The sequence below is a fragment of the Leopardus geoffroyi genome, chromosome B4 (assembly GCF_018350155.1).
Source record: "Leopardus geoffroyi isolate Oge1 chromosome B4, O.geoffroyi_Oge1_pat1.0, whole genome shotgun sequence".
Classification (NCBI taxonomy): Eukaryota; Metazoa; Chordata; class Mammalia; order Carnivora; family Felidae; genus Leopardus; species Leopardus geoffroyi.
Genome location: NC_059341.1, coordinates 18,487,661 through 19,064,376, shown reverse-complemented (window position 1 = coordinate 19,064,376; position 576,716 = coordinate 18,487,661). Strand labels below are relative to the sequence as shown.

At 38.6% G+C, this 576,716-nt stretch overlaps 1 protein-coding gene, 1 long non-coding RNA gene and 1 pseudogene across 3 annotated transcripts; 1 reads left to right on the top strand and 2 right to left on the bottom strand.

Annotated features, from left to right (window-relative positions):
* Positions 1-101,256: 101,256 nt before the first annotated feature.
* Positions 101,257-549,598, bottom strand: PLXDC2 (plexin domain containing 2). 2 transcript variants are annotated; one of them, XM_045463293.1, is made up of 14 exons: positions 549,478-549,598; positions 379,098-379,309; positions 319,453-319,599; positions 301,925-301,994; positions 235,120-235,242; positions 227,179-227,297; positions 211,705-211,804; positions 199,040-199,135; positions 198,769-198,850; positions 174,256-174,316; positions 165,469-165,619; positions 164,454-164,492; positions 142,706-142,866; positions 101,257-104,836 (listed from the first exon to the last, which is right to left on the bottom strand). In XM_045463293.1, exons 1-14 carry the CDS (start codon positions 549,587-549,589, stop codon positions 104,720-104,722), a joined length of 1,590 nt encoding a protein of 529 aa, XP_045319249.1. In that variant the 5' UTR covers positions 549,590-549,598; the 3' UTR covers positions 101,257-104,719. The 2 variants fall into 2 exon arrangements, with proteins under 2 accessions (XP_045319249.1, XP_045319248.1); XM_045463292.1 differs by lacking the exon at positions 101,257-104,836 and adding an exon at positions 138,010-138,191.
* LOC123590301 lies at positions 125,668-126,427 on the top strand. The gene is made up of 2 exons (XR_006708710.1): positions 125,668-125,734; positions 126,293-126,427. It is a non-coding gene; the product is annotated as an uncharacterized LOC123590301 (long non-coding RNA).
* LOC123590300 lies at positions 253,170-255,167 on the bottom strand (annotated as a pseudogene).
* Positions 549,599-576,716: the final 27,118 nt, after the last annotated feature.

Below are 576,716 nucleotides of genomic sequence, written 5' to 3'. Positions count from 1 at the left end.
GCTGTTGAAACAGCAAAGAAGCTGACGTTTTAAGCCTGCAGGCTTTTCCCCCTTGACATCTTTTCCTTTCAAAAGAGAACCTTGACTCAAATCATCAGTTTCTGTTCTCTGTTACATCAGTTAAGGCTACCTGAAAATTCAATTGAACTTAATGTTCTTGAAATGGAAACCTAGGGAAAACTCCTTCTCTTTTTCAAAGGAAACCTCCCTGAAAACTGTCCCGGCTCTCAAAGCTGATTGCACTGGGCTTCAGGATGCAAGAAACAGACTCACTCACCGGTAATGGCATTAGGAGAATAAGACAATCTTAAAGCACATTTGTATCTATTCAGATAGTTACTTGGCAAGTTAGGCACTGATTCTGGGCATTAAAAATAAAATTACTTCTATTAGTCTGAGAGTTCTCTCAGTGATAAAACTTCTCAGGCATTTAGAAGTCAAAGGGTTTGATGAGTCCACACCCCCACCTCTAAGGGGATATTATGGGAAAGTCATGACTTCTGCAAGTAAGGATCAAATTCTTAATTAAATTGCACAATAGATCATGTGGGTTTTCAATAAATTTGGCTCCCCAACCCCCTTAAGCCCAATCTAGTTCGTATGGAGCCCCACCCAGGTGGTCCTGATGCAGGGGGTACCAGGAAATTCCTTCTTTTACTCTGATTTGGTGCACAGACCACCCCAAAAATAAACAGCCCTTTGCTCATCCCCTAAAGAATAATCTGATTTCTGAGTCTAATAAGTAAACAGATGACCCATTAAACCCTCTTACTGGTTCAAATAGAAACAGTCTCCAGGTCCAAAATATCCAATCACTTCTCTCCACCTCCATCACAAACTCCTACTGCTAGTCAGTCACTGCTCATCGGGACTTTTTCTATAGACTTCCAACTCCAATGCCAGCTGCCACCAGTCTTCCCTTTGTAGTTCTCCATGGCACCCAGAGGCATCCTTTTGAAGTGAGATTATGCCCCTCCCTTTAAATGCTTCTCATCTCACTCAGAATAAAATCCAAAATTCTCATCCTGCCTACCACTTGCCTCCTGATCTGCCCACCAAACTTCTCTCTGACATCACCTCCAATCACTCTTGGCTCCCTCCTGGGATCACAACCACCCAGGTATCCTCGCCTTCCCTCAAACACTCTACGCATGGTCCTTCCTGCCTCTGGGCCTTTGCACTTTCTATTTCTTCTGCCTGGAACTCTGTTCCAGGTCTCTGTACTGCTCATTTCCTCTGCTCTTCCCCAGATATCTGAATGGCTCATTCTTCCACTTTGCTGGGGCCTCTGTTTAAAGCCGCCATTTTGGACAAGCTTTGTCTAATTGCAATAGTATATGTTTTATCCCTCTCTCCCTTTGCTCACTTTTATTTTTCTTACAGGTTCTTCTCACTCTCTCATATACAATTATGTGTTTGGAAGCTTCCTGTCTTCACTCACTATAATGGAAAGTCCACGAGATTAGGGGTTTGCTTCGTTCACTCCTGTATGTCAAGTGCCTGACCCATGCCTAGCACTGCAGTTCAGTATTCGTTCTTTATAGAGCAAACATTTAACAAGTGTCTCCTATGTGAATGACACAAAGATGGCTCTGCCATGAGGGAGTCACCATACAGATAGTGACACCTGAAGGAATGAATGGATAAAGAGGGTGGAAGATGGTGGGAGAATGCTGACTGAGCCAGAAATCAGCTGACCTGGCTTCCAGTCCAGTTATGCTACTTAAGAGCTTTGGAACTTTATGTAATGATTTTACTGTCAACCTCAGTGGAGTCACCTGTAAAAATGGAATTAGTAATCTTTGTCACATCAAATCATTGCATTTATGAAATGAGATCACGCATACAAAAGTGCTTGTCCTGCTGCCTCGCAAACAAAACGTGTTTCCTTAGCAAAAGGGCAAGCCATGAACCCACATGGAAATACCATGGCTTTGCTACAAGATACCCTTAATGTCCCTCTATTGTGGGGCCATCCTTAAAGTATTCTCATGGGGTGGAGTATGGAATATACTTGGGGCTGAATTACATTTTCTTTGCTCAATTTGTTTTTTTCCCACTGTAGGGGAAGGAAGAGATCCCAAATGTTTTATGGACTCTGGATGAATTCTTCATTGGGAGTTCCACTGTAGCATACTTAGAAATGGGCAGAGGATTCTGTAAAGGAGTAACTGAATTGATCTTAATTTTTATGTTTAAGGCATAGCATTATATTAGTTTCAGATGTACAACGTGATGATTCAGTATTCGTATACACTGCGAAAGGATTAACACAGTAAGTCGAGTTTCCCCATTACTATATAAGGTTACAAAATGTGGAATACAATATTATCTACTATAGTCACCATGCTGTGCATTACCTCCCTGAGTTGGCCTTTACTGACATAAGGGAAATGATTCAATGATATCAAAAATTTCCATAGCAGGGCTTCAGTTCTCCTCGATGAAGCTTAAACAATACAATGAAGATTTGGTCAGATTTAAGGAAATCTGAATTCGTACTTACAAATACATTATTCTCCTTTCATTATATACAGATAGAATCTTAGTCACCCTAAAGAATCAAATTTAGCACCAAAATCACAACAATTTGAGAAGTGAGTAATGTATTCGTTCAGACTACTATAACAAAATACCATAAACTATAACAAAATACCATAAACACCAAACATGGTGGTTTAGACAACGTACATTTATTTCTCACTTTGATTTCTTTGCTCTGGAAGCTGGAAGTCGCAGATTAGGGTATAGGCATGGTTGGGTTCTTGGTGAGGGCACTCTGCCTGGTGTTTAGATGGCAGGCATCTTGCTGTGTCTTCACATGGTGGAGAAAAAGATCATCTCTCTGTGTTTCTTCTCATTAAGGCACTAAGCCCAGTCATGAGGGTTCTGCCTTCATGACTTAATTACCTCCTAAAGGCCCCCACCTCCAAATGCCATTGCACTGGGAATTCGGACCTTGGCCGATGAATCCTGGGGGGCCCCAAACATTCCGTCCATAGCAAGTAACTGTCAAGGAATCCTTGCTCTATTCAGAGACTCTGTGACTTCCTGAGTTGGTAGTCGCAATGTGCCAAAGGCATTCAGTGCCTGACCATTTAAAACACACTCAAGTAATGAACCTTCCTAGAAGACCCTCAAGCTAGCGAGAAGTAGCATTCTCTGGATCTGAACCCACAACTTGGGGCTCTAAATCCAGAGCTTTTATGACTTCTGCAGGTGCTTGGGAGAATCAGACAACTAAGTCAGCTGAGAAATGGTTGAGTCCAAAGCCCACTTATACTTCACATGGTGATCTCTGTTGTTGACCTGAGTCAACATTTCATTCATTCACATAGCATTTCATTCACAGCATCGCCTTGGCTAATGGCCCACCGCCGTCACTACCTGCCATAACATGTTATTTCAGTCATGATTATGGGTTAAGCACAAGGCACATTCCACTGCATTCCTGATCTCAACTTCTTCATGTCTTCCATGTATATACAGCATGAAGTCTTTACTATCACCTCTCTGCTGCCTTTTGTAGCTCAGAATATAACGGGTTTCAAAGTTCATGCCTTCGATGCGAATTTAACAATTCACACCTTGAGGTAATAACTGTTGTAGATTCTCTTTTTGTATTAGGAACTTTGTCTTTTAGAGTATGCAAATTCCAGTAAGTGTCATTCTGAAAGATCTAGCTGTCAGATCATGACTAAAAATGGAGGGTTCATATTAAGTGGACATTTTAATTTTTTCCTGAAAATAATTTGAAAATAGCCTTAGAAAGTCTTTATGTAAACTGAATGAAATGTCTTATTAGAAAAGATGGCATACACCCATTTATTTTCTGTCTTCATGCACATAACTGATGGATGATTTCTTACCTCTGTGTGTGTGTGTGTGTGTGTGTGTGTGTGTGTATGCGTGTGTGTGCGTTGAGATAGCAATTCCTGCTAAGAATGTAATTCTTTCTTTATTATTTTCTGACACTGGCAATCAGATAAGACTTACAGAATCTGTACTATGTAAGTAATATATATTACTTGGTGAAAATTTAATTTCTGATTTTAATACATTCATATGAAAGGGTTTTATACACTCAGGGTTTTGAAGTTACTTTACTTCTTGAAATGTTCTCAGGCTTTTTGCTAGGTTATAGTAACAAATATTAGCTACATCTGCATTTTAAAATGTACCAATTAAACTATTGTGCTACAAATGAATTTTTCTGAATAGAATGATATAAAATACATCTGCATCTAATTTTCATATGAGCTGTTAGAAGTATCCAAACTTGTTAATATTAACAAATGGCTAGTTTCTTTTTTTGAAACAAAATAAAACATAACAGGAAAAATCAAGAATATCAATTACGTTTAATGCTATCATAAAAATATAAGCTTTGTTTCGAGCTATAATATCTGTTTACAGAAGAAAAACAATACCATGACTGGTTTGTAGAACAAACAGCTCTTATTTACAATTTATTGCCATAATTAATCCTTTTTGTTATATACGCATAAAATAATGAATTGTTCTTTCAACAGCGTGGAAAGAGTGATTATGTAAAATTATTCCAGAAAATTTCAAAGCATAGCTCAGTGTCCGGAGTTTGGAATGGTACATGATTCTAAGTTAATAAATTGCATTCATTTTACATTTGTGTCTGTGGTTATAAGGGACGAGAAGGACTCTTAAATTTTTTCCTTCTTTCTCTTTTCTTTCAGACAAGTCTAGTCATTTCAAAATTGTCAGACTGTCACCAAGCATGTATCTAAAACCCTTACGAGTCAGTAATAAATGTTTATGCGTTATCAGCAGTCTAATCTCGAATGTCTGTGCCTGGTTTTCCCCAGCGTTTTAGCTGAAAGAAATACCAAAAAGCAAGCAAACAAACAAACAAACAAAAACCTTAGACACTTTAGATGGTATCACCAGTCTCGGCGGTGTCTCTTCAGGTCAACATCCGTATCACTACATTCCCATTTCCTTTGAAATGTGTTCTGAATGGTTCTGAGTACGCTTTCCCTTTGGGAAATATAAAGTGCATTCACACCGGGAAAGGGGGAAGAAGTCTAGTGAAATGTTCGGGGTTTTGAATCTGTTCCAAGACTGTAGCAACTCATTTTTTATCATTTTTTGGATGCCCTTTATTGCCCTCAAGTCCATTTTAAAACTATACTTTATCTTGGTAATGCCCTGTGGGCAGCTCTTAGAGGAATTAGGGTAATGTGCAATAATACAATTGAGAGAATTGTCCTCTCAGCCCATCATATTCTCTCTCATCTAATTCAATTTTTTTTCAATTAGATGTCAGAGTGGAAAATTCTAGAATTCAAATTAGTTTGGCCGAAGCTGCAATTTTATTGGTTACAAATTGCCTCGAAACGCTAAATAATAATATAATGGAAAGATTTTTTTGTGTCAATTTACTGCCACAATTTCACATAGCATTTTGGGGTCCCAGGAATCTTGGCACTAGTTTTTGGAATCATTAGCCTGAATCTTTTAACCCCTTTGCTCCTGCTGTGTTTGGGTTGGTGTTATTCTGGCTTTAGAGGTCGTAGTAAGTGGAGGCTAAAATCTATTATTTAATATTTTTAATTATGATATTCCTCCCATAGAATGATGTGAAATGAACAAATAGGCAAATAACATATAAAGAAAAGGCTAAAAAAAGGTATGTAATAAAATAGCCACAATTTTTCACTAGAGCAAGGGAATGATTTTTCCCTATCTTCTATTATTCTGTGCTTTCTAAATTTTCTATAAAAAGAAGCAATATTATAACAGTAAAAAAAATATGTAAAAATCATACTGTGTTACATAAGGGAACATCTTTACTCTTTAAAGATATACACTTATGTATACATAATCTCTGCATATTCCTCTGAGTAGTGTTTAGAAAAGAAGAATAGGAATTTAAAACCGGTGAGCCATTTTAGGCTAAAGTAGATGAGAAGATGACAGCTAAATTCAATGTATGGTCCTTTATTAAATCCTTGATTAAAAAATGTTAGAAAGGACGTCAACTGGGAAAATTTGGGAAATTGGAATATGGCTGAATATCAGAAGGTAGAATTGTTTCAATGTTAAATTTCTTGAATGGGATTAATTGAGTTATGGTTAGGTGATAAAGGCTGAAGTAAATTGAGGGGAAGTGTCAAGATATCAACTGACTCTTAAAAAGGGCATGACACGGGCACCTGGGCGGCTCAGTAGGCTGAGCATCTGACTTTGGCTCAGGTCATGATCTCACAGTTTGTGAGTTCGAGCCCCGTGTCCGGCTCTGTGCTGACAGCACGGAGCCTGGAGCCTGCTTTGGATTCTGTGTCTCCCTCTCTCTCTGCCCCTCCCGCACTCATGCTCTGTCTCTTTCTGTCTCAAAAAAAAAATAAAAATAAAAATAAACATTTAAAAAAAAAGAGCATGACAATTAGGAGAGAGAGAGAAAGAAATCCAATGTGGCAAAATGTTAATAATTGATGAATCTGGGTGAGGGACATAGGGATGTTCATTGTTTTATTTTTTACAACTTTCCTATAGGTTGAGAACTTCTCAAAATAGAAAGTTAGTAGGCGGGGGGGGGGGGGTGGTGAAGATGTGTTTTTAATTTTAAATATCTTTGTTACCAAGAAGAAAAAATAATAGCTTGTTTTGCTTAAATTTGTAAGATTGCCTTTCTGTTTGAATCAAGATGGATTAATCCATTAATCTATATTAATCCAGGTGGAGGTAGTTCATTACCTCTACTTATTAGCCTTATTACTTTCAATTTCTTCCCCTGACAGAACACTCAAATAGCGCTATATTAGTTCAAATCACTGGGTTTGAATATTTAGAAAGGGGTTGCTCTTTGAGCACTTTCAATTAAACAGAATAGTTTTGGGAGTGCAAGATCTGAGTTTTGCTAATGGACAGGTAATTTAGGATGCTTTAGATTCAAATTACATGCCCCCTACAATGTAGTTTAAATGTATATCTTCTGAAGCAGTGTTTCACTTTTTTTTTTTTTTAAATTTTTTTTTTCAACGTTTATTTATTTTTGGGACAGAGAGAGACAGAGCATGAACGGGGGAGGGGCAGAGAGAGAGGGAGACACAGAATCGGAAACAGGCTCCAGGCTCTGAGCCATCAGCCCAGAGCCCGACGCGGGGCTCGAACTCACAGAGCGAGATCGTGACCTGGCTGAAGTCGGACACTTAACCGACTGCACCACCCAGGCGCCCCGTGTTTCACTTTTTAAGTGCCTAGAGGAAGATCAAGAAAAGAGAAATGAAAATGGGGGAATACTGTTTTAAAACCCTCCATTTAAAGTAATGTGCTTGTGTGGAACTTGAGAAACTTCACAGAAGACCATGGGGGAAGGGAAAGGGAAAAAATCGTTTCAAACAGAGAGGGAGGCAAACCCATAAAAGGCTCTTAAATACAGAGAACAAACTGAAGGTTGGTGGCGGGGGGGGGGGGGGAGCGGGAGAGAGGGGAAAATGGGTGATGGGCATTGAGGAGGGCACCTGTTGGGATGAGCACTGGGTGTCATATGTAAGCGATGAATCACGGGAATCTACCCCCAAAACCAAGAGCACACTGTCTATGCTGTATGTTAAGTAACTTGACAACAAATCGTATTTAAAAAAAAAAAAATAATGCGCTTGTTTCTTCGTTCAGCTCAAATTTTGGATTCTGATGCAGGGTCCCAGAAATCCCTGAGCTAGGCATTACAGCTCCAAGAGTTGGCACACAGCAATTCCAAAGCTCAGTGGCATCCTCTTCCTAGTTATACACTAGTGTGGTTGGGATTTTTCACATTATAAATCACATACCACATGATAAAAGTACTCCATAAAATTAAGCAGGTTTTAAAAAGTGCTGATCGGAAAGGAAGCTTCTGAAACTTTGAAAACCTGTGCAATGCTCAGAACAAGGGCGAGGAAAGCGACTTGTAGCCTTCAGTCCCCAGGCTCCCAGAGGGCGGAGGTGGGGGCTCTGCTGAAAGGAAAGTAGCCGTTGTCTCTCTTTGTTCCTACGTAGTTCTCTGAACTCCCAAGTCACTCAACAACTTCCCTGACCGCTGCAGGGGACTCTGGGTGGCTCACCCAAAGTTCTCTTGCTTCTGATGTCAACATTGGCCATGCCCCTGGGGAGGCTGAAGTGGTGCCATCTTGGTTTTCATTGTGACATCCCTCCTGATGCTCACAGTTGGGGCTATGGGGGGCTCGGATCAGTGACTACTCACGTTAACGTCCCTCACAGGCTGGCTGTGTGGTCACCATTATGTGGCCCTGTTGTCTTTGTCCTTCCTTGGTTGTTCACAGTGATGGACTTCGGCCCCCATGCCCAGTGTTACAAACAGTTTAGTGCATTTCTCAACATGGCGGCCTTACCTCACTAGGCTTTTTTTTTTTTTTTTTTTAATGTTGCTATAGCTTTTATTATCTTATCATATCTTCAGGTGAATCCACGCCAGATATTATGGTGAGGGCCATAGACACCTGAGTGGGGAGCGGGCGCTCAGCGTGATCTCTCAAAGCCCTGCTTCCCTGCCAAGGCTGAATCTGCAGCCTAGAATCTAGGCTCAAATATTTAACTCCCTCTTTCCTCAGAATGACTCATTTTCCCACCCCTACTTACAAAAATTTTATTCTTGGGGCTCAGTAATTATTTCCTTTATTCTCTTATTTTTCTAAAGAGACTTATCAGGAACTCTCTGAGCAAAGAGCTCCAGGAAGTCTAATAGTTGCATTTATGAAATGGATAACCTTTTCAGAACTCTCAAGAGCAGCCTAGTAAAATTGCTACGATAATTGTTCTTTTGAAAGGACAGAACTCTCAGGTATATATAAAATAATGAACTTAACAAGGTGAATGTTTTTAAGAGATAAGAAAATGTCTTTGTTGGGAATGCTGTCTGCAATGAACCAGAAGTTGAACTTGGTTGCTCAGTTTCTTTTTTGTGATTTTAGGAAAATACATAAATTTTTTTATTTCCATGATTTTTTCTTTCTTTTGTCCACCAGTTTGGGGGTTGATATTATGATGATAGTGAAGATTCTGTCATATAGCAGCACGGTTTTCCCTAAGAGGAAAGAATTGGCTATCAGAATGAGAATTACCTTGGAATTGGAATTTAAAAAAATGTTTTAATGTTTATTTATTTTTGACAGAGAGAGAGAGAGAGAGAGAGAGAGAGAGACAGAGCATGAGCGGGGAAGGGTCAGAGAGAGAGGGAGACACAGAATCTGAAGCAGGATCCAGGCTCTGAGCTGTCAGCACAGAGCCCAATGCGGGACTCCAACTCACGAACTGTGAGATCATGATCTGAGCTGAAGTCGGATGTTCAACTGACCGAGCCACTCAGGCGCTCCTTGGAATTGGACTTTGAAAAACGTTGATAACCATTAAAATATAAGAAAATTCAACATGAAACTTCAGTGGCAATGTGGCCAGTCTGTTTAATCATGACTGGAAAATTAAGATTTTTATTTCACTGTTTTCTCTTTTCTAATCAGAAAAATCTGTTCTAAGATTTTACTAAAATCTTCAGTTGGAGATCCCCAAACATGCAAAATTGGCTCTGTGTTATGAATTTAAATCTCCTGGCTCCAAAGCCTATATTTTCCACCACCTTATTTTGATTTCTTTTAGCAGACAAGGAAAATTCCCACTCCACCCCCCACCCCGAATGTCTCACATTTTAAATGTACTATGTCCATGAATACAAAGAGAATAAAAGAAGGCTAAATGAACTCGCTTTTGTGTTCATGTCCTTTTCCCATTTTTCCTTTGGACTGTTCTTCTTTTTCTTGATATATAAGCATACATGTATTCTAGATCTGTGCTGTCCACTCTAGTAGTCGAGTGTCACTTGAAATGTGGCCCGGCCAAATTGGGATGCTTTTAAAATGTAAAATAAAGACTGAGTTTTAAAAACAGTATGAAAACAATGTAGACTACTTCATGACTAATTTTTATATGGATTACCTACTGAACTTATGATATTTTTGTTACATTGAGGTAAGTGAAATACATCATTACTGTTATTTTTATGGGTTTCTTTTGATCTTTTTGAATGTGACTTTTAGAAAATTTAAACTTTCATATGTGGTTTGCATTATATTTCTTTTTTTTTTTTTTTAATTTTTTTTTAACGTTTATTTATTTTTGGGACAGAGAGAGACAGAGCATGAACAGGGGAGGGGCAGAGAGAGAGGGAGACACAGAATCGGAAACAGGCTCCAGGCTCTGAGCCATCAGCCCAGAGCCCAACACGGGGCTCGAACTCACAGACTGCGAGATGGTGACCTGAGCTGAAGTCGGACGCTTAACCGACTGAGCCACCCAGGCACCCCGTTTGCATTATATTTCTGTTGGACACTACTGTTCTGGCATTATACCAATCTTTGGAAGCAAATCCGTGTGTGTACACGTGTGTGTGTGTGTGTGTGTGTGTGTGTGTGTGTGTGGTTGGTCTTTCACTTTTCTATGGTGTGTTTCGATGAAAAGAGATGACTGCAGCTACAGAGACTGTAGTGATCCAAGGAGGGAAATGAATGAATTCCAGGAAAATCTTTGGAATCAGATGGATTCAGATGTGGTGAGCGACACATAGAATTTTCAGGGATGACTTCCCTGGTTTCTCCCTGGATCGTGGTGCCACTTACTGTAGTGCGGAGACAAAGGAAAGAATAGGTTTAAAGGGAAAAACCAAGTGTTTGATTTTTGACCTGGTAAGTTGGATGCATTCAAGTGGAGTTATAAATTGGGTAAATGAATCCGGAGTGCTCATAGTCTCGATTCCGTGTGAGCGAGGGAATGAGGCTTGTCTCTATTAGCTCTCGAGGTATAAATAACAACCATAAAAATCTCCACTGGAGATAACCATACGTATTTATTTCCCTTGCATTTGTGAAACCGTTGCGGTTCAGCTGAATTGGGCTGGGCTGGGCTTCTCAGTGCAGAGTGCGCTCTGGTAGATTTCACGTGCTTACTGTAAGCTTCAGTCTGAAGACACAGCAACGACAGATGACCCTCTTTGTCTAGTCATCACGAATGCTCACGAAGTAACTACATGCTTGTGTCAAAACATGCATTGCCTCATTAACCTCCCGTGGAGTTGGCACATAGTTGCCATTCCGAGCAACTCAATGGCCAAATCCAGTGGCAGTGGAACTGGGCACTAAACTCTGCTGGCTTGAGTATTGATATTAAAAAGTGAAGTGGAGGCTCAGTGGTTAAGTGTCTGACTTCGGCTCAGGTCATGATCTCACAGTTGGTGAGTTCGAGCCCCGCGTCAGGCTCTGTGCTGACAGCTCCGAGCCTGGAGCCTGCTTCAGATTCTGGGTCTCCTTCTTTCTCTGTTCCCCCACCCCCCTGCTCATACTCTCTCTCTCTCTCTCAAAAATAAATAAATGTTAAAAAAAAAAAGTGAAATGGCAAAGGTTGTAGGCACGTAAGACATCAAGGGATAGGGTGGGGGTGAATAAAGAATTGTGAACAACGATTCAATTTACCACAAGCCGTATCATTGTAATATAAAAACATAAAGGCTGTAAAATGCCTTGTTTAAAAAAGATTATCAAGAGTTAGTAGATATTCCAAATAACTATTGTCATCTGACAGCATATAAAGCTAAGTCTAGATGCGATGAAGCAGAAGAACGAGATTGAGAATATATTAATAATCAATAGAGAGAGTGCTAACAAAATGATTGATGCTTCTGGGTCTGTGTTTTTCTTACCTCTGTATAATTACCCTGATCGAAGGAACAAAGCAGAACGAGTCTCTGGAATGCTACTCGACAGACGAGAGCAGCTACAGTTTTGCCATCAGGAGGGGATCTTGGTTTGGGTTTCTATTGTGTTACATATTGGCTTTTCTGACATTTTTATAAAGTTCCGTAACTTTCCTGAGTGCTGTATTTCTCATTTGTGAAGTAGAGATAGAAATACCTGGTTTACAGTGTTGTTGTGCAGACTGAAATGAAACAATGTATGTAAATCACCTAAACGTGCTAATAATGTCTTTCCTTCCTTCCTTCCTCCCTCTGGATCCTATAAAACCTCTTTTCCAGGAAGACAGCCATTATATTTATTTATTTACATCTTTCTCCTCACCCCTCCCAAACTATAACCTCCTTGAGGATAAATACCTCAAATTTGTAATTGTAATATCGAGCAGAATACCTGACACATAGTAGGCATTTAGCAAAATTCTCTTTAACAAATGGAATGAATTATTCACTTTCATGTTGCAGGGACTTGAAGACAAAAGGGGGCATATTTTGAATTTGCTGAACTTGTCTTCAACTGCATTATGAATTATTTTGCTATGTAATAAAATACCTCATAAAGTACCTAATACATATTATAAGCTTTGTAATTCTTTGCTTTCTTTCTTTTTTATCTGCAGATTTTTAGCAAGAGCAAGAATATGTGACCATGGGCTACGGGGCCATCAGACACAATAATACTATGACAGCTTTAATAATTAAGTTTAATAATTTAATTATTTTGCTTTAAAGATATTTTAAACAACCTGAAACTTCCCTTTTGTAAAGCTAATTCTCTAGAAAAACCCAGTTAGTGCTTCAGAAGTTGGATGGCCAGAGAAGTTTTATTGCTTTAGTGAATTCTCAGAAAGGTAACTGAAAAAATGACTATACCAGATAGTTACATATGAGCTGTTCCAAAAATTTTTTTCTACAGTGAATTTATTCTGAGAAATATTTCTCATTTTTAACCGAAATTGTCACACTAAGTGAACTCATCAATTTATTGATCATTAGATGGCACAGGCATGATGCCTGTTGGGATGCTATACGTTTCTCTTAACGATAAAGACAAATTCTTTTTTTTTTTAAGGCAAATTCTTACAATAAAGAAAAAGTATGGACTTCATCAAAATTGAGGACTTCAGTGCTGCAAACTATACCGTTAAGAATGTGAAAAGGCAACCAACAGAAAGGGAGGGAATATTGGCAATTAATATATCTAATAAGGAAATTATATCTTAAATGTATAAAAAGTCATAAACTCAATAATTAAAAAGACAAATAACCCAAGTAAAACGGGCAAAGGATCTGAAGAGACCTTGCTCCCAGAAGATATAAAAATGGCTAATAAACACATGGAAAGATACTCAACATCATTAGTCATTAAAACATGCAAATCAAAGCCATGATCTGCTAGCAAAACGGATAGATGATAACAAGTATGGCCAAAAATGTGGAGAAATTGAAACTCTCAGATATTGTTGGTGGCCACGTAGGACGGTGCAGGCTCTTTAGAAACCGAGTTTAGCAGCTCTTCAAAGTGTCAAACACAGAGTTACCATGTGACTCAACAATTCCACTTTTAGGTATATACCCAAGAGAAATGAAAACATACGACCACACAAAAAGCTGTAAATACATGTAACAGTATTATTCATAATAACCCAAACTGGGAAGAACCCAAATGTCCATCAACTGATGAACAGATAAACAAAATATGGTACATGCATACTATAGAATATTATTCAGCAGTTAAAAGGAATAAAGGATTGGGGCACCTGGGTGGCGCAGTCGGTTAAGCGTCCGACTTCAGCTCAGGTCATTATCTCGCGGTCAGTGAGTTTGAACCCCGCGTCGGGCTCTGGGCTGATGGCTCAGAGCCTGGAGCCTACTTCTGATTCTGTGTCTTCCTCTCTCTCTGCCCCTCCCCCGTTCGTGCTCTGTCTCTCTCTGTGTCAAAAATAAATAAACATTAAAAAAAAAGGAATAAAAGATTGACACATACTTTGACGTGGATGGGATGAAAGGAGCCAGTTGCAAAACAACACATGTATGAATCCATTTGTATGAAATGTCCAGAATAGACAACGTCTATAGAGGCAGAAAACAGATTCGTGGTTTTCTAGAGGAAGAAGACCGAGGAGTGACTGCTGCTATATAGAGAGGAGTTTTTCGTGGGTGATGAAAATGTGCTAAATTTGTGGCAATGGCTGTTCAACTCTAAATATACTACCAAACACTGAACTGTATACTTCAAATGCGTCAGTTGTATGGTATGTGAATCGCCTCTCAATAAAGTTGAGAAACTAAGTACAGTGAAAACACATGTAGTGTGGGGTTGAGAAAACCTCAGGTAATTATCTACGGAAAAGGTCAGGTTGGTCTTAAACTTGTATTCCATTAGTAACATAGCAATATTGCTTCCGCGTGCATTGCTGAGTTCCTATCACTTACCCAGCTCTGCTCTAGTTTTGGGTAGACAGTGGTGAATAAGAGAGAGGAGGCATATGTGTTTACCCAACTTGCATTCTTATGGTAGCAGGAGGAGTAACAGATGACAATAATGTCAACACTAATAAGAATTTCAGATAGTTCTAAATGATGTGAAAGAAAGGGAACAGGACAGTTGAACACAGTGTGACTAGGGGCTGGAACCTGGCGGAAGGGGGCTGGCCTCTCTGGCACCTGAGCTGAGACACAGGGGCTAAATCATGGGAAGAACGGGGGAAGGGCCCTCCAGACCGAGGAAGTATTGTGAAGGATGTGTGGTGAGGAACATTCCAGCAGCGTGTCTGCAGCAGTGAGCGAGAGGAAGAGACAGGACGGGAGCTGGGGTTGCGTGAGGCATCGTAAGAAGTTTGGATTTTATTTTCTTTTTTAACATTTTTTTTTTCAACGTTTATTTATTTCTGGGACAGAGAGAGACAGAGCATGAATGGGGGAGGGGCAGAGAGAGAGGGAGACACAGAATCGAAACAGGCTCCAGGCTCCGAGCCATCAGCCCAGAGCCTGATGCGGGGCTCGAACTCACGGACCGCGAGATCGTGACCTGGCTGAAGTCGGACGCTTAACCGACTGCGCCACCCAGGCGCCCCTTGGATTTTATTTTCAAGGCAATGGGAAAACATTGAGGAATGTGAAAGAGAGGACTAGGATGAGAAACATGTTAAGTTTTTTTCTAAGTTTATTTATTTTGAGAGAGGGGGAGAGGCAGAGAGAGAGAATCCCAAGCAGACTCCATACTATCAGCACAGAACCCAACGTGGGGCTCAACCTCCAGAAATGAGAGCTTATGACCTGAGCCTAAACCAAGAGTCAGACGCTTAACTGCCCGAGCTACTCAGGCGCGCCAGAAACCTGTTAAGTTTTGTTGGCCAATCTGTACCCAGGGGCTTCTTCTACCTCTGGGTCTGATCTAAATATGAAATCCTGAACTTTGATACTGAGTCTGATACTATAATGGATTCAAACTTTGGAAGGAGACAGAGAGCATAGTTTGCAAAATGTACTTGTTAGAAATGCAAAATGTACAGTTAGAAAAATGTACTTGTGAACACGGGACAAAGTATAATGACTGAAAGACATGACAACAATATTGTGAAGTTTCTTGCCTTAATCCAGTGGGGACACTGCCCAAAGGGAACCATGCCAAGGGGAACCCTAGGGTGAAAGACAGAGTGGACAGAGTGGTCCCAACATCCTACCCACTCCAGGGGAGTCCTGGCCCAGCCGTCCTGCCCACTGAATGCAGCCCCATGAGTGAGACCAGACAAGACCTACAGAAGAACAACCCAATCAACCTACAGAATCATGAAAAATAATGAATTGCTGCTCTTTTAAGCCAGTAATTTTAGACTTATTTTTTTTTATGTAGTAATAGATAACTGACACATTATCTTTCTAATGGCTTCAATCTCTTTCTCCCCCACCCCTATCTCTGTGTTTTTAGTAATTTGTCCTAATCTCCAGCCTCTTGGGTCTTCCTTCTACTCCTAGAACTTATGATCCATTAGTTCATAAATTCATCAATGAATTTACTGTTGATTTTGCTCAAAGTGACTTTTTCTAACATGTTCCTATACCCGCTCCTTCTTACCATTGATGGTCTCACCCAATCGTCACCTCCCCAAAGAAGACTTTCTTAAGAACCCCGTCACAAAGCCTCCTCCCTATACCCAATTCACTTTCTGTGGCAGTATCTGGTTTGATTTGCTTCCTAACAACACTACCTATAGTAACATATTTTTTTTTTTTTTTTGCTTTCATTTTGCCCATATCCCTCCATAGAAACATAAGACTTATGAGAACAAAGACTTTGTGAGGTACAACATTGTATTATCAGTACTCTTATTATTAACTGACTTTTACTTATTAAATAAATGAATGGTGGGTACACAAATGGATGAATAGAGAATATTTCTTATAATTTTTATGTCCAAGAAATTCTGAATTAAATAGGTGCTCAGTGATCCCCTATATACTAGCTATTACGCTTGCCATTTTAAAGGTGATGGACCTGAAGTGCAGTGAGATTAAATATTGTCTATGGTAGAAATTGGAAGAGTAAAATGTAAAGCCAGATCTTTCATATATCAAAGACCATTTGATACATTAAGGTGCTCTTATATTTAAAGTAGAATGTCAAAAGATGCAGACAGCTGTGGCCATTCCTAGATTTTAGTACTTGGATTGTGAAGAATGCATTTTGTTCAAAGGGTCCCTACTTCTCTCAAAATTTTCACTCCAGAGGCACCTGGGTGGCTCAGTCGGTTAAGCGTCCAGCTTTGGCTCAGGTCATGATCTCATGGTTGGTGGGTTTGAGCCCCATGTCAGGCTCTGTGCTGACGACTCAGAGCCTGAAGCCTACTTTGGATTCTGTGTCTTCCTCTCTCTCTTCCCCCCTCCTCAAAAATAAATAAACATTAATTTTTTTTTTCACTCCATGTCATTGAGTATCAGTTATTTTCTGGAATCTTGGTAGAGGTTGGTACCTATGAACTGATGTGTATTGATGTATGAAAGATACCACAAACTGGGACACAGACAGATCAGAGTGATATCAAAGGGGATTCTAAAATTTATAGGGAAAAAAAAAGGACCTAGGTTAGTTGACACAATTTGGTAAAACAAAAAACAGAGTGTAGGACTTTCACAACCTGTTTAAAAACTCACCATAAAGCTAAAGTATCAAGATAGTGTGATATTGATGTAAGGACAGAAATACAGATCAATGGAACTAACTGGAGAGTACAGAAATAAATCTATACAGGTATGGCCAATTGATTTTTAATGAAGATGCCAAAGTAATTCAATGATGGAAGGATAGTGATTTCAACAAATGGTGCTGTCATGACTAGTTTTCCATATGTAAAAAGATGGATCTAGAATTGCGTAGGTAGCTCAGTCAGTTAAGCATCTTACTCTTGATCTCAGCTCAGGTCTTGATCTCAGGGTCTTGATCTCAGGGTCATGAGTTCAGCACATTGGGCTCCGCGCTGGATGTGGAAGCTACTTAAAAAAACAAAAACAAAAACAAAAACAAAAGAGGAATCTAGACCATACACAAAACCCCAAGTGGATCATAAATTGCAATGAAAAAGATGTCTATTACACGTCTAGAAGAAAACGTAACAGAAGATATCTGTGACCTCGAATTGGCAAAAATTTCATAGATCTGACACCAAAGTATGATACATCAAAGAAAAAAAAAATGGTAGCTAGGAATGGAGGTTTATTTAAAAAATCTGTTTCAATAGGCATCCACAGACCAGAAGAAAAATATTTGTAATTACATTCAAAATGTGTAAATTATTCTTACATTCAATAATAAAAAGACCCACTTGCCAATAAGAAAGTCAAAGATAAAAAATAAGTACATGAAAGATTTCTAACATCACTAGTCCTTAGGGAAATGAAATACCATTACACATCCTTACTATAGCTAAAATAAAATCTACTGACTATATCAAGTGTTGACAATGATGTGGAAAGATTATGACTCTCCTACATGGTTGCTGGGAAATGTAAAAATGGTACGATCATTTTGGAAAACAGTCTGGCCATATTTTTTAAGTTAAATGAGCACTTACTATATGACTTAGCAATATTCTTAAATGTCTACCTGTGTTAGATTATTAGCGCTGCTGTAACAAACTACCACAAACTTTGTGGCTTAAAATAATAGAAATTTGTTCTCTTACAATTTTGAAATCCAGAAGTCCAAAATCTAGGTGTTGGTAGGGGAATGCTCCTGCTAAGGGGTCTGGGAAAAGTTTCTTCCTTGCTTCTTCCAGCTACTGATGCCTCCTTCTATCTCTGGCTCTGTCTTCACATGGCCTTCTCCTTGTTGTCTGTCTTCTCTTCCTTGTCTTAGAAGGAGAGTTATGAGTTTAAGTCCTACCTTGCTAATCCAAGAGGATCTTACCTCAAGCTCCTTAAGTTAATTATATCTGCAAACGACCTTTTCCCCAATGAGATCATATTCACAGGTTCTGAGTACACATTTCTTTTGGGGAGGGGGTTACCATTCAACCCACTATACTACACAACAGAAATGAAAACATATATCTCCATAAGATTTATATGCACCATTATTTATAATATTCCCAAATGGCTAAAACATATGGAGTAAAACCTTGGATTGCAAGTAACTTGTTTTGCAAATGTAAGAGAAGCAAAAATTTCTAAAAATTTTTTTAATGTTTATTTATTTTTGACAGAGAGAGAGACAGAGAGAGACAGAGCATGAGCGGGGGAGGGGCACAGAGAGGGAGATACAGAATCGGAAGCAGGCTCCAGGCTCTGAGCTGTCAGCACAGAGCCCGACGCGGGGCTCGAAGCCACAGACCGGGAGATCATGACCTGGGCCAAAGTCGGACGCTCAACCGACTGAGCCACCCAGGCGTCCCAGAGAAGCAAACATTTCTAATAAATTTTAACTTGATAAACAAGCAACGCCTTGGAATATGAGTAGTACGTGACGTTGAGCATCACATGATCACAACTAAGCAAATGCTTTTTCTCTCTCTCCCTTTCTACGGGATTGTGGGTGATCATCTCCCATGCTACGATGCTTGGTCTCAGGCCGCGGTGTTTCGCAGAAATCAGTGACTTTTCAGAACACTGGAAGGTGCCCACAACTGGCACAAGTGTGTTTTTTGTCCCTTCAAACACCTATGGACCGTCCTTTGCTTTTCCATACAAGAGGAAGCTTAGGAATGATTTGCTTGATTCTAGGTCATTGGATAGGTTCCTTGTTAAAGTTGCACAAAAAGAAAAAAATTGAGCCAATAGATAGCTGTGATTCCATTAGCGATAGTGAAAGTTGTCCTCTGTCTCCCTCACACCAGCCACGAAGGTTTTCAAAGGTAGGTGCAGGTTAATTTGTTTATATATATACATGTATATGTATATATATATACATGTATATATGTATGTGTATATATATATTTATATTTATTTATATGTTAGGTGTATATTTATATTTTATATTTATGATTTTTAAATGAATCATTTTTAAATGAATATTTTTGGGTTGTGGAATGAATCATGAGTTTCCATTATTTCTTATGGGGAAATTCACTTAGATATACAAGTGCTTTGGATTACAAGCATGTTTCTGGAATGAATTATGCCCTCAAAGCAAGGTTTTACTGTATATTCCTTTGCAGATGAATAAGTAAACAATGGGGTACAAGCATAGAGTGAACTCGCATTAAGAAAGAATGAACTATGGATATACACAAAGCCATGGATGAAATCTTGAAACATTATATTATGTGGTTCCATATACGTGAAATTTCTAGAAAAGCCAAAACTATAGGGACAGAAACATATCCACGGTCTTCCTGGGGCTAGTGGTGAAAGCAGAGATGACTGCAAATGGCACACAGCGCTCATGGGGGTGATGGAAGTGTTGCAAAACTGGATTGTGGTCCTAGTCGCACCACTTGTAAATTTACTAAAACTCGTTGAACTATTTACCGATAATGGGTTAATTTATGACTTGTCCTTATAAAGTTGTTAAAATAAACTGACAAGAGGTTGTGAGCTAACACACCAGTACCCATTCTCTTTCATAGCCATGGCTCCTGGTCCTGGGATAACATAAAACAAGACAGACACTTGACTGAGTCTTGGGACAGTTGATTGCACACATACATATGTCACCCCAGGGCAATTGCTAATGTGTACTCTCGTACGTGGGACCATAATTTTACCACCCACTATTCAATCCTATCAGTGTTTGGTTCTACTTGCTTCCTGTCTTCGATCCTTATGTTTATACTCACAACCATTACACAAATAATATATACTTACATAATTTTTCTTAACATACAACATACTACAGCCAAATAAAGCCCTTCTTGACTATAAATCTGGTCCTGCTTTCTTCTCCTGTTCCTTGAAATCACGAGTCTAGTGTGTTAAACTTTATATATAAATGTAAGTATATTTATATATGAATATTTATTTATATTATTTTATTAAATATAATATAATAAATATACAAATTATATAAAATACAAATACACATTAATATAAATATATATTCATTAAGTATTAACTAATCTATACATAACTAATTGATTAATAATTAATATATTGTATATAATACGAATATATTTATGTAAATATAAAGTATACCTTTCATGTTTTTTAATTTTTTTTTTTTTTGAGAGACAGAGAGAGACAAAGCATGAGTAGGGGAGGGGCAGAGAAAGAGGGAGACACAGGATCCAAAGCAGGCTCCAGGCTCCAAGCTGTCAGCACAGAGGCAGATGCGGGGCTGGAACTCACAAACCGTGAGATCATGACCTGAGCCGAAGTCAGATGTTCAACCGACTGAGCCGCCTAGGCGCCCCTACCCTTCATGTTTTTACATTCACATTTAGTAAACTATAAACACTTTCTTTTGTGTACGTTTGTGTTTTTAACAAATGGTATCGTAGTTAACTATCCTTTTTTGCAACTTGCTATTTTTTCCCACAAAAGCTCAAGGTTTGGTGCTCTATTCAGGATAGTGCATAATTATTTCAAAGTGCAATATATACAGTTGACCACTTTTAAACTGCTGTCTGCTATTCCATCATATGAAAACGTTCTGTTTTCTTTATTCATCCTCATTACAACCAACACGTAGGTGATCCTAATATTTTGCTGCTGCAAACAAGGCTGCAGTGGGCAAGATCTCGCACGTGGCACTGATGTGGTCCAGGAAGCATCCAGACGTGAAATTACTGGATGACCGCATATGTCTACTTTCAGTTTTTCTCGATCTGGGCACATTGTTCTCTACAGTACCTGTTAGGTTGGTAGACTAACCTGATTAGATCCAAAGACAAGAGTCCATCCCTTCGTGGTCTGTGGTTCACTCTTGTTTCCGACCTGTGGTTCGCTCTTCTTTATGCAGTAAATCAGAAATCTCAATTCTTGGGGTATGTGGGTGGCTCAGTCCGCTTAGTGTCCAACTCTTAATTTTGGTTCAGGTCATGATCTCACGGTCCTGGAATCAAGCCCTGCATCGGGCTCCCTGCTGAGCGTGAAGTCTGCTTAAGATTCTCTCTGCCCCCACCCCAAAAGAAAAAAGAAATCTCGACTCTTGACAACTTGTGGGTCTGCTACCATTGCATCCAGCTAGTGGAATGGGAACTGAGAGTGCAGGAGGCACACCTGTTTCTGAAAGGTTTTGTCTTCGAAGTAGTACTTTCTGACTTCAGCTGTGAGAAGAGTTCTGAGGGCCACCCTCAGCTGCTAGAAAGGCTGGAAATGCAGTCAATGGCTCATTGGCCAATGACTTCCTCGCTAAACAGTGTATTCTGGGGGAGAGCAAGGAGTTTGGTCAACAGCTAGCCACATCTCTCACGGTTTTGTGCCAACTCTTAATCCCATCAACGTCCTCACTAACACCGGGTATTGGCAAAATATGTCTGCCAATTCTATAGTAAATCAGTGCATCCCATTGGTGTTTTCCTTGGTATTTCACTGATTTTTACTGAATCAGGGAAGAAACATATTTTTCCTCAAATACTGGAAGACAAAGAGCGCAGATGAAGATGATATTAAAAACTGAATGTTGGAGTCCCCCCTGAAATTCTTATGTCAAAATCTAATCTCCATTGTGATAGTATTTTGAGGTGGGGCCTTTGGGAGGTGACTAGGCTGTGAGGGTGGAGCCCTCGTGATGAGATTGTTGCCCTTATGAAAGAGGTTAGAGAGCTAGCTAGCAATCTTCTTGTCACGTGCTGTGAGCGGATAAAGATGCCCACACCAAATGGCATTGATTATTTAGTGAAACCATGACAGAATGTCTGTGTCTTATGGACGCCAGCACACGGTGCCATTTTATTTTTTCCCTGTCATGGTAGAAAGAAAGCTCCTCAGGTATGTGAAATCCTAGAAGTAAAATGGCCACCATCACGTACCCTGGAGTTTGCTGCTGTGCCTACTGCCTTTTGAAACACGAAGTATTTCTGGTTCCAAAGATGGAGGGCAAATTCGAAACTACAATTGTACTTGAGAGTCGATATGTTTCATTCACAGTTTCACTTGAAAAATAAATCCATCTTAACACACAAAAAAGACTTCGTCGTAAATAGTAATCAAGCAACACTCGGGCCTCTAAAAGAGACTTTAGGGGAGCCTGGGTGGTTTAGTCAGTTAAGCGTCTGACTTCAGCTCAGGTCATGATCTCACAGTTGATAGGTTCAAACCCCGTGTTGGGCTCCATGCTGACAGCTCAGAGCCTGGAGCCTGCTTCAGATACTGTGTCTACCTCTCTCTCTGCCCCTCTTCGCTCGTGCTGTCTCTCAAAAAATAAAGAAAAATGTTTAAAAAAAATTAAAAAGAAATAAAAGAGACTTTAATTGCCAAAAACGAATTCTACCCTAAATCATAAACAACAAATGCCCAACAAGGCTTCCAAAAACAAAACAGTAACTACAGCACTTCTTGGCATTCAGAGTCAACCCAATTTGCCTCTGTCGTGTTGTACTCACTCAAGGGGGCATATTTGACTGCTTAAGTACTATGCCACTTGCCAATATCTATAAATAGCTATTTATTATTGAGTCTTCAGATCACTATCCACAATTCTACCTCATTTCCCCTTTTTTATTTCCCAGTGTGCCATGTAGCAGAAAAATAAACATTTCTTCAAATTTCTCGAAGATGTTAGGAATCATTACAACCTGGAATTGGGATTCTGTTGTTTCACTTTTGCAGCACACTGCACATCAAATATTAATTCATGATAATGATCCTCTGAGAAACTTTAATTAAATTAGATTGGCCCGTCTCCTAGATTGCTAATTACTATAATATCAACTATAGTCGAATATGAACACTGCATATGCCAACATAGACAAATGAATTTTTGGAATACAGAGCATAACCATGTAATTTTGAGTTCCTGATGGCTATGAGAGCAACGTGAGATCGAATCCCTCCGAACTTTTATCTCGGGTTTACTGTTCCTGTTTCTATATTTAAAAATCATAGTTCTATTCCATGACACTTAAGTTCTATTGACAATTTTTACTTCATGCTTAGTTTCTTGCCCTGCTATTCTTTTAAAGGGTAGACTTTCACTCCTACTTTTCATTTCGTGTGTGTGTGTGTGCGTGTGTGTGTGTGTGTTTATGTGATTTTTATTTCAGGAATAGGTTTGCTCTCGGTCTTTTTTTGAAAAAAAAAATACACTTTATGTTTCAGTTTTAGGTTTACAGAAAAATTGAGTAGATTGCTGGGAGTTCCCATCATACCTCCTCCCTCCTGCCAGGTTGTCTTCCAAAGTGGCTATACCAGTTTGCATTCCTTCCAGCAATGAACGGGAGTTCCTGTTCTCACCAATATTTGGTTCTGTTAGTGTTTTAAATTTTGACCATTCTAATGGGATCTCAGTGTTGCTTTAATTCACAAATCCCTAATGACATATGATGTTGAGCAACGTTTCATATGCTTATTTGCCAACTGTAGGTCTTCTTTGGTAGAGCTGTCTCTTTAGATCTTTAGCTGATTTTAAATTAGGTTTTTTGTTTTTCTGTTGTTGACTCTCGGAGCTCTTTGCATATTTTAGCTGCAAGGCCTTTATTGGATATGAATTTTGCAAATACTTTCTCCAAGTCTGTGGCTTGTCTTCTCATTCTCTTGACAGTGTCTTTCGTGAGGCAGGAGTGTTCAATCCTAATGAAGTTCTACTTATCAGTTGTTTCTCCGATGGATCTTACTTTTGGTATTATATCTAAACACTCATCACTAAACCCAAGATCACCTGGATTTTCTCATGTGTTTTTTTAGACTTGTATAGTTTTGCATTTTATGTGTATGTCTGTGGTCCATTTTGAGCTAGTCTTTATGAAGGGTATAAAGTCTGCCCATAAAGTCTGAAAAGATTCACTCTTTTTGCTTGTGGATTTCTAGTAGTTCCAGCACCATTTGTTGAGGAGACTATCTTTTTTCTCCATCGAATTGCCTTTGCTCCTTTGTCAAAGCCCAGTTGACTATATTTGTGTGACTCTATTTCCAGGCAGTCTATCTGTTCCATTGATCTGTTTGTCTATTCTTTTGTCAATACCTCACTGTCTTGATTACTGTAGCTTTATAGTAAGGCTTGACATTAGGTAGTGTCAGCCCTATAATTTTGTTCTCCTCAAGTATTGTGTTGGCTACTCTAAATCTGTTGCCTTCTACAAACTGTAGAATCAGTTTATTGCCATCCCCAAAATAACTTGCTAGAATTTTGATTCGGTTTCTTTTTATTTTCTAGTCCTTGTAATTTAAATCTCCTCTTCCATTCACTCCTGTCATGATAAGTAAGTCCCCAACTTTTTTCTCTTTTGTTACTCCATTGGAACAGAAAATTAGCACACCTACCCTTTGCTAAGATATGTACAGTTCATTTGGGAGAGGCTTGAGCTTTTCAGAGTTCTACAAATGAGTTTGAAAGCCACCCTTACCTTGCTCAAACAGACCATGAGCTCTTTTCAGGCTTACTGTTCACTCTCTATCAATGATTCATTTATTCCAAATAGCTAAGGAATCTGTAAACTTGGCAGGAGTCAAAAGTCGTTGCTTATCAATGGGACAAAATATTGACAAATTTCCCTTATAATGTTATCTCATCAAACCATTTCTGTTGAAAACTCTCACACACAGAGATAGCTCTTTGCCTATTACCTAAGTCCCCACATGGAACATGGTCATAGGCCTCCATAAACATAACTAAAGGCAGAGGTTTGGAGTCCCCACCCCCCCAGGCATAGTTGAAATTACAGGTCACCTTTTCCAGAGTATCCTGTTTGCCTGTATAATCAGGTGCAAGTAGAACAGTAATCAGGAAAGTATTTTAAATTGGGAATACAAGGCTTATATCGAGCCTGACCTTAGGGGCACATTCACGACATAGCATGAAGCGGCATTCTCAAGCCTTGTCAGCTGTGTGTGTGATGGTGAAATCAAATACGTCCTTTAAAAATGAAACTCTTATTAAGTCAGTACCTGTACAACCTCTGTGCATGTGTTTGTGTGTGTGTGTGTGTGCGTGTGCGTGTGCACACATGCACTCCCATGGGCATGCAGGCACATGTGAGCAGTGTTTCCTCAGCATCTAGCTCCCGAGGGCAGAAAATGTATATTTCCTGTTCGCATACATGAATGAATGAAGGAGTGAATGAATGAATGAACAGCTCATGTATGAATGATACAACTGCATGAATGATGAGTTCTATTCACTGTTCTATTTTAACGCTAGTCCTCAGGGTCTTGTTGGGAAAATATTGGTTTTTCTCTTGTTATTCTGTGAATCTCTTGAGGGCAAAGACTGTGTTAGTCCAACCTGGATTCTAGTCTCTAGTACAGTGCCTGGAACACAGCACTCAATGAATCTTTTAAAAATTAATAAATAAGGGTGGCATCAAAGGGAAATTCATTTATCTCCTACCACTTACAACTAGTTAGCACCTAAAAACTGAAAGCCTCAAGCAGAGCAGAAATAAAGAAATGTTTCTAGAGAGTCACATGCCTCTGTGTGTGTGTATGTGTGAATGTGTGGGTGTGTGTGTGCGCACATATCTTGCTTTATCCACCCTCCGTGTGGATAAAATGTTGGGAAAGCCTTCTCTTATATTTTACGTTTTATGAAACTGAAGCGAGAGAAGCAGAGGCAGAGATATTTGGGGTAAAGAGGAAGCCAACGGAGGGAGAAAGGAAACAATGTGAGACAAGAGAATGGAACCAACAAGAAGATACCTTTATTAAGGTATGAATATTGAAATCTTACCTCAGTAAAGTCCTTTTTAGGGGGTTTTGTTTTCAAAACGGACCTGATTCTAAACAAGGGCCAAAGAATCGGAAGCCCAGAGGAGTCAGGAATCATTGCCCAGTTGACCTAAACACACCCAAATCAGGTTAGGCCTGCTTGCCATGGTCAGTGGCTCTGAGGAAGAGAAAGGTGACAGCTGATAATGCCACCTGGTTGAAAAGACAAAACAGTTCTTTCAAGGTGACTATTTAATAGAGTCCTCTGCAAACACTTTCAATGCTTTGTTTGTTGAATTTCATTATAGAGCTTTGAAAACTCTTGTTAACTTCAGTAAGATCATCATTAGTTAGATAAATCCTTGCCCTGGCAATAGTTACAGCGGTAAGAGTAATCTTAAATTTTCACTAAATGGAATCTTGGCATAACAAAGGAAATCTTTTCCTGCGTTAAACCACCAGCCAAGGCCCAAACAACCAAAAATAAGCTCTGTGAACATTTGGAGAAATACATCTTGAAGTACGGAGCACAGCATCACCAATCACCTGCTATCTAATAAGACTATAGTTTCAATTTTTACAGCGAGAGACACCTTTTTAAAGAGTCATTGTGTTAAGGCTATTTCCTTTGTACATCATTGCCAAGTGTAATTAGAAGTAAGCCTCTCCCGGGAGATGTAAGCCACGAGTCACTGTATATATTTATAACCAGGTCATAATCTCTTTGGGATTAATTCCCTCATGCTTATTACCATCTTTAATCCTTTCTATTATTGCCCAAATTATAATTTTTCTCTTATCATTCCTTTCCCCATTATACTTTCAGCAGTATCATTATGTTGAGACGGCAGTTTCTCTAGCCACAGAAAGCATTTATTTTAACTTTAAAAATCTAGTTTTTAACTAGTTTTTAAGTAGAGAAAGTTGGGGTATTTTCCCATTATTTCAAAATTTCTCTGCTACTGAATATTATTTGTCACTCTCACTCACTAAATTCATTCACCTAAATTGTTTGGTATGAACAGAACATCATGTGCATGAGCATGAACGTCATGCTATTTGCCTTACAAACTAATACGCCAACTCAATAAGATTAAAATAACTGTACCATAAAATTATACAAATTAATGTTTTTTTCCTTATAGAAGCACTTTATTCTAAGCACAATCAGATAGGTTAATACCTACAGTTACTACATTTGTTTCCAACCTTGAATAGATTCTGTGAAACCAGTATAACACATATAACACCATAAATATATATATATATATATATACACATATACATAAAATAGTTGTGTTAGTTGTGTTATATGTGTCACACATATAAGTCACACATATAACACAACTATTTTAGCTTTGTCTATCAATTTCTATCTTTCTGTAGTCTATTCATGAAGTATGGAATTTTGGAATTTTAATATAAAAAATCATATCCGTGGAATTTGGGAATCATATCCATATCTCATTTGAACATGAGAGAAGGTATGAGGTTTCTTTCAATATTTAATCCACTTGAATCTTTGCATGTTGTGCCTGGTGATGCTCACCTACATTTCTTTAATTCTCCATGACCTATTTCCTATATATTTCCTGTATATTTTTTACTTAAAATTTATTTGATTAGAATTTCAGTGATGGGGCCCTTGGGTGGCTCAGTCGGTTGAGAGTCCAGTCTTGATTTCGGCTCAGCTCATGAACTCACGGTTGTGGGACTGAGCCCCACGGTGGAACTGGGAAATACCATGGGCTCCTCGCCGATTGTGAAGCCTGTTTAAGATTCTCTCCTTCTGCCCCTCTTCCCTCTCGCACTCTCTTTCTTTCTCAAATTAAAAGGAAATTTAATGAATATGTATCTTGTCTTGAGAAAGCTGTAATTTACTTTAGTGTAGCAACTTGCTTCATTTATTAAACTATTTATATTTTCAATTTACTTTGTTATTACATTCTCTTAGATATTATGTTCTGTATCATTATCTTTGCTTCTCAAGGGTTTGTCTGGACCCTTTTATGGACTATGGCAATGTCCTTAACCAGCTAGACAGCATTTCACAAACTTTTCCAACTAGAAACTTACCTGTGAATAACTGCGATGCTTCAGATAAATCTTTGCAACAGTAAATATTTCATTTCAAAGTCCGAGCGGCTCAACACTCCACAGAAAAAGTGATGAAACCCTTCAGCTGTAGAAACCCAAGGCAAAATCCCTTGACCTTTTAAAAGTGTAGCCAGTGTCATTCTATTTCATGAGAAGTTTCTGAAAGTAGAAAACAACTTTCACTCTTCATATGGAAGAGTGGTCCTCAGACTACCAGCATCAGCCTATGTTGGGAGTTTGTCAGAAATGCAGATGCTCATGGCCAAGGCTACAGCTACTGAGTCAGAATTTACTTTGTACCAACATCTTCAGGTTGTTTACATGCACATTACATTTTGAGAAGCACTGGCCTAATCATGAAAATTCAGGCAAATCAAATGATGGACTTTGCGGAGGGTTAGAAACAGGCAGTTAAAAAAAAAATTAACGAAAGCTCAAATTTGTTAGTGACACCAGGCCAGTTTACATACATGTCGGAGAAAATGGGGAAGTTTGATCTTACTTAAGAAACATTCCCCAAGCGAGGGCAATTTAAGACCCACGTGGGTCTGTCCGATGCCAGGACATGCAGATGAAAAAGGAAAGACTGACAAGTCCTGCGGATGTGCTCAATTCTAGACATCTGGTCTACTTCAGGGACATCCTGGTGACTTGATTTTAAAATAATATATTTTCATCAAAAATTTTGACGTCGTATTGATGCAGCCTAAACTAGGTCCATAGCTCCCTTCCAGAATTCTCCAGATGACGCAACATTTACATATCAACTGCTACATGTGCATGGGGTGGGGTGGGGGGCTGTTTTCCTGAGTGATTGTACATTTCCTGACGCTTTGGCATTTGACCTCTGAGCAGAGAGTGTCCCCGTGCGATCCAGGTGTTAAGCTACTGAATAATGGATGTTGCAGTGGTGCTTTCTGATATAGCACTTCAACTGAAGCATATTTTGCATTTTTCACCGTTGCATTATTTCCAGAAGAACTAGTTGAAAGTTGCACCCTCGAGAAGAGAGACATTGATTTTACTTTCAAATTTTCGCACTGGAGGGAAGAATAAGTCCTGATCCCGGTTACATAATTGGAAGGACCTAGTGCATCTGTTCCGAAGCAGATAAAGAGAAGAGTTTCTGAATCGAATGAAGTCAACCATTATTTTATCACTAAATTACTGGAGTCATCTGTTTATTCTTCTAGCTCCAGCTGGAACATTTTAGGATTAGAGGTGACTTCCTGATAAAGTAAAGAATTATCTTCATTTTACTGATCTAATTTGTTTGTTGTTCCAATAAAACCCTGGCTTATTTGCCCTGCTTTAGATACAGTTATTGGAACTTTCATGAAACCAGGTGAATCCTGATCCAAATTATGTATGAACTGAGCTCTGTTTCTGGGAAAGACAAAGATCACTACCAATTAACCTATTTTCACTGAGACCACATTTCTTCGACTCAGATTTAGCTTCCATTTTGAACCAAGAACTTAGAAATGGTGAGAGGGACAGTCCATCTCATTTCCCAGGGAAGCAAAGTTATTAAAGGATTATATAAATGTTGGGATTGTAACAATGATACTCTCAAAATAAATCCGAATTGTTAAGAATCATTAATAATTTTCTTGGAGGAGAAAAAGTACTCTTGGAAATATTTTTTCCCTCACAACTTTGAGAGTGTGATGATGTCACATATGTATGTTTTCAGAATTTGTATGGTTTCAGAAACTTCTCCCCATTGTTTCTTTAAAATGCACAGATTTTCTCACGTCTTCTGTGAGCTAATGATTAAGGAGAATGTACTTCAGCAGCTTTGGGCATAGTCACTCAGAATCCTTTGTCAGGCATGGCACTAGGCTCTTGGAAAGAAAGTAGTGCCCTTTTAGAGTATGCGTTCTGCTTAATTTCTTCTGGGACTGCACTCAGGTCTCCCCTCTAAGAGCTTGCCTACATGTAAGAACATAAGAATCAGAAGAGTGGATGGGACTTCCCGTCCACCTCCAGCCCAGCATTCTAAGATATGGACCCCAAGAGACGTGTGTCTGGAAAATGGATGTTCTTGATTCCAAGAGCATCCCCTATAAAGGCAAGAAAAACCCTGTGATCGACTAATTGCCCTCTTACATGATGAACTTGTTAATTCCTGAGTTTACTTAAATCATTTCATTTTCCTCTTCCGGTTAGACTCTATAATGCTAGCTCACATTGAAGAGATTTCACTGTGAAGAGTTATATCTCTAATATCAACCGAAAGCTTTCCTCTCTGAAGATGGAAGAGATTTCCTCTTTGCTTTAATATCCCAGGATATGATGAACTAGCTGTTATTCTCCCCTATCTTCGCTTTTTGCAATTTTTAACATCAAAAATAGCCTCACTCAATCTTTACCTTTCCAGTATGGTTCTAAACTTTTTCATTTGTCTTCACTGACAGCTCTGATCATTTTATTTGTCTCCCCTGGACCTTTTTCCAGGTCAATTTTATTTTACCCATTACAAACCGATATATTAAATTTTGTGTTAGTGAGCAGAAAAAAAAGGGGGGGGAGATCTTGGCATGTAATAAGTCCCATGGTTAATTTAGATCAATGATGATTACATTTGGTAAACTTTTAATGTTCGGCTTTTTTTTTTTTTTTTTTTTTTTTTTTGGTATTCTGACACATATAAAAAAATTTTTTTACATTTATTTATTTTTGAGAAACAGAGTGAGACAAAGTGTGAGCGGGTGAGGGCCAGAGAGAGAAGGAGACACAGAATCTGAAGCAGGCTCCAGGCTCTGAGCAAGCATTCAGCACAGAACCTGATGCAGGGCTCGAACCCACGCACTGTGAGATCATGACCTGAGCCGAAGCCGGGCGCTCAACCGACTGAGCTACCCAGGCGCCCCAATTCTGACACATTTTAAATTCCTTTTTAGTTTAACAGTGTTTTTATATTATTTTATAGTACTATTTCTACAATTAGGTATCTTAAACTTCACCTGGTGATAAGTTATAAGTTGTTAACACTGAACATAACATTCACTAACAGCTAAACATTTATTTCTGATCTCCTACTAATTTTGATGTGCTTTTCCGATTTTTCACATGAAAATTTTTACACGTCTTTTCACCAAAATGTTTTAAGAGTTCATACTACAGTATTGTTCATGTCTAGCCTAAAATATGAATAAAGGGATTTTCTTTTTAAAAATGATTTCTGATGCTTTTGTTATTTTTTAAAATATTTATTTATCGTGAGAGAGCGCAACCAGGAGAGGGGCAGAGGGAGAGAGAGAGAAAGAGAGACAATCTCAAATTGGCTCCATACTCACTGTGGAGACTGACGTGACGCTCGATGCCATGATGGTGAGATCATGACCTGAGCTGAAATCAAAAGTCGGATGCTTAACTGACTCACCCAGATGCCTCTTATGATGCTTCTAGTAGTGAGATTTTTATTACTTTCAAAAAGTTGTTTTCCACTGAAATGGACCTTATGAGATGGTAGGATCATGTACATCCCATAGGTCCATATTTCAAGCATTTAATTACAGGACCAGGTATGACTGTTCCAAAATTATGGTTAGGTCACCAGATATTTTCTGGCATGTTCGCAAACAGACTTCCTATTATTATTTATACTATTGTCTTTTTTTTTTTTAATTATGTGTCTAATATAATAAATCAGGTGTGGGGAAAACATATTTAGTCACTTATCCTGGGTCATATTTGATAAAGTACAACCGACACATTAAAAACCATTTTTTTTAGGATGGATTTTTATTTATTACTAGTTCATTTGCTTTGTCAATACTCGGTTGGAATCTATTAGTCATTTTTGTTGTTGTTGTCCATCCACAAAGCGTGGACCCAAGTGTGGTTTCCTTCCTGGAAGAATTTATTGGCATATGTAAACTTTGGGATTTCCTCATATACGTTCTCTATCACTTTCTGTAAAATATATTTAAAATAGGACTGACCTTAGATCTGATTTTCTAAAGAATCCCATTCTTTACACTTTTTTTTTCTTATAAAATTGTTCCCTTTATGCCCTACACAATTTATTTTATTCTTTGTGCTTCTTTTCCCGCTGGGTTGTGGATTTGGGGGAATATATCTTACTTTGTATTTTCCATAGTTCTTAACTAAGCATGTAATAAATATTCATCGAATTAAATGTCAATTTTCTATAACGGTAAAACAGTTTGCTCCTATTTCCAGCGCTATGGTGATTTAATTAAAACATAATAGCCTTGGTGTAAAACTTGCTCCAAGACATTTTCAAAGTTTAAACAAGTCATATTTGCAGTGTCTGTTTTTCCACATAAATATGTATCACCTCAAGAAGTCTATTGGATTAGTCAGGCATGGTTTATGTTTAGGGGAACCACATTACCTTTTTCCAAATAGATTATGTTAGGGAAAGGGTTCAGTGATTCTGCCCTTATTTTGTATATATGCAATTCATTCCAACCAATCTTCATTGACGCTGGACCCTGGGAGGCCCATCCTGGGATGCCTGGTTTTAGAGAATTTGCAATTGCAGGGGACTCATTCTGTATGTGCTGCTGATTGCAAAGAGTCTCTGGCCACATATTCCACCTCCCTCCCCCCTTGAAATGTCGTTCAATTGACTTTTGTCAATCGAACACAATAACCAAAAGGTCCAACGACCCCAAGTGCCTATCACTGGATTAATGGATAAACAAATGTCATATACACATACAATGGAATGTTATTCAGCCATAAAAGGAATGAAGCTCTGACAGATTCTACGATACAGATGAACCTGAAATACATTATGCTGAATGAAATCATCCATACAGAAAAGGGCAAATATTGTATGATTCCAGTTACGTGAGCTATCTAGAACAGGCAAGTTCATAGAATATAGAAAGTGGATGGAAGGTTACCCAGGGTTTGTGAGAGAAGGGAATGGGCAAGTTTTGCTTAATGGCCACAGAGTTTCCGTTCAGGGGTAATGAAATTGTTTGGGGTGAATAGATAGCAGTGATGTTTGCACAACGTTGGGAATGTAATTAATGGCACTGAATAGCACATTTTAAAATAGTAACAATGGCAAATATGTTTATATGTATCTTGCCACAACTTAAAGAAATTAATAATTTAATAAAAACCATGACTGCACACTTTAAATGGGTGAATTATATGGCATATGAATTATATCTCAATAAAGCTTTTTTTTTTTTAAGTCAATGAGAGATTATAGGTGGAAGCATAGGGGCATTTAGTATCCTTGTTATATTTTCCTTAAAAGAAGATGGGATGTAATCATAATAGTGATTACAAAATACCAAGAAGAGTGTCTACCTCACTATGAAATCCAGGGAGTCTGGGCTGATTCTGACAAATGTGTGGGAATTGATACATGAATGACATTCGTTAATGTCCAATCATCATTTATGCATCTTAAAACTTGCAAAGTAAGTTTTCCGTTGTAAAGATTTGTTAAATGCATTCTGTTTCCCTCTCTATCTTGGCAGAATTGGTCATATTTCCAAAATGCCTTTAGGTGCCTGTAATACATCATTTCTTTTTCTTTCTTTTCTCCCCCGCCCCCCCCCCACCCCCCCATCCAGGAACTTTGCAAAGTGTGAGAATTGCTTTGTAGTCTGAAGGGCCCCGGAGTCCGTGAGCCGCCTGGCTTTGCCAAGATTGCCAGCCTGCCAAATTCTCAGCTGCCAAAAGACTAGCCAGGGCTTCCTTGTATAATGAAAGTACAAAAAAGGCCATGTGCTTGGCGGACTTGCCCAATTCCCTCTGCTTCATAGAGAAAATAAATCTCTGAAGAACTCCAAGAGAGAGCTACCATCTGGTCAGACTCCCGGCTTTCTCAACGTGGCTCCCACCACCCATGGCCAAGTGTCAGGAGGGCTTCCTGTGTTGGATGCAGGAGGCCTGCTGCGTTTGGGGCCAATATGTGAAAATCAGATGGGAGCTCAATGAGGGTGGGGGGGGACTTGGCAGACTGGTTTCAACCTGCAGTCTCATCGTTGCTTCTGGCACATTCACAGAAGGGTCAACATTTCAGCGATAAAAATTGACGCATTTTAAGACCTGGCCCAGTAGTTGCTGACTATCTGCTAATTTCTTGAAGAAGCTGCAACACATCCAAGGAAAAACCTACCCGACAACCACAACACCGCTCATCGCAATTGACTCGAAGGCTACAGCGTTGGAAAACGCTGCGGAACTGTTTTTACAGGGCTGACCCTTTGCAGCTATTTTGGCCCACTTTCCGCACGCTTAGATCTTCAGGTCTAAACGCCAAAGCTGACTTTTTGTTCATACAGAGCAGTTCACCCTACAAAAGTTCATGTCTTGTAAAAGACCTTTCTTTTATAGTAAATGATCATATGAAACTTGTGCATTTATAGTATCATTACACTGGCCTTGGTCATCTGCTTGGCTTAAATAATAATCATGTTTATTCATTGAATTTGTGCTTTTCACATCCCAAGTCGATGGTAATTCATAAAGTCAAGATATTAAACCGTATTCGTATTTCAGATTTTTTACGATTAGAAGTCACTGATGGGGTGTGCAAAGTTTGAGCCACAAAGAGGATCAGTATCACTTTTAGGGTCTCCATGAGAGAAAGGAATATTTTTTTATTATCGTCTTTTAAGCTTATAAGCAAAGCCTTATAATATTTTTCTTCTCCAATTGAAGACTCTTCGTAAGTTCTCTCTCTCATATTCCTGCTATTCCTCACATATCTTCAAAATCTGGGAGCCCTCTAAGACACTTTCCTGTCCTCTACCTTCTCTGTCTAGTCAGGCATCAGGTTCTATCGGGCTTGCCCCTGTCCTTCAGAACATACCAACTGGTGCCACTTTGGCGTATTGATTATTTTGAGCAGAAGGTACTTGAGAAACCACGAGTGCAAGAAGGGCTTTCTGTCCTCCTCTTTTCTACATAAAAGTGGGTCAAGAGATTTCCCACGAGAGATATACCCTCCCTGCACCAGGAAGAGGAGAACATTCGTATCACCGGAGACTCAGAGCTGACGCAAGATATACAAACCAACCTGCTAAAACTACCTTTAACTTTCATTAGTTTCCCTATGTATTTCTTAGTCACCGGGACTTGCCCCAGCCCAAGCCCCTTTGTCTTATCAGATACCCAACAATTTATCATTCTTTGTTTAAGAAGTCTATAAGTTCTCAGCCTTCCCTGCTTCTTTGGATCTTCATTTTCCTTATGAAGATTCATGCATGCACATAAAAACATTAAATAAGGTCTGCATGCTTTTTTCTTGTCATGCTATGTCAGTTTAATTGTCAGGCCCCGTCACAGAACCTAAGAGAGTAAAAAGGAGTTCTTCCTCCCTCATGCCATTAGTGTTACCCTCATGTCATGTGAATGACTACAAAAATTTATCCTTTCCCTTTATACTTTTTACTTCTACATATTGTCATGTTGAATGTTCCCAGAGGTTGCTTTTACTACATCTGGTTAAAAAAAGAGAGAGACAGAGACAGAGACAGAGACAGAGAGAGAAAATGCCTCATTGTCACTGGTATCCTATAGAATAAAATGAAAATGTATGGACGTGTTTCCAGAATCAATTATGCACGAGCCTCTTCGCCTTGGCTCACACCATCTCTCCTGCCAAGGGGACTCCCCCTCCGCTTAGCTGACTAAGTTGCTCCATTTCTCTGGTTGTCACCTTTGTTTACTAAACCTTGCTTGGCCATCCCAAGCCACAGCCCTCGCTCCCTTAAGTCCTTGTAGACTTCACTGGAAATATAGATTTTAAAAATGTATTGCATCTTTGGTTATTCTTTATTTCAATGTTGTTTGTACTTATATTTATTTGTCCTGCATGCCCCAGTAACCAATGAGAGCCCGCAGATGGCTTCTAGAGCTTGGGGTCCTCAGTGCCGAGTGCACAGCCCTGCCTTTATTCACATTTGTCAAAATGTTTATTGGATCTGTGATGCACTGGCTACTTATTGGCTGGGCCCGAGGATGGGGCTGGTGACCAAAGTACCCTCTACCCTTCCAGAGGTTATAGTTTCTTGAGGAACAAAGAAATAGGTCATTGAAATGGCAGAATGTGGATGAAAAGTTTACAGCACCGTGTATGTGTGTATTACCCGGTGACCAAATGTGGGCAGCGTTGCCCGGGAAAGATTTATGGAAAGTGATATTTAAGCTGAGACCTGAAGGGTGAGCAGTAAGGGCTTAACAACCAATAATAATTCTCTAATAATGAAACCACAGAACCCGCTTTACTGTGAAGAGCAGACAAGAGGTCATGGAAGGTTTAGAGAGTCAACCGATTGTTATGACAACTTCAGTACAGGTGCTGGACAACTAGGAGAAGAAATGGCATTTTATTTGATTCCTAGTTTCTCTAAAATCTTCCTCAAGAAGACAAAGAACTTCATGTTGGTTTTTTTGGTCTAGATTTGTTTTATTTTATTTTATTTTATTTTATTTTATTTTATTTTATTTTTTAAAGTTTATTTTTTGAGAGAGAGAGAGAAAGAGAGAGACAGAGTGCAAGTAGGGGAGGGACAGAGAGAGAGAGAGAGAGACAGAATGCGAAGCAGGCTCCAGGCTCCAAGCTGTCAGCACAGAGCCCGACGTGGGGCTTGAACTCGTGAACCATGGGATCATGACCCGAACTGAAGTCAGACGTGTAACTGACTGAGCCACCCAGGCACCCCTCGTTTAGATTTTTTTTTAATAAATTATTCTCTACACTGAATGAACAACTTTAATTCAAGCTAGAATTGGAAACAGGACAGGAATCCTGAGTAAAGCAAAGAAATGAAGTTGAGGTAACTGGATGCAGAAGTTAAAGGAGAAGGCCAAGCAAAGACCGGGGGGAGAGAAATCCGAGTCAACAGACAAATGGCAGAAGAATCCCATGGTCAAGCTCTCAGTCAGGGCACTTGGAACCAGGCTGGCCTGCAGTGCTGATAACTAACCAATTGATGGTCAAAAGAACAGATGCTTCTTGGAGTTGACTTCTCTCAAAACAAATTCTTTTTAGTTTAACCGTGTCTGTTCCTTAATAGCAACTACTTTCATACCAAAGTGTTTGTGAATTTTGTGTGAATTGACCAACACAAAAGCTCTTTGAGACTTTGCTGTCTCCAAGGATAAAAGGTGCTTTCACTTATGATCTTCCTTTGTGTGCCGCACAGAGGGAGTCTTCTCTTTACAGAGTATATACTAAAGAGTAATGATTAAGCATGTCCTCAAATAACATCATTGTGCACAAATAAATAACTACTAAAATTGCATGGAGGCTCATGAAGGTATTAGTAAGGGAAAGAAATCTTCAGAATCTTTCCCTATGGCCATGTGAGACGCCCCTGCCCCTTGGAGGTAATGTTGCTTTCCTGGTCTTTACCAAAAGGGCACAGAAAGCAAGGAGAGAGTCTATAGATACTAGTATCTAACAGATGCTAATGCAAGATGAAATGGTGTGATCTCCCCAATAACAAGTTTGCCCCCTGCAGAATGTCTGCAATTAATTAATTAGACTCGAGAGAAACACAAACTTAGTGATTGCAGTAACTGCTTTGACGATTACAGCTAGAGTTAAAAATGGAAGAGTGCGGGTGAATGTCCACAGATGGATCTAGAAAGTGAGCCATCCAAGGACTCCATGAAAAGCACATCAGGGAATGTTGTCATTGCCTCCTGTTTTGTGAGCTGATTATAAGGCAGCACTTTTCAAAAGGAATCCAAGAATAGGGGAACTCCATCTTGAAATGAGAGAGTAAATGGAACTCTCATGTAAACAGAGATAAAAATAAATATGCTCTGATTGAAGCTGGCGATTAAAGGCAAAAACTGGCTCTCTCCCTGGCCAGTCTCCATGATGATGTCATTGCTCCTAGAGTCTCCCTCTCGGCAAACATGGGCCTTCCTTGGGCGGCTAAACTCAGGTCCGCCTCTATCTTCTGCAAAGCCTGGAGTTACATATCCATGGTCTGTGATGGATAGACTGGGCAAGTACAAAAGGAAACATTGTCTCAGAGGGACAAAATTGGACTAGTGGCCTGATCACATCTGTGGATCCAAAGGGGTCAAAACAGGCAGACAACAGGATTGAGTTTGGTTGACAGGGGACAGTGCCAGGTGGAGCTGGGTGTGACGTCAGCTCAAACCAGCAAACAGCGTTTTTGAACCTGGAGTCAACTTGAATTATAATGTGTTGAGATGTATCAGGGTATTCGGATTTCCATGTTTTCTTTTCAGACATCCGAAAAATCTTCATTTTGTATTTCAGGTTTTGGTTCGCGTCATAATGTTCCCAGACACAGGGTGCATATTTAGAGTTTGGTAAAAAGACATTAAAAGGTATCAGAATTCAAAATCAGACATTGCAGCAATATTTAGGCAGTGACTATTAAGAACTCAATGTGGAAGAAGAGAAGATAAAACTTTCATGTGTTCGGGATTTATTTTTAATGAAGAGCATTTTCTGTCTACTTAAATGAAGTACTGTAAATCAGTGGATCATAAATTATGGATGCTGATATTTGAAACGTGCAAACGTAAACTTAGTCCACGAGAGTGGTTGCTATCCTCTCATTATGCAAAACAAAACATAATCACAGCGGAGCATTTCAGTGTGGAACAAAATCCCTAAGATTCATTTTTTTGTCTCTGTCGTTCCAATCAGTTTGGAAATAGGGTTCCAAGTTGACAATATTTTATTCATTAAAGTTTCCTATCTGCTGTATGTGGCTCAGATGCTCATGACTTCCTCTATGTAAATTAAAATTTTAGGGCAAAAAAAGAGAGGGTAGTCCTTTGCTCTCTGTTTTGGTATTTGTCATAGGTGTGAGTTCAGCTCCGGGTTTGGTATAACTGTGTAGATAGATAGATATAGATATAGATATAGATGTAATGCCTTATCCCCCAAACCTATGTGTTATTTAGCCACATGCTGTGTAGCGATCCCATTCCATAGTCCAAAAGTCTGCTTTAGCTTGAGGATGGTGAGAAGAGAATCTCCTGGCTCTGGGATGTTTCGTTCCCCCTCAAGTTCCCCAATCCTGCCCAACAGAAGGTTGGTGTGGTTTAGGCACTGTTAGGCAATTTTATCTTAATTGGTTTATGACCCCTCACAACCTTGCTGAAGGAACCCAAGCCTTTGGGGAATCCTTGAGGACCTAGCCTGGAAAACATGGCTTGACTGCTATCTAGAGGGCCTTCTGACCTTGGGGATTGGCTCTAGAGTAAACCTACATGGTGTAGACCTGAACCTAACCCTTCAAGACTGACCCAGTACCAAGACTAGCCAAGCCACAGCTTGAGGCAATGCTGCTCAGCTGAGTTCACCCTGGATCAACAGAACCACAGCCAACCTGCAGACTTATGAGCAGGGGAATAAAAGTATGTAGCCTTAAGCTGCTTTGTTTGGGAGTGACTGGTTTCCAGCATTTATTGTGGCAGGGGCTGATCGGCATAGACCTTTAACCCATCCTACTCCATTTCTTCCTTTAAAGCAGGGTCTGAAGGAGAAAGTATTCAATCAAAAAGTACTTGGGTTCAAACATGTAGAAAAAAATATGTGGCGGCTACGTCATTGAAGAGTGCTTCTATCATCCTGATGGCTGTACTTAAAGCTAAATAGGAATTCATCACAGGCATCTAAACATGTGGGCTTTGTTGCTCATAACATATAGGATGAAGATTTCCACAGAAAATCCATAGATGAAGTAACTAATGGAATCTACACTTAGACTAAGATACAAATCTAACTCTATGGTGATCTGCGTTGGCATATTTTGTCCCTTTAGAGGGACAGGTTAATCCCATGTCCTGGCAGGATTATTAACATCCTGACTACATTCCGCATGGCTCATTATTCTTCCTGTTCAGTTGGTAGAAAATACCTAGCTTTCGCTACCACACAAAGACATTTCACTGACGGAAGAAGAAATTGCAGACAACGGGTGATGGACCAAGAGGGGGAAAAGAAAGGCAGCAATCCTAGGTTCATGCCTCATCTCCACTGTTCTCTAGGTCCGTGGCCTTGGGTATGGCATTCCTTCCCTCTGCTCATGGATGGGCTAGAAGTGCTCGCTCCTCCATCTACCTCATGGTGCTGGTGTGAGAAGCCGGGGAGGATGCTCTGAAGCTGGGAAGAGCCGGACCTATGTTACTATGTGACACAGATGTTGAGAGGCAACATATCACAACATTGCAAGGCACTGGCCGTGCAATCACACAGACCTGGGTTCGGACTTCAACTCTGCCGTTTCCTAGATGTGTGATCTTGAACAAGTGACTGTTCCACCCGGAGCCGCAGGTACCTCTGAAAAAGTTGGGTAGTAGCATTTTAGAGTTCTGAGTACTCAGTGAGATAGGGAATGTGAGACGTTTAACACATGGGTTGGCATAGAGTAAGGGCTCAAAAGTATGGCAGGTGGCTTAATTACCATGCATTGTTTTTTTAACACTTGTTGATGCAGTGGCAGTGGGAACAGGCATTGAACTTCTGCTGTCACACCATCCTCTGCGCCAGGAAGAAAGGCCAGAAATCTGCTGATGTCCTGGGCCTTCCATAGCAGTGTCGCTGAAGACTTGTCCCCTTTTCCCGGGCGTCTGCTATTGATGATGAACTCTGTTTCCCAGACTGGAGTTTCTACCAGCTGCCCTTCGGCCATGTTTCCTCCACCAGTTCTAATCTCCAATGGCTCACCTACATGGTAACCTCTGAGCTAGCCTGAGTCTAGGAGGATTGGCCTTGCCTCTCCCCTGATGACCGTACCAGATCTTACCCTCCATAATTCATTACCCCACAGTTTGGTGTCTCTACATGTGGCAGCTGGAATGTGCCAGAACATAGCTACGGTTGATTCATATTAAGGAAAACGAATCACTAATTCTGAACCATGTTTTCAGCTTGTGCGGTAAAGAAAAGAAATTATATTATTGATTGTAGCATGAAAACAGAGAAAACTCAGACTCCACCAATATTGGAGATCGGGGGGGCCTAGGTTTTCTTGTTCTCCACCAATAAATAAACATTTCAAGGAGGATCAGAGAATTTAGAAATTCACTTATAAATTTTAGCCACTTCCTAAGCTAACGTGTTCACTTTAGTAAGGAGCCAACATCTTGTTAGATGTGAGGTAACATTCAATTAGAATGTTTAAATTTTAAACATTTTTAAATATTTTAAACATTTTAAAAATATTTAGTTTCATCTCAATTCAACGCCACTCACTTGTTTCATTCCCATGGTAGAAAATTTAGGGGAAAAAAGAGAAGTTGAAGAAGAAATAAAAGTCACGCATAGTTCTACCTACAAATGACAACTGTTTATGTCTTGATGCATTTTCTTCTGATCACTTTTGGGGGGACAGTTTTACCTAGATCTTTTCTGGGTGGAACATTTTTATCCTCCTCTTGTGGAAGGCTGGATTTCAGTAAAGAGGATCTGTGCCAATGTCACAAAGCTACGCCTTTTTCAGAGTCATGCTGGGTATTTAACGTCTTTTGCTTTGGGTTTTTCCAAGCCCAAAATATCTGGGCTGGCCTTCCAAGGCATCGAGAAAGATGGCTTAAACGTGGTGCTGACAAACACTTGTTGCCTTAAAAATTTGTGTCCAAACCTCAACTATTTAGCTAAAAGATCAACAGACAGGTTTCAGCCCATGGAACTGTGTAGTGTTATTCTCGGTCCTGCTGAAAGGGGAATAATAAATTGGAATTGACCATAGCAAAGGCCCCTTGTTTGGATTTGTTTTTCTGAGAGTCTTCCGCTTGGGATTTACAAAATCTACACAAGCCCCAAAAAAGCTGCAATTTCCTGTCTAATAAGGCCCAAATGGAAAAATAACAAATACAATGAAAAACAGTAACCTAGTGGACAGACTAATATATATTAATCCCATCACCATGGTTGAGAGATGGAAAATTATTATTGACTAAGACTCTTTCATCAAACCAAATATTTCCTAATGCTCCAAAGTACATATCTGGCATTGCTTCTCCTTTACACATCTGCTTGTCTCTTTGATCTCTGCTTTTAAGCTGCAGGTTGCATGCAGCTGCACAGGTCTAAGATAATTAGTTCTTTCCATTATATCTTACGATTGACGGGGCAGACCTTAAAAACATTCAGAACTTGGATTTGCATAAACTCTGGGCAGTTCGAAGTCTTTCCCAAAATTCAGATCAGTCCCCTGGAAAAACTTGTACAGTTTCCCAGTGCCTTCCTGGAATCTTTTCCATATCATCTCTCGCTAAATATTTGCCTTTTAGCCCATTTCTCCTTACCTTTCTACGTAATTACCAGCAGGACTTCAAGATCCTCCTTGGAATAGTTCCGAGACAACCAATCTACCGGAGGTGACACCCGGCCTGACAAGTATGGCAGGGAAGCTTTGGGCTGGCTTTTCATATTAAACATGGTGGATTTCAGTGGCCTTGCCTCTAGAGCTTTGGGAATTTGAAAACACCCGTATAAAAGCTGTTTTGTAGTTCTCTCCCCCCAGCAAGAGATGAAACCCACCATCCAAGGATGCTGACAAAGCCGTGCATGTCATGTATTCCAATTTCCTTCCACAGCAGGGCAATCATCCATAGAGAGGGTTCCAGGGCCTCTCAAGAAACAGACTCTCGATGTTCTTGTCTTATATCCAATGCTTTTTTGTGCACTGAAGGAGAAAGGGGAAGCTAGAAAAAAAGGTGAAATGAATCCTGACATCCTGAGTGGGCAGGAACCGGACTGAGGGCCAAGAAGGCATACTAGTGTGGAAGCATATTTTAACCAAATTGCAGTGTTCGCTTCCAATGAATGTCAGGCAGCTTGTACTTGTCCAGGAATACCACCCAGGTGGCATCATTTACAAAACCGACTTTCGCGAACATCGTTTGAGGAGGAAATTTCTCCTTGTCGGCAGCATTCTTACTTGATTTATGCTTAGTGGAAATATATCCTATGTCTGGGTTATGAATTTTCCCTGAAGATGGTCCTTCTCCTTAAAAACGAGGAGGTGAATGGCAAAATGTCAGTTTGCTGTTGGTTTTCGGCTCTTCTTCCTGTTTCTTGCGTGTTGCTCCTGTTGGGCATCTGCTCTGCTCGGTCTGCGAGTGTCATGGCTATCAAGTTCATTGCGTTTTTAATTTTTTCCTCTAGAGATTCACATTATTTAAATATTTCCTTTCTTTTACAAAAACAAATTTCACAGCCTGGCCAAACCCTCGCTGGTAATTTTAACCCAGTAGGAAAGTATGCTGTTTTTTATTTGTTGTAGATGGGCTGGCAGGAAGCCTGATGGGGAAGAGCCCTCGTGGCACTTGACCACTCTTTCTCACTTGCTCTCTTCTTTGACTTTCATAACACCACACTGGCCTGGCTTTCTTCCTGTCTTTGCGAACACTCTTTCTCTGCCTGCATTGTCAGCTGTTCTACCTGAATTGGACTTTTTCAAGCATTCGTGTTGAGATTTCTTCTCCTCTATTCTTCTACTCTCTTTCCAGATCACAGAATGCATTTTCATGGCTCCTAGATTTTTTTCTCCCGAGCTCAGAGCTCTCTTTCGGGGTCCAGAGTCATACCAAATGCCAATGTGAAATACTAAACTTGCGTCTCTCGATTTTGGTATGAACTTCTAACTTCAAACCTGCTCCCCCATCGTGCTTATGTCTGGTAGAGTAATGAGGCCTCGAATTTATTTGACACCACTTCTGTCAAGAAGTGGCATCTACGTGCCCTTCCTTTCAATCGGGGGAAGGTTGAGCAGTGAAGTTTCTAGGTCCAGCCTTTAAGAGACTGGCAGCTCCCTGGGCAATCTCTTGGAGTTCTTGCAAGGTATCTGGAATACCACTTGCTACCTGGAAGTCTGAGGCTGCCATAACCAGATAGCTAAGCATGTAGCATCAGCTTCAGGATCAGGTAGCAGGTGGAAGCTGGAAGTGAGGTAATTGGTGAGGATGTGAAGGATGGTGAGAAAAATGCTGGAGATAAGATAACCTGTATTATGTCGTGATAAAAATATAGCGAAGCTGTCACCTGTAGAATTTTCCGTGGAAAACAGAAAATGTATCTCATGGGCTTGCAGATCTGGGTAAGGAGATTTTCAGGTAGATTTTCAGATAGAATGTCAAAAGGGTCAACTATTCCTTTGATCTGTATACGACAAACTCTGAAAACACAGAAATGAGCTTTAAAACAAATCCTGTTACATTTCAACCTGAGTGTAGAGAGACTGTGGGAGTATAGCCAGGAATTTCTGGGTTCAGAAAGAAACTATTTCCCATCTCCATTTTCATCCAGGAAAAAATTCTCAGGGTAAGAAATGGATTTTGGCCAAGACCAAATCCAAGGCTGTACCAGGAAAAACAAAAACAAAAACAAAAACAAAAAACAAAAAAACACGGTCTCAGGGCAAAGTCTCAAGATTGTGTCTTTAAGATCCTTTGTTAAGATTTTGGAAAGATTTAAGGATATGTCTAGTAGGACTTCTTAGAATCAAAAGGTCTGTGCTTTAGAATCATGGATATTTTACTTTATGGGTATTAACACTTTTAGTGTTAAGGGAAATAATTCCATACCTGCCTCACCAGCTACCCAAGACACTGAAGGGTCTGTGTTGGAAAGAAATGTGGGTATAACTTGTGTAATGGAATTGATCGTAAATTGATAAATGAGAAACCTACGATTTTTAAAAAGATTGCATCAATTTTGTTTGAAAGAGACAAACAGTACACAATAAACAGAGGTATTTGGACCCCCAACCTTTCATAGGAGGTAAGCAGGCTAAGAAAGTACTCAGCCGCCAATATGGGTTATTTCTTATGGAAGGAAGAGGAAGGAAGACCCAGAAGGTAAAACTAATTGCTCAGCGAGCAGAGCCAATCGCTTTGCAAAGGAATTCCCAGGGAGGGGGAGGGGTTACCCTAATCAAGAAATCGTCAATATGTGCTGGAGTTAATTGTCAAGGTCAAAAGTACCAGTTACTGCTATGGGACTGCATTCTGCTTCTTTTTAATGGGACTACTGCAGTTATCTGATGCCTAGTCCACCATTGGGTGTAGGTCTGTTGAGTGGCAGAGGTCTTCAGACTGGGAAGAACCCCACCCAACTAGCTTCATCTACACCTGAACTGATGATGATGAGATCCTGGAATTTGAGTAGTGCAATAAAGCCACTGGATTTTTGTGGGCCTTGGAAAGGGATGAGTGCTTTTTTCACATGGCAGGAATGTAAATCATTTACAGCCAAGGGATAGACTCTGATGGTCAGATTCTTTCATTCCATTGCATCTGATTTAGCCTGATAATTAGAATATGGCATGAGTAATCCTGGGCCAAGTTCCAGGTCCAGATCTCAGGAGACTGAAGCTTCCATTTCCTGTTCCTTGGAGTACTAAGTTTTGCAACCTCGCTGCCATTTTGTAAGGACTCCCCGGTCACATGAAAAGACCCACATGTAACAAGATTGAGGTTCTTGACCAACAAAACCTAGCTTGCTTTGGCTAACTGCCAGAACCAACTTGCCAGCCATGTAAGGGAGCCATCTTAGAGGTAGATTACCTGACCCAGCCATTGCACGTGGGGTAGAAATGAGCCTTCAAGCTCAAACCGCAAAACTTGTGAGCAAAATAAGTGACTGTTGTTGTCTTAAGCCACTAAATGTGGGGGTGTTGTGCTATGGAGCAATAGATTATCAACAACATCACAATAATTGGTGCCACAACCAACCCTGTTACTCAAGAAATTGGCTATTTTCTTTGAGTCACTAACAGGCAGTCCCTTCTTGGTCTGCACAACTGTGGACAATAAACCAGAAAATGTAAAGGCTGGGTTTTATAGTAGATTTCAGACTCATCCATGTAACAGATGTGTAACACTGGGCACAGCTCTGAACTTCAGTTTCCTCACCTATGAAATGGAGTAAACAATATTGAGCTTGCAGAAATGTGGTAGACATTAAATGACTTGATGTATGTCGAATGCTTAAAACACTGACTTCAGTATACTAAGAACCTCATATCCAGGAGCTTAAGCAGAAAGACCCCAATCCACCTGGGTGGCTCAGGCAGGTAAGTGTCCTACTCTTGATCTCAGCTCAGGTCTTGATCTCAGGGCTGTGAGCTTCACGTTGGGGTCCAGATTAGTCTCCACGCTGAACATGAAGCCTACTTTAAAAAAAAGAAGAAAAAAAAAGAAGAAGAAAGAAAAAAGGACCCCAGCCCCATCCCAGGAGGAGACCAATCTGCCCATAAAACCAGCTGCCCTTTCAGTCAGCAAACTTCATCCTTATCTGAGCCCCAAGTCACCTTCCAGCATCCAGGGCTCTTGTGTCTCATGCTGGGCTCAGTTCACGTGGCCCTCTTGTCTCCAACACATTATTGGTTTTCCTGCTTCATTATTAGCCTCTGTACTCCTGCCTTTCCTTTGCTTGGCTGACTATCTGATGTTTGGCCTGTCTCCTGTGCTAACCCCACTGGAGGACTAAATGATTACAGTCCAATCCTTCCAGAGCTTGCCCAACTTCCTGTGCATGACCCTGAAATGCCTAGTGTTGGATCAAAGTAGAAACTCATTCATTGCTCTAAGGGGATTTTTGGAACTCCATTAAAGGGTTATATGATGGAGGTGTATATTGTGGATTTTCCAAAATGATGGAAGATGTCCCTTTATGGTAAGTATCTTGGCCACTTGAAATAGCTCACTAGAGTCTGAGATACCTCAGTGACAGTCTCCTAACATCATAATGTCCTCTAACAGATTTGAACACTAGCTGAATCCAGGGGACCAACCGTGGATTTGATAAAGTGAAGGAAATTGCTTCTTATCAAAAGACATCTGTATGAAATCATATTAATAGACCATGCTGATAGATATAAATGGATCAAGATCATCTTTGGGGGAATAAAAACAACCTTTCCTGAGCCCACATGCTCCTTTTTCAATCTCTCCATTTCTCTGCTCCCCTTTTCGGCCAACTCTGGGACCAAGTTATCTATACACACTGTGTTCACTGTCTCTCTCCTCATCCTCTCCTGAACCCCCTCTAGTCAGGCTCACATTTCCTAATTTTATCCAAAATGCTCTTGTCAAGGTCTCTAAGGACCTTCTTGTTGCCAAATCCAAAGGCCAGTTCCTGGTCTTCATCATATTTATCTTTCACTCCCTCTTCTCTTGAAAACACCTGTTTTGCTTGGCGTCCTCATGGCCATTCTCCCCTGACTGCCCTCTACTTCGCTGGCCATGAGCCAGCAGTCAGCCTCCTTGTCTGGTTTCGCATCCTTCCCACAGCCTTTAAACATCAGCGTTCCCCAAGGCTGCGTTCTGCTCTTCTTTTTCTCTATTTGTATTCCCTCTCTGTGTTCTCATCCTGTGTCATGTCTTTACGTGATATCCATGCTGATATTCCCCCAATTTTTATCTCCAGCTCAAAGCTTTTTTCTCAACTCCAGACTGATTTATCCCACTGCTTACCTGATGCCTCTACCTGGATGTCTAATAGACATCAAAAACCTAACAAGTCCAAAATCAAATTCCTGAAACTCCCCTGCTGCACCTTTTAAATGTGCTTTTTGTAATCTTTCCCATCTCAGCAAATGACAACTTCACTATTCCAACTGCTCCAGTGAACAATATTGGAAAAATTCACGATGGCTTTTTTTCCCTCTCTCGTCTCACCTCCAATCTATGAGCTAATTCTATTGGATTTATTTTCAAAATCAACCTGGAATCTCACCACTTTTTACTTCCTGTACTATGACCATGCTATAAGCCACCAACATTTCTTGCCTGGTTTAATGCAATAGTTTTCCAGCTGGTTTGTCTACGCCTGTCCTTCTTATCATAGTCTAACATTCTTCCATGGCTTCCTCTCCAGTTTCACTTGATTCTGCTCTCTCCTTCACTCTGACCACTCTAATCACACTGGCCTCTTTGTTGTTCCTCAAACAAGCTGAGCATTATTTCTACCCCAGGACCTTTGCACTTACTATTCTGTCTTCCTGGAATGTTTCTTTTCCAGATTATTAGCATGGCTCCCTCCCTCAGTTTATTCAGGTTTCTGCTTAAATATCACCTTATTGATAAAAAAAAAAGTCCACTCCTTATGCAAGATAAAATAGCTAGCTTCCAACTCTGAGCTCTCATACTCCCTTTCCCTGTCTTATTTCACTCAATAATTACCTGGCATAATGTGTAATTGTTGTTCATCTATTTATTGTCTAGAATGAAAGCCCCATGAGAGTAAGGATTTGGACTTTATTTGGTGTTGTATCCCCAGTTCCAAGAAGAGTATCTGGCTTCTGGTAGTTGTTCAACATAGAAACGAAGGAAGAAATTAATGAATGAAGATAGACTCAGGGACCATTGGGGGAATTCATTTGGTCCAGAGCTGTCAGGAGCCATTTTGAGATGGTTGAGATGGGAAGAGAAGAGAGTTTTCCTTGTTTTAAGAGAGCATCCTTGGAGATCGGACAGAAAACAGAATTCATCATAATAAATTGTATGTGAAATCAACCAACCAACAGACAAATAATATTGACCCATCTTTCTCCTCTGATATGAAATGGGAATGAAGGTAGGTGGGGAGGAGGCTGCTGGCTGTTCACAACCCGAGGAACGATAGCCGACAGCAAGGGAGGGGACGGCAGGTTCGGCGTCTGCCATTTATCACCCTAAGTCGCCATCATCAACAATAAATCACTTTTTGCCACCTTTTGTGTCTGACCAGGATATATTTGTAAGATATAGCCTCTGATCTTAAGGAACTGCTAATCTAATGACAGAACCATGGCTTGATGATAACAGTGTTTTGAAGACATTACTGAACCATTTTTCCTCTTGTTGCTTTGGTACCCAGTCGCCCCCAGGCAATAACAAACAAACAAAACAAGTCTGTTGCGGTAAGACTGGATGTGCTTTTCAATGTTTCTTGCAGTTAGCTTACTTTGATGGCTTTAAATTTTTAATGGAGATCCCTGCCTTGAGCTCCGTTTTTATTTTTAGGGGCATTACCATGGGTGATATTTTAGGGTTACTAGCTTCATAATTGGATTAGCAGTGCCTTTCTTAGATTAACAGTTTCAAAATTGAATTCTTGTCTCCTGAAATGGTAGGAGGTCCCCCTCCTTCCTCAGTGTCCTCAGATTCAGCCAACAGGACAGCCAGACTTTTTTTTTCACTACTCTTTAAAACCAAATTAATAAGTTAATCCTCATTTTCATTTCTATGCTTTGACCTTCCTTTTTCTCCCAGGCCTCTCCACGCTGACCGGCCTTTAAGCTGCTGCTTGCTGATGGGGCCTCTGAGACCCCTTCAGGTCAACACAGAATTTTCCTTCTCCTAGCACATTTTGACCTTATAGTTACCTCCAACCGGTTTGCACTTGCTTGTCCTCAGTGTCACGGGAGTTAACGTCTGTAAGGTCCTTGAGGATGACATCTTTTATGATCCACGGGGCCAGGCAGAAGGGAACACATTACGTGCGGAATAACTTGGTTGAATGCAGTGTGGCAGAAACAGAGTGGCAAACTGTATAAATTTTCATACCTGGCAACATGAAGGAATTACATTGGAAATGAGAGGGTTTCTTTTGAGCGACAGAGGGAGAGAAAGAAAACACTCCGGTGGGGGAGGGGCAGAGAGGGAGGGAGACACAGAATCCCAAGCAGGCTCCAGGCTCCGAGCTGTAGGTGCAGAGCCCAGTGTGGGGCTCGAACCCATGAACCGTGAGATCATGACCCGAGCCAAAAAATCAATAGTCACGCTTCACCGACTGAGCCACCCAGGCGCCCCTGAGAGAGTTCCTTTAAATGTTAGTAATTCTGTCTTAGGACTTGACTGCCAGAAGTGAGCATGAGTGGAAAATGGAAGGTGTGCTCCCTTTCGAATGGTGGGCAGTAGCAATGGAAAATATCTTCAAGGGTAAAGAGTGAGACTGATGGTAGCAATAAGGGGTGAGGCAGACTCTGGGCAGCAATCACTAGACTTGACAGGAAGTTAAAGTTAATTTAACCTCTATCTTCCTCGAGGCCCAGCACAGCTCTCAGGAACACACAGCTCGGGCCGCCTTACATGCCTCCTAGCTTGCCTGATAATACTGGCGCCACGGAGCCTCTCCTGGGCCACCAACTGCACCCCACACAACAAGCCTGTCGTCCCTGAGGAGATTTGGCAGCAAAACCCCAAGGCAACGTAAGTGACAACCACGTGATGTTCGTGCGGGAGGCCCCATTTCTTCCCGGGTCCTTGAAATTCCCGGCTCCCCCGTGGCTTGTCTAGCGTGAACGTCGCACCGCAGTGCCACCCTCACTGGAGCTTTCTGGGGTCGTTGTGGTTTTACTACGTATTTGAGTCATTGAAAAAAAAAACAAGATTTAGGAGAGACAACCCGGAAAAACAAAATACTCCAGAATGACATCAATTCAATTTGCAGCTTTTAAACTGTCATGGAAATGATTGAAATATGGCCAGCAAAAGAGAAAGAAAAGAAAGAAAGAAAGAAAGAAAGAAAGAAAGAAAGAAAGGAGAAAGAAAAAGGAAAGAAAGAGAAAGGAAAAGAGAAAGAGAAAAAGACAAAGGAAAGGAAAGAAAGAAAGAGGAAAGAAAGAGGAAAGAAAGAGAAACGAAAGAAAGAAAAAGAAAGGAAAGAAAGAAAAAGGAAATAAAGAGAAAGGAAAGAAAGAAAGAAAGAAAGAGAAAAAGGAAAAGAGAAAGGAAAGGAAAGAAAGAAAGAGAAAGGAAAGAAAGAAAAAGGAGAGAAAGAGAAAGGAAAGAAAGAGAAAAAGAGAAAGGAAATGAAAGAAAGAAAGAAGAAAGAAAAAGGAAAGAAAGAGAAAGGAAAGAAAGAAAAAGGAGAGAAAGAGAAAGGAAAGAAAGAGAAAAAGAGAAAGAAGACAAAGAAAGAAAGAAGAAAGAAAAAGGAAAGAAAGAGAAAGGAAAAGAGAAAGAGAAAAAGACAAAGGAAAGGAAAGAAAGAAAGAAAGAGGAAAGAAAGAGGAAAGAAAGAAGGAAAGAGGAAAGGAGAAAGGAAAGAAAGAAAGAGAAAGGAAAGAAAGAAAAAGGAAAGAAAGAAAGAAAAAGAAAAAGAGAAAGGAAAGGAAAGAAAGAAAGAGAAAAAGAAAGAAAGAAAGAAAGAAAGAAAGAAAGAAAGAAAGAAAGAAAAGAAAGGAAGGAGTGCCATTCAGTTGATGAATTAGATGATTGTTCTTCCCCACATGCTATGTTGGCGAGATCAGAGTAAGTTCTTAATGAGTAATTTTAAGTATGCTTGAAGTGAATATACCCAACGAAAAACACTTGAAAATATATTATCTTCAGAAGAAGCAAATATGTCTGAGTAGTTTCTACACAAATCAACCGCAAGTTAACAACTTGCCTCAAGTTCCTGCTCTCTCTCTCTCTCTCCCTCTCACACACACACACACACACACACACACACGTGCACACACACACACTCTAGAGTGCCTGTGTTACTCAGGGCCCCTCAGGTTTCAAAGGTCAGGCACACATCAGGTTCCTCAGATTATGAGGATTTACCAAAGGCTACACGTTTAAAAAGGGAACAAGCTATCAACAATTAAACTTAATTAAACCTAAGATCCCTTTCTACAGACACTGGCTTCCTCAGGGACCAAGGTTAGAAGTCTTTGACCCTTACTTATCCTCGCCCGTCATTTCTAATCCCATGTTCCTATCAAATTTCCTCGGATTGCAATGATTTCTTAACCCATATCCCTGGCTCCAGTCTTTCTACGTTCTCATCTATCATGTGTGAAGCCACTAGATTAATATTTCTCAAGTACTACCTTAGTTATTAATGCAAAAATTTCTGAGTGCCTGTTATGTGTGGTATTTAAACTTGATACTAAAGAGACAATAGGACCGAGACAAACATTCTGCATTTCAGGAGCTCCCTGTGCAGTGGGTAAAGAGAAATGCACCAACAACAATTACAATAAAATGTATTATAAATAGAGGTCATAATACAGACTACGAAACGTTTGAATCTATGCCCGGGGGCTTAAGCACTTTATTTAAACTTTTCAAGAAGCCTATGAAGTAAGCACCATTACCAGATTAAAATAAAACATTATTTTATTATCTTAATAGAAAATATATTATTATACACACTAGGTAACTGAATCTCAAAGGGCTTTGGTAACATAGCAAGCACGTGGAAAAACCAGAATGTGAACCTAAGTCGCTTTAATGATGAACAGTAACTGTGACGCTTTCCAGCTTGTCACTCATAAAGCGCTCCTGTCTTCATGGAAGGCTCCCGAGACTATCACCATCCGTAGTCCAAGGATGAAAGCGGGGACCCCAAGCCCCTCCTTCAGATCACATGCCCCTGGAATGCTGTTTCCATCACCGACTTTGGAATTCTGGAGCATTTCCCAGACATTACTTGGCTCAGGTGGGGCGGGCTCCGTTTTCCTTCCTCGGACACCCTGCCTTCTGTGTCCACGCGTCTGTGAGAAGAGGAAACCTTTCACACTCATGCTTTGGGACGTGTGTCCTGTCTTTGTAAACCTGGAGTCCCCACTGCTTATCCACTTACATTAACTGTGGAGCTCGTGATGGAATCTGAAAGAATGCAGACTTAGCTTCTATTTGTTTGTATGATGTGCACCGGGACTGTGAACATTTCAACACCCTACGAATGACACACCAAAGAAAGAATGTGTAGCACTGATCCTCAGGAAAAAGGAAGTTCAGTACTCTGCTGTGTACGTGTGTGTGCGTGTGTGTGTGTGTGTGTTTATGGAGTTAAAGAGGCCAAAAAAAAAATTCCATTAGGTTTCTGACAAATAAATAAGTGAATCAATGCAGACCACCACCTCCAATAAGTATACTGGAATGCTAGATAAATACAATAAATAACAATAAAACTTAAAACCTGAGCTGAATAAAGAAATCTCTAGATGACAGAAACAGGGAATTAGGAGGCAGAATTGTGAACTAGAACTGATACAGAGGTAGGCTGACAGTTGGGGGGGGAAGATATCGGGGTAAAATTCAGTGATTATAGGGATAAAATGGTGGGGCTGGGGTGGGGTATCAGCCTGGGTATGTTAATCTTAACATTAGCAAGTTTTCTGACATTTTGTAAATTCTATTAATGATAGCTGCTTCAGCAGCAAATGGTAAGCATTTGTTACTTCCTTCCCAGTGACCTTACTCTGTATTTATTTCTCTTGCCTTTTATCAGTGCCTGGGCTTTCTAGAACAATTTTGAATAGAAAAGGTGATGTAACTGTTCTTGTTTCTGCTATTAAAGAAATGGTTTAAAGTATTTCATTATTGAGAATGATGTTTCAGGTATGTTTTTAACAATATTCCTTATAAGCCTTAAGATTTTGTATGGAGTGATAAATTTTACCTTTTTTTTTTATTTTTGAGACAATCTTATTTATTTTTCTCCTCTTATGGTTAACATGTTAAGATAAATCGATATATTTTTAACACTCAAGTAACGATATATTTCACATTAATGTAATAAATTTAGCTCAACTCTTTTATATGTATGTATGTAGAATATTATGACCTCCAGATAGAGGAAGATTTCTTTTTTTTTTTTTTTACATTTATTCATTTTTGAGAAACAGAGTGTGAGCAGGGGAGGGGCAGAGAGAGAGGGAGATACAGAATCTGAAGCAGGATCCAAGCTCTGGGCTGGTCACTACCTCGTTAATGGCAGAATGCTCCCCCCTTTCTAAAAATGTTTTAATGTTTTATTTTATATTTGAGAGAGAGAGAAAGAGAGAGAGAGAGAGAAGAGGGGCAGAGAAAGAGGGAGACAGAATCTGAAGCAGGCTCCAGGCTCAGAGCTGTCAGCACAGAGCCCGACATGGGGCTCGAACTCACAAACCGCGAGATCATGACCTGAGCCGAAGTTGGACATTCAACCGACCGAGCCACCCAGGCTCCCCAGAAGAGGAAAATTTCTTAAGACCAAATAAACCCCTTAAAGCAAACAATATAAGATTGATAATTTGGCTTCATTAATATTTAGTTATTTATTTAAAGATTTTGACTATTAATTTTTTTATGTTTATTATTTTTTTTTTTTTGAGACAGAAACAGAGGTGAGCAGGAGAGGGGCAGAGAGAGACAGAGACACAGAATCTGAAGCAGGAACCAGGCTCTGAACTGTCAGCACAGAGCCCGACGCGGGGCTGGAACTCACAAACCATAAGATCATGACCTGAGCCAAAGTCGGACACTTGACTGAGCCACCCAGGCATCCCTGGCTTCATTAAAATTAAGAACTTTGTTACTCAAAGGAGAATATAAAGAGTGATACAAAAACCACAAGCCACATATTTAGAAAAAAACATCTGTAACACATACCAGTAGAAATATCAGTACCCAACACATTAGGAATTCTTACGCTTAAGAAGAAAAAGGAAAATAATCCAATTTTATTTTTTCTTTTATTTTTTAAGTTTTAAAATTCCAGTTAGTATACAGTGCAATATTTGTTTCAGGTGTACAATATAGTGATTCAACACTTCCACACAACACCTGGTGCTCATCAAAAGTACCCTCCTTAATCCCCATCACCTGTTTCACCCATCCCCACAGTCACCTCCCTCCGGTAACCAGCAGTTCGTTCTATTAGTTAAGAGTCTATTTCTTAGTTTGCCGCTCTTTCTTTCTTTCTTATTTTCCCCTTTCCTCATTTTTATTGTTGTTGTTCCTTAAATCCCACCTGGTATTTGTCTTTCTCTGAGTTATTTCACTTAGCATAATATTCTCTAGCTCCATCCATGTCATTGCAAATGGCAAGGTTCCATTCTTTTTCACCGCTGAGTAATATTCCATCGCATACATGCACCCGTGTTTATACCAGCATTATTTGCAATAGCCAAATTATGGAAACAGCCCAAGTGTCTACTGCTGATGAATGGATAAAAAAGATGTAGTGTGTATGTATATATATACATAATGTATACATATACATAATGGAAAATATTCCAATTTTAGATGTGGGCAATTACATAAATTAATGTTTAAAAGAAAAAGAAACCCAAATCCCCAAGAAACATCTAAAAATGATCAATTTCATTAATAATCTGGATAATAGAAAGGAACATGACAATAAGATAACATTATATAGCAAGCAGATTGACCAAAAAAATGTAAAAGTCAAATGACACTACCTAACGGCAGTATGTTTAAAAATGGAAGTCCCATGCATGGCTGCTGAGAGTCTAAGTTAATATAAATGATTTGGAAACTATTTAGCATTCTATAAAGTTGGTTTGATTTGAAACAATTTTGCATTGAATAGTAACTTTGTAGGTGTTTATATCTTTTGCCCATTGTATCTCTTTCATGTGTAATTCCAAAGACCCTCCTTACATAAGTATTAGATATGACTGAGCAGTTCTCTATTTCTCTATGCCTCTCAATATTTTTCACTAAGAATCTATTAAGGTAATAAACTGCATTAACAGTTTAAAAGACAAAATTAGTGTCATTATCTATACAAAAAAAAAGCACTTGAAAAACCCAATACTAATACACAATTAGAAATAAAAGAGAGAAAATAAAGAACTTTTTAGTCAACTAAGAAATGGAAGGAAGCTTCCTTCATCTGATAAAGGATATTTACCAAAAATTTAAAGTACACATCACATTTAATAGTGAACTACTAGAAGTTATTTATGTAGTTAGATTTTAGACAGAGACAGAGCATGCAGGAGGTGGACGGGGCAGAGGGAGAGAGAGAATCCCAAGCAGACACCATGCTTAGTGCAAAGCCTGACGTGGGGCTCGATCCCATGACCTGACCTGAGCCGAAATCCAGAGTCAGACACTCAACCAACTGAATCACCCAGACGCCCCTAGAAAAGCCAAACCAGAATGAGAAAAGAATGCTGTCACATTTTGGCTCGCATTTCCCCCCATCGTCTTAGCTAGTATGAAAAAGAAAGAGAGAAAAAGAAAGAAAAGTAGGGAGGGAGAGAGAGAGAGGAAGGAGGAACGTAGAGATGAATTTTATTTTACTGAAAATAGAATTCACAACGCAAGGTCAGTATGGGAATATCAAAAGTACCATTTTTCCTCTAAAAATATAATAGATAAAATAATCACTTCACAAATGCAACAAAAATGCTTCGGTACATAGGAATAAATATAACAAAGAAGTACTATAAGTGAATAGATAAAAATATTCAATGTTAGATAGGTGTCTGTTGCTTCTAACACAAAAAGATGTCATTTCAATCAATGGCCAAATTCCATCCCCTCTCCCCTTCTGGGATGTGAACAACTTATTCTAAAATTAATACAAAAGAGTAAATTAATATGAAGAATAAAGTAATTGGAGAATACTCCAGATATTTTGAAGATGAATATGGGAGGATTTGCTCTACAGGAAATTAAGGTTTAACGTAATCCAAAATGTTAAAAAGACAGTGGTATTGACAATAAACAAAAGACAAAGAATTGAATGAAAAATAGACCCTAATATATGGAAAATTAACATACAACAGAGTTGGTATTACAAATCAGCAAGAATAGGGGCGCCTGGGTGGCTCAGTTGGTTAAGCGTCCAACTTTGGCTCAGGTCATGATCTCACGGTTCATGGGTTCAAGCCCCACATTGGGCTCTGTGCTGGAAGCTCAGAGCCTGGAGCCTGCTTTGGATTCTGTGTCTCTCTTTCTCTCTGTTCCCCCACCCCCACTCATGCTCTGTCTCTCTCTGTTTCTCTCTGTCTCTCAAAAATAAATAATCATTAAAAAATTTTTTTTTAAATCAGCAGGAATATAATGGGTTATTTATAAAATCACTTGGGACAACATGTAATCCTTACTAGAAGAAAATAAACATATCCATGCCTCCCAGGAATATATAAAATTAAGTCCAAGTATATAAAAGACCTAAGTTTGGAAAGCAAATGTTTAAGTAATTGGAAAAACAATATTAGAAAACAATATAGGAAAGGTTTCTGGGTGGCTCAGTCGGTTAAGCATCCGACTCTTGATTTTGGCTCAGGTCATGATCTCACACTCATGAGATCGAGCTCTTCAACAGGCTCCTCTCTGATTGTGGAGCCTGTTTGGGATTCTCTCTCTCCCTCTGTCTCTGACCCTCAATCGCACTCTCTCTCTCTGTCTCAAAATAGATAAACATTTTTTTTTAAAAAATAAGAAAACAATATAGGGAATATAGTCATGACCTCAGTGTAGGAAGGGATTCCTAAACCCACACACACACACACACACGCTGGTAAATTTAATGCAATAACAATTTAAATCTCTACATACCAAATGACACCATAACAAAATTTCAGGATTAGAGATAATACCTGCAATGAAGATAACCAACTGTGGCATTCTGATGACCCCAAAATGTGCTTCAATTCCCTAGGTCCCGGGACATGATTGCCCTGCCAGGGACTACATTTTCTAGTCCGTCTTGCAGCATAGAGGGTCCTATAAATGGTCTTCGCCAGTGCCGTGCAAGAGAGAAGTGAAATATGTAACAACTTCAAGGCTGAAATGGTTTTGAAGTGGCTCTGCCTTCTCTATATTCTCTTTCCGCATTCCCTGTGAGTGGCGGGGAGCTCTAGGAGGAAAGAATCACAGGATGGAAAGCACAGGACAGGGGTCTTTGGCTGGATGGAGCAGAACGTTGCCTCCCACCCCGCTCTTAAAGGACACCAATTCCTGAAATGCAGATTTGTAAGCAGGAGGATGTTCTAGGCAGGGCACCTGGAACAGCCCTCATGGGGACATGGGGGAAGCCAGACTGGACACAGGGAGAACAAGAGAGAGGCCTCTGCCGATCCCAGAGATCCTAGACATCCTCAGGTTGGGAGACTCTTCAGAATTATCCCCAGTGGAGACACAGGAGGCACAGGCCAGGCCTTGGCACTCTTATATCAGCAGATCTTTGGAAGCAGGATGCTCCTGGGAAGCATCCCTGCTGGTGCGGACCATTCCGGGACAGGGACCCAGCTGGAGCAGGACAGGGACCCAGCTGGAGCTGCCAGCAGGCAACCCAGGCAGCAGCTGGGGATGTGAGCGCCTGGATCCTGAAGGCGTGATCTAGGTGGCACCCCACAGCGTGCTGTTTCTTTTTTAATGCCGTGAGTAACTGCAAAATAGTCGAAGCCCTGCATCATGACTTGCCTATTTGGCATCGCCATCCACGAGGAACCCCGAGAACTATTCCTGCTGTGTATTCATGGGAATGAGAACTCACCCCATTAGCAGAATGACCCCACCTTTACATAGTATGCCACAGTTTGCAAAGACTCTCTAATTTCCATTATTTCATTGGAGACCCAAAACAAGCCTCTGAGGGACTCTAGTTTCATAGGATAGGACACTGAGACTGAAGACCATAAGTGCCCAAGCCACAGAAGGTTTTTGGCGTAATTCCACAGCCAGTTCTCCGTTCATTTGGCCCCAGTCACCTGGTGTTTTCCAGCTTTGTGTCCAGAATACCAGGGTGCTAATAGAACCTCGACTTCCCTCCATCTCCAATTTCTGACAACCTCTGAAGCTTCCCTACAAAGTACAAGCCCAGAACATCCAATGACTTTACGTGTTGAAAAAAACCCACCAAAACTGTGCATCACTGCATAAATGTCTGCTTTATAAGTCACCCTTAATAAGGGAGCCTATTAAATTATGCATTTTAGCACAAAATAAACCGATTAGTGTTGACAACCACTACATCTTACTTACCCACACGTTGTACTGAAAACAGATGAAATGCCATAGATATGAATGAACATGTCTGAGGAAAGTTTTTATGCTTAGTATCTCAAGATAAAGTGTAACAGGTCACTTTAAGGTAATACAGTGGGTCGATGGGGAAAAACTATAGGGAAAAACACCCCAACTTTGGTCGTTATTATTTTCTTCTTCCCAAGCGCATTTTTCTTACAATATGAAGACTCTGCGTTGAATTGGCACTAGGAACTTTCCAGGAAAAAAAATGGTGGTTATTGGGAGAATCACAAGCAAGCCAATATGTAAGGTATTTTGTAGGTAGACACAGTATCTCTTGGGCCTTCATTCTGGAAAGATGAATTCTTCATAACATTGAGGCTATTTCTTTACCTTAGTAGCAGGAACACTAGTCAAGTAATAATTTCCTAGGAGGAAATGCTGAGACATAGCTCTGTTTTCCAAGGTAGGTTACGGGGTATGGCTGTTCTGCGGCAATATTTATCCTTGGCAAAATTCAAGAAAGATAGTTCGATTCTAGCAGTTGTATGTTCTACATTGAAAAGTCCTCACTTTGGAGATTTGGGGGGGCGTTCAGAAAGAAGGCATGTAATTCATATTGGAAGAGGCCACGTGATTCTATGGGAAAGGTCACGATGGGTGAGACGTCTGTGAGGAGGGGCCACAAGAGGACCATCTGGGTCAGGACAGTTTCTTACACGGGTTTCCAGCTGCCAACATCTGCAGTCCTGAATGCACCTGAAGGCCAGAAAGGGGATTTCCAGGCTTTACTAGGGCTGGAAAGATGAGGATATTGTGAACCAAAGTCAGGAGAAAGAGGCCTAGAGGCAAGGTCTTATGGAAGGAGTCCATGACCTGGATGCTCGACCTTTTCTGAGGACATCAGGAATTATTGACAAAGAACCCTCACTGTAAGAACCAACAAATTTTGAGCCTCAGTTAAAAATTAGAAAGAAAGGGTTTGGGGCCCGGGTGACTCAGTCGGGTGAGCGTCCAACTTTGGCTAGGTCATGATCTCAAGGTGCGTGAGTCAGCCCCACAATGGACTGTGTGCTAACAGCTCAGATCCTGGAGCCTCCCTCAGATTCTGTGTCTCCCTCTCTCTCTGCCCCTCCTCCACTTGCTCTGGTGTCTCTCTCTCTCTCAAAAATAAACCTTAATTTTTTTTAATGAAAAAAAATTAGAAAGAAAGAGGTGCCTGGGTGGCTCAGTTGGTTTTGCCTCTGACTCTTGATTTTGGCTCAGGTCATGATCTCACGGTTTGTGAGTTTGAGTCCCACATCAGGCTCCATGCTGATGATAGAGAGCCTGCTTGGGATTCTCATTCTCCCTCTCTCTCTCTCTGCCCCTCCCCCGCTTGTGCACTCTCTCTTTCAATAAATAAACAAACAAACAAACTTTAAAAAAATTAGAAAACAAAACTTTAAAACCAGAGCCTGGAAGATGTGGGAGGGTGTGTGGAAAGTGGATTCTACTATTCAGTAGGCTATGGAGTGGGGACAGAGAGTGCGGGGGGTGGAGGGAGGAAAAGCACTGTGTGAGAAAGAAAGTGTGGTTCTCCGAAGGACAGGAGGAATAGAGGCCAAGTCCCTGGGGATTACTCATGGAAGAAAGGAAGACTGAGTTGGTCTGGCTCTTGGCTCTGAGCCAAAGGAAATCCCACATGTGGATCAGTAACTCCCGAACCTCTGTCTCGGCCTCGTATGTCACCCCCTTCTCACCTCCCGTCTCCTCCAGGTTGATGTCCCACGTGGCTGCTAGACCGATTTCCATGTATGCCTCACCACAGCCTCCAACATGGTGTCCGTAAAACAGACCATCTCCTCCTGACTTACGATGATGGCGTCACCATTTTCTTCCCTCTTCCCGCGTTCACATTCTCATCTGTATCTCTTCCTCTCTTCTCACCTGGATTGCTGAAATAGCCCGTACTGGTACTTTTTCACTGCACTCTTAGGTAATTTCCCTCCTCATAAAACTTCGAGTGACTCTCCATTGTCAACCTAACAGTTTGTACAGGTTTATGGCGACCTCTAATCCTTCCCAGCGGCATCTTTATCTGCACACACTGTTCCAGCCACACTAGACCGTGCCTCCTCCTTAAAGGACTGCCTGTCCAGTCCTGCTGAGTGCACGTTCTTCTATTGCTTCCTCTTTTCTGGAAGGTCATTCCATCTCAGCCTGTCTAAATGTAACCTCTCTCCGGGGAACCTCAAATAGTTTATTTGCTGGGGGATATCTCCTCAGGCCTCTCCTTCTAACCCTCATGGAACTTAAAAAAAAAAATTAAACTGACAATGTATTTATTTATTTTTAATTTTTCTGATGTTTATTTATTTTTGACAGAGAGACAGAATGTGGGCAGGGGAGGGGCAGAGAGAGAGGGAGACACAGAATCGAAAGCAGGCTCCAGACTCTGAGTTGTCAGCACAGGGCCTGATGCAGGGCTCGAACTCATGAACCATGAGATCATGGCCTGAGCCAAAGTTGTATGCTTAACCAATGGAACCACCCAGGTGCCCCTAAACTGACAATTTATTGATAGCCAAAGCACAACCTCTACCTTACAGGAACAAATATGCATAGATTTGCTATCCAAGGACATCGCTTTCCCAAGACTGTGGTACTGAGAAAGCTGAATTAGAAATCACGATGTGAGGGGCGCCTGAGTGGCTCAGTTGGTTAAACCTCCGACCGGCTCAGGTCACGGTCTCACGGTTTGTGAGTTCGAGCCCCGCGTCGGGCTCTGTGCCGACAGCTCAGATCCTGGAGCCTGCTTCGGATTCTGTGTCTCCCTCTCTCTCTGCCTCTCTCCTGCTCTCTCTCTCTCTCTCTTTCTTTCTCTCTCTCTTTCAAAAACAAATAAACATTAAAAGAAAGAGACATCCTGATGCTGTTTGTGCAGACAGTTGTGCAGTGCTGATGGCTATTCCTCCCAGGCTAGAGTGCAGCCTAATTTAATACTGCTCCCTTGCAAAAGAAGAATTTCTCTTACGACCAGGTGTCTTTTTCTCCTGACAGTGTCCCTCTGCTCTAAACAGAAGCACAAATCTCGTGCAGAGAATTGGAAGGGGCAAAAATTCTACCACGACAGCCACTCCATCCTTCTCATTTCACACCACCTCTTTCCTTTCTTGTCCCAGTTCCTAACAAAAGCACCTAGACAGACAAATGAAAGGCAACAGATAAATGGCCTGGGGTGGGCAGGTGGGGTGGGGACTCTGCACGAATAACATACAGGCCCCAGCTCAGCTGTTGAAACAAACAAGTGGACACCACCGAATTCTGTTGTTAATGGCCTCCGTTTCTTTTCTCTCTTTACCATTTGAAGTAGCTGTCGTGCCTTAATACAAGGCGCACCAAAGCCTCGGTCGAGAGTTCCCAAGCCTGAACGTTGTCCCTAAGTGCTGAGGTCCAGCAGGGTTTAGCTAGCTGCAAATAGTATGAGTTCTGCTGGTTGGAACAAACCTTTCTGAAGGTATTTCCCTTCGGTGGTGTGACATGTGGCCTGGCATTTCGACGGGAATGTTCTAAATGGAATGCCAGCCCGGCTCTAAAAATAGAACCCACCCCCAAGAGTTGTAATTAGCAGTGAATCTCCATGAAGAAACATGCTATGTGCAGGCCTTCTAAGCATAGGCGTTAGCCTGGTGTTGGAAGTTCTCTGCATGTTTTGGTGATTTATTACTTAAGGGGCTGAGTGTCCCCCTATTCCACGTACTTTTCACCCCCAAAGAATACCAGACAATATTTGATCAAAGAATTACCATAGGAACCTTCAGTCTTCAATGTCGACAGTAGAAGAACAGTAATATTCCCACCAGCAGCAGAGGGAAACATCTACGGTAACCCTGTCGTCGCTTTTCACATTGATCTAAATACTAAAGCAGCATTTTGCAAACATCCGTGTTTGTCAGAATAATCCGTGGGACCGTTTTAAAATACATACTCCTAGGCTATGTTCCCAGCTTAATGTTGCTGATCTGTGGGATCTGATTCATTAATATCCCAGGTTGTTCGGACACGGTGGTATTCGGACTTCTCTTAGAGCAAATAGCTCTAAAGCTATGGGAAGCAGTGATATCAATTGTCATTTTTTAATGAAAATAATCAATTGCTCCATAAAGTAACGAAATGTACAATAACTGCACAATTAAGGCAAAGTCAGGTGGTAAGGGGAGAAATGCTATTTATCTAGACCCTTTTAACATCAGGTAGTAATATTATCATGTGAATATATGCTGCACCTCATAAAGAAGTATACAAATGAATGGTATTTTCTTTTAAAAATTTTTTAAGTTTATTTATTTATTTTGAGAAAGAGAGACCGAGCAGGGGAGGGGCAGAGAGAGAGGGAGAGAGGGAATCCCAAGCAGACTCTGTGTTGTCAGCACAGCCCCAGTGAGGGGCTCGAACTCACCGCCGTGAGAGAACATGCCCCGAGCTGAACCCAAGAGTTGGACGCTTAGTGACTGAGTCAGTCACCCAGGAACCCCAAAATGGTATGTTTATAAATAAATAGGCTTTTGCTCTTTACTGGGTGTTTCTAATATAAAGAATTAGATTAGGGGCACCTGGGTGGCTCAGTCAGTTAAGCGTCTGACTCCTGAATTTGTTTCAGGTTATGATCCCAGGGTTATGGGGTCGGGCCCCATGTCTCTCTCTAAAATTTAAAAAAAAATCAATTATTTCCAAGGTTGATAATGTGAAAGGAGAATTGGATATTGTGAAATCCTATAAAAACTTCAAATTTCATATTATGAATTTTAAGAAATGCACCTTTCCGCAACTTTTGTAGACACAAAATTTTATATCTTTTGTTTTTCAAGAGGATGAAAAGGAAAACTTATGGGGATGCCTTTTACAGACTAGATAGCTATTGCTATCTAGCTATCTAGCTATTGCTATCTAGCTATCTAGCTATATAGCTATAGCATATTGCTTCCTGAATCCTTAGAGAAACGAGGTAAAATGATTATCAATTACTCTTCAACTTTTGAGACCCCACTTTCTTTCAAATAGTCTTTACAGCAAGATAAATGTGAATAGATTTAAAATAGATAAAACAGACAAATGTGAATTCTCTCTGATATCCTACTTGCAAAGATGGGAGAAAAAGAAATCCAGAAGTATTTACTTCATACCAAATAAAGTGGCAAAAATTGAACTCTTGCTAAAGTCTGGCTCTATAATCTATACGCCTCTGCTGTTTTATGGAGGACTGAAACTAGTTTTGTTAGGGGAAAATATTTTATGCACATATGTTCTTCCAGTAGAATGCTTCAGGTAATAGGACTATGAAATAAACAGAAGAGATTATGGGTAAGCACCAGCCTTCACCACATTTCCTTGCTTTTCACTTTCAGAAATATTTAGATTTTAGGTTGTTATTTTTCATGCTTTCTTTTGGCCTAAAGGTGATTTTTTTTTCCTGGAAAATATTACTGAGAGCAATGCATGAATGAAAAATAGTGTTTTTTCATTTTAATCACAGTGTTTTGGCTATTTTTGTATTTGAGTCACTGAAAGGGCCAATTTGAGGAGCTGACATGTTCCTTGTGTCCAGTTTTACTTAGGAAGAGACTGTTGGCACAATTATGATGGAAAAGCTACATACTATGGTTGGTAAACAACTGACAAAAAATGGCTTTTGCATGTGAACAACACGCAGTCTTGGGTTGTAGAATGATTGACTTGTATATTACTGTGGTTTCTCTAGTGTTTCTGTGTAGAATTGGAAACTTCCTTGCAGGATAATTGAGTTTCCTTTACTTGTTTTTCCTTGATTATGTTTACATTTTTTAATTAAAATTTTTTTAATGTTTATCTTTGAGAGAGAGACAGAGTGCGAGCAGGGGAGGGACAGAGAGAGACGGAGATACAGAATCTGAAGCAGGCTCCAGGCTCTGAGCTGTCAGCACAGAGCCCGATGCGGGGCTCCAATCCACAAAGGGTGAGATCATGACCTGAGCCTAAGTCAGATGCCCAACCAACCAAGCCACCCAGGTGCCCCTGTTTACAGTTTGATTAAAAATATATAAAACTATTTGCAATCACTGATTGTGATTTTATTTGTTTTTAATTTTTTTAAACATTTATTCATTTTTGAGAGAGCAGAGCAGAAGAGGGGCAGAGAGAGAGAGAGACACAGAATCTGAAGCAGGCTCCAGGCTCTGAGCTGTCAGCACAGAGCCCGATGCGGGGCTCGAACTCACAACTGCAAGATCATGATGTGAGCTGAGGTTGAACGCTCAACTGACTGAGCCACCCAGGCGCCACAGTTGATTATCATTTTAAACAATCACCTAAGAACAGTTTTCTATTCTATTTCTGCTCTTCACTGCGGTCTTTTCTCTTCCAGTACTCCACTTCATTAATACTTTTTAAAAAACTATGAAATGTCTTTTGTGAAATGATTTGATTGTAGTATGAATTACCATATTGAAAAATTGAAAATGACTTAAAAGTCCAAATATAGAAGAAAGATTTAATAGTCCCTTGAAATACTCAGAAAAACTTGAGATGTGTTAAGATTACTTAGTGCTATAGAAAAAAAAAAAAAAACTTGTGTTATTAAATGGAATAGCAAGAAACACAATTATCTCAATTTTTATTCTGCAATATATCAAATATATAGAAAACAACGTATAAAATATATTGAACAATATGATCAAATCTAAACGTAATGCTCTAGTTTTGTAAGATTTTCCAAACACAAAAACAAGATTTCAAATACCATTGAAGGTGCACCTGGGTGGCTCAGTCGGTTGAGCATCTGACTTTGGCTCAGGTCATGATCTCACGGTTCGTGGGTTTGAGCCCCGGGTCAGGCTCTGTGCTCACAGCTCAGAGCCTGGAGCCTGCTTTGTATTCTGTGTTTCCATCTCTCTCTGTCCCTCTCCTGCTTGCACTCTGTCTCTCTCTCTCAAAAATAAACATTAAAAAAACTTACGAAAGCGAAAACCAATATGATTGAGGCCTTCAGTATTGTCTTTTTAAATCCATATTCTTCCCTGAATCCTCAGAGTTAACCATTAATAGGAATTCTGTATTTATCATTCACACCCACAGTTTTGTAATTATGATGCATATTTTTATATACTAATCATTGTATAGGATTTTGGTCTAGCATTTTAAACTTTATGTACATTTGATAAATGTGTCTACTCTGCAACTTGCTCCCCGCCCCCAACCTTGTATATATTAGATTTACCTATGCAGTATTTGCAAATTTGATTTATTCAAATAAAATGAAAACATGATTAATACAAGCATTATGAAATAAGCCGTTGTCAACATTAGCACACCGGTCTTTTGTGGATACATGTTCTCATTTCTCTTGAGTAAATTCCCAGGAATACAACAGGTGGGTTGTATGATAAGTGTATGTCTAACTTATCAGAAGCTGTCAAATTCTTTTCAGAGAGGCTGTACCACTTTGCATTCCCACCGGCGAGGCATGGGGATACCATCTGTTCTCCATCATGTCAACACTTGGCATCATCGCCTTTTTTTTTTTAAGTTTTAGCCACTTAAGAAGTGCAGTTACGGAAGTATAGATCACTGTGGTTTTAATATGTATTTCTGTAATAACTGATGATGCTAAGCATCTTTTCATGGATTTATTTTCCACTTGTATATGTTTTTTCCTGAAGCGTCTTTTCAAATTTGTCTATTTTTTCATGGCGTCGTCTTCTTAAATGATAAAGCATCCTCGATATATTCTGGATACTAGTCGTCTATAAGAATGTGTTTTGCAAATACCTCATTGTTTTCCAAGTATTAATGAAGGCTGGTTCTAATAAATGTTTTTTCTTTAATTTTTTGAAATGATGTTCTTATGTCATATGTTTTTCTCCTTTAATCTACTACTGTGGCTGATTATCTTAAAAAATTTCCAAATTTTTGAACTATCCTTAATAAATTTATCCTGGGATAGACATGAATTGGTCATACTTTTTAAAATATTCTGTTAAATGTATTCACTAATATGTTTTCTCAAGTTTTTGCAAGTATATTTTAAAAGTTTTTTTATGTTTACTTATTTTTGAGAGGGCGGGGAGGAGCAGAGACAGAGAGGGAGATACAGAATCCGAAGCAGGCTCCAGGCTCTGAGCTGTCAGCACAGAGCCTGACATAGGGCTTGAAATCCTGAACTGTGAGATCATGACCTGAGCTGGAGTTGGATGCTCAAACCTACTGAACCACCCAGGAACCCAGCAAGTATATTTATAGATGATGTTAATCTGTGATTATATTTTCTCACATGTCCTTGTGCACTCGTTGTGTCAATGCCATTCTAGCCAGGTGATCAGAATTGGTTGATTCTTCTTCATGTTAATTTTCTGAAATGGATTGTATAGTTACCTCTCACATAATCAAATATGTCAGGTTGTAAGTCGGTTCCTTTTATCATTGTTAGTACTTTTTTAGCCCTGAAGATACCTCTCTAAAAGTGCTAATTCCTTTTTCCAATCTGGATTGGAGGTACCCTTAGTCTTTTGCACTGTTTTTCAACATTGTCATAGGAATTCTTTTTCTTTTCTGTATACCTCTCTCTCTCTCTCTCCTTCTTTGTCTCTCTCTCCCTTTCTCAGCAATCCTCCCTCTCCCTCTCCCCCCCCCCCCACTCTCTCTCCCTTCTTCCTCATTTTGGTGGAATATACCTTCCAAAACCTGAGAAAGGATCCACAGGGAATACATTGTTTTGAGAACTGGAATGTCTGAAATATTCCAATCTATACTTACACTTGATTTACGATTTGACTGGAAATAGAATTCTGAGTTCTAAATCATGTCTTATTCATTTTGCAGGTAATTTTCCATTCTCTTCCACCTTCTAGGGTAGTTGTTGAGAAACTTGATGCCATTCTGGTCCCTTTGGAATGTGACCTACTCCCCACCCTCTCTCTCCTCCTCATCCCTACAAATCCCTCAAATGTCACAATGATCATTTTAATGTATCTGTCAATTTGTTAGACACAACATAATACCTCATTATTCATCAAAATCCTGGGGAAATTTCCACTGAAAGGCCAGGAGCCGCCTTCTGGATTCTTCTTGACGTGTGGAAGCAAGAGAATCTGTGAACACTGACGTTCTCCCCAAGTGGAGAAATCCACCAGACATAGGACACTAGTTAAATTAGACCCATTTGTCAAATAGATTGAATTCTGTTCACATTTAGTCCATTTATCAAATAAGACAACTCTTCTCACTTAGGTGTGATTTTGTTCCCCACTTTCATTTACTTCATGCCTTAGAGAAAAGTAGATGATTTGGGGTGAATGCCAGGAAAAGAAAGTGCTCAGCACAGATTCCTAAAACAGAGAATTTATATTTAAGCCAAAAAAAAAAAATAAGATGGAAAATTAGAAACTGTTGCAGTCAAAACTGATATGACCTTAAAAGAGTATATTTTAGTTTTGAGTTGTAAATTACAAACATGTTCTTAAAGTAAAATTTAAAATTATGTTGAAGTGAAATTGATCCTAGTGTACATAATTTGTTCTAGCAATTAATTTTATCTATTTGTTTATTTTTATGTTTATTTATTTGAAGAAAGAGAGAGAGAGAGAGAGAGCACAGGCTGAGAGAGAGAGAGAGAGAGAGAGAGAGAGAGAGAATCCCAAGCAGGCTCCATACCATTAGCACAGAGCCTGAAGCAGGGATTGAATGAACAAACTGTGAGATCATAACCTGAGCTGAAACCAAGAGTCAGATGCTTAATGGACTGAGCCACCCAAGTGCCCCTAGAAATTAATTTTAAATAGGATGGGGCACCTGGGTGGCTCAGGCGGTTAAGCGACTGACTTCGGCTGAGGTCGTGATCTCATGGTTTGTGGGCTCAAGCCCTACATCGGGCTCTATGCTGACAGCTCAGAACCTGGAGCCTGCTTTAGATTCTGTCTCTCTCTCTCTATGCCCTTCCCCTGATTGCACTCTCTCTCTCTCTCAAAAATGAATAAGCATTAAAGATTTTTAAAACTATAAATAGGATAAAGGTGTCATCAGGTGAAGAAATGAATCTGCTAACCATTTTTAGGCAGAGATAATTACAAATCACAACGCCCCAACAAGCAAACGACAGAGTCACATACCCCGAAGTTCCTACACTTGTCTCCCCCCTCACACACCTCACGCCCATGCTCCTCCCTTCGCACCCTGCACTGCATGTTCAAGAAGACCGGCCCATTTGGACTCTGGCTTCCAGGCTCTCCAGGTTCTGGTTGGTTATGTCTGAGGAGATGCCCTGGCAGGAGTTGAGACAGCAGAAGGGGAGAGGGGAGTTGACTATTCCTCACCCACACCGTGGTGGTGTCACTGTCACTCACTCCCCACCTGAAGGTGGTGGCATTCCTCTGCAGTGGGGGCCCCTGGCTCCTCTCACAGGGCTGCAACTCGCCCTGGCTTCCAGTAACAGGATTCCTATCTCTTGCTCCCTCTGGACAGGGAAACTTAATGGCTTCTTGCCCTTGTCAGACCTCAGTGTTGCTCCACTCCATTCACACTTCAAAAGGCCTCTTGTTAAATTCTATTCGCGTAAAGCCTTTTGAGGATGCTAACTCTTCCTCCTGGCACCCTCACTGGTATAGCCCACTTGCGAACCTCCCCTCAGTCAGGTCTGGAACATACCCTTTAGCCACTTGTAAAGATACCTCAAAGCCTCTAAGCTTTAAGTAAACCATGTCTTCTCATTTACCTTTTTTTTTTTTAATTTTTTTTTCAACGTTTATTTATTTTTGGGACAGAGAGAGACAGAGCATGAACGGGGGAGGGGCAGAGAGAGAGGGAGACACAGAATCGGAAACAGGCTCCAGGCTCTGAGCCATCAGCCCAGAGCCTGACGCGGGGCTCGAACTCACAGACCGCGAGATCGTGACCTGGCTGAAGTCGGACGCTTAACCGACTGCGCCACCCAGGCGCCCCTCTTCTCATTTATCTTGATATCCATCTTACGATTGTCATTTAAAACCCCCCTCCAACTTGACCTTCCCTGGAGACCCTTGCCTGGCCACCCTGTATGTGGCTTAGATGTACCGGAGCGTATGCATTTTTTCGCCTTGTTATTACCTTTTTCAATTGCTTAGAATACCTTGAATGAACTTTTCTCCTCTCCCCACTCCCAACCCTTGCATTGGACTGAAATCTTCAAAGCTGATGCCGCGTGTTGATCTTCTCTGACCCACAGGCACTTAAAAAAGAGTCTGTTGGCTCAGATCAGTTAATGGAGAGAGAACTGTAAGCATCACAGCCAATTGGTAGGTTATTGCAGTAGGCTGAACATAGGGGGAAAAAGATGTTAGTGAATAAATATAAAGAAGGTGGAGAAGATAAGAAGGGTAAGTAGCTAACTTGAATAATGTTGTGGACTTAGGTGCCCACCGCCAAGAAGTTAGGGGGTGCGGAGAGAAAATGGCTTAGGAGGAAGAGGCATTAAGGTGCAGGGGTGAACAGAAACCTGGGGGAGAGTGAACTGGGATACAAATAGGCACATCTTTTTCTCTTAGGGGTTGAAGCCAATAGACTGGCTGAGATTTCAGAAGGAAGTGGCTTCGTGTGAGCCGTGTGAGAGCAAGGGCTGCGGGAGAGGAGCCAACAAAGCAGAACCAGTGAAAGGGAGAGAGGCAAGTGGGGGGGGGGACACCATCCCTGAGTGCCACGGAAAAATGGGTGGAGAGTCCCCAGAAACAGGAGGTCATGGACGAAAGCATCAGGATCCAGCAGAGGGAAAGGAGAGGTCAGCAAGGTTAATACAATGAACTCACTGGGTGTCTTGGAGGTAGCAGTCAGACTTGGGGGGCAGGGGCGAGAAAGGATTGGGGGTAAAATGGCAGGAAGGGGTTACTTAGGAAGGCTGAGGGGATGGCAATGCGAGCAGGAGGTACCTTTTTAAAAAGGCTAGGAAACAGAAAGCCCACGGAGATTTCTTGGAATTTCTTTCGCAGAACATCCAGGAGGAATCATTTTCAATCTCTGTGCTTTTTGATTTGCCATTCGTCTTAGCGTATTGGTCCCCACTGTCCTTTGGTGGCCACGTTGCGAGAGGATCATTGGCAGCAACGCATTCCAGAGCCCATGTTTGTGTGACATCTCACTCGTTTCCTACTTCACTCCTGCGTAATTAGACTTTGCTTCGCTACGTTGTCTTCATCATTCGGCAGAAGGCTTCAGGGTTTCCGTCTTTTGATCTCCTTCGTGCAATGACCTGTCTACTCCGTTCAGAAATTCTCACGCCCCTTGGCAGTTTCCGGCCACCTTTTCCAGGGAGGGGATTTTCGCAAAGCCCCTGAAGGCAAGTCGGTATTTGAGGGTCCACTCAAGTTTCAGCTCTGGGAATTAGGTTTTCCTATTTGAAACTAGAAAATACCCACCAAAGGAAGCGTTACTAACGGGAAGAGAAACAGTCCTATTTCCTTGAGGCAAAACAAGAAGGCTTCTTCCTAAGAAGGCTTTTTTGCCAAGTCAAGATCACCAGGATTTTCATTAGGATAGTTATAAGCTATCGTAGCTTGGGAGTCCAAAGCTCCCAAGGTTGCTTTGCGGGACTCAGTAACCGTGTCTTAACTCCCTGCAGGAAACGCTAGAAAAGGTGGCCACAGATGCTGATGGGGTGCTTCCTCAAAAAACAGAAAGGCAAGAGCAAGTTGATGAGACACAGGATAAAATAAATTCCGTGACTAGACGCATGTGACAGACACAGCCCCACAGGCGGAAAACGTGGCGCGAGTGTTATTTTAGTTTGGAAAAGGGAAGAAAATGGGATTCTAAAATTAAAAGAAGGAGAAGAAGCTGGGAGGTAATAATCCCTGCTGAAATGGAAGATCTTGGCACCTTGCAAATGTGTGTGGAGAGAAAGGACACAGAAGAAGAAAAGATCTGGAGGTGTGGGTGGGTGTGTGGATTTTTCCCCTTTTCTCGTCTTTGCCTTTAAAGATTCCCTTCTTAGTTAGAAGTGCAGAATCATCTGTATTCTCGCTGTGGAGATAACGATCTGTATTGCACTTCAGCTTCTGCGATCCGGAGGACACAAACCACAGAGATTCTATTATCATAGTCTCCGATTCAGTGATAGAGACGAAATGAAGGGCACGTCTTGTATGGTTAACAGAATAGAGCAGGTTCCTAAATCTTAGTAGACATCATATTACATTTTCGAGCACCGAGACAGAAGTTTTAAAGTATCGTACTTGGACATTTGGGTGTAGGTATATAAGTGGTTGTGGCCACTTTCTATCCCTCAAAACCTTACAAGGGGTGGGAAAGCCTGAAGAGGTGGGTTCTCCTTAGAATTTGCAAAACAGGAAGCTGGATTCTTGCTCCCTAGCGAGGTTGGAGCGGGGGTGTGGGGGGGGGCGGTGGGGAGGGGAGAGAATCAGAGCATGAACCGGCCTATCGTGAAGAAGTATTTTCCGACGCACCTTTATCTGATTTCTTCTTTACTTTTCAAAAGCGTTTCCACCTGACATTATGCACTTGCATTTTCTGATTCTGCATATTTGAACTTTGTGTGCATTTGCTGCTCAACAGGAAAGAGACCTAACACCTGACAGGAAAGATTTTTCTGCAGAATCTTAACACTGTGTTTCTTCTCAGAGCCCGAAACTCACAGACATCGTCTCTCCTTAAACAGTAAAAGGTGTGCTCCTTGCTGCTGGGAAGTTTACAACACAACTGTTTAAGGAGGGTTCATTCAAATGATGATACAAAGCCCCCTGATTAAATAAATTCACCAGGACTCCCAGAAATGATAGAAATTCACACTCGGTCAGATTTGTCTGCCGTAAAGTATACACATTGATGTGTAATGTCCTTTTCTTTCCACATAATCCTTTAACACAAGCACTTTGACAGAAACCTCTGAAGCAAACCCTTACACTAAGGTAGAATCCTAGATGAAGAGTGTGGATTTGCTGTTGGTGGGGGGAGCGCGAGGGAGCGACCTACAGACTCACTGGGCTCAGCTTCGACCTTCAAGTACACGTCTCCGAGAGGCTATAAGGAGGGAGCTGAGCTATTCCTGTGCCCTCCAGGACTGAAGGTTGCACCCCTTCCCTCCATTTCAAGAAAAGCAGCTCTGCCCAGGTATTCTCGACATCCACCGATTGAGGCAGAGACCATTGTTTTTGTTTCTAGTTTCCATTTCTACCCCCCACCCCCAATTTTCCTCTGGGGAGCCATCCTACTATGCATCTCAGTCCATGTGGAATTACTGATATCAGCCCGAGCTACGGAGATGTGCATGTAACTCAAGCCTGACTGATTGGACTACTCCATTCTCCCAGCCAGAGTAGTGAAGTTCAGAGATGGGCCAGGGTCCCAATCAGAACCAATGTGATGGAATCTTTGGACATTTGCAGGGCCTGTTGAAAGATTGGTTATCTTTTTCCACTTGCCTTGACGTTCTGAGAATGCAAGACTAGAGCTGTTGGCAGCCACTTTGTCATCATGAGGGGTGACTGACTGAGCATGGCATCAACACATGGGACTCTAGTGGCATAATACATGCTTATGAGGAACTGAAACAATTTTCAGAATAAAGTAGTAATCTGGTGTGCTGACACGGGTCTGACAGTCTGGTTCTTGGCTTCTCATTTTCTCTGCTACTGCTGCACCTCTGAGGGTTTGTTCCCTTTTCCATGTCTTATGGCTTCTGCTCACTCACGGCTTTTAATAACTACTTTCTCTTTATACGTATATTGGCTTCTGTGGTTCTCTACTACTTGGGTTCCTATTGTGTGTTTTTCCTGTTCAACATAGTCAAGTAAGAAGGTCTAGTTGGGTTAGTTATTCACTGACCCGTATCGAGTGTTCCTGTTAGAAAAATATAAACTACTTTCCTATTCACACACACACACACACACACACACACTCACACACACTGTAGGGGAGGAAAAACTTCTATCCTCTGAGGTTCTGTGGCTGGGCTTGAGAATTAAAGTAACATAAGACAAATTAGCAGGAGAAAAGCACAGGTTTCATTTAATATTTTTACATGTACGTGGGAGTCTTCAAAAGGAAAGTGAAAAACCCAGGAAATTATTGGGTCCAAAACTTATATATCTTTTTAAACAATGAACAACAAATTGTGTGGATGTGACAAGACAAGGAGGCTGGGGCTGGGCCAGTAAATTGTAGGACGGGGACTAGGAAATACATGGGGAAACCAATGGAAGATAAGAGTTGTTTTAGTAGGCGGTTTGTACAGATCCATTTTGGTGTCAACTCTGAGTCTCTGATGATAAGAATGTTCTCTTCTGGGTGCAGGGAAGGCACATTTCTCATGGGAAATATCATGACGTGCTTTTAGGTAGAAAAAAGGAGGACAGAGAGCCCTTTTTCCATCTACGATTTCTCAAGCTCCTCCCGCTTAAAACAGTCAACACACAAAAGTGGAGGTTTGGGGGGATAGCATGTTCTAAAGTCCTTCAATAATCTCATTATAATATAGCAGTAGAATCTATACTTTTAAAATTATTTCTTGTGCACCTATTATGTGCTAGGCATTTTTCTATACACATTACCCCATATTCGTGTACTTTTTTCTCATAAAAACCCACCAGGGAAGAACTGTTATTATCTTCATTCTATGGTTGAGGAAACTATAAAATTTAAATGATCTGCCTGAGATTATAGAGCTAGCAAGCAGATGAACAGTATTCTGATATCTAGACTTCTGCGTCATTAATTTTTCCTTTATAATGACCCAGGCTTACTTGGCCACACCACATCATAGGCTGTTGGCTCCCTTTGTGACCAATCTGTATATGAGGCTTCCTTTGTGTCAGGGCCGAACTCAGGCAGATCACCTCTGCCCAGTGTGACATAGGAGTCAGTAGGTAGGAAAGGACCTCTGTCTTCCTGGGGCTCTTCCCCAGCATTCGGGAGAAAAACATAGAATTTCAAGTTATTATTTCCTCTTTCAACGGGAGTACATGGCTAAACAATTACATCCTCGCCCAGGGTCGAGGGCACATCACAGCCTCCTCTCCCCCCCTTTTCCCTCCCTACCACGGCCAGCCCGGTTCACACTCCCCTTTCCTTTTGTATCACATCCATCTTCTTCATGGCACTTATGACAACGCTTACTTATATCTATTTTCCTGTGTGTGTGTCTCTCGAACCTTTATCTCCTCCATTTCCACCAGGGCAGGAAAATGTGATGTTTCATCAACTGCTGAGTCACCAGCTGATTTTGGCTGTGGTAGGCCATTGCATAAATGAACCAAGAGGTGAATGGATGAACTCCTTATCTGGGTTTCTCCTTTAGGAAAAGAAAGGTCTAAAACAGAGGTGAAGGGGGCATTGCTCAAGCACTAAAATAAGTCATCTACGAAGACAAAAAAGATGACTACGGCAGCCAAATCAAGTTGGAGAGTATCTGGTTAATATTGCGTAAGATAGATGCTGTACAGATAAGGCGACCGTATGTCCCAGTTTGCTTGGGACAGTCCTGTCTGCCCCTGCTGACCTGGCATCCTGTCTGGTTTAGCCTTCGTCTGGGATAATTTGATTAAATCTCAATCCTTGATGACCTGTCTCCGTGTTCCTGGCTCCTTCCGGGCCCACAGTAACTACTACCTCTCTTCCGAGGGTAACCTGCCTGTGGGTTGGATTTGCTGACATTAACTGTGCGCTCAGACAAGCCCTGGTCCCCTGACTCAGCCTGCAGTGGCTGTGGGAGAAGCACCCCAACTTGCCCCCCATGATGGCCACTTGGTCTGCCAGCCAAATGTGCCATAGACACTGCCATTTGCTTCAACACGTACAAAGTTTCAGCTGCATTTGGGGGAGCCCGAGGAAAATGAGGGAAAACTATAGGTTCGGTGGGTGCAAAATATCTGTGGGAAACAACAAGTCCTCTCATTCTTGAAAGTAGGAATTGTGCGGACACCTTTTTTAGAAACCTCGTTCATTTTTCATTTTTAATCTCCTTTTCCCTTTATACTTTTTGTAGATGTTTGCAGTTCTGTGATTTTCATTTCTAAATGGCCTGTTAAACATTCAGATTCCAGGACTCACTCACAGATGCTGAGATTCAATAGGCCTGAGGTGGGACCCAGGAATCTGCATTTTCCACAAGTTTCCTCCAGGATCCTGGCCCAAGCGGTCTATAGAACACACGTGGAGAAAAGCTTGTGTCTGCACAGGTGCACAGCACATTTCCAATGGCTAAGTGTGGTGGTACAATTTCAGGTGTGTGGAAGGATCTAGGTACCTGAGGGAGAGGAAAGATGCAAACCAAACTCCAGTCAGCTTCCTGAACCTTCTCCTCGGCTCATTGGTGCAATTCTTTGTAAAGTCAAGGTTCATGAGAATCAGTTCTGTGACACTCCTCCACCCTCCACATTGCTCACAGTTGACACATGATACAGTCCGTCATTCTCCGCCATCACCCAGGCCCGTCCGTCTTCAGCAAAGATCCCGTAAGGCTGGTTCAGCCAGCATGCCCCTTACTCCTCACGTTTCCTTTTAGAAACGCCCCCTCCCCTGACGGACACCTGCTCCCAGACTATAAATTCCCACTTACCCTTGCTGCTTTCCGAGTCACATCTGGTTCTGTCCTGAGGTCTCTCTTCCCCTATTGCAACAGTCCCGATAAAACCTGTTTTTGCTGCTTTACCTGATGTCCAGCTCTGGTTGGTCTTCAACAATACTGACATTTCCATTGAGGGAAATATGGGCAACATGGATATGTTTCATCTCAGCAGGTTGGAAATAAAAAACTCGAATGTGTATTTAAATACATAAATATATATTACAGATTTTCTTTTAGAGGGTACATTTTTTTCCCCTCTGAGCATCTGAGAACATCCCGCTTTAAAAAAAAAAAAAAATCAACCCATCTGCTGTGTTCGCCACGCACAAAAGAAAGCGTTCCAAGTTGGGCTGGATTTCACTGAAGCCATTGTACCGAATTGGTTTTCAACAATAACAGCTACAAAAATCAGCATCGTTCCTTTAAAAAAGACCCGTGTGGCATATTTCTTGTGGCGCCCAGATGGTGCAAAAGGGAAGCAAGATGTACAGTCCCTGGAGCTGGGTGCCACTCAAGCTCTCCACGTGCTGATGCACGTGCGGTCAGCGTGGCCGGCCACACAGAAACCAAACAGGCACACACGGCCAGTGTTTGAGAACTCTGCAACATATTTCTGCCTCAGTCGAAAAAATAAAGCAAACCGACCAGTGGTATTTGCTAAATGTCAGCATTGGAAAAGAACAACAAAGACAGATTTCAGTGAAATTCGTAACGTTCTGGAAGCAGCAGGAAGATGCCCCAGAAAAAGCCTTTTACTGGAAGAGAGAAACTTAAGGTTTCGGGCCTCTCTCCATTTACTTCACTGGGTGTATGAAAATGTCAAATCTTTGAGGGGAAAAGATGAAGAGTCAAATTATATATTCTGTGCAATTGCCTAATGTTCCAGAATTTTGTCCATAATTAAGAATGACCATACCCCTTGTATATCATTGTCCCACGGGGACAAGTTCAACCCCCCGGGGAACCATTTACAAAAGCAGCTGATCCTAGCACAAAACTTTGGGTTAGGGGTCCCCGAGTCCCCCACTGGAAGGGGGTGGAGTGAGGGAAGAAATAATTTATGTGTTAAAGATGGTTCTCGGGGTATGAATTCCTGGGTTTGTGTTCTTGGCTTCAGTGGCTTCTAGCTGTGCGACCTTAGGCAAGCAACTTAGACTCTGATTCTCTAAAACTCTCTAAAATGGCGATGAATCATATTTACTTCTTAAGATTGTTGTTAAGATTTAGAAATAGCATCTAAACAGGCTAGCAGAGTACCTGATACACATTAGCACTCAGCACATGCTGAATGTTATTATTATGATTCCTCTCAGTGAGACACAAGATGAAAATCAGCAGCATCACACATACTTCATTAACTCAAAACTTTTTGCTTGGCATGTTCTGGAATTTTCTCTTTTGATTTGTGAGGCTTTTAGAATTGTAATCGAAATGCCCACTGCTGACCCCTCTTTTCAACCTTTTCTTTTCAAATCCTTTGTTAAGAGAGTGGATTCAATGAACTTCTCTCTATGGCAGACTTTTTAAGGACCATTTTGAGACGGAGCTGTCTCAGTGGAAGTTACTGTGGAGCAAAGAAAGGAGTGGAGTGGAGTTGGGTGGGAAGGGGTTTCCAAGGCCGAAGAAAGTTTGCGGACACTCTAGATTAATTTTTTTTTTCTGAAGAATCTTTCAGAGATCTTAGCTATATAATAAAGACTTATTTAGCCTTCTAAATAAGTGCCAGGCACTGTTGTAAACAGTAACATACTAATCCCGTCAGGTAGCAGATAGGAGATGGCATTTTACCAATTGGTAAAAGATCCTCATTTTACCAATAAGAAAACAGAGAGGTTGAGTACACAGCCCGAGGTTTCACAGCTAAGGAAGGGAGAGCTGATATTCTGGTCCCTGGCCTCTGCTTTGAACCCCTTGCACATGCTAATAGGCAGTTAGAGGCTCCAAGAGGAAGCCTGGCTCTGTGACTCTGTAATCCCCTACATGTATTTCTACAGAACCCACTCTCTTGCGGAACATCTACGTGCCTAGTTTTCTCCGTAATTCACGAATTCATTGACCTCAATAGGAAAAAGAAATTTACATTTATCGACCAGCTGCTATATGTCAGGTATGGTGCTGGGGTCTTCCTCCCCACCGTGATGGGTAGTCAGTACACAGGCAAAGGTTTCACCTGAAAATGCTGAAGTGTCTTTGGATTTGATTAATGAAGCCCATATGATAGGCTATTGCTATGTAGCTTGTCCTCGCTACTGCATTTTCCTGGTTACTAGACACAACTACTTATGCTATCAGCCAAAAAGAACTAAACTGGGTGTTGGGATCCTAAACCACAATCTCAAATTAGATCACAAATCATTTCCGAAAGAGCCAAGCCCCCCCCCCCCCCCCCCCCCCCCCCCCGCCCAGCTGAAGGTGTTTGCATCAATAAACACCCTGGGTTCCCACCTTCTCCAGAGATCATCCAACTGCCTGCTCTAGCCCAGCTCAATCACCTCAGGCCCTTTTCTCCCCAAACTCCTCCCACTGCTCCACAAAAGCGATGCTGACTCTTCTAGAAGCCATCTCTGAACTTATAAGCAGACTTTGTTATCTGTTAGTCGGGAATTTTAATCCAAAGCGTAAGACAGAGTAAAGTCAAAAGAAATAAACATACAGCGGTTACCACATTCTTTGGAAAGTTAAAAAAAAAAGGCACATCCTGTTTAAATTTAATAAAGTGTTCTTTCATTGTCACCTTAGAAGCTGTAAAATATGAAGGCATCTCTGAACTACAGTGTTCAGTTGATTAAAGATAACCAAGGCTGAACACAGAGGCAGGAAAATGGAAAAATGATCCATGCCTCTACTCTTTGTTATTCCTCCGAACCTACATGACAACAAAGCCATCCTTCTCTCAGCAACTAAATTATTTTTATAACTAATCTGTGTGTTTTGTGCCTTGTGTTTCATTCAAAGGTGGTTGCTAATGATGACGAGTAAATATATCTCCAAATAGTCCTCAATTTCTATGTATCGTTTATTTATCTCCTTAAAACTAAAAATAATTCAGACAGACATTTGCATGTTCTGTTTTTATGTGAAATGAAGGATGGATAAATGTGATTAGATTGAGCTGTAATTTTTATACAACAATAGCTTGGTGCTGTCATATCAGCTTTTAAAGCGTCCTAAGATAAGAGATGGTAAACACACACACACACACACACACACACACACACAGGCACGCAAACAAACAAGCCAACACGAGCAACAGCAAGCCCTGAAGACTTAAAAAACAAAAACAAACCAGAAAGCCTAAAGTGTCCTAGGATGTTCACTTTCTTGGAAAATTTTTCCCTTTAAGAAATACTTTGCAAAGCTAATAGGTCAAGAATGAGTCGGGGCAAATTTCCCACAGAGGTGTAGAACTCCAGGAACATGTTTTTATTATGAAAAAAAAAAAAAAAAAAAAAAGAATTAGTTGTACGGAACCACAAGTCTGTGATATGTGATAACAAACTTAGTGTTCACACACTTATTTGGTTAAAAGAGGTTCATTCCTTCCTTTCTCTGGAAACTCAGGGCCATGCACAAAGTAATTTCTTTCTGGTGATACCTTATGAGGATAAAGGTGATCATCTAACGAAACTAGGACTGTGTGTATCTTTTGTTAATTTGTCTACTATTTTTTGTCCTTGCCGTACTGACCCTTTGCTTCCTGCTCAGTGGCATGCTGGTCTACATTCACGGCCTCTCGTCATGGATGAGGCAGAGGAGAAAAATCAGATGAAGAAGTAAAATACTTCCCTTTTCACTTTTGTCTTCCAGAAGCCTAAGCGCTCAAGGCCATTTAGATGATTCTCACAGTGATATAAAACGACAAAGTTCCTCATTGTAGATAACCAAAGAATCTAGGCCAGAAACATTAGGAAAGCTTTTCACCAATCTAGAACGAGATTTCCCTCACCAGGAAAGCAGGTAAGAGAGTGGGACATTTGGAGCTTATTAGACTCAGGAAGTCCAGTGTAAGTGACTGCATGCTACGTCCAGGAAAAAAACCTGACCATCCCCAAGTACACCCATCCGGGGGCCATTAACAGCCTGGCCAAATCTCACTTGACCCATGGCCAGGGAAAAGACCATCATGAGGGACACTGAGGGCTATGAAGTCATGGTCCACAGAACTGTCCCTCCCTTGACCCTAGCGTTCCCTTGAACAGCCTCTACTTACGGCCTGTGACCAGGGGGCATGCCATATATCCTTCTATCAGAGCCAGTGCTGATTTCTAAATGGCAGACAACAGCTTGCTGAGTGAAAGCTAAGCCAAACGAAGCAGTCTATTCATTCATTCATGTATTCATTCATTCACTCATTCATTCATTCATCCACCTCATTTACTTCACCAAACAATTATTACACCCCTACGATTGCTGGACGCCCACTCTGCACCGGGCAGAGAGAAAAATGAGTCTCTCCCCTGTGGCTCTTCCATTCCTTTGGGAAGGCAAAGTGCCATGAAGAAAAATGGAGGCTGAGAGATTGGAGAGAGAAGGGAGGTGGTTCTGAATAAGGGCCGGTCTGGAGAGCGGCCTGGAGGAAGAGGAAGAACCTCAGGCAGAGGGGCGGGCAACGCAGAGAACCCGAGACTGAGCGTGGGGCCCCTGGGAGGGGCAGTCAGGAGGCCAGCACGTGGGGAGAGAGTTGGCACAGGCTGGATTGTGAAGAGCAGCGATTGGAGGGGTCTGCGAGTCTCCAGGACAGGAGTGCCATAGGCAGTGTTTACCATATGCTTAAGTGACCAGGTAAGAGGCACAAAACTGATCTCCAGTCTCAGTGAAGGAAAACAGGTTGAGGCCGCTGGCCTGGGCACACTGATTGGAGGACTCACGGTATACTCTGCCCACTGTGTGTTTCAGATAATATATATATATTTTTAATTTTTTAAAATATTTTTGGAGAGAGAGAGAGAGACAGAGCATGAGCAGGGGAGGGGCAGAGAGAAGGTGAGACACAGAATCCGCAGCAGACTCTAGGCTCCGAGCTGACAGCTCACAGCCTGACGTGGGGCTCGAACCCATGAACCATGAGATTGTGACCTGAGCCGAAATCAAGAGTCAGACGCTTAACTGACTGAGCCCCCAGGCGCCCCTCAAACTGAGATATTTGAGAGGTCACCTATATGGTCCAAATTATTGGGAAGGTTACATGGTAATGTGTCAAAAAACCTTTCTGCTACTGATACCTTAAAACTCTCTAAATTGGGAGACCCTCAAATTTGGAAGTAAGGACTCCCAGTCTGATTTTTCACCATATGGCAAATTTTCCAGGCCCGTGGAAGAGATTAAAAGCACACTTATTCCTTCCTTTGTTGACTTCCTGTAGCTTGAACCGCATACTGAAATCAATAATCTCATTCTTTTTCAAGGTCATTGAGCACTGATTCATTTCTGATATAGAAAAGGTGATATCAGTATGTTAATGCTTAATGTTTGAGAGTCACCGATAGAATTCTTGGAGCATTAGGGGCTCTCTTCCTTCATGACTTCTAGATTAGGGTGTAATCCCACTAAATGCTGGTTAGAACCTTATACTTTTCCTTCATAGCTCTGACCACTGTTTTGCTCATATATTTGTGTCTGAGATAATTTGTTTAATAATTTAAGAGCTGCTCCCTGCTTCTAGACTGGAAGCATGAGTAAGGCAGGAGCAGGTTCTGTTTTGGGATCATTTTATGATCGGCATGTACTCAGGAATAGACACGTAGTACGCCCTCAGTAAAGTGACAAGATTGTTATTAGTGATTGGATGTACTTGTGTATTATGGGGAGGAGGTGACAGGTGAAAGGTGAACGGTCACAGCGGCTCTCATGTTACCATACTATGAGGCAGAGCATTTGTCTTGTCAAACAATCTAAAGAAATTAGCAGTAGAGTTATCAAGTGAGATGAAATGGTGCTGTGAGCTTATGACTAGAAAACGTCCATATTTAGGTCAACCTGGGGATGAGTTCAGAAGGGTAACCTCTCATAATGGAAGGAGTGAGGGAACTCTCTGGGCTCCTTTTCACATGGGCACTAATCCCATTCATGAGGACTCCACCCTCATGACCTACCATGTCCCAAGGGCCTCACCTCCTAATAATATCACACGGGGTGAAGGGGTTAGTTAGGATTTCAACATATGAATTTGGGGAGGGCACAAACATTTAGGGCACTGTTCTAAGCACTTTATATCTATTTTAGATCTGATCCTTACATCACTATTATAAGATTGTGTACTGTTGTTATTAGCCCTCATTTTCTAAGTGAGGAAATTGGGGCAGAAAGATTTTAAGCATCTTGGCCAAAGTCACAGAGCTCGCAAGAGGGAGATCCAAGCAGCACGTGCTCCTGACCACATAACCAAGTAAACTGCTATGTGATGCTCCCTGCTATATACTAGGGTCACAGGCACTCAAGTAAGGTGGCACTTGGATGATATTTCCCATGTCGAACTTGTAGTAATTTCCTGATTGTCGGGTATCAGATGATTTTTAGCATCGCTAATCACCTTACATTGACCAGTTATTTCAGCTCTGTTTTGTATGGCTATATTTCAAGTCACTGAACTAACTCCTTACTATGTCCTGCCCACTCTGTGGCCTTCATGATTCTGCTTTGTTGTGTATTCTGTTGTTCTCTGCCTGGAATACTTTCTCTTGTTCTTTGCTGATAACCATCAGGACACAATCATTGCCATCTCCTCTGTGAAGTTATCCCTCCTTACCTCTTCTTCAAACATTGCTCTGATTGTTGTTGTTACATGCTCCTTTGTTTATGGCCCTTGTCATAATTGCATTTCATACACACGTGGTACGTTTGCCTTTTGCCTGGAATAGTTAGCTTATCTGGAACTAGGGCTATGACTTAGGCTGGTTGGTTTGTTTGTTTCCTTTTCGCTTGTTTTAAAACATTTTTATTTTATTATTTTATTTTATTTATTTTACTTTATGATTTCTTTCTTTCTTTTTTTTTATTTTCAGAAGTAGAATTCAGTCATTCATCACTTACATATAACACCCCACAAATGCCCTCCTTAATGCCCATCACCCATTTAGCCTACGCCCCCACCCAACACTCCTCCAGCAACCCTCAGTTTGTTCTCTGGATTTAAGAGTCTCTTACGGTCTGCCTCCCTCTCTCTCTCTTTTTAGCTTACTTTTTCTTCCCTTCCCCTATGTTCATCTGTTTTGTTTCTTAAATTCCAAATATGAGTGAAATCATATGATATTGATCTTACTCTGACTTATTTCTCTTAGCATAATATACTCTAGTTGCATCCATGTTGTTGCAAATGGCGAGATTTCATTCTTTTTGATTGCCAAGTAATATTCCTCTGTGTGTGTGTGTGTGTGTGTGTGTGTGTGTGTGTGTATCTCACATCTTCTTTATCCATTCATTAGTTGATGAATATTTAGGCTCTTCCCATAATTTGGCTATTGTTGATAGTGCTGCTGTAAACGTTGGGGTGCATGTACCCTGTGAATCAGCATTTTTGTATCATTTGGATAAATACCTAGTAGTGCAATTGCTGGGTATGACTTAGGTTTTAATCTGGTCTTCCCAAGTGTCTTTTCCAACCATCCCAGGAGCTAGTAAGTCCTGGCACATAGAAGATGCACCATCAACAACATTAATGAAGACATTAGAATGTAAATGAACCAATTTTCTTCACGTGGGGAGATAAGTAAAGGAATAAAGCTCCTAAAGAATCTGTTTGAAAAATATGAGTTACAGAGTGAAGGAAAAGAAGGTTGTGTTAGTTGATTAGCCCTGGTCTTCATCAAAATACATTTTCTGAAAATGTTTAACTCCTTCATCCTTTTAGTTTACGATTGATCAACTTAACTGCCAAGGGAGTAAGTATGAGACGTTCCTAAGTCATCATTCCCTTTATAGATGAGTAGATAGAACTATGAAATTACAAGAAAATTCTTCTATATAAATGAGAAAACCAGTGCTTATAGTTTTGTTGTCATTCCTAGTATCCTCCTGTGAGAGGAACTCATAACTGAAAAATTTGCACTATATTCCATACTAGGTAGTTGAAGCTTCTTAGATGAGGGTAAGAAATTGTAAGATAAGTCATCAGATTTCCTTCTGTTTGTGTCAATGTGTGTGAGAGGGTGTGTGTGTGCATACATGCATATGTGAACATGTACATAATATCATCAAGTAAATTAACTTTTTGAGCCTTCGCTTTCTCATGGTGTCTACTTTATTGGATTAGAAGCAATGTCTATAAATTATTAGCACAATGCTCTGCACAAAGTAGGTACCAAATAAATGATAACTACAAGTTTTACTATTAATACAAAAAAGGACAGTATCTTATTTCCTCAATTAATGCAGTATCATGAGGACTTTGGTATGTCATTAAATATACTTTTGAATCATCATTTTCCTGGGCCACAATGTCCACTCTATTGTCCACTGACTCATAATTTTTTGGATAATTTACCTTGTCCCAAATGTGATATTTCCCCAGGTTTTTTTTTGTTTTTTTTTTTTTTGGCTAATATAAATAACCCTGCAGAGAACATCTGTGCCTATAAAACTTTGCCTAAGTTTCTGCTTTTTTTTCTTTAGGGTGCATTCCTAGAAGAAGAATTGAGGCATTTAAGTATATAGACTTTGTGTAGAAATTCCTTTCGTGTAATGTTACATTGCTTTCCAGGAAGTTCGACCCAATTATTTTCCCAATGATAGTCTAAATTGTCATAACCACTTCACTGCATTTTTGACAACATGATGTGCCTATTTTTAAACTTCTTCCTGGTCTACTAGTCAAAATAGCATCTGATTGTCATTTCGATATGCATAGTTGATGGTCAATGATTTTGAACATTTATATCTCCTTGAAATCCTTTATTCGCTGGCCTTCCGAGACACTCCACTCCACTCCACTCCACTTTCTTTTGGTCCATTATTTGTTCTTCCTCAGCTCCTGAACTTCTTCATGTTGGAATGTACCATGAGCCAGTCATTAAGCCACATTTTTTTTCTCTATCTACATTGACTTCTTGGATGATCTCACTGGTGCCATGGCCTTAAATACAATATTTATGTCAGACACTCCCAAATTTATGTCTCTATTCCAGACATCTCTTTTGAACTTCAGACCCATAAATCCATTTTCTGTTCAACATCTTCACTTAGACATGTTATAAAAATAAAAAAGACATTTCAAACACAAGCTGTTCTACACTGCGCTTCTAACGCTCCCTTACAAACTTGTTCATTTTTCAGTCTGCTCATCTTCGCTAATGGCCAGTCCACTCTTCCAGATTTAGCCTCAGAGCCTGAACTTGTAGGGGACTCTTTCTCTGACATCCCACATCTAACACATTAGCAGGCCCTCTTGGCTCTCCCTTCAAATGTGGCCACCATCCGGCCAATTTTCCACATCGTCATTGCTTCGCTGTAATATTGTTCCTCCCACCCCGTTCTTAATGCACCTGACCCGTTTTTGAGGCCCTGGCTAGAGGCTGGTCCATTCCATTTCACAAGCAGTCAATTAAGCCCATGACTCAGCCGCTTCCGTTATAAGGCTTTCACATTCGGGACCACTGTACATCGACCCTAATTGTTTCAGGGCCAGGTATCCGACAACTAGCAACAGCCCCTCTCCCCCAGAACCAGAAAAATTATTCAAACTAGCCAAGCCACAAAGGCCCCCATGGACACCTAGCTAACCCCACCCTGCGTGGCCCATATAAGCTTCTTCGTACAGCTCCAGCTAGCTGTTCCCTTGTCCCTGGTTGCAGCCCCCCGTGTGACCTGCCTGCAGCCTTCTCCCCTTTGAAGATATGAGTGATAGAGTTCTGCCCTTTATCATAACCTCACGGTATTATGTCTCCCATGGCCAAACCTTTAAATCATAGAGAACCTCCATCCCAGTCCAAGCCACGTTACCTCTCCCCTGGATGACGGCATCCACCTCTCATCTGGTCTCGCCCAGAAGCCAGGTAATCTTTATCAGCTGGGGGTTAGATCTTGTTACACAACCACTCAGTACGCTTCAGTGGTTTCACCTCTCCCCCAGGATAACACTGGCCTCATTTCCTCTCTGACCTCTTCCTGTGACTGTCTGCCTAATGTAACTCTTCATAAGCCACACTGACATGCTTGCTGTTTCTTGAACATTCCAGAAATGTTTCCTCCATGTGGCCTTTGTACTTGGTGCTCCCTTTGAAATACTCCCTGGTCATGACTCAGATGTTACCTTCCCGGATTACCCCCTTAGAGTGAGAAATCCACTTCTCTGACATTCGTGATCTCCTCTCCCTGTTGTACTTTTCCACTTGCCTATATTTTCTAACTCATTACATTAGGTATTATCTAGATATTGCTTTATTGTCTGTCTTGCCCCGCTAGAATATAAATACATAAGCGCAGGGGATATCTGTCATTCTCTTCACTGCTTTATCTGAAAGGCAGCCCAGGGTAGTGGCCAAGAGCACAGCCCCCAGGTCTGGTCTCTGCCTCTCACTTGCTGGGTGGCTGTCGACCAATTGCTCAACCACTAAGTTCCTCCATTTCTTTTTCTATAACGTGATATCTTAATCCTTTCCCAGTGCTATAATAAACGGTAGTTCCAATAGCTATAACACAATACTATAGCTGGGTGACTTAGGAACAAACATTTATTTCTCACAGTTCTGCAGGCTGGGAAGTCATGATCAAGGGGCTCACGGATTTGGTGTCTGGTGAGAACCTGCTTCCTGGTTCGTTGACAACTGTTTTCTGACTCTGTCCTCACGTGGTGGAAGGTGGAAGAAGCAGGGGAGCTCTTTGGGGTCTCTTTTATAAGGGCGCTAATCCCATTCATGAGGGCTTCATCTCCCCAAACCGCCGCCTTCACGTCACATTTGGGATTTAGGTTCTAGCCTGATTTGGGGGAGACATAAACATTGAGTCTGTAGCACGTGAGGGTAGTAAGAGCGCCTGCCTAAGAGGGATAAATAAGATAATTCGATAATTTAATATTTGTAAGGTGCTTAGATGGGTGCCTGGCACAGGAAAAACTGTATGTAAGTATTTGTGAAACAAATAAATTGCTACGTTTTCAGCCCGCAAAACATTGCATGGCTCTTGGAAGGTCATCAGTAAATGTTCATTGAGCAAATCCTCAAAATAAAATACACAGCAAAGGCAAATCCAGTTCCAGTTCCAGCAGACCAGAGGTCTGCTCATGAATGTGTTTTGTTTGGTATACCCAGGTGAGCCCACAGTCACATTACAAAGAGACATCTGCTTTGAGTTGCTTCCTGAGCAATGGGCCTCTTTGTGCGGAGGCATTCTTATTTTCCCAAGCAGGAGACTCGTGTCCCAGAAGGGGGAAGAGAGGATTGGCAAAGGTCTCTGACTCACAAGGTCTGAGGAGAACTACAGGAAACATATATTTGGTCTTCATTCCTGTTTCCTGGCACAGAGCCTCTAAATCCTTTGGAATTTCCTGAGCGATAGGAATGATAGGGGTGTCTTTTGTTCTAAGAAGGAGGCTCTTGGTGGGCCCTTTGATAGCTTCAGGATGGGGGCTGGTCACCAGAAAGACCAAGGCAGGATAAGAGGGTTGGAACTTTCAACCTCATTCCCAGATCTCCAGGGGGGGAAGAGGGGCTGGAAATTGAGTTAATCACCAATGGCCAATGATTTAATCTATCACGCCTATTGTAATGGAATCTCCATGAAAACTCAGAAACTATGGGGCTCCCGGAGGTTTCAGGTTGGTGAACTCTTCAAAATGCTTGGGAGGGTGGTACACCCAGAGAGGGAGTGAAAGCTCTGTGCCCCCAGACCTTCCCCTATGCATCTCTTCTATTGGCTAGTCCTGAGATGTATCCTTCATGATAAACTGGTAGTAGTAAGTAGTGTTGTTTTCCCTGACTTCTGTGACCACTCTAGCAAACTGTCAAATCCAAGGAGGGTGTCGTACGAACCCCTGATTTATAGTTGGTCTGTCAGAAGTTTGGGTGGTCCAGGATTTTCTATTAGTGTCTGATGTGGGAGCAGTCAACTGGGATTGAACCCTTAACCCGTGGGGTCTGCATTAACTCCGGGTAGTTAATGTCAGGATTGATCAAATTGTAGAACACCCGGTTGGTATCCAGAAAGTCGGAGAACTGGTTATTATGAATTAAAAGGAAAAAAAAAAAAAACAAAACAAACACCACACATTTGATGTCAGAAGTGCTCTGTGGATAGAAACAGTTCAGGGGCTGGAAGCTGTGACTTCGTCTATCAGCATAAATCAGGTTTGCACAAGCTTAAGACATTTTTCAATATAATTATGAATTATATTTAAAACTATTTTAAGATATGTTGGGAGTATTTGCCTCCCTTTGCAAACAGAGAAAATAGAAACAGACACATAAAAATAGTTTTTTGAACAACACTCAGAAGTCTTAGTTGATTTTTTTCTGTACAATCGTTAAATAAGCAAATGAATCCGTTTTTTAAAAGGCAGGTAACTTTTCTATGACCAGATGTTCTCCCACCAGGCTCATCGTTGTATTTTGGTATTTAATATTTTATTTCTCATCACTCAGATTGAAAGCTCCTTCCTTTTCACTCCGATCAGTCTCTTGGAACAGGGGAAAGACAAGACTGCTCTGGACAGTGTGCGGGAAGACAGACATTCCGGAGGAGGAAGAGGAGTCGAAGGCAAATAACTTTCCTCCCAAGCAATTTCTAGTTTGAATGGCTTATTTCCCAGTCTCTTTTCCCAGGTAATTGTTCCTCCCTACTTTTTTTTTTTTTTTTTTTTTATCTTACATTTATCTTCTTAAGGACTTAGACAGCATTTTTTTTTTGGCAACCAAAATCAATGCATCTTTCACAGGCGACAATGATAGCTAAGTTTTGTTGAGGGTTACAGCAGAACACAAGGCAAAACTATTTTAGGTCATTTATTTGTCACAATAATTTTAGGAAGTCAGTACTATTTTAGTTCCCCATTTAGAAATGAAGAAATCCGGGCCCGAAGAGGTCAGTCACATGATGTCACAGGGCTTGTCTCCCTTTAAAAAAAAAATTTTTTTTTTTAACATTTATTTTTGAAAGACAGAGAGAGGCAGAGCATGAGCGGGGGAGGGGTGGAGAGAGAGGGAGACACAGCATCCGAAGCAGGCTCCAGGCTCTGATCTGTCAGCACAGAGCCCGATGCGATGCGGGGCTTGACCCCATGAACTGTGAGATCATGACCTGAGCTGAAGTCAGAAGCTCAACCAACTGAGCCACCCAGGCACCCAGATCTTGTCCCCTTAAATGCTACATGGACAGGTATCAGCGGGCCTGCCATCTCCTAGTATTGGCACAGAGAGAAGACCTGTCTCAGGAAACTGACATATGTAAACCTGGGAGCCGATGCTCCTCGGCGATGATATGTGGATCCTGGTTTGACATTTATCAGAAGGGCAGAAAGCAGTCACCACTGGACCTTCCTTCCCATGTCAGCAGGGACTGAATGTTTTCATGTCTCTGGGCCGTGACTGCCAGGTCAGTTATCCGTCGTGGTTTTATGTCAAGGAAATCAAACTGACTGCAGCAATCCGTCTGAAGTCAGTGAATTCCCACCCCAGCGCCTCAATAAAGCTTCACATCGAGGCATAAAGTAAAACAATAGAAAATCTACACGGCTCCCCTCCCTCTGCACGCACACTCTCTGCCAGTTTACTGTGCATCGTCCGCTGGGGAGTCTCTTGCGATAGCCACGCTCTCCTTCCCACCGTTCTAACAGCTGTTTCACTCTCTTCTTTGCCTTACTACTGTTTAACCCGCTGAGATCCGGTTCTGTTCAAATAACATACATTTCCTCAAGAAAATGACGTCTAATTAAACTCCCAATGCTACCATTTGACGAAAGGGATGTTTTGACTTTTTGAAAATCACCATTTCTTACCGGGAGTGTGCCCCTGCTTCTTCAGGATCTCACGTCAAGGCATCTTGATGCAGATTTAAAGCATCGGAGAAGGAAATAAGATGCAAAGTTCTCTGGCATTTAAAATAATTTATGCACCCCCCTCCCCTAGGCTCGCAGTCAGACTGCAGCAGGAGAAATTTGCTTCACGTTCTATCAAGGTTCGCGCCACGTTGAATCCTTTTGGAAGGAAATCTAAATTGCAATTGTAAAAAGAAATGTGGGGAGGAAAATAGCCCAGTGTTATTCTGCAACCCCCAAAGTGGTTGTAAAGTTCACCAAGAAAAATGTCAGGACGGTATCTGGTAGAGATTCAAAGGGTGTCAGTAAAGTTTGTTGCAGCTCTTAAGAGTAATGCGCATTACAAAGGGGTCAATTAACATTTATCAGGAGATGCTGGCCTTTGTGAAGTGTATTTACTCTGGGCGGCCAAGCATATTTCTGTGTCTTTAAAGTGGTAACAATTCGCAGAAAAGAATCGGCCCATTAGGAGGTGGGGGTTGGGGTTCCCACCAGGCCTTGATTTGCAAACTCTAAGGGATTGCCACTGGTTTTCTCTCCTTGAGACATTTTTGAAGTTTCCAAAAACTGTAATTGCCCGTCATGGAGACTTGAAGAAGCGGAAGTGTAGAGAACGTTTCTTTCTTTCGTTTTTTTAAATAAATGTTTATTCATTTTTGAAAGACAGAGTGTGAGCGGGGGAGGGGTGGGGGCTCCGGAGAAGATCTGAAGCTGGCTCTGTGCTGACAGCGGGGAGCTTGGACTCAGGAACTGTGAGATCATGACCTGAGCTGAAGTCTGAGGATCAACCAACAGCCACCCAGGTGCCCCCTGTAGACGACATTTCTTTCCCTCTCTCTCTCTTTTTTGAATGTTTATTAATTTTGAAGAGTGATAGAACACGAGTGGGGGAGGGGCAGAGAGAGAGAGAGAGACAGAATCCAAAGCAGGCTCCAGACTCTGAGCTGTCAGCACAGAGCCCGATGTGGGGCTTGAACCCACAAATCTTGAGATCATGACCTGAGCTGAAGTCGGACACTTAACCGACTGAGCCACCCAGGCGCCCCTAGATGACATTTCTTAACATGCCCACCACTTGGATCAGGGAAGTCAGCACCAGCCAAGGCCATGGTTTCTGGTCAGAAATTCTATCTCTTCGCCGACCTGCACTCTCACCTGCCCTCCTTGTATTCACACTAGGGGAGCAGGGTGCATGTATGAAATCTGGCTACATGCCAGATAAACAGGAGGCGTTCGGGAGTGTAACCAAACTGTGGCTTCTGTTCTGCCGGCTCCTTACCTCTCCAGAGCCCCAGCTTCGCTGTCCCATAATGAGAATGCACTTAAACCTGTAAAGCAAAGCTCTCTAAATGCAGAGCCTCCTTTATGACGGACGTCTTCCTAGGTTCCCTGATGACTAAATCAGGTGTTTATCTGCTTCCTCAGAGAGCACCGAAATGCTTCCATTGGCTCTCAGATTATCCAGAGGCCGTCTGCATTGAAGTCCTCTCGCGCTGGACTGCTTCACATTTCTGAGGCTTTGTCTTTGGTGTCTGCCAATTTTGATTTTATTGCTTCCCCCTGGATCTGAGATCTCGTTCTGCCCTTTCCTGACCTTTGACTCTACCCATGGTGGAAGCTTCTCCAGGCCTCTGATGCCCACTGGAATCTGAAACCATTTGATCTTTCCCTTCCTTTCAGTAATTCAGATTGCTGAGATAGATTGTCCTGACTGAGCATTTACTAAATTCATTAATCCTAAGGACAACTCAATGGGTCAGCTAATAACATGACAAAAAAATCATTGGGGCGCCTGGGTGGCTCAGTCAGTTAAGCATCCGACTTCAGCTCAGGTCGTGATCTCGCAGTTCTAGAGTTTGAGCCCCGCATGGGCATAGGGCTCTCTGCCGCCAGCTCGGAGCCCTCTTCTGATCCTCTGTCCCTCTCTCTGTCTCTGCCTCTCCCCTGCTTGCACTCTCTCTCTCAAAAATAAAATAAACATTAAAAAAAAAATCATGTGCTCATTTATTTCAGGGACAGCACCTTAAATTCATACCTCAAATACTTGAAATATTGAGGTTTGAATGATCTTGACCATAAGGAAATGGACGATATCCATCATTTTCTGTGTTATACTCATCGCAGAGGAAGGTTACCCTCTACATCAGGCAGTCTTGGTGGTCTGGGAGGCCCGGGACTTACACAAGGTGCAGAAGGGAGTTCCTGTCTGAAGAGTTGGGAAGGCCTGGTCATTTCCTGCTGATTTCACATGAAAGGGTGTCACATTGTGTTGCACCATTTCTTTGGGAGAAAGGAGATGTATAGTTGGCTGAAAGGGGTGGCTGTGGGGGAAGGGAGCATTTCACACTTGCTCATGGCCTTGGGTTTTACTAGTAGAGGACCAATTATACGGAGTGTAGATCTGAAAACTAAGGCAGGATAGTAGTCATGGAACAGTAACCAGACTCGAGCGGTCGCCTCCAGAAAGGGCTCCCAGTTTTCTCCCCTGCCAATTCAGCCATGATTTTACCTCCTGGGTGATCTTTCTAAAATAGTTCGGATTACATGGCCCCTCTGCCTCAAAACTCTCAAGGGCATCTACTGCTTTGAAGACACACTGTGAGGTCCTGTGGATGTCATCGAGGGCTTTAACTCTCTGGCCTCAGCCTCCTCTCCAGCCAGCCTCTCCACCCCTGCCTGTGGTTTGCTCACGGCCGCTCTACCCCTGATATGCCTGTGCTGTTCCCTAGTGAAGGCCTACTCCCCTTTCAAAACCAAGTTCAGGTATCATTTGCTCTATGAAAGCTCTCTGACCCCTTTCATATGCACATAACTCTTCCTTCCTCTGTGACTTCACAGTACCATGTAAATATTTCTTCTGTCCTGGGCACTATAATACTTGATTTGCCATATTTGTTTGAATGTTTGTCTCCCCGACTCTGATGTGGGCTAATTAATAGCAGGGACCTTGTCTTTTTTTGTTTATTTGTTTTGGTAGCTCTGGAATCGAGCACACTGCATAGCACAGATTGGCCGTTAACAAATATTTGTTAAGATAAACTGAGGGGGGACATTTCCCAAGTGTATGTCAGAAAACTCTGATTCTGAAAAGAGTGGTTTGGAATAGGGGCTTGTGAAAAGAACACCCGGTCTCCAAATTTATAAGGGATCTACCTACAGCTAATTTAAAAGCTGCATGATTGTCATTAGCATTTTTTCTTTGACATGTTCACCCTTTATTTAAAGAAATGGCACACATAAACAAGGGCCTTTAATGTTTTTCTGTTGTTGGGGAAAGTTGCATGATTTGCATGAATAATTTTTGCTTTTTGGCATTAAAGACAATTCCCACGATTTAAAAGTGCAGTTCTGGGGCACCTGGGTGGCTCATTGGTTGGGCGTCCATCTCTTGATTTTGGCTCGGGTCATGATCCCAGGGTCGTGGGATCGAGCCCCGTGTCAGGCTCTGCACTGAGTGTGGAGCCTGCCTGGGATTCTCTCTCTCCTTCTCTCTCTGCCCCTCCCCTGCTCTCTCTCTCTCTCTCTCTCTCTCTCTCTCAAAAGTTAAAACATGCACTTAAAAAAATAATAAAATTGCAGCTCTGCATTTACTCCATGTTATCAAAGCTTCACTGATACAGTCCAAAAGATCCACATGGAGGTAAGATTTTAAAAATCACTGTTGAGTTGCACAGAGCAATCGCTCAAGAAATGCCGCTGACTGGAATCCCCCGCAGCTTCCAGCCCTTGCTTCCTGGTCCTGGGTTCAAGCCCTCTGCATACCTGGAGCTGGGCATAGGATGGTCCAAGGGTGGTGGATGAGAAAACAGGAAAAGAATATTTGGGATTCAAAAACATTCCACTTCAGACGTTCTGCACGAGTTAGCTGAGGCACACATCCCAAAGCCCGTGGGTACAATCACTTCCAGGGTGGGACAAGGTGGGTGGAATACTAGAGAACCTTCGGTAACTCATTTGAAAAACCACTGGAGCTCATAAACCAAGGCTAGTGACAGAGGCACAAGGTGAATGGAAGCACCTTGACTTACTCCAGTCCTAGGACTTCAACGGGCAGCTAAATCCCGGCTGTCTGATCTAGAACTCAAGCAGAGGTTCTGCGCGTGGAGGGGTGGGGACAGGAACTAAGCCTCTACCCAGCCACACACCATGACATTCTAGGTCCTTCCTTTTCTACAGCTCACTCTAGTTGGTATCAGTGCAGGGTTAGAAGCAAAACGATCTTCTATCATGTAATTAGCCTGTGGCTCAGGACACTGCACACAGATTTTCCTCCACAATAGGTAAAACTAGCAGCGGAAAGGAAACGGAAATACGGGGAAAGACGAGGATAAAAGTATTTAAGAAATTAAAACAAAATGATCATTTATTGTTTTTAATATGTGGTCAAATATGACAGCAGTATTACACAAATTGTCCCCTTCTCCCCCTTCTAAAACCCCAAATTTGTTGACTCCAACGGTAAGTGAAACAAAAACAAAACCAAAACCAAAAACAACCATGATTTAATTCTGAAAACAGCAATCAACAGAGAGAACACAGGTAACGTTTGGTCACCACCAGCTTCCAGACCTTGGATGATGAGCTGTGTCACCATGGCAGTCGATAGACTGGCTTTCTTACAAAATTATTACTAGGACAAGAAAGTCGGGGGTTCCCACATACTGTAAGCAGAAGCAGAATGGCAGGAAAAACTGGGTTTAAGAAGCCGCGGGAGGAAAACTTTAATGAGTTATTGCAATCATAATGATTCCCAGGTAAAAGAGATGACAAATTGATGGGCTGTACGGAAATACATTCAAACTTGGATAATTAATCTTACGGTGAGAATAATCGAGAAGCTTGCAGAAGAAGTACAGAGCATCTGAATTATTGAATTTAAACAGTACGTTTCTATAAAGGTCACACCCCTTCTGCCATCAGACGCCATTAGTGCAAATTCATCTACAATCATTTCTACCTTTGCAGGTTCAGGTACGTCAAGCATGAGGTCATCATGAGGAAGGCGTGTGTGATTTTATCATGCAAGAACGCAGCCTCGCTCGGAATGCCTCCCCGACACGGCCCAGGAAACAGGAATGATGCCCAGAGGGCTGGAGGAAGTTTAAAGTGCTCAGTTTTCCAAACCCTGTATTAAATGAAGTTTTGGAAAACCTCTTCCAAAGTTAACCTTCACCTGAAAGACGCGTCCTCGATGTGAGTACAGGGCTTTGGAAAACAGTGAGAAACAGGCTTGCAATGTGCTGTGCTCCCTCACACAGCCTTCCCTTTTGTATGGCGTGGACTGGGTTTACAGGGTCAGATTTTCTCCCAGTGTTCTCTTTCAGGAGCACCACAGTGGGCTTTGCGATTCTGACAAAGGGTACAATTATACCCACTTCGAAATGCGTTTACGGATATTCTGTGTGCTGGTGCAACTGGCATAAAACACAGACAGTCCCCCCGGGTGCCCAACTTCTCCTCCTTTCACACTTCAACGTTGCAGATGACTACGAGCAGAATTACCAGAAACAGTAGTAAATTCCTGGCATTGGAAGTTCCCATGATCCCAGCTGGCATGCGAAAAAGGCTGTCTCTTTTTTTCCCCTGAAAATAATGTACTTCCCAGGCACCGTCCAAACGCCTCGAGTGAGACACATGAGAGGTTTGTTTTGACCAATCTCTGAAAAGGCTTTCCCTTGCTCAGTTAGGGCTCTGAGATTTCGCTGTAATGTACACAAAATGTCTGTGTCTAAAGAACCTTAATCCATTTCCCTAAAATGATTTTAACAGTTCTTACCACGGGACAGCACTGACTTCACTTTGATGGTATTTTCAGAGGAGCCTGGTGGAGGACATTTAATTTGGGTTTTTCTTTCTCTGCTATAAATTGGACAGTCCGGGCACGCTTGTGTTCAAACCACCTTACAAACAAATGGTTGCTGAGGCTTGACCACATGTCTAGATAATAGCACATGAATCTGGTCCCGAGATGGTCAGATGTCACATGCAAGCAGCTATGCGTCTGCAGTTGAAAGTGCCGTTTCTTACCCTTACTTCAGGAAAATTATTTTTATTTTGATTGTACTTTTATTGCCCGTGTGTGGTTGGCTGTCTCATGGTCTCTGGTACCAGGGAACCAAAGAACATGCCTCGCGGGGATGAGGAATGGAAAAGCCTCTTTCGGTCCTTACTTGACTGCAAGGAACCCAATTTCCTAGAGCAGAGGCCTTCGTGATTTTACGATTGTGCCAGCGCAGAAGCACAGGTGGATGATGGTTGAGTTTTACATTAACTGGGGACATCCTCTGCTTTCTGTGTCACATGTTTCCTAGGATAACTTGCAGGATCTGTGCCCCAGCGTCTGAATGTCTGAACGACCTAATTGCGAGCTGATCTCCATCGAATATTTATTTGTACATTGCTGTGAAGAAGGTGAGCATTTTGCTCGATAGCATGTTTTGATAGGCTTTGATAGCATGTTTAGTTTTTCCATGAATCCTATCCATCTACCCACTCATATATTTATACCTGTCCCCACATAGCAAACTTCTAAAGTTAGTTTCATGCTATATATCTATTCAATAGGCACAAAGGTTTATAGCTGCATGATCAGCACGTGATATCTGGGTCATGAACATACAGTTTTTGTAATGCTAGCGAAAACAGAGACTCTTAAAAAATCAACACTCCAGTGGGAGTGAGAGAAACCACTGAGATTTTCAACTGGAGTCCAAATAAATATATCACTCTCTGCCAACTGAAATTTTTTTTGCTTTATTCCATTAGGAGATTTTTTTTTAAGTAATTCTCACATGTTAGTAAATTTTAGAAATTAGAAAAAGATGAGGACCAGCATATGACTTACATTACTTCCCCCCCCCCCACCCCCAACCTTTTTATTCTGGATTTACAGCAACAGAATCTTTCAGTGTCCACAGTGATCTGGAAATTCACTTATAATAACAAGTTTTGAGCATTTATTTCTCTAGACATAATTTGGTCAGTCGTATTAAGTGTGTTACTGAGAAGTCAATGATGATGTACTTCATAAACGTGTTTTAGAGAACTGATTCAAGAAATTATCCCATTTTACTGGAATAATTACCATCTTCTTTGCAATAATCACCGTGAGAGAGGTGGTCAGTGGATGGCTTAAAAGTTATGTCAGGTAATAATCAGGCAGATGCACTCTGATTTCAGCTGAAATTAGAAGATCGGCTTAATCAAAACGTTAAGTAACATCAAACTGCCTGAGAGGGCTGTGGTAGAGAAGAAAATTACAGACGTACTTGAGGGTCTCCTAGGTTGAGGCTTTCTGGTTTTCAGGATTGTCTTAAGAGAGCTTGCTCTCTGTGTGCTTGTCAATATTCTATAGCCTTAGACTTTGTAATCAAGGCTTTCAATTGTGTTGCCATAGTAACAACTTGTATTAAATAATTATGAACGCTTGCAAAGTCTGGGTTGGTCTGTTAGAAAGGGAATGAAGGGAGGCCTGATATTCCAGTTGGGGGCTTGTTGTGATTTCTAGGAATACTTTAAAGGGGCTGTCTTTGCACAACTTCACCAAGTTTTCCACCTGGTGCACAATAGACCTGTGTGACTGACTTGATCAGCAGCTACCCACGGGAAATCACTCACTGCCCCTACAGGAAAACTGACATAAGGCACATCACATCAGTAGGAACTTTGGCTTGACAGATTTAAACATTCCGACTCTGAAATTTCCAATTTTCAATGACTTGAGGCAGTCAATTTTTTCTCAGAAGCACAATAAAAAATCAGATATAGAAATAGAAATATCAGAACACCAGAAATAGAAAGCTCATCGAGATATACTTAAAATTAGATGGGCCAAACTTCAACTTCTGTGCATAGTTTAAAGGCGAAGGTGAAGGACCAAGATCTGTAGATGTGTGAAATGACCAAAGTAGAGTGTGATACTGAAGACGAAGCTTAAGTCTCCGCAGCGGGCAGCTATTAGAGCAGCGAAGCATAATTACCAATTATGCCAATTTCCAAGTTTCCAGAGATAACCGATCTTCCGATCTTCTTTCAATAAACTGGTAAAACTGAGAGATGGGGATATAGGTACAGATGATGTTTGGTTGCAACAGAACTGGTGACTTTTACAGTCCCTTCCAATTCTAAGAGTTTATGATTCCAAGTCTTATTGTAAGAAGAGGAAGAAAAAAACACCTTATCTATAATAAAGTTTAAGTGACAAGAGAAAGAGAAACATTTCTTTTTTGCTCCTGATGAATTTTGCTCACTAGGTAATCCGGTAGTTTTCTCGACCCCAATCTAGGGACATTTGGCAATGTTTGGAGACATCTTTAGTTGTCACAGTCTGTGTGTGTGTGTGTGTGTATGTGTGTGTGATCTACTGGCATAAAGTCATCAGAAGCTTCCAGCATGCTGTCAGATGTGCCCTGCAACGCATGGGACTGTTTCTACCCCACCCTCCCACAAAGAATTATGGGACCCAAATGTCAACAGTGCTGAGGTTAAGAAGACCTGAGACAGTCTAATAAATGACCTAAACACCACACACATCTAATGAAAGTGCAAATGCTTCTTTAATACACTGGTGCTTCGGGAATACCTTACAACTATAAATGCAGTTAATTCAGAAAGCCACACCAGGAATACTGGTACAAGAAAGTGAACCACTACATCTAGTCGGAAAAAGTTGCAGGGACCTGGCAAGTCCTCCTGAGCGTGCGTGGGACAACTGTGGATGAGTAACTTTTCATCTCGTGAATGAAACTGACACACCATTTGACACAGAGCAAACAGTACAGATGTGCAAACGATGCATCGTATTTCCGAAACATTCTTCAGGCAAATACTTGATAGTTCCCTATCTAAGTATACGAGAGAATTGGAACTGGAAATTGGACAGAGTAATATGGATCTGGTCTACTTGCAAGGTTGTGTTTGAGAATTCCATCGTATTGCAGTTATCGGTTGACATGCCCAATCTCTCACTATTTGTATTTATCACTATATATCATAAGATCCAGCATAGGAACTTGGATCTAGTAGGTGTTCAATAAATATTTAAGTGAGCTGAGTGGTTGAATGGATGGACAAATAAAGGGATGCATCAAAGTGCTCCACAAAACGTAAAGTGCTTTGCAAACACAAGGTAATATGAGTAGGTCATAGGTAACACCACAGACCTCATAATATGTGTTCAAGAAACCTTCCTAGGGCAAAAATGTTCAAATAGTTTCACAAAGCAAATAAAGATTGTGATAATATATGTTGTAAGAAAATACGCTATGAAGATTCTTTGTTTTTAGGTACATTTAGGAAGAAATGAAACAAAGGTAGAACAATTTTAAATGACAAAAAAAATAGTATTGCTGACAGATGGCCCCAGGTAGGGTTGCGAGGTCCACGCAAAACTACATAAAGACACTGCAGTAGTGAGAACTTGAAATCACTGGTTGTTGTAACGATGGCATTATTCTTTTTTTTTATTAAAAAAAGTTTTTTTCAAGTTTTTTTTTTTTTGAGAGGGAGAGAGCGAGAGAGACAGAGTGCAAGTGGGGGAGGTGCAGAGAGCGAGGGAGACACAGAATCCGAAGCCAGCTCCAGGCTCTGAGCTGTCAGCACAGAGCCTGATGTGGGGCTCGAACTCAGAATGGCAAGATCATAACCTGGGCTGAAGCCGGATGTTTAACCGACTGAGCCACCCAGGAGCCCCAACGATGGCATTATTCTTAAGAACATGATAGAGGAAGGTCAGTCCAATGTTCCATGTTATAAGACAGCAGATTTCCAATATCACAGATAAAGTTAGCCTTCAAACAGACTGTCCTCCTAACTTGCTTGGTCGGCCTTCATTGCTGATAAAGGGGTACAGGTGTAGGCAAGAAAAATTGTAACATAAATTCCCAGTCAGGAGTTTTAAGTTCAACACCCAGTTCTGACACTGGGAAAATTACCTTATCTTTCTGGGCACCAGTTTTCTGATGGGTACGATGAAGAGCTTGGGTGAGCTGAGCTGCCATCATTCTGGCATATGGATGCCGATGCCAAAAGAGGGGATGGGATGGGAACGTACAAGCAAGAGCAATCTTTGGGAATTAGTAAAGCTCATTGTAACAGAATATCCGAAAAATGTCTGAGGAAATATAGAGAAAAATAACATTTCGAGGAGGAAGAAACCCTAACCCATAGGATCTGTTTCTCAGTGAGTCTTATTTAAATATGAATTTCTTGTCATGGAATGACAGTGTCTTGAATCAAGGCATGGATTCTAGCAAAACTTTTTCTCAAATGGGCACTAGACTAGGAGACATAGCCCAACGTACACTCTGTCAAGGAAAGGTAATGACAAGAATTTTTTGCCCCAGAAGCTAATGCATTATACTAATCAGAATATATATTATCTGCAGATTAGTAGAATTTAAAATAATGGTAATCCTTTTTTTTTTTTTTTGCTTTTGCAAATTTTTACATTTCAGATGAAGTCCCACGTGTTTTTAGATTTTAATGTGGCAGCCCTTTAGATTTGTGTTACAGGGGTAAAATAAATATTCGTGTTTGAGGCATTTCCTTCTAAAGAGAAGCCTACTGGTTGGCTCCTGGGCCTCCCTCTGCTGTAAAGAGTAAACTGGGGGCATCCCAAGAAACTAGAGACACTAAGTGACTATGTAATGAAGAATCGAGCTAGCCGAAGGATACCCACAGGGACTTTGTCATGGCAGAGAAGTAAAAGTTGGGACAGACGTGACGTAGAGGAAATATGAAGAGAAAATATTAAGATGGGAAAAAAATTTGAGCAATTTCTCCTTTGGCATTTTCTCCAGACATGTATTGATTTGATTGTCTTTGAATGCTTTTAGGATTGATGGACTTGTTTCCCTCTGAATGCAAATTTGTGCTGATGCTGGACCAAGGATGTGCTTCATGTGGGTTAACATTGACATAAGGTCTTAAAAGTCCGTACATCTGTACCTTTAGCCAATCTGCATAATAATAACCTTGCAAGGGAGACAGAACAAAAATATTTTTATTTTCCAAAATTGTAAATTGAGACCTCATGGAAGTTAAAGTGATTTTTCCCAAGATAACACAGTGGAGACTCAAAGCTGTGTCAGCTGGCATTCTTTTCTTCATACCATGCTGCCTTTCCGAGATCAAAAACACTTAGATATCCCCAAGAACTTCCAAATCTTCTCTTTTTCTTCCTTCTCCTTTTTGTTCAAGGAGAGGGAATTAAAAGGAAAGACCTCTACGGCACTGAGTGGTAGAGTTTTTTTGTAATGATGGGAATGCTATGTGTTGCCCAATATAGAAGCCAAGAAGCCACATGTGGTTATCGAGCATTTGAAATGTGACTAGTGACTGGAGAACTGAACTTTTTTAAAGTTTAATGTTAATTAAATTTAAGTATCCACATTTTGCTTGTGGAGATGATACTGGACAGCACAAGTCTAGAAGCTACCTGTGAGAGAGAGGCAAATGCCCTAGGTATCTCAAACTAAAATAATAATTGGGGGTAAATTGTACTTTATCATTGAACTTTAGTTTTCTGTTTGTTAGTATATCTTAAAAGTCCAAATGCTTCACAGACAAACCAACATTGTGGTCAGTGCCATCTGGTTGCCTTAAGATATTTTTCCTTGACTTTTAATACCTTTAACTAATCACCAAATATTATTTCCTCTGTAGCACCGTCTACCTGATTTCTTCAGAAGTTTGTATGTATCTTTTGCTATTCTTACCTTTTAAAATTGTTATTCTCTCGCTGCTATGTTCATAGTATTTAAGCAATTTACAGATGCATCCTTTCTAATACATAATGTATGTAAAGTCCAAAGCATCAATGTCCATTCTGAATTTCCAGAAACATCATGTACGTTTGCTCTTCCTTTGCAGTAAATGGGCACCAGGATCAAACCAGAAATACAAAACAGAATAAAAATTTCAGGAAAAAAAAAAAAAGGGATTAGCAAGCCTTTTCCCTTTACCACTAAAAGATTCATATACAGCAGAAACTTCTTACCACCTTCAACTTCTAGTTTTGGTAGGAAGTTTTCTCAACACTTCCAAAGTTTCCCCTGTTATTTGGTGCTTTAGTTCACTGAACAATACAGAGTTTTATGTTTTTGTTTCGTTTCGGTTTTGGTTTGTTTGTTTGTTTGTTTACAGAATTGTCAATTCTTTTAATAGAAAATGGAAGATAAGCTCTGAAGGGAATAAAGAGAACACTGCTACTTCAAAGAACTGTGCAAGGAGTTGGATATGTACACAAGATTTATAGAACTGTCAATCAACTGCTATTGGAAGCCACACCTATCACAGAAGCTAGTGGAAGAAGCGTCATCTTATCCTAAAAGGAATCGTCTACCTGTTCCTTATGTCTTTGTAGAATACCAGTTGCACCAGTCACGTTGGCATGTCATTTGGTTATTGCTAGCCGACCAAACCTACTCCACAGAAATAAGTTGGGATATTTCATAGAGACTGAATGCAGCTACAGCAGAGATTGTCATCACATCCTTCGATCATCTTGCTTGCTAGGTTTTTTTTTTTTTTTTTTCAATGATTAACTAAGCAGGTTAGGAAAAAAGTATCATCCTCATCAAGTATTTAAAAATGTAAAGCAAAATATATGTGATGGAAGATGGCACGAGTTTACATCAGACAGCTGTGAAGATAAACTACGATACTCTGTTAGTAGACTGATGTCGTTCAAGGTAGACACTGGGTACAGATGCTAAGCGTTAGTAAAGTGCTACTTACAAATACATCTCTGCTTCCGGATACCTGAATCTGCAAATGTGGGACACTGGACCCTATAAGCGCCTGCAACTTCTTGGCACAGGACGTCGGTTTCATGGGTCGAGATGTGGATGAAATTGTTGTACACACAGTACCTGAATTTCAACTTTGGGAGCTCAGTATACATATTAACCACTTTCCTCCTCAAGCGATGCCTTACTGTTTCTCATTCATGGAGAAGTTTCAAAATCTGGATTGTGATGACGGGGCAGATGACAGATCCATCTAAGGAGCATTCTGCTTTATTTAGCCAGGGAGGGAAGGGGTTGATATGAATGAAAGAGTGGCTCAAATAGGCAGGAAAATGATCGGCACTGCGACTAATTGAACCAACCACTTTTGCTGAGTGACATAAAAATATTCTAATATTAAGGATTATTTTACAACTCTATGGAAGTATGCAGTAACGCACCTTGCATTTGTTTTGTCTTGATGACAAAATGCACTCTTTGAGTCACAAGAGCCTGCCTTGTGTTAGTTATAAACAAAAATATATTTATATATATATTTATGTAACTACTATGTGCTTTAAAGAAAATTACTGTATGATTCAGCAGGGTTCTTTCATTCTTTTTATCGCCAGGGATATGCTGACTTGAATGGCTTTCTCAGGCGGGAATCGACAATGAAATGGGCCTTTAGTACTGAACCGGCACAGAGTAAAAAGGAAAAAAAAAAAAGCCAAAAATCCCCCATATGTTTAGCATTCCTTAACATTTTTGCTTGAAAAACAATTAAGGAGGTCTTTGTATTGTTTCCTCTTGTTTCCTTCAGCCAAGAGCAACTGTGGCTTCATAGGATTTCATAGTTGGGAAAATGGAGGCAACGTTTCTTTAAAAATAATGAAGTGTTTTATTCCGAGGCAGGAGAGCTGAAAACCTCACGTGCCACTCCCTCTCTCCTAATCCTTAGCTGAGTTTGGCAATTCTGTCACAGCCCATAGAAAGGACATTCATTAACGAGGAAGAGGGAGGCATAGTGTGAACGTCCTGCACGGATAAAAGATTCATTCTGTAAAGTAATGAACTTGTTGGGACCATTGGATCTAGACCAGAAAAGCAAAATCCTTTTGCCACACGTCTGGTGGAAAGATAGAAAATCTCTCGTTTTAGGTTTGTTTGTTTGTTGTTTGTTTTTGCTCCTGCAGGAGTCAGTTATTTTTCTTAGCAATCTTGAAACATTCATCATTGCTCTTTTGAGAGAAAGGGTTCAGGCTTTGGAACACCGTTATCTTTGAGACATTAGAGAAGAGTATTTGAAGCAAAGGTGTAGATCCCTCATGAACTAAAGCTTTATTATTATTGTTTTTCTCGATCCCTTTGCAACCCTGCACCTAAGCCAATAGCATTGTAATCTTGTCATACTTCTGATAAATCCACAGGAGATGTTCTGAGTGAACTATAGATTCATCCCATTAGGGAATTCTATGTTCAGCGGTCAGTGGTACCTTGCATAAATTTTAGGTTTTTTTTTTTTTTTCCCCCTTCCTGGGCTGGGCTGGGCTTGTCCAGAAATCTCCTCTCCTTCAGGCTACAGCAGCTTAGGGCTCCTGTGTGTGTGTGTGTGTGTGTGTGTGTGTGTGTGTGTGTGTTGTATGTGTCTTAAAGGTATAGGCAAATTTTTAGTCTTAACACCTGTAAGCCAGCACTGGTGCTGTTCTGTCCTAGAAATTTTAGCACTGCTCTGATACAATGAAACCTTCTTTCTCTCCAACTGGTTCAACTTCAGCATAGGCAGGATGACCAGAACCTCTTCGAAACTTCATCGCAGGCCATCTGCTTGGGCGTCTCTGAAACAGAAAATGCAAAAATAATGAATACCAGGGTGATGGGCATAAGAAAAATAGTTGCCAAATATTTTAGATGAACCTCTGAATTAAATTTTGCATTGCACTGAATTATGTCATATTAGTACCAAAGCTGGAATTACACATGCTTGCATCTTGATTATGATACTGTTGGCACCTCCCCCATAGGAATGACAGTTTCTCAAAGTCACAGTTTATGCCTCATGCATATTTATGTCTAAAAGATTCTATAAGTGTCTAAGTACAACGAGAAAACACTGAACTGTATTAAAAAACAAATCTGAAATATATAGCCACTGACATGTCCTCTTCTCTAGAAAAAAAAATCACTTCATTTTATTTATTAATTTGCTCGAAAACATAAGGCCATACAGTTCTGCACCGTTCTTAGAAGTGGGCTTCAACTTAGGTGCTAGACTTTCTGGTAAACAAACTAAAAGGAAAATCACATGATACCTTACGAAATTATTTATAAAGCTGACTTCCCATACGTGACTTTTTGTGCTTGAACATGAACAGATGTCGTGCCCTGAAAACAGAATCCAACATCAGAGGGCGTAGACGATCTCAAGCCTATGAACTGAATAATTGCACAGGTAGACAGTAATCCTCAAGTACGGTTTATTTATTCTGACAAAGGAAGTGCACTTCTCCCCAGCGCTCTGTCCATCAAACAAACCTTCTCTGATTTACAAATAGAAGTGCTGAAATGAATTATTAAGTTATAGCAGCAAAAGACACTAAAACGCATGTCATGGCCCCAGTGACACTAGAAACGATTATTCCATTTATCAGAGTGCCTGCCATGCTGGAGTATATGAGAACAATGAGTACTGAAGGAGGTTTATTTCTGTCTACAATTTATTTCTACCTAAAGAATTTTAATGTGAAAAATGTTAAATATCAGTGTAGATATACTGGCACTTGGCAGCTTTCTAGATTTGCCAGTTCCATTCCACGGGCAATGATTAATGGGTGTCGAAGAATTTTCACATCAGGTAGGAATGAGTATTAGCTCTACTTTCTGGACAAATACCAATCAAGGCAATTACATTCCGCCTATTACTAATATTATTTACTGCCTATGTAACATTATGTGGTCAGAATATTTTATATTTGTTAGCTGATTAAGTCCAACAGTGTAAGTGAAACGGAATGATCCTTATTCTCCAGAAAAAGAAGTGAAGACAAAGAGAGGGTGTCTTTGTTGGAGCTAAAACTCATCATCGATGGAAAAACACTGAACATTTTTAGGGAGATGCACACTGTAACTCCTGATCACTCCGGCATGTGGAAAAATGTCAATCTGCTGCTGTGCTCAGTGGTTAGAACCCCCACTTTGGTTTCAGTTACTTCATAATTGGGCTTCTGGAGTACAGCCGGCCTCGTCCTTCTCTTAGTCAATAGCACCACTATGCCTTTGCCCTTAATCTTTACCTGTCCAGCTGGCAGGTACAGCCCTGTGAACGAGGCCTAATGTACAATCCAGTGCACATAAAGTCATTGTGCTGTAGGTGACTTAAAAAGGTGCGCAGGGGCGCCTGGGTGGCTCAGTTGGTTAAGCCTCTGACTTCGGCTCAGGTCATGATCTCGTGGTTCGCGGGTTCGAGCCCCGCATAGGGCTGTGTGCTGACAGCACAGATCCTGCTTGGGATTCTCGGACTCCCTCTCTCTCTGCCCCTCCCCCACTTGCACTTTCTCTCTCTCTCTGTCTCTCTCTCTCAAAATAAATAAACTTAAAAAACAAAGGTGCACAGATTATCATCAAAAAAATAAGAGACAACAGGTGCTAATGAAGACGCGCTGAAACAGTGCCTTATACGATGATGGTGGGATTGTAGTTTTGTGCAACCACCTTGGAAAACATATGGAGGTTCTTCAAAAAGTTAGAAATAGATCTACCATATGATCCAGCCATTCCAATTCTAGGCAGATACCCAAAGGAAATGAAAACAGGAGTTTGATGAGGTATCTGCACTCCCATGTTTATTGCAGCATTATTCACAATAGCTGAGATGCGGAAATGACTGAAATGCCCATCAATGGATCAGTGAGTAAAAAAGATGTACATATACACAATGGAATGTTACTCGGCCTCGAAAAAGGAGGATATCTTGCCATGTGCAACAACATGGATGGATCTTAAGCACGTTATGCTAAGTAAGATATATCAGAGAAAGACAAGTACTGTATGGTATCCCTTCTATGTGGAATCTAAAACTGTCAAACCTGTTAAAAAATGAAACAGTGGTTAATAGGAGTTGGGGCTGGAGGGATAAGACTGACGGTGCTAAGCTTGTAACAACTGTTAAGCTACGGAGATCTAATGTATAGTATATTGAATATAGATGATACTTATTGTAAGTATAAAATGTGCTAATATTGTTACAACCTTTTATTAATGGATCATAGCAACGTGGTATACAACTTAAATTTATACAGTGTGACATGTCAAATTTGTCTAACTAAAACTTTTTTTTTTTTAAATAAAAGGAGCACAGTTGTTGAAATGATAATGATGGTGCTTGTGGACGTTAGATTTTATTAAGCTCTTGGCTGTACCTCATACTTTACCCTAGGTGCTTCACACACATAACCGCATTAAAATGCAACTGAATCATTTACATTTTGCACAAACATTACTGTAAAGATAGCAAATGGCAGGGCCAAGATTTAAAATGAGATTCTAGGGGCGCCTGGGTGGCGCAGTCGGTTAAGCGTCCGACTTCAGCCAGGTCACGATCTCGCGGTCCGTGAGTTCGAGCCCCGCGTCAGGCTCTGTGCTGGCAGCTCAGAGCCTGGAGCCTGCTTCCGATTCTGTGTCTCCCTCTGTCTCTGCCCCTCCCCCGTTCATGCTCTATCTCTCTCTGTCCCAAAAATAAAATAAACGTTGAAAAAAAAAAAAAAAAATTAAAATGAGATTCTACCCACTTCCAATGTTAATTCTCCTTACTATAACATTTGGGTCTTCAAATCCAATGGTTTCTGAGTACACCTCATGTGAAACCTGTGACCATGGTTCTATGTTTGTTTCAGTCTTAAACATACAACATTACCAGCAACTTCAGTATCCTGTTAGTAAGTCAGAATCATTAAGTTAATAATTTTCTGTCTTAGGTGAAAGACTGGAGGATTACTGGTCAAGTCTGTCATGTGCTTTGTGAGCTCATCACAGAGGTACTCAAAATAGAAAGTACAAAAATGTCGGACAGTGAAGTTTCCACTCGTAACGCAGTACAAACTTATTTTCTGAATTAAATGCATATCGTTAAGAAAAATTTCTCTTAACTTGTTACTACTCATTGTAGGAAAAAAAAAAGAAATACCCCAACAAGATTTAAAATGACTAGAGAGCTCATCATTTACAAGTACTTTGGTTCAACTATCGGTGTATGTCACTTATATCCATTTCTAGGAACATGAAATCACTGCACATAAATCACAAAGATTTATAAAATCTTTTTTTTGCACTTAAGCACACACTGAAAAGTATTTACAAACTATCCCTGTACAGTATTATGTCAAATATCTGTAGAGCATATTACCTCTAACTGAATCATTTATATAGTCAATTTGATTCTGAGGCTTCCCCCCCCCCCAATTTTTGACAATAGAAATAATCTTATAATGAGTATTTTTGCTGATAACCTGATGCGAATATCTCTGGTCAGTTCCTTTTATAAATGCTCAAAAGTGGAATTATTGGGCCAAAAGAGAACACACAAATTATTTACTAAACACTTGAAATGTCTAGTATGGTGCCGGTTGCTGTGTTGAAAGACATGTGACCAAAGAAAGTATAGAACACGCTTTTCATATGGAAGACACAGCATTTCAGAAGAAAGGGACTTTCAATGGAGGTTGAAAAGGTAAGATTGAACACAGGTGTCAAATAAACATCCAAAGATGAACAAAATAGAATAGGTATAATCTAGCCACAAAATTATTCAACACTAGTATTTTATTTGTGCAAAAGTGAAAAATTTATAATTGCTTCTACAGACTTCGATTAGATTAAAAGAAAGGGCATTTCTCCCCCATAATAATACCTTAAAATTTATAACAAAATCCAACGAATGTCACGCACCAGGGTCTTAAAAATTTGATCTGATTTTACATTCCTTGACAGTTCCTTGATATCTCAATCTTAGCCTTAAAAATGTTGGACAAAGAGCAGTAACGTCACCAAAATTCTGCTTCCTTTCTAAAATGCTTTCACATATCACAAATCAAGTAATGGTCTTTTAAAAAAAAATTTTTTTTAATCCTTATTTATTTTTAAGAGAGAGAGACAGAGTGTGAGCAGGGGAGGCGCAGAGAGAGAGACACACACAGAATCCGAAGCAAGCTCCAGGTTCTGAGCTGTCAGCACAGAGCCTGACTCGGGGCTCGAACTCATGAACCATGAGATCATGACCTGAGCCGAAGTCGGACGCTCAACCGACTGAGCCACCCAGGTGCCCCCAATTAATGGTCTTAAATAAATCACTTTGTTTCCTCATCTGTAAATTAATACCTGAAGTTTTTTCCTCTAAAATCACAGGACCCTTGGGGGGAGCCTGGGTGGCCTCAGTTGAGCGTCCAACTTCGGCTCAGGTCATGATCTCACGGTTCGTGAATTCAAGCCCCCATTGGGCTCTGTGCTGACATCTCGGAGCCTGGAGCCTGGAGCCTGCTTCGGATTCTGTGTCTCCCTCTCTCTCTGCCCCTCCCCTGCTCACACTCTGTCTCTCTTGCTTTCTCTCTCTCTCTCTCTCTCTCTCTAAAAATAAATAAACATTAAAAAATTCAAAAAAATCTTTAAAATCACAGGACCCTCATACCCGCTTGCCTGAGATAACTCACTTTAATAACCGGGGAGACAAAAAGGACTTGAAAAACTTCTCCGTGTCATGGCTCTTCTACCGTTTTCCCTCGTGCCTCCCTCCGCTAACTTTCCAGGATTCCTAGATTTAATGGAAATCTATATAAATTAGTCCTAGCTGAAACTGCTTTTCTAGGTCAATCTGCAGTTCAGAGATTTCCTTATGAGTGAGAAAAACAGGGTAGTTCTAGGACCGTAATGGAATGACTGATGACTTAGTTCTCGTAGAAAAATCTTGAATGTTGCTGGTATAGTATGAGGCACCTATCCAGAAGACAAGAAGTCTAGAAACCTGCGTATGATGTCTGGCTTTGCCATGAAGCATGATGGGTCACAACCTGGGGTTTATACTTCTTACTGGAGGCTTTAGATATGTCCAAATCTGTGTTCTTTTTAGAATGGCTAATTCACATTGTTATAGAAACTGATAGGGGCCACGGGGTCACTTGCTAACAGAGCTGGATGTACGCTGAAAATTGAAAAATTCAAACCAGACCGTAATGTTAATTCATTACAGAGATTCAGGATGTCGTGCCTTAAAACATTGCTGGGTGTAATGCGTGGGTGATCTCTACTTCCATTTCTGAGAATTATTTATGTGATTAATCACATTCAGGAGTACATGTTCATGTAGATACGTCGGCACTGGCGTGGGCTGTGCGAACAGTTTTTTCCCTAATTACTCCCTCAGAACTATTAATTGAACCGTCATCCAGATCGGTCTCAATGGTCTGTGGCAAGATAATTAGCTGAAATATCCACAAACAAACCTGCAGGGCGCCCTCAGTCAGCAGCGTGTACAGAACTGCACGAAAAGCAGAGAGATGTTTTGTGGGTTAGATGAGCTCTGGCAAGGAGGTTACTAGGTGGGAGCGTTAAAGGAAAGGGGCAAACGTGGCCATTCGAGGCCCAGACAGAAAACACCAGTGATGTGTGATGGCGCTTGACAAGCAGTCGTTCCGAAACTGTTAGTGTTTTGGGCCGTTTCCTTCGGTGAACTGCAGGGAAGGGGACAGAGGCTGGGATGGTGAGACTGGCACAGCATCACAGACCTGGCACGTCCCAGCACAGCACTGAGGCAAAGCCGTCTGTTTTCGCTGCTTCTCGGTTTCCCCGCTTGGGAGGTAAAATGAACTAGATTGCTGTTTCTCAAACTTTTTTTTTTTTTCTTTTTTAATTAAAAAGAAAAAAACCCTTAAGCCACTGAGCCTTTGTTCCCATGAAATGTTACCTGGAAGCCCCACCAGCAGCCTGGAGAATAGGTTTCTCTTCCTTGTGACGACAGAGCCCTGCTTGCACAACCCTCCTTGAGTCCCGAGGGAGCCTCTGCATCCCATACTATCTCAGGGCATGTTCTGGCAACTATCAAACTAAATGCACGTTTCTCGAACTTAGCTCTGCATCCAAATCACAAGGGATCTCATTAAAGCGCAGATTCGGATTCAGGTTTGGGGGGAGCCCTGGGACCCTGCATTTCCAATAAGGTCCTAGGCGATGCTGACACTGCTTGTCGGTCCACACCACACACAGTGAATAGCAAGCTGGGATGACGGTCTACAGGCTCTTCAAACAGGAGCATTCTTTAAAAGTGGGTGGTTGAAGAAATATTGATGTTTGATCTCCTGTGTGTCTCCAGTGGACCTTTGTGGGAACTGAACATGCGTGCACACATCTGGGTCAACCTCTCCATATGTATTTAGCTGTGATAACACCGAACTGTCCAAGGGGAGGGAATTTTTTTTTTCTTTTTCATTACTTCTAAATGCAAATTATTCTCTATGCCCTTTAATTTGTGTTGAACGTTATTTCAACACAAGTTCTATTAAGTTATAAATCTGGGTTGCCAGATTGGGCAAATGAATATTACAAAACACCAGTTAAATTTGAATTTCAGATAAACGGTGAATAATTTCCCAAAACTATACTGCATCAGGCATACTTCTACTAAAAAATTACTCGTTTATTATTTGAAATTAAAATTTATCTGTGTCCTATATTTTATTTGGCAACCCTATCTATAGGGAAACACAATGGCTTCGGGCCCCGGCCGGTCAAACTTGCAATCTAATTAAAATAAACTATTCCTATTTGGGGCTGTGCCTCCTTGTTCCATGAATTGTAAGTCACTTTTTCCTTAAAAAGAGTAACTCAAATTGATTTGTCTGTCTTCTGCTGTGGCCGAGAATTACAAGCAATAACTCTTGTGTGAAGCAGAGCCTGGGTGTTCTTTTACATATTTTCAGCTCATTTTCATTGCTTTTCTTCACATGGAAGTTGTCTTATTGTCCTATAGCTGCCTCTTCTCCAACCTATAATCACCACTTTCCATGGGTATGTTGCCTTCATTCTAGAACTGTCCTCTGGATGATCCTGAAAAATCGGTTAGTATCCTCATAGTTAGTACATGTCCAAGATGAAAATTATCTCAATGCAGGTAGAGAACAGCTGTCCACTGGGATTAACAAAATCATCATATTACTCACGTCATTTTCCCAAAGCTAAAGTATTTATTTTTTAAGTAGGCGTCATGCCCAGCATGGAGCCCAACACGGGGCTTGAACTCGTGAGTCTGAGATCAAGACCAGAGCTGAGATCAAGAGTAGGATGCTTAACCGGCTGAGCCACCCAGGCGCCCCTAAAGCTAAAGTATTCTTAGAGTAAATGTTACGCGACATGTCCCTCCTCTTGAAGACAACATTATTTTTGGTAATAACCATAAAATGAAATGAATAATAATAATGGCCAAAAGGGAAATGCAGACAGTTGAAAATCTTCCTGTTTTAAACTTCTTAGATATACTCATGCCAGTGACAAACATTACAGATGAAAAATGAAATAAAAAAAAGAGAAAACACAAATGACTTAATGTATTTTTGAAAAAAAGACACATGAAGGAATACTGCCAAATGAGTCAACTCTGCAATGTTCAAGAGAATGATCTGTGCTTTGTGGTAACAGAAAGGAAGCAGCTAAAGTTCCCTTACTTCACCTTCTCAACCACAGTGTCCTCATGCTTCACTTAGAATCTGCTGTTTTATTTATTTTTTGCGCATTATTTATTTATTTGTTTTTACTTACTTTTCTTTTTCTCAAGTTCTTATTTGAATGAGAATCTACCGTTTTAACGCAGACATGTGTGGCGCTATATGGGTTGGAGACCCGCTAAGCCTGAACACGCACAAAAGACTCCAGATTCTCACGAGTTTATTCCCTAAATGAATGCATGTGGCTGAGTCTGCGATCAGGGGTTAGGTGTGTGTAACCCGGAGTTCGTTGAATTAACTTCCATGCAGAAGACAATATTTACTAAAGGATATGTCATAAAACTGTACTAACTGGAAGTTTACATATAAACTATGTTGGTAAAACTCGACAGTAACCGAATCGACTTGCTAGTGATGAGATGAGCAAAAGATTTTGACACAATTTAGGATTTCAGGCACACGGTGATGATGAAACACTAACCTGGTTTTGGCCAGGTTTATTATAATTATTCCATTCTCTATAGACAATGCACCCCCTTATTACGTGCAGCAGGGATAGATTGGTCTCAAAGCCCTTCCCTTGGTTCACCTTGCGGTGCACAAGGAGACTGAAAATAAGTGTCTGTGCTGACTTGCATAGATCTTGCTCTATAGTTTATGCTCCACGAGGGACACAAGCTTCCAGATTCTTGAGTGACAAGCTTTCTGCTTGACTTCCTTTCCTCCTCTTGACTTCAACTCATTATCGGCCATCTTGTTGCCCCAAGCGAGGATGACGGGAGAGAGTGACTATTAGTTAATGCGTGTGGCTGTAAATGCATTCAGTCAGCCAATAAAATTACTATACAAGCACCGATATGTAAGACACAGCCCTGAACTCAAGACATTTATAGCATATTCAAGGAAAATAAGATATTCACCTACAAAAGCTTGAATAGGAGCCAACCAACAGTACAAGCTATAAATGCACGGAGAAGAGGTTTGAAATCAAGTATCTGCTTGCTGAAAGTATCTGACAATGAATTCCATGCATTTTGAGGAAAGCGGTCTTCAACTGAACCTGGGTCATCGTAGACACTTGTGGGCAGACTGACTATAAAGACAGAGCGCAGAATAAAAGTCCCCATCTTTTGAAAATATCCACTTCTATGTCTTCTATACTGCTCATTCTCTATTTCATCTCCCAACAGTTCCCTCCACAGCCTGGTCTCTAAATCCTTCAGATTGTGGGTCACTGCCTTCCATTGGTCTCATCCAGGCTCTACCCAATTTCTGCCGGCCTGAATTCCATGGTGGCCCGCCAGTCACCTTACTGCCTGTTCCCTCCTCTGACGATCAATCCTCATTGGTATGACAATCAAACCCAATCATAAATCCTCATCCTCTATGTTTTCCCATTCCAGACCCTAAGCAGTCCCAACTACTACAGAAAAAGGTCACATGTTCAGATTAACCCAAAGAATCACACGCTGTTAACTGGGAAGTCAGTGATTACTTTTCTCTTGTTAAATGCTTGTGATACATCCAAACTCCATCCAACCCCATGCTGCCCTCCCTGAATCTGGTAGATCATCACCCATTTCTTCCCTGAGAAGACTAAGCCTTTAGGAAGACGCTAATCCTTTCCCCTTTCTCTTCATTAATGCCTTTACATCTACTCATCCTTCATCATCTGAAATGAAAAGACGTTCTTCCTCTGCTGCAGTTAATTGCCTCTCCTACTCCATGCTGTCTGTGCTATGAAGTTACTTATCCCTCCCTCCTCCGTTGGCGCCTTGAAACACTCCTTTCATTGTTTCTTTACCTCATGCCTACACTTCACATCAAAAAGCCCTGTATTTGATGTTTCTTTGTACCTGCAGTACTATACCTCTTGAGTGTCTGACTGAACCCATTGCCTTCACGTTTCAAAACCATTTTTTACAGGCTTCATTCAGTCTGGCGCCTGCGCCCCTCCCTGGATCTGCATTCTCTCCTGTTACAAATGATCTCACTGCCAAGTTAGTACCTTTTTTTTCCCACCTCATTCTGTGACTTCTCTAGAGCACTTTAAACAATTCTTTTGTGTCTTGTTTATTTTACTTCCCTTCTTAAACTTTCTGCTTTATTTATCTTTTTAATGTTTATTTACTTTTGAAGGAGGGAGAGACAGAGCCTGGGGGGTGGGGTAGGGGAGGAGCAGAGGGAGAGGGAGACAGAATCCACAGCAGGCTCCAGGCTCCGAGCTATCAGCCCAGAGCCCGATGTGGGGCTTCAACTCACGAACCGTGAGATCATGACCTGAGCCGAAGTCAGACGCTTAACCTACTGAGCCACCCACGTGTCCCCCCAAAATATTTTTTTAATGTTTATTTATTTTTGAGAGAGAGAAAGACAGAGCATGAGCAGGGGAGGGGCAGCGAGAGGGAGACACAGAGTCCCAGACGGGCTCCAGGCTCAGAGTTGTCAGCACAGAGCCCAGCACAGGGCTCGGCTCTCAGGAGCCGAGAGATCATGACCTGACCCAAAGTCGGACACTTAACTGACTGAGCTACCCAGGCGCCCCTCCTTTCCTGCTTTATAAACACTAGCTGTTAACGCACCCTATCCACGTGTTATCCACACATTTATCCACAAACGCTCTAATCTGTCTACTCCCCATAGCATTCTTCTTTATTCTCTTGGGTTTCAATTTCTACTACTGTGACTTCCATTTTTTCTTTTTCACCTGACTGCTTTATGTCAATCCATCTTTCTCTTCAGTTGATTTCTCTGAGAGGGTCAACTGTGATTGGACCATCAACGCAAGACAAACATGCTTAAAGTTCATCCCTTCATTTTCCTTCCTAAACTAATTCCATCTTCTGATATTTCTAAATCTGTTGCTAAAAAAAATGTAATTTCTCAGTTGCTCAGATTTTGTGCTTTGGAGTTATCTGTAATCCTTTCTTCTTCATCCCATATATTCAGTGCAAAGAATCAGGATACCCTCCCCACCCTTCCCATTACTCAGCTATAGGGGTTTTGGCAATTGCTTTGTTTCTTAGAATCTCCGTTACCTTATCTATAAAATAGGTATATAAGAATGCCTACATTTGCACACCTCATTGGGAAGTAGGGAGAATCAAAGATCATTGATTGAAAGCACTTTCTGACACAAAGCGGGTGAAAATTGCCAAACCCTATCTTCTTCCTCCATGTGGCTCTTGAGTTGGCCCCATTCTGTTCCTGCACCAGTACCTTAATTCCACTTGCAGCTGTCACCTGCACATGGACTGCTGACACAGCCTTGAACTCTCCTATAAGGGCTTTTTTACTCTCCTAGCTTCTTCTCCAGTCCCCTCCGTACCACCATTTTCAACCACTTCTTTATTACAAAATTGATTGGCATTGTTTGCAGAATCAAGTACGGATTACATAGTTCTTTGTTATTTATTTATTTATTTATTTATTTATTTATTTATTTAGAGTGAGCACGTGGAAGGGGAGGGGAGAGTGGGGCGGGGAGGGGGAGAAAGAGAGAGATTGAGAGAATATGAATTTTAAGCAGATTCCACGTTCAGCAAGAGCCCGACACGGGGTGGGGGGCTCTATCCCACAACCCTGGGATCATGACCTCAGCCAAAACTCAAGAGTCAGACATTCAACCAACTGAGCCACCCAGGTGCCCCAGATTACAGAGTTCTTTAAAGCTTGTCACATCTAACCTGCATCTACATTAAGGTCACCCCCATACCAATCCATAGATATCAAGGTACAGTTGAGTAATTGGCTTCTTCTTGCCCTTCCTTGATTTAATGCTTTTAAAAAATCATACCACACCTACCTCTCTTCTCTGTGGAATGCCATTTTCCCTTCCTCTTTGCTTAGGCCTGGCATAACATTTGTTTTTTTTCAGCACGCCCCTTAAATTCTACCTCTTTGATAAAATTGCCCCTGATTAATCTCCTTCTCTTTCCTACGAATTTTATAGTAATTGGTTACGTTCTTCATTCAGCATGGAACATGCCTTTGATGTTCCTTTTCTTATTATTAAATTCACATGTGGCTATTTGGCCTTTAAAGTTTTTATGTTCTGTATCTCTCCATATATAACAAGCAGGGAATATGAGTATACACAGGGCGACCATATGATGGGCTTATTGTTCAAATTAGGACACTTTTGAGAGTGAATGGGAGTTCCGTTAACAGTTGTATCACACAACAGACATAAACTGGGGCAGTCCCACGCAGACTGGGATGGATGTTTACCCCAGTTATAACCCCTCTGCGATATTAATACCATCTACCAGATCGCACTGTGCAAACAGGGGCTCTAGTTTTGATCGATTTTCCATGACACAAGCAGAGAAGATTCCAGTCTTCTTTTGCATTAGTCTTAATTTATGATACCGTGTTGATACTGCATTTGGCAGTATCTTTTTTTTTTTTTTTTTCGCTACAAGCGGTTATTTTCTACTAAAGTAGGGTAATAATTTGCTATGAGATAGGCACATCGCCCTGAAGAAGGTAATTTGCAGTGACTGTGAAAACAGGCCAGTTCACTGGTACACAGTGACTTGATTAAAAGGCGAGATGCTGCTGCTCTGGTCATAAACGTACTCAGAAAAGCGGTTTACAACAATAAGCCTGGCTGGGTTCCTCAAGAGGCTGTTCTCATAAAGTTACTTGTATTGGGAGCATCACTGGGTTTCTGAGGGAGGTCAAGGAAAAGCTGGCAAATTGAGCTGTAATTAACCGTGACCTTAGGAATGGTAAACAGTGAGCTGTTTTCTGCCCTAGAGGGGTGTGTGCTTTAATCCACATTTAATCACAAGATTAGGAAATAGCCCAGCGGAAGAATTTATACCGCCAAATCCAAGAGGGGATGCTATTCATTTGACAATTTAGAGTAATGCTTATCCATCAAACCAGGGCAAAAATAGAACTATAATATTTGACTGGCGTTTTATGACATGTGCTTAATGTGTGTGTGTTGAAATGAAAGGAAAAGTTTTAGAAAAAATTTGGAAGGTAGATAGCATACCTTTTCCGTGTTTAAGGTACTACATTGAAAACGAATATCCGTCATGAGGTATCTTTTAAAGTTGAGAAGCTTGATCTATTTATTTTGGAATTTTGGATACATACTATCTCTTGTCAAACCAATGCAGAAACTGAAATTTAAAAATACTTATGATCCTGAGAAGGGGAACAATACAGCATTAGCAAGGCAGAAAAATAAAAGCTAAGGAGTATGTGCTGTAGAAGATGAACTATAAACGTGTTACAGATGCATTTATAATGACGTTTACATACAGTGTTATAACTGAGTAATATCAGTGTTTTATCCTTTATTTAGGGCCTCCAGCAATGTTCGCTACTGTCCTTTACAAAGATTTAAGTAATTTCCACAACAACTTGGTTTGAGGGAGCAAGACATTGATACTGTGATAAGTACTGATGACCAATATGATATTACGTGAGCCAGGTTATAGTCCTGGAAGTAACTCCCATTTTTTTCAGTATTTCAAAAATGAAAAAGAGAAACAAAATAAGATGTCTGAGATATAGCCATCAGAACCTATAGAAATGACTTTTTTTTTTTTTCAACGTTTATTTATTTTTGGGACAGAGAGAGAGCATGAACGGGGGAGGGGCAGAGAGAGAGGGAGAGACAGAATCGGAAGCAGGCTCCAGGCTCTGAGCCATCAGCCCAGAGCCTGACGCGGGGCTCGAACTCACAGACCGCGAGATCGTGACCTGGCTGAAGTCGGACGCTTAACCGACTGCGCCACCCAGGCGCCCCTAGAAATGACTTTTTATTGCACAATTGATGATATCATAGCCAGGGGTCGAGACCATGGTTTGTGAATTGTTTATGACGCTTGTTCTTTTCCCCTTCCTCTTATTTGGTAACTCACCCACACTTGCTTAAGAAAAGAGGGCGGGTAGGGGAAATCAAGGAACCTTTCTAATAAATCCAAGAAGGTAGGGGTGGTTAATAAATGGCATTTATGCAACTTTTGGCTGAAACTAATGACTATTAAATTTGTTTTTCTTTTAAGAAAAATTCCAGCATAATTAACGTACAGTGACTAGTGACAATTTTTTAAAAAATAGTGCTCACAACACTATGCTGATGGAAGACGAAAGAAAATTTGGTTTCAATTCATGGCTGGGTTACACAGAGGGGTTGAGGAATTGACCCAAATTCACAAAGCTAGTAAATTAAAAGCTAGAACTACACTCTTTCTACCTCATTTCGTTGGTTCCTGGTCCCATTACCAAGAAACCAAGGTTTTAAGCAAGTCTCTTCCGGTCTCTTGTTATCCACGTTCTCGTGTATAAAATGAGAACGTGGGTTCTCTACTTAGTAAGAGCTTACGGCTTCCAGTCTGCTTTAACACCTGATAACTATGGGCCAATAACTGTTAAAAAGGGCAATATTTTTTTATCAACATTATTTTCTGCATTTAAAACACTGTGAATGACTCAACGAAAATATTCCAATAAGATTTGCATTAAAAATGTGTGAATTTGTCAAATCTTATAACATCAAAGTTGCCATTTAAAGGGCTGTTTATATTTTCAAAGTATACAAATGTGTTTTCCAAGAAAATGGGGTTTAATTTTTCTTTAGGTGAGACAGATGAGGCAAAAAGTTGTGAACTTGACTTTTGTGCATTTGATTTTTCTTTACGTTTCCCGCCACCTTCAACTTCCTATCATTTCATGATTGTGTTTATTGAAGTTCCACTTGGATTATTTTAGATGAGACTATTTATTCAGCAAGTATTTGCTAAGCATTGTGCTTCTCCTTGGGGACAAAAACAATAAAGAAGACAGATACACTGTCCCCTGGAGCTCCCACATTGTTATTACAGTTCACCAAGAAGTAAAATAAAACAATACTCACAATGAGAAAAGTCTGACTTTGTTTTAAAGTTCCCTTGAAGGAACTGATCGGTCAGTTCTACCTATTAACCAGAGTTAATAGAAAAGAACTTTAGGGGCGCCTGGGTGGCGCAGTCGGTTAAGCGTCCGACTTCAGCCAGGTCACGATCTCGCAGTCTGTGAGTTCGAGCCCCGCGTCAGGCTCTGGGCTGATGGCTCAGAGCCTGGAGCCTGTTTCCGATTCTGTGTCTCCCTCTCTCTCTGCCCCTCCCCCATTCATGCTCTGTCTCTCTCTGTCCCAAAAATAAATAAATGTTGGAAAAAAAAAATTAAAAAAAAAAAAAAAAGAAAAGAACTTTAGATCTTAATATCTGGTTACTTATCTGTTCCACTGAAATACCATACATAAATCATTTCATTGGAAAAATAGATATATAGTAAATTTTCCAATTACCCCAATTTATTCTGTTAAATAGATTTTACAGTTGGTAAATAAGAATTTAAATCCAAAAACATGATAATTGTTTAGACTTTCAAAATATATTTTCTTCTATGTGCTCCTGTCATTTTTCATAAATATCTTCCTCATAAAATTTTCTGTCATTATAGTTTTTTCTCCAACAATTTCATTTCTTTTGCATTTGGATTTGTCCAATATCCTCAATGGTTTTTAATCCATCTAGCTCCTATGTTTTCTAAACAAATTCTAATGCAATTTTGTTGGTTGTCAAAACACATCCGGCTCAATGATTTTCTTGGATTTTTTCATTATTCTAATGAATTTCTTACATGGTTTTACATGCATTAGATGGTAACCATTTTCTCTATTAATAACCCTTCTTTTTAAATTTTGTCAATGGCTTACTAAATTGAAGTGGCTTTCTTGCTCACATACTAATACAAGACCATTTTTCTTATAGACAGGCACCTTCCTTCCATGCATGGATCAGGCCTCTTCCATTTTGCTTCTCCATTCCCTAGGAATCACACGTATCCAGTGGTGAAACAGGAGGAAAGGTGTGTAAAAGGCACATCCAATTCTTAAAAGCCTCAACTTAAAAGTAGCACAAACCATTTCCTGGGGGTGATTAGTAGTCATGGCCATGCTGAGATACAAGACAGAACAGGAAACTTAATCTTAAATTATGCAATTACTTACCATTTACCACTATCTACTATGGAATTGGAAACATGAATTACCAGTACATAAAAAAAAAAAACTAGTTACCTCTCTGCACCACACATACCCATCCCTTGTAAGGATTTATATGAGGCTGAGAGATTTACAATTGGAAGACACTTAGTGCAGTATATGCCAGATCAAAAACTATACTAAATACATGATATCTACCGTATATAAATTATGCATATTATTATATAATATATGCCCATTATATAAATTATAATTATAACAATTATAATAATAATTATGAATGTATTATATAAATGATATAAATTACAATGAGCATATATAAATTAGCAATTCCATTTGCCTTTTAATTGAGGTATAATTGATAGAACATTATTTTAGAGGTATACTAGCAACTGCACTTAAAATATATAAATGGAGAAACCTAGAAAAATATTGTAAACATTTTCTAAAAATTTCCAAAATGTTTGTTGACAGGTGAAGCCAGCTGAAACATGAAATGTGAGTTACAGCAATGGCCACTTTCAAATGTACAAAGCGCAGTCATATTGGGAAAGTATACAGATCTATCCTGAGTGGTGCCAGAAGGCTGAACTGAGTTCGCCAGTGCTTGTGTGATATCTCTGTTGTCATTTTGTTTGTCTAAATCTCTCTAATTTTCTCAGGAAGGTGTCATGAAAACAATATTACCAGAATTCTTGTATGTTGATAATAGTTTATGGCACTCTAGGTTGGTTTGGTTGAACATAAAGCCTTGGTCTACATATTCTTTCCTTTAATATTTTTATCCCATTTTCCTCTGGCACAAAAAGTGGATGATGATCTAACTGATGTTCTTTTATAAATCAGGTGTTCCTTTTGTCTGAGGGTACAAAGGCTTTTCTTTCTTTGGAAAAAAATCACTCACTGATTTCAGTAGAATAAATCTTAACATTGGTTGTTTTGGGTCAGTAATCTCAGGTACTCAGTGAGTATTTTCAACATTTAGATTTGTTTTATAAGATTCAAGAACTTTGAAAAAAAAATCATAGTTTGCGGTATTGCTTGATTGATTGCTTTGGTTTTTCTTCCTTAGGGATTCCTATTATCCACATGTTGGATCTCCTTTGCAAATCTTTAAGATTTGTCATTATCTATCATGAAAGAAGGTTCAAAATGAAGTCAGCATTGATAAGAGAGCGGCTCATAGATTTGAAAAGACATGGAGGAAGTAGGGCCTACGCACATCTCCTGTTTCACTTCTTGGTACACCATGAACTTTTGACATTCGTCATTTGCAAATTGACCACCTCCTGGAACACATCCTTCTATTTTGGACTGAAACAGAGATAATGTAACACTTGTTAGCTAAATAGCCAATCGTGTATTAGATAATCAGTTTAAACTCTGCCAGCGCCAATCATAATGCTTTCAAAACAAGTTATGTAACTGTAGTTTTTGCTTTTATAAGCCTGCACTGTCTGCAATTCAATTTAGAGCACACTTTTCATTTAGGTCATTTCTATCTCCGGGACTGCAATCCCTAAGACCCCCAATAAACTCTTTTTGATGCCTTGTAGACTCTTGGTCTCTGTGGACTCTCTCAAATTCTTTTTATCTCCTTTTGTTCTTTTCAACTAAAGGAGATTTCTTCCTTTTAACCCTTTATTTCTGCGAACTAATTAAGAATTATGTTTACTTGCTCTGCTTGTTATTCATGTTTTTTTCCCCTCATTTCAAAAATCATCAAATGATTTTTTTGATGTCTGCCACGATTTTTATTTTTAGTCTACATAATGCCAATTTGAGTTGTTCTTTAATGTTTTGCATCATTTTCTTAATGCTTTGTAGCTAGTTTTGAAATAGTACTTTAGAATTTTTATTAGATTTCTAAAGCATGTCTTTCTGATGTGCTGTCTTTGTCTTAGGAATAGTATTCTGCCCTTTATTTTCTTTAAATTATAGTATCTTTGCATTGGACTTCCACCTCCAAACATTTCTTTTGTTCATTTTTATGTGAATTTAGTTTCTCTAGACTTTTAGAAAGAGGGTTGGTTCAAGTAACATTGACAGTTTCAGAGTTCCCTCTTCTGTTTCTCTTCAGTGGTGTTAAAAACATATGCTTTCTGAAATTTCTTGACTCTGTTTCCTTCTCCAACTTTCCTTCTCCAACTTTATGATTTTTAAGAAATCTCTGTTGTCCCTATGCTACTCCATTTTTTAAAATTTTTTTATTTAAAAAAATTTTTTTTAATTACATTTATTTATTTTTGAGAGAAAGAGTGAGACAGACTGTGAACGGGGGAGGGGCAGAGAGAGAGGGAGACACAGAATCCGAAGCAGGCTCCAGGCTCTGAGCTGCCAGCACAGAGCCCATAGCAGGGCTCAAACCCACAAACCGTGAGATCATGACCTGAGCCGAAGTTGGACGCTTAACCTACTGAGCCACCCAGGCATCCCTACTCCATTTTTTTTAATATGAAATTTATTGTCAAATTGGTTTCCATACAACATCCAGTGCTCATCCAATGCCCATCACCCACTTTCCCCTCCCTCTCACCCCCCATCAACCCTGTTTATTCTCAGTTTTTAAGAGTCTCTTATGGTTTGGCTCCCTCCCTCTCTAACTTGCTACTCCATTTTTAAATGTTTATTTATTTATTTTGAGAGAGCGATAGAGGGAGAGTGGGGGAGGGGCAGACAGCAAGGGAGTCAGAGAATCCCAAGCAGGCTCCCAGCTGTCAGTGCAGAGACCTATGTGGGGGCTTGAACCTACAAACTGTGAGATCATGACCTGAGCCAAAATCAAGAGTCAGACACTTAACTGGCTGAGCCACCCAGGCGCCCCCTTATCCTACTCCATTTCAATTCCACTCCCAGACTTTTCTCCTAGTGTGGGTGCTATCGTGGAAGATGGCTCCTGGAAAGTCAGTTTTGAGAGTTCCCTAGACTAGACCTCTCTAGCCCCTTTAGAAACTTGTACACCGGTCCCTTGCACTCACTCACAACTGGAGTTGGCCCATGCCCTTCCCATTTTCTGCTACTGTTCTTCCATTAACCTGTTGTATTTTCCAGTCAATGCCTATTGGCTGTACTGTGGGCCTCCTGTTTTCAGGTCTGCTGGCCAGCTTCTTTTCTCACCTTTCGCTTCCTCTCACATAGATACTGACAACATTCAGTTCTGCGGATATTGACGGTTTGTTATTATAGGTTGTATTGGGTGGTTCTTATTTATGTTTTGGATATAAGTTGTCAGCTAGTCCTGTTGTCAGTGTTGTCCGTAAGGTTTTGGTTTTGACATCCAGTTTGTCCTGTTTGTAGCTGGATGTTCTGAAAGATAAAGAATTTATGCTGCTACTGAAAGGGCGGGCCTACGCCGGCGGACTCCATCTTGTTCTGTGTCCTTCACCTTGACCACGCCTCCTCCCCTTGAGTAACATCCCGCTCACCTGCCTAACAGGACTCGGACCCTTCCCCAGCCAATCGGCTAAGGCCACAGCCGTTACCTCACCAACTGCCCCTAGGGCCCAATAAAACCTTTGTCCTTTTGAAACTCGCTCTCTCTCCCCGGTATCTCACCGCTGCGTTGGTGCAGGTAGGGGACTGAGCTCGAGCTAGCTCGAATAAAGGCTCTTTTGCTTTTGCATCGGACTCAGCTCCCTGGTGGTCTTTGGGGATCACGAATTCTGGGCATAACAGCTACCACCACTACAACTTCTTAGAAACTTCCATTAGTACTATCTTTTGATATCTAAAGGACTCTTTTTGCACTTACTGTTAAATTGCATCATTTATTGCTATACATCTATCACCATATTGATTTGAAGGAAAATATTACTGAGAATAATTTAGTGCTGTGTCTACTTTTCGTCGGAAAAGAAAAAAAATACATAAGCAATTGTTCTATGTGCTGAGATGAATGAATATACAAATACTGTAGTTCCATAAGGGCAGCAAGGCAAGGCAGAGATTTATCTGTCTCTCTATAACTTGGAGATCAATAAGAGATAATGATATACTTCCTTAAGTGGAGATGCATGGAGGAGAGCTAACCAAAGAGCTGCCTGGTCTCCTCCTGGCTCCTCCTGATCCAGAGTATGGATTTACATTCTGTTCTTTGTCAGGGAAACAAATTTGCACCTGTCTGGAATGTGACTCAGCTTCATTATTTATGGGAACATGGGAGTTTCAACTTGAAGTCTGTGTTTGCTAGAGCTAAGAGAATGGGTGAGAAGGGAAAAAAAAAGCACTTTGCCCTTCAGCAGTGATTATAATATAGAGATAAAAATGATCACAAATTTAAATAAAATAGGAATGGGAAAGATGCCAAGTTAACTTTCAGAAAGTTTTCTTTAATGCAAATACTGAAAAACTCCCTCAGGCTGCTTGGCAGAATGTGAGAGGGAAGGAAACGAATAGCAGAAGTGATCTTGAGTGGCCAGGACTTACAGGTTACACCAGAAGTTCTCAGAAGAATCTTAGTCTTCCGAGAAAGGAAGGAAAAGATGGGGATAGAAGGAAAAACCACAAAAACATTTATTTGTAAGTGGAGAATGTCAAGGATGCTTTGCCTCTCCTACCTATTTAAAGAGATCGTACGTATATATTTAACTGTCAACTTCTCTTGGTAAAATTTAGGAAATGCGTTTGCAAAGAGGACTGTCGGAGAAAGCAAAGGATAGCACTTTGGATTTCTGTGGCTCTTTGTTAGTTTCTTTTGTTTCAAGTTAACCCCTTATCAGGAAAGATTTGTTTGAGGCACTTTATATCAGTTGATACTTTTCTGACAGATTCCTTTGTTTTTATGCAGACTTTTAAATCAAAACAAACCCATGCCTGGCTCCTCCTGCAGTGACATGAACATGAAATCTAAGGCATCACTCAATGCTATGAACTCCCTAAAAAGACAACAAGTTGAGTTCCCCCTGCAATTATGACTTCATAAAGAATTACATTCTCTGAATAGAGGAGCTATAGGCTTCCTTGCTGTATGGGTATGTTACTTTTTCACTTTGAGTTACTCAAAAAATAACATGTCTTCAGAAACTGTAAGCATGTACAATCATATTTTTTACTTTACTTTGCTATTTTTGTACTGAAATGTATACAACTTTGGGGGCGGGAGGAAGCCAGAACATCCTAGACTTACGGGGACAGAATTAACTTTAAATTCATTCTAGTTTAAGCACTTCTATAATGCTTAGATACCCTCTACTAAGTCTTCAACAAAGGGCCTCTTGAATGCTTAAATATATGTGGTGATGAAGAACTCATCACTCAGGAGCCTCTGAGAAAAGTACCTTTTCTGATTATTAGAAAAGCACTACCTCAGTACCAGAGTACCTGTGATTAACAGAAGGTGATTATATTGAGCCCATATTTGTATCTTCATAGCTTCTCCCTGACAATCCTCATATCCATCTCTCAGATCCATTTAGAACAAGTCAGATCTGTCGTTCACAGGACAGCCCATTAATATTGGTGGGGAGCTAGAATGCTTCTCCTTCTACACTTTCTCTGCTAGAACTTCTCTGTCCTTCGACCATTCCTGCCATGAATTTCAAGTCCATGATATTCTTCATGGCTCTCCTCCGAACCCATTTTAGGTTGACCGTGTACCTCTACAAGTATAAGGTGAAGAATGAAGCCTACCCTATTTGGTGAGATGCCATCCTGCTTTTCATGAAACATACCTTTTTAAATTGACAGCTACATATTATAAATGATAAATTTTGAGATTACTTTTCACTAAAATTCAGTGTTCTTTACTTAACCTCATGCTACATTAAATGTTCTCCATATTAAACTATACATGCTCAAGATTCAAGTCCAATTACAAGCTAATGAATCAGAGGTATTTCAAGATCAACAGCAAGGAAAATTTGAAAAACAAGAAAGAAATGATGTGACTTAAATTCATAAAACAAAAAATCTGACATACAATTAGGGGATTCGCCCTTACTAAAACCCTAGTACTTTATATTGCAGTGAGATTTGAATAATTATCACAAATTTATTTTCTTTAGAGAAGAAAAAGTTTTCTCCTTTTAATAAAACAAATATCATTTCTCCTTCAAAGTTTGTGCCAAGGATGATACTTGGCACAGAGTCAGGGTTCATTAAAAAATGTTTTTTTTTTTAACAGATGAATGGCTTTTTCATTAAAATATAAATATTGTATTAACTGAAAGTAGAGAAGGTACAACAAGAACCAATAATTCTGACTCTGTATTTCCTTATTATGTGGTTTTTAAAAAAGTTGTTTTAATTTTGAATTAAAAATTATTTTGTTTATATTAAGAAAGTTTTTATAGACTTACCACCTCAAGAAAACAGAGGAAAATAATGTAACGCATTTGCAAATTAAAACTACCTTTGGCTAATTACTTAAAAATTTTTTTTTTAATGTCTTTATTTATTTTTGAGAGAGAGAGAGAGAGAGAGAGGCAGAGCAGAGCACGAGCCAGGAGGGGCAGAGAGAGAGAGAGGGAGACACAGCATCCAAAGTGGCTCCAGGCTCTGAGCTGTCAGCACAGAGCCGGATGCGGGGCTTGAACTCATGAACTAAACAGTGAGACCATGACCTGTGTGGAAGTTAGCCCCTCTACTGACTGAGCCATGCAGGTGCCCCTGGCTAATAACTTCTAATAGAATAACAAAGAGCATGATTATGTCTATTATTTATAATAAACACATTTCTTTACATTTGTATTCCCTAGATTCTGAATATTTTTAACGTCCTAATTCAAAGAGTTTAATTTTCTTACAATTGCAAGTCATTCTAGTATTATTTACAAACCAAAGCATGTCACAATAATCAACTTACGTAGCTTAATTTTGTATTTTTGTCAGACAAAAATTTATACTACGTGAAATTGGTGGGAAAGATCTTATAATACAATAAATTCATTATTGTGAAGCAATAATTATAGCCAAAATTAAAGTTCCTATTTTCTGCTTCCAGAAATTGAAAAGACGTAAGTATTTATTTTTAACAAAGAACAGTTACCAAAGTCACAAGGAAGAAATTACTCAATAGTTGTCACTGTAAGTGGAATAATCTTTTTTTAAAGAGGGAAGGAGGGGGGCATGTCTGGGTGGCTCAGTCAGTTAAGTGTCTAACTCTTGATTTCTGGTGAGTTTGAGCCCAGCATTGGGCTCTGTGCTAACAGTGCAGAGCCTGCTTGGGATTCTCTCTCTCTCTCTCTCTCTCTCTGTCTCTCTCTGTCTCTCTGTCTCTCTCTCTCTCTCTGCCTTTCTCCCACTTGTGCTTGCTCTCTCTCAAAACTAAATAAATAAAAACATTTAAAAAAGTGGTAACAAAAGGAGAGGATTAGAATACCTAATACATATATCTTGTACTCAAAATGACATAATTCAGGTTTACAACTGCCCGTGTGAATTACAGCTCTGCAGGTTTTTATTTATTTATTCATTGGATATGTCCATCTACTAAGAGCTTCCCTGTGGAGACTTTATATGTAAATATATATACACACACACACATAACAAACACACACATACACATATATATGATTTATTTCATGGCCTTTTGCACCATTAAAAATAACTTAGGGAATGGTAATTAAGAAGGAATTTGAGCAGAGAATTCAGTACAATCTAAAACGTTTTATTCAGTATTTTTAATAATTCTTCCCAATGAAGGGAAGAAAATATTTCATTAAATTAGAAACATTATTTTAGTTTTAGGAATTTAAATTAAAATGTTACCCAGAAGAGTAAATTAAAGATTGACATTTATTTAAAAAAAATCTATATTTTGGTGATTACATATATAAGGGAATCACCATGAACTTGAACTGATGTCTCAGAAACATTCAGCGATGTACATGAAGAAAATCCCAGCGTTTTAGAACAGAAAGTAAGAGAAGAAAGCCAAAGACATACTAACAGTGCCCTAATTTTTTAAAAGCAAACCAATTTCACTGATTTTCCCCTATATTTTGCTATATTTCTGGAAAGCCGCCATTTAATAAGGCAGCTTTTTCAACAAGAGTGTCAAACCATCTCAAGTTTTGCCTAATCTTTCCTTCCTCATAGCAGTTCATTAAAAGTGAATGCCATTTTCTGCCCCTTTTACGAAATGAAAATAAGAAGCAGTTTGTTCCAATGAATTCTTTTTCTCCTTGAGTTTTCTTTAAGACTGAAATAAGACCAAGGAATACCTGTGGGTAAAATTTAGTTTTAAAAAACATGTGACTTCCAGATTAAAAAAAAAAGGACTCATGGGTCTATGAAAGAATTTGTCTTTTTACTACATAGATTATTCAAGGGATCGTGTCTTCCTGATCCCCAAGTGCTATCCAGCTAGCAGCTGCAAAGCAAGATGCCAAACTTTCAGTAAACACTCCCCAGCAGCAGCCTTTGAATCCTTGCCTGGCTCCTGTCCTCTGGCTTCTTTCCTGGATGCGGGATCCATTGCCAGGAAAAGTTGAGGGCTACAGCTGCCTGTCTTTCTTTAATCATATTCTCCACTGGTCCTTGTTACTCACAAATATTTGTTGGGATGGGGAATCCCTTGAGTGGCAAACTGCTTAAGAGACTTGTTACCTTGTTGCTGTAGGCAGCACAGCCTGCAGCCCAGAAGGAGGAATCCTGGGTTCCAGTCTTAGCTCCAAAACTAGGCTTTCTGTGACCCCAGCACATTATTTCCCCCTCTTGGGGTTCTATTTCTATATTGGGTCTAACTCTAATAAAGGTGTAGAAAGGACACTGCCCACTTAGGTTCCAGGGACAGAGGGTTTTAGTGGTTTGGATTTATCTGGAGGGTTTTTTTTTTTTTTCTTAATGTTTATTTATTTTGAGAGAGAGAGAAAGAGACAGAGCACGAGCAGGGGAGGGGCAGAGAGAAGGAGACACAGAATCTGAAGCAGGCGCCAGGCTCTAAGCAGTCAGAACAGAACCTGACAGGGGGTTCGAACCCATCAACTGTGAGATCATGACCTGAGCTGAAGTCAGGTGCTTAACGGACAGAGCCACCAGGCGCCCCGGATTTATCTGAATTTTATAGTATCAAGAGCTATGCAACTGGGGTGTCAGGGGCACACAAAGTTAAAGAGGAAAAAGAATCATCTTTTGGAATGTTGACTTTGGTTGAAGGTTGGGCAAAGTCATTTTTTTAATATCAAACATGTCTACATTATAGAGGATAATGCAAAATTCATACACATTTTTAAGATAAAACATAAAACCTCAAGGAAATGTATTTGAAGTAGATACTTAGGGAATTCATACACTTTATTCAGGAAAAGTTATAGAATCCTGGGTTTGCACACATGCTGAGGTGTCTCTGTTTTCACATCCTATGATTTTGATGATAAAAATACTGGGTACTTCCACTAAAGGCAGACATTTTGGTCCTCTAGTAATAATATGAATTTCAAAGTATGATGTGAACAATGACTGGTATTTAGACATTTTGTCCTGGTTTTATTGTGAAAGCTATCATGTGACTTCTAATGCAAGTCAGTATGCACCATTTAAAAATGATGAAAATGTTTTGTCCTTCAGGAACATTAACTGTTTGAGAGAACAGTATGCCTGCCTGCCCTTTCCTTCCTCCTTTCCTCCCTCCCTCCTTCCCTCCCTCTCTTCCTTCCAGATATATATCTAGAACTCTATAAAAAGTCTTAAATGATAAAACGATGAGGACAATGATTGGCAAATTGAAAACTCAGGAATAAAAGTCATCACACTCTTATATCCTTGGTTATTTGGTTAAATATCTTCTCAAAAAATGTAACGTTTTCTTCAAGCATTAAAGGTTGCATCTTTTGTAAAACTAAACATTCAACTTGACATCCACACCTAGCTTAAAATATGCTTATCTGTCTCTACCCAGTAGAATGTAAGCTTCATGAAGGCAATGATTTTCTCTTGTCTTTTTTGCTTATCTCTGTGTCTTGAGTACCTGGCACCTAATAGGAGGTCAACAAATTTGACTAAATGAATGAGTGAGTGGACAACGTATCAGATAGCTTTATCAGCCATCTCCCTCTTCAAGTTTCCAACCTTCTCCTCTCCCCTGTGTCAAAAATTACTTGTCTTTTTATTTCAAAAAAAAAAAAAATATGGAGAGATCCAGATTTTCTTCCTAATCCCCTCTTCTCTGCAAGATTTCCTCCAAAATCAGCATTGTCCAATAGAAACACAGTGTGAGTCATATACATAATGTTAGAACTATCTAGTAGCCACATAAAGAGTAAAAATAAGTGAAATTAATTTTTATTGAGGTATAATTGACATATAACGTATTAGTTTCAGGCAGACAACATAATGGTTCGATATTTGTCTATACTGTTAGATGACCACAAGTAAGTCTAGTTATGGTTTGAAACCATACAAAGTTACAAAAAAAATTTTTTTTTCTTGTGATGAGAACTTTTAAGATTTACTCTTTTGATAACTTTCAAATATACATGACAATATTACTGACTATCCTCACTTTGCTGTACACTATATCCCCATGACTTGATTTATTTTATAGCTGAGAGTTTATATCTTTTGACCCCCTTTACTCATTTCATCCACCTCTCAACTTCCCTCCCTCCTGGCAACCACTTTTTGTTTTCTGTATGAATTTTGTTTTCAATATGAATTTTGTTTTGTTTGCTCATTTGTTTTGTTTTTTAAATTCCACTTATAAGTAAAATCATATGGCAATCTGTCTTTCTCTGTCTGACCTGTTTCACTTAGCCTAATACCTCCCATCCATGTTATCGCAAATGGCAAGATTTTAATCTTTTTCCAGGGCTGAGTAGTATTCGTGTGTGCGTGCGTGCGTGTGTGTGTGTGTGTGTGTGTGTGTGTAATATTGTTCCTTATCCATTCATCCATCAATGGATGCTTAGGTTATTTTCATATCTTGGCTATTAGAAATGATGCTGCAATAAATGTAGGGTATTTTCATTTTCTTTGGATAAATACACAGAAGTGGAATTACTGGATGATAGGGTAATTCTATTTTTAATTTTTTGAGGAACCTCCACATTGTTTTCCATAGTGGCTGCACCAACTTTTATTCCCACCAATAGCATGTGAGGGTTCCCTTTTCTCCACATCCTGGCCAACGTCTGTTATTTCTTGTCTCTTTTTTTAAGTCTAGTTTTTCAGTTTGAAAGAGAGAGAGAGGGTGCACACGTGTGAGCAGGGGAGGGGCAGAGAGAGAGAGAGAGAGAGAGAGAGAGAGAGAGAGAGAGAGACTCCCAAGCAGGCTTCGTGTTGTCAGTGCAGAACCCGACGGGGGCTCAAACTCACGAGACGTGAGATCATGACCTGAGCTGAAATCAACAGTCAGATGCGCTTAACCCACTGGACCACCCACATGCCTCTATTTCTTGTCTTTTTGATAATAGCCATTCTAACAGGTGTGAAAGGATATCTCATTACGGTTTTGATTTACATTTCCCTGATTAGTGATGATGAGTATCTTTTCCTGTTGGCCCTCTGCATGGTTTCTTTGGAAAAATGTCTATTCAGGTCCTCTACTCATTAATCAGACTTTTCTCTTTATTTATTTTGGATATTACCCCTCTAGTGGGTATATGATTTGCAAATATTTTCCTCCCATTCACAATAGGTTGTCTTTTCACTTTGTTGACGGTTTCCTTTGGTGTGCAGAAGCTTTTTAGTTTGATGTAGCACCACTTCTCTATGTTTGCTTTTGTTGCCTTTGCTTTTGGGGTCAGATCCAAAAAATCATTACCAAGAATGATGTCAAGGAGCTTACCACCTATGTTTTCTTCTAGAAGTTTTATGGTTTCAGGATTTTACATTTCAAGTCTTTGATAAACGAGTTAATTTTGGTGTATTGTAAGATAGTAGTCTAGTTTCATTCTTGTGCATGTGGATGTCTTCAATAATATCATTTATTGAAGAGACTGTCCTTTCTCCATTGCATATTCTTGCCTCTGTTGTTCTAAATGGACTATATATGTATGAGTTTAACTTTTCTGGCTCTCTAGTCTGTTCTATTGATCTTTGTGTCCTTGTCTTTTTCTTTTTCTTTTTTTTTTTTTTTGCCAATAACACAGTGTTTGATTATGATAGCTATGTTATATAGTTTCAAATCAGGGAGTGTGATGCTTCTAGCTGTATTCTTCTTTCTTAAGTTGCTTTGGCTGCTCAGGGTCTTTTGCAATTCCATACAAATTTGCTTTATTTCTGTGAAAAATGCCTTAAAATTGACATCATATAGGGATTGGACTGAATCTCTAGATTGTTTTGGGTAATACGACTTTTAAACAACATTAATTCTCTTAATCCATGAGCACAGAGTACCTATCCATTTATTTGTGGCTTCTTCAATTTATTCAATATCTTATAATTATTAGCATATAGGTCTTTCACCTCATTGGTTAAATTTATTCTTAGGGCTTTTATTCTTTTTGATGCAATTGTAAATGTCGTTGTCTTCTTAATTTCTCTTTTTGAGACTTTGTTGTTAATATATAAGAACACGACATATATTTGTGTATTGATTTTGTATCCTGCAACTTGCCTGAATTTGTTTATTAGTTCTAACTTTTTTTGGTGCAGTCTTTAGGGTTTTCTATATATAAGATCATGTCATCTACAACTACTGACCATTTTACTTCTTCCTTTCCAATACGTATGCCTCTTATTTCTTTTTATTGCCTAATTGACCTGGTTAGGATTTTCAATACTATATTGAATAAACATGGCAAGAATGGGCATCCTTCTCTTGTTCCTAATTGTAGCTGTGAAGCTTTGGCTTTTCACGTAGAATATGATGTTAGTTATGGGCCTGTCGTATATGTCCTTTATTATATTGCAGGATGTTCCCTCGATAGCCACTTTTTTGAGGGTTTTTATCATAAACAGATGTTGAATTTTGTCAAATACTTTTTCTGCATCTCTTGAGATGATAGGATTTTTATCCTTTGTTTTGTTAATGTGGTGTATAATGTTGATTGATTTGCAAATGTTGAACTATCCTATATCTCTGGAACAAATCCCACTTCATGGTGTACGATTATTTTAACATATTGTTGAATTCGGTTTGCTAATATTTTGTTGAGGATTTTTGCATCAGTGATCACTGGAGTATTGGCCTGCAGTTTTCTTTTCTTTTTTTTTTCTTGTCGTGTCTTTGTCTGCTTTTGGTATCACAGTAATGTTGGCCTTGTAAATGAGTTTGGAAGCATTCCCTCCCCTTCAATTTTTTGGAAGAGTTTAAGAAGGACAGGCATTAAATCTCCTTTAAATATTTAGTAGAATTCACCAGTGAAGCTGTCTTATCCTGGACTTTTGTTTGTTGTGAGAGTTTTGATTACTGATTCAATGTCCTTACTAGTAATTGGTCTATTCCGATTTTCTATTACTTCATGATTCAGTCTTTGAACACTGTATGTTTCTAGGAATTTATTTATGCCTCTAAGCTCACGTATAATTGTTCACAGTACTATCTTAGGATCCTTTTTATTTCTATGTGTCAGTTGTGAATTCTCTTCTTTTCTTTCTGATTTATTTGAGCCCTCTCTCTCTTTTTCTCAAATGATAAAGGTTTATCAATTTTATTTATCTTGTCAAAGAACGAGCTTATTGATCTTTTCTACTGTCTTTTTAGTCTCTCCTTCATATTTGTGCTCTGATCTTTGTTATTTCCTCCCTCCTAACTTGAGGCTCTGTTTGCTTTTGCTTTTTCTAGTTTCTTTAGATGTAATATTAGATTGTTTATTTGAACATTTTCTTGTGGCTTGTGTTAGGCCTGTTTCACTATGAACCTAGAATTTCCCTCTTATACCTGTTTTGCTGCAGCCCAGAGATTCTGGTGTGTTGTACTTCCATTTTCATTTGTCTCAAAGTATTTTTTTGATTTCTCCTTTGCTATCTTCATTGCCCCCATTGGTTGTAGAGTAGCATGTTGTTTAATCTTCACACAAGAATGATTTTTCCAGTTCTTTGTTAAGGCTGCACCGGAGAGTGCAGGGGTGGGGCATGCCTACTGGCTTTAGTGGGGTGGCAACAAAGTGCATGCCTGCTGGCTTCCCGGAGGAGTGGAGCACGGGACTGGGACTGGGGCATACCTGCGCACTTTTGCAGGGGAGTGGGAGAGCGCAGGGATTGTGGACCCCCACTGGCACCAAGGAGGTAGTGGGAGAGTGCAAAAATGGTGCTTCCCAGTTCTGGAGAGAGTCTCAGAGGCTCCTTCCTCTCCAGCAGATGCATTAATAAGATTAGCAAATGAATCTCCTTCACATACAGTTTAGGTGCTTTTCAAACTGCTGCTTCTGCGCTGGGCCCTGGGAAGGGTCGTTCTGCACTTGAGCCCTTTAAAATTAGTACCTTAGTACCCAAAACCTTTTGGGTCTCCTGGATGGCAGCCCCATTGTTTTTCAAAGATAGACATTTTGGGAGTTGGTCTCTGTGGTGCAGCTCACAAGAACTGGGGAGTGGGGGGCTGAGGTGGGACAGAAACCCCTCACTCCTCAGGAAGAAGCTCCGGATTTGTGAGATCCCACGTGACTCTGAATTGCCATGTGGGGGTGGGGCTTTTGGCGAGACTGCCTCTCTGTGTCTCCCACCTGTCTCCATGTGGCCTTTTAATCATTTATTATGAAGGAGCTGTTCCGCTGTTTTTCAGCTCTTTTTCATAGGGAATTGTTCAGTATGTAGTTGCAGACTTGATGTGTGCGTGGGAGGGGGTGAGTTAAGGATCTTCCTGCGCTGCTCTCTCGGACTGCTCCCCAAATTAATTTTAATAATATATCTTACTTGACCCAATATACCCAAGATATTTTCAGTTAAACATGTAATTAATAGGGAAATAATTAATGAGCTAGTATATGCTCTTTTCATGTACTCAAATTTCAAAAACTGGTGGGTATTTTATATGCATCTCGTTCTAGACTAGCCACATTTCAAGTGCTCAGCAGTCACATAGGGCTAGTGGCTATCACACTGACGGCTCAGCCCTCCATCCAGTCTTTTCTCAAATCATTAGGGTAAGAATTATATCCTTTAAAAAATTTTTTTTCGGGGGTGGGGGGTGCTCCTGGGTGGCTCAGTCGGTTAAGCGTCACACTTCGGCTCAGGTCATGATCTCACAGTTCGTGACTTCGAGCCCTATGTCGTGCTCTGTGCTGACAGCTCAGAGCCTGGAGCCTGCTTCAGATTCTGTGTCTCCCTCTCTGCCCATTCCCCACTCACACTCTGTCTCTCTCTCAAAAATAAATAAACTTAAAAAAAAATTTTTTTTTAAGCAGACTCCACACCCAGTGTTGACCCCCAGCATGGGGCTCAAACTCATGACCCTGAGATCAAGACCTGAGGTAAGATCAAGAGTTGGATGCTGGGGCGCCCGGGTGGCTCAGTCGGTTGAGTGTCCGACTTTGGCTCAGGTCATGATCTTGCAGTTCGTGGGTTTTAGCCCCGCATAGGGCTCTGTGCTGACAGCTTGGAGCCTGGAGCCTGCTTCAGATTCTGTGTCTCCCTCTCTCTGCCCCTTCCCCGCTCATGCTCTGTCTCTCTGTCTCTCAAAAATGAATAAATGTTAAAATAAATCAATAAATCAATAAATCAAAGAGTTGGATGCTTAAGCAACTGAGCCACCCAGGTGCCCCAGAATTTCATCCTTTTTAAAGGCACACTCCCTTGTCACTGCACTATCTTAGCGTCCTCCTGAGATACGAGTGGCATTGTGCCTGTAATTTTTGCTTTCTTCTCTATCATCTTTAAATGAGCCTTTTGCACTGATTTCTTTCACTCTGAGGATGTGGTCAGTAGTACTTTACAGCATCAGGGGCATGATGAAGTATTCTTAGTTGTTACTTTACAAAAACTTTTACTATTTTACTCATGGAATCTATTTTCCAAGGTATTGATCATCTTTATCATTAGGGTCTTAGCCATTTATCTTCATTTTTATTAATATAGATCAAATCTGGACATAAATGTCTAACTACCAGCCATTGTTTAAAATACTAAGAAAAATCAAGGGCACTATTCAATTTAAAGTCTTTCATTCACAGATTCCCCTTTAGGATCTCTTGTAGGGCTGGTTTAGTGGTGATGAATTCCTTCAGTTTTTGTTTGTTTGGGGATCCTGAGAAACTTAACAGAAGACCATGGGGGAGGGGAAGGAAAAAAAAGTTAGAGAGGGAGGAGGCCAAACCATAAGAGACTCTTAAAAATCGAGAACAATCTGAGGGTTGATGGGGGGTGGGAGGGAGGGGAGGGTGGGTGATGGGTATTGAGGAGGGCACCTGTTGGGATGAGCACTGGGTGTTGTATGGAAACCAATTTGACAACAAATTTCATATTAAAAAAAAATAAAGTCTTTCATCAAGATTGCTAGTCTAAATTATTTTGTTTATAGTCCACAAAGAATCCTCTCATAAGAATTCTTTTCCATTTCATTACCACTTTCTAATATTATTTTCTTGATCTTCAATTAGATTATATTTTATGCATTTTATTTAGAAATCTTAAATTATGATATGTAATAGTATTCAGCAGTATAAATATTTATCCCTGTAACCCATATTCATGAAACAATGAAATTTACACAGAATCTATGCCTAGAAATGTTCAGCAAACATTAAATGTAATGTAGAACCTAAGGTGTATTTGATTATTCCAAAGAGACAGTGGTTTTGTGAAAATCTATCAAAATTTTAAGGAGCATGTGAGTATTTGAATATTTGTTTCCTGCTATTTTATTTCAAGATAATAAATCTAATTTTTAGAAAGATTTTAAAATGTTAGTTATTCTTGTATAATATTATTTGGGTCAAAATCAGGTATCTTTTTGAAAATTCATGAGAAAAGTCAGTTGGGTAAGCACAAAATTAAAGCCATCTGGTAAAACGTTAAAGAAGGGGCACCTGGGTGGCTCAGTCAGTTGGGTGTCCAATTCTTGATTTAGGATCAGGTCACGATCTCATTGTTTGTGGGCTCAAGCCTCACATTTGGCTCTGTGCTGATGGTGCAGAGCCTGCTTGGGATTCTCTCTCTCTCTCTCTCTCTCTCTCTCTCTCTCCCTCTGCCCCCCCCCCAAAACAAACAAACAAACAAATAAAAGAAAATGCTGAGGATAAAATCTGAAGAGGATGACAGAGGAGTAAAGAAGATAAATTCATGAAAAATAGACTATTCTGCCAGACTGAGTAAAGACTGAATGTCTTAGGAGAATGAAAATCTGTACTTGATCCCGTATATGAAGACACAGGGATGAACCGGCAATTTAATTATCATTTAATTGCACAATATATAAGGTGCTGCTATGCTTTATCACAAGGTTTCTTTACTCTTATCTACATTTCTCTTCATTTTTGTCATTTTATTCCCTTTTGTCCCATTCACTTAGCATTCCCTATAAGGATGTAGTTGTAGAGTTTTAATTCCCATTTTATCCAATTTTTCACTACAAACATTACATTTAAAATCTAAGGCCCATTTACATATTTTGTATGAGGAAGAGGGTTGGTATCCATGAAATGTACAGTAACTGGTGTATATTTTCTGCAAGAACAAAACACAGAGACAACAGTCACTGTCATTATCTTCACTAAAAATTGATAAAAGCAACAATAGCTACATAAATTGGTACACAACTTTGGGCAATGATTTTGGCAATATTTAGGTGCCATTAAATACTTTATTTCCTTCCATTGACTCTACTTTTTTTTTTTTTTTAATTTTTTTTTTTTCAATGTTTATTTATTTTTGGGACAGAGAGAGACAGATCATGAACGGGGGAGGGGCAGAGAGAGAGGGAGACACAGAACCGGAAACAGGCTCCAGGCTCTGAGCCATCAGCCCAGAGCCCGACGCGGGGCTCGAACTCACGGACTGCAAGATCGTGACCTGGCTGAAGTCGGACGCTTAACCGACTGCGCCACCCAGGCGCCCCCATTGACTCTACTTTTGAGAATCCTTAGATATATGTCCTCCCATATTTTTACATACACTGCATAAAGAAAGCCCCTTGACATACAGAGAGGTAGCATGGCCCAATGGTTAAGGCTATGGTCTCTGGAGAACCAGGGCTCAAATTCTGACTCCATCAGTAACTAAATCAATCTGACTCCATCAGTAACTGACTCCATCAGTAACTCCATGATGTTGAGCAAGTTACCTAAATATTGTACCTCAGTTTCTTCATCTATGATATGGAGATAAGCTCAGTACATCCTACAATCTTGGTGAGAATTATATGAGGTAATAAGTATAAATCACTTCCACTAGTGAATGTAATAAATGCTCACTATTACCATTATTATTGCCATGATGGGGCTAATTATAATAGAAAAGAAAAAGGAAGAGCCCCAATGCTCCACAATATGAGACTGGTTGCATGAACTCTGGTCTATCTATTCAAGGGCAAAGTCATTAAGTTTCACCACACTACACACAATGTCTAGCACAGGAACTAATTCCTACAAGTGCCGTATGCAGTCTGGATTTCATCGTGAAACACACAAGAAATACACTGGATCACATCTCGCAATAATCGGAAGGTGTCTTATGGTCAAGGACCAGTTTAATGGGTAGTGTGTGATGCATCTTACATTTGATGCAGGTTGTGGTTGGTAGAATGATAGCCTTCCGATGTCCCCGTCCTAACAGCCAAAGCCTGTGAATGTCACCTCCTATGGCAAAACGAACTTTGTAGATGGGATTAAATTGGGGAGTTTAAAATGGGGAGATTATCCCGGATTATCCAAGTGGGCCCAATGCAATCACAAGGGGCCTTACAAGGAGGAGACAAGGGGTTTAGAGTTGGTAGAAGACATGATGACAGAAGCAGGGAGGGGTTGGAATGATTAGAAGGGGCCAGGAGTCAAGAAATGCGTGCAGCCTCCAGTAGCTGAAAACGACATTAAAAAGACTTCCCCTGAAACCTCTAGAAGGAACCAGCTTTGCCGACACCTTGACTTTAGCCCGCTGACACTAATTCTGGACTTCTGACCTCCAAAGTTGTAAGATAATAAGCCTGTGTTTTTTTAAGCTACTAGGTTTGTGGTAATTTGTTGCAGCAGCAGTAGGAAACGAATACAGTCAAATTGGGTGAAATAAGGTTCTTTTTTACTTTTGGCAACGTCAGGCCCTCAGTACTTTCTAAATACCACTCTACAGCAGAAGAGGCAAATCAATCTAAAGCTTCTGAATGAACGTTGAATGGAATAGTACACAGCCATCACGATGATGCTTACAAACAGGAAAGTGTTATTTGAAAAAAATACCAGTTTGCACTTCAGTGAAATCACAGTTATACTATGTGGGCAAACATCAAATTATGCATACAAAAATTTCAGCAGAAAATAAAATAGTAATAGTGATTATTTCTGCGTGTTGAGACTATAAATGATACTCCTTTTTCTTCTTTCCATTTCTGCAAACTTTCTATAATGAACAATATTGTTTTCACAATGGGAGACAGTACATCAACTTCATTTAAAAAGTAGATAGCAGAATAACGAAGAATATGAAAAGCAATTTACACGATACTGGTAAACTCAATTTCTTTATGTGCCAAAGCCTCTAATTTAATCAGTAATTCAGAACTTTCAAATCCCTGGATCTGGCATGTCAGTAACTGTGCAGTCACCAGGGATCTGTGTTTTAAGTTTGTCGACATTTGTGTTTTAATAATAGTAAAGTTATGATTATCATCTTCAAAAACCACCTGCTGACCAGTCACTGTGAGCTACACGGGGACCGCAAAAACAGGGGTGTTGAAGAGGAAGGGATTTGAGTAGGAATTGGCCATTGACCCCAGTGGGAAGGAAACAGGCAGAGGGGAGAAAAACTGAGGAACCTGCAGAATGAGTCTGCTTATCGGAGTGTGGAGAGATAAGAGGGTTCTTTATAAAACTGTGGCGTTTTGACCTTGGAGAAATCACTGCCCCACTCTGAGCTTCAGTCTCTTCCTTTGTTTATGAGGGTATAGAACTAAATTATCTATAAGATGAATGCCAAATGAAAAAACAAAACACCATGCTTTCGCTATTCTACGGTCTCACCTTGCATCCACACGGGGATTGCCGTGAACTGACGTGAACTAGGCCCTCTGCCCTGTGCAATTTGCCACCAATGCCATCGCCATGAGGTATTTCACAGAATCTTCTTTATTACAATGTCAGAAGATAAACTTCCCAGTGCATTAAAAGGCTTAAACATACAAGGGGTTATAGCAGCAGCCTGATATCTGATTAGTCACTGAAGGCTGGCAGCGAGTCACATGTCAGGGGTTTGAGGAATACATCCACGACCCGGGAAAGTTTTCGGCTTTCTTCCATGAAAAGCATGTTGTCAAAACTTAAAAACAGCTTTCCAACGAAATGAAACATGTGGCTGTTTCTCAATTATTCTGGTTTTAAATGAGGACACCATTTCTGGAATTCATAATTGTGAAACTTGAACGGAAGTTCGAGATGTCGAAGGATATTTTTTCCAGAAAATATTGATAGAATACCTATTTGAAAGAAACTTTGTGATTTAATCCAAATTGTAAGGAACTTCTAAGTCTGTGGGGGGGGGGGGAACAAATCATGCGCGTATTTATTTCTAATGTGAAACAGAGAGGTAAATGCTATAGAAAGATACGGATGGATTACTGTGGATGGAATTTCAGAGGAGGATGAGAGATTATGCTCAGCTGTCCAGACAGAGAGATGGTTATGGGCATTGAAGCCTGTTTGGATCCTGAATTTAAGAATTGGGGTGGAGAGCGCTTTGTTGGTGGAGGAAACAGAATGAGCAATGTCTTGCTTATGCGGCCTTAAAAATTTGAAGTGTGTATGGAGAAGAGCACAACATGAAATATGATGGTATCGTCACCTCCAGGTTGAAGAACCATGAGATAAAGATCGAAATGGTAAGCAAGATACAGACTGCCAAGGCCTTGAAGGCTGACCTCAGGAGACTGCACTTTATTCTACAGACGCTGAAGATCATATAGGCCTTCTGAGCAATTATTTAATTCAATAGCACACATCTCTTCCTATTATACAGGACAAAGGTAATTCTTTAGTTTAAAATTTATTATAATTTCTCACCCAACAAGTGAACAAAATTCTAAGCAACCTTTTTGTACGTCACCCAATGAATTGGAAAAGATTTCAAATTTACAGGTTTGAAACTCTAAGTGGGAATATTTCCTTCATTGCTCTAGTGTTTATTTGGGGTTGGAATAGGAGTCACCCCATTAAGAGGCTGGAATGAAGGCTGCACGTGTGGGGTCCCAGGAATTCCAACTGTCTGGGGCACGGAATGTGCCATGAACTTTACCCAGGGGCCTCCCGGCATCCCAATTTCAGGCCTTCTGGTCATCAGAGCTTGGCTTGGTCCTCCTACCTGATTGCTCTTGGGAACTGGAACTAAATCTACATTCTGTACATGAAAACAGAACACCAATTCAGCATAGTGTTCTCTTTGTGTCTGTATGAGCGTGTGTGTGTATGCACGTGCACATTTATATGTAAATATCTCCATATACACACATTACACAAAATGGTGACGGCACATACCATTATCTTATTGTTATAACTGTTCTTCCGTAGTGAAAGCTATATTTTCCCTAAGTGGCTTGGGAGCATCTTGAGAGCAGGCCTACCCTATTGTATTGTACGAATACTCAATTAGTATGGAGTACTAATAGTCAATTAGTATTTAATCATCCACATATTTAAGCGAAGTTAGCACATGCTGAATTTCCTTCTAGGATCAGGAGAACAGCTGGTTAACATACTTGGTATTATAGGACAAAAAAGTTATGGTTTCGATTTTTCTTTAGATCTGTGAAAAGCAAGAGGGCTTATTTCTTTCAAAGCTCCTGAGATACGTGAACTTATCACATGAAAGCAATCTATCAATACGTGTGTGTGCGCGTGCAGGCGTGCATGTGTGAAATCTGCCAGCTTGCGACTGCAAAATGCAGAAATCACGAGCTGAATATGAAATACAGGTGGTGTGGCCAAATGCACAGAGTTCACCACCCAGCGTGGTTTTCATGTGTTATTCTTGACACTTACCTCAATAAAGAAAATGCTGGCTGCTGACGTTGGATGGTGATACATGTAGACTGTCACAAGAATGGCTGCTACTATAATGAGGACCAGGATGAGAATTCCAACAATGAGGCCAGCATGAAGGGTTCCCCCTTTCTTCTCGGCTGCACTGTCATCTGTAGAAGCTGAAAGAGCGGCACAGCTGTCAGAACATTCATGTGTTCTCATAGGTTTGCATTTCCATTGGGGGGGATGTTTGTATTTTTAATAAAGTACCATTAGAATTTTTCTTTCACTTTCTGTACAACTTTTGCTCTCCAGAACACCGATTGTAGAAAGTTGGTGCTCTTTATTTGGGCCATGAAAAGCCGTAGTATTAATGATTAAAAATATATTTGTAACTGTGTTTTAATTTATAGTTCAATAAACAAAATTAATAGCCTTTATTCCGAAAGTACTGTGGAAAATCTAAAACTCTAATTAACTATATAATAAATTTAACTTTGGCTTTTCTCATTAAACCACTGGCACTGTTACCCATGGAAAAACTGATTACTTTTTGAAAGCCTCTGTCATTTTCTTTTGGAAATTTTAAATTGAAGAGTATCACGCTTCTTTTGGTGGGCTAGACAGGCATTTTCAGAAAGTCTATACATGAGTTCAAAGGCTAATTTTCAAAATCTGTTTTAAACTGAAATGCTCTTTAAAAGTGTAACAGATGGATGCTAAATGACCCTCAAATAGTTTTATCTCCATCCGAAGGGAACACACAGCATATCGAAATATTCCATCCACTATGCCACAAACCAATGTCATTTTATCAGACTTCTACTAAGATGTTTTCCACTGTAATACCCATCTTCAGAGAATTAGGAAAAAAAATTAAATTTCTAAAGTAATAATTATCCAACCCAAAGTCAGTCAAGCAAATAAGACAAATCTCTAAAGTCTTCTCTTCTAAAATTCTGCAATCTTTGATGACTACTCAGGTATTTAAATAATGTGCAGCAGGTAACTATGTTTTCTGTGCATACTATGATTGATATTTTGAAACATTAGAAAATTACTTAATATTCATAAAAGTTCTACAGCAGTGATTCCTAATCTTTTCATTACTAATTTGTGTCTTTGTTTTAAACAATTATTTTTCTCTATTAAATCCCATTTATTAAGCACTGATTTATCTCTCTTATTTTAGATTTTTGTTAATAAAAAGGAAACACAACTGCCTATCAGAATGTGTGGTCAATACGAAGTAACAGAATTCCAGATAAACCAAAGAAACACGACCTTCCAGTTTTTCCTACCCATCTCTTAAATGTTTGTTGCTGGAGCGCCTGGCTCACTCAGTCGGTTAAGTGTCTGACTTTGGCTCAGGTCATGATCAGGTTTGTGGGTTCAAGTCCTATGTTGGGCTCTGTGCTGACAGCTCAGATTCTGTATCTACCTCTCTCTCTCTCTGCCCTCCCTCTTTTGTGCTCTCTCAAAAACAAATAAACTTAAAAAAAAAACCACCATAAGTAAACAAATAAATAGTTTGTTGCCATTGTTTGTTTATTCTCTGCTTGAGACCCATGGTTGGTGTTTGGTAATTCTTCTCCAACTCTAATAAAGCTCAAAGTCCTACAGTTTTCGCTTACATAACTAATATTCATTAAGGAAAGAATATACAATATAAACAGTAATTCATTATATGAAAATTCACTTACAGAAAGGATTCTGGGAAGATGGAAGAGTATGAAGTATCAGGATCTCTCTACACAGACAACAATTGTACTGGTAGAAGGTGTCTGACAACTATCTTGGAACTCTGGACTCTACTGAAGGCTTGCAACTTTCAGGAGAAAGGCTTAGACTATAAATTGTGGTGAATTTCAGTCAATTTCAGCTCTTAGCCCAGTAGTGGCTATCCATCCTCCACCCCTCAGTCATGTGGCAGGCAGCTGTACATGGGTTCCTGAAGTAGCCTGCAGGAACCAGGCCAGGTGAAAAGTACCCGTCCTCCAGTTAGCAGGGATCTGTGCACTGGCCACTGATTGGTGCTTCTCATCACAGAGGCACAAAGACGCAGCCATTGGTTCTTTGTCTCTTCCTCCGTTGTTGCAAGCCTCTGCCCCTCTCTGGCTTAAGTGACTTCTAAGGGATTTAAAGAGCCAGTGCCCTTTTCGCTCTCCCCCCATTTCATTTCCCCCTTTTCTTTCATTTTTGGGAGCTAGATAGTAAAGACTAGGACATTCAGAAACAACTGCATGTATGGGTAAGATCAGAAAGTGAGTGTACATGCCCAGGGAATAGCTCAGAAAAGACCTGAAAAGACATTAAGATTATACCTCAGGCTGATCCTCAGCATAGACAGTCTGAAGCAACACAAAATCAAAACAATAAACAAAAATAATATCAAAAAGCAGCACACCCTGGGGAAGGGGGGGGGGTAAGAATCTGATTTCCAGAGTTACCCCTTTATTAGATTCAAATGTCCAATTTTTAATAAAAATTCACAAAACATACAAAGAAACACGAAAGTATGGCTCATTCAAGGGGAAAAAAAAATCACAGAAACTGTCCCTGAAAAAAGATCTGATGGCTGTATAATAGACAAAGAATTTAAAACAATTGTCTTAAAGATGCTCAAAGAACCAAAAGAAGATGCGGAAATGTCAAGACAACAACATGTGAATAAAATGGAAATACCAGTACAGAGATAGAAAACCCAAGAAGAAAACAACAACAACAAAAATTCTGGAGCCAAAAAATTCAATGACTGAAATGAAAAATTCACTAGGGATTCAAAGGCAGATTTGAGCAGGCAGAAGAAAGAACCAGCAGACTTGGAAAACAGGACAATGGAAGTCATTGACCGAGGGACAGAAAGAAAAAGGAGCCAAGGGGCCATCAAGCATTGCAGATGTCCCGGACAGAGGGACAGAGAGAGGTGCGGAGAGAATATTTTAAGAACTAATGGCTGAAAGCATCCTAGATTTGATGAAAGACATGAATAGAAGCATCCAAGAAGCTCAAGGTGTTCCACTAGGATGAACTCAAAGACATCCACACTGATGCTTTCTAATCGAACTTTTGAAAGACAAAGTCAAAGAGAGAATCCTGACGATAACAACAAAGTAAATAGGTATACTATAAACAAAAGGCAAAGAGTTTAAATATTCCATTACAAAAAATCAACCAAACACAAAAGAAGACAGTAATGCTGGAAATAGCAAAAAAAAAAAAAAAAAAAAAAAAAAAAAAAAAGCTGTAAGGCACAAAGAAAACAAATAGCAAAATGATGAAAATATGCCCTTCCTTATCAGTAACTGTTTTATGTTTAAAGGGATTAAAGTCTCCAATGAAAGGACACAGACTGTCAGAAAGAATACAAACACATGATTCAACTATATGCTGTCTACAAGATACTAACCTCAGATCCAAAGACACAAATAGATAGAAAGTGGAAGTATGTAAAAAGATATTCCATACACATAATAATTAGAAGACAGCAGAGGTAACTATACTAATATCAGACTCAATAGACTTTCAATCCAAAAGGTTGTGAGACAAAGAAGGACATCATGTATAAATAAAAGGTTTCAATACAGAAAGAAGATATAATAATTGTACACATGTATGCAGTTAATGACAAACCATCAAAAAATATGAAGCAAAAACTGACAGAACTGAAGGCAGAAACAGAAAGTGCTATAATAATAGTTGGAAATTTCAATATTCCACTTTCAATCTTGGAAAGAACAACTAGACAAGAGGTAAGTAGAGAAAAAGACTTAACACAATAAACCAACTAGATCTAACAGACATATACAGAACACTCTACCCAACAACAACATACACATTCTTCTCAAGGGCACATGGAACACCCTTGAGGAGAGATCATATGTTAGGCCACACATTAAATCTCAACACATTTAAAAAATAGATATCATGCAAAGTATCTTCTCCATTCACAGTGGGATGGAGTTAGAAATCAGCAACAGAAGTAAGATGGGAAATTCACAAATCTGTAGAAATTAAACAACATACCCTTGAACAACCAATGTGTCATCATCAAATCACAAGGGAAATTAGAAAGTTAGGTATGAATGAAAACAAAACTGCAACATACCGAAACTTTGGGGACGCAGCAAAAGCAGGGCTAAGGAGGGAATTTACAGCTGTTCGTGCTTACATTAAAAACAAGAAAGATCTTGAATCAACAACCTAACTTTACAAGTTAGGGAACTGGAAAGAAAAGAACAAACTAAACCCAAAGTTAGCAGAAGGAAGAGAATAATCAAGACAAGAGCAGAGATAAGCAAAATAGAGAATACAAAAATAATAGAGAAAGTTAATGAGAGTTGGTTCTTCGAAAAGATCAATAAAACTGGAATGGGGACTCACACACAAGTAGTCTGTCCCCAGAGTCCACACCCTAAGCCTCTGATCACGAAGCCCTCAACTGACGCTGGACCGTAGGTCCTGCTATTTCTTCTGATTTCATGTTATCAATTCTGGCAAAGAATTCTAAGTAGCCTTGGTAATTTCAAATAAAGAAAAATCAGCCCTCAATATGGTTAAAGGATTAACATTGTGCCCTCAAGAAGGCAGGGGCTGTGTCTGACTTGTCACTTCTCTGGGACTAGGGCTTCGGTCAGTGTCTGCCATCATATGCACGTAAAATCCATGTTTGCCGGAAGGGAAGGTGGCAGAGAGGAGGAAGAAAAATGAAAGAAAAATAAAGGCTACTGAAAATGGGTTACAGGTATTGGAATGACCACTTCTCCAACAAAAATCAAATGAAGTTATAATAAATTACTTCACTAGGTCTTCAGTTATCTCTACAACGCAATCAGTAACAGTACCTACCCCATAGGGGTGCTGTGAGAATTAAACACCTAAAACATATAAAGTACTTAGGAGAGTACCTGGTATATAATAAGCACTTAATTAATGTGGCTATTATATTATTCCTCATTTTAATATGAGGGAGGTTGAGGGAAGTTATGGTGTCAGATTCACTAGACCATATAAACTATGTGTCTGCCCTTAACATTTGTTGCTTTTTAAAGTTTGGCATTACTATTATTTTCTAAATGTTTGTTTATTTTTGAGAGAGAGAGAAACAGAATGTGAGTGGGGAAGGGGCAGATGGAGAGGGAGACACAGAATCCGAAGCAGGCTCTAGGCTTTGAACTGTTAGCACAGAGCCCGACGTGGGGCTCGAACCCACAAACCGTGAGATCATGACCTGAGCTGAAGTTGGACGCTTAACCGACTGAGCCACCTGGGTGCCCCAAGTTTGGCTTTATTCTTAAGTATATTGTATTGTTGTACTTGGTGCACTTGGCCTTTTTTCTTATTTGTAAGAGTATGATACATTACTGTCATGGGAAAATAGGATTAATTTAAAATGCTGCTTTGGAGAAAGTGTGGCAAAAAATATCTACTTGAGTCAAGCAGGGAAGCCTTGAATGTTTCTTCCAATCCCATGTGTAATTCCGTTCATCTATTCTTTTGTGTGTGTGTGTGTGTGGCTTTTTTTCAAAACTTGTTTTATTTTTTATTTTTTAAATTTACATCTGAATTAGTTAGCATGTAGTGCAACAATGATTTCAGGAGTAGATTCCTTAGTGCCTCTTACCCATTTAGCCCATCCCCCCTCCCACAACCCCTCCCGTAACCCTCAGTTTGTTCTCCATTCATCTATTCTTTCATCCCTCCCTCCATCTATCCATCCCCTACACCCCCAAATCCATCCATCCAGACAGCATCCGGTTCTCTCTCTGATATCAGTAGTCTTTTAAAAGCAGCATGTCAAGATTCAGCCTCACTTTCTTTGTGTGTGTGCAGAAGAGGGAAGGGAAGAAGCAGACACTTGTGAGTTAGCCTCAGGCTGCCACTTCCCACGTGAACCAGAACCTGTGGAGGAAGCAACAGGCAAAAGACAGTCCTTCCCAGGAAGAAAAAAGAAGGCCAGCAACATGTTTTATTCAGTAAGAGCTCCGGTCAGTAAAATTAGCTTTGACTTGTAGGACATAAATTGTCAATCTTTAGAATATAAAATCACAACCAGGTTGATATCTTGAAACCTCTCTCACTGCCTTTACTTAGGCATAAATGCTTACTTTCTCACTTATTACTTATTTATATTTTCAATAATGGTGTAGTTATAGAATCTCCTTTCTAAAACATTCCTCTGCTGTGCTGGTATAGATGTGAAGACACCACTTCATGTCTAATGAAATCTGTACAGAGTCTAGTCTGTTACTAGCCAAATAAATATTTTAGAACAGTTTTGGATGATGATTGCAACAAAATAAACCATCTTCACAGACTCTCAAAATATTGCTAGCCAAGAGACAAAGTCAATATTTAGGGATCTATGACTGTGCATATGACTATACACTGTGGCATAATTAGGGCAAACCATTTAAGGAGAAATACAACAAATTAAATTCCAAAACATTACAGAGGCATCTTTGTGTCCCAAGCAAGTGCTATTTCCAAATGCTTCAGAGTGGTCATCTGAACGGAGTGGCCAAAATTGCACAAGTATTTCTGGAGAACCTATTTTCTCATTTTCATATTATTTGAGCAAGTTTTCTACTTCTCTACTCTAGCTGCCGTTCTCTACTAACAAGTCTTATGATGGCATATTAAAAGGTTGACTTTGGAGATGAAGTGATCACTCCATTGATGTGTTTTGAATTTAAATTCTTTCACTATTTGGTTTCCAGTTTAATATCACTGCTCCATTAAATGGCACTGGGTTTGCACACTCATGGGTACCTGCAAACAGGATTCGGGAGGTCATTTATGTTAAAAATGATGATCACCTCAAATACAAAATTGAAATGTACAAAGTATAAGCAAATGCTAGCAACTTCCATAATTGAAATTTAGTTCATTCACGTCGAGGGCAGATGGCTGAAATGAATTTCAATCCTTTAGAAGAGACAATAGGCAAAGATGTCAATTTTAGAAATAGTCATTCATTCCTGTGGTTTGACTGGTTGTTATTAGACACTGGCATATAGAATTGGGTCAAACAAAACCTTGAATCTATTTCAGGTACAACTTAAACTCATGAGAGCCCATGAGGAGTTGGGAGGGATATTCCAAAAGGTCACGAGAAACCTAGTCTGAAGACTCAAACTCTTATTCTATTCTTAGAAATATCTTACCCTCCCCTCCCCCTTTATTTTGAGAGGGAGAGAAAGAGAGGGAGACAGAGGGAGAGGGAGAAAGAGAATCTCACACGTGCTGGGCATGGAGCCTGATGCGTGGCTCCATTTCATGACTGTAAGATCGTGACCTGAGCCCAGATGAAGAAGAGTAGGACGCTTAACTGACTGAGCCACCCAGGTGTCCCCATTCTTAGGAATATCTTATGCTCTTTTATTCATGTCCCAAAGTGAACAAAAAGCCAAAGAATTATCCTTACACACATACAGTATTATGCATAGGACAATTCAAATCTTTAGCTTTTTTATCTTTAATTGTGTATTTAAATAAGACGAATTAATGATAAAGGATAATAAGATACAATAAAACGGATCCTCAGAGCCAAAAAGAGGAAGTATATAGATACATGTGAAAAGCCTATCAAATCAAGGCCACTTTTTGCTACTCTACTGAAGACATAACTTAAAACATAAATGAAGCACAGAAATCAATAGTATCAAAGATAATATACTCTCATCTGATCCACTGAATGACCTATGAGCTCCTAGCTTTTTAATACTTTATAAAATGCAGATCAATACTGGCACACAGAAAAGACTGTGAGAATTGTCCAGTTTACCTAAGCAATCTGCTATTTTGGGGTGTGTTTTAGCTACCATGATAGCAAAGACAACAGATTTTTAAAAAGCGTTAAATACATACTAAAAATATTCAAGACCTCATGCAAATGTGTTTCATTTGCTACTCTCCAAGAAAAGTTTATAACCTATTAATAAGAGGAAAGATGAAAGAAAGACGAAGATAGAAGAAAGAAGAGGAAAAAAGAGAAAAAAATGGATCGGTTGTCTCTTCAAAGTGTAGCATCAGATTTTAAACCTCTACCTTCCCTTGTTCTATGACTGATAATTTTTTTTTTCAGGATTTACATGCAGGTGACACTGATATTTGGTATTTAGAAGTATAATTCTTCAATATGTTAAAAAGATATTAATACATTGCTAAAATGAGTTGTACCCACTATTAAATCTTGCCAGTAATTAAAATCCAAGAATAAAGTAAAACTAAAATAGAAATACTCCTGGTCTGAAATTTTATTCACTTTAGAACTAACTATTCTCTTGGCTTTAAAATCAAACCCTACAGTCCATAAATTCCTCAATGTATTAATATCCTTTGGGGACCAAGAGGCTCATGGGTTAGATAAAGTCTTGCACAAGTTTGTGCAAAATGCATAAATCTTATACACGTGAAGTCAAAATGTTCTTTTTTAAAACTTCGTAATAAACTACGAGTGCTTACAATGTTAGTGTTCCATTTTTGGATTAAAAACACACACAGAGACACACAATTTTCCCTGTGGAATATTGTCTAACCCATGTATAACCTAAAGTATGTAATGGAAGAAAATCAAGTGATAACATTTTTAGCTAAATTGATGTTCCTTTGGAAATTTCCCTTGTAACTGATCTTATTTTGTAGCTCATATATTTTTCCTCTTAACTCTTTTATATTTCTACATCCATGATCATGACCCCGACTTCATTCAGAGTTTCTTCTGGTGTTACTATTTTCTTGACGCTTGTGAATCTGTCGATACTATTCAGGTATTAAGAATCCATCAGAACTATTATACAATTATTATACATCATCCACAATATGTGCCACTGGGACAATACATTCAGAATTCACATTATGACATCTCCATAGGAAGGATTTGGGTAAGAACTGTGAAAAGATATTAAAATGGGTGCACAGAACACAGCTAAGTGCATTATGTACGGTGAGGACAATATCTGGCAGGGACAGCTGGCCCGGCTTCTCTTTTGCAGCCTGTGCTACTACAGGGCAGCTGTGAAATTTCATTCAGGCAAACATATAAAATATTCTGGGCTAAAAGAGCTTAGGGGATGACAATCCTTTTTAAACAATAATCCGCTACCTTTTATCTTAGGAAAAGGAAGCTAAATAAGATTCCCGTGAAATCATATTAAAAAAAAAATGCTTGATTCCATCAAAATGAGGGATTTGGGACAGCAGTCAGCACCCAGTCTGCTTGTAGCTTCATTATGTGGTTGGGGCTTTAATGTATGTATATGTGAGAGCAGCTAAAAAGAGGGGATTTATAGTGATTACAATTGCCATAAGACCCAAAAAGTCAGTCTCTGGAATGATCCATTATCACTTTTCACTTCTTATGTGTATGAACTACTTTTTGAAAACAGTCTGCATATGCGTCTAATGCTTTCAGCAACCGAGATCTTTGTAAAACCTAACTTTTAAGCTTTTCTTACCACCAGCTTTCTATACAAAGCTGTCTTTGTAGAAGGTTGTCTGCTCCATCTAAAACTATATTTAAAAATCATTTTTGAAAAATACAACGTGTCTCGACTTCTACAAAATAATCCAAAGAAAAGAGATCTTAGCACCTAAGTTGCCCATCCAAATGTTAAACTAAAGAGTTTCACAGAAATAGTTTCTCTTTTAATTCCATGCCAAGCCGTTGCAACGGTTAAGAAATCAGGGTTTTAAATTACAGCAAAAAATTTAGAGTTTTCCTAGTGAATGTATTCACAGTGAATACAAAATACCAAAAATACGGCTGACAAAAGTACTTTTAAGATTGGGGTGGGGGGGAGGGTACGGACCAGAGTGACTCCTCAAGCCATTAACCCCATCCATTCCAGAATGAGGTCACTTATGTTAAGAAAGGTCATTTACATACAAACCTATGAGTATCATAATGAATGTTTACTTCCCTACCGAATCCATCAGATTTTCTCAGCGTGGAGGAAAAACTCTCCTCACCTGGCTCCTATCAGTGTGGGAAGACAAGTGTGTGTATATATGCCACTTAGCTAATATAGACCCTAGGATCTCCACTCCTCTTAATCATGGCTGCACTGGCAGGCCAATGCCAGGCCTTCTTGAAATTATTTACGGAAATGGGATCCATTCTCCCACTGAAGTTCAAGTGTATGAATCCAAGAGCATCTCATCAATAGCTTTTCCAGCAGAGAGATCAAGCTCTACCTCCCATGCACCTGCACTGTATACCCACCACTAGGAAAACAGGCCACCAAGGTCCTTTAACTGTCCACCCCCAGACCACAGCAGTAGCTGGTACATGGGGCATGTAAGATAGAACCTGAAGCCATTATTTGAAAAACAAAAAGCCCAGCTGCTGAGGTACAGTATACTATCTAAATGCGTACTACCTAAATAAAATCAACCTTTCAGTGATTATTCATAAGCAACTTCTATTTGTAAAAAAAAGTTTATTTATTTATTTTGAGAGAGAGAGAGAGAGCACACATGGGAAAGGCAGAGAGAGATGGAGAGAGAGAATCCCAAGCAGGCTCCACACTGTCAACGCAGAGTCTGACGCAGGCCTGCAACTCCCGAACCACAAGATCATGACCACAGCCGAAAGAGAGTCGGATGCTCAACCAGCTGAGCCAACCAGATGCCCCCTAAGCAACTTCTTTTCAAAAGTGCTGACTTTTAATTCAATATTATTAAATAAATCCCAAGTTCTCTGACATCTGAGTTTATGCTCAACATTAATGAAAATCTTTGGGTTTCCTAAGAAACTATGTCTTAATTTAGTTGCTAAAGATGTCATTTTGGCCTGTGTGTCTGCCCCAGAATTAATTAAAACCTTAGTCCTTCATGTTCTTTTTTATCTTTTTAAATTTTTAAAAAATGTTTTTATTTATTTTTGAGACAGAGAGAGACAGAACATGAGCAGGAGAGGGGCAGAGAGAGAGAGGGAGACAGAATCTGAAGCAGGTTCCAGGCTCCGACCTGTAGGCACAGAGCCCGACGCAGGGCTCGAACTCATGGAGATCATGACCTGAGCTAAAGCCGGACGCTCAACCGACTGAGCCACCCAGTCACCCCTTAGTCCTTCATGTTCTTAACAACCATACAACCCTTTTGTTATTTGTGGTGGTTTGATATATACAGTCCTCCAGGAGGGTACATGGGTGGGACTACAGGTATGTGCTATGTTTCTTAAAGAGCCAGAATCAGAAACTGGAAAAAATTCCAGGAATTAAGCCTGGAATTTCATTTTAATTTGTGGTAGCAGATCTAATGAACAGTGCCCATATATCAGGTAGAAAGAAAAAATTAAAACCTCTGAGAGCCAGTTTTGCAGCAGTGCTTAGCATCCATGTGGACAAAACTTTGCGCACATAATGCCCCTAAGAGGGACAGAATCAGGTAGTCTGGGAAGATAGACACTATGAAATTGTGTTTACCATAAATGCCTGTCCCTGAGGTCCAGGGATATCAAATTTCTTGAAATATGAAGTTCCACCTGCTGAACGTGGGGTAGAACACGGTCAGTCCGGGAGGTGAGCTCTAGTCTCATCCTAACGTTTTCCATGAAATCAGCTTTGTAAAATGCCCCCCTCTCCCCATATTGGTATGTGATACTCCCATGAGTTTTACAGTTGCAAGGACCTTGGTCTCAAAATGTTGGGGACGGAGGAGCCATAACACTCATTGTAACTGTGATGGGGCAGTTGGTGCTGTTTCTGGTTGCTGAGATGCTGGGTAGCTTTAATAGGGGGAGAATGGCAGACAAATGGGTACACAGCTGACTGTACAACATTTAGACCACTCTTCCCTGCAGGACAGGGCGGCATTGGGGAGCACAGCCCCTGCTCTGACACCAGATCACTTGGTGGTAAAGCCCAGCTGTGTTCCTTACAAACCGCATGACCAAAACAGAGTGTGTAAATCCCTATGCTCCCAATGCTTCCTGAGTAACATGGGATTACAATAGTACTTTCTTCATTGGGTGCGGAAAAGATTAAATGAGACAACATGCAAAACCATCAGAAAAATGCTGGGTATACAGAAACAGCCCAATCATTACTAGACAATTTTACCCTTATTAGCAACTACCTGGGAAGTTTCTAAGAATAATTTAAAGCAAAACATGAATCAAATAATCAGAAGTGTTAAATTTAATGTCTACTAATTAGAGAGGCTGGTTTGCTAAGGGCAAGCCTTTTTCCTTTCTTTAGTTGAGAGTTTCAAGAAGCTGGGAAGAATTTATTCATGAGAATTTTCGGAGAACTGTATCTAGTTTACGAGCAGCATATTAAAATTTCTCTTTTCTTTTAAAGGAGGTAAAACTCGTGGCCTTGATATGCACAGATCTTAAGTGTACAATTCAACAAATTTTAGAAATTTCCATGCTCCCAGAAGGTTCTCTTTTGCCTTTTCCAGTCAGTTCTGACCACACCCCATCCCACCCCATGACGGGCAACCACTATGCTGATTTCTATTATTGTAAATTAGTTTCACCCGTATTAAATTTCATATAAACCAAATCATACTATAGGTACCCTGTAGTGCCTAGATCTTTTTGCCTAACATGATGTTTCCAAGATGTATCTGTGTCATTGCATATATCACTAGTTTGTTCTTTATTTCTGCTGAATATTAGTCCATTGTATGAATATACTCAATTTATTTATTTTTCTATTGCCAAACATCTGGATTATTTTCAGTCATTGGCAATTACTTATGCAGTTGCTATGAATATTCTTGTAAATATTTTTGTGGATATGTTTTCTCTTGGATACATAGAAGTGGATTTCTGGATCAAAAGGAAGACATGTTTAATTTTATAAAATTGTCAGTTTTGGGGCACTTGGGTGGCTCAGTCAGTTAAGCATCTGACTTCGGCTCAGGTCATGATCTCATGGCCCATGAGTTTGAGCCCTGCGTCGGGCTCTGTGCTGACGCCTCAGAGCCTGGAGCCTGTTTAGGATTCTGGGTCTCCCTCTCTCTCTGCCCCTACCCTACTCATCCTCAGTCTCTCTCTCTCTCTCTCTCTCTCAAAAATAAATAATCATTAAACCATTAAAATAAATAAATAAAATGGTCAGTTTCCCAAAGTGATTGTACTATATCACACTGATGAACAATGTAAAAGACTTCTGAGATGCATTTTTCCTCCTCTCTTGCCTTCTGCAGCCTAAACGAATATATCTTAGAATTCCATTTAAATTTAGTTCTACATATTTTGTACTTTTTTTTTTTTTGGTTGTTGAACATAATGTTCACAGGTGCTGAAGTCACTTAGGGTTGAAATTTTATCAAACAAGTTGTGAACTCATTACTGGAACTGAAATAATAACATCTGGTCACAGCAACTTACTGCACTGTTATGGATCAATGTTAAATAAGGACTCCTATCCTTACTACCCAAGATACATTTAAAATCTTGTATCGTATCAAGCATGCAGTATAAAACTAAGGTGAAAATTAGTCTTAATGGAACAGCAAGTCATTGAAAACCTATCTATTGAAAAAGACTGAGCTAAATTTGGTATCTAATGGATTAAACTCCTTTCTTTAATCATTGTGTCTTTTTAATTAATTAATTAATTAATTTTAATGTTTGTTTATTTATTTTGAGGAGAGGAGAGACAGAGAGTACACACACACACACACACACACACGCACGCACAAGTGTGCGAGTGGGGGAGGGGCAGAGAGAGAGAGAGAGAGAGAGAGAGAGAGAGAGAGAAAGAGAAGCCGTAGCAGGCTCTGTGCAGTCAGTGCAGAGCCCAACATGAACCTTGAGATCATAACCTGAGCCAAAATCAAGAGTTGGACACTTAACCAACTGAGCCACCCTGCGGCTCTCAATCATTATGTCTTTTTAAAAATAGTATATCTTTTCTCTTTCTTTTCTTTCTTTCTTTCTTTCTTTCCTTCTTTCCTTCCTTCCTTCCTTCCTTCCTTCCTTCCTTCCTTCCTTCCTTCCCTTTCCTTTCCTTCTCTCCCTCTCTTTCTCTTTCCCTCTTCTTTCCTTCTTTCTTTCCCTCCTATCCTCTTTCCTTCCTTCCCTCCCTCCTTCCTACCTTCATTGCTTCTTAAACTAGATCAGCATATTATAGGAGAAGTAAGCATTGGCAATTGAAACAAATGTAAGAAAAATAGTACCTAAGTCACAAAACCTTGAGAATGATAACCAAGGTCAGTGGGCTCCAAACACACTTTGGCATGACCTTTACACATTAATAGGAGGCCTCTTTTTTCCATCCCCCTTGGGAATGTTTTATGGATTCTCTCCACTCGTAGACACCATACTCTGACCTCTCACACTTACTCTCCCCATGTTACTTTGTCTCCTACTACACTGAGACAGCAGGAAGCACAGATGAAATTCCCTCAACTTCTGCCTCTTCTCATCCATGCTGACTGATCCATCCCTAATTGAGGATACATCAAATACTCTCGATCATCTTTTAATTCCTTTCTTTATGTCTTCTTTCTACTCAACACCTATACCATGTAAATAGGCTCCTAAAATAAAACAACATAATTAACAAAAGAAGTCTCTACTTTCTTTTTCATTAAAACTTCTTGATAAGTAGCTTGTCCTTGTTGACTTCAATTTCTTAATTCATAGACTTCTCAAAATCTATCTGGGGAGTGTGTAACTGTGGACTGTAGAACTGCTCAACCAATGTTAACATATTACTTAAACTAATGGTCACTTTTCTGTTCTTTTTTCTTTTTCTTTTTTCGTCTTCTTCTTCTTCTTCTTTTTTTTTTAATTTGGCCTGTCTAGAGCATCAACCTAATTCACTAATTCCTCCTTGAAATTTCCTTCTCTTTGGTTTTATGATAGCAAATTCTATTGGTTTTCTTGCTATCTCTTTATCTGTCTTTGCAGTTTTCTTCACAAAACCTTGTGTTCTCCTTTCTGTACTGTGCCCTTCTCATTTTTATAGCATCCTTCTGTGATCTCATTCACTCTCATAACTTCAACTGTCATTTCTATGATCATGATGCCTAAATTTATATCTTTTGCTTGTACTTCTCAAGCGAATTTCAGATTTGCAGAGAAGAACTCCCATTATATATCTTCATTTGGATGTTCCACAGATATGTCAAAATCAATAAGCTCAAATTCAATTCATTGCTTCCCCCACAACCCGTCCTCTTCTGGTATCCCCCATTAAACAGCACCATCACCCACCCAGATAACTAAGCTCAAGTCCTGGGAGCCATCTTAGTCACTTTGTATCGCATAAGTCACACATCCAATCGGGTATTAGTTATGTAGCTTTACTTCATTCAAAGTGTTTCTCATGCCCATTTTCTCTTCTTTTTTTTTTAAAGTTTATTCTCACTTTTTTTTTTTTTTTTTCAACGTTTATTCATTTTTGGGACAGAGAGAGACAGAGCATGAACGGGGGAGGGGCAGAGACAGAGGGAGACACAGAATCGGAAACAGGCTCCAGGCTCTGAGCCATCAGCCCAGAGCCTGACGCGGGGCTCGAACTCACGGACCGCGAGATCGTGACCTGGCTGAAGTCGGACGCCTAACCAACTGCGCCACCCAGGCGCCCCCATTTTCTCTTCTTTATTCCTACCGTCAGCCACTACTTTGGCTTCTCAGCATTTCTTTTATGGATTACTAGTACAATCTCCTAAGTAGTTTTCCTGGCCTCAGGTTCACTCCTTTCCCATTGTTCCCCACAACCCCATAATTTACTGTCAAACTGGTTTCCATACAACACCCAGTGCTCATCCCAACAAGTGCCCTCCTCAATGCCCATCACCCACTTTCCTCCTCTCCCCCACCCCCCATCAACCCTCAGTTTGTTCTCAGTATTTAAGAGTCTCTTTAAAAAAAAATATTGATGTGGGGCGCCTGGGTGGCGCAGTCGGTTAAGCGTCCGACTTCAGCCAGGTCACGATCTCGCGGTCCGGGAGTTCGAGCCCCGCGTCAGGCTCTGGGCTGATGGCTCAGAGCCTGGAGCCTGTTTCCGATTCTGTGTCTCCCTCTCTCTCTGCCCCTCCCCCGTTCATGCTCTGTCTCTCTCTGTCCCAAAAATAAATAAACGTTGAAAAAAAAAAAAAATTAAAAAAAAAAAAAAATATTGATGCCTGAATCAGCTCCAGAGGTACAGATTTAATTGGTGTGAAGAACAGTGTGACCACTGGGGTTTTTATGAGCTGGAATAATAAAATCAGATGAGAATAATCAGATAATTCCAAGGTACAGAAGAAGTTGAGAACCACTACTCTGGAGAAAATTTTATGAAAGCAACTCTTAATTCTAGGGGATATGCAAAATAACATTCTGAAGTATAAGAAATGTTCACTATTATGGCATACATATACTTAGGATAGAGTTAGTGCTACCATGGAAAGTAGCCAAACGAAGCAAAAGATAAAACCAAATGTCAAGATACTTTACAGTCGTAGAGACAGAAAGTGATAGATATTCAATAGCCCGTCAAGAGGAAATAACAGTTTCCCTTTGCTTATGAGACTGTGATCTATGTGAAAGAAGAAGGTGAAAAAAATAGCAAGGGAAGGAGGGGAGAGAAATGAAAGATATGTCACTTTGATGATTTATGTATTAAAGTCAAAAAACAATTCGACTGAATGATAAATGAAACACTAGACACTTGATCTGTCACTAGAGACTAGGTAATAAAAATATAACCTTAGAAGTATTCTAGTGGAAAAGTCAGAATAATGTTGTAACACTTTATCTTTGGCTGAAAAGTCTTGGGGTATGTTCAGAAGTAAGAAAGTAACACGACCAAATCAGAATTTAGACCAGCCATTCCATAGTAGTTCATTCCAAGTGTATCTGTCTTAGCTTTGTGAAATCAACCACTTGGCAGATTTGTATCAGAATTAACTTGATCATGTTGATCATGTTCTGCAAACCGCTTAATGTAGCTATTTCAGCATCTCTGATGGGTGACACCACCTTTCTGACTCAAGGATGCAGCCTTTCAGGATCCAGGTTTAGTATAATGCCCAGCAATAAGAAGAAATGAGAAGCACGGTACCACCTGAGTAACACATCAGTGCTCTCTGGAGTGCTGTTACTTTAAAAGCTATTAGCAGCTAAGCACTTATATTCAAATGTGTTTTTAAAAAGACACTCTATCAAAAAGAAGAACATTTAGAGGAGCCAAGAACAAATGCAGTTTTGGTACTTGGAGAAATCTCAGTCAACAAATTTTATTTTTATTTATTTATTGTCTAAAGTATATTTGGATATTTTGAAAGAGATAGTGAGAGTGGGGAAGGGGCTGAGAGAGAGGGCGAGAGGGCGAGAGAGCGAGAGAGAGCGAGAGAGAGGGAGAGAGAAAGAGAGAGAGAGAGAGAAAATCCCAAACCGGCTCTACCTTGCCAGTGCAGAGACTGATGCAGGGCTCAAACCCAGGAAGCTACCGTATCATGGCCTGAGCCAAAACCAAGAGTGGGATGCTTAACTGGCTGAGTCACCCAGGCGCCCCTCAGTCAGCACATTTTAAATAATAAAATCAAATCACAGGATTTTAGAGCTTACAATAATTTTAACATCTGCAGTGTAGCAGAATGGCACGATTCAATCTGCCAAAATGAGCTGAATCTGGTTGAAGGCTTTCCTTCTTAATTAAGAGACCCTGCCATTGATTCAACTTGCAAACCTCTTTTCAGCGCTGGATATAATTTTATCCAGTTCGCATCTTGAAGACATTTACATTTCTATTTAGGTGGTGAGTGTCATTTGGAAGCAACCTAGTCAAATGCCAAAGAAGGCATTTAATAGTTGTACCTACTCTAATATATAGCTAGGTCATTCCTTTGAAATGTATTCCTCTAATAAGCTTTTGCCAGGATTTGAAAACCCAAAGATGTGATTTTAAATGCTTATAACCACTATCCACAGAAATACATACATTTAAAAAATACATCCTAGAAACCCCTTGATGGTGAATTAAACCTGAATTTCTGGGGAAACCAGGAAGGCTGAAAGGATTTTAAATTAGATTTTGAACATAAACACAGCGTAGCCCTGTAGTTTGGAGAATGCATGCCAGTGATTCAGACACTCCTCAATGACACAGGAAAATCGATGTGTTGTGATTTTCATAGAAAGGATAAGATGGAAACTACTGCATAATTACATGGGAAAAGAAAATAAATTCCATTTCCAAATGCTTACAAGTATCATCAGTTGTTAGAGAAAAGGGAAAACAATACAGTAGGAGTAAGCGAAATACTTTAGAGTGGCATTTCCTGTTCGAAGTTTGACTGTAAGAGAACAGCCATACTGAGAGGCTGTATTAAGGCCCAAAAGACTCATACCCCCGGTCTGCCACGTACTGGCCATATAACCTTTCTGTACCTTTGTTTTCTCAGCTAAAAAATGAAGATAATAATAGGAACAACTCACAGGGGTGTGTTGTGTGAATTATACGAAGTAATAAATGACAGCATGTAGAATGGGGCCAGGAACATAGTAAACACTCAACAAATATTTCTTTTTCCTCTTTGTCTTCTCCTCTTCCTCCCAACTATTTGGAGATCGTTGTATAGTTGGAGATAAAAGGTCATGTTTATACTCGCTCTTCTGAGTTTTTGTATTCTATCACTTACAATGGTCAATCAATGTCATACACCTTACTAAGGAGGCCTATGCTCATTAGATACCATTTTCTTTGTTTAGGTTTGTTTAAATGTTCTTTTCTCCAAATTATTCTTAGGTCTTAGAATTTCCGCTCAACCCATAAGGCTAATAAAACTTTCCTAAACCCAAAACTATCTTGAAACTTCCAGAAGCTCTACCTAGTCTTACTCTAAATGTAGCAGGAAACTCAATTCACAATTGAAGATTCATCAAGAGTGATTTAGCAGACTGTAACTCAGTTTGGGTCCTGTGAATGAGAAACCCTGTTGTGTGCCTTTGGTGTCCAGCTGCTCAGAAGTATTTTAGACTTTCATATCAAAGATGAAGGAAAATCTCCTGGAAAGTGAATGTATAATCATGTCAGCTGTGGATTCCACTAGAAAATCAACTATTTTAACCCACAGAAATGTCCCAGAAAGACTCAGCCAAAGTAATCCAATATCTAAAGCCAGCATCATTGGCTTCTAGCTACATATTGACTATTTTGAAAAATGTCACCCTTTTTCATCAAAAACTACAGATCTCTAAATTAAAATGCTTCTTAAAACCAGCCAATTAAATTAAATCAAGAAATAAAATGAGCTAAATTTCTTTGCAACAATATATAGCAATTTACAAAAATTTATTAGCTTGCATTAAAAAAATTAACAAATGTGAGAAAACACTTAAATTAGGCATCCTTTTTCATTATTACCTCCATTTTGCAAAAATGTTAACCTGGATGTGGAGGGGCTGGACAATTCTGAATTCTATTCTCAATATGTTTAATCAACTAATCAAGTTAGATTTAAAATGGCAATCTTTCCTGCATCTTCAAATTCTGTAAGATAAAAACAATGATAAGTATGCTATCTTGATGAAGGTGCTATAAAAAGTAATGTGTAATTTCCCTTAAGCACCGCTTTGAAGGAACATTTATCTTAATACTGGCCAGGTTGGTCTGCTCCAAATGTACTTTAAGAAAAAGTGCCCTATAAACAATCCTAGACATGGAAAGAATTCCAGTATATAGACACAGTTAAAGTCTTATTGTGATATTTTGGAGTCCTGATGGATTCATGGCTGCATATTAATGATCTAAATATCATCTGAAAATCCATCAGTCAACTTCTCCAGTATGACAGAAAAGAAAAAAAAAAAAAACCTTACATTTATATCAGGAATTCACTCCACTTGGTTTCTCAATATCATAAGGTATTCTAATGCACTGCTTTAAGAAAATCTTCAAAGTTTTATGATTCCTTGATGCATTCAACAAAACTAAAGATTTTCCTTAGGATAATTGGTAAGATTCTAGGGAACTACTTCCCAAAGTGTATTTTGCAAAGCATTAAGTCCATGAGATGCAACTTATAAAAAGGTTTTATGACCAAATAATGGAGAAATGCCAGATACTAAATCTTTATTGCCATCTTGAAATTTCTTTAGAATACATGCTCCCCGAAAGCAGGGAATTTAGCTAAATCTCATTCACTTATCATGGATCCAAGCCTGTGACAATGCCCTCCAATTAGCAGGCATCCAGCAGGAATTAATGAATGAATAAATGAATGAACATTGAAAGTTTTGAACAGCTCTCTAGCAAAGAAACCTCTTTCATTTTCTTTTACCCAGAGTATCTCATACCTATTTGATCACAGGAGTTTTTTTTCTGTTAGCACTACAGAATATTTATTCTAAATAATTAGAATATTAAAAAGAAAAGAGACAGCATAGAAATAATATAATAAACACACATGAAACTACTACCCAAATTAATAATTAAATGTAACAAATACAACAGAAGCCTCTTGGCAACTCCTCCTCCAACTCATTTATCTCCCACTTCCCTCCCTCAAAATAACATAACACCAAATTTAGGACTTCTGTTCACATGAAACTAAACAGCATCCTGTTCTGAGAAATTCTCAACTGGGGGATTGCTAAAGGCCCTTCAAGTGCTGAGATTTTAATTTATTTCTAGCAAGTATATACAGGCAAATGGTCATCTGTAAAGCTATCCACTTATAGCATTAATACTATGATAAGTAAGAAATGAATGAAATAAAACACTATTATACAGACACAAGACAATGGAGAATTGATGTACTAATGACATATATGAAGAGGCTAAGCAGCTTATCTTTCAAATGGATTGATATGAAATTAAAGATGCATACAGTATGTATCTTATCATACAGTGACCTAAGAAAACATAGATGTATTTTTGTTACTTAACCTGGACTAATTTAGAAACTAATCTCTACAATTACTTAAAAAAAATCCCTAAGAATGTATACATTGGATTTTGACTTACAAAATCAGCTGGGGCTGCAAAAGTAAAACTGTGTCTAGATCAATGTCACAGTAGGGCCACATTTACATGAAAGAGGCTGCTAAGAAGAGGCCCCACCTTCCCCCCCCCCCCCACTTCCTGAGTTGAATAAACAGTTGCTGATAAAAAAAATCTCTTTTATCAAGATCCAGCAAGCTATGATAGAGAAGCACATCTGAGCTAATATAGTTTAATAGAAAAAGAACTGTTTTTAAAAATTTTAGGCAATATCTTTCACAATCTTATTTTGGTAAAACTTTTCTCCCTCAAATTTTTAAGTATCAATATAGGTTTCTCTAAAAATTGTCTTAGAAAAACTTGAAGTATGCAACTACTTAAAAGTTCTTTTTTGCATGTTTAATTGTTGTCCCCAGCTTGACATAAGAGACAAAAGGGCCTATAAAATATATTTCCATATTGGTCTAATTCTTAATTTTATTTATAAAGAATGTTGAGTAGTCAGCTTAGAGAAAAAAAAAAGAAAACATTTGAACCCAATATCTGCTCTGTGTAGATACTCAATACACAATTAAACCAAGGAACAGTACACGAAAAAGGAGAGCAGGGTGTGTGCATAAGTTTTCACGTTATAATTGGTCATTGGTATCCTATAGTTTTATAGGCAAATATGAGGATTGGAATTTCATTCTACCATTGAAACCATTTCAATTTTCAAACCACCCATTGAATTCTCCCCATGTTAAATACCAACAGGGAGTGAGATATAATCTCATTGGGTATTAGAAGCCCACAAATCCTTTCTCATATATAAATGAATGAAATGACTTAGCATCTGAAAATATTTATAAAAGAAAAGCATCAATTCCTACCTCCATTATCTTTTAGATGTAGTGCTATCTTGGTATCATCTGGAAGAGAAATTCAAAGTTATTGTAACAAAAAAAATTTTAGTGGGGCATAAATATGACGATCAGTCATTGTCTCCTAATGCTTTCTCAGAGGAGGATTCAAACCTCAAAAATACTTCACAGGCTATATAACAATCCAAAACAATATGTATTAAAATGCAGCACTGGTTTCAAAAGCAATAAAATGATTTAGCAGCTTCCTCATCTCATTTTATCACTTTACTCTAGTTAACTTTTAATATCCAATTACATTTCAATTAAAAGTAAAAGTTTCAAGTTTAATTTATTATTCAAACGAAAGCCAGGTTTATGACCATAAATAAGTAAGACTATTTTTTCTCCATCAGAGCCTACTCTTGGCCAACTGGTCTCACATTTCTCCCTAGTGGCGCCATTTAGAGTAAGTGGTTATAGTTTGGCTAATATACCTTCTTCCCTCAATGAGTTGTCTCATGCATCAATATTCTCTTGTAGTTTTGTCTTCCCTGACAGAGGAAATGGTTTTCAAAGACAATTTCTGTGACATACACAGTGTCCCTCTACAGATTATAGACCAACATATTTTACTAACTATATTCAGGTAAATATTAGAATTGCATATAAATAGAATTACCTATTTTCAGAATCTGAAATCACTGGACATTTTATATGCATTTTGCCTTTCTCTCCTGTGACTGAAATGTTGAATTCAGTTATGACAAAATTTACCGATATAAAAGGAAGTCTGTATTTCTTTTCTATTGAGGACAAGTAGCCAAGATCACTAATGAAATCTAAGTCTTAAGAAAAGGTGTCAAACGTTACAAGAATCCCAGCACATATTTTTCTTCTGTAATAATTTTGTCTTTTCCCCTTTAGAAGTCCTTTAGAAATCCAGTTTGCCAAAAGATAACTTTCTCTCTAGAGAGCTACTCCAGTACATGTCAATACAGTGACTTTCCCCTCCTTCAGAAAAAAGCAAAAATATCTAGAGCACCTTCTGTGGGCAGACTGGTGGGCAGCTGGGATGTCGCTGCTCTTCTGGTGGTTGTTAAGACCCTGAATTTTGTGGTTGTTGCTTGTATAGTTGTGGTGGTTTGAGAAGAACTTTCCATTGGCTCTGTGTTCTCACACATCTTCTCTTTTGACTGATAAGAGAAACAAATAGGAAAACAATTTAAGAGTGATCACACATGTGTTTAGAAAATCACATCAAAGAAGTTGGGCTGTGAAGCATTAAGGGCTTTCATATCAAGATGAGGAATAAGTTATTTTTATAGAGAACAATATTTATAGATTTTAGTAATTTACGAAGTATATAAAAGATGAGAAAAAATTGGATGTAACAAAGCATTCCCATCTTCAGATATTTGGATTTCATCATTTCTGTTCTTAATCTTTCATACTACTATTTATCTTGCCCTAAATCATATCAATCTCTATATAAAAGACATGATGTCATGAGGGAGAAGTTCATACAAGAAGAAAAACATGTTCATACAGATAAGAATTAAAACATGCTTGGGTATGTGAAGAAGGCGCTTCAAACCAATAATGCTAAGTTCTAAAAATTTGGTAAAATGCTCCGTATCCCCTTATTGTTTCAAAACTAATCCACCACACACTGAATGAGTATTTAAATTTTTTGTTTTCTATTACAAAGTATTCAAAATCACCCAAACAAAAGATTGGATGGCCCTCATGTAATCACTTAGCCTATTTCTCCCTAGCAGAGCGAGACTTAAGACACCAGGAAAAGATATACATTTTATTTTTATTTATAGCCCACAAAAATAAATCCTACAACATTCACCAGCAACCATTTCCACCACCCAAACTTTTATGGTTTAGAAGCTGCTTTATGGTTTAGGTTTATGGTTTAGAAGCTCTCTCAACCTCTTTGTTCTCCAAAGGACGTCATCCTTCTGGTAGGGTCTCAAGTAGAAGATAATCAGTCTGCACATGGGTGGTACTCACCCCACTTTAGAAAATTATAAAATAAATTCCTTTCTTAAACTTCTCTCGTCATTAATGAAATACAAGGCATTTATTACTAGTTCAGCAAGAGTTCCTGAGATGGCTTCCTCTTTTACAAAGAGTGACATACAGATTTCTTCTCCACTGCAATTCCCAATATCCTAGGGGTCATTCAATCTTCAACCGTTGGTTCCCACATCTTCTCAGCCCCAGTGACCTAATGATCTCCTTGCTAGCTCCACATCAGTTCTTGCCCCCACAGTCTGGCCCTCATCTGCAGTTGGAGATATTTGTGTTTTGAGATCGTAGATCCAGTTGTCCTCTTTCCAATCTCTCCATGTATGTGCTCACTCAGATTCTGCTTCTCTTTTGACTGTGCACAAAGTCCAGTCTCCTATTTTTGCATCACTTCAACCTCTCTTTTCAATTTCTTCACTTATCTTGCCCCGCTTTGTCTGTTTTCCCACAGCACCCTTTCAGAAAAACCCCAATACTAAATGGAGTACAAAACCTGCCTTTTCCTTGCCTGCAACAAAACCATGAGCAGCTGGAGAACAATCACACAGCCTCTGACTGGGAGCTCCATAAATTTACCTCCCACCACCTCAGTAGGCCTTCCGTGCTGCCTGGCAACTCTGTCCTACTTTGCTGGTCTCTTCTCCCATTGTCCTCTGTATCAATTTCAAACCCACTCCACTCTACCAAAAACTATAATGCCTGTCCCAATCTTACTCCATGGGCTCACCTTTTATTTCTTTGATAGGAATCATAAGCAAGAATTCTCTACATTTCTTTACAAATCAGCATTCTTGCTCGAATCTGTACTGACCTACCCCTCTTCCTTTCTGTTATAATGGAAGAGGCTCCGTATTTATAGCTATTCTCTCAACCTCTACTGTGGCCCAACTCAGCCCACTTTTCTCAGGCATTGTGAACTTGCTCATTTAATACAATCCTTTCTCTTCAATGTTTACAATCTTGAGTTTTCCACTGCCTTGTTCCCATTAGAGCTTAAGCACACTCAAGCATGTCCAATCTTACTTTAACAACTCAGTCCTCCTTCTCTACAACACACCCTGACATTTCCCCACTTTCCCCTCCATTCAGTCATCTTTCCAGAGAGATTGGTCTGTCCTGGTCTCCGCAGACTCCCACTTTCCCCACTTGTAAAAATCTTGTTTTTACTCAATACAACTTACTGGAAACTTCTCATGTTGGTGGTCCTAATATCTTCTTATGCATGAAATTTTCTATATTCTTGATATCTCATAGCAAGGGGCACACCTGTCCACTTCCCAGGGTTCTGTGACATTTATCCTCACCAGTCTTCTGAAAGGTTTCTAACAACTCCTTTATTTCCTTTTACTTCTGTCTCCCTGTCTGTCGTGTGTTGGTAGTTCTTATGGATCTTTCTTTTTTTTTTTTAAATTTTTTTTTTTCAACGTTTATTTTTGGGACAGAGAGAGACAGAGCATGAACGGGGTAGGGGCAGAGAGAGAGGGAGACACAGAATCGGAAACAGGCTCCAGGCTCTGAGCCATCAGCCCAGAGCCTGACGCGGGGCTCGAACTCACGGACTGCGAGATCGTGACCTGGCTGAAGTCGGACGCTTAACCGACTGCGCCACCCAGGCGCCCCTGGATCTTTCTTGGCTAATCTCTTTGCTATATGCATTCTCACTAGCAATTTCCACCACACCCATGATTTCAATTCACATCTTTATATTAATTTACATAAATCCATACCAACATTACATATGTCTCTCTTGGATTTCTGACCCCAATATTCATCTATTGACTTAACATATGCATGTGGATATCACAGACATCTCCAACTCAATAAGACTGAAATGGAACTTGCCACATATTATTCTCCTCCTGTGTTTCTATTGTAAAAGAATACTATTAGTAAACACCCTGATATTTAAGGTAACATCCTGGAATTGTTTTGCTCAGACCACTAAAGGCAGACTATGGACTCTAAATGGTCTTCCTTCTATAAAACAAGGAGATTCTGGATAAAATACGAATTTTAAGGCATTACTAGGATTTGCAGGACACAAAGAAAATCTCCAAGAGTACCTTTCTATTGTCTCTCCCCCAAAACAAAATAAAGCAAAAGCTGTGTGCAATGGAGTAGGAGTAATATACATTAGACAAAGTAAAAGACTAGACTTTGCCTATAGGGCAAAACATGTCAGAAATAAAATATTTCTCCAAGGAGATCAAGTCTTGTGCCAGCAGTAGATGGGGGAGATAAATCTAAACCTCTCCTCACATATTAAATAGGGACATATGATATCCCCTAAAACTCTCAGGTTCTCATCATCAAACATTCTTTGGTAGAAAGTACCATCTATTTAGGTCCTAGGGATTCCCATGGAATAAAATCGAATAAAAATGCAATTCTAATTAAAGGACACAAACAGAAACACAAAAAGAAGAAGCACACTCTGACAAAGTTAACAAAAACAATGAGCAATGTATTTAAACTATGAAAATCTTTAGGTATTGTGATCATTCAATAGAAGATAGACAAAAAATCATATATGAAATATTTTAAGGAATGAAAGGTAAAGTTTAAAAATTAACTAGTAATATAGACAATAAAAATGTCTTGGCAGATTTAATAAAATGTAAAATTTAAATTTTAGAAATGAAAAATACATTTTTTGCAATGACTACTTCAATGGATATGTTAAATAGTGGATCAAAAAAGATGAAGACAGATTTAATAAACTGGCAAACTGATCTGAAGAAACTCCCCAGGATGCAACACAGAGAAATAAAAAGATAGATGATATAAAAGAAGAGGTTAAAAGATGTAAGGAAGTGATAAGAAGGTAACTTTATCTCTAAAGAGTTCAGAAGATAAAAATAAAGAGGATGGAGAAAAGTCTGATTGAAAAGTACTTAGTAAACTTGATGCCTGATCGGTTAGAAAACACATTCTTCTAGAGAACACACAGATAATTTGTACAAATTGTCCATGTACTATTCCATGAACAAGTTCCAACCAATATTAAAGAATCAGTATCATACAGAATATGCTTTCTGACAATAATTGAATCAATAATTCGAGGTCAACAATAAAATAAATTTTAAAACTTTTCACAAATTGGAAATGTGCCATAATTCATAATTCAATGTAAATCCAATAAACATATTAACATGTTGATTGATTACAGATCTGGACATACTGAGTCTAAATTTATTTGAAGAACAAAAGTCCCCTAATAGTCAAAATACTTGTGAAGAAGAAAAAGTAAGACTTTTCCTATAGATAGCAAGATTTCTATAAGATGATGATAATTAAGACACCATGACATTAGTTAGGGTATTGACAAATTGAGGATTAGAAGAAGAGAGCCCAGAAGCCAACTCCCTGGTTATGTAGAAACTAGGAAAGAGGTGGCTTGGCAAGAAATTGCCAAAAGGAAGGACTATTCAACACACAGTGCTTGAAATTATCTATAAAGGGGAAAGCTCCTCACAAAATTGGATTCCCATTGTATATCATACATAGATACCGATTCCAAACAGAATAAAGACTTCGATGTAAAAAAAAGATAAAGCTTTAAGATATTTAAGAGAAAAATGCACGAAAAATGACTATGAAATTTGGTAGGAGAGGGCTTTTTAAACAAGATACATATACCCAGAAACTAACAATAAAATAAAAGACTGACTAATTTGACACTTTAGATTGAGAATAGATGTTAACTAAATAAAATAATGAAGAAAATGAAGAGAATCCAAAATCTGGGGAAGATATATATACCTAGAGATACTAGCTAGAGCAGTAACACAGCAGAAATAAGTAAAAAGGTATAAAGAATAAGTAAAAAAGGAATAAAGTAAAAAGGTATAAAAAGTAATAAGCAAAATTTTTTTATTTATAGGTGGTAAGATTGTTTAAGTAGAGAGCCACCAAGAATCTTGATATGTATTTTTTAAATTAGTAAGATAATTTTATAAGGGGGTTATATATCAGATGTATTATGTCTGTTACATATAATCAATGGAGACCTATGGTCTAGAATAAAAAGAAAAAGATAATTACTCAATAGAAAAATGACAAAAAGTCATGAACAGGAATTTCACGGAAGAGGAAAGACAGAAGAAGAAACACAGAAGCCAAAAAGAATATGAAAATAGATTCAACTTCGCTGATAATTGGTGAAAGACAAATGGAGTTCCCAATAAGATACCAAATTAGATAGCGAGTAGATGTGCAGAAATGAAGAAGTCCGACAAAATCAGGATCGTAGCGACCATGAAATAATGGGGACCTGTAAGAGTTCCAGCGTCGTGCTGGTCGTGTACATGGACACACTGGAAAAAATTGGCATTATCTTTCAAATTTGAACATTTGTCTGACTCCCATTCAGCGATTCCACTTTTGGGAATATTAGAGAAACTTGTGTACATTTGACTTAGGAGACACGCACAAGGCGCTTTTGTCAGAGGAAAAATCTTGAAACAAATGTACATAAGACTGAGTGAAGAAAACATGATTGTGAGAATATAAGCTTCAGGAAGGCAGAATTTGGTGTTTTGTTTTGTCAGACTATTTTTTTACCATTCCATTCCAGTACCTAAAAAAGTGCCCGTGACATCATGGGCACCCAATAAATATTTGGTAAGTGAATGAATGACATATTAATACCATGGAATATATAGTTATAAAAGTGAATAGATCACCATCATGGGCACCAACAGGGATAAGTGTTATAAAACAAAATTCTGAGTGATAAGTTAAAGATTCCAAATAGCTTTATTTATTTTTAATAGGGAAGGGCACAGATGCAATGGAGCAGAACAGACAACCAGCTTCCTAGTCACGGATAATCTAGTTCATAAATTGGGTAGCATGATCCTGGGTATTCATTTTCTTACTGTTTTTCAAAGGTACATTAATGTTATAAAACGTTAAAAAGATATTCTAAAAGCAAAGGATAACAAGAATTTTAAAACACGTTCACAGTCCTCATTTCCATTCACCCAACCACCTTTGGATCCTTCCATCACCCCAGCTGTGGTCACCATGACCCTTCCCACTGATTTAGGCCAGATCATCAGCATCTTTGGCTGGGTTATAGCTACAGTCAATTTATCAGCCTCCTGCTTCAAGTTATCATTCGCCCCATAGCTAGGGTGATTCTTCCAAAAAGGCCTGATTAAAATCCTTTCCCTTGCCATTATTTTTTAATGGAGGTATAATATATACATATAGCATTATATTAGTTTCAGGTGTAGACCATAATGATTTAATATTTCTATATGTTGTGAAATGATCACCACAATAAGTCTAGTTAATATCTGTTGCCACATATAATTACAAACTTTTGTTGTTGTTGTGATGAGAATTTTTAAGATTTATTCTCTTGGCATTTTCAAATGCTCAATAGAGTATTATTAACTGAAGTCACCATACTGTACATGACTTCCTCAGGGTGTATTTATTTTATAACTGGAAGTTTGTATCTTTGGGGCCCCTTCTCCAATTTCATCCACTCAACCATCAATCTGTTTTCTATCCACGATGGTTTTTTTTTTCCTTTGGTTTTTGTTTTGTTTTGATTCCACATATAAGTGAGATCATATAGTATTTGCCTTTTCTGACTTATTTCACTTAGCATAATGCCCTCAAGTTCTATCCATATTGTCACAGATGGCAAGATTTCCTTCTTTCTTTATGGCTAAATCATATTCCAGTGTGTGTGTGTGTGTGTGTGTGTGTGTGTGTGTGTGTGTGTGTGTATTCATACGTATATGCCACATTTTCTTTATCCATTCATCCACTGATGGACACTTAGGTTGTTTCCATGTCTTAGCTATTGTAAATAATGCTGCAATGAGCATGGGGTGCTATTATCTTTTTGAGTTAGTGTTTCCATTTTCTTTGGATAAATACCCAGAAGTGAAATTGCTGGATCACATGGTAGTTCTATTCTTAATTTTTTGAGGACCCTCCATACTTCCCTTGCCTTTAGCATAAAGCCTAAACTCCTTCAACTTGTTACACTTGGGGGTCTGCTGACCTCGCCAGTCTCATCTCTCACCTCTCCTCTTCTTAGCTCTGTTAACCTTCAGGCATCATCTTGAATATCTCCTCTTCAAGCAAGGCTTCTCTTATGTTACTTAACAAGACCATGTCCTTACAGTTACTCTCTACCCAGGTCATTCTCTAAAAGCAGTCCTTGGTTCAGTGGTCTAACTAGCTGTTGGACACACTTCTTCCATTTTTACATTATTGGTGCTTAGAACAGTACATAGTAAGTGCTCATATTAGGATTTGTACTTATGGAGTAAATTTATCTCATAGGATCAGACAGATTTAACTCTAGTTTTAGGCACAGAAGATGGACTGTAGTTGGTGGCTTTGTTTACTCACCGGTAAAAGAAGGACAGGATTGCTCACCATAATTAAATGTATGTAATTAATGTAATGTAAATGATAATTTAATTACATAATTGAAAGGAAACACTGGATATTAAAAAATGTACTTGACTCTGAGATACTTGGGAATAGGGGGTCATTTTTAAAATTTTTGTAATTTCAGTGCTCAGCACATTCCACAAAACATACTTAGGATATATTCAGGGGTGTTTAAAATAAGATGGATTCTTCCTATTTCTTTGGTTCATGGTGGGCAAGAAAAGTAAGATGCCTGAATTACACTTTTGATCTTTGCACAACTACAGCTATTCAACTGCCATGTTTTCATGGAGGCAAATGTGACTACATGAAAGAAACATCAATTGGAAAATACAACCATGGCTCCGGGAATCTATTTTCATTTTGAATGATGTTGCTCTGTAAGTGAAGTGAAGTAGATAGATTAGTGTATATCACTATAATCCCCCAAATGAATGTCAAAGAGTTGATGAAGGCTGTGTTGGCAATACGGCACTTAAAATTCAAGTATATTCTCAAAGATGTTTGTCTCAAGATATTTATAAGACATCATTATAAAACCTTAATTTTTAAGAAAGGCTTTAGTAACCATTGGTCCCCTAACGGTTTAAAGAGAGCACTTTGACATGATTTGCTTTCCTGAATGAGAAAACATGTATAATTGCTAATAATCTTCATTCAAAATTCACACTCTAACACTTAACGCAGGGAGAAAAAACAAGTACTTTTCTCTGTCAACCTGATAGGATATCTTTATAGGACCTGAAATGACAATGTAAATGCAATTCACTAGGAAATTATGAACAGGATAAAATTGTTTCTGCAATTGCATGCACTTGCTTGAATCGTTTCATTGCATCACTGTCTCTAGCAGGCTTCCCTTGGAGTTACTGTTTCCATGTTATACCATTTCCAACTTATATTACATCAATTTGCTGCAATCGGTCTTTTCCTCCATACCATCGGTTTTGTTATTTGAGCAAAAAAGATTAACAATGGCTTCCGAGATCTTAGAAAAGCTTCAAGTGTTTAAGAGAACTGCCTTTTGCTTGTGAGATTCAAATTCTGGTTCTATTTCCTAGCCACACACCTAACTCTGTTCCCTCAGGGCTTCCCTCCCCACCCCCTTCCCTCACCCGTCCCTCTTCTCCCCTTGGTAATATGGGGGCAATAACAGCTCCCAGGAAGGGAGCTCCCTTGTCACAGGAAGGGTAGGAGAATCAATCGAGATAATACATGTAAAGAGATAAGCCCAATGTGTGGCATATATTAAGGACCCAACAATTGCTGGATATCTTTGTTAAATTAGATGCCATTTTCATTAAGATGTAGCAACCCTATAGGACAGCTTGGTCTCAGGAATCCTGTGGTTATAAAGCACATGTACCTCTTCAGGGCATCCACTGTCCACCCAGTCCTGCCGATGGCGGTCAAATCCACTGGAACATCTTTGGAGAGGACGCAGTGTTCAGAAAAGAAAATATGGGGTGCGGAGTGCAGGGCAGAAATTAAAAGAAAAAGATTGGCAAGTTAGTTAATTCTCCAATTTTCAGTTTAGCATTAACATGAACTTTCTTCTATAGAACTGTTAACTGGAGTAGCAGTGAGGTATTTACAGGGTGGTGAGTAAGGACTCGTTCCTCAGGTAGTTGTGCAATTAGGATCACTCATGGCAGCAAATTACTCCACTGATGCCCACTACTCTGTGCAGAACACCTGGGTCCCAAGCAAAGGTAAAACCAATTGCTATTCTATGAGGTTAGTTTTCTTTTCACTCATATTTTCTTTTTCTCATCATCAAAACCAATGGTTATACACAAGTTTTTTGCAGGCATCATTTTTTAGGATTTCAGGTCTTTTTATCTGTTTTCTCTAAAAACATTTTTTTTTTTTTAAATTTAAAACCCACAGTCATGCCAACTCTCTACTGTGCAGTAAAGGATTAACTCAGCAGGTTTGGGGTGTTGAAACTCTCACATTCCAAAGAAAGAACTGGCCCTTGTCTGGCTCCTGGGAGAAAACCTCTAAGCCCTTGGAATATCCCACCTGATAAGAGTGTCTTTGTATATAGTGGGTCTTGGATTATGCAAGATAGTTTATTCTAACAATATGATTTGTGTCTGTTTTGATTCACCTGGAGACTGGGGCCATGCTGTATCAACATGACCTCGTGGAGGGGCTAGAGACTAGAGATGAGAAGAGTCACAAAGAAATTCATACCTGCGTGACCGACCTCTGTAAAAACCCTCGACACCAAAGCATGGGTAGGCTTTCTTGGTTGGCAACACTTGGGTGTGTGTTTTCACAAATTGCTGCTGGGGGAATTAAGTGCCTTCTGTGCAACTCCACTGGGAGAAGGCAACCAGAAGCTTGTCCCTGGTCTCTTGTGGACTCTACCCTATGTGTCTTTCACCTGTATTGATTTTAATCTGTATCCTTTTGTTATAACAAATGGGAACCTTGAATATAACAGCTCTTCAGAGTTTTGTGAGTCCTTCCATTGAATCAGTGGACCTGAATATGTTCTTGGGAACTCCTAAAAACACTCCAATTAGGTCTTCTCTAAAAGGTCGATTTCAGCAAGCACCGGGTTAATAAGATTTTGTTCACTCCTACTGTCTTCCTTGACTGGAATGATTTTCTGCCCTCTTTGTCCATTTGTTTTTTTTTTTTAAGACCCAGAAATTACTATCTGGTGCCCATTCTGATAAAGCTTCAAAATTGCCGTGATCACATTTTACTTTTATTATTTAACTTTTCCCCTTTATATAAAATTTCATGTGCTTATGTATTATTTACCAAACTTGATTGTGAACATTTGAAAGCTAGGATTGGTATCATATAAAATCATACCCAGTATATCTAAGACATAATTTCTTTTCATATTAGAAATTCAAAGTATTTTTGCTAGTCTGTTAAAATTAAGGATTTGCATAACCCCTGAATTTCAATATCTATCTATTTATATATAACATACATGAATCCCTATTGATAAATATTAACATACATACTTATACATTTTTCAAAATAAATGGACAGCATTTAACTTTTGTCATATTTTCTTATAGTACTATTCTGCAACTTTTTTTTTCACTTGCTTTGCGATGAGTTCACATGATGACTTTTTCTAAGAATCCTTGCCAGAGATTATGTACCATGGCATGGATGAGCATAATTTAATTCAAGTGGAATGTGAAAACATCTCTGTCAACAAAGAAGACCATATCTATCATTTTGCCCAGACACGACCCATTAGAGCTCAGCTATTTTATGCCTACCATCTGTGTTGAATAAGCTTAAGTGTGGAATAAACATCAGTGTGTGATCTGCCATCCCAAGTTTGAGAATCCCTTGTTGGTCAAGGCCATCTCCGGTTACCCAAAGAGATTTGACATTTGGAGTCTGTTTAATTCCAGACGAATTAGATGACTGTCCTTCTTCTCCTTTTTTCTTTCACGTTTGTTTAAATATTGAAACGCGTATTGACATTCTCTTTTGCAATGGGGATTATTGATTTTCTAAAAAAACATATTTTGGGAGTCACCTGATCACAAGCCATTTTGAGAGCTATAAGTAAGCAAATGGAATAGATAATTTTTACAATGTATTCACTTACCTATTCTAGATGTATTCAAAGCCAGTGGGAATTAATAACTTTTACCTTATATACTAACTAGGCACTACCAGATCTTAAGTTACAGGTCAACTGAAATTTCATCTTAAGTAAGTAGTCCTTTAAATTGTTAAATTAATCCCAGGAAAAGTACAGGAACACTGCATTTTGCTTGATTTATTAACTAAGCCCCCAGTTATATTGTGTGAAATTAGGTCCTACTGAAAATATACGATTCAGTTAAGAAATTCATTCATTGATTCACAATTGATTCCCTATTAACTGATCTGCAGTTTACTAATCGCTAGGGTACGAAGGACTGAGAACGGCAAAACACAAAAACATTTGACTTGAAAAGCCCATGCAGTTTTGTAACTTGCAGTGCCTTAAAAATGAGCACAAATGGACGCTGACTTCTTAGTAGTTTGTCGAACCTCGTAATCTATATTGCATCCACAAGCAATTATATAAACAAAAGGGTATATTATATGTGTATGTGGGCATGTGTGTGTTTGTTACAAATCACTAAGAAAACCACCCTTACATTATCTCTGAATTCTTAAAAAAAAAGCCCAAAACCTAAATATCCCTTTTAAGAACACCTTCCTCTCTCCACTGAGCCGCTGCGTTGTTTTTTCTAAAATCCAATGATATTAACCATATCATGCTCCAGCGTATTGATTTCCTGACATTCTTAACAGTGTTCGCAAAGGGGCTCTCTCCTACCCTGGAATCACCTGGAATTCCTGTTGAAAGCAAATTCCTCAATGTAGCAGAATAAGATTCTCTGGCAGTTTGGGTCCAGCAATTTTCATTGCAAATGAGCACCCCAGGTGATGCTTACTACGCTGAAATTTCACAACCGTGGACTTCCTGTATGAAATGTTGATATGGCAGGCCCCTTCTTACCCTCCCGCCCATCCTCTACAACCTGTTCTCATGCCCCTTGGTGCCCCTGCCTGAATGTGCTGTGTTCTTTCATCGCTCTGCCTTTGAATATGTTACTACTTATGTCTGGAATACCTTCTTTGTCTCTAATTAGTAAATCCAATTCAACTTAAGCTTATCGCTTCTAAGAAGCATCTCTTTTTTTCCCACTCAGAAGAGTTAGCAACCCTTTCTCAGGGCCCTCCCCCAAAATCAAGCACCAGTGTCTATTCTTACACTCCAGTTGGCTGCTTTTAGTTCATTTTAGACTTCAGGGGTACATGGGTCAAAGAGGGGTTGGAGTCAAACTGCTTGAGTTAGAGTGGTGGCTTGGGCACAAAACAGGAATGAGACCTTAGGCACGTTATTTTTCCTATCTAAGCTTGTTTCCTCATCTGTAAAATGAGGTAAGGGAGGTTATGTATGGGCTAAAAGTAGTGTTTGGTACATAGTCAACATTTAGCAAATATCAGCTGTTTTTAATCCCCCTATATGTTTTTGAAGTAAACATGCAGCAAGGTCGACAATTGTTGAAAATGAGTAAGTGAGATTCTCATTTTAGAGTCAGCATTTTGGAAAATGTTTAGGAGTTAATTCTGTGTCCCACATCAATGTGAAATGTGTTGTATACTTAAAGTCCTTCATCATCACCTTTGGGAATTAGTATTACAGAATCTTATGAGAGAACATCTAAGTTGCTCTCAAACATGGGTCAAATCTTTATCCAATATTTATAAATAGAGATGACGTGGTTTTGCAAATATTCCCCCAAAACTGATTTCAATAAAGTCTGAGCTCCTAACTATGATGGGTTTCCAATGTTTTTATTTTCAAGTTATTCCTTTCTTCTCAGCGTTACTTAATTCTAAAACAAATTGATAGAGACCTGCACTTCAAATTGATTGTACTATTCTCCACACAGTTTCAATGGGGTGCTGATTTCAAAGGACCCAGGAACCGTGTTAAGTGAACCCCATTAAATAAGGCAGCCTAGAAAACACACAATACTCTCCTGCCTTGGTAACCAATCAAGAGATTAAAGTGTAAATCTCATCTTTAATTCATCTCAGTTCTATAGAAAGGGTTTCAGAAATATGACTCATTTTGCAAGGGTAATACATTCAGGCAAAGGAAATAGAGTAAGTGTGAGAATGTATACAGAAAGGCTGAGAATGAAGCGCATCTCTTACTGCACAGTTAAACGTGTGCCTTTTCACCACTGAGATGAAACATGTGCGAAAGAGAATTTAGGAAAGAAACTTCACAGAATCTTAAGACGGTTAGGAGTCACTTTCTAGATCAGGAGTCAGTGAATGTTCTCTTGAAAAAGCACCAGAGAGTAAATATGTTAGGCTTTGCAGGCTATATACAGTTTCTGTTCTACCAGCTTCCCTCTGCCTTGTAGCTCAAAAGCAGCCACAAATTCCTAAAGAATGGGTGTGGCTGTGTTCCAATAAAACTTTATTTATAAAAACAGGAAGTGGGTCAAATTTGGCCCACTTTCTGTAGTTTGCTGGCCTCTGTTCTAGATTATTATATAAGAATAAGGATCTGTAAAATAAAGATCTGAAAACTAGAGCAAATGCCTCATCAAGGTGTCTCATGATTTGAAGGATCCTTGCAGCTTTATGTGTATTTAACAGAGTGTGCTATCTTAATGGAAAATTCAATTGTACATTTAATAAATTTTCTTGCCACAGTCTTCAAAAGTGTAAAAAATGATACTCCAGCCTCAAAACATGGAAAGTTGCTTTAAAAAGGCAGAAACATTTCAGCTTATAATTTCAGCTTATAATTATATGGTTATAACTAATAAGACATTTTATCATTTAGATAAATAAAATAGGTGATAGGTAGTATGGAGCTGTAAGAGATGGGGAAATTATTTTATTTTGAAATACTAAAAACTTTAATTGGAAAACTAGGTCATAAAAATTGAAAATGTTGATTATAATAATTATTCTCAATAAAAAAATAGTAAAAAAAATCATATTTTATATCCCATATGGGTCATTCTTGTCGTTCCCAATTGCCTCAAGCATGAGAGGGATGATTTCACTTCTAAAACCACTTCTCCTAAAATTGAGAAACTTGATCTTAAAATTTTCCAGAATTTTCATGCCTGAACCACTCATTGCATAGAGCTCTGGGAATGACAGATGAATCTAACTACACAGTAATCAATCTATTACAGAGACAGTATCATAAGGCAAATTATGAAATTTTACATCATTCTAATATGCAAGAATGTGGAGTTTGTTGTCCTTTAATAAAAGCTCTTGATATTAGGGGCAGCTCAGGACCATAATCCAATGCCAATAAGAATAGCGATCCACAAAATGCAGACATTTTGTTTTGTAGAGGAGTTTCAGATGGAAAACTGGGTTCAAGTCCTGTCTGATATCTAATATCCATAATCTTGTCTTTCATACATGTGGCAAAGTAGGTGTTATCCAATGCTAAATTATCATTAATTTATTTCCCACCCAGTCTTTATTGAATATATATTTACTTACACCTATGTATTAATCAAATTGGAATCATAACATGTGATAGCTTGCTTTTCCACAGTAATAACAGAATCTGGGCATTTTTCCATGTCTGTAAATATCCCTTGAGAGTTTATTTTTAATGACAGCATATACTCCATCATATGGCTTTATGAAAAATTTATTCAACCTACATATGAGAATACACATGTCATTTTAAACCTTATAAAAATATTCATCATCATCCTTTCTGCAATTTGATAAATTAAAAATGATATATCTTACTTTAGTGAGCATTTCTTCCATTACAGGTGAGGATAAACTTTTAAAACATGTTTACTGGCTATATGTATTTCTAAATTTTTGAACAGTATATTCATTTATTTTCCCTCTTTTATTTGATGTTATTCATTTGTTTTTTTTTTTTTACAGGATTTCTATGAACTGAGAGCAGTAAACTCTGTTAAATATATTGCCCGTCTGTTATTCACCTTCCTATTCTAAATATGATTTTTTTTTTTTTTTTACATTGCAATGTTTGCTTTTCAACCTTTCCTTGTGAGATTTCTTTCTTTGCTTTTAGGGTCAGAAAGGCCTTACTACTTTACTTGGCATTAAGTAAAGTTTGCCATACTCTCTTTTAGTTAGTCCATTATTTATTTCATTCCTTAGCTTTAGTTCTCTAATCTATTCTCAATTTATTTTGATACATGGTATAAAGAACCACATCCAAATATACAAATTTTATTAATAGGGGTGGCTGAGAGTCCCAGGATCATTTGTTGACTAGATCTTTATCCATTGTTTGGAACTGCACATTTTCTCACATAATAAACTCATATGCTAATGTCTACTTCTGAAATGGTATACCTTTCCATCGATTGCTTTGTTCTTTCTTGTACAATTCCTATAATGATTTCATCATTATGGTTTTATATCATGATTAACACCTAGTAGTGTAACTCTTCCATCATTGATCTTATTTATATTATTTCTTGAGTAGTTTCACTCATTTATTCTTCTCTGTGATTTTTACAATCACAGTCTCATATTCCAAATAACAGTCCTATTGTGAATTTGGAAGAATATGGAAATAATTGACATCTTACTACATTCTAGCTTTCCATCCATTAAAATGTTTTTTCAGGTGTTCTTTTAAGTGCCTCATCAAACTTATTTTTTTTCCTTATACAGGGACTACATTTTAAATTTGTTAGTAATTATTTTATCTATTTTTGCTACTGTTAAAGGGCTTTAATCATTGCATTTTCTAAATGGTTATTTCTGACATGGAAAGTTATTGATTTCTGTGTACTTATTGTGTAACTGGTACCTTTATTTACAGATAATAATGTTGCTTCCCCTTTCCAATAGCCATGTCTTATATTTATGTTTCTTTTCTCTGTGCATTAACCAGAAATGTAGAGTTCTATTACAAAATAGTAACAGTCACATCTTTGCTTTCTTCTTTATCTGAACTGGAATGTCTCTGGGCTTCAATGTTCAGTATATTTTTTTCATGGTTGTGAAATAATATTTATTATTGTATTAATACTCATCCTTTTATGTCAGTCCGTTTTTTTACTTAGGAAAGAAATATTGGATTTTATCAAATATTTTTCCCGTCATTTTCCAAGATGAGCAAATGATTTTTGCTACTAGCGCTATTAATTGCATTAATATATATCTTTGAACTATGGAATAAATTTATTATTTGGCTATGTTTTCATTATTTTAATTCTGTGGGTTTTGATTCTTGGGTTCTAAAATTCTGTACTCCTAAATAGTACAGAATATCTATGAATAATCTATAGCTAACATCACACATAATGATGAAAGCCTGAATGCTTTCTTCTCAAGATCAGAAACAACACAAAATGGTTACTCTCACCACTTCTAATCAACAATGCACTGTGCAGTTGAAGAGGCAAGGAGAAGTTAGTACGCTAGAAAGTGAAGCTTTGGGAGACTGTCAAATCGTAAATTGCTTCCTGCTTTGTGTGTTTCCTATAGAACTGCAAAGTAAAATGAGAAGTCAACTTGTAGCTTGATTAAGAGGCAAAAACAAGGCAGCCACCAGATTACAGAAGAATTAGTAAATGGCCGAGACTCATAACAACCCTCATTAGAGATACAAAGCAATATACGTCATAATTTTGGAAAGTTTAACAGTAATGCTTTTACTGAAGAATGACAAAAATCCGCTAAAACCCAAAGGGTATCTTAGGGTTAATGTGTAGAGTTAAATGGGTCAACTTTCTGAGCGGGGTGGAAATTGCAGGCTACTGGAGGTATTCCTCTTTTTAAAACCCTGGGATTAGTACATATTACTAAATGAAAGCAGACATCGATAGTCCTAGAGCATCTGTGCACATGGTCAGTTTCAGAAGCCTGCTCTAGGATTTGAAGAGGAGAGTAGCCAGTGGGGTTTCCTTGGTGTTTTCCCTTCTATGAGATCTAACCCATGCTGCCTCCTGAAGGAAGTGCCTGGTTCCTTTTCCCAAATGCAATCAAGGTTAGAGCACCTTGCCTGATGACACATTTGTTATCCAGTAAAGGTTACACAGTTAAAGATGAAGTCTTCAGCTTACCAGGGGTTATTGACATTTAAGATCAAACTTGTTATCCCAGCACCATGAAGGCAATATTTCTTCATTGATTGATCTTAAATACGGCTCTGGCAATTAATCTGAGTCTGGCCAAAAACACGTTTTAACAGTTTGGCTCCTTATTTATGAAAGATTTTCAACTCCTTTGGAAATACCATCACTCTTTAAAGAAGATAAATGATAATCTGAGGCTGAGAAATGGTAATTGAAGGAAGGCTATTAAGACAAATAGTTTCAATTTGTTTCCTCAAATGACATATGCACGAATAAGATGTCATGTGATTTTTATTTTAGAAAAGAAAGATTGTATTTCTTGGTAATTATTTCCAACCGTGAAATCAATAATTTTACAGCTTTTAGAATGTACGTATTCCATTTAAAAAGACAATGGTATATTCCACCCAACTAAATGTGCAACTTTGGGATCTTGTATCTGGACATCATACTAGCACATCCCGAAAAAACTGGGAGCACAGCACATTGTATCACATTAGAAACGAGAACTTCCTTTGCCTTACTAAACTCTCTTTCTGAATCCTGGCGCTAAGAGCAATGGAGTCTCTCGACTTGAATATTAATAATTAATAACTTGATTAATCATTTTCAACGTGCTGAGACACTGCCAGAAAAAACCCCCAGCAACATTGTTTCATTTACAATGGCTATAATGGGGAAAAACAGGGGAGGAAAGTTGAGGTTACCGACAGTGTCGGAGCAAGTTAATAGTTGACACGTTTTCACACACTGTCAGGTACTCACCCTAACCTGGCAACACTCCTCACAATGACTTGCATTTGAATACTGCAAAAAGTTATGGTTATATTATTTAGTGGAAAGAGCACGAGTTTTAGAACCGCATACACAAAACTGGGTTCAGGGCTTGACTCTGACCTTGACTGTGAGCCATGGCAAGTAATTCCCAGAGATTTGGTTTCTGTGAAATCAACCTTCCTTGTGTTTCGCAAGAATTAAATGGGATAATATGGATGAAGCACTCTTCTGGTGTTTGACATAGCAGGTGCCTAAAAAACGTAAGCTATTTTATGCTTTTTTTTACCCTCCATGGAACCTAGCCCTGGTCAAAAGTGTTTATTGGGAAAGAAAAAAAGACACTGTAATCTAATATATAATTGAAAATCTATAGGATATTCTCCAAGTCCTGACCCAGCTTCTTCAGCCACTTCGTTTTTAGCTTCTTAAAAAAAAAGAGGAGAAATCCCTTCAGGATGCATGAATTTTTTCAGAATTTAAAATTCCTTGCCAAACATTCAACTTTGCTATCTTGGTACAACAGAAGTGAGAGCTGAATCTTGAGGGAAAGAAAAAAAGCTTGCTCCTCCTGGCTGTGAGCCACTGAAGCCAATAGTCACAAATAAAACTCCTGGATGTTTCAAGGATTCCAATTTTTGACGCCCTTTTAAAAATCTTCTTGACTTCATACCAAATGTTATACTTAAATGGCACTTTCAAATGCATAAAGGTGGACAGAAAGAGCAGTGACTTTTACTTTGTTGTTGGCTCGGGAAAAGGAACATAAAGTCTTGGGGGCTTAGGCGTGCTGTGCTTCTGTAAAATGCTATCCTTTCGCCAACAAATTTTTATTCCATGGTGCTCAGATTAATGGCCTCCTGGTCTTTCAGAGTTGTCTGTCTTCCTTAGGAACATCAACGATGCATGGATCAAGTCACCCATGTTCTGGCAAGATAGCAAAATTAGACTCTGGCAAGGAACTAGAAATCCCATTGATGAGCCAATTGACTCATTAAAAAAAAAAAAGAAAGAAAGAAAGAAAGAAAAGGTCTTTATCCTAATTTAACTTTTGATATATAAATAGCTTCAGAATTTTACTTAGGATGCTAAAATTTGCAGAGAGGTGGGATAAAGGTGCTATTTCTACTTTCTCAGAACCATAGCATGAACTTTACCCCCGTTCTGAACCATAAACACTTAGGAAAGGACTATAACAGATACAAGAGACCATTCTGTTTGTCACCACTTCAGAAAGAGTAACCAATAAACTGATCCAAATAAATGCCCTTCTCTCTCTCATATTCTCTCTCTCTCTTTCATTGCATAAGAGATAAAGTGTTTCTAATCACAGTGGATTTGGGTCCTTGCAAGCGACCTGTAGAAAGAACGGTTGCATTAGGAAGGTTAGCATTTCTAAGTAGGAAAACCTGCATTAATCACAGATTTTCAAGTTCTGCTCAGAGTCCAGGATTCAGTGTTGCAGAGGGCTGCACTGTCTGATGTCATGGGTGAGAAGGAGTTGGGAAGGCATGGCTGTGAAACCTCTACCAGATATAATTTTATCTGTTTTGTATTTGGAGTTTCATTTTTCAAAAATGTTTCTCCTGCTTGAGAAGAAAAAGGTTGAAAATAGTTTTATTTAATCATTTGTATACCTCACCCCATTAATTAATCTAGGCTTGTTATCACTGTATTTTACAATGTAATTAAATCTTTCAGACAAGTACTGTGAGCTCATGTAAAATATGATAACATAACATTGACAGGAACTCCAGAGAAGCAATTTTTTTCTTTTTCTCTCTGTATGCCTCTAAAAGATGTAATTTAAGGCATCATAATATCAGATGATAGTGCCTGAGTGAGTCTTATAATGACCAGAAGAACACTGTTTCTTAAAAGGTATTTGTTTAATGATTTTTGGATAATGCACTTCTACTCTTCAAAAAATATTATATTTGTGAGATAACTTTTCCAGGACCTGAGCTAAATTAGAATAGCTTTTATACACCTGTAGTGGTCCAAATTCATTAATTTATATTAATCAGTCAACCTTGAAAAGTGTCATTGTTCCATTTCATCTATTCATTTTGGTTAAAGAACATTATATTTCTCCATTCGTATGTTCAGCTCATGGTAAATTCAGTATCATCCTCTAAAGTCTTAAGTGTGATTATTCCAAGTAAAAGTAAATTGATTTTGGTGGAAACACTTGAATACTTCTAGGGTTTGCCGCAATATTATACAAGATGGGTTTTCTTATTATTTTAAAAGTACATGTGAAAAAAGTACATGTGAGAGAATTTTGAAAGATGTATGTATATATGCTATATAAAATACTATGTATATGTTAAGCAGAGGCTTTTAGCATATAGAACTTTGTTTTCTTTTAAAATTTTTTGTTATTAAAAAATATAAAAATTTTTTTTTTTTGTTATTCTCTCCTCATTATAAATCTGTGAGCTCACCTGGAAAGGTCTGTTTCTAAGATTGCACTTGGTCCTTCTAGATTACCAACAATGTATTAGTAAATTCATTCCAGTCATAAAACAGTGTGCTGCTTCCTTATTTCCTTGCTTTATTCTACATCAGATTCGCCAGGCATATAAAATATCAAATTACTAAATGCTAATTCTATTAGAGTTTTATGCAGCTCATGTGTACAAATGTTCTATGTCTTATTAAAGGCAGCAAAAAAAGAAGGATTTTAAGAATTTGGGTGTGAAGCAATTTTCTGCTTCATAAAATACAGTTAGTGTCACCTTATGTTAACAGAAATATTCTTGGATACGTAGTTTTTTCTCCTTCAGATTTGCTTTTAATGAAACTGACAGTATTTCAGAGCACACCCCTTTAGGCCCGATAAAAAATATTTATGGCAAAAGCTATACAAACATACACAGAATGGATATCTAGACCTGAATCTTCATCTTCTTCTTCCAGATCACAAGACCCATCAATTCAATGTCTTAAAAAAAATTTTTTTTAATGTTTATTTATTTTTGAGACAGAGGGAGACACAGCACAAGTGGGGGAGGGGCAGAGAGAGAGGGAGACAGAATTCAAAACAGGCTCCAGGCTCTGAGCTGTCAGCACAGAGCCTGATGTGGGGCTCGAACCCACAAACTGTGAGACCATGACCTGAGCTGAAGTCGGACACTTAACCGACTGAGCCACCCAGGCGCCCCAATTCAATGTCTTAAAAATCTTTTTTAGTATTCATTTTAAAACACTAGGATGTTAGTTTGACCTGGTCCTTTATTTCCTGCCCGTGCTTCCTTAGGTGATAATCATTAGAATTATCTCATTTATCTCAGTGTCGCTGTTACTTCAGTTATATGACCAGATAGTCAATACTTTCTTCCAAAGCAATGTATTGGGAATACATATTTTACTTTTTTTTTCATTAAACGTATTTGTAGTATGTCCTCCATTTATCTGGCAAACTTCTCCTGTTAAAGGCCAGATTAATAAATACCTCAGGCTCGCAGGCCATTTGGTCTCTGTCACAGGAATTCCTTTATGGAGAAAAATTAATTATTTATGGAGAATAATTGAACTAATGTAGGAATTCCATCTCTGCCTCATGCCCTGGTTATACAAATGCAGCCACAAGGACTCCTAGAGCTTGGTGTTAGGTAGGCTGACCATACAATGTATGGGACAACAGCTACGCTTTTGAGAGAGGGAGGGAGAAAGAAATGGTGCATGGGGTCAACAGGCCTAGGCCCGTCTGTCCTGAGAAAAGTGGGTATGTGGTTATTTGGAAATGTACCTGATGGTCACACTTCACGGACCTCTCTTATTTACAAATTTTGTGTTCGACTACGATCAGCCTTTTCAGTCAAGACTTCTTGTAATTTCTCTCTGTCGTGTGGGTATCTTTGCTCATTTTGCTATTTTAGACAATCTAAGTTTATGCTTGTATACTGAAATTTAAGTCTCTGAAATATTTTATGCCCATGCTTTTGAAATATGGCATCGAGGATTACTGCCTCTTTTCGTAGACTGAGTGCGTGAGTCTATGCGCACCCCTTTATATTAATACTTTATATTTATACTCCATCTTTGATATATAAAACTTGACACGGAAAAAAAGCGATACAGGACCGATTTTCCTATAAGAAATGAACACTTTATACACCATTTTTGCTGTATGCAGTTTTAAAGGATTACTCACAAATCTTTTGGGTTCTTTTCCACATTGGAACTCTGTGTGCTAATTTTATTACCTTCTCCTAATTCATGGTTTTTATTTACTTATTTTTTCTGAGGACTTTATTTTGCCATTCGTGCACTTTGCGCAAATCTAACCTCAATACTTGTTAAGGGACAGTTTGTATGTATCTGTTGCAACAAACTATTCAAGGAAGTGTTGAAAGGCTTTAGTGTAAATAAGCTATTAAGACACTTTTCGTAGGCAAGGGAAGGGCTTCTTCCCCTGTCCTGGTGGACATCTGCTTTGGATTACTTGACAAAGCTACATGTGCTAACACCAGGCATAGAACCCTACAGAAGAAATTCCAGCCCTAGCATTTACTTATTTTTTCTTCATCCCTACAACCTTCCGTCCTTCACAAGTTTTTTATTTTAAATCCTGGCTCCACTAAGTTATTAGTTTCGTGACCACCAAGTTATTAGTTTTGTGACCTTGGCTGGGCTTCTCAATGTTCCTAATTTCTCATTTACTTAATCTATGAAACAGGGAACTGAATGCTTACCTCCGGATGTGATTGCAGGGGCTGGATGAGATAAAAGAATTAAAAGACTTTAGGGGAAATGAAGGCTTTCCTGTGATGCCTGACACAGGGTAAATACCAAATAAAAGGTAGCTATCGTAATTACGTTAAGCACCTCCATATGTAAGGCATTCTCACCCTTAAAACAAACCCTGTGTCCTTTCTTTCAAAGCTCATGGGATTCAGCAGCAGCAGCGGCAGCAAATCTGGGTAAGGATAAAATAAACCCATGTGCTGATGAAGTGCAGGGGACAGAGAGGTGAATTCTGATCAGGGCACAGGTCAAAACAGAGGTCTTCTCTGGTGGTCGGAGACGCTATTTTAGGAAAGTAAAATCTGTACTTTAGGACAACCTATCATTAGAAATCATTGCAGCCAAGGTCACGATTCATGGAGAGAATCATTCCCCCTTGACTATGAATTGTCATTGAAGGAAATATTCTAGAGTTGAGAGGAAAGAGAAAGTGACTCTAGGAAAGAGGAAAAAAATGGGTCTCGCTACTCCAGAATTGGCAAATCTCTCTATGGTATCCCAGAGAAGGCAATTTTGAATGCTAATCTTGTTCAACCAATAAATCTTATTTTATCCTGAAATACTTTCTTCTTTGTTTTCCCTAATAATGGATAGCAGCTCAGTCAGACTGCCCTAAAATCATACGAAAAGATACATCTCTAGAATAGCATTACCTAGATGTTCTTAGAACTAAAGAACTAACAAGATTATTACACACATGACTGATTTACTGGATTTAGTGCGCTTTTCCACCAATGATAGCATTCTTATCATAAAATTTCCTTCAAAACTCTGGGCAGGGTAAACTTGGATCTCTGACTCAGGACTTGACAGTAAATCAACTCTTTTAACATTTAGACAATTTCATAAAAATCTTAAGTAAAGGAGTATGCTTGTATCTGAAATATGACATAGTCATATTTCAGCTTTTCTCGGGATTCGATTTTAGCAGAAAGCAAAAAATCAGAAACTATCGCTATGACATTTTAATCATTTTCTTACATAAGTCTTTAAAGAGCTAGCTTGAGTATGAACATTGTATTTTGAATGTCCTTGTATATTTTCACATTAGATTCCCAGCAAAACAAAACAATTAAACCATAAACTACTAATTAAAAGTTTTCTCTTTTACCATATCAGTCTTTTAAACATGAATGTTAATCTAAGGCTCCTCGATACCCAGCAGTCATGTCAATTTTTTTTTAACAGAAGCTAACTGTGAACTTTGTGTTTTGCTTTAAAATTTTTATTTCCTCATCCCTTTATGCATCATATTTTTGTCATAATAATTCAACACCTACTGTTTTTAAAAAACAAAATTGAACAAAATCAATCTCATTCTTGGACAATTAATTTCTAATTATTTCCAGGGGAACTTGTTATTATATTAGTGCAAGCAAGCTAAGGGAATGGAATATATAATTTAGCACTAAAATGCTCCATTTTTGGATACTCCATACATGTTTTTAGGTCGCATGTGTTGACGTTAATAGTTTTCCAAATTATGACCGCATAAAATGCAGTTGCCACAGTCAGTTAGCACATAAGCAAAACTTGAAAATCACTTGGATACTCTTGAAAAAGCAGCTATAAACAGATGTGATACTAAATAATTCTACAGATTTTATTTCTAGCTTGCCAAGTGGTGCTCAGATGGAAAGCAAACACAGCATTCACTGCCTGGAAAATCAAAGACAGCTAAAAAGAATGCCTTGAGATTTCAGGTGGGACTTGGGAATCAGGAGACTTGGCTACAGCACCTGTTGCTTTTGAGTCTGGAAAAAAGAAAGCTGGTTCCTACTCTGTATTCACAACCAGCTTCAAAGACTGGCAGATGGCCAGTGGCAAAAAGGAGACAGAGGCCAAAATGCAAACTAGATGATTGACAGATAGATGAAAAGATAGATAAAACTACAGTTCAAGACTTTAAAAAAAAATAGAATTGCATGCAGTTTATATCCAATAGGCTGACGAATCAACACCATTTCTCCAGAGGAAAGAAATGCAGTCTATGTATTCAGAATTGTTAATTTTCTGCTTGTGAAAGGTTCTTCAACTTCAGAGTTTTCTGAGAGAGTATCCAAAATTTTCTAATCTACTTTAATATATACATTTCCTTTCTTTGTTTTAAAAATATATATTTGCTTGTTTACTGATTGATTCAGTGTAGATACTATGTACGCGTGATAAAAATTCAAATGCTACAAGAGAAAATATGATGAAATGGCAATATTTTCTCTTTCTACCAGTTTCCAATTTATGGCAGTTTCCCCAAAGGTCAACTGTAACTAGTTTCTTATGGATTTTTTCAAAATTATTCTCTATATCAGAATTTTTGCTTTCATGTAATGGATAAAATAACACCATAGCTCATTATACTGTTATAATTAATTCACACAAAAAGAATTAGCACACTTTTGTTAAATCTAGACTTGGAATGCTCAAAAAGAAAAAAACAGGCTTTAATCTTGTATTCTTAAAACACAACTTTGTTTATGTCGCATTTCAGAACAAGCTCATTGATTGAAACACTAAGATTATTTAGATTTGAAAGGATTATAAATTGCACTAAAATAAATTCAAAATTCAATTAATCTCTTACAAGCAGTGCACACCTAAAACAATTATGTTGGCTGTATGGAATTTCTAGAAGCACCATAAGTTCTTTTAGAACAGTGAATCTCTACTTTGATAGTGTAATTTTTAAAAAATTCAGCAAAGATGATCCGATGATTTTAACAAGCTAACAATGTTCCAAAATCTGATTTATTTTATATCCTGTACTTCTCTAAAAACTTCTTTTCTTTTATCAAGATCTCTTTCACTAACTTGGAATAGATTTTTAAAAAAATTTAATAATGTTTATTTATTTTTGAGAGAGAGAGAGGGAGACACAAAATCTAAAGCAGGGTCTGAGCTGTCAGCATAGAGCTTGATGTGGGGTTCGAACTCACAACTGCGAGATCATGACCTGAGCTGAAGTCAGATGCTCAAATGACCAGGCACGCCCTGAATAGATTTTAACAAGGTATATTTTTTATCTTCAAAACCTTTTTCTATATTTGTCTATTTCCAAGTAAAAATAAGTGTTTCCATGCAACTTTGGCATAACCATTGCAGGTTTACAAGACTCTCAGCCCATTTGTGCAAGATCAGCATTTCCACTGTGCTCCTCTCAGATTACCACAGAATCCTCTGAAGAGGTTTATTAAAAAGTTCAATCCCTTGACTCCACTCTGGACCTATTGAATATGAATCCCTTGGTGAGATTCAGGGAAATCTGCATTTTAACAAGCTGCTGTGGCAATTCTTAACTGTATTAATATTTGAGAACTACTGAACCTACGACCACTCAGAATTAATGAATATAAGAACCAAATATACCTAGATGAGATATGTATTTCACAACTCAGGATACAAGGTAAAAGAACTTTATTGATTTGTCCAAGATCAGTCAGCTAATTGTTGGCTGGACCACCAGGTATTCAGAAATCTGGTCTAATCTATCTAGGACGACAAAACATGACTGCCTCTCTACTGTGAATTTTGGGAATTGTGACTCCTTTTCAATCACTCAGGATTGCTTCCTCAGTTCTGGGCTCCTCCTGAACCTTAGCTGGCTAGTACTAACAAGAACCCACTAAAGAGAATCTCATTTGGTCTAGATTTGGGCTACTGTGGTCACCAGTTTTAGACCTATGGGAAATTTATCCATTCCTGCTGAGTGTATAATTAAAGCTTAATGTTTCTCTGACACCTTCAGTCAGAAATGACAGCATTCTCTTCTTCCTGTCTATCATGACCAGGCAGCATACAAGAAAGCATTCCAGTGAATTTTTCTTTAATTAAATAATTTTTTTGGATCTGATATTTAATAAAAGATGCAACCTTCTATCAAAGACAAAAATAGAATTATGTTAGTTATAAACGGCTCCATATTTTGCATTTAAACCTTACATTCAGTTTATTGAAATTATTACCATTTTCGGCTATCAAAATATTACTAATCAGTAATTCTGATAAGCAGACAGAAGTGATTGCAACTTGAAAGAAAGTCAGCATATTGAAACATAGATCAATAAAACTTTATGTAAAATTCTTGAAGCTTGGTGAGTTCTAAATTTTTTCACGTATGTATATCTCTATCTCTATCTCTATCTCTATCTCTATCTCTATCTCTATCTCTATCTCTATCTCCATATCCATATCTATCTATCTATCTATCTATCTATCTATCTATCTATCTAGTTCAAGCACTAGTCGGGGAAGAAGAGAAAGAGGTAGTGAGAATCCCAAACAGGCTTCTGCTGGCAGCGCGGAGCCTGACACAGGGCTCGATTTCATAAACTGTGAGATCATGACCTGAGCCAAAAGAGAAAGTGGGACGCTTAACCGGCTGAGCCACCCAGGTGCCCCGAAGCTCAGTGAATTCTAAATGTCCACCTGAGAATTGGTGCATTTCCAAGTAGAACTTTATTTGAGCCCAATCCACTGAAATAAGCCTACGATTATAATTAATTTTGAATCAGAGCTGCTGGATTTCCCAAATAGCTTCTATTTATTAGATCTGGACTTCACACCTTATCATCAAAGCCAATGGGTTTTCTTATGTGAAAGAATCATATAAATGTGTAGTCTATAAGTAGCCTCAAATATAAACTTAGATCATAATGTCAGAAGAGTTATGGCTATGGTTTTGCCCAGGATATGAAAGGTACATTTAAATAAGCACAATTATACTCTACTGATTAATCTTAATTTTACAAATTTCAGAGCGTGTCACATATTCCAAGAATACATGATATGTAATTGTGCGTTTTCTGATCCTCTCTTTTCAATCTTAACATCTTGGACTAAATTAAGACTTACAACTAAATTAGACTAACAGAATGTTTTATATGGCCCTCTAGGGATTACAGTGGAATTGTACCTTACTTGAGGGCTAGATATTGAGGTGAGAAAGTAGGTAAAAATCCGACTGAATCAAAATATGTTTGGAATTCCCTTAGTACAGTTCTTTCAGAAGCCTTTCTTCTTCCTTAAATGTTTATTTATTTATTTTGATAAAGAGAGAAAAAGAAAGAGTGCGTGAGCAGGCAAAGGGTAGAGAGAGAGAGGGAGAGAGAATCCGAAGCAGGCTCTGAGCTGTCAGTGCAGAGCCTGATTCAGGGTTTGATCCCACAAACTGTGAGATCATGGCCTGAGGTGAAATCAAGAGCCAGGTACTTGACAAACTGAGCCACCCAGGTGTCATTCTTTAATAAAACCACTTCTTCCAAAGTCAGTATGGACTGTTGGATTTTGGCTGACTCCAGGTGAAGCTGTTGGCTTCCTTTTAGGACCGTGTGGTATGAAAACTACTCTCTGTTTCCTTAAACCCTAAAGTCACACTCAATCCTGCAGATGTGCATGTATGTTTAGGGGTATGTAGAAAGGAAACTGAAGGGGATAGGTATATTCAAGTTTCCTTTGGTGCTTGTATTCAGAAGCATACGATTACTGGTTGTGGAAATTTGGATTGACTGCATTATTTAAATTTGTTCTCTCCATTTCTCTCTCCTCTCAAACTTAGGTAGTTTAATTTCTGTAAGCTAAATGAACATATGATAATGAGTACATTCTACCTTCAAAAAATTAGCTGTGCCTATGTAAAAAGGATTTTTCATCCTTAATTAATTTAGATTGATAATACATTTTATATCATTAGTGAATTATTCGCGACTATTTCTGACTGGATACACTTCAAAATTTTTGAAGCCCAGTACATGTGAGACATTTTTCTACTTCTCTTTTTGTTACTGAAAAGAAATCCAGTTCATTCAGTAGAAAATAACAGCCAGTGCCATCGTGTTTAAGGAAATGCAGTAGAAATAACAGGTCAAAATAAATATAGAGCAGTTATGCAAAACTATTTTTCCTCATCTTATACATCTTCTTAAGTAAATACGTGATATTACTATTTAGAAGACACATGCCTTTACCATTAGTAGGGATTTACCTATTCTATTCATTCTTTTGATGGATGGAATCACGGAAAGTATTCATTCTCCAATTTTTACCAGTAGCCTTATGACTTCGATTGGAGCTAATAAAATGTGGAAAATTCTGGAAAAGTGAGACACCAAGAGACTAACTCCCCAGTATGCAACATGCTTGATTATAAATGTTGGCACTTTATGCCAGGCATCAGCTTAGTTCTTTCTAGAACCATTTGGTTGATACTGAAAAAAACCAATGGATGAGAACAGCCAAAGTGACCAATTAGAATTTTCATGAAAGTGGAAATTCCTGGCCTTGATCATCTTCACGATCAGTTCAACTGTATGTGTTGGATTGTTGTATTAGTCCAGGCATGGTGTGCTGTAGAAGACATTAACATGAGTAAGACTACATTTCTACCCTTGAAAGAATTTACGTTCTCTTATTTCTCCTTTATTGATTCCTCCTTTTTGTCTTCAACTCCGTGTGGCAAAAATTCTAATTATGCACAAGAATACATAATGAAAAATCATACTTATTCTCATGTTTGTGTCTGCTCCCTAAAAACAAATATTATTATCAGTCTCTTATGTATTTTTTCCAAGGTATTCTTTGCCTATGCAAACAAACATGTAAAATAATTTTATATGATAAAATTAGCATATTTCATACCTCAGACCTCATTACACTATGCCAGAGGCTAGCTCCTGGAATCTCTTCTTTTTTCTTTTTTTAAAAAAATTTTTTTTAACATTTATTTATTTTTGAGACAGAGAGAGACAGAGCATGAATGGGGGAGGGTCAGAGAGAGAGGGAGACACAGAATCCGAAGCAGGCTCCAGGCTCTGAGCTGTCAGCACAGAGCCCGACGTGGGGCTCGAACTCAGGAACTGAGATCGTGACTTGAGCTGAAGCCAGACGCTCAACCGACTGAGCCACCCAGGTGCCCCAAATTTTTAAGTGCATGAATGAGTGAATGAATATTTTAAGAGCCAAAATATATTTTCAACTGAAAAATAGACTTTTGGATGATGAAGGCTAATGAAACTAAAGTCTCTTCAAAAAGGTGAGGTTTCTTAGCATGATACCAACAAATAAACTCCTGCTATTAAGAGTTTTGCTGTATTTTCCCTTATAATGTTCTGTTTTATTTCTTTGGCCATAGCACTCATCACTAGTAACTCTATTTTCTGCACACCCATTTGTTTACATTCTTTCTCATCATACTAAAAATGTAAGCGCTGTGAGCAAAGTGATTTTCTCTTGTTTATCACTGAATTCACAATTTAGGACAGCAACCTGAACAAGGAGACATTCAAAAATTTTTGTTGAATGAGTGAAAATAAAAGGTATTAGTTGAAAGTGGTTGATTCGTGTCCTCTCAATTTTTCAATGAAGAAACAAAAGCATTCTTATCTAGAAGTAATGGGCCACCGATTCTGTGTAAATAGTTTCGATTATGGATCTCATTAAATGTTCTTATAACTCAAATTCCTCCAGACATGGGGTAAGCCATTACAAATATTTTGCCTTAGTTTTTGCTTCCTGAAAAATAGGAATTAGAGGAAATAAACAAACCAATTAAAATTATCTTATCTTTTTAGAGAAAGCCCAACTGGAGAGTTCAATAATCACCACCAACTGATTATCATTCAGGGGTAAATGAGCACAAATGAGAAAGTAAAAAGGATGGGAGAAAAAAATCTGAGAGGCACTTTTTGTGCTGCTTAGGATAAGGCTTCTCTTGTTTTATTGAACTTGTTAATAAAAGCTCCAAAGTCTGGGGAAAAGACTTCCGGGCAGCAAAAGCAAAGTTTTGAGGCTCACAGGTCTAAGGAGAAATTAATAAAATGCAGTGGGGAAATTAAATTGAACAAAAGTGCAATGAGCCATAGGTAAAGCAATTAATTAAGCAGGTTTTGATATGTATATAAGTGGGTTGCTGAAGAAGTAAAAATAAATCCAAGATTTTAAACCAGTGTTTGGTATTCAGCAGAACACCAAATGGTCACATGTAGAAAACTTGTAGTTTTTAAAGTAGTGTTCTTTGAGGACTTCCTTCCTTATTTATATGCATCACCACCTTTCCTTTTTCCATTAATCTTTTAAAAAAACCTATGCTTTCAATAATATACAAAAGCCTTTTGCTTTTGCTTGATTCTCTTCCGCATTCTTTTTATGCCAATTTCAAAACCAGGCAATTTTCTTGCAGGCTCAATGATAAAAATATGTACTTTTCGGGAGTATGTCTACTACTTTTCAGGAAGCAATGAAGATTAACTTGGAGGTGTCACGATTGCAGGCTGGGAGTCACACAGATCTAGTGTCAATTCATGCTTAACCTTAAGTATGAATTAACCTCACTCATAACTCTTAAGAGCTATGAGACCCTGTACAAATAACCTAGCTCCTGTAAGCCTCAGTTTCCTCCATTGTCAAAAATGTAGTATGAGCTAAATACATTTGCTAATTCCTTGGCACAATGTCTGCCAGAGGAATATTTCAATAAAATGGAAGTATTAATCTAAAGCAATTTGCAACTTGTGTGTGTGTTTTGATTGCCAAAATTGCTTGCTTATATATATATGTATGTATTTATATATATGTACTACAAATACAAATTTATAATATAAATATATGCACATAAATATTTGTATATTTTTACCAAAAATGTTTTTTTTTTAAATAATGAAATGATTGGTGGGAAATAGGTTTCTCAGCTAGTGTCCCGAATCTTCATTCACAAGTACATTATTTCAGTTGAGAATTCGATTGAGAATCTGTCTGGGGCGGCTAACTCTCCTGGCTTTCCTCTGACTCTCCTGGCTTCAGCACTCAGATTCCTTCATCCTCAGAAACCCTTCTTTCTCAGACAAATCTAGTCACGAGTCCTTCGTTTGGAAGGTAATCATTCATTCATGCATCCATCCGTTTTTCTGTAGTACAAGGTACATTCTTATTCTGGAGATACGAAGGCCAATCGGCCTTAATAAAGCCACAGCCTAGAAAAGGAAACAAACCAGCAAGTGTCCGTGAGACCTATGGTAGCTGCTGCTGATGGAGGTTTGCCCAGGACGTCTGAGAAACGCAGGTGCGGGGCACCTCACGCAAACTCATGGTTTCTGAAGACTTCTCAAAGGACGTGAGCACTGAACTGGAACTTGAATTAGGTTCACACCCTGACAGGGTCTTCTACTCAATTCTTGTGGGAGTTTTCAGTATCACTTAACTATACATATTAAAGTGCCATCTTCTTAGATTCATTTTGGCTGTTATCTAAGCAGATTTTGAATAGCTTCTGATATGCAGGCAATGTTTATGGAATGTCAACAATATAGGAATATAAATGACCACAAACTGTTAGTTTGCAAGTAGTTCTTCCCGGGGTGTCTGGGTGGCTCAGTCGGTAAAGCGTCTGACTTCGGCTCAGGTCGTGATCTTGCGGTTTGTGAGTTCGAGTCCCACGTTGGACTCTGTGCTGACGGCTCAGAGCCTGGAGCCTGCTTCGGATTCTGTGCCTCCCCCTCTCTCTGCCCCTCCCATGCTCATGCTCTGTCTGTCTCCGTCTCTCAATTATAAATAAACGTTAAAAAAAAATTTAAAGCAGTTGTTCGCAACATGGAGATACAGGTAAGTTAAAATCGACTTTTAAGAGTAGTAATCTCCTGCTTGCTTTATCATTATGTGAAATTCATTGCACAAAGGAAATTATTGGAACAGGCTATGCTGAAAACAATGCAGCGATTATAATAAATAATATTGTTCTATCCACAATACTGTACTGGTTGCCCCAAAGTTAGCAAGTTGAACATGTTTCCTAAAGCTTGTTATCAGGGAATTGACATTCTATTCTTTATACTTCAATAACTTTTAAAAGTATTCCTGAACATGCTGCGATCATCACAGCAAGTGCTGCGGGAAGATGATAAGACATAGGAGGCTTTTACAACAGAAAGCTCAGATGCAAACAAGCGCAGACGGGTAGCTTGAAGACTCGGTTCTTCACCTGCAGGAAGAAGCAGACTTTTCACAGACTCTGAAGGTGGAAGGGAACTTCCTTCTAAAAAGACTGTAAACTGCACGGGGGGCAGTGATCACACCTGTATCATTCGCTGCTGCTTTCCCAGCACTTGCGACATAATTGGTGCACAAGATGGTGGAGTAAATAACAAAACACATTTAAAAGTCTTCACTCTGCATTTCCAACAAATGATCATTCATTCTCTGAAAAACTCGAGGGACTAAAAACTCCTCTGCCATTCATGAAAATCAAACCACGCATTCTATTCATGTGGAGGTCAGTTAGTGTCACTTTATTCCCTAACTTTAGACCACATCTCTAATCTTGGCTAGTAACCTTTGAGATAATTCCTGGAATTTACTAAGAATGTGCATGTGGTCATGCATAAACCGCCCTTGTTATAGTAATGATATGTCATACCACGCTTTCCGAAGAATATGGACCAATGGCATCAATTTATAGACTCCTCAGTCATAATCACCCTCTAGTTTAAACCCCATAGAAACTACAGATATGTATCAGGTAATTATTTTATTGACTATAAAGGTTCTTGGTAATTTTGAGTGATCAAAGGAAAATTTTAAAACTCACTAAAATTCTGAGCAGTTTTTGCATTTTGGTCACTTCTGCATTTTTTTTTTACATGTATACATGTGTTCATATATACCTAATCAATACACCTGACACATCTAAAATTCAATGGAAGAGTTGGAAGCAACAAGTCTGTGAAATTTTTACATTTTCTGTATTACTCTTTTTTTACCTTTGAAGTTTACTACACCAACTGCAGTTGAAGCCAATCTGAGAGGATACACAGGGGCCACAACCATTAAACTGGAGACATGCTAGGAAACAGGAAGAATAGGTTTATCAAGACTAATTGGCAGCATGGAGAGAAATTAAAAAAAAAAGAATGCTCAACCAAAATTAAAATCCCCCACCCATCCCTATATACACGCAGGATCAAAATACCTATGCATAAACAGATCAGATCATGAAACTTTCCACCTAGTTCTGTTCACATGGTAACTTACTAGGTAATGGGGTCATCTCCACAGCTGAAATATTGGTAATTTTTGACATTTGTAGCTCTACTCGGTGGTATTCATAAATTGTTCTTCTCCGGACATCTGTAAAAACACAAATAGAAAAAAAAAAAAGCCTTTCAAGATTTCTTTGCCTATAAACAACATTTAATAATGAATATAAAATTATATGCTTTTCACCCAATGTGGTTTTAAAATGAAGATTTGAAATAATCCCTGTGAAGAGAGTGGTTATTAAAAACAACCTGAAAATCATATGCTGATATACCCAGAAGTCTTTTTTTTAATTTTAATTTAATTTTATTTTATTTTAGAGAGAGAGAGAATGTAAGCAGGGAGAGGGACAGAAAGAGAGAATCCCTTTTTTTAAATTTTTAAAATGTTTTATTTATTTTTGAGAGAGAGAGAGAGAGAGAGAGAGAAAGAGAGACAAGTGGGGGAGGGGGAGAGAGAGAGAGGAAGATGCAGAATCCAAAACAGCTCCAGGGCTCTGAGCTGTCAGCACAGAGCCCAACGTGGGCTTGAACCCATAAACCATGAGATCACAACTTGAGGTGAAGTCAGAGTCTCAACCGACTGAGTCACCCAGGCGCCCCAGACAGAGAGAGAATCTTAACGCAGGCTCCACACTCAGGGTGGAGACTGATGCAGGGCTCTATGCCATGACCCAGGGATCATGACCTGAACTGAAATCAGATTTGGATGCTCAACCAACTGAGCCACCCAGGTGGCCCTCAGCCCTCCAGAAGTCTTTTTTTTTTAACCTGTGGAGTTGAAATGTTGATTATGGTCTCAGATATCTCACTTTGCTAGTGGGCTCCAACCCATTGTTACTCAGAATACACTGAAGAAGTTTTCTTGATGGATTTATATATTTTGAAAGACTTTGACATAAAATCATATGACTTCACTCATATGAGGACTTTAAGAAACAAAACAGATGAACATAAGGGAAGGGAAACAAAAATAATATAAAAACAGGGAGGAGGACAAAACAGAAGAGACTCATAAATATGGAGAACAAACTGAGGGTTGCTGGAGGGGTTGCGGGAGGGGGGGAGGGGGGAGGGGCTAAGTGGGTAAGGGGCACTAAGGAATCTTACTCCTGAAATCATTGTTGCACTATATGCTAACTAACTTGGATGTAAATTAAAAAAAAATTAAAAAAAAATTAAAAAAATAATAAATAAACATTAAAAAAAAGAAATTATTATGCTAAGTGAAATAAGTCAGTCAGAGGTAGTCCAATACCATATGATTTCACTCATGTGTTGTATTTAAGAAACAAATGACTCATCATAGGGAGAGAAAAGAGGAAAAGCAACAGATTCTTAACTAAATTAGAGAAAAAATTCATGGCTAGCAGAGTGAAGTGGGCAGGAGGATGGTTTAAATCGATGATGGGGATTAAGAAGTGCAATGTGATGAGCACCAGATGTTGTATATAAGTAATGAATTACTATATTATACACCCACAACTAACATTTTGCTGTATATTAACTAAATGGAATTTAAGTAAAACTTAAAAAAATTAAAAAAACTTAAAAAAGGTAAGATGATACCATTTCTGTAAAACTCAAGCTAAAATAAGTCTTTTAGGAATGGGTAACAATTACAATTTTTTCACAGCCTAAAAAAAAAAAAAGAAAATTCACAGCCAGAATATGAGTCTGATTGCTTTAAAGGTTTAGATGGGTTTCTTTTAATAAAAGTAAAACAGAACTTAGGTCACTTTAAAAAAATTAGTACTAATATTTATTAAATATACAGCATTGTATCTGAGAAAGGTTAACAACTGGTACTTAGATTGTATGAGGGAACTTATAATTATTCATCAGCAAATCCAACAGTCTCCCTGAGGAGTAGGCTAGATCGGAGACTTTGACATGAACTTTAATAATTAAATATCAGATAAATATGGAAAACATATTTTATTACAATTAAGACTGTTGAAGAAATATATTTAAGATCCCCTATTAAAAAAAAGACCTGAGTCTTACGCTCATGAGCTTGCCTGAGTTTGGTAAATTGTAATGGGTGAAGCAATGTTATCAGCATTTTATTTAGCTCTTGAAATGCTTGTGATGAAAGGAACACATTTCCTGAATGCTATCTTATCGATCAGGAATTATTTGCTATATATCGATCAGTTTATTTAAAAAATATCAGAGTATCTAATCTTGGGAAGTCATATGTCATAGTGGTTGATAGAACACGCTCTTGAACAATTTCGCGTGGGTCAAATCCCAGTGTTGCTGCTTGTATCTGTGTGACCCTGGGCTCCTTTGTTAGCCTCTCCCGCCTCAGTTTCCTCATCTCTAAAATAGAGATAATAGTACCTAGATCACTGAGTTGTTGTGAGAACTCAAATGAGACAGTAAATGAAAATTGGTTAGAACACTCTCTTTCACACCGCAAGTGCTCAATAAATGTTTAATACGGCAATCAGAGTCACACTGGTTACATGCTGCATATCATGGTCTATTTCTACAGATCTAAACTCACTGAAATCACACTAAGGTTCTGAAATCAGGCTTCTAGGAATTTATCTCCCACCTTAGCTTACAGAAAGTTAAATTTTGATTAACATCAATGGATCCGACAGGATGTGGAGCAGGAAGATGGTGTACGGGAGATTTAGTACAAGTGTTTAGCAACTGTAGATATACCTACACATCCACGGGCAAAGTCAAACATCTACTGAAAACCTACACGTGCCTCTACTTTTATCCACTCCTGTCTTTCCAGTCATTTCTGATTATTCCCCGTGAAATACTACTCCAGAAGAGTAAGGGAGGTAGCCCCAAAAGAAATGTTTTGGGGCTCAGAGAGGTTCTAGAGCCATTTGCTGAATATATCTTCAGGTTTATCAGACTGGAAAACACTGCTTAAGAACCATAATCCAATTAATTTCTTTTTGGTATAAGCAAAAATGCATATATGATTTTCAAAGTGTAAACTTTATCAAACATCAGAGAAAAATGCTAATTTAATGGTATTTAGTAAGGTTTCTCAAGGGCAGGGCACTCTTAAGTTGTAAGGCACAGAAAAAGACTCCCCAGCTTCTGCTTTATCTAAATAATACATCTTCCTATATACTTGTTTTTTGTTAAATAATTTAGTTCTTGTTTCCCTTGTTTTTTTGCTAAATAATTTAGTTCTTGGAAATAAAGACATAACATGACTTTGCCATGAGATTACTGGTTGGGGGTTTTAGAGTCTCCTTCATACTAAAGTTCACTCAGTATCTATCATATTAGTAGCTGCTTATTAAAATACTAGTTTTCTGCTCATTTCATATTATACTTTGAAAACCTCAAACTACTGACATAATGACTGTGAATCCTCTGGAACTTAATTATTGATTATGCATATGGGGTTAAGGGAAAGTGACCTTTTTTGCTATGCTAATTCTATCACCCACTCGGACCCTTCCAACTACGGGGAGGAAATGAGTTTAACAAAATGAAATTAATGAGAATGAGTTTTGTTTGATGACCTGCCAATTAATGACAGCTTCCAAATGGTCATTTTTGTTGAATTTCAGAGATACCCCTGTCAAAAACAAGTAATTAGGAATGTATTTACTGGTAGCGCCTGCCAATACTAGAAGCTTTCATTTGATTCCAGAAATGTATTTAGCTCATGTGTCTTCTTTAGAAAGTCAGCCAAAATAATGCTGTACCAAAAATTCAGTCTTAGTAGTGTTGATACAGCTTTAGCTGTTTTCTTACCACTTTACAAAACTAAGTTTGACTAGAATACTCATTAAGGGCTTTTAAAAATTAAAACCACAAACAAAAACAAAACACCTAAATCTCTGTGCAGACTAACACACAGAGAATAAAGTTTAGTAACCAAAATCTTGAGGTGATATGATTCAAAGTGTGACTAGTGAATTGCATTTTTTTAAGAAAATCTGAGCAAATTAACAGGAGGGATCACATGGGAACACGAGGAATCCTCTCCAATCAATATTCACTCTGGCTGAAATAAAAAGCTTAATGAGTTCTTTGTGGCATGATTAGCCATGATCTAGTTTGTCTTTAAAGGTAGCATTCACATAGAGAATGTATAAGTGATTTTGTAAATTGGCTGGTTCTTCCATTTATATGAATATCTTAATATTGTCTGAACTGTCAAATAAATCATTTGCTAACATGGCCTTACTTACAGATTACTAATGCCTAATGACTGGTCCCAAATGGTTATTTCTTTTCCACTTCCAGTTCAGCCTGCCACCCAGCACCATTCACTGAATACTCTTTAATGTAAACAGCATGTATTGCACAACTACAAGTTCATTCCCAGCATGAAGACTTGGGGGGGAAAAAAAGAGACTCGAGAAAAAAAGGGCACCGTTAGAGCCGCGATAAGCCTCCCACACAATATGTAATTCACTAACAGAAAGAGCTGGTTGGTGTTGTTAAATACAGCTTCTACAAAGAGAAGATGTTTTTGCTTCAAACATTTTTTATGCCCTCTGTAATTCTATTCTATTAAATAATAATGTAATAGGTTGGATAAAGCAACACAAAATTTAGAGGATCACGGAGTACTAATCTAAACCTCTTAGATTTTCTTCTCATCATCACCTTGCAGTTCGTGAAGTTTCCGGACACTGCTACAACCTACATGGTCAGATTTCATAAGTTACCTGAGCATGCATGAAAAAGATCAGAAACTTCATCTAAAACCAAACTTTACTTTTCTCCTCATTCCACGTATATTTACTAATGGCTTAAACAAGATGTCCTGACTTCCTTTAGTAATCCCTTTGCCCAACAAGAGCACCAGAACCAGCACTGGGACAGTAAATGGTCAAGGCAGAGTATCTCAGTGAGCTTGTGCGACTTGTAGACAACAGCCCTAACACTATGGCTCCCATTGGCCTAAGGACTGTTCTTCTGGACATGGTGTTTCTCCCAGGAAAACACATTTCTTTATTCCTGAGACTTAGGGGAGACTTTGCGATGTACATTGGCAATGTCATTAAATCTCTACTGTTTTTCTGAGAGAAAAGAAGATGGTCACTTTATTAAATAAAGTTGGGTGAAATGTAGTAAGATACGTTTTAAAATCAAGTGTTTGAAAAGATTTTAGTGCTAAATTATGCAGATGTTTGGTACTTATGGAAGAAAAACTTCTCCGTTTCCAAGAAACTAAACTTCCTATAAAAAAATTCAACTGGAAAAATTAACATGTGGGCATGTTTATAAAGGTATCCAACCAGTATTTGTTAAAAATAGGAATATTCTCTGTGTAATAGGGAAGTGTAGGTTAAAATAGAAATATTCATGAAGTAATAGGGAAAAATAAAAAATAAGGCAAAGTCTAAATTTGAAGGCAAACGTGAGAGAAAAGTGGAAAATTGAATCTCTGAGGTCATAATTTAAAATAAATAAGGCAGACAGAACTTGATAGAAAAACTCGATTTAGGTTATTTTTGAGAACTATTTTGGCTCCTTTCCTAGGTCTTCCATAGTAAGGCGACCATTGCAAAGATGAGCTTTTGATTCACTATATTGAATAAATAAAAGTACATTAAGATGGGTTTCTCTTCCTTAGACCAATAAATCCTGGCTTCATAGGTACTCAATAGACATTTATTGAATAAATAAATTTTTAAGTATGTTGAATTTTTAATAATGTATTGAAGTCCTTTCTGTGACTTTTAGTATTTTATATTAGAAATAAATTATTAAATAAATTGAGAGACTATCTCTATAATGGTAAAATTTTACTTTGCCTGATATTGGTACAGGATAAAAAGTCAATGAATAAATGGATGAATAGATCTAAAAAACAAGAATTTAGCTACAAATACCTCTGAAATATGTTATAATTAACCAATCAGTGATTTCTAATATCCAGAAAACTCCTAAATATTTGCTTCTTTTTAAAAATCTGATCTAAAAATCAATCTTTTTAAAAAAGAAGCAAATATTTAGGAGTTTAGGAGTTTAAATATCTAGGATTAGAATCAAACAAGGGGTGTTTGAAATGTATGTAAAAGCATAGAGTATCACTTTGCATAATGCTTTCTATTGTGGAAGAGTTTTATGAGAGAATATTTATGGGGAAATGTCATGATTTCTATTACTTTTTCCTTCTGTTGAGCCATGAGTGGGCAAATGCATACTTGGGAACCAAAGCACCTTATGAAGCTATGCTGTAAGGAGAAGCAATTTTTTATCTTCTGAAAAATGAATAATTTGAAGGGCTTTCCATTTTGAGAAGAAGGAAGTTACGATTTACTATAGGATTTGTGATCAATCTGTCCTTAAATGAATGAAAAGATCCCGATAACTTTGAAAATAACAAGTAAGGCTGGTGGCCCCTGGGTGGCTCAGTTGGTTGAGCACCTGACTCTTGATTTCAGCTCAGGTTATGATCCCAGGGACGTGGGATCGAGCCCCGTGTCAGGCTCTGTGCTGATCAGTGTGGACACTGCTTGAGATTCTCTTTCTCTCCCTCTGCCCCTCTTCCCTGCTAGCAGCCCTCTCTCTGAAAACAAAACAAAACAAAACAAAACAAAACAAAACAAAATAAAACAAGTGAGGCTCAGTTCTTCTAAAAGAGCTTTAATAGAGTATGTAAGAAAAATATCTTAAGTGTTTTCAAGATTATTCATTTCCTCAATAGTCTGTCAACATGTTTTTTTTTTTTTAATTAGAGTTGCTAATAATTATAATGGAGCTGTCCTACAAGCAAACCAAAATTACCAATAGTTTTATTTAGGGAAAACCAGTTATAATGGAATGCTTATACTTGAAAATGTATTATTTAATCATATCTAAAATGCCAAGGCTTTTCTGAAAGGCAAAGAGGAAATAAAAAAAGGATGTTCTGTAAATATTATACCTGAAATTTAGTATTCCATTTAAATAGATGATATAATCTATTGTTACTCTGTCCAAGATGGTAACCACTAGTCACATGTATCTCTTTAACTTAGAGTTAGTTAATGAAATCAATTAAAAATTCAAATCCCCAGTGTCACTAGCCACATTTCAAGTGCTTAGCAGCCACATGCAGCTAGTGAGACTAATACTCAACAGTTCCGATTTAGGATGTCTTATCAGTGTAGAAAGTTCTACTAGACAGTACTGGTCTATGGTATTATGTTTTTGAGAATTAAAGCTTAAGACATTTTGAAGAGTTAAAAAAAAATCTCTCTTTTTGTTAGGGGTTGTTTTTTTTTTCAGTCTGTAAACATAATTTTGGTCAAGTTTCTTGAAAAATTGCTGCCTGGTCTGTGAAGCTTATAAAGAGACCATATGTGATGAACTATATACAATGCTCCTCAAAGAGTTCTTTGACCCTCTAAGTATCTTTAAAATATATTTGTTCTCCAAATGAGTTGAGTTTTATCTTTGAAAATGCTAATGTTTCTTATTGAGCTGTGAATAATAATTAATCAACAAAGCCACGGCACATTGTAGCACCAATGATGTTAATAGATTTAAAAGAGCAGATGCGGATGAGAAACAGATTGATGTTAAGAAAGAAGCAGATCATGTACTGCCGGTGGGTGAGAAGAACAGAGTGGTATGTTTTGAAGGATTCAGAAATAGCTGTTATCATAACTTGTAGAAGAACCATTTCAAGGAAGGTCAGCAGCTTTCCAGGCTGCTCTCTTGGACAAGAATTCTGCGCGTGTGTAAAACTAACTTTCACATGACGAAAATGGCATAGCTTTACGTTTCCCAATAAAAGAACCGCAAAGGCAAGAGTGGATTTTCTGGGTTTTCTTGCTGGAAATGTTATGCTCTTTAAGCTCAGAAGGCGGAGAAAAGGTGAGGCGTGAGGGAGAAGGTCAGCACCCTAGAGATTCAGATGGAAATTCAGAGTGTTAAATTGGAGGAGAGGGAAACAAACAAGGAGGAACGGTACTAGTGAGAATTATACATTTATCCAGGAAGACCTTTGCACACTGTGTAAAGGATTTGGAGGCACATAAGCTGAGGCTGAGAAAGGATTACTTAATAAAGCTATTTGACAAGAAATTATGGAAATTACACATGACCTACGAATACATGACAATGTGAAAACCTTCTGGTAATCAACAGAATATTAAAGCAACAATGAAATATCACGTTCTGCTTATCAAATTTTCAGTTTAAAAAATGAGGACAGTGTCTGGGAGCATCTGGGGAAATGGGATATCTAATAAAATGCTGGGGCGGGGGGAGTAAATTGCTACAACCTTTATAGAAAGCAATCTGTCAAAGTGCATAAAAACCCATTAACAGTCAATGGCTACATATTCGCTTATAAACAATCAGTTGTGTCAAAATTTGAAAACGAAGATGTTCAGCACTGTTTTACTGATAATTAATATGAAAAGCAACAAACACGACAAACTAGTGCTCAGACAGGTTACATAAATTATGAAATAAAGGAATTTGTTGCAGCTATTAATGACCACATTTTAGACAGGTATTCAGCAGTGCAGAAAAAAATGTGTTATATATGTTAAGAGAAAAATAGGTGACAAAAATATTTTTAACACAATGCCAATTTTCTTAATGTGCATGTGTCTGCGAGTGTATATACTAAAAACAAAAGTTTGGATGCAGACACGCGGAAACATTGTTATCTCCCTGTGGTAGAATTACGGACCATTTAAATTTTTTTCTGTGCATTCTCTGTAATGTACAGATTTCTCTGAATTAACATGCGCTATGCTTATAATCACAAGTATGTTCTTCCATTTGGGTTTCTGTAATGAACAATCCAAGTCATTGTATGCAGACCTGTGTTTCACATCTGTACCTGTGGAGACTGAAGCCAGCTGATCTCTGTGTTCTTTTTGTTTCTAAAATTCTACAAAATATTTTATGAAAATAGAAGGTGATGCAGACACATAGGTACACACAGACAGACAGACACAGCAAGACATCAAAAAGCAAACGCTGCTTAGTTAGGAAGAGTTTCCGAGTGTCAGGTGTTTCCTGATGGGAGTCTCCTGTGGCCCGAGTCTCACAAGCAATTGTTCTGGGTGTGGACATCTTAGCATCAGTGTCTTAAAGTGATAATGTTGATTATGATGAATAAACAATAAATACATGTACAAATACAGTGCTGATTACCTTGTGCCAAATACTGCATGCAACACACCCATTGTATCTTAGGTATTAAGGTGACCATTTTGTCTGTAAGGCTATAGGAATTAAATAAAATGCTCAAGGCCTCATTATTAGTATTCCCATTAAGGTAACCTTTATACTTTCTGGACTGCTAACTAATTTTATCTTTTATTTTATTTTTTAGAGATAAGGGTTAATTTCACCATGGACTTTTTGTGTTGTTTTGTTTTGTTTTGGAAGGAGCAGAGGAATTTCCTTTGTAACCTCAGAACTATTTCCTAACAATGCCTGAATTCCCTTTGCTACTTTCAACTGTCAGATCACCTGATCCTTTTTGAAAGATAAAGACTAAGGTAATAAACTATGCTTGAAAGTTACATTGAAATCATTTATTATTTGGAAGCCTTCAAAAACTGAGAAACAAGTTTTCCGTTGTTGATATTACGATGAAAGGGTGGGGAGAAATCTTCATGACAAATAACTTAAACTTACCTAACAGCTTTACAAATGCTTTACCAAAACTTGACCAACTGATAAGAATGGTGTAACGACCTCCAAGAATGGTGGTCCCACCGGGAAAAATTATTCTCAAGGTTACAGCTTGCACTCCGATGTTGCCATGAGATTAAGCTGAGGATCTAAGTGCTACATAAACCGTGTAACCAAAATGCTTAAAAGAACAGAAAATTGATCTTATGAGAACAGGGTCCTATATAACGTACCTTGCAATAGAGAAGAAATGAAACCACTCATTACTTACGATAATGATCAGTTTTTCCCTGAAATTCACTCAGGAGAAGAAAAAGGGGGAACAGAGATGAATGATTTAAATTCCCTGTGAGGATGACTCCTAATAGTGAGGGTTGTTAAATAAGAGAGCAGAATTTTGAAATGGATTTAAATGTTTTTCTAAATTCTGATTGCACAAACAGGTAACATACAGATCTCTAGGAATCGTCTTATAATTCTCAGGAAAAAGTACTCGTTTTATAGCTTGTATTATGCTAATCTTGGGTCAGCCTAATCCCTGGCATATATGTGTGCTTTTGTTTTTCTTTTAGGCTGAGAATGCTATGTGAACATATCTTTCCCTTTATACAGAAGTTCATGTAACAGACATTATTACACATAAATGTGGGAACAGATTTTTAAGGAGACTTAAATTTTTCTGTTCCTGAAAAGATTTTTAAATTCATTTTTATTATTATTATTATTTTTATTTTTGAGAGAGAGAGGGTTGGGGAGGAACAGAGAGAGAGGTAGACAGAAGATCTGAAGCAGGTTCTGTGTTGAAAGAAGACAGCCCAATGCGGGACTCTTAGTCTGGAAACCAACCTTGAGATCATGACCTGAGCCCAGGTCAGATGCTTAACTGACTGAGCCACCCAGGTGCTCCCTTCCCCAAAAGATTTTTAAATAGAACACATCAATTCCAATTTTCTCATTGAAATATGGTCCCATCTACAGGCAGGGACGAGTGGATTAGAAACTCAGAACCTCCATTCTTTCTCAGCTAATATTCTCAGGATGGAACGGTGAGGTCAACAGGAAATGTGAATGTTAGTCCAACATGGAGCTTGCCTGAGAGACACTTTTCCCTGAACTTGAAGCTTGTGAAATTGTTTCGGATGAATGCTGAGTCTCAACTTTAGACATCATCTGTTCTCAAAATTCATATGAGTTTTGCCAATTTATTCAATAAAATTTATATTTGGGAGGAATATTTTTCCTCAAGACATACTGGTTACCCTATTACATTATAGCAAGGGATGCAAAATCGTAATTAGTGAGCCCAAAATTCTACCGTGCCTCAGTTCTGAGACAACACTTGCATATTAAAATACATTTGTGATTCTTTTTTTCTTTTGTACTTGGGTGAGTCTTTTTGTTAAAACAATAACATATCAGAACATCAATATGGACCAAGCTGTCTTCTCAGGAAGCTGCAAACAAAATGCTTCTTCAGAAGAAAAGAACCCGCAAATAAACTAAAACTGGTGTTTTCTCTTCCTTGTGTAATAATTGGCTCAAGTCATGCTTGATTTAACATCCCTGAAAGAAGGAATGTGAAAACACTCCTCAAACGGGAATCAACTTTGGCTCTCCCACGACATGGCCTCTTATTAAAGAGGATGTCGTTTTGTGTCTACACATGCCAGCATATCCTTGCTTTGTTCATTGTACACTTTCGTTTCTGGAAAATCTGCCTTGATTTAACAGTTCCCTCAAATGTTACTTCCCACTAATTCTCCACTAACAAGGAGAAACCGCCATGAAAGACTCATGTTCTTCAGCAAGCAGAACTCCCACATCTGAATGTCATTCTAAATTGTAGTTGTAAGATAATCCCTATAACGTTTCCAGCCAATCCGCTGCTCTGAAAAATCTAAATAATTTCCACTCCATTTACCTCCTCTGTATTTGAGAGATGATATAATTAAACAGAATTAGTTCAAGGGAAGACCAAATAGCATACGCATGTGATAAACTAAGTCTACCCCTATAGAGGAATATAAGGACTTTGAACCAAACAGGGAAACAAATGATCTAATCTTGGTATTTCATGATCACCCCTTGCTTTACATATGCATGTTTAGGACACAAACAAACATCAGTACTAACACACCCAAGCATCCCTCAGGACTCTTCTAGAATAGTGAAGGTTTAAAACACAGAAACTTACAAATGATGGCTATATACATGATCAGAATTACTACCAGTGGTGGTTTTCTGAATTTCTAATATGATTAATTTCTAATATTCTGAACTTCTAATATGATGAACAGCTGACTAAGTAACATATATGTATTCATTCTACAAATGTAAACTAGACTAGATAAGTAAAAATGATTTAAACTATGTTTCTTCTCTGGTAGGTATAGTCCCACAAAAATTTTTATTTACTTCACTTTATACTTTTTTCTGTCATCTTCTTTTAGACTATCAAACACTTTTGTATAAACATGATAGACATAAAATGGTGCAAACTGCTCTTTTGTTAGTAAATTTAAGCTATACAAATAAATAATAGTCATATACCTATCAGTCAAATCATCTATCATTCCTTTATCTTCTTGTTATTAATGATAAATATAGAGCTGTGTGGGGTGCCTGGGTGGCTCAGTCACTTAAGCTCAGGTCGTGATCTTTGGCTCAGGTCATGATCTCAAGGTTCTTGAGTTCGAGCCCCGCATCTGGCTCTCTGCTGCCAGCATGGAGCCCGCGTCAGATACTCTCTGCCCCTCCCTGCCTCGTGCTTTCTCTCAAACATAAATAAACATTAAAAAAAAAATAGATCTGTGCAACCAAGCTAACTATACCAAAGAATCCAAAATTACACACTCTTGGCTTAGCTATTTGATTTCACTTTACCTAAATTATTAGTTGAAGAGTAACAGAGACACAGCGAATACCAATAAGAGTTATAAACCAAACAATAATCTACAAGCAGCAATCAGCTAAGTGATTCTGTTGTTCAAACAGTCACATCTGCCTAAACTCAATCTGCTTTAAATTTACCCCCACAGCAGGCTCAGACTTTGCGATTACCCTTCTACATACTGGGGATTTGTTGGATCCTGTGGACAACGACAAATGCATCAGACAGTCCCACTTTCACTGGGTGATTGGTCGAACTTATCTGTGTGACCAAGACGGGAATCTGGAAAAGAAAAAGCAGATTGCTACGTGTTAGATTTGCATTTCATTTCGGAGTGGCGGTGGGGAGCATGATCATCTTGTTTACCGAAGAAAATCAGGTGCTGGAGATGAAGGACCAGGGAGAGTGAGCAGGAAATATTAGAGAAGGAAGACATACAATACCAAAAAATAACATCTGTTTAGTGCTTTTGATGGGCTAACGTGACAAAAGAGCTCCTGGTCCAACAGACAGCTACTTGATGATGAAAGTAAATAGATTTTCTGAGGATCTAACTGGTGCCGAATGCTGAAAACATCACACGTATAGGCACACTGCAAACACATTTAGTGCTGGCTTTCATTTTGGGAATAGACTCTTCCTGTACCATTTGTTTTCCTAAAATACTGTATATTACTTTTCATGGGTTTTTAAAAAAAATCCTTGTTTACAAGTGGCCTTATAGATCTAAAACCTAGAGAAGGACAAGTAAGTGCACTGCTAAATATATATTTAACAATATCACTGTTGACTAATAGATAGTGAAACTTGGCAAACGTTAATGGATGTTGAACTATTCTGATTGAAACTTACATGGAAAACTTTATGAATTATGATGGGTCATCTCAAGGTCACATTTCCTAAATTTAAATCTCAGTGGAACCCAAATCTGAATATGACAGCCATTTTTAATATTCACAGTTAAAAAAATTAAAACACATTGAGAATATATTAAAGAGTTACAAATGAGACAAATCCTTGGAGCCAATTTTTCTAGATTTAGAAAACAGTCACTGGAGAGATGATTACTATGTTTATTACCAGTTTTATAGAAATAAAAATGGGCATGAAACTGTCTGCAGTAAATAAAGGGACAAGAAACAACAAGGGGCGGATGGATGTACCAACAAATCTTAAGGTGGCATAAGCAGACTGTGGGCCATCTGCAGGTAATTCATTCAAGAACCTATTAGATCTGACCTTGTCCTATAAACCATAATAACCAGTGTAGCAATGAGAAGGAAGGAGAAAAACTTGGAGAGAAGATACAACAAGGGATGTACCGCTTATTTTTGCCCATGACATCAGGGAATTGCAAAAGGGCTATTTGGTCAAAATTAACCAATTAAAAGAGGAAATTTTAAGTATCTGAAATTTATGGAATTATTTCAAGTAAATGGAAGATGCCATTTTCTCTTTATGTACTAAATCACCCCTTTCTTAAACAATGTTACGGTATTGCCAATTTTATCTCAGTATGTCCAGTTCTTAACCAGCCTTATGAAGTATTCTGATATCTGGACAACAGAAACAAACAAAGCAAAGCCAACATTTCTGTCCCTAAAGGTTTATTCACTAAATGAAACTCCGACATACTTTATTTAGTGATTACTAAGCCATACTCAGTATCATATATGTAATTGCTTTTCTTTAAAAATTTTTTTTAACGTTTACCTATTTTTAAGAGAGAGAGAGAGAGAGGAGAGCGAGAGTGAGACAGAGAGAGAGAGAGTGGGAGAGGGGCAGAGAGAGAGGGAGACACAGAATCCACAGCAGGATCCAGGTTCTGAGATGTAAATGCAGAGTCCAACATGGGGCTCAAACCCACAAACCACGATTTCATGGAATGCGCTGAAGTCAGATGCTAAACTGACTGATGCTAAACCGACTGAGCCACCCAGGCACCCCTGTAATTCCTTTTTTAGTGGACTCTATACTATTACCCAGTTTTATATGCCATGTTGAGGTAGAAATGTTAATATGTGTCATTTATATTTAAGATGGACACAATTAAAGACAAAAAGACAAAAAATTAGTAAAAACATACAAAATATTTCCAATTCAAGTTATATTTTTTATATCCTAACAAAACAAAGTCACAATTGCCAAATAGCATTAGTACATGCCTGATCAGGATTAAGTATGAGAACTTTACTAACTTGTATTCATCACTTGCTTTCATTCTCCAACATCTTTGACTATAATTTTCCTCTGCAAGGTGAGAACTATTTTACCAGATAATTCTGTGTAAGTGATTGTATTCCTCTTATCCCATACTCAAAGCAAAACTTGAGTTCATAAAGCTCTCAACTGGAAAATCCTATTATATTGCCATGAATATTGTATTTTTATATAAGGTTTATTTTTTAGGTCACATGTTTTGTTTCTGCAGACCTCCTTATCATAGCTTTCCCTTCTTTTTAGATTTTCTATTCCACCTCTTCAATCTTTCTTCCTTATCACCTTCTTCACCTAGGCATCTTTCATTTTGATTTTATTGTCTCCCTCTCTTCCTTTCTCTCCCTTCCTTTATATTTTGTCTCTAAGTCAAAACCTCTCCTCCCGTGCTTTATACCTGTGGTGGGCTGATTGTACTAAAGGCCTATATCAATGGCCTCCTTCTTTCCAAACCCTTTGCCTTGTCACTTTTGATCCCCTCCCACTTGGACTCTGGCTCAGTAATATGACAAAGGGAGATGACAGCAAATGTGAAGCAAAAGAGAGGACTGAAAATGTATTTGTACATTTCCACCTTCTTTCTTGGCCTCCTGCCACTGCCATGAGAATGTATGCTGTTGCTCTGCTGAAAATATATGAGAGGCATATGGAGGAAAGTTCCCTTTGCAACAGAGGTCCACTTTGACCAGCTAGCTCCTAGCCAATCCACCAGCTAACAGCTGACACATGAATAAGCCCAGTTGAGATCAAGAGAGTACAAACCAGATCAGTAGCACTGCCAAGCTGATCCATAGGTATCTTGTGAGACATAAGATATGGAGTTAGGTAACTACATTTTCGGGTGATTTGTTACACAGCAATACTAACCAATACATTTTCTATTAGAGATCTAATAGCAAATACAAACTTCTCTGGTGTTTCTACACAAAATGAAGTAGAATTCTTCCTCCTAGATATCAGGGAATCAGATAAGTATCTCTGTACTTCTAGGTACAATTAAACTTGAAAGATTGGAACGTTCCAGTAGAAAGTTCCATTTTCTACATCTTGCTTTCACTCTTCTAGATTTCTTTATTTCCTAGTTTATTCTTTTTCCTCTCGATGCCAAAAAATGAACACCAATGTGTCTAAGTTACCTAGATTCAGACTCATTTAACCTAAGGAAAGTCCATCTGGAACTAAAATGGGCAACCTAACAATGTAGACAGTGTTCTGTCACTGAAAACAATCCTATCATAAATTGGCCAAACCCTTTAGGAAGATAATTGTAGATCACCTGTAAAGACCCTTTCAAACCTCAATTCAATGGTTTCACTCTATTGAATGATCTTGACCTTTCCACGCTTCAACAAGTAAACTGTTAACAAGGGTGAAAAATTGTACCTATTTGTAAGAGAACTGAGGTAGGCAGAAATCATTGTCTGCTTCTAAGGGTAACATTTTAACTTGCTGCCAGTTTTCTAGTTATACTTATTCATGGGACAGTGACTTCTGAGGACTAGGTCAGACAAACCACCATTACCATAAATAACTCTACTATAAGTCTTAATATAATGTGGAAATATAAAGCAGAAAATAAATTTCTGAGAATATTACATACTATATAAAAATTCTTTTCTCCAAAAGGCATATATACTCTCCATGCTATTTGCTAAGATAGAATAAATTTGCTCAGTTACTAGATATTAATTGAATATCTTCTGTGTATTACTGTAGGCACTAGAATCATAGAAAAGAACAGAACAAAGACGCTGCTCTCATAGAGCTTACATTCTAGAGGGCAGGGACTGATATTAAAAAGTGAATGTAAGAATTAAACTATGCTGAGCGGTGGTGAGTGCTAAGGAGGAAACTAAAGTGTGGCAAAGAGACTAGAAGGGCATGGGGGCTTCCTTAGGAGAAGAAGTCACAGAGAGGTTCTGTGATGAGATGATTTTTCTGTAGTAATGAGCCTGCCATGTGGATATTTGAAGAAAATTCTGAGTGTACAGGAACCAGTACAGGCAAAGGCTTTGACTAAATTGTTTTTGGTGACTTTCAGAATTAAAAGGTTGTCACTGGAGCATGAGGAGTAGATAAGATAGTTAAAGGAGATGAGAGGAGGTGGGGGCATGTCAAAGGGAGCACACATTCCCTGCAAGCCATGGCAATGACTCGGAATTTTATTTCATGTCATACAGTGATGGTTTAGAGAGTTTTGAACAGAGGAAGGCTGTTCTTTTACATCTGAAAAAGATCATACTGTGATCTGTTGTGTGGTCAAGACTGCAAGAGGCAAGGGGAGACAGAAAAACTAGTTAGGAAGGTATCACGATTGTCAGGATAAGAGATGGGTGGCATGGACTTCACTGGAGTGATATGTGTAGGAGGTAGAAGTGATGGAAAGATGGATTCCAGGTGAATTGTGAAGGCACTGCCATCAAGACATGCCATGGGTGTGAGGAAAGTGGGAAAAATAGGAGAGTCAATGACGTCGCCACGGCCTTTGGTCTGAATAGCAGGAAGAAGGGAGTTGAGTATTTCATTGGGGCCGCCATTTTGTCCACCCGCAAGGAGGTTTTCACACCGCAGGCCATAAGGAGTTGTCTGCCTGTGCAGAAGGCCGCCTGTGAAGCACTGAAGAAAAGTACTGGAATGTCCCGAGATGGACAAAATGAGAAGAGGAAAGTTTGGAAAAGGACAATTTTATGGCCATTCCACTGGCCTCAAGTGCTTTTCTTTAAAATTTTATGGAGTTCATGAATAAAAGCACAGATTTTCTGAAACTATGGTCTTTTATCCTAATTAAATATTAAAGTGAAAATGTACGAGAAGCTTTTAATTCCCTACATTTTCTTAGAAGGCACCCAAGTCTTTTATGAAACAATTACATATCAGGTTTTTAAAAAACTACTTTTGGCAATTGAATTAAATGCTTAATAGTGCAAAAGATTAATGAGGAAAAGATGAACAATTCTAGGCTTTCTCACAGATTCCTTTCAGAAATAGTCTGGCTCTTTCCACCTGATATTGTCATATCCTTTTTACCTCACTTTCTTGGACTGTAATCTTTTTATTTCAAGACATCAAAGGCATGGGGCTGTTCTCCGAAAGGATTGTTCATCCTCTCACTTACTGCAGCCAAAGGAATTGGGCTGCGTCAGCTCTCTGTGAGCAAGTCAGACCAGTCTGCAGGTTTCCATATTAGTATTTAATTAGAGACCATTAAGATGAATCAGGAGTACTGTTAAAAGCCACATTTAACTGGAACTACTTTGCAACAAAGCAGTTGTATGTGGCATGTGTGTGTGTGTGTGTGTGTGTGTGTGTTTATGTATAAATAAACCATCTAGAATTATAGCTGATATTACACAGAATTAGTTCAAGAAAGGGTCTGTCATATTGTCACAATCATCTATTCCACAGACGACTCTTAATGCACAAGGATATGAAGTCAGAGAAGCCATGGCCAATGAGGATGTCCAAGTATGAGAACTCTAAAAACTTTGCTGTATGGGAAGCTATTTTTTTTTATCCGTTCTACAAATTTATAGTCATTCTCAAAATATTTCCAAAGTTAGTTTCTGGGGTTTTCAGGAAGCCATCCTGAAACAGTACCAATTGTAAACTATAGATGCTTTAAGAAAAAAAAAAAAAAAAAGAAATGTGGCTTCATTATTTTCAAGTGCCTATAATAGTTGCCTTTTTATGACTGAAGCAAAGCTAAATTTTCACTTGGCCTCTGTATGATTTGTACTGAATCATAAATTTTTGAGAATGAGTTTCACAATTACATTCATTCCACAGGATAGTTATAGGAAAGGAACATTAGCACCAGCTAAAATATGCTTCCATTTCAGCTTACACAAGCATTTCTACATTCTTTTCTTTAGGTGTTTGATTTTTGTTCCATTTTTACAGGACACCAATGAGTTTATTATTTAAGTAAGTATAAATTTTTCTACAAGTGAAATAGTGAAGCAATATGAAGTACAGACACAGAAAAGATTTGCAATCGGCAGACAAAATTAAGGCAGGAAAAAATATCAGGGGCGGGTAAAGGTAGAGCAGAGCACCCTGGTCCTTCAAGGAAGGTTCAGAGGCAAAAGCGGCTCTGTTCCATGCTGTGCTATCATTCTGCAGGACACAGAGGCATAAATGCGACACATACAATGTGAGCTTTTCTGTCTGCCTCTAAAGCAGTTAGGGAGATAACAGCATGCTGTTTGAGTCAGAGGGAATGGAACTTTATTTTCCTCTCTCTTCTGCACTGCAAACCTTGCCAAAACATTCATTTGTTTCCATTATGGACCCAGCTATCTATCTAATAGGCAGCATAGCATCTCAGCAAGGGCTTGATTGTTAAGTGTGGTGTTCCAAAGTATGAATCACATGCCTATCACTGGAGAAGAATTACTCTAAACTCATTTTTGTTCACTTGCTAATCAGCCACATGGTGTCTAGTAGCTTAATATATATACATTAAAAAAAAAATCCAAAGCTTACTAGTTTACCCGTTCTCACCTGCATTCAACCTTCAGCTTCCTACCTCATCATCCTTAAATATCAGATCTGGCTTCTGTGTTACTCGCAGTAGGGTATCCAATTATAAAAGCCATACTTTATTTTATTACTATCAAAACAACACGAAGTCCTGAGTATTAGTGCTTAGTTGTCTGAAAACTGCATTTGAATAGAAAGGCTTTCCATTAAAGTTGACAATATAAAAATCCATTTGCTTTCCTGAATATTGTTAGCATTTTGCACAATTATTTTAATCCTGTTTTAGCTTACAGTTACTGAACTCTTTCCATATGCCAGGTATTGAGAGATGAAGTTGATGGCATGAAAACAAAGGAAAGTCATACGCTAAAGATATATTCTTAACATCCCTCCATTCCCATCTCCACTATCACACCCTATAGAAAATCTGGAAGGAGACAGCATAAGATAGTTCCTATATTAAAATACGGGTTTCAGACTTAATCTCTACATAAACTAGCACCAGCCTAGGGTAAGAAAGAAGAAATTCCTGTGGGAGGGAACTGGAGGGAACATACCCTGAGTACATTTCCCAGCCAGTTGTTGCTGTGTGGAAATGTAGGGCAAATGAGCTAGGGCTTCCAATTTCTCAAGGGGTGATACAAATCTATATTTTTATTTAAAATCCTCTGATATCTAAATGTTGACAACATATCCATTTTACACACACACACACACACACACACACACACACACACACACACACACCGCTGTGACCTGTGATTTAAAGACTGCCCCTTACTGAACTGACAAGTAGAACTGGAGCTTCCTATAAAATAAGACAATGAGGCAGATGCCTGCCTGTAGAAGGCTGTGAGACTGGGACAATAAGACTATAGTGAGGCCTTTATCTGGGACTACAGCTAGACAAGGGAGCTTGCATACACATGGCCTGGCAATCAAACACTAGGGGAAAAGGGTGGGGATTGGGAAGCTCCTTGGGTTTGGAAAGACATGTAGGTTGCACAGACCTTTTACCTCAGGGAGGGACAAGAGAGTTCTTTGGTCTTGAAGCATTGAGCAGGGAGTCGGGCTGATATGGGCAAGATCAACATCTCAGTGACATCTCAGGGGTGGAAAGGAAGAAGGACTTTGAAGAGAAAGCACACCCAGAAAGATCAAATACGTTGCCCAAGGACAATACAACAGCTAGGGGCAGGGCCGGCATTAGAACAAGTTTCTGTTTCTAAAATTACTTCCTCTAGATAGATCCTTCTACCTTGCTACTTGACTGATTGATTGATTGATTGATTCTTACCCACATCATTTGTTATAGAAACATTATAAGGGGAAAGTGGGTCAGTCTGTAATCTTCTCACACTGTGAAAAGGAAAAAGAAACTAAAACATCAGGAGGTTTTATGTGTGATATAACTAAACCATAAAATACATCCACAAATGCAAATGAGGTAGATCTTAAATAAAGGCATGTTGATACAATTTTACATTTCATGTATTTAAAATACAGGATAATGCTATAATGTAAAATCATCTGTGTCTCCATTTTCTTTCGTATTATTTCTTGAGAGTTATAATCAGCATTTTATGTCACCTGGGTTTTCTTAATCTCGCATCATAAATTTATTAAATAGATTTTATTTAAATAAAAAACATAAGTATGTGAATATGTAACGTGCATGTATAGATGTCATACATATATGTATGTGTGTATATATTTTTCTACTGGGAGAACTATAAAGTTTTTTGGATGCAATATATTATATAAACACATGTCCAACATTCTCACACACAGAGCAATAGTCATAAAGGCAAATTACTTCATATCAAAGGTAAATGTTTCACTGCTCAGTTCTTATGGCTTTCTCTTACTCTCTTGAATTATTTTTTTCCATAAATTCCACAAGCTCAGCAATTGTTCATCTTTTAATACTTTCGGGATGATTATCATGAATGAAGAGAAAGAGTCTTGAAGGAAATTTTAAAAATGCATTAAGGGTGCCATTTAAACCTATACCAGATAGGCAATGCTGATTTATTAGCTATGCCTTCTTCCATGGAAACAGTGGATGTTACACTAAGGTACATTAAGTTGAAATACTTAAATGGTGAAACAGATTAGAAAGTGATTTTACTTAATAAACAATAGAGTTCTTCTATACTGACCTCCTCGAAAATTTGCTGAGGAGATAGTAAGGTATTGAACCAAGAACATGGATAGAATAGGTGGACGTGTAAGCAGGGTATGCATTCTCTGTGATTTCCCCCCCACCTTATAGAAGGATTATATGACTTTCTTTTTAACTGTGTTGTCTGAAATTGACGACTACCCTCTCCCTCTCATGAGCTAAATAACTGAATTTGCAAAAGACACAGGAAGAACCATGTCCTTGCCTAGTCTGTATCTAAAATAACAACAAATTCAAAATACAATAGGAGAAATAATGTAATAAATTCAAAATACAAAAGAGAAACACAAGTCAAAGGAAATGCAACTTCTAAATTTTGATGATATACTAGGAAAGAGAGCATCAGGACTGTAAGATATCTGATTTCAAATCCCTAATGTTTTTGGAACGAAATCTTCTTTATGAATAGGTAAGTTCCTTGGTACATTATCCATGATCCCAGATTTTAGGTCTACATCTACTATAATGAAACAAACAACAATCACTATTCAATAGTAACTAAAATAACATAAAGGGGAGCCTGGGTGGCTCAGTCGGTTAAGCGTCCGACTCTAGATTCTGGCTCAGGTCGTGATCTCATGGTTCATGAGATGCAGCCGTGTGTCAGGCTGTATGCTGACATGACAGAGCCTGCTTGGGATTCTCTCTCCCTTTCTCTGAACCCCCTCCACTCATGTGCACACGCTCTGTCTCTTGTTTATTTTATGAATAAATAAACATTTAAAAATATAAAAATAACATAAAGAATATGGGTTCTAGGTCACAGCTGGTTATTGACAGAATAGGAAATAGGAATGTGATTTTCCAAATTCTATTTGTCTAAGAAAGGGTGCATGTTTTATTTTTATTATTTTTTACCTAGGTACAACCTCTTTTCGTTAAAAAAAAATTAACAAAATAAATAGGATAATGCTACGGAAAGGCGAACCATTCTTACCTGTGCTCTCAAGGGGGCAGAGCTACAGTATAATACTGACCAGCCAGGAAAGATCATAGAGAATATCAAAGTGAGTGAAGCAGTTCAGGCATTTCTTGAAAAGGAAGTTTGGAGGGAGGCAGTAGGGGTCAGTGATTAGGAATACAGGTTCTGGAGTCATATCCAGATGACTTTGGATAAATCTTTGCTTCACAACTTTGGGACAGTTATTGAATGTCTCTGGGTGTTTTAGGTTCCCTTTCTATAAATGATAAAAGCAACCACCTCTTCTTTTTTGTGAGAATTGTATGGGATAAATGGTAAACACTTAGGTCTCTGCTTGGTATATATGAAGAGCTCAATAAATGTTAGATTTTATCAAATTAGGGGATTGTTGTTAAAAGTGAATGGGATTTCTGGTTATGGCAGACAAACTGGTAAGAGACCATTTCTCCTACTGAGATCAAGCAGGAAAGATAAATAACATATGGAAAGCACCCGTTGAAGGCATCAGGTGGCCATCAAAGAGCAAAGACTTGAAAAGCCAAGATTCCAGAGAGAGGAAATCACAGAAGTGAATGCAATACCACTTTCCCGTCAAGGCATTTGGTAATTTACAAGCAAGATTCAGACATTGAGAAACTGAACAAAACTTCAGACGAACCGTGAGATCATGACCTGAGCCGAAGTCGGAGGCTCAACTGACTGAGCCACCCAGGCGCCCCCGAAGGACTACTCTCTAAAAGTAAGTGCTAACCCAAAATTTAGCAGTCTTTACAAGAACTAATGGTCAACTTTGAAAGAACTTAGCTCTGACAGTATTAAAGTAATCTGTTTGGTATTAAGGAGGGCGCTTATGTTGAACACTGCATATTATATGTATGTGATGAATCACTAAATTCTATTCTTGAAATAAATATTACACTATATGTTAATTAACTAGAATTAAATTAAAAATTTGGAAAAATTAGAAATGTTTGCCAATTAAAAAAAAAAGTAATCTGTTGCATCCTACCTGTCAAACAAAAAATGTAAACCCTCTCTGGAGGAAGAAAACAACGTCCACAACCTCCATCTATTCCTTTAGTAGTTTGTAAACAATGCCCAACGTTCAATCAAAAATTATCTAGCATAAAAGGCGACACAGCTGAATAGACACAAAAGAAGACATCCAGATGGCTGACAGACACATGAAAAAATGCTCAACATCACTCATCATGATGGAACTACAAATCAAAACCACAATGAGATACCACCTCACACCTGTCAGAATGGCTAACTTTAAAATTTTTTTTTTCAACGTTTTTATTTATTTTTGGGACAGAGAGAGACAGAGCATGAATGGGGGAGGGGCAGAGAGAGAGGGAGACACAGAATCAGAAACTGGCTCCAGGCTCTGAGCCATCAGCCCAGAGCCTGACGCGGGGCTCGAACTCACGGACCGCGAGATCGTGACCTGGCTGAAGTCGGACGCTTAACCGACTGCGCCACCCAGGCGCCCCTGGAATGGCTAACTTTAACAACTCAGGCAACAACAGATGTTGGCAAGGATACAGGGAAAGAAGATCTCTTTTGCACTGCTGGTGGGAATGCAAACTGGTACAGCCACTCTGGAAAACAGTATGGAGGTTCTTCAGAAAGTTAAAAATACAACTACCCTATGACCCAGCAATTGCACTACTAGGTATTTATCCAAGGGATACAGGTGTGCGATTTCAAACATTGGGGAACATGCACCCCAATGTTTATAGCAGCACTATCGACAATGGCCAAAGTATGGAAAGAGCCCAAATATCCACTGAAGGATGAATGGATAAAGATGAAAAGGTACACACATACAATGGAGTATTGCTCAGCAATCAAAAAGAATGAAATCTTGCTATTTGCAACTACGTGGATGGAACTAGAGGGTATAAAATGCTAAGTGAAATTAGAGAAAGACAAATATCATATGATGTCACTCAGGTGTATGAGGAATTTAAGATACAAAACAGATGAACATAAGGAAAGGGAAACAAAAATAATATAAAAACAGGGAGGGGGACAAAACATAAAAGACTCTTAAATATAGAGAACAAACAAAGGGTTGCTGGAGGGATTGTGGGAGGGGGGATGGGCTAAATGGGTAAGGGGCAGGAATCGTGGTTGCACTATATGCTAATTAACTTGGATGTAAATTAAAAATAAATAAATTAATTAACACAAAAAAAGCCATGACCAATGAATGAAAATCTAGAGGAAAAGAAAAAAAAATACAGCTGATAGAAAGAGAACCAGAGGCAATCTAGATATTAGTTATCAGCCATGAACTTTAAAGGAACTGTTATTAATATATTAAGTCAGTAGATGAGAAGATGGTTAATTTTATCAGGTAATTAAATATATGCACAAGAAACAAATGGATACTGTGAAATTGGAAAATGCATTCATAAAGGGAACAGTTGGTAATCTGACAGGAAATTAAGAAAAAGACACTATGGGGCGCCTGGGTGGCGCAGTCGGTTAAGCGTCCGACTTCAGCCAGGTCACGATCTCGCGGCCCCGTGAGTTTGAGCCCCGCGTCGGGCTCTGGGCTGATGGCTCAGAGCCTGGAGCCTGTTTCCGATTCTGTGTCTCCCTCTCTCTCTGCCCCTCCCCCGTTCATGCTCTGTCTCTCTCTGTCCCAAAAATAAATAAACGTTGAAAAAAAAAATTAAAAAAAAAAAAAAGAAAAAGACACTATGTTTTTTGTGATTTGGCTTCATCCTAAGTAAACTATTTCTTTGAAGTTAACTACCATAAACAGCTGCGTAACAATAGCTTAAAACAGAATTTTAAATCTTTGGTTCCAGAATACAGAGTGACAATCAGGAGAGATAACTTACTTCTTTAAATGAATCCATGCTGCCATGACTTCTGTCGCTAGTATGGCTAAGAGAACATTGGGACTGTGGTGAAGGACCATCAAATGCCACGAGCAAATCTGTGCTCACTCTTATTTTAAACATCAGTAGTACTTCCCTATCTCAATCATATTACAAGCAAGATTAGTATAAGTGCAAATATATGTTCTCATCTATTGACCATTATTACTCTGGTTTGCACATGAAAAATTATGCTGTTGGAAAAATGACCATACATGGGACATGAGAGTTGAAAGTCATCTGAGTGGTTAGGATGGGCAGTTGATACATTAACAATTAACACAGGAAACATCATTAGCTACTGACATAAATCACTTGATGGAAATAAAGATGAAATTTGCGTCAGTAAGTTTACTTGATGCATTACTAATTTTACTCTACGATTTAAACAAGTCCTCTATTGGTAGTTTCTGCATAAATCAGATTTTTTTCTTCTCATTCACACAAAATGAAATGAAATGAGTAACATAAAATAAAACAAAGTTGGCCTTAGCCAGTTAGTAGCAACTATTACAGAAAGAATTGTGTTTTACTTCCCTATCTATAATGTTGATTCTGCAAGTTTAAGCTGGACAGGAACACAAAATTATACTCTTATTACGTCTTTACGATTTTGTTAGCCCTATACCTTAACTCAGAATACTTCTAACTTTGTGAGATTGTGATTGTGTCATCTGTTGGAGTCAGAAAAAAAGATCCTTAAACACCAAACATTAACCAGTATTTTTAAAAAACAAATGAGAAATAGACTTGTGATTTGCTATGCATAATGTCCTTGAGAAAGAAAAAAAATGTGGAGGTATTTTGAGATTACCAAATTAGAGCCTTTAGTCCTGAATTTGTCCTTAACTAGTTCTGTGCCCACAAGCATGCCATTTAACCTTTCCGACTCAGTCTGCTTAGCTATAAAATAAAGATAATTGTGTATGATCTAATTGCACAATTAAGCCACACACATTTATTATTACTTTCACGTGCCAGTGCCTTTATGAATATTAAGAATATAGGACATTGTTGAAGAATTGAAAACTATACTATATGTGAAAGCATTTTGTCAAGGGTAATACATTATGCAAACAACTATTTTATGCTATTGTGATTGTAAATGTTTTTCTAGAAGTGTCAGGAGCATCTAGCTTTCCCTCAAATGCAAGGGAATCCTTACTGTGGCAAATTTTACAAATAGAAATTTGCATCAACAAAATGAAATTCATGGCAATTATCAGAAAAAAAAAAAGGTAGAATAGGAAATAGAAAACTGCTTTCTAACCAGGACAGAGAAAGGGCAAGGCAAATAATAAAGTAATGACTTCTTTAGAACTCTGAGTTCAGAAGGACTAATGTTCAGTAGGATAATAGTCTGGGAATATAAAAGTGTTAAAATTGCCTACTGGTATAATGTTACCCATGACAAAACAGGAAAACCATAGTGGAAAATTCTTCTTTGGTTAAAATAAAGAAAATAAGAAAATATTTTAAAAATTCCAAACCCCCTACAAAGAAGGAATAGGGAAAATGAACTGCTACTCTGCTAGGTGAGACACCCATGGAGAAAATGTAAATAAAGATGACAATTTTGATAACAAAGACTAGAGACAGAGACCACAGTACAAACACAAACCTCTGCTTCAAAAATGCCTACAGTTATTGAGATTTAAGACCCTAGACTTACGGACTCTGCATCTTTCCAGAAAACTTGACACCATTGGTTAGAATAGTTGAAAACTAACATTCTATAATGTCACTATGCAGTTCCAGGATTACACTAGATTACACTATAGATACACCATATATATATAACATATATATTCATATTATATATGAATGATAGACTATGATATCAAAACATAGCTCTGGATAAAGAAGCACCAAGCAGACCAGATCCTATATTATATTCCACATGGAAGAATTCTTCAAAGGAGTGGAAATATTTAAAACGATTATAAGATTTTCAAAGGTTGACTTATGTCATTAAAATATAACTGTCCCTCACTTTATAGAAAAGATGCACTTCAGAAGACTTAACCAAAGTGAATAATTTTTAAATAGCCAGGGATTCATTTGCCAAGAAAAAATAACTCTTCACATAAGATACTGAGTCTATGTTATTATAAATATCCATTAACCCATGGGCTAATAATTGTCCATCATCAATTCACATTGTCAAAATTCCTCTCACGCCTAGGGACTACCTAAAATACCGCACAACTGTTCGTGGAATTTTATTCTTGTATTCTTTGTTTTCTTCCCTAAAAGTTTAGGATGTCTATTAGTCCTTAATTATACTGTCAACAGAGTTCTTAAACTTAACATACTATAATTCTAATTTAGACATTCTGTAAATTTAAGGCTATAATTTCATACATTTCCATTCTTTACTTTGTTAATTTGGTAAAATGAAGCAAACCATAAGTCTGAGTTCCATTATTCTTTCTGTCACTTAGACCTCTAATTAATTTTTCCTCTCAGGGTGAAATAAATACTGGCCAAAGGAATTATGGGTCCTGATTGCTTTCAGTACTGGGGCATTGAGCCACACAAGCTTTCATGTATACTAATACTTTTGGAATTAGAACCAAAATATGTCACAGAAATAGACAAAGGAAAAACAAACAAAAAAATAAATATAAATAATCAGATTTAGATGAGAAATGCTTCCAAGTTGGAAATATTTTTTTCTTAGAGATATTTCATTATAATACCACTAGGATATAATTGTTTCATAATTTTATGCAACTCATTGATCATAATGTCAGGATATAAAATAAAACCCAAAGAATTAACCATCAGTGCCACCTAGTATATTAAAAATTTTTTTGTATGAAGCAAAACAAACCAACACATGAGAAAATGATTTGAGGTTCATGACCGTAAAATGTCCCTTTCTTAACACTTGGAGAAAAAGATAGAGGTCAAGATCAAGGGGAAAGGAAATCATCAATATATTACTTACTTCTTTATATCCAAAGATGATGCGTCCATCCATGAGGAGGGTTGCCTGGAATGTGAAGCTTCCCAGGTTGTAGTTATCCTGGAGATGTACGTGGTCCCACTGGACAACAAGTGCTGTGCCTATCAACCCCATCGAAACAGAAGAAACACATTGATAAAAATATACCAATGAATTCGGGTGAGAGACTTCACAAAACCATGCATATAGTCTTCAAATCTAGTAGTTGTGCTACTTGAATTTTATACGGTTAATTGGAATTCTTTATTGAAATTGTATTTGAACTATTTTTAAACAATTGAGTATTCTCTAAATATTTAGTAAAATCTAATCTCATACCGAGGTTAATATTGAGCCCAGTATGAGGGAATTTTGCCTTAGGAAGTCCATTAATGTTAATGGGTACTGTCTGCTTAAATTTCTATGAGCCACTTTCAAAATGCAGCCCAAGTGGATTGAATGCACTTCAAATATATTTGACAAATGCTAGGAAAAAAGACCGAACACATTCAGGAAAGCTAGAATCACTTGTAAAAGACCTGAAAATGTCTCTTCCATACTTAGAATTATACTCTTCCATGCTGAAAAAAATTCCAACACTAATGGGAATTTTCTTCTCTGGTTCACAATGCCTGTATTTCTTTCTTTGTTGTACTGCTTCAAAGAGGCTGCAAGGTAGCTTAAAGGGCCCTAGGCAAAGATTTCTGAAGCCCCCTTCAAGTTCAAGTACACTGGGATAAATGAGTCTTCAGTGGTATGTATCATATTCTGATGAGTCAATCTGCCAGTATTTGCCATAAAACTATTAACACGAAATATAAACTGAAACAGTTTAATAGCCACCAATGAGAATTCATAGTGTTGTTTTAACGGACATTGTGTCTTTTCTTTTCTTTCTTTCTTTCTTTCTTTCTTTCTTTCTTTCTTTCTTTCTTTTTTTTTTTTTCTAAAAGAAAACAAATGAGGAGCTAAGGCTTTTGCTTAGTTCTAAGTACTGGATTTTTTGTTTGGTTAAGAAATAGTCCTGTTTACATTCTGTGAAAAAATGTTTTACAGAAATGAAAAATGTTTTACAGAAAATGAAATTCACAGAACCGAAAGAGATAAGCTTATCTCCCAGGTCAGTAAACATGTGATTAAAAAGGAAAAAAGGAAAACCAAGATCGCACGACAGAGAGCTTGTGGGTTAGTGAAGATGCAGAAGTGCTAGGAGGGTGGTGTGCCCGGGAGCGTCCTGGTGTGTAAAGCTCCGTACCTCTTCCCACATACCTTGCCCTGTGCACTTCATCCATCTGACTGCTCGTGAGTTAATTCCTGTACCTGATGATTGATGTAAAACAGAATACTGTCTTCACTGTGTTTTTGAGCTCAACTTACTGCTGAAAGCTTTTAACCATGATGGGGACATAGTAGGCTTCTGAATTTCCCTCCTCCCTTGGAACACACCTAATGTGTAGCTACACACAGAACAGTTTCCTGTGGGAGAAATCGAAAGCTGAATAACTGCTTTAATTTGGGCAACTGAGAAAATGCCCACATTGAAACTGCATGCATGTGGGTTCTGTGATCCTCTCCGGAGCCCAAAAGAGCCAGTGGGCACTTTCTCCACCTTCTCCCTTTTGCTCACTCTGACAACAAAACCAGGTCACCAACATCCTTCTGGAAAAGAGCTTGCACACATGTCAGGCACCCAGCTTTTGTGGCTGCAGCCTGAGAGCCAGGCTCCCAGATCACCTAGTTCTTACGGACAACTGGATTTGCATTGCAAGTCCCAAGGATGGTAGCAAACAAAGAAGCAATAGGTGTGCCCTTGGGTACTTGCCATGGCCATCCTCCCCCTCCCCCACCTAACCCAGGGCTTAGCAGAGAGAGCAGGCAAAAATGCCCATCTCCTAGTCTTTCCCTGGAAGGGGTGTGACTACCTACTTTATAAGCTGTAGCATGACTGTCCAGCTTCTACTTAGTTCATCTAGGTGCTGACTGTTATCCTCCCATGGCCAAAGAGAGCCAATTAGCACTTCCCCCACCATTTCCCTCCAGATAACTCCAACAATAAAACAAAGTTGCCAGTGTCTATCTTGAAAGAAATGGTCCATACATCTAGTGTCCCCACGTTTACAGCTGTCATCCAGGATTTAGGCACCCAAATCACCTTGCTCTGATAGCCAATGAGGCTTATATTTACAAGACCTAGAAGATGATGGCAAATAAACAGTTCCTAAATGGGTGAAGGAGCACCCCCTTATGACTATATATATCCCAGCTTGGAGCAGAAAGACCAGGAAAAAATGCCTATCTCAGTTTCTCCCCAGAAGTAGTTTGCATACGTTCTTAGCTCCTGCCTGAGGGTCTGGCCACAGATAAACCCTGCATGTAGGTGTTGACTGTGATCCTGCCCTCTGAAACACTGATGGCTTCCTGGCACATTCTCGACTACTGGGAACCACCAAGAACAAAAACAGTATCAGGGACAATCATAGAGGTTTGAGAGATAATCAGGAGCTTGGGCGGGACTGACTGATGTGCTTTGTGTCCTGCATAAGCCACTTTGACAAGATTCAAGGAGTCTGCTATTTTATCTAATGTGCAGAAACTAACACGGCCAAGAAAAATGAAAAAAAAAAAAAAGTAGGGAAATATGTTCCAAACAAAAGAGCAAGATAAATTTCCCAAAACCAATCTTAATGAAACAGCAGTAAGTTAATTTACCCAAATGAATTCAAAGTAGCAGTCATAAAGATGCTCACTAAGGTTACAAAAGCAATACAGGAACAAAGTGAGAATTCCAACAAAGATATAGAAAACATTAAAAAGTACTCAACAGAAATCAGAGAGATAAAGAATACAATAACTAAAATGAAAATTTTAAAAGAGTGGTTCAACAACAGAGTAGGTCAAGTGGAAGAAAGGATTAATGCACTCGAAGACAGGGAATTGGAAATCATCCAGTTAGAGAAGCAAGAAGAAAAAAGAAGGAAAGAGTAAATATGGCTTAAGAAATGTATGGGACACAATCAAACAGACCCATGTTCATATTAGAATCCTAGAAGGACAAGAGAGAAAGAAAAGGAAAGAGAGCTTGTTCAAAAAAATAATGGCTGAAAACCTCTCTAATCTGGAGAAATAAACAGACATTCAGATCCAGGAAGACCCAAAACCAAAATAAGATGAATCAAAGGAGACTCCTAAATAGCCATTTTTCTAAAGATGATATACAAACGTCCAACAGGATATAAAAGGGTGCTTGACACCAGGCATGAGGGAAATACTAGTCAAAAGCACAATGAGATATCACCTCACACCTGTTGCGATCAAAAAGACAAGAGATAACAAATGCTGGAGATGGTGTGGCGAACAGGAAAACCATGTAGTCTGTTTGAAATGTAAACTGGCACAGCCACTACGGAAAACAGTATAAAGTTTCTTCAAGAAACTAAAATTAGAACTGTAGTATGATCTAGTATTCCCACTTTAGGGGTACATACCAGAGGAAACAAAATCCCTTTTCAAAGAGATATCTGTACTCTCTTTTTCACTGCAGCATTATTCATAATAGCCAAATATGGAAACAACTTAAGTGTTCATCTACAGATGAATGGATAAAGAACATGCACACACACACACACGCGCGCGCGCACACACACACACACACAGTGAGGAATATTATTCAACCTTAAAAAGGAGTGAAATTGTGCCTTTGTAACAACATAAAGGATCATTATGCTAAGTGAAATTAAGCCAAAGAGAGAAAAAGAAAACCTACATATATCACTTACATGTGGAATTTAAAAACAAAACATAGTTGAACTCACAGAAATACATTTTAGAATACTGGTTGCCAGTTGTTACTGGTTTAGAATATTGGTTGCCAGGAGTTAGGGGATGAAGAAAATAGCAAGAGGTTGGTAAAAATGTACAAACTTTCATATACACTGCAAATAAGGTCTAAGGATCTGATACATAACATGGTGATTGTAGTTTCTAATACTGTATTGCATAACTGAAATTTTCTGAGAGTCAAACTTAACTGTTCTCACCAAAAAAAAAAAGGTAAATATGTGAGTTGATGGATGCGTTAATTAACTTCCCAGTGGGATTCCTGTTGCCATGTATACATATATGAAATCATCACCTTGTACACTTTCAATATAGCAATGTATTTTGTTTCTTTGAGGTAAACATTTAGAATCCCCAAAAATTTTTTTTGGATTTTATCTGGGTGCTTTTATTTTTTTTTAATTTTTTTTTCAATGTTTATTTATTTTTGGAACAGAGAGAGACAGAGCATGAACGGGGGAGGGGCAGAGAGAGAGGGAGACACAGAATCGGAAACAGGCTCCAGGCTCTGAGCCATCAGCCCAGAGCCCGACACGGGGCTCGAACTCACGGACGGTGAGATCGTGACCTGGCTGAGGTCGGACGCTTAACCGACTGTGCCACCCAGGCGCCCCTATCTGGGTGCTTTTAAACATAGGGAACACCACCATGAATCCGTGTTCCAAGTGAAAACTCAAGTCTCTTATCGGCATCTATGTATCTATACTACACTTTTTTAAATATTAGAAGGTATGAGGATAATAATAGGCAGGAAAGTTCCATACACATAGAAGTAAGGGGGTTTCTGATCAGGAAATGCCTACTAACAGTATCATTTTTCCTTCATGCATGTTGGCAACTCTCAAACTCTAGTCTCCTTTTTATTCATTAATTTCTATTAGGCACTTAAATGGTACAGAGAAAACACCAAAATAGAGGGCAGAAGACCTATCCTCTGTCCTGCCTCTACAACTTTTTGCAAGGCCTTGGACACACCTGCGTGAACCTGTTTGTTCTCCTACAACATGGTGGGGGAGGGAGAATAGTTCTTGCTTTCTAGGGATTTCTGCATTAAATACAAGGAAATACAGTTACCTGAAATTTTGTGCCAAAGAAAGATCCATATAAATGAAGTAATTAAATGTCTTTAATGCAAATTCTGATGAAGATCTTCTCACTCATTCATTCATTCATTCATCCAGAGAGCATGTGTGTGAGTTGGGGAGGGGCACAGGGATAGTGAGAGAATCACAAGCAGGCTCCATGCTCAATGTGGAACCCGATGCAGAGCTTGATCCCATGACCCTAGTTTCATGAACTGAGGCTGAAATCAAGAGTCGGACACTCAACCAACTGAGCCACCCAGGCACTCCAAGATATGCTTTCCTTTTTTTTTAAAGTATTTATTTATTTTTGGGAGAGCACAAGTGAGGGAGGGGCAGAGAGAGGGGGACAGAGGATCCAAAGCAGGCTCTGAGCTGATAGGCTGACAGTAGTGAGCCCGATGTAGGGCTCAAGCCCACGAACCCTGAGATCACGACATGATCAGATGCTCAATTAACTGTCTGAGCAACCCAGGTGTGCCAAAGATATTCTTAATATATTGTCAGTAGCAGTAAATAACAATAAGTTATTTTAAAGTAAGTTTTTATTTTAAGTAGAACCATTATAGCTCTCCCAACATTTATTAATTTGAATGTTTCTACATACATACTGAGTGGTTCATACACAACTGAAAGATTATTTAAGTGTAAATGTTATTAAATTTAAAGCTAAATTATCTCTATCCTGTTTTGTCAAATAACCAATATTTTAAGTTTCCTCTTTTATTAAAAGTTACTGAAGGGTTCCTGGGTGGCTCAGTTGGTTAAGCGTCAGACTCTGTTTCAGCTCAGGTCATGATCTCAGGGTTTCCTGAGTACGAGCCCCACATCAGACTCTGTGCTGACACCGCAGAGCCTGCTTGGGATTCTCTCTGTCCTTCTCTCTCTCTGCCCTTCCCCTGTTCACTCTGTCTCTCAAAATAAATAAGTCAACTTAAAATTTTTTTTAAAAAAGTTACTGAAATCTAAAACTTTATGATCTACAGGATGGTGGGAGTGACTTTTGGAGATAAAATCTTCTATTTCTCCAAGTAGCCCCCAACTCACCTATTGTTCTGGAGGGAGCAATTGGGTAAGTAAACTAGGAAGGCACTTTTCTTGGACAATTATGATGTGAAAGTATATACTGTCAAAAGAAAACCTTGGGTTGAAGAATGGAATTTACATTTCTTTTTTTTTTTTTTTTCAACGTTTATTTATTTTTGGGACAGAGAGAGACAGAGCATGAACGGGGGAGGGGCAGAGAGAGAGGGAGACACAGAATCGGAAACAGGCTCCAGGCTCTGAGCCATCAGCCCAGAGCCCGACGCGGGGCTCGAACTCACGGACCGCGAGATCGTGACCTGGCTGAAGTCGGACGCTTAACCGACTGCGCCACCCAGGCGCCCCTGGAATTTACATTTCTAAGGAGCTGAGTTAGCGTGGTCCATTTCCTAGCCCATGACTGTCAACCCTACACCATTTCTTTCATGATGGGCGCAAGATCTAGTGACGTTCTTCCTTAGCTTAAAGATGAAGGTGTTACTTGTGTTCATATATCAGACCACATGAGTTGCTACACTGTCCTATGTGGTTACTGGAGAGACTTACTTATGTCATTATGCTTTATGATTTTGATGTTAATATGATGAAAAGTCGGTCATCAGAATTCTGTCCCCATGAGCAAATGTCTCTAACATCATCTAGTAAGTGACAGAGCTTAGAAAATAATCAACTTTCATCAAATCATTTCCTGTTTACTAAGGTGATTCTGGCTGGAAGGTCATGGAATAAGTTTCAGCTAAGTGTCTGGTTATAGTTTTACCCCAAGTATCTTTACAATCTATTTGGACACCCTTGTCTTTAGCACCTCATATTTTTAAGGCAGGATAGCGTTTGATAGCTCTTAAAATAATAGGGGAGGTAATTATTATGGCTAACATTCAGAGTTACCTAATCTTGGAACATACCTTTGTGCTACTCAAATTGTTTGAAATATGTTTCTCAGAGCATATAGCTAACTACATTTAGTTTCCTTCTTTGTTAGCTATTTTGATCTGTAAAATGGGTTCGTCGCACTGGTCAGAAGATTGCTTTTAGCAAAATGATCACATTTCCCCAATGCTACTGTCACTATTAAGTCTATACTACCCACCAGTAAATTTCTTCCTTGGTCATTAAGAGTAGAAATAACTGTTCACACCAAATAGTTCCATAATTTTAAAAGATGAAATTGTCATTTTGGCAAATAAATACTATTTTTGTATTACACAGTACAGAAATTTCTATCTTCGATTTTTCAAAACAAACTTTTCCTTTCGTATTGTCTCTACTAAAGTCATGTAGCCTTCCAAAAGATAGAGACACAAAATCCATTTATCTGAAGGTCTTCATAACTCGAAATTCCTCACTTAGATTTCAATAGCATTCAGTGATATAGTCAAGGTTTTCGCTATTTTATATGTCCCCAAATAATAAATAGTAAGGATAGATTGTCAGTATACCTAACAAACCCTGGTAGGCTCTACTTCCTATTTTAAAGTCAGGAAAACTTGATTTTCATAAGTGTATTTTACCTATCCGCTATGTATTTTTTAAAAGGTGTGTTCATCTTATGGTACATATCCTTCATAAGTTTTGGAAATTTAATATCCAAGTATTATGCCACTTGCCTCTATTTGAAGATAACGAATTATCCGTATTTAGTTTTTTCAACAGTAAGGACTTATTGCAAATAGCATTAAATGAATCTATTTGCTCTGTTCAAAAAGTCATTGACAGCAACTCATTTATTACAGTGCCTAAGAGAGGTGTTAATAAAGAGTTGTTGAACCAACAAATGAATGAATAAATAAGTGACATGTGACCACACACTTCAATCCACGTATTAACAGTTACAGTATATTTGTCGACTCAAGGCATTTGCGTCAAGCGATTTACAATCCAGCTTACCAGAAAAACTCCAGGGCATAAAATATTTGTATGAATCTGATGATCGATGTCTGAAAGTACACATTCAATAAAGAACAGGCTAACCAGTACATACCGTTATCAAAATATCTCACTGTTGAATTTCTGGATACACTGGGATCGAAATTTGCCATTAAAGGCGCTATGTACTGTGTGGCTGTTAGCATTCGATGGACGACTTCTCCAGTGTATATGAAACCTGTAGTTGGAAAAAAATGGGAAATGAGTTAAGGAAAATCCCATATAAAATTTTAATTAAAGTACCTCCAACTCCGTTGCAGTCATATTTTGAAAATAAAACATCAAAGTAGCTAAAAAAAGGAATATAATGAATGTCTTAACGTCTGATCAACAACAGTCTGGATTAAGGAACAAAGTCTCATATGATTTTGTAGTACCTTGCAGGCTGGTAAATCAGAAATCTAGAATATGTACAGTTCTAATTGTGGGAAAGTGACTGTGGACTGTGGGAGAGATCATCAGGCTAAAAAGGTAATACAGTATGGTGTGTAATTCAAATATTCAATCTGCCATTATTAATCCCTTGTTATTTTGACACTAGCTGAACATGCAAGTCCTTTTTACAAATGAATGCATTTTCATGATGTTTAATTGCATTTTCACAAAGTTTAATTGCATTTCTTCAACTATAATCTCAGTTCAGGACCTTTTAGAAACCACACATAGATATCTTCAACACTAAAATGCAGAAAACATTCTAACCCTTTTTGTCAAAATTGAAAGAATGTTAAACACCCATAGAAAAACTTGTACATTGCTCAGTTATTATAATAACTAGCACTCTATCAAGAAGAAAAGCATTATATGTTACAGATAAAAGGGTAAAACACTGATAATGCACAAATGACTCTCTTTAGAAAGTTATCAATGGCAGCCTATTCTAGTGGTTGGATAATGAGAGAGAATTAACTACAAAGAACTTCATATTGAATTAACTTTCAATAGCTCTTATGTTATAACTCTGCCCACTTCCAATTATTCACATTGGCTTTATTTACTTTGTGTATTATCCATGACAAATTGTTAATCCAATACTGGCTTCTTGCCTCCAAGGTCTTTTGCTTCCTGAGAGGACGGTCAGCTCTGTGAATGATAACTAATTTTAATATTAAGCTAAGAAATGCACAATTAAGAACATATATGTAAAAAGGCACACACACACACACACAAAGTAAAACCCAAAGCAAATTATTTGTGATAATGCAATTGTAATGTTTAGGCGATCACAAGTTAACTAGCTACCTGAGACTACTATAGATCATTTTCTATTTTCGTAAGAATTAATGAAATAAAACAAGCAAGAGTTTTAAAAAACACACAAAATTGTGTAGATTTAAACCTCTAAAAAAGTGTTAAAGTTTTTGTTACTTCACTTCATGGTCTAAATAAAGCTTTCATTGGCATATTGTGGTCATTATTGTTTCAAATTCTCAGTTATGGTTTCTAGATAAGTTATTGGAAATTTAAATCTGCAGTTATTTACTTGGAAATTAATTTCTTTTAGCAATGTCTTATTCCTTTGACTTCCTTTTCGTTTTTCACTAAGAGCATAATTAAATTTTAGCTATTCACTTTAAAAAATATATTTCTAACTATTAAAATCTTTACCATGTATTTTAATCATTGATTACTTCTTGTTTTCAAATGCCAAGTAATATGCTTCAAAATAAATTTCATTTGTCTTGAGCAGAATTTTGTACAATTGCAATTTCACATATCTCAAGTTTACTAAATGATATTAAGATACAGTGACACAGTCATCACTTTAATTTTATTTCCCTGTAAAATTTGAGTCATCATCAATGTTTAAAGTGAATATCACATTATGAAAATTATAAAGATGAAGAGTAACTATTTTTCAGGATCTATGATGTATTTGTTTATATTTTCACCATTTAGGTAGATACAAAAATCCTATATGAGTATGATCTTTCTTTTTTTTTTAATGTTTATTTATTCATTTTGAGAAGAGACAAACCACAAGCTGGGAAGGGGCAGAGTGACAGGGAGAGAGAGAATCCCAAGCAGGCTCCATGCTGTCAGCACAGAGACCAACGCAGAGCTTGATCTCACAAACTGTACAAACCGTCAGATTATGAGGTCATGTCCTGAGCTGGAATCAAGAGTTGGATGCTTAACTGACTGAGCCAACCAGGCACCCCTGCAGGTATGATCTTTCAAGGAAAGGATTAAATTATACTCTGAGAATGTTCTGTAAGGGACAGTGGCTCTGAATAGTTATTTCTCTATTCTACATTCTCCATGTGCTAATGGAAGAAACTTTGCGTGATTTAAAGAATAAAGAGGGCAGTAATCAAGGCAATATGATAATTGTGACTCAATACTAAATTAATTTTCAAAAACAAGTGTAGGAAAAGCAGCAGCAAGTTCCCAGGAAAACAGAGTTGCAAAATGCAGGACCATAAATGATTTCAGATGCCTAATTCTTACTGTTAATGCTTAAAAGATACATATATGTATATTTTTATCTCTGGATGTTTCCACATAGATTTAGCAAAAAAAAAAAAAAAAAATCATTCCCCATTCTCCATAACCCAGTTTTCAAATCATACAAATCCTTAACGGCTTAACGGCTCCTTGCCTTCACCAGGAAAAAGTTTTCTAGAACTACAATTTCCCAAATTGCAAAGGCGAAGTCTCATCTTGTTCCCACAGAAATAAGTAAAAATATGGAAGAATCTGTTAATGTATAAAAACTATCATTATGATTCTTGTTCTTCTATCTCTGTAACATTAAAATAAGTTATTTTTGCTCTGACTATACTACAGTGCTGCAAATACAATTAACAAGAAACAGCTACTCTAACTGCGAACACATCCACCACTGCTCTTAATCTATTTCCACCATTACCACTGCCACCACCAAGAGTGATGTGTAAAAGAAGTCAAGGGTGCAAAAAACCCCACTTACTCCGCAGCGTAAGTTTCATTTTGCGAATTCTGAGAATACATGCTTGTTTCCCTTAACCATGTTGCAAGCCGGTTCCTAGTTCTTGGTGACCATGGAGTGAAATGGTTAACTGTAGTGATGGGTTCTACTGACTTTTCAATACATTTCTAAATTTTGAAAATGTCCTTTCAGCAGTGGCTAGTACCTGAGGGAGAGAAAAACCTTACAGGCCTACGGATAGTAGGGAAATCTGATTAGGTGTTGAATGAGAACCAGTTATGCAAATTAGAGAGTGCTTTCATGGAAGAAAACTTCTCCAAAGCTTCAAAGGCACTTAGAGCTGACAACATCCCATTTAAACATTTACCTCTTTTCTTTAGCTTGTTCAGGTATGCTCTATTGTAGAGAAAATATATACAGTAAAACCTTGGATTGCAAATAACCTGTTCTGTGAGTGTTCCACAAGACGAACAAACATTTCTAATAAATTTTAACTTGATAAACGAGCGATGTCTTGCAGTACGAGGTACGTGATGCCAAACGTCACAAACGTGATGCCAAATGATCACAACTGAGCTGATGGTTCTTCTCTCTCTCTCTTTCTCTTTCTCTCTCTCTGCAGGATTGTGGGTGATCATCCCCCATGCTCTGATGCTCAGTCTCAGGTCTCGGTGTCTGGTAGAAATCAGTGATTTTTCAGAATGTTGGAAGGTGTCCAAAACTGGCACTTGTGTGTGTGTTTTTTTTTTTTTTTTTGTCACTTCAAAGCTCCTATGGACAGTCCTTTGCTTTTCATAAAAGAGGAAGCTTAGGAATGCTTTGCTTCATTCTAGGTCAGGCTGCCTGCAGATATAGACCCTTTCCTCTGCTGCCTTATTTCCAGTTGCATTAAATATAGTATATGACAAGTTTATTAATACTGTACTGTAGTCAACATCCATGCGAGCATATACAATGGCCCCCATGAAGAAAAAGATTCCATTGAGCCAATAGATAGCAGTGATTCCATGAGTGATAGTGGAAGTCGTCCTCTACAATGACTGTCTTCTCTCTTGTGTCCCTCACACAAGCCATTAAGGTTTTAAATGCAGGTCAATTTGCTTATTTTTCTTTATATTTTGTATTTTATTTATTATTGTGTATTTATTACAGTATTGTAATAATTTTTTTATGAATATTTTTGGGTTGTGGAACAAATCACCTGAGTTTCCATTATTTCTTATAGGGAAATTCGCTTTGATATACCAAGTGCGTGGGATGACCAGCACGTTTCCAGAATGAATTATGCTCCCAAACCAAGGTTTTACTGTATTTCATTTTTCTGGTTGTTTACATTATGGAGTAATTTAAGCAAAATATTTGTATTATCTTTTTCAAAACAGTTGGTGGCCATATGAAGGGCTAATCATAAAATATCTCCTTAGATCACTACATGCTTCTTATTTAAAAGGAGTTTGAGGGAGAAACAACCTGTTTTCTTGGTGAAAATTCTAACACCTATACTTTGGAGCACAGTTGTAGTCACCTCGGATCCTGTTTCAGCCTCTGTTCTTTTAACTGACAAATTTTATGGATAGATTTACATTGGATTCCTCTATTGCAATCCACCAAATGAGCCTTAAGTCGGTAGGTGGATGATATGATTACAGAATTTACTTAATGGTACAAGCAAATTACATCCTAGTGGTGTGACTGTTACTTGACATCTTAGTGGCTCAGTTCGCTAATCTGTTAAATGGGGGAGTAATCATTGGGCTGTTGTGGTTGAATGAGTTGATGCGTAAAAAACACTTACAGTCAGCGTTTAAAATAAAAATGTGCAGACAACAAGCAATCCATTAAATTCTTTCTAATTTTTACCTCTTGAAGTCTTTTGTGTCTAATATTAGTTGATTGGACTTACACTGGGATGTTTATATGATTTCAAAATTGTGCTTCAGACCCAAATGGTATGATATGTGTTTCTCTGCACTCTTCTAGTTTGGGTCAGGGTATACTGTGGACTCTAACTACAGGGCAACAGATAATTAAAAGCCTGAATGTCCAAAGTTCTACATTCGAGATATCTTGTCTTACATTCTGATGGAGTAAGCACCTTGTAAAAACCTTAACATCTTATTGGTTGCAAACGGTTATTTCATTTAATTGGAAGTGTCATAGTAATAAAGGCTATGTGAAACATTCTATGAAACTTTAATGTGTAAAGGTCTACATAAAGTATTTTATTTCATCATCTTTCAGTTGGTATTTTTGACCCCAGAGGAAAGGTTGGAGCTAATGTGTATGCCTGTAGGGCATTGAGCACTGATAGTTAAATGCTGCCTTTAGAGTACAAAAGCACTATTGTCACCTTTATGATGTACGAACTTGTCTACACGCTAATCAAAGAGATCCGAAATTCATGGTCTTTGTTCCATGAGGATTTAGAGAACAGATTCCCCATTAGGACTCCTCACTAGCTTTACATGTGATCTGGTCCCTTTCTATTCACGAAAGCCTGAGTTATTTCACTGGGTAGTGTTTGTGGTTAATTGTTCTGTCAGTCACTCGATATTTGTCATCGACAAGCTTGCTTGAAGGGAACAAGTGAAGTCTGGGCATAATTCAACGTACATTGTTCAAAAATGCCATTTGATGAATCACAATGCATTCTCACTATGCTGTAAACTACACCCCTTTCAGACAAATACTTGTTTGTAGTTGTCAGTCTTTTAAACAAAACCATATGAGGCAGCAACTGCTAATTCGAAAATTAAGTTGTGGTAAGTTATCTGGTAATGGAACTGTCTGCCAGCTGCAACCGTACAATGATAGGTTTCATGTAACGGGCTTCCTCTGGACAAAATTGTTGCGAGTAGACCTCACAGTTCACTGCGAGGATACTGGTTTGTACATGCAACCTAGATGTGTAAGCAAAAAGAAAAAGAAAAAAAAAATATTTCTGAGTTTCATGTGAGCTTGCCAACTAGTGGCTCCTTGGAAGAAACCGACAATATTGTCACTCACCAAATATTTTCCCTTTACACTTCCAACCAGCTGTTAAGGTAAAATATATCAAGTGCATTTTCTATAAATAAAAAACATATATGTTAAAATATATCACATCTCCTAGACTCCTTTATTCCACTGGCCCGAGGCACCATGGGGGATTACAAATCATAGCAAAGCCATTCCTTGGGGGAAAAAAGGCAACAAGTGACAACTTGGTTATTGGCTACGAATTACGTTCATGAAATTACCGATATAAAAATGTATGTTGACTACATAAAGTGCTTCTCTCCAACTCCAGAAGGAAAGAGCAGGAGCCAGAATTGTGTAGAGGTGGAGAGAAAGAGAGACAGAAGTCTGTAACTCTTTCATTTTCATTTTGAACCGGTGGCAAAATTGTAGCCTGTAGTTCTTGCCTTCTCCATCTTGTTTCTCAAGTAAATCCATGTGACTTACTCTTAACTCATGTTAATTGCCAGTGGCCCCTCTCAACAGCACCCTTCCTCCCTCTGCTCCAAATGTTTCTCATTATGTAGGATTTGCAGAGATGGGTCCATTCACACTGCACATAATGAATGGCACCCCCTGGAGTTGCGTGGTGCATGGCTTCTCACGGAAGCACTGATTGCTCGTTTGCCTCAGAAACAAGTTCGTCTCCTCTATTCAGATTGATCCAGGTAACATTTCAAAAGTCTTATTCCTACATGGGGAGGAATGGGAGGGTTGCATTGAATTATTTATGCCTCCCCCTGCCCCTACCCCGACTGGGGATCCAGAGATGCTGCGTCAAATGCTGGACTCACATGTAGCAGAGTTTTAGCTGGGAGTTAGACCCCAGTACCTGAGGTCTGTTTAATTTGGGGTTGGTTATGCTGCTCTATGTTTACAAAGCCTCTATCTTGATTCCCACCTAATCTCTTGGACCCTGCTCCCTGTGGGTAGTCTTTCTAGAAAACAACTACTTGGCTTCTTGACCTGTGAATATCAGTTGCCCCTAGAATTTCTGCCCATTTACTGGGACTAAGTAACCCCTTTGGGAAACTACCTAGGACAGCTCAAAGTTACCAGCTGGCCTTCCATCCAGCTCTGTCTTGCTCTAGAGAGGGGAGCACATGCCCTGCTGTGGCTTTTATTTTATCCCCAGGGTTCCCCCTTACCCTGAAGAACAATAAAAACTATCCCGTCCTTTTCAAAGGACTTAACATCCATTTTTTAAATGACCAGAAAGAGCCCTGGAAGCAAGATGGCCAGATGTAAAGGGAGGCCATATTCAGATAGGGAACTTTTTTCCTGTCTCATCAGACCTTCTTGTATTTATTGAATAATCTGTAGTACTGCATATCTTACTTTCAAAATCAGGTAAATTTGAAGTGAAAATATTAGGTAGCAGGAGAATAACTCCTTTGAATTCTTGCCCTGAATAGTGGTCTATGCAAACCTATAGTTTACAAAACAAATTTTAGTCCACAGTTTTGAAGTTATAACTATGCTTTCCCACATCCATTCTTCCCCAAATGATTTTGTTTCCCTTCATTGTTTACACATTCATAGGAGATACAGAGATTTCATCCCTAAGTTTTACCACAATCCTTCCAGGTCGGGTCATGAAAGGTCTTGAATGTACTGACCGTGTTTTCATTGTCCTTCCCTTTTTTAGTGCAAGAGAAATACCGTTCATCTAGACCAGATAGAAGCTATAAAAGGGAGTAGAAGAGCTTTGCTTCCTCAAAAACCGCCATCTGCCATGCACAACTAGTTCCAAATCAAGGGTTTGCTCTTTCCTTTTTTTCTAGTGTAAGTAAAGTATCCCAGTTGTTGCCTCAGATGGTCTTGGTTTTAATGCCTTAGCATTTAACTTCTAGGTCATGTCATATATATAGTGTCATATATGCAATGTTTAGATAGACAGTATGGAAATAGTTTGGGTGTATATGTGTGCATATATGTGTGTGTGTATATACATATGTATATACATATATATGCATATATAATACACACGCAATTTGTGTGTGTGTGTGTGTGTATGTGTGTGTGTGTGTGTGTGTGTGTGTGTGCATTTCTCACCATGAGGAGTTCAAGTGGACTGCACAGGCCTAGGTTTGAATTCATCTTGTACAAGAGGTATGATGTCCTGTCTTCACTCTCATTGAGTTGCAATTTCCTCTGGAAAATTAGGTTAAAATCAACCCCTTCTAAACAGCACTGCTGTGTGCATTGGTCAGGAAGAAATGCTACGGAAATGTAGCTGCAGTCCAAATTCAACATACATTTGGAACATCTGTATTGCCCTGTGACATCCTTTTACAATCAGGGTTCTGGGGAGACTCGCTCTGCACCTACACTGATTCCTCTCCTTGTCCGCTCTTGATCTCTGCAGCCCTATGGTCAGATTCCAACTGTGATACTTCTGACCTCCTTGAGACATGAGCCCTTTCACAGTCACAGAATTGTGACCACAACTACATTTTCTCTGAAGTTTTAGTAGTCTTGTCCCTTGAGAAGATGAATTATCAGTGAGAGGGACAAAACAGCTTGTTAATAAAAGAGCACTCACCCAATTGTACATTCATATGACAATTTGCACTTGGTAGTTTCAATATGCCCTACAATTTGAACACTCAAAACATTAGATGCCAAAAGAAAAACTCAGTGTATTTGAGAAAAGAAAGGAAAATATGTATTTGGCTTTGTTTATAATGTATACAGGCGTGTGTATGGTGTGTGTATATACACGTATACAAATACACACACACACAAACATGTTATTTACTTTTTATCTATTTTATAATTATATATTATATTTTCTTATATTTAATTATGCTATATATTCATATTATGTTAATAATATGTTAACATATTCACATTATGTTATACATATAATGTTAATGAGAACTAAGTGGAACTCATCACTACAGTTAAGCATTTTACTTCTTGGTTGCTAAGAACTCATGTGAAATATTGATAAGAAGTGGCTTTCAACATGGTTAAGGAAAACAAGCAAGTATTGTCTGAATTAGAAAAATGAAACTCATGTTGTAGAGCAGTGGAGTTTTTGTATCCTTGGGTTATTCTTATATTATTCTTTTTTGAGGAAGAGCAAATCTTAGAGTATATGGATTTGTAAATCAATACAAAATGCATACTGAATATCTTAAATCTGAAGCATCATAAAATCCTTACTCCCAGTTAACAATCCAGTAAGTTTACTTCCTCTGAAAGCATTTTAGACATATTTTTACTCGTTTATCTGACCCAGATGCACCCAACCCATCAATATCTTGGCTAATACCACCTAGATTGAGCTTTACAAAGAGGCATTTATTTTCAAAAATAGGTTGTATTCTTCTATGAAATTTATCAGCTCCAATTTATTTTTTTTTTTAATTTTTTTTTCTTCAACGTTTATTTATTTTTGGGACAGAGAGAGACAGAGCATGAACGGGGGAGGGGCAGAGAGAGAGAGAGAGAGACAGAATCGGAAACAGGCTCCAGGCTCTGAGCCAGCGGCCCAGAGCCTGACGCGGGGCTCGAACTCACGGACTGCGAGATCGTGACCTGGCTGAAGTCGGACGCTTAACCGACTGCGCCACCCAGGCGCCCCTATCAGCTCCAATTTAGGAAAGACTGTAGTCACTGAGAGCACTGAGAGATTGAAAGCAGCCCTAAGACTTTCTACCATCCATGCCTTATGTTTCTTTCACAACTCTTACTTTCACACCAAATGAATAAACAAACAAACAAACAAACAAACAAATTAAGTTTATTCAGTCATCTCCTCCTAGTGTTGACTCAGGGAAGAGTTTGTTAGAATATATATTCTTCCAGGGGCACCTGGGTGGCTCAGTCAGTTGAGTGGCCGACTTTGGCTCAGGTCATGATCTCACTGCTCGCGAGTTCAAGCCCTTCGTAGGGCTCTGTGCTGAAAGCTCAGAGGGAGTCTGGAGCCTGCTTCAGACTCTGTCTCTGTCTCTTTGCCCCTCCCCTGCTCGTGCTCTGTCTGTCTCTCTCCCTTTCTCTCTCTATCTCTCTCTCCAATATAAAACAAAAACATAAAAAAAGAATATCTATTCTTCCAGCACGGCTACCTTACAGAATTCGTTATATGGTTGCATTTGTTTTATGTTCCCTGAGGCCGAAAACAGTAGGATGTGGTTAGTACCACCATTTATCTCACAAATTAGATCCTAATTCAAATGTAGGACATTCTACTTCCTATAATCCTATTTGAAAAAAAATTTGACCAAATACTAAAAAAGCATTTTCCTTGACCTTGAGTCTTTGCAAGCGATATTTAGATTTAAAAATTCCTGAGTACATATTCAAACATTCATACACATTCATATATGGATATTTTGTGGCATTTGACTAATTGCTACTTGCATATATATATATATATATATATATATATATATATATATATGACTATGTATATTAATGGCTTTAAAAATAAATGTTAAATGATAAAATTCATAACATATGCAGAGAATATATGCTTATGCATATATGAATAAGTAATAAACACCCATGTATCAGTTTATCTACCATCCAGACTAAAAGATATAGAATAAAACATAAATATGACTTTTAAAATTTACTGCTAACCACTTTCATACATTTTTTAATTTATCATTTCCTTCCTTTATGTTTTTACACTTTTTACTTTAAAAAAATTATTTATTTATTTTTTTTGAGAGAGAGAGAGAGAGAGAGAGGAAGAAGGAGAGGGGTAGTGGGAGAGGGAGAGAGAGAATCCTAAGCAGGTTCCGTGCCCAGCACAGAGCCCAACTTGAGGCTGCTTCGGAGTCTGTGTCTTTGGATTCTGTGTCTCTTCTCTCTCTGCTCCTCCTCTACTTGGGCTCTGTCTCTCTCTTTCTCAAAAATAAACATTAAAAAATAAAAGAATGTGTGACTATCCTTAGTCTTTCACTCTGTCATACTTCTGAATTAGTTTATCAAGACACACACACACACACACACACACACACACACACACACAAGATAACTGTGTTGGATTTTGACTGAAATTGCACTGAAATTTTAAGTAAGTTTAGCAGGAATTCACTTCTTTTGATTTTGGGTCTTCCAACCCATAAACATAGTATATATATTTATTTAGCATTCTAGATATCTTAAGCTGTTTTTAATTAATTTTCTCAAAAATGTCTTGTACATCATTTTTAGATTTATTCCAATTTACTTATTAGTCTTTTTTGAAGATATTATTATTATTGAAAACTTTAGTTTCAATCATATTTTCTAACAGTTTGTGGTGGCATTCAGAAAACTGCCTTTGTATATTGATTTTAGATTCAGAAATCTTACTCAGCTCCAGAACTAATTCTGATAATCTGTACATTTTGGGGGGCTTTAATTTATTGATGATCACTTCATTAGAAAATAATGAGAATATTTTTTCTTTCTAATCATTATACCTTTTATTTCTTTTTCACTAGCTACATTTTGTATATTGGTTTAATGAAGAAAACAATTAGGCTTATTGAAAATAGATATCTAAATGGTAAGTGGAAATCTATAGAACATGAAAGAAATATAATTCAGGATCTAACTAAAACAACTATCATAAAGATATTTTACAAGCCTGAAAAAATATTTTGTAAAACATTTAGATGAAATCACAATTCTGGTTATTTTTCCTTTCTCTTCTTATTTCTAAAGAATTCTCTCCACCTTAGAGACAGATAGATAAACTTCTCGCAAGCCATCAACCTGTAGATACCTGAACACCTTACTTCTCTTGATATCTCATTTAGAGATGCCATTTTTTTCCATTTCTTTCTCAACACGTTCACTTCAACTAAACCTTAACATCTGATTATACAACCAAAGTAAAGCAGTAGGAAATGATATTCACAAAAGAGCCTCATTTAACTTCTCAATACAGTGCCTTCGACCAGAACAACACGCACTGGGAAGAGGCAGAAATGGCAAACAAAGGACAGGAAATAGAACCACAGTCCTGGGACAACCCCAGAAAGGGAAGGAATCATGCAAACCCACCCTTAGGTTAACTGGTATGACCCGTGAAAAACGACCTTCTAAGTGCAGGTACAACATTTTATTGCCTCCCGGGGAAAATAAGAGATGCTTAGATATGTTCCCCCCAACACCATATTTATATCTGACAAAAAGGCTCGGGGGGCAAAACTATCACATCCTCGGTTGAAAAGAGGCACTCCTCAAAGGACACTGTGGGAAAGCATGGAAGCTATACTGTAATTGATAAGCTGGTTTTCTCATATTTTTGTCTTTGTGTTGGAGCAGCGAGAGCGCGTATCTCGAATGCACTTTTGTGTAACTGCTTCAGACTAATTAGAACTGAAGGGATAAAATATTTTTTTTATTTCAGTTTATATGTGCTAAGGCACAGAATCAAAAGGTCCACCGTGCTGGGAGGAATTCTTTCCCTGGACATTCATTTGAAGTTCCTGTTCAGTGTGTGAATGGAGCAGCGAAGGGGGCGCAGGTAGCATTTGGCCTCAATGACATAACCGGCCATAAAAGCTCATCTCGTTCGTGTGCCCAAAGCTCAATGAAGCCGAGGCAAGCCTGTATTCGATCAGACACCAGTGCTAACGGAACGCCTCTCTAAGATTTTTAGAATAAAAATTAAGAACATTTTAACCTTTGCACGAATTTGGGATACAGGAGACGTGGGGAGATACAAAATCTATGAGCATTCATCGTTCAGGCTTCCACATTTTCTTCTTGATACAATGCCACTGTCAGAAACCCGATGTAGCTATACAGTGGCAATTAGCTCTCTCCCTCATATTTAAACCTTCACTCAGGAGAAATCTGATGAGTTATTATGTGCTACAGTGAGAATGGGATATAATCTTTACCACGCTATCCACTCTCAGGAGTATTTACACGTTATTAAGAAAGATGACCGTTCTTAAGCTAAAGAAATGGTTATCTCCTATTGCCACCCACAGGGGCTGAACTATGTGAACGAGTGTCCCCTCACGGCTGACCTTAAATAGAAGGTGAGCACGGGCCCCCCACCAACCCCATGCCATCCTGCAAAAGGTGGGGGCTAAAATCATGTGAACATGGGTCACCACAGCCCCTCAGGTGGCTGTCACCATCCTCTGTAGGCTCTGCAACTGTGGAGGTTTTTAAAGACTAGTTACTACAACGTGGCCACACTGCAAGAGTGAGTCGCAGGCATTGGAGTGTGACACTGGCCCTTCTGGTGTGTGGCCATTCAGCTCCTGTCCGATGACTTTACCAAACAAGTCTTTTAAAAAAAATCCCAATTTCATTAAATACAGCCCTTCCAGAGACACTTCTACTGGAGGAAAAAGAGGGGCAAAAACCGTTTGCATTGTGGATTTGTTGTGTCTCCTTATTAGATAGGCTTTTAAGCACAGGTGGGTCAAGTTATTCATCTTTGTATCTGCTGTTCAGCTTGGCCGGGCAGAGCATCTGCCGCAGACGTAATAAACTGGGTTTCAACAATGACAATGGTCCCAATGCCACAGCTCAGTATACAGAGCCCTCCCTGGTCTGGCCGCTGCCTGGTTCTCCTCCTCTTCTCCACACGGACCCAATGCTTCAGCCACTCCCAGCTCCCCGCGGGTGCTCTGCGTCGTACTAACTTTTCACAAGCTGCAGTCTTCTGCCCGAAATACGCTCTCCTCCTTCTGTGCCCTGAAAAATTCTATTCATTTTTCAAGCTTCAGTTTAAACGTCCCCTCTTGTGAGAAGCTGTCTTTTATCCTCTCCAACCCCAGAAGATCTGATTACGCCCTTTGGTGTTCCATCCCTGCACGCATCCCAACTTCTATTATAAGCCTCAACCTCACTGGTTTACAATTGTTGATTTTCACATCCACCCCCTGGTCTGTTCCCCTGTCTTATCACCTGTTGCAAACCCTGGAGGACAGGGGCAAGAGCTTTTTCGTATTTGTATCTCAACACATGTCTGGCGGTCACTCATGTATTCATCCAACTTGCTAGCAATTATGGAGCGCTGAGTATGTTTGAGTGATTACACCAGGCAGCTAGAGCAGGGAGAGGGCCTCCCCTGACCTCATAGAGGATGGTGTGTGAGGAGGCTGGAGAGAGGCAGCCAGGGGACAGCAACAGCCCACGGGAGGCCACGCCAGCCACGGAATAGGTTTGGGGACTAAAAGTAATGGAAGCACAGTGAAGGGCTGAAGCAGAGGCTTAACATGACAAGATTTACTCTACTGAAAGATTCTGATAAACACCACATTCAGGAGAGTGCTTATGTCCAGGGAAGAAAAGTGGGGAACACGTGGAGAAAGGTAAAATTCAATTGTGTCTGTTTTATACCCACCACCCCCCCCCACCTTCAAACTGGCTATTGGGTACACAAAGTTTTCTATATTATTATCTTTTTTTTTTTTTCTGGTACAGCTGCAATATTTAAAAAAAAAAGTGTAAAGCTTATTCAGGCAGAGTATAGACAGGGAGTAAAGAAGACATACTTAAAATAGGGTGAGAGTTCACTGCCTCTTTCAATAATTTGTGGAAAGACGAAATGGGCGTCCACTAGGAATGAGGTGGCCAGAAGTAGATACATCGAAGGTTTTTCAGAAGTCAGTTACTGTGCAGATGTTTTATTGGATACATGAGGAGAGTGCTGAGAAGGGAGTCAAATGAAAGGTGATGGTGCCATTTACTAAGATGGGGAGAATGGTGGAGAGGAAAAGCTAAATCTAGGCTTAACAGCTAGTTTTGGAATACAAGTGTGCAAGCGACCCAATCCCATTCCTGTTGCTCAAGTGCAGCGGGAAGCATCCCAACAAAAGAATCACATGGCTGTTTCCCGTCACTGACTTCATTCCCCTGTTGAGTCCGTTGTTTCTGAGTTAAGCCCTTGTGCACTGAAGCGGGAACCTTGGGGATCTGCCATAATCAGATTCCTCTGAAGGATACACACCATTTCAAGGCTTGCAAACGGAGGGATTACCTGCTAATTTAACCATGAAACTGGATTTGTAGCTCTGCCCCAGATAAGGCGAGGATGCACAGACACACACAGATCAACTACTCTTCAGGGAACTAGAAAAATCGCGTCCAGGGTCACTTATTCCACGCTGTCTTGTCATCTTCTGAGGTCTAAAGAAAACCTTAAGTAGAGGCCAGTGTATATGACAAAGGCATTAGTTTCCTGCTGACGATGTATTTGTCCGCGGCATTAGTATTTCACAAGTGGTATATAAAGAGACACAGCAAATACATTCCATGTTAAGGATTTTCTTTCCAACTTCCACGCAGACCTCTCTTTGGAATAATCTAAGGCAGCATAAGTACTGACATAATGTTAGATAAATACAAGGCAATGAAATCTGTATACTTAAAAATCTATGAAACAGAACTGTATAAATGTTACACTCTGACAGAAGTCTTGTTCTGAGGGTTTCCAACCTAATACAGATGACCAAACACGAGAGCCAAAAAAGCTGAAAAGGTCACTAAAGATCCCCACGGGAGATTCTCCCACTGAATTGGGAGGTAATGGAGAGAAAAACATGGAGTCAAATGCAGGGGAAGATTTCTTTTTCAGGAAAAGAGTAATAGAGACTATTCAATGAGCAGCGGAGCTATTCAAAATCCAAAGTCAGCATAGGGGACTAGTGAAAACAGAATCTGAACTTCCTTTATTTTCATAAGTGAACCTTTTAAATTCATACCTCCATATTGTTCAGTAACTGAAAGACTCAGTGGAGACTGTCAAATAAAATTCTAGTGATAATCAGAAGGTTGTGATAGAGAATTAGAAAACATGTAAAGGTGCATGCTAGGATCTGTGAACTTTCTAGATATCAAATTCTTGTCAGATTATTTGCCACCTGGGAAAATTCACTTTGTTATGAGAGAGGGTAAGCATGAGATTGGCACTCTGGGATCTCATGGAAAATTTACAAAGACGGTTGTTCATTCCGTTTTTAAAAAAATTGTGGTGAGAATGCCTAACATGAGATCTACCCCCTTAAAGTTTTAAGTGCACAATACAGTATTGTTAACTAGAAGCGTAACATTGTGCAGTGGATCTCTAGAGCTTATTCAACTCGCATAACTGAAACTTTTCTAACCAGTGGACACTTCTAACCCCCTCATCTAGCTCCTGGCAACCACCATTCTACTTCCTGCCTCCATGAGTTTGACTATTTTGGATACCTAATATAGGAGGAATCATGCAATATTTGTCCTTCTGTGACTAGCTTATTTGACCTAGCATAAAGTCCTCGAGGTTCATCAATGTTGTTGCATATGGCAGGGTTTCCTTTTGTAGGCTATTAGTCCATTCTATGTGTAGATCACTTTTTCTTTATCCGCTCATCTGTTGACGAACATTTAAGTTGTTTCTACACCTTGGCTGTTGTGAACAATTCTGCAATGAACATGGGAATGCAAATGCCTCTTTGGGATTCTAATTTCACTTCTTTTGGATAAATACTCAGAAGTGAGATTGCTGGATCATATGGTACTTCTATTTTTAATTTTTTGAGGAACTCCATACTGTTTTCTATAGCAGCTGTCCATTTCACATTCTCACCAACAGTATGCAAGGGTTCCAATTTTACTACATTCTCTCCAACACTTGTTATCTTTTTAATAGTAGGCATCCTAACAGGTATGAGGTGGTATGTCTTTATGGTTTTGGTTTGTATTTTTCTGATGATTAGTGCTGTTGAACATCTTTTTGTGTACCTGTTGGCCATCTGTATGTCTTCTTTGAAGAAATGCCAATGAAGACCTTCACCCATATTTTACATTGAGCTATTACTCTGCTACTGAGTTGTGGGAATTCCTTATATATTTTGGATATTAACCCCTTATCAGGTATAGAACTTGTAAATATTGTCTCCCATTCTGTAGGTTGTCTTTTCATATCACTGGTGGTTTCAATTGCTGCACAGAAGCTTTTTAGTCTGATGTGCAGTTGACCCTTGAACAGCAGTGTGGGGGTTGAGGAGCACCTAACCCCTGTCCAGTTGAGAATCCATGTATAAATTTTGACTCCCCAAGAGATTAACTTCTAATAGGCAACCGTTGACTAGAAGCCTTACCAATAACATAAAGAATTAATACATATTTTGTATGTTATGTATATATTATAAACGGTATTCTTATAATAAAATTAGCCAGAGAAAAGAAAATGTTAATAATATCATAAGATAAAATACATTTACAGTACCATACTGTAAAGAATCTGTGTATAAACGGCCCCATACAGTTCAAGTTCAAACTCATGTTGTTCACAGTCAACTGTAGTCCCAATTGTTTATTTTGCTCTGTGCCTTTGCTTTTGGTGTCAAACCTGCAAGATCATTATCAAGCCCAATGTCATGAAGCTTTTCCCCTATGTTTTCTTCTAGGAGTTTTACAGTTTCAGACCTTATGTTAAAGTCTTTGATCTCCTGACTTTTGTGTATGGCGTAAGCTAAAGGTCCAATTTCATTTTTTTTGCTTGTGGAGATCCACTTTTTCCAATGCTGCTTGTTGAAAAGACTATTCTTTCCTCATTGTGTATTTTCAGTACCTTGTTGAACATCAATTGACTGTATATATGTGCATTTATTTCTGGCTTTCTATTCTGTTCCATTGGCTACAGTCTATCTTTATGTGAGTACCATTACTTTGTAATATATATATTTTTAATTTTTTTAAATGTTTTTATTTATTTTTGAGACAGAGAGAGACAGAGCATGAGCAGGGGAGGGGCAGAGAGAGAGGGAGACACAGAATCTGAAGCAGGTTCCAGGCTCTGAGCTGTCAGCACAGAGCCCGACACGGGGTTTGAACTCACAGACCATGAGATTATGACCTGAGCCAAAGTTGGACGCTTAGCCGACTGAGCGACCCAAGTGCCCCGTAATATGTTTTGAAACCAGGAAGTGTGATACCTTCATCTTTGTTTTACTTTCTCGAGATTGTTTGACTATTCAGAGTCCTTTGTAGTTTCATATGAATTTTAACATTTTTTTCTATTTCTGTAAAAAATGCAATTGGCTGGGGCGACTGGGTGGCTCAGTTGGTGAAGTGACTGACTTCAGCTCAGGTCAGGATCTCATGGTCTGTGAGTTTGAGCCCTGCGTTGGGCTCTGTGCTGACAGCTTGGAGGCGGGATCCTGCTTCAGATTCTGTGTCTCCCTCTCTCTCTGCCCCTCCCTCACTCATGCTCTGTCTGTCTCTTTCTCAAAAATAAATAAACATTAAAAAAAATCATAAAAAATGCAATTGGCATTTTTCTCTACCATTGGTAGAGATGGCATTAAGTTTGTAGATTGCTTTAGTAGTATGGACGTTTTATTTTATTTATTTTTTCAATGGATATTTTTATTATTTATTTAACAGATCACCAATGTTGTCTCCCTATCCCTCTACAATTAAAATTTCATCTTTTTTCCATGATGAGTAGTAAAACAAGGACAAAGTTAATCAGAATAAGCTACTTCAAAAAGAGAAGCTAACATAGCACAGTTTCTTCTAAAAGGCAAAATAGAAGTATATGCCCTCTAGGATGCATAATCACCAAGTGATTATAAGTTACTAAGGAATTCAAATGGCATCTTGAAGGATGTAGGCAAATCCAGGGTGCAGTAAAGAGGAGCTGAGATGCTGTGCAACTGCTTAAGGGCTCCCGGCACTGCATCCCTTGGCTACTAGCTGAATCTTGACACAAGGGAAGATTTAGTCAATGCCAAGTGGAGATGTGGCAAGTGCTACACAAGAGATGTGTTGACTTAGGGGCTGTGCACAGGAACCAAAAGGCAGGAAAGTATTAAACACTCCTGAGAGCATCCACCCCAGGAAGGACTTTGCCTTCCAGGAGCTCTAAACTGGCACCACCCCCAGGGCTCACATGGCTGACTTTATCCTCTGTGTTCCATTTGGCCCGTAAGGGGCAGTGTCTCCACCTCCTACGATGGTGATGCATCTCCTGAAAGCGGCTTCCACCACCTCATCTAGGAAGGCTTTGGTTCCTTGGCCAAAAGCTTCCCATTCAAATATGCCCACAGGTCCACTCCACACAATCTGCTTAGCCTGAACAACTGCCTCAGCATACTTCTTGCTCCTCTCAGGACCAAGGTCCAAGCCCATCCCACCAGTAGGTGTGCCAGAGGCTACAGTGGCTTGGCCAGTCTTGGCATCCTCATCAAACTTCTCAGCAGTGACGGAGTCAACAGGCAAGGTGATTTTCACACTGTTCTTCTCAGCTTTAGAGATAAGGACTTTGCTGATCTTGCCTCCCTCTTCATCAACAGAGAAGTGCCAATCTCCATGTTGTTGAGCACCTTAAGGAAAGTAAAAGCCATTCCACGACCAATAATAATCTCATTGACTTTGTCCAGTATATTGCTGATCATGTGGATATTGTCTGCGACTTTAGCTCTTCCCAGGAGGACCAGGAAGGATCAGTCTGTGCTCTCCAAGGCCTTGCAAAGTGGCTCAGCTCCTTCTTCCTCAAGAAATGTCTGGCCTTCTGTGGCATGTTGCTCCCACCATGTTGCTGTGGGCTCAGCGAGTCGTGCCAAAGCATCGTTGACATAGACATCCTAGCTTGGAAAGTGAAGCTTTGAAGGCTTCTATTTTGGCTGGCTCAGCTTTAACCTTATTCCCAGAAGCATCTTTTCCCTTCCCTTCTTTCTCCACATGGAGGTGGAGGTTCTCCAGCAGGATGACAGACCCAGCAGCTGGGTCAGCACAAGCTTCCTCCACTTCTGGGCCTGCATAGTCCCTCAAGAACAAAACATCTTTGCCCAGCAGAGATCTGAGTCCTGTAACGTCTAGCTCCAAAGAGTACTTGTCAGGCATGGGGACACCATCATGCCAGCCCAGATGGCTCATAAGAACAACTGACTTAGCTCCATTGTTCAAGCAGAATTGGATGCTTGGGATGGCAGCCTTGATTCGCTGGTTAGTTCTCATCTGGTTCCTCATAGGGACGTTAAAGTCCACCCTCATGACTATCTACTTCCCCTTCACATCCAGCTTGTCCAGAGTCAGCCTGGTAGAAAGCAACACCTTGGCAATACAGTGGCAATGACGCTGAGAGAGCTTAAGGGGTGGAGAAGAAGGCGTCTGACATGCCCTCGAGATACACGCGGAATGCAGAGTGTCCTGGGCCACTAGTATGGACATTTAAAAAACATGAAGTCTTCCGATCCATGAACACATGGTGTCTTTCCATTTATTTGTGTCTTCTTCAGTTTCTCTCACCAGTGTTTTATAGATTTTAGTATACAAGTCTTTCACCTCTTCGGCCAAATTTATTGCTAAACTTATTTTTTTCTTTCCAATGCTATTATACATAGATAAATAAATATGAATATATATGTAAATAATAATAATAACAATATATAAATATAAATAGCAGAGGTTTTCCTCCCTCTGGTTATCTTTCAGATAATTTGGTATTAGTGTCTAGAAACTTTACTTATATGTGTATGTCAACTTTATATTCTGCAACTTTACTCAATTCATTTATTCTAACACTTTTGTGTGTGTGTGTGTGTGTGTGTGTGTGTGATCCTTAAGGTTTTCAACATATAAAATTATGTCATCTGCAAACAGAGATAATTTTATTTCTGTCTTTCCCATTTGGATGCTTTTTATTACTTTTTCTTGCCAAACAGCCCTGGATAGGAAATGTGGTGAATCACATTAACTGATTTTCATATACTGAAGCATCCTTCCATCGGAGGGATAAATTCCATTTGGCAATGGTTTATGCTTCTTTTCATGTGTTTGTTTGCTAGTATTGTGTTAATCAGGAATAATTTTCTGTATTTTTCTTTTCTAGTAATGTCTTTGTTTTGGCTTTGATATCATGGTAATGATGGACTTACAGAATAAGTTTGGAAGTATTCCCTCCTTTTTCCATATTTTGGAAGAGATTGAGAAGGATTAGTGTTAATTCTAAAATCTTTAGTAGCGTTCACCCATGAAGATATACGATCTTTTTCTGTGCTGTTTTTTTTTTTTTTTGATTACTGAATCAATTTTCTTTTTTTGTGGTTGTTAATTGTTTTAAACATTTATTCACTTTTTGAGAGACAGAGAGAGACAGTGTGAGTGGGGGAAGGACAGAGAGAGAGGGAGACACAGAACCCAAAGCAGGTTCCAGGCTCTGAGCTGTCAGCACAGAGCCCAACACGGGACTCAAACTCATGAACCATGAGATCATGACCTGAGCCGAAGTTGGACACTTAACCAACTGAGCCACCCAGGCACCCCAGTGATTCAATTTTCTTACTAATTATAGATATGTTCAGATTTTCTATTCCTTCATGATTTAGCCTTGGTAGGGTTCATGTTTCTACAAATTTATCCATTTCTTCTATGTTATCCAATTTCTTGGCATATAATTGTTCACAGTAATTTCTTATGATCCTGTTTATTTCTGTGACATCAATTTTAATATTTCCTTCATTTCTGATTTTATTTATTTGAATCATTTCTCTATTTTTTCTAGTTAGTCTAAAGTTTGTCATTTTTTCTACTCTTTCAAAAATCACTTCTTAGCTATGTTGATATCTCTATTGTTTCTCTGGTCTCAATTTTATTTCTGCTCTAATCTTTATTATACCCTTCCTTCTGATAACTTTGAGTTTAGCTTGTGATTTTCCTAGTCCCTTGAGATGCAAAGTTAGTTTATTTGAGATCTTTTTTAATGTAGGTGCTTAGAATTATAAACTTCCCTCTTACTATTGCTTTTGCTGCATCCAATAGTTTTGGTATGTTGTGTCTTTGTTTTCATTTGCCTCAAGATATTGTGCAATTTCCCTTTGATCTTTTTGTTTGGCCCATTAGTTGTCTGAGAGTGTGTTTTTTAAAGTCCACATATCGGTGAATTTTCCAGTTTTCCTTCTTACTATTAATTTCTAGTTTCATCCTACAGTGGTTGGAAAATATGTTCAATATGATTTCAGTCTTTTAAAATACATGAAGACTTCTTTTGTGGCCCAATATACGATCTATCCTGGAGAATGTTCCATGTACAATTTTCTTAAGAAGACTGTGTGTTCTGCTGCTGTTGGGTAGGGTATTCTGTATATGTCTGTTAGGTTCATTTGGTGTACGGTGTTATTTAAGTATACTATTTCTTTATTGATTTTCTGTCTGGATGCTACTTCCATTATTGAATGTGGAGTATTAAAGTCTCTACTATTATTGAACTGCTGTCTATTTCTCCTTAAATTTGTCAATGTTTGTTTTATATATTTAGGAGCTCTGATGTTGGGTGCAGATTTTTTTTTTAATACTGGTTATATCTTCCTACTGTGTTGACTCTTTTATCATGATATAATGTCCTTTGTGTCTTGTGACAGTTTTGACTTATAGTATAGTTTGTCTGATATAAATATAGCTGTCCCTGTTCTCTTTTGGTTACCAATTATATGGAATATATTTTTCCATCCCTTTATGTGTATCCTTAAATCTAAAATGAGTTTCTTGTAGATAGCAGGTAGCTGGATTTTTAAAATCCATTCAGTCACTCTAAGCATTCTGATTGGGGAGTTTAATCCATTTACATTTATAGTAATTATTGATAGAGAAGGACTTACTATTTCTCTTTTGTTAATTATTTTCAGTCTATCCTGTAGCTCTTTTGTCCATCTTTTCTTGTCTTGCTATCCGCTTTGTATTTCATTGATTTTGTAATGGTATATTTTGTTTCCTTTCTCTTTTTCTGTTGTGTATTTTCTATATGTTTTATTTTTGTGCTTACCATGGGACTATCATAAAACGTCTGAGAGTTTTAATAGTCTATTTTAAGCTAATAACACTAATGTTTAAATCATTCTTAACCAATTTTAAAAATGAAGTAAATATGTCCTTCTTACAATGACTACAGTCTGATTCCTTACAACATTTATTGACAAAACAAACATCTCACTTTGACATTTTTGGTTTAGCTTTTAAAGTAAACTAAACCAGGTGTTAGTTTATAAATGTGTATAGTTTATTTGGAGAATATCTACAGTCCAAGTGAAATATATATTTTTTTTCTGAATCCCAAGGCAATTGTTTTAAAAAATTTAACACTGAATAAAGAAATTTATTTATCTTTCAAATTACAAAACAACGTAATATCAATTGATGGTTTAAGTAAAAGAATTAATTCCATTTTTTAAAGCAATCTGATAATAAATTTCTTTTTAAAATGTCATGAAGAATTTACTATCAAGGCTGAAATGAATAAACTTATGTGAGGGTAACAGAAAATGACAGAAAGAATTTTAAGGCATTTTATTACTTGTTCCATTGTGAGTCACTTAGGTTTATGTCTATCACCCACACTAAACTGAATGTTCCCCTGCGGCAGGGAATGCATTGATCATTGTTTCCTCTGCCTACTGCTCTGTGTGGCACATAACTGGTTCTCTGCAAAGTTTCACTGATTTCTATTGTGTAACTAAGAGGAGGGATGTAGGAGTGCGAACAACATTGACTCCATCTTTGGTCCTCTGCCCCGTTCGTGCCCACACGGTGACTTCCCCCCTGGGGCTACGTGTTCCAGGCCCTGTGGAGGTTAACGTACGTCCTGACCAGAATGTAGGAAGGCTCGTTCTGATCTTCCCTAAAGTGGTGCCCAAAAGACTCCACTTTAGATAACTAGTAGAGACCCTCTGGTGTGCAGATGGTGACCACACCACCATGCCCCTGGCTTTACAAAAGCTGGGGACTGGAGTCCAGATGAAGTGGAGAATAGCTTTGGAGAATAACCACATACTGCCTGGATCATCTGCCTGCCTGATTCCCCTTATGCCCCTATCAGCAGGCTACCCTGAATAAAACTCTGTGAAAATGAAATGGAATGGCTTGCTCTGTTCTCAGTCTTAAAGTGCCTCCTCAGTCTGGAGGATACATTACGGACCCTCCACCTTCTAACAAGGGAGAGTAATAAAAATACATTTTACTTTAGTTCTGGTAGAATTAGACTCCCTGGTGAGGGAATGACAGCATACAAGGAGCCCAGTGAGGAGCCAGAGGTGACAGGAACAACCAGGTGTGAGGCGATATGGAACCTGACTGTTGGCAGTGAGAATGCAAAGAAACAGAGTCTGCGGGGAAAAATGAACAGAGCTGATAGAACAGGAAAAACAAAACAAAACAAAACAAAGGTAACTAAAAAAAACGTAGATTCTGCAAAACTGGAAGAAACATGTACAGATTGATGAACATGGGAGGAAGATTTAGGAGGAAAGACAATGAGGACTCAATAGGGAAATTCCAGCAGCCAGCGGTGTGGAAGCAGGATGAGAGGCTGGGTGTTCCAGTGGGCGGTGTGCAGAGGAAGGCCAGGGACAGGCATGCTGGAGCCAGCCTTCAGGATGGATGAGCCTGAGCATGGGAAGGTGCACAGGAGGCCAGAGAAGGAAATACACCAGGTGAGATGTTGTTGCAGAAATCCAAAGGGGTGATGATATCAAAAGAGGAAGAGTTTATAGTATGAATGCCACCACTGAGGTGAAGGAATAAAACGAATATTTCTGATCAAGCCATTCTCTTATTGCTTATGATAAAGATCACAGGAGAGAGAACTGATTTACGCTGCAAGGTGATAGGAAAACACCTCTGAGTGGCATGGTCTGTCATTCTACTGCCCTCCTGGACCCAGCGCTAATTTATCCGTCCAGTTTTCACTCCAGGGTAGGCAAGGTCAGGTCTCCCTGCATCGTTTTTCAGTTTCTTTCATCTTTGTACCCCCTCCTGGAGAGCCCTTCTTCTGCATAAACTACACCTGTCAGAGCTGCACGTTCTCCAGCTTTATGTTAAACACTTCTTCCTCAACAATCTCCATCCCTGCTAGGCAGATGTCTCTCTCGTATTCCTTTGAACTTTCATGTAAGTTTTCAATTTTCCCACAGACTGAGGATATTTTTGGTATATATTTACATATATATTGGTATATATTTGGTATAAATATATCAAACATAGTACCAAAAATATATACCAAATATATATACCATATATATATTTGTTTCCTTTCCTAGACATATGAATTTCCCTTTGAGGAGAGAAAGGTTCAGACTCAGCATTTGCTACACCTCTATGACTGCTTGGAAAAGAAAACTGTGCTTTGCATAGTTCGTTCATCCCCCACCCCGCCCCCCTTAGCAATCTGAGGGTTGACTCAGGTCAAATGCTGTTTTGGGGGACCAGATACAGCAATGAAAAGATGGAGAGGCTCCTGCCCTCTGGGAGCTTACTTTCCATGCATTGGCATTACATTGACTAGTTAAGGATCTTCTGAGTTCTAAAGATTTATTACTCTAGGATCATTTCCTAATTAGAGTAGTATTTTAAAAATATATTTAAATATTCTCCATTGAGGGGTGCCTGGGTGGCTCAGTTGGTTAAGCATCCAGCTCTTTTTTTTTTTAATGTTTATTTATTTTGAGAGACAGATTTAGAGCATGAGGGAGACAGAGAAACCCCAAGCAGGGTCCACACTGTTGGTACAGAGCCTGATGTGGGGCTCGACCTCATTAACTGTGAAATCATGACCTGTGCCGAAATCAAGAGATGAACGCTTAACTGGCAGAGCCATCCAGGCTCCCCAAGAAGCTGCCTCTTCACTCAAGGAATAACAATAGCCAATATGCTCAAGTTGTCAATTTGTATGGAACATTTAAAACCACTACATGACAGTGACTCACACTGAAGGCAGCAACATTGTACTTTATAAAAATAATGCATTATAAAAAATGATGACACATTGTCATTGACACAATGCCCAAACTCAATAGCTATTGCTAAGTACATCCTGGAAACAGAAGACTGAAACATATTATAATAGTAAGATTATCTAGTGTAAGCAGAAATTTGGGAGAATATGATATTCTATTTCATAACGACAAACAAATGTAAATATTGTAACATCCCTGAGGGTAGGGGTTAGTCATCATAGATGGGCATTCCTCTTTTTTTTTTTTTTTTTAAACTAGGTAATTTATTGTTCCAGGGTTAGGAAAGGTTCAAATTTTTCTTTTTGTAAACCAGAAAACGATCAAGATGATTTCTGATTTCAGTTCTGATCGAGCTTTTCCTCCTTTGTATATACATAAACAAACACAAGAAATCCTCAATACATAGAACTTCCTCACGATTGCATTACAAAAATCTTAAAAAAACCCTCAGCCTTTTTTTTTTACCCCTCAGCATTTTTTTTATCCACCTGTGATCTGAACTTTGCATCTATCACAAACTTGATAACCAATGAATCTTTCTAAAAACAAAACAAAACAATAAAACAAAACAGGTTCTGGAGATCTACTGCATTTTAACACAGGGCCTATTTTAACATAGGGCTTATGGTTAAGAATACTATATTGTCTACAGAGAAAAAACTGGGGTTGCCAGAGGGGAGGGGGGGTGTGGGGAATGGGAGAAATAGGTGAAGGGGATTAAAAGGTACAAACTTTCAGTTAGAAAATAAATAAGTCACAGAGATGAAAAGTGTGGTCCAGGGAATATAATTAATATTGTAATAACGTTGTATGGTGACAGATGGTGACTAGATTTGTCATGGTGAGCACTGACCAAGGTAGAGAATTGTTGAATCACTGTGTTGTGCACCTGAAATAAATGGGACACCGTATGCCAACTATACTTCAATAACACATATTTTTAAAAAGATAAATAAGTACTAGGGATGTAATATAAAATATGACTGTAGTTATATGCTTGTCTATTGTCTATGTGAAAGGTGTTTAGAGAGTAAATCCTAAGACTTCTCATCACAAGGAAAACCTTTTGTTTTTCTTTTCATCTTTTGTTTTGTTTTGATCTCTGAACTTATTGCGGTGATCGTTTCACAATATATGTAAGGTAAAATCTTAAACATACACGGTGCCATAAGCCAATAATTGCCTTATGCCAATTATATGTCAACAAAACCAGGGTAGGGGCGCCTGAGTGGCTCAGTCGGTTAAGTGTCCGATTTTGGCTCAGGTCAGGAGCTCATGGTTCATGAGTTCGAGCCCTGCATTGGGCTCTCTGCTGTCAGCATAAAACCCGCTTCAGATCCTCTGTCCTCCTCTGTCTCTACCCCTCTCCTGCTTATGCACTTGCTCTCTCTCTCTCTCAAAAATAAACATTAAAAAAAACTGGGGTAAAAAATACCATATTGTATACTTGAAATTTTGCCAATAGGGTAGATCTTCCGTTCAGTCTTCTTGCCATTAAAGAAAAAAAAAACAACAACAAAGAATGAACAAACGAATGAATGAGTGAGAGGAAACTTTAGGTGATGGATATGTTTATGGCTTTGATTGCATTGACGGTTTCATGGGTGACTATTTATCTCCCAACTCCTCATGTTGTATTCATTAAATACCTGTAGCTTGCTTTAGGATGAGTCATATACTTGGGAAGCTCTAAAGGAAATAAGATTAGAAGATTGAGGATGAATGATAATTTGGGAACCTATCAAATGATATAACTTGTAGTAAAAAAAAAAAGGTGATAATGAAGTTTCCTCCAATTTTAATATTGATACTAGCCTAAACTCAAACTTCTCAAACACTGATGAACTGGTATGAATACTTTCTTACCATTATATGATTCTGTTTGATCTATCACACAGAGATTTTCTTAATTGCCACTAACATCTTCCTTCTTTCCCTCACATAATATGTATGAACTGTGTCCAGTGCACGGGACACTGAAGAGAGAATGAGAGAAACATAGGACTATTATACCTGTCCTCATTGCTTTGATTCCCGCCCCCCCCACCCCCCCGCTCTATATTACTTCATTCTACAACAACTTTTCCTAAAAACTGCAGGGTGCCTTAGAGTTTTTAATCTGATGTAAATTCCCGAGGAAAATTTGGTAAGTGGTAATGCCTAAATTTATTTGAGCAGGGATCCAATTTTTTAAAATTGCTGAGTGTCAGGGTACCTGAATGGCCCAGTCAGTTATGCATCCAATTCTTGGTTTTGGTTCAGGTCATGATCTAGCGGTTTGTGACACTGAGCCCCGCATCGGACTCTGTGCTGGCAGCGCAGAGCCTGCTTGGGATCCTCTCTCTCTCTCCCTCTCTCTGTCTTTCCCCCACGCTCTCTCTCAAAATAAAATAAATAAACTAAAAAAAAAAAAATTGCTGACTGTCTCTGAGCCCTACAGAATACATTGTGGAAAACATCACATTCCAGGGGAAGGGGCAGGGCCAAAGGATACAGGAATACTTACGGCTGATGTTAACCTGCTATACTCACCAATTTTTCATTCAATGGTTATTGGTAATAAGAAGTAATCTGTCCATTTTGAGAAAGATCAGAGAAACTTGTGTAACAATCAGCTTTTGTCCTAAAGAGATTTTTCTAGACCCTGAATTATGCCCTCCCCTTGATTACGAAATAAGACCCCAAATTAAATTCTTTAAGCAAACAGATGAAACACAGATAAGATAAAGGTTTACTTCAATGAATTTCTAGGATAATATCAAAAATTTATTTCCTACATTTCAAAGTCTGAGGAAGATATATAAGTATAGAGAATAGGGATCTAAGAAGTCTGATAAGGAGAATTGCAAAGTATTAACTTGTACCTAAAACCATTTATGAAATCTAGTAAAAAGATTAATCTAAAAGAATTACTAAAGATAATTTCTTTAGAAATAATCTCCTAGATTAATTTGTTGAATTTTCCTCCTTTTGTTCATATTCCCTGGTGAAATTGTTTTCTTTCTGAGAAATATACATCCTTACTCCTAAGAGGTAAATATCTTGAAATAATTTCTATTCTGAGGATAGGAATCCAAACAACAGCAGCCAAAACACTCTAAACAGAACAAACTCTAACACTCAAAATACCCTACACAGAATGACCTCTTTCCCAAAGTGGCTTCTGTCCATCAGGAAGACTTTTGAAAGTCACCTTTACACAGTAACTCTTCCAAGAGCAGTTTCAGGACCTTAACTATGACAGTGAAGGAAGACCATGGCATATGGCTATTCTTAGGTCAGTGTTTCACAGAGGTAGATTTAATCTTATCCTGATTAAAATGAAAAACAAAACAGAAGGTTTTTTTTTTTAACGTTTATTTATTTTTGAGACAGGGAGAGACAGCATGAATGGGGGAGGGTCAGAGAGAGAGGGAGACACAGAATCTGAAATCGTCTCCAGGCTCTGAGCTGTCAGCACAGAGCCCGACGTGGGGCTCGAACTCACGGACTGCGAGATCATGACCTGAGCCGAAGTCACATGCTTAACCGACTGAGCCACCCAGGTGCCCCAAAACAGAAGTTTAGATGTCACCTCTCAGGTACTTATTTCTGCTTTTATCTTTCTTCTCAAACTATTACAAACTCTGTGGTTTGCCTCTTGACTCAGTTTGTTCACATTATCATTTAATAAGGTCTCACTCTGACTTTTGCCTCTACATTGGAAGAAAATTACCAGGCTTCATGGCAGCAATTACCCTGTCCGCTCAGACATTCTATTTTCTTCTAATTCAACCTATTAGTCATATGATCAACATGGTCAGATGTTAAACTTGTGTGAGGTCATCAACTGACAAATTAGTTTTGCAAAAAATAAGACTGAAGGAAATTCTTGGTGCCATATAAGTAAACTGAGTCAACAAAGCCATTGGTCATCCAGTTTCTGAATATAACATTATGATTCCTTAAAGGCAGGAACTGTGCTTTATTTATCTGTCTCTGATGTTTAGTATAGTGTCTGATGCAAAATAGCCCTCAAGAAATGTTTGTGGAATTAATATTTTCAACTATTCAAGGCCAACAATGCATTTTAAATAACCATATTTTTCATGGGTTTAATTCATCAATTATTGTATAATTTAACATCCTAAAATTGAAATGAGCAAATCAATTTGTGGCGATGAAGCAAATGATGTCCCAGGTCACATCACTCAAGAGCAGGTCAGGGATCTGAACTGAATCTGCCTCCGAATGCCAAGATTTCACAGAGCACCAGGCTCTTTCTCAGAAGGTTCTTAATGATGATTAATGCGATGCCCAACTATGGTGATAGCAAAGCTAACTAGACAGATAAAGAATGGGGCATTGGGAGATCTGGTTGTTTGACTTTATCAGCGCCTACACAGTTATGTTCCCTATTTCCCTGACTTGCTCAGGAATGCCAGAAAGAGACGGGTTGTTGTGTGTAAGGGGTGGAAGGGGGGATGTGGAAGACAGTGCAGTCATGTCTTTTGCTCATGGTGACCCACCTTGTGAATTCTCACAGCCTGGCTTTCCCTGCCACTCAGCATCCCTCAGGCATCCCTGCCAATTGCTTGGAGAACACATGAACTGAACTGCACAATGCATCTGGAAACTAAATAATGACCACAAATATTTGCTTTTTTAATACACATTTCATTGATTCCTGTCATCAATGTGGATAATCATGTTTATCATAATATTCATTTGAAGTCAACAATGTTAAGATTAATTGTGAATCATTCCAACTGAGACTGAGAACATGTTTTCCTCTGGAAATGACATTAAACACTGTAGTTCATGTGTGCAGGCCACCCTAAAAATAGGATATCGATTTACGTGGCACAAATATTTGTTGCGTGTGCAACATTTCTAGAACAGAACGAAGTAGCATTAGTACAGAAAGAATGCTCGTTTCTCCATATACCAATAAAAGGTTGGTGGAGGCTGAAGTGGAACATACGGATCATCTTATTCCCAAGGTCAGGTAGTGGGAGTGCTGTTGGTACCACCCACAGCCCAGAATCAATAGGACCTGGAAGCTCTTAGGACAGTGAGAAGGCAGGAGGACTGCACAAAGTAAGAGAAGTGATTGCTGAAGATGCACACTGTTCTCCTCCCGATTAATTATGCTTCTTTAACTTCATGTTTTTATTGCTGCCTGTGTGACCCCGACTTATTCACTCCATGAGAGTCAGTTTCCTCCTATGCTTGTTGGCAACAGAACAGCCACACTGCTAGTTTGTAGTAAATATTAGAGATAATACACCTAAAGCCCCTAACATAAAGACTGGTGCCTAGCAGGCATTCTGGGAACAGTCTATCACCACTGTTACTCCTGCAACAACTACCATGATGACCACTGTTTCTCTCACCACCACGATTACTTGCTACTCGCTGGTCAACTAAGGGGGCTGACCCTAGAGGATACAGCTTGGTTTGTTTCCCACCACAGCCTTCAAACTCACCCTACTGAATCTCTTCTCTTTTTCCTTGACATCTTGGGAACATGCTGTATCATTGCAGGTATTAATGAGTAGCACCATTTTTTAGGTATTAGGGTGCAGACTTAAGAACCGAAGGTCTCTACCTCATCTGGTTTAAAGCCAGTTTAAAGGTAATCCCTCCCCATCCAGGCTTAGATTGGACCCGAGGCTCATGGACCCAGAGTGCAGGTGGTCTGCCCTTTTACCCCCACCCCTCTGGCTGCTTGGCTCCTATGGTCAACAGAAGCAAGACACGGAAGAACAAGGAACTGAGGCTTCTTTACAATTAGCTAGTGCTCCTTGGATCTCTCTCTTGGGTATTAGGCAGGCATGATGTCATGGCAGGTATCAAAATCCATGAGGTGAATTTACAGATTTTTCAGAAAGTTCCACCCCCTCCTCCTGGGCTCTCTCCCACTGCCATTCTGACTTGAGGGAAGCACTCTTGGGCCGACACTCCCCTGCCACTTCCCCACTTCCCCACGTCTGGTTCTCAGTGGTAAGCCCACAGACTTTTTGTGCTGCACACACCTTGTTCCAGCAGGGAGGGTGTTGATAAGTAACTCGAGCTGGGCTAGCCTTCTTGGCATCTACTGAACAATGGGAACAATGTGACTGTTGCCATATATCACATTTGCCCTTTGTCCTCACTCCCCCTGCAAGCTACTTTACAGCCTCCCCCTTAGACTTCTTCAGTTCGAGTCCATGGCGAAGGAGGAACATTACATGGTTTATACTCTCCTCAGTTTTCTGAAGACCCTTCTCTCTAATGAATCAGAATCTTCCTTATACAAGCTCTTTCATACTTTGGTCTCTCTTTAGACTGTAGAACAACTTATTACCCACTGTCTTCAACACCGAGAGTTGACTTTGACCCAGAAGAATATGGTCCTTGTCTTTGCTCTTATCTACGTACACTGAAACACATGAAGGAGTGCCACGGGGTGGAGGTGAGGAAGGAGAGTGAGCATATGAACTGGCAAAGTGTTCTCTCTCACCTGCTCCTCATTTACTCTCCAAGTATGGAGCTCATGCCCTCAACAAAAGCTGCAGTGCATTTGGAAGAAGGGGAATGAAAAATTCATCTGATTCAGGACAGGTTGGAGATCATGTGGCCTACAAGAAGAAAGCAGGCTTTGCCATAGTACAAGAGAAGGAGAGTCTACCCAGAGATTCATATGTAAGGCATTTGTGTAAACTGATTCATTAAAACTAAGAAATACTCATATGGGACCTAGTTGCTGGCAGTAAGAAGTTGATAATTTCATTAGGAAAATTAAATGTTCATACAGAAAGCAGATAAAATGACATATAACAATATACATGACAGAACAGCATCATACACTGGAGAGTAACTCTTAAGGGCATTTTAACAAGGAGCTGGAGTTGGTCCAGGAAAAATTCCTATAAGAAACTGGTCCAAAAAATTCCTACAGCAAATAGGAACTAAAGCAAGATATAAGGGATAGGAAGGCTGTTGAGTATTTTTTATTAGTATTTTAATAGCTGTTTAAAGCAACAAAAGCACTTCAGTGTAAGACTTTGAAAACAAAATTATAAAAAAAAGTAAATAAAAATCAAATTTGATTCTACTACCCTGAGATAACTACTGTTAACATTTTCAACTTTGTTCCATTCTTTCTCCCTCAGAAATCCCATTACATTTCCCTAGACAATCTATTGTCTCAATATCAAAGCGACTATTGCATATTTTGTCCTCTTCTCAAATTGCCCTCCCCCTGCTCGGAACTTGTCACTCTCAGCTGGTGACTTTACTTTTTATTTCACTGAAGGAGCAGAAACCATCAGGATGAACTGGCTTCCGTCTGAGAGGCCAACCATTCCAACTGGGCAGTTTCTGCCCTGAAGGACTCTGCTCCTTCCGTTAGACATTCTAAGATAGATCTTCCCAGTTTTCATGCACACACATGCATGTGTGTACACACACACACATGCAGACACATGCCTCCTCTGACTCCACAACCCACAAAATAAAACACACTCTTCCTTTGGTTCCACATCTCTTCCAGGTGGGATCCTACTTCTCTGCACCCTTGTACAAAATTATTTCAAAGGTTTGTTAAAAATGCCATCTCCCATCTTCACATTCCCCTTCCTCTCCAACTCCAACCACCAATCAGGTGTCTGTTCCCAGGACTCCTTCAAGGCTGTCCTTATCAGTGTAAGCAGTGAGGTCCACAGTGCCTGGCTAATGCTTGACCCACGTCAAGACCTTCCAGGGCCCTCTTTTTTCAGTAAAGCATTAAAAATTGTTTTATGACTGTGTTGTTACAAAAACCAACGTAACCTAGTCCAGGTTCAGTATTACATATTCATTGTTATTATATTCATATTTTTTTCTTCTAATTGAAAAAAAATGAAATTAAAACATTCCATGTGCCCTACGATATCATGGGACCTAGGTACTGTGCCTCCTGTCCCCAGTGGATAAGATGGCCCTGAGGGTAACTTGTTAGTCCTCATCTTGCTCAAACTCTGGAAAACACTCCATGCATTTGATAATCTTCTTGTTGATTTTGTTACCACCTCACTGGTCGTTGTTCCTCAGCCTCTTCTGAGGCATGCTCCTCCTTCCTGCCTTGTCAATATTGACATAGTCCACACCTGAGTGTGGGACCCCTTCTCTGTCTATGAGAACAATCCTAGGGCCTCTCAACCTGTCCCGTGGCTTTAGAAGGTGATCCCTCCTAAACTTCTATCTCCAACCCCCATTTTCCCTCTGAAATTTGGACTCTGAAATCTTAACTCCTTATATTAAGTCTCCAGTTGAATGTTACATAGGGATCTCCAACATACTTTGACTCAAATAGAATCCCCTTAATCTTGTTCTTCCCTAGTGTTCTACTGCACAATAAATAACACTACTATGCACTCAATTGCTCAAGCCAAAATCCTTAAAAATCACCTTTGACTTTTCTCTTTTCCTCATATCCTTTACCCAATTCATCAGGAAATGTTATCAGCAATACCTTCAAAACATATCCAGAAACCTTCCATTATGGCGACAGAGTAAGACAGATGGATAACTCATTTAATAAATAAAAGAGTGATTAGATTTATGAGCTTGAAGGACAGTATAAATAAATAATAATTGTAGCTTAAGGTCAGGGCTGTGCAACAGAGAAAGAGGAAAGCTGGGGAAGAGTATTCAATCACTCCCAGAGGGGTGGTGATCATTACCCAAACCAAATGTACAGCATTTTAGGGAACACTGAGTTATCCATATAAAAATAAAATATAGATATAGGATGAGGTTTAGGTTTGATGTTTAGTAACGATATGGAACACAGAATGCAGATCTGGATACCAATGGAGAATTTGTGAAATCTAAGAAATGAGCAGTTCAGAGTCACATCGTGGGGCATGCTTATGTGCACAGAATGGCAGAAGAAGTGGTGACTAAAGTGCAACAGATAAGGATCTCTTAAAAGACTGGTAACAAATCAAGATATTGTTATTTACTAGAATACAAGGGAAGAAAATGCTTCACGAGGAGGAGATGACCAGTAGAGCCCTATGCCACAAAAAAGGTCCAGGAGAATTAAGGTCAGTTAATAATTATGTAAGCTGTTGGCAACTACTTGAACACTTCCATTTTGGTAATGATAAGCCTAGAAAGCAGAGTAAGAACATTAAGGACTTTTCAATAAGGCATCAATCAAAAACATTTTTAGGAGAAGAAAAAAGGAAACAGCATAGTGACTAAGGCAGGAAACTGAGTGAAACCAACATTTTCACAATTGTCAGGTATGAAGTAGATAACGGTGGTTGAGAAGAAAGTGGGAGGGGTGTCTGGGTGGCTCAGGAGGTTAAGCATCTGACTCTTGGTTTTGGCTCAGGTCATAATCTCACGGTTTGTGAGTTTGAGCCCTGCACGGGATCTGTGCTGACAGTGTGCAGCCTGCCTGGGATTCTCTCTTCCCCTCTCTCTCTGCTCCTCCTCTGCACTCTCTTTCTCTCAAAATAAGTAAACTTAAAAAAAAATTATATATATATACATATATATATATATAATTCTTTATATATATTCTTTGTATATAATTCTTTATAATTCTATGTATATATAATTCTATATATATAAGAGGGAAACTTCAGGAGGTTAGGCAAGAAAGGACTGATTCTGAGTGTAGGTTCTTCGGGAGTCTAAATCTAAAAAATAACATGACTGATTGATGGTTGGCAGGAGTTTGTTTTTAGGCTGATAATTCAATTTTTCCTTTGTCGACTTAGAAGTAACACAAAACTTGTGACGCAGCCTTCACTGAACCAAAATGCGAGCCACGCATTTTCACTTTGCCTTAGAAGAGTGTGTATGAGTAGATCAGTGTTACCCCATCTTTTAGGGGTTCTCAGACCCAGTTCCAATGTGGGGGGATCCTCCCCCACCCAACACCAAGCAATTCTTAGACACCAGCAGAATGTGCAAGATGCGACTCAATTCTGACACTATCTACCCAGAAATAACATCAGATTCCACAGGTTATAAGAGTTCAGTCCCACAAGGCTGACCCTCCCCACCCCCTAGATCAATTGCAATCCCCAGGCTGCTACCTTCGCTCTGACCCACTGGCTATAGTTTTGAGGCTCCAACAACCTCCTGCTTAGGTTTAATCAATTTGCTAGAGTTGCTTACAGATTTAGGGAAAAGTGACTTACATTTACCCGTTTGTTAAAGGATATGATAAAGGGTATGAATCAACACTTAGATCAAGAGATGTGTAAAGCAAGGAATGAGGAAGGGGCATGGAGCTTCTATGTCCTCTCCAGGTGCACCACTCTCCCTGCTTCTCTACCTGGTCACTAACCCAGAAGCTCTCTGAATCCAGTCCTTTTGGGTTTTTTAAAAGGCTTCATTACACAGTCATGATTGACTAAGTCGGTGGCCATTGTCTGATTCAATCTCCAGCCCCCCTCCCTTCCCCGGAGGTCTGGGGCTGGGACTGAAAGTGCCAACCCTCTAATAACTTGGTCTGTCCTCCTTCCTGGCAACCAACTGCCATTCTTACCTAAAGGCTTTGGAAACTTGCCTCATTAACACAACAAAAGCTTTCTTTATCTCCCTTATGGCAGGAAATTCCAAGGGTTTTAGGAGCTATGTGCCAGAAATCATGGATGAAGACCAAAAATACATACGAGAAATATATATTTGGTCATTTCTTGTAAGTCACAATATTGCTCCCCGTCCTCTTAGACGGTTGAACATATTATATTATCCCCATATGCCATTTTTAGAAATCACTAGATGCCATTAATACTAGATATCGCCATTTTTCCTGTGACTTATTTCCATCACTGCAGAAAAAAAAGTTAAAGTAGATGGATTGCAGCTGCTGGCCAATGCCTTGAGACCTTAATGATAACAAGTTCAAATTGAATTTACTAAACTAGCAAGTGAGGGCAACATGCAAGATGATATAGTGATTGCCGTGTAATTGCCAATACAATTCATATCTTGTTTAGGTCCTTTTTCCTTCCAGCCCACGGGGATGTCATTTGGGCTCCAATACATAGCAGGCAACTCTTATCTCCATACAGATGAGTGCCCGGCAAAAACTGGGTTTTCGTGATGAACAGTTTTGAGACCAACAGATCAAATCAAAAATCAAAATTTAAAGTGCAACAAATTATTGGCAGAATTATTTCACCAGCCAAAAGACCCCAGTCCCTCCTCTCTGTCACCTGTGTTTGCCAGCAGTTATCAACTGTGACACTAGGGAGAGGGAGAGAATAGCACCAGGAATGACATGTCCTGAGCAACTGAGCGGCAGCTCTGAATTAAATTAAGTATCTTCAGAGTCCCACAAAATGTCTGCAGTTGGCTGATAACTATACAATGTTTACTTCCACCCCTTACTTTGGAGGAAGAAGAGGTTTGTATCCCATCACCTCCATGTTATGGATTGTCTGTTACGTTGCTATGGAAACCTACTATTTCCTTTCACGATCACACCTCCCCCTCTATACATCTTACAAATGGAAAATACGAGCGGGATTACAAATTTATAAAAACTTCATTAGAAACTCCTACGTGCAGACTAAGGGTTTAGTGAGAAAGAACAGGATTGGATTTTTCCTGTGTGAATCATTGGTTTCACCAGAAATCCTTCAACACTTTCTCCCACCGCTACTTATGGTTCTTCACAAGTGGTGATATTTCCACGAATAGTCAGCCTTTGCTAGAATGAGATTCGCTTGCTTAGCGTGTCCTTACTGTGTACTTCTTCCTAGCGACGAGAAAGAGATAAGCTTTTTGTTTGTCTTCTTGAAGCTACCGGCTCAGATCCCTCCTATAATTTTTGTGACAAAGAATTAGCGGTTAGATTCGTATTTTCAATTAATTCATTTTTTGAATAGCTAACGTAAGAAGTGTTTTATTTTTCTTTTGCATCAGTCTTACATACTGGTTTTATATTTCAAGGCTTATAATATCACAGCTATGCTGTGTTACCTTTTCTATAAAAGCTATTTTGGTTAAAAGAAACACTACACTTGAGAATGTATAACTAAAAGAAAATAGTAAAACAAAGGATAAGATTCCTATCAAACATAATTAAGAGAATGCCCTTAGCAACACAGTCACTCCCTCAGTCAAATCTAACTAGATTTCATCTTTCCAGACTTTTCCCCTCAGATCTCTTCAAGTGGGAGATGAAATACTGTGAAAATGGTAACATTTTCTTCTGGCTCAGACTCCTTCTTCACTCAAACTACTTAGCAATGTTTTTCTTATATTGCTGTCCATGCTCATTTTATATTTTATTACTAAACAAAGAAACACTAAACAACAATAACAACAATAATGAAAAACAAACCTTGAAACATTCTTTTGGGGGTCTGTGAGAAATAGACTAGAAATGCAACACTTAGATGTTCCATTTTTAATTTTTAAATACATTTTCGGTGAAGGTTATTTAATTGCGGTTTATCAAAATGATGGGCCACCAGTCTTGTGAGTTAACATTTAGTGCCATGGTAAAGTAGTCGCCACATAATTAGATCACACAAAGCAATTTCTAAGACAGTACACACTGCCGGATCCCTTTGATATGGCTGGGAGAATATACTACAAAATGTGAACAGTGATGATTTGTGGGCGTGGATATTAACAGTGGCTTTTATTTTCTTTTTCATGCTCCTCATTATTTTCCAAACATTTCAGAATGTAACAGTCAGGGATGCTTTGGGCTGCAATAACTGAAAATCTGACTACTCATGGCTTAAACAAATACTGGTTTATTTATTTATGTATTTATTTCTACACTTTTACCCATCAAGAAGACTGGAATGGGAAGTGGTTGGCATTGTTTCAGCTGCTTAATAATGATCTTTCAAAGTTCCCATCTTTAGATTTGCTTTTTCCCCCCTCCTTATTGGCTCTCTGCCTCACGATCACAAACTGTTACCTTAGAAAAAAGGAATCATATGGGATTTCAAGTTAGAAAATGGGGCCAGAAATAGTTTAGTCATGTTTCGTCCACTGAGTCTTCACTGAAGCCCCTTTCTGAAAACTGATTCCCAAAGTGATTTTTCCTTCCATCTCATTTGCCAGAACTGGATTCCAGGGCCGTCTAGAGCTACACAGCATATAGAGACAGACCGCCGTATCTTGGTTTAGATTCATCATAAATCATCGCCTACATCTTATGGGAACAATGAGGTCTTCAACAAAACCACTTAGTGGGGAAGGAAATGGGAATGTGTATTCAGTAGTGCCAGAGGCTGAAAAATGCCCCACCTCCCAAATATAGCCATGTTCTAATCTCCGGAACATTTGAATGTCGCCTTATGTGGCACACAGGGGTCTCTGCAGATCCTTAGCTGTTAAGGATCTTGAGGTGGGGAGATTATCCTGCATCGTATGGGTAGGCCCTAAATGCAATCACATGAATCCATAAAACAAGGAAGTGCCAGGAGATTAGCAGATTAGACACACATACATACATAGGAGAAAATGATACAAGGATAGAGCAGAGAGAGATTAGAATATACAGGCCTTGAAGATTAGAATGCTGTGGTCACTCGCCAAGCAATTCAGACCGGAAGAGACAAGGAACATATTCTCCTTTAGAGCCTGCCTAAGGAGCAAGGCCCTGCCAACACTGATTTTGGGCTTAGTGATACTAATCGCCAACTCCTGACTTCCAGAACAGCACCCCGAGAGAACAAATCTCTGTTGTTTTAAGCTACCCTGTTTGTGCTTCGTTAGTTTCCTTAGTTAAAGGAAACTAATACAGATAGGAAAGTGAGGTTTTATGTAGGCCACCTTGACTATACTATGACTATGTGTGTGTATAATATATACTAAGTAATATATTACACTTTTAAAATAATATATTTACTACTTTTAGAAGAACATTATTTAAAAAATAATTTGTGAAACAATGAATGAACTCTTCCCATATTTCCATTTCAAGGAAAGAATGTATTTTCAGCAAGGTGCTACCCCAGATGTGAGCAAATCTTTATAGGATCCATATACACCTATAACCCAGTGCCCCTGACTTCTGCAGACACTGCCTGGGCATTTTCAAAAGTGGATCTGGCCACACAAGATAAATTACTGATACTCTGCTAGCTCTAGATTCAGCATTTTTTTTCAGCTATAACCTTAAGTTTAGAAAAAGAAATTTGTAGGTGAAAACAAATAGATTCATGCTCAACCCAAAAGGCATAACTGGGACAAGTTTTTCAGGAATAAATTAAGGAAATGGAAAAAGAGCAGGGCTCTTAATTTTCCAACAGAAACAAGGTTAAAATAGTAATAGTATCTTTAATCTGCCATGGAAAATAAGTGAGGGATGACAGAATATTGGTACTCACTTCAAAGCCGGTTATTAAATTTTTCCTTTTTTCCCTCCAGAACTCAACACGACACGGGCTATTTTCAGACTATGATCTCTCTTTCATCAAAGTCAGCCCTAGCTGTGAAGACCACCTGGTCCACATAATTACCTTAAGCACAGTCTCTGTGTCTCCTGCTTCAAATGACCTATTTCTTGGTGAAATAAGATGTCTCTTACCTTTGGCTGTGTGAAATATGCTCTCAACTCTAAATTACTTATTCACGGGAGACAAATGCTCCTGGATCAATTCAGAGCACTGATCTCTCTCAGTGGGCCCATGAGAACTCTATTCCCAGGGCACAACAAGAAGGCAATCTGCAGATTACCAGATAGAAATGACTAGGGAGGTCAGAAAAACAGCCAAGTGAAAAACCTGCAGAACTGACCTTCTCAAAATCTTGCTCAGAGAAATCTAAGAAGGAAGTTAAATGCCTCTTTCTTCAGGCATGAAACAAATAGTTAGACCCTACCTTTAGACATTGCACACTGCTTGTCCAATGCTTGTAATGATTTTATATTCATCACCTGACACTTTCTTCCTGAGTCCCTTTCCCCAACACATATATCCATAAATTGGCATGAACTTTCAAGTTTTATAATTACAAAAGAAATCTCTGTAATCAAACATACAAAATAATTGCTTAGCCTCAGAGACTATCAATGCTTACAGAACGTAAGCTTGGAGTCCTCATGGCATGAAGATTTCTCCTGCTTGATTCTCTACCCCATCTGGCACTGTTGGGCACCACATTTGTCTTAAAACTATCTCCTCCCTTAAAATCTGGGCACTGTGCCTCCTTCTCCTTCCCCTGACTACGGGGTCTGTTTTCTTCATTTGCTCTCTTCTGTTAAAACTGAAATCAAATTCCTTGCTTCTAATCTCTTCTCCTCCCTTCCTATCCCTCTTCTCCATTCCTCACTCCTGCCATCCTGTCCTTCCTTCTTCCCAGCTCTTCCTTCTCTTCCTTCTCCTGGATCTCTTCCCCTTCCCTTCCCTCTCTTTTCCTTTCCTTTCTTTTCCTTTTTTTGGGGGGGGCGGGGTGGGAAGAAGGTTCTTTTTCATCCCAATTTCCCCCTATAATATCATTTCCTTCCATGGTGAGGTTGTTGTATGAGGTAATAATTCCACAACTGATTTCTCTAGTCCTGATCAAAAAAGGGGGGTATGCAAAATCATTGAATCAAAACTGAAATGTGCATGGAAGGATTGGTTACCCACAAGTCAGATACTAATTAGGACAAGAAAGTGAGTGGAGAGACTTTTGAAATGTCACACAGTGTTCTCCTTTTATCCCAGCTGAGACTCTACTTAAATCAGCATTTGCCAAATTTTCCAGAGAACATTGGTTGGGCAAGACGGTCCTTGGAAAAAAAAAAAAGATTTCAATGGTCAAATTAATTAGGGAAAAACTACATATCTCCATTATGAATTTTAATAAACAATATCATAAGGACTGAAAATTCTTAGAGGAAATAAATTTATCTGTATTTAATCCAATGTTACACAAACTTATTTGACCACGCAACCTTTTTTATAAGTCAACTGATCCTAATGAACATCTCATAACTCCTAACAATCCAGTGGCACTAGATTGTGTGACAATGTCCATAACTCCTTGTTAGAGCGCAGAGGGATTTTTAACAATTCCATCTGAAACCTACTTTTTACACGTTCTTTTTTCCACTGCCTCTCTTCACCTTCCCCTCCCCTGGTGTACCTAATACTCTACTAACCACCAAATTATTTGAAATCTGGAAGATACCTACTTATGCCTGATCTCTCTCCTTTCTATTGCTGGTGTGCTCTCATAGCTCTCATACCTTTTTTTTTTGTTTGTTTTTGTTTTTTAGATTGCTCCTGTCTGCAACTTTAAAAAAGATTTGCTTGATCACTTTCCTCTTTATCCAAGTGAATCCCTTGTTTCCCACTTTGTGTTCCCATCTCACTTTGTAAATATCCCTAGAAATACACAAATTCTACTGAACCTATTGCATCTAGTAAATTGCAAATCTCTATACCTACACTGTCCAATAAGGTAGGATGAGCCACACAGTGTAACATCTGAGCATATAAAATGTGGCTGGTCTGAATTGAGATACGCTATATGCAAAAAATACACACTGGACTGTGAAGACTGATGACCGAAAAATGAAACAAATTATTAATAATTTAAATATTGATTGTGTACTGAAATGTTAATATATTGTATATATTTGGTGAAATTAATTGTGCTTATTTATTTCACTTTTTATGTAACTAACCACTAGAACATTTTCAACTACATATATGCTCACATTTGTGAGTGCCATTGTTCCATTAGATGGCATTGTTCTACAAGGCTGGCACCCCGTCTTACCACACCTCCTAGCCCTACTTGTAATTGTCACTTAGCAAATGTTTCTTGAATAAATGCATTCGTTCACAAGGTAAAAATGAAATTAGAGAAGGTCCTGAACTTCTGAAGTCGTGACATTTTCTTACAGATAGTAAATGTGAATATTCCATAAGCATTATACACATGTTACGTGCCAAATACAATATGGCTTTGAGCTAAGCAATCATTCCGTACTTAGCTATTTTATTGGAAGCCCTGGAAAACAACTCCCTCACAAAATATATCCTTACCATTAAAGTTCACCACATGTCAAAATTAGTTGAAAAAGCGTACCGTTAAGCAATATTAAGAGTATTAGGAGTATGGTACCCCAATTGCACACTTTCTAATATGAAGGGTTTTTTCCTAGAATATTCAATCAAATATCTATCCTTCAGCGATGGTATCCTGAGGTAACAGGTAATAACATTCCTCTTTTAGACAGAAAAGGAATGGAAACGAAAGGAAAAAAAAGCTCACGATCTCACTGGATTTTGCAGATAAACCTTCTACCACTCTAAGATAGTATGTACATAAAACCACATCAGAGCCTCGGCAACTTCCTATGGAAACAATGCTACTGCACTTTGATGAGGGCAGAAAAGGAATCTCAGTTGTAAGGCAGCCCAAGTCCTTCATCACTTCCAGTCATAGGATTTCTTGAATCACTTTGAAGGCACAATCCTTGACAGAAACGTAGTAGAAATCCTGGTCTAACACTGGACAGAAAATTAAACCCATGTGAGTTTCAGTCTTAGCTAAATCTCTCTGTGCAGCCTTGGGTAGACTGCTTACTGTCTGTGTCTTGGGATATGTCAGAATTAAAGAAATAATTCATAAAACTTCTGTCTGTAGTAATTGGCACAATCTGATGCTGAGGATGATCTCAATCTTTTAAACCATATCAAAATAGTTTTCATGAGTGCACAGGATACTATGTTCCTTTCCTTCCGTTAAAAATCCAGTGGTTAATTAAGCAACAGATGAAGACTTCCTTTAAAGAAGATTTAATGGATAGATCAATATTCCGTAAATTATTTGCACTGTTTTGAGGTTTTCTCCAAGTATATTCATGTATACACATGTCTTCTCCATGTATAACAGAATATAAATGTCTGTTCATGCCATTTTTGCTGTTTCCAGTTAATGTGGGAGGGGGGAGCAGAATAAGCGAGTATTTACATAATAGCTTCACTTGAATTTAAAAGCAGAGTTTATTGTTTAAGTTATGTTCCCTTATGCATTTCACAGATTTCATTTTATAATTAGGAGATAAACGTGTTTTCCAAAAATAAAACAGGTTAAGGGGCGCCTGGGTGGCTCAGTCGGTTAAGCTTCTGACTTTGGCTCAGGTCATTATCTCGTGGCTCACGAGTTTGAGCCCCATGTCGAGCTCTGTGCTGACAGCTCAGAGCCTGGAGCTTTCTTTGGATTCTATCCCCCTCTCTCTCTGCCCCTCCCCTGGTCATTCTCTCACCCTCTCTCTCTCTCTCTCTCTCACTCTCAAAAATAAATAAAACATTTAAAAATAAATAAATAAAACATAAATATCATGACTATGAGCAACAGGGTTGAGGGAACCAAAGCTCATATGACGTTTAACAAGGGTGATGAATCCTCTATGAAAATCTAATTTGCCTATAAAAATGTTTTGGAAACAAGACATACACTCAAAGGAACAGACTAGATTCACATTCTATAATCTACCGATATGCTCTTACATTCTCCTTAATTGTAGTCTAATGTAAAGAATGAGGGGGGCACCTGGTGGGCTCCGCCGGTTAATCATCCGCCTCTGGATTTCAGCTCAGGTCATGATCTCATGGTTCATGAGATTGAGCCCGTCTGCACTGTTGGTGCAGAGCCTGCTTGGGATTCTCTCTCTTCCTCTCTGTCTCTCTTCCTCTCTCCAAATAAATAAATAAACATTAAAAAAAAAAAAAGAATGAGGAAGGAAGAGGAAACCAGAATAAATATGATTATTTCTTTTTATGCATGAAGTTGTTCTATACACGGAAGCTTAACCCAATGAAATATCTATTTTATTCCTAGATTTATTTGTTTTGGTCACGTAGCTATAATCTCAAGTTTATACATTATAAGGAGAAATGATCGCATGGACATTGCATTAATTTCCTAAAGCTGCTGTAACAAACTCAATGGCTTAAAAACAACAGAAATTTGTTCTTACACAGCTCCAGAGGCCCAACTCTTAAATCAATTTTGTTGGGCTGAAATGAAGGTGCCGGCAGGGTTGTGCTCCTTCTGGGGGCTCAAGGGGAGAATCTGCTCCTTGCCTCCTCCAGCTCCTGGTGGCTCCAACGTTCCTTGACTTGTGGCCACATCACTCTAGCCTCTGCCTCTGTAGTCATATTGCCAGCTTCTTCTGTCTATGAAATCCCCCTCTCCCTTCTTCTTACAAGATACTTGTGATTGCATTTAGGGCCCATCCTGATAAATCCAGGATAATTTCCCTATTAAGAACCTTAACCTAATCACAACTGCAAAGACATCTTTTTCCCTTATAAGGTAACATTTGCTGGTTCTAAGTAATTAGAAACTGATATTTGGGTGGTCATAATTCATCCTACCACAGATATTAGATGTTTCTTTAAAAAAAACCGAGACACTCACTTCCCGACCTCCTTGTCAACAATCAACTTCTGTGAGACTGTATACAAAACCGATTTCCAAATTTGAGTACCTCATAAGCATTTTAAACATCTTTCTAAGTTTCTAATACCTTTCTAGTCATTGCCATTCAACCAATATTTATTGAGCACTTACTATACTATGCATCAAGCACTGTTAATACTATAGAATTTTTATAAAAAATATTTATCTAAGTAAATTGGAATCTTTATTTTCAAAGTCAACAGACAAAAATTCAACCATTCACTGAGATGTTACCGCTTATGAACCGTTGACTTTTGGATAGAGCTTAAAGTAAACATGTTTTGATTTCTATCATAAGATCAATTTGAGGCTTAATTTTAAAGCTAAAAGCACTGCTCCTCAATCACATATATTGCATCCCATAGTGTATTACAGAACTACAATCTGAACAGACGTCTATTCATAGAAAAGCATTCATTATATTACCCATGTGTTAAATTCCCTAGAATATAATAGATGTTAAGTTTTGCTTGGTCAATATTTGTCTCAGGTTGCGGTTGGAGCTATAACGTTAGTTCATGCATTTGTTCAGCAAATACTTATTAATGGTCGTTACTATGACAGTTACTGGCCTAGGTGCTGGGCTGACAGCTATACCCTCAGGGGCTTGGAGGGGAGTGGAGGAGAAAGGCAGGCGATTGCAGGACAGAGGAATAACTGCTCCATAGTATGAGGCAAGGACCAGGTATGGACCCAGTGGAGGAACCAGTGGAGGAACCAGTGGAGGAACCCAGATCTCAGTCTTGGTGGTCAGTGATGGCTTCTGTGAAGAAGTGCATCAAGCTGAGACCTGAAGGACCGGCAGGGATAAGGCAGGTAAAGCACCTGAGAAGGAGAAGCATTTAATGGTCTGAGATAAGGGAACCAGGTTATTGGAACCCAGAAGTATTTAAGAATGGCTGAAACCTCAGTGTGGGAAGGGAGGGCAGAAGTGAAGACAGAGAATATGTGGAAAAGTTGTTGCACCAGAGAAAGTTTAAAAAGTACAATTGTCCAAGACTTGGTAATTACTAGATGTGATGAGGGTTAGTGAGAAGAGAGAAGTTAAGAAGGACAGCAAGATTTCATATCTGGACAAAGTAGTAGGTGGTGTTCAGTTCCCAGAGGCAGGGAACACAGGGCGAGAGGTGCTCTGGGGTTGAGGATGGGGTGTGGGGTGTTGAATTCAGCACTGCCTTAAGGTTCCTGTGGAGACTCAACACAGAGTTGCTCAGAATGCTGATGGATATGTGTGTCCATAGAAGCCCTGGAAGCTTCTGGGTTGGACATATCTGTACACTGATGTTTTAAATCACAGAGGAACTGACAAAGATGAAGTTCACAAGGATACATTCATCCTGACTGCATCCCGGGAAGCAGAATGATTTATTACCTATTGCCTCAGGATACCATGTCTGAAGTTTTATTCATTAGACATTTGATTGAGTATTCTCGGAAAAAATTCTTCTGTATTAGATTTTTTTTTAACGTTTATTTATTTTGGAGAGACAGAGAGAGACAGAGCATGGGCAGGGGAGAAGCAGAGAGAGAGAGGGAGACACAGAATCCGAAGCAGGCTCCAGGATCCGAGCTGTCAGCACAGAGCCCGATGTGGGGCTTGAACCCACAAACCATGAGATCATGACCTAAGCCGAAGTCAAAAGCTTAATCGACTGAGCACCCACGTGTCCCAAAATTCCTCATATTAGAAATTGTACAACTGGGGACACCTGGGTGGCTCAGTCGGTTGAGCGACTGACTTCAGCTCAGGTCATGATCTCACGGTTGGTGGGTTCAAGCCCCACATCGGGCTCTGTGCTGACAGCTCGGAGCCTGGAGCCTGCTTTGGGTTCTGTGTCTTCCCCTCTCTCTGCCCCTCCCGCCCCCCTCAAATATAAATAAACGTTAAAAAATAAAAATAAAAAAAAAGAAACTGTACAACTGGAATACCAGACTCATGATACTCCCAATATTGTTTAAAGGTATGCTTTTTCAACTAATGTTAACATGTGGTGAAACTTTACCTGTTAGAATCTGTTTTGGAGGGAATTATTTTCTAGGGTTTCCAATAAAATAGCTAAGTAGTGACAATTTACATTGAAATCATTCTGTTTTCAACGTGTAACATGTAGATAATGTTTCTGGAATGTTCACAGGTATTATATTCAAGAAAATCCACAACTCCAGAATTTCAGGACCTTTCTGACTTTGTGTTTACCTTAATAATGAGTAACTCTATCAAGGCATTAATTATTGTTTAAATATCACATTGATGTAGCACAAGGGAGGGTGAGCCAGTGAGAAGAATGTATCCAGATGGCAAAGCAAGGGTAAATGCATACACCTGATGGTGTTTACAGCATGGAAATAGGAGAACTGCACAACACATCTTCCTCTGTATTTTCCCTTCCATTTGATACACTTATTCTGCTCATGACTGCCCGGGGCCACTGCTTGCTTGGAATTTGGCTTTCTAACCCTCTGTTGTCATTTCAGATTTTGTTGGTGAACCTAACCATGATGTCAGTTTTGCCTTTTGTTTTATTTCTTGTGCTAAATAGCTCTTGTGACTTGATTTTTGTAGAAATCATGCCAGAACTTTAAACAATAACCCGATATCCAGAATATATATGGACTTTTTTTTCCTGTTTGCTATTTAATTCTCTTGCCATATTCCAAAAAAGTGATATAAGAATGGGAACAGAACCACCAGTTATGTCTGTGGGCACCGGGCACCCAGCACTTAGGTCAGCTGGTCTACCCAGTGGTGAAGGGTTGGCTGCATCTGTGGTGAGCCAACTTCCCTAAGGCTCAGCTGTGCCCAAAGCAACACTACTACACAAACCTCATGGTTTACAGGGTGTGCAAGTCGAAGGAACTTCAGACTTCCCTCTTCCTTACCCAAATGCAAAGGGTCTTGGAAAAAAAAAGAAAACAAAACAGAAAACAATGGATACAGGGCCCTTGTATCGTTACCAAGTCAAGATGGAGACCATTGAAAATAAAGGTGGGATGCTCACAAAATGCATCAGAGTGCTATTTATCCTGTTTTTCTTCTACCAGTTAACTGCTATTCTCTCCTGGGCTCTCTCTTCACTCTTAATTAACTATTAAGTGTGATAGTTCTGACAATGCACTATCCCCCTCACTCCATCTCCTCATTTCCAGTTTTCTGTGTTGGCTCAATTTAACTCCCGTTGTATATTAACCAGACAGTGGAAATGATGACCGGGGCACAGCTTTCTATCTGCCTTTCACAATGCAAACAAAGAAATAATCATAACCACTTCCTCACCCAAATCTTCAGTGACCCCGCCTTAGTGGTTAACAAGTTAAACTCTATCCCTTCCTCACACCAAAGACTTTTACATGTAGTATTTCTCACCTACCTTCTTGATCTTATCTCCAGGTGTCTTCTGCCCAAGTCACTGGACCACTCATCGCCCTCCATCCGTGTCACAAACATGGTACCTGACTTTCTACTTCTGCCTGCAATTCACTTTTCCAGCATCTCAGCTCACCCAAACCCTCCTCTCCCTTCAAGCTTCAAATCCAATCCTACCTCTTCCACAAATCCACTCACAATACATTTGGTAGAAATTGTTTGTTTGTTTTTGAAACCTGGGCCTTCATTGTATCTCTATGGGAAACAGATGAATTGTGGAATATTCACAATTCCACTCGGTAGCTAACCTTTACCGAGTGTTTAGTATTTGCCAAGGACTAGTCTATGCATTTTATATGTATCATAATATTTAATTCTCACAACAATTTGTATGGTAGGTGCTACTGAAATAGCCAGTTTACAGATAAGAAAACGAAGAGAGGAAGGTACAAAACTATTTAAAAATTTTTTTAATGTTTTATTTTTGTGAGAGAGAGAGAAAAAAAGAAAGAGAGAGAGAGGCAGAGGAGTGGGGGACAGAGAATCCCTTGCAGAGGCAGGACTGGAACCGAGGCCATATTACTCTATAGACGTTGCACCATTAATGAACAAATTCTGACGTCTACCATGTGGGAAATATGAATGGTCCACTATAGGCATACCATAATATTCCTATACAGGTATATGGTATACCTCCAGCTCTCCTGGAGACAGAGATCACCCATTTTAGTCTGCTTTACCAATCACGTCCAGCATGGTTCCTTGCCATAAGAAGGGAACTGCGGGCAGGAGAAGTAGAAAAAACAGCTAGTACTGACAACAGGTTCACTGAAATGTTGAACCTCAGTAATTCTTTTCAACCCAGAAAAAGATCTCCCTCACTCATAATTTCACTTTCTTCTTAAACACAAGGCTATAAATTCTCATTTGCCTTGGGATTTTTCACTGAAAATGAATTTAATACGTATTGGAAACATTTAGCTCCTTCACTGCAGCTATATAAAGTAAGCATTGGCTCAGAAAGTGCAGCATTAGGAGAAATCTTTAATCTACACTTAGGGACCACTTGTCAGAAACAGAGTTAAAGTAGATTTGAAACACTTCCAGACCGCCTAGGTCCTCGGTGCTATGAAGTATTCAAATTTTCACTCTTTGACCCATTGCTGTTTAGATCATTTTTTGAAAATTAAAAAAAAAAAGGAATAATGATTTACAGAGCCTATACTATGGGGATTTATATATTCCATTTCTTTCATTTTATACAGGCTAAAATGCAATTCATTAGCATTCGAGTTAAGGCACAGGAAGGGTGGTGTAATCAAATGCCATAAGCAAGAGTTATGTCAGAGGTAGTAAAGAAATCATTAACAAAAGGATATTAATGAAATAAAACACATGATCCAATAACAAAAATGCTGCTTCTAGATGTCCACTACTTATTTTTTTAAAGCAAACTGCAAATATACTTCTCTGAGTTTTAAATTATCTACTTCATTAGGTTAAGATACTACTTTCTCATTGCTACTGAGTGGCTCTTTATCAGGCATAGGGTGTCCAACTGCCAAATATCAAGGTCAAGATACTTAAACGGTATGCACTGGGGAAGAAAAATCACTTGAGGTTAGAAAGTCCCGGTGACTGCATGATCATTCAGGGTTTCACACGTGTAGCTCAACAAACCACCATTCCACTGGACAACATCAGTTTTTATGGGTTGAAGCCACCCTCTGGCTAAGGCAAGTGGAATGAAGATAACGGATTGTACTTTACTACATGGAAATGGACACCTTGGCGAAAATTTTAAAAATGATTCAGCAAACCGAACATTTTCATGTTGTGTTTACTGTTAATAAATTATCTTAAACAATGACTTATAGGTAGATTCTCAATATCTTCAAGCCGAGCAGCACATAGGAAGACATCTTCCTCAAGTCGAAGCATGGGGCTTGAGGGTGGGGTCTACAAATCTAATAAGTGGTTCCCAGATAAAATGCTGGGGTTCATGCTGGCCCCTATAGGGTGGGTCAAAAGGAAGCAGCTTTGACTCCCATCAGAAAGGATAAGCCATGCACATATGAACTAACAACCCAAAATAGATCGATTTGTCATAAAATCCAGACCCCGATAATGATATTTTTTGATATCTTTTCTTTCTTATTTCTGCCTTTTCACCACTGGGACTCACAAAGTTCCTTCTTCATTATGATTTATTCCCAGTCCTTTAAAATTTAGAAGAACTGTTTTTTTTTAATATGTCCTTTGCCTTGCATTTAGGGTACAAAAGGCTCTCGTACAGAACACTTCAATCTTAGAAAAGCCATTGCTTTTAATATAAGCCAAGTGAAAGTGGCACAGTGGTTATTCAGACTGGCATTTATACGCCTTCTCTGCCTATAGCTCTGGTGTGCTGTAGGCTCGCTTTTTCAAGGAACTCCTACAAATGTTGTTCACTTTCAGAATGACTTATTTGAATGAGGTGGTGGTAACAGATAGGGAGGGTCTCATGGAATCCTATCTTGAGAAAGGGAAAAAATAAAGTCTTCTCTGCTATGCCCTTTTTGAGATCTAATCCACATAGCATCTGACTATAATGTTAATTTGAAGTGGCTATCCAAAATTTTGCATTTGCACCCTGCTGAGGGGAGACCGCAACCTGTGCTTTGTTTTGCATTGGGAAAATCCTGATGAGACTATGCAGAAATCCCTTCTTTCCAAAAGAAAACAACGTTAAAAAAAAAAAAAAAAGAATGTGTAGGGGGGATAAATCACATTATAGTTTAGAGCACAGATTTGGAGAATAGTTAATGAAAGACATCAGGCGCTATCTCTACATACTGCCAGACCACAAGAAAAGGGAGAAAAAGTACATGTCCCCAGTGAAAAACTCTAGAAGACAGACACAAAACAGAGGTGACATTGGGCTTTGTAAAGGCAACACTGTGCTCAGTAGTCTAAATCTTGACCTGTCAAACTATTACAAGAAAATAATTAGAGCCGCTACCTAGGGATGAGTAGTGACTTTTTTTTCCTCTTATGGTTTATAGGCAGCTGTAGTTGAATTTATGCCTAAAACCTCTAATTGCTTTCTCCATGGTGCAAATAGAAAGATCTTTGCAAGTTCATTTTTACTATAGAGTCTCCACAGACCAGATGTTACATAAAGGCAGTGTGTTTCTTAAAATGTGTATCGTCCCCTTAGCAGGCATAATAAATATGAGAATCACTTGGGAGTTGATGAAACTCAGATTCCTGGGTCCTGCTGACACAAAGCCTAATCTAGTAGGAAATGTGGGTGCCTAGCAGTGGCTGGGGATGGGGCTTTTAGTCCCCAGCATCCACATCAGCTTTGCCTTGTCTAACCTGTAAAATGATAATTAATTAAAATACAAATCTTAGGGGTGCCTGGGTGGCTCAGTTGGCTAAACGTTTGACTGTTAGTTTCAGCTCAGGTCACGATCTCACAATTTCGTGGGTTTGAGCCCTGCTTTGGGCTCTGTGCTGACAGTGGGGAGCCTGCTTGGGATTCTCTCCCTCTTCCTCTCTCTCTCTCTCTCTCTCTCTGACCCCCCGCTGTACTGTCTGTCTCTCGAAATAAACAAATAAACCTCAAAAAATTAAAATAAAAATCTTACATGCATTTTGAAATGTGAAATGTTTGAAAATGCTGCTATTTTTATTAGAATGAAGCAGTGTGAACATTGAAATGCAAAAATGGTGTGCATACTTGCAATCTCAGCTTAAAGACCCTTAACTAGGCTCATCCCTCCCGTGCCCTCATCTTCTAAGCAGGTGGTTGACGCTTCGCCCCTCCTACATGGAAATTCTCCATCGGCCCATGTACCCAGGTCTGACGCAGGGACCAGATATCCACGTGTATAAGAAACACTCCAGGTAATTCTGAGGCAGTCTGCTACTCATTCCAACATTTTACCAGTTCAGTGGCACCCACCGGTCAGGCATGAAATGTTGAAAACACCATTCCAGTTTAGTTCATGAAAATAAGACTTTTTTTTTTTTTTAAACAGAATTGAGTAACGGCTTCCCTCCCTCCTCCAACAGGCGAGAGAGCCTGGTACTCATGGTGGCAAACTGCATGAGAAATGCTGCGGGATCAGCCATTGTACGGACAGCCCATCACCTCTTGAGGAAGAAGAAAGGCACGCTTTTGCCTTTGACCGGAAAGGTGTGCCATCTGGACGTGCATAGAAAAGGCAAATCGTTTAAATATTCTGTGCCTACATAGAACAGACAAGCTCTTTCTTGGCCCAGGAATACCCTGAAATAAGGAAGCCACTTGGACAATATTTAAAATGTCACCTATTTCTCAACAGAGATACTTTCGCAGACCCAGAACTAATGTAATTCCTCACTTGCACCACTGCCTTCCTCAGCACCTTCCAGAGCTGGTCTTGAAATCCCTCCTTCTACACATTCTTGACCGCATACTAGATTGAGGTATTTGCCATTTGTTCCACGAGGCTGGTCCTTCCTTCTCTGCAATAGTGTATCTACTGAAGGCAGCCAACAGCTGTCTGTTGTCACGTATGCCTGTCCTTTTTGAGAAATCTTGTGGTCTGGAATTCATCCCTTCTGGCCTGCACTAGTCCCTGACACTATGCCTTCACTGAGAAGCAGCCACCTACCCACCTTCCACAATGTTTCAGTTAATGAGAATGCCTCTTTGCTTTGGCTTCAAGAACATATTGCTGGCCCTTCTCATTCTACCACCCTGATGTAGCCAATCCTGTAACCCAGCCAAGCTTCTGCTTCCCAGAGGCTGGCTCCTGCTTCTTATAGTTTGGCTAACAGACAGGTTACTTAGAATTAGGACATTGCCAAGAACGTAAGTATCACATTGTTCCAGAAAATTTGTATTTCTGGAGTTGACTCCTGCCGAGTTTGAAGCCCAAAGTCACTAAGCCCTTTGGACATCTGTATGAGTTGGCTCAAGCTGACATAAAAAAAAATACCATAGACTGGGTGGCTTATACAACAGAAATTAATTTTCTCATAGTTCTGGAGGCTGGAACGTCCAAGATCAAGGTTCCAGCAGGGTTTGGTTTCTATTGAGGGCTTTTTTTCCTGGCTTGCAGACAGCCACCTTCCCAGTAAGTCCTCACATGGTCTTTCCTCTGAATGTGCCCAGGGAGAAAATGAGCTCTCCGGTAACTTTTCTTATAAGGGCACTAATCCCATTGGACCAGGGCCCTCCTTTATGACCACATTTAATCTTAATTACTTCCTTAGAGACCCACCTCCACATATAACCACTCTAGGGGTTAGAGCTTCAACATATAAATTTTGGGAGACACAGATGTTTGGTCCATAAGAACATCCCGATATAAAAGTGTCCCGGGCCACACAGCGAGGAACGCCACTGGTTCTGGCCTTACTCATTTCTAATTCACTTACCCTCTCTCACTGGTCTGCTCTCAAAACCCCAGAATTTCTTGCTGCCAAATCTGCAAGGCTTATGACAACAGGTGCAAACCACTTACATTTTCCTAGTTCTCCTTGGAAATACCCAAGAATTTGTTTCCAGCTTCTAATTATTACATTATTAACTAGATAGCTGCCAATAACATACAAATGTGTTGATTAATTAGACCGGGATATCTACTATTCTTAATATTACTGTAGCATTTAAACCAAAAATCACTAATATCCTTTTCTGCCCCTCTTTCACTGCCACATTCAGCAACTTGATATTAACTCAGGTTTATTCTCAGGAATTTTAGATATTAATCTAGAGTTGCAGTTTCTGTTTTTAGGATGGCATTACTAAATCCTTCAACAAACAATTTAAACAAATATTTTTTTTTAAATTTACTTATTTATTTTGAGAGAGAGAAAGAGTGTGCCACCTGGGGAGAGGGGCAGGAGGTGGGGGGGGAGAGAGAGAGAGAGAGAGAGAGAGAGAGAGAATATCTCAAGCAGGCTCCACGCTCAGTGTGAACTTGATATAGGGTTTAATCCCATGACCCCTGGATCATGACCTCAGCTGAAATCAAGAGTCGGATGCTCAACCAACAGCCACCCAGACATTCCTCACCAATTCTTCTAAGAATCAATACTATTAACAGTTTTTTGTATATCCTTCCAGATTTTTCTATGCACTTGAAAGCATATATATGTTCTTCCAAATCATTTCAGAGGTAGTTTATGTGTGCATAAATACATACCTGTAAATGTATGCATGCATACACGTATATATATCGTGTGACACTGTTCTTCACCTTGCTTTTTTCACTAAGTCGCAGAGAATAACTCACTCTATTGAAAGACTCCATGATATTCCATTCTGTGGGCACATAATCATTTAGATTACCTGTCCCTAACCTGAACATCTTTACGGATGGATATTTAGGTTGTTTCCAATCATTAGCAATAGATATCCTTATACATTAGTTCACACATGTGGGAGTGCGCCTACAGGATACATTTTTAGAAATAGAAAATGACAATGTCAGGTATACATTTTATATTTCAATAGATAATAACACCAGCAACACTTGAGGGTATCTTTTTCTCCATACCCTAAAAAGTGTTTCTGATTTATCTAACTTGCTCTTTTAAAATCTCTTCAATCCACAGGAGTGGAAATTATAATATATTATCATAGTTTTAATTTGCATCTCTCTTATTGGGAGTGAGATTACATGCTGTTCCATGTTTAACAGCCACGTGCATTTCCTTTTTTAAAAATGAAATTTTAATTAAATTTAACTTAATTTATTTTCTTTTTATTTTAGAGAGAGAGAAAAAGAGCATGAGAAGGGGAGAGGGGCAGAGGGAGAGAAAGAATCCCAAGCAGGCTTCACGCTCAGCATGGAGCCTGACACAGGGCTGAATCCCATGACTGGGAGATCTTGACCTGAGTTGAAATCAAAAGCCAGACGCTTGACCGACTGAGCCACCAAGGCGCCCCTAAACTTTTTACTTGAAGATAGGTGTAGATTTAGAGAAAAGTTGTAAAGGTAATGCACAGTCCATAAATAAACTGGACACCCTATTCCCCATATCATTATCATCTATTCATATGGTATCTTTGTCCAAAATCAATGAAACCATGATACGTGCTTAACCACCAAAATTATTAAGTAAACATACTCAGATTTACTTAGTGTTTACATCGTGTCCTTTTTCTGTTCCAGATTCCCATCTAGGACATCATGTTACATTTTGTTGTCATGTCTCCTTAGGCTCCTTTGACTGTGACAGTTTCTCAGACTTTCCTTTGATCTTGATGACCACGTCAGTTTTGAGGGGTACTGATTGGGTATTCTGAAGTAGGGTGTGGTTTTTCTCTGGCTTCTTTCAAGATTTTCCTATTTATTTATTTATTTATTTTTCAGTTTAAAATTATATGCCTAGGTATGTTATTTTATTTGTTTGTTTTCCTGGATGGTGTTTGCAGAGTTCCTGGTTTGATGACTGTCATCGATTTTGGGAAGTTGTTTGCCATTTTTACTTTAAATATTTCTTCTTTTATGTTCTTTCTTCTCCTTTGAGATTACAATGACGTATATGTTCCGTCTTTTATTATTGTCCCACAGTTCTTGGATGTTTGATTTTTTTTTCCCATTCTTTTTTTTCTTCATATTTCCATTTTGTTTTTTTAATAACAATTGTTTTAACGTTTATTCACTTTGGAGAGATAGCACATGGGGGAGGGGGGTGGAGCAGTGAGAGAGGGAGACACAGAATCCAAAGAGGATGATAGCTCTGAGCTGTCAGCACAGAGCCCAACATGGGGTTTAAACCCATGGACTGAGACATCAGGACCTGAGCCTAAGTTGGGTGCTTAACCTACTGAGCCACCAGATGCCCCTTCATGTTTCCATTTTTGAAGTTTCTCAGTTTTTAATGGGCTTATGTCTTTGGGCTGTGACCTTCAAAGCGTGTTTCTAGTGGAATCATTTTCTCCTGCCTCCTGCTGTAGGCTGTAGCATTCCCAGTCTATTTCCTGGAAACCCTGACTCATGTTGACCATGTATTTTTATTTTCCCTTATGTGAGGCAGGAAGGTTCCAGGCAGCCCTAGTGGGAAAAATAAGTGTCCTCTAGCTAGGCTAAGGCCCTAGCAAAACAATCTTCCCCTGAAGATTAGGCCTTTGTTTTGGAGAAAGTTCTGTATGTATTTTACTATGATTCCTCTTCCTCTCTCCCAAAAGGGCCATGAGGGGACACTTTTCAGATTTTCACTCTCAGAACCAGATAGGGCTCCTAGAGGTCAAGCCCATAGAAGCTTAATTGCGCCCCTAACACTGCAGACTCTAAGAATTTCTTACTCTTAGGCTAATCCACACTTCAACTCTGGAAATTACCATTTAGGTGTTATTACCAATTTGTGGTGCCAGTGGCTTCTGCTCTAGGTAATCAGATACCCACTATAATCCCTGGATACACTTATCTTTCCAGATGGGGATGGTGATTTGTCCTGTAATCTCAGCTCTCTGATGGGTCCAATGAAAGTTATTGATTTGCAGCCTGTGTAGCTTTTTCTTGTTGTTAGATTAGGAATAACAACTTCTAAGATCTTTATAATGGGGAGCTGAAATCAGAAGTTCCTATAATTCCTTTTTAATAAACTGCCTTTGTCACTTGCTCATTGCTTAGTTTCCATATTTATCTTTTCCTTACACTACGTCTTTATATATTAAGGAAAATACCCATCGAATGTCAGGTGTGTTGCAAATATTTTCCTAGGTTGTTATTTCCTTTTTCTTAATTGTTGATGTTTAAATGCCATGAGTTTTTAATATATGCAAATTTTAACATATGTAGTTTGTATTACTATTTTATTTTATGGTTTCTGGGTTTTGTATTATTCTTAGTAAAGTGCTCCCAATTTCAGAATTACAAAGTAATTCTTTCCAGTTTTCTTCTAGTGTATTTTATATTTCTGATAGAATAAATCAGTTTAATCTGCATAATATATTTCAAATCCTATGGAAAGTAATAGAGTTTAGTGTGTAAGTAGCATTGTATATCAGTGGGAGAAATAAAAAAAAATAGTGTTAAATTGGTAGCCATTTACATTGAAAAGAAATCAGACTCCTACGTACTTTTTTTTAAAGTTTATGTAGTTATTTTGAAAGAGAGAGAGAGCGGGAGGGGTAGAGATAGGGAGAGAGAGAATCCCATGCAGGCTCCAGGCTGCGAGCAGGGCTCGAACTCATAAACTGTGAGATCGTGTACTGAGCTGAAATCAAGAGTCGGCCACTTAACCGACTGAGCCACCCAGGTGCTCCCTCCTAGGCACTTTTTACAAAAATAAATATAAGAATTGAAATAATTTAATTTTATAGTTTAATTTTCAATTTAACACTTGGAAACTAGGAAACAGGAAAATAGCCACTCTTACTGCCACCATTACAGAACAACCAGCATTACTTTCCCTTCTGATTTATTCACATGGTGTTTTTTTTTTTTTTTTTAATTTTTTTTTTCAACGTTTATTTATTTTTTTGGGGACAGAGAGAGACAGAGCATGAACGGGGGAGGGGCAGAGAGAGAGGGAGACAGAGAATCGGAAACAGGCTCCAGGCTCTGAGCCATCAGCCCAGAGCCCGACGCGGGGCTCGAACTCACGGACCGCGAGATCGTGACCTGGCTGAAGTCGGACGCTTAACCGACTGCGCCACCCAGGCGCCCCCACATGGTGTTTTAAAATAAATACTATTGTATGTAATTAAAATTTTATATCTTGATTATCATTAAGTGTTCTTTCCATGTTAACACACAATCTTGTCACTTTAAATTTTAGTTACATAATGTCTTATTTTTTTAAACTGAATAGTGGTTAGGATTATATAATCAGTTTTATTATATAATTGGTTTTATTCAATTTTATCTAATGCTAAAGAAATAGCTTTAAAAACTTCTCCAAGATAATCTCTAATTATTGAGAACCAGAAAGGTCAAAAGTGAGAAGAGTAAATACTGTGTATGAGAGTGCACTGGTGTAAAGCTTTGGGGGGTAGCTGTGCTTTGAATGCATTTTTTAAAAATTTATTTATTTATTTTGAGAGAAACAGAGACAGCACGAGTGGAAAGGGGCACAGAGAGGGAGACAGAGAATCCCAAGCAGGCTGGTAGCACAGAGCCCGACACAGGACTTGAACTCAGAAAACCATGAGATCATGATCTGAGCTGAAACCAAGATCTGGACACTTAACCGACTAAGCCACCCAGGTGCCCCCTTGAATGCATTTTGGAGGAAAATTGATAAGTTACTTAAAGAATTACCATTTTAAACAAAGAAAAAAAAAAGAACCAGGAGAAAAACAAAATGTCAGAGCTGAGCCCAATGACAAAAATTCATAAATAGTAAACCCATAAATGGTAAATCTTATGCTGTGTCTATTTTACCACAATTAAAAAAATTAAAGGGTTTTTACTCTTTAACATTTATGTAATGTTTCTTTTTTTTGCAAAATCTAGTTGTTCCAATTTCTCCTAATTTTCTATTTTTTCTAGAATAATCTAAAAGTGCTATGGATTTTTCCCTGCAAGTTATTAACTAAAATGATGCTTGCTTTTTAAAGTAGCTGTTAAAATTGATAATAAACCAATTAAAAGGTGTTTTTTTTAATCTTCTTTGCTTTCAGCAGAAACCTCTCATTTGAACAATAATCCAAGCAGATTAAATGAAAATGTCTCTGTAGCCCTTCAGCTAGTCAGACCAACAATGTAATCTTAACTCACCATAACCCCATCAGAAATAGCCAACAAAACATTTAGAATTATTATTTTTAATACTATGTTTCAGCCTTACAGCTGTATCAGTTGAAGTGAGAACAAAGTTCTGAGCTGTTTTCACATTATATCTACTGTTTTTCTGTAAAGTATTAAAAAATAAGGAAAGATCCTAAAAAAATAAAGATTGGCATTGAAAGAACAGGCACACATAAAGGAATCTGTTTCCTAACTCAAAGGCAACACATCACACATAAATTTAAACAAATATTTAATTTTGCATTTGTGGGTGGGTCTTCAATACATTTGCAAGTTGCAATATTAGCAATTAGCAAAACCATCAGTTACCCATAGCTAACTTTGTGCTTTGATGATCTGTCCTTAACATTCTTGTTATACAAAGGGTAGATTAAAAAGCATGTGGCCTGCTGATTGTAATAACACCTGTTATCGAGTTACTGCCTATGATACCACAATTGGAAGAACATTTCAAGATTCTTCTACCTTGCCTTACAAAATGGCTACATTTTGTGAGACTTTCAGACACTCAGAGTCACAGAGTGTCTTTAGAGGAGATTCTGTACTGCAGTTAGAGATGACAGATATACCTACGCTGATAAAGAGTACATCCCAAGTCATCAAGATCCTATTATACCTCCCACTCATGAATGGATGAGCCAACCTTTCAAAGGAGCTGTTAGAGATAATGACAAGTTAGGTTCCTGAATACCCTGAGCTATGGATAATGTCATCAAGGAAAACAACAAACTACTTTAACAAGCAAGCACAGCTTTACAGAGGAGGTATTTTGTAAAGGATAAAAGAGAAAAGTTACATATAAAAAGGCATAGCAATAATAATAATGGCATAATAATAATGGTATATGCTATTACTGTAGCATTTTCTATGAAATAGGTATTGATAACGTATTATTAGTTAATCTTGAACAAAATTATTTCTGAACTGGGTACTTTTATTATGCTATTTTACAGACTGGAAAACTGAGGCAAGAGAGAAAAAGGAATTTGCTAAAGATCACAACAGCTATCACTAGTTTGACTTATGAACCTATACATTCTGGTTCAAATACATTTATCTTAACCTAGATGCCAGACTGTTTCTCCAAAAAAACTGAATTGCAATTGCTGGCTTCAGGAGGAATTAAGGGAGCTCTTTTGAATTTATTCCTGAAATGGCTGGAGTCCAAAGTTAGTCCCACATTGCTCATTATTTTTTCCCCTTCCTTACCAGGATTGGACAATGGAGCAGCTGCTGTATACTGCGACTTTATTAATTAGTTACCTAGACTCCGTTTGTTTTCAACTGGGTGATATATTTGAGCATCTGTGCAATATTGTTATTTTTCTGAATTATTGATGCAGTGACTAGGACAGGATGCAAGCAAAATATTTGTTGCCAATGTTTCAAATAAAGTCTGGATCCCCGAGAGGATACATGATGCTTTTTTCCAGAGGCAAATGTTCCTAAGTGAATGTCTAAGCACTAGTGATGTGTGGACTCCTCTGTGACTGTTATGGCAAAAGAAGGCGTTAAACCTGGAGAATGTGCTTTTCACCCACACTTTCATCCTGGCTGATCAATCTTCCAGATTCCTGTCTGCAATCATGACTTCAGCATCACGCATCGGTGGTCCTCTCCTTTTTGTTTTTCTATAATTTTCTTCCTTTGTTCTACCCATATTTCTGCCTCTCGTATTTCTCTTACTCATTCCTATTGACTCAAGTCTATCTCCTGGGTGGTCTCTCTCCGGATCTCCTAAGGCTCTAATCTCCAACCACACTTACCCTCAGTCCCAAGAAGCCAGTGCTAATGACGTGTGACGTGTTGATGCATAGGAGAAACAGAACAGCTTCAGAGCATGCAATTCATCAAGCCACAGGGAAAAGAAATGTAATGTTGGTGAATCTGCTGAATCTACGTTTGGACACTAGACAGTCTGGGGAAGAGTTAATCATCTAGGAGGGCTGCTGAGATGAGCTCGCTCAGGTTTTCTGAGGTATTTCACAGAAAATCATTTAGATACAGCAAAGCAGACATCACGAAACTTATCTTTCTGTTCAGAATCCCTTGAGCCCTTGTTTGTTACTTTAAATTAATGAATCATATGGGATGGATTTACTTTTGTCCAGCATCCATCCTTTCAGTACTTTCCCTCCATGCATCACATCTCCAGAAACCCATAACTTCTGCTTTCTCTTAATAATAATAACAATAGTAATAATAATACTAAAAGGCAAATAACTCCACATTGACTTTTTTGCTAGATTCAGAAAGTTAATAGATGCATTCTGTTCTGTCCTCTGAGGTTATATATTTGAAAGACGATGGGGTTGGTATTTATAAATCGATCATCATGAGTAATAACTAACTCTCTTCCAGTCTTAAAAAAGCTTTTATAAGTGTTATTAATCAAGTCCCTCTAAAACGCATGAAATATTACTTGGGACTGCAATTAAAATATTACTATTTGAAAGTGAGAACAAAAAAGAAGCTGGAAGATTTGCTAATATACTTCCGGAAAACCTAATCAAAACAATTTGCACTACATTTTCATGTTAAACCTCTTTTATTGGGTACTTAAAAAACCCACCCAAATGATTATAGACCAAATTTAAGAAATTAGTCTAAATTTGAGCAGTTTTTTTTGTGGGAAGGGAACAGGTGGAGTAGGAGGCAGGGAACGAAGGAAGATATATATTTTACTTTTGCCTTTTGACTTTTTTACTGCCATGCACTGATTTTTCGTATATTAAACACTGATTACATAACGAAAATTTTATATCTTATTAGTTACCATACGGCAAATGAAATAAAATAGATCTAAAATTCAACACCTTCCACTTAAACAGTGCTGCATGTCAGTTAATATCCAAAAAACTGGAAAAAGAAAGATGTGTGAATACAACTGTTTCGTACCCTGAGAAAAAATTCTAAACATTTTTTTTAATTGAACCTCCAATTAGAAATTCATGTAGAAGGAAAGGGAGGCCAAATCCTTCATTCAATCAAGGTAAGTAATACATATTCATCATTATCTTTTAAATTTACATCATCTTTGGTTCCTGATCTCATGTGCAACTGTCGGCAATTCCACACACAATTTTAATTATGAACCGGCATCTGTCTACATACTTAAATTCTGGGGCCCGAATTGTCTGGATATTGTCAACCCTTCTCTTTCCTCTTAAAGCACCTCTTACCCACCCCTGTCTTTTCTCTCATCATAGTTTTGGGTTCCCATGATGGGCTCATGAAAAAAATGTCATTATAGTGGTGGTCACAGGAATTAAAAATCAAATCGCCATACTTAGATCTGCTTTCTGAAACACTTAAAATATCACCTTAGCAGCCTAATAATAAAATATAACCAATTAGAGTATTAGAGAGAAAATGAAGGCAGTGTGATATGCCAACAGCACAGCTTAGTGGCGCCATTAATGGAAATATTTTTATGAGATGCACAGAGCACTAGTTTTTTAATGCCTGAAATATTTATATTCTGAAGTATTTTTGAAATAGAAAGATAAATGAATGCTTTCAGATTCTGTTACCAGTGAACCAGAAAATAAGATGGTGTTTCTAATTCACTTTGTGCGTTATTTGTATGGATGACTGAAGCTTTTGAAAATTAAAATGCTTAATAAACAAAGATTCATTTTTATAATTTATAAATGAATGGTCAAAGCTTAAGTTTTTGTTTACATTTTTGCTTGAAACTTAAGTTTATTCACAATGAAATATGTATATTTAAATACAAAGACGGGTCACAATAAATTATATATATGTCTGTATTGTTAAACCATTTTCTGTTTTGAAATGGTGTTGATCTTAGCAATGACACAAGACATCTTTAAGCTCATTTCGGTCGTAAAGAAATTTGTGTCTATGTGAACAGCGAGAGAGAAGAGGGGTGGGGGTTGGATTTTAAGGAGGCATGGGAAGGGGGAAAACAGCGTAGTAGGAATGAAGGAGATTGTACTTTAAAATATCCACTTTAACATTTCACTTTCTTTTTCCCAAATCCAATGTAAAAACAGGTTCAAGAGACATCTGTAGATACAGTTGAGGAGAACTGACAGTCGATAGAATATTCATTTCTGTTTCACAGACACCTATGCGTCCCTCTTTAAAAAATCCCAGTCCCGGGTCTATTTAGAATGATCTGCAGTCAACTGGATTTAACCTCACCCGTGGTTTCAATTTTTCTCGCAAACCATTCATGGGTAATAACTTTTCAAGATTTCTAATGTGACGAGCATTTGTCAGGAGGGTCCACCTGCCTATCACACCTAGTCAATCACAGACGGGACCCATCAAAAGTCTGTGGTTCTGAAGTCCCCCATTAAGAGGTTCTTAGTTTTACTTGCCACATCCTAATGGATCCTGTGGCCTGGAAACCTTTGCAACCACAGTGATTAAAGAGCTCAGCGATGTGTCTTGCACTGACTCTGTCTCTCCTTCTTCACTGCACACACCCTGGTTTAGGCGCCACGATCCATGCAGAAATACCAAAAGCCCTGCTGCTAATTGCTTTCTTTGCCTTGGCCGCCCTCGCCTTACCCTGCTCTCCACGGCCAGCACAGACCAGATCTGTTCTCTACTCAGAAAACCCTGATACTTGCTGGATATCATCAAATCGATAATATTCAAGGTATTTCATATCACTCTTCTCATCTCCCCTTGCTAGACTTTAACTCCAACCCTCCAATCGGGATAAACAGATGTACGTGACAGTCCTCCAGATATATTGGCTACAGGTTCAGCACTGTCCCTTAGTTCAGCATCCCTTTGTCTGGAATGCCCCTTCCCTCCCCATGTTTTTTTCAACCTGCCTCTCTGCCTACTAAAATTCTACCTTCCCTCCAGGCCAGTGTGACAAACCCGTTCTTGACTGGCCCAACGGGAATGGCCTGGGAGCAACCTTCTGCCCCTCCAGTATTTAGAGTCAGCGTCCTCTGACGCTTAGTTATATACTCCTTCCTCTTCTTAAAAGAAATTTTTTTAATGTTTATTTATTTTTGAGAGAAAGAGACAGAGAGACAGAGCACGAGCAGGGGAGGAGCAGAGAGAGAGAGAGAGACACAGAATCTGAAACAGGCTCCAGGCTCTGAGCTGTCAGCACAGAGCCCGATGCGGGGCTTGAGCTCACAAACTATGAAATCATGACCTGAGCCAAGTCGGTGCTCAACCGACTGAGCCACCCAGGCCCCCCCCCCCCCCCCAGGTCCTTCCTCTTCTTAGATTCTAAGATCCTGAGCAGGATCCATATTTTACCCTTCTCTGGATACAGTGAAATATCACATCCTGTGCCTTTCACACAGTAGGGATTCAATCAATACTGACTGAATAAATAAACAATAAATGCACAAACAAGCTTTTTATTTAGTCAAAAACTTTCACAGGAGATTCTTGTTTTGTTTTGAAGAAACCCAGGTGAGTGTGTAAATTATCTCAGTTATGCCTCTTTAAACAGGGTGTAGATTTATATGTGCAAGTTCGATGCTAGCATGTTTTAAGTAGAGAGAAAAAAATGTTTCTTTACATTAGTGCTTTCTTCAAAGAAGATGGAGATCATTTAATATACCAGATTTTTCACTTATCTTGAGGATCTTTTCAAAGGAAATTCGTACTTTGAAGCAGTAAAGATGATATAGCTATTTGTTTGGGTTTTTTTCCTACCAACTCAGCTAAGGGAAATCTTAGTTCATATTGGCTGAATCACCGACATGACTTTTAAAGATAAAACAATTTGAGACGCTGAAAATCAAAGGGGTCCGTATTTTTACCACCGTGTGTACAGATTTTGAACAAACGTGGTTAATAATTCACTTTTTAAAATTCAGTGGAACACTTTTTAAAATTCAGATGTTAGAAAATGTGCTTAATGTCCAGCTTATAAAATAGCCGTGTTCATATCATACTTCAAAGATGCTAGGAAGCATGATGTAATTCATAGTGTCAGGGGCCATCTTTCATTTTTACCTTTTTCCTTTTCTCTCAATCCTTCAACACATTAATTAAATGTCTATTAAGTGCCATGCATCATACTAGCACAGAAATGCATGGCAAGCTCAACAAGACATGGTCCTTGTGTGAATTTTGCTTATATTTAGTCCTTTCTTTACACAAAATTTAATAGTGTCAGAACTGAAGCCATTGGCGTTCCCTAAAACCAGCTCTTCTGCTTGAGTTTGTGATTTCTGCTGACGGCATCATTTCTTTCCCTTGATGTGAAAAAGCCACAGACTTGCCAAAGCTCTCAATATGTGCCACACAAACTATTGCAATATTCTTCCAATTATATGTAGTAACCCCAGTCTTTTTACACTTGAAGACATTATACAAATGTCTGGGTTCAGCTTCTTAGAGCTTATTACTTACTAATTAAGGACTAATGACTCACATAGACTCTTGAGGCAATATATAAAATTGTCCCAATCTACCTTTGTCTTCTTAATATGCCACATTTTTTTTTGTAAATCTACTCCCAGCTTCTCTCAAACTCAATTATTTGCTATCCTACATACACCTTACCCATTTCTTCTTCTGTGTATTTACTCAAGATGTTCTTCCATGGGACCTACCCTTCCTTCCCTACATAACCACAGAAACTGAGACATCATTTAAGAAATATCATAAACAGCAATCTTTCTATAAAGTCTTACTGGACTTTCACGGATGGCTCAGCTTTGTCATCCCTGGAAACCCATATTTCATCATATGTATTTTCTAAGGAACCCCCACATTCTGCTTCACTCTAATAGTCCCCTAGGCTATATAATCCCAAGGCAGACATAGTTTTATTTCCCATTGTTCAGAGTAGGTGCTCAAAAACTTTTGTTTGTTTGTTGATATTTCTGATTATAAGTCTTATTCTGAATCCTATGTATCTTCTAAATTTTATATTAAAATGTGGCATGAGTGATCCACATGACTTCCTTACCATTCAGAAGATCAATAATGAAACCTGGTGAAGGAAAGGGACTCCTGTCCAAGGTGCATTAGACATGGGTGCTCTGTATGTAGACTCCATTCCACCTCTGGTTTTCTTTTAACTTATTTCTTGACTTACGCTTCCATGTTTATGTTTTTCCCTCAGAACACAGGGATATTCTCTGGCCTTTTGCTTATCTCTGCTAGTAGCACTCAAGGATTAAATTTTTCTGACTTCTGGGATATACTAAAAAAACGATAATTGCCTTTCTAGAGTATTGCTAATCTCTATACTAATCTCCAAAGGTTGCGCAGAAAAATAAAACCAGAAGAATCCCAACTGAATCTCAGTGTTTACTTTTAAAATTCAAATTAGTTGCCAGTCAACATAGGTGGTATTAAAGAGTGGGGGAGGGGCAAATAATTAAAGGTAATATAATGAGGATGTGTGTATACATATTTATATTAATCAATTACATACATTAAAAGAAAGAAAAATACCGCAGCAGGTTCCTTAAACACCTTTTTCTTTTCTAGGTCTATTCCCATTTATGCAGTCTTACCCTATTACCAAAGATGAATTAAAACATAGAAGGAAAAAGAAGGAAAAAAAAGTAGAAAGAAAACAGATGAATCTAAGCTGAAAATTATAACTCCACCTTTTTTTTTCTGCTGAAGTTTTTCCAATAGCTGTACTCTTTCTTAGATTTGATTTACACCCGTGACTTTGTGATAGAAGGCAATGGTTTTCCCAATAAATGTCCCTCTTGAAACGTAAAGTAAATTAAAAATAACTATAGTGAAACTGTAGATTATTTAGGGTGGATGGGTAGAAAAACACTTACCCCCAGTTGCCACAGTGATTTCACGTAGGAAATGGCCATAAAATGGGAAATCGAAGGACAGATTCACTCTCTGCAAGGAACAACAACCAGAAAAGAAAATCAATAATGTACATAATCGTAAATGTAAAATGAAAGCTTCCAGTTAAAAAAAAAATGATGTTTCTACTTTGAACTACTATTATTGCAGTTGACTGTTCGACCTTGAATCCCTGGTGGTAATAAAGGATTTCTTTTCTCTGGTAATTAAGTGTTCGAAGTATGTGAGAAGAAAAAAGTTGACTGTGATGGTCTATTGGTCTGTTCTTCGCTTACAAAAAGAATCTGGAACTTTCAACTGTGATTCAAGCTATTCTCTCCAATTCTCTTAGTCGTCCACTGAGAATCAGTTCAGTCATCATGGTGAGCAATTTATTTTAGGATTCTATTTTTAGTTTGATTAGTTTTCTCCAACACAGTAGAACGTGTCATCTATCAAGTTTCACTGAATAAGACAGCAAAAAATTTATTTTATGTAATTACGTATTCAATTTGTCTTCTGTACATTTCATAATGAAAGGCGGTTTCATGTAACAAGATAGCTTGCACTCTGATCTAGACCTGCAGATATTTTTGTTTTTGGTGCGATAAACTCTCTGTATTTGGTATATTATGTCCACTTTAAAAAGCACAGAATCAAAGAATAAAAAATGCTGCTTATTGGAGAACTTTGCCTACTTAACTACTTTAGAAGAAAACTGGAGAGACTTAAGAAGAAAGCTCATAAATTTTACCCCTCTTTGTTCGAAAAAAGGGACCATATATACATACATATATATGTAGTTTTACTTATTATTGTATTATTTATAAAATATGTATGTATTCATATTTTATATCATATATTTATATATTAAATACACATATAATTTATAGAATAAATATATATAATATATACAGTAAAATAAAAACAAAACACAACAAAGCAAAACAAAAAACCTTAGATTTTTCATATGTTTGAAGTGATACAAACCAGATATATTATTATTAGGCAAGAAGCAAGAAAAAAGTGAGTTATAACAAAAATGACCAACTGAAATAAAAGGAGCCAGAAAGAAATTAATTACCTGGTTTAGAGCCCAAAAGCACACACAAATTACCTACAGCAAAAGGTTTTCATGTTGAAATTCAACAGTCTATATTACAGCTCTCCCAATATACAAATTAAAAAAAAATAGAGAAGTATATCTAGATTGAATTTTGCTCATTCCAATTTTGCAAATGATCGCGTTTTTACATCCATCAGAGATTTCTAATGACTTATTTGGCATGAAATTAATGATTCAAAATTTACAGTAACTTTCAATTAGGTTTTCATTCCCTCCTTTGTAATGAAAGCTGCATCTTCCGAGAGGGTTTATCACCATTTTTATTTTATGCTGACTGATGGGAACAACAAAACCCATTTTCACGGCACTAACTGAAATGAGTGGTTACTAATAACCCTAAAATAAAAGCTTCCAATGGCAAAATTGGGTATCTCATAAAAGACATTCAAAATAATTTTATAAAGGCGCTTGCTGTGGTATATTGTTCTTCATCGTTGTAATTTATTTCCATGCTCATGAGCAAACTGGTAAAATTCATCACCCTTTGGAACCCTTACTTCCAGAGTAGGAGTTTGGTTTAAATATGTATTACTCACAAATGCTATCAATTACTCTACCAAAGATGAACCAGAGGAATAGGAGATTAGTGTCTCTGCCACCACAAACATTTCAATATTTTTAAAAGAATAATGAGACACACATATGTTAAGTTTGACTTTTCTTGGGAAATAAAGACATTCTCAAGGAAAATTTGTTAATATATCATTCTGAAGAACAGTATCAATAATTGAAATGCTTCCCTGTGTAAAGGACCAGTTTACCCTAGTTACCACCATGACCGCTTCACGGACACTGAAGGAATAGCAATGCAAATTTAGAAAGATGCCACCTTCTCAATAATGGTGAAATCCACCATTTCTCTGTGGATAATACTTTCCAAATGTAGGTTCCTAATAACTTCCTCCTAGGCTTGCCTCCAATTCCCCTAGAAGTCATTCTCCATATTATCTAGCACATCACTCCCCCACTTGAAATCATTCAATCCAGATCCAACCCTCTCTGAAATCATGTCAAAATGGTGACAATGTGTTCTAAGGCCCAACACTAACTGGCCCCTGCTACCTCACAATTTTCTCTTCACATTTTCTGCTCCAGCAAGTCTTCTAGAGCTTTCTTTTAGTTCCCTTGAACCTGCCACCTTTAAGCGTTGGTTCTGGTACTGCTACAAGCTGTCGCTTATGACTGTCATAGTCTTTCAAATTTGGTTGGCCATGGCTTCCATATTCTTTAAGCCTTGGCTTAGTTTGATTGGCACCCCAAATACCAACTCCGACATAAGGATTTAGGGGCAGATAGTTTGTTTGGAAAGTAATCAGAAGTATTTGCTACAGAAAGTGGGAAAAGCGAGACAAGGAAAAGGGCAATCAGTAGTAGATACACTACTAGGTATGTTACTGTTATAGCTAGTTCTCCTTTTGGAGAGCCTCTGAGAAACAAGAAGGAAAACATGCCTTAGAATCTTCTCATTGGATGTCAGGAGGCTGGGACACTTATCCATTAACTCCCATCTCCTACCGACTGGAGGTTAATTCCCCTGCTCCCCCAGACTCCCTGTGCTTGTGCCTTCAGACAGAAAGAAGAGACACAGCACTTGAGCTGGTAAGTTGCTGGTATATTAGAACCGCCCTCCATGGTTTCAGGTGAACTCAAGGAGGCAGAAGGGATATGGGACAAAGCATCAACAGGGACTAGCTAGGTCACATCCGCAGAAACTCCTACTTTGACTTCTTAGCTCAAGGTATGCCTTCTTACGATATCCTACCTAGCATTCTCTACATATACAGACTCACATAAAGCAACTGCATAAGATTCAGACAATAACTGCATCAAAGTGAAACTAACTTAGTGTCAGAGTGGTTAAGAACAACTTAAGAGGAAAACTAGAATTTGAACCCACATGTGGTGGACAGCGATGGCAATGCTTTTGATTACTGAGATGTTAAAACAAAGCGATGAGAAAAGTCATACATAAAGGCAAGTTTTTGAAAATTATTATCATGCCTCCTTAAAACACAGAACTGAAAAATATTAAAACATAAACAGGAAAAACAAAAGCTCTGGAATTTTATAGAGTGCTTTTTCTTCCCCCAGGGAGTGCTTTGTGGTTTTTGTTTATTTGTTTGTTTGTTTGTTTTCATGGAGTGCCTTGACACTAAATGATTATATATTCAATATCATTACCCCTGGGTAATTAGATCATTATTTTTCCTCAGTATGGTATATAAAACAGGCATGCGGGTCACTGAAGAAAAGTTTTATTTATTCGTTCATCCAGTTGACAACATTTATTTAGCACCTTATATATACCAGTCCCTAAATCAGAGGCTGAGGATACAACAGTCAATAGGTCCCACCCATTCCTTCCTTTGAGGGGTTCACAAAGTGGTGCAGGAGAACATCACCTAAGGATAAACAATAGGGCTAGGCAGGGGCAGAGTAAGGCCCAAGACAGGCGACCTAACCCAGAGGAGATGTCACTGAAACTCTTTTAAAATGACAAACGGAAGTTAGCCAGATAAGCCCTTAAGGCATGGAAGCAGAAGCGATAGGTCAAAATAGGGGTAGAAAGTAAAACTGGAAGCCTGGGTGGCTCAGTCGGTTGGGCGTCTGGCTTCGGCTCAGGTCATGATCTTGTGGTTTCCGGGTTCGAGCCTCGTATGGGGCTCTGTGCCCACAGCTCAGAGCCTGGAGCCTGTTTCTGATTTTGTGTCTCCCTCTCTCTCTGCCCCTCCCTTACTCACACTCTGTCTCTGTCTCTCTCAAAAATAAACATTAAAAAAAAAGAAAGAAAGCAAAACTGAAAGGACTTTATGATTATTGGAAGGACATTTAAATCGGGAGTGAGGAAGGATAGTCTAGGAAAGAGGACAGGTTTCTAGCGGGGAGTGGACTATTGTGCCATCAATTGAGATAAAGAGCTATTTTGGTTAGGTGTGAGAAGATTAATGACTTAAGCATTCTTTACATAATAAAAAATAAATAAGAATGACCCCAAGTTGAATATGCAACAAGGGACATTTCTGCAACCAGAAAGGCTAACCAGAACCCTGAAATTTGTCACAAAGTCACTGTAAACAAAAGCAAGCATAATATTGAAACCCTGGTGTAGTTACCAGACCCTGAGCATTATCCTATCTTGGATCTCAACCCTTAAGAGATATTCCATGTAAAAGGGGTAAGGGTTTGGGAAACTTGTCACATAGCTAAGTTAACAGTCTGGGCAAAATACAAAATAAAAGCTTAGAAGTGAAAATTTCAAGAGCATGGGCAACACACCTAGAATCAACTGAATTGGCTACCTTCTTACACTCTGTGGAAAGGAGTGAATTATCTGAAAGGAGAAATGGTAATTTCGAGACAGACAAATGGCATACGACTTCTTCATCTGGGGAAGGATAAATTAACGGAACATTCTTTGAAGAGTCTGTAGAAGTATATGAAGAGAATGCAGACAGTTGGGTGCAGATTTATGGCAGGTACAGCCATGTATGACTGTGACCTTTAAAGCCACATCATGCCCTCCTACAACATGCCCCGTGAAAATACTCTTGGGAACAGACCATCAGGCTCCATTAGGGCTATCCTCTCAGATTTCCAAGGCACTTCTTGTTGCCTCTTTTACATATTGTTCTTATGCCTATTGCTATCTGTTTTCAGACTAATTATTGTGATCTCTGCTAACTCTTTTTAAATAACAGAGGAATTGTAATCCTAAGTAAACACTATTCCAGTTTAGCTTGCTTGCCTATTTCTCAGTGGTATTACAATGATAAATTAATTTGTCAATGCCGGTAAGACCTTGAAGACAGAAACCTAATACAAATTAAGAATATGGAGTGGGCACACTTATAATTCTAAAAGCTACTTTTCAAAATGTTGTTAATAAAAACTTTTTGTTTGAAGACAGCTTCTTATGTACGGTAGTAAAGCTACATTTTTCTGGTTCCCCCAAGACTTTATGTCATTTGTATAAGACATAATCCTGGTGAAAAGCTTGTGGCAAGAAAATTAGTAGTAACTAAACTTTAAGTAATTGCTAATTTCATGAATTCATGATAGGAAATGGTCCAAAGAATTTAGGGACTATTCATTTATGCAAGAATGAATTCATTAATTGATCACTAATTTCTTTTTTTTTAATTTTTTTTTTCAACGTTTATTTATTTTGGGGACAGAGAGAGACAGAGCATGAACGGGGGAGGGGCAGAGAGAGAGGGAGACACAGAATCGGAAACAGGCTCCAGGCTCTGAGCCATCAGCCCAGAGCCTGACGCGGGGCTCGAACTCACGGACCGCGAGATCTGACCTGGCTGAAGTCGGACGCTTAACCGACTGCGCCACCCAGGCGCCCCAATTGATCACTAATTTCTATCCACATATTTCAACATTCTATTTTTTAAATGTTTATTTATTTATTTTGAGAGAGAGAGAGAGAGAGAGAGAGAGAGAGAGAGAGAGAAAACGAGCATGTGGGTGGGGGAGAGGCAGAGGGAGTGAGAGTGAATCCCAAGCAGGCTCCATGCTAAAGTAGAGCCCGTTGTGGGGCTCAATCTCAAGGCTGTGAGATCACGACCTGAGCTGATATCAAGAGTTGGACACCTACTCAACTGAGCCACCAAGGTGCCCCTCAACATTCTATTTTTAATCATTTAAACAATATTATGTTTGAGGGGCACATATTTCTACCTTGGGTCTCTCAAATTAGTGGGATATTATCATTATTATTGGAAAAATGAGATCTGCATTATTTTTTCTAAAAGAAAAATAGCTCCTTATTTGATTCCTAATAGTTGGAAGTGATGTGAAGGCAAATTGCTTTACTAATAGAATTATACCACAATTCAATAATATGTTTCTGAGCAATGTTATGATGCCCTCATTTCTGTTATATTGAAATAATCATAACTACTATATTTACTGTTGGTAGGAAAATGCAGTTAGCATTTAATATATTAGATGTTATGCTAAGTATTTTTGCCTATATTTAGCAAGTATGAATGCTAACATTAGAAGGCGAAAGTAAGATAAGAAACAGGAAACTTGCATAGTCAGGAAGTATCTTGAAGAAAGATATTTGATAATTATAAAAGGAAACACAGTAACTTTATAGTGAAGGAGCGAATTCTAGAAGGCATCCCCTGAAGCAGGTGATCATAGTTAACATCACCAGAGGCCAGGCATAGTGACATCATGTACCTTCCGATACGATGCACAAGTAAGGACAGAATGCCATTTCTGTAATGCCACAAAAAGTAATTTGGTCTGAAAACAGAGACCTGTGTTAAAACACGGAAGAAATAGCAGACAAACACCAAATCAGCGACATTGTATGAAATAACTATCCAATACTCTTTAAAAGTATCAAGTTCATGAATGACAAAGACTGAGGAAATGTCATAGATTGAAGGAGGCTAGGAGACTGGACAAATGCATGCGATGTAGGTCGTAGACCGGATTCTGAATAAGAAAAATGGATGGTTTGGGACAATTAACCAATATGAACGAGGCCTTACACTGGTTAAGAGTACAGTAGCCGTATTGACTTCTTGTTATCAACAATTGTACCACAAGCATATAAGGTGTTAACACTGAGGAAAGCTATATGGGAACTCTTTCAACATTTCTTGAAAGTTTTTTTTTTATATTTATTTATTTTTGAGAGAGAGAGAGAGAGAGAGAGAGAGAGAATGAGTGGGTGAGGGACACAGAGAGGGAGAGAGAGAATCCAAAGCAGGTTCCAGGCTCAGAGCTGGCTCAGCTCCAGCTGTCAGCACAGAGCCCAGTGTGGGGGTCAAACCCATAGACTGCAAGATCATGACCTGAGCCGAAGCCAGAAGCTTAACCGACTGAGCCACCCAGGCACCCCCCCATTAAATAAGCCTGAATTTAAAAAGAAACTTTACAAAAACAAACAAAAACAAGTTAATAAGTTGAAACTACTAGAAGTAACAGAGCCAGAATTTCAATCCACAAATGTTTGACTCCACATCTCTTGAGTTTTGACCACTATATCATACTATCTCCCTACTTTTGTACCACGTGCTTCTTTTCCTACCTGTTATCAGACTTTCCATAACTGTGTTTTCTCTCTGGGACCCTTAATACTGTCAGTCATTCATGTTTTTGTTCTTAGTCGACAATAATTTCCTTTAAAATGTAGTCATAATAAGACATAGTCAGAAGGCTCCCAGATGCATGAGACCAAAGCCATAAAAAAAAAGAGAGAAAATCTGAAGAAGGTACAGTTTTCTCAGATGAAAGTGCTGGGCCCGGACGATGGAGCAGTGCTGGGCAGAGCCACGCTGAGCCACAAGCCACTGAAGCCTGGTGGAGCTATGCAGGTGCCCCCTCACCAGATGGGCACAGCCTGCACGCCACTGTTTTTTTTCGTTTGTTTGTTTGTTTTGCACATTTGGGGTTTAGGTGCATCCATTTCTTACCCTCCAAGGAGGGATCCAGGGGCCAGTTTTCTTAACTTACAGAACCTTTGCTTTCTTTTTTACAGTTCTCAATGGTAATTGGCTGTTAACTGGTTTATTCACCTCTTTAACTGAAATCGATCTCTTTACACAATAATATAAGAAGTAATATAAACTAAAGGACAGGAGAGTGGTATAAACAGGACCCCATACGTATGCACGTATGTAGCTATAGAAACAGAAACATGTGAATGGACAGGCTTCCACAAAAAGCAAACATTAAAGGAAGAAATGGGCAATGGAGAGGGATATTACATGGAAGCAACAGCAATACAAACTTCTTTGAAATCCCCTAAAGGAAAATCTGCCTTCAAAACCATAAGTGAGCTGAGTGTATTTCAGAAATAAAGTAGCTGCCGTGGGCAGTATAACTCACAATGTTTTTTTTTTTCCCCACGGAGAATTTTTTTTTTTTTAATAAAAATGGAATTTTAACCAACTCTCACACCCTTGGAGGAGCGGATGGGACACGGGTCATTAATCCAGTGACTAAAAACACTGGAAGCCTAATTAAAAGATCACAATGTTCACGAGAAGGGGCTAATCAATACGTAAATATACGGACAAGAGCCAGGCTATTCCTTTTAGGAATAAAGCCCATCAATTGAATTGATTTTCTGAGTTGGAAATTCTAACTGCTTCAGTACTTTTTTGGTAACAGAACCAGGAATTTAAAATTAACCCTGCACATTGAATGATGTGCTGCACGGGACTGTTCACATGCTAGGAAACAAAATGCAATCATTGTGCAGTTACCTGATACTTGTTCAGACAAACTGGGGTTAAGTGAACTATCACCATATCTTTTGACCTCTCACATTTCATGGTTTCCAGCAAACACGTGGCTTACGGTTGCTTGCCTGTATTTGCACATTTTGAGAATTATTCAAATTAGTTTGTGGGGATATTTACCATTCCGGCCGGGTGTGGAGGAACACTTGAAGGGCACAGAGAACAAAAATAACAGGGTTTAATAAAGAAGCCTTTGGAGGGTACGTGGGTGGAGGGTGAGAACCAGAAGCCACTTCTGGATTTTTCACACTATTCTACAAGCAAGGCAGTGGATTCTGCCAGGCTTCTCACGCTGAAGTGATACATTGATTACATGATAATCACCGAGGGTTCTCGTTAATATACAGATCTGGGGGCGCCTGGGTGGCTCAGTCAGATGAGCTTCCAACTCTTGATTTCGGCTCAGGTCATGGTCTCAGGGTTGTGAGATGCAGCCCCATGTCGTGTCCATGCTGAGCTTGGACTCTGCATAAGATCCCCCCCCCCCCTCTCTCTCTGCCCCTGTCCCACTCTGCTTTTAAGTGTGTGCGCTCCCGTGCTCTCTCTCTCTCTCTCTCTCAAATTAAAAAAGAAAATAGAGATTCTGATTCTGTAGGTCTGGGGGTAAAGGGGTGGAAATTCTGCATTTCTAACAAGCTCCCAGGGCTGCTGATACTGCCCCAGGGACCCCACTTTGAACAGCAAGTCTCGATGTCACATCACGGTCTTTGAAACACTAAGACCATTGCTGTAAGGAAAGTTTGGCAAGTGTGAACTGTGTTAAAAGGGTATACAGACTTCATTCTGGATAACATGGTCTCACTTCACCTGGTTACAGTTACATGGCCTGGAAATTTCCATTTCAGGAGTTGAAGCCCAGAGGTACCTACTAGCCAGGACCCAAGCAATGATTTGTGGCCACACTACACCTGAGGGCAATGACACTCTTCTGTTAAGTCCTTGACTGGTGATCGTCCAACAGGGCAGGGCAGGAAAAACACTGTCTTCCCTTCTTCCCCGTCAGTGGAAAATAACTAAAAAAGTTAAATGTTTGCACGGTGATTGTTAATATTAATGGAATGGACGCCACGGAGTTAAGCATTGCACAAATGTTAAATTGTGTAATACTAATGACAACCTGAGAAGGTAGGTACAATTATCCTTCCCATTTTACAGATGAGAAAAGAGATGGCAGAGCAAATAACACACTCAAAGTCACCCAGGTTGTAGTTCGCAAAGGTGGGGGACTCAAATCCAGGTAGCCTGTTTCTAAGTCTGCATATCTAAACACGGTATCGAGCTGCCTTTTGACTGATATGTTCAGATCTGGAATTCAGTGAAGGCCAAGTTCGTCAGGAGAGTAACTAATTCAAAACTTGATGATGGGGTGAAATTGAAATTTAGGCCAAGTTCAATTTTAACGTTTCATCTTTCTTGGTTAATTTCTCTTTTTTAAGTTTTTATTTGGAAATAACTTCAAATTGAGGTTACAAAAATAATGCAAAAAACCCTCCGTACTGTTTATGCAGACTCACCAATTTTTAATAATTGGTCACATTTGGCAACTTCTGGATTTTTCAAAAGCTGTGTAAAAATGTATGCCCTCCCAATGCAGCTTCTAAGAGCTGCTCCCATAGGAAAACCTACCAATCTCTACAGCCTACTCTGCAGGGTATCAGGATTCCGGTGGCTAACTCTTGCCCCATTTATCAGCAGTGAAGCTTACTTGACATTTTTTCTCAGGCAGCTGCTTCATAATAAGGAATTCCTGGCGATTCATCACCAATTGAGAGTGGCTACAGGTGGTTCACTTCTAGTCCCACTGGCATTTTAACAGACAACTTCCACTAAAGAAAGAGACACCAGCTTTCTGAGGCTGGAAACCCAGGCACAGCAGGAGTTCTAACAGGATGATACTTTATGAACAAACCATGTGAGATTTTGACTATTTTCCCTAGTAAGCAATAGGCTATATTTTGGTAAGAAGAAATAGACAAAAAGAAAGATAACAAAAATTGGTATAACCAATATTTTTAAAAGATACTAACATACTAGCTTGTCCAAGCAATCCCAATCCCCAAATGTCTTTTATCTTTTATCTTCTGTACTTTAAGATTTTTCACAAGAATTAAGTCTCTTTGCTTTTAGTTGTGTTCTCTCTTAAAGAGGATTCCATTCCATTTACATTTTGCTAAGGTTTCAGTGTTACAAAATATTTCCCTGCAAAAGAGTCATGTGAAAGCTTTATCATTTTATAACTTCAGGGTGAGAATATGTTTTGTGGTCACTTTTCTAAAATTAACTGTTATTAAGTCTTCACGGACTCACGGAGAGATCTCAGAAAAGATGATCAAAAATAGGTTGGAGAAGAGAATCTAGAAAACAAGAGTAAATGAAATTATTTATTCCATCTGAGATATGGCTGTGGGATCCCATTTTTATAGCTTTATGATTGCAAAAGGCTAATGTGAATGAAATCTTCTAAGATTTCACAGAAGCCTCAAGTGTTTGCCTCACTTGTGACTTTGAAAGCTGGGCAGAGATTCCTTTATCTAGAATATTTTACAGCCATCATTGGTAACAGATGATGAAATTAAGGTTACCCCTATGACTCTAATTTTATAGAAATAATGGTGCCCGTCCACTAAAGACACAATATGGAGAAATAAGATGAAATTGAACTGAAATAGAATAAAATCATGTGAGATTAAAAAAAAATGTTCTTGATTTGGAAAACGAAGTCTTGTTATACACATGAAAACTGATCACTGTGGGCTTCATAAAACTATCTTAAAACTCTCCAACATCGCTTCTATGTCTGAGGTGGTTCCTAGATTCAGGAAGGGTCTCAAGGGTATCTTAAATAATCACTACTATACATCTGTTTAGATGACGATATAAGTAAAAGGAGTTTACTAAACTCAGCACATTAGGTGAGGAATGTTTAATCTGTACCATTACAACCAGCAGCAGGAGAAGGAATAGATCTTTATATGTATTTATTTACTGGCTTTAAGGCAGGCGGACCAGCTCATTTCCCTGGGATACAGAGGAACAGAACTCATTTACTCTAATCTCATGTTAGTTTTGTGGAATGGAACAAAGAGATGTCTTCATTTTCTGTTTTTTAAAAAAAAAATGTTTATTTTGAGAGAGAGAGAGAGAGAAAGAGCACGTGCATGCGTGCACACAAGCAGGGGAAAGGCAGAGAGAGAGGGGGAGAGAGAATCCCAAGCAGGATCTGTGCTGTCAGGACAGAGGGTGACACCAGGCTTGATCCCATGAACCATGAGATCATGACCTGAGCCAAAATCAAGAGTCTGACACTTAACTGTCTGGGCCACCCAGGCACCTCACCATGCCCTTATTTTCCATAAGGGCCCTCAAATAATACTTTCTTCAGGACAGAGAGAATTAGTCTCAAAGATCATTGACTTAAGTAAGTAAATAATAATAATAGTAAAATCAACTAATTAAACCTAAAAATTTAGTTAGAAAGACTCATGCAGACAAAACTCATCCTAGTCTGTTATTAAACTAGAGGAAAATCCTATGAACAAAGGCAAATAAGGCCAAGTTGATAAACTGTAAATGTCTTGGCTGAAACAGAGCAATTCAAACGCTAGAGCAGCAAATATATTCAAGCAGCCAAAGTAAAAATAAATAAAAACAACTTAACTGTTAGTTAAGGTGTGAACAGACCTGAGGCAAAAATGTGTAGTCTAGAGAGTAGCCTAATCTAGATAGCAAATTAAGTAGACTTTTGAGTTAATCATTTAGAAAAATCAGCACTTATCAACAGATTTTCTGATGCACAGGAAAAAAAAAGAAATTGTGCAGAATGAGAAAACGAGGCACAGAGAGGCCAGAAACCTAGCTGTCACCATGGACATTCACATTTAGCCCGTCAACATCAGCATTATGCCAACAGGAGACCTATGGAGGTGTTAGTTGAAATGATGTTATTTTCTTGGAAAAAACAAACAAACCCCAGAAGACTTAAGTTTTTAAATGAAGGTTTCTGTTTATATTCACATAGTCTGAGGATCTCCACCAAGAACAGCCTGATTTTTAAAATTAAAAAAAAAAAAAAAAAAAAAAAAGACCACATCAAAAAACATACAAATCTCACAAAAAACCTTACCTGCATTATGATAGAGAGGGAACAGAATTTCTTTTCATGTTGCTGGGGTTTCTTATATAAAGAATCAATCTTCCTACCAACATATAGATTTTTTTTTTTAAGCTAAGAGTGTGTTTATGTCTGGCCAAAAGCACACTGGTGTCTTCTTGGCCAAAAAAAAAAGAGGGGAGGGGTTACAATATAGATACAAATATATAGATACATATCTGTCTATCGGAGACTCTTAGAGATCACTAAGGAATTAACTTATTTGAGGGTTATTTCTTGTTATAAAGAATAAAGACTCTCAAATAGCACTGCCTTACAATCTCATTTTTATTTGATATTTTCAGTGTCCTTTCATATCCATTTCATTTTTAGTCTCAAAATAGCACTAGAGGATAGTCAAGGCAGGCATTTTTTTCCCCTTTCTTCCAGGTTATAAAATTGAGGCACAGAGAGGCCAGAAACCAAGAAAATGAGTTTTGGAGCCAAGGTTTCATGACTTCTAACCCTGGATTCCTTCCACCAGGACAGTGGTACTTCTCTAGAAGCTGTGAATCAGAACTTCATAAACTGTGGTTTCAGAAAGCAAAATAGTTTTAATTTGACTGGCTATTGAATCAAACTTTGTGCCCAAGCAATATATTAAGTAATATGGATATAGAAATATAGAAGAAAATAGCAAAACTGTGGAGTTTGAAGGTCCACACAGAGGAGAAGAAATAAATCCAGACTTGTTCCTAGGTTTATAGTCAGAAGCTTCTAGATCTGCAGTCTGACCACTGGGTGACTTTGAAGAAAGGACAAAAATATCCAAATAAGTACCAGTATTTGAATATAAAGCGTCTGGCTCATTGCATGCCATATGGTAGGGACTTATACAAATTTTTCACTTTCCTTTGTCTAAGAAAACATGCTCTTTCCTTTAATCTGTCAAAGTTAAAACTAGGTTTTAACATCTGCTTTTTTTTGCAATAATGATTTAAGAAATGTTATTTAAACCTAAAAGGATAACGGGGAGACTATAATCAAATTGTAGCATACATACATAATATAAACACTAATGTGTGTGGCTTCCACATGACCCATATATGAGAAGGGAAAAGAAATCAGTGTGTTTCGACATGTGAGGTAAATGGTTTCTAAGTTTTCCTCTGCCCTGAAATTATAAGATATTTTTGTGGATAGGAGAAAAGGGAAAACTCCTACTCCAATTCTACTCTCTTCCTCTTACTAGAATATTAATGTAAGATTCCAACATGCTGTTTAGACTGCATTTATAAATGATGGTGGGGGAGGGAAAATATTTCTTTAAAAAATCATGCTTCCAAGTCAGACACTGCTTTTTATCTTTCTCTGCACAGTTCTGAGGCAGCTGGAAGGAGGAGGGAAGGTGCGCCTTTAGGAAAACCGAATCTTCTAGCTTTCTCACTCAACTCCCGCTTATCTAGAGCTGGGTCAGTTAGCCAAATGCCCTTAGTATGCCCCTAGCCACATATAGCTTTTCTCTTTTTTGTCTGATTTGTTGACAGAATGCATGCTCTTGGGCATGAAAACTACATTATTTGGTGATAAGATTTGAGAATCTCCCTCTTCCCTTAGGGCTTAAATTTAAGTCCTGTTTCCAACTAAATTACCAGAGAGCTTTGCATCAAGGATCATGAAGATTATGACATCAACGAGCCTGATTAATAAAGTGAATGTGTTCTTTCCCATTTGCCATTTCCCCTTCTGCTAAAGCCTCTCAGTAACATCAAGGGAGAGAGTAGCTGTACTTTGGTGCCTGGGTGGTGTAGGGGTAGGAGGGAGAATGTTTATGGACAGTATTGAGCCCCCTGGTGATAATACTACCTTAGCATTACAATTCTGTCATCATCCCCCAAAACCTGATTCTACCCCCAGGAAGGCATAACAGAAATGGAGCAAATCAGGCAAGATTGGAAAGGTGGGGAGGCCAACTGAGGAAATTTTTAAACATGAGTCACTCTTTAAAATTTGGAAATCTCAGACTAATACTTAACCATCACACTTAAGAAAGCAAGAACGTATGTAGAAAAATATTTTTAAAAGTAATCTATTAACTAAATTTATAAGTTCCTAGACATAAGACTTACTTAAATGAAGGACTCTATATGGCAAATTTTTCCAGGAAAGAAAAAGGAGGCTAAGAAATATTATCAATTCTATTGTTGTAAAGGGAAGTGTGGACCTAGGGGTGTGTGTGTGTGTGTGTGTGTGTGTGTGTGTGTGTGTGTGTGTGTTCTGTTGATAATGACAGGAAAATGGGTACAGGACCGATTTCTAACTCTAAGAAATGTTCGGTGATAGCTAAAATTCTTGTTGTTTTCTTTTTAATTTTTTAATGTTTATTTTTGCGAGAGAGAGAGGGAGAGGGAGAGAGGGAGGGAGGCACAGAATCTGAAGTAGGCTCCAGGCTCTGAGCTGTCAACACAGAGCCTGACATGGGGCTCGAACTCACAAGCCATGAGATCATGACCTGAGCTGAAGTCAGATGCTTATCCAATGAAGCCACCCAGGCGCCCCTAAAATTCCTGTTAAAAACCAAAACAAACAAACAGACTGTGACAATGACAGAGCTGAAATAATAAATGTTGCTACCAGTGATACATATTTAAAAACCTGAGCATGGAATACCAGATAAGCTTCCAAGCTGAAGCTCACGATTTTGTGCTTGGTGTTGAAAGCGAAGTGTCACCCCCACACTAACAGGAAGAAAAATGGACCATTACAGCATCATGATTTATCTTGAGACTAATCAGAGAATTGAGGTCACACGGTAACCAAGAGAACCCTACTCCAACGACAAAAAATATTCTTCAAGGCAAGACAAGACACATGAGCGGCCGCACTCTCGGGAGAGCACAGCAAAGGAAAGTGAGTAAGCAGAACTCCGCTAACACTTTAACCGATGACCTTCTTTGTCTGCCTCGAGATTTCATCCGTTGTGGCTGACAGCAGAACTGGGCCAATTTATGGAAACTTCAGTTGGATGCACCCGACATTTGAACTTTTACAGAGCGTATTAGGTACTGCAATATTGTGAGCAGATTGTCAAATGCAAGAAATTTCTGATAGACATTGTCCTAATCTAAAACTTTCTCATTTTCTCTTTGAAAATCTTGTTCTAAACCCAACAGGGAATCGTTTCTGAATCTGTCATTTTGTCTGGGGTTGCCTGAATGTGGAAAAGAAAAGGGATGATGGAATTCATCATCAGCGGAGATGGGGACTTTGCTTGACTCTCAGCCTCAGACCGCATGTGCTCTACACTGACAATTCAGTGAATTATCTCATGGTGAGTTATAATTAATTCCATTTTAGCTGTTAGCAATTGTTCTCTTAAAATAGGAAAGTCTACACATACACAATGAAGGATTTTGGCCCCAAATTTTGATATAACCATCAAATCAGTGCCACTTTATATCTCTAAAGTCATTCTCCATTAGTTCTCTCTCTTTCTTTTTGGAACTGTCTTCTTTAATGTTTATTTATTTTTGAGAGGAGAGAGGGAGAGAGAGAGAGAGAGAGAGAGAGAGAGAGAGAGAGCACGAGCAGGGGAGGAGCAGAAGGAGAGAGGGACACAAAATCTGAAGCAAGCTCCAGACTCCGAGCTGTCAGCACAGAGCCCCATGTGGGGCTCGAACTCACGAACGGTGAGATCATGACCTGAGCTGAAGTTGGACGCTTAAATGACTGAGCCACCCAAGTGCCCCGTCTGTTAGTTCTATCGTTAAGTCAGTAATGGTCATAACATTTGAAAGGTTAAAGTTGTGTTTTCCCTTTGTCATATCAAACTGAAAAATCCATGAGTTCACTGATGGTAAGATCACTGGTATTATCTGTGATAGCAAAACTAAACTTTTCACTAAATGTTAAATCAGGTATTTATGAGAAAAATGACTATCAAAAACTGCTAGAACCAAGTGGGATATACTTTACAGACACATTGTGAGTGTGGGCTTGGCTGCCTAGGCTAACAGCTGAGTTTCATCACTTAGTGGTAGCTGGAGGCCTCTAGGCAGCTTATTTGATTTTTCCCTTACTCAGTTCTCTCATCCACAATACCTGGATGGCAATCATATTTAAATTATAGGGTTATTATGAAGATTGAAAAGCTAATCCATGTAAGCATTCAGCCTGACAGGTACAATAGGATACCACTGACCAAGGAAGGTAAGCGAGGCCTGAATTGATATCCTGTCATCCCCACTATACAGAAACTACACCTTGTTACAAGTTACATTACTTGTTTAAGGAGCCAACGCTGGTAAAGGATAAACTCAGGCTGAAACATGTTCGGAGACTTCCAGATTTAATTTTTTTGCCCTTTATATCAAACTTTTTCACTGAGATACCTAATTTGGTTATCTGAATCATAAATGTTTCCGGTGAAATCTTTTTCAGACCAAGAAAGTAATAAACCCATGCAAAATGGCAGATGCCAAATTCATGTAACTTTTTAAAAAATGTTCTCGGGAGGCCTGGGTGACTGAGTCGGTTTAGCGGCCGACTTCGGCTCAGGTCATAATCTCATCGTTCGTGGGTTCCAGCCCCGTGTCAGGCTCTGTGCTGACAGCTTGGAGCCTGGAGTCTGCTCCGGATTCTGTGTCTCCCTCTTTCTCTACCCCTCCCACACTCATGCTCTGTCTCACTCTCAAAAATAAACATTAAAAATTTTTTGAATGCTCTCTAAATTCATAGATTAAAAGAAAACAAAATCATCCAAGAGCAATCTCAACTTTGAATATTCAATTCATTATCTTACTAGAGAAATTAATGGTTAATTTAATTAATTGTTAAATTGATAGTGGCTTCTCAAAATAATTCTTTTTCACTTTCTATAATACCTTATATTCAATTATGAATCTAAATTGCAATTGCAGAACTAAATAGTAAAAAGTGATCGTAACAAACAACATTTATATGCCAGTTAAAGCAAAAATTTTTTCATAGCAGAGAAAAAGAAACTCAAAATGTCAAAGCACTTACTGCAGCTTGCCGGTGAGTATTGGACAAAATTCCATGGATCTTCACTTTGTCTTTTTCCATCTGGTCTATGTTCACCCACAAATTCCGGCTGGCTGAATCGGAGGGACCATATATCCGAGATATATAGTAATTGTGATCTGTGTCCTCCTGTAATAAAAGAATAATGCACATCAAGAACAGAGATAGCATGGAAGAAACTTGAAGGTATTACACCAAGTGAAAGAACTAGACAGAGAAAGACAAATACTGTCTGTTCTCACATATATGCAGAATCTTAAAGAGGTGAACTCAGGGTGCCTGAGTGGCTTAGTCAGTTAAGTGACTGACTCTTGATTTCAGCTTAGGTCATGATCTCACAGTTGTGAGATCCAGACCTGCATGGGGCTCTAAACTGGGCATGGGGCCTGCTTAAGATTCTCTCTCTCCCTCTTCTTCTGCCCCCCCTCACCCTTCTCACCAACCTTCCCCTAGACTCACACAGGTTTTTGTGCTCTCTAAATAAATAGACAGATATAAAATAAAAATACAATACAATATAATACAATACAATATAATACAGTAGCTGAACTCATAGAAAAACAGAGGACAATGGTGGTACCAGGGGCTGTGGGGTGGGGGGTGTTGGCTAAAGAGTACAAATTTCCAGTTATAAGACAAATACGTTCTGGGGATGTAATCCACGGCATGGTGACTATAGTTAACAATACTGTATTATATACTTGCAGGTAGCTAAGAGAATAGATCTCTCACTACGAAAAATAAATGGTAATTATGTGATGTGATGGAGGTGTTAGCTAATGCTATGGTGTAATCATTTTGCAGTATATAGTACACCAAATCAACAGGATGTACACTTTAAACGTACACAATGTTCTATATAAATTCTATCTCAATCAGGCTGGGAAAAAAAAGCATTTAAGTCACTATATACCCAATGTATATAATTGCCAGAGTTATACACAGAGTTCCATTAAAAAGAAAAAAAAGCCCTCAAAAGGAGAAAAAACCCACAAAACCCTAGAGATACTGTCCCTAAAATTCTTTAAAAATCAAACAAAAAGGATATTATGCAACTAGAAATATTACTATTCTTCAAAATAGCCAGAGGAGTTAAATAACCTCTAAGGGAAGTGAATTAGATTTAAAAATAAATAAAATAAACCTCTTTAGAGGAAATTGTTAAATAAATAAAACACAGAGGAAAATACACACTCTGTTTACAATAGTCTTTTTACCACAGTAATTCTAGGGATCTAATTGCTGCCCAAACAAAATGTCACTTTTGGAACTATTTACTGAAAACCTGAACTATAATTACTATTGAGTGACAACAAAGCCAAACTTCTCTTCTTTAAAACTAGGTCTTTATATGAAGACCTGCTTTCAGTTAATGATCCCAGAAATGGAAATAATACATTTTCCCCCTATAATTTGGGTTATTAAATGCTACTTTTATTTGAATTCTCACTATTGATTATCACAATGGTGCCTGTCACAAAACCTTTAATTTTTGTGCTCTCACTGAATGAAGAGATTTACATGTTTTAAAAGGCAATTTTACTGAGGAAAACCCAGAAAAATCATATGATTCTCGACTAACTTGGACTGCAGTTAATTTTTTCTAAACATAAAATATAATTGTGCTTATCAATTTGAGGAGTCTGCTAGGTAAAATAAATTTAAAAACATTCATGTCTGATGAATGTTTGTACGAATGTAAGGATAATGTTTGTAAGAATGTATGTAGGAATGTAAGAATAATGTTTGCCAAATACAGTGTATGTGATTTGAATCATAAAGTTTAGAATGTGGATTTTGTCTAATACATTTGTTACTGAAGTGCTAATTGAATAAAATACGATTATTCTTGAAATCTAGTGAAAACAATTCCATGTACCTTTCAAGTCATCAGGCTAGAAATATATAAAACTGACTACATAAAGGAAAGGAATTTTCTATGCAGCATTCTAAATAGATTTTGTCCCATGACCAAAAGAAAAAATATGACCTTAGATATAAATCTTGATAAGTGATTAAATGTTAACAGTAAGATAAAAGAAAAAGTACTAGGTAAACGTCCAACCTCCAATTGAACTCTGGGTATCAGATACAAATTATGGGTACAACCCTGATGAAAGATAAAAAAAAGTTCTTTAGAGAAAGGAGGAAAAAAAGGAGATACAAAGAAAGAAGCATGAATAAGATTTCATGCAGCTCAAGAGAGATTTCATATCCTAGTGATTTTCTAGCACTCCTTTCCAGAACATTATGACACCGACTGCCTGGGTTCTAGGAGGTAACGAGCATTTGGTTGTGTCTTCGTCACATGTAGAACTCCTTCCTACTGTCTGGTGCTTCACTACCAGAAGCTTTGTAGTGGGTACCCTCCATGACATTGGGCACAAGCCATTCTGCCCATGTCATTGTTACTGGCCACAGTAGCTGGGGGGCACCAGAAGCACACAACCTAAAAGGAACCAATTCATGAGACACGTAGGAATTTAGGTAAAGAGGAGATAACTGACCTTATTGTGATTGCTGAGATATGTAGGTATGAGACCTGCGACTACTGTGCCACCATTTGCTACCATGAAGAAACCCTGTCTGAAGGCAAAGCAAACATGGATAGAAACAGAGCCATTATCTCTGAAAAAAATAAAAAAAAAAAGAAAAAAGAAAAGAAAGAGAAGGGATGAGAAGAGAAGAGAAGAGAAGAGAGAAGGAAAGGAAAGAAAAGAAGCCAGATCAAGTGCATCTAGTGCATTCTGGGCTTGTACACTTAGCTGAACCATTAAATTTTTTAATTGTCAAATCCCCTTAAATAGACACTTTTTCTAAAGACAAAGTGTCTATTTAAGGCTAACATCCAGATGGCTAACAGACACATGAAAAGATGCTCGACATCACTTATCATTAGGGAAATGCAAATCAAAACCACGATGAGATACATTACACCTGTCAGAATGGCTAAAACGAACAACTCAGGAGACCACAGATATTGGCGAGGATGTGGAGAAAGGGGAACCCTTTTGCACTGTTGGTGGGAATGCAAACTGGTGTAGCCACTCTGGGTAACAATATGGAGGTTCCTCAAAATATTAAATAAAACCACCCTAAGACCCAGCAATTGCACTACTAGGAATTTATCCCAAGGAAACAGAAATGCTGAATCAAAGGGACACATGCACCCCAATGTTTATAGCAGTGCTATCAACAACAGCCAAATTATGGATAGAGCCCAAATGTCTATCAACTGATGAATGGATAAAGAAGATGTGGTATATATACATAATAGAATACCACTCAGTAATGAAAAAGAATGAAATCTTGCCATTTGCAACAACATGGATGGAACTGCAGGGTATTATGCTAAGTGAAATAAGTCAGAGAAAGACAGGTATCATATGATTTCACTCATATGTGGAATATGAGAAACACAACAGATGAACATAGGGGAAGGGAAGGAAAAATAAGATAAAAACAGAGAGGGAGGGAAACCATAGACTCTTAAATACAGAGAACAAACCTAGGGTTGCTGGAAGAGAACTGGTGGGGGGATGGGTTAAATGGGTAAAGGGCATTAAGGAGGGCACTTGCTAGATTGCTCACTGGGTGTCATATGTAAGAGATGAATTACTGGGTTCTACTGAAGCTAAAACAACACTGTATGTTAACTAACTTGAATTTAAAATAAACAAACAATTAAATAAACAAACACCAAAAAAAAAAAAAAAAAAAAAAACACCTTGAGTTGGATTATTGTCAACCAAAAGAATCCTAACTGACAAACATGTTTTGGTAACTTTCAAGAGACTTACGCAACATTGAATAAGGCAGTCTCATCTACAGATTTATAGATCTTGATAACAGACATGTATTCAATTCTGGTATTCTAGCTTATTATACAGTAGGAATGGAAACTTGTACCTAAACTGCCGGAAATCATCAAGTCTGAATTACAAATGATAATGATTCATTTAATTTTTCCATGAATCACATATAAGGGGCGTTTTGAAAAAAACAATCAATAAGTTCAAATAAAACTTTCAATTTTTCTCCCTATTTTTTGTATTATTATAAAGAGTTTAGCAACACAGAGATGTGATCTTTAGGTGAATGATGTAATAGAGTCTATCATGCAGCCAAATTACCATATTACCATATAAACACCAAATAGATATTCTCTTTAAAATTACATAGTTTCGGTTTTGAGCTCAATATAATTGTTGCAATCAACATATCTAAAATGATTTTGGTATTTCCCTTAACCCCTAAATCTCTATAGTTAATCAAGAAATAGTCTTATAAGGTAAAGGATATCATTATACTTAAATAATGGATTATCTGCAAAAATATACATGATTTTTGTCTAATTACAATCACTGATATGTCTAACTGAAAATAATGTTCATTTTTACTTAAACCAGAGCTTCTCAAGATAATATCACATCTTTGAAAGTACTGAAAAACTAAAGACTAGAGTTTGATGTTAGACTTCTATAGCCCATGCTTGCCAAGTTGTCATGGCAACTTTCATTCAAAGAGGAAGACAATTTATGGTTTACCTAGGAATTTAGAGGCACGAGTTTATAAATTCCAGGGAGAGGTGTTTGGCTCGATTTTTCAAGGAAAGCCATAAAATAGATGTTCTAAAAATGTGACATTTTAGCACTACTAAATTATTCAAACCACATCTTGTCCTTTATAGGAGTAATGGTACTTAAAGAGTTGTCAAAAGCCACTTCAGGCACAAAGATTTCCCTTTTCTGCTCGAAAGCAAACTATAATAACACCATAGAAAATAAAACAAAACACTACTGTGATATGCCTACTTGCCAATTCATTTAGGAAACCAACTGCTACTGAAAGTGGATGGCACAGTAGGTAGCTATAAATCCTATATTCCATGTTTCTCAAATATGCCTGCAAATGTGCAGCCGTAAACAAAGGAGAAACACCAAAAATACAGAGGGAAAAAATCATCATGTCTGTACCTAACCATTCTGCATCCATCAGCTTACACAATTCTAACCCAAATGTTGTCTTCTCTTCTATTATTGATGTTACGTTGGTTTTATGATGGATAATTTTTATGGGTGCCTCACCCTGTCTTATGCAGTAATAGCATTTGAATTCTAAATTTATTCCACTGAGAACTTAAAAAAAAAGGAATAGATTGTATGAACATTACTGTGCTAGTCACTTGAAATATATAATCAAAGTTCTTAGGTATTTAGCGTCAAATCAGTTGGTTGCCTCCCAAAGACTGTTTCATAATGAATAAAGGAATATAATTTGAATGGTTCTTACCAAGTGTTAACATATAGCAAATATATTACCTTGTCACATAACATGAGTTCTCAAGGACCACATAATGCTTATAAAGGTTTAAAAGTAGTATTTTAAAATATTACTTGTGTATATTACATTCCTTAAAACCAGAGTTAAAATACAGTTCTCTAGGATCTAAAAAATTAATGTTCATACAAGAAGCTAAAAGAATATGGTACAATAATAAAATAAGAAAAACAGTGAGCTGATAGCACTCAGGGAAATAATTATGGAGATGAATTTATTAGCTGCAATAAGAACAGAATACTCATGACAAAATTCCTATTTAGGGCATAGAAAACAGTCTTGAGATGTGCACACAAATGAAATGGAAAGGACGAAGAAAATAAGTATCTATGATACATCATATAAACTATAGAAAAAGATCATATATATGATATATACATACATTACATATATATATATATATACACACACATACATGTAAAGACATAGAAACGTATTTTATTTATTTATTTTCATGTTTATGTATTTTTGGTACAGAGGATCTGAAGTGGACTCTGTGTTGACAGCAGAGAGCCTGACACAGGGCTTGAACTCACCAACCGTGAGATCATGACCTGAGGCAGAGTCGGACGCTAAACTGACTGAGCCACCCAGGCGCCCGAAAAGTTTTTTTTTTTTTTTCATGTATTAGGAGAACAATTATTCTGAGGTAACGAAGACTTGAATCTATATATCATGTCCCAAGAAAAGATACAATAGAATTTTGAATATTAAGAAATTTCCTGGTGAGGGGCAGCAGGGACTTGCACAAATGGCGGTGTAGGGAGATCCCTGACTCACCTCTCTAGGGGACACACCAATCTACAATATATGAATCATTTCCCTCTGAAAAAGATCTGCAAACTAGGTGAGCTGCTTTTCTGCAATAAAGGATAAAATACCACATTGAGATGGGCTGGAGAAGCAGAGACGTGGTCTCACCAAAATCCCACCCCGGGTGTGAGGACACACAATAGGGAAAGGTCTCACCCGCAGGGCGCCTGTCCTGGAGGAGCAAGGAGTTGGTGACCCACATTAGGCGCCCAGACCTCCCTGGGATCGGCACCAGAGAAATGAGCCCCTAAAATATCTGGCTTGAGAACCAAGAGTGCTGATGTCCAAGGGACCCAAAGTGCTATAGGAAACTGAGATTCCCTTTTTAAAAGGTTTGAGTTAAGTCTCACTTGCCTCCAGACTGACTAGGAAAAAAATAAATAAAATAAAAGCAATTTGGAAAGCACCTGGACTATATGTGAAATTCATTTGCTAATCTAAAAGCATCTGCTGCAAAAATATAACTTCATACATACATACACCTGCTGTAATAGGTGGAATGACTGACTGACTAAATAAGCCAAGGCAGCTGCTGTAGTAGGTGGACAGGTGACACTCTCTCTCCCTGGAGATGGAGGCACTGGGGGGATGCCATCTCCACTTACCCGGCTAGCACAGGTAGGTGAGCTCAAACTTGGCAGCCTCCTGACCCCTTGCCAAGGCAGGCGGGGGTGAGGGGTGGTGGTACTATCTTGCTGAGGCCGGAGAGTGCAGCTGGTGGCAGGGCCCCCTTGTTCCGCGGTCGGGGCAGGGGAGGGCGAGTGGTGGTAGCATTCTCCAGCTCCCTAACCAAAGTCTGAGAGAGTGGGCAGTTGCAGTACTTTACCCCCCACCCCTCTCCCTGGCTAGGGTTGGTGAGCCTGAGGGGTCACAGCATTCTGCCACTCCCGACCTAAAGCTGGCAGACGTGCGCGCGCACGCACACACACACGCACAGGCGCGCACGCACACACACGGACAGGGAACTCTCCCGTTGCATTCCTCAAGCCCACAGGTGTGTGCAGTCAAGACGTTTTCCCTGCTGTCTTTATGAAGACCCTACACCCTCTAGCTGCCTAGCTAAAGCTAGTGGGTGTATGCAATCCACACAAGGACCCCCCCCCCGCCCCGAACCCCCCCCCCCTCGCCTTTAACTGTCTGGCTCCCCAGGGAAGGTAAGAATCAGAAGGATAGTTCCTGAGTTCTTGTCAGGCCACCGTAACCCAGTCGTCCTGTGAAAAAGGCCTATTTAACTTAGTCCAGAGCTTCAGCCTGAGAAATAGGCTTTGGGTTTCGCACACATTTGGAAGCTGAGGAGGTGCCCCCAAAGGATGTAAGCAGGGAGCCACCATACTTGCACACCCACCCCCCCTTCCGGCCTCACTACAGCTCAGCTCAACAGAACGGAGCTTAAATACTCATCTGGAGCCCCAAGTTTTGCAACTGTCACCCAGAGGACACCTCCAGATCCCCTGGCTTGGAGGCCAGCCGGGGTTATGATAATGGCCCCACAGGACCATAAGTATTTATACTGTAAAAACTGCTACCAGCGGGTCTGATTTCTTGTTTCCAGCCTGAAACTAAGTGCTAAATGAGATCCCTCCACCTTGGAATACTGATGGATCTTGGCACACTCTGAAAATCAGGGACATATCAAGAATAAATCAGGGGGGTTACAAAATCACAAAGAATCAAGAAACCACCAAGATCTAGGACAAGTTTGAACAAGAAGATTCATCATCTACACAAGGCCACTCCTTCAGACTGGGAGAAGTAGCTGTTTCACCTAATCCAGAGAAACAAACACAGAGAGTCAAGGAAAATGAGGGAGCAGAGAAATATGTTGTGAATGAAAAAAAAAGGCAAAACCCTTGGGAACAGACCTTAATGATACAAAGAATTCTTTACCGGGTAGATAAAGAATTCAAAGTAATGATCATAAACATGCTCGCTGAACTCCGAAGAAGAATGGATGAACACAGTGAGAACTTCGACAAAGAGACAGAAAATGTAAGAAAGTATCAAACAGAAAGCATAGAGCTGAAGAATACAATAAGTGAACTGAAAGATATACTAGAAAAATGGAGAGGTTCAACAACAGACTGGAGCGAGCTCAGGGATGGATCAGCAGGCTGGAAGACAAAGCAATGGAACTCACCCAGATAGAGCAATAAAAAGTAAAAACAAAACAAAACAAAACAAAACAACAACAACCCACAATGAAATCTTGCCATTTGTGACAGCACGGGTGCATCTTGAGAGCTAATGCTAAGTGAAATTAAGTAAGTAGTCCACCTATAAGAGAAATCTAAAAAATAAAACATAAAAAGAGCCATAGATACAGGGAACAGATCGGTGGTTGCCAGAGGGTTTAGGTGTGAAATGGATGAAGGGAATCCAGAAATATAAACTTCCAGTTATAAAATAAGTAAGTCACGGTGATGTGATGTTCATCATTAGGATACAGTCCCATGAATAACACTGTATTAACTTTATATGGCAACAGATGATAACTAGACTCATTGTGGTGATCACTTCACAATGTATACACATATGGTGGATCACTATGTTGTACATCTGACACTAATATAATATTGTATGTCAATGATACCTCAATACATTTTTTTAAAAAAATCAAAAAATGAAGAAGTCTCACAGACATTTAGAAAGACAAACCAACTTATCCATAAGGGATTTCTTCCTCCATAAGGAGGAAAAAAAACTTTGATAGTCTGATACTTCTCCATGAGATCCAGTGGAAACAAGGTCTACACAACCACCAAGTAGAAGAAAGTTACGACTCAAGAAATTTTTGCCCAACAAATCTATAATATAAATATAAAGGCAACAAACATGTTTTCTTGCTTTCTATCTTTCTTTCTTTTTTTTTTTAAAGATGTGTCTGGAATCTTGGAAACTTGACTACTCTACATTCTCTTACAAGTGGACCTTGAGAGCTTGTTTGAAGGTTCTAGCAGAGCACACAGCTACTTGTATACCCTTGACTGCAATACATTCCTCATCTATCGGGGAAGGTCATCCTCTTCCACCTACGATGCAGCTTCAGGAGGGACTCACATGGAGCACTAAGGGAGGAAGGGGACACCTGCTTCGCCAGCCAGATGAGCCGAATCAACCCTGGCAATTAATGAGGTGACAGATGTCACAGCCAGATCACCCTCACATCCACATATTTTTCATAAGTAAAAATACAGAGAGGAAATACCATAAATGAGACTTTCTTAAAATGTAGTACCTAATTATACAATCAAGGGGTGACTCAAACATGGTCACAGGAATGGAGAAGCTCTCGTAAACATACTGATGGTGAGCACCTACTCAACGGAAATTACATTAAGGGAAATAAGACAATTTCATTATTATGGTTATAAGTCAGAATATAGATGATATGAATCATGAAAATACAAAAACAGTCAATAATCGTATTTCATGCCAGGTAATAGATACATAAATCTAGAGTACAGAAATATAGTTCAAAAAACAATAAGCCCAAATTTAAAATTTTTTATCCAAAATTTTAATTTTAAGAGAACCTTTTAATGCAAAAGTCTGAAACTAGTGGCCTACAGATGGCATGCATGTCGCCAAAGGACAGCAGATACAAAGTTAAATACATTAGTTTCCTGAAATACAATACAGTGCAATCTCAATTTTACAAAATTGCATCCATCTAACTATAAATGTATACCTCTACTGTCCTATCTCTCTATCCTCTCTGGTTACACACACACACACACACACACACACACACACACACACACAGAAGTATAAAAGATATTTACCATATACCAATTGGTTACCTCTAGGTGATGAGATTTGGGGAAGTTTCTTTTCCCTTAACTGTATTACTTGAAATTTTTAGGATAAACATTATATATGACCACTTTATTTTCTTTGTCTCCACATAAAGCACTAAAAACATATGTGAAGATGCTTGAAAGTATCAATTATTGATTCCCAGAATTAAATCACCAATATATATACAACAGACACAAGACCACAGTTAGTATAGAATTAGTATGATAGGTGCTCTGAAAAGTGCTTAAGGAAGACTCCTTTAACGTACTGTAAATCAGACACCCACATTCAACGTAGAGCTCCAAGGTCAATAACTTAAAATTGCTTTGTGAAATAGTTGATATATAAATTTCCATTAAACCTTTTCTTTAAAATACTGGCTTCAGTAACCTAATTGATGTAGAGTGCAATCTTTTTCTCTACTTACTGTAAATGAAATTAGCACTAAAAGAAACGAAAATATTCATTTCTACTAAATTTTGAGCGAGAAATACTTAGAGTTTGAATCTAGAAAATGATTTTATGTTGTAAGCACTTTATAGAAGCATGGCTAAATCATCTCTCTTTGTTCATTTATGCGGAAGTCAATTGTTTCATATGTATAATGTACAACATATTCGTCATGAGAAACATTGTGATAGAATGTATGGGAGATAATGCTAAAGAATTATTCAACAGCACTGCTAGATCTTGGCAATGTCTACAATTCTTTAAAAAAAAATTTAAAGTTTATTTATTTACTTTGAGAGAGTGAGTGAGTGAGCGAGCAGGGGAGGAGCAGAGAGAGCTAGACATAGAATCCCAAGCAGACTCCACACTGTCAGCACAGAGCTCCATGTGGGACTCGAACTCATGAACCGTGAGATCATGACCTGAGCTGAAACCAAGAGTCAGACGCTTACCCAACTGAGCCACCCAGGTACCCCAATAATGTCTACAATTTTATGAGAGACATTTAAAGAGTTGCTCATGTTTCCCTTTTAGCTATATACTAGTGTAATCTGTGGGCTTATTTCTAGGACATGTTTTCAAGGATATTAGAAAGACATAGCAGGCTGGAGACACAGTTACATTCTGACAAAGAAGAACTGTGGGAAAGGGAAAAGTGGTGTGGTCTAAGACGTTAAACCTGTAGGCAGGTGATTTGATCTCTGGTTCTCACCAGCTCAGTTACTAGTGAGTTCTGTCACTTTAGTGAAGGCTATCATGTGTTCTGTTCATTACAGCGGATTGAAACTGTGAACTTCTCTGCACACACAAGTCCTCTTTTGCCAGAGGTAAAATTAGGGAGTAGGACAAGCATTCTGGACCTGAAGAAGCTATCCAGTGAAATGAGAGGGGGTTACCAGTTAGTCCTGGAACGTTGAGGATGGTTTTGAGACATAGAATAGACCACATGGAAGGAGATGTGAGATAAAAATCCTACCTGAACCCCCACCTTTCCCAATTACATTAATTAGAAGGTGATCTACGGGGTGTGAGGTGTGGGCAGGTACTTAAGTTATAGGAGTATCTCTTAACAAAAAACAAATGAAAGTATATCACTTTTTTTCGCTGGGTTGCCAAAGAATCGAATCAGACCAATATATTTAAATACAATCGAAAAGCCTATGAACTGAATTTATAAAGGGGTGTTAAATTAGCCCCACATCATTTCAGCATGATAGGAACAATTACATACTATCTTCAGAGACCCTTCAATATATAGCAGCAAATACTATAGCAATCCCCTCTTCGGATACTAAGAACAATTGCATGGAATATGATTCAATTTACTGTCATAGTGTCAGAAGAACAAAAATCAATTCCTGTATCTCCTGTTGATTATATCAGATTATTGCCCCGATTCTCATTATGCATATCTTCTGCACCTACCTTCATTTCTGCAAGGATTTTTACCCACTTGGTCTATTTGCAGCATGGTCCATCCCCCTAAGCAATCTCTTGTCTATGACTCTTTATAGGCATGGTTTATTTTATCAATTCTTCACAAGACTGTTGTGAAGTGACCCCCAAAACTGCAAGATTACTTAGTAGAGTGTGAGGTCAGATTATTGTGCAAGACATATAATACGGAATTCTGGCAATATGTCTGTAATTAAACAGTTTCTGTTTTCCCAATAACGATTTCTCACACGCACAAGATCATTTCTCGTGCTATGGAGAGAGAGGTAACCTGTATAGCCAAGGATACACAACACCCTTATTTGTGATCTTTCAAAATAATAACAACATCAGGAGTCTACAATTCAATTAAATGATTACCTAGATCTCCAGGTGTTTTGAGATGTGGTGGCATGTGTTCGTGTTGATATATTTATTAAATGAAGCAGAACATATGTTCCTCCTGAATACAGTACACTTTCATTGCCTCTGATAGAAAATTTTAAACCCTTTGCAAGAATGATCCTGGGAGACTATTCCCAGGATTAGTGTAGTCAGAACAAAGAGGCTAGAGAAGAGAGCTTGGAGCAGTTTTGTGTGAATTATTAACATCTTTTATAAATACAAGCAAGTGGTCCCCAATCCAACAGTGGCCACTAAAGAGATGCATCACCAACTTACAAGACATCACCAAGGGCTCTGAAAATCTAGCAAAATATGTGTGATTGAGAAAAAATTTAAATTTTTAAATTGTGTATGAATTTTTTTATAATTTAAAATGTGTATGAATGTATAAGTGTCTATTTAAATGCACAAATTAGCATTAAAACAATGTAGCCCAAAGGAGATTTGGGTTGAAGTACAGTTTCTGCCCCTAAATAGCCACTCTAAGTTCCGGGCTTTATTCTATGTAAGAAGGAGTTAAACAAGGGATGCCTGGGTGGCTCAGTAGGTTAAGGACCTGACTCTAGATTTCGACTCAGGTCATGATCTCGTGGTTTGTGGGACGGAGCCCCGTGTGGTATCTGGCAGCACAGTGCCTGCCTGGGTTCTCTCCCTCTCTCTGTCCCTATCCCTTGTCCCTACCCGCCCCCCCCTTCCAAAATAATAAGGAAGCTTTTTTTTTTTAAAGAAAGTTAAACAACGTGTCTCTCAAAGTGCCTTTCAACTAAGGTTCTGAGATCCTATAGCCACAGGCAAATAGGAAGCAATTGCTAGGTGTGGGTCAGAAGACTCTTTGCCTTATTTGATATTCACAAAAAAAGCGTGCAGTTTGAAGAGCCAGTATAGGTAGCTAGTTATATAGTTAGCACTGGTAGCATTTCAATAGGTACTTAATCACCCTTGTTGATAAGTTGTAACTAGCTCTAAGATTGAAGGCAAATTCATAGACCCGTTGCAGGTGGTGTAAGAATCCCTAGGGACACTGTGTGTGTGTCATCCATGCAAAGTGAATAAATCACAGGTCTTGCATACATTTTTTTCATGTATGGTCTTGCACACATATATTTTTCAAATACACAAGATGATTGTGATGGGTAAAATGTGTGATCATTTTACAGTGTTACCAAATACCCTCTAATTCTTGGTATGGTGTATTTTTTTTTAATCAGCTGGAAAGAACCAACAACAATGGTGTGGAGGGCCTCAAAACGTTCTAATAATCAAAAAAGACCATCATAATTTAAAAGGGTGAAAATTTCCTTTCTAGATTTAGCATCTGTGACTGGGCCAGAACTCAGGAACTATACGTGTACTATACTAGTCAGCTTAGGTTGCTCTAAAAAAATATCATAGACTTGGTGGCTTACATAACAAAAAATATTTTTCACAGCTGGAAGAACAAGATCAATGTTCTGGCTGATTTGGTTTTGGGTGGGGGTTCTCTTCTTGGCTTATGCACAGTCACCTTCTCACTATGTCCTCACATGGCAGAGACAGAAATTTTCCCTGTGTCTCCACCTCCTCTTATAAAGACAATAATCTCAAGGATTAGGGCCCCACCCTTATGGCCTCATTAATCTTAATTATCTCCGTCTCCAAATACAGTCACATGAGGGTTAAGGCTTCAACATACGAATTTCAGCAGGACACAATTCAGTCCACAGCACACACAGGTAGTTCCTTTATTAAGTCTGGATCTCTAAAACAGCCCTAGATTTATTACCTTTGAAAATTCATGTCATTCTCTACTACTAATCAAAAATTGCCATTCAAACTTTCTAATATAGAAGGACTTTTGGAAGATCCACACAGTTCTCTGCTTTGGCCTGTTTCTTAGGGGGAAAAAAACCTGAGAAACAGTAGACTATGTATCATTTCAAAAGAATTATAGAAAAATTTACTCGGGAGCAACTTTAAAAAATTATAACTCAGTTGAGAATTTTCATATACCAACATTTGTGGAAAATCTGGATGGTTGCTTCCTATCAACTGGTAACTGGTTCACCAATATTCTCATTTCTAAGGTAACTGTTACTATCCCAAAACTATGCAGTCTGGTATTTCAAATGACAGGTTTTAATATACTTTTAATCAACCAGGTTTTTTTTTTTCATATTAATACTACTTTAATATCAAAGAATGAAACCTTTCTCCAGTCTTTTTTTCCCCCTAACTTCTTATGTCTTTTGTTTGATTGTTATAAATATCCCAGATAACAACAATGAAATAAACATTATTAGACATTCTGTGTTTTTATGCTTCAACATTCATTGAAATATGAATTCTCCTCAAATATCAGAGATCATCTTGTCCATAATTAGCAGAGAGGGCACTGTTCTGTAGCCTCCAATATTGTAGAACAATTTTCACAAATAAGTGACGTTCTGAACAAAAAAGCCCTCTGTTTTTAACAGAATTTTGTAGAACTGTCTTGCCTCTAAGCATACCATTGCTATTATCAAAATATGTCTCCAACAGGATGAGCGTAGAAAGTACAGCAATTGAGAAAATTAATTCTCGCTATTAATAGCTTATATCGTGTAATGCTAGTAAAGAGAAACACTGAGAATTTAACCTAACCCAAGTTTATGAGAATGCTACTACTTGTAATAGCAAATCTAGTACCCAGTTTTATTAAATTATCTAACTAAAGGGATTGGTAACTACATCTAAAATGAAATTATGTATATAATTACAATAATTATATATATATATATTTCATATATAATTTCATATATATATATATGTCATTGGAATTTTGGAATTGCATTATAAAAAACCTAAGGGAGGACAGGTAAAAAGGGCATATTATTTTTGGCAATGATTTTTAAACCTAGAAATGGTGAAATAATTTACAGGTAAGTCGTGACAATGTCTCTACTTATTTATGTGCTTCAAAAAAAAAATTCCTCACCATAATTTTTGTATCTTCCACAATAAAATCTTTTCTCTAAATAATTTATAACAAGGGTCATATTAGTTTAGTTTTTCTCACTTCTGAAGTTTCTGGTATGCGTTTTAGGGGAAAATGAATATATGGAAAAAAGAATGGAAATTAAGAGAAAATATCACTTTAAAGCAAATTGATTAAAAAAAAAAAATACAAATCTACGCTTGTTTGACCTGTGGCGAACATACTCTACAAATCCAACAAAGCATGGAAAGAGGCGATGTTATTTAGTAAACTATGAATAAATGGATATACTTGAAGTGCTAAAATGAAGGAAAGAAAAAGGTCCCTTTCTTTCAGCTGCCCTTATGAAGAGGTATTTTCAGTAAGCTTCAACAAACATCTAATATTGAATTAGATTCCCACATATTCTTTCCATGAATTCATTTGTTCTATCCTTGCCACGTATCACTGTTTTTTTTTTTTGTAGTTGGTCTTTTTTTTTTTTTTTAATGTGTATTGATTTATTTTGTGGCAGACTCATACCGACAGTGCAAAGCCGGATGTGGGGCTTGATCCAATGAACCATTAGATCGTGACCTGAGCCAAAATCAAGAGACAGATGCTTAACTGAGTTACCCAGGTGCCCCTTAATCCTTTTCTTTAAAATAAGCAAATAGGACATCAGGAAGATGGCAGCATAGGAGGATGCTGGGCTCACCGCGCGTCCTGCTGGTCACTTAGATTCCACCCACACCTGCCTAAATAACCCAGAAAATCGCCAGAAGCCTCCCAGAACGGATTCTCCGGAGCCAAATGCAGATGACAGGCGTAAGAGGAAGAGGGTAAGAAGGGCGGAGAGGCGGTGCGCACTACACGGACTAGAGGGAGGGAGCCGGGGTGGAGGGACAGCCTGCCAGCCAAGCAGAGACCCTGAGTCTGGCTTGCAAAAGCAGAGGGGCCGGACAGAGTGTGTTCAGACAGGAAGCGGGACTTAACATCTGGAAGGTTGTAAGTTAACAGCTCTGCTCAGGGAATGGGAGGGCTGGAGGACAACAGGAGGGAAAGTTGTTGAGCCCCGAACGACAGAGCTCAGCTTGGTGGGGAACAAAGGCTCTCACCAGCACCATCTCCCTTGCCCATCCCTCAGCCAAAATCCCAAAGGGAACCACTTCCTGCCAGGGAACTTGCTGGCACTGCGCAAACACCCAATGCTCTGCTTCTGCGGATAAATCCCTCCGGCGGGTCTGACTCCCTCCCTGTGTCGCAGGGCCCCTCCCGAAGCGGATCTCCGAAAGAAAAGCGAGTTGAGCCTGCCCCTCCCGCCCCTGTGCACCTTGCCAATCCACCCCAGCTAATACGCCAGATCCCCAGTACCACAAGCCTGGCAGTGTGCAAGTAGCCCAGACGGGCCACGCCACCCCACAGTGAATCCCGCCCCTAGGAGAGGGGAAGAGAAGGCACACACCAGTCTGACTGTGGCCCCAGGGGTGGGCTTGGGGCAGACATCAGGTGGGACTGTGGCCCCGCCCACCAACTCCAGTTATACACCACAGCACAGGGGAAGTGCCCTGCAGGTCCTCACCATGCCAGGGACTATCCAAAATGACCAAACGGAAGAATTCCCCTCAAAAGAATCTCCAGGAAATAACAACAGCTAATGAACTGACCAAAAAGGATTTAAATGATATAACAGAAAGTGAATTTAGAATAATAGTCATAAAATTAATCGCTGGGCTTGAAAACAGTATAGAGGACAGCAGAGAATCTCTTGCTACAGAGATCAAGGGACTAAGGAACAGTCAGGAGGAGCTAAAAAATGCTATTAATGAGCTGCAAACTAAAATGGAGATGACCACAGCTCGGATTGAAGAGGCAGAGGAGAGAATAGGTGAACTGGAAGATAAAATTATGGAAAAAGAAGAAGCTGAGAAAAAGAGAGATAAAAAAATCCAGGAGTATGAGGGGAAAATTAGAGAACTAAGTGATGCACTAAAGAGAAATAATCTACGCATAATTGGTATTCCAGAGGAGGAAGAGAGAGGGAAAGGTGCTGAAGGTGTACTTGAAGAAATAATAGCTGAGAACTTCCCAGATCTAGGGAGGGAAAAAGGCATTGAAATCCAGGAGGCACAGAGAACCCCCTTCAGACGTAACTTGAATCGATCTTCTGCAGGACATTTCATAGTGAAACTGGCAAAATACAAGGATAAAGAGAAAATTCTGAAAGCAGATAGGGGTAAACGTGCTCTAACATATAAAGGGAGACCGATAAGCCTCGTGATGGATCTCTCTACTGAAACTTGGCGGGCCGGAAAGGAATGGCAGGAAATCTTCAATGTGAAGAACAGAAAAAAATATGCAGCCGAGAATCCTCTATCCAGCAAGTCTGTCATTTAGAATACAAGGAGAGATAAAGGTCTTCCCAAACAAATAAAAACTGAAGGAATTTGTCACCACTAATCCAGCCCTACAAGAGATTCTAAGGGGGATCCTGTGAGACAAAGTACCAGAGACATCGCTACAAGTATGAAACCTACGGACATCACAATGACTCTAAACCCATATCTTTCTATAATAACACTGAACATAAATGGACTAAATGCGCCAACCAAAAGACATAGGGTATCAGAATGGATAAAAAACAAGACCCATCTATTTGCCGTCAACAAGAGACTCACTTTAGACCTGAGGACACCTTCAGATTGAAAGTGAGGGGATGGAGAACAATTTATCATGCTACTGGAAGTCAAAAGAAAGCTGGAGTAGCCATACTTATATCAGACCAACTAGACTTTATTTTTTTTTTAATTTTTTTTAACGTTTATTTATTTTTGAGACAGAGAGAGACAGACCATGAATGGGGGAGGGTCAGAGAGAGGGAGACACAGAATCTGAAAGAGGCTCCAGGCTCTGAGCTGTCAGCACAGAGCCCGATGCGGGGCTCGAACTCATGGACTGCGAGATCATGACCTGAGCCGAAGTCAGCCGCTCAACCGACTGAGCCACCCATGTGCCCCCAACTAAACTTTAAATTAAAGGCTGTAACAAGAGATGAAGAAGGGCATTTTATAATAATTACAGGGTCTATCCATCAGGAAGAGCTAACAATTATAAATGTCTATGTGCTGAATAAAGAAGCCCCCAAATATATAAAACAATACTCACAAACATAAGCAACCTTACTGATAAGAAAGTGGTAATTGCAGGGGACTTTAACACTCCACTTACAGAAATGGATAGATCATCTAGACACACGGTCAATAAAGAAACAAGGGCCCTGAATGATACATTGGATCAGATGGACTTGACAGATATATTTAGAACTCTGCATCCCAAAGCAACAGAATATACTTTCTTCTCGAGTGCACATGGAACATTCTCCAAGATAGATCACATACTGGGTCACAAAACAGCCCTTCATAAGTATACAAGAATTGAGATCATACCATGCATACTTTCGGACCACAATGCTATGAAGCTTGAAATCAACCACAGGAAAAAGTCTGGAAAACCTCCAAAAGCATGGAAGTTAAAGAACACCCTACTAAAGAATGAATGGATCAACCAGGCTATTAGAAAAGAAATTAAAAAATATATGGAAACAAACGAAAATGAAAATACAACAATCCAAACGCTTTGGGATGCAGCGAAGGCAGTCCTGAGAGGAAAATACAATGCAATCCAGGCCTATCTCAAGAAACAAGAAAAATCCCAAATACAAAATCTAACAGCACACCTAAAGGAAGTAGAAGCAGAACAGAAAAGACAGCCTAAACCCAGCAGAAGAAGAGAAATAATAAAGATCAGAGCATAAATAAACAATATAGAATCTAAAAAAAACTATAGAGCAGATCAATGAAACCAAGAGTTGGTTTTTTGAAAAAATAAACAAAATTGACATACCTCTAGCCAGGCTTCTCAAAAAGAAAAGGGAGATGACCCAAATAGATAAAATCATGAATGAAAATGGAATTATTACAACCAATCCCTCAGAAATACAAGCAATTACCAGGGAATACTATGAAAAATTATATGCCAACAAACTGGACAACCTGGAAGAAATGGACAAATTCCTAAACACCCACACACTTCCAAAACTCAATCAGGAGGAAATAGAAACCTTGAATAGACCCATAACCAGCTAAGAAATTGAATCAGTTATCAAAAATCTCCCAACAAATAAGAGTCCAGGACCAGATGGCTTCCCAGGGGAGTTCTACCAGACGTTTAAAGCAGAGATAATACCTATCCTTCTCAAGCTATTCCAAAAAATAGAAAGAGAAGGAAAACTTCCAGACTCATTCTATGAAGCCAGTATTACTTTGATTCCTAAACCAGACAGAGACCCAGTAAAAAAAGAGAACTACAGGCCAATATCCCTGATGAATATGGATGCAAAAATTCTCAATAAGATACTAGCAAATCGAATTCAACGGCATATAAAAAGAATTATTCACCATGATCAAGTGGGATTCATTCCTGGGAGGCAGGGCTGGTTCAACATTCGCAAATCAATCAATGTGATGGGTCACATTAATAAAAGAAAAGAGAAGAACCATATGATCCTGTCCATCGATGCAGAAAAAAGCATTTGACAAAATTCAGCATCCTTTCTTAATAAAAACCCTCGAGAAAGTCGGGATAGAAGGAACATACTTACACATCGTAAAAGACATTTATGAAAAGCCCACAGCTAACATCATCCTCAATGGGGAAAAACTGAGAGCTTTTTCCCTGAGATCAGGAACACGACAGGGATGTCCACTCTCACTGCTGTTGTTTAACATAGTGTTGGAAGTTCTAGCATCAGCAATCAGACAACAAAAGGAAATCAAAGGCATCAAAATTGGCAAAGATGAAGTCAAGCTCTCACTTTTTGCAGATGACATGATATCATACATGGAAAATCCTATAGACTCCACCAGAAGTCTGCTAGAACTGATACATGAATTTAGCAAAGTTGCAGGATACAAAAATCAATGTACAGAAATCAGTCGCATTCTTATACACTAATAATGAAGCAACAGAAAGACAAATAAAGAAACTGATCCCATTCACAATTGCACCAAGAAGCATAAAATACCTAGGGATAAATCTAACCAAAGATGTACAAGATCCGTATGCTGAAAACTATAGAAAACTTATGAAGGAAATTAAAGAATATATAAAGAAATGGAAAAAATTTCCGTGCTCATGGATTGGAAGAATAAATATTGTCAAAATGTCAATACTACCCAAAGCTATCTACACATTCAATGCAATCGCAATCAAAATTGTACCAGCTTTCTTCTCGAAGCTAGAGCAAGCAATCCTAAAATTCACATGGAACCACAAAAGGCCCCGAATAGCCAAAGTAAGTTTGAAGAAGAAGACCAAGCGGGAGGCATCACAATCCCAGACTTTAGTCTCTACTACAAAGCTGTCATCATCAAGACAGCATGGTATTGGCACAAAAACAGGCACATAGACCAACGGAATAGAAAAGAAACCCCAGAACTAGACCCACAAACGTATGGCCAACTAATCTTTGACAAAGCAGGAAAGAATATCCAATGGAAAAAAGTCTCTTTAACAAGTGGTGCTGGGAGAACTGGACAGCAACATGCAGAAGGTTGAAACTAGACCACTTTCTCACACCATTCACAAAAATAAACTCAAAATGGATAAAGAACCTGAATGTGAGACAGGAAACCATCAAAACCCTAGAAGACAAAGCAGGAAAAGACCTCTCTGACCCAGTCGTAGAAATTTCTTACATGACACATCCCCAAAGAAAAGGGAATTAAAAGCAAAAATGAACTACTGGGACCTCATGAAGATAAAAAGCTTCTGCACAGCAAAGGAAACAATCAACAAAACTAAAAGGCAACCAACGGAATGGGAAAAGATATTTGCAAATGACATATCGGACAAAGGGCTAGTATCCAAAATCTATAAAGAGCTCACCAAACTCCACATCCAAAAAACAAATAACCCAGTGAAGAAATGGGCAGAAAACATGAATAGGCACTTCTCTAAAGAAGACATCCAGATGGCCAACAGGCATGTGAAAAGATGCTCAACGTCGCTCCTCATCAGGGAAATACAAATGAAAACCACACTCAGATATCACCTCACGCCAGTCAGAGTGGCCAAAATGAACAAATCAGGAGACTATAGATGCTGGAAAGGATGTGGAGAAATGGGCACTCTCTTGCACTGTTGGTGGGAATGCAAACTGGTGCATCCACTCTGGAAAACAGTGTGGAGGTTCCTCAAAAAATTAAAAATAGACCTACCCTATGACCCAGCAATAGCACTGCTAGGAATTTACCCAAGGGATTCAGGAGTACTGATGCATAGGGGCACTTGTAGCCCAATGTTTATAGCAGCATTCTCAACAATAGCCAAATTATGGAAAGAGCCTAAATGTCCATCAACTGATGAATGGATAAAGAAATTGTGGTTTATATACACAATGGAGTACTACGTGGCAATGAGAAAGAATGAAATATGGCCCTTTGTAGCAACGTTGGATGGAACTGGAGAGTGTGATACTAAGTGAAATAAGCCATACAGAGAAAGACAGATACCATATATTTTCACTCTTATGTGGATCCTGATAAATTTAACAGAAACCCATGGGGGAGGGGAAGGAAAAAAAAAAGAGGTTAGAGTGGAAGAGAGCCAAAGCATAAGAGACTCTTAAAAACTGAGAATAAACTGAGGGTAGATGGGGAGTGGGAGGGAGGGGAGGGTGGGTGATGGGTATTGAGGAGGGCACCTTTTGGGATGGGCACTGGGTGTTGTATGGAAACCAATTTGACAATAAATTTCATATATTGAAAAAAAAAGAAAAAGTTCTGGGAGTGGATGGTGATGACGGTTGCACAAGGGTGTGAACGTACTCAATGTCACAGAAGTGTACACTTCAAAATGATCCTAATGGTAGATTCTGTGTTAATGTGTATTTCATCACAAAAAACTCTTCAAAGTTTGTTAAGTATTCTCAATCTCAAATTAAACGATTGGTCACTGCCATGTACAAGAACCCATGTAAAACAGGACAACCATTGATGATTACCCCCCCCAAAATACATAAAAAATAAAAAATAAAAAATAAAATAAGCAAATAGTTAATCACATATTTATGATCACTGGTTAATAAGTGTAGCTAACACATATGATATTCCAAATTCTCACACTGGCATGTAATCTACATACACATTGAATCCTTACAACTCCCTGAATTATAAAGAAGTTAAAGTTCAGAAATACCAAGTAGGTTGCTAGGCATCACAAAAATCCAAGGGATATAAAAACAGTTGTATGTGACTCCAAATTCTATGTTTTTCCGCTTCCACAATACAATTTAGATATCAAATATTTTAGAACCTCAAAAAAATTACATTTGGCTGAAATGTTTCCCTGAAGCTCCTTCTCAGGTCTTCTGTAACAGCTCTCTCACTGGTCCCAGCTTCTCTTCTCTACAGCGGGGAGTAATCTTTTTTATTTTTTATTTTATTATTTTTATTTACTTTTTTTTTTTTTTTGAGAGAGAGAGAGAGAGAAAGAGCATGAGTGGGAAGGAACAGAGAGAGAGGGAAAGAGAGAATCCCAAGCAGGCTCTGTGCTCAGCACAAAGCCCCATCGATATGGGCTCCATCCCACAACTGTGAGATCATGATGTAAGCTGAAATCAAGAATTTGATGCTTTGCTTAACTGACTGAGCCACCTAAGTGCCCTGGGAGCAATCCTTTTTGAAGTAATCCTTTTAAATAAGCAGAAATCTGATCAAATCACTCTCCTGCTCTAAGACTTCTCATTGCACTCAGAACAAAATTCAAAGTCCTTACCAACACACTGCTTTTGACACAGCCATCTCTTCTAATTCATTTTCCCCATCACATTCCGCCCCAATCACACTGGCTTTCTTGGTATCCCATGAATATGCCAATATGCTCCTAAATCATACTATGCACCTGCTGTTTTATGCAGCGGGAAGGTTCTCCCCTATTCTGTCATACTTAATTTCTTAGTCTGTTGTAATTTCCTTTATAACACTTTTTTAAATCAGACTTTTTCTTTTATTTATCATACCTCCCACCCTTTAACCCTCCCCCCCTGCCCTCCGGGGTTAATCTCTATATTCGAAGAATTAGGCATTGGCTGGTACATGATAGACATTCAATACATGTTTATTTGTGTTAGAGCTTCGTTGTATTTTGCAAGGCTAGTTTCTTTGGCCTTATCAGTCCTAGAAAAGATGTCACAGTCGTAGATCCTCCTTAACAGAAAAAAAAAAGTGGCAGATCATACACATGCCCATCCAATTTATTCGTAAGTATATTTTATGTACTTTTTAGTTTACTATTCTTGAAATTTTTGAATTCTGTTACAAAAACACCCAGCCACTTCTATCGGTAGTCTACTGGTGGATAACAACCCCAAACTTCATGGGTTGAAACAACTATCCATTTGTTCAGGAGTCTGTTGAGGTAGATTGGGCTCAGCTGGGCACTGCTTCTGCTCTATACAGTGTCAGCTGGGTTCACTGCTGGTTTGTGCCAACTGGCATGTTGGCTGGGGGGTGGCTGGTTCCAGATGTTGTTGGTCACATGTTCAGGGCCTTTATCTCCATGTGCTGACTCATTCTCAAGGGGCCTAGATAGGGCTTCTTCAAAAGGTGACAGAATCTAAGAGGGGAAAGGCAGCAGCAGCAAGACCTCTAGAAGCATTCCTTAAAAGTGAAACAACATCACTTCCATCTTGTTCTTTTGATCAGAACAAGTCACAAGGCATTGCTTGCAATCAAGGGGTGAAAAGATCCTGCCTCTTTTATAGAAGGAACTGTGGGAATTTTGGCCTTTTTTAACCCACTAGGCCATCACAATTTTCTGTTCCTGAATGGTTGAGCTGTTTGGCTAAGTGTAACTATGGATCTACTCTGCTCCCCAGGAGATACTGCGCCATATCTACTGTGTATTTTGACAATAACATTGAGTAGCTTCGATTTTATTCATCTAAAGGGGCTTTCATTTGGCAGATAAGTACTTTTTTTAAAAAAAATTATTTATTGTTTAATTTACATCCAAGTTAGTTAGCATACAGTGCAACAATGATTTCAAGAGTAGATTCCTTAATGCCCCTTATCTATTTAGCCCATCCCCCCTCCCACAACCCCTCCAGCATCCCTCGTATTGTTCTCTATTTTTAAGAGTCTCTTATGTTTTGTCCCCCTCCCTGCTTTTATATTCTTTTTGCTTCCCTTCCCTTGTGTTCATCTGTTCTGTTTCTTAAAGTCCTCATATGAGTGAAGTCATAAGATATTTGTCTTTTCCTGACTAACTTCACTTAGCATAATACCCTCCAGTTCCAATTATGTAGTTGCAAATGGCAAGATTTCATTCTTTTCGATTGCTGAGTAATACTCCATTGCATACACACACACACACACACACACACACACACACACACAAATATATATACCACATCTTTATCTATTTATCCACCAATGGACATTTGCGCTCTTTCCATATTTGGGCTATTGTTGACAGTGCTGCTATAAACATGGGGGTGCATGTGCCCCTTTGAAACAGCACACCTGTATCCCTTGGGTAAGTACTTAGCAGTGCAATTGCTAGGTCGTAGAGTAGTTCTATTTTTAATTTTTTGAGGAACCTCCATACTGTTTTCCAGAGCGGCTGCACCAGTTTGCATTCCCACCAGCAGTGCAAAAGAGATCCTCTTTCTCTGCATCCTCACCAACATCTGTTGTTGCCCGAGTTGTTAATGTTAGCCATTCTGACAGGTGTGAGGTGATTTCTCATTGTGGTTTTGATTTGTATTTCCCTGATGGTGAGTGATGTGGAGCATTTTTTCATGTGTCTGTTCGCCATCTGGATGTCTTCTTTGAAGTGTCTATTCATGTCTTTTGCCCATTTCTTCACTGGATTGTTTTTTGGGTGTTGAGTTTGATAAGTTCTTTATAGATTTTGGATAGTAACCCTTTATCTGATAAGCCATTTGCAAATATCTTCTCCCATTCCGTCCGTTGCCTTTTAGTTTTGCTGATTGTTTCATTTGCTGTGCAGAAGCTTTTTATTTTGATGAGGTCCCAACGGTTCATTTTTGCTTTTGTTTCCCTTGCCTCTGGAGACGTGTTAAGTAAGAAGCTGCTGCGGCTGAGGTCAAAAAGGTTTTTGCCTGCTTTCTCCCCTAGGATTTTGATGGCTTCCTGTTTTACATTTAGGTCTTTCATCCATTTTGCGTTTATTTTTGTGTATGGTGTAAGACAGTGGTCCAGGTTCATTTTCTTGCATGACACCATCCAGTTTTCCCAGAACCATTTCCTTAAAAGACTGTCTTTATTCCACTGGATATTCTTCCCTGCTTTGTCAAAAGTTAGTTGGCCATATGTTTGTGGGTCCACTTCTGGGTTCTCTATTCTGTCCCATTGATCTGAGTGGCTGTTTTTGTGCCAGTACCATACTGTCTTGATAATTACAGCTTTGTAATACAGCTTAAAGTCCGGAAGTGTGATGCCTCCCGCTTTGGTTTTCTTTTTCAAGATTGTTTTGGCCATTCAGGTCTTTTCTGGTTCCATACAAATTTTAGGGTTGTTTTTTCTAGCTCTGTGAAGCATGCTGGTGTTATTTTGACAGGGATTGTGGCAGAGAAGTGCTTTCAGCAATGAAAATCTTCCTACTGGTTTCAAAATAAGAATTTAAAAGTCCATTTAGAATAATAAACTCCAGGATCACATCTTAGAAGAAGGAAAATCTTGTTGCCAACTCACATAACTCCACGTAGCTGATATAGAGGTCAAACAAGGGCAGAGCAAAGAGAGATAAGCTGCACAGTTTCATGAGTCATTAAAAATAAAGAAGCAAAAAAGAGAAAAAGCACAGTCCGTTGAATAGCTTTGTTTTAAAATTACCAATGCTAGATTCAAACAAATCTTTTCACAATTTGGTTTTGCTGACTTTGCAGAAAGATTCCCTTTCAGATCTATAAAGCTGGCATTTATATCTTGCAATAAAATTACAGGACAGCTAGAAGAGATTTTATTTCAGTGCAGACTGAGCAGCATGTTTTCCTTTTTTTTGCTGCTGTCGTACAACATCACACAGGGGACAAGAAATCAGTGTTCTTAGCTTCTCACTTTCCTGAGAACTTGCTGGTAAGACACCAAGAAAAATATATGCAGGTCAAATATTCAAGAGAACATATAGTCTAATGTAGGAAGATGCTGTAAAATGGCCTATTTATTTACAACTATTTCTTTTAGGTGTCAGTCATTCAAGCTAACAAGTATTTATGATATACTGATTATGTATAGAGGAGGCCTTGAGCCAAGTGTTGTGAAGGGCAAAAAGATGTTTACGATATAGTCCTCATTCTCCAGAAACCTGCAACAGAGTGAGATAATGCAGGTACTCAAATTTCTCTATTCCAAATCAGTACAAGGTGACTACTGTCCTAATGGTAAAATCAGTCCTTTAAATCTTATAAGAAGTAGAAAAATCTCATTTAGTTTTAGTGATTAATAAAAAGTGGGGGCAGGGAGCCTGGGTGGCTCAGTTGGTTAAGCATCCAACTCCGGCTCAGGTCATGATCTCATGATCTGTGAGTTCAAACCCCTCGGTGGGCTCTATGTTGACAGCTCAGAGCCTGGAACCTGCTTCGGATTCTGTGTCTCCCTCTCTCTCTGCCCACCCCCCATGTTCTGTCTCTCTCCCTGTCTCAAAAATAAATAAACATTAAAAATTTAAAACAAAAGGGGGGTGTTCATACAAACAGTATTTAATCTGGACCTTGGAAAATAATTTGGAACTTAGGAAGGGTGATTTCAGTCAGAGGGACTGGTCTAAGCAAAGGGGAATGAGCAAGAAAAACAAAAAAATATGGGATATTATAGAAACTAACTAGAACAACACACACATATTGGGGAGTAATGTGAAGTGAGTACAGTTAGATATGTAGGACTTAGATGGCACAAACCCTTGAAAGTCTAAACTTAATTCTGTGCGAAATGAGCCTTGGAAGTAATGGATGAAGTGTGGAGTTAGAAGGAAGAATCTAGAAAATAGGCTGGATTGGAGAAGGGAGAGATAAAAATCAGACATCAGTTTAAAAATAATTGCAATAGTCAAGAATGAAAGCATACAGCCCTAAGAAAAAAAGTGAAAGAGGCTGTTGTGGGAAAGCTGCCAGATCTCAGGAAGGAAAAGAACACTCAAACATGACTGAAGCATTGGAAGTCAGGATGACTGGGACCACCTGGTAAGTTCAGGGTAATGGTTGCCAGTTAACATTTTAAAAGCAGAACTTGGCATATCTACAGGTCATTTTAGATGGTAAAGAACAAGCGGTCAGACAATGAAAGAAACAAAAGGCATCCAAATTGGTAAAGAAGAAGTAAAACTTTCACTGTTGGCAGATGACACGATACTATATGTAGAAAACCCTAAAGATGCCACCAAAAAACCTACTGGAACTGATAAATGAATGTCACAGGATACAAAATCAATGAACAGAAATCCATTGCATATCTATACACCAATTATGAAGCAACAGAAAGAGAAATTAAGAAAACAATCCCATTTACAACTACACCAAAAATAATAAGATACTTAGCAATAAATCTAACCAAAGAAGTGAAAGACCTATACTCTGAAAAATAGAAAACACTGATGAGAGAAATTGAAGATGACACAAATGGAAAGACATTTCATGCTCATGGACTCATAGATTAGAAGAACAAATATTTTTAAATATATACACCACCTAAAGCAATCTACACATTTAATGCAATCTCTATGAAAATACCAACAGCATTTTTCACAGAACTAGAACAAACAATCCTAAGATTTGTATCAAACAAATTATGGTTCTTTTTTGGAACCACAAAAGATCCTGGATAGCCAAAGCAATCTTGGAAAAGAAAAGCAAAGCTAGAGGCATCACAGTTCCAGATTTCAAGCTATATTAAAAAGCTGTAGTAATAGGGGGGCCTGGGTGGCTCAGTTGGTTAAGCATCCAACTTCAGCTCAGGTCATAATAGTGGTTTGTTTGTGAGTTTGAGCCCCACGTTGGGCTCTGTGCTGACAGCTTGGAGCCTGGAGCTGCTTCGATTCTGTCTCTCCCTCTCTCTCTGCCCCTCCCCTGCTCACACTCTGTCTCTCAATAATAAATAAATGTTAAAAAAAATTTTTTTAAAAAGCTGTAATAATCAAAAAGGTATAGTACTGAAACGAACAAAAACAGACATATAGATCAATAGAACAGAATAGAAAACCCAGAAATAAACCCACAACTATACGGTCAATTAATCTTCAAACAGGAAAGAATCCACGGGGAAAAAGTCTCTTCAACAAATGGTGTTGGGAAAACTGGACAGCAACATACAGAAGAATGAAACTGGACCATTTTATTGCACCATGCACAAAAATAAATTCAAAATGGATGAAAGACCTAAATGTAAGACCTGAAACCATAGAAGAGAAAATGGGCAGTAATCTCTTTGATATCAACCATAGCAACTTATTTCTAGATATATCTCCTGAGGTAAGGGAAACAAAAGCAAAAATAAACAATTGAGACTACATCAAAATAACAGGGAATGAAACAATCGACAAAACTAAAAGGAAACCTATGGAATGGGAGAGAATAGTTCCGAATGACATATCTGATAAAGGGTTAGTATCCAAAATACATAAAAAACTTATACAACTCAACACCCAAAGAACAGATAATCCAATTAAAAGATGGGCAGAAGACAAGAACAGACATTTCTCCAAGAAGACATCCACATGGCCAATGGACATATGTTCGTGTGAGATATCATCTCACACCTGTCAGAATGGTTAAAATCACAAAGACAGAACCAAGTGTTGTCGAGAATGTGGAGAAAAAGGAACACTCTTGCACTGTTGGTGGGAATACAACTTGGGCAGCCACCATGGAAAACAGTATGGAGGTTCCCCAAAAAGTTAAAAATAGAACTAGCCTGCGATCCAGCAATCACACCACTGGGTATTTACCCAAAGAATACAAAACACTAATTGGAAAGGATATATCCACTCCTATGTTTACTGTAGCATTATCTACCATAGCCAAGATAGGGAAGCAGCCAAAGTGTCTGTCGATAGACAAATGGATAAAGAGGTGGTATACATATACAGTAGAATATTACTCAGGCATAAAAAATGAAATCTTGCCTTTTGCAATGACATGGATGGAGCCAGAAAGTATAATGCTAAATGAAATCAAGCAGTCAGAGAAAGACAAATACCATATGGTTTCACTCGTATGTGGAATTTAAGAAAGAAAACAAACAAGCAAAGGGGGGGAAAAGGAGTGAGAAAGACAAATCAAGAAACAGACTCTTAATTATAGAGAACAAACTGATAGTTACCAGAGGTGGGGGAGGGAGGGGGGATGGGGTTAAATAGGTGGTGGGGATTAATGAGTATACTTGTGATGAACACAGGGTGATGTATGGAATTGTTGAATTACTATATTGTACAGCTGAAACTAATATAACACTGTATGTTAACTGACTGGAATTAAAATAAAAACTTAAAAAAATGCAAAGAACAAATAGAAGAAAATAAATATCATTTGTTTCCACACAGCGCATACCAATTGTCACAGAAACAAGGCCTTAGGGGCAGCCAGAGTGAGAAGGCCTCCAATATTCAAATAACACATGTGTTTCTATCTTTCCCTCACAGAATACTTAAATAAATGCTCAGAGTAGGATGATGCCACGAGGTAACTGATGCCTCTAAACGGCAGCAATGGTTCCCAAACTTGCCTGTACGTTAGAATCACCAAGACATCTTTTAAAAATTCCTCAGATCATACTCCAGGCCAATTAAGTTAGAATCTGGGCTGGGGTGCAGAATGGGATCTCATTATGCAGACAAATCTGCGAATCACAGAGCAAGAGCAAATATCACCACATTAGCTGAAATTTCCAATTTGCAACTGAACACGTTCTATATTGACACAATCATGCCCAAACTAAGATCTTAGAAATACATAAAATTTCCACATCTCCTTAGAGGGATTATCAAAGTTTAAGAATTTCACTTCTTTAAATGTTTCCAAACCACAAACCAGCAAGGTTTATTATATTCCAGACAACTGTAGGAATAATAAATAGTCCTTCATCTGGTTTTGAAACGGTGACCCTTACGGTTCTAGTTCAATCTCAGTAAAGAAGGCTGGGTCCAGATTTCTCTTCCTTAATTTTTTTCTTTTTTTTTTTTTTTTTTTAGTGTTTATTTATTTTTGAGAGAGAGAGGGAGAGAGAGAGCACAAGCAGGGGAAGGGCAGAGAGAGAGACACAGCATCCAAAGCTGACTCCAGGCTCCAAGCTGTCCAGAGCCCGATGTGGAGCTAGAACCCATGAACCGTGAGATCATGACCTGAGCTGAAGTCAGACCCTCAACCGACTGAGCCACCCAGGCGCCCCAGATTTCTCTTTCTTAATGGATATCAGGCCTGCAAAATTTCTTTGATGTTTTCTGAATGTTTCATAGTTTGTATTTGTACCTATTATCCCAAATAGCATAAATTTTGAATTCTCACACCATATTTCTGCTGCATTAATTTGATGTAAAATTTTACATGTTTATCCCCACTACGCATACCAGCTTCAAAACAAATGTCAAGATAAAGCAACATCAAAAGTGCAAGGGAGGGGTGCCTGGGTGGCTCAGTCAGTTAAGTGTCTGACTCTTGATTTTGGCTCAGGTCATGATCTCATGGTTTGTGAGTTTGAGCCCTCCATCTGGCTCTGTGCTAACAATGTGGAGCCTGCTTGGGCTTCTCTCTCTCTTCCTCTCTCTCTGCCTATCCCCTGCTTGTGCTCTCTCTCAAAAACAAACAAACAAACAGACAAATAAATAAATAAATAAATAAATAAGTGCAAGGGATGTGTTGCATCTTTCTGAAATATCAACACAACTGTAGAGATCATTAGTCAGTCTGTAAGGCTCTGTATACACATTCAAATTGTTTAACAATTACGCATTGTAAGTTGAGTGTGGCGATACTCAAATACAATACTAATTATAAACAGTGATCTGTAGAGAGGTTAGATTTAGCTTTGAGAAGTTTAACTTTGTGCACTTTTAATCGTTATGCTTGATCCACAAAGAACCACAAATTGAGCCATTTTCCTGAAATATCATTTCACTTATTTTTTTCTTTCCTTTCAAAAGACAGTCATGTGACTGACTTGACCAGTTCACTCTTGTTTTTCTTGTTTTTTGATAGCCTGGGGTGGACACTTACAGAGAATAAGCCTTCTTCTGTTTCCAGGTGTTAGCGGTTCAAGTATCAACCAGCTGCCTTTTTAGATTAAATATCTTTCCCTTTGATATTAGGACACTGAAAACATTTATTCAGGAGAACTTCATTTTTAAAAGTACACAGTAAACAAAAAAGACACAGTTCCTGCATTTATGCAGTTGATGGTCTAGTGGGAGACATAGGCATTAAGTGATTGTATTAATAACATACCCAGGGGCCCCTTAACTTACTTGTATACCTCAAATGAAAAGTTCAAAAGAAACCAGGACAGCAATTCTTAACTGAATGTTCTTACATTATAATTCTATATATATATATATATATATACATATATATATTCAAATACTTGCATACGCAGAGAATTTCCATTTGCTCATGGATTTCCTCTGCTCTTCGCTGATCTGTAACGTAAATAAAAGTTGCTTAGAAGAGTCACCACTTAATAAAATGAATTCAGCTAATTTATGGATACAATTCAGATGACTGCTAAATGGTGAAAACATTAAAATCAACCTAGGTAAAAAAAGAAAGATAGTGTATGTCAAAGTTATTCTTGTGTTTTCCTCTGGAAGAAACACTATTATCCCAGAGATTAAGGATGAAGAAAAGGGGGGAAAAGATGAGAAAAAAATTTTGCATGCTCACTGAGAGAGCAAGGAATGTAATAAATATTCCTTAGAATCAGACGAGTGAGAACAGGCATCAATGTTCTGTGACACTTAGTGTAAAATTCAAACTTCCATCCTGTCTTTGCACTAGATTATTCTGACTTAATGATTTATGGGTAATCAGTCCAATATGTATGGCATAGGTTCCCACATCCAACATATATTTGGTACCCTGATGTGGCATAGATTTTATAGAAGTCACGATGGCCTAGAGACTGTTACTGCAAAAACAATGCCAACGTTTTGCAAATCATGTAGAGGAATCAGAGGCATAATTTAAAGCCGAGGATACAAAACAGATTGCCTTGAAAACTAAAAGTGGTCGTTTCCACCAAAATATATTATTAAGCAATTAAATCGTTCATAAGCTAATCTTTTATTTTTATTTAAATGTTATTAAGTTTGTTATTTTAATTCCAGTAAACATACAGTGTTATATTAGATTCTGGTGTATGACATAGTGATTCAACAGTTCTATACATTACTCAGTGCTCATCATAAGTACGCTCCTTAATTCCCTTCACCTACCTCACCCATCCCCCACACCCACATTCCCTCTGGGTTCCATAGTTTTTCTCTATACAGTTGAGTCTGCTTCTTGGTTTGTCTCTTTTTTCCCTTTGTTTGTTTGTTTTGTTTCTGAAATTCCATATATGAATGAAATCATTTGGTATTTGTCTTTTTCTGGCTGACTTATTTCGCTTAGAATAATACTGTCTAGCTCCATCCACATCATTGAAAATGGCAAGATTTCATTCTTTTTTATGGCTGAATAATATTCTATCATGCACACACACACACACACACACACACACACACACACCCTTCATACACACACATTCACACACACCATTCACAGATGAAAATGTAGGCTGTTTTCATAATTTGGCTGTTGTGAATAATGCTGCAATAAACATATCAGTGCATATATCCTTTCAAATTAGTGTTTTTGTATTCTTTGGGTAAATACTCAGTAGTGCAATTACTGGATTATAAGGGTGTCCTATTTTTAATTTTTGAGGAACCTCCATATCGTTTCCCACTGTGCCTGCACCAGTTTGCATTTCCACCAATAGTGCACAAAGGTTCCTTTCTCTCCACACCTTTGCCAAAATTTGTTGTTTCTTATGTTTGTGATTTTAACCATTCTGATAGGTATGAGGTGATATCTCATTACAGTTTCGATTTGCATTTCCCTGATGCTGAGTGATGTTGAGCATCTTTTTGTGTGCCTTTTGGCCATCTGTATATCTTCTTGGAGAAATGTCTGTTCTTGTCTTCTGCCCATTTTGATTGGATTATTTGTTTTTGGGGTGTTGAGTTGTATTAATTCTTTATATAATTTAGATAATAACTCTTTATTGGATATGCCATTTGCAAACATCTTCTCCCAATTCCCTAGGCTGCCTTTCAGTTTTGCTGATTGCTTCCTTCACTGGGCAAGCGCTTTTTATTTTGATGTAGTTTTAATTGCATATTTTTGCTTTTATTTTCCTTGCCTAAGGAGACATACCTAGAAAAATGTTGCTATGACTGATGTCAGAGAAATTATTGCCTATGCTCTCTTTTAGGATTTTTATGGTTTCAGATATCACATTTAGGTCTTTAATCCATTTCGAGTTTATATTTGTGTATGGTGTAAGAAAGCAGCCCCGTTTCATTTTCTTGCATGTTGCTGTCCAATTTTTCTAACACCATTTGAAGAGACTGCCTTTTTCCTACTGCATATTCTTTCTTGCCTCTTTGGTGGCTATAACTGTGGCTTTGTTTTGGGGCTTTCTATCTTGTTCTATTGATCTATGTGTTTATTTTTGTGCCAGTACCATACTTTTTTGATGACTACAGGTTTATAGTACAGCTTGAAATCTGGAATGGTGATACCTCTAGCTTTGTCTTTCTTTGTCAAGATTGTATTGGCTATAGTTTAGGATTATTTGTTCTAGTTCTGTGAAAAATGCTGTTGGTATTTTCATAGAAATTGCATTAAACCTGTAGACTGCTATGTAGCAATCTATAGATTGTTTTAAACAATATTTGTTCTACCAATCCATGAGCATGGAATGTCTTTCCATTTGTTTGTGCCATGTTCAATTTCTTTGATCAATATTTTATACTTTAATTTAGAGTATAGGTCTTTTACCTTGTTGGTTAAGTTTATTCCCAGGCATTTTATTATTTTTGGTGCATTTGTAAATGGGATTGTTTTCTTAATTTCTCTTTCTGTACATCATCAGTAATGTATTGAAATGCAATGGATTTCTGTACAATGATTTTATATCCTGCAACCTTACTGAATTCAGTTATCAGTTCTAACAGTTTTTTGATGAAGTATTTAGGGTTTTCTACATATAGTATACCATCTGCAAATAGTGAATGTTATACTTCTTCCTTACCAGTCAGGATGCCTTTTATTTCTTTTTCTTGTCTGACTGCTGTAGCTAAGACTTCTAGCACTATGTTGAATAAGTGATGAGAATAGATATCCTTGTCTTCTTCCTGATCTTAGAGGGAAAGCTGTCAATTTTTCACCACTGAGTATGACCTTAGCTGTGTTTTTTATTATGGTTTTTATTATGGTCTTTATAATATTGAGGTACGTTCCCCCTAAAGCTATTTTGTTGAGAGCTTTTATCATGAATGGATATTGCACTTTGTCAAATGCTGTTTCTACATTTATTGAAATGATCATATTGTTTTTATCCTTTCTCTTATTGATGTGATATATCACATTGGTAGAGTTGCAAATATTGAACCATTCTTACATTCTGGGAATAAATCCCACTTGATCTTGGTAAATGTTTTTTTTTAATGTATTATTAGATTTGGTTTGCTATTATTTTTTGAGGATTTATCATCTACGTTGATCAGAGATATCTGTTGTAGTTCTATTTTTTTTTTTTTTTTGTAGTGTCATAGAATGAATTTGGAAGTTTTCCTACCTCTTCTTTTTTGGAATATTTTGAGAAGAATAGGTATTACCCCTTCTCCTCCTCCTGCTCCTCCTCCTCCTCCTTCTTCTTTTTAATTTTTAGAGAGACAGAGAGAGTAAGCAGAGAGGGAGAGAATCTTAAGCAGGCTCCACACTCAGCACAGTGCGTGATGTGGGGCTTGATCCTATGACCCTGGGATCATGAATTGAGCCAAAACCAAAAATCGGACACTCAACCAACTGAGCCACTCAGGCACCCCGGTATTAACTTTTCTTTAAATGTTTGGTAGAATTCATCTGTGAACCTGTCTGTTCTTGGACTTTCATTTGTTGAGAGTTTTTTGATTACTAATTCAAGTACACTGCTGGTAATTATTTTGTTTAAATATACTATTTATTTCTGATTCAATTTTGGGAGGTTATATGTTTCTAGAAATGTATCCATTTCTGCTACATTGCAGTTTTTTGGCATGTAATTTTTCATGATGTTCTCTTATAACTCTTTGTCTTTCTGTGGTGTCAGTTGTTGTCTCTCCTCTTTCATTTCTGATTTTATTTATTTGAGTCCCCCCACCTTTTTTTTAAATTAATCAGGCTAAGGATATATTGATTCTGATGCTCTTTCCAAAGAACCACCTCTTGGTTCCATTAATGTATTTTATTGTTGTTTAGGTTTTTTTTGGTTGTTGTTGTTTTTGTTTTGTTTTTAGTTTAGTTTCTATTTTGTTTATTCCTATCTATTAGTTCCTTCCTTCTATTCCTTTTGGATTTTGTTTTTCTTTTTCTAGATCATTTAGGTGTAAGGTTAATCGAGATTGTTGTAAGGTTAGTTTGTTAGATTGTAAGGTTAGTTGTTCAATTCAGATTTTTCTTCCTTCTTGAAGTAGGGCTGTTTTGCTATAAACTTCCTTCTTAGAACCACTTTTGCTGCATCCCAAATATTTTGGACCATTCCAGTTTCATTTTCATTTGTCTCCATGCATTTTTAAAAATTTCCTTTTTGATTTCTTGGTTGACCACTCATTTTGTAGTAGCTTGTTATTTAACACCCATGTATTTGTGCTGTTTTCAGATTTGTCTTGGGGTTGATTTGTAGTTTCATAGCATTGTGTTCAGAAAAGATGCATAGAATGACTTTGATCTTTTGAATTTGTTGAGGCTTGTTTTATGGCCCAATATGTGATCCATTCTGGAGAATGTTCCAAGTGTACTTAAAAAAATGTGTATTCTGCTGTTTTAGTTTGGAATGTTCTGAATACATCTGTTAAATTCATCTGGCTCAATGTGTCATTCAAAGCTACTGTTTCCTTATTGATTTTCTGTTTGGATGATCTGTCCATTGATGTAAGTGGGGTGCAAAAGTCTCCTATTATCTTTGTAATATTATTGATTAGTTCCTTTATATTTGTAATTAGCTGCTTTAAGTATTTGGGTGTTCCTATGTTGGGTACATAAATTTTTATAATTGCAATGTTGTCTGTTGGACTGTTCCCTTAATGATTATAGAGAGTTCTTTGTGTCTTGTTTCAGTCTTTGTTTTAAAGTCTATTCTGTCTGATACAAGTATTGCTACCCTGGTTTTCTTTTCACATCCATTTGCATGATAAATATTTCTCCATCCTTTCACTTTCAATGTTCATGTGTCTTTAGTTTTGATGTGAGTCTCTTATAGGCAACAGATAGAAATATCTTGCTTTTTTTTATTTCTTTTTTTTTTTTTTAATTTTTTTTTAAATTTTTTTTTCAACGTTTTTTATTTATTTTTGGGACAGAGAGAGACAGAGAATGAACGGGGGAGGGGAAGAGAGAGAGGGAGACACAGAATCGGAAACAGGCTCCAGGCTCTGAGCCATCAGCCCAGAGCCCGACGCGGGGCTCGAACTCACGGACCGCGAGATCGTGACCTGGCTGAAGTCGGACGCTTAACCGACTGCGCCACCCAGGTGCCCCTCTATTTCTTTAAATCCATTTCATCACCCCAATGTCTTTTGATTGGAGGATTCAGTCCCTTTACGTTCAAGTAATTATTGATGGGTATGCATCTATTGCTATTTTTTTACTTGTTTAAAGCTTCTTTTTGTAGTGTTTCTCCATTTCTTCCTTCTCTTGCTCTCTTCTCTCATGATTAATTGATATACTTTAGTGATATATTGGGATTCCTTTCTTTTTTTCATATCTATAATTGGTTTTTGATTTATGGTTACCATTCAGGCTTTTTCTGCACATAGCAGTCTATATTAAGTTAATGGTTGTTTATGTTTGGACCTATTCTTTACTCTTCTCCTCCCCACATTTTAGGTATACAGTGTCATAGTGTACATCCTTTATTCTGTGAGTTCCTTGACTGATTTTTACAGACAGGCTTATTTTTACTGTTTTTGTACTTCCTACTTTTCTTACTCTTGCTTATGGTCTTTCCTTTCCACTTAAAGAGTCCTTATTTAGGGATTGGTTTAGTGGTCATGATTTCCTTTATCTTTAGTTTGCCTGGGAAACTCTTTATCTCTCCTTCTATACTGAATGGTAGCCTTGATGGATAGAGTACTCTCGGGTACAGATCTTTTTCTTTTCAGAACTTTGAATATATAATGGCACTCACGCTGGCCTACAAAGTTTCTGCTAAAAAATAAGCTGATAGCCTTATGGGGTTTCCCTTGTATGTAATTGTTTTCTTTTCTCTTTCCACTTGAACATTTTTCTCTTTATCACTACTTTTTGGCAATCTTCATTACTATGTGTCTTGGTGTGGACCTCCCTAGATTGATTTTCTTGGGGCTCTCTGTGCCCCCTGGATCTAGATTTCTGTTTCCTTCCCCAGATTTGGGAAGTTTGCAGCTATTTTTTCTTTGAATAAATTGACTGCCCCCCCTTTTTTCTCTTCTCCTTCTGGGATCCCTCTCTTGTGAATGTTATTATGCTTGATGGTGTCCTTGATGGTCCAAAGTCTATTCTCATCTGCATAATTTTTTTCACTCACCTGTTCAGCTTAATTACTTTCCATTACTCTGTCCTCCAGGTCACTGATTGATTCTTCTGATTCAACCAGTGTATTATCAATTCCACCTCGTGTAGTTTAAGTTTCATGTATTAAGTTCTTCATCTCTGATTAGTTCTTTTTTATATCATTATTAGGAGTCTCACTGAGGTCCTCCACTGTTTTCTCAAGTCCAGTGAATACCTTAGGACCATTAGTTTAAATTTTCTATCAGGCAATTATCTCTGTTTCACTTAGGTCTCTTGCTGTGGTTTTGTTTTGTTCTTTCATTTGAGGCATATTCCTCTGTCTCCTTATGTGTCTTTTTCTGTGTTAGGAAAGTCATCTGCCTCTCCTGCACTTGAAAGTAATGGCCTTAGGAAGAAGAGGCCCTGTAGTGCCCTGTAGGGCAGTGTCCCCTGTTCCCCCAAATCCTGGCACTTCCTTGGTGTCTCCTCTGTGTAATGTTCACACCCTGCTGTTGCGGCTGAGCTGCTTTTTCCTTCAGTCCGGTCACACACAGTGGCTCTCTTTACCTGTTGTGGGCAGTGTTTGCTCCCTGTGCTGTTAGTGGGTCAGTCTGGGGACACCTTTGGCTTGAGTTGAGCCAGATGAGGCATTTGAGGCACTTGCTGAGATGCAATAGCACTGAAGTGTAGGCTGCTTTCTCTGTGTTGTCCCCTTAGAGGCTTTCATTGGTGGGGAGGGCCTGCTGTGAGACCAGCTGTCTGTTTCTAGCCCAGTACTGGGCCCTCCATCTGACTGGTGTGTGTGTTTATATTTCCCTCTCTCTGGGGCAGGAGTCACTTTGGAGCGGTAGTGGCCACTCTGGGCAGGGGCTGCCTGCCCACTGCCAAGCCTGTGACCATACCCTGTATGGGTCTGGCATACTGGAGAGGGCAGAGCCCCGGAAGCACATTGTGGGAGGCAGGCAGTGGGGCAGGGTGGAGGCACTAGCAACCTTTGAGTGCTGCCATTCCTCTGTGTGAGGGTCCCTGCAGTGCCCAGATGGAGGCAGGCTGTCCAGAAAGGTGGATTGGCAGAAGCGCGGTGTAGGAGAGTGGGGTACCCGTAATACCAAGTTAGGTAGTGAGTCCTGCAGGTGGCCCTATGTTAATGCAGGGGTGGGGGTGTTGGGGGGGGTGGGGAGTAGGAGGGGAATGAGATATGGCTCCTGCCAGGTCCTTTGTTCCTGGAGAAGTTCCCCAGTGATTTCTGTCCCTCTTGGATACACTCTGAGATTAGTAAAGAACTCTCCTTCCCATATGCTCCACGTGTCTTTCAAACTACTGTTTCTATGCTGTATCTCAGGGGAGCTATTTGTTGTGCTGTTTCTTAAGTGCCAGGACTCAGTTTCTTCTCACCCATTCACTGGCTCTCCTCCAAAGCTGACCCTGCTGATTTTTTTTTTAATTCCAGGTTTTTAAGTCCTGCTGGTTGTAAGAATTTATGAAATTGAGCCCCTCTGCTTTTCAAAGTCAAATGCTATGGGGATTCATCTTCCCCATGAGGGCTCCCTGGTATGGGTTTTTTTTTTTCCTCTCCCCTCTCAATGCCATGGTGTCCTTCCTGCCCTCAGATAGTCCTGGGAGTCCATTTAATTCCTGACTGCTACTCTGCCCTTCATACCCTCTCTGATGGGGCCTCTTCCCCTGCATTTAGTTGTGGAGTTTATTCTGCCAGTCTTTGGGTCATTTTCTGGGTTATTTACACTCACGTCAGTGTTACCTAGTTGTATCCAGAGGTGAGCCTTGGGTCCTCCCATTCTGCCATCTCCCCAGAAGTCTCTGGCAGGATGATCTTTTAAATACAGTTACAAAAGTGCCTACCAAAAATTAACATTGTTTGGCTAATTATCAAGGCACTTCTAATATAGAAAAATATTTTACATTCATAGTAAAGAATTGATAATATGTAGTTTTCAAAGAGTAATACGTGAAAAAAAATAAGGCTAACTTGGTGAATTCTTTAAAAGATACATTCAGTTATTCACCTATCCTGTATTCTAATATCATATTCTATTTCTTTTTAATAATTTCTTTTTTTGAAATGATAGGGATTTTAGATAACATAGATTTTTAAGTGCCATTACTTATCTAATGAAAACACTGTGTCCCTTTTTTTCCATTTTGATTTTATGATGATACCCAAACTCTAGAGGTCACGGCCACAGTGTTTTTTTAAGTCTTCCCCTTTTAAGGTGTATTAGAATATCTGCAATCAAAAGTATTGGTCGCAAAATTGCTGAGCTAAATATAGCCTAGAGAATTTCTTATACTCTGACAAAATGTTGTATTCACAAGGTCTCTAGGGAAGTTACAAGGTTTCCATCTTCAAAGTCAAAACTCTCCCTCCCCCAACCCTGAAAATGGTAATACTACACCTAGCAAATGAGTATGTGCACGTGCTTCCCATTTCTTCTTCTTGGGACAGGGCTCTGAGGAACTCCTAAGGTCCTGACGGTTGCCCATGAGTGCTAACGGGCTATTGTGCAGGCACAGAGAGCTGTGGCCAGCACTCTAAGCAGGGGTGCAGGGGTGTTGATGTTTGTTTGCATGTTTCTGATCTTCTAATCCTTATTCCAAGAAGCAGCTTCTTGGTCCCTTGGGGATCAAGCTATCCGTAGAACAAATAATACCCACGGAGTACATTAGGCCCCAAAGAAATACAAGCTATTTCACATAGTTTTTAAAGACTTCTGGGCTCTGACTTCAGCCACAGGCTCCTTTCTTCTTGTGCTACTTTCTCTGTCCACCCACCTTGGCATCTTGGCCTTTCCTCAGTTCCTGGAATCTGTCTACCTTCTCCATGTTCGCTGCCTTCTCGAAATACTGTGTTTCCTACCCTGAATGTTCCATCCTGCGAGCTCCACCATTAATGTCTCAACATAAATTTCACCTCTTTGGAGATGTTTTCCCCAGATATCTTATGTTAGAAGGCCTTCACTCCCATCTAATAACCCTTATCTCTGCATACACTTACTCCTTCAAATTTATGATTCTAGAGTTATTTATTACTTTATTTCTATCTACCCCACTAGGTTTTAAGCTGTAAAAGGTCATGGTCCATATCTGCTTTATTTACTAAAAAAAATCATATCACTGATTATTTTAAAAAATATTTTAAAAAATGGATGGATGAAATCTAGGAACATTATTTTTTATCTTGTATTCTGAAACATCAATTAATAAATAAATTTATATAGTATAAATACATTTATACTGCTTACTCAATATTAATTTGAGGAATCTTTGCTAGTCCACTGCTCGATACACAATAGTTCTGTGATGAATTTTTACTGAGTACAATTGTGATTTCAGCATTTTAACAATACATCAAATAAATAAAATGTGGCCAGAGTAGAAAGATCTAAATGGTTGAGGTCTGCAGTCAAGTCACGTGAGAAATGAATGGGGAAGAGAACCCTGGATAACAAAAAACTGGCCTTACTGCATGCAGAAGTCAGAATGAAGATACATGAATGAATATTCTGGGAACAAAACAGTTGGCTAAGGATGAAAAAAAAACACTATACGAAATTAAGATGTTAAAAATAAAATTTTCTCTCTTAAGACAGGGTCAAATTCCCATTGGAAGACTTTGAGCAAGGGCTGTTAGGAATACCATAGATAAGATTCATGTATTTGGATAAGAAATGCATTTTATAATATCTCAGATTATTTGAATTATCTTTAGCTATATTTAAACTATGGTTAGTTTAGCTATATTAAAAAAAAAAAAAAAACAAAAAACAAAAAAACTTCCGAAGTAACTGGTGACTAAATAAACAATTTGCTATTTAGATAGGAAATAACCTGAAATCAATCTGAACTTTATAAAAAAAAACTCTGGATTTTCTTCTTTTGTACTCACCGTCTTTCCAGTATACATTCTATCTCTGGCTTGTACTCATTTATTTAGGTCAAAACTCTTAGGCCACTATTTACCTTATGTAACATCTTATTCTAATTAAGGTTATCTGGGGTGCAAGAAAAAAAGCATCATTAACTGAAGTTTAATTTTCTTAACAGGCATTAATGTTTACTGAAGGATGCGTGCAGTTGTGAGCGGTTCTGTCCACGCATGGAAAATGTGGGAGAGAGGTAAAGAATTTAGCCATACAATTCCATTTCTGAAATACTATAGCCAAAACTTTCAGGTCATTAAGAAAACACTGTTTAGAAACCATAGACCATAAGCAGAGAGACGCATACAAAAAAGTGGTTGAGGAATCACTCAAGTGCCACAAAGAGGGAGTCCATATGAATGAAGAAGACAAAGGTTAGTTTCATAAGTTGAAATGGCTACTCTTCTTCAAGAGAGAAACTATCAAAAATTCACTGACAAATGTGTCTATGAGGAAACGAGTGGAAAGAGGATGTAACATGAGATGTGCTATGAGGATCCATGCAGCCAGTCACCTGAATGAGGATTAGGATTCTTCTTAACAGGGTAGCCTAGTTTGGATCAGAAGGTCAGGTGTTCAATATTGGAAACTTCATGAGGAGGTCTTACAGAAAGTGTCATGTAATCTGGTACCTCTCCATGTACACTAGGTCCATTTGCCATAACTAAACAGCATAGACTGCATGGTCTATGCATAATGGTCCATTTGTCCATTTGCCATAACTAAACAGCATAGACTGCATGGCTTGAACCACAGCTCTAGAGGCTGGAAATCTGAGGTCAGGGCGCCAGCATAATCACGTTCTGATGAGAACCCTCTCCCTGGTTTGCCAACAGCCACCTTCTCACTGAGTCCTCATATAGCCTTTCCTCGGTGTGTGTACAAGGAGAAAGAGTGTGTACGCTCTCTCTCTTTTCTTATAGGGTCGACAATCCTATAAGATTAAGACCTCATCCTCATTTAAACTTAATTATCTCCGTCTAGGCCCCATCTCCAGACACAGTCACACTGGGAGTTAGGGCTTCAACAGGGAGGCACAGTTCAGTCCACAGCACTAAGTATCAGGTATCAGGAATCGAGAGAGCGAGCTGCAGCATGGTGGTACAGAGGAAAGGGCTGGCTGGCCTCAGGGGCCAGAAACGGGAGAGAGGGGTCCTTATCCTGACTCTGCCAACAATCGAGGCTGCACCCAGTTACTTCATCATACCTTTGAAGCAAATATTTTGTTTATATATATACAGGAACTGCTATAAAATTAAAAAGAGATACAAGGTTCTCAGACTAAAAGTTTGCTCTTCAAACAGTTATTTGGTTGAGTTTCATTCTTTTTTTTTCCTTCCAAATCTATGTGAAAATTAGGAATGTTTATGGCTACTGTGTATGTATATAAATATATATTATATATAATAAATATAAAATAAATATATAATATATAATGTTTATGTCTACTGTGTATGTATATATATTATGTATATATTATATTATATATATTATATATTTATTATATCTATATCTATTTATTATATAATATATAATGTTTGTGGCTACTGTGTATGTGTATATATATGTATATGTATATATGTATATATATATATATATATATATATATATACACATACATACACAGTAGCCATAGACATTACACAGTATGTATATATACACACAGTAGCCATAAACATTCCTAATTTTCACACACACACACACACACATATATATATATATATATATATATATACACATACATACACAAATATATACATACACAAACACATACTCATTACTATTGAATACATGGTGATCATAGGATCACACAGTTTAGCCCATTTGTTATTTATTGTTTTTAGTAAGCTGGTTAGACACAGACCAGACCACACTTCTGTCTTATTAAAAGTTGAATCTTTTGCCAGTGTCTTAAATCACTTTGATTTTCTAAATTTCTTTTGCCGGTAAGTCTAAAGTGTTTCAGTCCTTAACTAACTAAAATTTAAATAAAAATTTGGAAGAAAAAAATTGTAATTAAAAAAAAATGTGTCAGTCTTCCAAGAGAAACAACCACAAAATAATTATCTGAAGAAATGTCGATAGTTTAAAAAACAATATTTACATGAAATTAACAGAATATGTAGAAGTTTTTCTCATTATGCCCGAATGCTTTTGAAACATAGAATATTGGATCAACCACAAATAAGCCAGAGATTTCTCATGACAGTGATTTTGCACACTGTAATATTTTTGAGGAACAAGAAAATAATCTTGGAAACTTCCTTCAAAACAGCCAGTGAAGGCAAGACCTCTAAAACCATCTTCCACTTATTGTTTTCAGGAACTTGTTTCCAATGGAAGCGAGAAGAAGTTGTCCACTTGGATCTTATTTACATAAAGTGAGTATAGAGGAAAAGGAGGCCAGAAGATATCTGGAATACATAACCTAGAATCATATTACATCTGACTGAATTCAACTCAACATATCGTGTGCTGCCTATGAGATACACATGAAGGCACCAACGAGGAACCTCTCAGGGCTTGGAAATAAAATGGTCTTCTGAGAGACCACATGGTAAGTTTGTATCAATTAAGAATCTGGTTAGTCATTTGTTTGGGGTATGCCAGCAATAGCATTTGGTGGTCCATTGGATAGATGGGCCCATAGACATATTTATTTTGTCATCACTGTATTAGTCCACAAGGGATTAAGATAAAAAAAAATAAAGAATAGCCAACATTTAAGTGTTTTGATATGTCTTGAGAAACTAAAAGATCGGCTGTCCTGTGCCTATGTTCCAGCACGGCCCCAGTCAGCTGCTGATGGGTAGTAGCTACCTCATCAGGCAGGTGTTCTCATTCTGGTCTGCCACAGTCCCCACGTCCCACCATTTTCTACATCCAAGAAATTCCCTTGCAATAAATCATGCCACATGTGCCATCGATTTTTTTTTAACACTTGGACTATTGCTAGCATGACCCCAAAGACCAGAACTTGCCAATTGAATCTACATCCCATGATTATCTTTAAATATGGGACTGAATTGTCAGAACACTCAGAACCCAAGCCAGGCAATTTTAGTAGAATCGCAGAAAAACAAACTTGGAGTGTGCTAATAAATTAGGAAGTGAAATCTTTACTGTATGCAATTCTGTTTGGAGGAAATCTATGGGAACGAAAGGAAGTAATCGAACAAAACCAAATGGTTTATACAGCCATTTTTAACAACGTAATTCGATTACTTCATGTTAGAAGTAGGCAGATATATAATCCATCAGGAAAATGGAAAGAGAAATTCCAGATTGATCACATCACAGGGGAACTTGGAAATCTGTCTCTCTTGATTCCCTTCAGGAAGTTAAGACACGGATTGCTCTATGGGGAAATGGGGCCCTGGATGATTCACCAAGGAGCAAGTGGGTACACAAGCCGGGAGGGTCCAGTGTTTTCATGAACCTTATCCCCCTTTTTTCTCCTTAGATGCCCGTGGCCTCTGCCTACCTGGAAGCACTATCGATGCCTGCTGTCAACTGAAAAAGTCCTATTTGCACTCAGGGTGGGTAGATTCACAGTGTGGCTTCAGGTTTTCTATCGTCAGTGGTCTGGACAGAAAGCAGTAAAGTGCATTTCTGTTCTCTGTCTCTGCCTCTCTGTCTCTGTATGCAGGAATGGGTGCTTTTGCAGCATTTCAATTTGTGGTTGTCTGAGAGAGGAAGCGGAGAGAAAGGCAGTATGGTGGATAAAAACAGCCACATTAGAAGCAAAATGACTGGAGAAGGAGCAGAAGCTGCAGAGGCTTGTTAAAGCCCAGAGGATATTTTTTCTGCAAGGAAACCCTTGAGCCTTGGCAAACCACTGTGGCGTCGTTTTGCTCCACTCCAGAACTCTGTAGGGAGTGACACTGCTAACACGAGCACTGCTGTCTCTTACTATGATTATGTCTGCGGACAGACTCACATCTGTAATTCCTCAAAAATACGGGTTCAGGGATGAGGGAGAACATTTGCATAGGTAGTAGCATGAGCTTCCATCAGGGACTCCAGTAGAAACAAGCACCATTTCCAGATAGGTGACGAAGGATGTGTCCCTGTGCCTATGCCTGTGCCTGGGGGAAAAGGGGTTCCTCACCACGGCCATGGGATATATACTTTCTCTGCACCTCTTTAACCACCTTTCTTTCCTTCGTTCCTCATCTCTTCTTCTGCAGAAGAAAAATGGCACTCAGACAATTTCGGTGCAAAAACAAACTTACTGCTGTACAAAGAATCCCAGTGGACAAACTATAATTGCACACCCCACTTCACTACTCATTTTATTGTGCAGATGGCCAACACAAATATCTGGTAATCTACTAGCTGGTAATCTAGTTCTAGCCCCTGTCACATTCTGTCTTGCTTATGGTCCAAGCCTCAAGTGAGTCTTGGTTTTCTTGGGTCAAAAAGGAAGTACAATCTTTCCATCTTCTCTGGATTTTATGTTTAACCCTCACTTAAATACCACTCTTCCTGCATCCAAAAAAAATCTGCTTCAGATCAATGAATGCTTTATGAACATCAGAATAAGATTCAGCATTGTCTCATCTGCTACAGAGGTTGTCATCTGAGGTAGGCTTCTCTAGTCTGAGTCTTTTGAAATAGTCTGGTCATTTCATGCCTTTAGGGTTTGGAAAAATATCCACAGAGTTCCATTTGCCAAACCTTGCTTTAAATAGAGAGGCCTTTGCACTTATTCTAGAAGAATATTTACTTTATACCTCTCCCATGGCCTTGCAGGAACGGAGACATGGGAGGATGGATTTAGACTACACAAGCTGTTAGCAGTATGTGAGTTTCTAGTCAAGAGAAATACTTGGTTGAGATGGCAACTTTGCCACTAAGGAAGAAGAGGGACCCAGTGATTGAAACAAACCAAGGAACAAGCCTCATAAAGTCTACGTGCATGTGCTGAGAGGGGTCCATGAGGAAAGAGAGAAATGGGGAGTCCCATTTGAGCTGCCCCATTATCTTAAGCCTACCATCATATCTCCTTTCCATTTTTCATAATTTCTGATCCCCATTATTTAGAAAAACTCATTATGCTTTGATTTCTTCTACTGTTTCCCCTAATCTTCCAAGGCATAATCTAAAGTGTTTTTAGGGATGCAGAAGTGGCTCAGTCAGATAAGCATCCAACTCTTGATCGGGTTCAGGTCATGAACGCATGATTTGTGAGTTCAAGCCCCTCATCAGGCTCTGCACTGATAGCATGGAACCTGCTTGGGATTCTCTCTCCCTCTCTCTCTGCCCCTCCCCAGCTCATTCTCTAAACAAACAAACAAAGAAACAAACAAACATTTAAAAAATAAAGAGCATATTTAAAGTATTCACTGAAGGAAAAGGGAATGTTGGCCAGTCCTCCAGGTAGCTGTTTAATTTGTATTGTCACCATGAAAAAACATGCTAGCTGTATTGCTCCGGAAAATAAGACACTTAATTAAAGGATATAAGTGTAAGGTAGAAGGGAGCTATTCAAGCCACCCTTCATTTTCCCCCACAGAGGGTGACTTTTACTTACCATGATTAGGAATGATGTGCATACACATATGTCTACATGCACATACACACAAACATGCATAGATAACACAAATTACATACATTTACAAATTACCAAAATGTCTAGTTATAAGCTTTTTTTTTTTTTAATTTTTTTTTCAACGTTTATTATTTATTTTTGGGACAGAGAGAGACAGAGCATGAACGGGGGAGGGGCAGAGAGAGAGGGAGACACAGAATCGGAAACAGGCTCCAGGCTCTGAGCCATCAGCCCAGAGCCTGACGCGGGGCTCGAACTCACGGACCGCGAGATCGTGACCTGGCTGAAGTCGGACGCTCAACGGACTGCGCCACCCAGGCGCCCCTAGTTATAAGCTTTTAAAAAATCTCCACTGTATAGCAACTTTGCCTACACATACGGAATTTAAAACTACTACCTATGGTGTCAAATTCTTCAATTTTAATTTTGCAACTGCAGATCAAAGAAGGACAATGATACATTGGTGTAGTGGCTATTGAGCAGACAGAAGATCACGAAGTAGAAAGCACTGCTAGAATAAAAAGGAACAAAGTGAGAAAATTAATGTTTGTCCCAGATTTTGCTTCCATGCTGTCAACTTACTCGTTGCTTTGTTTCAGGGACTGTTTCAAAGCAGGAAATCATTTCCTCTTCCTAGATTCTTTATGACCAACATTTAAGAAGTCAATAGGAAATCAGGAAGGACAGTCCCACAGTCATTTACCATTTACTCTAATTTGTATTCACAAGTGTTCACTAACTTAAAAAAATAATTACCTTTGAAGTTGGTTAAACATTTTTCTTAAGAACATAAAAATGCAGAATTTTTTTTCTTTTGTCCTTTTATGCAAATGACTTTGGTTGTATGAAGAATATATCACATTCTTTTTTTTTAATAACAAAGTAAGAAATACACCTTAACAAGGCAAAATTGAAAAAAAATCCTTCAAATGGCAGTTATGATTGTTCAGCGACAAAAAAAAATGCTTAAACAATGCATGTCAAATACGTTCTACATCTGCTTAGACCAAGCAAACCTATTCAATGAGGCAAAATAACATTTTGACCATCATGGCAAAAGTGATACTGATTTCCAGTTCAGTTCAGTTCTTTTAATTTTTTTAATGTTTTTATTTACTTTTGAGAGACAGAGAGAGACAGAGCACGAGTGGGGAAGGGGCAGAGAGAGAGAGAGAGAGAGAGGCACAGAATCCAAAGCACGCTTCCGGCTCTGAGCTGTCAGCATTGAGCCCGACGTGGGGCTGGAACCCACAAACTGCAAGATCATGACCTGAGCCGAAGTTGGATGCTTAACCCACTGAGCCACCCAGGCACCCCTCCAGTTCAGTTCTTTGTGGACCAACGAATACCTGAACTGTAGTTGTCTTAAGTCATCCATAAGCCGACTCCTGTTTGATGGGCTGTTGGCAGGAGGGAAGGGAGGGCTTTTGAATGTATTGATTATTTTCTTAGGTTTCAAGCAAAAACACTATTTTCCACAAGGTTTTTGAGGACCAGTGTATATACAAAGCTTTGTCTAAATATTTTGTGAGAAAAATTTCTAATGGGAATTATTATTTTGATCTGGCACATTTCTTTTTTTTTTTTTAATGTTTTTATTAATTTTTGAGACAGAGAGAGACAGAGCATGAGCAGGGGAGGGGCAGAGAGAGAAGGAGATACAGAATCTGAAGCAGGCTCCAGGCTCTGAGCTGTCAGTACAGAGCCCGACGCAGGGCTTGAACCCACGGACTGTGAGATCATGACCTGAGCTGAAGTTGGACGCTTAACCGACTGAGCCACCCAGGCGCCCCTGATCTGGCACATTTCTAAACATATTCATAAAGTTGTTTTCTTATTCTTTGGATTGCATTTTTCCTATTTGAATAGGATACTCTTCTATTCTGGTAAAGATTAATCCCATTCACTTGTAAAAATAATAAAGAGATATCTTACTACTCAATGGACAGAGAAAGACCACAAGTCATTCTTTGTTCCATTGGTATTTAAGAAAGAGAAAATAATTGCTACTAATTCATTGTTAAGATAAGAGATTGTTGTATAATACTTTTTATAATGGACAGATTCACTGTTTTTTTAAGTTCTTTTTTTTTAAGTGTTTATTCATTTTTGAGAGAGTGGGGGATGGGTAGAGAGAGAGGGGACAGAGGATCCAAAGCAGGCTCTGTGTTGACTCAAACTCACAAACCATGAGATCATGACCTGAGCCGAAGTCGGATGCTCAACCAACTGAGCCATCCAGGTGTCCCCTGTTTTTTAAGTTCTTTGGGAAGATTTGTTAACGTTCTTTGTAAAAATTTTCAGAACATGAAATTAAAAAAAAATATTTTAGTGTTGTATGGAAACCAATTTGACAATAAACTTCATATATTGAAAAAAAATAAAAATAAATAAATAAATAAAAATAAAATAAAAATAAAAATGTGAACTATAAAAAAATATTTTATTTTTAAGTAATCTCTACCCCTAACATGGGGCTCAAACCCACAACCCCGAGATCAAGAGTTGTATGCTCTACTGACTGAGCCAGCCAGGTGGCCCCAGAACATGAAATTTTAAACAATACTTTACTCTATGCTATTTTTAAGTGACTGAACAAATAAAAATTTGCATTCAAATATGAACACTGTGCAGAGTCTAACCTAGAATATCAGAAACTAAAATGTTATTAGAGAAGAGAACTCTGATAATCACAAATCATTGCATTCATCTTTGAAAATTATAAAATTTTCCAGGCTAGAATTCATGAAACCCTAAAAATTTAGGAAGCGTTACTAGCATTACATTTTCTAGGCAGAAAATCCCATCACCAGATGAGATGCTTTTAGTTTTGGAAGTACCTAAAAGACCCCCTTAATGAAAGATGCTGTGACTAAGTGAATTTTTAACTTAAACATACAGAATCTTACTTTGCAAGTTTTTCTTTCAAATCCTGTTGGTCCCAAATGGGATCAGTACTGAGAATCCAAAATAATGGAAATAGATAGATAGATAGATTGTCTAAAAGGTGAATGTTAGTGTTTCCCCTAGCTTTGCTTTTTTGCTGGGGATTGGGTAAATACATGACGTTTACAAAAGAGCTAGAAATTACTTCTAAAAGAGAAATAATTTCAGCAGTGTTTAATCCATTCATTCAATTTAGTGCCATGGATTCCAAACTATTATTTCAATTTAAGAGCTCAGGCTTGAAATACCATATAGAAAATAGCTCAAACCAACTGTTCCCAAGGGCTTTGTTTCCTCTCTTGTTTCTAGGCAGATCCAGACATCTATGCATCACTGGGGCATGAACAGAAAGGTTTTCTTTCAGGGATACACAAAAAGAAAATTAAAGCAGCCTCTTTTCATTCTGAATGCTAACCACCCTTTCTTAAAAGGACCTTCATATATTTGATGCATTCCTTAATCGAGTATAGAGTGCCACATTAGCAAATTTCTTTATGACAAATGCAAAAAGCAATGAATATGAATATACACAGGCATGCTTTGTTAAAAAGAGGCCCTTCTCTGTCTTAAAACTACTTCAGAAATGCAAGGTGAAGTAAAAGTCTCTTGAATACTTAGCAAAGTGTATTATACATTATTGCTAAAAAATAAAAAAAAATGCAAGTTTTCATACCCTAAGTTGTAATAGTCAGAAAAATTTTAAGCGTCTCCCATATTTGTTCTTTTTTTATATTTTAGAGAAAGAAAGTATGAGCAGGGGAGAGGGGCTGAGGGAGAGAGAGAATCTTAAGCAAGCTCCAAGCTCAGTGCAGAGCTTGATGCAGGGCTTGATTCCACTCTGGGATCATGACCTGAGCTGAAATCAAGAGTCAGACACTCAACCAACTAAGCCACCCAGGTGCCCCAGTGTCTCCTATATTTGCAATGGTTGATTATATGTAATGTTTATACGTAACACTGCTTCCATCTGAGTCACAATATTTGGCAAAGACCCATGAGATATCTTTGACAAAGGTCCACCGAAACTTAGGTATCACATACAGTTACAGAACGTCATTGTTTACCCAAGACCTACAGTCTTTATTTTTCCAATGCATTGGTGCTACATTGTAAAGTGCATATTAATTTGTTAGGTAAAATAAATGACAAAGACTTGGTGTGATTTAGTATATATAACTGGTATTAGTATTTCTAAAAATTAAGTAAGTTTCCATCACAGAGGCTGGCAGATTCATTAAGCTACATGTCTTCCTGGGAAGAAGCAGTGGCCCCAGTACTTCCCCAGATGTAGTCATAAAAAATCATGTTGTTGACATGCCTGTGCCAACTTGGACCTATTTAATCTTTGAGATACAATCACTTTATTATTGTTTCTGATTCTGAAAAAAAAATCACAGAAAAAAAATTAGTCCTTAAGACATAATCCATTAATATAAAATGGGACTGTCCAGTGAATGACCCCAGAAGTTGTCTCTTTGTTGCCCAGAAGCTACATAGCTGAGGAGATAGGCTATACGCCCTGCAAGGAGAGGGGCTCAACCTGAACTCAATCCTCCATTGCACCTGGCAAGCCCAGCCTGGGTCCTGGCTCTTCCTAAACAGCTGGCAGGTAAGCCAGGACTGCTTGTGCTTGATCTTTGAGTATTTATTCCCTCTGTGCAATGCCCTCTCATGCTTGTCCAATAAAGAGGAAAAGCAAATGGGACCCAGCCCTGCCTGGAGCACTGTCCCACGGTGGGATACTTCTCCATAGGCTGCCCAGAGAACAGGGGACTCACGCATCTGTTGGCTTTGCGGATCCTGACTTCCAGCCCATACTTAGTGGTCACTGGCTCCTTCACCTTGAGCCCTTTGCTCAACATGTAAAGACTGGACACATTCCGGACTACCAAAACAATTCACCTGTTTTTTCAGCATGATTTTTAAAAATCAATCTGGATAAAGATCTAGACCTATGACATTAAGCAATACTATGATTTTTGATGTTGAAATAATAATTTTCACAAAAGTGTATTTTAAACGTCCCATGGGGAGTTTTTCTGGATAAAGAGGAAAAATATGATTGCAAGATGATATAATAAAATTTCAACTGCTAAACAGTTACCTGGTGTTCCCTCTATTAGGAGTCTCCCCTTACTGCCCTAGATAATACAAAGAAAGGCAGAAGATATGGCAGGGTCCTCATGAATAGAAAATGAGGTAGGAAAAACTGCAGTATTTTTTTAGTTAACCTAAGGGGTTTGGCGGGGGGGGGGGGGGGAGGGTAAGTATGGGTATTGTTCTTTGTAAATGAAGATCACAAGAATATTATTCACTCTAAAACATAATTCTTGTTCTGAAAATAAATTATATGACTACCACACGTAATAATTTTACAATCTGTGTGTATCACTCCAAAGACTATTTCCATGCCATGACTGCAAATAAACTCAATTAGCTAACAGTGAAGCATCATAGAGATAATTCAGTTATTCCTTATGGAGCTCTTTGAAGGACAGCTATGGCTCTTTTTTCATTCTTGTTTCCATAAAGAGCTGGCATGTCAAGCTAAGAATAATCTATAATTGAGCGAGATCTATGATGCTATATTTTAATCCTCATCATCTTTTAAGAGGATGAGAGGTAATTGCAGGTGAATTCTGCCTGATCTACTATTTCCAGTGCGTGTTCTTCTTGGAAGACTAAAAATCCTTGTCAATATTCCAGAAGAAACCGAATGGGATTAAATCAGAAGTTTATAGCTAGGTGTTTGTGCCTATTACCAAAACAGAAGGAATTAAAATAGATTTTGTTGTCAGCACACAACCTTTGGCAACACAGAGTTGAAGACCTGAGGCCAATTCCAGCCCAAAGGAGGGGGGTGGTGGCAAGGGTGTAACAGGTCACCCTCAGGGAAGGGAATGACAGGGATCCACAACTGACTCTCAGAGTCAAGGGAGTACCAGAAGGTGGGGCAAGGCTTTGGTCACAGTGGTTGATGATTAGAAATCTAAGTATTTCTGAAATTCTTACCTTCACCCATAACTCTCCTCTAATGGCTATCTCATCTTACCTCACAACAGTTCTCATCTAGATGTAATTCATCTTTCCACCCCTCAGATTTGGGCTTTTGGATGCAGTTCCTTGGCATAGTGTTATGGACTGAACATTTGTGTCCTCCCCGCCCCCCAAATTCATATGTTAATAGCCAATCCCCAATGTGATGGCATGAGGAGGGGTGGCCTTTGGGGCGTGATTAGATCGTTAAGGTGGAGTTCTCATGAATCGAGATTAGGGCCCTTATAAAAGAGACCCCAGAGAGTTTTCTAACCCCATCAGCCATGTGAGGACAGTGCAGAAAGAGAGCTCTCTATGAACGAGGAAGTGGGCTCTCATCAGACCTGCCAGCAACTTGATTTTGGACTTTCCAGACTGCAGAACTGTGAGAAATGAATGTTCGTTGTTTAAGCTGCCCAGTCTGTGGTAGTTTTGCTCTAGCGGCCTGCACAGATTAAGACACACAGTCTAAAAGGGAGTTTAGGTCTTTGCCCCTGCCTATCCGTGCAAAACTCTGTCTAGAAATATCTTGATGCTTGGCTACTGTGTAACTCTCTCTTCCTCACATGGTTCGGATGTCACTTTGTCTCTACATTAATCCCGACTCTCTACTGGAATAAGGGTCTCCCTCTGGGTGCTGATTAACTTATTCAGTACTTCTCCTTTTCAATCACACACCCTCACAATGCTTTCTTTCTCATTTCCTGAGGAACCAAATCTGACACCGACAGGGCCTTTGGAAAATTTCAATTCACTCGTGAGTCAAGTAAGTGTGCTTCTCCAGGATTAATCTTAGTACTTCCTTCACACAGCTTTCTGATTCTACAACCACATACTGAAGCCTCTGGAAGTTCAGACCTCCTAAAATGGAAATGCCTCATTAAAAAAAAAAAATCTACAACAGCTTTTCACATCCATAATAAATATAGTAGCATAGCTATTCAATCTCAGGTGGCACTTTTCTTTCTTTTGGAAAATGTCACAAATCTGCACTATCACATTCTTCACATGTATAAGTATTTATTATCTTCTCTGAGTTCACTGAGGGGAAAGCGGCCCGAGGAAAGAACGAGCATGGCAGTATTCTGCAAATTTTCGTTATTCTATTTCTGTGAAATGGGATGATGTGTCTTATTATCACCCTATATTTATATTCATTATTGTGATTGCCAGGCCTCTGAAATGGAGACAGCTTACTTAGACTTGAGACACACAAGCAGTAAGATTTTCATTATCCAAGAATATTCTGATGTATTCTCTGCGTTGCACAGATACCAGGAAGAGTCTGCCCACATGGGGCATTACAGAATTTGCCTGTTTCTATGTAATACAATCATCAAAGCAACCCCAAGCAAGATTAAGTACCTGCCAGCAACTTCTTTCCTTTCAAGTAGATTGCTTAGTTACGGACTGCAATAAAATATTAGAACACATATAATAGCCTTGTGTGCAGCAGTTAGCAATTGCTAACTTTTTAGAGAAACCTATTATAGAATCTGTAAACGGAAGGGGCAGACACAATTTGACATGTGCTATCGATGAAGATCAGAAAGATTTTCCACATATGCATTTTGGAGAAAAACAGTTGGCCTCTGGGTTTTAGCCATATTCATCACACATATTTGCTGACCATTCTCAACTGTACCTTCCTCAGATAGGAGCTTTAATGTGAACAGGGATGATACAACTGCCGGATATGCCTGCAATTTTGAACTTGGTACCACAATGAGAAATCCACAAGACATGCTGCTGGTAGGCGGCACAATTTAATCTAAGGCTTCGTAGAACATTTACGTCTTCAAAACTAACAGCTAAATCCGCTTTGTGGTCTAACTGTCTGCAACTCAAAGGGTGGCCTGTGGTCCAGCCACACGCGCAACACCCGAGAGGCAGCGGACTGGCTCACAATTTCTGAGTCGGTTTGGATTGTGGAGTTATAGGATCCATAATTCCTATTTGTAAATATCCCCTTCTTTAAGTCATCCCAGTGCTTGTGAATCAAGGCAAGGAAAAAAAAAAATCACACTTGACAACCCTTTCCAGAAACATTTTCATTGTCCCAAGAGAGGGAATATGAAGCTCAAAATACTGCATGTAAATTACTGATAAAAATTCCATGTGTGGTTCAGGTTCAGGGTATTAGAAAAGAATCTGTGTTGGATTTCTTTAAAGGTGAAGAACTATAGATTACCAGCACCATTACAAGGAGTCAGCTGACGAATCTGATCTTCAGGAAGGTCAATAATTCTCACTGCTCAGGGCCTCCCCATTCCATAATGCCACTGATGCTTCAAGAGCTCTGTGCCAGCCAAGAGGAAAAACAGCCAGCAACAAGGTGAAGACTTATGTGCTGCTTGTCCGTGCACCTGCCCCTGGGGTCATGGGATTCACTGAATGCTGCTCGAACAAAGTTGAATCATGAACGGAATTCAACCTTACCTGAAAGGCTTCGAAGCCTTATATTCCCAAAGTAATTACAAAAAGTAGCACACGAGCGACTGCTTTTAATACCTACCAATCGTAAGAAGGCATTGTTCTTACCTGGCCACGTGGTCATATGTCCACATGAACAGAGAAAGTACAAGAAGAAAGGTCTTTCATAAATCAACAGTCAGACCAACAGAGGCATTTGCCAACTGTTGAGTTCCTACTCACTCATCAGGAAATATAATCGGTTTCAAAACCGATATATCTTCATGGGGGGAATATTAAAAAAAAAAAGAAAGAAAATGATGACAACAAGAAATTTCTACTGGAAGAATTCTGTAATTGAGATACTAAGTTTTACAGTCCCTCTATTATCTGCTCTTGTGCAGAGCTAGAAAATATACTGTCACCAAGTTTAAAAAATAACAGCCTTTGTTTATTTCTGAATGAATCTGTGCCAGAATAGTAAGTATGCTATTGTCTTTTGTTTTTGTCTTTGGTGAGAGTGGGATATCAAGTCTAGACGACGGCAGAAGTGGGGGACATGTGCTCGAATGCCATTCTGGGTGGTTTCAGTCTCACAGGGATACAGATCATTTTAACAGCCACTGCTACAGCCAGGGCTCTGGGACAAAACCATTCAGATTCTTGACATCAACTTTGGAAGCATCTAAAGGGAAAAGCACACGTAGTCTTTCATGCTCATTGCTTGTATTAAGCGACATAAATCAAAATGTTTATTCCTAAGAAAGACCTTGTCATAATGCCCGGCACAGAGTAGCCACTCCACAACCATTTGGTTCCTTTCTTCCTTATTTCTGTTTAACTCAATCAGGCAAAAATATTTTCCCTAAGAGAGACACAACAATGTTCAAAAATGCCATTTCAAGGGCCAGAATAAATAAATTTTGCAGAGAAGTTTCAGATGTAGGCTTTTGTTTCCAGAACTAGAGGTAGTGTGCCAAGGAGTGACTTATGGGACTTGAGTCCCCAATAATCTCCATCATCCCCAGAACCGCATCAGAATAAATAAACCCTTAAAAAATAAAAGCGGTCATCTTTTTATGAAATCTAGCTTCAAGAGAAGTCCCCTTCCAGCCAGACTGAAACCCCCAAATTACTTTCTCATCAATATTCGGGTACTGCCATTGTCCAAAATCATGACATAATCAAAGTACCATTTACTTTTCCTCGTATTAGAGGAAGCGAAGTCAAGCAGAAACGATAAATCTGGGGAGTTGGGCAGGCCCGGGTTTAAATACCTTTATTCATTAATGGAAGAGCTTAGGAAAAATACCAAACCTAAATCTGAAATTGCCCACATGTAAAAGTCACTGAGATTACCCAGTGAACCTGGAGACAAATCACACTAGGCTGATGTCAGGACAAGGCAAGATGATATCCATACTGTTTGTGCCTGGCAGACCTTAGCACCGAGTGATTATCCAGCATATACCTCTCTGCACCTGCACTATCCTGCCATCCTGCCTCCTTTTTTTTTTTTTTTTTTTTTTTTTTTTCTCACTGACTCAAAACCATTGACATTATGTGATCTCCCTGTTAAGGCAGAAAAGAGAAAAACTGGCTGAATAACAAAATCATGGGTATAGTAACAATCGGGACTATATTCTGAGGAGTGTTAATACATCCCTGAGCAAAGGGATTTTCGCTTTTACAAATGATTAAGAAGATTCAGCATCCTGCCTAGAGATCACAGAGTTCTAGGAATGCGTGTTCTCCTCTTTGAATCTCAGTAGGCTACCAGTTCTGGACAGAGAGTAAACACCTCTGCTTCTGAGCAACTCTCCTTTCTTTAGGTCGCACCCCAGCTAAAGAGTGCTCAGGGAAGAATTATGTTGCCCTCTGCGAGTTGCTATAACAACACTGTTGCCAAAATAGCAGGCACTCTGCAGGAGTCAGAATAGCCTCTTACAGATATTATATGACTTCTGCTCCCGGCACATCCTCTGTTGCCTATTGAGGGGCCTGGCTGGGGCAGTCAGGGACCACCAGAGTCACATGCTAGCCAAGGAGATGGAGAGGGGTTTTGAAAATTGCTGGCCTTCTCACAGACACAGAATCCCAACGGCCTGTGCTTCAGATCTTCTGAAGATTCCTTTCGCTATGCAGGAACAAAATGATGCCTTGATAACTATTTGGAGAACTATGTAGTGTCTGTTTCAGGAAGTGGAGTTCTTTTCCTAAATAATGAGTGTTTCAGTACCGTAAAAAGAATGCTGTTTGGTTCCTAAAAAAGTAGGAACTGGTCACCTAGGAAAAAATAGAACTACAACTACAGTTTGAAAGAGCATACACAAACAGACGATGGCCAGACCATGGATGACAACAGAACTCTTACCCCCAACCTCTACAGAAACCAGTCCAGGGAAACAACCTCAGCAGCACTCAGCCCAGAATGATCAGGACTTGGTGAATAACTGACAGCTTTCCTATCTTTTGTCTCTAGGTCTAACTCAGTAAAACCCAAATACGGTCCCCAAATCGATCGCCCGAGATGCTCTGCTTCTAATTAACCCACCTCCAGCTTCTCCATGCCAACAACTTCCAATCAGAGCATACCTGAAGCCTCCTCTTTTTTTTTTAAAGGAGAAACTTTCCCACTCCCCTGCCTGCTTTTGAGTCTCTACCAAAGGGAAGTGATGGAAGCTGACTCTTGCTAGGGCCAACTGAATAAATAGCCTCCATTCTTGTTTGGGTAGTTTTTGCTTATTTCCATAAGATTGACCTCTTTGTTTTTGTTAGATCTGTGGACTAACAGGAGCCTATTTTGTGATTTGCAATGCTAAGGACAATGGAAACTTAAACAATGTAATACTACACTTGCGGCCTCTGGGCAACCCTACAGACTGCCTAAAATGTACCCTCAGCAAACTTCCATACTCATCCAACCCAACTCCAACCACCCTCATTGCACTCCATAACTCCAACCATAACAAAGAATTGCTTACAGTCACCGAGTGACCGACCATTCCAGTTCGCCCAGAACTGTCTTGTTTTCAGCACTGAAAGTGCTACGCTCCAGGAAACCCTTAGTCCGGGGTAGAACGGGACAGCTGGTCACTCTATGAGACTCTTCAAGCATGCCCTACTGTTCTAAGACTTAGCCATTGAAAAGGCAATTCACTCTGCCGGGAATCTCCTTTCTTACTCCAGGCAGGGTATCAACCTGGTGAGCTCCTCTCAACTTGCCAAGCCCCTGCCTCAATGCCCTCTCCCAGGCTAAGCCTCTGACAGTGGTGCATCCCCCAATCCTAAGCAGGTGATCTCTCCCTCCTCCATGCCATGCTATAGCCTGTATTTTTCTCGTACGTATCACATAGCCTAGAGATGATTTGGTTACACAGTGACTTCCTTGCAGGCAGGGGCTGTATCGTGTTCCTTTGTGTTTCCTCACGGTCATCACCACACCAAGCTAATATTTGTCTGTTTCTAGAGTAAATGAATACATCTGTGACTAAATAAATGGCTTAGCTACGATGCATTTACTTATTTAATATCGTTACAATTATTTATTACTGAATTAGTAAATATCAACTAATTATTTATGGATGAGTTAAACTGATCCTTACAAAAAGTCCCGAAGCTCTGGACTGAGCAGAAGGGCCAGTCTATACATACGTGGGAGTTGGGTGCCTTACAGGAAATACATGCATCAATCCATTTCAGTTGCCCAGATTAGTTACCTACCTCAATCTGGGTGGTGTTGTCCTGCCCATCATCCAGTAGCAGGTCTGTGAAGCCTCTGGGCTCTGGGGAGTCTTGGCCCATGCTTGCTCGGTTTGAGTCTACTGCCTTGAGGGAATCCAAGCTCCTTTTCCACCGATGGCTGAATGCATGCGTGTCCACATCGACTTCCTGTTCTGTTCGTGGGAAGACCTGAGCAACTTGATATTGCCAATCTGTTTGAACAAGAAATACAATGATGAGTTGCCACTTGCTATGAGTCATATACATGCTCGCTAACAGAGCAGAATAAGTCTGCTAGTCATGAAAATAGGAAACTAACTCATAACAGCGGAATCTGTTTAATTGTAATATTTTGAGTTGGTATGAACATCTCTGTGTAGAATGCAATTTTAAAACACGCCATAAGTCATGACAATGGTTAATGTGCAGATCCAGCAGAGTCCCTAAAACAGATGTGCAGCCCTAAAGCAACGCATTTTATTCCCTTCCCTCCCCACCCTCTGCACACACACGCTTCATAAACATTCTCTAGTTGTCCTGAGAAAATAAGCTACAATCCAAACAAAGGAATGAAACCTAGTGATTCTTAGCACACTTGAAAATAAAAATCAGACGTTATTAACTTGTGAGTTTATATTCCCTTCACACAAGTTTTGCTGGGCAGCAAGGAGACAACAATGTATTTGAATAGGTTAAATAATATATGGAATGATCTTTGTGTAAATGTGCTAACCTGCTTTGTTGCTCACAAGTCAGATTTGGTTCATTGCCCACCTCACTTAATAAGCAACACCCACAGGAGGCATCACAAAGGCTCTTGTTCATTTGTGCTGATCTCACCTTGGACTCTTGTCAGGGTGGTGAAGGATGACAGTGATAGGCACTTAGAGAAATGGATGGGAAGGCAAAGAGACCAAATCACAAAGGTATTTTAAAGCCATCTGCAGGGACTGGCCTTGCTGACCCAGCTCATCCTGCTACTACAGGAGGGAAAATAAGATTTAATCATTACACCTAGTCTTTCATTTCAGTGGGTCAGCAGGGGAAGGTATATCGCAAGTATGGGAAATTCGGTTTCTGACCAAGAAGAACAGGCTTCTTCTACACAACTATTACCCAAAGATATGAATTGACAGCCTTTATAACTGCCAGGATACAGGTTCAAAAAGGGCTAAGAGAGCAGTGATTTAATTATAGCTGTGATGTTGCCCTCAATATGAGAACATTCCAAGAAACCAAAATGTATTTAATGTGACTTATTACACTACTGTATCAGCTACTTAGAACGCTAATAACTAAGTTAAGGCTACCACTGCTAATCACACACAAATGGTCTAACACATTTCCCTTTCAACTCAGAAAGGTGCTAATAATTCTTCTAGACAGAAAGGATATTCTTTGGTTTCACCGTGAACTTAAAAGATCTCCCACTGCTTGATGCTTTGGCAGATACAGCCCAGAGAGAAATACCACCATATTACCACCATAGTGTTGGTAATTTATTTTTATTTATTTATTTATTTTTTTAAATTTTTTTTTTAACGTTTATTTATTTTTGAGACAGAGAGAGACAGAGCATGAACAGGGGAGGGGCAGAGAGAGAGGGAGACACAGAATCGGAAACAGGCTCCAGGCTCTGAGCTGTCAGCCCAGAGCCCGACACGGGGCTCGAACTCACGGACCGCAAGATCGTGACCTGAGCCGAAGTCGGCCGCTTAACCGACTGAGCCACCCAGGCGCCCCAATGTGTTGTAATTTAGACTTTTTCATGGGCCCATGAGATATGAACTTAAAAGAACGGTGAAGACACAAGTGGCCAAGAGCTCCACATATAGGAACCCAAGAGCTAGAAAAATGTAGCACCATGCACAATTCACAGAATTGTTGTAAGGCTGAAAAATCTCAGGTACACAAAGGGCTGATCATGGGTCCCCCCCCCACCCCCGCCTGCCAACTCACAGTAAACGTTCAATCACTATGGCTAATGAGTATTGTCATCATCACCATATAAAATGTTTCTTTTTTTTTTTTTTTTTTTTTTAATTTTTTTTTTTCAACGTTTATTTATTTTTGGGACAGAGAGAGACAGAGCATGAACGGGGGAGGGGCAGAGAGAGAGGGAGACACAGAATCGGAAACAGGCTCCAGGCTCTGAGCCATCAGCCCAGAGCCCGACGCGGGGCTCGAACTCACGGACCGCGAGATCGTGACCTGGCTGAAGTCGGACGCTTAACCGACTGCGCCACCCAGGCGCCCCTAAAATGTTTCTTTTTTAACATTGTTGTCCCACTGGCCATTGAACTGTGCTCAGTAAAAATGTTGATGACTGACTGACTGATGGATAAATGAGCTGTTAACAGTCTCTTTGGAACAAAAATGATTGGACCAGGCAGAATTAAGTAATGGAAGAAATACTGAACAAGGATTCAAAAGACCTGGGGTGGAATTCTTTGTTAGGTTTGCTGGATATGGGGTCCAGCATAAGTTACAAAACTCCGTGCTTTGGTTACCCTATATTTTAAATGGGAATGAAACTACCTTACCTGCAAAGGCAGACAGCTTTTCCTGACGATGTGTCAGGCTCTAAGACCTATGGTTCTAGGCAAAGCTACATAAAGCAATTTTATTTGCTTTATTTATATATTCTGCCTCATTACCAAAAATATATGAGTCAGCATACAACAAAACTGAGCAATACAGTTTTATAACAACCAGCTAAGACCTGCTGGCCCAACACTTAGGTTAATTTTAGAGATGTGTGTTTGTCTTGCACTAAAGGTGGTGGCTATCTGAATACAAATAATCATATCAGAGCAACTGAAAATCTATACAAGATTCTTGTTAGAATGTCAATCCAGATAAGAAATGTAGTAAATACAATGCAGTTAATGGATTATATGCTCCTGGATATAAAAATGGCTTTTAAAACAATCACACAAAGGGAAGAGCTCCAAGCAGAGGTTTCTCCGTCCTCTAAAATGTAAATCGGGAAGTCTACCTAAAACTTCAAAGAATTAATCTTTATTAAAATCTTCAAAACAGAATTTCAAAACAACTCTTGGTTTCTTTCAAATGGGTGCTACTGTTTGATATTAATTGCTTGATATTTATGTTATCACTACCTTTCCAGAGATTTATAACACAAGACAAAAAATGGTACTTCCCATGATGGCTGGAGGCCAGGAACATCACGCTAGCCCCTGTGATCCTGGCACAGGGCAGTGAGAGACAAAATAACTAACATTGGGGGGCTGTCTGCATAGAAAGTCTAGTTCTCAACTTCCTTGAGCCCCTCTCTCATTTTTCCCTACCTTCTTACCCTAGAGAACAAATGGAAAGGAACTTCAAAGCTTAGGGGTGATAAAACCCATATTCCCCACTGTTAAATTGACTAAAAGAAAAAGATCATTAGTTCTGTGACTTAACAGCCTTCCCAAGCAAGCCCATACCTAAGCCTGTAAAGGCCTCCAGGAAAAGAAATTGAAACCTAAGGACAACCAGTCTCACACAACCAACTAGGCTTTTCTGAATCAGGTAAATGCTTAAGCCAATCAAATAGTTTTCTTGCTTTGTGTCTGCCTTTTTTCCCATAAAAGTCTCTCCCCTCTCCTGTCCTCAGAGTGCTCCCATTTCTGGCTCAGGGCTGCCAGACTAGAATGGATCTTTGCTCAGGTAAACTCTTGAAATTTTTAATATGCCTCAGTTTATCTTTTAACACTACATAAGTTGAAGTTTGGCATGTTTGATTAATATGTCAAATTCTTTTCATAGTGTTTTCATAGTTTCATAAGTAATGCTTCAGAAGGGTTACTGAGGAAAGTAAATTTAGCAGACAGGGAGGCCTCCTGTATAAGACAAACATATATGCTGACTCTAGTACTCACAAAGTAAGTCCCTAGACAGCTGTGGGGTTGTGGTGGGGTTTCCCTCCCCCCCCCCAATTGTTAGCGATGTTTTATCATTTTTATTCTCTTGCTTCATGGTCACGTTAACAGCTATTACAGCTGCAGAGTGGTTTGCCTCCATTATGGACACGCTCGCTCCTCCTAGAATTTGCTACCTTCAACTTTGCAAACCTATCACTCAATTACTTGCGAGCTCTCGTATTTACAAAGACTAAACAGGATCTAAGGAAGGCACTGAGGGGTTTTTTTAATAAGAAAATTTGTGAGCTTTAGGGCTTGGCTACTGTGAATTTTCTTTCGGTTGTTATTTTAGACCTAATTCTTTTTCCCTGGTGATGTTATGAATACTAAGAGGAAACATTCCTATATGCTCCTAATTCAGTCCTACATGGTTCATCAAGACTGGAGTATGAAATTGGCTTAGATTTTGATCTCATTTCAGAATTATTTTTTAGACAAGATAAAACAAGTCAAGAATGAATATTTTATAGAAAAAAAGACCGAGAAAAATTGGCAAAACCACAGCATGGTCATCTACATTGTAAATTATTCCTGGGCACTTCATTTGCTTTCAAACTCATAAAAATATTTTAAATTATTCTTTAAATCATCACCAGAACGAATCATTCAGAAGCAAGATACAGGGATATATGTAATATAATTTTCCCCTTCCCAGCTGTAGTGAAAACAAAAGCAACAGGAGGGATCTTTGAGTAGTCTGGCTCAGCAGATTGTTTGCTTTCTGCCCACTGTATGTTAATTAAGACACTGATGGAAAACTTTCAAAGATAATTTTCTCCAACATATCTTGCCATAATTGTTAATCACATGGCTCATGGAAATAATAAATATATCTAAAGACTCTCTTTTGGATATGAGAGAAAGCTTACAGACATATTTCTGTGTGTGTGTATGTGTGTGTATATATGTATATATATATAGACAATACATAAATTAATCAACACATTCTTGAGATATTTTATTCAATTAAAATAGCAGATAAACTATCACTGAAGAAGCAACTTCATTACATTCCAAATTAACGTTACTATGAAAGCCAATAATGTCTAGTTAATCCGAGAGTAAAAACAAGAAACTCATGTGTATCTTCCTATCATTCTTTGCAAACCATGTAAGTCCCTTTTGTGCCATCATATACTGTGAAATAATTTAAAATAAAATAAAAACAAAAGGTGAGAAAACTGTGCTGAGCTGGATATGTTTATATTTAGGTCTCATCTGAATGATTTTATTAAAATAGCTTACATTTAACCAATAGTTATACTTTGAAAACATCCTTAACCGTATGTTGTATGTCTTGCATACAGATCACATACACAATACATGTCAAACGACCAAGAAGTAACTACATAAATTGACATGCATCTTATGTAATTGAGGTCTGTCTGTGCCTTTTGATAAGCATTTTGATCTACACTTTACAAGTGAACCCCTGTGAATCCTCTGCAGAAACATGAAGACTGTTCACTGCAAACAGATTTGATGACTAGATTCATCTGAAAATAGATAAAATTATCTGGCTAAGGTAGACCCCTTTATATGGCTTTGCATCTCATTTATTGTGGAAGTAAAGAGGAAATTCTATATAAATGGTTATATCCATGGTTATGTCCACTAATGAACCCGTGACATAGTGGATTTGAGGTTTTGACTGACAGTGTTACAGAATAAGACAGCTACAGAAGTGAAAGTGAGAAGTGAAAGCATTCACAATGTTGCAAGATATGTTGAGAGATATTAAAGCATTTGAGTAGCCCCTAGACATCAGAGTCTTTTTAAGCCTCCCACATGATTATTTGAGCCCCCTTGGATGAGAACCACTGCTCCATGCTCTAGTCCCCACATACATGCCTTTGGGTATGTCCTCATCACCTCTTGCCTCCAATCTGGTCTTACTGTCTTCAAACTCTTTCTTCTCCAATCTTCTCTATCTGCTACCAGAGGTACCTTTCAAAGTTATTCACTTCTCTCTTTGGCTTAAAACCGCTAATGGCTCATTACCACCCACAAAACTATAAACACTCCATGCTTTTGTTCCAATCACCCTCCCCTCTATTTGCACTCCGCCCCCATCATGCCCTAGGCTCGGACCATGTGAATTTTTCAACAATCTCTTTACTTGCAAGAAGTATAGTGACCTTTGCATGGAGGAAAACCCCTTTTCATCCCAGACTTTGGGCAATCTCACAATTCCTTGAAGATCCACTTCAAATATTCTCTTGTTAAATGAAGCTTCCCTTGGGGCACCTGTGTGGGTCAGTTGGTTAAGCATCTGACTCTTGATCTCGGCTCAGATCATGATCTCACTGTTGTGAGACTGAGCCCTACATCGGGCTCTGTGCTGAGTGTGGAGACTGCTTGGGATTCTCTCTATCCTTCTCTCTCTCTCTCCCCTTACCCAGCTTATGTGTGCATGTGCACACTCTAAATAGATAGATAGAGAGATAGATAGATAGATAGATAGATAAAAATGAAGCTTCCCTTGACTCCCCCAGGCAGAGTCTTTTTACCTGACTCTTCAAACACACTTTTGCCTATCCCACTTGAATGTATAATTGTATAGTTGTTCAGAAAAGAGTTAACACAGCAAGCCTGGGACAGCTATCCTTAGAAAATGCTGTTTGCAAGGCTGGCTGTTGGCTGGTGTCCGGAAACTTAGATTTAGGGAAGGTTCCTGCTATTCTCTAACAGATAAGAGTGGCTCACCATAGCTAAACTGTTTGGGCAAATAATATGTTTTATGATGAACACCTGCCTTCCTTCTGGAAGTCTGGAATCTTGGTACATGCTAGACAGAAGGTGGATATGTGAACAGCTCCCAGTAAAAACACTGGGCACTGAGTTTCTAATGAACTTCTTGGTTGACGATATTTTACAGGTGTCATCACGGCTTGTTGCTTGAAAAATTAATGGTGTCCTATGTGTTCCTGCTGGGGAGGGCTCTTGGAAAGTTGCCCCAGGTTCCCCAGACAGTGTCCCAAGTGCCTTTTCCCTTTGTGGATTTTGGTTTGTATCTTTTTTGCTGTAATAAATCACAGCCATAAATACAAACATATGCTGGGTCTTACGAGTTCTCCTAGCATATGGCCAAAGCTGGGGTGGCCTAAGAGACTTCCAACACTGAGATGTTTCAGATCAGAGACTCTATCTTATTTACAGTTTTCTGGTCCTATCATCATAAGCATTGGCACTGACATATAACAAGTATCCCAAATATTCTGAATAACAAATGAATGAATAAGTAAATGGAGGATTGACCAAGTTGCTGCTCATCTGAGACAATGACTTAAAAGATTTTATGTGTAATCTCTTAGCTAACTTCTTAAGATTTTAACCACTTTTCTGAGTAGCCAGATCGAAGGGTGGAAGGAGAAAACCCTGGGAAAACAAATCCAAACAGACAAATTTCATTTATGTGATATGAGTTGGACTCAGAAATAGCTCACTGGTCAGTTAGGTGATGTTTGGCAACACTTAGGGTTGCCGTTTATCATCTTGGTTCTTTACGGTTAATGAGCTCAGTAAGAAATACAACACCTGTCTTTGAAAAATGCAGTCATGGCCCAGGGAGACTGAAAAATTATGAATTAGATGAAACAAGGACAATTTTAAGTTAAAAGAGGAAAACAGGTTGAGAATGACTCTAGAAGTTTGAGGCATTCATAGTTTTCTAATTTTATTATTAAGTAAAATAATCAAAAATTTTAATTTTATACATAAAAAGGGTATCCTATGGAAACCATTCTCAGTTTTATGAACAATCATCAGTAAAATTTAGGACAAGTTTAAGGTAAGGCTACATATTTACTAAAGGGTTAAAAATAAGTACAAAGAATAAAACTTTGTTAGCAGTTACAAAAAAGGTGTTTATGCATGGCTTCTAATAATGAATTAATAATAATAGGAGTAATATTGATAATAATAACAACTTTCATTTAGGGTTAGTTGAGTACTATGTACTGTTCTACACGTCTGCATACATTAATGTATTTGGCACATACCATTATTGTAAACTGTGTTACATAAGAGAAAATTGACGCATATGAGGTGGTAAGTGATAGACTAGGAAAGTAAACAGAGCTGAATCCAGAGACTTGGTCTTAACAATGATCTAATCTGCCCCTGATTAATCTTTTGGGGGCTCAATTTAGCAATCTGTCACGAACCCTGATGACATGACACAAAGAAACAATCTAAAAGGGGGAACAAAATAAATGAGACAAAATGTGCTATTTAAAAAAGCAAAAATCCATAAAATTTAGCACCTGAAAGCAAAAAAGGAATATGGTATCCCATCAGGTTGACTGCAAAAGGGAGGAAATGAACCAATGTTAAAGAAAAAAAAGGAGCAGAAAGTAATAGCACACTAATATTAATTATATTTTCATTATATCTTGAAAGGTTGGGACGTACTTGAAAATGAATCATTGATGTTTTTCTTTTTTTTGGTTGAGGATTTTCTATTAACTGCCTAGGAGAAATTGAAAAGAAAAACTGAATTCCTTCAAGTAGACTTCACACGTGTTTTACCGGGTTGCTAACCTCCTGTTTTGTAATAAAAAAGATGATTATCAAAGAACTTGGGTCTTCCACTGATGTTTCAGATAAATCTATCAGATTTAGAAAATAAACTCATTTCCACAAGAACCACAATCATTTATAAATAATCTATAAACAGAGTAAATAACATTTAATTAAATCTGAGAATCTATCTTTTAATGAAGTCCCTGAGATCTTCTGTAGAAAACACAACATCATGAACCCAGAAACCACATGGAAATTTTAGGTATGTGACCTGTGACCTCCTACTATCTGTGAAATGAAAGGGGGCAGTTTTATAGCCTTTCTGGTCCTTCCCAGCTATAAAGGTCTGGTCATCTGAAAAAAAATTAATAAAATAAAATAAATAATAATAATTTAAAAAACCCTATCATCTACTGGCTGGCTAAGTAGCTTGTTAACATGTTTTAGTCTATTTGCCATCATATATTAAATAGTCTGCATTTGTTTTTCCAATTTACTACTTAAGTTGTGAAAATTCATGTATTACGAGACTTTAGAGTCTCTATAGCACAGTAAAAAAGTAAAACTATTTGGTAAAAAATACCTTAACACTTCCGTTTATCATCAGCCGTCCTAAACTACCCTTGCTGCCTATATTCAGAATGGCTGGTTTTAAAATCAGGGCTCTGCACTAAAAGCTAAGCCTCAATGCATGAAAAGTGTAACTCTATCAGCCAAGGGAGATGGGAAATTCTGTAAACAAGGACTAGTCATGGCCAATAGCTTCTCTTAAAAAAAAAAAAAATTGAGTCTTTTGAGCCAGACCAGGCCAGATGGAATCGATTGGGATAATGGTGCCCAGTGTCAAACATTACATCCAAATGCCTAGGGCCCAAATCGCTGAGGGTCTTCGATTAAATTATGGCTGCCAGATGTCTGATACACTTAATCTCACTGCATACAGTCATCCGACCATATTCAGTTTGTGGGGTCAGAATCCATAATGGCCCAATGTTGAGCCCAGAACACAGGCTGACTTAGCCAATGATCACAGATGACAGCCAATGTATGCATTTCTATCATACTGTCTTTTAAGTTTCATCTGATTTATATCAAATCACACCATTATCAACATGGTCCCAAATTTCTATAGGTTTAAATGCTCTCTAGAGGTTTGTGTGGACTTGGGTAAGTGGTCAATAACGCAATTGTTATAAAGATAACACAATTATCTTTATTGTTTATTTTTTTTAAAGTTGTAGCCCAAAGGTTATAAATATAAAGTTACTGTGGGCCTGCATTTTTATTAAAAGATGACTTTAGGGCGCGTGGGTGGCTCAGTCGGTTAAGTGTCTGACTTCGGCTCAGGTCATGATCTCACAGTTTTTGAGTTCGGGCCCGCGTTGGGCTCTGTACTGACAGCTCAGAGCCTGGAGCCTGCTTCGGATTCTGTGTCTCCCTCTCTCTCTGCCCCTCCCCCGCTTGCACTCTGTGTGTGTGTGTGTGTGTGTGTGTGTGTCTCACTCAAAAATAAATAAAAATTAAAAAAAAAAGATGACTTTAGTTAGTGTAAGGCATTCCATATTCTTAGACTCAAACCCAGCAGTATTTTTCTGAAATTTGAATGATTATAAAGTTTAACTAGGACAAACTAACAACTTGCCCCCAAAATAATGAGAAATGCTTTCAATTTAATCCAACAAGTAAGGAATAAACCCCAGATCTGGGTTCAGCTCTAAGGTGTGGTTTGTTCCCATTAGGACTAACCAGATATTAGTTGTTAAATGTTGAATACCATTCCTAGATAAAAAGTGAAACATACAACCACAAAATCTATATTTTGAGGCTCCCTGTTTTGTGCGAGGGTTGCAAATATGGGGTAAACAAAATACAGATTTAATATATTCAACTTTGAGACTCAGTTATTACACAAAACACAAACACGATAGACAGCCACTTAATGTCAGACAGAAAAAGAAAAGTCATATTTCAGTTTCATATAAATTTAAAAGGCCAGCAGAACAAAACATCAATAGCACATATCGAGGTTAATACTGTGTGCACATCTGTTCAATGTTTGGATCTATAAAATGGCAATCATGTATGGTTTATCTGAATATATACAAATATATCTAACCTAATAATTTTTTAAAAGATTAGTCCTCAAAAAAATAAAAATGTCATAAATAGATAACTCACGGCAAAGGAAATGTAAACACTAATAAATGCTCAAGTATTTAACATCATAAAAACAGAAATTCTGGGCGCCTGGGTTGCTCCTCTAACTCTTCATTTTGGCTCAGGTCACGATCCCAGCGTCCTAGAATTAGGCCCTATGTATGGCTCCATGCTAAGCATAGACCCTGCTTAAGAATCTCTCTCTCTTCTCTCTCCCTCATTCACACTCTCTCTCTCACTCTCTAAAGAAATAAATAAGAAAAAATAAATAATAAAAATAATAAAAGAGAAATTCAACACAATTCTTTAATATACTACATTCACAAGGATTTATTGTAAATTGTACTTGTCAGTATTCGATAGAGAATTTTTCTGAAGCAAGTATTGTACTCTATTATTGGGAGATTCTAATTTTAATCAAAATTTCATATTAGCAAATTTATAATCTGTAGCAAAAGTTTTCTAGGATTTAATACTCTGGACATATTCTGAAATGGACAAAAGGATTTATGAATAAGTATAAAAAATTATATGTAGTATGATTTGAACTAGGTAAAAAAAGAAAAAATATATATACAGATACACAAAAGGAAAAAATGAGAAAGAAATACATTATAACATTACCAGTACTTTTTTCTGTACTATACAGGACGGAAGCAGCAAGTTTTTTTTTAATTTGTCCTTTTACTTCTATAGTGAGGGAGACAAAACCTAAATCTCTGCTTTCTGAAGGTCAAATCCAAATATGCTGACTTGGTGAAGTCTTTCATCACTACCAATATATACGTTTCCCAGGGAGAGTTATTTTAAAGTGCTCTCATAGAGCTTTACCCAAACCTATTGCCGTGTTCTTCTCGTCATTATTGATTAAATGCCATTTCTCTACAAACAACCATGAGCTTGTCAAGGAAAGGTGTCATGCCTTTCTTCATCCTTGCGTTCCTTTCTGTTACTGTTCACTAAAACGGCCCAGGGTCATGGCATAGTTGGAGTGGTGACCCGGCGTTTTCCATCATGGCGGCTCTTGCTTAAGACAATTTCATTTCTCTGGGTAAATTTTTATCCTTGAATACTTAGCTATGTTGGGGTATTTCTTGAGAAAACTTAAAGCATCCCTGCCAAACTCTGTGCAATTTCCTATACTTTCCTAACCTCTTTTTCTATATATGAACTTCATCAAATAAAACATCAGTGTTACAACACTATAACACCAAAATCCTTTAAAATTTTCAGATAGATTAATACAGCAAGAGAAAATAATCTCCCAAATATTCTGTTTCTCGCATTGGATTCATATATTTAATGAAATATACCTTTATACTACCTTAGGGCCATAAAGCAATGGGCAAAACTACTTAGCTTTGAAATCTCCAAACAACTTTACAAAAAAGTTCTCTCAAAAAAAGTCACAGGAAAAAGATTTATGCTTCTGAATAGCAAAGGCTTTGTGAAGTAAGGATTCATAAATATTAGTTACAGCAGAAAGTATATAATTCTTTAAACAAAACTGACACTGTTATTTATACTTAAATATGAAATGTTTTATACACAAAGATGTATACCCTTCATGAAGTACTTTTTGAGTATTTACTAGCCAATGACTTGCATAATTCTTCCACTTATGCAGGCCCCCCTTACGATGAACTCAAACTAGTATTGGAGGTGAACTATCTTGAGATAGAAAAAAATGTATTTCTCTATATAAACCTATGATTTTTACTTAAAAAAAAGTCATATTCCAAAGACCCTCTGTCACAAAAATGGGAAACTACATCAAAAGCTGAGAACATGATGGGAAATTGAAAGTTTGACAATTAGTATAAATTTAGTTAAGATATTTTGGTCTTTCACACACTGTATCATACTTTCAACATGATATTTTGTTCCACTGATTTTGACAAGATTTTTTTTCACTTGTTTTGAAAAAGAGAAATACTTAAATTTGAGTCGAAACTACCATTCACTCAAGTAACCATTTTAAAAGAAAGTTCTCAAGAATTTCTAAAATGTTAGGAATGTCTGAATTTTGTCATTACTTTCCTAAATAACGTTCCCTAATTAAATTGCATGATTGCATATATTTATGCTGATTACGCAATTTAACTAACATTGTAAATAAACCACAATCAACAAAATTACATTAAAAAGAAAAGTAAGACAGTGAAAACTGTACTAAAATTAGATTTAAATTTCTGTGATAGATTCCTAAAATATACAAACCACAGTTGAGGATTTAAGCTACCAAAGTGAGACAGAATCCAAAGCAACCCTTCAGTCGCTTAGAGATTAATTAGTAGCAACTGCGACTTTTAGAATGCAATTGTTCATTCTCTTGTTTCCTTGAATTTATCTTTTAGTAAATGATTTTTTTACCCATACAGACAAATTGCAAAAGTCTCTGCTTTAAGTACTTACTGTAATATACATTCATGTAAAACCTCCCTTCTACGGGCGTGTCGGCTTTAGTACACAACCAAGAAAAAATCTGAATTGCATAACATAATTAAAAACCTAAAACTTCCACTATTGGGCAAATGCTACTCACTGGGGTATTGTGAAAAATTATGTTGTGCGTATTCACTAGTGCTCACAACAATGCTAAGATAAGCGTTCTTTCCTTTATTTACAAATATGCAATGTCTAAAAACATGGATTTACGAAAACTTGTTCTGATTCAGAAAAAGTAATCCATAAATGATAGAAGTTATACAATTTCCTTATAGTAAGTGTCCCCCATTTTATACCAATAAAATCACTGTTCCTAAAAAAGAGTGAGTAACCTGAACGACTTTAAAATATTATTAAAGTAAAATATTACCTTTCACCTAATATGAAAATTTAAATCCTTAAAAAGAAAATAGGAAAAAAAATTTAAATATCTACCATTCTGTTCTAGGTGCAACAGGCAGTTACCGCCTTAGTGAATATCCCTCCTGGATATTTCTCTGCAGGTCTCCTTGTGTCTTTGTACCAGAAAGTGTGTTTGTGTGTGTATGTGTGTGTCTACCTGTGTATAGCTTATTTATTTCAGCACTACAGAATAAATATTTTCCCATGTTCTTGACTATATACTAAATTTAATTAACAATTAATGCCTACCATAAATGAATCCTCAATCGCTGAACTTTCACGTTGTTACTAAAGGCTACATCATCCTCATTTCTTTTCTCAGGAACAATTTCTGAAAGAGGGATTTGGATTCCCTGGCACTCAGATTGTTATCAGTTTACACACGCACCAGCAGGACATGAAGACGGGTATCCCATGTTTTCTCAATAACTTAACGATATCTCCCCTACCCCCCAATTATTTTTTTACTTGGTAGATTAAAAAAAAATGGAATCTCCTTTTAATTTTGATTGCTAATGAGTCAATATTCTTTCCTGTGTTTCTAGTCTTGATTATCTTATTCGAATCTTTTCTGTGGGATATGGAACTTTTTTTAAATTAAAGAATTGTTTAGAAAAAAAAAATCTATACGCAATTTTCACGAACTCATTTATCATATAAATCTGTCAGAAAAAACTTTGTTGAAATTGACACAACTTTCCCTGAGATATGAGAGCAGTACGTTGCTCAGTTGCTTTTGTACAGTTTAAAACTCAACAAACATGGTTTCCTATATCCTTATGTTTAGCATTTGTCTTTGGGAAACATACTCCATAAATGGGGGGGGGTAGCTTCCAAACCAAGAACAAAAGCAATAAACTTATTCATCATTAATAAAGGACACGAGGAGAGAAAGTGTGATTATTTGATGATGGGAATCTAAATTTTAAACAAGATAGAGCTGGGGGAAAGGAATAAGATATAAGATGAAAGTTACAATTCTAGTTCTTCCCCCTATTTTCTGTTAACAAAAAAGTCAAGACAAATAAAAATAATATAACATCAAATCCCAGAGAATCAACCTACAATAGAATAAAGAAGGAGGCCCATGTACATTAATATTTAAACATTTCAATCAAATTGAAGCCAAACATGTTTTTATGGCACCCTGGACACCAAAAGGAAGGAAGGGACTATGGTACTAAGGGTATGAAGTTGGCATAAAAATATGTTTTGGCGAACACATCATTCTGAAAAGCCAGACAAGACTTCTGACAAACTAGCAGAAGTAAAAAGAAAGCAAAGAGGTCATAATTGGAGGTATTTAGGAGAATGGCTGCAACGTTGTATAAAAATTAGTTGGGGAGTTGGTTAAAGTGGAGAGAATCCCTTTGGAGATAAAGTGACACATGGTTATTTATTCTGTGAAGGTGTGATCTGCTGTGGTTTGCTACATGTCTCCATCTAGGACCATTTTCTATGCTCTCTGGACAAAAAGGTCTTAACCTTCCACTCATTATTGAAACAATCATAATGGCTTTACTCCTTTCATAATTCAATTACTATAAACCCAAGAATGGTAGTACTTGAAAAGAGAAAATTGAGAGATATCTATGAACTATATATATATATATATATATATATATAGAGAGAGAGAGAGAGAGAGAGAGTTATAAATATATAATTTTATATATCTATGAGCTATAAAATATATAATTTTTTTCACCTTCAACCACTTTCCACTTCAAAAATTGGTGATAACTACCCATGAGCACTTCTAACGTTTACATACAGAAATCACAATTTGACTTGAACTCCAGTCCCACTCAAACTGAAGACTCCTGCATGTTTACAAGAATAAATTAACACACATTAACATGTTTTTATTCTACACACAAAATTTTCTTTCACATTTCCCAGAGGAAGAGCAAAATGCTCTGAGGCGAACTTTCGAGTCTATTACTTCTAAAGAATGACATGTGAATAAAGAGAAGAAAACAGATCAGCTTGTTCTCATTTTAACTTTACATAATGTCTCACATCTCACGACATGCTGTTCTAGAGTGAAGTGTTTTCACCTGCCTTTTGTTATGAATTACTTGGCTAGGTAACAAACAGGCAGTCCGGGATTATTTTTTTAAAGCCATCAATATCCTTCCATGCTGTTTAGAATGCCGAGAGAATGCTTTCTTCCTTTCTCACTTATCAATCAAATACTTCATGAAGCTTAATTAAAATTAAGTCAAAAATATTCTCTGTGTTTGTATAAACCTTAAATTTGTTAACCTGTTATTGGATTTTCAAAAATACCTGTTTAGAAAACTGATTTAATTTTCTATTTATATGTAAATTTCTATTTCTAAGCTTAAATTCAGGTCCACACCGAGAATGCTAATCCTAACTCTACCATATTTAAACTCATTGTGGATACAATTAGAAAGATCTAGCACCAGTCTGCAATACATTTACCAGTATCAGACATTTAAAACATTCCAAAGCATTCTACAAAATGCCTATCTAGGTTCTTGTTTGAGGAAAAAATAGAAGTGCTTTCTCTTCAATTCATTGTAAAGGCTTTTATTCATTCATTTATTCAAAATCAGATCATGTGACCTTCTAGCTTCAAACTTTCCAAAGGCTTTCCAGTGGTATATAGAAACAGCAGCCAGAATAAAGGCCCAGGCAAGAACGAGCACCCTACTGGAAAATTGGAAGGGGGACCAGTGTGTCTGGAGTAGAGGCAGCCTTGGCAGGGTAGACAGAGAGAAGGTTGAGGTATAAGCCTTGCAGGGTGTAAGGAAGTTGGATTTTAGTCTGAGAGAGTTGGAAAGGCATTGGAAAGGCTTAACCAGGGGAGAGCATGATCTAACACATGTTTTTAAAAGATCATCTCCACTATGCTCTTAAGAATGGTTTCTAGGAGTCTAAGATACATTTTCATACCCTTTGGCTAAACTGATAACAGTAAAAAAAAAGTGGATGTTTTTATTCTGAAGATGTTCAGTTATCATATACAAAGACTAATGGTGTTCATTCAGTAAGGGGTTGACCAATTCCTATGAGCTCTTAGCAAAAAGAGTGGACTGTGAGAAGAAAAATTAGTAATTAGGCTGACAGATGACTAACAATTTACATGTCCAGAGTCATCAATTTCCCATTTCATGTATTTAGTGAGACACATGAAATATTTGACTGTGAATTTTCCACATGTAACATCATCAATATACATGAAAATAGGAAAACAAACAATCTCTACTATAATTCACTTCAATAATCTCCACTACAGTAGAATAGTTGACTTTTGAAGAAAAAGTTTGAACTGGGTTTAAACCGAATGGGTCCACTTAGATGTAGACTTTTTGCAGTATAGTGCTATAAATGTATTTTCCTTATGATTTTAACTTTTTATTCTCACTTTTTATGCTTACTTTATCATAAGAATACAGTATATAATACACATTACATACAATATATGTGTTAATCAAATATTTGTTATCAACAAAGCTTCTGGTCAACAAGAAGATATTGGTAGTTAAGTTTTGGGGGAGTAAAAAGCAATTCGGGGATTTTGGGCTATAAAAGCAGTGTCGATGCCCCTAACTTCTGCATTGTTCAAGGATCGACTGTACACTTAAATTCCATACGTGAAAGTGTGGCATGAGGAGAAGAAAGTAACTCGATTTATTCTGCCCTCAACTCTTTTTGTTTAGTATTCCAGTAGGTAGAGAGAAACACAGTTTTGGGTTAAGTTAAAATCAAAGACAAGAAGTTTAGAGTGTCTTACTGTCCATATGCAGAAACTTCATAGGAAATTTACATTTCTACCAGAAGTCTAACCAAAGATTGTTTTCAATGCATTCATTGCCCTAATAACTAGGAATACAAATAGTTATGAAGTTAGTTTCCTGGACAGATCATAGATCTTCACCGTTCTAGAAGACGCTCACCACATCTTTGTGGAATGAATGAATAAACAACACCATCTTAGAAGAAAAAAAAAGGCAGATGTATTTCTTTTTATAAGAATAAATATGAATGGGAGACATTTACAGATAGTTGTTGTAAAAGCAAAAGGCTTTAAGTTGAACTCTAATAAATTTCTGTATTTTTCCTAACATTAACAGCAAACATCCACTCAGACTAGCTTCTCAAACTTCAGAATGCAACAGAATCACGGAATGCTCCTGAAGAGTCCTCACATCGCATCCCTTCACAAAGATCCTGGGGGATTCTGAGGCAGGTAGATCAGAGAACCATACTCAGAGAAACACTGCTGTCAGTAAAACCCTGCGGAATTCTGTTTCTTCTGTGTCTCTGGACTGAAAGGTCACATGTTCATACTTTTGGGCCACCTTCCAAAGTTATGTGTGAAACATGAAGGAAAACATAAAGTAGTCTGTGGATATTGGTTCTGATTCTACTCTGAAATGGAAAATATTTGTTCAAATATTTGGAACCTTGTTTTAATTCCTTATCTGCCTGCATAACTTTGACAAGTGCTTTCTACTACCTACTTTATTTTTCACAATAGCCCTGGGCATGAGTGAAGAAATCCAATCACAAGTGGGCACAGTGCATTGTCTAAAATTCTACTGCCAGTCATTAGTTGGCTGACACCTGGGCCTGGGTCTTCAGAGGTCAGGTTAATTTTCTGTTCCCGCACTAAGGCTAACTGGACCATTCAGGGTCATTATCCTAGTACCTGTCAGGCCAATATTCATGCCTTTCATAAGTATCCCCACCTCAATACCAGACCTTTCACTGTGGTGTCCATATGCCTCACAACCAGCAATGGTGAGCCTTGAGATACGGGTACAAATGGGAATTAGGGATAATGGGAACCTGAATTATTTTTGGAATTTGAATTATACTCACCCGAATCTCAAAGCAGTACCTTCTACTCTTTCTTGCTTTGTCAATCCACAAGAAGACACAGTTTTATGGCAAATTGCTGGACACACACAACAGTGACAAATTTGTACTGATTTTTTGCCCTACAATTGACGATTGTCTTTTCTATTTTGAATATTGGAATTACTCATTGGAGTAATGGGCAAACAAGGTACTCAGGAAAATCTATAACTGCTTCTCAAACAGGCACAAAATTCACCAGGGGGAGGTTAAAATGCAGATCCTGATTCTATGTCCATGATGGAGCCTGGGATTCTGTCGCTGGTCTGTGGACCGTATTTTGAACAACGAGGCTCTGGAGAACTAGGTTAAACCTTGAACTCTGGAAAATAATAGGAATCACAGGAGAAGCCGTGTAGAAATGGGAGGCAGAAAGAAACAGAGCTGCATAAATATTTTAATCCACTGGGTTTTAGCTGTCCTTGGAACTGCCTAAAATCATTGCCTAAAAGGGTCGCTTTTACATTAAAAAGGCTTAATGTCTGCCCTGCCTTCAGTACACTGTGCTAGTCCAGGAGCCAATTCCTCCACCCAGTTTTGACCTTCAAAAAAGTCAAGTGGCCGTTTGTCCTCCAAAACAACACAAACAAGAATGAAGAACATTAGAAAGCCACACATACCAGTGCAACTGCATATTTATGCAGTTGAACAAAACTTCTTCCCTCTCTTTTTGTTGTTTACAAGATAAATAGTGTGTCCTCTTTCCTGGTTTGGCTAGATTCATTTAGAAAAAGGAATGGAACTCAGCAATTACCCACTGCAGGCCTGATTGCTGTAGAATCTACTACTGATACTCATATCAAGTGATTTACTAAGTGAAGAGTGAAGATTTGAAATTTTCTTATTATTAATTAAGTGGGAGATTAAGTGGAAGAGATAGGTTACATAGAAGAGAATTTATATCATTAAATGTGATATAAATAATTCTAGATTTAAAAATATGCTAAAGCACATACAAGTGGAATAAAAAAGCATGCTCTGATAGGAAGTTTTTCTAATAATAACCCTGAAATTTTAGCAGATTCATTATTCAGAGAGATAAATTGATTTCTGGGTCTCCTGTTCTTTGTTCCATAGCATGGATATTAAGAATACTGTATAATGATTCAATCTCCCCTCTGCAATATAAATGACGTCCATGTAGAATGAAGTTTACTTAGTTTATTTCCTTACAATCCTCTGTCTTGCTTCTACCAATATTAACAAAGAAGATAAAATTTTTTTAAGTACTGATTTATTTTGGGCGAGTGCAAGCAGGGGAGGGGCAGAGAGAGGAGGACACAGGACTCAATGCGGGCTCTGCACTGACAGGCTGACAACAGCAAGCCTGATGTGAGGCTCAAACTCGGGAACCATGAGATCATGGCCTGAGCCGAAGCCAGACGCTCAACCCACTGAGGCACTCAGGTGTCCCATAAAGAAGCTAATTTTTATTGCTTTTTTTAAATGTAAAAACCTGCTACTAGATGCTAAAGAGGCATCTCAAAAAATAAATAAATAAATAAAAGTTAAAAAAAAACAAACAAACCAAGATGTCCTTCAGGTGGTTAATGGATAAGTGGTGGTATATCCAGACAATGGAATATTGTGCAGCCCTGAAACAACATGAGTTATCAAGCCCTGAAAAGATATGGAGAAAACTTAAATGCATATTACTAAGTAAAGGAAGCCAATCTGAAAAGGCTGCATACTGTGATTCCCACTATTTAGCATTCTTGAAAAGGCAAAACTAGGGAGACAGCAAAAGGATCAGAGGTTGCCAAGGATTAGAGAATAGGGAGGGACATACAGGCAGAGCACAGGGAATTTTTAGGGCAGTGCAATTACTGTTTGATACTATAATGATAGATACACGCCATTATGTATTTGTCCAGAGCCATGCAACATCAACAATGACTCTTAACATAAACTACGGACTTTGGGTGGTAAGATTTATCAATGTAGGTTAATCAGTTTTAACAAATGTATCAGACTGGTGGAGGATGTTGACAGTAAGGCAGGGTGTGCATGTTTGGGCGCAAGAATATACAGGAAATCTCTGTGCCTTCTGCTCCATTGTGCTGTGACTCCAAATATATCTATTTCCAAAAAAAGTCTTGCTGTTATTCATAAAAATGTAGCTAATGACCAAGATTTCCATTTCTAAGTGATATAAGAAGTGAGTCCCCAAACCTATATAAAAACAGATCAATTCTGTCCTCCTAACAACATGAGATCAAAAAATAAATAAAATAAAATTAGACAGGCATTGCTGTCGCTTGTATTACTGGATTGTGTTGCAAAAAGCAGTGCATCCTTTAGCTAAGGTAAGGAATCTGTGGTATCCATGAAGAAAAGCTATTGTGAAGGTCATGACTGAACCAGCATACTGCAATCATGTACCGGTACACGGCTAATAGAATGGAAGGATGATTCTGAATGTGTCTATCATAAATCAGCCACAAACCACCAATCAGGGACTCCAGGATTAAAATTAGTCCTGAGAAGTGTCGTTGTTTCATCAAAAAAGATTCTGAAGTATTACCTTAGATGACTCTCTGATTTTTAAGAAGATTTTACAAAAATTAGTTCTAGGAAAATGAATGCATTTAATCCGTGCAGAGAAAAGTCTGTTGTTGTATAAACCAAAGTCAAATTGCAGTGTCCACTGCACAGTCAGGAGTGGAGAATACCATGTGTTTTGGAGTGATGATAACACCACTCCAGGTTTCTATGTCACTCTTTGTCAAAGAGCTGCAGTATTTTCACATGCATTTTTTTTCACCTAACTGACCCAGCTCAAAGGGAAGGAGGGTCAGGAGTTTATGGATGGTTAATTATTAGAGGAGGGCTTTACAATGAATCAAGGCTAGGGTTTCACCTCCAGAAAGTCCTAAGAGCAATCTTGAGCTCTTTCATTTTGCTGTGGGTCCTCACTATCAATGTCATGCTAATTTGAAACAATCCCTTACTTGATGGGTTGCATAATATCAAACTTTGTGTTTACATGGATAGCTACCGTGTACAATGAGTTGGCTACAAACCTGCAAAAAGAGCCATGCTGAATTAGCCGCCATGGGGAAATAAAGTTGACACCCACCCGTTATTCTGTGAAACCCCACCTCAGCGCATTAGGTGGTGCAAAGGTGCTTCCAGATTCTGGGTAAATTTACTGAGAGAAAAGGTTCAATGCCAGCACGAGTCCCAGATTTCTCTTAGTAGAGGTCTCTGACACATCAGGCTTAGAATAATTTCACCTATGAAATTAACTGCAACCCAATGAAGTTCAAGTTTCAAGTGCATCTCAAATTACATAAATTGACAAAAGGAAAAAGCGTGTCCCACAGGCAAATGTGTCAGGACTCACACCTCTTCTCTCACGCCATCAGTTTCTTCGTCTGTAAATGTCTATGCCAACTACATCATCTTTAAGACCTCCAATGTGGAATATGGATTGGAAAGGGCAAACACTAAATTGTTCAAAATACAGTACTCTTCAATAAACTAAAAAAAGTTTAAAATTCAATTTAAAACACACACACTCACACACACACACACACACACACACACACACACACACCCCTAAACATATAGCACTGCTGAGGATCTTTGATTGAAGGTCAGTCACATTATATTTTAGGAGAAACAGCTAAGAATAGGAAATGGCACAGTAGTCTTTCTTATACTTCATATAATGTTCATTCCCATCAAAATCCTTAGGTGTCCTTCCTCCCTATTAAAATCAGCAAAATAAAACTGATGATTTTCCTCGAAAGCTTTAGAATTTAAGCTTAGTAAGTGAATCAAGACCAACTCAAAATGATAAATGCAACAAATTTCATAAAACCAGATGTTATGGACTGAATGTTTGTGTCCCTCCAAATTTCTTATGTGGAAGCCCTAACTTCTGGTGTGGCCGTGTTTGGAGAAAGAGTCTCTGAGGAAGTCATTAAGGTTAAATGAGGTCATCAAGGTAAGGACCAATTTAATAGGATTAGTGTCCTTATAAGAAGAGAGATCTGAGGACACAGTAAGAAGGTGGCTGTCTACAAGCCAGGAATAGAGCTCTCACCAGAATCTGAATTTGCCAGCAATTTGATCATGGTCTTCTAGCCTCCAGAACTGTGAGAAAATAAATTTCTGTTGTTTAAGCCATGTGGTCTGTGGTATTTTGTTATAGTAGCTTAAGCAGGCTAAGACACTAGACTTACCAACGAGTGTCACTCATCCTGTACTTTTGTGTTTAGCATGTAGTTAGTTTCTGTGAGGGATACAGAGGATATAAGGTTCATCTCAACCATAACTTGCTAAAACATGTCAGTATCTATAACTTCAACTAGATATATCCACTACAAAGATCCATTCATTTAAGCATAAAATAAAACACAATCATTTTGTTATTAAAAAATGCAAAGATAGGCCGTCAAATTGACATTCAGTCTCATCTCGTCTATGCTGTGTGTCCACTGTTTAGCAAAATCTAATTGAAATAAAAGCCTGAGGCACTACAAAAATCATCAAAGAGAATTTGAATAACACTTTCGATACTTTGATATTACTTCACATACACCCAGCATATACGACTTACCAAGAAAAGGAAACCTTTTTTAAGAGAGATTTTCAGTGATAAAGATTTGATTTGAAATTGAATCAACTGCCAAGCTCCTAGATCAATCTGGATTGTCTAGGCTTAGCCATTTCTCCCTTGTGAATATGCCAGGGGCAAGTTTATTTTAGGAGGTGGAAAAAAGCAGCTGACCCTGTGACATCTTTAGGAACTTAACTAATCCTAATTGCAAAGCAACCTGGATAAGTGGTACCTTCACAGAATCTAAACCAGGGAGGAAAATAAAATCTCTAGCAACGCAGGTAATAATTTGAAGACTTGGCTTAAAAAGTGCTGATAAAAGGAAGAAGCATAATTTATCCAAGTTGAGTCAGATTATTTTGAAAGTATTTATTTTTTATTTTTTTTTTTTACATTTATTCATTTTTGAGAGACACAGAGAGACAGAGCACAAGCGGGGGAGGGGCAGAGAGAGAGGGAGACACAGAATGAGAAGCAGGCTTCAGGCTCTGAGCTGTCAGTACAGAGCCCAACGCAGGGCTCGAACTCACGAGCTGTGAGATCATGACCTGAGCCGAAGTTGGACGCCTAATCGACTGAACCATCCAGGAGCCCCTGAAATTATTTACTGAGTATGGTGCCAAATACTGAACTAGGCTCAGAAGATACATAATTGGTTTTACAATCCACCTTCTTTGCTTCTATGGGGATATTTGTTAAAATGTTATGCAGAAGGAGGAAGAGGAGGAAGAAGAAGAAGGAAGAGGAGGAGAAGGAGGAGGAGGAGGAGAGGAGGGGGAAAAGGAGGAGAGGAGGGGGCAGAGGAGGAGAGGAGGGGAAAGAGGGGGAGGAGGAGAAGTAAGGGGGAGGGAGGAAAGAGGAAGAAAAAGAAGAAAGGAGAAAGGAGAAGGAGGAGGAGAAGGAGGAGAACAAGGGCAAAAAAAAAAAAAAAAAAAAAAGTCCCAGAGCTTATAAAGTTTAGAAAGGTTTGGTTAAACCAAGTTAACTCTCACACTGATTACTATGTTAAAGTGTACCAAGAATCTCCAGCCCAGAGGACTGCCGACCTGGAGAACTTCTGCCAAGAAGCAGTTCATGTTGTTCCTGTTCCACCTGCATACATGCATTCACACTCACACACACATATGAAAAAAAAAAACTCGGAAGTAATGCTCGTTAATATTACTATGATCTTGTTCAGTCATTTCCATAGATAGAAGAAACAATAATTATGAAAACTTATCTATTGTAATTGATACCTTGCAGAGTGGTCATGGACCCACCATTGCAATAATTCACTTGCCTATCACACCTCCAATTTACATTACTATTCACCAAATAGTGGGTCCAACTGTAATCAAAAGTTTTGAAGTGCTAAGCTTTATCTGGAATTTGGATTGATTGATAGCACTTTATTTAAAATCTTGTTCCAATGTCAAGTAACTAGTGACGGGGGAACTAGCAAAAAATTGCACATGAGGTTGCTCTGCTTCTGAAACTCTAAGACCCTCAAGTAACACTGAATTCTGCTGGTGCTTTTAATTTTAATACTCAGAATTAAGTTGTAGTTAAACTTAAGCACTACAGCTTTTCTATAGACAGAAGTTTATTTTTTTTTCAAAAAAAAAAAAAAAAGGATATATAAAGATTTCTACCCAAATAAATCCTTTCTAACATCCCACATTTTGCTGCTCATATGAAGCAACCGTAAATGAAAAAGCTCAGATTTTTTTAAACACTGGGGTCCAGATAAATTATAATGAAGCAAGTAAATGAACAAATAATAAGTGGTATTTAGTGTATAAACATAATAGAGAAATTGAGGCATAAAATTTGAGAACCAGAAGAACTTGAAAGATTAATCCACTTCTGGTTAGAGATGGTAAGTTGCATCTGGCCATCTGCTTCTGCTCTTACTGTAAAACCCACTAAAATCAAAGTGTTGGGATATTTTAATACCATAAGCCCGTAAGACAGACACAATGGAAGAGAAAGGAAGAACGGCACAACGTGAACTGTCAGAAAAATAGAAGGCTGATTTACTCAGAAATTGGATCTACCAGCTACATGAGGAAGTAGGAGCAGGGGAAGGGCAGAAAACTGAGGAGGATTAAGAAGTACCTAGACAGCCAGATGATCTGCTCACCTTAGCAAAAAGCTAGAGGCTAACAGTCTGGAAAGGGTAAAACAGGGGAGACGCGAAGTGATATACACTGGATATTTGCATCCCCACAAAATTCATATGTGGAAGACTTGATCCCAAATGTGGTGGTATTTCGAGATGTGGCCTTCAGTAGGTAATTAGGATTAGATTAGGTCATGAGGGTAAGGCCTTTATACATGGGGTTAATGCCCTTATAAGTGGGATTAATGCCTTTATAAAAAGAGAAAGAGGCAGGAGATCTCTCTTTCTATGATGGCAAGAAGACGGCCATCTGAAAACCGGGAAGACAGATGATGCTGAATCTGGCAGTACCTTGAACTTGAACTTCCCAGCCTCCAGAACTCTGATAAACATTTGTTGTTTAGATCACTCAGTCTATGATATTTTGTTATGGCAGCCCACATTGAGTAGGACATCAGGCAAGGAAGAAAGCAGGGGTGCTGCCCTGTAATCAAGAGATTACTTATTTTCAAAGGTTATATTCTGAATGTGGTAATACCTGCCCTCTGTCCCATCATCCACTAGCCTCCTAGAATGCTGATGTCCAGGTTAGAGTCTCAAAGTAGATGAATGGGAGATTATTCTCTGAGGCATCCTGGCAAACACTAGATTCTAATCAACAGCTTTGGGGTAGAAGCCAGAGGTGCTAAAACTAACAAGCTTCCAAATGATGTGGATGCTGTTGTTCATGGCTCACACTTTTAGTAGTAAGTTCTAGAATCTGACCGACACAAAAGACTGACAGAGACTTATACTGGAGATTTTTCAACAACAACAACAACAACAACAACAACAACAACGACAACAAATTCCTAGCCAGAGCAACCTAAAGTAAATGTCAATCTTACAGCACCTACTCTATAATATGGGTGAAAGGCTTTGAGATATCTGAGGAATGACTCTAATATAAAAGAGTGAAACCAAATAGATAAAGGGAACTTGAAGGAGAGCAATCAGATGAACACTATCATTGATACCCTCAGAAGATCAAAGACTATACTTCACCCATGAAATAAGAATAGGTTTTTTTTCTTCCTTTCTTTCTGTTTTTAATCAGAAGAAAAGAAAGAGATCTCAGAAATGCAAATTTTGATATTAAGAAGAAAAGAAGGCTTTCCAAGAGAACATTGAGGGAAACAATGAGCAAAATTAAAAAAAAAAAATGAAAAAATAAGGAAAAGCAATACTATTCTAGAAGACTCCATATCTCAACAACAAGAACTCCAGAAAGAAAGAACAGGTAAAATGGAGAGGAGAGAAATATTAAATTAATCAGTTAAGGAAGCTTGCCAGAATTGATGAGTTTTCGGATCGACAGAACCCATTGAATGCAATGGAAAGGAATATATCTACATCTGGACACATCATCTTGAAATCTTTGAACATTCTATGACAAACTAGAAGACAAAAAACCAACACCTTCAAAATTGTGAAGGGAAATGAATAAATGCAGTCAATTTTGCATGACAGTAGAACACTTAATCTATGTGAAGATTCAAAAATCTACCTCCCTAGCATTCTTTTCTAAAGTTTATTTATTTAATTGGGGGGGGGGGCGGCGCACATGTACAAGCCATGGCAGGGTACAGAGAGAGAGAGAGAGAGAGAGAGAGAGAGAGAGAGAATCCCAAGCAAGCTCCATGCTTTCAGCGCAGAGCCCAATGCAAGGCTCGATCTCACCAACCGTGAGACCATGGCCTGAGATGAGATCAAGAGTTAGACACTTAACCTATTGAGCCACCCAGGTGCACCTCCCCAGAATTCTTTTCCAGGAACTACTGGCCTATATACTGTGCCAACCTCAGACAGTGAATCAAGGAAAAGTGAGATGAAGAATTCATGAAACAAAAGATCTGACTCGAAAGAGAGATGAAGGGAATTCTAACAATATGACACATCTCAGCTCTGGAAAGTGCTCTCATAGTTCTAATAATGTTAATATTGGGAAGCTGGTGGGATGAGATGTATGGGGGCTGAGATCACTTACACATCCACTGTATTTTAAGAGATAATTATTAAGATGGAAAAACCAGAGCTAGCACTATCAGCACATGACTTAGAGATGTGCAGATAAATATCAAGAGAAACAGTTAAAAAGAAGTGAAACTGATCTCTGGAAAGTGGGAAATAACAGGCTGTGGAAAAAAATGATGGTTTTCCAACTGTTTAAACTGTGTGTCCCCACTACTTGTCTTATGAAAATAGAAAGAATAACAGCAATTAGTCTAGCATACTTATTTTAATCATGAAGAACCTGAGAGACTCAGAATTATGACCTTTTTCCAGGTCCCTCAAGTTGCCTTTAGGCATCGGGACTAGAGCATTTCATTGTTTCATTATTTAAACTGGCATAATTATGTATTAAACACAATAACCGTCACAAAAGTTTAGATAATTGTTCACTCATTCATTTAACAAAAATCTATTGTGTGCCGACTAGGTTCTCCAGGGTATAATAATGAGCAAAACCAGACCCAGGCCCTGTCCTCATGAAGTTTACAAGTTGCTAAGAGACATTAATATGACATTTATTGCTAACTAGAAAACCATAAGACTTGGAAATGAAGTCCCCTTAATCGTGTGCTCATCTGTTTCTTTGCTACATTCCTTGTGGAAGTTTTCCTCCCCACAAACAGTCTGACTCTTGACTTCACTTACTGACATAGTGAAGTGCCAATAAAATCTATTTTTCCTTTCTTTCTCAAGTCAGGGGTCCAACTGCCATCAGCATGTGAAGTATGGCTTTTAAGCCACGTTAGGTTTCCATGTTAATGTTGCTTGGTCGCCAACTTTGCAGCCCATAGACTGGCTGACAGCCCTCCCGGAGCCACAGAAACCACTGGCTGGTTGGGGAACTAACAATTTATATCTCGTGGTGCAATGAAGATCCAGTAGTAAGTTGATTTTGTTGAGAACTGTGGAACTACATGAGAAATTGGCCACTTACCTACTTCCTGACGGAAATGTGACATAAGAAATTCTACTGAAAGGAACAGTCTCATAATCTAGACATCTTGAACCATTCTCTGACTTCCCAAAAACAACTTCAAAAGCCAAACTCCTGCTGCCCCACTGATGCCTTCTATCAATCTTGCTTTCCTCCTTTTTAGACTCTCAAAAATTAAAATACTTTAGGATGTTATACATAAGACATTATACGAAAATAGGAAATATTTTAATATTTAAAATATTATATATAAAAGTCATAGGTCTTACCTTCTACGAGTTAATCAAAGAAACTATAATGATTCTTTAGTTGAACCTATAAGACTCCCTTGAGAAAACAAAATGTTCTATTTTGGTTATTTATTCCTTATTCCAAATGAAGACTACCTCAATCCATTTTTGGCAGTTTCTTAAATACATTTTCATTCATTCTCTTACTGACTGTTCTGCATGTCAGATGGAGGCAGAATGGCGCCCTCCCAGGGAGCTCAGTCCCCATAATGATAGGTATTCAACCAAAGAGTGCTTATTAATGGTTGTTTTTGGGGCTTTCTGGCTGATGGGCCACCATTCCCAAACCACTTCCTCTCAGACTGGTAATTCATCATCAGAGGGAAAATTCCATTACAGCTTAATTCTGTACCAGCAAAACTGGTGTTTCTCTAAAGGTAAATCTGAAGCCGATGCCCTTTGACTTGATAGGACCCATGAAAGCAATTTGGTTGTATATTTCTACTTACTGATTTGGGGTTCGAAGCAGAAATTAGAAATTTCTCACTTGAAATTGAGAAGCACGATGTCTTTTGAGCAATATCCTTATGTGCCTACTATGTTCCTTTACAATAATGAGGACATTGAGGTAACGACTGCATTGGCAATATAATAATAACGGGCTGAGCTCCCTCTAAAGAGAAAGTCCCCGCTTACCTGAAGGGAATGTGTTCCAAGACCCTCAGTGGATACCTGAAACCATGGGTAGTACTGAACCCTATATACACTACGTTTTTCCTGCGCATACATACCTATGATACAGTTGAATTTATAAATTAGCCACAGTAAAAGACTAACAACAATAAGTAATAATAAAATAGAATTATAACAATATACTACACTAAAAGTTACATGAGTGTGGTTTCTCTCTCTTTCTCAAAATACCATGTTGTGCTCTGCTCACTCTTCTGAGGATAATGATGTGAGATGACAGAATGCCTACATAATGAAATGAAGTGAATGAATGATGTAGGCATTGTGACACAGCATTAGGATATTGTTGACCTTCAGACAATATGTCAGAAGGAGGGTCATCTGCTTCTGGACCCTGGTGGACTGGGGGTAACCGAAACCATGGTAAGTGAAACCAAGGGCAAGGGGATACTACGGTATTTTCAACTCCTGAAGTATATTTAGACAATTGAAATACCTGTATCAATAGCAAATGGCAATATGTCCACAAAAATGTAGAAATTAACCATAGGCACAGCTTTTTAGGAATCAAATAGTTAAAATTGACAATTAAGGACGCAAGTGCCCAATACAACTTTTTACCTTTGAATGGACAGAGTTCCTGCATTGCCCCCATCATACAAAAGTTAAAGAAATCATACTTACAGGGTTTTCCTTTAGCAAAAATACTAATTTCTCTAACATTCCCAACGTTTTTTCTTGATTCTGATTATCCATTCCAGGTAGATAAAGAGTAGAGATATTTTAAATGTATTTGTTTCACTAGCGCAAAAAATAGCATCTAGAGAACATTAATTAGCTCAGTTTCCTCCTGCTGATCAATGAAGTGCTGCTCGTTTTCATTTCACTTTTCATGCTATAGTTCAAGCTTTTGGTGTATCTTTTTTGCATCTACCAGCTTAACTGTGCCCCTGTGTCCATTCCTCCTCAATCCAGTATCCCTTGTGCAGCCTTACCAGATAGATCATGACAGAGTCAGAGGACCTGATCAAAAACTTCCGCTAGCTCTGAACTGCTCCCCCACACCCCCTGTCATCCTTGTACCTGCCTACCTCTGTGCCTAGCTCATGCCGCTCACTCCTGTTGGAATGTCTCCCCACATCTGCACTATTCTTTAAGCCCTGGTTCATGAAGCTTCGCTTGATTTCACATTCAACAAGACCTTTCTCTGTTTGGTTACAGCAACTAACATATGCTGACTTACATCACAGCTAATGCCATCTTTTCTCCCTATGATCCCAGCATTCCTGCATTAAACATTAAACATTCCTGCACTAAAAGGAGTTTAATAAATGTTTGCTAAGAGATGAACGCATGAGAAAAACACAGGTCAAGAAGACATCTAGGACAACACACAGTTACCTAATAAGCCACTGAATGTAGAAAAGCCCAGATGTATTTCTTCTGCCCAGGGTGTGTTCATTTTCCTTCATTCCAGAATTCTGAGCACACCGACCTCTGCCTTTACATTCAGCCCCTTGGCAGGCTGCCATCTCACTGGGCTATGCAATTTTCCTTTTGTTGTGTCCAAGAGTATAGCCCCGTTTACTCCTTACCTCTGATTTAGGGCACAGTGGCCCTGATTGTCAGGTTGAAACACTAAGCAGCCTCTGGTACTTTCACACTTACGCACGATAACAGGGAACTGAGAATGTTGATGGACCCAACTATACAGGTAATTATAAAACGTGGCTTTAGCCAGTGACTTTTACCTCTCAAAACAATGCATTCATCACATAATGATCAGCATCTTAAAATACCGGTTTATCTATCCAGTCCTCTTATTCTCTAATAACTACTTGAAAAGGGAAGTAACAGGTAAGCAGCGGAATGCAAAAAGGATCAGTTCATCTGTATAATTTAACAAGTTTATAATCTATAAAATAATAAAAAATCAGCTCTACTATAAATTAACCATATTTTTAAAAAAATCATGTAAACCTAAAAATCTTATAAGGCAGAAAGAAAGGAGAAGTGAATAACTTCAAGATGCTGGGAACAGCTGCTTGTTTTAATCCCAACACATCCAAGGGATTTTATACTTTTTAAGTCCAAGCCAACTTCTGACAAATCCTTCTGTGATGTTGGAATGAAGCTCAGAGTGAGACTCCCATGGTAGGACCTTGTCTGGTCTAGATTCTTTGGGGCTCCTTCAGGACTATTCAGGGGCACCAGTGGGATACTAGGCTTGCTCACTTGCAGGTGCCTGCAGGTTGTACGTTATTCTCCAGAAATCTCTTCGCGAACTGTGGTAGTATCCCTGGGGGCTGCAAAGCCATACCAGAGGATTTAAGAATTTCCTAGTCAAGAGGCTCTAAAATATGTCTTCATGTTTATGCAATGTAACCAATGGAAGAATGCCATGACTGTCGCCTAAATCAAAAGAATAAGCCCAAGTAATGTCTTCACTAGAAACAGAGAAGGTTATTACACGGGCTTTACAGTTAGAAACTGCTCTGAAACATACAGCATTACATGAGGTTATTCAATAGAGTTTTCGCCGTAAACAGAAGGCTTAAGTTCCCATTACAGTTATATACAACACAAAGGCATTCACTATTTCTTGAGTCTATTTGCCTCATATGAACTGTCTTGGAAATGCCATTGTAATCTGCCAAGCAGTTTACCGTTGCTAAATTTTAACAAGAACCAGGCTTCTGATTAGGTAGATAGTTGATGCATAAGAGGTATGAATACCATCATGAGCAGAAAGTTGTTCCCAAACAATAAATCAGCCATTCATTACCTGAATAAACTAATAAAATGCAAACTAAGGGCTTGACCAAAGCCAACGATGCAAAATGTTTTCTTCATTTTGGATAACAGATCAATGCCTAGGAAGAAACAATACAACCTATGGAGATACAGTTGTTTCTGGGGTGGGAAGAGAATGGGGGATAGAAGCAGCATAATGTTCAACTATCGGGGTAAGATCTGGATTCTACCAACTCCATCTCCTATTTTCAGAGGTTAAAAATTAATCACTCTTTACAGCAGTCCTTGGCCTTAGACTTTTCCATATTACTATGGATAAAACAAACAACAAAGTACAGGTAGATAGACTGTTGGATCATAGGCAGTACATTGTCCCTATTTTTCGAGACATCTATTTTTCAAAAACAAGCTGTTTTGAAACATTGTGCTGTTTTCTCATATTTATTTGTATCCTGTCTTATGGCCAGCCTCAATTATCATAGTATAATAACTCACTGTTTCAACAAAGTGAATGCTTTTCTGACAAATTATCCACAGTATAATCAGAAGAGAAATTATCTCACCTTATTAACTGAAACACTGGCCAATGACCTACAGGAATCTACAGAAATGTTCCCATGACATGCTTAACGGACTCCAAACTATTCATTTCTCTCCAAACTGAACAGTCTGGGCTTTTCACTAAATTCTCACTCTCCACCACATTTTCCAAAGAAGCTTTGAAGTATAATACCCAAGACTTGGAAAGTACACATTTTGGACAGTATTAGCAATTTAAGTCTTCGTCTGTCCCTTATCTATCAATTCCGCCAATAATAAATTTTAACTCACTTCCAATCCATCGGGAAGGGGCAGGAGGGCAGTGGAATAAAATGTCAGGAAGGCCAGTAACATACTTTAGAAATGAGCATTTTCAGTTCAAACCACGGTTTGGTTTTTGTGGGATTTAATTTCCACTGAATAGAAACCAAGTACAGATGTATTTGATTTCTCTTTAAGGGTTGGTTATGGATGAGTGGAAGAACCAGAGAAAATGCAACAGAGAAACACTGAAGCAGTGTAGACAAATAAGTGTATCTTGCCCTCCATCATGTGTTTATGACCCTTTTGCAGTACCCAAATAAAATGTACGGAATAGTGCAACTTAGGGCTAACAAAGTGGAAGAGAGCCACACAATTGTCAAAGGTGATCAGCTATATGTATATAGTATATTACAATTCCAATTAAATAAAGCTGTGAGGTCCTTTGGCTATTAAAAATGTCATCAGCAATGAAGCTAATTTGTGTCTGACCAGGGCTTTTACAGTAACTGATTACTTACAGATGCCAAGTGCCCCAGGGAACTTTTGCCACCTGTTTCCAATTTTTGGATTGGCAGCCTCACCCTGACAAAGCTTACTGGCCTAACACTGGGCTCTGCCATCTGTTGCAATGATGCTGGTTCTTAATCAATAGTTTGTAAAGAATACCATCCACATTACTGAAAGGCATTATTTTAGCTTTTCCCTTATTCTGCCATTGTCTGTAATATACAAAAACAATATGCCCCAAATCAACTGGATTGTTCAAATATTACAGCCCTACATAGCTGCTGAACACGGCCTGGGCGACAGCCTCCTCCAAACCAAACACAGAATTTTAGAAACAAGGGAGATGTGAGGTCATCATACCTAATGTCTCATGTAAGACAGCAATTCTTTCCATTATAAATGCAAGTGATTGACTTCGCCTTCCATTTGAACACGCCTTCTATCTCGCAAAGCAGTCCATTTCTACTTTAAATAGCTGGCTATCTTATGAAACCCTTCCTTACATTGAACGGAGACCCGTTTTCGTGTGACTTCAACTGGCTGCTTGTTCTGCCACTGGAGTGACAGAGATGAGTCTGAACTTTCAGCTATGACAGTCTTTCAAATGTTTGGAACAGCCATCAAGAAAGATCAAGTTTTCCTAGGCTAAATATTCCAAGTTCTTTAGCTAATTCACATGATATTTTTTCCCTTTTCCTTGTCATTTTAGTTGTTAAAAATCAAATATGTTCTATCAATGCCAGCATAAAATCTTTCTCTGAAAATGAACACAATACCAAATAACAGTTTTAACTGGGATGCGGTTTTGATTTTTCCGAAAACCAAACTGTCAATATAGCCTAATAGTATATTTGCTTTTGATACATCTTGCTACATGTTTTTACTCGTGTGGGTTCCCTGCCCTCTTTAAGAAAGAAAGCAAGATCTTCCCTCTCTGTAAGTTGTATTATCAAAGCTCTGCTGCCTAGCTACCTAAAATTAGGTCAAGATTCTGGGTACACATGAGTGAGGTGTTATCTGCAATTTTTTTTCAGTGCGCTGAAATGTCACTCTCGTGTGCCTGGAGTTGAATTAATTTTAAGCAGTTAAATACGTTTTTCACATATTTCCACATATCTTATTTCTTCTAATAATGTTTATTATTACCATTATCATTTTCTCTTAATATGCTTTTTCTACCTTTTGAGCATGGAATTTCTTAACAGTAAGGAATGCAGGAAATAAATTAAGTGGTTTTCATGGGTTAAAGCCAAAATAATTAAATACAGTATTCTGAGCATATTTTGTTCATTTATTTATTTGTCTTTTCAAATTCCCATATTTTTCTGAGTTCATCCAGACATCATTCAACTAATATCTTTTCTTTTAGCTTATGTCTGATATCACTGCCATCTTTTCATCTTCTGGATTCTGGACATGTCTTTTCAAAATACGGGAGACGTGATGTATTGGTTCCCTAAGTTGCTAATTTTTGGTCAACAAGCTCATTTGTGAGTTTGCTACCTCAACAAAATCTAGAATGGAACAGTTAATAGAAAAAAGTGATGTTATATACATTATACGAAAACATATGTGTAAAAAAAAAGTTTTTGCCTTTTATTTCTTATTTCTTTTTAAAGTTTGTGTGTGTGTGTGTGTGTGTGTGTGTGTGTGTGTGTAAGCGTTTGCTTTTTGGAGGTAAGGGATGCGATGGTGTTGTGACAGTCACATTTCACACAAGGTTGGCTGATCCAAAGGCATATAAAATCTGTGCCATAAAATAAGTCTTGCCATGAGGTTGCCATCTGTTAGCACCGAGGAAGACAGACTGGGATTTATGTCCGAACAGGCCACTCAGAGCTCCGGAATGTGGCTGTGGGTACAGCTACCCCAGCACCAGCTGCCACAATTGCATTGCTCGGTCCTCAGAGCCATTTCCCCCCATATTGCCTCCACATTCCAGGCTAGCCTATGCTGGGAAAAACGTGAATACCAATTGTTCTCTTCTCTGGGAGTCCAGCTCCACGAAGTTGGGAAAGTTTCAGGCCGAGTGTGACCGGACTTGAGTGCTAATGTCTTACTTGTCATTCAATAGATTTCAAAAAAGACCAAGGGAAGGGAAATGGAAGGACGGGAAAGTTGACCAGTAAGAGCAAAGCTATATGCTAAATTCACGAGACAAGAGGATGTCATAAATTAAGCTCATGTTTCTCCTGAGTGTAAATGTAATACGTAAACATAAAACAGAAGAAGTCTGATATTCTCTTCTGTCTCTCCACCCAAAAAGGTAAAAAAAAGTACGTGCTGAATGATTACTGACATTTCACTTCCTGATTGATAGTGGCATCATTTATTTAAAAAAAATTTTTTTTTTTAACGTTTATTTATTTTTGGGACAGAGAGAGACAGAGCATGAACGGGGGAGGGACAGAGAGAGAGGGAGACACAGAATCGGAAACAGGCTCCAGGCTCTGAGCCATCAGCCCAGAGCCTGATGCGGGGCTTGAACTCACGGACCGCGAGATCGTGACCTGGCTGAAGTCGGACGCTTAACCGACTGCGCCACCCAGGCGCCCCGATAGTGGCATTATTTAACCCGAATTGTAATATTTATTTACTTCAATATCATAGACCTACATAGAGCTAGCTATCAACATATGTACAAACAGAGAGATAGATAGCTCTATTACTTAGTTCTGGTTTAATGTCTATGCTGTTTTTTAGTACTTGCAGTTACATGGTTCTCTGACGTGTAATCACAGTGGTCCCAATGCGATCCTAACAGCCCATCCTAGTTTTCTTTACTTCAAGAAAACTGTTGAAGGTCACTTGTTTCATTTTACTGGTACCTAAAAGAAGCATCTTCTAGAATTGAAAATGGAATCTTATTAGTAAGAAGGGCATTGCAAATCCATTCGAAGACTACTGGGATATAATTAAATAGGAACTTCATTCCGAAACTAGGGCACACAAACCCAGGGTTAATAACAGCTGTTCTGGGGCATGCTGAAGAATCTGAAGTTAATCATCCTGATTTCTGAGACCCATACATTTAGACACTTTCATTTAATTGTGTTAGACAATAACAACAACAACAACAACAACAGCAACAGCAACAATATATTTTGCAGAGAAATCTATTGTGCTCTTGGGGATCTGTGGAGTACAAGAATATGCAACGTTAGGCTTCCTCGCTCCTCTGTTTCACCTAAGCCAGGGGATTTGCTGGTACTACAGACATGACTTTATTATTCAAGACGAAGACGTCATGTTGTCCTGGCCATGTGATACCCAAGACATGTGGGGATTGCTTGTACTGAGGGAATCCCAGTCGATGTACTCAAGAATTACGGGGATAAAAAGGTGAGTACAATATGCCTGACTAAAGTGAGAGGCACACATATCTACAGTTTCAGTGATACTACAAAAAAAGTTGAACAACAGTCTGCCAATTTTACAGAATTGTCTGGGGGACTTTATGATTGTGGTAGAATTCCTTCTCAAAAGAGTTTGTACTCTATCTTGAAACTCTGTTGCACTAATCACAGCTAAATCAGGTCATGTTTTAAGGAGAGTGGCAGAGACATTTTTAGGAGTTAAATAATCTAATGGATCATCTCGTTTAATAGCACCCTCAAGCCAAATGACGCCGTTTTGAATAAATGCAAATTATTTACTGTTGCTCTGAAACGCACTATTGTAGAAGAGTGACCAAATACCCAAATCTTCCATTTGCAATATTCAAAAACTTACATAGTAAGTATTTGAACTAGAGATTTGCACCCAGGAGGATGATGGTAGCATGCTCTTGGAAATGACACTAAAAGAGAGAGGAGAGCAGAATAAAGTGGAGGTAGAAATTCAATTGAAATGCACTTACAACAGAGGCCTGGGCTGATCCCAGGAGGAGCTATGGAGCTAGGAGGACCCTCGAGAGCTGTCTTCCGTGGAGGCACAGAACCCACTTACAGGTGCTCATTGTTGACTAAGCACTACGCGAAAGTTTGGAGATCATGAGAAAGAAGTGGTGCCTGCCCTCAAGAAGCTCAAGGCCAGTGGGGCAGAAAGACTGCAAACAAATGATGGCACAATGCAGAGTGATCACTATGGCAATCACGGTGTGCAGCACCGTGTCGGCAGGGGATGGGGAGTGGGGGGTGGGGAAGCACCTCGCACAAAACCCACAGCTCAGAGGCTCTGTTACAAAGACATTACCAGGATGCTGTGTGTTTCTTTATTTTCCCTTCAGTGATGAGTTTTATCTGCTTTTAGGGTATTGCCCCCTTAGACTTTCTGAGTTATTTCTATGGGGATGAAAGATGGCGAGCCATTTAATACACTCTATGGAAGTGAGAAGCTAAGTAGTTTGGAAACGGTTCCCACACTGCAACATTTTTTGCTCACATAAAGGACTGCTATTGAAAACCTGAGGCGGCGCCTGGACGGCTCAGTCCCTTGAGCGTCCGACTGGCTCAGGTCGTGATCTCGCGGTCTGCGAGTTCGAGCCCCACGTCGGGCTCTGTGCTGACAGCTCGGAGCCTGGAGCCCGCTTTGGATTCTGTGTCTCCCTCTCTCTCTCTTCCCCTAACCCACTCGCATTCTGTCTCTGTCTCTCTCAAAAATAAACACTAAAAAAAATTAAAAAGAAAACCTGAGGATCCTCTTCCTTCTTATCGCTATGCTCACTCATCTGAAAACAAACAATAAAGCTGTAAGCCTCTCATGTGCTGAAGCCAGCTCCTCGGAATCAACCTTACACATCTCTTGCCAACTTCCGTCTTCAGTGATGTCCAGTTGGTAGCTTAAAACTGGCCACGGTGGGAGTCTTTACACCAAAGATAAAAGCAAATGCTAGAAATCAGGGCTATTTTCATTCCTCAGAGAGCCGGCTGTTAAAGATTTACTGGCACACTGTTGCTTATAACTGGTATTATTTTGGCAGTAAAGATTTGCTACTTGCCGTAGTCTCCATAATGAATGTACCGTTTCTGCATGTAACACACGCCTAGTTTTAGAGTCACTGTCTGTGGAAAGTGAAAAACTACCACCACCTTCCCGAAGAACCAGAGATTAAACTGGCTTTCTGACTCTAGACACAACCTAAAACCGAAAGAAACAGAAGCTTGGCTCTAATCAGTGACAATCAAAAGGGCTCTTCTGATATTTCCCATATTATCCCTTGAAACCTGTGTCCTTGGGTCAAGTGCATCAAATGTCAGATGAAAATAACAGTAATGAAAAGTGATCACACACTCATAGGGTGTATGGTGTGTTACTTCTGATTTCAGCGGAGAAGAATGTGCTATAAAATACCTTCCCTGTAGTATTTATCTCTGTATTATTGCAAACCTGCTGTATGAGGTGAGTTACCAACACAGAGTACAGAAGAATTGGTATAAAGAGGTCTCCCAGAGAAAGGGGAGGAGAGGGCTCTGAGCCATCATCTATTATACAATCATGAGAGAGAAAAATGTTAAAACAATGCACAACTAAAGATAGCTGAAGATATTTCAGTGAAAACGACAAGAAAAGTTAAAAATGAACGCCCTAGAATATGAATAAATCATATAAGCAAATGACTTATTAACAGTCCATCACAATCGAGCATAAATTAGGCACTATACTTCTCAATATTTAAATCTGCAGTTCTTCGTCTATAGCTTGCTCTCCTTTTGTTCACCAAAAAAAAAAAAACCATTTTTAAATGTCTAATCAAGAACTGCCCAATTTGGTTAATTATTTAGCTAAGGTATATCATAAAAGCTAAATTAAAAATTTATCAGTGTTTTTTCCTTAATGCCACAGTGATGCTGGGCACACAAAATAACACACTTTTTGAAGTTTACTGGAACAGAGACTCTTTTGTGATAGCGTTTATTCAGTGACTTATGTGACCTGTCATTTAATATTCACACCTATCGTCACTCACATTTAAGCAGTTCCTGACCATTTAGAGCTGTGGTTCTTGAAATGTGGTCCCAGACTAGCTGCATCACCTGGGCACCTGTTAGAAATGCAAATTCCTGGGACTCACCTTAGAGCCACTGAATCAAACTATAGTTGATAATACTATTGTATAATCGAAACTTGCAAAGAAAGTAGAATTTATATGTTCTCAAAAAAAGGCAAATATGGGAGGTGATGGATGTGTTAATTAACTTGATGGGAGAGATCCTTTCACAATAATATGTATATCAAACCATCATGTCATATACTTTAAAGATCTTACAATTTTACTTGCCAACTATAACTCAATAAATCTGGAAAAATAAATAAATCTAGGTATAGAGCCCAGCAATCTGTGGCTTAAAAAGCCCTACAGGTCATTCTGATCTCGATAAAGTTTGAGAAACACTGGCCTAGATATAAAAGATATATTGGGGTAAATTCTAATTTACACAAAGGCAGACTGACACATAGCACACATGAGGGCACAGACTGCATCTATCTTGGTCAGGTCTATATCATCAGTAGCTGCCACAGTGTCTGGCCCATATTCAGGGTCAGTAAACGTTCCCTGAATGAACAGCCTCCCTTTGCTGTCCTTATCAGTTAAAGAAACAGCATTAACTGGGCACATCAAAAGTCTGCAGGCTCTTTGTTGCCTTGAATGAAATTCAGTTTGGGGCCCTACCCCAAAATTTATTTTGGTCACTATTTTATCATATTACTATTATAGATAATAGAATCCCTGTTTCAATCAAATAATCCTGAATCTATTCCTTTTCTCCATAAGCTCTCCAGAGAAAAAATGTTTGGGCATGAAAACACGTAAGTGCTTTAAATGCAACACGATCTCACTTGCAGTGTCCATCCCTTTATTTCCAGAAACAAGTATTTCTGCTACAAAAATGTCTACCGACTTTCAGCTTTATGGCAGGAAATAAAAAACAATTTATTTCTTTCTACATTTAAACAAACAAATAACTAGTCACACAAAAGTCATCTCATTTCCACACAATGTGTTCAGTATCAATTGCTTTGAAAAAAGGTGTAGCGGAGGTGATAATCAGAGCAGGTTCTCTGTTCCAGTGTGGAGCGATCGCCACAATAGAAATGGCCCTTTAAATTTGCAGACAACTGCCTCTTAGCAAGTGCATGATACAAGGGACGATATATTATTCTTTCACGGAGCTTCCTAGCATAGTAAAGACGGCACCAATGCAAAGCAATCGAGCTTCAACTCACAAATCGAGGAATCAAAAGGACACCTTTCATAAGTCCCCGCAATGCTTCCCAGAGCAAACATTCCTCCAAGACCTGTCTGTGTTTAATGTCCCACCTGAACATCAACTGCTGGCCCTGGGCATCAATGCCATTTGACTCCTTTAAATGAATACCCACATTGCCAGAGTTGGCTTTGATTTCTTCCATATCTTGGGGGAAGTTAACCTCACTTATCTCACAAATTCCAGAACTAATCACATCAGATGACAAGGATTTCTGTCATCTGACTTTTAATATGTGAGATTTTGCTAATATTTCTTCTCTCCTGAGGTTTCTTTAAAGACCGCACATGCATCGGAAACTTAACAGAATGCTAAGAACAGGGGGCTTTCAAGTTGCACACATTCAAATGTGCTTGAAGCTCCGTAACAGTCCAGTTGTGACCTAACATTGAACATCAGTGTATCACTATCCTGTTTGGTGGGATTGCTAACGCCCTTGTTGACCCACTCGGTGAGAATGAATGGTTTGTATTTTGTTCTTGAAAATCATGAGCTTACATGGTATACATTGCTGCTATTGAGTTTTAACTATCCATAAAACTCAAAAGTAATCATTCCCTCTAAGGTTCTTCACCAGTGTGCAAGAAAATTCAGAAGTACTATCCACAAATGCTGCGGAACCGTGTTGTAAAAACAAACAGGGAACATCCTGCTAACAACAGCTAAGTGAATTCAAACACAATGCCATGCTGTACAGTCATAACCAGCAGCTTCCAGAACTGCCTAGCAATATAGATGTACAATTTAAGATGAGATATCACAGCTCAGGGCAAGTAGCTTACCGCTGCTCAGCTTTCTAAGGCACACACACAAAAAAAAACTGGCACACTCAAGCCTTCATCGATTTTATATTCTTTAGTCTTTATGGTCAGCGAGCTGAGTACATCGATGATTTGTTCTTCAATTGATTATGCAAAACGGCATATGAGGAGGACTAAGTTGGTCATACCCCATGCAAATAGACCTTGTGTAGCTCTCATAGTTTGATATAAATTTTTTATTACAATGTGGTGGGGGAAAATGTGTGCTCTGGCATCACAATTCCTTGGTCAAACAGTAGAAGGGAATTGTCTGCTTGGAAAAATATCTGAAGTGTTCAAAGGTATGAGCGCCTGTTCTTGGGAGTTGGATACCATTCAACTTTAGAGTATTAGGAAAGGAGTGTTCTACCTTCTTGGAGAAAAGAATTCAAGAGACTAGTGGACAGAATAGGGAAGGAAGGGAGAGAGAAGCTAGCCAGATCATCACCCTTACAAATACTATGTAGCTGGGAGTGCCCAAAAGACACAGCAGACATGACCTCTCTTTCAGTGGCCAGTTTTCGCTGCTGCTGTACAAATCCCTTCTCCAGAACTCCTCTTCTATAAAAAGTAGGAGGAAAATCAGTATGTTTTGTTTAAGTGGTATTTGGTGGAGACCCAAGGATGGTGCTGATTTTCTTATCTACACCACATAGCACAGTACACAGAAAAGATGCAGGAAGTCAAACGCTAAAAGTTAGAGACACAAAAAAATTTCAGAAGTCCCAGCAACAGCCCTGTATTTCTATAGGTCACAGAATTGGAGGTGAAGGTATTGAACAAACTCTTGCTAAATCTTCCAGATATGTAGGTCTATCAGGTTCTATTTGGTTTATCGGATGCTTTGTATTCTAAAGAAACCTGGTACCCCTCAGGAGAGAGTTTTATAAGAGATATATAGGTCCCAGCTTGTGTCTGGCTTAGGTTTAGAATGATTAATCTAAATTAAGACTTTTGCGATTCACTCTACACTGTGGTACGTTTCAGATATGAATATTACTAAATTTAATTTCAGTAAGCACCAAGGGTACAAGCCTTTTCAAGGTTCATAAATTAAGATGTGAACTCTAACTCACGGATACCATAAATTTAATGAAAGCCTAGACAAGGACCTCGCTAACAAAGGAACCAAATAGACTCACAGCTATGAGGAAATCACTCTAATGCTAGTTGTTTTCCTTTCATCGATGAATTGGTTTTGAGCAGCTTTTTATCAAAAGGCAAAGTCAGATAAGACTTCCATTCAATCATTTCTAATAACAAGTTCTTGGACTTCATTTTCTTTTTTTTATTAGAAATGTGTTTCTCAGAAACACCGAGATTATCATTTCAGGTATCTTTGTTATCCCTGCCTTAAAAATCATTCCATAATTTTGTAAGAAAAAAAAGGGCCCATCGGATGGATAGCTGAATGCTTTTTATGGAATGGATGGTAATCCTGGGTAAACTGCCTGACATCTCAGGATTCATTTCTTCATTTATAAAATGAGGGTTCAATGGGATGATGGCTAAGGTCCAGATTTAGGTTAATTTCTTCCCCTTGTTCAGGGATCCAAAAGAAAAGCAACTACTCTGCTTCTAGTTCCACTTCTCATAAGAAAATTGTCTGCAACAGGCCGCAAGAAGTGGTTCAATGGTCTGCATAGCAGCTGCAGAGTATTCAAAATTTCCTCTGTTGGCCACAAGATTATATGCCTTGACAACTTGGAATACTTCAAGGTACAAGGTCTACAGGCCAGTTTGGGAGCTTAACTTGAAAAACAACAAAAACAAAATTTTTACGTGATATTTGTCTGGTCTAGAGTTAAACACAATTTTTTTGGGGGGGGATTATCTATTGTCTCTACCTAATTGGAAAACAAACAAACAAAAATCTCCCCTCCCCAGAATAAATTCTGGGCAAAACACAAAAGGCAGCTGTGGAACTAACTTCAAGTACTGGGCTACATCACTGCCTTGGAGAAGATGTACTAAATCCTAAGTGCCCTGGCCAATAATATTACACATACAATTCCAATTAAATTTAGAAAGAGACAAGTCTGGTGACAGAGAGACTTGGCTTTACCAGATACTTTACTGAATAGCCAAAGAAGATATGTCAATCTTCTGATTTATGTGTTTAGATGTCAAAGGGCAGTATAGTGCATAGGTTGTAATGATTTATTTTAAGTCTCTAGGTTTTATTGCTCATAGAAATAAGCACATAGGGAATGATCAGGAACTCTGTCTGGGTTCAGGAGAAGTCCAACAATCACTCTCCACAATAACATGGGGTAAGCGTGAACGATGCCATGAAATTAGTCGTCCATGTCTGTCTCAGACAGGAATTGTATAACAGGAGACTTTTGCTGTAAAATCAAGCTTGATTACACCTTCAGATGATAAAGAAGTGGATGCTTAACCTTGTCTGATCTTTTCTACATGAAAAACCAGCAATGTACACAGAAACAATAATTTTCATTTAAGCATATGTGTTAATCCAAGATACTAGGTCTAATAAAAAACAAGTTGGACTCCTAGTTAAGAGCTGAGCTAACAAGAATGTTATAATCTAAGTAAGACAACTAAAAAAAATAGTCCAAATATTTGATCTCCAGTAGATAACGATCAGAAAAACGTATGTATAGTTGCTAGTCTTTCTGGTACCACGTAATATACAGAGAACAAGTACCAAAATTACATATCACTCAACCTCTTAGAAAAAATCTTATTGTCCCACTACATTTCATAGCAAAAACTAGGCTTATATTGGTAGGCAACATAAGCATAATATAAACTGGTATGACCTTCCTGAAGACAGTTTGGTAATATATATGAATATTTACACATACCCCTGATCCAGCAAGGCCATCTGTAGAATTTTTACTCAAGAGCAAATCAGATCAATGCACAAAGATGAGTGAACAAGTGACTTTATCACCATGTCATTTGTATCAAAAACTGGGAAACGATGTACATTTCCATTATTAGGGATGTGGTTACATATATCATATGCAAGAATTTCATGTAATATGATGCTGCCATAAAATTCATAATTCCATGTGTTGAGATGGAAACAAGGTATTTCCAGCATAGTATTGAGCCAAAACAACAACAACAACAACAACAACAACAACAACCCATGCACAATTAATGCACATTTTGGAATACAATGTAATCTAAATGTATATGTGAAAAGCTGTTTGGATATTTGTGTATGGAAATATTAAAAATGGCTACCTCAAAGTATCAAACACACAAGTCTTTTCACTTGTATGTGTTATACTTTCTATATTTTACGTGTTCTTACAATGAGCCTTTACCATGTTTACAGTCAACAACAAATGATAAGGAGCTCGATATCCCTCTTAAAAAGTGACATGTATCAGTACTGGACCCTATCTGCTCTGAAATCCATTTCCACATAGTCCTACTTGAAAGACTAGAACCAGAGATAGTACTCAATTTGTTCGAGTTTGCTTGTGAGTTCCCTAAGTTCCGATTTTCAAATGAAGCATAGTTCTCTTTTTCATGATTTGTAAAATATCCAAATTGTTGAATTTCATATATTGACTTGCCCTATAAGATAAAGAGGTATTCATGCTGATATTTTATAAAGAATACAAGTGTCCAAAGAGTAGACAGAGATCTAAAACTGCTCTTTAATTAGAGAAGATTGTTCCCAGTAGCTCCTCTTAATTACTAGAAGTTCGTAAGGTTTCACTATCTGCACTACAAAATAGGAGTAACCTGATGATAAAAATATGAATACTAACGAAATCATGTCACTCTAGATACCCTCAAAATGCGCCATGAGGGACAGGATCCTGCAATTTATATGAAGCGTCACCACTTACAGCTCATACACACTTTAAGAGCTGTTAAGTATTCTATTCTAATTTTTTACCATATTCATGACTCTAGAGTCCTTGGACTTTGAGCATTTTACACATGCACACTTTCCCCTAGTGTTAACTCTGAGTTATAATATTAAAGTGTTTTCAGAATAAAATTCTGGGGTTTGAAAGACAACCCAGGAGAGCTACACACTCCAGCAATGGGACTTGGCCTCAGCAAAGAGGAGATGTTTCCACAGCAGAAAAGAAGTCCATTGCTATGAGGGAAGACAGAAAAGCCAAGAGGAAAACTGCTGAAAAGTACTTAAAATTAAAGAATATTTTCAACGAGAGAGGCTTAATGGCATATAACTTAGGGAACAAGGAGAAGCTGTTTACAATACATTTTTTTTAATGTTTTTATTTAATTCTGAGAGAGTGGGGGGCGGGAGGAGGGGCAGAGAGAGCAGAAGACACAGAATCCTAAGCAGGCTCCAGGCTCTGAGCTGTCAGCTCAGAGCCCAATGCAGGGCTCGAACCCACGAACTATGAGATCAAGACCTGAGCCGTGTCAGATGCTTAACCCACTGAGCCACCCAGGCGCCCCATGCACAATACCTTTTTGTGTTGCTATGTTCTGTTTCTGAGAATTTTTAAAAAGTATACCAAGCCCTTTAAGAAATAGGGACCTAGGAACTGCTGATTAGCTCATGTAACTTCATCACCCGAAAACACAGTTTGACAATCAATTTTAAGCACGCACAGGAGCGGGGGAGCCTGTTAGGAATAGCCAACAAATCGCCTTTCTGCATTTGGGGCACTGCACCCCGGTAAGCTTTTCCCAGTTCCTCTCATCGGTATCCGCTGTGTCCCCACTGCACCCAGATCTCTATCACACACTCATGTTATACGGTTCCAGGTTTCTGACGTGCCCATTTCTGGAAAGGTCACAAACTGGCAGCCAGCTGGAAGCAACGGAATTACAGATACGTTTTGTTTGTCCAGGACGGTGCCTCAATGAGATGAATTGGGATGCCTTTGTGTGGGGAGCACACCGCTTGTTTTCATCCTCCATTGTCTTATGCTAGGACACCACACACAATCCGCCACCGTTTAGGAACCTGAAGGTCTTTGAACTCATGATAAACTTGAAAGCAAGAACTCTTTCTTACTCATATTTGGATTCCCGCCACTTAGCACAGTAACTGACTCACATCAGAAATCTAATAAATTTTTTAAATGAATAACAAAAGTAAGAAATGGTAAACAGATCACAAAAACATAGTGGATGCTGCGGATTTGAAAACTAATTACGTTCTCTCTGCCTGGAATGCTCATTCTCTGAACAGCTACGGGTCAAGCTTTTGCATTGTCCTTCAGAATAAGCTTAAATGTTCACCTTTCAAACAATGCCAAGCCCGAACACATTAATGTAATACCATAAATAGGCTTCATCCCTGCTGCGGCTCTCCCCAGGCTTCATGTCCTGTGCTCCCTTGCCTGTTTTTCTTTTCTTTTCCCCCACGCAAGCTGAGGAGGAACAGAGAGAGAAGGAGATACGGAATCCGAAACAGTCTTCAGGCTCTGAGCTGTCGGCACAGAGCACGACGTGGGGCTCGAACTCATGAACCGTGAGATCTGACCTGGGCCGAAGTCCCAAGTCCGAGGCTCAGCTGATTGAGCCACCCAGGCTCCCCCTTTGCCTGTTTTTCTAAGTGCATGCTTCCTTATTGATTTGCAATTTATAAAAACATTCATGTGTTCCCTTTGTTCTTTGTTGCCTGTCTCCCCAAACCTCCAGCCTCTACACTAGAAATGTAAGCTCTAAAAAACCAGGAATTTTTGCCTGTCGTGTCCATTGTTGTATTCCAGGCAGCAAGAACAGGGCCTAGCAGATGGTGAGTGCTCAATAAGCATTAGTTGCATTCATCAATGAAGGCGTAAATAATACATGTTGTTGGTGGCAGAGTTTCTTCCTAGGTCTTGAATGTGTTTCTGGAGTCACTCATTCTAAGGCTGCAAAGAGGAAAAGTGAGAAAAGTGTACCAATGCGTTTCCTCAAATCCAAAGAAAATCACATCCAGACACATGAGAGCCCAATTGTTGAATACCAAATATTACAAAGAAAAGCTTCAAAACAGAGAAGAGAAAACAAAAGTCAAATCACTCACATGGGGACAATGGTAAGAATGAGTGGCACCATCACAAACTGAAAATCAGAAGATAATGCAGCAACATCTTCAATGAAAAGGGGGAAAACCCAGCCAAGATGCTCCATCAGAATACTCTAGCTAAAGCAAAAATTAGGCCGTATAAAGACATTTTCAGATAAATGAAAGCTGAGAGAAATGGATACATGTAGAGCTACAAAATGATCCTAGATAGAAACTCAGATCTACATGAAAGAAAGAAGAATACCTGAGATGCTAAGAATTTTTTCTCCTTGCTTAATTTCTTTCAAAGAGAATTTATAGTTAAAGAGAAATAATAACGTATTATGAGTTTTATAACACATTAAGAAATAAAATATATGACAACAATAGCACAAAGAGGGAAGGGGAAGTATAAAATGTATGTTATTGTAAGGTATTTATATCTTAGGTAATATAATAGTCATTCAAATAATTCTACGTAGGCTTTGACAAGTTATGACTGCATATTGTAATTCATAGAACCGATAAAAGAATGAATAAAGAAGAATAGCTAAAAGCAAACAAAGAGGAACAGCTAAGAAAACCACATGCCACAGCATGCAAAATAGAATGCTAAAAAATACTTAATATGAAAGAAGGCAGACGATTCATGGGACTATAGAGCAGATGGGACATAGAGAAAACTAGCAAGAAGGTAGACTCTAGCCAACCATATTAATAACTGCATTAATTTTAAATATGCTAAATCTTAAAATTAAAAGGCAGATTGTCAGATTAGATAAAAGGCGAGAGTCAATGATATGATGTCTACAGGAGACACTCTTTACATATACAAGCACAGATGACTGAAAAGTAAAAGGACTCATAAGGATACACTATACAAACACTAATTTGTTGTAGCTATTTCACTGTCAGACAAAACTGATTTCAGGCCTTGGGAGTATAATCAGGAGTAAATAGAAACAACTGCTTAATGATAATATGGCCAATTCATTAAGAAGATACAACAATCCTAAATGTATATGTCCCAAATAAACAAGCTTGGAAATATATGAAATTAAAAAAAATGACAGAACTGGGAGGAAAAAAAATCTAGAATCATAGGTAGACTTTTAGTATCCTTCTTTTAATATTGTTTAGAAAAACTGGACACACATCAATATCATGAAAGATCTGAATAAACTTATTACGCCAACTTAATTTAATTGACATTTAAATAACCCTACATTAGCAACTGCAGAATATATATACTTTTCAAATACACATGGGTTATTCAAGACATACTATCTGCTGGATATAAAAAAAATCTTAAAAATTTCAGAAATTAAATCATGTGGTATATATTCTTTGACCACAACTGAATTAATTCAGAAATCAAATATCTCAGGGGTCTAAGAAGAAATCTCAAAGGGAATCTGAAATGTTTTAAATGGTATGGTGATGAAAACAGAATGCCAAAATTTATGAAATGCAGTTAACACAGAGGGAAATTTATAGCTTTAAATGCTGATTTAAAAAAAAAAAGATGAAATCAATGATGTAAACTTCATCTTAGAAAGCAAGAGAAATTAAAACAAAAGGAAAGGGTATAAAAGAATTCAGTCCCAGGAAAACCATTTTTATTTCAATAGTCATATTTGAGACCTTGCCAATTTGGAGGAATAAGTTCTGTTAAGAAGTTAAGTGGATCTTTCTAGAGTTCAAATAATAATTTAGGGGTATTCAAAATGTGAATGATATAGTGTAATAAGTAAACATTTCCGATTGAAAAGTAATTGTAGCCTTTTTTTACCTTCTAAATGTATCCTAAAAAAGAGGAAAAGGCTGAGTTTGTACATATATATGAATAACAAAAACTCAGCCTAGAGAGAAATGCCAGCAGCTATGATTATCATGTTAGAACGAGGACGAGTGTGGTTATCTAAGGGAAAGCTCTAGTCTCAATGTTTCGTGAAAATGAAACAAAAAAATAAAGAAGAGTTTATTCTATGCTTTTCCACTAGTGGGTATTGCAAACTCATATGAGCACAACCTTTGAAAGGATAAAAAAATAAATTGAAGATTTGTGAGGGTAACCCCATTTGAAAGAGACCTTAAAATATAAATAAATGTTCCACTGGCAAACTTTCAATCACATGCTTAGTGCGTACCAACAAAAAGGGGATGGAAAGAATATCTCTGATATCCTTTCATGCGGTCACTTTATTTTTAAAAATCTCTTACACTGGGAAAAAAATGAAAACAAGATATGGATGTAAGGCATGTCTCTAGTCACAGATGTTACAGAATTGAAGTAGGTCTATATACTAGGGTGAAACTTATCAAAATTTTTATTTATAATTAAATTATAGATTATATATATAAATTATGATCAAAACTATAATTTAACCAGGTTATTCTAGTATGCAGAACACACACAAAAGAATTCTTAATTGAGAATGTGCTAGATGAGAGGAATACATAAGTGTGTGAGGCTGACATCATCTTTTTGTCCTTTTGCCTGCACATCTGTTCATCATTTACCTATTAATCTAGGTAATAAAGTAGCTAATGTCTATTATCAATCAGCAATTGGTAAATTCCCAAGTCAATGGGCTTGTTTCACAGCTGACGTGTTCACTGAGCAACGTGAACAGAGATTCAAGGACAGTGTTGCACAAGAGAAATAAAATGGGAGCTATACCTGAAACTGCAAATTTTCTTAAAGGTGCCTTTAAAGGTAAAAAGAAACAAGGTAAATTAATTTCAATAATATAATTTATTAGATCCAGCATATTCAAAATGTTATCATTTTAATATGTAGTCAGTATAAAAATGATTGAGATATTTTGCATTGCTTTTTTTTTTTCAACGTTTATTTATTTTTTTGGGGGGACAGAGAGAGACAGAGCATGAACGGGGGAGGGGCAGAGAGAGAGGGAGACACAGAATCGGAAACAGGCTCCAGGCTCTGAGCCATCAGCCCAGAGCCCGACGCGGGGCTCGAACTCACGGACCGCGAGATCGTGACCTGGCTGAAGTCGGTCGCTTAACCGACTGCGCCACCCAGGCGCCCCTGCATTGCTTTTAAGAATATTTGTTTCAAGGGGCACCTGGGTGGCTCAGTTAACTAAGCACCCAACTCTGGAATTAGGCTCAGGTCATGATCTCACGGTTAGTAAGATGGACCCCCACATGGGGGCTCTGTGCTGACAGTGCGGAGCCTGCTTGGGATTCTCTCTCTCTCTCTCTCTCTCTCTCTCTCTCTCGGCCCCTCTGATGCTTGTGCAGGCTTTCTCTCTCTCTCTCAAAATAAATAAATAAACATTAAAAAAAAAAAAAGAATATTCAAGTGCTTAGAGCCCCTCTGAGGGTATCACTCAGCATTCATTCACTTATCCTTCCAGTCAATAAATATTTATTTTCATGTAAAAAGGATTTTATTTTTTGGTGCTGTGGAGATGATGAAAACAAACAAGGCATTCATAGTTTCAAGCAATTTACAGACTAATAGAGTTGACATGCTCAATAATTATTCTAATAGAAAATTATAAAAATTAAAAAAAAATACTAGGGCAGCTCAAACAAAGTGGGATTACTTCCAGTGTGACAAGAGAAAACGGTTGGGAGTTAAAACAGGAGGGGAAATGATTTTTATTAATCAGCACCCACTGCATACCAGGCATTGTGCATTTTGTATTTTTATTTCATTTAGTCCCCCAAATAATCATATATTTGTATTGCCTTCTACAGATGAAGAAACTAAAGCGAAAAAGTAGTTAATGTTTCACTCAACCTGAAGGCAGTCGTCAGAGTGACAGGAATCCTAGGTTTTCTCTCTCTAACCCTGGGTCCTGGTGGCGGAAGAAGCAAGAAGTAGAAAATGAGTAGGATCTATGGATTCCTTGGGGATGGGCTGGGGGTCGTTACTTGGTGGGGGGTGTAGTTCAGCTTGCTGTGAAATCAAGGAAAGGAAGAATGAGAAGTAATTACAGAATATCACTGCAGAGAACGCCCACCTAGCGCCCCATCTGGGCTTGATCAAGTTGGCAGTGGAGAATAAGAGATTTCTGAGAGACAACATAATCACGCATTTGCTTTAGGAAAAGTGTCCTGAAGGCAGTTAATGGGATAGTTTATGGGATAGGAAGGGATAGGAGAACAGGGTAATCATTGAAGGCATCCTTTAAGTGACCTACCCCTTAAGGAGGCCAAAATAAGCAGACCTGAGAATTTTCTGACTGCGTAAATTGTGACAGAAACATGTTTTTCAATCTTATATCCAACTTAATATAAATAGTTTGAAACAACTTTATAATGCCTACATGTTCTCTATGACAGCAATCTGTATTGAATAACATGCTTGAGTTACAGAAATAAATAACCCAAACAGAATTCCCAAGTGACAGTTTTTCAGTCATTCTAAGCTAATTTCTTTAAGTTAAATTTTAAATAAATCCATGTAAATGAAGTTTTATTGTGAAAACTGAATTAAAGCTCATATGATGTTTTTGTTCTTGCTAACGAAGTCCTATCTAGATAATACAGAATACAGATGGACCATCAGAAATCAGACGTCAAGTGTAAGTAATAACTTATTCCATTCTACAGGATACAAATCATGAAACGTCTGAATGGATATAGTGTGCTACATGTTTGCTCCTAGGTGTTCCCCTCAATTAGCATTTACAATTACCTTAGCTGCCTGTTGTTAAAGATTGGCTTAAAGGAAAATTTCTTTCAAAATGTTAATAAGGGGGCACCTGGGTGGCTCAGTCGGTTAAGCATTCGACTTTGGCTCAGGTCATGATCTCACAGTTTTTGAGTTCGGGCCCACGTTGGCCTCTGTGCTGACGGCTCAGAGCCTGGAGCCTGCTTCGGATTCTGTGTCTCCCTCTCTCTCTGCTCCTCCCCCACTAGTGCTCTCTCTTTCTCTCTCAAAAATAAATAAACATTAAAGAAAAATGTTAGTAAGAGTAGTAAAGGATAAAAACAGACCAAGTTTTGCCTTCAGGAAGTAGTGTAAAGGGGCTAATGAAGAAACCCGGTCAATATGCAAGGCTCGGTATACTTTTTATTAACTATCTTCAAAGAATTGCTTTAAAAGATAAACCCACATATTTTGCTTAACTGAATCAATTGTGCTTTCTTAAAATTATTATAATCTTTGCCTGTTTCAATGTCTACCTATCCTGTCCATTTTTCATCGGAGTCATCTGGATTTATATCAGTTGCTATAAATTACTAAGCTTCTAAAGACTCACAGCAAGCTTTTAATATGATTTAAATGCATGCGTCTATCACCCCTCCTACACTTCTCAAAGTTATTAGCTTTCTTTTCTGGACTCCTTGAAATTAAAAGACAATCACCAAGGCTTGTAAGAACATCATTCCATCAACAACACAAAGTGCATTTGCTTTCATATTTAAAAGAAAAAAATAGGCTGCTTTCTTTTCATTCTATATCAAGGATGACTTCTAATAAAAATTTTAAGTCACTCTTAGCGATTATTTAGAGCATGATGATTATAAAGTCCTTTAAGAAAAACAACTTTAGTGTTCAAGAAAGATACAAGATTGACAGTTCTGAAATTGAAATTTGAAATATCTTTTCCCCTTCCAATCTTGCCATTTTAAACCAAATCCAGAGGAATCCATTTTCATGCTAACACTTTTAGATTGCTATACGATTGAACTTTGGTCCAACTGTAAACAAGCTTGGTATTTTTGACAGACCTGTTCCTTGTTTTATTGTTCAAATCAAAAAACAGAAGTTATCCTTGATCTCTCCTGCTGCCTCAACCTCCATTTCGCTGCACACCCTTCACCCCTAAGTGTCCGGGGTACGTGCACTCACACTCACACACCCACAAGCACACACACTTAATGTTGCAGCAAGTTCTGCCCCCGATATAGATCTCAAATGCTTTCACTTCTCTCCCTCTCCATTCCACAGCCTTTGTCCAAATCACCAACACCCTGGCCTGAGCTGCCGTAACAATCTCCATCTCTTTTCTCACAGCTATCTCCGTAAAATTCATTTCCTACACACTAGTCTAAATGTTTAAAAATGTAAATCTGGGGCACCTGGGTGGCTCAGTCCATTGAGCTTCTGACTCTTGTTTCCAGCTCAGGTCATGATCCCAGGTCATGGTATTGTGTCCCGCATCCGACTCCACCCTGAGCGTGGAGCCTGCTTAAGATTATCTCTTGCTTTCCCTCTGCCGCTCTCTTTCTCAAATAAAAGTTGTTAAAAATGTAAATCTGATCCTGTTATTCTGTCACTTCCATTCACCCTTGACATTTTTCAGTGGTTTCCCATTGGCCTTCAAGGTCTTGAATAAGCTGATCACTGACCCTCTGGCATGACCTAAGACCACTCTCATCCTTCTGTAAGTTCCAGTGATGTTTCTGTTCACGGTGTAGAAGGATCTTTCTGCCTTAAACCCATGCAGATGATTCAGGCCAAGGGTCATCATCTGGCTCTACCTGGATTTTCATATTGATCATGCATTTCCTTTAGCCCACCCTCATTAGGACAGACTAGAACAGGTTAATCTGTTTAAAATTTGCCCCTATGTCTCAGTCCTGTTCCCCTCCTGGAAAATCTGAAGCAAGTGACAACTAGCTAATTCCTCTACAGAATTTACTTACCACTCAGTATTTTTCCAAGATAACTGCTTTTCTAATAGGTGCACACCCACACAAGTCCTTTCAACCCCATCAATAGAAACAGAAAGTCATATAGTGAACATTTCCCTCTATGTTCTCCGAGTCAAACATGGAGGCGATGCTTTCAGTCTGGAATCCTCTAGGTTTTTGCCTGCTAAACAGAATTTCCTGTATTTCAACTCCCATTAGTTTCATACAGCCAAAGAGTGTTTAATTTGAGCTGAACAGTTTTTGGTTTGGTTTTGAGCTCCTGTGGGAGAATCCATATTGTATTTATTCAATAAAAGTTGAGTAAATTTAGGTAGTTGATTACCATTACTTATATTAGGGTCATAAGAAATCAGTGTCATTTCCTGGAAAATTAGCAGTCAGTCAGCTGGTGGAAAGGTTGGCTTAATAAATAACCCACTTTGTGGTCCAAACAACAGCTGCTGTGAAGTACCCAAGCAGGCTGAGATCTGCTGGACACTCGAGTTTATAGATACGTCCATTTGTGACTCATAAATTCTTCTGTTTGAATCAGAATCTGATACTAAAGAGAATATCAAACAAACTAAGCTCCAATCCCTAGCAGCAGAGGTTACTTAAAGCCACATGAGAAACCTAAAGTATGATATATTTTTTTTTGTCAAAGATGGAAAAGAAACAAGATTTTTAAAATATCATCTATTATTGACTAGAATTTAAAATCACATGTGTTTGTTTCTTTATTTGTTTGCTTTCTAATCTTTATTAATTTTTTAGAGAGACAGAGCATGAGCCGGGATAGGGCAGAGAGAGACACACAGAATCTGAAGCAGGCTCCGGCCTCTGAGCTATTAGCACAGAGCCCAATGTGGGTCTCGAAACCATGAGCCATGAGATCATGACCTGAGCCAAAGTCGGCCGCTCAACCCACGGAGCCACACAAGGGGCCCCAAAATCACATGTATTTTAAAATAAGATATAAATCCTCAACAAAAACTCTAGCTCATTAGTCAAAGTTTGTGTTATACTCATTGATCTGTTCAGCCTCCTCCTTCATCAAGGATATTGTAGTGGAGACAAAACTCAAGGCAGTAAAAGTTTAGGGGTGCTTTCACTACTGGCTCCCAAGTTCTCTGAATTGGAGAAACCACAAAGAAATTGGCTGTGTGTGTGTGTGTGTGTGTGTGTGTGTGTGTAATTTCAGTTTAACTATAATAGAGAGTAAAAGGAGCATAAATTATCATTTGTCTCTCATACTGTCTACAATTAGCTAAAACTGGCAATTTCTAAATTTGGAGCAAATACTCAATAAGTATTAGATTGTGACCTCTGAAGCACTTGTGTCCAGGGTAAAGTTAAATCTCCCCTTGTAATATCATACAACAGCAAATTCAGCAGACTAATGCCCCAAAGCCTAACTAAAAAAAGTTATCACTATACGGTGCATACATTTTGAGAAATCATAATGAGGCTTGTTCTAACAGGGCAGTATGCACAGGTAAAGATTCTTGTTTTGCTATAAAGGCTGAAGGTCTTGTTAAAGAGTCACTCATTCAACAAAAATTTATGGGGCATTTAATATATGCCAAGTACTAATACTATGCCTTCAAAAGGTATTTTTGAAAAGAACTGGTTACAGAGACGTTTCGTTCTTTTTTTTTTTTTTTTTAATTTTAACATTTATTTATTTTTGAGACAGAGAGAGACCCGAGCATGAGCAGGGGAGGGGCAGAGAGAGAGGGAGACACAGAATCCGAAACAGGCTCCAGGCTCTGAGCTGCCAGCCCAGAGCCCGACGCGGGGCTCAAACTCATGGACCGCGAGATCATGACCTGAGCTGAAGTTGGACGCTTAACCGACTGAGCCACCCAGGTGCCCCAACAGAGACGTTTCGTTCTTAATGAAGCCACGCGATTGCGAACCTGGATCTGAGTCACTGAGTTAGTCAATAAGAGAGATCCGTTCTTACATAGGCAGTACATATTTAGCATACACTCATCTGTATTCAGTTTTGAGGCAGTCACTTTCTAGTCTGTAGTAAAATCGTTTAAAAACTGCAGGTGTGTGGGATTCTGATAGAGACTGTACGAGGTACATGCCACAGCAACAAGACTTCAGTCTGAGTAGTGTTTCCAATGATTTTTTGCAAGTATTTACTTACTAACTTCAGGGAAGACTCCACTTGTTTTTCCAGATTCACAATGAAAATATTAGAAGGGTGCTACCCCCATTTCCCCTGTTTGTGGGGTATCTAAATAAGTGAAGACTGGATACACGAAAGCATGTTCTATAAGTTCAGATCAAGGCTGTTTGCAAGGAGGCATAGGATCATAGAGCCATCTGGATATATAGAAGACATTAAGTTCAAGATATTCCTAATATTCAGACAAAAAATTTTAGACATTTGGCTTTTGCCTTCTGACAAGTTTTTAATTCAACTCTTGGGTTTTTTCCCCTTTACTTTTAAGCTTATATTTAAAATTAGAGCACTCAGTCTCCTAGCCAGTTTCCTTGCTTTTCAACGTTGTCTCTCATTAATCTACTATTAATACATCACCAAAATAATCTATGAAACAAACAAACACACAAAACTCCAGTCATTTATGTCACTCGTCTGCTATAAATCCTCCAGAGGCTCCGGGCTCACTCAGAAAAATGCCTTATTACAAAATTCTCCCGGAAGACCCCTTCAGAGCAACGCCAGTGTCCCCGCTGTTATGGCTGCTGTTGTGTCCCTCATTCACTCTGCCCCAGCCACACTAGCATCTGGCATTTGTTTTTTAATTTTTTTTAATGTTTATTTCTGAGACAGAGAGAGACAGAGCATGAGCAGGGGAGGGGCTGAGAGATGGAGTGACAGAGAATCTGAAGCAGGCTCCAGGCTCCGAGCTGTCAGCACAGAGCCCGACGTGGGGCTGGAACTCACAAACCGTGAGATCATGACCTGAGCCGAAGTCGGTTTCTCAAAGGACTGGACCACCCAGGCGCCCCACGTCTTGCATTTCTTGAACAGACTAGATGCACTCTGTTCCCTCAAGCTTCTGTACTTGCCATTTCCTCTTCCTGAAGTGCACTTCCCCACATAACCCGAGCTTTCTTCAGGTCTTTCAAAGTCACTTTCGCTGCTCATCTGATCTAAAATTTCCATCCTCTGTCCAAGTGCTTAATTTCTCTTCCCTACTTGACCTGTCCTTTGCCTCACCCATAGGACAGATTACTCTTTTTTTTTTTTAATTTTTTTTTCAACGTTTATTTATTTTTGGGACAGAGAGAGACAGAGCATGAACGGGGGAGGGGCAGAGAGAGAGGGAGACACAGAATCGGAAACAGGCTCCAGGCTCTGAGCCATCAGCCCAGAGCCCGACGCGGGGCTCGAACTCACGGACCGCGAGATCGTGACCTGGCTGAAGTCGGACGCTTAACCGACTGTGCCACCCAGGCGCCCCCAGATTACTCTTTAAGATACTACTTACTTTCTTTTTTGTCTCGTTTATTTATCTGTCTCTTATTTGTCTCATAGATTATCTTACGAGGTAAACTGCATGAGGGCAAACTTTTTTGCCTGTTTTGATCACTATATTTCCCCAGTACTTAACATATAGGAGGCTTTCAACAGATATGTGTTGGGAAAGAAAGAAGGAAGGAAGGAGGGAGGGAAGGAGGGAAGGAAATACCACTTTAAAGAATTTCTCCTTCAATTTCTCACTTTGGTCCCCAAAAGTTGGGTTATAAATAATGTTTCTGCCTACTGAACATGGTTAACATTATCAATACATCTTCTATGACTCAGTTAATGATCCTTAAATGATATCATTAGGCTATGGCCAACAGGACACGTATATTGATATATATACTCATTCTTCCATTCATGTGTTCTATAACTGCAGAAAGTGAAATGTATCTATTTACCAAGATTCTATTTAGTAGTTTAATGTGTATGTAGACCCACTTACAGAAAAACCTCTAGTATCAAATTGAATTGTCATTTTCTATTAGTCACACAGTAAATCAGCATCTATTAAGAAATGAAGATTCTTTTCACATCATTCCCGTTATTTTATCCTCGTAAATTGTACTGTGAAACGTTAATCTCATTTACCACATTTCAACTGAGGTTAAAGGTGCATCTCTGATTTACCCCCTACTGTTCCTATTAATTGTTTTAGTTTTCCTCTGCATCTAACCTCATGCACTCATGAAGATATTCAGGCACCTCTGCTCTGACAAGCACTGGAAAAATGATCATGCAGAACAGCTGTTAATTCTTTCATTTCTGCATATCAGAATAGGCCCACTTGACTATTAAAGTCAAATTTTCAGCTATCCTTCAAACACTCAAAGAACTAGTATTTTGACAGAATGCTCCTGCACAAATTCACACTGTTCAAGAATGAATATTGTAGTGTATATTCGATACAAGGCAAACAGCTTTATAAGGTAGATATATAACATGCATATTATACTTTACTAAATAATAATGCAATGCTTTATTATTTTAAAAATACAAAAGAGGGGTGCCTGGATGGCTCAGTCAGTTAAGCATCTCACTCCTGATTTTGGCTCAGGTCATGATCTCACGGTTCATTACTCTGAGCCCCCCATCAGGCTCTGCACTGACAGGGCAGAAACCTGCTTGGGGTTTTCTCTCTCTCCCTCTTTCTGCCCCTCCCCCTCTGTCTCCCTTTCTGCTCAGCGCGCTCTCTCTGTCTCTCAAAATAAACAAATAAACATTAAAAAAATAAAAATACAAAAGAGATAGGCAGCAGAATGTCTGAAATAATAATATCTGTTACTTTTTTAAGTAAATTCTTTTATAATTAACATCTTTAGGTAAGAAAAGAGAAGTTAGGAGAGGTTAAGCAAGGCTTAAAGCCTTGGAAAGTCCTTCACTGACAAAGCTGAAATGCGCTTTCAGGTCTGTTTTTCTCCAGAGCTCAGGGAATTCATTTAACTACCACACAACGACATAACTTTTCTGATTCCAACCACAGTTTTCCATTGAAACAATCAAGCATAATTCATAGAGAAAACTACTGGTCATAAATGGGGAAGGGGACCTAGCAATGGTTGGTCACAGAGTTTCAAGTAGAACGGGACATCGAATTCAGTCTTCTTTGAGGACGCTGCATTCTTTCTATTACTCCTGACACAGAGAAAATCATTCTGCCACTCCATCTTCTACCTGCTTGCTTTTAAGACGCTTGTTGATTTTGTTTCCCATTTTCCCTTCGCTGGAATTTGAGAAATGGCATCAGCAGATGCCATAGACATCTGGACAATAGGAAAGAGAAGGGACTTCTGTTAATATGTATCCTCACTCTAGGCCCTGACAAATAAGATACTGAATATTTGAACCCTTCACTACGTAACACGTGCAAAAGATACCTTTGGGTGCTAATTTGGTGAAGAAATGTATCACAAATTATCAGTTGTGAACTTAAAATTCATTTCACAAGAAGGTTTTGAGTAAGCTTATTTAACCATTTCAGCCTTTAGCATTTTTAAGTGCCTACAAAGGACATGATATCATTTAATTATTAAAATGGGTAATATAGCCTCTGACATAAAATACCGTACCAGACTCTTAATTTCATAAGACTCATGTCAATAGTTAAGCGCAAAGGACTCCACAAAGATATAGGGACATCTATGACAAATAATGTGCTTTTCTAGATCCCAAGAAATATAAGCAAATATATGAGTAAATATGAGTAAATCCTATCCATCCTTTGAAGGAATTTTTAATATTAATGGTGATAATAAAGTAAATGCAACTAACTACAGCAAAAGTTACAACTCGATGTAAAACAAAACACTAGAGTTGCACCAGATACGAGGGAGAGACACAAATCACCCGAGGGGAGTGCAGAAAGTTTGGGGGAAAGAGACAACATTAGTGTGAGATTCAATAGGATAGGTAAATATTTTCCTGGAGGAATTATGGACATAACATTAGCAAAGCGTGGTAGCAGTAAAGCACAAAATGTTTCTGGAGAAGGCAGATACCTAGCTTTCAGAAGCATCAGTGAGTACAGGAAGAGAGCCAAGCCATGGAAAACTTCAAGAAACTTGCCCAGGGACACAGAGCTAGTTTCCGGGTCAGGATTCGAGCCTTATAATCTGGGTTCAGAGTCTGCTTTCATTAACTACAGCACTACATGACAGTGTATTTGTTTTCCATCGCCGCTGAAACAGAGTGCCACAAACATAGTGGCTGAAACAACACAAATTTATTATCATAGAGTTCTGGAGGTCAGAAGTTCAAAATGAGTGTCACTGGGCTAAAATGGAAGTTTCTGCGGGGCTGCATTCCTTCTGGAGTCTCTAGGGGATAATTCCTTTCTTTGCCCTTTCCAGCTTCTAGAGGTCACTTGCATTCCTTGGCTCAGGACACCCTTCTCCATCTTCAAAGCCAGCAGTCTGGCTAGCATCTTCAAATCTCTCTGGACTCTTGCGCTCCTGCCTCCCTCTTTCACTTATAAACACCCTTCAGATTACGCTGAGCACATCGGACTAATCCCAGATAATCTTCCCGCTTTAAGGCTGCTGATTAGCAAACTTAATATTTAATTCCTTCTGCAAACTTACTTCTCCCTAGCCACATGACATAACGTCGTCACAGTTTGTGGGGAAAAGGGTGTAGATATCTGGGAGGAGAGGAGTATTCTGCTTATCCCAAACAAGATATTAAATCTGTCTAGAACAGCAAAGGGATAGAGTAGAAGCTCAAGCTGGAAAGGAAAGTTATAGAAAGCACTGAATATGAATGAATTTAGAGTTTCTAAATGTAAGCAAAGAGAAGGCTCCCTCCCCACAACCCCACATTATTAGAACTACATTTAGAAGTTAACTCACTCAGGCAGTGATATATAGAATTAATTGAAGAGTGGGGTGATTGGAAGCAGGGGATACAGTTAGGAACCAGCAGATTCAGCTGAACTGTCTTGAGAAAATTCCCTAATACGCCACAACCAATTCATGATGATGCTGACAGTCTTTTCAAAATTGAAAGCATTCTGCCCGATCCAATGCTTATCCTCCGTCAATGGGTGGAATGAATTTGAGTGCCAGACAGTATTAGGTCCAATTTGAATGATTGTTCTCTTTCACGGTCTTGTCCAAAATTATAACACAGGGTTTGAAAGCTGGTGTAAAAATACATTTCCAGTCCTCTGGAAACCTTTTTCAACTCAACGGCATAATATAAATCTTTCATATCTGATTGGAATGAATTAGAAGCTTCGTCAGTCTGACTGAAGATGGTTTGTTGGGGTTAGATATAGGCTTTTCTCACTCCCTAAGACTCAGTTAGTTCATCGATATCAATGTGCAACTGAATTGACTCTAAACATATGAGTGTTCTCGTGAAGCACATGACAGGGAAACTGTGGAGTCCTTTGCAAGTCAGACAATACAGATCGCAAAACAAACCGCGCACAGCCAAGGATTTCACTAGAACTGCAAGGCAAAAGCCATCCTCCAGTTCCATCAGGGCTACCTAAGAAAGAAGAAAAGACCAAGGCTAAAGGAACTGAATCCAGGCCAGCATGGCCTTGGCAAGGCTGACGGTCGCTGAGTGTTGCCAATATGGCAGCCACTTCCCAACAAATTGAAGGTTTGCAGAACGGGGATAAGGCCTAATCACCAGTGCAACTGCATGACTTCAATCTGTTACAAGCACAGCAAGATTTTGTAAATAGTTGCATCCAATTCCCTTGTTAGCCACACAGGACACTGACAGAAACACAGGCTCCCCAGTACTGAGCCTCATGGTACAGTTAGTAGGTCAGCAGAGGAAGCCCTAAAAGAGTAAACAAGAGCAGATATATTCATGCATCTGATGAGTAATATGAATATTAAGTTCACTATGACACACAACAATCTAAATAGAAGTATCTTTTTTTAAATGAAAATTTGACAACCACAGTAGTTACCAAAAATACATATTTCAAGTATATAAGAGCTGGCATGTTCATGTGGATTAATGTATATTTTGAAGGTTTCATGTCAGAAGTTGGGGAAAAACAGATTCTCAATCTAGACCTTATTTCCATCTCTTTAAAATACATAAACAAGACGTGATGGCTTTTCAGTGGAATTATACCATCATTTCTCTATTTCTCTAGAGGATATTTATTACTACCAACTTACAAGGAAATCCCTCAAAAGAAATTCTAACTGGAAAAAATTTTTTTCTACACTTGCTGGAAAGCACATCATACCGATTTCGGGTTTATGAGAATAATATTTATCTTATAATTATAACCTGAAATCCTTCAAGTCACTATCATATTTACTATGTAGCGACTTCTGCAAAACAGCTACTAGAAAGTTGAAAAGGGCCCACAAGTTTTCAGAGGAAAATTGTAAGAGTTAACATCCAGCCATTATAGTGGTACAGAGGCTGCATTCTATCAAATATGGTAAATGATTGTTCCAGTGAACAAAGCACAGCAAAAGTCTATCTCCTCCAGAAAGAAACACAAATCACCTTTATTACTACCTGCTTTTTCAAGTAAACAAGTCACTGAAATAACTCATTTTCTTAGGGTGGGTCGATTGGATTTCATAGCTCTAAAAGGACCAGATAATACTTGTGCTACTTTAAGAATTACTTTACATGGTACTGGACCGGGAAGAGGGGGAAACATTCAGCAAAGACTAGGAAGAAAGCCCAGGGACACCGGGAGCTTTGTTGGGTCTAATATTCTAGAAAGCATAGCAATTTTTTGCTTTAATAGATCCTGACCAGTAAACTAATGCTATGCCAACAGCGTATGGCAATACTTATGCAGTAAACCACTCTATGGACTAGATCTTGTGCAACGGCTGCTCTGTTAAAGAATTTATTGCCCTGGCAAAAGGGAGAAGTGGGCTCTCTGTTGTCTTGTTTCTGGGAGAAAGGTGGCAAAGACAGAGAATTCCTGAGCATTAGAGGCTTATAATATTTGTCTAACATGTAAAGTAGATTGTATGGAACATTAGGGAAATGCTTAAATTCAACAGCCATTAGTGTAAAGATGCATGCTTATATTGAAAAAGATCCTATTATTACAAAACACCTGCAAGTAAGAAAAATACCCTATTAAATAAACAAGCAGCAAAGCAGGGCTAATTCTGTGTTATTCAGTGGTTAAATATGTAATTGTGGAGTGACTCCATTCGTCAGCTGCAGCTTCCTCCTTTTTCTGGAAGTTTTCAAGCTATACCCTGATTTTTAGCAACTCTACTTCAAGTGAGTGCATAAGTATGGAAAAGAAGCCAACTCAAAATTGTTACAGTATCTGTAGGTAACGGTATGAAAACGAGGCTTTTTAAGGTGGGAAGACTATAATTAATCAGTAAAATACTGATTTTGAATGAACTGGGGATGTAATCATTCATAATATGCTTCTCCTTGTTATTACAAATAAGCACTGGTTGCCTTGGCTTTTCTCCTATAAATATTTAAATTAATGTTTAGTTAACTGAGGATGAAACTCTATGATATACATTGAACTGGATCTGAAAAAAAAATAGATTAGACTTTTCTTTGTAGTAATTTTGGAGAACCCAATTAGGTTAATGAGAAATGTTTTGAGTCATGTAAATAATATGCAGAAACTACAGAATTTGCCTATCGTAAGGGAAATTTATGGAATCATTTAAATGCAAACTCCATAAGATAGTACTCAGAATTATTAGGAGAAACAACTACAAAATAGCAAACAAGAGAATATCCTGCTTTTTTAAGGCAGGGCAGAAGGTGTTGTATAATGCTACTTAGCACACCAAATGATATTCAACAGCTTTTACCATCTGGACAATCTTTCCTTTTCAACAGCATTGCTTTTCAACAGCACTTCTAATATTTCAGTTTGAGCCCATTTATTCTTTCTCTGGCCTTTGGAAAAGATAGAGGATGGTTGCAAAATTACTACCATCTTTACAAAACAGCGACTGTGGATAGTTATTAAATCTTCCTCTTGGTTCCAGATAAATAACACCAGGGCTTTATGTTTTTTGTATCCAACTCTTCAATCACTTTGAAAACTCCACTCTAAAACCAAAGTTCTTATTTTTCTAAATGTCAAAGGCTGGGGAAAAAAAACACAATGCAGAAAAGGCCTGATCAAAGAATAGGTGTACCTTTTCTTATTTAAGATAAAGTATATATATTTGGTTGAGATAAAATAAGAAGACCTACGTAGAACACAAGGCATGGCACACAACGAGTATGCAATAAATGTTAGGGGAATCTAAAGTTAAAGAGTCAGAGCAGGGGGAGAGAAAGAAAGGTAAAAGAGAATCTAAGATAATGAACCCATAGTTGCCATGTGTATTTTCATGAAATTTCATGAAAGATAAAGCTCTGTAATTTTCATTGTCAGGAAAGGCATTCTTTCTTCTGTAAAGATGTTTAAAAGGATAAACATGGGTTAGGGATCATTTAATTTCAAGTACGACTCCCATTTGAGCTGGCTTAAGAGAAGATTTTTAAAAAAGGAATTTCTATAAAGATTCAGTACTGTGTTACATAATCCAATACAGCTGGTTCTCTGGAATGACTAGAACCCAGAACTGAGAAGCGAGTAAGGCTTTGACGAAAGTTTCTGTCCATTATTTCCTTTCTGTCCTCCAAGCAGCTTCTGCTCCAAGAATTACACAATGCCACCAATGGCACGTGCATTCACCGGGAAAGTCCAATAATATGAAATTCACTGCCACAATTCACAATTCCAGGGGGAATGGCTCCGATCGGCTCACCTCTGTCCAGGGGCCAACCTGTGGTCCGTGCAGCAGTGAGGGCAGGCCCACCCTGTACAAACCGTCGGATGGGTGCCCACAGCTACAGTTCAGAGTCAGATACTTTGGTGGACCATCCCAGAACAGAGGTAGCACCTTGATAAGAACACATTATCTCTAGACAGGGAAAGCATAGCAGACACATGCAATATAGCCTGTATAAATCCAGTTACTTTGAAACTTACATTCTCTGGGAAGCGTCTTTGGAAGTTCACATATCTAGGAAACAGGAGCATTTATTTTTTAAAATCTTTTTTGTTGTTGTTTATTTTGAGAGAGAGACAGAGAGGCAGAGAGAGAGAGGGAGAGAGAAGGAATCCCAAGCAGGCTCCAAGCTGTTAGCACAGAGCTTGATGCAGGGCTCAAACTCACAAACTGCAAGATTATAACCTGAGCCGAAACCAAGAGTCAGACACTTAACCAACTGAGCCACCGAGGTGCCCCAAGAGCATTTATTTTTTAAATAAAATAAAGCAAGGGCAAGGACATCCTACTAGGGATCAAGAGTCCTGTTCTCTCACTGCATAGCTTTGTAAATTCGATCAAATCCTATTTGATTTTGTTTTTATTAGTTTATTTGCATATAAAATTAGAGAACTGAACTGTCATTGATCTGAAATTCTTCAGGTCTACAAGTAAAATTATATTAATACTCTATTTCATAGTGTGAAACCAGCTCCTGAATCCACAACATGATAATTTTTGTAAGCATTAAGTATACACAACACCCCATATATATCACAGATTAGAAATAGTCAACATTGGGGCGCCTAGTAGCTCAGTCGGTTAAGCACCAGACTCTTGGTTTTGGCTCAGGTCTTGATCTTGCGACTTTGTGGGTTCGAGCCACACATCAGGCTCTGTGCTGACAGCACGGAGACTGCTTGGGATTTTTGTTCTCTTCCCCTCTCTCTGCCCCTCCTCCACTTGCACTGTTTCTGTCTCTCTCAAAATAAAATAAAACTTAAAAAAATAGTCAACATTTACAAGTGTGAGAATTTAAAGAAGTATTAACAACTATTGTTTGACAGAATTGCTTCCTATAAAGTATTGAATTCTAATGCCTCTCTGTCTCATAAATTCTTGTTAAATTTCAAAAGTACCAACATGTCCTCTTATAATTTTTTTATAAATTCTTTTATAAAATTTTAAGAATAGTAGACATATTTTTTATTTATTATTCAAGGAAGCAAAATGATTCTTTTCCATATTTCAGACCAAGAACTCAAAACTGTGGTTTATAAATCTTGTTCAGAGATATTATTATCCTATCTCTACAGATGATAAAATGCAGCGAAGTTAATCACAGAATAAAAAAAAAACAGTAAGTTTGAGGCTCAATATAATTTCTCAGACTTAAGATGGCAATTATTAGGGAGAATAAGAGACTGGAGGAGGAGACCAAATCAATAGGGGTACTCTTTCCTTCTTCCATACATGTTTAAATACTAGTAAGACCTAAGAAGGAAAAAAAAGGGCAACTGTACAATGAAAATGCAATTATTTTCAACAAGATATTTTAGAAATGGTGGAAAATTCAAAAGACTCTTTTCCCCAACAATTAAATAAGCTTCCAAAAGAAAGAAATGTATGTACCTACCGAAGTAAAGTTCACAGTGAGGGAATTACCTGTGTTAGAAAATTCAAGTAAGAAAAAAAAAGTACTTGGGCCACCTGGGTGGCTCAGTCGGTTAAGTGTCTGACTCTTGATCTCATCTCGGGTCACGATCTCACAGTTCATCAGTTTGAGCCCCAATATCAGGCTCTGGGATTCTCTCTCTCTCTCTCTTTGTCTCTCTCTCTCAAAATAAATAAACTTTGAAAAAAAGAAAAAAAATACTTATTCCATTACTATTTAATTAATTGAAGCCAACATTCACATTTTTTTAGAGGGATAAATCATACAAATAATTTCTTTAAATCTATGTAATTTTGAATATTCATGTGCATTTAAAGTTCATAACCTCCAAGCATTTTTATTTTTTTATTTTTTTGTAATTTAACTTTATTTTTTCATTTTTTTAAAATTTACATCCAAATTAGTTAGTATATAGTGCAACAATGATTTCGGGAGTAGATTCCTTAGTGCCCCTTATCCATTTACCCCATCCTCCCTCCCACAACCCCTCCCGTAACACTCAGTTTGTTCTCCATATTTATGAGTCTCTTCTGTTTTGTCCCCCTCCCTATTTTATATTATTTTTGTTTCCCTTCCCTTATGTTCATCTGTGTTGTCTCTTAAAGTCCTCATATGAGGGAAATCATATGACTTTTGTCTTTCTCTGACTAATTTCACTTAGCATAATATCCTCCAGTTCCATCCACGTAGTTGCAAATGGCTTAAAATTTTACTGAAGTATGTATTTCCAGAGTCGAGGCATCTTGGTACAAATCACCTTATAAATTTTTAATATTTGTTTGTTTGTTTGTTTGTTTATTTATTTATTTATTTAGAGTGGGAATGGGTGGGAGAGGGGCAGAGAGAGAGACACACACAGATTCTGAAGCAGGCTCCAGGCTCAGTGCTGTCAGCACAGAGCCCAACGCAGGGTTGGAACCCACAAGTTGTGAGATCGTGACCTGAGCCGAAGTCTGACACTTAACGGAGTGAGCCACCCAGGAGCCCCACAAATCACCTTAAATGAAGTAGATCCGCCCAGAATGTAGTTATTAGTATGATATCAAACCCCATTATTTTTCAACCTCCCATTTTCACGACAGGAATTAGTTTAATGATAAAACCCTCTGCTCCTGAGAATCTTTTACATGGCTGTATTGAATCATCTAAATTCTAACTACTGAAAATTATTAAAATTTAATTTTATTAAAGCAACCAACTTGAATAGATATCTAGAAGTGTACATGTTACATAAAATGCCAACTATACCAATGCAGTTCTCTCCCTGTCTTAGCATTCCAAGCCCAAATGAACATCTTCCAGATTTTAGAAGTTACAGTTGGAAAAACAGAATTTCCTTCACGGCTGAAAAACATTCACATTTTCTGCCATTTGTGCCACATTTGTCACATTTTGCCCAACAGAATGTTCTAGTAGAACCCTATAAATATTGGGTCTTTTTCAGCTACTGTATTGCTTTCTACATCCCACATATCATCATGTGACATTTTCTACAAAGACAATAACGGTGAGGAGAAAAATTTAACTCTTTAACCCCTTTAAACCTTTTTTGTGAGCTTTCCAAGTGATACAAGCTCACACTTAAGCAGGAAATGAGAGTTTTAAAGGGTCACTAGGTAAGTCCTGAAGCTGCAGTTATGTGTATGTTTCATCTTGGGAAAACCATGTCCCCAAATGTTAATGTGATGGAATTTAACTATCATTGAGAAAATTCTCTGACTCAGGGTTGCCCTTAACTCTCTGGGATTCCTTCTTTTAAAATATCTTCTATAGATGGTCCTTCATTTCTGGATGGGGGGCAATCTATTGCCCCAATCCTAACCTGGATCCCAGGTTAGGGATATCGCTTTACACTATTCCGTCTCAGCTGAAAAATGGCTGTTTCACCTCATTAATTTATAAAGTTCCCAACACAGATAATCCCAGACAGGATGCTCAGATGCACTAATTGGTTAATTTGTATTATTCAACAAATTTGCACCTTTTTATCTTTAGTTCATTTGAACATTCTCAGCCATTAGAGCGTGAAACCTTGACATCTTTTTTGATTCTGCTCTTTGAAGTATTTCTCCTTTGCCAGTTATACTCGACTGGCTCTGAAATTCAGCAAAGTCTATCTCAGTTATATTTTTCATATCCATTCTCTCCTCACTTCCTACTTGTGATGCTTAATTTTATGTGTCAACTTGATTGGGCTAAGGGATGCCCAGACAGCTGGTAAAACATTGTTTCTGGGTGTGTCTGTGAGTATGCTTCTGGAAGAGATTAGCATTTGAATCAGTAGCAAGAGTCAAGAAGATGTGTCCTCACCAACTTAGGTGGGGCATTATTTAATCCACTGAGTGTCCAAACAGAACAAAAAGGCAAAGGAAAGGTAAGTTCCTAATCTCTCTTCTTGAGCTGGAGGTTTATCAGAGATCCCAGATCTAGGGCTTTCAGACTTGGATGAATTACATCACCAGCTGTCCTGTGCTCCAGCTTGCAGAGGGCAGGCTATGGAACTTTTGGGCCTCCACACTCATGTAAGCCAATTCCTTTTCCTTCATGGAATCTCTCTCTCTCAATCTCTCTCTCTCTCGCTCTCTCTCTCTCTCTCTCTCTCTCTCCCTCCCTCCGTGTGTGTGTGTGTGTGTGTGTGTGTGTGTGTGTGTGTGTGTGTGTTTCTTATTGGCTCTGTTTCTCTGGAGAAACCTACTACACTCTTGTGTTCTCACTGCCACTGCCCCACTTAGGATCATCATTACTTTTCTATTATCAGGACAATTGCAAAGGACTTCTCACAGAATGTCTGAATTCTGTGTGTTTTTTTTTTTTTTCTATTCTAATTTATTATGGATACAACTACCAGTTTAATCTTTCCATGACCCAACTCAGTTACAACACTCCCCTGATAATCAACTTGCATTTACTTCTGGATGGCTACCCAAGAGGCCCATCTCTGAAGTTTTATTCTAAGGACATCCACAACTCGGTCTCACTATTTTTCCAAATGTATCTTCCTTTAGTACCAGGTAACTGAAACTCTTGCTTGTGAGAGTCTCTGCCCTAGGAACCATTTAATGCCTTTGCCTGAATTTGAGCCTCAAGCTTCCCTACTGTGCTACTGGCATATGGCAACATAAGATAAGCAACATTTGCTATACATAATGTATCGCAGTGTTGTAAGTATGCGTATGGGATTTGCAAATCAGGACGGCTAGCCATGCCACCATGCCTATAGGGAGTTTGAGTTCTTCTAACCACTGAGCAGTCAAATGTAAAAGGCATCCAAGGCTGAAGGAAAATGTGTTAGCTACTGGTTACACTGTGCCTAAAGCCACAGTTATCACCTTCGTCCCACAAAACCGCAACCACGCCACAATAAAAGCTCTCCCAAAGGTGTTCTACAGATGGAACTGTTACTGAGGAGTGGCCATTGCCTCTTTCTTACATGTCAAATTGACCAGAGCCCTTCCTCATCCAGAGACAAATTCTACTTACATGCGTCTGCCCAGAGATCGTCCAATGGAATTACTGAAGTAAAGCCACCTCATTAACTTCTTCATGTTTCCTTGTTTTTCTTACATTTCAGCAATCTACTGGTATCCTAGCTGATATATTATGGTAGGATGAAAAATATAGCCTGTATCCTCATGGAATTTACAACTTAATAGGAAAGATGGATATAAAAACAACTGATTATAAAGTGATATGTATAATAATAAATGTTAAGCTCAAAGAACCATGAGCGGCATACATGAGGAAATAATTCATTGCACTGTGGGTAAGCCTTCAGGCAAGGATTAGGGAAGGATGGAGAGTGAGGAGGGGTCACGTACACTGGCCCTTATGGATTCAGCACAGTCAACATGGGGAGAAGCTGTGCAGGGTCATCAGCATGGCCAGAGGCCTTGGCATATTTCGACCATAGGGCAGAACAGGCAGAAGGTCTGGAGACACAATGATGTGGAATCAGGATCATGAATGGCTTGCTCAAGGACGAAGGTCTGATTTCTGGGCGCTGGGGATTATTAACTTGCCCCACAAGCAGATACATGTCACATTTGGGAAAAGATAATCCTGATGACAGGGAGGATAGACTGAAGATGTGGAGGACCAGAGGATAATTGACCAATTCTAGGCATGAAAAATTGAGAATCAGGTGTAAGTCTCAGTGTAATTGGAGAGCAGGGAGCAAATGCTAGAGACATTTCCAAAGTCAGTAAGAATAACAAAGATCCAAAATTAAAAAGTAAAAAAAATGTTAAGATGAGCTCTCAATATCTGGCAATACATGGAATACTCTAGAATATGATCATTGTGTTGGAATGGAATATTTACATAATAGCTACCCTGCTAAACATGCTATATACATTATCTCTGGATGTTTCAATGTCCCCATTACAGATGACGAAACAGTGGCTAGGAATTAAGTGAATTGCCACTGGGACCCAATTCTGTCACATTCCAAGGCAAATGGGTTGGGGAGTGGGGGTGAGGCGCATGATTGTAGCATTTGCCAATTTCCACGGGGCAACTACTTCACCACGGACAATTTCAAGCTACCAACAAGAAGTCCCTGAATGCAGAGTTGGTAAGAGATGTGTACAGTTGATCCTCATGTGAGGGCCAGTGAGCCTGTCCCAGTGTACTGCCAGATAATCTCCCAAACATGATGTCAGGCATTATATAAAGCAGAGGTCAGCAAATCCAGCTAGCCATGGGCCAAATTTAGCCAGCATCTGTTTTTGTAAATAAAGCTTTATTGCAACGCAGCCAAGTCCATATACTGATGTATTGTCTATGGCTACTTCGGCACTCCTGTGGCAGAGCTGAATAGCTGAAACAGAGACTCTCTGACCACCCAAGCCTAAATATTTACCATCTGATTCTTTATAGAAAATATTTGCTCAACCCCTGATAAAAAGTGTAAAACAGACAGAACTGATCTATGCTATTAGAAGTCAAAGTCGAAGATCTCGAGAGAGGTAAGGTGAGGGAAAGTGACCAGAGAGAGGACAGGAGAGTTCTGGGGTACCAGGAATGTTCTGTTTCTTCATCAGGATGCTGGTTAGCCAGCGAAAATATCTCTTGCTTATGATTAGGATTTACATGTTTTTCTATGTGCAATTATATATCAATACATTAAAAAGTTTGTCAAAAGAAGAACAAGATATTCTGAGAGCAAATTTTAAAATTCTGTTTACCAGTGATTTTTAACTTTTTCTTTGTTTATATCGGACTAGCGCTAAGACATATCTGTCTGTTTGATTTACAGCAAGTGCTGATGAATTCTATAGATATAGATCAGTAACAGCAGTGACAGGATCTATCTACTGGGTGTGGTTCTCACCAAAACTTTCCTTCTGATGACTTGTACTAATCTTTCTCCATCTTTGCTGTGTTGGCATAGTTTTCGTGGTTATAACTCCACTGTTCTGAAACGTGTTTTCAGAATATTAATTCCTTTGAATGTCATTTATGACATTCCGGGTGTTTATGCGTATACTGCACATCTTTGTGGGGGTATCTCTTCACCTCTGTGATTATCATGAACAGGACTCAAAAAAAAAAAAAAAATGGGAGGCAGGCCAAGCCTATCAATTTTAACGTTCTGCGAGGTGACTGGGCTGAGACTAAGAGATGCGTGGCTGCTGCTAACCATCCATGGCCGAAGTCCAGAAGTGGGTACTGGAGCCAACGAGGAAGCCGCCATCACTGAACCTGAGCTCCGAGGTATGGTTCCTGCCCACAGGCATCTCCTCCAACCAACTCTCGGAGCCTCTGTTTTTCTCTAAGATGAAACGAGAGGAGCTGGAGCTCACATCGCCTTGGGCTCTTCCACGTGCCAGGTCCCGGCATGGCAACCTTCCAGATAGGAGAGGATGCTCCTTCAAGCTCCGGGCCCACACCACCTGTCAGCTGTCAGGACAGTGTGCAGTTCTGGCTTTAGCAGCTGGCCAGCCTGTTTCCTAATGGTAACGCACAGGAGCACGGGGATGCTCGTAAAGCATGTGGGGAGGCCATCACTCCTGTCAAAGGGCATTAGGTTCCCACTGGCAGCACCTACCACCCGCCAACTCTGAGACAGGCCCAGACCATGCAGTGCATACAGAAGATGAGAAAAGGCTAAAAGGCTCGCGTACAGTCAATGATTTGTCGAGCATAATCATGATTTCTTTTTCAACTAAATCTTCGATGGGAGTATATTTCCTTTTTCTGGAAAGGGGCCAGCTCTGGGGCACTCGTGAGGCCAACACTCAGTGATGCAGAAATACCACTGGCTCCAGCAGTCAACAGGTCTCCTCAGATACATAAGAGGTGTTTCCCTGGGGGATTTTTTAGTGAAGAAGTCACTGTAAGGCCTGCTTCGATTCAGTAAGTGAATCACAAAAGGAGTAGAGCACCCTTTAGGTCGGGATGAAGACCTTAATCGTAGCTCTTATATAAACTCCTGGAGCCCCCCGAAGAAACGGTCCAGAAAGCAAACTAGTTATACACTGCTTTGGATAGAAAACACTGTTAAACCAGCACACCGTACCTCTCTTTTGCACCAACTGTACCCCAACATGGAAAGAGTAGTGGAACTTGTGCTGATGATCCTTTTGCCACCGAAACACCCAAGCGAACTGCAACTGAATGTGAGTGGGGAACTGAAGCACAGTCAGGTCAGGACTCTGACTAAGGTATATCTTTGCTTTCCCTGAAGGTGACCAACACCATTATCACAACAGGTATGCTGACACCGTGAGCACTCACTTTGGGCCGGAAACTATGCTACCGATCGTAAGCACACACACGTGCGGCTGGTACCAGGTCCCATTTGCTGCAGAAGAACTTGGATTTGATATGGATCAACTTATTTGTCTAAGATCTCGCAAACATCAAGTGGCTTAGCCCACATCCAACCCAGATCTAGCAAATTACAGTGCATGCTCATTACGGCTGTTGTTTGGTTTACAGTGATTTTCTTCCTTTATCTGTCAAAATATTACGTGGGCCCTCTTTGGCAAGAGGAAGTTGTACGTGTGGCAGTAAGGGGGTCCGAGAGAAAAGGACAGATGCAAAAGGCAACGAAATGAATAGGCCAAAACCCCTCTTGCGCCTCTCCGAATCATTTTCCACTTGACCCAGAGTCATGGGCTTGATTCTGCCTATCTCAGATGTGATGGATTACCTAAGCAGAGCACAATGAGTTCAAAAGAATATTTGGTTTGGAGAGGTTGGTATTCAAACATGTTCCGAAAGAATGTGTTTTTTGTTTCCATGACATTCTGACTTCAAGCTTTGCAACTAAAACCTCCAATATGAGATATGGGGGTCATCTATCAAAAGATTACAATTTACTTAAAAGTTATTTCATGTGGAAAGCTAGCTTTTGGTCTCCTTCAATTGACAGCACATGTGGTTGGTGTCTCATTGTGCAGAAGGAAACATAATTGTAAAGCAGAGTACCAAAAATGAAAGGAAATCATAAAATGCCATACAGCGAGGCAAACATAAAAATAAATGGAGTTGAAAACAAGTCTTCGAAAGTGCGTGTTTATGTTAGTATTTGTCAAAAGGTTTTGGAACCTTGCCAGGAGAGCCACTCCAACAACTCAAGTGGGCTGATTGCACACAGTCTTGGTATGGAAAGAGGGCTAGAAAGCCTGTGCCCTACTACCCTGAACATGCTTGATCTCCACTGATCTCAGGAGCTAAGCAGGGTTGGGCCTGGTTCGTACTTGGATGGGGGAAATAAAGACTAGAAGGTAAGAAGTGTTCAAAATGCCTATGTACCACGAGAAAAAAAATCAAGCAAGTGGGAAGACAAGAGAATTAAAAAATGAGTGTGGGGGGGGGGACAAATAGACCCTTAGTAAAAACGTTGGGGAAAACAAATAATACACGAGGAGTAAGCACAGTACCAACAATTGAGCTGGTATCTATTACTTTGTCAAAATGTTTATTAAAATGGCAAAAAGCGTAATACCGTCTAGTTCCATCCACGTAGTTGCAAATGGCAAGGAACTAGAGGGTATTATGATAAGCGAAATTAGTCAGTCAGAGAAAGACAAATATCATATGACTTCACTCATATGAGGACTTTAAGACACAGAACAGATGAACACAAGGGAAAGGAAGCAAAACTAATGTAAAAACTGGGAGGGGGACAAAACATAAGAGGCTCTTAAATATGGAGAACAAACGGAGGGTTCCTGGAGGGGTTGTGGGAGGGGGGGTGGGCTAAATGGGTAAGGGGAATTAAGGAATCTACTCCCGAAATCATTGTTGCACTATATGCTAATTAACTTGGAGGTAAATTAAAAAAAGAAAAAAAAAAGAAAAAAAAAGAAAAAAAATTAAAATTAAAATTAAAATCAAAAAAATAATATGAAAAAAATAGCAAAAAGCATGTTGCCACGATGCAGGGTAGCAGGGAGGGATGGTGCCTGGGGACCTGCCGGGACCGCCAGGTTATGTGACTAGCATGTGATACATAGGATCAAAACTCTGTTCGTATAGCCGTGGAAGTTCTTCAGGCAGGAAGTTTTTGTTTCTGCTTTTAGTTTTTTATTAGATTTCATTATCTAATTTAAATACACATTCATGGACCCAAACTTCCCAAATTAAAGAAGGTATTTCCTGTTTGAATTAAATGCATGAAGTATATTTCCTGAATTCGTCACCCTCAAAGCCCTAGTCCTTTTGTGTGTGTGGGGCACTTCAACAAGGTTCATTCACAGAAGTAGGGAACATGCAGGAAAGCCTGAAAGGGCCCTGAACGTCAGGAAAAGAGTCAGAAGTCCGACCAACAATCTGCCTTCTTCTCCTGCCAATCCCTCTGACCCTCCTGACGGGTGGGTAGCACAATATTGCTAAGCAAGCTGGTGAAGCTCAACTTGGACCTCTGCAGAGGGTAACGGCCTGAAAATGTAGCTTAGCCCACGTTAAATCTATCCTACAAAGCCAAACCTGGGGGGGCTGATAGTTACCAACGTCATAAAGAGATTCCTCCCCCTTCAAAAAAGATTTGCTGTGGGATTCCTTTAATGAGCAGGCCCACCAGAGCATTTAAAAAATATTTTTAAATGATTTACTCACACCTCTTCAATAATACACTAACTGTGAATTGCTGAACAGTGTGCACCTGTAAAACAGCTGTTTGGCTGAAGCTTAAGGACAGTCATCAAATCCACCTTGGCTCACAGCCTGGGCCTCAGGCAAATCAGGGGCGATTCCCAGCATTCAGAGAGAAGTTTGGAAGGGAAGCTTGCAATGGTGGGTGCTGAAGGAAGGCCCAGGTCGAGCTCGAGAGGGGAACGGGATCCCTGAGACCCTTTCTCCTTCTCTGTCCTTCATCGACACAAACAGGGGCATCTGGACGGACCAGACAAGCTTCCTTCCCTCGGGGTTTCTGACACTTGGGGAAGACAGCACTCGCAGCCACACATCCCATCTTTCGTTAAACACAGGGACCAGCTCTCCTTTTGCTTTCTGCAACACGTCTGTTCTCGCTTGTTTAGCAGTCTTCCTAAATGTAGCTGACACGTTGTACAAAATCAGTATACATCTCTGCTTATTGGGAAGCCACTCCTTTCCCCAGGCATACTATGTATTTGGCACGGGTCCAATGTGCTCCAAATTGGGGGAAAAAAAAATCTGAGTACAACTATCAGCTTCACTGCATTTCATTGATAAGAGTCAACATATCCTCCAAGTCAGCAAATATTCCTCTTGACAACCATGAATTATGCTAAGATCACAGAGCTAAAGACCTTATTAGGGGTTTGCAGAGAGCTCAAGCAGAAAAAAAAAACAATCCCAGCTGTTTTGTTTTCTTTTTTTTTTTTTTAAAGAAAAGTTCTGCCCTTCTCTAAATCAGTAGATGTTTGTTCCTGAAGTTCTATTCCAACTGAGATATATCATCCCCATTTTAAAAAACTGATTTCAGCCAGTTTCTTAATGAAACAGTCTTCCCACATAATATTTCAGAATTTGGACCTAAAAAGAGTAAGCTATCTGAAATGTAAATACTTTAAGGGAATTTGGGGAACTTAAATTTTACTGAAAAACCAAGGAAAAAATGTGTTGGGAAATGAAGTCCTAGGGGTGGGTGGGAAGAAATGAAAATGTGTTCTTTTATGAGCACTAACCAATGTCCAAAGAACACATCTTTCAGGATACTGCAGAAATTTTCCTTCTGGATTCTCCAAGCAGACCAACTACCAAAAAACTTAGGCCACAGTGATTTCAGAAGAGCAGTAGCTAAAGCCGTTCTATCCTTTTTTTTTTTTCAGAACATTTAACCAACAGGCAGTTTCTGCTATTAGTATTTCAGAGTGCCTGGATGGAAAAGCGGATTTGTCTTATTTTATTCTTCCTGACCCATAACCAGGCGCTAGCCATTGTTTATACTCTGATTCTGCCCAAGAGAAGGAATGCTGATCACAAGTCTGTATTTATGCACAAATAGCTTCAAAGTCAGAAAGACACAGATTTAGGGGAACTTTAGAACATGATTTTTAAAAAGACTACTGTTAAAAAAAAACCTGTCAGTTGTTAAAAGGTGAAAACAAATGTCCACAAAGAAATACAGGTTCCTTCAGCCAGTCTACTTAATCTTTCACATTGCTGAAACAGAACTTAATTATTCCATGCACAGAAGGCATTTCTAGAACCACTTAAAGTGTAGGCTAATTCTCCAAGATAGAAATCGGGGTTGAGTATAAATCCAGGGCTCTGGTCCCTCAGGTTCTCTGGTAGAAAACTATTACCGTCTAGAGAGTGGTCCCCTTCTGACCACCAAAGCTGAATCACTTCAGGATGGAAGGTAGGGCCAGAGTTGTCTATACAATAAAACCTGCAAAACCCCATCATGTTCTCCTCTCTCCCTCCCACAGCAAGGTCACCACACACTTCATCTTAAGACGGTCTCCTGAGGGCCCCCCCACACTGTTAATGAGTGGGAGTGCTCTTTATTTTCTTCTGCTTACTTACCTGTTTTTCTAAACTTTGTAATACAGAGATTGTCTGCTAAATAAAAAGCGATTTCTGTAAACGCTTTAATGTAAAAGTGCACGTGGTCCATAACCTATCCTGTTTTACTATGGTCTAGTGCCTCGTGTGTTCTTTCTCCAGGTGAGGTTTATCTTTTCTTTAGTCCTTTTTATTCTCAGAATTCTAGCAGGGCACCTGGAATGTGGTAGGCACTCAAAACAAATTGAATAACTACTGAATAAATGAATAAACATCAGTGAACTTCGTCAGGAACATCAGCTTCATGGCAAATTGGAGAAGGGCAGAGAGGAAAGGCTGATGTGCCCGAGGCTCGAGCGGCAGAGATGGCGACAAGGAAAGAGATGGAAAAGAGCCGGGAAAACAATCATTATCCAAATTGCAGAAGACTCCTTAGGTCAGGAGCTACCTATAAACTTCTCAAGTCTATCTTAATATATGAGGCAGTGATCAAGATGTCAAGGGCTCTCACTGGTGTTGATGGACATTCAAGTAATCGTCCTGTCTCATTGGTATGCCACATAACATGTCTCATGTCAGTAACTCTGAACAAGTCCACGCACTACACACTCTCTCGTTTCACGTGAAGGCCTTCCACAGACCACAGTTCTCAAAGGCAGCGTTGGGGATGGGGAAGGACGTAATTTAAGCAAGACTGACATTTGGATCCCCACTCTCATTACCTTCTCCCCCACAATATGACAACAACGGGAAAACATGAAAAGAAATTCTGCCTTTGCCCATTTCCCCCCATCGTAGATTGTTGAGAAAGTGGTCCCATCAGTCTTTTCCTGTCATTGCCTATGTTATTTCCCAGCCATGAGAACACAGGGCAGCAGTCATGCAGATTTCTGCCTGCAGATGCCTCTCTAGTGAACAACCCTTTCCCCTCTACTCCTCCGGGTGCTTTTCTGACATTATAACATGACAGGTGATAGAAGCCTGCATGTGGGCTGTTTACTCTTCTTGAAGCAAATACACGGTTAACAAGGCAATTGTATCCATTAACTATTTTTCTCATTTGCTGCCACCGTCTCAGTGCAGAACTGTAAATCCCATAAGACTAAGCTGGAGTGGGGACACTGGTCCCTTGAAATGGAGACATAACCTCACCTGGATTCTTGGCTGAGCAGGAGTCCAAAGTCATTCTTTTTCTTGTTTTTATTTGCTACTTCGGGATTAGTATAAAGTCACAGCCTCATAATTTATGGAGAGAGTTATGTAACCGCAATTTTGCTTCTCCAAATTCACTTCCGGTATAAACCTGCCAGGCAGGGCTGTGCTCTGTGTCTTCTCTTTTACCCTCCAAAGTTTCTATATTTACTCATATCCATCCGATCTTGAAAAATAAGGGCGAACACCAGCTCTACCTCCCTCACGTGTTTTGCTTAGGGCACTCATGTGAATGCATGAAATGTCCTCCCTAATTCCAGCAATAGGTATAATGAGGGTACTGTTTAGGTGACAAACTCTGGCACGAGACAGTCACTGGCAAACTTCATAGCTGCATGCTTTCTCACTGCGCGCGCTGTGTGGAAAACAGCGGGCAACTCCAGCTGGGTGAGTGTTACTCCTCACCTAACCACCTTCCTACAGAGGCTGATGAAAGCCTGGTTTCAGATCCTGAACAGAAAAGTTGACTCATCGGTCTGTGACTTCAAGTACCTTCCTCCCCCACCCGTGCCACTGCATTTTCTCACGGCAGGTGGGGAACAGGTTGTGCAAAATGCAGGCTGGCTCAGTAAAATATAATTTTGCATAAAACTCCATGATTAGACACTCAGACACTGTCCTTATTTTCCAACATGCTTGATGCAGATGCCATTAGATTTCAAACAACATAACAGGCAAAGGTCTGCATGCCCTTCCGTCATCATATACATTGAAGTGAAAAATCACTCACGGCAACTTCCTTAATATCTTGCAAGTCTGTTAGTATGTCTATCAGACTGTCCACATGAGGCCCACTCAAAAGCCAATTGTTTGAATGCTGCAATGTACCCCCAGGTTGTAAGTTCACTGGTGGGCAGGGGCTACTTGAGTACTCCATGCCTTCAGCTTCCTTGTGGTTCCAGCTGAGCTGGAGTAAGTTTGACAGACTTTCCTGCAGGACCTGGGTGACCTTCTCGGGCGCTCTGATGCTAAATACAGCTCACTGGTGTCACTGCTGGAAGTTAAGTGAGTTAACTGTGCTGTCTAGAGCGGGTCCACAAATTTATATTCTATACAGTAGCAGTTTGCAGACCTTTAACTTGCCCCTGATTTTGAATCCATTTTCTGTCACCTCCCCAAAAAAGCATAGAGAGGTAATAGATAAGAAACGCACCTTCACTGTCATAGGGAACAAGCCGTTATGGTATCTCTATAGACAGTAATGAAATGGGCACTAGGACACTACGTCCGCCACCTCGGAAGTGCAGTACCGTTTATCAGCACGAGCTCCTAACGCGTGCTTCAAGTGCACCCATGGGCACCAATCCCTATGCCATAAATGCAGAAATTAAGCCGCCAAGAAGTTGAATCTTTTCACCAAAATCCGTTCCTTGATACAGAAAATGAAACACAGGCACAAGTTTTCTGTCATCTTTTCGTCTCCTCTAAATGATTTATAACACAGACTACCTGAAGATTAAAACCAGGTCTGGTGATTAAAAGCCATTTTTCAAAAAAAAAAAAATTCTATTCAGAAGCACGCCAATCACCTTGCTACTCTGAGAGAACGTTCTCCGTTACTGTTTCAATGCTTTCTCCTACCAATAGATGAGGAACACTACTGGCCAATATTACATGCCGCTCTGAAGGAATCAGAGGCCTCTACGTATCTGGAATGTCAACATAGTTGCCTGCTTGTACAGAAAATTTGAGGGAAATGGATAAATTATGTATTGATAACTAACTAGCGGGATCAGCTGACTATTAACAGCTTTATTTTATACGAAACTAGAGCAGTATTCACATTTCAATTTTTGCTAGGGGAAAAAATCAGTTTTTTCAAGGGACAGCAAAGATAAGGCTTGTTCAGTCTTTTTTCCCCTCTCATCTTACATTGACTGCCATGAATTTTTTACAAGTTATCTTTACTTGCCTTTGTGTATCACTTCGGTAAAACACTTTTTCCACCTCTATCAAATGAGAATTGTTCCATTTAAATTTTTTTTTTAATGTTTTTATTTATTTTTGAGACAGAGAGAGACAGAGCATGAACGGGGGAGGGTCAGAGAGAGAGGGAGACACAGAATCGGAAGCAGGCTCCAGGCTCTGAGCCATCAGCCCAGAGCCCGACGCGGGGCTCGAACTCACGGACCGCGAGATCGTGACCTGGCTGGAGTCGGACGCTTAACCGACTGCGCCACCCAGGCGCCCCGAGAATTGTTCCATTTAATAAATATGTACAATGATGCCAAGCCTTGAGTGTACCATTATATCAACCTAAAAAAGATTATAAAAACATTTAATTATTTTTTCTCTTATAGAATTCCTCTAGAAACTCTTCTATTGTGTTGAATATAAATGTATTCATATTTTGTTAGAGTAATTTGAATTGGCACTGTTCTAGTTAGGCCAGACTTTTCTGACAGTACGCCTAAGAGAAATTTCAACTGTTAACATGATATTTAGGGGTGGATTATCAGTGAAATATATCTGTTAGAAAATTCAGGAAAGCTTATTCTTTCTAAATAAAGCTAGCACTCAATAACATTACTTTCTGTTTAATGCTGGCAATTTGCAACTTCCTGGTCTAAAGAAGTAAAGCATTGAACAGCTTATAAAATGATTCAAAAGAGTTTTAAATATAAGCACCCTTGGCCAAATAACATTTGGATGAGTTACAAATAAATAACAACAATAAAGACGTGTTATTAGTGATCAGACTTCCTTCAACATCCCCAAAGTCTCAAAATTAAGAGGTTAAGAGAGCTTTGTATTTAAGAGGCTCAAAGGATTTGAACAACAGTTCAGTTATTTTTTCAACTCTCAAAAATGTTTGGTACCATGTATGTTAGTAAGGAAATAGTTCGATGAGTCAGTGTCTGAGCTTTCGTTGCCTTGAAGCCAGTCCAAAATGGGAATTTCTGGCACTTCAGAATAACTTTATGAGGTTTAAAAACATGTTTTAGTTTTAGACTCACTAGCTGCATTTTGCCATTCAAATCTCTAAGCTAATCTCGTTCGTGTTCTCTGACGTGTCAATCATTCATCCCTCTCCTTCGCTAAGACCCGTCCCACACCATTAAGCCATAAAGCAGATACAGCAGGACGCATTCAAACTGAGTACTCTTAAGTCAACCTGAATAATGACTAGTAGAGGGAAGTCTCACAGCCAGCAACAGCTCTTCCCTCTGGATCCCTACGACCAGGGCTTCAAAAAATGCCAAGTGAACAGTTACCACTGATGTGTGTCTAATTTCCTCTCCATTCCAGAACACATTCTTAACCCTCAAGGTACAGCCCAACAAAAGGATAAATTAGGATGGGCTGTAAACCACACTGGCAAACTGTCCCTCAATTTGCAGTAGGCAGAGGTGCAAATCCAGCTTCAGGGCTTCCACTAGCCTGGAGAGCACCTTCCTGTATATGGGAATCCGGTGTCCTCTGGGTGGGGCACTGAAAGTCAGTTTTCTCGAGCGGCCCTGGGGTATTGGGCTTGGCAAGGGCTTGGCATGCAGAATGCAGGCTGGGTTTCAGTCCCTTGCCTCCCTTGGCTAGTGCCTCTGGGTCTAGCACAGACCACCCAACTAGACCCTCGTCCCCATTAAGCTAGAGCCACAGCTTAAAGAAGAGAGGGAAATAATACATAATGGAGACCTTAGTGGGAAAAGAATGCTAAAATTAACATATCAACCTTTGTTTTTTCCACTTACATATAATGCATGGCTCAAGTCGACTGTCTCAGAATATATGCTCTATGAAAGCGAGAATCGTGTCTTCTTGAGTGCTCTCCAAGTCCCCGAGTCAGTGTCACAGCTTTCTGTGGAGGAGGCTCTCATGACAGAGTTATGAGGAGGATGGTCGACAGAGATGAAACTACCCCTCTGAAACGTCTACAAAGTTGTATATAGTCTATACTCGGTTAATTGTTTTACTGATGTAGTATGGCTCTGTCTTCTCCATTCTAGCTCATAAAAATTAAGATGATTTTATAAAAGGCTGTATCCCAAATCATGCTTAAAAAAATTTTTTTTAACGATTATTTATTTTTGAGACAGAGAGAGACAGAACATGAAAGGGGGAGGGTCAGAGAGAGAGGGAGACACAGAATCTGAAACAGGCTCCAGGCTCTGAGCTGTCAGCCCAGAGCCGGACTTGGGGCTCGAACCCACGAACTGCGAGATCGTGACCTGGGCCGAAGTCGGATGCTTAACCGACTGAGCCACACAGGCGCCCCAAAATCATGCTTTTTAAATTATGAAACCAAAAAGGTCTGTGCATTCAACTCTCGAGTTTTGGCTCAGGTCATGATCTCACAGTTTGTGACCTCGAGTCCCACGTCGGGCTCTGCGATGATAGTGCGGAGCCTGCTTGGAATTCTCTCTCTCCTTCTCCCTCTGCTCCTTTGCCTCTCTCTCTCTCTCTCTCTCTCTCTCTCTGTCTCTCTCAAAATAAATTAAAAAAAAAAACTTTAAACGCCAAAAGTTCTGTTTTTAAAAAAATCATACAAATATAAGTTAATTGAGCAAAATACTCAAACAAAATACAAATAAATAGACTATGGCTAGTCATTTTGAAGCATTAAGCATCATAATGCCAGGTACTAGAAGAGACCTCAGAGGTCAGAAGACAAAACTCGAGTGCCTATAGGGACTTAACAAGCACCATTAGAGAGTATAGTGTGGCACATGTAATGAAACCAGGACGCATGCACGATGATGAACAGTCACTGGCACTGTGCCTCAGTGACGGGCACCAGCAAGGAGTAGAAAGAACAAGAGATACATGTCCTGTCTGTCGTGGACTGAATATTTCTGTCTACCCAAAATTCATATATTGAAATTCTAATCCCAATGTGATGGTATTTGTGAAGTGCGGTTTGGGGGAGGTAATTAAATGATGACAATGGCACTCTCATGAATGGGATCAGTCCCCTTATAAAAAGAGCCCAGAGAGCTAGTTAGCTCTGTTTCCATCATGTGGGGATACGACAAGAAGATGGCCATACGACAGGGAGCTGCCTTCATCAGACACTGAATTTGCCCGTGCCTTGATCTCAGAGTTCCCAACCTCTAAAACTATAGGAAATGAGTTTGCTGTTTCAACCACGAGTTCACGGTATTTCTGTTATGGCAGTCTGAACGGACGAAGAAAGCATGTAAAATTGGTGAAGTGATAGCAACTTTCAGCTCCAGTCACTTACTGCTATGTGGGGATGTTACTGTTATGAAATTATTTAAGTGTCTGGGGGTAGGTAAAAATGGCAAGTTATTTTCTCCCTTTAATCTGTTGGTCCTAAAATTAGCTTCTGCTAACTATGTAATACACCTCTGACTTTTAAAAAATAGTCTTTCAAAAAATACATAAATAACACATAGCCTTTCAAGTAGTTAGTAGTAAGCATGTCTGTGCCTAATCTCTTCTGCAGACCACACACTGCTGTTTTTTACAGTCCCCTACACCATGGACCTCACTACCTGAGCTGCTTACCTCCAATTTGCTAATGTCAATATTAAAAGGTAGTGTCTAGAGTGGAATACAAGATCGAATTCGAACACATACTAACCAAAGTGCAGGCTTTAGCAATAAAAGGCTGAAGATAAAGGTAAAATAAACCAGGTTTTGCGAGCCCAAATCACCACTATCAGCTGCAAGTACATTTCAAAAAGAAAATGTAAAGAACAACCATCTCCATAAGAAACAACAGTGGATGCAATATACATTGCTTCTTTTTTTCTGAATTCTTTTTGCTTCTTGTTTTTAATTGGAGAGATTAAGTATCAGCTCCATTTGTTAATTGCTTTCCTTAAAACAATTAACTATTAATTATAGTCACTGTTATTAGCAGTCTCCAATTCTTCCAAGCTGCAGATGTTTTTACAGCAGGCTCCCAATGAGATTGGCAGTTTAGAATATTCTCTGCCAGCAAGCCGCATTCCTTTTAGCAAGCGTCTACATGCAAGCTAATGTCCTTTTTTAATAAGGTTTTTGTGCAAATGAAAATGAGCATGACACTGTAAATGCAAATGCATTAGCAATTAAAAGTGAAGTGCCTATAAGATAGATTTTTATTTTCACTTTTTTGGATAAGAATCCTGCATATTGCATTGGCTAGAAAGCTGTTTTCAAACCACACACTATTAGGAACGATCAGAAGCCATTTACAGGGAGAGACCCTCTCTGCACATTTCTCCATAATTTATAGCCACAATGTCATATAGTAAATACCTTACATGTACAAATGTACTAAGTTTATTTTTAAGATTACACGATTCCCATTGCACTTCATAGTCTGTATTAACACGTCAAATGTGTTCAGTAACCGTCGAGACCGTTTCCTGTGAGAAATACTCAAAGGACCCTCAGATACAGTAATCCACATTTACACTCGAGTTAATGATGCTTATATGTCCTGCAACTCGACTTGCACCTCATACATGATCTAATAACTTATTGACCTAGAAATGCTTAGCAGACTGTTACACTGAAAGGGAAGTCACCCTTACGTATGCCCTTTAAGAAAGCTGTATTTGGGGGCGCCTGGGTGGCGCAGTCGGTTAAGCGTCCGACTTCAGCCAGGTCACGATCTCGCGGTCTGTGAGTTCGAGCCCCGCGTCGGGCTCTGGGCTGATGGCTCGGAGCCTGGAGCCTGTTTCCGATTCTGTGTCTCCCTCTCTCTCTGCCCCTCCCCCGTTCATGCTCTGTCTCTCTCTGTCCCAAAAATACATAAAAATTAAAAAAAAAAAAAAAAAAAAAAAGAAAGCTGTATTGTCTGAGGTAAGAAAAGCTATCATGACCAATTTACTTGGTACTTATCCTCCAGGAAGGTTGATATTGGAGAATGGGAAATCAATGCCTGTGTTTATGTATTACTTTTCTTTAATATGCTCTTTCCCACATTTTTTCAACCATCCCAACCCCTACTCAGGCCAAGACAAACCTCTATGTCTTGTTGTTTTTAAACACATAATAGCCCAAAACTTACTTTAATTAAAAGATGCCATCACTTTGCACAACTTATGTGGAATATATGTGATATTAGAAAATATCAGTACGCTCGTGGTCCTCCAGGCCCATCTAAGTTTCTCATAATTTCTGCCACCTTCATTTCCCAGATTTCCTTACGACGACACTATGGAGCCCTTGACCTCTACCTATGCGTGTGCTTCTCACCACTTAGGTTTATCAGAAAACCCACCTCCTCTGCAAGGCTTGTTTTTGACCACCACGACCCAGGTCAGTTACATTCTATTCTGGAACCAGGACAGAAGTTCCTGGCTCTGCCTTATTTCAGACATAGCAGCTGTCTTGATCTCTCATAGACTATTCTCATCTTTGGTAAAATGAAGGGCTACACGAAAGGGGCAGTGCCTAGTGCAGTTCACCTAAACCCCGGGTTTGACCTTGACATTTCTGGCAAGAAGATGGCCTCTGCAGAGCTACCATACACAAATTAGCCAATGGTTGACACGGAGTGCAAAAGCATAGATGGAAATACGAAAGGGCTGATTCTAGTAATGGATAACCTGCAAACAAAAGGGGGAAAATGTCTCACTAGTTCATTTAAGCCCAAAGAGAAACATGGCATACCCAACTTTTCACGGTTCACCAGGAGGAGATGTGCTGTGAATTTGGCAAATCAGGTTCACTGCTTTAATCTAAGGGAAAACTGATCCGGATTGTGTTTTCTTTGTTATCCGGCTCTCCAAGTTTACGAGCTATTCAGGGGAAGCCGAAGACGTGGAAGCCGAATATAGGCATTTAATTTATTTTATTGCCATGTATTCAGATGAGTAGGTTTTAAATACCCGTCAAAAAAGTTTACTCAGCTGTTGACACAGATCAGGGACTTGGGAGAATTAAAGGTCTCTAAGAGACCCAAATTGTCTGAATCCCTTTCTTATTGATGTGAGAAAACACAAACAGCCTGATCTTAAAAGGACAGTTATTGAAATTCAGATTGAACATGTGCATTTAGCAACTAGAAACTGCATTTGCTTCTCCACTGCTGAAAAGATTGAAGCTGAACTGAACCAGACATTTTAAAGAACCAAAAAACCATTTGAGAAGGTCTCTATCCAAAATTCAAAGGAGATTCATAAAATGTGATGAGTATGAAGCATGATCTAAGTTTCTATAATATTTTTGGTGATCAACCTCAGAATGGATCTAAATTATAATGTAGCTACACTTCAGTTGGTTAAGTTGATAAGAAGGCCTGGCTGAACTTGGACCAAACTGCAGACCACCAAGAACATAAAACATCCTTTAATTTTGTCACAGCAGTGTGTGAATTCCGGTTCCGCAGTTTCTCTGGCCAGAGGCAGAGCAATGCTCAGGGCAGCCGAGTCTGTGCAAGTGCTCTTTCCCACGGGCACTGCTAACACCAAAGCCTGTGTCACTCTCTGTAATATAAAGCTGGAGTCCAATTAAGTCAAGCCCGTCTGAACAGACTGCACAATTTTTGAGAAGAGTTGACACATTTTAAGTACCAGGATGCTAACTTAGGTGACGAAAATCAGTCAACAGCCACTCCTGCCGGTGAGCCTTTCATAAAGAAGAAAGGTCTTCAGATTCTTTGGGCGGTACTTTTATTATTGCTAAATATCCCTGTTTTTGAATAGCCAAAAGGCTATCTTTAACCGATGTTGCTGGAAAACATTCATGTGTTCTGTATACACATGGGATTTTGCGCTCCAGCTTACTGCTAGAAAATCAGGAATCTGCTTAGATCAACTAATCATGTAAACTGCAAAATAATAATTATGACTATAATTCTCATTTTTAAGCACTGAATATATGCCAGCTACTTCACAGATTTATTTCGAGTCCACTGCTGTTTGAAGGGAAGTCTGAATTCACTGCAACTGTATCTCTGTGTGAGCTCTGTGAGATTCATCTCTGAGCCTCAATTTTCACGTCTCTTAAATGGAGATACTAAGAGCAGTCAGTCCATAGAGCACCATACAATTTAAAATACTAAATAACTTGGCCTTGTGCCTGTAAATAACTGTTAGCTATTGCTTCTGCTGCAATATTTCCTGGAGTATTTTCCCAACTTCCAACTGTCATCCATCCATAAATATTCTGAAAAGAAAACAAAGGAAAAAGTTCCTCTACCTATTTTCCCCCTCAACATTTTATCTGCTTTGACACAGCTCACACTTTCACCCATGGAGCATTTGCAAGCCAGATGCACTGTGTTTCAGGATGTGAGAGGTGAACATGTAAGGACCAGCTGGCTGTTAAACTCTAGACTGTGAGCGACAGCAAAGAGGAAAACGAGCTCTCTATTCCTATGCATGCTGTTGAGGCTACCGGCAGCTGTTTTTTTGATTTTACCAAGTTGTACTTAAGTGAGTATGGGCGGGGGGCAGGGGGGGTTCCATTCTGGAAACATGGAGAAGCACATCTCCCCCCTTATCACACCTAAAGCCCGGGATGAAATAAATGAAATGAGCAGCAGAAAACTCTGAAAGGTAGAAAACAGATGGAAGACTTTCTGGGGACCCTGAGACACAAAGAACGACTCATTGACCTGACTTAAAAGAACTGTTGAAAGAAGTTCGACAAACAGAGGAAACGACAACAGAAAGAAACTTGGAACATCAGAGTAAAGGAAGAACTATAAAACTAGGTAAATAGATGGGTAAATACAATATACTACAACTCTTATTCTGTGTTGTAAAAATGATGTTAAATGGTTGAAAACAAAATTATAATAGTTTTTAAAGTTAATTTTTTTTTTTGAGAGAGAGAGAGAGAGAGCACAAGCAGGGGAGGGGCAGAGGAAGAGGGAGAGAGAGAATCCCGAGCAGGCTCCACGATGTCAGAGCAGAGCCTGATGTGGGCCTTGAAACCACAAACTGTGAGATCATGACCTGAGCTGAAATCAAGAGTTGAACACTTAACTGAGTGATCCACCCAGGTACCTCAAAATTATAATATTTTTAATGTAGTTCTCAGGATACATCAAGAAGACATGTTAAAAAAAAAACCAAATTATAAAATGGGGTGGGTAAATGAGGCTAAATGAGGGTAGAAATCCTACATTTCATTATAAGTGGCAAAATATTGATATTAGACTGTGAATAAATTTCAGAAGTGTTGCAGAATTACTAGAATAACCACTAAAAATACAAAAAGGTAGACTCAAAAACACTAATAAAACAAACAAACAAACAAAAAAAAAACCACTAGACAATGTTTAAGTAAACCATAGGAATACAGGAAAAGAATCAATAATCAAAGAAACCAGACAGAAAAAAAAAATATCTAACAGAATATCAACAATTTCATTAAATGTAAGTGTTCTAATTATACTAATTAAAGGACAGGGATTGGCAGAGGGACTCAACTATATGATGTCTATGAGAAACTCATTTCTACTATACTGATATAGGTAGGATGAAATTCAAGATGTACAATGAAAACGCCTATCAAAAGAAAGGTGTAATATCACATAAATTAGACTTCAGACCAAAGAAAATTACCAGGAACAGAAAGCAACATTATATAATAATAAAAGCGTCAAAACTTTAAGAAGTCATAAAAGAGTATCTGGTTTTAAGTAATAAGTATATGGTGACAGACATGGACTATAGCACTTAATACTGGTGACCTTGGGCATCATTAGTCTGTAAGTTTCTCTAAGCTTCAATGTTCCCATCTCAAAAAAAAGAGGAGGTAGAGGGCTAATAATGCTTATGTCATAGGATTGTTCAAGGACATAAATAAGGTCATTACATAAAAGTACCAAGCTCTTTTCCCTCCACTACACTATAAATGTTTTGGCCTAAAAGCTGAAAATGGAAACAAGAACTTCTCAAAGTAATCTTGACTTTTCAACTCTTTACATAATTATGTTTTCCTCATAATTGGTCATTACTATTATTTGCAGACCACGACCTTTTGCTGTGATTCTTTACAAGGAAAAAAATATCCTGATAAATGAATAAAGATCTTAGAAAAATAGATTCCAGTTAACTTTAGAGCTCATTGTGTAATGACTCGTGAATTAATGGAAAATCTGTTGGAAAATACAATGATTGTGAATAGTAATGGAGTGGAATCCGGATGCTTATATATTTTCACCTGCTTTTTCTTCTTAGACTTAAAATAGGAAAGAAAGATAAGGAATGGGAGAGATAAATTAGACCATACAATTATTATTTAATATTATGCAAAATAAGAAACATTATAAAAAAGAGAACAAAAAAATGATTACTCAAGTAATCTCATTTGTTGTATTTTCTCTCTCTCTCTCTGTCTCTCTCTCTCTCTCTCTCTCTCTCCGTCTCTCTTTCTATTTTTCTTTGAAGTTTCTATGTATATGCTGTATCTTCCTTTTTTTGTGGAGAATGGAAGATCTTACCTTTTGCTTTTAAGCATAATGCTCCTCACTGTGTGTGTGTGTGTGTGTGTGTGTGTGTGTGCGCACGTGTGTGTTCACCTCTAACTCAGGTGATTTGGATAGAATTAAAATAAAAAGCTTTAGTTGAAATTAACTTCTCTATTTGCGGACTGAATGGTCTAGGCCAGAACTTAACATTCCAAAAGACACTAGAAAAGATTTAAAAAAAAAAAAAAAGAAAAGGTACTCTGCCAAAGGTATGCTACCACTTGCAACCGATAGGTGACTTCACAGCATCCCAAAAAGCAGGACTATTATTTTTATCCATCATAATCAATCAAAAGAATAGAACAAAGCAGGGGCGCCTGTGTAGCTCAGTTGGTTAAGTGACCGACTCTTCATTTCAGCTCAGATCACGATCTCACAGTCATGAGACTGAGTGTAGAGCCTGCTTAAGATTCTCTCTCTCCCTCTCTCTCTCTCTTTTTCTCTCTCTCTTTTTCTCTCTCTCTCTCTCTCTCCCCATCTGCCCCTCCCCTGATCATGCCTCTTTCTCTCTCAAAAAAAAAAGAGTGAAGCAAATGAATTTACAAATTCATACTAATTAAATTTTAACTTAATTTTAGGAAATGACTCAGCAACAGATGAGTTACTAAATGATAATTGACAATAAATGAATCAAAACATAAAATTTCAAATAACCTAATATGAAGTTTGAAGTTGTAAATGTATTAATATGAATAAAACAGATGTTCATAGGTTTTCATGGAGATTCAATTCATTACGTGTCACTGGATTCAAAAACATTCACATACTCTGAAAACTTGTGAGAGTTGGATATCAAAGTTCTCTCAGGTCAAAGCTTCAGAAAACACAGTTCTTAAAGATACATTTTAGATACTTAAGCTGTGGTAGGGAAGCATTCCATGTGAACACTGCTCTAGCTCCTGGTTTTCCATACTATATAGTTAAAAGAACTTGCAATTTTTAAAATGTAATCAGAGCGTAAGATGTTTATCAGAAGGAAAACCCATTGTCTAGATTGAGAAAGAGCTAATTATTTCATAAATTTATTTATTTTTTTCATCTTGGCTGTCGTGTGTCTATTTTTATGTTCTAAGACTTTATACATCACCAACTTCTAAAACAATTCGTGGCATTTTTCAAAATTAATCACGATGTTAAATATGATTGTTCTAAAAATAAGTAGAACATAGGCCTTTAAAAGGAACAAAGGAAGCAGAGGTTACTAATATCTGTTATCAACAGATGTTACTAACATCATTACTCCTGTTGGCCACAGCCACTGAATTTGACTCTGAAAAAATGTTATGATATCAAAGCCATAGGTATCATAAGGTGACTAAGGCAGTAATTAGCTCTTTGCTCACATGCATCAGAGATTTTTGATAAATAATTTTATATTCACACCTAAAGTTCCATTTTTTTCATGTTATAGCCAAATTCCAGCTGTGATAAGGTTAGACAATTTGCAAGAATGTTTAAAGGGGGAGAACCCAGATTGATTTCTGCCCATTTGATTAACTTGATTTCAAGATGAGCTTGTAAAAAGTCTATAGTTACAGACAAAGAATAAAACAAGTTTTTGTTTGCTTATTTTTAAATCTCTGTTAGTTTATGGAAAAAATGGGCAAAGCTAAGACAAAGCGTTCGCATCTCAGCTTTACTGCCTCTGTACGCTCAGACTGAAACTCTTGCAGAATGTCAAACAAGGGAAATGCTTCAGGGCCATTCATCTAAAGTCTTGAGATGCTGTGATTGAAAGTAACATGTGGAATCAGTTTGAGAAAAATAAACTTAAGTCGGGGGAAAATGACACAAGTAATAAACCTAGATAGAGTGGAGACTAAAAAGAGGAAATAGCTGCAGGGAAATATTTTGAGATGCAGCAGACAGAAATTTCAAAGCCAGAGAAACAGAATTTGCATACATGAAACATAGTATTCTGGAATATTATGTATCTGTTTATTCACCATATTTGCATGAAATTATTTAAAACACCGATCTGCAACCCAAAATATATATTAACATAGCTCATTGATAAAATGCTTTTTTTCCTTAATGAACTAAAAGTAGAGAAGATCATGTGTTTCTTGGCATGATAGGAAAAGCTCTCAAGTGGAGACAAAAGTATGGGTTCTACCTGACGTAGCCACCAATTGCCCTGACTTCAGGGGGGACATTATTTCACTTCTCTGGATCTCTGATTTTCTAACTACGAGGTGAAACGAGATGACCTCAAAGATCCCCCAGGCTCTTACTGTCTGTGAATCCATAAATCTAACAACTCCCAATGCTTTGGATGTTTAACAAAAGGCTTTACTGAGGCTGACACTATAGTTTTTACTGTCACAAACAAATGGACTCAAATATAGGGTAAGATATAAGAAACATTTTGCAGGGCAAAACAATAACCTTAGAGAATCTGAATGACACAGTTAAAAAGGTTCTATTTAAGATTATGCCAGAGCAAATGTTAAAATGTTTATAGAGTTAAAGGAGGCATCATGTATTAAAGTTAAGTGAGAATGGATTTGAGAATGTCTATGTTAAAACGTGTATAGGTGAAATATATGTAGAAGAGTAATCTTTCAATCTTTATTCCATTCTACAGACACAATTTTAATTTTTGCTCTGTCAAAATGATCTAAAAGTTCAGTGATTCCTCTCATATCTTTGGTTTTATTTTCAAGCAAACGCCCCAGATAATCTGCACATATTTTCAAATGTCCCGGTTGGGGGTTGATAAAGATTAAACGCCGGGCCATCCCTGCGGCCTGTTTCCTGGACAGAAGGGAGGGCCAGCGTTTTGAGGGATGATAAGGAGTGCAGGTGGTTGCAGGCAGTTCTGGGATGACGATGGCAGGTAAGGACAGAGGCCAGCAAGTGCTGACTTCTCCCTTTGGCTGCAGCTCCTCAGCTTTCCTGCACCCCTACCCAACAACACCCTCCAAAGAAAAAACCCACGGCAACTTGTAAAGTGATCACTGTCAAAGTTTCAGAGGACGTAAAGGGGAAAGGTGGTTGTCAGGGCTTTGCTGGGAGGACCTAGTCCTTTATTATTTAGCAGAAGGCATCCTAATCCATAAACTCAGACAGATTCTCTGACTCATTTTCCTTATCTGGACAGTGGATTAAATAATGGTATCTACTTCATTGCATTGTTAGGAAGATCAAAGGAGCTAATCCATTTAAAAGGCTCAGTCAGTTAAGCATCCGACTCTTGATTTCAGCTCAGATCATATTCCCAAGGTCATGAGATTGAGCCGCATGTCGGTTCCTTGCTAAGCATGAAGCCTACTTGGGATTCTCTCTCCCTCTTTCTGCCCCTGTCCCCAGCTCACACACATACGCTCACTCTCTCGCTCTCTCTCTCAAATTTAAAAAAAAAAAAAAAAAAAAGAGAAAGAAAGAAAAATATTAAAAAAAATAAAAGCCTTAGTAAATAGAGGGCACACATATCATGTGTCATATAAATGCCATTGTTTTTAACATCATCATCATCATCATCATCATCATCATCATCACATCCTTGACAATGCATAATTAATTTCCAAAGGTGAAAGAAGTTTGAAAGTACAAATACATCAAACCTGCAGGCAACTCTACACATAAATGGACAGCTTACTAAATCACTCATGCTCTTATCCCTGGGGTTTTCTTGTGTCAAAGATGGCTGCTGTTCCACGACTGGGTCTACAGAGATCGTAATGTTGCTCTGTACCACTCAGGCCCTGTGAATGTTTGTGTGTGGCTGACTGACATGAACACACACACTTATTTTACCTTCTTCACTGAATATTCCTAAAAAGAGTGGGATTAGGATTCCCCGATCCTAACCAAAAAGGACAGCACAATATGAGAACTCCTACTGAGTTCTCTAGAGCTATGCTTAACATAGACATTTTATAGCACTTAAAGAATTTCAGCTTTGCAGGCTCATGAACAGTGTCTGGCTTACAGTGAATCTTTTGTCATCATTATCACTGTCCATTTTGCAATGACTTGCAGCTATTTATTCCTCTAACCATTAGAGAGCAAGTTTCCCAAAGCAGGAATTCCTCTTGATAAATTTAGTATACTGAATATTGCTTGACCCCAGAAGAGTTTATTAATGAATGAATAACTGGTGTGAATAAACTAATGAGTGAAAAATCAAGTAATTAAGAGCGAGTAAATCAGAGCCAATAGATCTGTTGGTCATATTCTATTCTATTCTGTTATGGCCATCTGGTCATGCCTGTAAATCTCTTACCAAGCTGTTTTCAAGTTTGATTGGTCATTTTGGTAAAAATATATGCTGGCTTCTACAAGCTTTGTTAATCTCTTTCTTCTTGCTAACGTGTATGGGGATACTATAATGCTGAGGTGGTAGGGATCTGGAATAAACTCTAGCTTTTCTATGAATCAAAAGGAAAGACTAGCGTGGACCAGATAAAAATGAATCTAAATGGGGAAATTAAATTAGCTTCATGGTTTCATCCACGTGAGTGTGTATGTAAAATTTTTGTCATACAATAGTTACTAGCACCCTGGAGGTTTTGATTCAGGGGTTTTCAGCTTTGATGAGGCTGGGCCACCTTATTTGTAGGTTCAGAGCTTCAGTTCTTACCCATAAAAACTAGGTTACAGAGCAGTAACTTACACAATGCAAATTTATGATAGGTTGATGTACAAATCAGAATACCAATGTTTTTACTTACATGCATTATTGGAAATAGTCATGGTGGATTCTTTCCTTGAAGGGAACTTTATTTGTTGGCATAATTATAAGTGAAAAGTTGCTTAGTGATCAAGAGAGACAAAATAGATATTCTTAATATAATAACATTCAGCAAAGAAAGACAGAGCTATTTTCCCCACTGTTGAGGTAGCACTTTCAGTGTTGGCTCTTTAAAACATCCCCTTCTCTGGAAATGTGGAAAGACCCACGGTCAAAAATCTGATGTAGTCTTAATGACTACTGTGAAGAAGAAATGAGCTAATATGTATAAGATACATTGCCAGGTAATTAGCAGTTACTCTAGATCCGTATCTTTAAATTGGGTTATATGTACACTTGAGGGAACACAAATGCTTGACATCTTGATTCTAAACTTCCATATTTATCATGTTTTGTAATTGATCTACTTGAAAACATTTTTTGGTCATCAAAATCTTCCTGTGGTACGTTTCTTATACTGCTAAAACCCCATAAGCACCAAGCAAAGAACATTTACAAATCCCTGTGTCCGAGAGCTTCTTTGGTCACGGCTCCTAACACCTCTTTTAGTGATGCATTTTAAGTATTTTGCCTTTTATGTTTAATAATTGTTTATCATAATATAGAATGTACTTATGACATTTTGATCAATTAGGTAATCCTAACTATTGCAGTGATAATTCAGTCCAGACAGAAATAATTCAACATATTGAGAATTATAGTCACAGAATTTTTTTTTTTTTTTAGAGCAAGAGAGAGAGTGTGAGTAGGGGAGGGGCAGAGGGAGAGAGAGAAAGAATCTAAAGCAGTAGGTTCAGCACAGAACCCAATGTGGAACTCAATCCCACAACCCTGGGATCATGACCTGAGCCGAAATCAAGAGTTGGATGCTCACATGACTGAGCTACCCAAGAGCCCCCAGAAAAAATTTTTTAAATGTTATTTCAATTTACGTAGATATATTTTTTTGCAAAATTTATGATAAATAGATCAGTAAAAGATTTTAAAATACATTACGTTGGGCTAATTTTTGGGGGGAATTATAATGGAAATATGATTTTAAGGGTAAAAAGAACCATGTAAAACATATGACTTATAAAATCTTGTTTTTTTTTTTAAATAAATAATTGTAAATTAAAGATTGCTATGGTATTTTTGTTTATACTGGGTTCATTTTAGAGTGATGTAATACTTTTATAGCCAGAAATTGTTTCTTTTGCAACAGCAGCAATTGAAGTGTATGATAAGATGTTTTCGATGTCAACTTTAAGATGAGAGAGAAAATAAATGGGTTTACAATTTTCTTTTTGAGGGATATACAAGAAAAATATTTGAAGAGTACTGGAGTAAACTGATCACCCATTTTCTACTGAAACATTTGCCATTAAAAATGTCAATGTCTCTGCCTAAGCCACAGCTTTCAGAAAGCTAATATAGTTAAGCGTGTTATCTATATTCTAGAGGTTGCATTAACATTCCATGACCTCCCTAATCATATTTATATGTTGCTGCCTGGGTAAGATTACTTTGTAGTTGTTTTGCAGATCACTGACCTCATCCATTTTCACATTGCCTTTTCATAATTTTATTGCCAGAACACCATCTCTCTCCATGTTCTCATGTTATCCTGTTGATTGTCAGTGTGCTGTGAAGATGGGGAGATGGTGAGGACGTCATATAAAGAGATTGAAATATCTTGGAGAAGACAACAGAATGGTCAATGATGGCTTCTAGAAATAAGAGACGGATGGATACAGGTTTCATTTTTTAAAGTACTCATTGGACGTAGAAATAGCTATATCCTTAAAGGAAATGAGAGTGTAGAGTATCAGTACCGTTCTTGAAAATCAAAGGAAAATTTAATAAACACATTTCCATGGGGCAAAAAAGTGAACATGCTACAGTAAAGTTTTCCTAAAATGGCATGCTGCCATCTCTTTGATTGACCAATTTCAATTACTGAGTTGGATGCATGATTCCTTACTGAGAAAAAGAAGACAGAAGAAAGAAAGAAAGAAAGAAAGAAAGAAAGAAAGAAAGAAAGAAAGAAAGAAAGAAAGAAAGAAAGAAAGAAAGAAAAGTAAAAAGAAAAAAGAGAAGAAAAAAGAAAAAAGAGAAGAAAAAAGAAAAGAGAAGAAAAGAAAGCGGGAAAGGAGAGAAAGAGAAAGGGAGAAAGGAAAGGAAGGGAAGAGAAGGAAGGAAAGGGAAAGGAAGGGAAAGGAAGGGAATGGAAGGGAAGAGAAAATATAAGAATTGTCTAATAGGTGATAGGCTACCATATATAACTGTGAAGTCTGTTCACTGCCAAATATACTTTGTCAAGAAGATCAAGTGAGCTTGGATTGAAATCCAACTCATGCATGTACCTGCCATCAAACTATGATACCCAGGGTTGTAATGTCCATGAGAGAGTCTATTTCCTTATTTGTACAAAGGTGCACATAGCCTAGTAGGGGCCTGTTTCACCCTGGCTCTCTGATTTCTCACATTTTATCTAAATTTCAGAAAATGGTGTTGGCTCCACCTTCGAAACAGACCCAGAACCTGACCAACTTTCACAATCTTTACTGGGCCCCAGTCACCATAACTCATTAGGATTATTGCAATCACCTCTTAATTAAGCTCCCCGCTGTGAACTTCCCCCCATTGTAGTTCGTTCTCATCACAGCAGCCAGAATGATCATGCTAAAATATGAACCAGATCCTGTTACCCCTCTGCTCAAAACACTCCGATGGTCCCATCCCACCCTGAGTACAAGTCCTTACAGTGGACACCGCGCCAGTGTGATCTCTCCTATTTGCTCTAGATTCCTGAACTCATGTCCACATTTTCCATTCACTGATTATGCTCCAGCCACACAGGTCTCTGCACTGTTCCCCAGAAACACCAGGCATGCCTCTGGCTCAAGATATTTGTACTTATTGTTCTATCTGCTTGGAGCCCAGGCATCCATGTGGCTCATTCTATAGTCTCTTTAGAGCCTTGGCCTAAATGTCACTCTGCGTGTGAAATCTTCTCTAACCATCCAACTTTAAAGAGCAGCAACATGCACATACACACTGTATTAAGTCTTTTATTTTCCGTATTTTTGATGCTTTGACATCTGGAGGTGGCATTTGCTGACACTGGAGGGACTGCTCCTCCCAGGGATGGCCCATTCCCAGAGATAGTGAGCTACTGGTCTGTGAGCACACCTTTCATCTGCAAGCCAACCAATCCAGAGCTCATACCCCTAACAATGTCCTCTTTCTGGCTCTGATGCTCAGAGACACCATACACCTGCCTCAATTGCCCCCAGTGCCACATACCAGACAATAAGGGAGAGTATGCCTTATTGCTCTCTGAAATCATTCCAACTATCCAATCCTAAACCCATTTGCTCCACCTTGCCTGTCTCTTCTCATGAAAACTGCAATAAAGGTTTTTTCTCATGTTTTTCCTTCACTCCACCTGCTTCCCAACTGAACCTGGTGCTTGCCCACGTAGCCTTGTGTGGCACAGCATGGCCCCTGCTCTTGGAATCTACAGCAAACTATCTTTTTAATGGCACTTGTCTCCAAGTCTGTTGGCCTCGCTATATTTGAGTAATAACAAAACCTACATTTTAATGCACACACACACACACACACACACACACACACACACACACACTTTGGTATCTTTCTCTGCTTTACTTTGCTTTGTACCTATTGGAATGGCTATTATAAAAAAGATAACAAGTGTTGGGAAGGATCTGGAGAAAAGGGAACTGCTGCATATTTTTGATGAGGATGTAAATTTGTACAGCCACTATGGAATACAGTATGGAGGTTCCTTAAAAAATTAAAAACAGAACTACTGTATGATCCAGCAATTCCACTTCTGGGTAGAATATTCAAAGAAAATGAGACAGAATTTTGATGCTATATCTGCACTCCCATGTTTATTGAATCATTATTCAGAATAGTCAGGATATGGAAACAACCTAAGTATTCATATCCACCAATAGATGAATAGATAAAAAGGATATGATATGTATATTCCTGTATATGTATACGTATCCTAGGATATGTATATTCCTATATACATACAGACATATATGTGCATACATACACAGTGGAATACTATTCAGCCATGAGAAAAAAAAAAGTATAAATCCTGCCATATGCAACAACATGGATGGCGCTTGAGGGCAACATAATAAGTGAAATAAGTCAGACAGAGAAAGACAAATATTACATGATATTACTTACATGTGGAATCTGAAAAAGCCAAACTCATGAAAACGGAGAGTAGAAGGGTGGTCACCAGGAGCTGGGGGTAGGTCAATGGGGAGATTTTGGTTAAAGGGTATAAACTTCAGTTCTATGGATCTAATGTATAGCACGGTGGCTGTAGTTAATAATACTATATTACATATTTGAAAGTTGCTAAGCGAGTAGATCTTAAATGTTCTTAACACACGAGAAAATGATAAGTATGTGATTTGATAAGGTGTTAGCTAATGTTATGGTGGTAATTGTTTTGCAACATTTAAGTGTATCAAATCAACACCTGTAACACTGATATGTTATATGTCATTTATATCTGAATGAAACTGAAGAGGAGAGAAAACAGACTGGCTAATATTTCCTTATTTTTAATTTTTTTAACTTTTTTTAAATTTATTTTTGAGAGACAGAGCGTGAGTGGGGGCGGGGCACAGAGAGAGGGAGACATAGAATCTGAAGCAGGCTCCAGGCTCCGAGCTGTCAGCACACAGCCTGACGTGGGGCTCAAACTTACAAACTGTGAGATCATGACCTGAGCTCAAGTTGAACCCTTAAATGACTGAATGACCCAGGCGCTCTGACTGGCTAATATTTCTCACAGAAGGATATTCCTATTCCACATGACACCAGCTAGAATGGAGATTTGAGAGCTGATCTATAGATTTCAAAGATGTTACCTCAAATCTAGGATTCTTACTTCCTTAAATTTTAAAATATTTTCCTAATGGCATATATCCTTGGCTTACATTGACAGATTCTACCATAGAAATCCTGAATCTATACAGATGTTTTAGAGAGTTTCATCCTCTACACCCTTACCTGAAGACAATGGCACACCATTTCATCTTTTTTTTTTCTCCTCTTACTTATCTAAGAAGAGTTTGTTTCTTTTAAAGAAATGCCCTGCATTTTCCTAATGGATATTGTGAATCATGTAACTGCTTATTTCCCTTTTTGCTTTAGTCATCAGAAAGGTCAGAACCAAAGTCTCAACTAAATGATTATTAAGTAATATGTAGTTCATAAATTGTCATCCCAGTGTACCACTTTGCACCCTGTACCTCCTACAGATTGTACAGTGTAAAATCTGTCATTTTGTTCTCCATATTTCCTCTAATTCTCATTTTTATCTATTTGTACTTCAATCTAATTGCATACTTTCCAAGCCCTTTGTGAAACGATACAGATATTTAAGTAAGTAGTAAGTCGGTAAATGAAATCCCATTTGCTATGTGCCTTGGAAACAATCATTCAAGGTCAGTGTGACATAGAAAAACAATTTTATTGTGGCCAAGTTGAAATCCCTAGGAAGTGTGATATAGTTCATATTTTTATATCTGTATCTTTTTTTCCCATCAAGATGCATCTAAAAGACTTTGAATAAAATTATGCTCTAACTATCTAAGAGAATATAACAAAAGGTCAAATAATCAGAAGTTCTTGGCTCAATAAATATAAAGGTATAAAATCAAAATCAGAATAGGTGAGCCACAGATTACAAGAAAAATATTGATTTTATTAAGATATTCTATATCATGAATGCAGGTTTTAAAGAAATCTAACATACCTAATAAACACTGTGTTCTTACATAGCACTAATTTAGTATTCTACTATTTTAGTGTTACTGCTATTTGGCAGCTATGTGAAGTTTAATTTTTTCAGATTTAAAAAAAATGCAACTTTTTCCCCAATAATAAGAGTTTAGTGATACTTTCATACTAAATATATTTATCTATCTACAACTACTAGCGAAGTATTGCTCCTTTCTATACGTTGATTGTGGGAGCCTGGCCTTACGATGTTCTTTTTTGAGGCTACTTGCGATGGTTCCTGAGTATTTATTCCTGTGTAATATGTACAATCAAAAAATCCTGCACTTATTCTGTAGACATGATGGTTTAATTAGGCAGCAGTTGGTACTCTAAAGGCCGGGATGTTTAACTACCAGAACATCAGCAGTTCTAGCAGCAGACTGAGGACAAACAGGTTGTTTGATCTATATAAACTATCTGGTTGGAAAGAAATTAGACATTATGCTAACTTACTCTTATCCCTGAAGTACTTAATGTATCAGTGAAGCGTGCAAATCTTCCATAAGCGTAACACAAAAATTATAAGAAATAACTTTAAGAGCAAACTTCAGAGAAACAACTGGCCTGAGAGGTTTCAACGGAGACTAGGGGAGGCTCTCCAGAGTGAGAAGGAAAAGCAGAGGAGTAGACGAAGGAGAGCAAAACAAAAGAAAAAACCCAAGTTCGCTTCCTCCTTGTGAAGCCTGAGTGAATTCTGCATGTGGTTAAATGGGGCATCTTTTGAGCTTTCCTTCTGTTTCTTTCTGTTTTGTAGCACAGACAAGGTGCAAAAAAAAAAAAAAAGGTGGGGGGGTAAAATTCCTGAGGGCAAGGACCTTGTATACAGAAGTTAGCACAGTGACTACCTCACAGGTAGTTGTTCGGCTCAATCATTCATGCTTTAATTTAACATGAGTTTGGTGACCATCTGCTATATGCAAAAAACTGTTCTGGGTCAAATGCGAAGAGGAAATACTCTGAGCTTTGGTAACTGCAGTGATCTGACTTGGAATAGCTCTCAGCCTACCCTGAGAAGGAGACTTCCTCATCCTTTTCTGTTCCAGACAAGTCTGCAACATAGAGGCAAAGGGACATCGGTTTGCAAGTCCTAAGTACTAACCCCCAAGTTAAAGTCTGTTTTTCCTGTTGCTGTTAAATTTTGTTGTAGCTGTTAATTTTCTACCAGTTGAGCTCGTAAGACATAGGTGTAATTTTAGACCTATTTTAATACTTCCAGATATGATATTGTAGCAATATTTTTAAGTGAGCAAGAAAAGAAGTTATGTTTCTATAACCATAACAAAAGTTGATAATTTTTATTTTATATGTAAACTTCTTGATGTCCAGTTTGAGCTATCTACCCTGTTCTTTGTGCTTATTGAGTAAATGATTCCAGGCAAAGTTTCAAGGCACTGGTCTATATGGGAATAATGCTATTTATTTTTATTTCTGAAAAAAAAATCATAAATAGAACTTTAGACTATGCAGTAGTCAAGATAAAATCATTTATTTAATGAGTTTGATGTTATGGAGAGGCAAGTATTTCTTCAGTTTCACTGATTACAGAAAAAGAAACACATGGTAAATGATAGAAGTTTCAATTTTGCAAAAACAAAGCTCCCAGCTCATCCTCCTACTTTAAGGTCATTATTTCATGATGAATTATATTGCATATATATTACTGCATATGAAAATCATCATATATAACACATATTCTAATTAGGGACATATAACCATACATATTCAAATTAGGGACACCAATTAGGACCCAACATCTATTCCTAACTCTGCTACTAACTGTGTAACCTTAGACAGATCATTTAATTTTTCAGGGGATCAGTTTATTCATCCATAAAAGTGATTGGGATGGGCTAGATGACTTCTAAAAAAATCACTATAGAATATTCTAAAAAAATAAACAGGTTAAAAAGTTTTTAATACAGTAAGAAGGATATATTTATGCTCAAGTACTTTCCAAATTTTCTCTGGATAATACTAAAAAAGAGAGTCATGAAAGAAACGTGACAAAAAGAAACAGTAGACCTGTGCCATTCTGGGATACAGAGGATTTCTAAATAAGACAAGTCTTGTACTTATTGAGAAGGAGAAATATCATTGTCCTTCTAAAGACAATATGATTCCCCAGGCTCATGACTTCCCCTCGTTGTTAAGAAAAGTAATCTAATTAAGAGGCTCTGTAAGAAGATATGGACAAATGAATGCCCTGAACCATCCCCCCGCCACTTTGCCCTCTAAGGAACATGTGAATTGTGGAAACTGGAAACTGGTTAATTCAAATGAAATCTCTGATTCATGGGACTACGACACATCAGAGAATTTCTCATTATGTCATGGAAAGGTTTGGGGAGCAAATTAACTTCTTAGGATTGTGCTATAAAATGGAAAGTAGCAGTCCTTTGGTTTCCCAGGGATTCTCAGATCTTGGGCACTTCAGAGCCACCTCAGAAATTACATTTTTCATCAAAAGGTACCTTTCGCCTCCCCCCAGAAGATTTCTCAAGTCCTGGCTCTAGGCTGTGGTGCTGTGCCCGGGCTAGTTTCTCCTACAGAAGGGGCTTTGTCTCCCTGTGGGATCTGGAGGCCTTGGTGCTCCTCTGACCTTGTCTCCCTTTAAGGAATGGAATCCCACCACTTCTGACCCCTGGGCACTAGTGTGGATTCAAAGGGGTTGACCTCCTAGCACGGCTGACCCTTGACCATTCAAGTCATTTACTAAATCCTATTCATTAATATTCAAGTTTCTTCTTTACAGTTCACATATGAGGCGTCAAGAAAGGAAACACTTCTGGGAAGGGGTTTTGTCTCTAAGATTATTTTCAGCTATTTACTCTATACACTTCCAAAGCATTACTCTTAATTTCAGAAGAATTGCTTCTTCTCAAAGGAAGCCATTATTATGTGGGTCATAGATCATTTTGCTCAGATCGTCTACCTGATTTAAAGCAAGACTTAGAATCATCAGATGGAGTTTATGGCCATTCTTGAAGAAAGGAACACTTCCTTCAATTTATTTATATTAGATGGTTTTCTAGAAGCATTTAGGACTTTGAGGATGAGCATTATAAAAATGTAGGTATTTGCATTTGCTACATAAAAAATTAAGGGGCCCACAGATCACTTTATTATAAGTCATCAACTATTTCTGCTGATGAAATACCAGAATATGGTAATTCCCCCCCCCGCCCCCAATGCTATTTAGGGCTTCTTACAACAAACTTCAAGAATATTAGACATTTCTGATATATATTCAGGCTTGGAAGTATTCAGTGGGACTTAAGATTCAGCATAACGATAGGCTTTTCTATGGATACATATGCAGTTTTCACTCACAAGCACACCAGACTCCTAGCAAAGTGTGTACTTGTCAAAACTGTAACCATTGTGGGTCCTACATCAAATCAATTCCCCACACCTAGGAGTCCTGATAGCCTGCATAAACTGATTAGTAAAATAGGAATATGCAGGTTAGCCCCCTAGAAATAGGATTATTTCCCTTCCTTGATAAAGGTCAGAGCCAAGCCCTGAGTATTTAAGATAAAATAAACCTAGATCTCTAAATATCTATACAATTGACCTGCCTTGGATGACTCTTCTTCTTGTGATGACAATACTGAATCATTACAATGGCAAAGGGCATTTCAACTACGTCACTGATAAGGAAGAAAGTCTCCTCCTGCTGTCGGCCTTAGTTGGGTCTTAGCTTGTTCTCTATACCAGGAGTCATATTTGGAATTAAACAATCCTTATCGAGACACCGCTGTGTAGTCATACCAGAGAACATCAAAACTTAACGCTGCATGAATTGACCATCAACTGCGGAGGCAGTTTTGGGGGAGACAGTGGAAGCAATTTCAAAGTACGAGTAGTCTCTCTTTTTTTATAGAAGCTATCTTTCCTTTAGATCGAGTTCTTACCAAAGGATTGAGCTTTTATGGCCAAAGATGAAGTACCAGGAAGGAATAGCTTGAAGTACAAAATCATAGTAATCAATAATCCTGTGAATGACTAATTATGTACATAGCACCCAGCAACTTTGACTGGAGTTGTGGTTGTAAGTTTACCTCTGAAATTTCCACGAGTAGAATTATTTCAACAAGCACCCTTGGCATGTGACGTCATGAACAGGCCCTTTATCTGTCCTGAGATGGCAATGTACATAATGGGAAGAGGAACAAAACTTGGGAGCCAGACTTCCTGGGTTTGAATCTCAGCTCAACTTTTTACTGCTGAGGGACTATGGACAAGTCAACCCACATCCTCATCTGTAACTCTGAAACAACAGCACATACCTGTTCAGGTCATTTTGAGGATTAATTTATAGTGTGGCTGGAACAAAGTAAAAGAAATATTTAAGTATTAGCTATTATTATTATTTAGTAAATACTTATCAAGTACCTACTATGTGCCGGGGCATATAACTCATACAGTAAATATTAATGTGAGCTGAAATTTCTTTCTACTGAATTAACATTCTATAGTTCTAACAAACTGTAACAAAAGGAAGGGTTTTTCTTTAACAAAAGGAAGCGTCTCTTTGTAGGGGTCCCTTTTTGCCCCCCACTAAACAAGCAAATTCATTAAGAGAGAACAATCTAACAAGAGAATGAAGTCATGCTACTTTTTTTGTTTCAGTAAGGATCTCTTCACTTATTCTGTGAAAATGGAAATCCAATTTTTTAAATCAAAGAAGCAATTTCACATGTAATATCATTTGGCGTTTACTTTGTTCAGACCTTGAAGGTAAAACCAATTCTTTGTGTTATTAGACTTGAGTTTTACTTCAAAAATAAGTTATAACAACTAAATGGAATTAATCTAGAAGAGAGAAAAAAAAAAGGTTTCCTCAATCATGCCTAGCTTTAAAATCACCCCAGAGGTGACCAACCTCCCAAAGGCAGCAGGTCTAAAATTAGGTCTAATTTCTAGGGAGGGAAGATGCAGGGAGCTTTTAAGCAGGAGGCAGAGGTCGGGACCCTGTGGTGTTCATCTTACAAAGCCTGCAGGTAGGTACTTGGGGAGAGAGCACAGTTCAGAAAATAATATTTCCCATGTCAGACTCTGGCTACGCCATTCAAAAGACTATAAGGCGACTTAACAAGTGTGAATGGTAATTATGGAAGTCTGTGGAAGAGACACAGGAGAAAGGAGAAAAGGAAAGAGAAGTGCGAGGGGAGGAACTGAAAACCCATGTGTGAGTACATGTTAAGTCAGGACGAGAAAAACTGGAAACTAAGAAACAGTGTGCTTTTATGCACACGGCGACACACAGACCTCTCATAACATTGCAGTTTTATTACCACAAAGATAACAGAAATACTAACTACCCAGTATTGTTTTTAAAGGAGGATAAGGCATGTTGTGCTATATTCTAAATCCCTTTAGCTGGAAGAAGGCATGGCAGAATGGTGAGAAAGAAACAAGAACAGAGGTTGGACCCTACAGATGCAAAAAATGAAAAAAAAAATAGTGAGAAAGTCAGAAAGGAGGAAAGCCTAGAGTAAAGCAGGAAAACGTGTGTTACCTGCAGGAGGACGTTGATAAGTGGCTATCTGCAATTTAGATTTCTCTAACAGGGCAGATACATGTTGGAGATGATCAGAGTAAGTGAGAGAAATACTTAACAATAGTTTTACATACGTTCACCTACATCTAACTGTATGAGGACACTGACCTATATTAAATAAATCTGTGTTATATGCTTGTACATAGTTGAATTTAAAAAGTGGCACTTAGCAATCCTAAATTAAAAAAAAAAAAAACAGCTCTCCATCATGATTATAAAGTTTAAAGGAATTAGAGAAAGCCCAGTGCTTGTCCCCAAGTTTGGAATAATAGACACCCTGCCCTTCACTTTCAGTAAGCTCTCACACTTGTCACACAGTGGGCATTAATAAATTCGACGAGGAGTGGATTGAACGGACGACTGCACGAATGACACAGGTCCCGGAAATGTGAAGAAGGAGTGGTGACTGACTCTGTTAGGAAGCCAGCCCCACCACGCGCTCTACCTGGAACTACTCTAAGCCTCGACTGCTTCGTTTATAAAATCCAAGCTAATATACAATGTGCAACCCACAGTATTTTTGTGAGAATGCAGAGAGAACATAGAGATCTAGGCTTTGACCAGTGCCCACACATACATAATCTGGATTAGACTGACTACCGGCTGACACTGGCACAGAGCCCATCTCTGAGCACCAGGTATGGGATCTGTCTTGGTCTATGATCTTCCTGCCCATAGATGTCTAAAATTAAGGCTGAGAAATGCGTGAGGTCTTGAAATTGCAAAATGACAAGCTTTGAGTGAATCAAAAGGTATTTTTAGTTGGTGCCTTAGCAAGACATATAGGAAGAGAAAGCAACTAAGAAAAGCGATTCAGTTGACTTTCGAAGGCTGGCATAGTTGTGGTCACTTAATAAACTCCCTTTTCAAGAGTGCCCGAGTCATTAAACAAGGAGATATTTTGAGGGCACTGGGACACCATTTAATTGCAGGTTCCAGCAAGTTATTAAATGAGACCCCAGTGGTTTGAAAACAATTAATGAATCATTTAATGAATGGCACATTGGTATATTTGGAGGAGCCCAAGAGGCCTGAATGAGTTAATGTGTGGCAGGAGTGTTATGGGCATTAAGAGAAATAAAAATAACTGGCAATGGAAAGAATCAACAGAGTTTGCCACCATATAAATTTAAATATACCCAAAAGGCAGGGGAGGTTCCACAAAATTTCAAATGGATCTTATCTTAGGCCTCTTATAAATGTCTTTAAAGTCACGGAGTAAGAGAAAGATGAACACTCGTGCTGAAACACCTTTCCAGAAAAGCAGAGTCCAAATTCGGGCTCTATGATATTTTCATAAAAATGTTTCCCAGAGATAGATGGCTATTTTTTTTCCCCCTACCAATGTCTGCAGAATGTTAAGTTCAAAGCATGGGCTAAACTTAGAAAAAAGATTTATGTCAAATTACTCCAGAGCGTTTAATTACTGTCATCGGAGCCTGCGATTCCTTTGCCTGGCACCATCAAAACCACGGCCCTTGTTCAGGTGATACAGCATCTTGCTCGATTTGCGGCACGTGTCCCTCTTTCGTGGCACCTTCGGCATTGAGCTTTTCATTGATTTCACTCCCCCCGTCCCATTTCCGCGAGGTACGGCCAGGCCTAGGGCAAACTCCGTCATCTGACACGCTTCTTCTCAGATGCCTGTCACTTGGCCACTCAGATCCGTGCAAGTGTGGTCTGCTCCAACCCTGTCTGAGCCTCTGTACCATGTGCCTGATGGGATGTGTCTCTCAGTCTGGACCGAACCTCCCCGACGGGAACTGTCTGCGCCCCACCGCCATGCTTACACGGTTGCCACCCGGCCTGCTCTTCTCCTAATCTCCACAGGCTACTCTCTCTCAATGGACCTTTAGATACCAACCTAATAATAACAGGTCCTAACCCAATTCGTTGCACTCTGCTGCAGGTAATCCACTCCTCTGTTTTTTGTTTTTTTTTTTAATCATTATTTTGACGGCTGCCCTACAGTTTGCTGGAGATCAATAGTCAGAAAGAAAAAACAAAAAAGGACTTGGCCTGAAAAATAAAATCTGTAATTTATGCCAAATCCTAGATCCAAGGGAATGATTTCCCAATAATTGTAATACTCCCAGGATTCTCAGGGAGTGAAATTCATATCCCTTTGGTCAATTCAGTCCAACAGATATTTATTAAGCAGTCCTCTCTTAATCATTTTCTTGGCAAAGCTGCTTACTCAGTCTGCTAGTTTGTTACAAAATGTAGAGGAAAATAAAGGTAGAAGGAAAGTCCTCCAAGGTGAATGCTTAGATTATAGCGAGCCCATGAATACTTTCTCACAGGTGGGACACCAAGGAATCTCGCCCGGGCGGAAGCTGGGGCTACGTAAACCCCTCCACAGACTGCACCTCAAGGGCTACTGAACAATTTCTCAAGGCAGAACGTGGGATGCGCGGAAGTAATTCAAAACCTTGTTTTCTTCCTTTCTTTGGCTGGCGCAGCACTAATGTCATCTTTAAATGACTTACATCCTGCTGATGTTGTCTGTGTAATTATAAAAAGCTGTCTACCCTATTTCAAGCAATAGTCTGTTTTATTTTTACTTTTGTGTCAAATGACCTGAAGAAGTTTTAACACTTTTACATCCAAGACAAAGGCTAATACCGTCCTTGATATCATTGCTGTTTTTGAGTGATCTGTACAACTTCATTATCTACTGATGAATAGGAGATGCATTTGTATTTCATCCGTACAGCATACACCTGTGAGCACGCATGTGTGTGCACGCGCATGCACTCACACACACACTTTTTAGGTAGCCTCCTCACTCTTGAGCCAAACTTTCACTCATAATTAGTTTTCAAGATTCAATCACTGGCTTCTCTGATGAGAAGAGTTTCACTGAATGCCAATGATCCAGGCTAGAATGAACACGTTATCTGTAACTACCGAAGAGACAAAATTAAAAAATTAAAAAATATATGCCTAATATCTAAAGTAGTGTTTTTCCTAGTAGTGTGTTCTGGGGACCTATAGGTGTTCCTGAGACCCTTCGGTGGGGTGGGGGGAGGGCATGAAGGTAAAATTATTTTATAATAATACTGATACCCTATTTGTCTTTTCACACTCATGTTCTCCTAAGTCCACAGAAGAATCTTCCAGAGGTTATGCACTGTGCGTGATAGTGTAAGAAACTGAATACAGAAGCAGATATGCAGATCTGGCCATCTCCTGTTAAGCTGAATACTGAAGAGATTTTCAAAAATGGGAAACGTATTGCTTCTCTTGTCATTGTTTTTTTTGTCAGATATATGCTATTTTTTCAGAAAAAAATGCAACTTGTATAAACATGTAGTGGGTTTATATATTATTTAAGAATCAAGTATCATGTAATTATTTTTAATTTATTTTTAATTTCTAATACAGTAAATATTAAGAGATATAACTCACAATAAACATACCACTAGGGTTCTCAATGACTCTTAAAATCTTCAAAGGATCCTGAGACAGAAATATTTGATCATCGCTGGTCTAAATAAATTAAAGATGAGTTTCTGCATCATGAACATGTTTGAAGTGGGGAAGCTGGATGACTGAGAAGCACAGACGTTGAGGCCAAATGACTGAAATGCTTTTTAATTTTCTTTATTCTCTCTTAGTCTCTAAGATTGTTTTCAAGTCTGAAATTTAAAAGCAAGAGACAGAGACAGAGAGAGATTGAGAGAGAAGAAGGGAAGGGAAGGGAAGGGAAGGGAAGGGAAGGGAAGGGAAGGGAAGGGAAGGGAAGGGAAGGGGAGAAAAGGGGAGGGAAGGGAAGGGAAGGGAAGGGAAGGGAAGGGAAGGGAAGGGGAGGGAAGGGGAGGGGAGGGAAGGGGAGGGGAGGGGAGGGGAGGGCTTTGGAGGAAAAGAGAAGCCACAATACTGATGGTAGGCAGCACTGTTTAAACTACTGCAATATTCCAGAAGAAAAGAAAAGGAGACATGTGTTCTCAGCATTCCTTTCTTCCTCTTCATGGAAACTGACCAGCCCTTTGAGAGAAACCATTACATACTCATATAGAACATAAAGAAGTTACACATAAGTAAAATAGGAAAAATATATATAATTTTCAGTTTTGAGTTTCATGCTTTGGATTTTAAATGTGAACAAAATATGTCTGACTAAATACATTGAAAAGAAGGTCAAGTTCTGACACCACCTATCATGCCCAGTGAGGCTTTCTCACAGCCTACTAAACACCTTCCATTTTTCTCATCATTCCCTATAAGCCCTACGTTCTTAACTTTTTATTGCTTTTTTTTTCCATAATAAAATGTAGTTCCTTGGAAGTATAAGATGAACAAAGAAATCAGGGCTAGAGCTCAAGCAACCAAATGGGGCTCTCACTTTATTGTTCTTAATTATGTCCTTTTTTTAACGGCTGGTCAAGGCATAATCTTGGCTGGTTTTGTCAGGGTGTTGACTAATATTTGAAGTTGCTTTAAACAATCTTTTTGACACATGCTACTGTTTATCTACATCTTATCCATTCGTTCACAGTTGTTTCTTTGAATCCACATGCAGAATTTCATACTTGTCCTTATAAACCTTTCACACTTTTAGGTTTGATTCATTGAGATAGCTCTCCCACGTTGCATCATGACATCTATTTATGGAAGCAGGACAGCAGTACTGAAAACACGGCAGTGTTGAAATTTAGGTCCTGGATCTCTAGTTGACCATCTGATTTCTCCAAAGCTTGACTAACCTCTTCCTCCATCTTCCCATTATTAGCCAAAATGGGGATTTTTTAAATCCTGATATTGACCTTCCGGGCTTGTTTTCTTTAATTAGAGGATGCAAATTCCCTGATCCCTTAGTCTTTATTGCTATTTTCAGGTTAACGTCCCTACTGTAGGATAATGAACTGATGTTTACTGTGTGAAGTTGTACTGGAAATAAATGTAAATGAAAATTTTAAGATCTTGTGAGGAGGGGCGCCTGGGTGGCTCAGTCAATTAAGTCTGACTTTGGCTCAGGTCCTGATCTCATGGTCCATGGGTTTGAGCCCCACATCGGGCTCTGTGCTGACAGCTCAGAGCCTGGAACCTGCCTTGGATTCTGTGTCTCCCTCCCTCTCTGCCCCTCCCCCAATTCCCTCTCTCTCTCTCTCTCTCCCTTCCTCTCTCTCAAAAATAAATAAAACACTTTTAAAAAATTTTAAAAAAGATCTTGTGAGGAAAAGCAAGTAACTCTGAATTTGCATTATCCCAAACCTTATTATAATTTTTTTTTTACCGTTTTGTTTACTTTTGAGAGACAGAGGCCGACAGAGCATGAGCAGGAGAGGGGCAGAGAGAGAGGGAGACACAGAATCTGAAGCAGGCTCCAGGCTCTGAGCTGTCAGCACAGAGCCCGATGCGAGACTCGAACTCACAAACTGTGAGATCATGACCTCAGCCGAAGTCGGACGCTTAACCGACTGAGCCACCCAGGCGCCCCTCCCAAACCTTATTATAAAGCATTCAAATTGCTTCAGCGTGAACCAGAGTTCCATAATTAGGAAGCCATCAGAAAGAAGTCCACTAGCCACTTAACTATGTACTTAGTAGGCACTCAATATCAACTTTAATTAAAACGTGTAAAATTTTAACAGACCAACTTGAACTGGAACCAGCAGTCAAATCCTTGCCAAAATAGATGTCTAACAGCATAAGATGATTGTATAAAGAAGCAACTGAACATTAAGTGAAGCTAGGCATTTTTTTCTGTCCAGTCAGAATAACACTGAGAATTCGTAAAATGTAAATATTTAAACCTATATAATAATAAGCTATAAAAAATATATAAAAGGTAATGACACAATAATTTAAAATTGCTAATAAATTACAATGCCTTCCACAACACAAAACCAGAAAAGTTTATCTGAACTTATTGGCAGTTTCAATAATTGAGAAATATATAAACCATTTTATTTAGCACAGTAATCAAATACTAAAGTTCTTTAACCCTCTTCTTGGTATCAATAATGCAATGGATTGTCAAGTTTTTTGTTGTCATATCTGCCTTTTCAAGCAAGTCAGAGCAGACTTCCCAAATATATACAGGGTGGTAAAACAACTTGTCAAATAGTAGAAAAATTCTATTAAAAGTGTGTTATCTCGTATCACATAGTTGATGTTTGATCAGTAAACCTGGTGGGTATTTCACTAAGTTGTAAAGTTGCCTCACAGTTGCTCATTCAGTAAATCTATTTTTGTAATTTGCCTCAGCCTATTAGTTAAAAAAAAAAAAAAAACTCACAATGTGAAGGAGACCTGGGTGAGAACATGAAAAACTACATCTTAAAATAAATGATCATCTTCTATGTCAGGCCCAGAAGCAGAAGAAACGGGAGTTTCTAGGATACTGGAAAAAACACCCAAGTCATTCAAAAACTTAGGCAAGTTCAAGGCTCAATTGAGCACAACTTCATGTTAAATTATTCCTGTGTTAATAAGTGTTCTGGATCTCATAAGACTGTTATGAAAATTAAAATCAGATCATTGATAGAAACGAGTTTTGAACACTCCAAAAAACTATAAACCTGTAAGGTTATTTTTTTAAAAAAAATCATTTTCCCTGATTTTCATAGTATTTTAAAAGGTTGTTGAAGAAGTAGAAATTGGAAAGAAAAAAAAAAAGACAACATTCCAGGGACAACAACAGCATGTAATAATACAGAAACATTAAGGTATTAATTTAGTATGAATTGGATGGCACATAAGGTCTTAAAAGAGAATAATTTGAGTCAAGATCGGAGAGGCTGAAAAAAGACCATTCATGAAAAGCACTGGAAGCTTTATTCACAGAGAATTCCGAAACACCTCCTCCTCTGCCTAACAGCTTGTAAACAACATTACAAATATCAGTAACACGTTTTTAAGAATAAACATACCAGTGAATACTTTTATCACTTACTCTAAATAGAAAAGGATGTTTCAAAAATCACTATTCAAGTTGACCATGTGATACCACAGAATCCCAAAAAAATTATTCATGAATGTACTTCAAAAAGTGGTCACCCCAGTTTCAAGTACTTATTATCACACTGTATTCTGCATGTTTTGACCCATGCCTATACATCGTAACCTTAAGTTATGGTCTAAAGTGTTAAATGTGCTGTCATATGCAGGATGGTTTTAGTATTCCAGAATAATTTCAGTCCACGTAAATCAAAGCAATTAAAATTTGTTTCAAAACTCCCCATGAGAAGTTTTTTTTTTTTTTTTTAATTTTTCAACATCACAACAGAAGGAAAGAAAGAAACCCCTAGATTAGGGGTTTCTAAATATTCAAAATGGTCGTTTACTAAGTCAATTCACTGGCAGTAAAAATCAGAGCTAGGTCTCGCATTATCTACTTGTCACCTGTATTACCCATAATAAACTCCAAATTGATGTCCCACCTTTACTTTCTTCATATCTCAACGCCTCCTATAAAAGGCAGCTAAATTAATCCTTCCTGCATGGTCCTGATCTTACGCCTTCAATGATTCCCATTGCCTACTGAAGTAAGTATAACCTCCTCAGCTTGAAATGCAAGGTCTCCTATAACATGGCCGTGGAGTGACTCATCTTCCCAGAAGCCCCCTTTCCTCTGTATCTATACCATAGCCCAGCAACTCTGAACTAACTGTCATCTGTCAAATACACCTCACAATTTCCCAGAACCACACTTCTGATAATGCTCTCCCTACCCTCAAAATGGGCACTGAGCACTTCTTGTACTTAACAGCATTAGAACTTTCCACTTCTACTCATCCCATGTGCCACCTCTTCCCGGGAGACAGATACTCTTCCAGGGCGACCCTTCACCTGGCATTTCGACCATGAAGATGCTGTAATTTCTCCAACCAGGAGTGCTGTCTCGGGCTCCCTCTGCATTCCTAGAACACACTCCAGCTTCTGAAGTGTTTACTTCTCTGTGTTCTATTCTATTTGCCCTACCCTTTACCCTCCTCTTTACCTGCATCCCCAGATCAATGTGACTGCTCTGTCCCTAAACAGTTTTTGGAAGACAGACATGGTATAAGTCATCCAATAAGTGCGTAATTTAGTTTTATTCTCTTTCAAGCAAAAGACCATGCTTTACTCACAACCGAGGGAGTGTTTTTCAGAGCTTATAAATAACATTGTATCTAAACACTTTCACTGCAGCAGTGGCTTTCTGAATACCAACAGACACTGCACAATACTAAAAGAGCTTAATGAAAAAAGAAAGTTCCAAACAGTAACACGTTTCATATATAAATCATTAAACATCTATATTTGTTAAAATGCAAGCATCTGGCAAAGTGTCTAGCACATTATGGGCAATTAAAATTCGCCAAATAAATAACAGAATGATTTACAATATATACTATATATTATACACAATATCTCAGCTTTAAAACTCATGGATTGCTTGAATTTATACAGAAGGGCATCTAAATATCCTAGATGAATAAAAAATTGCCAATCACTCAGCAATTCCTTCCTGAGTACATTCTAGAAGCCCAGTGCTACAATACCCACATAGTATTCCATGGGTCATCAATGCTAATGTGAGGCTATTTTAAATATTTCAAGTGTAATCATGCTTACTTTGCATTTTATTTTTATTGGTATTCTGCAAAGTTGTAATTCTCTGAGTTCTAATTAGCTGTTCTCACCTAGCTTTAATCCCCTAAACAAAGGGATCTTACTTTTTTTTTTCATTACAAGTGCCTAAGAAATTTGGATCAACAGATTCTGCAGTGAGACATTGGCTAATACTATGGGCAGAGATAAGAATAGCTCACTCACTTTAAAGACCAGTCAGCACACCTATGGCAGTAGCATAGGAAGCTAAAAAGTTTAAGATTAGACAGTAAGATAAAAAGGAAATATCCTCTATATTCGTGGGAGAGAAACCCTCTGTTCTAGCTTCCCCATGCTATGATTCAAGTTTGCTGTTAATTCTGAGAGAAAACCAAAATGTCTAATGAGAGCCATTTCATAAGAGTATACACCCAGAAAAGGCCAGAGTTCATGTTACATATGCTCTATAACATATAGGAGATGATTGGGTAATTTAAAGGCGAGAAATATTAGCAGAAAAAAAGACACAAAATAATTTGCTTTGGCAATAAAAACACATTGAGCTGTGAAACTATGTAGTGCAATTAATAAATCAGAAAGAACTTGAGCCATTTAGTTTCAATTAAGTATTGGGCATAAGGATAGCTACTGATGAATTAAATTATCCAAATGCCAATGAGCACATTATATGTTAAAGGAGTTTGCCTAGACTTGAGCACTGTAGTTATCTAAAGATTTTCCTTGGGAATTCTATCATTCTCAGAAAAATTATTCTACTTAAACTTGATTCAACAGTAATTATTTTTTTTTTCAACGTTTATTTTATTTTTGGGACAGAGAGAGACAGAGCATGAACGGGGGAGGGGCAGAGAGAGAGGGAGACACAGAATCGGAAACAGGCTCCAGGCTCTGAGCCATCAGCCCAGAGCCCGACGCGGGGCTCGAACTCACGGACCGCGAGATCGTGACCTGGCTGAAGTCGGACGCTCAACCGACTGCGCCACCCAGGCGCCCCAGATTCAACAGTAATTATTGATGCAATATGCAATCCTCGAAGTTTTTTAAATGTTTGTACCCTTTTCGAAGAAAATATACTTTTTTTAACGTAAGAGGGAGGAAAGAGCATTTATAAAGTTAAATATTTTAGGCGAATTTAAAAACCATTTAACTTAACATGTAAATAAAAATTCAAAAACATTTTTAAAGTGGGCAAGTAGTAGAACTCCAGTCTTCTGTTCTGATGTGAGATATGGCCAGAAAGGCTAAAATGTCAAGAGTCTGGTGAAAAGTACATGTGATGCTCATACAATATTTTCCAAATATTTAGATTTACATTTCTTGCAGTCAAGCTTTCTTTAAGTATAAAATTTAGAACTTATAAAGCAGTAATTCTAAGTTATTTCAACCATTTGACAAATTTTTCTCTGGCTCTGCCCCACTCTAAATGTCTTTGTCACCCATATTCTCCAGCGCATCTTCCCAAAAGGTGAGGTTGATCTGAGTGGTGTCTGTGGCAGGAACACTACTCAGAGTGGCTTTAGGTCCATTCCCCAGCCACTCAAGGTATTTGCTGGCGTTATGTTAAGTAGAACACATTCTTCCATTGACGCTAACTCATGCTGAAGACCCAGGAAGAGGAAGGAAAACATATCAGGGCTATATGTTGTAATAGGGAATAAGCTACATTTTTACGATTGTTGTAACAAAGCCCAAAGTACGGTGACTCAGCGGAGTTGTAGGTTTATAAATGTTCCCAGAGCCAGGTAGCAGTCAAGGATGAGTGAGTGCTTTTGCTCCATGAGGTCATCCAGTGAACCAGATACCTTCCACTTTATTGCTGCACTAGGGTAGGGTCCTCGTATTTGTAGTTGAAGCTGATTACCGTATCTCCATTTTCACCCACAAGGAGCGGAAGCAATGTTTTTTTAGGTGATGATGCAGGTTTTGCAAATACCATTTCTACTCAATGACTGATGAAAACCTGGTCACATGGCCACACCAAGATATGTAAGTGGGTGAGAAAAAAACTCATCACTCACTAGGTAGCTGTGTGCCCAAATAAAAATCGTATAACTCTGGAAGACATGGCGAATGGGGTTTGCAGGCAAAAAGGCAACCTATAGAGTTGGATTTGAGTGCAATGTAATAAAAATAATGGTGACCCAGGAAAACTCGGTCTAGTCTCAGTTTGCTACTGACTATATGCAGGCACTGGAGAAGTCATTTAACCTTTCTCCCTTTCTTCCTCTCTCTGTCTCTGTCTCTCTCTCTTCCTTATTTCAATCATCTATAAAATAAAGAGTTTTAATCAGAATATCACTGATGTAATTTTATCAATTTATGTTTAGTGGGACTCCACTTTTGAGGTCATCTTCATATCCTCAACTGAATTTGCATTTTACATAGGATCACCTGTTGTGTAGGGCTCTTTCAACTTGGGCAATCTACAGTTAATACTAATTAAATTATCAAAAGACCAGACGTGTTTTTGTGTGAGGTTTTTTTAAGTAACTGCTATGTTATATCCCAGATGAAAAATCTGAGTTTAACAACTTCAACCTAGACAAAAGATAACAATATTTAACTCGACAACGGTTAACAGTTGTTAGAAGCATAAATGTTTCTATCTACTATTAGACAGTATGATAATCGAGAATCTGAGAAACACTATGGAATTAAGCGAGAAAAAAAAAAAAAAAAAGCAACCCTGATATGTGTTGTTCCTCTAACTGGAAACAAGAGGGATTCTGTCATTAACTATTCAGATTTAGTGATGCTTTGTTTCCTATTAAAGAACTGGCTTTTTAAGTTATTTCCTTTTACAGAGGAAATAACACCTATCACACAATGTTGGTTAAGAAATCAGAAATCACAGTTTTGTATGCAGTTTGCTACATTCAACCTGGGGAAGATATGTAGTTTCTACAGAGGTTTTCAAATCTTGATGCACACGTTTTTCTTACTGGTTTCCAAATAATCTTTCAAAGTTAGCAAAACTCTCATTTGGCCACAAATGGAAAAAAACTTTTACTCTGTAATCCCCAATCTCTCCCTCCTAACCTATGTTTTTCCCTCTGGTTCCTTTACCATTCTCCCAGAACCGTGATGCAAATAAGACTTGAAATAAAAACTGGGGAAGGATAAATCAGGGACCAGTGTTTGGACACATAATCACTACCACTGATTGTCTTCTAATTTTGTAGAGTTCGTCTGAAGAAAATGCTACAGGAAAATGCTGCTACGAGTTTGGTTTTTTTCCCCCTAAGGCAAAAGGTTACAAAAATTTCAGAAGTGCATTTGCATTGAGTGTTTTTGCATATATCAAGAAAATCAACATGCTGAGCTTTTCTCTCTAATCAAAATGTCCCATATTTTAGATGACATTGAATTAGAGAGAGCTGACAAATCTCTCACCTCTCAGATTCTCAGACAAACTCAAATTTCATTTTATCTTGAAAGGAAACTACATAGTTGAGGTTGAATTTCAACAGGAATTTTGCTGTTGATTTCTTACAAAAGTTAAACTAATTACATTAACTTGTATTTCCATCTTCCCTGTAAACCAGACATTCACAGCAAGATCTCTAGATCCTATTTGCACTCAGCTCAGCATTCTGGGAAAAGACTGAACATTGATCAGTTTGTGCCCGCGCATGTGCACACGCGCACACACACCCCTATACAGGACCTCTGGTTTTTTTTTTTTTCGAAGATTAAAAAATTTTTTTTTAACATTTATTCATATTTTGAGAGAGCAGAGTGTAAGTGGGGGATGGGCAGAGAGAGAGACACACACACAGAAACTGAAGCAGGCTCCAGGCTCTAAGCTGTCAGCAAAGAGCCCGACGCAGGGCTCGAACTCACAGACCATGAGATCATGACCTGAGCTGAAGTCGGAAGCTCAAACGACTGAGCCAGCCAGGCGCCCCAGCACCTCTGTTTTCACTGCACCTATTCTTCATTTCCTTGACAAATTCCCTATGACTATTTCTTACCAATGTTGTTAGCTGGCTTATGCTTAACTTGGTTATTTAAATTTACTGCTTAGAGATATTTCTAAAAACAAACATTATCCCTTTTCATCTTTTTATAGTCTCTCTGGTTATTCCTTTTGAATGATAAAAAAAGAGAACATTTTATCCTCCTATCTCCATGATGTTTAAATGCAACTTTCACTAATTTATTTTTCGTGACACAATGAATGAGTAAACCTCAGAAAGAGCGAGCCATTGACTCCATTCAGCATTTCTTTCCTACATTTTTTTCTCTATCACTGCCACATTTTCTAAACTTAACTGAAGAACTGAAATGGCACACGCTTTCTCCCTTTTGCACCACCTTTCATGTCGAATCCCAGAAAAGAACATCAAGGCTGAGCTTATAATATGGAACACCTGGAAAGAGCTCTGACATTCTCATTTAATTTTTGGACATTCAGTCTGAAAAGTTTCATTAGAAAAATAGGATTGGCTCAAAGGGAGATACGGGTAGAAGGTGTCCGAGAGGTCATTTAGACCAATCATCTACCCCACGAGGCAATTTCCTCCACAGCGCTTCTGACAGTTGCTTCCCCAGATCATAGAGAATTTAAATTCCGTATCTTGGCTCCAAGAGCAGGTTCTAAGGAACACTCCCCGCCTCACCTCTGACAAATCCCCTAACTCCAGTCACCGAAGAGCCAGCCTTCCCCCTCTCCCCTTGACAAGCACTCTGCTTTTCTAGCCTTATAATCCTTTAACCTGGAATACCTCAGGCTTCCATCTCAGCCTGCTAACATCACATCCAATGTGATGGCCTAATTCAAACAGTATTTCTTTCAAGGAGCCTTGTCTAATGTTTCCCCAGCTCCCCGAAAGGAAACTCCCTTTTCTGCACCTGCCGGGACTTGGCACATCACACCTCGTGATCTGAATGTTATGTGTTTTACTTATCCCTCTCCTAGAGGTACAGTCCACTGAGGGCAGGGGGTCTACCTCTGCAGTTTCTACAAGTTACCGAGTGTTAATTTCGAATACGTTCAAGAGTCAATGACTGTCCGAGGTTGAGGAGACAAGGAGAGCAGGAAAGAGACCGTGATTGATGTGTTCGTGTTGAACAGAGTAAGACTCCTTACATTTCTGAAAAAGTGAGCTGCCTCCCTCGATACTAATGAGTTAGGAGGAGATTTGATGGTTGAAAAGAAATTTGTTTACTTGATTCATGTTTACGTGTTGAACCCTGCTGGCCAGCTATTTACTGGGATAAACTTATCATAGGCAAGAAAAGTTTTATATGAGCGCCCTACCGCTGGTACCATAATTAAGAAAAGGGCTGATAGATGTTTTACGATGTGTCCTTATAGGAACTGAAAATCGGTTCCAATTACTGTCTCTCAAACTTTTCCCGACGCCACACCGTTTGAGGCGGTACCGAACACTGCTGGGCTCCCACAAACCCATTTAATCCCATTTTGCGGTAGAAACAGAACTTGGTGACAATGAAGAAATGAAACAGAATTCTTACATTGTTTAATAAAAGAGGAGATTATATGTTGTTTATATTATGAGAGGTTTTTTTTTTTTTTTTTTTTTTTTAAATAAACGTCTTTGGTCAATTCCAGAATCATTCCGATTAATTGCTAGTCATGCTTTGGAAATCACTGGATTAAAAAGTGATTCTCCAACGCTGGGAAGGAGCATTAGATCCACATTACCTCCAAGTTAGAAAGATTTTCTACAAAGCAAAAAAAAACAATCATATGCTCTGTGCTCGGCGTGCCGTGCAATGAGCACAGAGTCGGCAACAGTCCCTTATCGCTCCCGACACTTCTCCTGGCTCACTCCATCTTAAATCACTAGAGCAAAGAACTCTGGGAACTCCATGGACAAACATTAGCACCGAACTGTCAGGCATTCTGGCACACACGAGAAAAACACTGCATGAACACCCTTGTGTTGAACCGGTACCCACCCTTTTGCTGTATGAGGAGGTTTTCTGTCAAAACAATTCTTTGGTGTCATGTAAACAGCCAAAATGTTCTGTGAGGAGTTTGTGCAATCATTTGAATCAGCAGAAAGATTAGACATGTGGAAGAAGGGAGTTAACAAAACAGTCCTAGACTCTTTGCCGAATACTGGTGACCTTCACGTAGACCCGGGGAGACTTGAAAAGCATTTCTCAGGGTGCAACGAAATGAAGTTCTTTACATTTGGGTTGACTTAGCCCAGAGAAAATCTGTGTCCTATGGCCACAGACCCTCATTGCTGGAGAACATGCTGAGGTATCACACACATTTCCCCACCCCCAACTACCCCCACCTTACTCCTAACTCTCTTCCCAGCACCCCCTCCCCCTCCCTCCACCCTGTTTCTCAAAGCCCAACAGCTGCCACCCCCTCCCTTCGGAGCATTCCAGCACTCCAAACCACATTTGTCTAGGTGCGGCTGAGACGCTTCCTCCATTAGTTGAGCTAAACCAATGTCAAAAATTCTCAGGGAGTTTTGCTAGCCATTTCAGGGAAGAAAACACACACAAGAAACAGAGAAATAAGTACAGGGTGTTCTTATGACAAAAGACCTAAAGACTGACACCCACTCTGCTGGCCTGACTCTTTTTATAAGGCCACAAATTCCTGGTCCTGATTCCTGTTCCCACCAGGGTTAGGTGTTCCTCTGTCCTATTACATTCTTTAACAGGGCTGTCACCATTCTGGGGGTTAGTGGTATCTTCTTTGTGGCCTCCCACACCTCCTTTTCACGTTGTCTTTACATCTGGGCGCTCACCATTATGGGATTGAATTTCACCTTGGGGATGAAGTTGCCTTGGCTATATTCTGCGATTTTTTCCCCCACCTGATCTGACCTGCCTTCGCAGATGCCTTCATTCGGTTTCGGGGCTATTTTATGGCTAATGGTCCCAGAAACTCCTTCTCAAGCCAATTGGATTTTCTGAAGAAAAATAACTCATCAGCTTCTTCTAAAGGGAAATAAGTCACTCATTGTTCTAGATGAGCATTTGGGCCTTGCTGCCCCTGAAAAGGTGACTGCTACTCACTCAACAAATATTTATTAATAGGTACTAATAGGTACTAGGCAGGAATCCAGGCCATGCAGATAAGTGAATAAAACGGGCAGAAATTCCTGCCTTCATAGGACTTACATGAAAGGAAGGTGACATACAGTTAACATGGCAGAAGTCAGTTATATGTATGCTAGAGGGCAAGTGTCATGGGAGGGGAAAACAGAGCGAGAATAGAATACTGAGAGGGCAGCGTACACAGTTAAATGGGAAACGGCAAGACAGTCCTCACTGATAAGATTGTATCTGAATGTTAGACAATTTTAGTTCAAAGATTCCAAGAACTAAGTTGTAATAAATAAAATTTGTCACTCTCGTACCTTTATTTATCCTGTGATTGCTGGAGGGTTTGAAGGTATGATATGTCTGCATGCCAACATAATGTATTTAAAAGCATGACAACGTCTTCATGAATCTTTTTGCCACATATGTGAGCTATTTTCTGCATCAGGTCCTAGGTCTTTAACAAGAAAAAATGGTGCTATCATTCTCCCTTGCCTTGCTGTCCTCCCTTTCTTTAGGATATTAAAATCTATGATGTTCCACCTGTCAAGGGGATTTCCACCTGCCCTTCCATCCTATTTCCAATCCCTCACTGTGAAAACGCATTAAATCAGTTCCTCCTGGTGCTTGGCAGCCGGGCTGCCTGGGTTCAAATCCCAGCTCTCCTCTTGGGCAATTCAAATTAAATCTGGGTTTGTTTACCTATACAAAGGAGACAACAGAACCTGCCTGACTGGGATGCTGCATATATGACATGAGAAATGCATAAAGGGCATTTAACATAGAACCTAGTGCACGGTAAGCAGCAAATAAATGATGTGCGACAGATTTTCCCTCCTCATCTGACCTTAACACCTAACCCGTGTGGTAGAGTAACATCCTAGCAGTGATCACAGAAGTAGAAGCTGAAGCAGTAGTGGTAATAACAGTAATGAGGGCAGTAGTGATTGTAGCAGATCTTCATTCGGTACTTACTAGTGTCAGGAAGTGTCCTAAGCAGTTTATGTACAGCATTTTGGTTAATTTTATCACCTTCAACCATATTTAGAGATAAAATAACAGACGCCATGCTTTTCCTTTCATCCTCTCATAGTCCAACCTTTCCCTTATGAAATGTATTTCTATCCCTTCCTATCTATCTTTTCTGAATTTTTGTCCTATTCCACAGCATCTCATTAACTTAAATAATTTTATAATAGTCCTTCGAAATAAGACCCTGGGTTCGTTTCCTTTGCCTTATTTGTGCAAAACTTTGTTGAGCAATCCTTCCTCTCTATCTCTGAGTCTGCAGCCTTTCCTCCCACTGTTCCTCTGATGGCAGTCTCTCAGCAGAAATTACCTTTACTTAAAAATCATGTGTATTTCGCTTACCTTTGATCACTTTATCTTTTGAGAGATGACTAAAATCACCAAGAATGCTTTTATAAAACTTAACACCAAGTGATATGCTCATGACAGCTTATTAAATATTTTGGTGACGGTTGCGTTATTGCATATTCCCCCAAAATGAATTTTAAACTGTATTTTTACTTGTTTTCCTAACAATAGAAATATGATTCTAGCATAATAAAAAATATAATATGTTGCTATTACATTAAAAAATAAAAATTAAATATTATAATTAAATACAAATGAATGCTAGTCAATATAAAAATCAATGCAACATTAAGCATTTAAACTTAACATTAAACACTCACAAGTGATATAATAATAATTAGCCATATTGTGTTTATTCTCATTTCATCCTGTCAAGAATCCTGTAATATAATAATTAAGTTTTATACAAATGAGAGGAGTGTAGGTTTAAGGAAATTAAACTAACTTGTTCATAGCTACTAAAGGTAGAAAGGGGCACAACCAACTTTTGAACACTGAGTTCTCAGACGCAAATGCCTACATTAAATTATTCTAATCTTTTTGTAATAATCTGTATGATAGGGCAGAAGGTAGCATATATTTAATTAAAATTATCAAAAAGTGTACTCAAATGTCAAAAGAAACAATTTTTTAAAAACAAAAATATCTTACATGTTTTAATAAAGACTTAGAGGTTCTTATTCAAATTTGTGAATTAATAACAAGTATGCTTTATCCTGGTGGTTTCTACGCAATTGCTATGTTTTAAAATAATATTTGAAGAAGACTACAGTGTCCAGGTAAAAAAAAAAAAGTGTTGGCTGATAAATAAAAACCCTAGAAAAATTACTTCAATGATAATGAAGGTGTTTCACTAAATAAAAGGGAGACTTTTGCATAAGTCAACAGAATTTTTATTAGCAGTAAGTACACTTTACCTACTCGCTGAGCAATTACTTAACTCAATATGAATAAAATAATAATAATGGTTGTATATTTTTTTAATGGTGCAATTTGAAACTTCCTTTTGAAGTAAATGTTATAGTCAGAAAATAGGTAGACTATACATTAAATGCAGAACAAACACAGTTTCTATAAGATGTTGCCTTTTATTTTTGAGAATGTGTCAACAGTTGGTGAAAAGTTGTGAGGAAATCCTCAGTACCATGCCTCTCTGTTGATTTTATGCACATGAAGATAATTTAAATAAGATTCCAAATCTGCATGTAAAACCACCAATTATACTTGAGAAGGTTCTCAAGTTCCCAAATACCAGTTTTAATTTCTAAATGTAGCACATTTACAGATGATAAGTTTAAAATTAATTGAGACCTTCTATAGTTTTTAATGATAATGTTTACAGATTTTAAGAGAATTCTATTTACTAATATTGGCAACAACCAAATTGCATATGACCACCCATTTTGGCTTCTCAGGGATAGATTTACAGATACTAACTGTATTTTTTTTTTCTGGGATTTTCCTATCTTCATCCTGGTCATTATTCCCACAGTTTAGAATAACCTGAGCCTGCGTAGATGATTATCTTTCTACCCAGTTTTCATCCAGGAAATTTCACCTAATTTCTTCTTATTTTAAACACCCAAAGAGCCAAAAGACTACAAAACTTAGGAAGATGATTTGTACAATGTGTTCACTGCAATGATTCCTTTTCTCACTGGCAATGAGGTATAAACAAGGATAAAGGTGTGAATGCATGCGGCTGGCAGGGGAGCGAAAGCATCTTTGCTCTGGCTCAAATCACAATAACCAGCAGGGTGGTAATAGATGCCTGATGCCAGTTAGGAAAGCGAGGGAGGGCTTGAGGGTTTCAACGTGTAGGTGTTCATCATGTGTCTGTTAAATGTAAGTTAAAACTGTGTGAGAGAAGGCTTAAAAGAAACGTGTTAAGCAACTGTGAAAGCCTGATTTATGCCTTCGATGCCATCATGGTTTGTTCTTTCTACATATTCCATTTTTTCTAAGATGCAATTCTTTGTAGAGCTTCCTGAGATTACCAAGGCTGAAACAGAAGTAACAACCCTCAATTAGCACTTCCGCAGAAATATTATGGTATTTGGAGGTAAATTAGAGATGTTTTTCCTCCCCTACGAATTTTGGGATGGTAAATGGCAAGGAAGTAACAAAATAAATGATATTGATAAAAGAAAGCCTCAAAAACACAAAACCAGAGTGAGGACAACTTTTGGTCTGTTCAGTCCAAATGATGAGAAGGCAGGACCTCCTGCACATGCAAAAGCTTTCTCTAAATTGGCAAAGTAAAGCACAACTCAATTCTACCTGTGTGAAATAGAAAAATACATTTCACAAGAAAAAAAAAAGAGGTAAGGTTTTCCATCAGCCTTCTGAATTCTTATGCTCAGAAAGAAAGCACAAGATCTTAACCTGAAGTATATAACCAAGCACCCTGCAGCAAAGAGAACCCAGGAGAGGACTCTTTTGGTTGTGTGGGTTTAACTTTGACCATGGGTAAAGAGCTCTGAGATTTCCAGAGATGTTCCAGCTTTCAGAGAATCCCTGAAATAATTTACATCCACTTTCCTCCCCCGCCCCCTGCTTTATCTTCATTGCGTCCAAGGGGAGTACAGCAAAGAAATGATCTAAAAACTGGTCTCAACCCTAGATTCCTTCTCTACAATCTCCTCTGGCCGTGTTGAACTATATAGTCTTTTTCTTAGGCCATTATCCTGTCTGTGTCCCCTGGGCATTATTAACCCAGCTGCCAAGAATGCCTCTCCCGGCTTCTCCAACTTTCATCTACCTTTGGAACTTGGGAGTAGTGTCACCTCCTTCAGGAAGCCCCTCTTGACTCACCCTTCAAGTAAATTTTAGGTGTCTCTCATATGTGAGGGAATGTGAATTCCTTTCTGAGCTCTTGTCCTACTCTCCTGAAAACAAACAAAAAAACCTCTTGCCTTGTTTGCTCATTTCACTTATCTGTGCTCCCTTTAAGGTGTCTACGTCTTACTTATCCACCCATCTCCACTGCTTAGCACAAAGCATATTAAAGCTGGTCAATGAATGATGGCTGTGTGTATAATTAAGTGAATTAGCTAATTCTCATGGAGAGTTCACTTTCCCCACTTTTCTAAAAATCAACATTTCATTAGCACTTTCGCTGGAGTGTTCCGCATTAACAGAAAGGCAGTATTATTTTGATAAAGAGGACTCTTTCAAATTGTTCTGTTTTTTTGATTTTCAAATTATTTACGCTGTAGACATTGCTATAAAGGGGAGGAGGCTTAATATAAAATGGCAATTAGCATGCACTGTAAGGATGTTAAAGCAAAAATATAACTTTGTCTTTGGGGGAAAGTGCTATTGGTCTGGCATCAGTTGGAATAGAAACTAGTTGGACTCTAGTTGGAATAGAATTCTCTGCTAGAGTGTAAGACAAGACATAATCGTGAGCAGCAGCCTCATAGCGAGTCAAGGTGACATTAAACACGTGGTGCTATGGCAGAGTTTACAATTATGAATGAAAGTAAAAACAACACCATATCAAATCAATCAAATAAATAATATACCCATAAATAACAAAACTTTATGATAAATTTTAGCAACTAAAATATATAGTGATTTTTACTTCAAATGTTCTTAAAGAAGATACGGTGAAATCAGTAGGCAAAATCAAGTCGAAATCAAGATACCAAGAAGGCTTTGCAAGTGCTATTTCTAGATTTCACCCAAGACTGCATGCCAGATAGGTGCTTGTTTTAGCATAAGAAACAAAAACCATGATAAATCAGATGAAACAATTCTTTCTCATATTCAAATAAAAAAGAGCTATCTGGTTTCATCACAAATGGCATTTTGTTCCAATTCGTTTATTTTGGTCCCTCTCTTCACAATATAATGTGTATTACGTGTGGATAATCAGTTTGAATTGGTCAGAAATCCAACACGTGTTTCATGAGTTATCACACCGAAATCACATATTTAACAAGCCCGATATTCTTTCCCTCTGAGATCAAAAACATATTTTGAAAGTATGCTTGGTCTATATCTTCCACAAAAATCAGTTGTTTTCCTTTCTTTCTCATCCAACATATAGCCTAGCACCTTGAACACAATTTTTTTAAATGCTTATCAATTTTTAATATAAAACTTAATTAAACCACGGGATATATTTCTTGTTCCTTTCAGATACTGAATCGTTAACTCAGTTATACTTTGAAAGAGAAAACAAAACCAAAAATGCCATTATTGGCTTAATCCTTAGAAAACAGCCTAGAAACAATTAACTGCTGCAGGATACACTGGTCTTCTCCAGGGCTATTTCAGGTGGGGCAGGGGTGCTCATCTGCCTCGGAGGATGTCCTCCCGGACCGGCTGCCCTGATAACATTACATAGAATTTCTAAGCAGCCCCGCTGTCAGCTGATAAGCAGCAAATGCAAAACGTGTGTGCATGCAGGTACCAGCCCTGCAAAAACTTCTATAATGTAACGTCAGCTGGCAGCTGCTTCTGAACAATTCCCGCCACTGAATATTGTTTTGAACCAGGGTCTGTGCGGATGTCTTCGTCAATACAACTTCTATATGAACAGCTACCCAAGATCCAAGATTCATCTAAACAAAACCTCGGGGAAAAGGGTCCGAAACATAATAGCATAACTCTTCACATCTTTAGCTTCTCAGCCGCCATTAAAAATTGAAATACGACATGAAGACTCAAATGTGAGCAAGGTGAGTTCATTTTTAGATCTCAGAGATCAAAATCACCTTTTCTTATTCTCGAAAGCCAGAAGTGGAAAAGAAAGGCTCTGATTTGTTACTTTGTTCACGTCACTTAAAAAGAAAACCAGAAGAGAGTTACTATAAAACCGTCGCCATTTCAGTGGATGATAGGAAACTCTTCACTACCTACTTCAACCTACTTCTGCCGTTCCTCAAAGCAGATTTAAATGGAGTTAGAGCTTCATACAGCTCACGTCTCTCACTTTCAGATTCTGAAGGAATAAGAGATCAGGGCCCCAGGGACTAGTGGCAGTGAGAAAACGGATACAAACCTACAGTAAGTCTAAGAAACTTGGGACATCTAGCCTACTGATTTCACCGTATCTTCTTTAAGAACATTTGAAGTAAAAATCACTATATATTTTAGTTGCTAAAACACCTAGCCCTTGGGAAGATGTAAATAGATCCTACAGTACTGGCTTCCATTTTCCTTAATTGGGAGGTTCAGTGTTGAAAAGAAAAATGGGTTACCAAAGGGTAGGTGTTGTGTAGTGTGGGTATTATAAGTGCCTTTGATAACAATACATTAAAGCAACTAAACCTTCTCATTCATGACTAATGAGCCAATTCAAATTCTTCAACTTGAAGAAGACACAAATGAAAAGAACCCTTTTGTTCTTCCTTCCCAGGAATCTTTTGATATCCTTATTGTGACACTTGGCTATCATTATTGTAACTCTTTAGTTAACTACAGAATTTCCAGTGCCTGGAAAATAGTAAACATTTAATAAATAATATGGCTTAACAAATACTAGCTGCATAAAATCTTTGCTTCCGGATTGAGCGAGACTAATTTCCTATTTTATGCAAAAAGCACTATGTCTGAGTCTGCACAATATAGTGCCATCTAAAATTCTAAGTCTAAATATCCAGTATATATACTGTATGTTTATATATGTAATTACTATATATTTAATGCTAAATAAATACTATGTAAATACTAGTCAAAAAGGAATCCCATAGCTTTGTAAAGAAGACAAATAGTTAAAGCCATTTAATTAAAACTAGTTGAATTATAATACTTGAGCTTTAAATTTCCTTAAGGAAGGCTATGTTCTGTATTATCACAGTCATTATTAACACCTTGCCACTATAAATTCTATAAAGGGGTAGGTAGACATTTGGAACATCGTTAGTATCATCTCCCATATTTAGGGTTGAGTATCTTTAAATATCATCATTTAATATCATCTCCTATATTTAGAGTTGAAGAAAATGGCCCTAACACTTCTCCAGGAGTTTTAAATAAACACCACTTACTAATCAATGTGAGTAACCAACATATAAAATGTTCTCAGGGTGAAAGACTGAACTATTGATGTAGCTTCCAGGTAGGTAAGGACGAGTGTCTGCTGTTAAGTCCATCATCCAATGGAGATGTTAGCATGAAGCCAATTTATCTTAGAATTCAGAAGACTTATAAAAGATGTGCTCCGGTTCTAACTGAGCTGGAACTGGGGGGTAGGGGAGTTGTACGAAAGTTAAAAAAAAAAAAAAAGGACATTTGGACTGAGGCTTAAAAGATGAGTAAGAAACTGCAAAGCAGGAAAGAGAGGCAGAAGGGCACCATAGATAAAAAACACAGGAAATGTATATGCGAGAGGATAGTGCACTAAGCAAATACAAGGTAATTTAAGGGAAGTTGAGAATGGTGTGGCATGAAATGAGGCTAAAAAAGGCTACCTGAATGCTTTAATTAAGGCTTCAAACAATCTCACAGCAACCAGGGAGACCTTAGTGATTTAAGCAAGGAAGTGGCAAAAACAGATTTCACTTTTGGAAAGACCAATCAGGCAAGAAGAGAAAGAGAGCAAGATGACGCTGCCCGAAAGAAGCAGAGCTGTGAAGAGGCTATTGTGAAACATAAATAGTCCGGAAAAGACACTCAAAGGTCCTCCACTTAGGGTGCATCTTGGGGGCCAGGAAGAATGGAACACATTTAACAGATAACAAGAAGGTAAAATGATCAGACTTTGCCAGGCAGGTGGTTGCACAAGGGGAGTGAAATAGATTCGATTAAACTGACTCATTTATTCTGGCACTGAAGAGTGCATACACATTTGATGCCTCTAACCAATACCAGAAACACTGAAGGGAATACATTTCATTTCAAGCACACTAAATCACACAGATGGAAGGATCTAGTGGATTCAACAAACACTGATTGATCATCTGGTTTGTGCCACGCGCTCTTAAGCATGGGCAGAGTAGTTATTAATGGTGGACAAAACAGGCATGCTCTCTACCCTTATGGAAATTTGTTTCTCCCAATGGAGAGAGAGATCTTGACTAGACAGAAAGGTGTCCTCAGAAAATCATAAAATGTCACTTTTGAGCAGTTCTCCATTGGCTTATTTCCCAAGCACAGGCCATTCCCAAACTATTTTCAGAAGAAGCCAGGGGGCGCCTGAGCGGCTCAGTAGATTAAGCATCTGACTCTTGATTTCCACTCAGGCCATGATCTCCCAGTTCATGAGATCAAGCCCCATATAGGACCCCACATAGAGCCTGCTTGGAATTCTCTCTCTCTCTCTCTCTCTCTCTCTCTGCTGCTCCCCCCCCTCTCTCTCAAAATAAATAAATAACCTTAAAAATATGAAGCCAGAATACCACATACTTAGATACCCTTTTAATCTCTAGTTCTGCCCTCATTCATTTGCTTTTTCCCACTCATTCCACATGTATTTACTGTCTTTTCTTCATCAGGTACTGTCTTAGACATTGTGCCAGATGTTCTGACTGCTAGAGAATCTTGGTGCCATAGCAAGCACAGTGCATGGGTGGCTAGATGTGGTCTGCTCTTAACTTATTTTGCCAACTTTCTAAATGTCACTGGATTCCCTTCAGCAGTCAACAAGTGTAAGTGATTAGATCGATGACTACAAATTCGCTGCAAAGCCCAAGCTCTTGGTAGAGGCCAGACCACGTTGAAGGAAAAAGAGAGAGAAGGGAGACATGCTGAGCTGGTAGCATAACCATCCCCAACTTTTATCTGTGTGATTCATTTCACCTCAGAGTAAGATTTCCTTTTTTAGAAAGTTTCTGAATCTAAACTCAGTGAAAAATCCATTGAGTTGGAAGATTTCTAAGATTCCTTAAAATTCTGAGGCAAATCCTTGGCATTTTCCTTATAGAAAGATTCTAATGGTAATAGGTCCCTAGGTCAACCCATTACAACTTGTTTGACCCATAATATGTCTGAAATACAATACTAATGGTGGTACGGCCTAAAATATAAGTCTTAGAAACAAGAAAAAAATTAGCGGGGCACCTAGGTGGCTCAGTTGGTTAAACAACCGGCTTCAGCTCAGGTCATGATCTCACAGTTCGTGGGTTCAAACCCCACATCAGGCTCTGTGCTGACAGCTCAGAGCCTGGAGCCTGCTTCGGATTCTGTGTCTCCCTCTCTCTCTTCCCCTCCCTCACTCATGCTCTGTCTCTTTCTCTCTCAAAAATAAACATTTAAAAAAATTTTTAAAGAAAAAAGTCAGCAATGAAAGGAAGAGAAAGATGTAAAATCATTTTATGCTAATTCTTGGGCCCACTTGCAATTTCTCTTTGGTATCCTTCAGAACTTTCTTTACCCTTCTTTCTCTCTTCCTTCCTAATGGCTTGTATTGCCATTGTGATGCCTTTTTTTTGGGGGGGGGGGTTCCTCTCCCCTTATGGACTACTCTACAATCCAAAATATACTCTATCCCCAAAACTCTTCACTTTCCTTCTTCCCGAGATCTCCCCTGGTACCTCCATGCTCAATCAAAATCCATATTTCTTCAGCACATCTAATTTCAACTTCAAGAAGAGAGAAATCTAAATTAATTCATCCCCAATTCTCAGCTGCCACCTGAGAGCACCTGATCTTATCAAAGATATTTATATTTTTATAAGGTAATGACTGCTAATTTAAATAAATGTCTAATTTGGTGTAAGCAACTGCGATCCTAAAGTAAAAATGAGTGATTTTTGAGAACTCATTGCTTCATTTACTCAACAAGCATTTATTGACAACCTATTTTGTCTTGACACTCCATCAAGCACTGCAGATGTCACCTGAGAAAATACCTGGCCCATCCCAGGAGCCTACGGTGAAGTGGGTGACAGCAGATGAGGTACATGGTACAGGTTCCTGTCAGATGAAGTCGCATGGGAAGAGCGAGTGACAAAGAAAGATGATTTGGGGACCAGGGCCACCACTGGGGAGTCTTCTGCTTGAAAAATTTCCCCCAGAAATAAGCAGCTCTAAGCTTTTTCCACTACTTATGCTTTCTGTTCTCACTCCACGTTGGCATATATTCCTCCAAGGGGCCAGCTGGCTGGTGGACTGACTTGTCTCAGTATAGCTCCCAAGGGAACAGGAATAAAGGTAAAGAGAAGGAGGGACAATAATTTGCAATTTCAAGATCATGTTGAAAGTCCAAGAACAGGTAAGCCCAATAAGAAATGTACCCATTAAAAAAAAATTCTAAAAAAAACAAAATGGGGCACCTGGGTGGCTCGGTTGGTTAAGCGTCCGACTTCGGCTCAGGTCACAATCTCGCGGTCCGTGATTTCAAGCCCCGCGTCAGGCTCTGTGCTGACTGCTCAGAGCCTGGAGCCTGTTTCAGATTCTGTGTCTCCCTCTCTCTCTGACCCTCTCCCGTTCATGCTCTGTCTCTCTCTGTCTCAAAAATAAATAAACGTTAAAAAGAAAAATTCTAAAAAAAAAAGAAAGAAATGTACCCATTAGCTGACTCCTCTCCAACAAATATATTCAAAATACCCAAATTCTGAATTCTGTAGAGAGAGGGGGAAAAAGTGATTTTAAATATTCGAATAATAAATCCATTGGCCATGAATTCATTAATTCGTTTAAAATTCAGTAAACAATACTTTTTTTTAGGTTACTTATTTATTTATGTTTATTTATTTTGAGAGAGAGAGAGCATGAGCAGGGGGAGGAACAGAGAGAGAGGGAGAGAGAGAATCCAAAGCAGGCTCTGTGCCGTCAGCACGGAGCCCAATATGGGGCTTGATCCCACGAACTGAACCATGAGATCATGATCTGAGCTAAAATCAAGAGTCGGATGCTTAACAGACTGAGCCACCTAGACACCCCTAAGCTATATTTTTAATGTTTACTTATTTACCTTGAGAGAGAGTGTGTGAGCGGGGAAAGGGAGAGAATCCCAAGCCACCTCCATACTGTATGTCAGCACAGAGTCTGACATGGGGCCCGATCCCACAACCCGCGACATCATGACCTGAGCCCAAATCAGAGTTGGATGTTTAACCGACTGAGTCACCCAGGTGCCCTGGTACACACTACTTCTATACTTCTATTCCTGTGGGTATTATTTGGCCTATGTAATAATACTTCAGAACATAAGTCTGCCTGACCACTGAAGGAACGGAGAACAAACATATAATTAAAGTACAACATCTCTAATATCTTAGTTGGTTTGAAGTCTGAGTCGTGATGTGACATGCTTCTTCAGAGTCGCTAGCCATGAATAACCTCTTTCCAGATTGGAAGAATAACGGTCTGAAAATGAACTCTTCAGACAATTGTCACTAGAGTAGACAATTCTCTACTTCTACTAAAGAAAAGGAGACTTATCTGTCTGTACTGTTCCCAGATATCTTCTGAAGTGTTGAGAAGAATACTTTAGTAAAGGAATGATCCTTAGTAAAGTGCAAAAACATAAGTGATTAACTCCTATTAAACTCTAATTAATGAATTATCTGATCCATTAAATTGTGTGCAGTTTGCAATTTTAATATTAATGCAGACTTTAAGAAGTGGATAGTTCATAGGTCTGAAGAAGAGAAGTTGAGCGAAAGACACACACTGAGACTTTAGCCAATTTTGTTTTCTCCTGTTGTTGCAATACAAGAACTGTGTAATTTCAATTACAGTGCAGAAAACTGAAATAACAAAATCACTTCCATTTCTAGTATGGGTCTGCCTCGCTCTGTAACTTGCAAGTTGTAGGAGTTTGGGCAAGTAACTTAATTTCTGGATGCTTTAGTTCCCTCCATTGTAAATTAGGTACTTACAGCTTGTTGTGAGAGTTTAATGAAATAATCCATGTAAAGTGCATGCCCTAATGTCTCTCATATACCAAAATACTTAATAAATCATAACTATTATTTTTGCTCCTAAAAAAAAATGTTAGCCACAGTAGAAATTCAGTCCTATTTTTCACACATTTTTTTTCCTGATGATTTTTTTAAAAGTTTATTGAGAGAGAGAGAGGACCAGTGGGGAGGGGTAAAGACAGGGAACAGAGGATCCCAAGCAGGCTCTGTGCCAACAGCAGAGAACCTGATGCAGGGCTTGAACTCACAAACCATGAGATCATGACCTGAGCCAAAGTCAGAAGCTTAACTAACTGAGCCACCTAGGTCTCCCTTTCCTGATGATTGTTAACAAGGAAATGATTTCAGCGATTAGTTTTTTCTTTATCCTCATCACCACAGCATAATGCAATCAAATAAGGTATTTAAGAATAATACTGAGATAAGAAGTAAGGGAAAATAAATAAAAACTGTCAGAATTGCAAATACAAGATGTTTTGATTTCTCCTTTTCATTTATGCCTACAAACAGTTCATTTTTGGTAGGACGAAAGGAGGCAAAGCATGTGATTGCCAAAGTTAAGCCGTCAGACAGTCAGGAGACATGAGGATATAAAGAGATGAAATGAGCATGAAATCTTGGCACAAAGCTCTAGTTCTCGCTGAGCCTACAGTGACTGACCAATGGTTCTCGAACTCTGTGTGAACTTTGTGGACAAAGCTGCCAACGCCCAAATCTGGTGCAAGTTCATCACAGATCAAGTAGGCAGATAATGGTATCTATCAAACCCTGCTTAACTGTAAGATGTGGACACACTGTGTGTGTGTGTGTGTGTGTGTGTAATATCTTTATTATCTTCCAGTGTATTCGTATATGTTATTATATGTTTTAGTATATAGCATTATCATTCTAAAGAGCCAAAAGTAAACTCTAGTTTAAGAGTCAAAGGCATATTTCTACCAAAGAAGAAAAATCCACAAAAGTACATGAAACATTTGTGAATAATAAACAGTTCACAAAAAAAGATGGTGCTACTAATGCTAAATATAGTAAATTGACAAAATATCATCAAATAATAAAATCTGATATACCCAATTTTTAGATGGCATACAATATTAAGAACACCTAACAATTCTGAGTACTTGGGTTAGGACAGGAACTAAATGAAGCCCATTATATCATCTCATTTAATACCGTAGGTTTTACAAAAGAGGAAACTAAGTCTTTGAGAATTCAGATGAACTTCTTACGGTTACACAGTTTTAAGACACAAAACCAGGACTCAAATTCAGATCTGCTTGATTCCATAAATATAAATATCTAAGAAGAAAAAAGTAGAGAACTGAACTTCAAAAGCCAATAGTTAACAATAATTTGAAATGAAACCAGACTTTAATGAGCCTCCTGAGTCTGTTATATTAACTCAGACAAAGAGGGGAAAATATACAGTATTTGAGTTTTAATTACTTGTGTACTTGTATATTCCTCTCCTAAATATTGTCATTTCTACTACCATGGATGGAAAATTATATTCAACAAATATTTGCTATGTGAACCAGGCACAATTCTAGGCTTGTTGTATACATCTACAAATAAAACAAAGATCCCTGCCCTTATATAGTTTACATTTTAGCTCCATTATAGTTGAATCTATTCACAGTAATAACAAGTGATTTTTAAAGAGATTTCTTCAAGTTGCAATATGTAAAAACATTTAAATGAATGCTAGACTGATAAAACCATTTTAAATGAATGCTAAATTAATATTTTAAACTAATGTCCCAAGGCCTCAATTTATGCATCATGAGTAGTATTCCAATGGTACATATGTTTGTAACATAGTACACTTTCCTTCCCAATGGAAAACTGTTGTAAATGGTGTTTAGACTCACAGATGCATGCTTATACTACAAACTATCAGAACTCTAGAGACTTAAAAATTACAGTCCAAATTCTTAGCCTGGAGTACAGCGGTCATAAAAATGTACAACAAAGGAGGAGGAAGTAAAGATCACAGTTTAACCTCTCTTTACCACTCAAGAGTTGGCTAAGGATGAGTTTCTAAATGGGTGAAATTTGTCCCCGGCACTCTCCAGCAGCATTCTCTGAAGTTTCTGGGGGCCCCTTTTGCCCTGGGTACAGATTACACCCAAAGATACGAGAGCTTTCGGAAGGCCAGGCTAGGCTAGAATTCCCAACCAGTGTGCGAGGAACAGGAACTGGGAATTTTACTTCAATTACTTAAAAAAATTAAATTAACCCTATCACAAAGAACTAGGTCCTTCACCTATATCGGCATTTCTCAAGCAAGACATTTTGGGCTGGATAATTCTTTGTTGTGCTATATGAAGTTATATATATTCTAGGATGTTGAGTGGCATCCTTGGCCTCTACCCACTAGTTGCCACTAGCGTCCCTCAAGTTACGACAACTCAAAATGTCTCTAGACATTGCCATAGGTCCCCTGGGAGGCACAACTGCCCTGGGTTGATAGCCATTGATTTATATTAAAAACAACATGTCTAAGCCTTTTGGCCACTGTACTTTAGGCTAGTTTGATTGTTGTGGAAAGACAAATGGGTATTTTCTTTCAAGATGCTATCATTTTAGTCAATTATGTAGAGACTGTGCTGAACACAGTTTACATGATGTCCACTGATTTCCCAGGCTTCAGTCACTTATCTGGATTCAGGCCAGAGCAGTCCCCAGCGATTCTTGTCAGTCCAATGGTGTAAAGCACACAGCTCTTGCTACAGTGGCTTGTCTCTCGTGGTCACAGATAGAGACTCAGCTTCCCAGGGATATAGGGCCAGGCTTCCATCCACTGAGCCCACCACGGTGACAGTCACAACATCTCCAGTGCACAGATCTGACCCAGCCAGACCCAAGGAGATGCTGGCTTCTACAGAGGCCATTCAGAGGGGCCAAGTGCAGAGGAGTCAAAGCCCTTTGGGGCAAGTCTTAATGACAGAAAGACAAAAGATGAGAGAAACCAGGGCATAAACTGATCCAGATAAGTATCTGTTCAAGGTGTTGTAGTGTCATACAACTTCTCGGGAGACAACTTCTGGGATCAAGCATCCAGCTATGTTTTCTTGTGAAACTGTGGCCAGTTCAATAGCACCTTTTGTTGCCCTTCTTGCCCTCATTCCTCACTTTCCTTTTGCCTTCACTCTTGCTTTCCAAGGATTTCACATCCCCAAAAAGTAATAATTAAAAAAAAAAAATACCTCGAGCTGAATGTTCTACAGACCCTGAACTAAGAGAGAAACTAAAAAGAAAAAGGGAAAAAAGAAGAAGGAGGAGGAGGAGGAGAAACAGAGGGTGAACTTAGGGCAAAGGGATGAAATCTGATTACTGTCAATGTCCATACTCTGCAGTTCTTATTAATTAAACAATGTAGATATAACCAGTATTGCTTCTTGTGAAACACAACACATAACCCAAGAACAAAAGTAGGGCATTACCCACCTTACATTCTATGGGCTCATATAACAAATACTTCTGCACTGGGTATCTTGTACATTCCATTAGCCTTGAAAACTATAGCCTTTATTTAGTTTTTCTATTTACGGTATCTGTAGCCTTTATCGAACACTTGAAAGAATACAGTACAGAGTAGTTTAAATAAATGGCTTTCTTGAATTGTGTCCAAGATTCTAATTACTCTGATTAGTTTGTATCTATAAAATTAATAAGAAGTATTTTCACTCTCAGCCTAGTGATGATTGCACTGCTTATTTCAGTGTGCCAGCCTAAGAGTTAGAAGCATCACAACAATGTGAAGAGATCAAAAAAATATTTTTAACAATCAGATTATTTTGCTTAATAACTGACTCATGGTCTTTTACCAACCTTAGAAGGGCCCTGTGATACGCACTATTCTGTGGACTAAACAAAATAACAATTTCCCCATAAAACACACAGAGTTTCATTACCTGGAGGGTACAAAGGCCAAATACTGTCTATTTTACTGAATGTGTGTTCTGATACCTTGATTACCCACCACTTGCACATTATATCTTCTAAAATCAAGGAACTTTGATGGACTATGAAATGTAACAGTATCATGATAGCCAAAAATACCCCCTTTCATTTCTAGAATCCATTTGTATTTCTCATTTTTCAAATGATTTATCCTCTTTATCACTGTATCTAAACCAGTCCTTCTCAAAGGTTAATGTGCTGAGCAAACACATGAGAACCTTTTTACAAGGCAGATTCTGGTTCAGTAGGTCTGGGGAGGTTTCACATTTCTAAAACGCTTCCAAGTGAATCTGATGCTCCTAGTTCATGAACCACACTTTGAGTAACAAGGCTCTAGATTTCCTTTTTATAGCCTGATTCAATCCTTCCTCTTTTACCTAAATTTAAATTTGGGCTATGTTTTCACTGAAATCACCCCAGTGCATTGCTGCTATCATCATCATCTACCATTTCACGCATGTCTGACTAACTTGACTTTCAGGAAAAGGGCTGAATGAAAACATGGGCTATTCTAGCTCTTTCTCTTGGTCATATGCGCCAGACTGTTCCTCAGTCATAAGCAAGCAGTCACTGAGGAAAAGGGACAACTGGGGAGCTAAGACAGGTTAGGAGAGGTGGGTGATGGTAATTAAAACCTTGTCAATGAGTACCAATTGTAAGTGTGACCACTCCTGGAAACAAACAAACAACAAACAAACAAACAAACAAACAAACAAACAAACAAACTATAAATTCCAAGAACTTAACAACACTTTAATGTAGGTCAATGAAGCAACCGTGTGTGGAGATATTATCACAGGAAAGGCTCTAGACTATGATGTTAGATTACCCTTATGGATGACGACAAAGAAGCAAGAGAAAACCAGTCCTTTGTTTGGGATATGACCATTCCTGGCAAGAATAATTGCTCCCCAAGGATGTCCCAAAATACAGCACTGTGAAAATTCTGTTATTCATTAACATCCTTATTGATGTCATTAAAATATCTTGTTAATATGTCTATCTTTGTCCATTTATTGTGAAATCCTTTATTTTTAAGTACTTTCAAAAATAAGAAATAGATCTTACTATTCTTTAACTCTTTTGGAGTTACATATTTTAGTGCTTGGTATGTTACAAGCACTCACCAAAAGTTTGTTAAACCAAGTTGAATGATATGCAGGGTATTCTGTCCTGGAACAAGATAACCCTCCTCTAGATCCAATGGTAAAGCACTGTGAGCTTTAGGACAGGATCCACTTTTCATTTACCTCTAGGATCTCTGCTTGCCATTGGAGAATTCTGAGTAAGCCATTATTTGCTTGCTTATCAGCTACTCAAAAACGCATTAAAATTCATGTCTTTCCTAAAGTGCAGTATACAGTTTGTTTTATTTAAAATGCATATTTTGGTGGCTCTTCTAGAGAATTGAACAGATAGTAATTCGAATGCAGATTATTTGCTTTAGAATCTCTCAGTATGGATGTGTAAGTAGTGGTAGTGTAGGAACTGATTAAACTGGTCTTTCATGATTAAACATCCATAAGATATTAATCTCTTGAGCAAATTTGCTTTGTATTTTGCCCCTTAATTAGAATAACCCAGGGGCGCCTGGGTGGCGCAGTCGGTTAAGCGTCCGACTTCAGCCAGGTCACGATCTGGCGGTCCGTGAGTTCGAGCCCCGCGTCGGGCTCTGGGCTGATGGCTCAGAGCCTGGAGCCTGTTTCAGATTCTGTGTCTCCCTCTCTCTCTGCCCCTCCCCCGTTCATGTTCTGTCTCTCTCTGTCCCAAAAATAAATAAACGTTGAAAAAAAAATTTAGAATAACCCATAAAAGCGTAGAGCTTCCAAAATTTTAGGACACAGCACCCAGAAACAACTCAGCTGACTTCTCACTGGAAATGTCAAAGTAGAGAGACTTACTAAAGGAAGAATTAGTATTATGTAGTCAAAATTACTGTGGGGGAAAATACATATTCAATTTTTCCTTATTCAAAGAGCATGTGTGTGTCTAAAAAAAAATCTGTCAGCTAGGCAGGTGCAGTTTTCTTCTAGGTAAGATAAGGGATGCTTCTAATTTAACTATACAGTGCAAGAAAATTGACAAGGAAAGCAATTATTGTCAGTGAAGTTGAGCAATGAGGTTAGCACCAAGCAGAATCCCCCTCCCCCTTGCTTTGTTTAGAGGCTGCTGAAGTAGGGTGGCAGTTACTGACAATGACCTCAGGTCTATCAAATTACTCTAAAATAATTCAGAGAGTAGGGGGTGCAACTTAGAGAACTACCCCCGATACCCCAAAAACTTCTCCATCTGGGTGGTACCCAGTGCCCATACCACAAGTGAAAACAGACCTCCTTTTAGGGTAGAAAGCTGGAACATTTCTATTTATTAATGAATTTGTTAATTACTTGTTACTATATATTTATTATTTTCTCCTGTACTTTCCTCTCCTAGCAAGTACATATTTCATTGTGTGTATCTTGAACTTCACAATAATCTATCCAGCCTATTGGAATAGGATAACACATATAAACAGGTAGCATATCCTATCAGACTTCATTTTGTAGAACTAGGTTTTCATTAAAAAACTTGACAACTCCGTGTGTGTGTGAGAGAGAGAGGGAGAAGGAGAGAGAAATGGGGGAGAGGATATTTCCTTGCATACATGTAAGCGAATTTACAATATATATCAAAAAGTTAGCCACTTGGGAAAGAAAAATGCATTTTGATGATTTCATTGTTTTTTTTAATCTATGATAAACATGCTTCTTTTGTAATAAAAACACCATTTTTCATTTAACATACTATACATAGGTTTGCATGGGTTGAAAAACTATTTGTTATAAATTCCACAGATCACTCTATTTAAATAAATGCATGGCTATGAAGGATCAAATGGAATGTCAAGAGCATTTCATAGGGTATTAGTAGGGATTCCCTCTTCATATGATAAAATCTTAATTCCCACTTAAAGTCTAAAACCTTTGTACCACTGATTAAGATTACAGCAATGAAATGAAATTGTCTTTTCTGAAAGGTTCTTTTCATGGGATGAAGAATGATTTCATTAAAAAATCTGCCATATCCTCTCATTCAGAAGCCTCGGAGGCAAACAGAATCACTTCAGTAAATTCAAGTGCAGCTAAAAAGAAGAGCCCGCGGGGGCAACGGTGAAAGGAAGGATGGAGGCAATCCTCGTGAGCACCTTATCTGAAATCCCTCTTAATCTGCACTGAAGACGTTTGGAAATTTAAGTTAAAAACAAAAGCAAAGGTCCCCACTTCCGGTACATTTACTAAGTACTTTTAATCGATTTCAGCCATTTCCCTCGCATGTTTCAGGTGGGCTTCTCTCCCTCTCCCATCCACCTGAGAATTTTAGTCAAGGATGAAGAGATTTTACAAATATCCTTGTTATTCAGCAAGCCTTGCTGGTTGGCTACTGGGCGCAGAGCCCTGCTGGGAAACTGAGAAAAGTCACCAGTAAAAGACACAGTTCTTCTCTTGGAAAAATGTACAATTTGTTTGGGGTGAATCCAAGTAGGAGGCATGCGAACAGTGCAAAACCACCACTCTGCCGGACGACGGAAGATGACCACAAGAACTGAGGGCAAATTCCTGAAGAAATGATCCATTTTTCAAGGAAAATTAGGCAATGCTTCCAAGAAGTAAGTGTGTCTTGAGTTGGATTTTGCCTGCAGCCACAGAATTGGATGGAGGGAGAAGGAAAGCAGTGTCTTCTAGATGAAACAGCATGCACAGAGGAAGGTAGCGAAGACAGATTAATTTCCAACATAGAATGGGATAACACTGGGTCCGGGGCTATTTTATTCTAACCCAAGTATTCGACTGCCTTGTATTCAATACATATATTAGAGGCATAGCCGTGTGGTTAGGTGCACGGATGTTAAGACTTATGCAGTCTGGATGCTAGCCCCTGCTTTTTCCTAACTGCGTAACCTTTGGAAAATGCATTCCCACAAGCACCCATTCCTCCATCTTTAAAACGAAGCTAGTTAGAGAATCTAGGCTATCGGGTTGCTCCAAGAACACTGCTTGGCACAATCTGTGATAAATGTGGAGCACAATGGATGTTAGCTACAGTTCGTGTTGGACTGAAGTAAGTTGAGTTTGGGACTATTAGAAAATGAGAGTGGGGTCATAAAGGCAAAAATCAGTTTAGGCAGTGATTCTCAAACTTCAGTGTGTATGAAAATCCCCTGGAGGGCTGGGTCATTCACAGACTGCCGGGCGCCACCCCCAGAGTTTGTGACTCAGTAGATCTGGGGTGGAACTGAGACTCTGTACCTCTGATAAGTGCTCAGGTGATGCTCCTGCCCCTCGCTCTAAGCACCACTGAGGTAAGACTTGCAGGTCAGGTAGGCACTTTCCACCAGAGGAAATGACTTGAATCAGTGATTCTCAATATATGTTGTACGGGCCTGCGTGAAGACCCAAATGGGTCCTCCTGAATTCCTGGGGTTTGTGCCTATATATTTACAGTAGTTACTCAGAATAGTTTCTGCCACCTATGAAAATCAACTATTTGAAGTAATCTGGACTTTTCCACCATCAGGCCAAATAGAAAGCGTGCATATTCAAATATCTGGTGCAAAACACTATAAAACGCTTTATTATTTTCGGTAAGGGCTTGAACCAGAATGCAACAAAATAAGCAAGAAATTCTTTTTGTGGCGAGGCTTGTCACACTTCTCAAATGGCCACTTGAGCAGAGTCAATTATGTGCCTGGAGGTCTTGGCCTCGGAGAGTTTTCCCACCACTTCCCTTTTCCCCACATTGTGTATCTCAACATTGGCTCCCTGCGGGGTAACCGATTTCAAACCCTCCAAGAAAAGTATGGGGAGATAAAGGAAGTCTGTCATTCAGGGCTTATTATGAACCCAACCAAAAAACTCTGTTATATTTCTGGACAAAATATTGTTTACAGAAGGGGCTTATCCCTATAAAGAGACAGAAGCTATTTTATGTGCCAAACAAGATGAAGAGACAGAATGAATCACAGACACCGTCCTTTCAAAAGCCGAAAGACTCCAGGAGAAGCTGATTCAGAACCCATCAGTAAGACTTAACTTTCTTCTTGCTTTTTCTCTAGATTCATTAACTTCATCAAGCCCCTGTTCCTCTTTCCTCTCTTACCTTCTTCTCCGGTAAAAATATCACATCATAAGGAAATTAGAAAGATAATTAACGTTCTTGTCCTTTCATTTTCTCCTCCTCCTCCCCTGGCCCCCAAATAGCTTTCCTGCCATTACCCAGATCCAAATTATTCACCTTTGGCACAAACATCAGGTTTATATTTACTCATTAGGGTGGTTGCCATGACTACATTGGAGGTACCAAGCAAGAAGTGAGAAGGCTGGCTCGTAAAATCTAGTGCAGCTTTGTAAATTTTTGGCGTGGTCGGGGGTGGGGGGGGGTAGTTTGGAAAGAAGAGAATGGACTCGAGGGAATTACATAAAAAGCTTCCATAGATGGAGCGCCACTGATGTGGTCACCTTGATGTGGCACTACTGACTGCAGAGAATTGTTTACTGCAGTGTTTTGCTGGGTGACTGGCATGCGGGAATGGAGTCCCCACGGGTTGGAGCCAACACCTGTTCTTCCCTTGGCATGGGCTTAAAATTACACTTCACCTCCTGCTTACAATAAATTGTCGCTACTCTACACAGCTCAGTTTAACATTTCATCTGACAGAAAGTCACCGCAATTGCCTCTCCAAAGGTGTGGCCAAAAAAAAAAAAAATCCTACACACTTATTCCTATTTGTCAGCACACCTGTGAGAGCTTTGTGTTACAGCACACCTGGTGAGAAATCCAGAACTGGACTTACACAGCCAGGAGAGGTGATGAACAGAGAAGTTAAGTGACTTGCCCCCCACGTTGAGAGTGTAAGACTCAGCACGAAAACCAATCTAAGACTGGTCACCTCACTAAGAAATAACTTGTATTGGGTCCCAGCAAGTACCTATCACACATACGAGATGAATAACCAGAATCAACCAAAGCAAGACACTTTCTGGTACAATTAGAAACGGAAAGAAAACAAGTGGGCTTATATGCCTAGTTCTGATGTCCATCTGGAACTCTGTGAATTTGGGATATAATAAATGATACTATAAAATGTAATAAAATGTGATATCCAAACAGCTTTAGAAAATCCCACCTAGTTATGGCCTTTGGGAAGCAAGATACTCCCCTACTTGTGAGTGTCGGTCGTTTCGTGGTTAGTCGCTTGAGTTAAAGCTGGATCAATAGCTACTATAAGTTACATATAGACTTCCGCTAGCACTCATGAAAATAAACAGGTTAATTTGGCTTTTTCTGTTAGTAATTTGGACTGGAATTTCTCTATCCACAGGATAGAAAATATTGGGTCAAGAGCAAATTTATGAAATAAGCTATGATGTGAAATCCAGTCTCAGCACTAAGAATCAGATTTGTTCCTAAATAAATTATGCTTTTACTCTTCACAGTCATGTCATAAATGACGCCAGAATTGAGAAACTGAGATAACTGATTTTGGGACTACTGTCTTCAACACATAGAAATATACTGTCATTCTCCCTTATCCATTCTTCAATTATCTTTTCCCCCCAGTTTCCCACTTTTGTTTCCTAATTTTTATCTTTGTCTCCTTGATCATCTCTTCACTAGAAAATATCTTAGGAAGAAGTTCCCAGTGATACCCACGGACGGAGTTCTTATGCAGACATTGCTGGACATAACAGGGGCTGACGCTCTGAAAATCCAGTAGAAATGTTGCAAATACAGAATGTGCAAATACAGTATGGAATAATTATCAAATGGCTATGCTAGCTTTACATTATGAAGCATAAAAACAGACATAAAATGTAACAAATTATTCAAAAGCATTTGTTATCCTTTTAAATACAGCAAAGCGGGGGCGCCTGGGTGGCTCAGTAGATTAAGCCTCAGATTTCAGCTCAGGTCATGATCTCATGGTTTGTGATTTTGAGCCCCATGAAGGGCTCTGTGCTGACAGCTCAGAGTCTGGAGCCGGCTTCAGACTCTGTGTCTCCCTCTCTCCCTGTCCCTCCCCGGCTTGTGCTCCATCTCTCTCTCTCTCTCTCTCTCTCTCTCTCTCTCTCTCTCTCTCTCTCAAAAATAAATAAACATTACAAAAATTTAAATACAGCAAAGAAAATCATGTTTGCCTCATGAACATTTTATTTTCAAACAGTATTCATAAATAGGTTAATTGTGCTTAAATAGGATTTAAAACAACATTGGTGGCACATCAATACCCTTATAGCAAAAATAATACATCATTGTGTAGATATTACAAGTTCAGTGAGTTTTATAGAAAAAAAAAGTAATATAAGTAGAAAGCATTGCTTAAAGGGGGCATGTATAATACAGAATAAAAACTTTTTTTTTTTTTTCAACGTTTATTTTTTTGGGGACAGAGAGAGACAGAGCATGAACGGGGGAGGGGCAGAGAGAGAGGGAGACACAGAATCGGAAACAGGCTCCAGGCTCTGAGCCATCAGCCCAGAGCCCGACGCGGGGCTCGAACTCACGGACCGCGAGATCGTGACCTGGCTGAAGTCGGACGCTTAACCGACTGCGCCACCCAGGCGCCCCTAAAAGCTTTTTTTTAAGTCAAGGTATTTAGAGAAACTCTCTCTGCTAACAAACAATCAATAGACACATCTCAGTTCTGCTCTGCTTAAAAAAAAAAAAAAAAAAAAAAAAAAAAACTTCCATCAGGCTTATTTCTATTACATTAGACAATATAAACATGATATCAGATGGCAAAAAGGCCTTATCCAGAGAAAAAGAAAGGGCACATTTATGGTATACATTATGAAGAATGAACAACTATGAGGAAGACACTCATTTACCCATAAATGAGGAAAAAAAAAAAACTGGCCACAAGTTTGGACCTATGGCCTTCTTTTAAATTCATAACATATTTAACTACCTTCAAATTCACCTTGCCTAATGAAGAGAAGAGCTTTTTGTAAGTTAGATTTCACTGATCATCTCTAGGCTGTGGGGTTTAGATCATTTGAGCTAAAGCCAGCATGAGTGCTATTTATTAAAGATGTTCAATATGCTGTGACGTAGACATGTAGAAGAATAAGGTGGTTGAGTGATCAAGGTTCAAGTAGGTAGAGTAGCGGAGAAATCAAGCGAGGACAAGATATTGGGTTCTGTAGTCGTCAGGAAACTTGTTATGAAGAAAAAAGTGGAAGTGGCAAGTCAGTACATTTGGTTAAACCCTGAGAAAATAATCCCAGCATTTAAATCTGTCACTATACATACACCAGTGATTATTTTAGAGGCTTTAAATTAAACATTAAGGCATCCTTAAATCTTATCTCCATTCAGTAAAAACATAGAAAGTACTCAGAGAGTACCAAGTTTCACAAATAACTTTGGAGTCCTACTCCAAATCTGAAACCTCCAAGTAAATACAGTCAAAGATATCTGTAAACATTACCATTTATCCTTGTCCTACATTTTCACTTCCTATCTAAAGGGGTCTCCCGTGTGGGGCAGAGCAGACCATCCGCTGGGGTGCTGTGTTCCTTGTCATTTCTATTTTCTTCCTCCTTTATAATGTACACACTACTATAGTAGTAAAAGCAAACAAGATACAAATAGTCAATATGGAACACCAATCGTTAGCATTTATTAAGACGTTCCTATGTGCCCAGCATTCCACTAATCATGAATTGACTCATTTATTCCTCAAAGTCACTCTATGAGATGGCGGTTGTTATTATCCTCATTTTATAAATGAGGAAAGGAAGGCACAGAGGTCTAACTTCTCGTTACAGTTAGTAAGTGGTTCAGCCAGAATAGATGCAATAAAGACAACAGGTAGGGATTTTTAAAAACAAAACAAAGAAACACACCAAATTCTAATAATGGTTATTTCTGACCAATGAGTGATGGGCAAGATTCTTCTTCTGTATACTGCTTTATATTTTCTAAAATATCTAGTAATTAACAGGAACTGCCTTTATAACTTGGAAAAAATAAAGAAAACCACAAAATGTTAAAAGATTAACACACTGTAATTTGGTGAGAAAATGTAGAAAACAAAAAGAGACACTGAGTAATAAGGTAGAAACTATGTAACCTGAATAATAAAGAATGAGCATGGACTTATTCTTTACTTTAATGCACACATTCCAAACATGATCATGGTCAAATAAATATGAACAGATATTTTTACAAAAGGTCTCCATCTCTGAAGCTAAGCTTTGAAAAGTAATTAAATTACTTTGAAAAAGATGTAAGATTTAGAGGATTCAAAAGCTGATGTTGTTATGTGATACATCTAATCAAAACTGTCTGAATGTACATTTTCTTTTAAATTGTGATGGGTAAGGGAAACAGATCAGTGCCTATTCTATATAGCTGAGAATTTTATTCTTTGCTTCATAAGGATGCTAGACAGGCTTCTAGAATTAAATTGGCAGCAGTAATCATGTTGTTATTAGTGTAATTGCTTTCTGACATCTGTTTCCCTGTCATAATCAGTTCTTTGATAATAGCAATGACATGAATAGTATATAACTAATCAGTAATGTTCGATACTTCACCAAAATAAAAATGAAATTATATGATACTTATATATCCTCATCAAATTATCTTTAGCCATCCAATATTATATTTATGACATATATACATCTATATGTGTGTATAGTACAGTAATGTGGATACCACTTCTTAACCTTAAGAAGCTCTTAACCTCTTCTCATAGTAATTTATTTTCAATAATTTTGTTATGTTTCTATATAAATGAGAAGGTTCTTTATGAAACTGCAAGGGATAAAATGTATAGATTGTTTCTCAAGGCATAATGAAGTGCAATTTGTTAATAAATTGTGTTTCTATTTACATTTTTATTATCAAAGCTAACTATTCAGGGTACTATGTCTTGGAACTGTGAATTTGCTAAGCTATAATGCTAAATTTAACTTAATAACCATAAAATGGAAAGAGCATTCTAGGTCTGATCCTGCCACTACACCCAGTGTTTTGACCTCTGAAAGTCATAGAAACTTCCTGTTTTTTTTCAATTATTCTTGTTACATCAAAAATTGTTGAAAAAAAGAAATCAAACAAACAAACAAAAAACCCTCTACTCCCCTAGCCTACTCAAACTCTCTGACATTTTAGACTTCTTGAAGATCTAAATGGCTATTTTTTAGTAAATGAAACCAGGTGAATACCAGCTCAACTTTTGTTATCATCAAATGCTAATGCATATTCAACGTGTAACAGGAAAGTAAATGCATGTTTGTTCAAAGTCCACATTTGGAAGAGTACCATAATACACGTGAACATCCATCCAAATTTCTGTAAAATCTATCATTAATGAACACTTTCTATACACCAGACAGAGTTCTAAGGATTTTCCATATTTTATATTTTAACCCTCACAAATAACAAAATAACTTGGTGAACATTATTATTGTGATTTTACAGAGAAGCAAACCAAGAAATTGCAGGTGGAGCTACATTAGCAAGATCACAGAAGCAATAATTCATGGGACTGGGCAGAAAACCTAAGCCAGACCTTTAAATATAATTCTAATGGAGCTTTTTGAGCAGGCTGCACCTACATTCTTTAATTCTAAAACAGAACAACAATGAAACAAAAGCATCACCAGTGTTAAACGCCAACATGCATAAAGCTGAATTATGTAGTTAATAGTTAAAATACCTCCAAGACTAATGGAAGACTTTCATGTGTTCTAGAGCCATTTGTTTTTTTTCTATCCATCCTAGCTGTGAAGGGTCAGCCAAGCAACTCCTAAATTTGCAACTACTAAATTTACAAAGTAAAAATTGTACATGAAAAATGTTTTTTACCAATTAATTTTACGCAATACTAACCCAAGACAACGCGTATTCTTAATGAATATAACTTCAATTGGTGTCATGACTAAACCTCTTTATTGGAAGACTCCTTTGGAACCAAAAAATACCCATGTATTTGGAATCAAAAAGTACCATGTAAAATAGAAAATTTTAAAGTAAATGGTACAAGTTATTGGTTTTACAACACTAATACAGTATAATAATTATAGAAAGTTTACCTAAGAGTACAGAAAATCAAGAAAATTAGAATTCTTGAGTCAAGATACACACTTATATAAATAATTGGAAAACGTTAGAGAGAAAGTTCACTACATAATTATCTGTGGTATAGTAGGAATCACAGGTTCACAACCTGCTCTCACTATCTGTGTCACCTTAGACAAGTCTCTTTATCTCCTAACATCTTTTCTCTTATTGATAAAAGTGTTCATAGCAGCATTATATACAACAGCTAAACTGTGAAAGGCAACCCAAGTGTCCATTGATGGATGAATGAAAAGCAAAATGCCAACTATATATACAAAAAGGAAGGAAATTCTGACACGTGCTACAACCTGAAGGGATTGAGGACGTCATAAGTGAAATCAGCCAGTTACAAAAAGACAAAAACGAACACTGTATGATTCCACCCACATGGGGTTCTTAGTCAAAATCATAGAGGCAGGAAGTAGAATGGTGGTTGTCGGGGGCTGGGAGGAGGGGGACAGGGAATTAGTGTTTAACGGGTATAGAGTTTCAGTTGGAAAAGATGAAAAGGGTTATAGAGATGGATGGTGGTGATGCGTGTGCATTACAAGTGTATTTAATACTATTGAACTGTTCACCTAAAAATGATTAAGATGGTAAATCTTATGTTATGTTTGTTTACCACAATAAAAAGGGGGAGGCAAGTCAATGGATCAGTACGGAGATTAAGGTATTATATGGTGAAATGTTTTGTAGACATACATGCATGTAGTGACCCCTTCATTTTGCCTACTCATCACTGCTCTTCCTTCTGTAAATGGAGCTGCCACTAATCCCAGCCTATGTCCATCTGTATGTTTGCAAGAAGAGAGCATTCCTCTAACAAATAGTTCAGAACCTGGTGTGTGCCACGCCATGAGCAAAGGATCCAGCAGTGGAAACGGAGGGATAATATGTGGAAAAGATAAAGAAACAAATGTCTTTTTTTTTGGGGGGGGGGTAGGTAATTTCAAAAAGTGGCTACTGTCTATCGAGTAGTCAGCAAAGCCGTTAGGGAAAGATGACTTTTGAACTGAGAAACCTCACTAACAAGAAGGACACAGAAGGAGGGCCTGAGTGGGGAGCATATTCTGCTGAGAGGAAGTAAACAATAAATACTCATCTTCTGTGATAAGATCAAAGAGGTAGGCAGGCGCCTGCACATACAGGGCTAACAAGCCATGGAAAAGAGATGAGATTTTATATTTATACTAATGGAAAGGCACTGGGAGTCTTTCAGCAAGGGAGCACCGTGATTCAATTTTTACCGTGCAAAGATAAGGTTTCATGGAACCTGGTCTCCTGGCCACAGTGTCATGGTTGAGGGGTACAATGCAGTCCTTTCCCAGCACTTTTGAATCCTAGATTAGGAATGTATCAGGCCAACCCATTTTGGAGTGGCTGAGGCCTGAAGAGGCTATTCACTGTGTGTCCAGCTATGTGGACCAGCGAAGTCAAGCAAGGCTGCCTAGAGAGACACAGACAGGTGCAGAAAAGCCAGATGGAGAGAATCTCTGAGACTCTCTATCCCTGTGGCCTGCTCACATTGCTCTCCTTGGGTTCTGTGAGGCTTCTCCCCAATTCCTTGCTTTGATTAAGCTAGTTCCAAGTTGGTTTCTCTTATTAGAGGTTAGATGTGATCATTATTGATGTTATTATTGTAGTTGTGGGTTTTATCAAAAGTTAGCAGTCTGCATACACTATACATTTATATCTAGCAATAACTCTTTGGTGTTATCATTTAAAGAAACTAAGAACAATGAAGCAGGTGCTCAAATGACAGCCCAAAGAAGGGGGGGGGGGCTGATTTCAGACCCACGTTTGTCAGATTCACAAGTTTCCACTACCACTAATCACCACTGGTGATTTCCATCTGTAACCCAGACCAGCCTGTGGTAGGATGGGACCCGACAGGCATAACGCGAAGGGCAAACCACCAGCCCGCAATAAACTCTTGGCCCCAAAATGGCCAATGTTGAAAACAGAAGAACACTGAGATGCTTATCTTCCAGGGTAAAAAAAATGTAAATCAGTACACAGGTATTGACTTGCATTGGGTCAAGTAGGTCAACTGGATCAATTGGACCCAATGCCTGTGTCCCTTCTTTCAAAATGGTGTGTAGTCACCTGAGAGACAAGACTTACAAAGATGACAAATAAAAAATGAAATGTACAAGTGATTACCAGATTAACAGGTGCTCACAATAAATGCAGGAACTAAAAAAAAAGGCAAAAAAATGTGACAAGACCTCACAGAGGACTTTCTGGTAGTCATGGAGGCTACAAGCTGGAAGTCACCATGAGTTGTTTTATATTAGTACAATATTTCAGTCTTTGCCCTAGAAGATTAAATATTTGACTTGAATTTATCTTACACTTTTCAAAATTGTTTCAAGACTTCCCTTAAGTTAAGGAGACTAACAAACTGATCTTTTTTATTGGGACATAAATACACTGGATCACATAGGTTAAATACTGCATTTATTATTACATGCTGGAAAACACTACAGAGTTGAAGTTATAAAATAACAAGTAAAATATTCAAAACTGGTGCGATTTTAATTCTTTCTCACATAAATAAAGCATAACATAATCTATTGTAGACAAACAAGTGAGTATTGAGAGCCTAAAAGTTTTACTAAGTAAATGTCACATAAATGCATGGAATTACCACTATTATTTTCTTCTTTTCAAGAAAATGCAAGTGATACAAAGACTGAATGTTTTTATGATGGTGATATTTTTACTAATATCTTATCTGTTTAAATATTAAGAGTCTTAATTGAACAAGAAATAAACTAAACAAAAATAAAGAGACCTATGTTTCTAATTTATAGGAAAGCATATGACAAAGCAATTTACATAGACAAACAATGATCAATGACCTAACAAGCTCAGTTATAAACTGAAGTATCACTGTAGATGGATGCATATTTATACTCCACATTAGCATTTCTGCATGTCTTATAAAACGATTTTCATTAATTCTGCATTTTGTTGTTTTGGCCTTTGCAATACATTACAAAATTAAAGACAGATAATTTAAGAAAACACAAACTAACTACCTTATGGTGCGTCTAGAAATATCATTAAATTATCAGAACTTGACCTAAACCATACCGTTTTTATCTTTAACTTTCTTCCCCATTCATTCATTTCCTACCTCCCTTCCTCCATCTCCAAACACACACACACACACACACACACACACACACACACACACACACACACTGAGGACATGGAACAAAGTTCCAATTACTGAGAAAAACAAACTTATAATCTATCCTGAAAGATAGCCTACAGATAAGAAGGATTTTTTGGTTTTAACTTTTGTTCTCATTTCTTTCTTTTAATTTCAAACTTGCATAAGCCTGATTTTTTTTTTTTTTAACTTCAAACTGGTCAGGAATGTCTTGCTGGGTAGCATATTACAGATGATAATAATCACTCCTTTTAAACTCTTCTAACAATTTTATAAAGCAACTGTTGATAAAAACTCCTACTCACCTTGAAGGCAATTATGGACGACAATAAATATCTCTTTTATAAGAGTTTGGCATTTCTTACTGAGAAGAGAGTTCCCAAGTTTTTTTTTTTTAAGTTTATTTATTTGTTTTGAGAGAGAAAGAGTGCACACAGGCTGGGGAGGGACAGAGATGGAGGGAGGGAGAGAATCTCAAGCAGGCTCCACACTGTCAGCACAGAGCCCCATGCAGGGCTTGATCTCACAAACCATGAGATCATAACCTGAGCCGAAATCAAGAGCCGATGCTCAACCAACTGAGTCACCCAGGTTCCTGGAGTTTCAAAGTTCTTATGAAAAAAAAAATTTTTGACCCTTCCTTCCTCCGTTTCTTATACACAAATAACTGTTAGATTTGCTCACAAATATTTATTGAGTGCCTGCTATATGCCAAGCACGGTTTCAATCACTATAAAAATTCACCTTGAAAACAGCCACAAAAATTAATTACAGTGAAAAAGAACATCCCTCTTTCCTCACCTTATGCATTTGATACCTGGTCTCCCTATTGTTAAAAGAACAATGAAGTCATTACTCCTTTTCCTTCAGGGTATGATGTTGGCTTAAAATTTTTAAAATGCCTGAAACGTAACAAATTGCTTTAAATACCCTTTTCTATAATACAGCTATTATTTATCTTGCTTCAACTGTCTTATAGCCCACATTTAACTGATAAAATAAAGGAAACATTCATTTTTTTCTGCTGCTACTTCTTAAGACGAAATTCTCTTTGTCTTTATCTTATTCGAGAGATTTCACAGTTTCAACAACTTCAGGTTACATAGATGTGATATCATCTAAGCCTTCATTAAATTTTTATTAGATATAGCAGGAACCTTCTTACATCTGATATAATAAAGGGGTCCTTGAGTCAAGTTGGATTTTGGAAGAACTATGATCATCTTACCAAAGACAACAATTCTAACATAGCATATTATATTTATAGCACACTTCTACTCTCAGTCGGCCTGCCTATCTACCAGCTGCTTCCCTCATACCTATGGGCAGGCTCAAATCCCCAACTCTAGAATAACTCTCCCTTGTCCCCGTGCTCCCCTCTGGCTACTTCCTCCCCATCACTTCTTTCCCAGCCATGTTTTTGTTTTTGTTTTCTTTTAAGATTTTAGTTTTGTCGGTATTCCCACTTCCTCCACTCACCTTTACCACTTATCCTACTGAAATCTGGCACGAACTGACCCCCATTCACCCACCCAAACCACTGGTACTAAATTCCCAGATGACCCCTCCTTGCCAATTCCAGTGATTTGGCTTCCCTGCCCTCTCCATGTTGCCCCTTCTCATTCTCCCCCCTGGGCTCCTTCCTCCACTTATTCTTCCCAGACCACTCTCTAGGACTGTGATCTTCACCTTCTACTCCTATTTCTCCATGTTTCTTGTCTGGCTTCCACCACCACTTATATACTGATGATTCAACATCTTAGTCTCATCCAAGACCTACACGTGGTAGAGCTGATCTCTCTACTGTGATGCCCCAAAGCATTTCAACGCTCAACATGTTTAAAGCTGAACCCATTTTCCTATTCCCTAACGCACCTGAAAACTTCTCCCCTCATTGGAAGCCTTCCTCACTTTCCATTTTTATTAATCCAGCAGTTTCTAAATCCAGCAGTCTCCAGGTCTGCCCTTTCCTACGCACTTTTCATACCAACAATAGAGACCTTTCTAAAAGACCTGAGTCTGTTATTCAGCTGACAAAAATCTGTCACTGGCCAGCTGACACTTTCATGACTGAGACCAACATCTTTCTATGGTAGATGAGCCCTTTCTTAGTCTTGCTATTATCCTTTCCCCACAGGCAACCACATTTACCCAAAGAGTGCACGGTTTTCTGCTTCCAAGTTGTTCTCTGTTTGGAATGGGTACCCACCTTCTCCACCCTCCTAGTGCTCACATATACTTCAAAGCAAGACTGAAACAAACTACTCCAGGAAGTCCTCCTTGACCCTCTAGTCTCAACTTTCTCTGTTAAACGTGTGTGCACGCACACGCACACACACACACACACACACACATTCTCTTAGCAAATAGTTAATTTCCTATTTTCAATACTGCACAGTAACCCCTACCTGGAAAGGTCTTTATTTTTTATCTTTACAGCACAATGTTTGGCACATAGAATATATCTAGTAAATGTTCGTCAAACAAATAACTCTTCTGAGAACTAAATTTCACCATCAACTCCAACATCTGGCATATTAATTTTAATTTGATTCAGTCCTGAGACAACGATAGAGTAAGTCAGTTTCTTCTAGTTTAGGAATTAATACAATTGGATAATGGGGATATCTTGAAAAATAATATTCATTTCTGATAGCATTAGCAAAAAATGGGCAAAACGGTATTAAAATGGTACCCTAAGCACTATCCACTACCCACATATGGAGACAAAATGAACATTGGTTTACCTTTCTCTTTATTCTCTCCCAGCCCCTCTTTGGTATTCCTATTGCTCTGCATCAATAAACCCTATACCTTCACACACCTTCACACTCACATGCACACACACACACTTGCACGCGCACACACACACACACACACACTGAGTGACTTCTTGCTGTTCTTGGTCTAGCCAGGGACCATGTCTGTCCTAGTCTGAGCAGGAACACTGTAACTATCTCTTTACTACACGCGTTCTAAGTAGGTTGCAAATAGAAAGGATGTGGGTGACCATGGTCCTTCCTTTGGATACTGACATTTCCCAAGATATACTATCTAAACACAAAACATGACTCTAAGCTAACAACCACTAACACATCAACGTAGGAGGCATAGTACATGAACAAAGAGTTGTTCCATTGCTGTCCAGTAACACCATGAGTGCATCCACCTCTATAGCCCATATACACAGGCCTGGCCTCAACTAAACCACCAATGACCTCTGTATAGCTGCAAGAAAAAAAAATACTAAGTATGACATACTCAGAGGACTCTAGATTTTTAAAGACTTCCATTCATTTCTTCTTTGGACATTTCTTATCTCCCATTCACTGATGAAATCTCAGAATAGCTGTCTTGCTCTTACACATATATTGCTTACTTCTTCAGATAAATTCACTACGACACAGGTAGCATTTGGGGCCTCTGTATAAACAGAACATCATCATGCAAAAAAGTTAACTTGTCATCCAAGGGAATTGTGCAACCTCATATAGCAGCTTATTTATTCCTAGAAGCAAGTATATGAATGAGGTCAAAGTATTGTTTTCTTGTGTCGGTGTAGATGACACAGCAGAATTTTGCTTTGTGTCCTCAGGCCAGGCCCAGAAGGGAAAACTGTTCTGGGGAGCTTCACCTCATTTTACACAACATAAGTTTGTTAAAAATAAATTCTTTGAGTGTTCTTTTAATGCATGTTTTATTGGAATAATGTTCTTCAAATCCAAATCGTGCCCTAGGCTATCATGGAGTGAGGGGGAGGCTTCTGAAAAATAGCAATGCTTTGCATTCCAAAACCTAGTCATGCAAGTCGAAGCCTGTTGGAGGTGCAGTCTGTGTGCCATTTAATGTTCACACGGCCGTCAAAAATGCTAACTGTCTATATTTTTTCATAAACCTGCATCAGTAGTAATGCCCGTGATGGTTACTAAACCAAAGATGATATGATATTATCTCTGGCAGTTTGAAACATGGGTACCCCAAGAATTAATATTTTAAAACTATTAATGAAAGCCTCCTCAGGCTGCTCACCATGCTGCAGAGAGTTTTTGCCTCGCTTTGCCTTCCTTTTTTTACTCTTGTTTACATTCGTCTCTCAATTTACTGCTTCCATACTTCTTTATATTTCTATGGTAACCTTACCAAACCATTAGAGAACAGAAATTCTTCACCAGTCATTATGACTGGAGTAGACGGCTAATTTTATTCCCTTATTACAAATGAAGAAAGGAGGTTTCAACGGTTAATATTCTTGTACAGAGTCATCCAACTGATAAATGGCAAAGCCATGGTTTGGACCCAAGCTTTCCTGGCATCAGAAGCATCCTCTAAGAACTAAAAGGCAAGGGAATGATGTCTTTCCCAGAGCCTGTCCCCCACCTCCATCCTGCGAGCCCTCCTCTGGCTTTGCTGCTCCAGTGTAGATCAGGCACTGGTTTGTCCCCTTGTTACGCTCATGCCTATCACAGTCATCCCACAAGACTCATGCTATGTGTGTGCTCGTCTTCCCCTGCAGATCACCTTCCTGAAGTATAGAAGCCATGTTTTATTTTTACCTAAAACAGTGAACTATGAAATTAAATTGATTGAATGAAAAACATCCTCCAACTGAAATTTTCCCATTGGAAGAACAGCTGAACTAATCTGAAAATTAGGTGATATGAACTTTATAAAGAGATTTCAAATCGTCCTATGAAAATGTCATATATTTTAAGCACACATCACACTTAAGTGGGGATATGGTGGTCCCCAACTTAGGTATAAAGAATATGATTTAGAAGGGCTAGGTTTCCAATTAACATATAAGAGCCTATTTTACTTTTACCAGAGGCATCAATATAATCCTCCCACCCATTAAAAAAATTATTGATGACTTATTGGATGAATGAATGGACGAATGAGTCAATGCCTTCATTAGAAGTAAAGCAGGTATTAGTGGGCTCTACTCAATAAGTTAGGCAAGAATATTTAAATTGAAAACCTACCATGCACTGAGTGCTATGTCTGAAATGTAGTTTTACTATTTTTGTTTTATTTCAAAATTCTTTTTTTTTAAATTTTTTTTTTTAACATTTATTTATTTTTGAGACAGAGAGAGACAGAGCATGAGCAGGGGAGGGTCAGAGAGAGAGGGAGACACAGAATCCGAAACAGGCTCCAGGCTCTGAGCTGTCAGCCCAGAGCCCGATGCGGGGCTTGAACTCACGGACCGTGAGATCATGACCTGAGCCTAAGTCGGACGCCCAACCGACTGAGCCACCCAGGCGCCCCATATTTCAAAATTCTTAATGGTCTGGAAAATCCCAATAAAAAAGTATTAAGTAAAAATTAAATAAGTATTGGCTGTAGATCAGCTATTGCCTACTTAATGTTTTTGTTTTGTTTTGTTTTGTTTTTCTTTTTTTGCCTCTTAATTCTAGGTACAGATTAATGGACTAACAAAAGCTAAGATGTGTCACCCATTAAAGAGTTAAGGCTTTCTCTTTTCCATTGCCTGGAAAGTTTATCTACAACCACAACAAAATAAAATAATAAGAAGTACAGGGCAAATGAAAGACACAAAAGAAAACACACAGAAAGATTACAAAAATAAGATCCAGGTAAGAGAATTTAATGTGAAAAATGAGAGAGGAACAAAATATTACCTGAGAAAACCAACTTGAAGAAACTATTACAGTCACAACCATCCACCTGATGTCTGAGATTTGAATTATTTTTAATAGTTACCGAAATGGCACTCCACCAAATGAGCTTATGTTGAAAATTCATTTAACATATATGTCTTGAGTGCCTTCTACGATACACCAAGCAATATGAGATTGCCAAGAAAAAAAAGGAAAGGAAAGCGTGGTCCAACCCTCACGGAGTTTACAGTTTAGTGGGAGAAATAGTCACCCATCAAATAACTATTCAAATAGCAACATAATTTTTAAAAATACGTATTTACTAACACTTTTCAGGGGCAAGTAACCAACTTCAACTCAAAAACTGGAATTTTCTGGTTCATGCTATTGGGAAATCTAAGACTGCCTACACATAGCTTTAGACTTTTATCTTCCCAATGCAGCAACCCCCAGGGGTGTTTAAAAACAAAACAGAAACAAAAACAGAAGTGACCAATGTGAACCTGGAGAGGTAAGCCAGGACCAGATTACTGAAGGCCTTGACTTTTTCCCTTGACTAAAAGGGAAGGTTGACTGACTTTTACAACGAGTATTCACCTGAACAGGTGATGAACTGTCTTGGGGGAGCAAGACACCTATGATAGAAGCACCAAGGAGAACTCCAGAAGAGTCAGAGAGGACATTCCTAAATGATGGTAAGGTGCTTTCCAGTAGAAAGGGGAAAGAGACATTGAGCAGAAAATATCAGTTGTCCACACCATAAAACTAGTATGGAATACAGAAAGAACTTTGGACGTGTTTCTAGAAAAAAAATAAAATAGACAAAGGTAATGAAAATGTGCCTGGAGAATAGCAAATATAACCTGTAGAGAACACAAAGGATGCTGACCAAAACCGACGTAAACTTCACCAAGTGGATCCCATTTGGAAACTTGAAAGGAGTTAACTCACATTACTGAGTCCAGAATTAAGAGATATCTTAGACCCTTTTGTTGAAAAAATATTTAAAAGGCTGCCCAGTGATTTGTATCTGGAAATCTTTCAAATATCTAATCTTAGAGAGTATTTCCTACTTTGCATCTTCAGCTTTGAGATAGCTGGAAAGCTGTTTATGCAAATTTCATGGTTCAATCTCTAATTTTGATTTCATTCATTGTTTAACCATATGTTTCTTTTAAACTATGGGATTCCTTCCAGAAAGGCAAATGAACCAGTTTTAATATTTTTTTCAAAAAAAAAAATCAAGTTGCTGGTTTATAAATAATTAAAGTATTAATTAATAAGTATAATTAACTAAAAGTATCATCATTAAAGTATCTGTTCTCCCTAGCTTAATAAATGACTTGATCATCCCTACACTATCATTTGTAAACGAACTCTCAACTCTTCATAAATGCATAAGTTCCCTTACGCTGAAGTCACTCAATCTCTGGCTTGTACATATTTTACTCATTGATATGTAACTCTGAGGCATGTTAAATTATGATTTAGAAATTCTTCCCAAAGAAATATGGAGAAACAAGGTAGGAACAAAATTCTTTGCCTGAGTAATAAATCCAAACAAATACAGTATATCCTATAAGTGGAACACTAACAAGATTCTTTTGTTGAACAAATTTTCAAGGAGGACTTCGTACTCTTGGAGCTAGTGATTCGGTGGTGATCAGTCACATATGGCCTTTCACCTCGGGCAGCTTACAGTCAAATGCAGACAGGACCACACTATTGATGATAAGTGATATCACGAGGACGTGTAGAGTGCACTCTGGCGAGGCATTTGTCTCAAACTAGGAGCTGGCAAACAAACACTAAAAGAAAATTATTCGATGTGCCAAAAATCAAATCCAATACGAGACCTGAAGGGCAAATAGCCAAAGAGAGGAGGAAAGTGTGCTCCAAGAAGGAAAGGCATGTGCAATTTTCCGAGGGGATAGAGTGTTGGGAAATTGGTGAGCAGGAAGCAGGAAGTGATAAATTTGAACCCAGGGAGGGAAGCCAGGACAAAATTATCGAAGGCCTTGCCTCTGGTGTGAGAGCAGTAGGAAGGCAGGAAAGCATTTTCAACAGAGGAGTGGCATAGCCAGATTTGCATTTTAGAAAGAGCTTTCAGGCTGTGGAATGAAGAATGGATTCCAGCAGGACAATTTTGGAGGCAAGGAGTGAAGCTGTTGAAGTAAAGTAGGCTAGGAAAAATGGTGGCCTGCCGGAGCCAGAATAATGGAACTAGGGAATGGAGAAAGGCAGTCTGGAGTCAGACATCAGTGCTTAGTTTTAGAAAAATCAGCTTCTTATTGGCTGTGCCTAGTTTACAAACCACTCTCCTAAAAACAGTTGGAGAAAACTGACATTGCACAAGTCTGACTTCCTGCATCAAGCTGTTTTGCAATGTCCAGACAATGAGACTATAATCTGCAGGATGACTTTGAATCATTGCTTGTTTTTAAAAATATCTAAAATGAACAACAGATGTTAAAAAGATAATGAAGGCTAAATAACAAAGAAATAAAACAGACTGCCTGCCTTGTCACTTGACTCCTGATTAACAAATATCCAGACCAGTACGCATGAGTGCAGAGCAACAGCCAGTTTTAAACTGTGCTGAGGTAGAGATGCGGTTAGGATTTTCAACTCCAGCAAATTGTAACCACTTAATTTATAAACGCCTGTAGTCTAAATAAAATCATAAATCTATTATCTTTAAATGGTAGTAATTTGTAAAGTGCACTTTCTTTCGATGTAAATCTCCCATGAAATTGATATTAATTAGCTAAAGAGCAAACATTAAGGAGTATCCTAAATGCAGGGGCTTTTACCATTCTCATCAGAGCTGTTTCTTAGGAAGCAGCAAACCTACAGTCTTCCCTGTAACTGCTCTGCTGGTCTAGAGATGGGTTACTGAAAGGGACACTGTGAAAATGTCACAATTTTCACAAGTTATTTGCCTAGTGCTTACCCCTCATTTGTAGTAGTTTCCAAGAAGTTAGGAATTAACATTCTTTCCCTCAGTTGAACTCTTTATTTCAATTAACCTATGGTTTCTACCTGGATTTCCTAAGAAACAATTAGAATGTACCATTAGCTTCATGATGCGATCAGGAAAACAGCACTAGCCCTCCATCTAAGGACATTGTTTCAACTAAAAAAGATCACTGCCAAATAGTCACTATTAACAATTCGTTAGGAGGTGCCAGGGTACTTGTTCTGGCTTTTACATGTTGTAGTAAAGAAATTACATCGTCTCCAAGTTGTTTAGAAATCGAAATCTTTACTAAATGACTGAGATTTAATGTGATTTCAAACAAAGTCCAACAGAGGATTTAGTGAAAACTGAAAAGTTTATTCCAAATAGATAGTGGAAATGCCAAGAGTCTTCTAGAATACCCATGACACTTCTGAAGATCAAAAACAAGAAGGACAGGTTGGCCCAGCCAGATGTACTTATTATAAAGCTAAAGTAATTAACATCCTGTGATATCCACACAGAGATAATTATCAGGGGTCCCCCCCCTCCCAGCCTTCATCTTTGAAGTACTTAATCTTGGACGGTCTAGGAGGGCTTGTCCTAGGCACTATCTTTCATAGTACAACATACGTAAGCCAAATAACCCATGAATTATATCTTTAAGTATAAGCTGAGTAACCCCTGCATATGAACATGAAGACAGATGTATGTAAGGATATGGGTAGCAGCCTTGCTCAAAATTTCTCTGATGGGGGCGCCTGGGTGGCGCAGTCGGTTAAGCATCCGACTCCAGCCAGGTCACGATCTCGCGGTCCGTGAGTTCGAGCCCCGCGTCAGGCTCTGGGCTGATGGCTCAGAGCCTGGAGCCTGTTTCCGATTCTGTGTCTCCCTCTCTCTCTGCCCCTCCCCCGTTCATGCTCTGTCTCTCTCTGTCCCAAAAAAAATAAATAAACATTGAAAAAAAAATTAAAAAAAAAATTTCTCTGATGGATTGCCTGCACTGATTGATGGAAGATGGACAAATCAATGGTGGGAAAATAGCTGGAAGACTGGATAAATCAATTATGGAAAAATCAGGACCAACACAAATGCATGTGTACAAAACAGCAAGTGATGATGTCATTATTATTATATCAAAGTGATGACTTATTACACAATTCAGCCTCAACCAAAATTTTTTTACAACACATTCATCAGTATTTTGCAAGTCTTGCAGTATTAACAGATGTTACCACAATATTCTGATATAGGAAATATTTTAACACATACTTCATGTCAAATGAAATGCTTTCATAAAATTCATTTAATTTGAATTAAAGAAATTTAATCTGAATAAAAGACATTTTTAAAACTATGTAAAAATTTAAAACACAAGTTATAAATCAAAACAGATACAAATATACATCACCCAAGATATAATATCCTATGATGTTCAATAAGCTATGAAAATAAAACATGAAGCAGTATCTTTGTAAATACAGCGAGAATGCTTTCAAACTAATATGAAATGATATTTTTTAAAACAAAAGTCAACTTTATTTTTTTTTAATTTTTTTAACATTTATTTATTTTTGAGAGACACCAGGAGAATTGAGTGGGGGAGGGGCAGAGAGAGAGGGAGACACAGAATCTGACGCAGGCTCTAGGCACTCAGCTGTCAGCACGGAGCTGGCACAGGGCTCCAGCTCATGGAGGGCAAGATCATGACCTGAGCTGAAGCCGGACACAACCGACTGAGCCACCCAGGCGCCCCAAAAAAGTCAACTCTATTTTTACAGGGCATCCAGAGTTTTCAAATCGGTATTAAAATACTCTTTAAACTTTTATTGTGTGAACAAATAACTTCAAATGACTCTTTCTAGTTCCACTCCAAACAAACAAGAACCAAAGAACAAAAATCCAAATACATACTGTTATGTTTCATCATTCAGTTTTTGTTTTTCAGTTTTTCATAGTTCAAGTACGTATATACAGTATACTTTAATTTTAAACATAAAACTATGGAATAGCAAAATAATTAAGAGGTTGATTTTCTTTTTAATCAAAAGCTCAGGGCAGGATTCCTTTATTTGTTTTTAATTTTTTAATTTTATTTTATTTTTTAATGTTTATTTTTGAGACAGAGGGAGACAGAGCACGAGTTGGGGAGAGGCAGAGAGAGAGGGAGACACAGGATCTGAAGCAGGCTCCAGGCTCCGAGCTGTCAGCAGAGCCTGACATGGGGCTTGAACTCATGGACTGTGAGATCATGACCTGAGCCAAACTCAGTGCTCAACCAACTGAGCCACCCAGGCGCCCCAGGACAGGATTCCTTTAAAGAGTAAGAATCCACACGCAGTAAGAATATGATTCAGTATACCAAAAGTCATTTCACATACATTTTTCCATGAGTATCTCACAGTGCAGCTTTCAGAGATGTACTGCAGGAAACGGACAGCAGAAGGAGGAGGGGGACAGTGCAGCCGAAAGGAGTCAAGTGCAATACTGGACTTGCTCCCCCTGCACCTGCAGTAAGGTCAGTGGGCTCTTTTGACCAAACAAATGAACAACTTACCAGTTAAGTAATCAGATTTGTTGTGTCAGTGCCAGCTATGGTCTGTTTCGGGAGAGAATTAAGCAAATATGCATAATAGAAATACACCCTAGAAGACCATTTCACATCTTGAAAATCATGATTATTTGTGAATTTCATATTCTAAAGTGATAAGTTCTGCCTCTATCTTGCTTCTCTTTTAGGGTTTAGGGAAATCATCATTTTATTGGATGTTCGGATTACGGTTTCAGAGAGAAAAAGTCGGGAGCTACCGTTACCAACAGATCCATGTACAAAATTAACAACTGTGTTAACTCAAAAACTACTACCTAAAAAAACATCAGTGCCTGCTGAATACTCCAGATTCCAAGTGGACCAAAGAAAACATCATCCTTATGGAAATAAATAAGGATGTACTTACCAAGCCTCATGCTTAAAGAAAATATGCCAGCTTTATTTACACTTCTCCTATCACTGACCACTCCAGGGAGTATGTAGAAAATTGACTTTTAAATATTCTGATTTTTATGCAGTTTATCCACAGGGCAAATTCTTGACATTCTTTCTGTATTCTCAAAGCCTTGGTGAGCTAAGCACCTTACCTACAGGATGAGATCTTGAGGAATATGAATTCTAGGAAAATTTTCCAATTAATTAGTGAAAAATAATAGGTGAGGAGAGGGAGGAACTCAGCAAAAAGACTCCAGAAAAGTAAAACGGAAGTCATCCTGCAATCCTTGCCTTTATGACCCTCTCAGCAAAGCCACAGGCCGTTCTCTACTCTAACGTCTGAAGCAGAAGCAGAAGCAGTGACTATCGCCCGATTTTAATTTAGAAGAGGAGAGCTACCCATGCTGGCATCTGTTTGGATGACCTCGGGAGGAAGGGATTACAAATCTAGATTTCAAAGAAGGACACACAGTCCAACTGCATATTCAGATCTGCAGTCTTTAACAGGCTATACTAATTCCAAACAGGTCCCTGAGGAGAGCTCAGATTCTATTTAAATACCCAAATCTGTACCATCACGCTGTATCTCACCACCTGTTTAATTCACGGGGGCAAATAAGAACCTGCCAAAGAACAAATACAAAATGAGTTCAAAGTCCGGGTACCACATAATGTAGAATATTTTATATTCTGTTCTTTCCTCAGATATTATTGTGCTAATTTGACCAGGCAATACGTGACACAAGAAAGAGGGGGAGAAACTGGCTTAATAAAAGCATCACTACTTAGTCTGTCATTCTTCAGGAACTTCCTCAGTTGAACAGAATCATTGTCTGGAGGATAGTGAGGGAAGACATCCCGTGCGAACCCTAGTGAAGAAGAAAGACTTCTCAGAGCGCAGTACTGTAAAGAGATAATTAAGGCTTTGAGAAAATGTGCTTGGGATAAAGGCAGAGGCCTGGAATTAGTCAGATTAAAAGAAAGCTGAAAAGCAACTTAGTAATATACAGCTTTACATAGTGCGGTGATTACTTTTTATTTACTTATTTCCCATCTCTGAAACAAAGACAAGACAAGATTTTAAGTGAGTAAAGTTGGACAAAAATAAAGAAGGGCAGGAAAGAGAACGGGTCGCCTGGGTGGCGCAGTCAGTTAAGCATCTGACTCTTGATTTCGGCTCAGGTCATGATCTCACAGTTTGAGCCCCATGTTGGGCTCTGTGCTGACAGGGCTGAGCATCTCTCTCTCTCTCTCTCTCTCTCTCTCTCTCTCTCTCCCTCTCTCTGCCCCCACCCCCCACATGGGCTCGCACGCTCTCTCTCTCTCTCTTTCCCTCTCTCAAAATAAATAAATAAATAAATAAATAAATAAATAAATAAATATTATTCTTAAAAAAGGAGTATGAAAGACAAGATGGTAAACTAGTCCACAAAAAAGTGAAGTCCAGAAAGTATATATACTTGTTGGAGGGAAGCTACAAATTGTGCTCTGAGCTTTCAGGAAACCAGATTTTAAAAGGTAATGCATCTGGTCACTATGCATCATGTCCAGAAAATAGAAACAACCTAATTCAGAAGAACAACTCTCTCTGTTATTAAGATACAGGATTTCTCTCCTTTTCTCTCTCCCTCTCTCTCTCTCTCACCGCCCTCACCTACTCGGGGAGCAGACACTGCAAAATGCACTGCATGGTGCCACCAACACCCCCAAAACCACCACCATAACACGTTTTATAAGATCACTTTATTTATTTATTTTCTTATTTATTTTTAGTTTTTTAATTAATTCATTTATTTTTACTTTGTTTTCTTCAAAGGCCTCCTTCAGTGTAGGTTAATGGCATGAGGCCTGAGCACAATTCAAGAGTAATTTCACAACGAACTAAAACTGTTAAATTATTTAACAGTGTTCATCTTTGCCGAAAATACATCACCATTATATGTCTATATGTACATATATGCATATACAGTTTCACATATATATGCACACATATGTGCACACATATACACAAACGCACGTATTGTACTTAAAGGTGTTAGGTTAAGAACATGAGTAAAAATTCATTCAGAAACCAGAAGTATAATTGAGTGACAGAATGAACTTTTTAAAAGTTCTATTAATAGAAGGTTTAAGGTAAATATTATCCACCACAAGCATTATGACAGTTCAGCAGACCCCTGGATCCTACTCTCTTGTTTTAAACGATCAGTTCTGCAAAACCTGTCTGTATATTGATTTCCAACTTATTGGTGGAAAAAGTCATAAACAGGGTAAACAAGTACTTTTCAGAAGTCTCCCAAGGTGACATTCAAACCAACAGTCCACCTTGAACTGCCATTCCATTCAGTCCGGTCAGTTCAACAGCTATTTATTGCATGCCTGTGTGGGATATGCCTTGGGGGATTCAGAAGTGAACGGACCATGACCCTACAGAACACGATCTATGGTGTAAGAAAGTATATGAAAGAGATACAGAAATGGAATGGAGGGAAACAACTCTTCCAATATCGAGCAGATTCAAACAAACGAGTGCCTTTAAAAAGGCACAGAAGTTCCCGAGGGTTCTGAGATGGCACATCCTTTTGTGAACTGTGTCACTTGAGATAAAAGCCTGTAAGAAAAAGCAGATGGACCAATGGAGACACACGAGGGAAGAAGGTGAAGGAGGAAAGGAAAAGAGGTAGTAACACAGCACCTACTCAGGGGAGATCAAGGAGCCTCGACTGGTGAGAGTGTTCAGAAACGGGGTGGGAAGGGAGAGCTGAAGCAGTAGGTCCAGGCCACATGATAATGATCTTGGAGGCCATGGTGAAGAGACAGTATTTAATGTGGTAGGAAACCGCTCAAGACTTCAGATCTCATGATCACAGCTGCTGATCAACTCACTAATCTTCATAAATATTCTGCTTCTACAACAGGAAATACCTTTTAGGAAGCAAAACGACAGGGACAAAACTACTTGAAAAGAATCCACGTTGTCTACTTCTCTGCAGGCAGAGAAGAAACCTGTTTGGAGCAAATTAGTATCTTCTGTTACTAAATTTTACTCAAGTACTTTCTACTTGATAAAAATCTGTTTCTGAAGATCAAACTTAACAAATGCATAAACTGTCCTACTTATAATAATTTCAAATCTCTGTGCAGACATCCATGAACTAAAAATCTTATCCATCCTTAGGCTTCAATTTGTATCTGTTCTCTAAAAGAAAAAAACTCTCACATTTTGTGTTTTAAAAAATTTTGTATGGAAACACGAGTCACTGATTTATTAAAAATCAACCTAGAGCTCTTGGGTGGCTCAGTCGGTTAAGTGTCAACTCTTGATTTTGGCTCAAGTCATGATCTTGCAGTTTGTGAGTTTGAGCCCCGCATCAGTCTCTGCCCTAATAGTGAGGAGCCTGCTTGGGATTCTCTCTCCCATTCTCTCTATCCCTCCCCCTCCCAAAATAAAAAATAAAATAAAATAAAAGTCAACCTACCATTTGTTCATTAATCTGACCCAGGGATACTTTATAGAGGATATTCACTTGATTAACCTTCTGTTATAATTTTCTCTTCCAGTATATATGCAAACAGAAAACTTATACTAATGGCAGTATGTCTCAACAGAGATACTCTCATAACAAACTCCACAAGTTAGTAACATTTCAAACTAAGTCTTTTAACTCCAACGAAAGCAGAAAATAATAGAAAAATATCCCACTAGAGAAACAACTAAAATAAATGTAAATGACCTGCTAAAAATAAACTATTTCCCTCCAGTACATAGCAATATTAGAAAGTTTAAATAGCAAAAGTTCCCTGGAGCCCTAAACTATTTTTGCTCTCTATATAGTGGTATTGAACTTCCTTGTTGCATTAAGTCACATTTAAGAGTAATAACCAGGCCAAAATAACTCCATAATTTTAGGCCTTTTTTCCCTATTTACATTTTAGAAATCTTCAAGACATTAACACATCTTTCTCCTTTGACACGGTTAATAAACTGTTTTTCATTATAGGATATAGGAACAAATGTATAACAATACAAAGAAGATTTCCGATTTCTAGAATTTAGAATTATTCTAAGTTTATTTTTCTCTAAATATTGGTGTTGATAAAAACTATTGAGTATGGCATATACTTTTCATCTATGTGTAGATTACATTCAATCCTAAAGATAAATTCATTACATAATGAGCTTTTCACTGTAAGAGAGAGATTTGAAAGCTATGTTGTTGAGAATTCCACAATTTGCTAAAAACCTCCAGCATTGATACAAAAGAAGGTATTTGAATTTTTCCACTGTACAAATGCACCACAAGAATGTATTCAAAGTATAGATCTTTATGAGGCGCCTGTTGGCTCAGTTGGTTGTGTCTGACCTCGGCTCAGGTCATGATCTTGCCATTCGTGGGTTTGAGCTCAGCATTGGGCTCTGTGCTGACAGCTCAGAGCGTGAAGCCTGCTTCAGATTCTGTGTCTCCCTCTCTCTCTACCCCTCCCCCACTCGTGCTCTATCTCTCTCTGTCTCTCAAAAGTAAATAAACATTAAAAAAATTTTTTTTAAGTATAGATCTTTACATGTAGAAGGTGCTATATAAATGTTGAATGAAAAGGTAATTTCAATGAACATGGGAAATAAACACTAATTACTATAAATTGCCACTCATTTACGTGTGGTAAGCTGAAATGTCCAAAACATACTGCGCGTAGGAAAAACAAAGTATTGAAGATCATTAATCTGAGAGATTTGGGAAAGAATGGGAACAGGAGAAATTAGCAGTTCCTCTGCCCTCTGGTGGCAGTAAAATCAACTGCAGCATTTTCTAAAGCAATACATAATTAAATGTCCCTGTTATGAAATCAGATTTTTTTCTCCTGTGCCAAAATGTCTGTGATAAAAATCCTGATTGCTACATGGCAAATTTCAAGGCTGTTGGGCTCTTTAAAATTTTTCCCATAGTGATATTTTAGCATGTTTACAAAGGAAATTATTTTTTCTTCTATTTCATTGCTATATTGTATTTATAGGAAAGAAAATATAACCATTTAACTCCAAGATTACTCAAAAACTGTATGTAGACTGATATCCAGTAAAGAAGCTACTTCAGTTTGCAATAAATCTCCAAAACACTTACCAAGAAATTTAAACCTATTCATTTTTTACTCAATCCTATAAAAATATGGGTTTCTAGAGTAATTTTCCACCACAGGTACTAGTTTATAATTAGTTTATAATACCTGTACATTTATGTTGGGCAATTTAGGTATTTTATAATCCCCACAGCTTTTAATTATCTGGCCAATTGCAGAGTGAATGTTCACTCATTCTCAATTTGATAACTTAGAAATGTATACATATTCTTTTCTCAGTAACATACCATTAATGAAAGAAGTTCGGAAAAAATAAACATCTGCTGATCTTTTTTTTTTCTTCTGTAAATGCATTATTTACAGAAATTTCAAATAAACAACTTTGGAATCCATTTTGGCATACACGTCTCTCTAACCTCCTTTGGGATGAATTGTTTTCTTTAAGCATTTACTTATTTCATTAATGTGGCCATACCATATCAATATCATAGGGTAAAAGTCTTAGTGTTTTTTTTTCCAACCAATGAAATGTATCAGACAAACAAGATAATCTACTGACGTACCTAGTAAAGAACAAGCTATGTCCATCTATGCAGAACAAAACTATATGTGACCAAGACAAATCAACATCAAGAAAATTGGGGTTTTAAAGTGTTTCACAGTTTTAAAAGCGTTGTCATCATGTTGCCCCCTCCTCCCATCCCACACACTCCTCCAATCATAAATTGGAGCGCAGAGTCAGAATCTGTGCGTTCTCTATAAGAATTTACACCAGGGTCAGAGACAGAGTTTTTAGCTGATTTCTAGGTCTCAGATTGGTGAATTTCATTCAAGGACTTTCTCCAAGATTCACCTCACTTGGAATCCCCAGGTGACCTCGGTAAGCTTCCACCTGCGACTTTCATGCTTGACATTTGCGGACACATGTATACTTTCTGAGGAATCACTTACCACCACCACCACCACTACCCCAGACTTCAGAATTAAAACAAAACAAAATCTTGATTACGCTCATCAGAAAGTTTGTGTTTTCTTTTTTTCTCCAAGTGTATTTTGTTCATTTCACCTCCTCTTCCAAGTCTAACCTGAGTTCACAAATTTCTGCCAAGGTTCTCTCTGCCTGCTTCTTCACCTTCTTCCTGAGGGGCAGAAAGGGTGAGCAGGCACCCAGTTCTCAGAGGGCAGGGTCGCGGGAGGCACCTGAAACCCCGGCTTAGCTCCCAGCCTGCGAGAGCCAGCGGGTCGCGGGCGGGGTGTTGCTACGCGGGCTCCGCGCTGGCCCTGGGGGCGCGGCTCCCGGCTGGACGCGAACCTGGCTGGCAACGACCCGGAGCCACCACAGGGTAGATGCGAAGGCCGGGTCTCCGCGCGGGGGCAATGTCAGGGCACTTGGCGAACCCCGGACGCGTTCAGGCCTGTCTGCGAAGGCGGCCGGTGGAGGACAATGGGGGCAGGCATTGGTCTCCAGAGGCGCGCCCACCCCATTTCTGCCACCTCCTCCCCTCCTCGGCGCCGCGCCGCACCTACCCCGCCCCGCCTCCAGAGCCCGTTCAACCCCAGAATGCGAAAGGGAACTAAGGTGGGGATCGCGTGGGGTAGAAAGGTGCGGCCACAGGAAATTTTCTACAGCTGGGGGGAACCCTGCAATCCTCAGCTGCCACTACGTCCCCCACCCACTGCCCCCATCACGCACTCGCTTAGTTTATCGCGGCAGCAGAGAAGCAGGAGGAGCCAGAGAGGAGACTTCCCAGAGATGCCAGTTCTGGGAAAGGTATCTACAGAAGGTTTGCTCTTACACACCAGAGCCCTCTCTGGGCGACTTGGGGAGACAGTACCACCCCCTGTCGCTCAGGTGAAGGAAGCCCGAAATCCTCAAGAAAACCTCCAGTCCCCTTCTCTAACCAACCCCCTCCTCCCCATTCGGAAAGCCCAAGTTTACCCAAAAGCAATTGCAATAACTTTCCCAAGGGCAGACAGATGAGGTGGGGTGGGTTGAGAATGGAGGGGGGAGTGCCAGCGAAATCTTCAGTTGCGCAAAAAAATCAACAAGCTAAAGTGCATCTTACCATTGATTTGGTTTCCAGGCTCCCCTTCAGTGAACTGAAAACGGTCCATTAAAAAGTGGCAAAGTAACACAACTCCTGCAGCGGCCAGGTCTGCCCTCGGGAACCTCGCCATGCCGCCGCCGAGACCTCCCTCCCCCTCCCCGCCAGTCCTTCCCAGGCGCCGGGTGCTTGGAGGCTCCGAGTGGGAATCGGGACGATGGGTACGCTGGGGCCAAGCGCTGCGGACGGGTCTGGCTGAACCTGGAGGCCTTTGTAAATTTCGATGGGATTTCACACTCGGGAGCTGGGAAGAGGAAGGGAGAGCGAGGGGGAGTGCAGTCCTCTCCGGACCTCCGGGTCTCTCTTCGCAACTTGCCACAACACTCGCAGCCCTCACCCCAGACACAGGACACCAACGGCGGGGAGGAAAGGCCACTTGCAGCCGGGGCTCGCAAACTCTCGGTTCCGCACAGGCAGCGCCACCCGGGTGCCCGCAGACAGTGACTTCCGAGCCCCCGCGATATGCTCCACTGGGTTCAAAATAGATCTAATTCCACAGCCAGCGCGGCTGCCTCCTCCAAATCCAAGAGGGCTGTCGGCTCACAAGGAACTTTCCCCAGTGTTGGGATGGCCCTGGCGGGAGGTTTGGGTTTGCGGGAAGGGGGTTAATGTGGGCTGGCGAAACCCCTCCGACAAGTTTTTCTTCTTTTCTTCGCCCTACGCAGGGCGCGCGTCCTTTCTCGCAGCCAGAGGGATGGGCAGCTCTAAAGAGCTGAGCCCAGTGAAGGCTCAGGCTGCAGCAGTCTAAGGTCCGAAGCCAGAAAAAAAAAAAAAAAAAAAAAAAAAAAGGGAGAGAGAGAGAGAAGAAAAAGAAAAAAAAAAAAAAGAAAAGAAAAAGAAGGGGAGGGGGAGGAAGAGGAAGAAGAAAGAAATGGGGGGCGGGGGAGTCAGGCCAAAACCTATCGGGAAAGGGTTCCTCCTGGCTAAGGAGGAGGTGGCCACAAGCCCCGCCGAGCCCCGGGAGTTTGGTGGCGGAGGAGGCGCCGCCGCCGCCGCCGAGCTCCCCCGCGCTTCTGCTCCACACTTTGGGGAGGGAAGGCAGCTTGCAATTTGCCAGATCTGCCGCTGCACCCTCCTCCCTCCTCCCTCCTCCCTCCCCCTCGCTCCTTCAGGCTTCTCCCACCTTCCTCCCCAAACCAGCAGCTAGCACCGACCTGTCCAATGGCTGCACTTTCCTCGGGGCTGGCAGTAAAGTCGCCGAGAGATTAAGCCGGAGGAGAAAAGCAAGGGGGAGTGAGAGGGCAACTCCAGCCCTGCGCGCCCCCAGCAGCCTACTGCCCGGAGAGTCGGGAGAGAAGGCGAGAAAGGCGAGCGAGCTAGGAGCCCAGCGCCCCGCTGCACCTCCGCGCCGCCGGGGCGCCATCCTGCACTCGGCTCTTGCCCTTTGCAGCCACACCAGCGGCGCCTTCGCCCACCTGGCCTCCAGGCCTCCTTCGCGCGGGGCTGCGGAGGGTCTTAGCCCCCCGCACGGTACCCAGCAGACACCAGACACTGGCGGGGTCTCCCTGGGCGCTAAAGGGTTAATTACAGTTCGCCATTCCCGGGAGGACGTTTGTAGCAGTTGGGGTGTGAAGAAAGCAAACCCGAGTGAGTTCTGCTACTGACCCCGAAAAACCCCTTCGGACCCCAGACCCGCGAGACCGGAGGAGGAAGGTAGCGCGCGACAGCGTGGTCCCGCCGCCGCTGCTGCTTTGTAAAGTGTCCGCCGGAGGGAAAGCGAGAGTTTAAAGAAACAGGAGGCCCATTGAATTTCCTACGGGGGCTTTTAACAGGCATTCGCTCGCTAGTTTGGTTTTTGTTTTTTCAGCTCCAGGATGCGCTTCAGCCTTAACCCTTCCCAGCCCTCTCGCTAATTTACATCTTACTTCGCTTAACTTCATTTTAAAGGGACAAATACAAAGAAAAGTGGAAAAGCATTTTGGTTAAAAATACAGATTCTTGAACCAGATTGCCTGGATTGGAATAACACCTCCTCCCACTAAATGGCCAAGCCTCTTCGCAATTGCTCTCATAGTGCCTCAGTTCGTCATCCATCAAATGGGGAGAATTGTGGTAATGCCCTTATAAGGTCGTATTGAACTCAGTGAGTTATTACTATAAACTTAAAGAATTGAAAACAGTGCCTGTGCAAAGTACATGACTTTATGTCTCTTAAGAGAGACAGGAGAGGGAAGAAGTCCTGAATCAGTGGAGAGCTTCCATCAGTGTTCTTAAATTCAAAAGTCTTTCAGTCTATTCTTGCCCACCCTATTCCATGCTCTGAAAAGTTTATGGATGCTATTAATGAGCACTTGTGAAAATGAACAAAAGCAACCTAATTCAAAATGGAGTCAGAGACGATGAAGGCAAGGGTTCTCACCACATATCACTTTTGCAGCCTACTTCACATACCCCAGCAGTTAGAAGCTTACTTTACTTACCCTAGGAGGATAAGGAAGATTTTCTCCTTGCCCAGAAATAACCTAGAAGAAAAACCACCACCACTCAGCCAATGAGGAGTTGCAACCCTGAACTCTTCCTCTCCTCCAATAACCCTTCCTTCAAAACAACCAAATCCCTCTTGTCCTCTCCACAGGCAAGCCCTTCTCCTTTGTTCTTCAGACTTGCCTATGGTTTGTCATAGCAAGCATGTCCCAAACCACAGTTCCTCTACTATTCCTAAATAAACTTGTCTTTGCTGGTTAAATAACTGGCAATTTCATTTCTAAGACTGACACGCCTTAATTTTGTCACAAAACCCACTGGAAGTGGGTCTGGATAATTAAACTACTCTGCTAATTTGATACAAAAAGAATGGCTCTCTGATGGCTACTTAGCTAGTGAGAAGGGAAACAGGAGGTGTAACATGTTTTTCATAATCCAATATTCAGTTTGCTATTTATATCAGAAATATATATGTACACACACACACACACACACACACATAAACATGTTGTGCATACACACTTTATTATGCCAAGACCCTTGCTCTCTCCTGAGCTTTCTCACAACTTGATTTCCTCATCGTACTTAAGAAATCTGGTTCTTTCATTTCTGCTTAACTGAGAGTCTGTAAGTTCTATGTAACATTACAACAAAATTTGAGTACCTGAGATACTTATCTGTTTAACATTAAGTTGGAAAACAATTTTCTAATCAAAATTTGGTTCTTATTTAATTGATGTTGAGTTTTTTATCTGCATCCCTAGTGAGCTCATTACTTCATAAATCCATGTGGAAAGCTTCCTAAAATGTTCTGCACAACTCCAATTCCCATTACGTGCAAAATTATAAGAAAACTACCAGGAGCCATCTCAGGAAAGCATGACTTCTTTTTAGTCTGGGATATTTCCCTCTACTTCCACAGTTGATTAAAAAAAAGGGGGGGGGGGCTCCTTTTTTTTTTTTTTTTTTGAGAACAAAGTCCTATCTCTCCCTAGTATCATTTTGTTCCTTTTACTCTTTATTATTATGTATGCAAATTAGGAGTGTTAATTTTCTTGTTCTTTGTTGTCATCAATGCTTTCTCCTCCTGATTAAAGCTGTATACCTTAAATGAAGTTTGATGCCAAAAACTGAAAGGAAGCCAAGTGGTAATTCAGAGTGAGTCTGCAAAGGTTTTTTATGCGTTTGTCTATCATTGGTGCTGTTTAATTGTTTCATTTTACTCATATGATTTTATTATAAAGAGCCACCCATACAGAAAATACTTAGGTATGGGAGAAGATATAGGTAAGCAAAACTCAACGATGCATGATATTTTAATGCCCTGAATTAAGAAAAAATATTATTGTAACAAATGTAGGATTAGATGTTCTGCTTTAGATATCAACTGATAATCTCTCTCTCTATATATATAACCAACTGATAATAATATATATATATACACATATATATGTGTGTGTGTGTGTGTGTGTGTGTGTGTATATATATATATATATAACCTTTACATTATAACAAGAAAAAATAAACTGTAGGACAGTCATTCAGAGTTAAATGGAAAAAGGTGACTGTCCTCATACAATCCTGGCTAACCAAAAGCAGCGTATTTTGTGGCCTAAATGATTTCAGTTTGCAGTATACGTTTCACCACAGTATTATTGTATATTTCAACTTCATGGAGACAAATTAAGGTGTCTTTGTGAAGAAAGGTTCCTTTTCCACCTGACTTGAAAGAGGAGTTCTAATGAGTGAGGCTCATTTCTATTTACTATAGACACAAGAACTGAATTGCTGTTTTTTTCCTCTCTAGCTTAATGTTAGCTAACCTCTCAAGGAACAAATGAATCAGGAATCTTAAAGGAGTAATACTTGAGTTCTTTGTCCATGACAAAGATCTGGAATTCACAGAACACTCTTCTTTAAAATCTTAAGATCATATATCAGAATCATTGTCAGCAACATAGAACTTTAAGCAGACCCAAGCTAATGTCTGTATAGATTTCGAATCTGTTTGCAACCCTTCATTTATACCAACCTTCAGGAAGATTTTTTCACATTCCAAGGGCAGTACTATCTGTATAAAGGCGATTACAATTACCCATCTCATCCTACCTCCAACTCTAATCTTGCTATGTTTCCAAGGACCTGTCCTAAATTGAAACTTGGCTAACGAGATACTCAAGAAAATATCATGCTTCCTTGGAAAAAAAACAAGATGCAGCTTAGGCTGTAGAGTACCTACCATTTATTAGGTATCTATTTTTTATTGTTATTTCAGGAAATAGTTTTTGTCCATTTTAATAAGATCTGTTAAAATTTTCTACAAGTCAGTCAGATAAAGGGAAAGTGCTATCAGTGGATTGCTTTTACTGAGTCCTAAGCTAATATTATAACCTTTTCCCCTAGGTCTATGGCATTTCCTCTCCCTCCTCATTTGATAGGGCTATTTTTTTTTTGATCTCTGATACAAAATTACAAGACTCATTTGTTCAACTTGGCTGACTTCTGCTCTCAGAATCAACCAGAATTACATTATACTGTTGATGGATATTTCAGCTTTTTTCTCTTTTATAGTTTTAAGTAAAAATTTTGTGAATAGAGTGTTTCTGGATCAAATGAGCATTAAAAAAATCACCTAACAGCTAGTATCAGTTTTTTTATAGAAACATTTAACATGAAAGAATACTTAATGCCCTTTCTCCTCATATCAATACTACATTTACTATTTAGATGAAATTAACAACATAATTACATTTTGCTCATTCATAATGAAACAACATACTGCATTAAAATTTCATTCATGTTTATACTGTCTTCCTTCTAAAGTAAATAAGCTAAAGTGTTCTTAATCAGTAAATAGCAAAATACGAAAATATGCAATTTGTAGTAGTAGAAAAGGAACTACTAAAATGGGATTATTAAAAATAAGTATTAAAAAGTAGGAGCATCATCTTACATTTCTTTTTAAATAGCAATAATGTGTAATAGAAACATATACCTTATTCATTCCTCAGCTGTACTCAAGGATAAGTTAAAATGCTGCATTTTTCAAAAAAGGAAAAATGGGCAAGTGTTCAGCAAGCACTTAGTGAATTAACAAATGAAATGAACATGTTAAAGAATATTTTGCACAATGTGTAATAATGAAGCACGTGGAAAAGTTCTGAAAATGTTGACTGTTGCGGACGTCGTTGTTAGCCGTATATACTATCCAGAGTTTTCTGAGCTAATCAAAGTGTCTGAAGTACAGGAAATCTGTCTCCCAAGGGTCAGCCCCACCAGCAGTTGTGCTTCTGTGGAGCCCCTGGTGGAGGCTATATCGCTCCAGCACAGATGACAAGGCTGTTGTGTCTGCTGCTGGAATGCTCAACACCACACATTGCCAGGACCGACCTGTGATCTTCAGTCCTGATGCTTTGTTCTGCGTTTCCTTTACTTATCTTGCATTCATCTTGTCTTCCTGTCCTATAAATTATCTTTTTATTTTCATTTTTACTATATGAATTTTTATTGATATGTAATTCACATAATTTAAGATTAACCCTTTTAGGGGTGACTGGGTAGCCCAGTCAGTTACATCTGACTCTTGATTTCAGCTCAGTGCATGATCTCACAGTCCTGAGATCAAGCCTTGCGTAGGGCTCAGCGCTAAGCATGGAGACTGCTTGAGATTCTCTCTCTCCTTCTGCCTCTCCCCTGCTTGCACTCTCTCTCTTTCTCTCAAAAAAAAAAAAAACAAAAAAACAAAAAGGATTAACCCTTTTAAAGTTACAGAGGTTTTTAGTACAATCACATTACGAAATCAAAGCAACCATCTAATTCCAGAACATTTTCCTCACCCCCCCCACCCCCAAAAAAATCATACCCATTAGCAGTCACTCCCTGTTCTCATTTCCTCCACAATGCTTGGCAACCACTAACCTCCTCTCTGACTCGATGGATTTTCCTATTCTAAACATTTCACTTAAATGGAATCTACAATATGTGGCCTTTTGTGTCTCACTTCCCTCACTTAGCATGTATCAGTACTCTCTTCCTTTTTAATGCCAAATAATATTCCATTGAAGGGATCTATGACTTTTTTATATACATCAGTTGATGAATATTTGATCTGTTCCCACTTTATGGATGTTATGAATGATGCTATGAAACATCCATCTACTATTATTGCAATTTGTAGGGACTATTGTATAGTACAATTTGTAATATTATTACAATTTGTTCCAGCTCTTACATTAAGGTCTTTGATCCATCCTGATTAAATATTTGTATATAGTGTAAGGAAGGGGGCTAAAATTATTCTTTTGAATATGGGTAAATAACTGCCTCAGCTATTTGTTGACAAGGGTATTGTTTTCTCATTGAATGAACTGGGCATCATTGTTGAAAATCGGTTGGCCATAAATACATGGAGTTTGTATCTTGACTCTCAATTCTATCCCATCAATCCATATGCCTAGCCTAGTGCCAGTACCAAACTGTTTTGGTTACTGTGCAAAACTGGTAGTTGGAATTCTAGTAGGGATTACATTTAATCTGTAAATTAATTTGGAGACAACTGCCATTTTGACAATATCAAATCTTGTAATCCATTTACATGGGATGTTTTTCCCCTCTTTCAAAATTGTTCTGAAGTTTCAGTGTATTTGACCTTGCACTTATTTGCTATATTTATTCCTAAGTGTTTCATTATTTTTGCTACTATTATGAATGACATTGTTTTCTTAATTTCACTTCTAAAGTGTTCATGGCTAGTATATTAGTTTCCCAGGCAGCCAAAACAAAATTGCTACAGACTGGGTGGCTCAAATAACATAAATTGATTTCCTCACAGTTCTGGAAATGAGAAGTCCAAGATCAACATGTCAGCAGGTTTCATTTTCTCTCGGGCCTCTCTCTCCTTGGCTTGCAGCTAGCCATGTTCCGTACCCTCATGTGGTCTTTGGTCCATGCAAGTACATCCCTAGTTTCTCTCTGTGTGTCCAAATACCCTCTTCTTATGAAGACACTAGTCAGATTGGATAAGGGCCAGGGGTGCCCGGCTGGCTCAGCCAGTAGAGCATGTGACTCTTATCTCCAGGTATAAGTTAAGGTCCTCTTAAGGTGTCAAGATTATTTAAAAATAGGGGCGCCTGGGTGGCACAGTCGGTTAAGCGTCCGACTTCAGCCAGGTCACGATCTCGCGGTCCGTGAGTTCGAGCCCCGCGTCAGGCTCTGGGCTGATGGCTCAGAGCCTGGAGCCTGTTTCCGATTCTGTGTCTCCCTCTCTCTCTGCCCCTCCCCCGTTCATGCTCTGTCTCTCTCTGTCCCAAAAATAAATAAACATTGAAAAAAAATTAAAAAAAAAAGATTATTTAAAAATAAAATCTTAAAAAAAAACTGGATAAGGGCCTACCCTCCAGGCCTCATTTTAACATTAATATCCTTTTTAAAGGACCTATCTCCAAATATAGTCACATTCTGAAATATGGGGATTAGTATTTACACATATGCATTGAGGGAGGGGATACAATTCAGCCAATAACAGCTAGTATATAGCAATAGAAATGATCCTTGCTTATTGTTTCTTTATCCTGCAACCAACCTTGCTGAACTCATTAATTAGCTCTAATAGTTTTTTTTTAATGTGTGTATATTTTTTTTAGAGTTTTCTATATGTAATATCATTCTATCAGCAAATATAGTTTGACATCTTCCTTTCCCAAATGAATGCCTTTTATTTTCTTGCCTAGTTACCCAGGCTAGAATCTCCAGAATATGGAGTAGAAATGTTGAGCGGGCACCTTGTCTTGTTTTTAATCTTAGAGAGAAAGCTTTAGTTCTTTCACCAGTATATGTTATGCTAATTGCAGGTTGTTCATTGATGCCCTTTATCAAGTTGAGCAAGATACCTTCTATTCCAGTTTTTCTTTTATTATGAATAGGTCCTAGATTTTGTCAAATTCCTTTTTCTATATTTGTTGATATGACTATGCATTTGTTCCCTTTGTTCTATTGGTGTAACATTGCTTACTTTTTGTAAGTTGAACAAACCTTGCATTCATGAGATAAATTCCACTTAGTAATGAGATATACTACTTTCACTAAGATTCTGTAATCAATTTTCTAGTATTTTGAGGATTATTGTAACCATATTCCTAAGGGATATTGGTCTGTATTTTCTTTGTTTTGTGTGTTTTTTGTCTCATTTAGTATCAGGAAAAAAATGAACTCATAGCATGAGTTAGGAAGTTCTCCCTCTCCTATTTTTCACGAAGTTTGAAGAAGTGTTATTAAGTTTGAAACACTTGGTTGATTGCACCAATGAAGCTACCTGAGTCTGGGTTTTTCTTTGTGTAAAGTTATTTTGATTAATAATTCAATGTTCATAAGGGAAGGGAAGCAAACATAATATAAAAACAGGGAGGGGGACAAAACAGAAGAGACTCTTAAATATGGAGAACAAACAGAGGGTTACTAGAGGGGTTGTGGGAGGGGGGATGGGCTAAATAGGTAAGGGGCATTAAGGAATCTACTCCTGAAATCATTGTTGCACTATATGCTAACTAATTTGGATGTAAATTAAAAAAATAAAATTAAAATTATTTCTGTAAGTTGGGTGGTAATGTCCACTTTTTCATTACTGATATTCGTAATAAATCTTTTATTACTGGTCAATGGAGCTAAAGGTCTGTCAATTTTGATCATCAAAAAAGAAACTTTTGGTTTTGTTCATTTTCTCTATTTTTCTCTGCATTTAATATTTTTTCATGTATTTCCTTCTAATATTTATTATTTACTTAATTCTGTTTCCTTCGGGTTTAATGTACTTTCTTTCTCTAATTTCCTATGGTAGAAAGTTAGATAATTGATTTTTGGTATTTTTTCAGCTTATTGAGATATACTGACATATAACATTGTGTAAATTTAAGATGTACAGTGTGATGATCTAAGAATATACTGAGAAATGTTGGGTATGTCATACCCAATGATGAGTATCTTCCTCATTTCACCTAACCCTCAGTTCCTGGCAATGACCACTCTGTTCCATGAATTTGACTTTTAAAATTCCACAAATAAGCAGAATCATACATTATTTGTATTGTTCTCTGACTTCTATCACTTTTATCACTTAGCATAATGCCCTCAAGTTTCATCTATGTTGTTGCAAATGATAAGATTTTCTTCTTAAGGCTGTATGATATTCCAGTGTGTGTGTGTGTGTGTGTGTGTGTGTGTGTGTGTGTGTGTGTGTGTGTATACACATTTCCTTTATTCATCCATTTATTGACAGACATTTAGGTTGTTAGTATATCTTGGCCATTGTGAATAAAGCTGCAATTAACATGGGGGTATAGATACCCCTTGAAGATCTTGATTTCATTTCCTTTGGATATATATCCAGAAGTGGAATTGCAGGATCATATGGTAGTTTTCCATTTAATATTTTAAGAAGCCTTCATACTGTTTTCCTAATGGGTATTCTAATATATATTCTCATCAACAGTGCACAAGGATTTCATTCCATTTTCTCCATATCCTAGCCAATACTTATCATTTACCATTTTGATAAATGCCTTTCATACAAGTATGAAGGGATATCTTATGGTTTTAATTTGCATTTCCCTGATCATTAGTGATGCTCAGCACCTATTCATGCAACTGTTGGCCATCTATGTCCTCTTAGAGAAAATATCTACTCAAATCCTTTGTCCATTTTTAATCTCATTATTTATTTTTGTTTTGCCTTTTTTTTGCTAATAAATTGTATAAGTCCCTTAAATATTTTGGATATTAACTCCTTATCAGATATATGATTTGCAAGTACTTTCTCCCATTACATAGGTTGCCTTTTCATTTTGTTGATCATATCTTTCACTGCACAGAAGCTTTTTTTTTTAATGGAGTCCCGCTTGTCAATTTTTTTTATTATTATTTTGTTGCTTGTGCTTTCGGTATCATTTCCAAAAACATCATTGTCAAGACCAGTATCAAGAAGATTTTTCCCTATGTTTTCTTGGAGTTTTATAGTTTCAGGTCTTACATTTAATTCTTCAATCTATATCGAGTTATTGTTTGTAAGATAGGTATCTAGTTTCATTCTTTTCTACGGATATCCAATTTTTCTAGCACCATTCATTAAAAAGACTGTCTTTTTTTCGTTGAGTCTTCTTGGAGTCTTCTTGGATCATTTGTCAAATACTAGTTGACCATACATGTGCAGGTTTATTTCTGAGTATCAGTTGTGTTCCACTGGTTTATGTGTCTGTTTTAATGCCAATGCAATATTGTTTTGATGACTATAGCTTTGTAATATAGTCTAAAATCAGGAAGTATGATGCCTCCAGCTTTGTTCTTTTTCACGATTGCTGTGGAAACATGGGGCCTTTTGTGTTTCCATCTGAATTTTAGGATTGTTTTTTCTATTTCTGTGAAAAATGCCATTGGAATTTTGTGTGGAACCCATAAATGGTTTTGGGTAGTATGGACTTTTTATTTATTTTTTAAACTTTATTTTATTTTTTCTTTAAACATTTTTTAAATGTTTTTTGATTTATGAAAGAGTGGGGGGGAGGTGCAGAGAGAGAGGGAGACACAGAATCCGAAGCAGGCTCCAGGCTCTGACCTGTCAGCACAGAGCCTGGCATGGGGCTCTTTGCTCACGAACTCACAAACCATGAGATCATGACCTGAGCCAAAGTCAGATATTTAACCTACTGAGCCACCCAGATGCCAGATGCCCCTAGTATGGACTTTTTAAATGTTAACTCTTCTGAACCATAAACACAGGATATCTTTCCACTTATTTGTAGTTTCTTCAATTTCTTTCATTCATGTCATAGTTTTCAGACATTTGATTTATTGCTATTTTATTGTTTTTGACTCTACTGTAAATGGCTTAAATTTTTTTTTAATGTTTATTTATTTTGGGGAGAGAGAGACATAAAGAGACAGAGAGTGCAAGCCGGGGAGAGGCAGAGAGGGAGACACAGAATCCAAAGCAGGCTCCAGGCTCCGAGCTGTCAGCACAGAGCCTGATGAAGAGCTGAAACCCACGAACTGAGATCATGACCTGACCTGAAGTTGTACGGTTAACCAACTGAGCCAAACAGGTGTCCCTATTTTCCAAATTTATCTTTTACAGATAGTTTATGATAAGTATATAGAAGTATCATAAGTATATAGAAAAGGATATATAGAAAAGGATATCAATCATATGTTCATTTTGTATCTTGAAACTTTACTGAATTTGTTTATTAGTTCTAACGGTTTTTTTGGTGGAATCTTTGCAATTTTCTATATGCAAGATTATTATATGCAGAGACAATTTTACTTCTTCCTTTATGGTTTGGATGTCTTTTACTTCTTTTTCTTGCCTAATTTCTCTTAGGACTTCCAGTACTAGGTTGCATAGAAGTTGTGAAAGTGGGCACTATTGTCTCATTCCCGATCTTAGAGGAAAAGCTGTCAATTTTTCATCATTGAGTATGATGTTAGCTATGGGCTTATTGTGTATGAACTTTATTATGTTGAGTTATGTTTCTTCTATATACACTTACTGAGTTATTATTATGAAAGAATGTTGGGGGTGCCTGCGTGGTTAAGTCAGTTAAGCATCGGTCTTGTGATTTTGGGTCAAATCATGATCTCACGGTCTTGAGATCCAGCCTCATGTCAGGCTCTGTGCTGGGGTCTCTTTCAAAAAACAAAAACAAAAACAAAAAACAAAAAACAAAAATCAAAACATGAAATTTGCCTTTAAAAAAATGTTGAATTTTGTCAAATGCTATTTCTGCATCTATTGAGATGATCATCTGATTGTTACCTTCCATTCTATTAATGTGGTATACTGTATTTATTGATTTGCATATTGTAAACAACCTTGCATCCCAGGGATAAATCCCACTTGATCATAGTACATGTTCCTTTTAATATGCTGTTGAATTCAATTTGGTAATATTTTGTTGAGAATTTTTGCATCTATATTCATCTGGGATATTGTCTGTAGTTTCTTTTCTTGCAGTATGTTTACCTGCCTTTGTTATCAGGGAAAGTCAAGCCTCTTAACATGAGTTTGGGAGTATTCCCTATTCTTCGATTTTTGGAAGAGTTTGCAAATAATTGGTGTTCACCCATGGAATTCACCCATGAAGCCATCTGGTCCTGGGTTTTTTGTTTTTTTGTTTTGTTTTGTTTTTTTGGTGGTTGTTGTTGTTGCAAAGTTCTTGATTACTGATTAAATCTCTTTACTTATTGATCTATTTAGATTTTCTATTTCTTCATGATTTAGACTTGCTAAGTTATATGTTTGTTGGGATGTATCCATTTCTTCTGGACTGTTAAATTTACTGACATATAATTGCTCATAGTAGTCCAGTATGATCTTTTGTATTCTTGTGCTATCAATTGTAATGGCTCCTCTTTTTTTTCTAATTTTTTTTTTTTTGAGTCCTCTCTTATTTTTTGGTGAGTCTAGTTAAAGGTTTGTCAGTTTCGTTATTTTTTTTTTAAAAGCTCTTAGTTTCAATGCTCTTTTCAATTTTTTTTTTCCTATTCTTTAGTTCACTTATTTTTGCTCTGATCTTTGTTACCTTTTTTGGCTAACTTTGGTCCTTTTTTTATATTTCCTCAAGGTATAAAGTTAGATTATTTAAATTTTTTTCTTCATATAGGGATTTATCACAAAATCTCCCTCTTAAAATGGTTTTTGCTGCATTCCATCAGTTTTGATCTGTTGTGTTTCCATCTTCATATAAGGTATTTTTTTGATTTCCTTTTTTATTTCTTCTTTGACCTATTGGTTTTTCAGTAGTGCATTGTTTAATTTCCTCATAATTGCTAACTTTCCCATTGTCTGCCTATTATTGATTTCTAGTTTCTTATCATGTGATTGGAAAAGATACTTAGCATAATCTCAGTCTTTAAAAATATACTGGGACAGACCTAACACATCATCTCATCTAGAGAATGTTCCATGTGTGCTTGAGAGGAATGTATATTTTGCTTCTATTGGAAGAATTATCCTCTACCCGTTAGGTTCATTTGATCTACAGTATAGTTCAAGTCCATTATTTCTTTATTCTGTCTGATCTATCCACTGTTGAAAGTGAATACTGAAGTCCCCTATTATTATTGTATTGTTATCTGTTTCTCCCTTCAGATTTGTTAGTATCTGCTTAATATATTTAGGTGTTCTAACATTGTGAATATCTGTATATACAACTGTTATATCCACTTGATGAATTTGCCTCTCTACGATTATATTCTATTGTAATTTTTAATTAAACAATTTTTGTCTGATATGATATATGCATCTCTGCTCTTTTAAACTTTCCATTTCCATGGAATATCTTTGTCTATCCTTCCACTTTGAGCCTATGTTTATCCTTAATCTGAAGTGACTCTTTTGTAGGCAGCATACAGTTGGCTTTTGTGTTTTTATACATTGATCCATTCTACACTTTTTGATTGGAGAATTCAACAAATCCATTTACATTTAGAGTAAATACTAATATTTAGGACTTACTATACCATCTTGTTTTCTGGCTGATTTGTAATTCCTTTCTTCTTGTCTTTCTTTGTGATTTGATGATTTTCTGCAGTGATAGATAATGATTGCTTCCTCTTTATCTTGTGTATATCTACTGTAGGTATTTGCTTTATGGTTACCCAGAAGCTTACATAAAACATTTTATAAATATAACTGTGTTTTAAGCTACTAACAACTTAGATCATGTTCAATAATTGCTCTTTTACTCCACCCACCATATTTTATGTTTTCATGTCACAAAATTTACATTTTTATATTGTATATCCATTAATAATTGTAGATGTAGCTATTTTTAATACATACCTCTTATAATCTTTATGCTAGAGTTAAGTGATTAACACACCCCCATATTACAACATTGGAGTGCACATTTTGAATTTGACTATACACTTTACCAGTATGTTTCCTACTTACACTAGTTTTCATGTTACTAATTAGTATTCTTTCATTTTAGCTTGAATAATTCCTTTCAGCATTTCTTATAAGACCAGTTTAGGGGTGATGAACTCCTTCAGCTTGTATTTGTCTTGGAAAGCTTTTATCTCACCTTCATTTCTGAAGGACAGCTTTTCCAGATATTACTGGTTGGCACATTTTTCTTTTCAGCACTTTGAATATATTATCCCAGTCACTCCTGACCTGTATGGTTTCTGCTGAGAAACTCTCTGATAGCTTCACAGAGTTGGTTCTCTTGTAAGTGACAAACTTCTGTTGCTACATTTAAGATTCTCTTTCTTTGATTTTTGACAGTTTGATTATAATGTGTTTTTGAGAAGATCTCTTTAATTTACTTGGGGATCTATGAGCTTCATGAACTCGAATGTGCAAATCTCAGATTGATAAATTCTCAGCCATTATTTCTTTTTTTTTAATTTAATTTTTGTAATATTAATTTTTGAGCGAGAGAGAGACAAAGTGTGAACAGGGAAGGGGCAGAGAGAGGGGGAGACAAAGAATCCGAAGCAGGCTCCATGCTCTGAGCTGTCAGCACAGAGCCCAACACAGGGCTCTAACTCACAACCATCAGATCATGACCTGAACCAAAGTCGGTTGTCTAACTGACTGAGTCATCCAGCCATTATTTCTTTATTTTTTTTTTAATTTTTTTTCAACGTTTATTTATTTTTGGGACAGAGAGAGACAGAGCATGAACGGGGGAGGGGCAGAGAGAGAGAGGGAGACACAGAATCGGAAACAGGCTCCAGGCTCTGAGCCATCAGCCCAGAGCCCGACGCGGGGCTCGAACTCACGGACCGCAAGATCGTGACCTGGCTGAAGTCGGACGCTTAACCGACTGCGCCACCCAGGCGCCCCGCATTATTTCTTTAAATAAGCTTTCTGCCTTTTCCTCTCTCCCTCTCTTGGATCTCCAATAATGCATAGATTGTTTCTCTTATTAGTGCCCTATAAGTCCCAGAAGCTTTCTTCATTTTTTTTCATGCTTTTTTCTTTTTGATCCTCAAACACAATAATTTCAAATGATCTCTTTTGGAGTTCACTGATTCTTTCTTCTGCTTGATTCAGTCTGTTGTAGCTCCCTACTGAATTCTTTAGTCATTGTATTCTTTATTATAAAATTTTTTTCTTGCTTTATTATGTTTTCTATTTCTTTGTTGAACTTCTCACTGTGTCCTATCAATTTCCTGATTTTGTTAAGTTGTTTATTTGTGGTTTCCTATAGCCCTTTGGGCAGTGTTAACACAATTACTTTGACCTATTTGTTGGCAATTTGTATATCTCCATTTCTTTGGGGTCAGTTACTACAAGTTTATTCCATTCATTTGGTGGTGTCACGTCTTTGTGGTTCCTCTAGCCTTGCATAGGTACCTGTGCATATGAAGAAGCATTCACCTCTTTCAGATTTCAGGGAATAACTTTGGTAAGGAAATATCTTCACCCGTGGATGGGGAGCATGCTGGAGTATGCTGTGACCCCTGGTTTAGTGGTGTAGAGCACCAAGTGCAGGGGCACACGATAGCTCTGGATCCAGAGGTGAGCGTGCGATGATTTGTTGGCTCAGACCACTGTGGTCCACAGCACTGATAAAGCAGGATCCCTATTGAGAGCTGTGGAGGTTCCCATTAGCAGCAAAGGCTACTGGAGTCCTCAGCAGCACCTCTAGTTCCACTAACTGGGGACTAGCAGGCAACAATGTTGCCTGGAGTTGGTGACATGCACATGGCGGGCTATGAGGGCCAGCTGTGGGAGCCACTGTGTAGTAGCAGGGACTGGCTGTAGACACATACTAAGTAGTGTTTATTTGTTCATTTGATTTTCATTTGTTTTCTTAAATTCCACATGAATGAAATAACATGCTATTTGCCTTTGAGTTATTTCACTTTGCGTTACACATTCAAGTTCTATCCATGTTGTCACAAATGGCAAAATTTCATTCTTCTTTATGGCTGAGTAGTGTTCCATTGTGTGTTTGTGTATCTCACTTCCTCGTTATCCATTCATCTGTGGATGGGCACTTCAGTTGTTTCCGTATCTTGCTTATAAATAATGCTGCAGTAAACATAGGGGAGCACATATCTTTTCAGATTAGTGTTTTCATATTCTTTGGATAAAAATCCAGAAGTGGAATAGCTTGATCATATGGTAGATCTATTCTCAATTTTTTGAGGAACCTTCATACTAGTTTTCAGAGAAGCTACATCAATTTACATTTCCAACAAGAATGTACGAGGGTTTGCATTTCTTCACATTCTCTCCAACATTCGTTATTCCTTGTCTTTTTGATAATAGCTATTCTAACAGGTGTAAGATGGTATCTCATTGTGGTTTTGATTTGGATTCCTCTCATAATTAGTGATGTTGAACATCTTTTCATGTGCCTTTTGGCCATCTGTATGTCTTCTTTGGAAAAATGTCTAGATCCTGTGCACGTTTTTCAATTGAGTTGTTTGGGTTTTTATTGTTGAGTTGTATGTGTTCTTTATATATTTTGGATATTATTGGATATATCATTTGCAAATATCTTCTTCTATTCAGTAGGTTGCCTTTGCAATTTGATGATGGTTTCCTACATTGTGCATAAGACTTTTAGTTTGATTCAGTTCCATTGTTTATTTCTGTTTTGTTTCCATGCCTTTAGGTCAGATTCACAAAAATATCACTAAGACCATTGTCAAAGAGTTTACAACCTACATCTCTTCTTCTAGTAATTTTAAGGTTTCAGTTTTACAGTCTTCAATTTTGTGTTAGTTTTTGTTTATAGTGTAAGACAATGGTCTACTTTCATTAATTTTTATGTGGCTGTCCAGTTTTTCCCAACACCATTTATTCAAGACACTGTCTTTTCTCCATTGTATGTTCTTATGTTCCTCTGTTGTAAATTATTTGTCCGTGTGTGTGTGTGTGTGTGTGTGTGTGTGTGTGGGTATATATATATATATATATATATACCCACACACACATACAGATTTATATACAGGCATATTTTCTGGGTTCTCCATTCTAGTCTATTGATCTGTATGTTGGTTTTCATGCCAATACTACATTGTTTTGATTACTGTAGCTTTGTAATATATTTTGATTAGGGAGGGCGATGGTGATACTACCAGTTTTGTTCTTCTTTCTCAAGAATGCTTTGTCTAGGGGCATCTGGGTGGCTCAGTCAGTTGAGCGTCTGGCTTCAGCTCAGGTCATGATCTCACGGTTTTGAGTTCAAGCCCCGTGTCAGGCTCAGGTCATGATCTCACGATTTGAGTTCGAGCCCCGTGTCAGGCTCTGTGCTAACAGCTCGGAGCCTGAAGCCTATTTCGGATTCTGTGTCTCCCTCTCTCTCTGCTCCTCCCCTGTTTGTGCTCTGTCTCTCTCTCTCTCTCAAAAATAAATAAACATTAAAAAAATTTAAAAAACAAAAGAATGCTTTGTCTATCCAGGAACTTTTGTGGTTCTATACAAATTTCAGAATTATTTGTTCTACTTTTGTGAAAAATCCTGTTGGAATTTTGACAGGAACTGCCACTGAATCTCCAGAAGGTTTTGGGTAGTATGAACATTTTAACAATATTAATTCTTCTAATCCATGAACATGGAATATCTTCATATTCATTTGCATCTTCTTTAGTTTCTTTCATCAGTACCTTATAGTTTTCAGGGTACAGGTCTTTCACTTCCTTGTTTAAATGTATGCTTATAGGGGCACCTGGGTGGCTTGGTCGGTTGGGCGTCAGACTTCGGCTGAGGTCATGATCTCACGGTTCGTGAATTCAAGCCCCACGTCGGGCTCTGTGCTGACAGCTCAGAGCCTGGAGCCTGTTTCAGATTCTGTGTCTCCCTCTCTCTCTGCTCCTCCCCAGTTCATGCTCTGTCTCTCTCTGTCTCAAAAATAAATAAACATTAAAAAAATTAAAAAAAAATAAATGTATGCTTATATATTTTCTGTTTGATGCGACTGTAAATGGGATTGTTTTCTTCACTTCTGTTTGACAGTTCATTATTAGTGTATAGAAACACCACAGATTTCACATATTGATTTTATGTCATACCACTTAATTGAATTTTATTAATTTTAACAGGTTTTTGGCAGGACTTTAGGGTTTTCTATATATATAGTATCATTTCATTTACAATTAGTGACAGTTCTACTTCTTCCTTTCCAACTTGGAAGATTTTTATTTCTTTTTCTTTCCTTATTGCTGTGGCTAGCACCTAGAGTACTATGTTGGGTGAAAACGGCAAGAGTGGGCAACCTTATCTTATTCTTGATCTTAGAGGAAAAGCTTTCAGTTTTTCACCATAAAGTGTGGTGTCAGCTGTGAGTCTGTCAAATATGTCCTTTATTATGTTGAGGTACATTGCCTTTATACCCACTTTGTTGAGAGTTTTTATCATAAATGGATGTTGAATTTTGTCAAATGTTTTTTTCTGTATCTATTGAGATGATCTTTTCATTTTTAGCCTTCATTTTGTTAATGTGGCACATTATGTTGTTTTTCAGATGTTGAACTATGTTTGCATCCCTGGAATGAATACCAGTTGATATGGGTATATGATTATTTTACTGTATTATTGAATAGCCTTTGAGAATTCTCTTTGAGGATTTTTACATCAATGCTAATAAATGCTATTGTTCTGTATCTTTTTTTTTTTTTTGTAGTGTTCTTCTCTGTGTAACAGGGTAATGTTGGCCTTGTAAAATGAGTTTGGAAGCATTCCCTCCTCTTCAATTTTTTAGAAGAATTTGAGAGGGATAGGTATTCAATCTTTGAATGTTTGACAAATTAGCCATGGAAACCATATGGTTCTGAACTTCTGTTTGTTGAGAGATTTTTCATTACTGATTCAATCTGCTTAGTAGAAACTGGCCTATTTAGATTTCATATTTCTTCATGATTCAGTCTTCAAAGATTGTATGCATCTAGGAATTTATCCATTTCTTCTAGATTGTCCAATTTGTTGGCATATAATTCATCATAGTAATTTATAATGATCCTTGGTATTTGTTTTGTGTCAGTTGTGACTTCTCTTTCATTTCTGATTTTATTTAAGTCTTTTTTATTTCTTGATGAGTCTAGCTAAAGATTTGTCAACTTTGTTTGTATTTTCAAAGAACTAGCTCTTAGTTTCATTGATTTTTTTTCAATTTTCTTTTTAGTCTGTCCTTCATTTATTTCTGCTCTGATCTTGATTTCCATTCTTCTTCTAACTTTAGACTCTGTTTGTTCTTCTTTTTGGAGTTCCTTTCAGTGTAACATTAAATGGCCTACTTTTTATCTCGTTTGTTTGTTTCTACAGGTAGGCCTGCATTGCTATGAACCTCCCTCTTAGAACCATTTTTGCTATATCCCTTGGATATGGTACACTCTATTTCTGTTTTTATTTGTCTCTAGGAATTTTTTTATTTCTCCTTTCATTTCCTTGATGACTCAATTGTTCAGTAGCATGTTGTTTAATTTCCACATTTTTGTGGGTTTTTTTCCTGTTTTCTTGTAATTTCTACTTTCTTACCATTATGGTTAGAATGTTCCATGCATACTTAAGAAGAGTATGTATTTTTCTCCTTTTGAATGGAATGTTCTTTATGTATCTATTAAATTATCTATTAAATCTATCTGGCTTAATGTGTGTGTCATTTAAAGTTGATGTTCCCCATTGATTTTCTGTCTGGATGATCTATTCAGTGATGTAAATATTGTGTTAAATTACCTTGCTATTATTTTATAGCTGCCAATTTCTCCCTTTAAGTCTGTTAGAATTTGCTTTATATATTTTGGTTCTCCTATGCGTGGTGCACATATATTTGTAAATGTTGTATCTTCTTGCTGGACTAACTCTTTTCTCATTATGTAATGAGAAAATCTTAGTACGCTGTTTGTTTTAAAGTCTATTTTCTCTGATATGAGTATAGCTATACTGTCTTTCTTTTCACTTCCACTTGCATGGTATAAATTTCTCCATCCCTTCACTTTCAGTGTGCATGTATGTGTCCTTACTCCTAAAGTGAGTCTCTTGGAGGCAGCATATAGATGAGTCATGTTTTTTAATCCATTTAGCCACTCTGTCTTTTGATTGGAGAATTTACTCCCTTTACATTTCAAATAAATTCTTGATAGTTTTGTACTTACTGCCATTTTGTTGTTTTGGAGCTGTTTTTTTAGTTTCTCTCTTTCCTTTCTTCTTTTCTCTCTTCCCTTGTGTTTTGATGGCTTCCTTTGGTGTTATCGTTTTCTTTCTCATTTTCTTTTCTATATTTATTAAAGTTGTTGCTTTGTGGTTAACTAGGAGGTTGGTGTACAGCATCCTATACACACATGCATGCGGATGTGTGTGTGTGTGTGTGTGTGTGTGTAGGTCAACTTTAGTTGACAGGGATTTAATTTGAACCCATTAAAACGTACATTTTTAGACCCCAAATACTATATTTTTGATGTCACATTTTACATGTTTTTATTTTATGTATCTCTTCAGTAATTATTATAGTCTTAGTCAACTTTACTACTATTGTCTTTTAACCTTCATACTTTCTCTGTAAGTGGCTGACCTTACTATGTTACTATATTTATCTTCGCCAGTGAGATTTTTACTTTCCTATATTTTCTTGTTATTAATTAATGACTTTTACTTCTGGTTGAAAAAAAGTACCTTAAACATTTCTTGTAACGCTGGTTTAGGGGTGATGAACTACTACGGTTTTTGCTTATTTGGAAAACTTTTAATATCCCCTTGAATTCTAAGTGATAACCTTGCCAAATAGTGAATTCATTTATTTTTAATGTTTATTTATTTTTTGAGAGAGAGAGAAAGAGAGAACATGTGAATGTGCACACAAGCAGGGGAGGGGCAGAGAGAGGGAGAGAAAGAATCCTAAGCAGGCTCTGTGCAGTCAGTGCAGAGCCTGATGAGAGGCTCAATCTCACAAACTTTGAGACATAACCTGAGCTGAAATCAAGAGTCAGACACCACCCAGGAACCCTGGTAGTGAATTCTTGGTTGAAGTTTTCTTTTGTTTGTTTTAGCATTTGAAGTATGTCATGCCATTCCCTTCTGACCAGCAAAGTTTCTGCTAATAAATCTATTGACAGCCTCATGGGGTTTCCCTTCTAGCCCTTAGTGCTTTCATTTTTTATTATTTTTTTAATGCTTATCTATTTTTGAGAGACAGAGAGAAACAGACAGAACCCAAGTGGGGAAAGGGGAGAGAAAGAGGGAGACACAGAATCCAAAGCAGGCTCCAGGCTCTGAGTTGTCAGCACAGAGCCAGATGTGGGGCTCAAACTCATGAACTGTGAGATCATGGCCTGAGCGGAAGCTCAATGCTTAATTGACAGCCATCCAGGTGCCCTCACTTGGTGTTTTTAAATTATCTCTTTAACTTTTACCATTTTACCACTTTTCCTTTAGCTCTTTGAACATATTTAAAATAGCTGATTTAAAGTATTCATCTAGTAAAATAAACATTTGAGCTTCCTAATAGATTGATTTTATTGATTGCTTTTTAATCTACACATGGACTATTTTCTTGCTTCTTGGCATGTCTCGTATTTTTTTTTTTTGTTGCTACAAACTGATTTTTAAATAATCTATTGTGACAACTCTGTAAATTAAGATATCTACCCTCCCCAGGGTTTGTTGTTGCTATTTTTATATAGCTATTATTTGTTTAGTAATTTTCCTGAACTAATTCCATAAATCTGTATTCTCTGTCATGTGTGACCACTTAAGTCTTTACTCAGCCCAGGGATGGCTAATGATTGAACAGAGATTCTTTTTAAACAAATGAAACCAAAAATGCTCTCATTTTTTGCTGAGTGGCTCTATGTGCCTGTTGTATGCCTTCAAACCTAGCCAGGGCAGTTTATAATTCCATCTCAAGTCTTCATTTCCTGCTTGTTCATGCCCTTATGTTCAGCCAAAGGTGAGCAGTTATAGCCTGGTAAGGACTCTCCTCAGCAGGCACACAGTTCTACATATGCATTTGGCCTTGTAGATTCCCAGGAATATGTTGGAATTTTATGAAACCAATATAGATATATCATTTTCTAGTTTTCCTTTTTAAGATTTTTGGTTAGTCTATGGTTTGTCCCAACAGTTATCAATCTTCCCAGACAGCTGTGATGGTAAAACCCATGCCTGTAATTGTTTCTGATAAATGCTCCTTTACCCACCCTCTACAGTGCCACAAGGGAGAAGGCTTTTAGTACAGAGTGTGTCTCCCAAGTCAGCCTTGTAAGTCAGTCTCCCAGGGACCCTTTAGACAGATAAGATAATACAAGTTCTTGGGAAATGAGGCTTTGAAAGAGATCCAGCTATATTTACTCATCCATTCCTGTGCTGGGAATGCAGACTGTTATTTTTCATGGCTACCACTGAGCTAGAGAGCTGGGGATTATACTAAAGCAAGATAAAATGCCAAAAAACTGTACTGTTCTTGTTGAGATTCAACCATTTTTTCTTGATTGGACACTCTCTAATTGCTGCAAACCTTTAGTTAATTTTCAGAATTCTAAAAAGATTCTTCTGATAATTGTAGCAGTTGCTATTATGGAAGAGCAAATTTGTGGAGGTCTTTACTCCACTGTTTCTGCTGATATCCACCTCTGCACATTTTACAATAGTTTAAAGATGTCTGAGATCATGAAGGGTTATAAATAAATAAATCTGAAAGAAATTAAATATCACAGAAGAATATTATGTAAAGTCTAAAATACCTGATTTAAATTTTAAGTAAGTTAATTCTTTTAAAATGTGGGAAAGGAGAATGGGATTACACTTACGTATTTTTATTTGAGAAAGCTTGTTAAGAGATTTACAAAATACACTGATTTTCTCTTACCTTTACTACACTTTGCTTTAAAAAATTTTATGTATGTCACAGTGCTAAACGTTCATATCTTTAAACTCAGCGGCCTCATGGAGTCTGCTCCCGTACTATGCAGCTTTGCCATCTACTGCTTAGCCCCCCTTGCATAATTTTTAATTAGTTGTTCACTTTTAATCCTTAAAAGAGAAATAAGCTACATGCACGGAACTTATTTGTTATTAGACATCCCAGCATATAATTGAACTAAATTTATAAATTTTATTTTTTCACTTGGCTTTTTCTGAAAATATCTTCTTTAGCAAATAAAAATCTTTTCCTAGTCCAGTTTCAACAAGTGAACAGATAAAGAGCACAATACAGGATTCTGAATATTTCTTTTGAGATAGGTGTTTCTTTATATGCAAATTTTCATTAAAATGATCAATTTTATTAGATCGCAGCTATTTTAACGCTAACTGTTGTGGGCTTCGGCCCATTCTTTTGTGTTTCTGCACGCGTTTCCCAGTTGGATTTCACCAGGTCCTTGAAATGGCTTTAAAATCTCAAATGAGCTCAAGATGCTTCAAGGTGTCAAACTCCTTTTTTTAAAAACTGTGGTAAGATACATATATAACATAAAATTCCCATATTAACCCTTTTTCAACGTATGAATCAGTGGCATTAAGTACATTCACACTGTTGTACAGTCAATACTGCTATTTATATCCAGAACTTTTTCATCATCCCAAACTGGAACTCTGAATCTATTCAACAATAATTCCCACTCTTCCTTCCCTACAACTTCTAGTGACCACTATTCTATTTTTTGTCTTACAAATCTGCCTGTACTAGGCACCTCACTGAAGTGAAATCATACAGTATATGTTCTTTTACATCTGGCTTATTTCACTTAGCATACTGTATTGAAAGTTCATCCATATTGTAGCATGTGTCAGAATTTCATTCTTCTTAAAGCGGAATAATTTTATTGTGAATATATATATTCTAATATATACGTGTGTGTGTACATATATACACACACACGCCACTTTTTTAATCCATTCATTGCTCACAGATATTGGAGATTATTTCAACAAGGACATATAATAAGTCTATATACACAATCAAAAACTCAGTTGGAAAAAAAAGAAAATTACAATCAGCAAATTAAAAATCACACTGAATATAAATCTCTTAGGAGACATTCACGTATTATGATACCACATCTACATGGCTACTATGTAGAAAAAATGGAATTTTCATCTATTCGGCTGGATACGGACGCAATACTGATTTGCTGGCTGAAATGCAACTTTTACCTGTTTTTTGTGTGTTTCATGTTAATATACTCTATGTAAAAATCTGTAATTATTCTCAACATTAAGATTCACAAAACACACACCAGAAGTCTTAAGGACAATTTGATAATATATCCTGTTTGGCACCGATTTTGCAATAAGCATGTTTTGTTCTGTATCCTGTTAGTCCGGTTTTATCTTTTATTCTAACCTAGGTTTCCAATGACATGTTTCAGAATTTTCCTGGCAATCTGGTTTCCCCCTGAAGCTCTGTTTTGCTTCCTAAAACATTACTATTTTTTTCTTTCTAGAGATTCTATTTCCATTTCTAGCCTCTCTTTTCTTTCATTCTTCAACAAGAAAATATCATAAGGTTGGTTTACTATAAACACTATTACAATTAGGAAAAAAAAACTCATAATACAAGTACGCACTAAATTTAAGAAGTGTTAATGGATTATCACAACTACTGCAACCTTTACTGAGGAATGAAGGCCAAACCTCCCGGGATTTGGATGATTAAAATCAACATATGTTGGAGGCAGGATTGCTCATGCAACGTGATGTAAAAGCTTGAGAAGTCAAGAAAGGGTGTGGTGAAAACTCTTTTCAGCTGTACACTCAGTCAACTGAAACTTAATGGCTCCAGCAAGTTTCTACACACCCACATAAATAAGCTAATGTCAACCAGTAGCTGCCCTTTTTTGGTCAGAATGAAAGTAAAGCCACTATTTTTTAAGAGATCATATTCACTTCACATGCGATACTCAGCAGATCTGAACTAAAATTTCAAAAGTTAAAGACAGTATTTTTATTCCTTCTTGCTCTGTTAAATAAATATTCAATAGATACTATCATACTGGAAGAGGATTAGGAGACAAATATATAGGAAATTAGTTCGAGTAATCTAGCGGGCAATCCCCATTTTAATGGAAAAGAAGTTTCAAATAGGTTTCAAATAGGACTGATGAAGACAGTATGGTCAATTGGGTAGAGGATTCCTTCCACAATGTTTTACAATCAGGTAGATGTAGCCAGCATCTTTCAAGAGAGGAAGATGCAAAATCCTGGTGAGAAGGCATTGTGTTCGAAAGGTCCAAGCATGTCATTTTAAAATTTTAATCTAGAAAAAAATATTCCTACAGCATATATATTGTGAAGTATGTTAATATCATAAATAAATTGCCAGGACAGTATAAAATACCTTTTTATTTCATTATACAATTGAAATTGTATTTATTAAAAAAGAAAAAAAAGATTGTCAAAAGAAAAACATAACAAGCATTAGTATTATATATTGAATGCCTATCTAAGAGCAGACTATTAATAACCAGAACTTTAGGGTGAAGGGTGTTTCAGAGAGCTACATGGCATAATAGTACAGTGATTTAATAAATACTTTAACTATAAACAACAAGAGCAACCAAAGTAATCTCTAAGTATTGTCCACTTTGAGATTTCCAACAGATTTCTGCTGAGTTTGTCACAGTAAGTTACTTTCAAACATATAGGTTTTGTTGTCACTCTATTTTTGTGATAGAACATTAGTATTATTTAATTGTGGCCCATTCACTGAAATATGCAGTATTTATTGAAATTCTGCAAAAAAAAGAATGATGGAGCATTCAAATTCAGGTATTTTATGACCTACTTAAAATGACAGAGAAATCACAGTATAGTTTGTGTAGTGAAAAGCAAATGGAAGCTTTAGAAACTCTTAGAGCATCAAAAAAAACTTTTTTAATGAATGCTAATGTGCTATTGTTAATGAATGCTTTTTGCACACAACTGGAAAAGTCTATTAATTCCTTTTAATACTTAGAAGATTCCATTTATTATTAAAGAATCCAATAAACCATTTTTTTCCCAGCTCTACAGAATTTGGTCTAACATATTTTACTACCTGTGTGTGTTCTCTTCTTCTGATTTAATTCTAGTTGTCCTGATTAAATCATCCATCATTTTTAGGAAGATTTTTCTTATTGGTTTTCTGGTACTGCCTCACTGGTTTTAGCTATTTGCTCCTTTCTCTTCCTGATATGTCACTTTGAAAATATTTCAGTGACTTTCTTATATTAAATTTTCTAATAGCATTTTAGTTTCATTTTAGTGTCAGTTCATTTTTCTATTTCTTATCCTTCATGCTTCCTGTATCTTTTCATCAGGTGTTGAAATTTTGGATTTCTATTTCTATTTGGGAACCTTCGTTAAAATAAGCAGCTCCCCCCCCATAAAAAATGTTATGCCATACTATCATTACATAGCTTGTAAATATTCCATAAACCTTAAATCCTGTGACACTTAGGAGTAAGAATCTTCTAATATATTGGATTTGGATGATTATAGTAGCTGCTTCTTTTTCCTTCTTTTATGGACTAAGGAATGTTTTATATTAACCCTGAAAAGACCATACAAATTTTGTGTTTTGTGCAACATGGCAAGTAAAGAGATATACTTTATGGGGATGGAGGATTAACTCTTCAACTTACCCAGTGAAGGTCAACCAAGATCAAAATCCACACCAGAAATGTGTGTTTGGCAGTACACAGGATACATGATCATTAGGTTGGCAATATCTAAACATGGACCCAGAAAATGTGTGGAGGTAGAGGAGTAGAAGAACTCATGCCTCAGTGAAGAGAAGTACAGTGAAAGGTAAAAATCGAGAGGTTGCATTTTAAAGACTCGGAAGATCTTAAGA

Coding starts and splice junctions, on each gene's coding strand:
- PLXDC2 (XM_045463292.1), bottom strand. CDS start 549,589: ATGGCGAGGTTCCCGAGGGCAGACCTGGCCGCTGCAGGAGTTGTGTTA. Junction 379,310..549,477: donor GCCTGGAAACCAAATCAATG/GTAAGATGCACT, acceptor TTGTTCAAACAG/ATTGGCAATATCAAGTTGCT. Junction 235,243..301,924: donor AATCACTGTGGCAACTGGGG/GTAAGTGTTTTT, acceptor TTCCAACTACAG/GTTTCATATACACTGGAGAA.